The sequence below is a fragment of the Rhinolophus sinicus genome, linkage group LG04 (assembly GCF_036562045.2).
Source record: "Rhinolophus sinicus isolate RSC01 linkage group LG04, ASM3656204v1, whole genome shotgun sequence".
In the NCBI taxonomy this organism is placed as follows: Eukaryota; Metazoa; Chordata; class Mammalia; order Chiroptera; family Rhinolophidae; genus Rhinolophus; species Rhinolophus sinicus.
In genome coordinates this window covers 99299397-99876112 of record NC_133754.1, presented here as the reverse complement: position 1 = coordinate 99876112, position 576716 = coordinate 99299397, and the positions used below count along the sequence as shown (strand labels likewise).

The 576716-nt window shown below is 42.2% G+C and overlaps 6 protein-coding genes, 2 long non-coding RNA genes, 2 other non-coding genes and 2 pseudogenes across 16 annotated transcripts; 6 read left to right on the top strand and 6 right to left on the bottom strand.

The window, feature by feature from the left end:
* Positions 1 to 47829: 47829 nt before the first annotated feature.
* Positions 47830 to 48719, bottom strand: LOC109449815 (ubiquitin carboxyl-terminal hydrolase isozyme L1; annotated as a pseudogene).
* Positions 48720 to 65229: 16510 nt separating this feature from the next.
* Positions 65230 to 65393, top strand: LOC141571446 (U1 spliceosomal RNA). Its single transcript, XR_012496186.1, has one exon. It is a non-coding gene; the product is annotated as a U1 spliceosomal RNA (small nuclear RNA).
* A 17142-nt stretch (positions 65394 to 82535) lies between these two features.
* On the top strand, positions 82536 to 82638 carry LOC141571401 (U6 spliceosomal RNA). Its single transcript, XR_012496146.1, has one exon. It is a non-coding gene; the product is annotated as a U6 spliceosomal RNA (small nuclear RNA).
* Positions 82639 to 100206: 17568 nt separating this feature from the next.
* LOC141571313 (uncharacterized) lies at positions 100207 to 104222 on the bottom strand. Its single transcript, XR_012496078.1, has 4 exons — positions 104168 to 104222; positions 103314 to 103786; positions 102467 to 102700; positions 100207 to 101206 (listed from the first exon to the last, which is right to left on the bottom strand). It is a non-coding gene; the product is annotated as an uncharacterized LOC141571313 (long non-coding RNA).
* A 12581-nt stretch (positions 104223 to 116803) lies between these two features.
* Positions 116804 to 276080, top strand: FLT1 (fms related receptor tyrosine kinase 1). The gene is made up of 30 exons (XM_019736494.2): positions 116804 to 117172; positions 141971 to 142067; positions 142436 to 142662; positions 161848 to 161972; positions 165331 to 165493; positions 165600 to 165736; positions 168210 to 168384; positions 169287 to 169404; positions 171709 to 171878; positions 172297 to 172456; positions 191940 to 192054; positions 200013 to 200121; positions 206195 to 206503; positions 211049 to 211195; positions 226380 to 226511; positions 236626 to 236732; positions 241072 to 241204; positions 245857 to 245961; positions 249293 to 249406; positions 251436 to 251524; positions 255254 to 255410; positions 255843 to 255940; positions 256647 to 256769; positions 258615 to 258726; positions 260252 to 260351; positions 265357 to 265462; positions 265717 to 265859; positions 267857 to 267941; positions 270079 to 270173; positions 273156 to 276080. The coding sequence occupies exons 1-30, from the start codon at positions 117109 to 117111 to the stop codon at positions 273352 to 273354; spliced, it is 4014 nt and encodes a 1337-aa protein (XP_019592053.2). The 5' UTR covers positions 116804 to 117108; the 3' UTR covers positions 273355 to 276080.
* Positions 221478 to 244206, bottom strand: LOC141571076 (uncharacterized). Its single transcript, XR_012495597.1, has 3 exons — positions 244109 to 244206; positions 222461 to 222526; positions 221478 to 221529 (listed from the first exon to the last, which is right to left on the bottom strand). It is a non-coding gene; the product is annotated as an uncharacterized LOC141571076 (long non-coding RNA).
* Positions 276081 to 280772: 4692 nt separating the features above from the next.
* Positions 280773 to 415105, bottom strand: PAN3 (poly(A) specific ribonuclease subunit PAN3). Of its 6 annotated transcripts, none has more exons than XM_019736448.2 (20): positions 414218 to 415103; positions 390412 to 390533; positions 389411 to 389477; positions 387611 to 387681; positions 373300 to 373461; positions 351229 to 351376; positions 317613 to 317860; positions 316479 to 316535; positions 315218 to 315322; positions 314338 to 314395; positions 307276 to 307437; positions 306660 to 306776; positions 306471 to 306572; positions 302325 to 302490; positions 301131 to 301221; positions 295055 to 295194; positions 292519 to 292648; positions 292010 to 292074; positions 286284 to 286422; positions 280773 to 283683 (listed from the first exon to the last, which is right to left on the bottom strand). In XM_019736448.2, exons 1-20 carry the CDS (start codon positions 414645 to 414647, stop codon positions 283543 to 283545), a joined length of 2721 nt encoding a protein of 906 aa, XP_019592007.2. In that variant the 5' UTR covers positions 414648 to 415103; the 3' UTR covers positions 280773 to 283542. The 6 variants fall into 6 exon arrangements, with proteins under 6 accessions (XP_019592007.2, XP_019592008.2, XP_019592011.2 ...); XM_019736449.2 differs by having other exon boundaries at positions 307276 to 307434; positions 414218 to 415072; XM_019736452.2 differs by lacking the exon at positions 373300 to 373461 and having other exon boundaries at positions 414218 to 415105.
* An 11695-nt stretch (positions 415106 to 426800) lies between these two features.
* Positions 426801 to 427783, bottom strand: LOC109449817 (procathepsin L; annotated as a pseudogene).
* A 9544-nt stretch (positions 427784 to 437327) lies between these two features.
* Positions 437328 to 499848, top strand: FLT3 (fms related receptor tyrosine kinase 3). The gene is made up of 24 exons (XM_019736600.2): positions 437328 to 437732; positions 449346 to 449470; positions 455582 to 455784; positions 458806 to 458921; positions 463306 to 463435; positions 465183 to 465310; positions 465643 to 465782; positions 465877 to 466030; positions 467021 to 467189; positions 475163 to 475266; positions 475913 to 476021; positions 476296 to 476474; positions 477242 to 477348; positions 477451 to 477583; positions 477669 to 477773; positions 480944 to 481054; positions 482502 to 482655; positions 484523 to 484605; positions 485417 to 485544; positions 488897 to 489019; positions 490912 to 491023; positions 491392 to 491491; positions 492214 to 492319; positions 499276 to 499848. Exons 1-24 carry the CDS (start codon positions 437690 to 437692, stop codon positions 499396 to 499398), a joined length of 2985 nt encoding a protein of 994 aa, XP_019592159.2. The 5' UTR covers positions 437328 to 437689; the 3' UTR covers positions 499399 to 499848.
* A 9483-nt stretch (positions 499849 to 509331) lies between these two features.
* URAD (ureidoimidazoline (2-oxo-4-hydroxy-4-carboxy-5-) decarboxylase) lies at positions 509332 to 517856 on the top strand. Its single transcript, XM_019736431.2, has 2 exons — positions 509332 to 509593; positions 516708 to 517856. The coding sequence occupies exons 1-2, from the start codon at positions 509419 to 509421 to the stop codon at positions 517052 to 517054; spliced, it is 522 nt and encodes a 173-aa protein (XP_019591990.1). The 5' UTR covers positions 509332 to 509418; the 3' UTR covers positions 517055 to 517856.
* A 7393-nt stretch (positions 517857 to 525249) lies between these two features.
* On the top strand, positions 525250 to 533623 carry CDX2 (caudal type homeobox 2). 2 transcript variants are annotated; one of them, XM_019736433.2, is made up of 3 exons: positions 525250 to 525940; positions 529261 to 529402; positions 530311 to 533623. In XM_019736433.2, exons 1-3 carry the CDS (start codon positions 525400 to 525402, stop codon positions 530432 to 530434), a joined length of 807 nt encoding a protein of 268 aa, XP_019591992.1. In that variant the 5' UTR covers positions 525250 to 525399; the 3' UTR covers positions 530435 to 533623. The 2 variants fall into 2 exon arrangements, with proteins under 2 accessions (XP_019591992.1, XP_019591991.1); XM_019736432.2 differs by having other exon boundaries at positions 525254 to 525940; positions 529261 to 529406.
* A 26840-nt stretch (positions 533624 to 560463) lies between these two features.
* On the bottom strand, positions 560464 to 565954 carry PDX1 (pancreatic and duodenal homeobox 1). The gene is made up of 2 exons (XM_019736435.2): positions 565482 to 565954; positions 560464 to 561923 (listed from the first exon to the last, which is right to left on the bottom strand). The coding sequence occupies exons 1-2, from the start codon at positions 565882 to 565884 to the stop codon at positions 561478 to 561480; spliced, it is 849 nt and encodes a 282-aa protein (XP_019591994.2). The 5' UTR covers positions 565885 to 565954; the 3' UTR covers positions 560464 to 561477.
* Positions 565955 to 576716: the final 10762 nt, after the last annotated feature.

Genomic DNA, 576716 nt, shown 5'->3' with positions numbered 1-576716 from the left:
AAAGATTGCACATCAAATTAGTAGAACGTTCACAGAGCTTGGCTCTCATGATTCCTAACCAGTGTTCAACCCATCAGCAAACATCAAACATTAAACAAAAGTTGATAAATATTTATCAAACACCTAAGCAGCCAGTGTCCTTCCCACTATACCATAGCAGTGTCAGATTTAGCTGGAGTTTTAGGACCCAGTAATGCAGTCTAAGACATGTGAAATACATGGCATTAGGTTTGGTCTGCACTCACTGAGACAAACCATTCTTATGTAGGAGGAGGCAAAACAGGAAAATCAAGATTAATTAGATCATCTGGCTTGAGGGAGTTACAGATATAAGTGGGGAGAAGGAAGGAGAGATGGGATGGAGAGAGAGAAAGAGAGAATACAGAATGGGAAAGACATTAAAATAACCAGTCCCCATCTCTCTTCCCCATCAGCTCCACTGTCGTTTAAGAAGTAAGCATGTCTTTTAAGAAGGAGCAATCTGCCAGTGAGCTTGGAAGCAGAGGTGCCACTGATAGACCTGTGGCAAGCTCTCATGTTCACTGTATTCTGGGAACAGCAAACGCATCTTTAAGGTGTAGTTTGCTGAGACAGAACGTGATCATGTCCTGCAGGAGGACACGTAGTGCCAGCATGCCCGGGAAGCTCTGAATGTACGTCGTAACCCCTTCCTTCCCCTGCCACATAAACACACTTCCCGCAGAACTTAAAGGGCTGGGCTCCTGCAGGGGCTTGCGAAAACCCAAATATGCTTGAAAAATATCTCTCATCAGGTGAACACTGCAGGGTTTTCCCCTCATTCAGTGTAGGGAATCCTGTTTCAAGTTTTGCATAAAAAGAGAAGTTCTGATGGCCAGGCGGTCACTGTGGACTCAGCAGTGTTTCTGGAATGGAGATAGGGAGATGCAGAAACACGGAGTCTGACTTGGGGTTTGACAGTGAGTTCTGCAGTTGATCCGAGTCCCAAGTCCTCATGACAGAAGCGTGTAAGTAGGACTCCCCAGCCCATCTACCTCATCATCCCTAATTGACGTAGCCCAGCCTTCTTAATGGGTCCAAATGTCACAAGCATTTTTAAACAATTAAAGTAGTCTCATCTTAAAATAGGAGCCCAGCTGCACATTCCCCCAGCAGCCGTTTCTGTCATGAGGGGGGTTGCAGCTTGACCTGTTGGTGAGGAGAATGGCTGCCAGTGGGGTGTTCGTATTTCCTTCTGTTTCCACTATGTTTCTGGTCATTAAAATGGGGGATCTCCACAGAGTTAAAGGTTATTTTACACAGGAAGCACATTCAGTATTAGTATAACAAATGTTTTCCTTTCTCCAGCCATGGAAGAACCCCACTCACAGGGAGTCGTGATAAATCAGAGCATCAGCCCTTTCCGCTCAGATACCAATATGTCTTGCACTTCAAAATTGCTGACCTAAAAAGGATACTTGAGAAGGAGCATGCCTTTTTTTTTTCTTTTAAAGAAAGCAACACCAGAAGCAGTCTGACTTCCTCGTACACTGAGATGCAACGAAAAAGAAAAGTGACTCACTCTGTGTTTCTAACTTTAGTTTATAGAAACAAAGCACTGAATCATAAAACTTGTCAGGGAAGACCTAGATTTAGTTTTATCTAGATAGTGTTTGTATTAAAAGATTCTGAGATTCTATTTTTGTAGTAGAGTTACGGGATTGGAGCTACAACTGTCTGCTCACTAGTAACTCGGCAGATGAGGATGTGACTATAAAGAACTTCCCAACAGAGATGTGGTAGGACCATCTCATCACACAGCCTACCCTCATTCGGGTTCAGCCACGCTCGGGTCAAAGCTTCCCCACACCCAGCACTGAAAAGGAACTGGGAAATTAACATCAAGGAAAGCACTGTAGACTCAGTCCAAATATTATCATTCATTGTGCTGTGGATGAAATGAAGGGTTTTTGGTGTGTATTTTTTTAAATCACCTATTCGATCAATTAGAAACTGAATCAAAACCTACATATAAAACATTGAATAGGTACAATCTGAACTCATCTTTTCTGCAAAGCAAAACAATTCTCCTAGAGGCCTGACATAACAGAATTAGTCTACCCAAAATAATTAGTCCTACTTCCCAAATCCTCCCTTATTAAAGTAGTCCCCTACCCTGTCTTCAGTACTTTTAAAACTACATTTATAGGGCAGCTGGTTAGCTCAGCTGGTTAGAGCGTGGTGCCGATAACACCAAGGTTGCAGGTTCAATCCCCGCATGGGCCACTGTGAGCTGCGCCCTCCTTAAAATACGAAACAAAAGACACTACACTTATTATCTCTAATACATGGGAACTACTTCTCTGCTGTTCTGATGGGTATGTAATTGTAAAATGTTAATCACCAATCACAAGCAATTATCGATAACAATATGAAATGATGTTTAAAGCAATAATAACTATTGAGCTACCTCGTCTCACCACTCTGCCATACTGCCTCCCATTAAAGTAAATTAAGCAAAACAAAGTAATTTGCCAATTCAATGCATCCCAAAGCCATGATTTGGGGGAGTTTCTGCTGTTTGGAATACTTGCACTACTGCTCTCCCAACCATGAGAGTTTTTGTTTGTCATTGTTGTTTGTTTGTTTTCTGTAAGATTTCCTGAAGTTGCAGACATCATTTATTACACACTGCAGTTAAGTTCAGTGCCATGTAGAATGTTGGAGAATGATTGGCCCAACCACACCCTCTTTGGCGTGAATATTCTGTCATGTCTGTATCTACCAGGGTCACTCTCTTTGCTTCCTGACCTTCTGCCTTGTCTCAGCCCTCACAGCATGAGCCTGCAGGCTGCCTGCAGAGGAGTGTTCTACTAAGAACGGCCATATCCTTCCAAGAGACTGTAACTGAAAGGAAAGGAACAGAGTTGGAAAGACGGGTAGTGTTAGGTTTCCCTTAGCTGCTGCCTACCATCTGGTAGGTTCTTTGCAATTGATTTAAGATCTTAGACACATGTCCTTGCTTATCATAGTAGCAATTGTCATTTAATGCCTGGGCTGAGCTCCTCACATGTGTTCAATCCTCACAGACACCTTTCAATGTAACAACTATTAATATTTGCCATTTTGCAAATGAGCGACTTAAGGCTTAAAAGCGTCATTGACTTGCCCAGAGCTCACAAGTAAGTGAGAGAATCCGTTTGTCAAATTCTAGAGCTCAAGCTCTTAGCCATTTTACTAGACTACCTGGGTAGAAAAATTCAGAAACAATGCCATAAAAAAAGCAGAAATCAGTCTAGCCACATGCAAACTATGTGTTGAAAGCTTTCATAAATAATAGCAAACCTATTTAAAACCGTTTGGAAGGGACACATACAGGATACAAAGAACCCTTGTTTGTCTTTGAATAATGTCCTTGTAGGACTTGATCAGGCCCATAGGATAGCTGCAGGTTGGAAATAACCAGATATCACCCCATCCTGACTTGCTTTGACTGGTTACAATGGCCCCGCGAAGAAAGGGACCACCGTTCTACAGACCGAGCTCTCAGAGGCGACCACAAATTCAGCTGAGACTGTATTTCCATCTTGTCCTATTCTGATTTGTCAGTCCATAGCTGACTTAACTCATAAAGAGTAACCAGATCTGTTGGTACTTGTGGGACAAGGGCTTTCATTCTCTAAAAGCCCGTTTCTTCCCTTTTTTATCAAAGGTAGCATTCAAATCAGCTCCACAAGAGAGGGTGGAACTAGGAAGCATTTGCATTCAGTGGGGGACGCAGCAGCCCAGTACAGCTTGCTCCTACTCCTGAAGCCCTCATCATTACTGCCCATCCCCAAAGAAGGCAAAGCCCAAGGTATCAAGTCTCTTTCCTCATACTTTTAAATAAGATTGAAAGACATGCTCAAAAATGCTATTGGCTTGATTCACGTGCTGTCTTCACATAAATCTCAGCATTTCGTCCTTGTAGACACACTGTGAAAAAACGTGCATTTTCCAGTTCCGTGAATATGAAGGGTAGGCCGCCTTTATCTGGGCGGGGGTGGGGCCTCCTTGAATCGCCATCAGAATCTCTCAGAGTGAAAGTACTTGTTATTTGTCTTCAGCAAATCAAACAAACAACAACCCTTTTATCTTTAGGAAGCTCTTTCTTGTTAGGTAACATTCTGTCTGACTTTTATGTTTCAGCGTTCATTGTATATTTAATTATTTTTGAAAGTTTTGTTTTAACCGATTACACTTTTTCATAACTTAAGATAAACATGGGCATGCTTTGTTAAAGATTAAAAATAAATTCCACAGAAAACTGCAAAATGTGGCAAAGATAATACCACATGGGGTCGGTATGTTCCCAAACACGATTCTCAGGGGGCCCTCTGAACACACAGCTTCATTAGAATTCTTGTTCTGAAAGTTTCAGGAAGCCCCTGACTCTAACCCACCCTTTCCTGAACCTGGGGAAAGTATGAAAAAAAAAAAAAATTACTACTGAAGTGAAAAATGAAGTAGAATTTCAACACATCAGGGAGGCACCTTTTTTTAGACTGTTTTCAGAAAAACATTGGTGCCAAGCTCGGAACAGCTTTCAAACAGGGAATCCATGCTGGGATAGCAATTATAAAAACAAATATATTTACATCTCCCAATAGATATGTTACCAAATGGCTGCATTGAATTCAACTTGAGAATGATTAGTACATCTTATTACATTGAAAAACATCATCTCATGTGAACCTATTTGACTTGGGCTGTAACCTTTTATAAATAAGGGTTCCCTTTTGGAAACATCGCAGGAGGTTTTCCATGGTGACTCGCTTTTCAGGCGTACTCCCCAGAGTCTGTGAGTGTTCACTTGCTCTTCCATTTATTCTTTCTCTCTCTTCCAGTATATTTCCTCTTGGGAAAAACGGTAGATTTGGGATTAGGGTGTCTGAAATATTACTGCAGTTCTTGAAGCAGACAGTAGGTGGAGTTGAAAATCCATGCCTCTGCCAGCTCTGGTTTCTGGAAGTCCCACGTCAGACGTGTGAGAAGTCTGATGTAATGGGAGAGGGGAGAGAGACAGACTGGAACCAGAAAATATGGGTGTCTACGCCTCCCTAGACACTCACGTTTACGACCAGGACCCCGCTTCTTTACTTTCAAATGAAAAGCTATTCTACCCCAATTTATATATTCTACCCCATTTGAAGAAATTAAATATTTAGACCCAATGGCCACTTTGCAGGAGGATTTTACATACTCAATGCCAATGATGTTACAGCTTCTCATTTACCAGGGTCATTTGCTAAGACTAAGCGACGACGTACACATGTGAATTCAATAAAGTATAGAAAGTGGTTTTTAAAACGTTTAGAATTACAAAAGTCCTTTCACAGATCTATTCTAGCCCCCAGATTCCTGGAAGGAAATATTTTCCATAGGGAATAATGAAACAAAAAGGTTTTCTAGGGTTTCTCTAAGAGAACAGTTCAAAAATGGATTACCCAAAGATGTAAAACGGAGCTGTGACTGTGGTCCTTAGCCTGGGGTGGAATGTGATGGGCCGTCACAAAGAAATGCCATCTGGATTCGCTGGAATGAAGTGGGGTTGATTCGTTCTTCTTTCCCAGGACCAAAAAATTGACAATTGGTTGGCCTAAGTGAAATTGTGGCTGTTTGGACAGGGTTGTGGGAATTACAAAAAAGACTTAGAAAGCTACAAGTTTAAGCACATTATCATTCTGGCATCAGGCCACCGCACAGTCTGTGAAAAATAGAGCTAAAAGCAAATTAATTCAGGGTTAAATCTTCATAAAAACTGGAATTATATAATCTTGGAATTAGAGATCATGTGTTCTGACCTCTCTCCAAAAGCGAAAATCCCCAAAAGAACATCTTTGAAAGATGACCCTCCAGACATTTTCTGGAACACTTTGAGGAAAAAGGCTCTCACAGCTTTTCAGAATACCCCATTCCATTCTTGCACCCCTGATTTCAGCACTTCTTAAACTATGGTTGGGAACATGAAATACAAACATATTCTTGGAGGTCTAACACTTCAATACAAGTTCTGTAAATTCTTGTCTTTTCATTTGGACAACAATCTAAGAGGAACTAATATGTAAGCGTGTTATAGTGACCACTTTTTAAAAATTAGTAGACTTTGTCTTTTGAGCAGTTTTAGGTTTACAGAAAAATTGAGTGAAAAGTATATAGTCCCCTTATATCCATCTCCCTGACCTCTCTACCTCTAATTTCCCGATCACTAGCATCTTATATTAGTGTAATGCATTTATTCCAAGAGATTGGGCCAATAGCAATACGTTATTAGTAACTGAAGTCCACACTTCAGTAGCGCTCACACTTTGTGTTGCGCATTCTATCGGTTTTGACAAACATAGTCACCGCGCTTTACGTGAGGACCTGAAGACCGCCAGAAGATAGCTTTTCAGTGTTTGTTTTCGTCATGTGCTATGAGAGTAGTTCTACTTTCATTGTTTGCAATGCATAAGAAAAGAACAGAGGCAACAAGTGGTGTCAATTTTAGTGAAGGAAGGTGACACCCTAGTCTGCATCATAAATGAAAGTTTCCTGTGGTTCAGGAAAAGAAATGAGTTTGGGTTATCACAATGTCTGCAGTGGTCTAAGCCTGACCAAAGCAGAAGCCATTTTGGACCTTATTATGCTCTGGATGGGGATTCTGTTTCACAAAAACAACATCATCTCTCATTAAAATTAGGTTTTAAATATTGTTGACATTGTAGCTTTGCTCACTTTTAATTTACACATTTGTAAAGGTAGTTTGTAAATTTAATTTGTCAATTCATGTCACTGTGAGCATAAAGACTTTATACCCAGCTGTATGCCCATAAAACAATACAGAAAAATATTTGTAAAGTCTGGGAGTTGCAGGAATATTTTTTGTCTGTCAGGGGCTCTGTACGTGACTCAGGTTTAAGAAACTCTGTTCACTGTGTTTTGCTTACAGGGAGCACAGAAGGGCCTCCCTGTGATCTGTCACTTACCCAGTTCTGCCCTCTGAAATCTAACCCTTCTACAAAACAGCCCTCTAAGTATTTGCACGGAACAAGTGCTCAGTTTGAAGCTTTCTCGTTTCTATTTTAATAGGCTGAAACAGATTAATATAGACTGAATAGATAGATGTATAATTCCTGGAGGGCAAAGGTATAACTCTACTGCCCCTTTCCACTGATTGTCACACCCCCGGGGACTGAGAGCTGAGGGTAAGATTTGCTGTTCTAATTTACCAACTCTCTCCAAAGAAGAAACAAGGTCAGCCTGGCCTGATTTGTTCCTAGTGAATTCATGATTACTCCTAGGAGCTCTTCTTTGATTTCTTTTCTGAATGCTCAAGGTTACGTCCAGGCTCGATTAAGCTGAAGGGTTATTGTTTCTGTAATATAGCCTTCTCGTGTTTGACAACTGGGGCAATGTTTTCCTACAACCAGTGTTCTGGGAAATCTATCATTCTGTATGATTTCTCAATGAGAACTGACAGCATTTCTTCAGGCAAAACCTCAAGTTATTTTTCCCAGGATTGTAGTTATAATTACCTGGGCCTAGGATGAAGGATGAGCAGGGCTTCTGGAGAGCACTACTATGTGGCTATAAACGAAAAGAATTGAGAAGTGATTGCCTGGAGGCTTTGAAGCTCCTGTTGAAGTTGTTACTTTGGGGTTTGAGGTCAAGGTAGGGGGGCCCTAACAGTCATAAGGAATTGGGAGAAGGTTTAGCCAGTTGCAAAGACAGAAAATAAGGACTCTGTGAAAAGAGCCCATCCTTCTAGCACAAAAGATTACAGTGTCTTAGGCCAAAGAGTGAGAGTCCATAGATCAACTAAAGACAAGGTAGAAGTCAGTGATGTGAAGGGTTGAGAGAAGGTTGGGATGAGATTTGAGGAAACGTTTCTTCAAATAAGAAGTTGAGGAATGAGCACACAGGAGAGCTTGTTCTGAGGCACCATGTATACGGGTGCCGTGTGTGTGTGTGTGTGTGTGTGTGTGTGTGCACGCGCGCACACGCATGTGTTTATGTGTGGGTGAGAAAATGTGTATGTGCGTGTGTATGTGAGTGTATATGTGTGTGTGACAATGTGTGAGAGACTGTGCATGTGTGGGATAAAGTGTGTGTGTGTGTGTATGTATGTGTGAGGAAGTGTGTGTGTGTATGCATGTTATGTGAGAGTGTGTGAGTGTGCGTGTGCATATGAGAGTGTGAGCATGCATGCACATGTGTGTGAGAGTGTGTGTTCATATGAATGTGTGTGAGTGTGTGTGAGAGTGTGAGCATGCGTGTGTCACAACAGAACTGATGGGAAGGCCCTCTCGAACAAGCAGTCTAACCTACACAACCTAACCTTAGAAGGGTAGGAAAAAGGGTGAATTAAGCATTTTTACCTGCTGCCTTTCAGTAACGTGATTTTGACTCTTGTTTATAATTCTTTATGAGGCTCTTAAGAGAAACTACAAATTTTGATCACTCAAAGGCAGGAGGTAACTCCTGCGGGCGTCAGGGGTGATGCCCAAACGTGTACAGGAAAGCTAGCGTCTCCCAAGGCCAACCTTTGCCTATCCGGGCATAATGCTCACACACACTCCTGGTTGCTTAAAGACAGGCCTGGATATTCTACATATGACAAAGGAGCATAGATCTTGGTGACAGAAAAGCCTGGGAAGGGTCTCTGCTCCAACATTTACTAGCTGTGTGACCTTAGAAAATTTACTTGACTTTTCTGTTGCAGTTCCCTCTTCGGTAAAAGAGGATGACAATAGAGTCCTTAGTTCATAGAGTTGTTCTGAGAATTAAATGAGCTAATATATACAGAAGTACTTAAGAGTGGTCCACAGAAAGCACTATATTGTGTAAGAATTACTATCTTATTTGGCCTCATCTAACTTCAGAGGAGCTGGGAAAGTGAATATGAGGCTAAGGAGAAAGTGATTACTGCAAGTGATTCAAGCCAGGTATGAGTCTTCCCTGGGTTTTCCTCTCGACTGGTTTCCCCGAGAACAGGGACCCTCCACCTGGCATCTTCATAAAATCAGAGCTGTGTTGCAAAGAAGACGCAGGAGGGTGGTCATGACCACTGGAGAAGCTGCACACTTTGTCTGTCACGCACCTTGATTGACAGGTGAAGCAGAGATGCATAAGCCTCCCCAAACTGACACATCTACCTGGTGACTAACCATAGCAAAAGCCCAGTCTCTGCTTTTAATATTCCTTTTTCGTACATAATGATTTGACAGCTTTGTGCTTCCTCACTACCGTGACCCTGGTACAAAGTTTTGATATACAAAATCTAGAGACCCTAGAAATTCTGAAAACAAAATATAGCAGTTAAAGTGTCACTCAAAATAACAGTGCATCCGACTCTGAGCCCATGCCTCATAGCTGCTTGGCCAGTGTCCTCAGAGCTGTCTTCCCCTCAGGTGTTCTGCTTGGCTCATTTGACTAGAGAACTTCCAGTTTCTATAAAACACCTACTTCCAATTCCCAGTATCCAGCTTTTATTCAGGTCTGGATACAAAGGAGTTGCTACTTGTTGCCAACTCACTCATTCCATTTTGAAGCAAAGTAAATGTCCAACATCAGAGGGAAAGTTAAATTATGTTTCCATTATGAAATATGATGTGGAAATTAATCTCATAAGTATAAAGACTGTGTAGCAACAAGGAAATGTTGTAATTAATGTGAGGTGAACAGAGCAACAGAGAAGACACTCTGGGGTCCACCCAGGTCACTCGGGTGTCTCTAGCCAAATTCCAGCTGCCGGACTGAGCACCTCTGAACCTGGGGTTGTTTCCGAACCACCCCTAACTGTGTATACACACACAGCTGAGGAATTGGGTTCCCTCCCCCCACCCTGCTGTCCTCAAGCCATGGCCATGGGGAGTTGATGTATGAATACCCCGGCTCCATCACGCCTAGCGCAGGACCATTTTGAGGTGTATGTTTTGTACCATGTCCCCAAATTTCCTTGGGATTAAGCTTCTACCACTTAATAAGCGTGTTCTTTACTGGCTGCTTTCCCTTCCCTGTATCACTTCCCCACGACCCTAACAGCGTTCCCTGCACTTCCCAAATTAACTCCCTTTGCGTGAATCCTTGTCTCAGGGTCTGCTTCTGGGAAAATCCAAGCTAAGACGTGCAGGAGAGGGAAGTGTAGCTGCATCCCTGTTTGCCACTATAGATGACATGTCTACACATCGGCCAGGATGAAAAGGAAATACATGTAAGTGGTGGGAGCTGAATGAGGATGGAGAGAGTAAGTTCAATTTCCCCCCTCTATATTTTCTAAACTTTCTGTGAAGTTGTTATATGCATTTTTAATTTTTTTTCTTTTAAACAACAATAAAAATATCTGTGTGCCCCAAATCCACATGCACAGAAAACTGAAAACAGAAGTAAGCAATTGCAGTTGAAGAAATGAGTTGCCCCCAGAATGGTCTATTATAAGGAAAACAGGGATGAGAGCACAGGGGACAATGACGTTTCTGAAGCCAGTCGGGGGTGGGGGGAGGACATAACCTTGTAGAAACCAGACCTCAATCTGGTCCACATCTAAAATCTACATAAATTCAAAGTTTACATTGTTTGGTGCCCCAAAGTACGGAAATGTCTATTTTTCCCAAGAACAAACTGTGTAAATGCAAACACATATTGTATTCATTCCTTTTTTTTTTTTCAAATTCCAAATAACTAAGCATTTTTGGGGAAAATTTCTTCACAGATAAGTGAAATCATTTGTTTTAAAATTGTGGTTTATAGTTTATATGATCAAAGCTTCTTTTATTTTACTGAGCTATTTTCCATTCTCCATGTGAAACCTATTTTTAACCTGAAGAGATAAGTTTAGTTATCTTGCTTCTAGGAACATTATAGCAAGCTGTAGAAACTAACATATTACTTTATTTTTCCATAATTTTCTTCTTTAGAACTTTTGATTTAACCAAACACACACATACACACACACACACACACACACACACACACACACACAATTGATTCTACTGCAAAGGGAATTGAGGCCCCAAAGCAAGAGCTAAACAGATTATAGGTATAAAGTCAAACTATTTAGACATTTGGTCTCTGAGATAAATATTGTACCCAGCAATGTCACTTTTTGAAGTGGGGAGGAGTGAATAATTATTGCATTCAAGAGGGTAAGTGATTTTATTTGAAAGGCTAATTAACTCAACTTACAAGTTTTTCTTCTCCTATTGTCAAAGAGAGTGTGGGGTAACTTTGTACCAGTAAAATGAAAAAGGAAATATACTCTTTATTTCCTATTGTCTTTCCCTCCTGGGAAGATGGATAGAGGCTGTATAGTCTAGTGGTGAAAGAACACATCTTTTACAGCTAGAGGGATCTATTCAGATTCTGGTTCAGCCACGTAACTGGTTGGGAGATCTTGGGTGAGTCACTTAACTTCTCTGTGCTTCGGTTTCATCCTCTGCAAACTCAGCATCATACCCAAGAAAAACAAACAGCCCTTTGTAATAACAAAAAAACAAAAAGGAAAGCAACTGAACTGCCCATCAACAGAAGAACGTATGGAAAAAGTACACAGCAGAGAAAACGAACAAACTGTGGCCACATGTGCAAACATGGATGAATCTAAGGAATGTGATGCTGAATGAACCAAAGTGTGCCCCCCTCCTTTTTACAAAGCTCCAAAATAACGAAAGCTAAGCAATAACGTACCTAGGCATGCAATAGAAAAAAAAAGAACGGGAAATACAACATTCTGGATAATGATTGTATAGGAGGAGCATAGAGATGGATGTAAGCTACTGTTCATGTTCCAGTTCTTGGGTTGAGTGGTAAGTTCATTGGCAAGTTTGTTTTGTTGTTTAAAATATAGATCAATGAATAAAAGATGAAGGAGAGAGGGCTATGCCTATAACAGTGACAGTGTGCCCTGAACCAAGGATTACGACTAACCCAATGCTGTGTGCCTGAAGTTGAAAGGGACAGGGAAAAGGAAAGGGAAAGACGAGGAGAAGAGAGGAGAGAAAAAAAAGAATAGACAAAATAGTACCCACTTCACAGAGTTATTACAAGAATGAAATGAGCAAATGCCTGTGAAGGGCTTAACAGACTGCTTAGAAAATAGTGCATTTTTAGTAACTGATATCTCAAATTGCGATTTTGCAACACCACAGTTCTTAGACTATTCCAGAATTTAGAACTGTCTAAGATGCTTAGAATATATCCATTTCAACCAGATAGCATCAATTATAATCCACCTGCTTTCGAGCGCCTGCGATGTGCCAGGTGTGGCGTTGGGTCTTGGAGACCGTGGAGAGTGCAGCAGGTCTAGACGTTGCCATGGTGACGGGCATGGGGCATGGAAATCGAGGTGATGAGAGTGAGGAAGGACAGGAATACGGTGCCAGATATGAGCTTGCCTTGCTGGCCCACAGAGAAGCAGCACAGCATAGTACAGACTGGCACCACGGCCCCAGCCCACCTCCCTGGGCCAGTGAGGAGGGAACAAGTTAGCCTGAGTCAGGCATGTGGAGGAGTGCGCAGCACATGGTAAGTATTATATTAGCATTATAAATAAAACAAATCAAGTGTATGTAAAGGGTTCAGCTGCCCACTTCCATTTTTATATACCACATGCAATGGGCTCTAATCTGTTCAGGCTGGGCGGCTTATAGACCACAGAAATGTATTTCTCACAGCTCTGGAAGCTGGGAAGTCCAAGGTCAAGGCACCAGCACACTCAGTGTCTGGCGAGAGCCGGCTTCCAGGTTCACAGATGACACCTTCCTGGTGTGTTTTCACATGGCAAAAGAAGCAAGGAAGTTCTCCGCGTCTCTTTTATAATAGCACTGATCCCTTTATAAGGGCGCATGATCTAATCACCCCACTGACTCACACCATCACCTTGGGGACTAGGTTTCAACTATGAATGGGAGGTAGGGGGACAAACATTCAGTCCATCGCAGGGCCCATCACACCTCCCGCCTGTGGTACATAGGAGTGTCCATCACCACATTCAAAAGGGCGTTGTGATTACTGGAACCTCTGACTCTCTTGCCCACAAAGTCATCAGAGACAATCACTAACTATTCTTTAACGTACAATACCAGGAAATGGTGCTGGGTACCCTCATGGGCGTAAATGTCACATCACCTGGCAGTGTTGGAAGCAGAACTTACTGTAAGCTTCCCCCACGGCTCCCTCGTCCTCAGTCTCCTGCCTGGGTCTGTGGACTGAGCCCAGACCCCTCCTTCTTAGCTCCCAGGGCCTGACGATTCAGGATTCATTTTTGGCTGTTTATTGTGGACATAAGCAGAAGCAGAAAATCACCCCATAGCTTAAGACCTAAAGGGTCTCATCACCCTCTCTCTCCCCACCCCACTGCCACCCCTAAAAGGCCATCGAGAACCAACGTGATTGGATGAACCGGGTTCACAAACTCGAAACTTATTGTCATGTAATATAAGAATAGTAATCCAATGGATAGAAATGACAGATATGATTAACATAATAAGCTCAAATTATTCCACCCAATGAGATGGACAGAGACATTGAGCTACAATCCCTGAGGCACTTTTCATTCAATCAGTAAATGCCATGGTGCTTATTCAGACATGGTATAAAGAGGTATTTGCTTTCTCTAACCACTTGGGATAAATGTACTCATAATAAGCTTATGTAATTACTAATAACAAGCTTTTAAGTACATCTCTCTGCTTCTGTGCTATCATAGTTGGGGGGAACGAGGCATTAATACATGGAGGACGAAGTCTTAATCCCCGCACGGCAATGATCCATGAGTCCTTGATTCAACACTCAGGCATTCCATTCTTGGCTTAGAAGCTGGGAGGGAGGGGGGACAGGGCTGTCCTCAAACCACTGAACACCAGGTGGGGTTTGCTCCTTCTCTGCAGCTGAGAAAGTGTTAGATAATGGTGAAAATGGGTATACATTTTTTTTTTTTTAATTTTGGAGGGGAATATTAGGGAACAGTGTGTTTTTCCAGGGCCCATCAGCTCCATCCCATTGTCCTTCAATCTAGTTGTGGAGAGCGCAGCTCAGCTCCAAGTCCAGTCGCTGTTTTCAATCTTAGTTGCAGGGGCTGCAGCCCACCATCCCATATGGGAATTGGCGACCCTGTTGTTGAGAGTTCGCAGTCTAACCAACTGAGCCATCTGGTCTCCCCTTTGGAAGCTCAGCGGCAGCTCATTGTCTTCAGTCTAGTTGTGGAGGGCGCAGCTCACTGGCCCATGTGGGAATCGAACCGACAACCCTGTTGTTCAGAGCTTGAGCTCTAACCAACTGAGCCGTCCGGCCGCCCTGGGTATACATTTTTTTGAAAGCACCCCTTCTATGAAAGGTAAAGCAAATGTTCTTTGAGTGAGGAATGATTAAAGTTTAACCCTGTAGCTGCTGACAGGCCCAGTCAGGGCCCTGCCACTTGACACCTGTCAGGATGGAGACTCTGATGATGCCCTACCTGCACCCCAAGTCGCCTGGGCCCCGGGGGCCTGGCAGAGACAGGAAGCTGCCTTTGCTTTCCCATGCCTCAAACCCCACTTGGCCCCACCTTGATTTTGATGGTAAAAAAAAAGTTTCTCCACATCCCCATATCATCTTCACATTCCTACTATACACACGGCAATATATTTGGAGTTATTGAGCCCTTCCATTTAAACCTCTGCTGTCATATTAAACCTGACCCGTCTTTGCTTGTGACCCTGTGCGGCACCTCCTGTAATCAGAGGACAGAGCCAAGCAGGCAGTGAGGGTGATGGAAGGCCCTGGCCCAGAGGTGGGGGAGTGGACAGTGGTACTGGGTCCCCAACAGCTGGCCACGTCCCTGCTCCTCCTTGGGTCCTGGGTCCTTGTCACACAAGTGACAGGCTCCATCCAAGGCACCTCCAAAGCCCCTGCCAGCCCCAGAAGGCCTAATTCACAAGTCATACATTCTGCAGGCTCTTTGCTGGGCACTTAATTTGTACAGAGGAGAGGAACTCCACAGACTTTGTAATGAAGCCAGCTCAGCTCAGAGCCCCGGTCCTCCTCAGTGATAGAAGCGTGGATCTTGCCGATAGAGTAACTCCGTCATTTCCAGTTTAAACTCTGTTACTTTGGAGGACCCCCTCAGTCAATTCAGGATCCTCCCTTTTCTCTCTTTCCCTTTCCTCCTCTCAGGATAGGATCTGGGTCCGGGGGCTTATTTAATGCTTTGTTATGTCTGTGACGGGGATGGGGGGTGGTGAGGACAAGAGCAGGTTTTGTCTGTTTTGTGGTTTTCTTTGGCTTCCAATGAGCTGGGACCAGCCCCTTGGGTTCAGTGCTGCTCTTGGTCCCCGCTGACGGTGCAGCCGGCCCCTGGTTGTGTGTCCTGTGCATGGCCTCCCCTTTCCTTTGGCCCCTCTCTACATTCTGAGCTGGGGGGCAATGGCCCCGGGGGAAATTTGGGGTGCTGTCTTGGTATCATGCTGAAGTGTGGGGTTCTATTAGAGTGTCCCAGGGCCTTACTCAGGGACCTCTTGGCTTAGGTGCCAAATCTGTAAGTGGCCATAAAACACCACGTCCCCCAAACTTGTCAGGGATCTTTATCAGAGTGACACCGCAGCCTTCTCTGGAGCTCGTCAGCATCAGGACCCTAGTTCCATTTCCTCCAATTCTTCTCTTCCCCGTCACTCATCTTGGCTGGGAAAACAGCTCTTCCATTACCTTGAATCCCTCTCCCCTGATTTCCATTTGGCATAATTTATTTACGGTATAATATATGCTGTGGGGCGGAGGGGCCCTCTGGGACAATGAAGAGCAGGCCTAGTTCATTCTCAAAGGAACAAAATGATAAATCTACATATAGTTTACAAAAATATTTATAAAGAAACAGATTAATTACATTGCAATTCGAGAAAGGTCAGCAATGACAAATGAGACAATGGGGTGGAATCCATCTGGACTGCAAATTGCCATACAAAGCGGAGGAGGAGAGAGGAGGAGAGAGTGGGATCCACTTTGGAAGTGGAGCCAAAAGGAGCCCCAGGTCTGGGGGTGGTTTAGGTGAATGTCCACAGGGTGGAAGTGACTGTGAAGTGCATGCATTGGGGGTGAAGGAGGGGGCAAAAAGTACTCTGAATCAGGACAAAGCTGTCCAAAGAGCACGTGGGTAAAGATGGAGGAGGCAGATGTGCAGCTGGGGAAAGATTTGAGCAGGACAGTGTTGAGCCTGATTTGTTAGATGATTCTGGAGGAGCCCAGCGTGTCGAATAACATGGCCCAGCAGGAGCAATGATTACAGAGAGTTCAAGACCACTCTTGGGGGAGAAGTGAAGGGGAAGGGGCGGGAGGGCGGGAGTGTGCTGGGTAGACGTGAAGAACCAGGCTGCACTTACTTGCAAAGCTGTCAGGGCCTGGTTAAGGGACTTGGATGGCATTCTGGGTAAGGGGAGGACATGGGCAGATGTGAGAAGGCTGTAGAGAAGGAAGCTGCTGTGCTGGGCAGCTGGTGGTGAGTGATGAAAACTGGAGAGGCGGCAAAGATTACCGAGGCTTCAGACTTGCAGAAGCAACAGGACACTGGCCCAGCCCACAAGGACGGAGAAGTTGGGCAATAGGGAGGGCTGGGCTGGGTGAGGAAGCGTGGGGAGTTTGAGGTCCCAGGGCTATTTATATTCAGCTGGAGATGTCCTGGCGCCCATGGTACGTGACTTATAGAAGAGGAAAGGCCGGGGCGTGTACAGCGGTAGGAGGGTGGTGGTGGGGGGGTGATGGGTGTGGAGGTGAATGGATGGAGGAGTGGGAAGCCGGGCTCTGTCTGAGGAGTAAAATGAAGCATTGCACTTAGAAATGCTAAGTCTGCGAAGGGCCTTGTCAGTCCTCTGTCACCATCTCTGAGTTTAGAATGCTAAGAACAGAGCCAGGACACCACTATGTCATTTCACTTTGGTTTTATGTGTAATGTGAAGTTTATAATTCTCTTTAATTTAAAGCACTGACAAAGTAACATGGTTTACTCATAACAAAAGAGCATGGGATTGGAAGCCTTACATATTTGGATTAAAATCCTAGATTTGCAAGGAAAATGTGGTATAGACATACGCTGGAATATCATTCAGCCTTAAAAATGGAGGAAATCCTGTCACATGCTACAACATGAATGAAGATTGAGGACATTATGCTAAGTGAAACAAACCAGTCACAAAAAGACGACTACTGTGTGATTCCACTTATACAAAAAGTCAGACAAACTTTTCACCGTGTAAGTGCACGGTGGAAAGTTCACGAACTTAATTGTCTGACCTTCGTATGAGGTACCCAGAGCAGTCAAATTCAAGGACAGAAAGTGCAGTGGTGATTGCTAGGGTCAGAGGTGGATGGGGAGTTGTTGTTTGATGGGTGCAGAGTTTCAGTTTTGCAGGACGACAAAGTCCTGGAGATCTGTTGCACAATATGTGAATATAGTTACAGTCCTGAGCTGTACACTTAAAAATCGTTGCGATGGTAAATTTTATGTTATGTGTTTTTTACGCCACCACTACCACCACACACACACACACACACACACACACACACACACACACACACACAAATCCTAGAACTGGCCTAGTGGCTGTGACCTTGACCTTGTACAAGCCAGCTAATTTCTTGGGGTTTCAGTTTCCTCATCAGTAAGATGGGCACAGAACACCCACCCACCTCCTACAGATACTCTGACAATTAAATGAAGGCGTGGACATGAAGCTCCCAACTTACCACCTCGCATAGAAAAGGCATTCACAATTTTAATTAAATACACTAGATTTAGCTCTTCTATCATCAACACCAATGGTTTTCTGTTAAGGACCTAGACCTAGTCAGGCCTTTACCAGCACGTCACGGTGCAGCCCACATAGTACCAAGGATGAAACAGGTAATAATCACACCCTGAGCTGCTATACCCAAACGATTTGTAATGGGACTACAGCAAGGGTCCCAGCATCCCTGGTTTTGATTGGAGGGGAGTCCCAAACAAAGAGGTCACTCTTCCTGCCCAAAGAAGCAAATATAATCCCTCTGACCACACACATTAGGCAGAATTCAAATGCCGCTGGCCAGACCACTGGGTTTCCAGATTTGCATGGCCTGAAAAACAGAGAAGCCTTTTGCAAAGCAGAAGTCGTGAGCAGCAGGCATTCGGGGGCCTGTGGGAGAGAGCAAACTGCCTTAGGGACATTATTACTAAATATTTGGTGCGTCAAGCGAAATTTGAACGAGCCCCAATGTAGAGACATGGACCTTACTGGGGGGGTGTGACAAGAGCGACGTGCAGTGTGCTTAGGACAGTCACCACAACTTGGAAACCCAAGATGGAGAGGAAGTCAGACCAGACCAAAACATTGTCTCAACCACCCTAGCTAAGAATTTGGGAGTTTATGCCAAAATGCCTTTCTCTATCATGTATGGCTTGTTGCATAAAATTGTAAGTCAGCTGGAAGTAACTGGATCAGTCTTATTTCATAGCATGGGTTCCAGCAGTCTCAATACTTTTTTTTCTTACCGTTACAAAGTCCTGGGTTACCGACAGCCGCCGGCTATTATCATAGCAAGATACCTGCACGGGGTGGACCCTATCTGACTCTTGCATTTAAAATCCTGGTACCCGGACTTTCCAGGCAGCAGCAACCCTCAGACAATGTTGTCTTGGTGTGTGGCCTGTAACAATAGGGCACCACACCCAGAAAAATAATATGCCAAAATATTAAAATATCCTACTCAGGCGCTGGGTCACGTAGAACACGTATGGCCCAAGTCAGTCCCTCTTAAGATGGCAGGACCCATGAGAGGGTCAGTCCAACTGGTTTGATACTTTCATATTGCTCTCAACTTTCTTTGGCTGTTTTTTGAAGTTGTCCCATGGTCTGCCCCTGCCTTGAGTGACAATATGGTAGAGGGGACAGAGCAAGGGGCTTTGGCATAGGGCAGAGCTGAGTTGAAATCTCATCTCTACCTCCTTTAATGCTGTGCAAGCTGATCCTATTGCTTACCCTCTCTGAGCCTCGGGATTGCTCATCCTTAGAGGGAATCTTAGAAGCTACCCCCAAGTTTACGGGAAGAAGAGAGATGATGCAGATGAAGGGTTCTGAACACAACCTGGCCCGTGGCAGCTGCTCCCTAAATGTTAGTTGCTGCCCCTCCCCCTTCCAATGTCGCCCTTTCATTTCCTCTGATTCTATTGCTTCATTCTTCCTCATCCCTGGAACCTACTTTTAGGCCTTGACCTCTTTCTGTGATGAGCACTTTCATTGTAGACACTCCCGTTCTCACACACACACACTCACAGGCTCCCTGATAAACCACCTCCCATGTCCATGAAATTTGCATCTTTTTTTTTTCTCCCTTTAAAATCTTTCTCCCTTTAAGAGAAGACTCGCCCCATAATGCCATGGTTGTCTTGGCATACAGCTGGATTGCTAACATTCCAGCATTTTCTAAGCTTGCTCTTACTGGGACAGAGACCTTTTCCACTGCACTTCCTACCATTCACACATCTAGTCTATATGGCGGGACCATTTGTTTTGTGTTCCCATCCCCTGTGTGTGAGAGGGAAAGCACGTGTGTTTTCTCGCACGTGTCTGTTTCTCTCCCTTAAATGCCAGCACCACTTGTTAATCTAGACCCCGCGTCCCATTTGTCGTAAGAAGCCCAGCAGGACAGCGCAGCCCCTACGTGTGCTGAGGTGAGCCTCTCCCTCCACCTCGGTGTCCCGCTCCGGAACTTTCTCCTACACAGAACTGCTAATTAGCTTTGACTCAACCCAAGTCCACAGCTACGTGTTCAAATGAAAGGGCTGCAGGGACCTCAAGGCTCTCACTGCTTCCTGCAGACAGACAGTCACTCTGTCCTTTCCTTGTAACAACGTGCAGTTGACTTCCTTCAGGGACGGGGGTGTACTTTATTTCCTAAGGTCAGAAGTCCCAGTTAAATGTGGGATTTATTTTAATTTGAGAAGTTGAAGAGTTTCAACAAGTGTTCAAATAAGGCCATGTTCCCTTGATAATTGTGTCCCTGTCATTATGGCGGGTTCATACAGGTCCTGGTAGCTTAAACCGTGTTTCTGAGGTTTGCAATTTTTTCCCTCATCCATACCACTGAAGACAAAGCCCTCTGCAAAGCTTATTTGTTCTCTTTTTCATGCTAAAAGCGAAGGCATGTAACTGTTTTTGACCTAGGCCTGCCCTAACATTCAGAAACCACAAGATGGGTTATGGGTCCCCTGCAGTGAACTCTGGTAGAACCAAGGGGACAGAGGGAGGAGGGTTTTAGGAATGAGGTTTGATAAAACCCTGGGCCAGGCACCCTGCGGCTTTTAAAGAGTGGGTTGAGGCAAACTGCTGTTAGGATATGCAGGAAAGGCCGCTTGTTTATCTTCAGTTTCTCCACGGATATCTCTGGACACATACGGTTGTTGTTTTTGTTTTGACTAATTTTGATTTTTTAAAAAATGCCCTAATGCTTAAAAGAAAAAACAAACTTTCAAAATGACCTAATCTTTGTCCAGGGTAACTTCATGGGAAGTCACAAGCCTCCAGGGAGAGCAGTTAGAGCAGGCCTGGCGTGAAGAAAGGAGATGTGGGATTCGGAACCTCTGAAGAAAGAATCCCGTGTTTGGACTTTGGTTCCCCATCCACAAAATGGGAGTTACCAGATGTTGGTTGCCAGGTTTAAATAAGGTAGAAATTTAAAGATATTTCAGTGTAAAGAACAACATAGATTGTTATGATGATAATGATTATAGGTAATATAATATAGGTAACATGTCTCACTCACCATACCCCTGAGGTCAGTACTATTATTACCCCTGGTTGACATTGAACGTGAGGAAGGTTTAGAGTAGTGAAGTCAAAGGGAGCAAGGTGGGAGGGCGGCCAGATGGCTCAGTTGGTTAGAGCACGAACTCATAACACCAAGGTTGCCGGTTCGATTCTCACATGGGCCAGTGAGAGACAAGGCTTGAGCTTGGAGCTGAGCTGCCTGTGGGTGGCCAGTTGGCTCAGTGGCTGGAGCACAGCGCTCATAACACCAAGGTCGCCAGTTGGAGTCCCACATGGGCCAGTGAGCTGCGACCTCCACAACTAGATTGAAAACAATGACTTGACACCTGGAAAAGCACAGTTTCCCAATAATAATAATTTAAAAAAAGGGGGGGAGCATGGGATGCTAGCCCCAGGGCCAGGCCACCACCATATTGGTGATGGTTACCTCAGTATTGGCTTTTATAAATGACACATATAATTCATGTTCATTGTGAAAAAAAAATGCCAACAACAGAAATGCTCAAAGTATTTAAAGAAAAAATGATAGGACAGCCTCCTCAGAAGAGGCTGGCAATTTGATGAACATACACACAGACCTTGTTCCAGACATGTGTGCTGAAGACTGCCTGTTTTAACAAAAGTTAGATTATACTCTTGTTTTAAAATGGAGGTGACATGAGGTAGTTGATAATGAAGGCCTCAGCATCAGAGCTGTGTTCAAGCCCCCACCCCTCCCATTACTGGCTGTGGTTTGGGGCAGATTCTATAATTTCTTTGAGTCTCACTTTTAAAAGGGGTACCACTCAATTTATCTTTTAGAGCTCTTATGAAGGTTAGAGGTGACAAATGTAAAAGGCCAGAAACATGCTAAGCATTATTATTTCTAATACACTATTTAAATACATTATTTAAATTCTAGAGTATTTTGCATTCTTGAACTGCCAAAATACTATATTTTTCTCTTGATTTGAACAAGGTTGGTTGTGGTTTATAAAGACACTCATAGATGCTTTATTTTGATAAATGCTCAGTGGGGTTCATTCCTGTTTTCTTTTTTTAAATCGGTGGTTTTCGATCTTGGAAGCAGTATTATATACACTAGAATTACTCGGAAAGCTTGTGAAAATCCCAGACCAGGCCTCACGTCAGCCCAACTACTACATCAGAATTTTGGAGGTTGGGACCTAAAGATCCCCATGTGATCCCAATATTCAGGCAAGGTAGGGAATCATGACTTTATATGATACTTTGTGCGCTCTCAGGATATAAACATATAGCTAAGAATGGAACAGATGTCATTTGCTCAATGTATTCACATTCATGGAAGAGCTTATCAGCTTTCCTCTTTTAATGTAGTGTAGCTAATATTTAAATAAGCATGCGCCATGAATGCCAGAAAAATAAAATTAAATGAAATAAAGTACTATAAATTGTAAAGCATATTTTAAAAATCGTTAATTATACATGTATATATTTTATTATTAAAGCATATTAAATACTATAATATTGTATGTTAGCTATATTTTAATACAAAATCTTTTTTAAAAGCAGCATTGAAGAATATTCAGAAAACAGAAAAAAGAAAGAAAACAATTCACTAATAGTCCTACCACCTTCATATGCACATATGTATTTCTGCTGGTGAACTACCATTGATGTATTTATTTATTTTTTTTATAAACAGACTTTAAAATATGTAATTATCATATCAAATGCTACAATTCCTTTGGCTTTTTCATCAGTGAGCACTCATAGTGAACAACTGCATTATAGAGAGATTAGCCCTGGTTCAGAGGGGCCCTGCGCCCTCCGGGCTAAATGCAGTTCGTGGTGGGGAGTCCACATTCGTTCAGATTGGAATAAGTCACTGGGAATGCTGGCGTGAGACAAGGATTGGCTGGACAGTCATGTCCACATGTAACTGTGAAGCTGATTGCAGTAATTGCTTCTCCAGAGTGAAAGGCTCTCTTACTAAGGAGCTGTCACACACCCTCTGGAAGATGCACAACCAACAGACCACAGCGGCTGCCTGCGGAGGGAGACGTGCAGCCTGGGGAGAGGGTTAGCCCTGTGCTGTCATATCCCAGCCACGTCTGGCTGCTCCCAAAAAAGCAGAGACCGTTTAAAGCAGCCTAACCTTGAACCCCAATTACTACTTTCTGTGGTGCCTTCGCTGGGACAGGTGCTGTGCTGGGTGTGCTTATATGTGTTTTCTCATATGCTTTATCCACAGATTTACCGTGTAATAATAACTGCAAATAAACAGACAGGTCTTGACCTCTGGAAGCTTGCGATAAATGCACCTACAGGTATGCGGAGGAACCCGGGGGCAAACAGCAGACAATTCTCTCCATGTCAGCCACAGGCAGGTGACGCGGAGGGAACACGTCATGGAGCAACATACTTCGACAGGGTGGAGAGGGAGGGAAATAACCGTTCTTACAGAAGAGATTCCAGGGAAGGAAGGAAGGAGGGTTTCAGAGATTGTTTCAGTGGCAGAAGAGGCATTTGTGCGGTGTGGGGGAGGAAGCGCATTCCAGACACAGGTGCAAGCCTCGGCGGTTCCTTCGCCCAAGCAGCTCCGCGGCCCGGGGGGGCCAGTTACAAGGGGCCCAGGACTGACTATCCCACAAAGGGTAAACTGAGGCCCGTGGGGACTGTCAGAGGAGAATACAACAGTGTCAGAGGAGGTAGGCCCTCTGTAGATGGGCGCTAGCTGACTGCATTTACCTGAGTCCAGGAGAAGGACCGGAGGCCCTCGTTTTGGACGGCCCGGTACCCTGCGCGCAACAGTTGGTGAAGATGGCGCATTTATACTGTCTGAGTGAGTTGAAGGAATAGGAACGGAGAGGTGACATTGAAACGTAGGCTGGGACCGTTTAAGTAGCCTGGAGCTGCCGGGTGAAGGGCCTGCAGACAGAAGTGGAGGCTCTTCTCTCGGAAGGAGAAATGGCCAGTGGTTAGATGGACAGGAGAGGTTTTTAGAATAAAATGGATGTCCTCAAAATAACCCACCAGTGGGGATTTTCTGGTCAGGTCCTCACTGAAGATGTTTAGGTACCTGTGTCAGCAGCAGGAGTGACCATTTTTACGGCCCCTCAACTACCCGTCACCACGCTGTCACCTTTAAGGCCACTTCTCACAGGAGTCACGCCACGTGGCTGTGGTAGGCGCCCTCAGTCTTGCTTCTTGCCTGTTTCCTGCAGATTTTATTACAACTTGAGGTTATTTTATTTTTGTTTTCTGAGATTGTTCTTCTTTAACCCCGTGGGACAGTAAGCTCGATGCCAGGAGTAGGTCAGACATCTGAGTTAATCACCCGTGACCACACAGTGCCTAGTACACAGTAGGTAGTTAATACATATCTGATGGATTAAAATAATAAATTTAAAAATTTTAAAGAAGAATTGAATAAATGGAATTTGTTCAGTTAGTTAAACACAGGATTAAACTACTAATCCTTCTCCTGCTTGTCCCTGTTTCACTCCACTCCAGCCTCGACCTGTGGCTTCTACTCTAATCCTAGCCCTTCACGTCACTCACTACTTGATTGTAATTTAGCTGCTTTAACTGCCAGGAGAATGTGACACAGCAAGGAGGACACCAGGACTAGAAAGCCTGCCCTGCCGAACCTGGTCCCTCTGGCCTCATTTCCTGTGCCTTTGCGACATGTTCCAACCAACCCAAAGACCTTCCAGACTCTTGCGTGCACCACACTTTTTTGCCCCAGGGCTTTGCATACCCGTCTTCTATCTTCCTTCCTGCCCCTGCTTTGACCTCACAGCAGAGTTAAGCCCCCTTCACATGGGCTCCTATCACATACTGTGTAGCTCTAATTTCACACTTAGCTCATTAGCCAGTAATTAAATGTTTAAATAGTTGTGTTCATTTACTCACTCGTCAGTAAATGTTTATTGAGCATCTGTGATGTCTTAGGCACTGCTCTAGGTACTGAGGACACACTAGTGAACAAATTTGGCAAAATCCCTTGCCCTCTTACATTTGAGTGGAGCTTACATTTTAGTGGAAAGAGATAAGCAATTAACAAATAGAGACACAGCTATATAATATATGTTCATAAGTGCTAGAAAAATGAAACAGGGAAGGCAGATAGAGAGGAATAGAGGTAAAAAGGCTATTTTAGAGAAGGTGGTCAGGAAAAACATCCTGGTAAGGGAACATTTACCACCTGCTCAAAGGAATTAGGGAAACAAGTCATGAAGGTGTCTGGGGACATAGTATTCCAAGTGAAATAAACAGCTAGTGGAAAGGCCCTGAGGTAGTAATGTACATGACACGGTCAGGACATTGAAGAAGCAGAAGCTGGTGTGTCTAGAGCAGAGTGACCGTGCCACCCTCTGATCCGAGCTGGAAGCTCTGAGAAGTTAGAAACCATGGGTCAATGTTATGCCCCCAGTTTCTAGCACTGGGCCTGGCACAAGCTCTAAAGTCATAGAATGAACTCACATTTTGGAACAGCTTCTCCATTTGTCTAGTTTCACCCATCAGGTCCTAAATGGGATAGACAGGGAGGAAGACATTGAGCCATTGGACAAGGGCAGGTCTGGGCAATAGAGGAGCTGGGTGACTACAACAGAACAGCAAAGGCTTAAGGGGCTGAGAATAAATCTGCGGGGTCCTGCTGGGTGCTCCAGTGATCACAGCTGATCGTGGGGGAAGGTTCTGGACATGACATCTTATAACCATATCAAAGTGCTAATGCTGCTCTCTTTAAGTCACTAGTGCCTTCATATCAGATAAATCCAGCATCCTTACTGGATGTCTACTTACTACGTATCTGACACCACACTAAATGTTTTACATAGATGACCTTGACGTGATTGTTATGGAATTGATGATATCTCCATTTTACAGATGAACAAACTGACATTTAGAGAGGTCAAGTAACTTGCCCAAGGTCATACAATTAGTGGTAGAGACAAGTGGTGAATCCAGGCAGTAGGAGTTGGAAGCCTCCACTCTTAACTCCTGTCCGGTAAAAGTCTCCCGCTTCCTCCTGTCCCGTCCTGGTGGGATGGTCGTGTTATTATCGTGAGTTAGGCTTACAGCTGCATGAAGTTACCTCAGAGTTGAGCTCAATTTGACCCCAAATCAGTACACTTTCAAACCCAATAGCAACTGCCCCATGTTTTTCTTCTGGGTTGGGGTTAATTCTACGGAAATGAAGGTTAGAACTGGCTACAGTGAGAGAGAAGTCTTTGACAAGCAATCCATGAAATTGTTGGAGGACACGTCTCACTAGAAATGAGCGTGGTGATAAAAGGAAGAGATGCCTAACAAAGGAATGTCTGGAATTTTTCATGAAAAATGACAGCATAGTCTTGGAAAAACCCTGTCATGTTCTAGCTCTCCAAGACACAGATGAGAAGTACTGACAAGTACTGACAGGAATTCTGGTGACAGGGAGCGTGGCAGCACCCACCATAGGGATCAAGATATGCCTCCAAAAACAACAGCTAATGATTCATTCATGCACAATGTGAAGCACACAATGGAGATGTTTTGGCCTCACCGTCCAGGTCCTATACTGTGAGTTAGGAAGGAAGCGATTGAGTGGCAGTCCCTGGGATTGCTCTACGTGACCTCTAACACCAGCACTACCCCGTTCAAAGGCTCTATGGAACTTCTTACAATGACTACCTTTAGCCCTGCTCAGAGCAGCAAGTTCCCTGAGAAGACCTTTAAAAGGAGCAATGTGGGCTTTCCCATGTCTATCTACTTCCCTCTTGAGTTTTCTAAAGAAGAAATCAAAGAGACCAGGCAGGAAGTGGCCTTTATCCTGTGATCTCACTACACCCCACTTGGTGCTTTAGTGCCCAAAGGAAAGCCTCTTTCCTGAAGTGATAAGAAGAGCTGCTTTCTTGAAGATCTCAGTGGTCATTGGAACTTACAGCCGTCTTGTCAGCAGGACGCTGGCTGCTTGATCAGCAGCTTAAACCATAATCTCTGTGAGACTCCTGTGGCTAAAACTGTGAAGAGGTGACGGGAGAGCAAAATGATGGATGAATCCATCGCCAGATTGGAGAAAGATGAGTGGGTGTGTGAAGGTGCTCAGGCCAGTACCCTTACAGCATCACAAAAGACTTCCACACCAGATTAGATACCCTTCCTGCCCTTTAACTCATTTTTTGGGTTTTCTGTGTGAACACTGACGTCTTTATCAGCAAAGACAGATTTGTGAGCATCAACCCCTTGGAGGAGAGAGAGCCCATTAAAACACATCAGGGCGAAAACAGAACAGGCCAGGACGAGCTCTAATGGGGAAAATGACATGCTCACCTGTATCTGGTCTAAAGGCAGCACAGTTGGTGCCCTACGTGGCCCCACATTAGAGCTCAGGGCCACAAATCCACTCACTGGTCTTCATGAAGCTCGGCGTGAACGCTGTATTTGAGAGAACGCTGTTGGTTTTTCCATCGTGAACATGTAAAGTAAGACGTTGAGAGGCAGTAGTTAATGTCAAGAAGCCAGATCTCATGTCTCAATGCACCACAGTGTTATTGTAGTTGTTGTAGTAGTATGAGTCCACTGTCCCTCAGCAGCAGAAAGAGGACACCAAGGCCTGGTTTTGGTGTTGCCACAAAACTGGACGACCTCCAGCATTTCAAGTCATTTGGGAACTTAGAGCCCACAATGCAATGCCTTGGGCTAAACACAATGGGAGAATCAAATATGAACCATCCAAGGAATCTGCCAGCCTGTAAGGAACTTGCATCCAAACTGAGGAGACAGGAGGGTAAAACACCCGAGAGCATAAGGGAGGGGACAATAGGTGCTAAAATAAAAGTACACGGTGTTAGCGTAACACCAAGAAGGAGAAGATTCATTTCGATGGGGCAAGGTATTCCATAGGCATATGGGGGAGGGGGGGTGCATTCTAGATGCAGGAAATGGCTTTAAAAACAAAACACAATGAGATACCACCACACACCTATTAGGATGGCTACTATAATAAAAATTTAAAAAAAAAAAAAAGAAAGAAAAGAAAAAGTGTTGGCAAGGATGTGGAGAAATTGGAACCCCTGTGCACTGTTGGTGGAAATGTAAGATTGTACAGTCCCTGTGGAAAACAATATGGTGGTTCCCTAAAATTTTTAAAATAGAATCACCATGTGATCCAGCAATTCCATTTCCGGGTATTTATCCAAAAGAATTGAAAGCAGATATTGTACACCCATGTTCATAGAAACATTATTCACAATAGCTAAGAGGTAGAAGCAACCCAAGTGCGCACAGAGGGAGGAATGGATGAACAAAATGTGGTATATCTAGGCAAAGGAATTCTATTCAGCCTAAAGAAGGAAGGAAATCCTGACACGTGCTACAACATAAGTGAATCTTGAGGACATTATGCTAAGTGAAATAATCAAATTACTGAAAGACAAATTCTGTGTGATTCCATGTATACGAGATACTTTGAGTCATCAGGTTCATAGAGACAGAAAGGAGAATGGTTATTGCAGGGGCCGGGGACAGGGATGGAAGTGACTGTTTAATGGGTACAGCATTTCAGTTTTGCAAGATAAAAAGCGCTCTGTGGATGCAGGTGATGGTTGCACAACAATATGAATGTACTTAATGCAACTAAATTGTACACTTGAAAGGGTTATATTATGTGTGTTTTAACAAAAGAGGAAGAAGGAGGAAGAGGGGGAGGAGAAGAGAAGGAGGAGGAGGAAGAGGCAGAAAGATTTAAAAGAAAGAAAGAGTGCATGAGCAAAGGGCTTAGGCGATGCAATTGCAGATAAAGGCTGATCAGTTTGGAGCCAGCGCAGACCAACTCTTTTGCTGTGTGATGTATGACAATGGGAAGGGAAAGGATGAAAGGAAGAAATTCAAGATAGGCAACCTATAGGGAGAAATTAACTTTGTCTTTAAAATTACACAATTAACATCATGGCCATGTTTGGCATAAATCAATATGCTCATTTGCTGTAAGTATGGTACTTGGAACAGTCTCAGAATCGTTCCTACTACTGGGGGTGAGGGGAGCAGACAGATTCTCATCCCACGTTAGAAAGTCCCCTGGAGCCGCGCTGTGCTCCTCACCCATCACCCGGACAAGCACCTCTCTCTATCTGTATGTGTATCAGATGAGTATCCCAGGAGGCACCTCTAAGTGAGGATAATTAGAGGAGGGCTGAGTAAGATGTGGGTGGGGTGTAGGGGCGCCACAGGGCCAGAGCAGTATTTTGGAGCAGACAAAAGGCATTGTTACCATCCCTAGACCTGTAGGCTGAGGGGAGGGAGTGTTTACTGGCTCAGAGGCTGCCCTGAGAGTCACAGTGACCTTTGCTTCACAGATGCAGCTGATCATAGACAATCCCCCAGAGAGGGGACCTGAGAAAAACAAAACAAAACCCTCAACTCACTGTCTGGAATCTCTTGCCAGGGCTCCCCATTGGCCAAGGCCCAGCGAGAAGCCAGAGGCTGAAGAATCCGTCTGATGTAAAGAATCCGTCTGATGTAAAGAATCCGTCTGATGTCATCCAGTGTCTCTCTAACTCAAACGAGTACCAGCATCCCCTGGAGGCTTGGGAAAACACAGTGCTGGACACCACCCCAAAGGTTCTGATTCAGTAGGTCAACGTGGGCCTGAGAACGTGCATTTTTAACACATTCCCAGGGGATGCTAATGCGGCTGGTCTAGGAACCACATTTTGAGATGTAGCCCATTTTTGTATAGTCAGCCGCCCAGAACAAAGACAGGAGAACAGACGGAGAGTAGATCTGGAACAGAGAACCACCTGTTTCATGAAAGGTGCTGCTGGACCTCATATTAGTGTCACAACCTTTGTAGGCCTCAGTTTCCTCGCCTATGAAAGGAGACCTCTGCACGGTTCGTCCAGCTCCTTCTGTGATCCCATGGACCCCGGACTGCAGAATAGAGAGCCAAGCTCTTTAATTAACCTCGAAGATCCTGCTTCTTACCGGGGAAGCTGTTCCTGGGGCTGTTGACTGGCTAGTGGTGGACAGTCATTCACGGACTTGTGCTGAGTCACGTGGATGGAATCTGATGTATGTTTCCTAATTGTTTTTCCTGTTTCCCAAATGGGAAAGGACATAAACAGTTGACTTTTCCACATTATTTCTCTGTAGATGAAAGGAGGCGTTCACTACGTCAGATAAACTATGTCCCAAAATAGGGAGGCCCCTTTGATCTGCGTAAAATGAGACATCCAGAAGATTATTTTAAATATTATGAGAGAGTGCACCTAATTAAGAAAAGCCCAGCAGGCTTATTCTAATTATGCTGATAGAATTATTGCTCTTTTCCAGAGCTCACTTGTTAAAAATCAAAATACACCAGTTGTCCCCCCTGTCATTTGTGGCTGTGCAAACGTGCGCACGCAATGTTTACATATCTCCTCGCGGGTGTTTGTGTGTGTGTCCTGTGTATTTACAGTGGTACAGATGATATACGGGCATGGCTGAAAGGGTTTGGAAAAGGCCCAACTGTTCTTTGGTTCCCCTTTTGTCTGCATTGAGTTAAAAAAATAAAATTTCTTAAATTCTTAGGCAATGGCTGTTTAAAAATAGATGCCCTCACAGCAGTCATTCCTGGATGCAACCTCCAGGAATCTTAAAGCATCTTTTGAGCAATCATTTTGGTTTCTCTTCAGGGTCTCTCTGACCCAGACCAGAAATGTAAGTGCTCTTAAGTGACTGATTCATGAGGTCAATCAAACTGTGACTGAAGGAAGTCATGGGGAAGATTGGAGTTGGGAAATGTGTGTCCCAGTTCTGACCAGTGGAGAGTTTCAAGTTTCTTTAGGGTTGATTCTCATTAGGAGCTGTCGGACACCTAGGCCCATGGAATAGCCTGCCTCTGCAGGCTGGTTTCATCCATTCAGCAAACTTTATTGAGTATTTACAGCGTTTGGAAACCTGGTTGTAGTGAGGTTTGGGCTCCTTGTGCAGCAGACATTGACATGAGTATATGGAGCTGTCATACGAGGTGTCAGTTCTCCCAACACACTTCTAAGTTCCCTGAGGACAGAGACTGAAGTGGTCACTTCATGCTCTATCTCCAGGTGCCCAGCACATCCTGGGTGCTCAGCACCTATTTGCTGACTGGGTGCAGTTAATAGAAAAATGCACAAAGAGCTGTGGCAGCTCAGGGAAGGGGCCGATTAATCTTGCCTGGGGGTCCAGGATGAATCCCGGCTCACTAGGAGAAGAAGGGAGAAGACTACCCTCATCCCTGCCTTCCTGGGAGGCCCAAGAGAAGCCGCCACTCTAAAGCGGTTCTGTTTGTTTGACAAACAAACAAACGAGACAAACCAAACAAGCCTGATTCTGTTCTAGTCATAGCCCTGCAGCTGTCAGGGCTAACAGCCTGCAAACGTCTGCAGACGTGTTCCATGCCACTCTTTGATATGCTCCCCTGGGCCCCAGGGTGGCGGGGGTCCATTCAAGCCACATTTCTTCTCCAGGTTCGCTCACTGTGAATGGAAGGGACCTGGGCAATGCCCTCGTGAAGAAGGTGTTACCCCAGCTGCTGTCCGTCTCCCCTGTTTGTTCCCTTGTTATTTTTCCTTGGGCATGGGCTAGGGAGCAGGCAGAATATTAGGGGGTGCAGGTGAATAGGGTGAATAGAACCAGAGAGCCAGACGTTTTATTTAAACAGAAAGAAAACAGAAAACTCCCAGTTGCTTTAGTCTTCCAGGAACTGCCTGATCCTGGATTAGGAAAGCAGGGCTCTGTTCAGTTAACCGCAGGGGGCAGGGTGGAGGTGGGAGTGGCAAGAGGAGAGGGGAACTTTGTCTACTTGTCTCTTCCCTTCCTCTGACCAACCACTGACTCACAGAAACTAAGGAACTAGTGGTGGCTGAAGCCAACTTGTACCAGTTCTCAAGAGCCAATTGTCAAGTTTTCAGGAATTTTGTAAATCTGCTAGTACACCCATTATTAAATATGAACTATACAAACTTAGAGTTAAGTAGATTGCATTAAAAACAAAGGTATTGATGCTCAAAATTCAACTTTCTAATTGAACCACATTTTGCTATTTGTTATATTTTTGACATTATTTACATCTATTATATGAGTATGATGGTATATTATCACCGGTCCCTTCTTTGTCTCTAACGTTCAGTGATTTTGCGTTGACAGCCTAAAATTGTCCATGGTGGGCATGTTTATACCAGGGCAAGTGCTGCAAATCAGGGTCCCCCCCACCCCCCGCCCCAGAGAGTCAGTTGTTAAACATTTACTAGCACAGGGCTGCAAGGGACCCTCTGAAGTTTCTTAGGAATAGATTCTCTTAAGTTTCCACAGGTCTTGGGGTGTTGTGGGCCGTCCAGCTAGTGATCTCTGAAGATGAGGGGTGGGGGAGGAGGTATCCTGAAGAATGTTTGCTAGACCGTAATACTGGGCGTATCACTTGCAGCCCAATTGTTCTCTACTAAGGCATAATATTCTGTAGTTGGAACTACGTATATATAATTGTATAATCAAATGGAATATAATTCAGAAGAGATTTTTAACAGATTTCTTGAGCTATAATTCACATACCATACAATTTACCCATTTAAATTGTACCAGTCAGTCATTTTTAGTATATTCAGAGTTGTGCAACTATCACTTTTGAAACATCAATTTTAAAACATTATCATCATCCCCAAAAGAAACCCTGTACCCACTTAAAGTCAGTCTCTATCCCCCCAGTCTTCTCTTCCCCCTCCAAGCCCTAGGCAACCACTAATTTACTCCATGTCTTTAAATTTGTCTATCTGGACATTTCATATAAATGACACCATACAATAGGTGGCCTTTTGTGACTGGCTGCTGCCGTATAATATAATGTTTTTAAGGCTTATCCATGCTGGACCATGAGTCAGTACTCCATTCTTTTTATTGCCAAGTAATATTCCACTGTGCAGTGTTTTTTTTTAATCCTTTCATCAGTTGATGGATATTCGGGTTGTTTCCCCTTTTTGGCTACCATGGATAGTGCTACGATAAATATTCGTTTATAAGATTTTGTGTGGACATAAGTTTTTATTTCTCTTGGGTGTACACATACCTAGAAGTGGAATTGCTGTGTAATTCATATGAGAACTCTGTATTTAACAATTGGAGGAACTGCTAGGCTGTTTTCCAAAGTGGCTGCACCATGTTACATCCCTGTCAGCAGTGTCTGAGGGTTCCAATCTCTCCGCATTCTTGCTAACAAGTTATTGTTGAGTTTTATTTTAGTCACCTAGTAGATGTGAAATGGTATCTCATTGTGGTTTTGATTTGCATTTGCTTAATGGCTAATGATTTTGATCATCTTTTTATTGCCATTTGCCATTTGAATATTTTTTTGGAGAAATTTCTATTTAGATTATTTTCCCATTTTAAACTGAGTTGTAAGATTTCTGGATACAAGTCCCATCTGAGATATAGGATTTGCAAACATTTTCTCCCATTGTGTGGGTTATCTTTTCACTTTCTTTCTTTTTTTTTTTAAACAACCATTATTATTATTTTTTTAATTAGGGAATATTGAGGAACAGTGTGTTTCTCCAGGGCCCATCAGCTCCAAGTCATTGCCTTCAGTCTAGTTGTGGAGGGTGCAGCTCACTGGCCCATGTGGGAATCGAACCAGCAACCCTGATGTTCAGAGCTTGTGCTCTAACCAACTGAGCCATCCGGCCGTCCCTCTTTTCACTTTCTCGATGGTGTCCTTTGAATCAAAAGTTTTGTAATTTTGATGAAGTCCAATTTATCTATTTTTTCTTTTGTTGTTGGGCTTTTGATGTCATATCTAAGAAGGCTTTACCTAACTCATGTCCATGAAGCCTTGCTCCTATGTTTTCTTCTAAGAGTTTTATAGTTTTCGCTCTTATGTTTAGATCTATGATATATTTAGAGTTCATTTTTGTGTGCAGTGTAAGAGAGGGTTCCAGCTACATTCTTTTGTCTGTGGTTGCCCAGCTGACTCAGCACCATTTATTAAAGACAGTATTCTTTCTCTTTCAAGACAATTGTACCGAATTGTCTTGGTGTGGGATGGATTTTTAGATTTCAACTTACAATTTTTCACCTGATGCTACTCCAATTTCTTTAAACATCTGAGAGGCCACACTGTAAGAAACAACCCCCTACATCTCAGTGGCCCAACATGGTAACGGTTCTCTTCTGTCTGTCATACAGTCCAGTGTGAGTTGGGGTGGGAGGAAGTGTTCCACACAGTTACTCAGGACCCAGGCTCTTTCCACCCAGTGGCTCTGTGCCCCCTGGGACCTCCAAATCCTTCCTCGGATCCTCTGGGAAAAAGAGAGAAAACAGGCAGGAGCTCGTGGGAATTTTGTAAGGGCCAGGCATGGAAGTGGCACACATCACTCTTGCTCATTTTCCATTCCCCAAAACTCAATTGCGTCACCTCAGATGGCTGCAAGAGAAACTGAGAAATTAGGTTTACTGTTTGCTGGAGGAAAGAGGGACAGAATTTGGTGTACACACAGCAGTCTCTGCCATACCAACTATTTTAAGAATTGTGTGTTGGTGTGTGTGCGTGTGTACAACTAATTCCTACACAGAATCCTCCACTTCCAACCTTCTTGCTCCACATTCTGTGACTGGAGACGCCTCTCCTCTCTGATGACTCACGCTCCATTTGTGAGCCTGTGTGGAAGGAAGTTGCTGATCTGAAGAAAAGCAAAGGTCTCTCTGAGCGGAAGAGAGAAACATAAGTGCTTTGGAGTTGATGGGAAATACAGTAGGATGTACAAGTCATACCTGAGCTAAAGGGGATCGGAAACCCAGTGTCGCACGGGGTGACCTGCAGGGCCTCTGGTCCCGCTCCCCACATAAGAACGCAGGACATGGTGAGGCCAAAAAGGAACAACCACGGAGCCATAGATAGGGGAGTCATACCACTATATTCTCTCTGGCAGCCGGGCAAGACACACGCTGTAGCAGCCACACGATCCGCAGTCCGCCATTCACTTCTCTGCCTGCCAACCAACCAACCAATCAATGCAGCCCCACAGTTACATCAGTAGCCAATTGGCTAACCGGTTACAGCTGATGGCCAACCAATCACAGTTGATGGTCATTCACTACCTGAGTCAGCACCTCCCCAAGTGAGGCCTAGAGCCTGGAAATTGCTCTCTGGGACTCTGTCCCCACACCTAGATAATGGTAAACCCTCAGGGATGCTAAGGTTATCTTCTGCATTATGAATTCAGATCTAGCAGATGGTCACTTATGGAATGCTGCAAACTGAGGGGTCGTGAACAACTGTAGTGTGAAGACAAAAGACGTTGCCCCTCTTCAGAAAGAACTCTAGGAATTAAATTTTCTAGCCCTCTGATCTGTTCTTTTGTTTCATAAGCACATGAATCATTTACTTTTCCTGGTGTCTACCATATACTTCTGTTGACGCTAAAAAGCTTTTTTCTATTTTGCCACTAATGGGAATGCAGGAGAGGCAGCCACGTGGGTCACAAAGCAATCTTTGGGGAAATGAAGATCCTTTAAGTCTCTCCCTAACCATCTGTTGTTGAAGTTAGCTAGTCCCAATCCTTCTGGTTTTTCCTGGGGAGTGTTGATTGCTAGTTACCTTCAGAATAGCTCCAAGGCCCCTGCACCTCACTCTAAGTTTGGGCCCTAAACTGAACCAACACTCATGATAGAGGAAACACTTCTATGCGTTTCTGATAGACTCACTTTCCAGAAGCCTCACCCACTGATCCCATCAGTCCATCTTTGTGGGAGATTTACTCCTGCAGTGCTGATTTTAAATAACGTTGGCTGTGGTTGGGTGTCTCCTATCCTCTCTGGCAAGATCCTCTCTGCCTGTCTTTTGAACTCTCTCTCAGGCCACACCCTGACCCTGAAACACCCCTTTGTGCTTAGCTCAATACCCTCTCCTGTCAAAATATTCAAATAATTCTAAAATCAGACTTCTCTCACAGTGCCTTTCCCAAGAAACTGGACCAAGACGGTGATATACCATTCTACCCCACCCCCACAAAAACCCATGTTGTCTGGACTTGCCATTCACACAACCACACCAAAAACTCTTGCACCATTCCTTTATTCATTTCACTAATTAACACATTTGTTATTTGTCTCGGGCTGGTTTGCCCAGTCGTAGCTGTTAGTCTGAATCAGTGAGTTCCATCTTGCACTGCAAACTTTGAGAAGAAGGGGGTCTTTTCATCCGTGATTGCAGCTGTGAATAATAATGTTCTGCTTTCAGATCAAAGATATTTGATTCGGGTTCTGGCCTATGGTCACACAGAACATCAGCATTGAAGTGGCAATGCCTTTAGCTCCCATAGTACATATGTTTAAGTAAAGAAAGGGTAAGGAGAGCTGAGTGAAATCAACATTTATTAAGACTCTTTGTCATGTGCCCTGCCCTTTGGTGCTTTAAACATAGTATGTTAGGGATTCTACCCTGAGCCCAGAGAAGAAAATATCATTGTCCTCGTTTTCTAGATGAGGTTCAGAGAGGCTAAGTAGGTCATCTACAATCAAACCCTAAGTTCTGGAACCAGTATGCAAATCCATGTCTGTCTGGATATCTGTTCCTTGTGGCCTCCATGTATGCAGGCATTATTATTCACTGTACTTATTTAGAATAGAAGAGCCTCAGAGCTTTCTTTAAATGCGTATGTTGTTTACAAGGGAGGAAGGATGGCGGTGAAATTCCATTTCTCCTACTAGAAAATTAATTCAATATATGACCCAACTGATGATGGGTGAGTAGTATCATTTAAGTATGAGAAAGATACTAAGTACAATGGAGTATCTGTACACATTTCAATTTATACGCAATCGAATGTCTATTCAACGTGTATGGATGTCCCCTTTTCTTCCGCCTGATGATTCTACATAGTATTTTTGTAGAGAAAAGCCACATGGAGCATAAGAACAAATTTGGGACCCAATTCTTTCCTACCTGATGGTAAGAATCGATTGCTCTGGGGAAAGATAGCAGACTACTATGTGTGGACTAAACAGCCCTAAAGGGTTCCTTTTTCTGCACATGGCTGGGCTTATAAATCTCTTTTGCAGCTGATAGCCCTGGACCACGTGATGCACAGGTGTGTAGAAGGGGTTTTAGGAAAGATTCTATTAAGGCCACAGTGAAAGGCGTTTTGCTTCTTGATTACAATGGTACCTCAGTTTTCGAACATAATCCGTTCCGGAAGACCGTTTGAGTTCTGAAACGTTCGAAAACAGCCAACAGCTAGACCTCAGGATCTTGCACTCAGTGGAAGCCGTGTGACATGTTTGACTTCCGAGGCGTGTTCGAAAACCGAAGCATTTACTTCCAGGTTTATGGTGTTCGTAAACTGAAATGTTCATCAACGGAGACGTTTGAAAACTGAGGTACCACTGTATTTGCAACTGAGAGAACAATCACGACATGACAATGGAGTGTAGTTTATGCCAGATGTGGCTATTTCCATCATCTCTCAAGTCTTTTTCTCGCAGTCCCACTTCTCTCTCAACCACTACCTGGGGGGTTGGGGTGGAGTGGTGGGGGGATGACAATAACAACTCTTTTCACCTGCTCCTGATGATTTCACCTTTGGGTTTTCAAATTTTTTAAAAATCTGATTTTTAGTTTAAAAATGAACATGATATAAAACACTTAAGCTACCATTAAATTTTACATGAAGTATGAACCTCTTATACCCAAAATATTATCATTTCAACATGTAATCGATTTGTTTAAGTTAATAAGATATTTTACATTCCTGTTTTTTTAGACTTCTTCTCAGTAGCATGTTTTGATGGGAAAACAGAAGGATGTCGGCCACGGACAGTATTGTACAACGTGTTGCACGTGGGTGGGGCATGGAGGTGGAGGTGGGATTAACAAGGTAGCCTTGCGGTCTGGAGCTTCAGTTTCCCTTAGTTCTTGGGAACAGAACTTGGCTCAGAATGAGGGCAGTGGTTTTTCCCAGTAACCAGGATGGACACAGTCCAATAGAAATAGAGTATGAGCCATAAACAAAAGCCATACACATAATTTTAAGTTTTCTAGGAGCCACATTTTTTTAAAGAAAATAAAAAGAAACAGGTGAAACTAAATTTAATAATATACTTTATTTAACTTACCATACCCAAAATATTATCATTTCAACATGTAATCGATTTTTTAAAAAATTAATGAGATATTTTACATTCCTTTTTTGAATGTGAAGTCTTCAAACTCCAGTGTGTGTTTTACATTTATAGCATAGATTACTACATTCCAAGTGCTCAATAAACACATGTGATGAGTGGTTACCATATTAGCACAGATCTGAAGAATTATTTCTTCTGTGACTCCATGACTTCTTCTGTGATTTCTCCCAAGCCAAAATTGGAAAGACAATTGCATTCTAAATATATCAGATATATATTGCTGCCTAATAAACTATCTCAAAACTTGTGGCTTAAAACAACAACTATTCATTTGCTGGCTAATGCGTGGGTCAGTGATTTGGACTGTGCTAGGCTGGGACAGCTAGTCTTTGCTGTGAGTGCTGTTGGTTGTGCTCATTTATGTTGCTGGGCTTTGACAATGATGGCTGGGCTGGCTGGCTCTCTCTCCATGTGTCCGTCCAACCTCCAGAGGGCTAACTTGGGCTTATTCATGTGGTAAAGGAAGAATCCCCAGAAACAGGGAAGGGCAAGTCGCAGTGTACATTTGCTTTTCACACCATTGCTTGCATCACATGGCCCGCATCCCATGGGCCAAAACAAGCAGCATGGCTGAGCCCAGAGTCAGTGTGAGAGGAAACTATGAAAGGCATGGGTTCAGGGAGTTGGGATTCATTGGGGGCCATTTCTGTAACAGTCTACCATACCATGCTTTATAGAATCTATGCTACCTTGTATTTCATAATCCCCATATGAACAACCTTTTGTTTTGGAAATATGGGTCCTTAGTGTGCCATGGTTACATGGTAGCCAGCTTCAAAAATGATCTGCAGTGATTCTTATTACCTGGTTTTTATGTCCCTGTGAAATCCCCTCCCACACTGAATACGGTGACCTGTGTAACCAATAGGATAGTGTGAAAATGACAGTGTGTGAATTTGGAAGCAAGGTCATAAAACACTGCTTCTGCCTCGCTTATGTGGTCACTTGCTTTGGGAAAGTCAGCCACCATGTTGTGAGGATACTCAATCAGCCATTTATTTAAAGAGGTCCATCTGATGAGGGATTGAGGCTTCGTACCAACAGCCAACACCAACTTGCCTGTCACATGAATAAGTAGTCTTAGAAGCAGATCCTCTAGCCCCACTCAAGCTTCAGATGACACTGCAGCCCCAGCTGACACCTTGACTGCCACCTTACGAGAGACCCTGAGCCAGAACCACCAGCTAGGTCATTCCCAGTTTTGTGACCCACAGCAAGTATGAGATAATAATTGCTATTGTTGCTTTAAGTCACTAAGCTTTGGGATAATTTGTAATGCAGCAATAGATAACTAATAGAATTACATACTAACTTTATTTAGGAAAGAGATAAAAGGTTTTAATTAATCTCTGTCATATTTTGATTATGTAGAAAAATTAAATTTATTTGTCTTAGATACCAAATCTAAATGTTTTCCCTAAGGGTGAAATATAACTTGCCTTTTACCGTGTTTCCCTGAAAATAAGACCTAGCTGGACCATCAGCTCTACTGTGTCTTTTGGAGCAACAATTAATATAAGAACCGGTATTATACTATATTATATTATATTATATTATATTATATTATATTATATTATATTATATTATATTATAGTAAAGACATGGTCTTATAGTAAAATAAGACCGGGTCTTATGTTAATTTTTGCTCCAAAAGACGCATTAGAGCTGATGGTCCAGCTAGGTCTTATTTTCGGGTAAACACAGTATATAAAGAATATTTAAAACAAAAAATAATTGAGTCACCAAATGTTACATCATGTGCTAAATATATACAGCATTATGAAATGTATAGTTCCCTCTAGCAAATGAAAATAACAAACCTTTACTTTGGTTTTTTATGTGAAAGAGATATATTTTAAAATATTTTAAAATATAGGGGAGCTAAGGAATTTGGCTGAACAGCATGTCTATGGGGACTTCTAAATTTTCTTCAAACAAATTCTAGATATAAAAATGGCTTGTGGAGATTCCCTTGGGAATTCCCCTAAGTCCTACCTCGCTGCTTGGTACATGATGTGCTCTCAGTAAATAGCATTGAGTCATTCGAGATTTAGGCAATGCGGGCTTGTGTTGCTTTTCTTCCACCTCTGTCTCCACCTTCTTTTATAATATCAGGAAATGTATACACCCTTGTAAATGGCCTTCAGAATTCTACAATCTGCTCATATATGACAAACTTAGGCTTTCATATATCTGAAACCATGTAGTTTTATCTTCTTTACCGACAAGATGTAATGCACCTTAACTCTTCCTTCCAAGTGCTGTCATAGCTGTTAAAACGCAGCCTAACCTTGGAGTGTATCTCAATTGCCAACAATAACATTTATACCATAGACTTACTTTGATAGTTCTCTTAATGGTATAACTTCGCCCATTTTATGTCTCTTTTTCTCCTTCTTCTTATGCTTCCTTTTGCTTTGAAGAGGAACCCATCTTTTATATTTCCAGGTTCCTTTTTCCTCTTTAGCAGACTTGTAAATCTGCAGAAATTAAAAATCCAGGTAAGACATTTGTAGCTATGTAGCAGATGAAATGTAACCTTATTTACCTAATCTTAACCTGAAAGTAGTCACACCTTTGTTTGCTTTGGAAACTTCTGAAGCTCCTTTTTATTTTTTTATTTTTATTTTTTATTAGTTTCAGGTGCACAAGACAAAGCAAAACTTAGACATTTACCATTCATATCCCTCACACTGTGTGAACCCCCCTGAAGCTCCTTTTTAAATGTTGTTTTTCTGAGCCACATTCATTACTTGCCATCTGGGAGCTAGGAATTCTGCAACTTCCATGCCACGTCCTTCCTCTTTCCCGGCTCTCACTTCAGGTAAGCTGCAGACTTCAACTCTTTCCCATTTTTGTTTTATTTTTCTTTGAGAATGCCTTTGGGGTTCAGTGGTTTCTACCTCAGCGCCCTGAGATGTGGGCCTGGATTTTTTCGTCTTACAGGCGTTCTCACTGCTTGTGTTCAGCTTTGGTTGTGATCTATTATTCCCTCTCCATTTCTTACTCTTCTTTTTCCTTTCTTCTTAAGTACCATCATGAGTTTCACTTTGCTTCAGCTACATCTGCTTAAATATTAAATAAAGAACTCACCAGCTACTCTTAGGGCAGGAATGGGCTCATTTTTACTGTTTTAGGAAATATACCAGGTTTTCTTGGTGCTTCTTCTGGTCGATTGTTAAGAAACTGAAATGGCTGCCAAAGATGTGTTACTATTTATAATACTTGCCAAATTTTTTGGTTTTTTCTTTTTAGGATCTGGGCTCACCTCAGTAGCTTTAGCCCCTTGTTCGTTTGTTTCAAAAAGCACAAAGGCAAATCCCATTTGATCTTCAGCAGACTTAGAATATGGAATACATACATAAACAACACTGCCACATTGGCCAAATGCTCTTTAATCCGGCTGTAATTAATGTTTTTTGGAAAGTAGTTCCTACGATAAATTAATAGCAGTGTTAAATATGTAAGGTTTAATAACTATATAGATTAAGCTTTGCATAAATCTTATATCTTATAAATTTTAACTTGAGACGTTAAATACATAATCTAGTTCTGACAATTAAGTTCACAAACTTGTTGCAATGATGTTGCTAACCTTTTTTGATATCAGAGAGATTATTCATTATGAATTTGTACCAACTGGACAAACAGTTAACCAAGTTTACTATTTGGAAGTGCTAAAAAGGCTACATGAAAAAGTTAGATGACTTGAAATTTTCGCCAACAATTCATGGCTCTTGCATCACAACAGTGCACCAGCTCACACGGCACTGTCTATGAGGGAGTTTTTAAGCCAGTAAACAAAAAACTGTATTGGAACACCCTCCCTACTCACCTGATCTGGCCCCCAATGACTTCTTTCTTTACCCAAAGATAAAGGAAATATTGAAAGGAAGACATTTTGACGACATTCAGGACATCAAGGGTAATATGACGACAGCTCGGATAACCATTCCAGAAAAAGAGTTCCAAAATTGCTTTGAAGGGTGGACTAGGCACTGGCGTTGGTACATAGCTTCCCAAGGGGAGTACTTCAAAGGTGACGGTAGTGACATTCAGCAATGAGGTATGTAGCTCTTTTTCTAGGATGAGTTCACAAATTTAATTGTCTTACCTCTACATCTATTTGATATATATATAGATACAGATATATTTATCTATATATTTGGATATAGATATATACATATAGATATAGATATCTCCTAACCTGTTAAATATTTCAGTATTTTACTATAGGTAGTACATGGATATTAAGAATTCAACTTTTGGAGTCCAGTGGAGCTTGAGTTGAATCCTGGCTCCATCATTTACGGACATAACTTCTCTGAGTTTTGGTTATCTCATCTCTCAGTGGAGATAATAATGCATATCAAGTGGAATTGTGAGGATTATATGAGGTCACATATATAAAGTAGTTAGCACTGTACCTGTGCACCTGTGGTGTCTCCCATTATTTTCTTTGTTGGGCCATGCTATGCGTTTCTTGACTCATGTATGTTGTGTGTTTGTTTTGTGCTAGGAAGTACACGTTCAGAATGGGACATTTTTTCAAGTATTGCACTGATGGTCTAACATTAATTTTATGCTCCTAGGCATGATTACAGCTCTTTGTATCTGTACAATAAGTATCTTGAAATATTTAATTAACTATTAGAGATTCTCCCATGGAACACAGAATCATTTGAAAAAATAAACAAGCTTATTCCAATTGCCAATTCTATATGTCGCATGAAATCCAGACTCTTCTTATTTGGAATACTTGGGCTAGTAGAACTTAATGGTGGGCTCAGTATGGCCATATGTTACATAGAGATTTAAAAAATAATAATAATTAATGTATTCATTCATTTAATAAGTAAAGGAGAGAGACCCAAAGACAATCAATTCTAAAGAGTGGATGTCCCTGACCCGACCCCAACCCCAGCCCCAGGTCTGTCTCTTGTCTACAAGTTGCCCAGACATTGTCTGATGCTGCCTAGAGTTAGACAAAAGGTAGGACAGGTGGCTAAGAGAAGGTAGGCTACTTGGCAGCCTGGAATTCTTCCATCTGACATGGAAAGGACACGTGCATTTCCTGTGGTTTGTAGACAGCTCAGTCAATGGCTGCACTTAAGCTATCTTCAGGTCCCCCACCCAAGTTTGTTGTCCCCCAGGCAGGAGCTGTGCTAGGGGACAACCACCATGCTGGGAACCTTGCAGCAGAGAACGCCCTCTGATGACAAGGGAGTTAAGATTTTTTTTTTTTAGTCTCATTGAACTTACAGATTTAATAATTTTGATGAGTTTAATCCACCACCATTCTTATTTTTTATTGTTGAAATGTTTCTATCCTGAGACAGAGGGAGAGTCTTCAAGTTGGCTCCTGAATTCTTTTGGCATTGAATTCTTTTGGAATTTTTGGCCCAAATTCCTTGATCCATTCCTTGCTTTCTGGTATTCTAAGATGTTTTAGACCTATCTTACGCATTTCCTGCCCCAGACAGAGAACTGGCCATTGAGATAATATTTGAACATGAACAGTACTGAGATTTTAAAACCTAGAATGAAACTGTTTTAGTATTCTGAATATTGTGCAATTGGACTGAACTATTCCAAGATTCTTGACTATCCAGAATAGCATAATTGGGCAGCCATGGGGAAACGTGAAATGATTTCATGGTTATATACTCCAAACGAATTGAAAATCTCAATAAACTGGTAATAGACATCCTACTGTAGAGGTTGAGGAAGCAGTTGGAGGCACAATTTTAGAGCTCGATGGCTCGGCTCCAGGCAGTCCCTCTGTTTTGGAAGAAGTGCTCAGTCCTCCCAAGCTGTGTACCCAGGGAGGCGGGGCTGGGTGGCCGTTTCCGAAAAGAGGCTGCATCCAGCACATTTAAGCTGATCTTTCAAAAGGCTTGACATTCCTCTGAAGTGAAGGTGCCCAGTATTGCAACCATTGTCAGATTTTCCATGGTGCAATCACATGGGTTTTGTGATTACAGCGACACAGACGCGGTTTCTGAGTTACTTCCTTAAAAGCCTGTATTAGGGGAAGTGGTGATAGGAGAGTTCATTCCTTCATTCAATTGACTTCCATGGTAACGGGAATGCATCCCATTAGTTTTAGCCACCACACCCACTGACCAGCCTTCAGCCTTGTAGATTGTTTATTTCCATGCCTCATAATTTACCTGTGACAGAGGAATTCCAGGTTCTCATTTTGGTCTCACTACCTACTCCCTGGATGGCCGTGGCCAAGTCACTCAACTCCTCTGAGGCTCTGTAGCAGATCTATGATGCGAATAAATAACACCTACTCCACAGAATTCTTTAATTAAATTAAATCACATACGTGAAGTTAATTTATTAACTGTATATTACCAAACATTTAAGACTTTATTTTTATCCTTAAAAAATCCATTTTATCAAATTATCAGTAAAGTCCTCCAATGACTACCCATTGCCCTAGAATGAAATTCAACCTTACCTGGCTGAAGAGTCTATGTGATTTGACCCCTGCCTAATTCTCTGACCTCATTTCTTACCACCCTCTTACTCTCTTTCATATACAGATTCTCATGACACTGAACTTCATTCTGTTTCGTCCACATTCCGAAATTGTTCCCACCTCAGGGCCTTTGCACTTGCTCTCCCTCCTGTCTGGGAGGCTTCTCACATGGCTCCATGCTTTTCCCCACTCTGGTTTCAGCTCAAATATAATTTCATCAGAGTAGTCACCACATCTAGTGTTGTCCCCTGACCTGTTGACAGTCTTTATCAAAATAACCTATTTTACTTTCTATATGAAATTATCACTCTCTTAATAATGTATTTTTTATTTATTTATTGTCTATGTTCCTTACCAAAAGGGACATAAAAATTAGAATTTTGTCTTAGTCACTGCTATATCTCTCACATAGAAGAGTGAGTGTCTGGCTCACAGGAGAAGTTTAATAAATATTTCTAGAACAAACTAAATTCCTGCTAGGGAAATTCTTTATGTTAGATTTTTAAGCAGCCGTATTCATGGATGCAAAATGAACGTCAAACTTGACAATTTTATATGGCCAAGAATCTGGTTCTTTGGGCCTATATATATTTTTAAATTGAAAATGATACTTGTATTGAACATGCTGTATTGTAATCTAATTTTTTTATCAAGGGCACAGAATGTTTCTTCTACAGCATTTTTAATGGTGACATGTGGATGTGCCATAGTTTATTTAACCAGTCCCCTGTGGTGCACGTCCTAAGGAATGCTGGGTCAAAGGGCCACTGATAAATATCCTGAATTTCCCTCCAGAAAGGCCGTGCCAAATTACACTCCTACCAACAGTATAAAAGAGATCCATTTTCCATAACTTCTGCCAATACTGAATTTTATCCTTAATAAAATAAAACAAAATGTTTGCTAATTTGATAAGTGAAATAGTATCTCATCGTTGCTTTATTTTGCATACCTTCAATTATTTGTGAGTTTAAACTGTTTTTCTTTGCTTTTTAATTATGTTATATTTCCTCCCTTGTGAATTATGTCTTTATTTTTTTGTTGGGTCTTTTTGGTTGTTGTTGTTGCTGCTTTTCTGTGGTAGTACTCATCTTTGATTGATTTGCAAGAACTCTTTTTATATTAAGGCAATTGACCTTAGTCACACACTGCAAATATTTTCCCAATGTGTTGTTTGCCTTTTAATTTTGTTTTTGGACCTGAGGCCATACAAACCTCTATCTAGGTTCATGTCCTGGAACCTAAGTCAGCCAGAAGGGAAAGTTCACCAAAGTGAAATCTATGTATAGCCCAGCAGGACTGGGGCCGTGTGCCACACAGTCCAACACAAAGTGTCAAAAATGTCAAAATAATTCAGAGCTAAAAGTTCCAGGACACCCTCTAGAACAATGAAGTACTACTTACTTATAATTGGGCTTATGAAGAACCCTCTACCTCTGACCGAAGGGCGTTTAAATTTTAAATAGGAACTTCAAAGATCCAAAGGAATGAAACTATAATGGTGAAATAGCAGGCATTAATTGTTTTCATGTTAAATTATTTTATTCACTTTTTTCCATAAAGCAGTTTTCCTCTGTGCTCTCAGAAGGCCAGCGTGCAGTAGTGACTAGACCTGTAGAGAGAGGTTCCCAGTGAGGAATATTCAGTGTGTGTGTGGAGGGGGCCATGGGGGGAGAGTATATCATATTACCTTTCATGGATCAGTGTATCAAAATGATCATTTTGTCATTTTTTATAAAATGCTTTTCAAATAAATACACAAGCAGATGTCGCCCACAGGTGAGGCTGCCTCGCGGTGCTGCACGACGACTAGAACCCATTGCTCGTCTTTTGTCAAAGGCTTCCGGAAGCCGGGGGCACCTCTCCTTGGTCCAATCCAACTCCTCTTGGAAGGTAAACCTGCCTCTCTCGTTCCCTTGCCTGTGGACAACGCTCCCTCTGCCCTGTTTTCAGCTCCCGGGAGTGTTATTAGCCCCTCTCAGCCGTCCCACCTGTAGATGAAATAAAGCTCTGACCTTCCTGCCGAGCCGATGCTTCCCAGTCCTCTCCTCAGCCTGTTTCATTTGGAACCTTCTATTCATTTCTGCTCATCCTGCTTTGTGTCGGAAGTGTCAAAGGAGGCAGACAAAGACGTGTTATCAGGTGGCGTGCAGGAGGAACGTGAGAACATAAACTGCTCATGGCCCAGCAGTGACCAACCATTCCACTGGGTCAGATCCCAATTTGCTCCTGCTCCCCCTGACAGCCCCAGGTACCCAGGTGCTTGGCACAGGCCTTTCCATGGCTAGAAAACCTGGTGGCATCAACAACATAGGAACCAAGCAATGATGGACCGTGGCGTTTTCCAGGTATACGTAAACACCTCAAGGACAGCATCTTGTGCTAAATTTCCTTCCCTTCATGAAGCTGGGAACAAGAATCGTCAAGGAGCTTCACCAACATGGTGAACCTTTTAATAAGAACGAGTGTTTTCAATGAGGCTGAAGTTTCATATGTGTCCAATATTCCTACATAAATCCCCCACCTCACTATTCAGGTCACATACTTAGTGCCTCCAACTACATGAGGCTTGTAGAATTTGCGTGTGTGTGTCTACAAAGCTTAACAGAGCTTCAGAAAACAAGACCTTGTAATTAATCTACTTTTCCTTAATCATAAGAGTTATTTCAAAAGCAAATATTATACACTGTTCACCTTCTATTCCTTCCTCTTGTGTTTCCCGAGGAATCCAGTCCATCAGCCCATGTTTATTCAGTGTAAATGTGTTTCCTTCTGTGCCCCAGTAAAACCCACTCCAACAGCTCACTGGTATTTGCTATTTTATTGTCTGTCATTTGTGCCCTGCAGATGGTGGCCTTTTCTTTTCTTCAGGTAAAATGAGCCATGTTTTGTTGGTTCACATGTCTCTTTCGGCAGTCATGTAGCAGGGCGTCTAGAAGAAACACAGCAGCTGGAACCCCTCCATCATAAAGCTATTCAGACCCCGCAGAGCCAAACTTCGTGTCACGTCACATAACAATCTTGAAAGCAAAACGAATTTTACTCTGAGTTGTATGAGACACAACTTAATGTGGCAAGAATCAGAACCGGAAACCACCAGCTATCGTACGTGACTTTCATCAGTTCAAAGGTATTTGACTGAGAAACTGCTATGTGCCAATCATTGGCTGAGATTCAGAGGAATCTCACTTAGTAGAGATTGAGATGCATGGGAATTAGCAGGAAAGGAAAACCCTTTTCTTTTTTGTTTTCTTATCAGCAGAAAAGTTTTATTTGTTTTAAGGACAGACAATTTAAACCACATCCAAGGCCTTAACTTATAGACACAAACCAAAGTAGCCATTTAAAGCATTAGATATGAAATACAAGCCATACAACAGGGGAAATACTTCGCCACCTGAAGCATACACCAAACTTGGCTCAATCGACAGCTGAGCTCTGCTATCTGCTAGCACTTGGGTGTGGTGGAGGGTGAGAGCCTATCTGCCGAACCAAAGGAGAACAGCTGTGTTCTACAAGTACTGAAGCATTTTAAGACTGCTCTGGTAGGGATCTATTTTCACGGTGAAGGGCAGAGAGGGAAAAAGCGTAGTGCCTTCCCATTGCGCATTAGGCAGCCTTGCAGAGGGCCAGGGCAAAGAAGCGGACATCCCCTTGCTCACGCTCAGTGAATTCTCTGCAGACCTTAGCGGCACCTGCAGCAGCAAGTCCTCTGAGCTGGTGCCATGGTTCACCGGGAAAGGCATTCATCCATCAAGTTCATAGAGGTGGCCATCCACGTTGTTAAACAGAATAAAATGAAAGTTCACTTTGTTATCTACCCGACACTGGCCTTCCTGCGCCATGGCGTCATGGGCTGCCTGAATGGCCTCATTCTTTTCAAAGCATTTTGCTCTGTCTTCAGGGGACAACTTCTCCATTTCAGAAAGAAACTGTCTCAGGACTGACCCATCCTCAAATTCCAGTTTGTCTTCATTATTGGCTACTGCGTGTATAAGTCCAATGGTATCACAGGAGTTCCCAATGGTCTGCTTCATGAACTCCACTTTAGGGCTGACTTCTTGTCCTTTCAGTTCTTCAATCTGTTTTTTCCTGAAGTTCTCGTGCTGGGTGGTCAGGCGAAACAGCAGCAGCAGCGCCCAGGCAGGAGAAGGCACTGAGCTCAAAGCCTCCTCCAGCCCCAGCACGTCCACGAAGCGCCACTGGCCGGCGACCCCCAGTCGGGCCAGCACTTTGTTCAGCATCTCGGGATTAATCTCCATGGGTTTGAGCTGCATCTTCACAGAAAAAGGAAAGAGCTACAAGCCCAGACAAGAGGAAAAGTCGGCAAACCCTTTTCTGATGTTTGTCCTTCTTTGAATAAGCAGGTCCTACTTTTTCCAAGTTCTTTAGAAGGAGAATAACTTCCAAAGTGTGCAGGCCGCCAGTGTTTCCCCAAGCAGCCTGCTCGATTCCCAAATTTCTTTGATCACTGTCTCATCTTTGGGGCCTGTTACAGCCTGGGTAAAGAAAGATACCGAGAGAGAAGGACCCTCAGGCAAAGGATAGGGCCCCCTTCCACCAAAGCCTCCTCCAAGCCCCTTTTGCCTACCCTTTCTTCATTTCCTTTGCACATGTTTCCTTAATCTCTAGGTTGTTTTTCGTCCTATGGCATTTCCAAAGATTCTGTCCATCTCCCCTGCCAACAACATCCTTAGCATTTATGAAGTTTGCGAGTAAAGCCACAAGTGAAATTAGATTATAACAGAGTGTCTACTTAACAAACCAAGAGATTTCGAAACCCTCACCAGCCAGACTCTCTTACTCATTAGGATGTATTTTATGATCTTTCAGAGTTTGTAGTGTTGAGGTTTGACTTGTAACAGCCCTGGAATGTGGCATCCAGGTCCATTTTATATTGTAAATTCTAGAAAATTAAAGACCACAACATATGATTTTGGTGGCCTGCTTTGAGTAACATGGGCACTTTGGTGCTAAAAACATGCTATTTGAGGACAGGTCCATGGGAAAGTGGCTGAGATAACCTTTTGCACCCCCCTCTTAGCATAAGGAACTGTGCAGGGTAAGGGTACTTGCATTCATTTGTTAACACATCCCACGCATGGTGACTGTTTTTGCACTCACATTCAATACAGACTTGAGAGGAAGGCAGTCTGCTAAGTGCTGAATGCAAACCAGCCGCCGAAATGGCCTGGATTCTGCATTCAGGGTGCCTGGCTCAGTGCGGAGTCAATGACCGGTGCTCAGACACCACAACGCCAGGCAGAATGTGGCAAGTGTCACCAGAACTGTGACACATGCGGTAGGGGTTCAGAGGTGGGAGAGGCCCCTTCAGCTGGTGTAAGAAGAGCCAGCTCTGCAGACGAGGGGCCGTGTTACCCATGCAGAGGGGGGGAGGTGGGAAGGGGAGGCAGGCAGCCTTTGTGGCTGGACTCCACTTGTGAGGCTGGTGAGAAGGGCCTCCAGGAAGGTCGATGGGAGGAAGAAGGGAGGACAGATTACAAAGCACTTGTCTAGTGATGCGATGCGAGTGACAAGAGGCTTGGCCCTCAATAATTATAACCATAGCCACAACCGTTCCATGCACATTTCAAAGGTACCTGGTGCCTCGCTTTTCACACATCGATTCTAAGTAAATCCTCCTCCCCACCCCTACCCCTGTTTGCAGATGAGGACATAGAGGCTGCCACAGGTCAGAGCTGGGTGTTCGCCTGCAGGTCCAACCCCAAGACTGTGTTTTCTTTACTACATCGTGTTGCCGAGTGACCGTGGTGAGTTCTGAGGACACTCAGGAAAAAGAATCGGTTTTAGAGCACTGTCGTGGTAGTATATCTGTTTGTTTACACGTCTAGTCTGTTCATCCTTTTATTGATTGCCCTCATTAATCGGGTTCCTGCAAAGTTGCTGGGCCTTGGGTCAGGGGACCCATGTGGCCTGCTGAGCTTATCTGAGCACAGGGCAGCTCTCTGAGTCCTAAAACCTGTGGGCTTAACCCAAAATGCTGAATCCCACATGTCCTTGAGAACTCCTGGGGAGTGTCAGCCCACAGAACCTTCCCCAACGCGCTTGCCTTCTGTTCCCAAGTGAGTGTATGAGGCCTTAAGGATCCCGGGTTCCACAGTATGTTTCCCACATTTCATGAGCGCTGGGTCTTGGAGGAGGCCAGAGCCCTCGCCCCTGCCCCTGGTGGGTCACCCAGGCCACGTCAGACTGTGATGGCTCCACATTCTCCCTGCAGAGCAGACAGTGCCCACCAGGAATCCCCGGTAGACTCTCAGCCCAGGCTGGTGGGCCCTCTGGTGAGGCCTGGCCCTCAGTACTTTTTCCTCTTTCCTGGATGGCTTTTCTGGTCGTTCTCAGGCAGTACCTAGCCTGTTGGGCTCCCGGCACCTGGAATCTAGCACATTCTGTACCACAGCATCATTGCATAATCTGTCTCTCCCCCGGGATGGGGAGCTCCTTGAGGAGTGAACTGTTTCTAATTTAGCTGAAAACCCGGGGTCTGGACACAGGATTTGACACTGTAGGCAACTCCATACATGTTTGCTAGGTGAATAAACAAACAGAGTGTTCGGTGAGGTAAGGGCAGGCCCTCCGAGGGGATGGCTTGCAGGCTGTTTGGATCCCGGCCGCTAGAACTTGGGAGAAAATTCAGGCCCAGGAATAGAAATTTGCAGACACAAATATTGAGAGAATATCTGAAGGGAAATCAGGTGTTTAAACAAAAGTCAAGGCATCTCAGGGCAGAACACAGGGAGAAACACACATCTACACGTGTCTGAATTTTAGATTTAGAGGCTGTCAGGTAGACTATCGTGACAGCTGCAGTGCAAGGAGAGGCTGTATTTTCTACCGACATTTAGTAGTTAGTACTGCACTGAGTACACTTGCTGGAGATGTAGAAATATAGAATGAATTTGAATCCATATTACTCCACACTGGGGAGAAGAGGAAAGACAGAGGGAGCTGACATGCACGAGTTCTTACTCCAATGCTGACGCTTCCTTTCCACTTTATGTCACTGTCCTAACGATGAGGTGAGGCGGATTAGCTATTCTCATCTTAAAGAGAAGGGAATTTGTTCTCAGAGAAATGAAACCATGACTCAAACCTGAAGTCTGCGATGAGGGGAGCAAAGGGGGCTGGAGCCTCTTCATTTTAAGCTCTACGTGCAGCCTACGGGTCAGGGTCAGCTCCTCCCTTGTCTGCTGGGGAAGCCCTAGCTCGTGTCATCTCAGGAAAGAGGCAGGACTTCCACATCCCTCGTCCCTCGGGAATGTTACCTCCCTCCTCTGCTCTCAGGTCAAATGCTGTCTTCTCACTGTCAGAGCAGTCTCTACCTGGAGGCCCTTTGTCGGCCCCAGCTGATGCTGTCCCCACAGAGACAGCACCTGACGGCCTTTTCTCTGTCTGGCTCCAAGGGCAGCTCATTCTGCATATGCACTGCTTATCTGGGCTCTTCAACAGGTGGCCTCCTGACCTTTCTCCAATTCTCTTGCTTCTCCAGACTGAAGCTATCAAAAACAAAAACAAACAAACAAACAAACAAACAAAAAACCTCCCTAACTTGAGCCCAGCATAAAAACCTACTAGAGTAAACCAAATGCTTTTGCTGAGTGGTCATGTATAAAAAGGGAATTAGTTTCCTGGCATAACAGGTGCCGACATACTGGGGATCATATATGATAATCACGCACACACATCCAAACCCCCTGTGGGGTGGAGCGGGACCTGCAGAGGGAGGCAGCAACGTCCTCGTCCTGCTGGCAGCCTGGGGGGTGTGTGTGTGTGTGTGGGGGGTCTCAGGGCTCCCCCTGTGCCCTCCTCACTGGCTTAGGACACAATGGACCAGCCTGGAACCTGGAAGAACGGGCCTAAAGCATCATGGAGTGAGGGCTCTTTGGAAATGGTTTTTGCCTTTCTGGAGGTAACATCCTTGTTTGTAACCAACCCGCCAGGCCTCTTTTGTAATTGGTGACTCTAGTATGTGCATATATATTTGATTACTGATATATTTGGACCTATTTCTACTACCTTACTTTTGTTTTCCATTTGCTATGCTTTCTCTCCGCCCCCTCCCCCTTCCCTCCCGCCCTTCCCCTACCCCTTTCACTTCCCCCCATCCCTCTCTACCTCTCTCTTTCTGCCTTTTTTTTTAAATCCCCACCTTGTAGCTCTACATATTTGGAAAACACAACATTCTATTTCTAACTCCTCAGTGTTCTCAAGCTTGAGTGCGCAGCAGAGTCTCCTGGAAGACTTCCACACACACATCGCTGGGCTCCCTGCCCACAGGTTCTGATTTAGCAGGGCTCAGGTAGGGCCTGCAAATCTGCATTTCTAATAAAGTCTCTAAGTGATGCTGAAGATGCTCTTTTGGGGACCACACTTTAGGAACCACTGTTTCAGAGCAAAGACTTGTTAACTTGGGGTGGGGGGTGGGGGAGGTGTCAAGGTACCTTTGAGTTTCTGATGGAAACTACTCATCATCTCCCCCCAAAAAACTACACATACCCCTAAAACTTTCCATTCAGTCTTCTGGATGTGTAGTCCTTTTACCCCAAGCCAATCCTGGACTCTACAATCCGTGTGGACCTTCAGTTAAGATCCTCTACTTCAGAGGCTGGTTGTATTTGGGGAGAACTCTAGTATTAGGGTGCAGAATTTGCAGTCTTAGAATACCACGATACCCTGAGCATGCAACTCTAATTGCAAGCATTGTGTTACGTGATGAGGCTACAATCCCAGAAGCCACAGAGGGCACATGGCACGTAATGGAGATATAGACCCACAGGCAATTACGCCCCTCGGGCCACATGCAGTCTCAGGAAGAGGGACCGCTAACAAGGTAGTCACAATGGCCTCCACCCCAGGCCCAACCATGTCCTGCCCTCTACCCTTACTCTTCGCAGCTCCACAGACCATGACAATTCCACTCAGCCACCCCCCTGTGACCCTCTCACCACAGCCCTGAACAGCCACAGGCCCCACTCTCTGCCCGCTAATCCCTCTGTGGTCTCACTCCCAATACACCTCTGCCTTGAAACCTCTACCCTTTATTGACTCCATGTTCTCCAGGTCACTGGCCCCTCTTTATTTCCTCTTCTCTCCAGCCTAGGTTGTAAGACACATCATTTCAACCTCTCTCTTACTCACTGCATCAAACCCCTCCCTGTGGCTTTCTGTTCCATCCACCCTGTTCCCCTCCAAGCTGCCCATTAGGTTTCTGGGGACCGCTGATGAACATTGCTAAAAAAAGAAAAACCATCACATGACAAGCTCTCAGTGTCATGCCTTCGACCTCGCCAAATCTCCATGGGTCCAGCAAACGTCCTACATGTTCTATCAGCTCCTGTTCTCATTAGCGATGCCGTAAGGTCATCCTAAGTGCTGCTCAATGACATCTGGTTTTCCCCTTTCCAGGCACACAGACACTGCATTTTCCGGCCCACTTTAGACGTAGGGGTGATGATGTGACATGCTCCAGCCAGTGCAGTGTGAGGGGGATGTTCCCCGTCCCAGCCTGGCGCGGGCACTCAAGAGCTTGGTCTTCCTGCCTTGGCATTCGTGGCCACACGTATGGAGATGGAGCCCCAGCCAGCCTGGGTCCCTGAGGAGCAGTGGTCGGCAGGTCCTGGATGCACAGCTGCTCAGGACTTCTCAGCACAGAGCAAGAAACGAGTGTGCCATGTCACGCTGCTGACACGGGGTGTCGTCTGTTGCCACAGCAAAACCTAGCCCATCCTCATGCAGCCTAATGGTTCCTCCACACCTTCCCATCTCTCCTCACACCCCTACCCTAGCACTTTGCCATTCATTCTCAGAGCTTGCCTCCTATGTCACTGCGGGAATGAAGTTCGTGGGGCAAAATCCCTCAACTTTGTTTTCAACCACAGAGGAACTTGCGTGTTTCTAAGCCCACTTTTTTTTGCTCTCAGTGGCAGTGCTAGCTCACCACCCCCAGCTCTCATGCTTCCATCTCCCCACCCCCAGCCAACCCATCCCTGCATCCTGAGCGACATCACTCCCACAGCAGACCTCGCTCTACAAGCTCATCCCTCCCCGCATGTACTCATAAACCTTGATTTTCTCCCATCTTTAAAAAAAAAGGCACTGCTTCAAATCATATACTCCCTCCTAATCAAGGTTCCTATAGAATCAACAACTTGTTCACTTACTTATTTGACTCATGATTATTGAGTTTGTGAATCTATGCCAGCTATCTGCCTGCTGCTATGGATACAGAAGGTCATTAAGACATGGACCTTGTCTTCAAGGAGCTGAGGTCGGGTAGAGAGAAAGACGACTCATGAGTGACAGCAATGAGAGTGGGGTGAGTGCTATGCTGGAGGTGAGCACGGGGTGCTGTGAGAGCTGATGTGAGAGAGAGAGAGGGGGGACCACATGATTTCAGTCTGAATAGGGTGGAGAAGATCCAGAAGAAGGGTTAGCTGGCAGCAGGAATGGGGAGAGGGGCAGTTGCAGAGTTCAGAGAACCAGTCCTGAAGGGCTTTGTATGTCACAGCAGAGTCCAAACTTTACCCAGCAGATTACCAGAGCCACCTCATGACGTTAAACCAGAGTCACATGATTAAGTTTGTGTTGTAAAAAGAATCCTCAGTTCTGTTTGGCAGTCGAGGCAGCAATCTTGGGAAGAGGTGGTGTGGAGAAGAGGGCAAGGATCAAGACATCCTAAAGGAATAGAATCAACAGGTCTCAGTAAGTAACTGAATATATGAAATGAAAAAGAGCCAGGACTCAGTGATGGAGGCAACACAGTGTCACAGGGGCTCTTCACCAAGACCGAGGTGCATCCAGAAGAATAAGGTCAGGTTAGGGAAGACACCAGCTTCACTTTCTTATCGGCCACTCCTCAACTCACTGCAAATTGGCTTTTATCCCAATCACCCCACGGTAAGGGCTGCCATTAAGGTCCCCAATAACTGCCAAGTTGACTAGGCAACAACAAGCCCAAGTCCTTGTTTTCCTTCTCAGAGGCACTGAATATCACTGCCCACTCTGACCGATACTGGACAGATCCACTTGGGCATCTGGTACCACAGCAAACTCATCAGTCACATCCCACACCCCACTCACCACCTTCTCCCCCACCACTACTGTTGTCTTGTATTCTCCTTGGAACAAGGGACTCCCTCTGGCACTACAGTCCAGCTAAAACTCTGCAGGTCCCTCTCGTGAACGAATCTTCTGGGTAAAGTTTAGACTCTGGTGTGACATACAAAGCCCTTCATGACGGGATCTCTGAACTCCCCAGCTGCCCCTCTCCCCATTCCTCCTGCCAGCTAACCCTTCTTCTGGATCTTCTCCACCCTATTCAGACTGAAATCATGTGGTCCCCTCTCTCTCACACATCAACTCTCACAGCACCCCGTGCTCACCTCTAGCATAGCACTCACCCCACTCTCATCTAATCAGTTCTAAAATCCTGTAGCTTCCACCCACCAAGGCTTCAGTCTGAATCCTCCTCATTCCCAAAGCCGCCATCTTGGTTTAGGCCCTCGTCACTTCTCACCAGGTGATGGCAATTGTCACATCACGGGTCTCCCTTGCTCCCTTCCCTGCCCTCCTTTTCTTGTCCTCCACGCTGCCACCTGAATTATCTTTTTCAAATGAGAGTCTGATTCTGTCCTACCCCCATTTAAAATTTTTCAATGACTTTTTATAGCTTTCAAAATAAAATTCAAATGCCATATCTGAGCACATAAGTCTCTTCCTGATCAGATTCCTCTTATCTTTTCTGCCCCATCTCCTGACTCTTCCTCACACACCAGCTACACAGAATCCTTTCCCTGCTCTGACCTTATCATGTACTTTCCCACCTCTGTGTCTATTACTATTCTCCTGTTTTGGAAAATGCTTTCCTCTAGCACTTAATTCTAGTTAACGCCTGCTTGTTCTTCCAAATTCAACTTAAGTTTCAACTCCCAAGCTGCCTTCTCCAAGTCCTTATTCTGAATTAAATTCCTCTCTCTGGGCCCCTGTGTCATTGAAGTGGTCCCCTGTTCTGGAGCTTACCAACAGTAGTCATTTACTTTGCTGCCTCTGTCTTGAACTAGATTTTGTTTTGTCGCTCCACATTGAGTGTATTCTGGCTTATCATAGGTGTTAAGTAATCAACAGTGTAACAGAGTTGCTAACTAACGTCACACATGGTACAATTTGATGTATTTACAAAAATGTAACATCTTTGGTCTATAAATAACCTTATTATTATGTTATCATGCTCCTGTCAAATGTCTACTGGGAACATTTTAATTAAATCTCTGGTCTGGGTTAAAACTCAGTCCATCGGATAACTTCAATACTTTCTTCAGGTCGTGTTTTGCTTTTCTTGTATAATTGCTCAGTCTCTTAGATAGTCTTTCCTCCCTGCTGCTTCTTTCTCCAAGATGGTATCTGATGTTTGGGGGAAGGGTATGTGGCTTATTTGTCCTGTGGTATTGGAGGAAAAGAGGTCCCCTGAACCTCCACAGGTACTAGGGCATATACTCTGTGACATCGTTGGCCTTTGGTGGAAAGTCCTTTGTCTGCCTGGTTTTGCTTGCCCTGCTCACCCCTAAATCTGAAGTGACACCAGTGGCTGTCGAATTCGTGCTCTGCCCTTTTGCTGCGGGCAGTGATCCCGGTGGTGCCCGCCCCTGTCATTAAATCCATTTCTCATATGTCCCGTTGGCTGCAGATACATGAGTAACCTCCATAGCAAAAAAAAAAAAAAAAAAAAAATCAATGATTGCAGTTCCCAAGACTCAGTGCTTGAGCCTTTTGTCAGTGTTCCCCACAATACTTTCCTACTCTCGGTCGTCTTCTAAATAGTCGTCACAGGAAACATTTTGTTCAGCCCTACCTTCTGTGAATTTGGATTCTTAAAATAGATGACCATGAATAGGCTTTTGGAAAGCAGATGTGCTTCCCCCAGGAATGCTGCTGTGCTTACCCTCGGGCAGCATCCCGGATGGAGAAAGTCAGCCCATCCACAGTGTGTGCTGTCGCGACCCCAACAGGGTTTCATCTGTATAAGAAACACCAAACACTTCCTGTTCCCAGGGGAAAGGCTTTCACCAAACATTCCCAATAAAACTTAGTAAATAGAGGTGTGAGTCATTTCACTGGGGCTTCTGAAGAAAGGCTCCATAACTAGATGACTCTCATATTAGTCATCTAGTTATGTTGCTGGACAAGAACCATCTAAAAGCAGTTTCCACAAAGGAGAGCTGAGAGATGTGTCAAATGTTTCCTCTTCTCTTAGAATGTGTGTTAGAGGAAATTCACAGCCCTAGTGTGCACGATGCTGTGGTTGACGCTTTGCTTCCGAGCCCACTGTGGTAGCTTCGTTCTGGGGTTTCCTATCTCATTGTGGGTCCAGGGGCAGGCGCCTCAGCAAGGGCTCTAAGCAGAATTGGAACCTGCTCCAAACAGGTTGGCAGAATCCGATGAGGAGAAATTACCTGAGGTAAGAAATGTGGAGAATGAAAGAATACAACACAAAAAATCCAAAGGATCGTAGCAAAGAGGTAAAGTGGCGGGGACAGTTGGGAACGTGATTTCACTCTTTGATTCTGACTTGGCCCTCTAACCTAATAAGGCCCAGATTCTCCCCTTGCATCCCACCACCCATGTGCCTGCTTCTTCACACTTGCTGGACAATTAGGACTTGTAAGTAAAATCCATTTGGGCACCATAAAAAGACCCATATACATCCAGGACGAGAACTGATGTTGTGCTAGGCCTCGGATCTGCCTCCAGACATCAGATAGGCCCAACTAGAAGTGTCAAAATGCCGGAAGGAAGAGAGGGAAGCAAGGAGAAGTGAGCTGGAGCCCAGCAGAAGAGCACAAGCGCTGGAGAGCTCAGGGTGAGATGAGGAAGAGAACATCGCCAATATCTCTCAAAGCTGTTTGTCTGTCCAGGGGGATGCAGGGCTGGCTTCGTGGGCAGACAAATGACACTTGCTCAGAGCCCTGTAGTAAGAAGGGCCTGCACTTGGCTTAACGCTCCCCTGCCACCTACTTGAAGTTCTTAATGATCTTTGAACAAGGGGCCTAACGTTGTCATTTTGTATTGGGCCCCATAAATTATCTGGCCAGTCCTGAGTGGGGGCATTGGAGACTGTCTGCTTATGCCAGAACACACAACCCTTGACTCATTATAGAGTAACCTCCCAGCTGTCTGGTGAGCAAGGAAAGGGGCATTCCTCAGCTGCTACCATGCAGGCAACTTCCAGGCACCCATCTACCTTCAACAAGGAAAAGGATGCTTGAGAAGGATGCCTCTGAGGTCTTAGATCATATCAAGGACCTTCTGGCAGTCGAGGATAACTATGCTGATGGTAGAAGCCATCCTTAGCCTAGATGAATGGGCTTATTTTGAAGAATTCTCAGTAAGTACTTCCTTTGCAGAAAGACCCTCCAAAGAAATATTAATAAGGTTGCTTTTATTTGTTTGGTTTTATATACTTAATAAATAAATAAATATAAAAGCACATATTTGTGCTCTATTTTTCTTTACTTTTTGTTGTTAAATTTGGGTGGTTTTATCATGTGAAATGGCTATCCAGGAATTTATTCTCTATTTATAACTTTATGACCATAGGAAATAAGGAGATATTGGCTTAAATTACAGCATGAGCAATTAAGGCATTCCTTCAAGGTAAGTTGAATTTTCAAAATAATTAGAAATAAATATAGCAAAACCCCCAAAGACTCACTGATTTCCTTGTACCTTCAATCGCGCGTGCGCACACACACACGCGCACACACTCCCACTAACTTAAGCCAAATAGGCATGTTTCCTTTTTTCCCCCAAAACACAGTCTAAGCAGACAAAGGGCACAAATATTCTCACCATGTGCATTTAAACAATTTACCTGTCTTGTTCATTTCTGTATCCCCAATGCCCAATACAGTGTCGAATCATATTTGTTGAATGAATGAATGAATGAATGAATGAATGAATGAATGAAAGGTATGTGACTTAAAATGTAGTGATTGCAAAAAGTCAGTTAATACGAGTATTGCGCACTGTTGGAATAGTGTTGGTACGCCTATGAGTATCCATAGGAATACCCTCCACGTACACACAGGAAGAAGAAGAATAGCAGAGAGAGAGAGAGGCAGGGAGGACACTGGGGAAAAGTAATGAAGAAGAAAATTTTCTTTTTGGTATCTTCAGCTTTAACTTTTTGCTTCATTTATCCCCAACCCCCCTCCCCTAAAGACACATCTCTTTCTAGCCTCCCGTTTCCCAGGGCCCGTGCTTTTCATCTGTATCTTTTCTAGTGAATCTATGAATAGCAGAGTTGCTGACAGACTCACTCATACTGAAGTATGGCTGGCTGCTGCCATTTTTTGAATGAGCTCTCTGAATGAAGTGTATTTATATTTTAACAGAGGATAAAGGGATAGGTGAGAGCCTGTGGCATTCTCAGAACTAAGGAATGCCATACAGATGGATATGGGGGGTGGCGAGAAGAGACACTTCAGGTAGAAATGACCTTGCTTAAAAAGACAAGAACAGAATAACTGTTCAAATGGGGGCATTGTCATAGGAATCCCCATACCTTTTCTTTCTTTTCATGACTTCAAATTAGCTCAGTGTACATTGAAAGAGAGACAGAGACAGAAAGACACAGAAAAAGTGAGAGAGAGAAACAAGCAATACAGGAATATGAGGTGACTGATCCAACTGAAAACCAAGTGGGAAGATGAGGTATATACACATAACGGAATATTACTCTGCCATAAGAAAAGATGAAATAGTGCCATTTGCGAAAACTTGGATGGATCTTGAGATTATTATGCTAAGCGAAATAAGTCAGAAAAAGTTGAGAACCATATGATTTCACTGATATGTGGGATATAACACCGAAAGCAACAAAGGAACAAGACAAAGAAATAAAAAAACAAAAACTCATAGACACAGACAATAATTTAGTGCTTACCAGAGGGTAATAGGGGAGGGGGATGGTAGATGAGGGTAAATGGGGTCAAATATATGATGATGGAAGAACTGACTCTGGGTGGTGAACACACAATGTGATACATAGATGATGTAATACAGAATTGTACACTTGAAACCTATGTAACTTTACTAACCATTGTCACCCCCAATAAATTTTTTAAAAAATTGCTAAAGTAAATAGAAAAAAAAGAGAAAGAAAAAGAAAACCAAGTGGGAATCTCCAACCCTGAATGGGGGCTCTGCTCTCTTTCCACAGGAGGAAGAGGCTAGGCCTGCATGGTCGATGCAGGGCAGGCCCACGAGGCTGTCTGACCCTCACACGCTTGGCCTGTCTTGGGCTGGGCTCAGCAGATTTTGCCCCACTTTGGTGTGCTCAGACGGCCAGACCCATGCTTTAAATCAGTCTCTGGCTTGCCTTTTATCCTCAAGGTAGAAGCTGCCAAGTCAAGTCATCCTCTTCGTTTTGGAGGAAATTGCTTTGCTCAGCTGGCATCCACCCAACAAGGCAGTATTTATTGAGCCTTTCCTACACCCAAAGCCCCCGGGGAAGGATCTGCGGGTTGTGCAAAGGTAAAGAAAAGGAGCCAGCAATCTAGCTGGGGAACTGCAGCACTGGCCATCCACGGTAACTAAGTTAGAGGAACAGAATCAAAGGATGCTGGTCCCTGTTGAGGAAGAAATCTCATCACCGTCACTATCGTTAGACAGCAGTAGAATTTTATTGTGCCAGAGGTTGTGCTAAATAGCTCAAGAAAAATGGTTCCAGATTCCCACTCATCCTCAACTCAGATTTTCCATGTTACCACAGTTTACTTTCAAATTATCCAAACAAGTAAGTCACTTTAATACACAATATGATGTATATGCACATCGCGTGTGCGCATACGCGCGCCTGTGACGAAACGCCTCTTTATCCCCAACAAGAATGTTTTTTTTTGTTGACAATGTCTCTTAAGACATTAAGAATCTTTACTACATAATCATTAACTTTATTATCCATACATTAGCTACATTTTTCTTGACTATATTCATGTATCTATGCACAGTGCAGAGCAGTTATTAGTCAAGGCAACTATCATTTTTATTACCATTTTATAGTTTCATCTTTTTCACCAACGGGGGAAAGACGTCCCCTTAGTAAAAGGTGAGAGCTGCAGCGACATCATCGGCAGCATTAGCTCCGCAGTGTTTAGATGACATCCCTCTTTTTCTTTCTCTTTCTATCCCTCTATCCTCTCTCTTCTCATGTTGTGTGCTTCCCCCCAACTCATATGAATTCCTTTTTTCTGTTTAGTTCCTTTATCTGGATTCAGACCAAGGAGGCTGAGAATATGTGCATGGAGGGTAGGGGATGGGAGTGGGGATCTGAGGGGACAGGGACACTTTGGAAAGTACCTGAATTCTGGCTCTGTGACTGGGCGGTGGGACCCGCTGGCTCAGTCATCCCGTGGTGCTTCCCCATTAGCCATAGGGCCCATTGAAGCTTTCGATTTCTTAAGCTCATCTTGTCCCAAGGACACCAAGTGGCCGTTGAATGGGGGTTTCAGTTAGATCAAGGAAGTTATGTGCGTACGTAGCAGACATGCATCGCTAAGACGTAGTCAGCAACAGACAAGGCTTCTGTTGTGCCTCCGTGTGATCAAGTTACCGTCAACTTAATCTGAAGTACTGAAGGCTTCCATCACTCTAATCCTCTTCCTTCCCAAATCTAAATGAGTCACTGCATTTCCCGTAAGCTAACTTGGAACAACAGAGTTAATTCATGGGGGACAAGTCTTTCTCCTTTGTGTTACTGTTTCACAAACAGGACCATGGCTATCAATGCTTCAAGAATGCCAAACAACACGAAGACAATGACAATACTTGGGAGATGTAGTCAAGACAGCGAGAGAGACCCAGGGCCTGAAATATGAATTAAGATGGAACTCAGAATGTGGAGGAATTTAAGATGATCAATGAGGAAAGGGAGAAGCAGATGGACGAGAGAGCAAATGAAGAGCAGGGATGGGGGAAGCGCCAGCCTGTGAGAGTCGGCCAGGAACTGTACATGAGAAGGGGAAAGAACCAAATGAAATAAAGATCATGGCTTAAGAACTTGAGGAGACCAGGGCTGACGGGTCCTGACGTGTCCTCTAACTCCTGTAACTCGGAGTCTCTAGAACGACTCCCACTGAAGAGACCTGAAAAATAACTCTTGGGGTTACCTTAGTGATGTGCACTTTATGCTGAAGACAGAATGGCAGTTGAGGGCACAAAGGCATGAAGGGCACAGTGAACCAGGGAACAAAGCAGAGAGGACTTGGTTTCCTTGGTGCTCTAGTTTGAAGTTGGTGTGAAAGCAAGGTGCAGCCTGGAAGGGGTGTCACCGATGACTCAACTGCTCGATGGAGGAAGCAGAGTAATGACACTGAGAGGATGACCATGTGTTATCAAGGCCGGAGTTGGACATGCCACACAGGCCCTGGGCTACCAGTAAGAGAGACTTCGGGCTCCATGCAATGCTATTGGGCCTTGGTGTCTCTTTCCCTCCCTACCCTTGCGCCAATCATGATGGGATGGAACATTAGCCTGAGTGGTCATGCCCAGCGCTGGAGTTGGGGACAGGAGGCAGAAGGGGGAGAGAGAATGGACACCACCCATTCACAGATGGAATGAGAGTGGTAAAATGTGGTTTCCTACAGGACAACCAAGGAGCTGTTATCAGGAGAGGGCATTGAGCGACGGGCAAGCAGAAGCAAGAGATGTCCATTGATCCAGTGTGTATCCATAAACCAGGCTTACTTACATGTAGCGGACACCTAGAAATTCCTACTGAGGGAAAGAACTTGATACAGTCACTGGCTAAATCCACCTTGCACAGATGACCCATTATGAACCCACAGCTTTACAGGAGGAACAAAAGGAAAAGATGGGCATCACAGAGTCGGGGGTGGTGAAAGTAATCAGAGACAGAATTCAGCGGAAAGTTCTTTTGAGTCTATTCTATTTCAAAGCCATAAACCCTCCCAGAATGATTTGTGTGCCTGTACTCAAAATCAACTCCAGAGGTGCCATAATCCCTTTGTAACCTATTGTCCTGCTTAAAACCCTTCTTTCTCTGAGGATAAAAACCCTCATCCTTGTCCTTATCACGGGCTATTAGATCCAGCCTCACCTTGGGCTATACTCCCCGTGATTCTCAGCATGTGAGCCGTTCTGGCCCCTCTCCGTCCTTCAAATGTAACACGCTGCTTCTGACCACAGGACCTTTGTGTATGCTATTTTGGGGGGCCTGAGATGCCCTGCTCCTTCCTCCGTCTTCACCTGGTTAACACCTTGTCTTCCTTCAGACTCAGGCCAGTCTTAACCTCTCACATGACCTCCCTGACTATAGTTATGAACTCTCATAGCACCAGGTAGCAGGCATCACAGTTGTAATTTACCATTTAGTTTTGTGATTCAGTCTCTTCCACGAGATCATAAGGCCCATGATGGCAGAAACTGTGATTTTTCTTTTCGTTTCACCATTAATTAGCTAACATAGTTCCTGGTATGTGGAAATAATTTAAATATTTATTGAGTGAATAAATGAATAAAGATATTTATAATCTGAGTGAGGCACACAATGGCTATGCACGTTAGGAAGCTTTCAATTTCAGGATGATTTCAAAATATTTAATAATCAGTAAGGTAAAATCATCAACCAAGCAGAACCGATACTGGTGTGGCTGCCCCTGTGTGTGCCAGGGGAGCACCAGCCCTGAACTAAATGATGTGTGACAGTGCTTGCAAGCATCAGTCCGTGATAAAACAATGTGTTTCAGTGGTTACAAAGTCTCAATCCACTAATCTCAGGGAAGCAAAAACTGTACAACTTTTTTTTTTCTTGAACTGAATTAATTTTATTTCTTGAGCCATTCTCTTGGTGGTAAAAATTTAGTCCCTTCAGAGCAAACTTTCTAGATTGATTCAGTTTCCCTCCCTGCCCATGTACCCGGGGATAGGTCCAGGTTCTAGGTGCTAACATAGTGCCATGCCTTCAAGGGATTAGATCACTGGTTGCCACCATCTACCCATGCTGGTGTCTACAAGATATTCCCTCTGCCATCAGGTCCCTGTTTGTTGTCATCTCCCAACATGGCTGAGATGATCACGTTTCCTCTGGTTTTTGTTAGTGTGTCCATATGGGTCATACTAGCCTTCTGCAGATGTTTCTCTCTCTCTCTCTCTCTCTCTCTCTCTCTCTCTCTCTCTCTCTCTCTCTTCGTCTCTCTCTCTCTCTCCCCCCTTATCACCTCTCTCCAGGAAGGACAGAATGCAAAGTTTTGGATGCGTCACACTGGGGACAGAGGAAACTTGATACGGCTGTCTTAACCTTCCCAGTGTGGCATGGCCAGGCTGTCATGTTTACCTTATCACTGCTCTATCCCACTAGCATGAGAAAGCCTTGCCACCACACCAGGCTCCCCTGAGGTGGAAACCTCTACAGTCCCCTGACTTACCTATGAGTTCTTTCATTCTCTGCCTCCCCTACCATCTTCCCCCTGCCCGGCTCATTTGTTCTGGATGATCCTTTGAAGTGCAAAACCCCATCCTCATCTGATCATTCATTCTCATAACTATGTCATTTATGGCACAAACTCTATGCCCTAAGTCCTTCAAGACTTTGTTTTTTGAGACTCAAATGCTTTTTCTTTTATCTTATCTCTGTTATGAGACTCAAGGTCTATTTTGAAATCCAAAAGCTGTGTATGCCTTTGTTTTCTCTACATTTCTGCTCTGACCTCTTGACCCTGAGAGCAGTGAAAAGAGAGCCTCTTACAGTTGAATGATTGGATTGGAGTCCACAGAAAATACCAGAGAAACATAAAGCCATTTAAGAAGATGATACCAATACTTACCTGGCAGGGGAGATACCATGATCATGAAGGTGGTTTTCCCAGGGTGAGGCTGATGCATTACACTCTGGATGTGTTGACCCCTGTGATTTCCCCAAATGTGGGAAACTTGACTGCATAATTTGTGGTAGTGGGGGACTGCGTTAGCACTCTCCCCTGGTGGGGGGGGGGGGAGAAGATGATACCTCCACACCATGATGATGGTGATAATTGCTTGCTGAATGAATATATAGTGAATAGAACTGAAAACAAAAGAAACAACAACAAACAAACACTGAAATTAGTATATGAAAGGTCAGCAGTGCTTTGAAGCAACTTTTACAGAAAATTTTAATTTTATTGCTTTGCATCAAATGGAAGAATTTCCACGTTTTCTCATTTAATCTCCTTTAATCTCTTTTTCAATCTGATCATTTTAGAGGTGAAAGCCAAAGCCCAAAGACTGGTCCTGTTAAAGGGGCAGAATAACAAGACCCCAGATTTGCTGGCTCCCAGCCCACAACTCTTCTTGTGACATCGCAAAACTGGAAAGGGGCAGAAACAAAGATGGGTTGGCGTTCGAAGTTATTACACTGGGGCTATTCGCTTGGCTGGGCTGCCTGCCTCATCAGAGGAGCAACGTTGATAGAGTGATATTTTTGTATTTTGGCAGTAGGGCCACTTGCAGTTTTCTGAGTTCTTTGTGACAGACTTTGTGTAGCAAGGGCATTTCATGAGTAGAGCTCTATCTATAACTGAGCCAATCTTGAACTCCAATTCACATCAAAATGAAGCCTCCTGGGTGGGGAAGTATGAAGTTATAGCTGAAGGACCTGGGTGGCCAGACTCCCAGGAGACAGTCCTTCATTGCCGGCCCCTGCCAACAGCAATCAGCCTTGTTTGGGAGGCAAGTCCTCTGAGCTGCAGGGGCCAGAAGAAAATTTGAGATCTGATTCCATCCTAAATTTAGATTTCTGATCATCTACTAAAATTAGCTGCTTCTGTGATCTTCAGATTGGCCCAGACTCTAACCATCTTCTCACAAGCCCGGCCCAGTCTTGGGGGATAGAGAGGGGAGATAGACAACAGTCTTTCTTGGTCAAACTTGGGTCTGACCCCGGGACAGTGGGGAGAGGTTTGAGTTGCTCTAGCTCCGTGCTGGTGCTCACGTAGCCCCAAGCCCTTCTGCTCACCCCAGGATAGCCCTAATCTCCTCAAATTCCAGAGTATCCCTTCTATCAGGGCAGACCTCAGAATAGCCCAGATCCACTGGGATGTTTAACCTAAATCAGCCAGCCCCAGGCAGAGGTGATGCCAAGAAGGTCCACAGGAGACAGATAACCCAGCTGGGAGCGAGATCTGAGATAGCGGGATGGTGGCTTCTTGGCTGGGATGAGGTGCTTTGTAGGAGGAAGGAGAAGAACGTGTTTGCCTGGAGGCTAGTTAATTTGATCAAGGAAGCTTTCAGCTGGAGCAGAGGAGGGAGAAGAATGGTCAGAAAAACTGGTGGAACCAGTTACCATGGAGTATGGCAGGAGCACTTGAGAGGGAAAATGAGGGTGCAGGAGGGGTCTGGTGATTCCCAGGGGAAGGGAGCCAGAACCACGCCTTAGAGCCTCAGCGGATGCTCTGCCAGTGCCCAGAGCAAGCAAAAGAAACAAAATGGATTCCAGAGCATAACACAGGATGGCCACCACATTCTCCTGGGTGTCGCTGGCAACTAGGAGAGTCTCGTGGCATGCCGGCAGAATTGGTGTCCAGTTCAATGAACCATGGGAGGGGCTAACCATGGAGCAAGGCAGGAGCTCCCATCATGGGCACCTCAGAATGCAGCTGGCCATGGTTGAACTATCACTGTCCCCCGATCTCCTTATATTCCCTACCTTGGGAATAGCACCAACAAATACTCAGTATTAAGTTAGAAATCACACTTCTTTTCCCATGGTTTCCAAAGCTGTGTCACTGTGATCCTCTGACGTCTTCTCTACGTCCCCACAGCCATTTCCTTATTTCAAGACCTCCTCCTCTTGCCTGGCCACTGTCCCAGCCTCCCATCAGGTCCTCCTATCCCCCGTTCTCCACATGATTGCTGGAGAAATCTTGCTGAAATGTAAAAGTGATCCTGTCACTCCCTGCTTAACACCCGTCTGCACCTCTTCATCGCCTGCGGGGTGAGATACAAAAGGCCTTGGGCCTGGCATGCAAGGTTCTTCTTGACCCGACCCCTGCCTGTGCCTCCAGCCGTACTTCTTCCCTGTCTGCTGCAAGCACTCTGTGCTCCCGTCATGCTGAACTGCAAGCCATGTCCTCTCCTGCCTTTGCATTTGTTTCCGCCCTGCCTGGCATATCTTACCACCGCCACCCCACTCTCCAAAGTTGAAATGCCCAGGGTCCTCCAGGACTCAGGTCATAGAGCCCAGCACGCAATCTGGGTTGGGAAATCCTGCTCCGGGCTCCCCAGCCCCAAGTTTGCCTTTGTGGGCACTTGCACATCACACATGACACCTGGCACTTGGCAGCGTTTGTGGATGTGAGGATGTTGGCACCAATGCCCAGCCTTTCCCAAGTCCTGTGTTTTCAGGGCAGGTCCCTCCAGTACAAACTGACTTCTACTCAATGGCCATTTTTCACAGAGACAAATCCTTTCTCATTCCCAATGGCAAGCCCAGTGGTGGCAGATACTGGGCTTTTGTCCAGGCTCCTCGGTAGCTGAGTGGCCAATAGGGTTTCTGGGACAGGAGTAAACTAGCCAGACATCCCCCACGGCCATCGGCAATCTTGGACCCCTGCCAAGGCACCCGTTCCCCAGAAGAAGGACCTGGCCCAGCAAGCTCACAGCTTGGCCAGCCAGGTTTGTCCTCCCAAGTCGCCGATCATCTGGTAAACCTTATAAGGCGCTCCCAGTATTGAGTACGGGGACAGAGAGAAGCTGGGCGGGCTCCTCCTTCATTTCCTTCCTGGGAAGTGGAGTGGAAAGACCCTCCCTTCTGTGGAAACACGAGGAGTGGGAAATAAGTGTGTACCAAGGGCCTAGGTTCCCACCCCCCACCCCCGTTAATTTCTGTATCCCTGGGGTCATCACAATGCCCAACACATAGTAGTTGCTTCATAAATGTTTGCTGAGTAATGTAATGAGTGAATGTACAACTACGTGTGCAGTAAAAAATGTGAGGCTCCAAAATCAGATGGCCTGGGTTCAAAGTCAAGCTCACTGTGTGCCCTGGAGCTAATTGCTTAACCTCCCCTTCATTTGTTTCTTTACCTGAAAAATGAATGTAATAGCAGTACCTACTGTTTGCGGGTGTGAGAATTAAATGATTTAATAGATGTAAAACAATCAGACAAGAACTTGGCACACAGCAAAAGCTAAATTAACATCAGTTTCTTGGAAGGATCGCTGCAGATTGGATCCAAGTCATCCCCAAGCCAGCAGTCCAAGACCTTTCCTTGTAAAAAGGAAAAATAAATGCGAAATATATATGTATGTGTGTACAAACATACAGATGTATACATATACATAGGTATGTGTGATGCATATATCATCAGATTTTTAATATTCTGAGATTATGTCCTTTCTGCTATTTTGGTATTAAAATGTCCTTTATTTCTTGAAATGATCATGATAGTCAAGGGTAATTGTTGTTTTCCCTAACCTGACAAACCAATGTCTATATTGCTCCCCCAAGGGCTTTGTGAAATGCTCCTGAGCTGTGAATGCCAGACCTGGGGAGCACATGGGTGTTGGCCTGGGGTCCCCAGGGCCTCTCCCCCGTGATGCTATATAGTTGAGGACGGTGATTCTCAGCCCTGGCTGCCCATTAACACCATCTGGGGAGTTTTAAAAGAATTATGCCTGATGTCTGACTCCCGGGGAATCTAAAGTAAAAGGACTGTATGTCAGGACTTTACAAGTTGGCCAAAGAGAGACAGCAGAGTGAGCAGGGACAAGGAACCAGACAGTGGTCATTTCTTTCCTTCTTTGGATCTTTAAACAGATACATTCATAATATGGTGTTGGAGGAGAGCTCTGCGGATACCCCGGAACGCCAGAAAGACGAACCAGTGGGTCCTAGAGCAAGTTATACCTGAAAAATAGCTGGAGGCAAAAATGACAAAACCGAAACTATCCTATTTAGGGCACATCATGAGAAGGCAGGGTTTTTTGGGAAAGACAAGAATGCTGGGAAAATAGAAGGTAGGGAAAAAAGAAGTAGACCAAATATGAGATGGACTGACTCCATAAAAGGTTCATGCCCTGGGCACTAGTCTCCAGGAGCTGAGCAGGGCTGTGAGGACGGGACATGCGGATGTCACTCCTTCATAGGGTCACCAGGAGTCAGAGCCGACTCAACGGCACCTCACAACAACGAAGCACGTGCTCCTTTTCTCTTTATTATCCCCAGAGTGTAAAATGGACTAAATAAAAACAAATAGGAGTGGGAAAGGGCAGAACATGGAAATAAAAAGTGGCAAAACTTTAGTCCAGCATTGCTTACCATTTTGAAACCATATTTTATCAACCACCTTTCTCTTTATACCATTTAGGTTAAGGAACCCTTTGATTTCTAATGAAGTTGGATAAAGTCTCATTCTCTTCCCTCTCATTTCACTTGTAAATGATTTTTCATCGAAACAATAAGATAGCATAAGGAGAAAATCTCTCAAAATATTGCTAAAGACTCTGATATTCCTCTCCATGCCATGATTATGACATCATCCAAAACATGTGGTCACCCAGAAATGTACTTCCTCTCAGCTTTTAAAATTCCTTGTATTTTAAGATACATTTCTAATTATATTTCAAATAAGAACCAGATGTTTTGAACACTTTACTTTGAAATCTCTTCTTGAATCTTGTTTAAAACTATTAGGAGGGGGAGGCAGTTTGGCTCACTCTTGCATATGCTTTCTGTATATTTCCCAGATTTGACATTCTCAAAGATTTTTCCTGGGAATTTATAAATTTGCCTCTAACAAGAATTCTTTGCATCCACTGAACTTTCACAAGGCTCCACTGCAAGTATTAAGAAAAGTGAAAGGTTAATTTTGCAGGTAGTGGTATTACTGGGGTTTTCTGTAAACATTCTTAGAATTAGAAAGTAGCTTGCTGGCTGATTGCTCCCTTCTCTTTGTCAAACGTTGACTTTCACCTTCTCATAAATGGCACAATCCTGCTTTGTTTTAATATTCACTTTAACTCATGCTGCATCTTGCCTCCAGCATGCTAACTGCTCATGTAATTGGGAAGTACAAAATAATACGGGAACAATTAGTCTTAACTTGGAATGCGAGTTTCTTTCCCTCCTGGGATCTGGCCAATCACTACTGGTTGGAGCTCACATATTAGCCTAGACGAAGTTCCCACAGCTGGAACTATATTAAACATGAAATTCTCACTCTTCATGGAGGAAATTGCTGGGGTCTGGGTGTGAAGGGTGTCTAGCTAAGGTAGGAAGAATAAAAATAGAGACTCCCTGTGTTTTCAAAGATCAGGACCACTGTTGTGTTTCTTACTCCCAACCAAAAGGAGAAGTGACCAGGCAAAGAGATGGGAACACGACAGAACTGACTTTCGCTGGCCAGTCACTCTGCCCAGAGGTGGCTTCACTGGAATGCAGGTCTGAGAAAAACACTTTTAGTTTGGTCTTTTTCCTTTCCTCATGGGAGCCTTTTGTGTAGAAAGGTACAGTACAGGAGACTGAAGACTATTTGCTTCTCTGGCTTGCATACAAGAGTGGAGTGAACTGTTAAAGTCTTGCACTATTTTTCTCACAAAAAAATGCCAGAACAAAATTAAGTTTGGCCCCAACTTATTTTCCACTCCATCTTCTGCCTTGCTCCCTCTTCCCACCAGCCTTTGCTATGCCCCCAGGCTTCCCTCTAAAGGCTTTCATCCTCCTCTAGTGAACTCACCTTCAAACCCTGAGACCAACGTCAAACGTCACCTCCTCCATGCAGCCGTCCCCACCTCCGACTCAGCTAGTTGTTGCCCTTTCCGTGTACCCGGACCATGTTGACGTCTCTCTTTACTTTTCATCCTGTTGTAACGTAATTTTTGGTGCATGGCTATGAACCTCACTAGCCTGTAGACTTTTCAAAGGAGAGGACGATGCCTTTACTTTGTGTTCTCTGGGCCCGCACTTGACTGGCCCTTAGAGAGGGAACAGGTGTCTCCCCAGGGAGGGAGAACACATGTCCTGGAGCTTCTGCTGCTTCCTGAGTGACCACCCTGGGGTCAGCGAGAGACGACAGGCCGGACCTGCAGGTTCTCATTGGCTGTGGCCTTCTAAAAATGTGTCTTTTCTGAGTGTGACTCTACATCATGAACCCCCAAAACAAAGCAACCACTTCTAGTGTTAACTGAAGACATGGTGATCCCTTCCAGCACCAGAGGCTGTTAGGCTTACAGGAAATGGACCGTTGTTATTAATTTATGGGCCCCATCAAAGGTTTTCTAGTGTAGCTCTGATGATATGTGAGTTTGGCCTTGCATGGTCATTTAAGAATTCAGGGTCCCTAGAAAGAGTTATTGAATGAAAAAGCTTCTTTCCCTTTTCAGATTTGATGGGATAGTAAAGGTAGGAGAGACGGCACAGATCAGGAAACTTCAGTGCCCTCTTTCTTGGGGGGATGCTGGGGAGTAGGGGAGCAGGGACGGGACAGCAGCAATAATGACAATCTAAATACATGACTGTGGTCTTGCAGCCACCTGACGTCATGTACTTATCAGGGGGATCGCTTCACAAGGCATATAAATGTCTAACCACTGTGCTGTCCACCTGAACCTAATATAATATTGAATGTCAACTATAATTGGAAAACATTAATTCTTAAAAAAAATGAAAACATACATACATACATACATACATACATACATGAACATGGCTTGTTTAAAACGTGGGGTGCTGCCCTGTATGACAATGCACCAGCTGTGGGAGGGTGTGAGCATGAGTCACACAATGAGGACACAGCCTTGCTTCCTCCCAGCAGGGGGTCCTCGACCCTTCTCGGTTTCCTTCTTCTCCCTCTAGTCCTCCTCCTCCTGCTCCTCCTTCTTCTTTTTTAAATTATTATTATTTTTTTAATTAAAGTTTATTGGGGTGACAATGTTCGTAGAGTTACATAGGTTTCAGGTGTACAATTCTGTAACACATCATCTATATATCACATTGTGTGTTCACCACCCAGTGTCAGTTCTCCTTCCATCACCTTATATTTGATTTTTTTTAACAGCTTCTGCCTTAGGTTTTTTTGTGCAGACGGCACAGGAGAACAGCGGCCCCAGGAAGGCCAGGGGTCACACCAGTCCTTCCGTCCTCACATTGGCCGACACAGGCCTCAGCTCTGGAGCCTTCCTGGGGGCCTGGGCCTTGGCTTCCGCATTGGTCGTGCCTCTGCGGCTGAGCCTGAGACCCGACGGGGTGCAGACACAGCACAGGGGGTGCGGTTCCTGAGCTTGGGATAGGCAGCGGCCTGCACGACCTTGGCCTCGACCTCAGGCGTCAGGAGGCCTTCAGAGCCTCGCACGTGCACTCAGGGCATGTGCTACTGATCAGCGTCTTCTGCGGGCCCCTTGCTGTCCTTCTTGGTAAAGCACACTTCCTCAGAGGCTTGGGGTCCACCCCCTTGAAATGTTTGTCTCTTTGTGATCGGCTTTCCTCGTGCTGTTTCTGTGCCATGTTGGGGGCTGGTTGTGCGGGGTGTGGTTCTTGGGCTCGGCCATGTCTGCACCGAAGTTCCCCAAAGTGCCTGGGACCGGAAGACAAAGACGGCAGCATCCCGGAGCTTCAGTCCTACAGCCAAGTTCGTTCTATGAATTGGTGAGTTAGTGTAACCACCTGCGCTTGGTAGGTTTCAGATTTGCCTCCATCATCAACCATTTACAACGTCCTAAAGATGCTAATTTAAGAATAGTAGGTATTGTGTCAGGATGGTTTTGCCCAAATAAGGACTTGTTTTCTTGGACTCAGTTTCATTTTTTTTCTTTCATTCAACCAGTGTTCACTGAACACCTGATAAATAACCTTGCTTGGCCCTCTGTATGCAGGTGTGAACGAGTCTAACATGGTTCCTGAATTCCCCGAGCCCACAGCCTGGGAGAGGATGGACCTTAGACCGGTGATGGTAGTAAAGAGTGCAGAGGGTGCAGTGAGGGGCCGGGGCTCTGCCAGGGTCATAGGGAGCCCACCTTCTCACTGAGCCTCAACTGCTTTCACTCTGTGTGCATCATGTATAGGGTTTGAGTTTTTTGTAAAGCTTCATAAATATAAAATATCTCACAAGTGCCAATCATTTGAACTATTACTTGGGGGCCGGGGTTTATTTTATTTTACTTATTATTATTATTTGCAGAAACAGAAGTTTGTTTCTCATTTACTATATGTCTACTATACGAGGTCAGACAATTAAGTTCGCGAACGCATCCTAGAAAAAGTTCTACATACCTCATTGCTGAATATCACTATGGTCACCTTTGAACTACTCCCCTTGGGAAGCTATGCCCCAATGTCAGCGCCTAGTCCACCCTTCAAAGCAATTTTGGAACTTTTTTTCTGTAATGGACATTAGAGCTGTCGTCGAATTACCCTTGATGTCCTGCATGTCATCAAAATGTCTTCCTTTCAATATTTCCTTTATCTTCAGGTAAAGAAAGAAGTCACTGGGGGCCAGATCAGGTGAGTAGGGCAGGAGTTCCAATACAGTTACTCATTCACTGGCTAAAAACTCCCTCACAGACAGTGCCGTGTGAGCTGGTGCATTGTCGTGATGCAAGAGCCATGAATTGTTGGCAAAAAGTTCAAGTCATCTAACTTTTTCACGCAGCCTTTTCAGCACTTCCAAATAGTAAACTTGGTTAACTGTTTGTCCAGTTGGTACAAATTCATAATGAATAATCCCTCTGATATCAAAAAAGGTTAGCAACATCATTGCAATAAGTTCGCGAACTTAATTGTCAGACCTCATATGTTAGCAGATGCTCTAGCCAAGGTTTTGTTTGTTTGCTTGCTTGTTTAATCCTTTTATCTATTACATATTGGAAAAGCTACATTAAGAAAATAATGTAAATATTTGTGATGTGTAGTTCTGTTGGCTGCCGGTAAGTTAATGCACAAAAAAGCTCCTTAGAAAACAGGCCTATGAACTTTCTTTCTCCTCTTTTTATTAAGTAATTGACAGCGCTCTAGCGGGAACAGAAGTGGCAGGACCCTTCACTCTGTGGCTCTGCTGAAGGTGTAATAACGTTCAGCCACGAATGAACGCATGGAGACATTTGTCCTCAGTGACCAGAACGAAGGTCACTCCTCCAGTCTGGTCACCTCTCATGATGCTGTTGAGGGGGGCCAAAGCTTTGCCACCCCCAAATCTGCCTTTTGAGATATTGATTTTAATCTGGTTATGAAGAAACCAAAGACTCAGAAAGAACTTTCGACCCTCCCCCTTATCTGCCTAAAGGAATTCAGACAGAAAATCCTCCTTAAAAGAAGGGTACCTCACCTCAGCATCATAACATAAACTGAGTGTGGCAGACAGGGAGACATCTAGCAAAGCCTGTTTGTTGGATCTGGGTGGCCCGAGAATTTGTTTACCACGTGTTTGCTCTTTCTTGCCTACCTGTAGTTGCCTACTTTCTCTTTGAAATCCCACACCCCTATCCCCTTTCTCTTTTGTCCAAGATGGCATACAAACCTCACTTACCCGGGTCTTGTATCTTATGGCACCCCCAAATGTACATCCATAATAAATATTGGACCTTTTCTCCTGAGAATCTGTCTCATGTTGATTTGATTATTAGCCCAGCTAGAATAACTTTCAAGGTGGGAGAAAATTTATTTTTTTGTGCCCATGCACTGTGCTGGCTGAACACCTGGTAGGGAAGCATGCTGAGAAGGAGGGATTACTTCCAGGTCAAGAAGATGCCCTTGGTCTTAGAGGACTGCATTATTAAACACCAAAGACAAAGATGTCCATTCAATATAGCGAGAGGTTTTCCTCTCTGGCTTTGGCTATCATGTCATACAAATACCAAGAGTTCATCCCCCCACTGCCTAATTCCAGACTGCTGCAAACTTTAATTGGGATGCCGGGGGATGCAGCATCCTTTGTTCTCCCCTTCATGCCAAGGAAAACGTATTTTTCAGTTTACTTTTAGTGAGCCTATCCTCCAGACTGTGAACTTCACCCATGTTTCTCCACTTTGCTTCCCTCTTTAGATGGGAGAGGATGGCTAGAAGGGGGCTGGAGTTGAGTGTTTATCTTCTCCCTGGTCAGTGAGTCTTTAATAAAACCCCAGCGGGTTAGGCTCTGGTTAACTAGCTTCCCCCAGGGCAGCCTTGTTAAGAACAGAGTGCTCTGGTGCATTTCAAAACTGTCCCTTTTCCCCTCCTCCTGCCGGAAGCAGGGGTGGGGGAGGATTGTCCCTGATAGTCACTGAGAAGCTTGTAGAGCTCCAGGAGCTAAAACTCCCAACAAGTGTGGACCCCCCCCCTCCCATCCCTCCCGTGACTGGGTGCCCGGGGGGAGTTCCTGTCTCTCAGACTTGTCCCCACTGAGCTCTCAGCAACCACAGTTCAGGTTTTCTTTCCCCAGCATTGGTTCTCAAGCAAGTGTCCTGGGGATGGGGTGGGGGTCAGCTCAGTGAATTGTGATTCTCCATATCTGCCTGTATGTTTCTTCAATTTTGGGGGGCAGTGGTTGGCCCTCTGACCTCACATTTCTTACAGATTTAAGAAGAGTTGGTTTTCCAGTTTGTTTTCACTTGTTAGGATGGGGTATCGATTTCTAAACTTACATGCTGGACCCAAAACCAGGAATTTCCAATGGACTTTTCTTCTTGCCTATCCACCAAACGCTCTGAATAGATACGAGAATTTGAATAACTAAAACTGTGGTTGTTCATTTCAGATGGTCTTAGAGAGCTTCATTTTTCAAAAGAACTTTCTAGAAAAAGTTAATTGTGTATTTGAAAAGGGACTAAGTTCTCCAGGGTTTTGGCAGATGTGAGATTTCAAATTACAGGGGTGAGAAGGCTTACTTATGGTTGAGTCTTACACTGACAGCACAGCCCCTTTTAAATTCCAACTTGGTATGATGAGACTGGCGTCCCCCAGTTTGAAGTCAGGGAGCTAGGATTTTTCCCTCCCACCCCTCTAAGTCACCAAATACCAAATTCAAGTTCTTCTGGATTGGAATTGTCCTGGGGCAAATCAGCTCAGAACTCACTTAACTCTAGGTTCCAGTTTCCTACCAATTTCAACCTAGGTAGTTAAATTCCTCACTATAGTATCTGAGCTTTTAAGAAGGTTTTCTAAAAATGTATTTTACCCAGCATTTATAGTTGTTTTCAGTGGGAGGGCTGTAACCTACCCATCCCTCCTCCTTAAAGGGAAGGATACTCTGTTTTATTTTCTCAGTAGAATTTATTAATGGGAAATTTTCCTCCTGACTCTCACTCATTATCTGATCACTCCTAGAATATACCCTCTGTTACATTCTGTCTTGACCACTTGTGTATCCTCATGGCTTGCCTCTGCCTGGCACACAGTAGGCATCTGATACATAATTGTGAAAGGGGATGATGATGATGACAAGAATAACATGAAAAGACCCTAAACGTGGGACACATATAGTGTCATAGCTCACAACTCTGCACAAGCTTCCCCCTTCTCCAAACCATCCTGCATGCGCTGGGAGGTTTAACTTCTGAGAATACGTGTTCTCAACTGTCAATAGCCCCCCCCCACCCACTCACCCCCCCCACACACACACACTGCTTTTCCTGTAGACAATTTGGAATCCACACAAGTCTGGCTATAAACTAATTTCTGTTCTATTTGCATCCTGTGTTCTCCTCAAACCAGTCTACCTGGCTTATCCCAAACATCAACCCAGCTTTGCTCTCACTAACTCCCCTACCTTGGCTGTTCTTCCCATTACCTCTTCCTTCTGTCCCAAGCTTACTATTCCTCTGACACACCACTCAAATACCACTTTCTCTAAGATTCCTTCTCTCATCCCCTGGCAAGAAATAATTCCCCTTTCTTTAAACTCCCAGAGTGTTTGGGGCTCCTTATGTCTCTTAGCACATGTGCTTTGCGTTATAACTATTTATTTACATGAATTAATGCTTCCCCTAAAAACTCAATGGTGCCTTGCTCATAGCAGACGTTCAATAAATACGAATAGAAAAATGGAGCAACAAAACAAGCTTAGATTGTGGACCTCAAACAACATGAATATGAGGGTATCTTCGTCCACTATGGTCAGAAGAAATACCTCTGAATATAGTAAGTGGGGTCAGTCAGTAGCCATGTCCAGGGACACATTATTTTAAACCATTATTATGTTCCAATTGTTTAACACCTTTTACAGACTGGTTGGGGGCCTGGGTTTTTGCTTTTTTTTACATTCTAAAGCACATGGAGAATTTCATCAGAGAACTCCCTTTGTTTAAGGAATATAGAACTAAAACTTAATGCTAATGGTACCCACACTAAATTGACTGGCTCATATTTTCTATCAGCGGTTCCTGTAACCTTGTTAAATTTCTCGTTTGTACTATTACTACACTGAATGCCACCACCCTGAGAAACAGAAACACAGGATAGCATTTCTCTTATTTCTGGAGGCTAGGTTCTAAAGATGGAAAATTCCAAGTTATAAAATTGAGCATTTGAAATCCTGTGTCTTCAGCATAATGGGGTATTTTTCTCTGAAATAGGACTTGGCAGCTGTTATATTACCAATTATATTAATGTAACAAACAGACTGCATTATCATACTTGGTTGAGTACTAAGAATCTTCTGAGTTCTGCAGAAAAAATACTTGTGGTCAATGTCATTCCCTCTGGGACTCTTGGAAGGACTGCAGAAGGAAGCAGGACCACTACCGATACAGCATTAGTACTACTAATACTACCAACACTACTTCATGAGTCAAGATTAGGTTGGGCTCTGGCCAATGTTTTGAATCTCCCTTTTATTCAGGAGAGAAGTTTGAGTAATCAAAGAAAACGCCCTTGGAAGTAGTATGTTTTGAGTTAACCTGACAACTAAGGGAAGTTGGATCCTGTAAAAGAAACAGTTTTACAGGTCACAAATGGACAGCTTTAGGAGAAGGAAACAAAAGAGGACATACAAAAGAGATCTGAAATTAGATTTTGGAGAAAGACTCTCAGGCAGGAATGTCAGAGGCCCAGAAGTCTAGATTGGAGGCCAGAAACCTACGAGGTCAGGAAGTCCTAGGTGAAGGACTGAGGGGCTCAGTGATGGGGGAATGGCAAGCGATGCTTGATCATATTTCAGTCAGCTCATGGGTTAGATCAGGTAACGAGTCATAGGCTCTCAGTCTGGCATCTTGTTGATAATATTGGGGGTATATCAGTGTGAAATGTGTTGTACCCGAACAAGGTGACATCTCACACCCGTTCTTACAACAGTTGTTGCCAGAAATCCGATGCTCTCTGCTCACACCCCCACACTGCCCCTGTTGTTTGTCCCCAGTCAGACCCAATCCCCAGTCCAACCTCCCCTGCCAAAGGAACCTCCACTTTGCAGTCAGCAAACCCCTCCAGCTCCAGCTCCATTCCTTCCCCTGGCTCACCCTGAAAAGGTTCCACTGCAGCCAGAGCGACTGGGCTTTTTCTCTCTCACACACCCCTCGGATCTCACAACTGGGGGCAGAAGTTCTGTTGTCCTAAATTGCCATTGCCACTTACAGACCATGTCTTCCCTCTCTGTTGCACAAACCTCTGCCTTTTGAAGGCTCTCCCCACTCACATGCCACCTACCCCTCCTGATAGCTGTCATGCACGGACTTCCAGACCACCCCTCACTACACACACACACACACACACACACACACACTCACTCACACACACGTACTGGAGGCTTTAGCTCCTAGCTGCCTGTCTTCCTTTCCACCCCAACTCCTGCAGCACTTTTGGCCACTTTACCGTACATGGAAATGACACATTCACCACGCTGGCCTCTCAGGCCCTTGACTACTCAACAGTCTTGAGAACAGCCGCCCACAAGCAAGGCACACCCTGGGTTAGGTCATCATAACCCCCCCCAACATCCCTCTCACCCAGCACATACCTTCCTGTCCTCTGCTCCTGTTCAAATGCCTCCTCCACACAATCCTCCAAGTCCGACAGCACCGAAGTCCCCTGACTCTCATTCTCCCCTGTTTCACTGAGCGAACAGGAGCCTGAGAAGGGGCCTTCCTCCTCTTCCCACCCCCAGATCGGCACACCTATACAGCACCTTGTTCCCTCGGCCTCATTTCCCTTGTTCACGCCTTTGCTGTCGTGAGACCCTCTTTGCCCTCGGGACCATTTCCAATAGCTTACCCACATGTCTTAGTATCTACTCTTCTGAGAAAGCACTTTCCTCTGACGCAGTGGTGTGCCCAAGCGGGCCACACTGGCCCCTAAGAGCCAATTGGTCAGTTCTCAGGGATTTTGTAAGCTGTGTAACATTCAGGTGGTAACCTGACATGGACCATGCTTGGAGAATTTATATCACTACAAATGAAGGCTTTGGTTTTCCAAAGGGGGGTTGTTAAGCATTTACTAGCACATCACCGCATCCTCCTACGGCTATGATGCATTTTACAGAGACTCCACCCACCTTTGCCCCTGTCCCAGCAAACCTCCTCAAGGGCTGTGCACAGTGTGGACTTCCTCACACCCAGTCACTCCTCAGACCCACTCCAGTCCAGCTTCTGTCCTTGTCAAAGCCACTTACTGACTTCATGTTGCAAATCCAATAACAGTTTCTGTTTTTATCTAACTTGACCTTTACATTCAACTTACCTACCCATTTCTTCATTCTTAAAACACATTCCTCATGTATTCCGTGGATACTAGGCTTTTCCTAGTTTCTCTCCTGCCTCTCCTGCTGTTGTTTTTCAGAATAATTTGTAGGCTTCTCTCTGCCACACACACATACACACACACACGCACGCACGCACGCACACACATACATATGTACACACACACAAAAAAAACTTCTAAATGGTGGTGTCATGCAGGGGACCCTGCTCGCTGCGCCATTTGTCATGCGGGGTGCCAGGTGGGGTCTCTGCTCCCGCTCCCCACACAAGAACGCAGGATATGGTGAGGCCAAAAAGGAACACCCACGGAGCCATAGGTAGGGGAGTCATACCACTATATTCTCTCTGGTGGCACTATACTCTCACTGGAGGCTGGATCCACACTGTCCGCAAACCGCCATCCACGCTGGCCAGCCCAGCCGCCATCTTCTTGCTAGCCCCCATTCTTCCTCTTCTTGCTAGCACAGCCACAGCAGCTATATTAGTGGCCAATGGCTCACTGGTTACAGCTGACGGCCAACTAGCCACAGCTGATGGCCATTCAATCACAGTTGATGGCCATTTACTACCTGAGCCAGCACCTGTCTATGTGAGGCTGAGAGCCTGGAAACTACTTTCTGGGGCTCTGCCCCCACAGGTGGCTTCCTGTGATGCAGTCCTAGGCTCTCTTGTCTCCTGTACAGTTTCTCCCTACCTGACCTCATCCTGTCTCATGATCTGACATGCCAAGAATTCCTAAAAGACACCTCTAACCCCTCCAGTCTCCCGACTCTTCCATCTAACTGCCTAGCTGACAACTCCATTTGGAGACATGCTTTGCTTTCAAAGTACAATGTTCTAAGTGGAAGTCTTAATTCCTTCCACATCCAGGAAATCAGTTTGTGGGAACAGAGTCCCAGAGAGCAGGTTCCAGGCTCTTGGCCTCCGGTGGAAAGGTGTGGCTCGGGTACTAGATGGCCATCAGCTGTGACTAGTTGGCCGTCAGCTGTTACTGGTTAGCCATTAGCCACTGATATAACTGCTGTGGCTATGCAAGGGGTTGGTTGGCAGGCATAGAACCGGTAGGCGGGTTGCGGATCGTGTGGAGCCTGCTTCCGGTGTCTTGCCCGGCCGCCAGTGAGACTGGGGTGCAGGAGGACCCCTTGTTGGGGTACTGGCAGATGTTTGCTTTTGTATCTCCAACCCAGCCGCCAGAGAGAATATAGTGATATGACTCCCCTCTCTATGGCTCCATGGGTGTTCCTTTTTGGCCTCACCATGTCCTGCGTTCTTATGTGCGGAGTGGGAACAGAGTCCCTGCATGACACAGTTCCTCTTCCCAGTTTCCCCAGCTCAGTAACTGGTTCAGCTGTTTGCTCAAGCTGAAAACATGGCCGCCATCCAGAATTCCTCCTCATCTTCACCCCGCCTCCCAAGGCATCAGCAAGGCCTGTCATTTCTACCTCCTGTGTACACACACATCTCAACCCCCCTACCTCCCGCCAGGGCCAGTACCACACAGCCTTCTGAGTCACGCTCACATCTGGCCTCTATTCTCCCTGTGACCTTCTTACAGGTCGTCTCATTTCCACAGCTTAATATAGTCTCCACAAAACACCCAGAGTCAACTTTTAAGGAAAAAATCCTGGAGATTAAAATTTTAAGGATACACAGGAAAATAATTATTTCATTATTGAAATGGCCAATTGCAAGAATGGATAGAAAATAAACTACCAATAAAACCATTATTTTAGTCCGGCCCGGTGGCTCAGGCAGTTAGAGCTCTGTGCTCCTAACTCCAAAGGCTGCCAGTTCAATTCCCACATGGGCCAGTGGGCTCTCAACCACAAGGTTGCCAGTTCAATTCCTCGAGTCCCGCAAGGGATGGTGGGCAGCGCTCCCTGAAACTAGCAATGACAACTGGACCTGGAGCTGAGCTCCACCCCCCCACAACTGAGATTGAACACAGCACCTTGAGCTGAGCTGCCACTGAGCTCCCGGATGGCTCAGTTGGTTGGAGTGCATCCTCCCAACCACAAGGTTGCCAGTTCAGTTCCTCAAATCCCGCAAGGGATGGTGGGCTGCGCCCCCTGCAACTAGCAACGACAACTGGACCTGGAGCTGAGCTGCGCCCTCCACAACTAAGACTGAAAGGACAACAACTTGAAGCTGAATGTCACCCTCCACAACTAAGATTGGAAGGACAACAACTTGACTTGGAAAAAAGTCCTGGAAGTACACACTGTTCTCCAATAAAGTCCTGTTCCCCTTCCCCAATAAAATCTTTAAAGAAAAACAAAAAAAAATTCTTTTAATTGCATAGAAATGAAGAAGTTTGCGTAAGATTTCAAGTGAGAAAGTATAACAGAAAAATTTGGTGGGAATTAGTATGATGGAAATTATTCATCTTTCAATAGATCAGTTAATGGAAATTATTCATCCCTTAAATTGATAGAATTTGCATAAACATCATCTTTTCCCTCTTACATTTAAAGAAGTGATTTCCTGCTCGCTTCAGCGGCACATATACTGAAACTGGAGTGATACCGACACGATTAGCAAGGCCCCTGCACAGGGTGACGCACAAATCATGAAGCGTTCCATATTTTGTGCGGTTCCCCAGCCTCCTCACACCCTGTGCTGATAAGTTCCCGAGAAACAATGAGTCAAAGCACAACGTTAAGCACTCAATAGCAAAATTGTGACTTTTCTCAATACAAGCATGCATGTAAGGCAATCTGAATTGAAAACAGCTGGATACTTCTATGCATATGTGTCGACTTGCATTTCCTTCATAAACCTTAAAAAAATAAAAATAAAAATAAAATAATGATTTTCTTTACCTTAATTTAGGCTTTGAAAGAGTAGCTGCCATTTTAAAAACAGCAGTACGTGCAAACAGAATTTTAAAATTCAAGGCTTAACAATATCCTCGCAAATGATTACCAAAGCCTTTTGCATATAAGCTATCAAAATAAAACTCTTGAGTATAAGCTCTGCCTGAAATTATTTAACCTAATAAAAATTACTTAACTAATGTTCATCCTTTTCTATGGTATAAGAAGAAAATTAAAATTTTACAAAGATTTCGTATACCTGTGGACTTTAGTAAATTTACTTTTTAAGACAAATTCTTGTTCCTTAACTCTTCCTGTATGTACAACCCCGGAAAATAAGATGGCTTTTAACAATTTCAAGGATACACAGAAATGTAATTCTTTTACCCTTGAAACTATCCATAATTTTTCTCTTGAACTTACAAAACTTTCCCTATTAACACGAAAGACTCTAGAGTCAGATAATCTTTTTAAAACAGATTATTTGATCACACTGCCTAAAACCTTCCCATCTGTGGGGACAGAGCCCCAGAAAGTAGTTTACAGGCTCTCGGCCTCACGTGGAGGGGTGCTGGTTTGGGTAGTGGATGGCCGTTGGCTGAGGCTGGTTGGCCATCAGCTGTGGCCAGTTAGCCAATTGGCCGCTAATATAACTGCTGCGGCTACGGAGGAGAGCCAAGGAGAGTCGAGGAGAGTGAAGGAGAGTCGTCAGTCGGTTGGCAGAAAAATGGACAGCAGGTCGCACGTCCGGTGAACCCAGCCTCCAGTGAGACCATAGTGGTATGACTCCCCTACCTATGGCTCCGTGGGTGTTCCTTTTTGGCCTCACCATATCCTGCGTTCTTATGTGGGGAGCGGGACCAGAGACCCCGCAGGCCGCTGCGCACGACAAATGGTGCAGCGAGCAGGGTCTCCCGCACGACAAATGGCGCAGTGAGCAGGGTACAGCGCCGGCCAAGGCTCTCCGAGGGATGGTAGAGCAGTTTGTGCGTGTGAAAACGCAGTCTCAGGAGGCCCATGAGGAGCGACACCGGGAACGGGAGGTGCGGTCTGCCTGGGAGACTCAAGCCTCCAGCTGGCACACCACCTTCTTGGCCATAGAAGGCGTTGTCCTCCTTTTGTTGATCTGCTGCGGCCTTAGGATTAGGGTTGTGGACATCTTACACGAGGCCTCCACCCACTCAGACACCTGGCACGGTGAGCAAGATTCCGACCAGGTAGGAATGGCGTCTGACTCTGGGCAGGAGGATGTGTGGCCCCCACACAGTGTGTGGTGCCCAGTGGCCACTGTTCTCAGAAATTGGACCCCCGAGGAGGGGTTGGAGGACATGGATGGCTCTCCGGCCAGTGTGGAGAGGGCCCTGCAGGCTCTGGCTGAGCGGTTGCCGGAGGAGGAGAAGGCTACAGCCGGCCACGTGGGCTGGATGTTCCTCACGGCCTTGAGTCTCAACACGGAAAATGCACTTAATGAAATGGCCCAGGTGCCGGACCAGGTGTCCCGGTTGGAAGCGCTGGAAGCCCGGGTCCGCCTGTTAGAACAGGGGCCCCAAGGTGGAGACTCTGAGGCAGAGGCGGAGGAAGCAAGTGGAGACAATGTAGCTCCCAACCCCCAAGCCCGGCCAATCTTGAAGCAAAGGGTAAAACATGAGCAACCTTTGGGCCCCGGGGGCGTTGCTGCCGGCAACCCAGCTGTGACTGAGTTCACTACCTACACCCCATACACTCCCACTGAGTTGCAGGAGCTGGGGAGGCGGTACAGACAGCGCCCTGGAGAGCCAGTCTCAGCTTGGCCATTACGTTTATGGGATGAGGGAGCAGACAGCATTCTCTGCTCCCCAGGCGAGATGGAAGAGCTAGCCTTCGTGACAGTGCATCCGTCCCTGTGACAAAGGTTACAGAACTGCCATAGGTTGGCCCACGACCAGGGCAACCACTCTCTAATGGCGTGGCTCACTGCTGCGGTAGGCACAGTATGGGGACAGGCTGGCAAGCTGCCAGACACTGTGAGTCAATGGCAGTCATATACAGAACTTACGCAAGTAATCCATGAAATGGGTATGAGACATGCTATTTTTAACCTCAACATGCAGGGCCCAGATGACGAGCTTTTTACTGCCAGCATGAGAGATCTGGTTTTGGATACTGCACCTGCGAGTGCTTTTGGATCCTTGGTTGCTATTCTTACACCGTATGTAGGGTGACGGATCCATGAAGTTACAACTGCCATGGCCACCCTAGGGGATGTTGAAAGCTGGAGGCGAAGGAAGTTAAGACAGGAGGTCCGCTCAGTTGAGACCTGGAAGCCCAAACCAAAGGTAAAGGGGCGAGGTCGCGGGCCTCAGAGAGTAACACATGCACAGATGTGGCGTGATCTCGTGGCAGCAGGGGTCGATAGGAAGAAAATAGACTGACAACCCAATGCACTCCTGCTTGAACTTTGGAAACAGGTGCGTCCGGAACAACAATTCTGGAGAAGCATAAAGGAGGAGTCTGGCAAAGCGTCACCCGTGTCCCTCCAGGACTTCATGCAGCCGCTTGAGGCCGACTCCTCTCAGCTTGATTAGGGGTGGGGCCAAGGTACCCGGTCAGAGGGGACGAGCAGGGACCGGAGGCCCCACGTGGAACTGTCCATACATTGGTCCCCTTCGAATGTACAGAGGGTTTTGGCTCTAGTTGACACTGGCGCCGACTGCAGTCTCGTTTATGGGAACCCAGAACTGTTCCCTGGACCAGCAATCTGCATTGATGGCTACGGGGAAAAAACTGTGACTGTGAAAGCCGTTTCCTTACCACTGGGTATAGGAAGGCTTCCTCCTCGTACCTACAAGGTTTATGTCTCCCCCGTTCCTGAGTATATTTTAGGGGTGGATGTGCTACATGGCCTCAGCTTACAGACGTCGGTAGGAGAGTTCCGTCTCCGGATCTGGGTGGTGAAAGCGGTGACACGCGGGCATGCTCACCACCCTCCTCAAGTGTTGCCACAGCCCTGGTGCGTGGTTACAGTGCGACAGTACCGCCTGCCAGGAGGACAGGAGGAGATTGGTCGTACAATATTGGAATTGAAAAAGGCACATATAGTGAGGCCAATGCACAGTCCCTTTTACTCCCCAGTATGGCCTGTCAAGAAGCCAGATGGGACCTGGCGAATGACTGTGGACTATAGGGAGTTAAATAAGGTGACGCCACCCTTGCACGCTGCAGTGCCTTCAATTCATGATTTAATGGATCGTCTGACTGTCCGCCTGGGGACATATCACTATGTAGTGGACTTGGCCAATGCTTTTTTCTCCATTGACATTGCACCCAAGTGTCAAGAGCAGTTTGCTTTTACATGGGATGGGCGGCAGTGGACTTTTCAAGTCCTTCCGCAAGGATACTTGCACAGCCCCACTATCTGCCACAGGCTCGTGGCCCAGGATTTGTCACGGTGGGATCGCCCATCCTCTGTGGCCTTGTTTCATTATGTTGATGACATTCTGTTAACCTCAGATTCTCTTTCTGATTTAGAGCAAGCAGCTCCCTCTCTTCTCCGCCACCTGAAGTCATGCAGCTGGGTGGTGAATGAGGAAAAGGTCCAAGGCCCTGGCTTATCCGTCAAGTTTTTGGGTGTTGTGTGGTCGGGTAAGACAAAGGTTATACCTGAGGCAATCATTGATAAGGTATAAGCCTTTCCCCGGCCGACCAAGGTCTCTCAACTGCAGACATATTTGGGTCTGCTAGGATATTGGCGGGCGTTTGTACCCCATTTAGCACAAATGGCAAGGCCCTTGTACAATATGATAAAAAAAATGGGGGCCTCATGGGAATGGACAGAGGCTATAGAGCAAGTCTTCGTTGCCACAAAATGGGCAGTGCAGCAGGCACAGGCTCTGCAAGTAGTGGACCCCGGCCGCCCATTTGAACTTGATGTCCATGTAACCCAAGAGGGGTATGGATGGGGCCTCTGTCAACGGCAGGAGCATCTCTGATTGCCAGTGGGATTTTGGTCCCAATTATGGAAAGGAGCGGAGGTCCGCTACTCTCTAATAGAGAAACAGCTGGCTGCTGTGTATGCAGCCCTAGTGGCCACAGAAGCCATCACAGGAACAGCACGCGTGTTAGTTTGAACAACGTATCCTGTCCAGGGGTGGGTCCGTACATGGACCCAGGGATCCAAAACGGGGGTGGCACAGACCACCACTCTTGCCAAGTGGGGTGCCTACTTGGAGTAACGTAGCACCCTTAGTTCAAGCCCTTTGAGCACAGAGCTACAACAGGTCCTGGGGCCTGTGGAGCTTGTAGCCCAGGCTGAGCCAAGTGCTCTGCCTAGAGGAGAGGACTTGGAGCCCTCGCCCTACAAAGGACAGTCCCCAGTACGTGAGGATGCCTGGTTTACCGATGGTTCTAGCCGAGGGGCTGCAGCTGTTTGGACGGCTATTGGTGTGCAGCCCAAAACAGACACCATTTGGTTTGATACTGGGACGGGCCAGAGTAGCCAGTGGGCTGAATTACAGGCTGTGTGGATGGTAATCAGCCATGAGCCTGGGCCCCTAGTTATTTGCACTGACAGCTGGGCGGTGTTCCGGGGCCTAACGTTGTGGCTCCCTACATGGAAACACCAAAACTGGTTGGTGGGACACCGTCCACTGTGGGGTCAAGCCATGTGGCAGGACCTCTGGGACCTAGGGCAGAGAAAGGAGGTGACCTTAATGCATGTCACAGGTCACTCCCCCTTAGTGTCCCCAGGTAATGATGAAGCAGATGCCCTAGCATGGGTACGATGGTTAGAGCGGACTCCTGCCACTGATGTGGCCCACTGGCTGCATAGGAAATTGCAGCACGCCGGAAGCCAAACCATGTGGCAGGTGAGCAGGTGCTGGGGCCTGCCTTTGAAATGGCAGGAGATAGCAGATGCCTGCTATGACTGTGCCATCTGTGCCCAGGACAGCCCCCAAAGGCGGAGGCTCCCCTGGGAGACACAGCAGATTACACGAGGGAGGGTGCCCCTCACTCGCTGGCAAGTGGATTACATTGGACCCCTGCCTAAGGCCCGCAATGCGATATATGCATTTACAGCAGTGGACACTGCTACGGGGTTGATGTTTGCTTGGCCCTGTCCGGCTGCGGATCAGCAGCATACAGTGGTCGCCCTTACATGGCTGTGCGCCCTTTATGGGCTCCCCCAAGTCATTGAAAGTGACAGGGGTACCCATTTTACGGGGCAAGAAGTGCAGCGCTGGGCTGCCAGGATGGACATGCAATGGTTGTTTCACACCCCGTACAATCCACAAGCAGCTGGCATGATTGAACGCTATAATGGCCTTTTGAAGCAAGGTCTCCGGGTGTCAAAACACCCTCCTACGATGCGTGACTGGGCCTCGTGTCTATGGGACGTCCTGAGAGTCCTGAATGAGAGACCACGGAAGGGAGGGCCCGCGCCAGTAGAAGCTCTGCTACATCGAACGGCCGCTCCCATTCAATTACAAGTTACCACCAGTGAGACTCTGTTAAAGCCAGGCTATGGGAGAAATGGGAACATTTTGCTGCCAGCTCCCACATGCTTGAAAGCAGGGGAACGGCAGCAATGGACTTGGCCCTGGCAGGTAAAAAGCCCCCACTGTCGATGGTTGGGCCTGATAGCCCCATGGGGGGCCAGTTTGACTCATGATTTGCAAGTGACACCAGGGGTGGTGGCTGAGTGGCCACCGCAAGTGACTGTAGTATACAGAGGTCCCGATACCGGGATGATTTTGCGAGGAAACTATGTGCTCTCACTATGGCCTATTATGGGGTCCCCTGTTCTGTTACATGTTGAAACTATGCAGGGACCCCAAGCACTGCCATAAAGGTCTGGTACCACAAACCGGGAAAGGTGCCAGTGGCAGCGACCCTCCTTTCCCAGGACAAAAAGCTAGCATGTATCCTCCCAGATGGAAGGGATTTGCCATTGTTGGTTCCTAAGACTACCGTTTCTTTTCGTCCGTAGGTGTCAGTAGGCTAATATGGCACAGGGACCCTCGCGGAAGACGCTTGTCACGTCAATTGTGAGGTGAGACCCTGTAGGGGTGGAGTGTGGGGACAGAGCCCCAGAAAGTAGTTTACAGGCTCTCGGCCTCACATGGAGGGGTGCTGGCTCGGGTAGTAGATGGCCGTCGGCTGAGGCTGGTTGGCCATCAGCTGTGGCCAGTTAGCCAATTGGCCGCTAATATAACTGCTGCGGCTACCGAGGAGAGCCGAGGAGAGCCGAGGAGAGCCGAGGAGAGCCGAGGAGAGTGGAGGAGAGTCGTCGGTCGGTTGGCAGAAAAACGGACAGCAGGTTGCATGTCCAGTGAACCCAGCCTCCAGTGAGACCATAGTGGTATGACTCCCCTACCTATGGCTCCATGGGTGTTCCTTTTTGGGCCTCACCATATCCTGCGTTCTTGTGTGGGGAGCGGGACCAGAGAACCCGCAGGCCACCGCGCACGACAAATGGCGCAGTGAGCAGGGTCTCCCCCACGACACCATCACATCTCAGATAAGATCCACATGCCTTTCCTACAAGGCCCTGCATGGCTGGCCTTCACTTTTCTTTCAACTTTATCCTGTCCTCCTATTCCTCTAACTCCATAAGCACCAGGTACACTGGCTTTCTCTAGGTCCCTGGGACACGCTCTACTTTTCTGGTTAGTGGAGGTGGTGGGGTTTTTTTTGTTTGTTTGTTGTTTGTTTGCCTGCCGCAGGGCCTTTGCACAAGCTCTTTCCTTTGTCCAGGGACACTTTGTCTTCCACTTTCTGCCGACTTCATCTCATCTTTCAGGCCTTATCTCAAATTCCACCTTCCCAGAGAAGCCCAGAAGCCAGAGGGTCTGGTGGAACAACGTAAGCAGATGAGACAAACAGTCAGCAAATTGCCTCTATTTAACCTAAGTAAACAACTGTCTTAAATGTGCTGTCTAATTGGTAAAGTAGCACTTCCTTTTATATGTGTTGTCTATTCATCAGTTCCTCAAGACATGACTTTGGTTGGTCAGTGCTTGGCTAAGTACCCTGGGGACCGGTGGTAATTGGTAGAGAAACCCTAAGGGGTCGACCCAGGTCCTTTCAGCCTCCAGGGCCTTGGCAGTCTTTGCTTGGTCTGCCCATGTGCTGCTTTCTCCCACTGACAAATGTCAGTCATGCCCCATGTCTCAGCTCAGGTTCCCCAGAGGCAGAGCTGAGATGGAGACATTTGTACAAATGGTATATTGGGGAAGGGCTTCCAAGAGGAATTTTGAGGGGGTGGGGGTGAGGGAAGCAGGTAAGGGGAGGAGAGCAGTTAAGAAAAGATGTGGTTTTGGCTGAAGTCTAACCTCAGCCTGAATGAGACACTCTGGAACATAAAAGGCGCCTCCCTCTGCCCTCTTGAGGGCTGGCTGCTCTTTATCAAGGACTCTGTCCAAAGTCAATGTCAAGGCAGCAGCATTCCTTTGGCAAAGCACCCAGCACGGTTAGGTAGGAACAAACATAACAGGGAAAGGATGGATTCCTCCCCAACCTCTTTCCCTACTTCCCATGTTGCCCTTCTTCCTAGCAAGTGCTGAGGGGGCGGGGGGGGGAATGCTCATCCGCCCCCAAGTTTTCCCAGTCCTCTTAGGGCTCCTGGGACCTTCAGAGTGGACCTTGCAGACAGGAAGGGGGGCAAGAAGCAAGGTGGAAATGAGGTCATGCCTGTGTTGTTCTCTGGACAGAGCTGTCCTTCTTTAAATCAGGGGCTCTTGGCTTCTGACGCAGCCAGTCAGTGTGCGAGGGCACCTGGTGGAGGTGGCCTCGCAGACACTAGGCGGCTGCTGTCTGCACAGGAGACGTCTGTGAGCTATTAGCCGCCCATGCTGAGCAGCCTGCTGCACCTCCCAGGTAAAAGGGTCTATCTGGGCAGAGGACCGAAAGCTCAGAATCACCTTGGGGCAGGATCTCTCAATCTTGGCACCACTCACATTTGGGACTGGATAATTCTTCGCTGCAGGGGGGCTGTCTTGTGCGTTGCATGTTGCTTACCAGCATCCCTGGCCTCACCCATTAGATTCCAGGAGCACACCCCCACCCCACTCCTACCTCTAGACATTGCCAAACATCCCAGAGGAAAAATTGCCCTTCCGGGTCAGGATTCTGTGGTGTCCTCAGCCAGTCCATGGAGGGGACTCCCAGCCGTTGCACTGCCTGTCCACAAGGGGTGTACCATCCTACACACACTTCCTTTGTGTTTAAGTGTGCGTGCGTGTGTGTGTGCGTGTGCGTTTACATGTGTGTAGTGGGAAGCCCAAGCTTCTCTGACGATGACTTGCTAAACTAAGACTGGATCAAGCCAGAATGAAAGAAGGAGCAATGAATGATAGCTATTTAGCAAAGAACATTAACAGAGTTAAATGACTGAGCAAACATGGGGGTTGAAGGAGAGGCTGGCTGCCAGGTTTCCGGCTTTGGTGAATGCAAAGAGGGCAAGGAGAGCAAGTTTGGAGGTGGAAGGACCAGGTAAAATTTGGACATGTTGGATTTGACATGCTGTGGCTGCTCCCGCATGGACACGCAGAGCGTACTGTTGCTGAGAAGACTCCCATAGAGCAGGAGAAACGATTCACAAATCATATTCCAATAAGGGGTTAAGTTCCAGACTGTATAAAGAACTTCTACAACTCAACAACAACCAAAACAAACAAACAACTTGATTTTAAAATGAACAAAGAACCTGAATAGACATTTCTCCAAACAAGACGTACAAATATGGTCAATAAGCACGTGAAATGATGTTCCACTTACTAATCGTTAAGGAAATGCAAATGAAAACCACAATATGATACTACTTCACAACCATTAGGATGGTTATTGTTTAAAAAAAAAACCACACAGAAAATAACAAGTGTTGGTGAGGATGTGGAGAAATTAGAACCCTTGTGCACTGTTGATGAGAATGTAAAATGGTGCAGCCACTGTGGAAAACAGTATGGGGATTACTCGAAAAATTACAAATAGTATTACCATATGATCCAGTAATTCCACTTATAGATATATGGATGGATAATACCGTGTTTCCCCAAAAATAAGACTTAACTGGACAATTAGCTCTAATGTGTCTTTTGGAGCAAAAATTAATATAAGACCCTGTATATATTATATTATATTATATTATATTATTATTATATTATATTATATTATATTATATTATATTATATTATATTATATTATAAGACCTGGTCTTATATTATAGTAAAATAAGACTGGGTCTTATATTAATTTTTGCTCCAAAAGACACATTAGAGCCGATTGTCCGGTTAGGTCTTATTTTTGGGGAAACACGGTGGATGGATGGATGGACGGATGGACGGATGGATGGATGGATGGATGGATGGATGGATGGATGGATAGATAGATAGATATCTCCAATAGAATTGGAAACAGGGTCTCAAAGTGATATTTGCACACCCACACTCATAGCAGCATTATTCACAATAGCCAAAAGGTGGAAAGAACCCAAGTGTCCATGGACAGATGAATGGATAACAAAATTATGATGTATCCATACAATTGATTATTACTGAAACTTAAAAGGGAAGGAAATTCAGACACATGCCATAACAGGGATAAATCTTGAGGACACTATGCTCCGGGAAACAAGCCAGTCACAGAGACAAGTACTGCATAATCCCACTTACACGAGGTACCCGAGAGTAGTCAAATTCATAGTGACAGAAATGGTGGTTACAAGGAGCTGAGGAAAGAGGAGGATGCAGAGTTGCTTCACGGGGACAGAGTTTTAGTTTTGCAAGATGAAGCGTTCTGGAGATTAGTTGCACAACACTGTGACTAAACACCACTGAGCTGTGGTTTAAATGATTAAAAAAAGAATCCTATGATATTCATAGAGGGGGGAAAAAGTTATTTGACAAAATAAAAGTAAAGTAACTGATCTATAAATACAAATTGGTATATTTTCCTAAAGTCAGCTGTACTCATATAGTAGTTAGTAATCATATGTTACTTAAATGAGGGGGTTGTTTTATGATCTATTTGTTCTATAATCCAATTTTAAAAGACAACTACTAGATTAAAAGGAAATACCGATCCTTTGGGGTGGCACTTTCATTTCTCAAATCCTCTGCCACCCTGAAAGGGGTGTTTCTCCTGCAAGTGGTGCTCCCAGCCGGGCCTGGCCACTCAGACCCTCCAAACACCGTTTGTGTGTTGGGTTGGCAAATGGGTGTTTCCTGAAAGAAGTTCCCACTTCCAGATGAATAAGATTTCCTCAGAAAGACGGCTGGAGAGTGGGGGCACTGCTTCCTCCTGCCCTGAGCACGTCCTCTCCCACCACCTCCACCACCAGGATGGGGGGGTCAGGGAAGGGCAGGGTCCTCAGACAGGAAGCAGAGCACCCTTGAAAGGACTGGAGCACTCACTGTTTCCCAGTTTCATTTCTGTACAATTTGACGTTGTTGAAAAGCAAAACTTCCATAAAGATGCATTCGTTCACTCAACCAATATTTATTAACTACCAGCTTTATGCAAGTCATCAGAAGATAAACATTAAAACTGGGGATAGAGCTTTTTCTAGCTCTGTTTTATTAAAATATAACTTACATACAGTAAAATTCACCCTTTTAGGTGTACAGTTGTATGAGCTTCACAAATGCATATCTTATGACCATCACCACAATCAAGACAGAACTTTCTATCACCCCATGAAGTTCTCTTGTGTCCCTTTGTGGTCAAGCCCTCCCCACCCCTGGCAACCACTAATCTGATTTTTGTCCCTATAGTTCTGCCTTTTCCAAAGGTCAAATAAATGAAATCACACAGTATGTAGCTTTTGTGACTGGCTTCTTTCACTTAGCATAATGCTTTGGTGATTCATCCACATTGTTGCATGTATCCGTGATGCATTCCTTTTTATTACCAAGTAGTGTGTGGCTGGACCACAATTTATTTATCCATTCACTAGGTGACAAACATTTGGGTTGTTTCCAGTTTTTAGCATTACAAATAAAGCTACTGCAAACATTTGTATACGGGTCTTTGTGTGGACATAAGTTTTCTCTTGGGTTAATACCTAGGTGGGGGATTGCTTGGTCATCTGGAAAGTTTATGAGGTCTGACAATTAAGTTTGCGAACTCATCCTAGAAAAAGTGCTACTTACCTCATTGCTGCATGTCACTATGGTCACCTTCAAAGTACTCCCCTTGGGAAGCTATGCACTAAAGCCAGTGCCTAGTCTACCCTTCAAGACAATTTTGGAACTTTTTCTGGAATGGCCATCAGAGCTGTCGTCTTATTACCCTTGATGTCCTGAATGTCATCAAAGTGCCTTCCTTCCTTTCAATGTTTCCTTTATCTTCAGGTAAAGGAAGAAGTCATTGGGGGCCAGATCAGGTGAGTAGGGAGGGTGTTCCAATACAGTTATTTGTTTACTGGCTAAAAACTCCCTCACAGACAGTGCTGTGTGAGCTGGTGCATCGTCGTGATGCAAGAGCCATGAATTGTTGGTGAAAAGTTCAGGTTGTCTAATTTTTTCACGCAGCCTTTTCAGCACTTTCAAATAGTAAACTTGGTTAACTGTCCAGCTGGTACAAATTCATAACAAATAATCCCTCTGATATCAAAAAAGTTTAGTAATATCATTGCAACAAGTTTGTGAACTTAATTGTCAGACCTCTATGTTTAAATTAATATGAAACTGCTCAACTACCTTCTGAAATGGCTCAATCCTTTTGCATTCGCACCAACAATATATGTACATCCCAAGTGTTGTGCATCCTTGCCAACCAGGCAAAGCTTTTTGCAAATATCAGCACCTTAATTATTTCAAACCTTCAGTAACCATGAATGATCATTACATCTTCAGCAATGTGTGTGGTCATATCTTTAAACTTCCCACTCTGTAACCTTGGGTTCAGAAATACGCACTGCTTGGTTTTTTCTATAATATATACTTTTCTTTTTAAAACAGTAATACAAACATGCCTTCGTGATCTCATTGGGTTTAAGAAATTGCAGCAAGGTAGAGTTAGCCCTTAGCAAAATGGGAGTAGACAGATGGCAGAATAGTACATGCTCAGTGTTAAATGGGAAGTTTAAAGGCTTTCTCTCCACCCCACCCCCATGGGATGCTTGAATCCTGTTTTACTATGTTTCTCGCAAGGGGTCATGCGGGTTTTCCTGCAACCACCTTGGGGGTCTCATTTCTTTCCGGGGCATTAACCAGGAGTCTGTCTGTTACCAAAAGATATGGTCACCACGAATTGTGTCAGCTGTGGACTGTCACTCTCATTTCAGGCTTCTTCAGCTCATTGGTCTTCATTTGAGTTATGGGAGTTGACATAATTCTAATCCCTGTTTTTATCTGACATCTCAAATATTTGAACGCAGCTCTCAGGTCTTCTAAAGTATCTTCTCTCATCCAGACTGAGCATCTCTAGTTCTTTTGGCTATCTCTTACACAGCCTGAGTTTGTGGTCCTGTCTCCCCTCTCAATGAATATGGCTGTATGTAATCTCTTCCCCAAATGGGGAACTCAGGACTGAACCCAGACCTAACTAGGTGTAACAAACATGGAGCAGATTCTCACCCAGAGCCCCTACTTTTCATGCACACTGAGGTCACATTCATTTTTTTGACGTTGGCCTCTCATTGAATTTACCAACAGCTGTGATCTGTGCCGCTGGCTACTTAGTGTTATCTTTCCCAAACTGTATTTGCAGAATCAAATGTTGAGAGACTCAAGAGAAGGACCGTAAAGGGTGGCCATGTGGCTCAATTAGTTAGAGAGCGAGCTCTCAACAACAAGGTTGCTGGTTCAATGCCCGCATGGGATGGCGGGCTGCACCCCCTGCAACTAAAGGTTGAAAACAGCGACTGGACTTGGAGCTGAGCTGCACCCTCCACAACTAGACTGAAGGACAAAGACTTGGAGCTGATGGGCCCTGGAGAAACACACTGTCCCCAACATTCCCCAATAAAATTTATTTTTTTAAAATTTTTTTTAAAAAAGAGAAGGACCTTAAATGTTCTCATTATAGATTTACCTATTATTCCAATTGCCTAGGATTTTTGAGTGACCCTGATTTTACCATCGATTATGTTTACTATCTCAACTTTGTGTCACCTCCAAGATTGATAAGCAGGTCTACAATATCTTTGTTCAGCAACAAATATTTGTGGCGCACCGACTCCGTTCTATGTGCTCGGACAGGAACTGGAACTACAAAGATGAATCAAATGGGGCCACTGTCTGGAGGAGATCACTGTCCACAGTAGATGACTGGGCGCTTTACTACAACAGAAACTTCGCGTAGGATTCCCTCAGAGTAGTCATCAGAATACCGTGGGCTCTATCTTCTAACCAGTCACTAACCGATCTACTAGCACCAGCGTGCAACCAGCATGTTTCCATTTTGCCCATGGTTGGCATGAGAAAGCTTGAAGAATACCTAGAAATCTAGATACGCTATGTCTGTGCATCACTGCTGAGCTAGGGGTCAGAGGATGGAGAGGCATGAGCTCTCAATTGTATTTCATAAGTGGCCACTCCCCACTCTCATCCCACTTTCCCTAAGCTCAAAACATTACGGGAATTTATTCCCATGGATGTAAAGATAACAGAAAAGATAAAATAGTATGAAGCAGATAATGAGTTCCTGGAGTGGCCCAGCTCACACGAACAGGTAAATAAATAAGTGCATAAGTCATGAGTGAACACCCTCAATCCAGGGAAATTGTGTTTTCAGTAATAAATCTCACCTAGTACGCTTTGGGCAGTGTCTAAGAGGCTGCTGGAAATACTGGCCCGGCAGCTGGACCTCTTAAGAGGTCCTCTTGGGCGGTGGAGCCGGGCAGTCTAGGCGCTCGCTGAGTTTTGCCGGAGCAGGAGCGCAGAGGAGAGACCCAGAAAGGGCCTCGGCCCTAACTCCCAGAGGTCTGGGCTGGCGCCCTCACTGAAGGAGAAGACTGCGTTGGTCCTCAAAGTCCAGGTGCGGGAAAGGTAAACGCTCTTAACACAGCATTTAGAGTTCTCTGGCGGGGGTTTTGTCCTGCCTCTGTTCTGGCAGGGTCTACATGAGTGATGGTGAGTTCCTTTTCTCCTTCACCGTCAAGAAATCACCGCGCAACCCCAGACGGGAAGGAGGGCTGGGTTGCTGACAGCTGGGAGCTCAAGGAGCAAAACTTTGGAAAAGAGTTGTTTGCTCGGGGAAATTCTTCAGCCTCCTCTTCCAGAAAAGCCCTCATCTCAACCCCTGCTCCAGAAAGGTTTCCTACAGTGCCCCCGGAAGCAGGCTTTTCACCGAGACTGTGACAGTTGCCAATCAGTGTAAAGGACAAAGTGTGAACTGCTTGTGTGGTTGATTTTGTTTTTTCCTCTTTTCCCCTGGAAAAGCACTCCCATCTGTGAGAGTCGAGGGGAAGACGCTCATCTGACTTCCCCGCGGCCAGGACTCCCAGAGCTCGTCTCGGTTCAGTTGTTTACTTACTTGTCCCCGAGCTTTTGTTCAACCGGGGAAGCTGCGGCGCGGTTCCTCGCATGTTATTTATCTTTTCCTGCGAGGGACTTGTGACAGCCCAGGGTGTTGTGTATCCTGTGAGATTGTTTATCACTCAGCCCCTGCCGTGGCCCGAGCAGCCTACTCGCCAGCACTTCACGTCCCGAAACCAGACTACGTGAGCGAGCAAAGGGCGGGGAGGTCACACTGGGCGCTGGGATGAACCCGCGTCCCCCGGAGCCAGGGCGGCGTGTCCTCAGGCGGAGGCTCTGACCCCAGGCGCTCAGGTGACATTAGCCAGATTGCTGCGATGCTCCGCCTGCTCCGGGAAGTCACCTCCGAGCGCCACCAGCTCCGACGGTCCTACCGGAGGAGGCAGGGGACAGCGCCCCCAAGGCGCAGTGCCCCCCGCCGGTCCCATCGCCTTCAGGCGCAGCCCGGGGCGCACTGCACTCCCGTCACCGGAGGGAGACCCTACGGGTGACGCTGCCCCTCGGCCTCCCTGCGAGTTCAGCCAGAGCCCCACGCACTGGCACCGCCTGCAGCCACCCTCGCTCGGCTTCACCGGGGAAGCGGGGCTACACCAGGTGGACGAGAGGGCGCGAGGCTTTCCGTCCTGCGTGTAACCCTGGCCGGTGGGGGACTTGAAATCAGCCCACAGGGTGACTTCGGGATGAGTCATGTCTTTTCCTTTCCCCTCTTCTTTCCTTTCTGTCCCTTTCTACCCTTTTCTCTTCTGTGTCCTTTCTCTGTCCTTTCACCCTTGGACGTTTCACTGGGCGAGGTCCCTCTCACCACCTTCAGGAGCGCGCCGGGGCGCAGGACAGAAAGGGACGGTGCCCTGCCTCTGCCAGCCTGACTGTCCTTTCACCTTACACCGCGTGCACACGCGCGCTCACACACTCAACCCACACACTTACGGGGAAGATCAAACGCTCTCGGCGGCTCGAGGTCTGTTTTCTCAGGCGTCCTTCCCCCATCACCACATTGTTAGCGGGACAATGGGCTCCTGTGTCAGTCTTGTTGGCACCAGTTTTGTACGATGCAGGAAACAGCATTTCCTCTCGGTGCTGGAAAATTAACTTGGATCGTGCTTTTCCCTTTTTATTGAGAATCCGCACACACCCCGGGAAACCCGAGCTCCCGTAGAGGGGAAGGAGCGGCCGCAATAGACACCCCAGAGTCCTGCCCCGGCCGCCCCCTTCCCGCTCAGCCCCGGCTCCAGCCCTGCCAAAGGAGGAAACTCGCCGCGCTAAACAATGAGACGGTCTGGTGTCTCAGCGGTGACCCTCTCACTGGGGCTGCCAGGCCGCCGGTGCCAAGTTTCAGAGCCCTGGCGTGGCCCGTTCCAGGTGGAAGAGGAACTTGGCACAAGGGGCTCCCCAGTGCCCAGTGCCCCCCACCTCTGAAGGTACCAGCGGTCTGTTCCAAGCTGTCCAAGAATGGGCAATGGGACGAGTTCCCTAGGTGGCCCCCAAATTTACAAATTTGAGCAATTGTTAGGCTCACAAATTACTAATTCACATTACCCGATTCCGCTTAGTACTCATCTCACTGCCCTGAATAGCACCGGATTGCAAAATCCTGGCGGCAGGTCAGGGTCTTCTTTGTCTGCATTTATCACCACAATGTAGACATGTGTGCCTCTTCTAGCGAGCCCTACCACCACCTCCTGTTGTTCACATTTGTAGGATGGAAATACTAACAGCCGACTGCTGAGCTCACCTATAGAACGAATGTGTAGATAATTTACATGCTATTTTCTATACATGACTCGAGCGTACACACAGGCATACAAAACACTTCTATCTGTTTAGTAGCTGCAAGACACTACCATCCGGCTCTCCTCCCTGCCCTTGCTGATGCTCTGGAGAGAAGAAAGTGGAGATGGTTTCAAATCTATTACAGGTGTCTCTCTCCTTCTCATTAACCGTTTGCAACCAACTCTGCAAACATTTTATATAAATTTAATTTTTGAAAATGTTATTTCCTGTCAAATTTTAAACTCTCAATTTTTAAAAATATACTTTGTTTTTTAGAGCAGTTTTAGGTTCACAGCAAAATTGAGTGGAGGTACAGAGAGTTCCCATATACCCCCTGCCCCTCCCCCACATGTGTAACCGCTCCCATTTATCAACGCTCTCACCAGAGCAGTACATTTGTTATAATTGGTGAACCTACACTGATACATCTTAATTACCCAAAGTCCACAGTTTGCATTAGGGTTCACTGGTGGAGGTGTACATGCAGCCTGTGGGTTGGACACATGTCCCCACCATTATGGTATCATACAGAGTAGTTTCACTGCCCTAAAAATCCTCTGTGTTCCACCTACTCTCCTCTAAGCCCTCAGTTTTTTAGTTTATTATCATGCCTAATCTATGTTAAGATCAAAATAGAGAATGTTGAGAAAGCACTTTGAGGACTTTCTACCCTCTCCGAGTAGGGTATAAGTAAGAGTTATTGGAATTATTGATCTATTGTCAACATTGCCTTCTAACACTTCAGGTATAAATCTGCATTTTTCCTGATCACCCACGTCTAGCCCTCCCTTCTCCTCCTGCTGCAATAGTGAATGGTCTGTAAAACAATATTTAATATTTAAAACTTCTAGGGAAGCACTAAAAGGAACCCTTTGGGATCCTTTGTAACGTAAAAATCATCCTCTAATTGCTTGGCTCCCAGCTGCCCCAGTCCTTCCTATCATCTGCCCAACTGAGTTGAGTCCAGCCATGTGTAAAAGCTGAGGCATTGAATGACTGAATGAATGAATGAATGAATGATTATATTCTGTTTTTTGTTTGCATGTATTTTATTCATAATCTTAGAAAAGAGATGATAGCTTGTAGTCTGGAGGAATAAGTTTGGGGAGAAAAAGGTGGCACAATCTCTAAGAGGTATAAATTGGGCACATCCTAGTTGCTCAACAAATACTTTTTAATAATGAAAACGTTGGCTTGCTGCCATGGTTCCCTAAGATTAGGTGAGATTTGTGGCAGCAGAACGTGCAAAACTCTATGGATGGTACTGTGAATTCACTTCTTAGGGGGGTCCTCACTGTTTTTGCAGAATACTTACTGGCCCTGGAAGCCATGTTGCTGTAGCTTTCTCTAGACTGTGCAACACTGACTTGAACCTATTGTATGTAGTAGTTATTATTTATCTGTAGTTGCTTTTTATATATGTGTGAGCCCCTTTGAGGGTTGGCAGACCTCTCACTGTTTCTTGCACCTAGAAGTAAATTAACATCTGATAATGATAATGGGTGACCTGTGTGACTACAGGGGTCAAAAATCATCAGGTAGCACATTAAATGATGCTAACGCCCTCCAGTGGCAGTTTTCCAATGGCATTGTGGATGTGCTTCACGGGATGTGTGGAGAATGGTCTTCTACTGGAATGATTGTATTGAGGTCCTGCTGCTCAAGGCAGTTTTGCAAACCTCTATCTCAGAAGGATGGCAGCAACAGGCAGGGGCAGGTTGCTACCCCAAGGCTATTAATGGGGAAACTATTCAGGATTGAACTTTCCCCATCATCAACCCTTAAAAAGAAATTTCTGAACATGCCCTGTATTCTATGAACTAGAAGGAAAAGAAAACTTTCCCGAAAAGAACTGCTCAGAGCTAGGGGGAAAGGATGAAAGGTTTTAATCTGTTCTCTTCAATAGAAATAGTTGTCTGTAGCCACCGCTCCAGGTTCCATCTGCCTAAACACCCTGTTGGAGTTTCCATCTCACTTTATTGCTGCCAGCAGACAAGCAGGTTGTTCTCCCACTGTCTTTTCACAAAAGGATAAACCGGATTGAAGTGGAACAAGTCAGGGGCTTATTGAGTTGTGTAGCTTCTTGGATAACCTTCAGCGAGGAGGATTTCAGGGCTGGCAAATAGAGAATGATTGCACGTCAGCCTGCCTCCCAGTGGACTGTTCATGTTGACTTAACTTGTGTAGGTTACTATAGATGAATTTTGTTTTCTGCAAGGATTGCTGAAACCTATCGGTAAAGCTGCTCCTTGCCTGCCTTAAATAGATGTCTATATGAAAGGCGTGAGCTCCGGGACTTAACAAGAAGCCCTCTCTTCCTACCTGAGCCATCCTACCCTCTACCCTCCATTCCCCACTGGACTCCAGGGCTTCTAATCTGCTCCTTTCCCACCCCCAAGTTCCTGCCCTGGTTCCCTGCCTGTAATCTTCTCTTCGAGGACTGTCACCAGATTCCTTTTCTAGAACTCTTCTCCCGAGGCTGAGGCCTGGTTGGGAGTTCTATCACACACCCTTTGCCTACTACCTTCCTAGGAATATGTCCACCCCAATTTCTCACTGCCGTGCTCTGTCCGCATTTTCAGGTATCCTTTTACTGCCTTTTAGGGACCTTTCCCCATTGCTGACTAACTCTCTGAACTTGGACTAAAGAGTATGATAACCTATGGACATGACTATCCTCAGCAGGGTCACTTCTCCCACGGGGCCTCTGTTCCCCTCTTTTCTAGGGCCTGACTCTTCTTTCGCTTCAGCTTATTGCAAATGTCTGACCGTTTTCCCACTGGACTCAATGACTGCTCAAAACCTTTCTGAAAGGTGGCAGGTTTAAATAATTAAAAAAAATCAATAGAGAGTCATAGTTGTGGCATCTGAAAACAAAAAAGAAACGTGTGGGCCAGCCCAGTGGCCCAGGCAGTTAGAGCTCCGTGCTCCTAAATCTGAAGGCTGCCGGTTCGATTCCCACATGGGCCAGTGGGCTCTCAACCACAAGGTTGCCAGTTCGATTCCTTGAGTCCCTCAAGGGATGGTGGGCAGCACCCCCCACAACTAAGATTGAACACGGCACCTTGAGCTGAGCTGCCACTGAGCTCTTGGATGGCTCAGTTGGTTGGAGTGCATCCTCTCAACCACAAGGTTGCCGGTTGGATTCCCGCAAGGGATGGTGGGCAGCGCCCCCTGCAACTAGTAACGGCAACTGGACCTGGAGCTGAGCTGCGCGCTCCACAACTAAGACTGAAAGGACAACAACTTGACTTGAAAAAAAAAAAAGTCCTGGAAGTACACACTGTTCCCCAATAAAATCCTGTTCTCCTTCCCCAATAAAATCTTTAAAAAAAAGAAAAGAAAAGAAACGTGCGACAACAAGATGCGAAATACCCAGTGAGGTTTGCCATCGCCTTGCAGGTTTTAGTCCGCAGGGCGAAATTCCAAGTCTTCTCACTTCCTTCCAGGTGCTCTGCTCATGTCCTAAGCCAGCTGCTCCCGGCGAGCAGTGGTGCCATAGATTTTCAAATGGCTAGATTCTCCCACAGGTAGGATTCACTGAGTCCAAGAGTATAGCGTGGCTCTAATGAATCACGCATATAAAAGAAGAAGCCCTTACACCTGAAACTGATTTTAAAAAGAGAAACAAAAAAAGAAGGCTTTATCATAGAGTACGTGTAGTAAACATTCTTTAAAAATCTTGAACATGAGTACTAAAGAGCAATATGCTGACCTCTTATTGGCAATGACTTATCATATTTTAAGCTTTAATTTCTAAGTGGCTCTACCCTGTCCTAAGTAGTTTAGGATCTGTAAGTAAATTTAAACGTCTTACTTAAAGCGTGATTTACTTAAATAAAACATATAGGTAAAAGATAGTACTAAAATTCAGTGACTTCATGCTCCATCTTCAACTGTATCCAATCTCTGGTCCTATGTGAGTTGGAAACACCTATTCAACTCACCTCAAACCCTTTGGCCCCTGACTCACACAAGCCTCTTTCCTGTATGAACTCTGGGTTCACGGTACCAGGAAGGCAGTCCTTCACCAGTGTAGATGGAGCTTTCTTTTCCCTTTCCTTTCCTTCCCTTCCCTTCCCTTCCCTTCCCTTCCCTTCCCTTCCCTTCCCTTCCCTTCCCTTCCCTTCCCTTTCCTTTTTTTATAAAAATGCCTCCACTGCCTCTTCTCTTGCCCTGTGTCCCTCCCAGGGTCCCTATGTGAAGGGGACATCGCACTCACAAGGAAGCAACGGGAGCACCAAGGTTGTCTTCTTTCTAACCAGGTTTTACATGTTGGCTGCTTTTCTTAACCGGGTTCTTTGCCATTGGAAGCTAGAGTTCATGTTCAGACATCAGATATACACACACACACGCACACGCACACATGTAGACACACACCTGTCACCCCCACCCCCCAGGGCAAAACCAATCCACAGGCTTGACTGAGCCAACAAGACTCAATCTCTTGGAAATGTAAATCACAAGAGATACAGGCAGACAAGATTGACGGGGGAGTCATTTTAAGGGCGAAGCCCCCTGAGCACTTCCAGTGGGCTGAGCGTGTGATGTGAAGCCCCGCCTGCCTTGTCCTTCACACAGCCCGCCGAAGCAGGCACTGGTTTATAACTGAGGAAGCTGAGGCTCAGAGCAGTTAGGTCACTCCCATCACACGGCTGGTCAGTTCACAGGCGGGATCCAAAGTGTCCTCACTTCCTGGTGGGCAAGAGAGGGAAACTTCAGGCCACCCTTTCTGAAGCCAAGGTTTTAGCTTTCCTTGGATCCCACAGGATCTAATCCCCATCACCCCCAATTCTCTGCCACTTTTATAAACCAGACCAAGTAGTTTGGGTCCCCAGTTGGTTCTAAGAACCCTTCAGAGCTCTCCTGGGGAAACTGAGGCCTACTCTGTGTCTGAGGAACTAACACATTCTTTTATAGACTCCTGACTTTATAGATAAAACATTAAGGACAATTCAGGAAAGGAGCTTAGAAAATCAAGGAGGCTCAGAAAAGAAAATTCTTGAGATGCATGAGGTGAGTAACTGCTGCTAACACAATGGAGTCGGTATGAAAAAGATTATGAATCAGGGTTACCTCAGTGTCACAGGACGCGGAGTCCAGAAGGAGTGAAACCGTGTGTGTGGAGGAGTTGTTTTCCCTAAACTGCTAAATTACTCACCCTGTTTAGGTTAATGATTTCCTCTTTCATTTGTGTGACTTCCCACATATGCCCTCTCCTTTTTTTTTTTTTTTTCAACACGTACCGACATTTAGTAACTTTTCATTTTATGGTAGTAATATCTACCCCTTTGGCAAACACTGGGAAATATTAAACAAACTTAGGCCTCAGATTTCTGTGAATACTAAAAATAGTGAAGAGTCAAGCTTAAAATACCCACACATTAGTCAATCATTAAGCTGAAGGTTCACTCTTGTCAAATAGATTTAAACTTTTTTTAAATAGACTTTATGTTTTAGGTTCAAAGCAAAATTAAGCCAAAATTGCAGAGTTCCTATATACCACCCCCAACACACACACACACACACACACACACACACACACACACACTCACAGCCTTTTCTACTATTAATATCCCCCACTGGAGTGGTGCATTTGTTACACAATTGATGAACTTACATCGACAAGTCTTACTTACTCAAAGTCCATTGTTTACATTAGGGTCACTATTGGTTTCTATGGGTTTGGGCAAATGTGTAATGACATGTACCTACCATTATAGTATCCTGCAGAGTACTTTGACTGCCCTAAACTTCCTCTGTGCTCTGCTATTCATCCCTCTCTCCCCTAACTCCTGGTAACCACTGAGCTTTTTACTGTCTCCATAGTTTTGCCTTTTCCCGAATATCCTATAGTGGAAACCATACAGTATGGAGCCTTTTCCGATTGGCTTCTCTCACTCAGTGAAGGGTGACTTCTTAAATCAGCACAAGCATCTCTTTATATCAAGTTCCTGTCTTTGTACTTTGACTCTAAAGCCTGATCTGATTGCTTTCTTCTGCCCTCTGATGGCTGGACACACACACCCACATCACTCTGAGTGTCCCTGGAACGTTACCTCAAAAGCACTAAAATTGCACTTATTTCTTTAATTATATAAAGTACAATGGGATATTCATAATCAAAACACACTCTTGCCATTTAAGAATGATAAATATCTTGCAAAAATAGTTCCATGTAACATGCAAATAGAGCCTGAGCTGAAAAACACTGCCTACGAGTATGCTCTCTAGATTCATGTAGTCAGAAGGTATGTTATTAATGCTATTATACCCAAAGGAAAACTACGGTGAGATTTTAATTTTCTTAGCTCTTAGCCTTAAAGAGTCAAAGTAATTCTCAACCACAATAATGAATGGCCATTACCTCAGGTTATCTAAAGACTCTGTGATTCAGTAACAAAGCTGCCAAGGGGTCCAGACTCTCTTTCACCAGAGAGCAGGATCCTTTAAACAGGGGCTCTGGTATGTACAGACGGTGGAGGTCAAGGGCATCTGGAGTGCTCTGTGGAGCAGCATGAATAACTTGTTACAATTAAAACAGTAAGTTCAACAATGATGGTGGTGATCATAATATTAATAATATTGTGTCAAGTGTCACTGTGCTACTCGCTTTGCAGATTAGCTCATACAGGTCTGACAATTAAGTTCGCGAACTTGCCACCATGTGTTTACATTGGCAACACTGTACAAACAGCTCGGGAAGGTTTCATGACTTTGGTATATCAGTGTCTCACAGCTGTGTTTGTGTCTACGTGTGGCGGTGTCTTGCTGAATGGCGTTCATTATTGTTGTTGAGTGTTTTTGAGTGCCATCATGAGAATGTCTGAGCTTGAATTAGAGCAACGAACAAACATTACATTTCTTGTTAAACTTGACAAGAGTGGAAGTGAAATCAGGGACGTGTTAGTCCAAGTTTATGGGGATAATGCCGTGAAAACACCAGCAGTGTACAAATGGATTAAACGTTTTTCTGAGGGGAGAGAACATGTCACTGATGAAGAGAGTTCAGGGCAGCCAGTAACGAGCAGAACTGATGAAAACATTGCAAAAATTCATCGACTTGTGTGTCAAAATCATCAACTGACTGTAAGAAGCAGAGCAGAGCAAGTAAACATTGATAGAGAAACAGTTAGGAAAATCTTAACTGAAAATCTTGGCATGAAAAAGATGTGTGCAAAAATGGTCCCAAAGGAGCTCACCAATGAACAAAAGCAAAGCAAAGGAGAGTCGAAGTTTTCCAAGACCTTTTGGAGAGGCAAGATGATGTTTTGAGCCGTGTTATCACTGGTGATGGAACAAGAGTGTACCAATATGACCCTGAAACAAAGCATCAAAGTGTACAATGGAAGTCAGCCAATTTTCCACGACCAAAAATGTTCTGTCAGTCCAAATCAAGAGTCAAAACGATGTTGCTAACCTTTTTTTGATATCAGAGGGATTATTCATTATGAATTTGCACCAACTGGACAAACAGTTAACCAAGTTTACTATTTGGAAGTGCTGAAAAGGCTGCGTGAAAAAGTTAGACGACCTGAACTTTTCACCAACAATTCATGGGTCTTGCATCACGACAATGCACCAGCTCACATGGCACTGTCTGTGAGGGAGTTTTTAGCCAGTAAACAAATAACTGTATTGGAACACCCTCCCTACTCACCTGATCTGGCCCCCAATGACTTCTTTCTTTACCCGAAGATAAAGGAAATATTGAAAGGAAGACATTTTGATGACATTCAGGACATCAAGGATAATACGACGACAACACTGAAGGCCATTCCAGAAAAAGAGTTCCAAAATTGCTTTGAAGGGTGGAGTAGGCGCTGGCATCAGTGCATAGCTTCCCAAGGGGAGTACTTGGAAGGTGACCGTAGTGATATTCAGCAGTGAGGTATGCAGCACTTTTTCTAGGACGAGTGCATGAACTTAATTGTCCGACCTACATAATTCTCACTATTATACAGTGATCAGCCCCATTTTACAGAGGAATAAATCGAACCTCAGAAAGGTAAAATAATTTGCACCAAGCAGAGGCAGATCAGTTTTGGGGGTGGAATGAATATACACTAACTTAGTTATGTGGCCCTGGTTGGTTACACCACCTTTTCTTCATTTATAAAGGATGACTTAGTAGGGCTTTTCTAAACCGGTCATATTTTAAGTGGTTGTTAATTATAATTGCTGCTCTTTCTAGAAACTGAAATCACAGGATTCCTGTTTTTTTTCCCTCTTCCACCACCATTAAAAATTTTTTAAATTTAATTTATTGAGGTAATATTGGTGAATAATATCATGTAATTTTCAGGTGTACTTGATTACAATCTGACCTCCACTACCATTTTTAAAGTGGGAAAGCATGTTAAGTCCAGAGAACAAAATAGGCAAACACAAGCGCCAGCCACAGCTTGCCCAGCTATGCAAGAGGAATTGGTGGCCACCCAAGGTCCGGGCAGGCCAGCATCCTGTGAGCTTTTGCCTCTCCTGACCTTTTCATCAAAGCCCTTTACCTGTAGATCCTTCCAGGTCCCAGAGCTCAACCGGGCCGTGTGGAATGCTTGAACAGGGATGGGTGGGCTCAGGCAAGGGCAGGCCACCTCCGCTGTGGTCCTGCCTGAGCCTTTCATAGGGTCCTGATAAAGCTTACAGCCATAAAGGTTACAGCCATACTCAGCTGTGCTTACGGAAGCAAAAGGAAGCATTTTCCACACCTGCGGCTTGCTGCAGGGCAGCTCCATGGTAGCAGTGGCGATTGGTGGGAAACTCAAGGAAAAGAGGCTCAGGATGAGAGGACTGCAAGGCCCTCCCCGCCAGCCCTTGGTTGATCAAGGATTTTGCTTATTAAAGGAACTGGTGGGTTTTCTTATATAAAGCTTAGGCTTCTGTGCTGGAACTTCAGTAACAGAGGCCCATGGGAATAGGCACTGGAGGGTTAGTTAGGAAGAGAGCAGAGGAGCGTGCCAAACAAACATTACTGTGTAATGATAGCTAACACTTAGTACTTATTTCGGTCCAGGACTATTCTAAATGCTTTTCTGGATTCCTCCTTTAATCCTAAATCTAATCTTTAATCTCACAGCAGACCTATTATTATGTCATCATACCTGCTTTGGAGAGTAAGAGACTGGGGCCCAGAGAAGTTAAGTGGTTTGCTAAAGGTCATATATCCAGAAGAGGCTGAGAACCCCTGGCAGGCTAGCCCCAGAAGCTGTCGTGTACCAGCTTATTAGCAGAAGGTCTTTGTTCTCTGCTGTTCTGTCATTTTCTGGGTGCGGGTGACCTTCGGTCCAAAGGTGGTGATTCTGACCTAAAGGAGGTCTGAGCTGATCTGCAGGCAAATCTTTCCTTCTATTGATTTATCAGACCACCACACACCGACCCAGTGGATGAAGCAATGGGTCTCCTGTCTAATAGGCTTGGTGTTAAGGGACCAGAAGGGCTGGGTGGGACTGCCCGAGAGAGTCTAAGCTGTAAGCCCAAGGTCATTCAGTTTCAGGTTCACTGTGGACGAAGCCCATTGCCTGTTTCCATGCAGTAAGGTCGGGTGGCTGGACTAGACTTTCTATGAGGTTCATTTGTAACTAATATTTTATGATTTTATGTTTTATCTTCATCGGTCTTCTGGAATCTTTCTTTTCCAACCATTGGAACTTCTCTTCTTTATAAATTTTAGGAAAAAATGGCCAATTGTCTTGTAATATTGTTTTCCTGTTCCTAAAATTGCTTAGGACACTTGCCAACAAATCTTGTGCTTTTTTTTAACATAGTTTTTAAACTCCTTTTTAATAATTTCATTAGATGATTGAGCATAGTTTTCTATTGTTTTACTCTAAGTTTCATTTTCTTTACTTTATGATTCCCACCCACAATTTTTAAGTAAATATGATGGAGAAGAAAGGATTTTCAAAGCTTGTGCATTTCCCTCCTCTCCATATGAGGTCTGACAATTAAGTTTGTGAACTTGTTGCAATGATGTTGCTAAACTTTTTTGATATCAGGGGGATTATTCATTATGAATTTGTACCAACTGGATGAACAGTTAACCAAGTTTACTATTTGGAAGTGCTGAAAAGGCTGCGTGAAAAAGTTAGACGACCTGAACTTTTCACCAATAATTCATGGCTCTTGCATCACGACAATGTACCAGCTCACACGGCACTGTCTGTGAGCGAGTTTTTAGCCAGTAAACAAATAACTGTATTGGAACACCCTCTCTACTCACCTGATCTGGCCCCCAGTGACTTCTTTCTTTACCTGAAGATAAAGGAAATATTGAAAGGAACACATTTTGATAACATTCAGGACATCAAGAGTAATACGATGACAGTTCTGATGGCTATTTTCCAGAAAGACTTCCAAAATTGCTTTGAAGGGTGGACTGGGTGCTGGCATCAGTGCATAGCTTCCCAAGGGGAGTACTTTGAAGGTGACCATAGTGATATTCAGCAATGAGATATGTAGCACTTTTCCTAGGATGTGTTCGCGAACTTAATTGTCTGACCTTGTATTGATAGTATTTTTTCATGATTCTCCTTTTAAAGAACTTTGCTATTTTCTTTCTTCTTTTCCCTTCTTTATCTTGTTTCTGCTTATCTGTGTTACTTCTTAACACAGCAGTACTTTTCAAACTAAGTGGATTTTTCAAACCATCAGTTGTTCCCCTGTGTATCTGCTTTACACCTGCTCATACCTCTTCTTCAACACACCCTGGATTTGCTGAAAACTCGTGGGAAGGATACAGGTCCTCAGGGCAGTCAGCAAAACTAAAGCTCTGGTCACCAAGAAATAGTGACTGTCCCTCTCTTCTCTCTAGATTCATTTCTTTCCTGCGTTCAGATCCTAAAATTTACTTTGGGCTGACAGTTTGCATTTTCAATTTCAGACTACAAAAGAAAAATGCGTTTTATTCAAAAAGCATTTTAAACACATACATATACATAAGAAGAAAGAAATATATATATAAATTATATACCCATGACCACCCAGGTTCAACATTATCAACATTGTTTCATCTTTATTCTTCTTGGATAATTTTGAAGCAAATCTCAGACATTTTATCACTTCATCTGTGATTACTTCAGTATGTGAAGAAAGGGAATTTTATTTAAATAATAAACTATTATTTGGCTGGGTTTCAAACTTCAGCAAGAAAAACCACACTAATATTTGACTTGGTGCTTCAGACGTTGATATGTTTTATGTCTGAAAATAAGATGTGTTTGTCCCATCTTGACATGAACTTGTTTTCTTTTATGTGGATAAACAGTTGTCCTCCAAAATACAAAAACACTTATTCTGATATTTTATACAGGTGTTCTGAGGAAATTTTTATTATCAAATTACAGAAACAAAATTATTTAGCAGTCTAAAAATGAGGAGAAAGCAGCTTAGGATGTTGTGTCTTTCAGGTCATAACTGGAAGCAATCTTCTGTTTAGCTAGAACTTGATTTTGTGGAATATTATTTCTTCAACAGAGAAAACTGAAGCCACTCATACTCACTTCTTCCTTCCATGGTAACATTAGGTGAGCTCAGGGACCTAAGTTTCTTACACATGCCAGATTTGCCGGGTTTTGCATCTGGTGATGGCTTAGAAAGCTACAGACCCATGCCACTGCACTGTGACTGACATGGGCCTGTGGCATGACACACACACAGGCTGGGCTTCTCCGTGGGCTCTGCTGCTGCTGATATACATAAGAAATCTGTCTGGGAGGAGTCTGGAAGAGGTGCAGGAAGGAAAGGGCCGGTCTTCCACTGAAGCTGCCAGGCGACCTGCCCTGGGGCTGTGTCTGGAGTTAGGGAAACTTCTGAAGACAGATGACTGAAGATGGAGAACACTGCTGGTCACCCCTACTTACTCCGCGGTGGAAATGAAATTCATGGCTTTTAACCAGCTTTGTAGTCATAGCCCAGCCATTACATAAAACTCAGACATTATATATATATATAAAATTTTGTCCAGCCTTAAGAGACAGCACTCTGATGATGAATTTCTACTTCCTTAAAATGTTTGGGTCTGAGCCAGACGATCACTTCAAGCCCTTCTGTGGCTCAAGCAGCAAAATAAAGTAGGTTGCTTTCAACTGGCCACTTAACCTCAACCTGGCTGAAACCTAGTCCTCCCCTCTGCTTCCCTCCCCTCTGCTCCCCCCGGGCAGTGCTCAGCAGCTCACAGCCCTCCTTGGAAATGTGGCTTCTCTTGGGCTCCTCCCTCTCCCTCACCTCGACCCCAAAGTGAATTTCTCTCTCCATCCCTTCTCCAAACTACTAACCAGAGATCTTTCCCTTCATTGTTCCAGTCATATCCTCTCACCACTTCATAGTTTGTTTCTTCATAAATCTATTTAGTAGCTTAGTCCTTTCCTTCCAGTCTCATTAGCTTTTAAGCCCCTATATGGTAGCCTAACCATCCTAAACCATCCCTTCCTAGTACTGGCAGGATGAAACACATTTACATTTATCTACCAAGTCATCAAGGTCCCTCAACCTTTCCTACTTGAACTTGGCGCCTCCCTCCTCTTCTGACTCCTCATCCACACGCTTTCCCTCCATAGCTGATTGGTTTTACTCCCTTCACCTTCTTTTAGAATGCCCTCTCCTCTCTGCTGATACAAACCTGTTACTGCCTTCCAAACCATTGCCCAACTTCATAATTAATAATTCTTTGTAGTACTCACAACTGTATCTTCTTCTTGCTTTTATTATAGTTGTGGTAGAATTATTTCCCAAGGTTTTATGTAAGCTTGGCCATCTCAAACTGTAAGGCCTTGTAGGGCAATAATTATATCTTCCATGTTACTATTTTCAACATGACTGACACATGACTGTGTAAGGGGTATGTGCACAAAAACATTAACTGAAAGAAAGAACACATTTCCTGGATCATGCACCCTGACACAGACCTTTTCTTTCTGATTGCTCAGCCAGGCCACTGTTGGACTAAGCTGCTACAAGTTTCAAATGAAGCAAGAACATTGGTGTGTGTGTGTGTGTGTGTGTGTGTGTGTGTGTGTGTGTGAGAGAGAGACAGAGAGAGAGAGAGAGAGAGAGAGAGAGAGAAAGGATTGGAAGGAGGAGAGGAATGAGTACTGAGTGTGTGTGTTTAATTAAAAAACATTCCAGTGTCAAATTTATTTTGGAATTATTTATAACGATGAAATTGAAATATCGAGTCATAGGAAAATATTTTGCAGCTATTAGATAATAATTATGAGGCTATGCAGAAACATGGAAAAATAAGAGCACTCTATATGAAAAAGACTAGCATGAAATCTAACAAAGTGATGGTTTATGTGGAGATGGTTCAATTTTGATTCATCCTCCATCCGCTCCCCATCTCTTCAACCGTCAAAAACGTTTTCTCACTAAGGGTGTATTAAACATAATATAATATTTTTAAAATAAAAAAAGTCAATAGCTGACAGTTATATACTGAGATAAAATTAACCTTTGGCAAACTTGTTAATTATCACGATTAGATGACACTTATGCAGATTTCCTTAGCCAACTATTTTTCCTTTAGTATTCCCTTCTCTGTTTTGCCTTTCTCCTGCCCCAATCTTCTTTAATGATGTCAGTCTAGTTTTTTTTTTTTTCACTTTCCTAGAATACCTTGACTAAAACTTACCTGTCTTATTAACTCTTGTTCAGACCATCAGTTATTCCTAAATAATGACATGGTAAATACTAACAAGTTAATATGCAGTCTCCCTTGATGAACATACATCTAGAGATAATGACACAAAGGAATACTTTGGTTTCCTCAACCTCTTCAAATTCATTCATTCATTCATTCATTCATTCATTCATTCATTTCTCTCCTCCTTCATGATTTTGATGATGACCCAGAAGGCGCACTTATCCTATTTGTGGATAATTTGAAGCAGGAGATATAGAATATGCACTAAATGGCAGAATTGGAGACCAGATAGATTTCAACAGGCCAGAAAGATGGACTAAATCAAATAAGAAGTTTAATAAGAGGGTGTATAAGGGTCTGCGATTTGAGTTGTCAAAGCCAGGGCTGTACAGCTCTTGTGAAAAAGCCTCCGGGTGTTAAGCCAGAGTAGGTTTCCTAAGAGTGCAGGGTCTGAAGTAGCTGACAGAAAAGGCCTCTTTGATCTTAGGTTGCAGTAACAGAAGCACAGTATCTGTGTCACAGCCCCTGGGGAGCAGAAGGAGATACGGGCTAACTAGGAGTCCAGCACTGGGACACACAGCCTCAAAAAGAAGCTGGAACCCTGAATAAACCAATGTGAGATAAGCAAGAGTAGCCGGATGGCTCAGATGGTTAGGGTGCGAGCTCTCAACAACAAGGTTGCCAGTTCAATTCCCACATGGGATGGTGGGCTGCGCCCCCTGCAACTAAAGATTGAAAACGGCAACTGGACTTGGACTTGGAGCTGAGCTGTGCCCTCCACAACTAGATTGAAGCACAATAACTTGGAGCTGCTGGGCCCTGGAGAAACACACTGTTCCCCAATATTTCCCAATAAAATTTATTTTTTTAAAAAAAGTGAGATAAGCACTAACCAGGTGAGGAACAGGAACAGGTAGTTGGGACCAGAGTGAGGTGTGGGGGTGGGGGAGAGGCAGAAAAGAGATGGCCCCCGAGGAACTCCATCAGCAGTGCTTGCCACACCAGGTCTGTATGTGCTTCTTCCAAGCAGCCTGAACTGTCATGTCGCGTGGCTATGTCCTGTGAGGTGTTCTTTTCATATAACACAGCAGGGTTTTATGAGATCATTTGGTTGCCGTGGCCAACCACACATATTTATGCTATGCAGCGTGTAGCCACAGATGTTATTTTTTCTTTGGTCTGAAGCTACCTAGCCCATGTGGGGATGAGATTCCTGATTGAGCCCCAGTGACTGCAAGCTGAGCCCTTGCACCCGTGGTCCGTGGCAGGAAATGAGGCCCTGGCTTCTCTCTTGTCTCCCACACTGATGCTCCCACACTATTATTCCGTCTTGAACATTAAAACTGTTGGTTTTACCAAGAGTGTGCCTCTGAATAGGGACTAGAAAGAATCCTCAAGAGAATGTTTATAGCTGATAACAAGAGAGAGTGTCTGGTTTTGCAGGAGATGAAATGTTCTTTTGTGTGTGGGCAGGAAGGAAGTAGATAGTCCACTTCAATAGCTTTTTATATGCACCAGGCATGTTGAAATAGATCTTTTCCATCGCCACTATCTATAAAACCTCTTCGTTAGTGATTTAGTTGGAGAGTACTGTAGCCCATTCTTATTCAAATGTATTATCTCTTTTAGTGGAGGGGGGGAGAGGGTTGAGAGTCATACCTTTATTTCTCATCATTTTAATTTAGATGTTCATTTACCTCAATGCTAGAATTCATCTAAGCTAAAATGAAATCATGAGCAAACCTGGTGACAACCTGTAGCATGTTGAGTTCTTGTGAGGAAGCTAATGCGACTAACAAAAGAAGAAGTCGGAAAGAAAATTGCTATCATTAAAGCCTGCAACTTTTCAAAAGAATAGTTGGGGGACTTGTGAAGGACCACTCGATGCAAAATGATTTTGGTGTAAATTAAGTTATTCAACCATGACTCTTTTAACCTTAAATAATTGAGCAATAAATTAGTATTGTTGACTGGCATTTGAGATGACGAAACCCGTTTCAGCCATTCAACAATGACCTGTTCCGGCTTCACAAACGAACTCTGTACATTCATTTCTGAAGAGGGTATTAGAGAGTTTTTAAAAATCAAATTGCATTTAAAAAGTTGTATTCAACTTTTGTAGGTTGTGCTATGGACCACTTTCCCCCCAGGGTCAGCTAACGGTCTCTCCTGAGAATCCCCCCTGAGTCCTCCAGACCCGACAGACCACCTCTTCTCTGCGCCCATCGCAAACCCGAACCTCCCCCACCCCTCCCCGCCCCCGCCCCCGCCCCCAGCCCTGTGATCCTGACACTGTGCTGTCTTGGCCCCTTTCGGTGCCAACTTCCTTCCCAGATTCTAAGCCCCGCCCTTAGAAGGCAGAGATGAGATCTTCGCATCAGTGTTTTTTGGCTCTAACACAATGCCTGGTCCATAGGAGGTGGCAGAAGGACAATGCTGACGGCTTCTCCTTTGGAGGGATGGGGGCAGTGACACGAGGCTCTGAAGTGAGGCTCTCGGGTGAGTCCCAGACTGTGACCTGGGCTGGGGGACCAGGTTCGAGAAGGACCCGCTGTCAGCCTCCCGCGCTGCGTTCCGTGTTTACTTTCAAGGAACGAGCCTGTGGTTTTGGAGAAATCAGGCTCGGGCGAGGCAGAGTAAACGGGCCGGGAGCGTGGTGAGGAGCACTGGAGAAATGGAAAAGGCTGAAGCCCGCGGGCTAGCAATGGCCTCGCGCGTCTTGCTTCCTTTTGAACCACGATGGACTGTGGCTCAGGCGCCCCGGCGCCAGGTGCGCGGACACGCGTTTCCTGCGTGGGGCGGAGGGTGGCAGGGACCTGTCCTTGCTCTACAGTGCAGAGAGGTGTGGCAAGTTCGAATTGCCCAATCTTCCCATACGGGGAGGTAGTCCAGTCCTTCTGGAAGAGTCGCTGGCCCCGTTTAGGAGTCATCACAGTTCCTTTTATCTTGACCATCTGCAGGTTCCAGTAGAACTATTTTTCAAGGCGGCGGTATTTACAGAGACAAGGCTGAGCTGCTCAGTGGAGCCCAGGACGCTTCCAGTCTCTGAGGTCATGCAGACAAAATTAAAGAACAAAGTGGAATTGGTGCCATCGCAAATGATCTAGTGCCTCAAGTTTATTTCACCTGCTTTTGTTCGAAGACCATCAGTCAATCGTCTTGCGTAACAAGCTCCCATCAGAAACATTTTTTTCGAGCATTTAGGAAATAAAGTTCACGTGCCAGGTCGGCCCTTACAAGTTGTAGGAGCAGTTTCACGCCTCAGCTTTTAAAAAGGTATCACGATACTAAGCCTTGTTTTCCTTCTAGGAAGGCGGCGGATTTAGGAAATGACTTGGGCGGGAGCATCTGTGGCCGAAAAAGATACAGACACACTCCCCAGGGACCAGAGCGGGTTCGCGGCCTTCCATAAGGTGCCAGGCAAGGGTCCGGTGCCCTCCGGCGCTCCCGTTCCAGGCCCCGGTTCCGAAGGTTTCCGGCGCCTTCCTAGACGTCTGAGTACAGTCAGGGAGCTGGGGGGCAGCTGGGTAGGCGAGAAGGGAGCCGGACTGCGCCTCAATCCTTGGTGCCAAGAACACCGTCTCGGGGGCGCGGCCAGCTTCCCGTGGATCGGACTTTCCGCCCAGGGGGCGGGCGGTGGAGCTCCAGTCTTGTCCCCTTCCCAGCTTCGGGCGGCCCCCAGGGCTGAGTAAACCGGGTGGAGGGAGCCTGCGAGGATTTCCTGAGCACTAAGGGCAGGAGGAGGGACGGGGGCAGGAGGAGGCACGGGGGCAGGAGGGACGGGAGCGCGGACCCTGAACCTGCCTGGGGCTGCGCTCCCTGGACGCGTCTCCAGCGCCTCCCAGAGCACGGGCGCTCTCCGCCCCGCGGAGCGCTCAGCCCCGGCCCCCCGCCCCCGGAGCCCCCGCCCCTCTCTGTAGCCTTAGGGAATCAGGTCCCGGAGGAAGAGGGTAGGTGGGGAGGCGGATGAGGGGTGGGGGACCCCTTGACGTCACTGGAAGGAGGTGCCGGGGTAGGAAGTGGGCTGTGGAAAGGTTATAAATGGCCCCCGCCCTCAGCTGCTCTTCAACGAGGTCCGCTGGAGTCTCGGAGCGCGTCCGCCGGACACTCCTCGCGGCTCTTCCCCGGTGGCGGCGGCGGCGGCGGCGGCTCGCAGCGGGTTCCGGGACTGGAGCGTAGCGGCCAAGGACGCGGAGCTGCGAGGATTACCCGGCAAGTGGCTGTCTTCCTGGCTGGAGCCGCGGATAGTGGCGCTCGGGGCGCGGAGCCAGAGCGCAGGGCCAGCGGCCGCGGAGAGCAAGAAGACAGGATCCGGCGGCTGGATAGGTCCCCCGTCAGGAGCGCGGGCACCGAGCGAGCAGGCCGCGTCGCGCTCACCATGGTCAGCTGCTGGGACACCGGCGTCCTGCTGTGCGCGCTGCTCGGCGGTCTGCTTCTCACAGGTAGGGCGCTACCCGGGCCGTGATGGGGCGGCAGGGGCACACCCTGGTGGCCGGGGCCGGGGGCCCTCGGGGAGGCGAGCCTCGGCGGGAACCTGGGACACGCGTCGCAGTGGGCACGCCTGGCTCCGTGGCGCCCTTCTCCTCCGCTGGGTGGTCAGGGTGCGCGCCTCGGAGAGCAGCTGGCGAGCCCCGCGGGCATCGCCGCCCTGGACAGCGCTGGGGCTGCCCCTTGGCGGCTGAAGTCGTTGATCCATTCTGCCCGGCTCCGGGCTCGGGGAGAGCCGCGCACCCGGACTTGCCTGACCCCAGACCTGCTTCCAGGAGGCCTGGCGCGGGTCCGCGGGGCCCTCCGGAGCCTAGAGCCGCGGCTCTCAGAACTCCCGTGAGGCTGCCGGGGGGCTGGGCTGAGGCCCCACGGTGGCGACGTTGGGCACAGGCCACGACGTCGCGCCTCGAGAGGGAAGGAGGAGAGCCCACTTGGAAGGGTTCGCTTGTTTGCCGGGAGCAGACAAAACCCCGGAGATGGCAAGAGCTGGTATCTTTCGACTCACTTCGAGTCCCCGAGCCCGACTGTCCCCGGGATGTCCTACGAGCGTCCACTCCTCCCGCGTTTCTCCCACCGCGGGGCCGGAGCGCGCAGCCTGCCCAGGTCGCCGACCTGAGTGAACCTGACCAACGAGGCCAGTGGGGAACCCGAATACCGTTAAGTTTCGGAATTGCAAATCTAGCCTTTAAATTCCGAAAGAAGAAAGGGCCGATGATTTGGACCAAAAGATGCGGTTTGAGGAACGAATGAGGTCCGCCCCTTTCCTGGGCGTTAGGGAAACAGGCGGCAGAACCTTCGGGGCCAGAAGGTCGCACAGCGGTTAGGTTGGAAGCCGCCCCAGCGAGGCGCCACAGCCCGCGGGGATTTCGGAGCTCGGACTCGAGGCTCTGCCTAGCGGGACAGAGTGGCCGAGCCTTTTGGTTCGGTCCCCGTGGGCACAGAGAGCCCGATTTCGGAGCGCCTTTCTGTTATCCATCATGGAGAAAAGGTAAAATATGACATAAAAGACAGTAGCATAATAAAATAAATTATTGCAATGATCCCGGGAAGGAAAGTCAGTAGGGTTGAGCGTATTTTGCTTTAAAAAATTATTGTTAAATTCCAAAGGCTGTAACAGTCAAATAGTCTTTCACAGTGGGAAAACTAATTAGACCATCAGTTTCTAAATAACAAGCAATAGTTCCAACTAGATTGGTGAAACCATTAAACCTAGAAGCAAGGTGAAGTAATTCTGAGAACTCGCTGTAAGTTGGGAAAGTTGCTAAAACAACTATATTAAATTAAATGTTGCTTTTCTAATTCAAAAATACATTTTTGTTTTGAAAGTCACTTTTTTTGATACAATTGCTTACAGCATTTAAATAACTTGCTAAAGTCCATCTGTCTGTTACATAAAGGTAAATCTAGGTAATTGCCGTAAATCCGAAGAATGGAGGGAAGAATATACGTTTTATTAGATTTTCTGCTTCACACAGATATACCTTTATTTTTGTTTCAAAGCTGTGGTTGACTAGTGAAGTATAGTTCTCTATTAGGGGCTACTGAGATCGGTGGAAGCTTTTCAGAAACATAAGATCCTCTTGTGATTTCTCTTAGATTTTGTTTTACTTAAATGAGGCAGAAATCTTGGAACTCTTGTGATTAAACAAAATTTACACATGTGTTATAGGAAGAAAGCAAGACAAAACACTGGCAAGGTGAGAACCCCTTTACCTGCCGGTTTAAGGACCATTCCATCAGCGGAAGGCATTGGTAATTTCAAAGCCTGCCTTAAACCACAGGCTTCTCCGTCTGGTGAACAAACATCTTACGGTGAAACAGTCGGCGAAACAGTCGCTACTGACTTTCTAAACCATATCAGGGCTTTTGAACTGAACCCAAGGACCGCAGCTCTGGAGAGGGGGGCCCAAAAGGGGCCAAGTTTCTGTCCTGTGGATTTATCAGGAGTCCCGCTTGCACCCATCCTGGGCCAGGGTCTGCTCACAGCCTTTGCAGATTTATCAGTTATTATTACTGTGTGTGGGGGGTGGGGGGTGATGTGCATGTGTGCATTGCAAGGTAAAATAACCAGAGGTTCAGTAATACAAAAAGATAATGCATTTCCCCCAAAGAGTATATGTATCTTCTTCCAAATACCCTGGGAAATAAAAAGATGCCAATAATTTAGCTGTTTGCAACACGTCTGTATTGCAATCTTCCTCTTTAAAAAAAAAGCCCCTTCTCTCCAAAGCCTCATTTTCTTACTTCTAAGGCACCACCACGTCCTACACTAAAGCCACAGACCCTTTTTTTCTGTCCCAATTTTTCCTGTGTCTTTGAGCAGCTAACATTTACAATTTGCTATAACTAATTGGAAATGCTTCACTTGGAAATTTTGGGAGGGAAGTCTACATGAATAACATAAAGTTAAATAACAATTACATGAAAATAATACCCATTTCCAAATTGAATGTAATATATCTCATAATAAAGCTAATTGTACGCAATGATTTTTGTTGTTTTGCCCAAGGTTTAGGCAGCCACACTTTTTTGGTTGTGTCTCTCGACTGCATATGTGAAATGTTAATTATTTAGCACCTTTGGCAATCCGCTCAGTTTTCTAACTGATGGATGCTGCTGCAGGTGAACTATAAGTAGTCACCTACTCTAGTTCCTCAATGTTTTTTACCTTATTTATTATTATTTGAAGTTTTGTTCTTTCCCTGTAGAAAATTCTTTAATGAGCTATCCAGTTTCTTTTTTAGTGAAAACTAAGCGATGCTTTGGTTTCCGTACATAAGCTTCAGAAGTTAGAATAGACGGTTATTTCTAAGGCCTTTGCCAACTCTAACATCCAATGAATGAGTCTAAGAAACAGGCTGAACAGTCTGTCTCTCTCTCTCCCTCCCTTACCAACATTTGCGCACAGCATGGATGGGAAACTGAGAAGCCAGAGCTGACGCTGGAAGGACGAACTGGGTTTCCCCGCTGTCAGTAATCACACAGTATTTTCTTCTTCACTAGACTGCACCTAAACAACCAATTAACTTGGTCTCTGGTGGGCTGCACAAGCTGTTAGAGGATGCCCAAACTCCTGTAACATTGTCTTGGGCTTCTTTAGCAGGGTGTTAACTCTAGGAAGCAGACTCTACTTCATAACTCTAGTTACAGTATCTCTTCTAAGGATTCCAGTCATTTTAAACCCATATGCATTTCTTTTTTGTTATCAGTGCTCACTTATTTGATCCCAAATAACTTTATTTTAAAAGAGTTTTAACTTCAATGAGGATACTAAACCTCACTGAACCTATCTGATAAGACGTTTTAGAACCAAATAATCGCTTTGTTCTCCTTACCAAAAACGATGGAGACATTCTAAATCTACTTTGAATGTATATAATAATGGAGTGGAAAATGGTATATTGCAAAAAAATGGTTTTATATGGACCCCAAAAAATATCATGTCCTTGAGGAAGTGTTCTCCAACCTATAGCAAAGTCATGGCTGATATTTACTCTGGCTTGGGAAGTTCTGCAAAGCAAGAAAAAATAACAGAGCGGCAGCTTCTGTAGTATGTTAAGTTGAGATGGTATGTGAATGGGCCTAAGAATGGAGAGAAAGTGAGAGAAGCTTGGCACTTGGGTGTTAAATGCAAAGCTTGCGGTTGTCCGGTTCTTGGTTTAGTTGCGTCATCGTCATGAGTTTGCTGGGTGTCAAGTACATATCATAATTTTTCAGAGTGTTTGTCATTGTGGATAGGGGAGGAAGGACATTTGTAATATTAATAACACCCGGCCTTTTTTTTTTTTTTAAGTAAAAATGTATTGTTAGGGATGGTTCAAAGCACTGAAAGCACCTGTTGCACTGGGTTTAACCAATTTAACAGAAGGATCCAGTCTGTCCCCCTGGCCGTGGTGTAGTGGTGAGCTGGGAAGGAATGAGGGGATCTGCCAGATGCTCTCCAGGCTTACCGCTGACTCCTGACACACTAGGGTGCCTTGGAAATTGCATGCTGCTGATTAAATTACTGGGCTTTATACCAGATTGAGGGAGGGGAAGGAAATGGAAGGAATGGGGTAATTGAGGGAGGGCTTGAAAGGACAGCCTCTGGCTTAGCATCTGGGACTGCTAAGGGGGTTTCATTAAGGAAATGGTTCCATTGAGTCTGCTGGAGATAGTGGACTAGATTTCCTGCATTGCGGTGCGGACGGATGTGGGGGGATGTCAAGAATTCCTGGGGATTTCCCATCAGTCTTGGTGAAGCCATTTCTGATTACTGCTCTTCTCCTTGATGTTCTCAAGAGATTTGATCTTGTCTCACAGACACACACATTGGGAGAGCGACATGGAACCTCGTAGATGGGATCTACTCACCTCAGAGATGAGAAAATCCACCCAGCGCAGTTTGGCGATATTTTCCCCCCAGCTAAGGTCAGCAGCTGGCTGGTGACAGACCCAGGAAGGGATCCCAACGCTTAGTCTACAGATAACATTTCTGCTTCATTTTCATACTTCCTGTACCCCAGGTGGCGTAGAGGTGTTCAAATATTTGTTGAGAGACATTATTGCAGTACTAAAATTTCTTTGTAAACTCCAGCATCTTTTTCTCATATAAAAATTTCATCGATTTCCTTAAAGCCCATAGGGGTTTGAATTAAGAATATCCAGTTAATGGCTGCTCGGTAGTATGCCGAGAGATTCGGTGAAAAGATTAATGTTTCTTGTGAGTAGTTAGATTCTTCTTTTGAACTGCTGTGCCTTAAATATAGTTGTGGTTTGCAGTACCAGCTTCATCTTTCACCACTTCTCTCCACACACCCTGTGTCCCAGCTACACAAACTCTACCCCAGTCAGAAATTACTCACCCTTCTACAGATGGGCCTCGTACTTTCATTGCCCTGTGTTGGCACTGCTTGTCTGCTAGACCCTTTTCTCCCTCTGCATCTCTTCCTCCCCCGCCTTCAAAATCCAGCTCAGAACCATCTCCCCGAGTGCTTCCTTGTAGCCCCAGACAGAATGAATTGTTCTTGCACTTCTGCATGTATCCTCCTGTACGTACCCTCCTATACGTGGCCGCTCTATGAGCCCTCCTCCAGTTCCTCTCACCTGGCTGTGCCCTGGCTGTTTGAGGAGAGACTCCAGCTGTCCTCAGATCCCTGGCACCTACTGTAATGCCTGGCATGGAGGTTCTCGGGAAGTGTTGGATGAATGAGTGAATGAATGAATGATGTAGCCACATTATCATTTCAAATAAGAAATGAGTCAAGGCCAGATAGGAATTTATTCCAGTATATGGGTGTGCTCCTGCCTGTCCATTTGGTCTCAGTGACAGTGGATTCCTTAGAGGGACTGTTCCTAATAGATGATGTTTGTCCGCTGCAACAAGTGACTAAGATGTGGGAAATCAGCTATGAGCTTCAACTCTCTGAAATACTTACTTCCCATAATCCCTATCCGTTTTGTCTTCATACTTCCCTGAGTCCTCTGAGCCCCCAAAGCCGGGCTTTGGTCTGTGCAGAAGTTCTGTCTTTGCTTCTCTTAGTGAGGTGCCAAGAGCTTTGACTTGACCCTGCAGTGTCTTATCCAATTTTTAGAGACAACAGTGCTGTCAGATGTTACGGTTAGACTTACGTGTCCTCTCATAGACTCAAATCTGAGTCCTCGGGTGCCGGGCTCTGACGCCAACCCAAAGGACAGAGGCATCCACACACAGCACCAATGCTCTGTTTCAATAGGAGCCTTTGGTTTCAAGGCACAAGACCAGGCTACCCGCCTGATTTCCTCTTTTCTCGGCTGGGTTCTCCTCAACCACTCGTGCAAACAGGCTCTTGGCAGGCCCTCCCTACTAGGAAGGTGTGAGACCTAATCTGAAAAATCTGAAGCGCATGGTCAGGGCTCACGTTGGTGCCTCCCCCCACCCCCCCAGCCCCATACTTTGCACACACCTACAACATACTCCAAAACTTGCTTCTCCAAGTGTGGTCCATGCTGGACCTTAATGAATCAGAGAGTGCATTTCAATGAAGTCCCCAGATGTTTTGTTGATACATTAAAAATGGAGAAGCACTGATTTTAGTAAAGGATTCTTAACTCTGGTGTCAGGGTCTAAGTCCTTTTCACCTTTGACCTGTGTGACTCAGGGATTGGACCTGGGCTGGCCAGCAGCCTCTTGTGGCCCCCACATTGTTCTGTGCCCCGTTTTCTGCTGGGACACCTGTGTCCTACTTCAAGACTCTTTTTTTTACAGACTTAGCTTGGACCTGTAATCAAAGTAAACAGAGATGTGATCTTGAAGATACCAAGGTGAACCAAATCCTCGGTGCAAGATCAAGGTCTTAGAAAATATGGACTTGGGGGAAAGAGCAAAAATGGCATGAAATAGGTTTTAACCATACATCAAAGTTTTACAAGGCATTTGCTTCCCAAACAAAATTACTTGGTAATGAAAACCAGCGAAGGTGTCTCTTTCTCCAGAATCTCTGTGGTCAAGTTGTCTCATGGTGTCGTGCTATCGCTGATAACGATTTTTTTCTGCTTCTTCCTGGCTTGAGATCTAATGTGTTTTGCACTTGCGCTCTTCCTTGTCTCATTGCGAATCTTGGCCAATGCATTTGTCCTTTCATAGATGATCACAGTGCTTACAGGCGTTTTTTTCTCAGCCGAGTCTCCAGTCTGTTGAAGGGGTGGAGTGGGAATAGATTTCCTTTCAAGCCACAGACCCATCCTGTGGTCTACACCACCCAAGCTTTAACAATGATCAGACTCTTTTGTTAAAAGAGGCCTGAAGTGAACCTTGTATAAACGAAAAGCTTTGGCTTTCATTATCCACAAATATGAAACCACCTAAACTCAAGGCCACCTTTAACAAAACGCTGATTAGTACTTACTGTTCCCATTGAGTTCTGGGAAACCCTTTGCTTCTCTCTAGGGTCCCCAGCCTTAGCTCTGCATTAGAATCCTCCCGGGAGCTTTTAAACACCGTCTTGCCCTGGCTGCACTCCTGACAGTTTAATCACAATTGGGCGGGGGAAGGGGAGACCCAGGCACCAGTAGTTTTAAAGCTCCAGGCAGAGGTTAAGAAACTATTTCATCAGACATCCAAATTACCTGGAGAGCTTGCTACATCCAGAGTCTCTGATTCCAATAGTCTGGGCTGGGGCCAAGAATTTGCATTTCTGACAACTTCCCAGGTGAGGTCGAGATGCACCTGATCCAGACACCTGGCTTTGAGAACCCGTACCCTGGGGCTGATTTGAGAGGCTTGGCCACCTAGGAGGCACCTGCCCACGTGCCAATGTGTAAAAGGCACTGAATCGTTACTGGGGCATATCACAAGGTGGAGGAAGCTGTACTTACAAGAATTCCTGCCAGGAGGAGACTATGCTTTTAGTGTGTAGAAGACAGGCTAGGATGACATGTTTGGGACGTGCCATCAATGGATGTAGCGGAATTGCCTTCTGAGGAAAGTGGGTCTGTTTTGCTGAGTGGTGTATGTGAGTTAGGAACCGGCCCTGAATTGCTGATCTAGACAACAGTCTTTCTTCTCTGCCTCACACCACGGAGCATTCCGCCTTTCCTCTATAGAAGCATTGGCAAATGTCTAGAGTCCTTTCAAAAGGTGCCATATGTGTACTGACCTGTCCCGACCAACCGTGTGCCTCATTCCCAGCCCTGCTTTCCCCACAGGGCTGTGGGAGGCCTCGCGCTGCTTTGCCTCTGCAGCTGAGCCCCTGCCTCCATGTTTCCTTTGCTGGGATCAGCACACACACACACACACACACACACACACACACACACACACACTCTCCCTCACACACACCTGGGAGGCTGAATTCTACCAGTTGGAGCATTTTGGTTCTGCTGACTTTTGTGATGTGCTAGCGGTCTGTCCCCATTGGTGAGAAAAGTCACTGCCTGGTTGGAGACAGAGCTGGCCGGCCACTGTGCAGAAGCGGTTCTGGGACCTTGTGAAACACCAGGAATGCTACTTTTCCCCAAAAATAAGACCCAGCTGGACAATCAGCACTAATGAGTCTTTTGGAGCAAAAATTAATATAAGATCCGGTATTATATTATACTATATTATATTATATAAGAGCTGGTCTCATTTACTATAATAGTAAAATGAGACCGGCTCTTATATTAATTTTTGCTCCAAAAGACGCATTAGAGCTGACTGTCCAGCTAGGTCTTATTTTGGGGGCAACAGGATAGCCACTTCTTCCCTGAGAGCCTCTGGGGTACCGATAGGGCATGTAAGATTTGACACTCTGTGAGCACCACGTGAACACTTTTATTTTCAAACGTGAGAGGTGTACACACTTTGCACACTACTGGGTCACTGCCTCTGCAGGGCTGAGTCATGGCAGCGTTTGTAACTGTCATCTGTTGCTATGAAACAGCCTGCCCCAAAACTCAGTGGCCTAAAACAAGAATTCATTATGTCTTATGAATGTGTGGATTAGAAATTTGAGCTGGGCTCCACTGGATGGCTTTTCATCCATCCAGCTGGATGGTGGGTCACTCATGCAGCTGTAGTGACCTGACATTTGAACTGGGACCTTGGTGCTGGCTGTCACTGGGTCTCCCTCTGCATGGGTCTTTCACCATTCAGTAATCTGGCCCTGGCTTCCTTACGTGGTGGCAGGGGCGGTCCAAGAGGGCAACGATGGAAGCTCCAGGGCCTTTTGAGGCCTGGGCTTTGGAATTCTTACAATACCCCTCTGCCACATTCAATTGGTCCTCACCCAGAGTCAGGGGCTGGGGAAATAGGCTCCTGTCTTGATGGGAGGAGCTGTACAATATTGTGGCCATTTTTTTCAATCTGCCATACCACACCACTACTTAGCCTTTTCTTTTCAGTCTAGATATTAGGCAGGAGTTTGGCCAAGAAAATAATAATGAATAACGCCCTGACCCTTCTAAACAATGCCTGTGAGTGAGACGACTGGTCCAGTGGAAAAGCTTCCGATTCACAGACCTTTTGATTGGGGTACAACTTTTGATTAGAGGCTGCTAGCCTCTTATGAGTGCCATGACACCAGCACGGGAGGACAGCTGACCCTCAGATTCTGAGTGTAGACAGCTCTGCAGCTTCTCGGGGCTTGTATCATACAGTCTCTGATTGAGTACCTTCGTTTGGAGGATGTGGTGAGGCTGTATGCTTTGGGGGAGGTAGAAAGGAGGAAGCCAACCCTTCTGGATTGTCAGGCACTTTGATTGAATTGGTTATTTTATGCAATCCCAAGAGGTAGCACAGTACTCTTAAACATGAGGAAACTGAGGCTTAGGTCAATGAAATACTTTTCCTAAGAGCACAGAAGAGATAAGTAAGGCTGGATCATTTCAGTCTCATTCCATCAGACTCCAAACCACCCTCCTATCTCCAGGACTTCCAGCCTAAACGAAGAGGGGAGAAGGAAATAAGCAGCGATGAGAGTGTGCTAGTCTTTCCCTTCTTTCAAAACCATTTTTCCTGGGAATATTGCCATCTCTAAAGAATGTGAGAAGCCACTGCTACTCCAGCTTAAAGCGGCCTTTGGAGATTCCACTGCTCCCTGTGGCAGACACCATTGGAGTCTCTATTAAGACAGAATTTTCATCAGGCCGATTTTCCTAGTATCATGAGTATTCAAGGACCTTTCCAATCAAGTACCTTTCTAAAAATTCAGGTCAGAAAAAGGTCTCCAAAGCCATTAAGAACATGATTTTATATGGGCTTCAAAACTGCTCTCCTGTAAGTAGCTTTAAACTAATTCAGAAAACACAGGACGGACGATGCAGCCAGTACTTTGATTCTGGAAAAGCTCTCTGCACGCAGGACCTCAGAAAAAGCCGGGATTGCCCTGTGCCGGGAATCCAGTGTCTACGGCTCGGGGAACCTTTTAGGTCCCTGAAACCGCAAAGACTTGGAGCTTATTCTTACTGAAGCTGGAGTACAGCCAAGGACCCTGACTCTGAAGGCCCTACCTGGGTTGGGGGAGGGGTACACTAAACACGACCCCAAGGGGAAGGGGGAGGAATGCACCCACTGAGCATGCACACTTTTAATTTTCTTTTCTGCACGGAAACCTTTAGTGACTTGCCAAGACTCACACCCCTATGGCATGACCAGATCGGGATTCGAACCTATGCCTCAGATTTTAAAATCGATGCTCTTCCCTCGAACATTTACCTAACATACCTTGAATGTTAAAATCTAGGAATCAAGGAAAACCAGATTGGTTTTCAGGGTGTAGAATAACAAGCTGTTTTGTGTGAGAAAAGGACAAGTGTTCCCGAGCATTTTCCTGGAGGAGTTACTTTCGGTCTGGGACGGCCACAGCCACAGGCCTTGATTTCCCTGTTTGATCAGGATCCTTGTACTGTTATCAGAAATGGAAACATTTCTTTAAGCCCTGTTTCTCCCTGGGTCTCTTGCTCTTCCTTAGAGCATTCCTTTCAGCTATCCAAGTGTGCAAGAAGTCAAGAGAGAAAAAAGCGATTTCCGTCTTTCTTGATCTATATTACTTGGAGAGGGACACTTTGGGATACCCGAATATGGCCACGTTTATCCCAATCTGAGAAAAATTGTATCCTGCCATCCTTTGAGGAGTTTTATCTTGTGTTCCGAAGAAACAGTGGAGAGTGGTCAAATGGATGTATGCCTTGGATGAAAATTATAAGGAGGGGTGATACATATACTGTTTGATTTTTATGCTTGTTTTCTTTTTCTAACTTGGCATTAGAGAAACCAAAAATGTATAAACAGATGGAAAGGCAGGGATATATTAGAGGGATTGCAAACAAACAATTTTAAAAGGCAATGTAAACCCCTGTTACAGCATTTCGCCTATGATTAATGGTATTGTTTTCTTTTTCGAAAACACTGTTTAACTCTATTTTCCACTTAATGTCTCCTGCTGGATTGGATTTTTGTTCTCTGCTGTTATTTGGAAATTTTTATAGCTTTGAAATCTTCTCCATAGGGAATTCTGCTAGAACTGGAGGGAAAAAAAAGAATTGAGTAATTCCCCTATTTATTATTAAATTATCGTTATCCCCTATTGCCCTAGAATGGACCCTGTGTACCTATAACTTCTTGAGGATTAGGGAATATTTGACGTACATTGTTGATGCACAGATTAAAAGTGGTTCTACCAATTGTTGCCCCGTCCCTGACTCCAAAATTGGTAAGTGAAAAATACCCAATGCAAAGTGTTTGCCACATAAAGTCACTTAGAAATTCAGGAAACTAACATGAATGCTAATTTCCAAGAATTTCTATTTCAAGAATGTCTATTAGCCTTTTAGACTGGACATTAAATTAAGTGATTCTATATCCAGACAGATCTCTTTTTAGGAGTAGTAAAATTCTAAAATATAGAAATCGGGTTGTTTTTCTTTCATGTGTGCTTTGCAGTCCAGGCAAATTGGGCAAGGCATGGTCTTCCTAGAATAATTCACTCACCATGTGGGAGAATGTTAAGTACAGACTGGGGGGGAGGGTAATTTCTTTCAAAAAATATATTTTCTTACAGCATTTTGGAATGCTGTATTTTCTGCTGTGATTTCATGAGGAAAACTATGGATCATGTCAAACGTAATTCTCCTGATGCCATTTCATAAGCAGTCCTCATTCTAGGGTGATGCCCAACTTCCAGTGTGAGTTCAGGCAGGCGTAGAAGACTGTTTTGTTTTAGAACATTTCAAACATATTCACTTGAAAGGTGCTCAAGCAATTATCAAGTAACACATTTTATTTCGAGATAGAAACATGGTTGTACTTATTGTGCTATATGTTTATCATTGTCTTATTTTGGGACATTAACTGTGGATTTTACTGAAATGAATCACTTATGTTAGCAAAGTATGATTCCCTGTGCTCAAAAGCACATCCTTTCAAAAGAAAACACACATAGTTTGGAGGTGACCTCTATTTGTTGATTTAGATAATCTACATTTCTTGTTATTTACCTAATCTACTTGTAGATGACTCATGTCCTAAGAGGCCACTCAAGGGAAGCCCTTCAAGGCAAAAGGTTTGTTGCTGATGCATCTTGACAGCTGTGAATCCACTACAGTGCCGGTCAGTCATTCAATAAACTCTGCCCGAAACGTCTGACACTCGCTCCTCGCCGTTCCTCTGGGCCTCAGGGGCCTCTGTAGACGTCATGGTTCCACATTAGTTCTCCTTCTAAGAATCTACGTGTGTGTGTAGGTGGAGGAGGTTGGCCCAAATATGTCTGAGAGCTGGCAATAATTCTCCCCACACATTTGAAATGTTCTGTTCCTTCCATTTGAAGCACCCTCTGGTTCCAGTGACCCCCTTCCTTAGCCCTGGCTGAGCTGGCCATGTTCTCCTGAACTGAATCCAGACTCGGGATTCAGAATGAGGATCTGAGCTGCCCAGCCACTAGAGAAACGGTTCCCAGAGATATTTCCTTTAGATGAACCCTCCTGCTGGGACCCTCTGAGCTGGTCAAGGTTCCCAAACAGCACAGAAGAGGACAGTTGATTGGGAACTTGAATTTCTAGGTGCACCAACACAGCCTGAAGATGTTCGGTGCTGTTACTGTTGGTGCCACTGCTTTTGCCATCTTGGATGAGAACATGTGGGTTGAAAACTATTTCCTCTTGGCCTGGACCATCCATGGTGTGAGCTAGGAAGAGGAGTGAAAAGGCGGGATGAGTTAAGTCCTGGCTCGTGCACATCCCATCGTTTTCTTTTCTCCCCCTCATTGCAGGCCTCTTCCATGATTTCCAAAAGCACAATGTCTCCTGGGCATATCTTGTAGTGAATGTTCACTTGTGGCTTTTATTCTAGTGGTGAGTGAAGTCAGGTAGACCGCAGACTAAAAACACACATACCCAGACACACACACACACACAGACACGTACACACTCCAGGGCATTGGAAGAAGACAATAGGCTTTCTCCTCTTAGCAAAGGGGTCAAGGAAAGCAGAGTTGTAGATGCAAGGGACTTGAAGGACAGTTGGTAAAAGAAAACAATTATTTAAAAACTAAGATGAGCTGTGGAGGGTTTGAAGATTTGGAAGTCTTTGAAAGAGAAAGATACCCTGATGTTTCCTTCAGCAAATACAGTCATTCTTCAGGTCTCACCTTCAACATCATTCTTCTGAGAGGTCCCTCCCTCCCTGGGCTGGCTTAACTATCCCCCCTCTCTGGTACTCCATGATAGCATACAAATATAATGTAATTTTATGTTTATATAAAAAGGAATTTATAAGTATGAAACTCCATATACCTACATTTACTTGTTTATTTGTCTGTTGTCCAGCCTCACTTATAAATGCTTTAAAGAAAGCAATCTTGTTTGTCTTATTACTCATTACTATCTTAGTGTATGTTTCAAATATTAAATAGAAGAATAAATACTGAGGCTGAGGGATGGAGGAATCAACACGGTAAGCGGGGGAACGGGAGGGGTCACATTGGGAATGGAGTAGGGAAAAACCAGGGTTGGCAGGCATTGAAGAGAGACAGGAGAAGAGACAAATGAGGGACGAGTTCCCAGACTCCTAGTCATGGATGGGAGTCCAGCCTTTAACCCCCCATGTCAGCCTCTTCCTGAGGGTGTTGGTGGTTTAACTTTGTGGGGACAGCTCTGGTATTGGGGTCCTTAGTGCCTCTCCACAGAGTACTTCCTTCTGGATTTATGTAACTCTGCTTATTGGTTCTGGTCTTCTCTACCAAAATGAGCTGGTTTGTAAGTTATTTTAAAGCCTATTAGGTTGACCGCCAACTGATAACAGAAATTGGTGCTTTGTTTTGTTTTCTCTTTCATCAGAGATGTGATTTCTTGCAAGACATCATAAAGGCTAATTCTAGAAACAAAGTTCTAGATAGATTAATGAAAAGTACATGAATAAAATGTCTCAAGAATTAAAAACAATATTCTCCAGGTTTGGGGTATAAATGCCTTTAAAGTCTTCTGTGGATGTTTGTTAGGAAGGCCTTCGGATCACATACTGAAATGAGTGAAAAATGTTCAGTAAATTATATCTTTAAAAGTTGAGTTACTGCCGGTGGAAGCATACTGCTTTTAATAGGTTACTTTCCCTTCCAGAACCTTGACTCTCAGCAAAACTTGTACAACATTAATTCCATCTAAGATTTTTTAAAAAAATTTTATTGGGGAATATTGGGGAACCATGTGTTTCTCCAGGCCCATCAGCTCTGAGTCGTTGTCCTTCAATCTAGTTGTGGAGGGTGCAGCTCACTGGCCCATGTGGGAATCGAACCGGCAACCCCGCTGCTCAGAACTTGAGCTCTAACCAACTGAGCCATCTGGCCCAGTTTTTTCAAAGTTTGTAAAATCTTAGGAAGGCACAGTTATTACAAACACTTCTTATGTAAATTAACTGAGCACAAGAAAATATGAAAATTAAAGGAACCCAGAATTAAAAAGAATAGTTCAGTCAGTATGCTCTTCCCATTGTCTATGATTAGTCTCCAAAATATGTGCAATTTCAAATTATTTAAGTAAGAAGGAAACTGATTTTGACAATAGAAACCCCACATCCAAGAATAGTGTTTAATGAGCCTTAGAAAATATACTAATGGAGTTTTCAAAAATTCAGTTCCCCTGTGATGAATCCCTTTTATCACACACTCTTGGCCATTTAAATTTCAAGGGTCACAGGGTTTTGTGTATGTTATTGGTTACAAAGACAGGGATCACTCAACCTTCCTCTTAGTGAGTGAATTTATAAAGCACTTTCTTATAGACAGTCTAAAGAACACCAGAAAAATGTTTTCTCTGTAGTTTGGACTTCATAAACCATCAGAGTCAGCTTCAAAGTAATGTCAGAACATCATCATGCTCAGCCTTGCAATCTCTTTTCATTTCTCCCCTATTTTTATGTGCAAAGTAAATGGTATTCCCTCATTATTTGCAATAGGTTATAAAGCTGAAGAACATATGAAAAGAATAGACCAAACATTGGGATAGCTACAATAAGGTTTCGGGCTTGTCCTTGGATGAGTGTTAAGGTGCATGCCTGGCTCACTGCCCGTGTACCAATAACCTTTCTTCATCATTTTTATACAACACTCTTAAGGCATTATTTTGGATTCAAAATTAAAACTTTAGCACAATGTATTTTTAAGGTTATTTAATAGCATCGCAACATACATGATATATTCATTTATTTTTCCCCAGAAAGAAGAACTGTGTGTGAATCTGAAGATGACCTGTTATGTGACAGGTTATATAGGCAGTGACCAAACTAACATTTAAAAGTTCCAATTTTAGGGCCAGCCCGGTGGCTCAGGCGGTTAGAGCTCCATGCTCCTAACTCCGAAGGCTGCCAGTTCGATTCCCACATGGGCCAGTGGGCTCTCAACCACAAGGTTCCCAGTTCAATTCCTCGAGTCCCGCAAGGGATGGGGGGCTCCGCCCCCCACAACTAAGATTGAGCACTGCACCTTGAGCTGAGCTGCCGCTGAGCTCCCAGATGGCTCAGTTAGTTGGAGCGCATCCTCTCAACCACAAGGTTGCCAGTTCGATTCCTCGACTCCCGCAAGGGATGGTGGGCTGCGTTCCCTGCATCTAAGATTGAACACAGCACCTTGAGCTGAGCTGCCTCCAGGATGGCTCAGTTGGTTGGAGCGCCTTCTCTCAACCACAAGGTTGCCGGTTCAACTCCCGCAAGGGATGGTGGGCTGTGCCCCCTGCAATTAGCAACAGCAACTGGACCTGGAGCTGAGCTGTGCCCTCCATAACTAAGACCAAAAGGACAACAACTTGACTTGGGAAAAAAAAAGTCCTGGAAGTACACACTGTTCCCCAATAAAGTCCTGTTCCCCTTCCCCAATAAAATCTTTTTTTAAAAAAAGTTCCAGTTTTAGTTTTTATGCTTTAACCATTTTACATCAAGTTCCTATATTGAGTTGATAAACTATTTCCCAAACCCTCTCTGTGATGCTTTCCTTCCTAAGGGAGCCCACAGGGATCCATGCAGGTAACATGTCCATGAAATTCAGAGGCCTTCCTGTCATCATCTCCATAGATGCCTGGAACTGTGACATTGATCAGTAATGGGCAGCAGAGTATTTGGTAAAATGTTTGGTGGCAGGCCAAACTGTACCCCTAGTACCATGTAGAATAGGGAAAACTTTAGATTTCTAAGTCATGGGTTGCACACATACTGTCCAATGCTTCCAGATGAATAACTGTTCAGTTCAAGCATTTTATTCATATTAGTACTATTCCGAATGCACCTGTTAGTCACGTGTTCTCTCAGCTATATGCATCGCCATTGACCTGATACTGGAGCATTTCAAAGCATTATGATTCTAAAGAGGATGCCCCAATTGATGAAAGATGAACAAAAGGGCCAGTTCCTTCCGTTAAGCCAAGTGTTATATATTTAGTCTTGCATATATTGCACGGGTTTATTGAAATTGCACCTCTACGGAGCGATCTCTTTTTCAGGTGCTCATAACCTGAAAGGTCATAGATTCTGGCCTGAAATCAACATGCACAATAGCATAACACTACTGGTAATTATGATCCATTCTATACGAGGTGACAGCAGACCCAGCGCCCCGCCCCCCATGTCCTCTGAGCAGTTAACACTGGCTAAAAACTAGCCAGTGGGGGGTACACTTCAAATGTAATGCATTTCCCGCTATTGGTAGAGAAATGGAGATGTAGCTAAGTGCTGCCTAACACATGAAACCATCCTCCGAGCACTTTTAGGGTCTAAAGATCATTTGTTCTGTTCATCTCCCTTTGCATACCCAGATGAAGCGCTAACAGGCTTCTCTACTGAATACTTTCCAAGCTATGTCTCGTGCTCTGTCAACCAGATCTTGACCCTTGCTCCAGGGAGCTCAGATAACGTCCATGACATCGTACGGTAAATTGAAATGACATGTTGTTAGACAGCTCTATGGAGGTGGTTTTTGAACCTATTCAATGAAAGAACAGTGGTGTGGGAGGAGAGCATTTTTGGGGAAAAGGTAACTCCTTGGTCGGCAGGAGATTTCTCACTGACTGACCTTAATTAACTCTGGTGTCATATGAAAAGGAGCTGTGCACGGGTACAGGTCGTTGGGAGGGTAGGCTCCTGATGGTAGCCTGGTGACAGGCCTAATGATAAATGGACATGCCCTGTGAAACCCTCACCCTCGGAGAAGCCAGTGTCAAGTAAGAGCTCAGAGAGGCCCACTGAAGACGTGCCCCCTCATAAACACTGACAGTCGGAATGTCGATGTTATGAGAGGACTTTTCTCTTGGTAAACATCTCAAATCACAGCAAATTTTTCCTTTTAAATAACTTTGATAAAGTTTAAGGAAAAATGAGTAAAGTGAATAACTCATGCATGGATGGAATGAAGCCCATCCAAGTTGTGATTATTTTAGGGACTGCCCACTTCACAACAGCTCATCGTGGGCTGTCCTTTGTGCCACACCCTGAAAAGCTATTCAAGGATTTTGTGGACCGACAATTAAAGTACAAATTGTAAAATAGCTTTAAAACAGACCGCAGCAGAATTATTCAAATGAACGTGTCTATAGGGTGGTGACAATGCTAACTGCTGAAATGAAACTTTTTAATAATGTGTTCACTTGTTTTCTTACACCTGAATTCAAGATATAAATGCTAGGGGTGGCCGGGTGGCTCAGCTGGTTAGAGCGCGAGCTCTCAACAACAAGGTTGCCGGTTCAATTCCCGCATGGGATGGTGGGCTGCGCCCCCTGCAACTAAAGATTGAAAACGGCAACTGGACTTGGAGCTGAGCTGCATCCTCCACAACTAGACTGAAGGACAATGACTTGGAGCTGATGGGCCCTGGAGAAACACACTCTTCCCCAATATTCCCCAATAAAATTTAAAAAAAAATCCTACTATAAAAAAAGACATAAATGCTAGATAAACGACTATTTAAAATTTCTATTAAGCCATGGATATCAGACACTTCACCTTTCAAATGTAATGTTTTGGGGATTACTTAGAACAGCAAGAACTCTAAGGCCAGAAACCAGTGGATTCTTTGCATGAGTCCGCGTGGTAAAATAGTGAGTTTAAGATAATGTAAAGATGTAAAGAAAAGTAGCACGTCCCTGGGATTAGCAACTTTCTACCAATGAAACGTGTTGTTGCTGGACAGCAGCCACCTAAACATTGAGTCCTCTGGGGACCCTGAAGAGGAAGAACACAGGTACCCTAACGTACAATATCCTACATCTGTCCATTTAGCTACGTAAGGGATTAGTCAACAGTGCGTCAGCGCTTTGTGCTATTGTCAGATAGAAGTCATTTTCTACACCGCAGCCTAGAGAGCTCTTTCTGTGCCTAGAAGAATGAAGAATGTGATTAAGACACAGACACAACAAAACCTTTTATTTCTACATCCACCTCCCCACCACATCCCAAACAAACTCTGTTTTCACAGAGAGAAAAGTGTGCATACAAGTAGGTAGGGTATGTATGTGCGCATGTATTTATGAAAAAACCGTTTCTTTTGGTGCCTCCTTGATTTAAGGCAAAACTGTTTTTGGGGGAAGAATTACATTTTTAAAACGGATATCATGGCTAATTGTGAGACTCAGATTATGCCGATGCTGGGCCATCTTTGATTGAATCTGTTGGTAGATGGGACATGAGCCCTCTGGTCTTTTCCCATCACCCTAGAAGTGAGAGGAAAACGCACATTATAAGGTCCTCCTTCAAAGTGTGTCCGCGTAGCGAGTGGTGTGGTCTTCATTTAAGTTATTCCATCTATGTGCATTTGGTTATAATGTAAACTTCCTGCTAACCGATAAATACTTTACTAGAGCCACGACACAGAGGTTACAACCAACGTGCGACTTTTTATCACGTACTATAGCCTTGTAGGAAATTAGCATCTCAAACAAAAATCTTGGTAGTGTCTAGAAATTTGGTTCACTTGCAATTGCATTCTTAACCTTTCTCCCACTCTTGCTACCAATGAAAAATGCTGCTCGAGTTAGTCTATGAATCATAAGCTTTTAATAAGCTACATCTTGAGGAAAGAATATCTTCTTTTATTATGAATTATGCTTAATTAACCTCATACGACCTTGGTAGAGGCTCATGATCTTAAGATCAAATTTTAGAAACATGATACTTGGAGATTTATACTTAGATAAAGAGAACATTTATCATGTAGGATTATGTACTATTGAAAACATGGAATGCGAAATCAAAGACAGATGCGTCTCGTGTGAAATAAATCTAATATATAAAGCTTTGTGTTAAAAACAAATAATTAGAAATCAATTTTAATTCAAAAGGAAACATCAGATTTCTTCTCACAACATTATTTTCAATGTGACTCAGTTTGTTAACATTCCAATTTAAATAAAAAATTTGTTATAAAATTCAGTTAAAATTCAAAAGATGCAATTAGAAGTGATTTAACATTAAACTAAATTTAAAAGATTGTAATCTAGGGGAACAGTGAGTTTTTGCAATATGTCTGTAAAACTTCTAATACATAAACAGTGATGTTACTGAACTTGAAGGAAAAATTATTTCCCTAAAATCCGCCTTCTAAAGCTTTAAGCTGGAAAAAACACCAAGTATAAAATCGATCACTGATGGTATCGTATGTGGCAACAAAATTCAAAATAGCTTGATAATCTAGGCCTTCAACTTAATTGAGTACTTCAGTCATGAGTTTGTGTTTTTATAACAGCTTTGCGATAAAATTCGCATAGCATAAAATTCACTGTTTAAAATTGTATAATTCAGTGGTTTTTAATATAGTCACAGACTTGTGCAACCCCCACCACTGTCTAATTTTAGAGCATTTTCATCACCCCAAAAAGAAACCTCATGCCCATTGCCAGTCACTCTCCATTCCCCCCTCCCCTAGCACTAATCTGCGTTCTGTCTCCATGGAATTGCCTATTCTGGACATTTCCTATACATGGAGTCATATAATGGTGGCCTTTGTGGCTAGCATCTTTTACTTAGCATAATGTTTTTATTATTGTTTATCCATTTATCATTGGTGGGCATTTGGAGTGTTTTCAATTTTGGGGCCATGGATAAGTTTTTATATGGACGTGTGTTTTTAGTTCTCTTGGGTAGGTACCTAGGAGAGTGGGGTACCTGGGTCATATATTTAACTTATGTTTAAGCATTTGAGGAACTGCTGTACTGTTCTCCGAAGTGATCGCACCATTTTACAATCCTGCCAGCAATATGTGAGGGCTCTGATTTCACCACATCCTCACCAACACCTGTTATTGCCTGTCTCCTTTATTTAAGCCATCCTAGTGGGTGTGAGGTGGTATTTCACTGTGGTTTGCATTTGCATTTTCCTGGTGACTAATGGCATCCAGCATCTTTTCATGTGCTTATTGGCCATTGTATCTCTTCCTTGGGAAACTGTCTATTCAGATCCTTTGCCCATTTTTAAATTGAGTTATTTGCCTTTTTATTAGTCGTGTCTTTTAAATGGGATTTCTAACTTGTACATTTGGTATCAATTAGTGTGATCTCAGAATCACAGAATCTTTAGGCTGGAAGGGATTGTAAAAATCTCAGTCCAACCCCCTCTGTTGGCAGATGAAGAATCGGAGGGTTAAAGTGACATGCCCACAGTCACACCAGAGCTAGTTATAGTTAGTAGCAGAGCTTTGGAGAGTAACTATTCTACGTAGAAAACGAAAATATAGATATTTCATGATTTATATTTGAATAAGGCCCCTTTTTCACAGAGACCAGCCGTCTGATTTCAATATAGTAGAGGCCAAGGGATGTCATCTGGAAGGAAGAGGGCCTAAGGGACTTGTCTTAAAGTGGCATTCAACCAGTAAAAGCAGTGTTTCTACGTAGATCAATAAAATGGCAGCTTTCTAAACGTACTTTCAGTCAGACTTTACAGAATAGTCTTCTCTCGGCTTTAACATGGTGAACCGTGTGTGGTTCATCGTGTGTGAGCTCGTGCCTTTGGGATCTCACACAGTAGCTTTGAAGAAAGAGCCTCCGTCATTTGGGCTTTGGATTTGGTTGCAAAACAAAGCCATACTTGGAGTTTTACTAAGTCTTTCCGTTGAAATCCAAGAAAGCGTTCCATTTGGCTTCATGAAATGAAGGTGGGGAACAGGACAGCCTGTGTGTGGGTTTTCTACCAGAGCTCTGCCGTGTGGGGAGAGAGGGATTTCTGTCAGAGTCCTGAAGTTCTATTCTTTTTCTACCTACCAGACAATATGGAGCGGACAAAGAAGACAGTATTCAGACACAAACAGCAAAGTATCTGTTCACATGAGTCCACAGACACACACTGGTCTTTTAACACTACCAGCCCACACCATTGAATAGCTTTTTCCTAATAAAGAAGCGTGTGATAAAGCTAATTTCCATGGTCTGCAGTGAGTTTTTTTGTTTTATTTAAAGAATACTCTTCCTGATCTAAGGAGACCTCTTTGCCCCACATGGTTGTATTGTAGTTGACTTTGATGAAAATAGTTCACAGACCACCTAGTTCACTGAGGGGACAATGCCTTTTAAACCAGGCGTGTAGGCTACCTGGCAAACACTGGAGTTTTGAACCCCACTGGGGCAGGAGAGCTTCACAATGGGGGAGTTGAGCTTCACAGTGGGGTGGGTCATAGTTAAATTATAGCACTCCACCCTTGGAAATGGGGTGTCCTGTGGGTTTGTTTCTGAATGACTCTAAGCTACTTAGAAGAGAAAAACTGATTGCATGTGTTGTGCAGATGGACCCGTATGGGACCTGTGCATGTTTATAACTTTATATGTATCACTAGGGAGCTGGAGAACGTGTCTGACATGCAGTAGGCACTCAAAACTTGTGAGTTAAGTCTTTACTCAATCAGGTGTATCCATATTGAACTGCCACAAAGAAATGAGGTAAGGCCTAATGTCATTTCAAAGCATTTGAAGAATAAATATTTCACTTTCCTTTTTCCTTATTAGTTTTCCTGTTAAACTGTATCTTGGCACCTCCATTAATCTTTATGAGACTCTAGCTTCTTATTAACTGAGGAATGGTGATCTCTGTGGCCAGTAACTTGCAGTTTCCTTATACTTCTCCTTTCCTTTATTTTAATCAATGACTTTTATCTAGCTTCCTCATTCCAAGTGCAAAATTCACTTATGTCAGTGGAGACGAATTATATAGTAAAATATTTTTCTTAGCCTTTCCCCCTACACTGTCCAATCGCCCTATTTTTGTCTCAGTGTCTTATTTAACCACTCAGCTATGTAGTCTTCTTTCCGTTGGGGGTGGGACCGGAGGACCAGGCAGATGATGATATATTCTATGCGGGATCTTCTCTCAGCTGGCATTTGGGTAGTCCTTTGAGGTCAAAGTTTCTCTCTGATGAGGGTCAGGATCACTGGTGTTCTAGGTTGCTGATAAAGATTCATCCTGCAAATACCTCCTCCTACTCTCTGGTTTCTGGTGGGTGAAGGTTGTTTAAGATGGTGTTACACATGTTTGGAAAATGCAAATATAATAATGATTATAATTGGGGGGTGGGGGGAAGGAAGATTCACACATTTTGGAAACCAAAGCAGCAGACAGTACTTATTGCATCAAATCATGAAAAGGGAAGTTTCTTCCCCGAGGCCTCTCTTGGATGAGCAAGCTCATCATCTCCACACAAACCACAGAGATTACCTGCAAGCAGTGCCAGAATTTTCCGCAGGAAGCTGTGCTGGATCTTTTCCAGCACACGGACAATTGCTCAACTAAATCCCCAGAGTTCCATGCCAGAAAGAAGGGCAGAAATTATTCTGCCCCCGGCATTTCTCAGGCCAGGTATTATCAATTGCTAGCCGAGGCTTTAGAAAAGCCCAGTGTTCCCATGGACCACTGATGTTGCCTCAGGAAACCCGTAAGTGAGTCGAGTACAAAATGCTTTCCTAGGTGCCTGAATAGGTTGTGCAATGGGGTTATGTGGTAGACCAATTGTATCTATATGAAACAGTGACTTTAATTTAAATTAGTTAATGTTCAGCCATTGTTTTCCAGTTAACAATTTGAGACCTGGACCTATTTACATAAAAGTTACTTTTAAAATATTAATTTATATCACCAGCAACTCCAGAAAAGCAGAAAATGTTCATTTAACGTCTTTGCAATTCCATACTCAGCAAAATATTCTGACAGGAGTGTGGGTGGGGCGGAATCCCGCTTGATGGCAGTGATGGTGGGTGTCTGCCACTTAGAGGACACAGCACTGAATCCACACACAATGCCTGTGAGGTTTTCTAGTTTCATACGTGAGTCTGCCAAGTAGCAAGAAATTAAGAAATGTGCGAAGCCATGCAGTGAATAAATGGAGAAATTTGGCTTCGAATGCAGATCTTTAACTGAGTCTAGTTTTTTGTTTGTTTGTTTGTTTGTTTGTTTGAAATATTAGGACCCAAGAGAAACACTAGGGAGCACTGCTAGACTTAACCGTGGACATTTGATCATCTATTTCATCTCTCCGATCTGTGATCTAACATTGGACCATTCAGCTCAATCTCCCACCTTGAATTCCGCTGCATAAACCTATGTTTTGAGTAAAAAAAAAAGATCTCCTAAGGCTGACTCCAAATATTTCACTTTCCTCTCTCCCAGAATACCTTCCCTCCCTCCCCCCTCATTCCTTCTAATCCTGAGCTTTCACCCGGTCTGTGCAGCTGCCTCAGCAGGAAGAGGAGGAGGATGGTGAGGGGAGGGGCGAGCGGAGGCGAAGGGGCCGAGAGGTCCTGGTAGGGGTCCAGCCTGACCGTCAGCGAGAGTTTCAGGAGAGGATCTACCCCTGTAGCACCAAACTGGGTCTGTCAGCAACAGCAAGTCAGAGATCCAGGGCCCAGCAGTCCAGTCTGTCAATGTGCAGAGTTGTGGAGAGGAATGACTTCAGCAGGTCCCAGAGCCAGTCACAGGATGGCTCTTAGAACTGTGCAGGGTTGTAAGGCACTTCTGCAGCTCACTTCAGTCTTACAGCAGTCCCCACGGAATCTGCTCGTCCAATGTCACAGAGGGGGGAGCAGTTCCCGCTTTTCTGTTCCCTGATAGAGGGCACTTGGAGATGATGTAAGACTGACCAAATGGCTTCTAAAACTGATTTTGGTTCTAAAATTAGTTTTACAAATGAGGAAACTAGTTCAGAAAGAGAAATGACTCACCCAAAATATCATGGCTCAGGAAAATTTCTATATACTGTATTCAGAAAAAAGATCAGGCCGTATATACAGATGACCCACACTGGTATTAGAACTGTATTTTGGATTTCATTGACATTTTATCCTGAGAGTTTTTAATAACCTACTATACAGTCTTAATATAGTTACATTTTGAACCATGTATAAATCTCTTACTATTCTAAATTAATGGGCTTTTGGATATTATTCAGATTGTTTGGTATAATAGGATAGACACTACTCATGAGTAAGACTTGGAGTAGAAAAAACTAGTGAATTAAAATAAATTTGTAGTACCGTGTTTCCCTGAAAATAAGACCTAGCCAGACAATCAGCTCTCATGTATCTTTTGGAGTAAGAATTAATATAAGACCCAGTCTCATTTTGCTGTAATATAGTAAGACCCGGTCTTATATACAAGACCGGGTCTTATACTAATTTTTGCTCCAAAAGACACATGAGAGCTGATTGTCTGGCTAGGTCTTATTTTCAAGGAAACAAGGTAGCTGTACCTTTATGCATATGCAAGTAAGATAAAGATGAAAAGTCACCTTTATGGAAAGATATAACTTAAAAAAAAATGAGAGGGTAGTTTGCAAATAATACATTTCAAAAATTTGTTTTCCAGGATCTAGTTCAGGTTCAAAATTAAAAGGCCCTGAACTGAGTTTAAAAGGCACCCAGCATGTCATGCAAGCAGGCCAGACGCTGTATCTCAAATGCAGGTAAGCGACTGTTGGTTTGGGGATAACCTGGCTGCCCTTCCCAAACGAAGTAGAAAGGTCGCTTCTCAGAGCAGGAAGGTGGGGACTTCAGTGTCTCAAGTGCAAACCACAGTGCCCTGCTTCCTCTAGAGGTTGATGCACCTCCTGGAGAGACTCACTCACTCCAGGGGAGGCAAGCGGGAAGGGATGCCTGGAACATTTTTGCATCTTTATTCTGACTTGTTTAAAAGCTTTTTGGAATGTGTGTGTTTCTGTAAAGAAGGTGACTACACTAAAGAGAGGACCTCAGAATAGTGCTTCCTAATGCAGGGAGGGTCTCAGAACTGCCCCAGCCCTAACTGTGTTTTGTTTCCTTATCTGTATTGAAGGGGGGCAGCAGCCCATGCGTGGTCCTTGCCTGAAACGGTGAGTAAGGAAAGCAAAAGGCTGAGCATAACTAAATCTGCCTGTGGAAAGAACGGCAAGCAGTTCTGCAGTACTCTGACCTTGGCCACAGCCCAGGCAAACCACACGGGCTTCTATAGCTGCAAATATCTCTCCATGCCTGCTTCGAAGAAGAAGAAAACTGAATCTACAATCTATATATTTATTAATGGTAAGACTTCCATTTTCTACATCCGTTTTCTGTCGCTTCCCAGGGGGTCACAAACCCACCCTGATCCATTGGAAAGGGGGCTTTCCTAGGGCAAAGTGTGAAAGAAAGAGGACATGCAAGAGCTTCTAGCCTAATTATGTAGAAACTTTTAGAATGCATTTCTTGGGTGTCGATTTCAATGGGAGTTTTCAAGGACAGTCAGTCAATTGTATGGTCCCTGAAGGGAGAGAGTGTTTTGTCTATTTTGTTCACTACAGTATCCGTAGCACCTAGAATAGTGTCTGGCACATAGATGGATGAATACATGAATGACAAGATTTTAGTTGTATCTCTTAATTATTGAGAAGCCCAAAATAGAACACAAGATTTTTTGTACTTTAACACAACTGCGATCCCTTACAAGTTGGAATTGTAAAATTCCAACTGTTCTTTCTACTAAATTCATAAATGTAATGTTGCTAATGTCTTTTGAATGTTATAAATTGGTTCCAGTTGATGGTGTTGTATTATATCATGTTCCTTAAGCAAGTTTATAATGATATAAGAGTTGGCATGTGCCATTACATAGTGAAAAGGGCAAAAGGTAAAAATGAATCACTTTTCGGTTATAATTTTTATGGTATGGTTTTCCCTTCTTAGAGAATGAACAAATAAACTAATATTCAGAGGGAAGAAATGCAGTATCCTTAAAGAAATATAAAATGACAATAGAAATGGATCCTTGAGAAAGAATTAGGGATAGGGCCTGTCATTTTTTTTTTTTTCTTGTTTAGTTCCAAGCCAATCTCCAAAACTTGTTGAGAGGGATTTAAAAAAAAAAAAAAAAAAATGAAAACAAGCTCTAGAAAACAAAGCAAAACTATTAGGTACCTCAGTCACAAAATCAAATTAAAAGCCAAACCAAAACAAGCAGCCATCAGTATTGATGGTGTAAATACACAATATGTGTCTACATCAGGGTGAGGGAGAGAACCGGATGTTTGCGGCGGAAGCGATCCCACAGAATTACGTTTTGGTGGGAATCTTTTCATTTTTGAAATAAGGCAACTAAACAATATGTAACTATCACATTCAGGATTCGTCTTAGGAGGTGGTAAACAGTTGTATGATACTGGAAGTAATATCTTTTTAGTTCTTGCCAGCCTGACTTAGACTGAGCCACTTTTCTGTCCCTGCTTCTCCAAACTCCTTTCTGCACATTTTCCACTTTTCCAGCAGGGTAGATAACTGGAGGAGACAACAAACTTCCTAGCAGTTCACCATTGTATGAATGCAGTCACCCCATTTAAAAATAAAATGAGGAAATAGGCCAGGATCTTCACTTAGGGAAATGAGCCCCCTTCCATGGAGAGAAGAGAGGGTGGCAGGCTGGAAGTGCAGCGGGGTGGAGAAGGGGCGGGGCCAGGCCAGACTTTCAGACAGCACTTCTGAGCTCAGGGGGAACTAAGACACAAAGCTTGACAGTGGTGGGGGGGGAAATATATATATATATATATATATATATATATATATATGCAGCCATCTGTTCTCTTTTTCTAGTTTCACATAGTAGGTGATGTTCTTTTTACCACTTGTGGAGGTGGGGAAAAAAACCACTTTTTCCCTGTCTTCTAGGGGAGTGGAGTAAAATTCATTCGTACTAAAATTCTCATAAAACTTTCTCCTATGAGTTTATCAGAGTCTGACTTGCAAATTAAATATTTAAACGAGTAAAAGGCGGCCATCTCTTGTTTTCTCTCTAAAAAATAATGTTCACTGTTTCATCTTTAATTCCTATACTGTTCAACAGACCTCGTGGGCTGATGAAGCCAGTAGGTAGGGAGTGCTGAACCCGTCTCCTTCAACCCCCTTTGATAGTAGAAGAGAAACTTAGCTACTTAGAATTAGTTCCAGTTCAACCATTACTGTGTCACATCAATTGTTAATCTAAGCCCCATGAGGACCAGGCCCATGTCTGTTTACATTACTTTTATCTGCAGTGTGCCGCCCCGCTACAGTGAGACTTCAGGAGTATTTGTTAAAGGAATATATGAAGTGATTCACAGAGGCTGTGTAGAATACGGTGTTGAAATGGACACTGAGGCTGAATCCCAGGCAAAACTGGTTATTGATGTCTGTCATGAGACCTAAAGGGGGAGTCACGGCCATTGGGTCATGTGTTGATCACGTCTGCTCTCCTGCAGTTGTCCACATGCATTAGCATAAAGTTACACATCTCAGAGTCTCAAAGCTCCTGCATAATCTCATTGGACATCAGCAAATGGTCTATTTCAAAGACCATGTATTCGGAGAAGGAAAGGTTGTGAAATGCGTTGTCTTTCATAGGACATTACTATAGAATATACTGGGGGTGCCCAAAAAAATGTGTACTAGTGCACACTTTGGTCAGCGTTGCTCAAGCAGTAGTTCACCGTAATCAGAAGTGTCTGGACGCTGATGGGAACCACTTTGAGCACCTCTTGTCATTGCAGAAGTCAAACGTGACTTGTATTCATCTTTTGTTGTTGGTATATATTGATATAGGAACACCAGTTGTGTTGTCTTTTTCCTGGTAGGGAAACATTGGTCTCATATCACACTTTACTGAAGTTCCACACAGCTGCCATACAGGTCATTCGGCCCAGGTGACTCTGCCAAATATCCTAACATTTTTATGTATTTCCTGCTTTCATTTTTTTATTAGTTCTCTTTCTGAGAAAATTTGGTCTTATGCTTCTGTTTTTATTGATCCTTACTACATTACGGTTTCATTTCATTCAGGGGCACAAAACTCATTTCTGATGACTCAGGACTGTCTCTGAGTTAATAAAACTCCAATCAGTTCCTAACACACAGCTGTGATCACTCGCTGGGTAGTAACTGGTTCTCACTTATTTATTATTGTTAAATCTTTACTTAGAGCACATTATCTTATTTGGAGAATCCCCACCCCTGATAAGCAGCTGCAGATGTGTTGGCATTTCACTTCTGTTTCTATAAAGAGGAGAAACACGGCTAGACACACATTTTGAAAAGGCAGAGATGTGTAGTCTGATAGGGCACCGAGAAAAAGAATCAGGGCTGGAGAGCTTTGTCTACAAAACGCCAGGTCCAGTGTGTGCATTACAAGCAAACTGCTACTTAGCTATTTTGAATGTCTGCTGTGCAGTAGGCACAGTTGCCACCTGAGCATGAATTTGGACATGACCTCTGACACGTAGTGCACAGAAAAGTCAGTGTCACCACTCATTATAACAGTATGCATAAATGCACCAAACATCTGGCATAATTCATTCCATTAATTTAGTTACTGAGGTAATTGTATTTAACTACTTTATTTAATTACTGAATTGTCTGGTAAACCAAAATTTCTCTTATAATAACAAAGAATTCATTTGTAGTTTGTTTTCATTTAAACAAATGGTTTCACTTACATTAAGCCATTTAATTCTCACAACCATCGGGGAAGTACTAGTCCTCTCTCCTTCTTATAAGTGAAGGACCTAAGAGCCACTTCACATCCGGCCTATGTGAGGAGCGACAGAAAAGAGTTAGCAGCAGAGTGAGATGGTCATACTTTTCCATTCAGAATCTCTGAGGGGGCGAGACTGGAGCAGGAAGACCAGGCAGGGACTGCTGTGTGTAGTGAGGCAGGAGAGCTGGTGGCCCAAGGTCGCCATAGTAGCTGTGGGGAAGGAGAGAAGTTGATGGTTGGAGGGGTTCCATCAGCCCTGGTGCATGGGTGGCTTGGGGTGGGTGAGGGAGAGGGAGGAGTCCAAGTGACACCAGAATTCTGGAGCGGCAACTTGGCAACAGGTCCCGTAGTGAAGTGGAGCCATGTCTCACAAAATGACATTGATGCAAGACAATCATAACCCTATATACTCTGGCCTGGTCTCCACAAAGGGCTGTTGAAGTGAGAGTAGCTGAAAAATACTACATAGATTTTTAAAAATTGCTTTTGGAAAAGGTGAATGGAACACTTGGTAAATTACAGAAATGTCTAACCACTGGGGCTGTACACCTGAAACTAATATTAAATAATATTGAATGTCAACTGTAATTGAAAAAAAAATGTTGACAAGCAAAAGAAAGAAAGAAAGAAAGAAAGAAAGAAAGAAAGAAAGAAAGAAAGAAAGAAAGAAAGAAAGAAAGAAAGAAAGAAAGAAAGAAAATGAATGGAATCCCCCAGTAATTACAGCTACAAAATTCTGGGTCATAAAGAAAAATTGTAAAGCACTCCTAAATGCTTTGCTAATTCAAAACAAAAAGACTTCTAGATGAATCGTAATGTTAGGGCTACTTAGGTGATATTCATCCCCTTTGCCGAGAAAAAGGAACACTTTTACACTTCTTTCTGACTCAATGGGATACACAAGAAATTGGCTCCACCTCAGACTTTTCTAAAAGTTATAGTATTTCATTGACGTTATTATTGTAATACATGAAATATGGCTGTAAAGTGAGAAAACTGACCAGAAAATTTTTAATGGCATCTCCAAAGGATTAATACTTTGTCAGTGTCTCCAATTTATTACAGTTAGGAAGACCTTGAACTTATTGTGTCGAGTTCCCCACACTGTGAAGTCAGCCTGTATCCTTCCCCTCTCGAGGCCCAAGCCTTTCAGGACTATTTAAGTAAAATGTCTTCTCTTGAAAAATTATAATTGAAAAGGGAAAAAAAGGGGGGTGTGTGTGTGTGCATGTTGTGGTTGGGTGGATATATCCTAGTTCTTCCCTGTTAATGAAACTCATTTTCTTCTGTTTCTCTTAACATGATTGTTTGCCTCTCTGAGTCTGTTGAAGCAAATGAGCTGTAGCATTTTCAAAACAGATTTTCCCTCCACTGGTTTTCCCGTATGTATACAACTGATGAGATCTGCATAGCAGCTTAATTGAAAACAATCAGACACACTGGGTATATAACTGGAATGTAATAGAAGTTCTGACAACCCAGGTATTCTGGGAGAGAATAATCATGTTGCCTTCACATAAATATGCTTAGTGGGAAATATTCCTACCTGGCCATAGAGCCTCAAGCAAGTAAAAATACTAACAGCACAGATATTCTGAGAAGGAATCAATGTACTCATTTGTACATTGATTCAGATTTTCCCGAAGAGCTTTTACATATCTCTGAGATAAACCAAGTTGGCATTATTTCTTCCAGTTTATATACAAGAAAACAGCCTCAGTGATCTGCACAAGATAACAGAGCTAATAAAACGACAAGCCAGGCGGGGATCCAGGTCAAATCCCTCAGTCAGGGCTATTTCCACTGCACTAGAGTGTCAGCCAGTGACGTCAGACTGTGAACTAGATGTTGGTTTGATCTTTGAGAATATAGATTGTATAGTCATTAACTTGTTTAAATTTCAAATTCAATATTTTTTTTTCCTTTTTCTTTGAGGAATGATAAGTTAAGCTGGCCTCAGGGTATTTTTCTGAGCAGTAGACCTTTGAGAAACAAGTCCTGATCTCAAAGAGCTTTGTGTTGTCCCTTGCTGGGCACAGAGTTGGTTTGGCACCATCTGCACGCACACAGTGTCACTGCTGTGTTCTAGCTCATACAACATGAGGAAGAGACACAACTCTATTTACTAAGTTGAGCGGGACTTTTAAAAATGTGCATTCCAACCCATTAATGGGCCATGGAATCAAATTAGTGGGTTGTGATCAGCATCAAAAAAAAAAAAAAGCAGAATAGAATGGAAAAGATCCAAGCATATTGCAAAAGGTAAGCGTAAGTTTTGTTTAGTGACATTTTTTTTAAATAAAACTATTGTTTCCATTTTGTACACATACATATATACATTATACCCGCATATGTGTAAAATACACGAGAAAGAGAGAGAGAGAGAGAGAGAGAGAGAGAGAGAGAGAGAAAGAGAGAGTGTGTGTGTGTGTGTGTGTGTGTGTGTGTGTGTAATGGGTCTGATGTAAAATGTGCCCCTTACTGTGGCGTAGGCAGTTATCATGTGCCTTATTGTCTAACAGGCTTAGACAGGGTAGGTCATCTCTATTTCATTCCGGAAACCGGTGCCCACAGTGAGCACCGCGGTGCTTTTGCTCACCACTGCTGACACGGCCTGGCGAGATCGTGGCTGTGGAAATCCCCCCTGTCCTCCAGGTACTGGCTGCACAGCTGCTGAGGTCTGTGCCGGTGCGCTCCTTGCATTCCTGAAGCGGGGTTTCCCACAGCTAGGTCTGGCCTGGGGGCCGTCAGCAGATGGAGTCTGTCTGCGGATGTGGATCACACACCTGCTACATGCCAGGCCCTGTCACTTGCTCTGTGGGAGGCACAAAGAGCAAAGATACAGGATCTTAGGGTGTAGGAGGCCCCTGGTAGCTTTCTAAGACCATGACTTCAAATAGATTGCTGAGGATTTAAAAATGCACAGGGCTCACTTTAGCAAAGAATAACTTGTTCAAAAGCGGGTCTTTCCAGGGAGTGAGGACTCCGCCAGTAGTCCTGACTGAGGCCCCCTTCAGGCCCCCACTACAGCCTGCATATTCTGTTCCAACACTGCCTTCCAGTAGATTCCTAGCGTGGCAGATGCGCTGGGGAGCACACACGAGATGCTTGGCTGACATTGCTTAGCTGGGTGCTGGCTGAGCAGCTGGCGTTTGTCGCCCATTTGCCACCCTGGGGTGGCGAGGCCGTAAGCACGGCTGTCATAACAGGTAGGGACATGGATGAAAAGAGTAGCAGTCTGCAGATTTCCTCCCAGCACCTCGCGGCTGCCACTTTTCCCCCTGTGGTGACAGCCACATTTGTAAGGTGACAAGGCACAAAGGATGTCAGCCTCCCAACCTGGACTGGAAGGAGGGCTTGCCGACTCCAGCTGTCACACGCACCGTGGTGGGCAGGTCAGACCTGTGACAGACTTTCAGAGCCTTGAAAAACACTGCAGAGGAATCATGGGCACGTTTCTCTGAGAAACTTGAAAAAGAAAAGATTGTTCCTATTCATCAAAATTCTCCTCCGACAGGAAAACAGGCTACAACACCTCATATTTTGTAGGAAGAAAATAATTAAGAAACCAAAAAAACCCACAAAACCTTAGCCACACTAGTTGGCTGAATTCTTTAGGTCAGGATTTCTTAGCAAATTTGACAATACCTATTATTGCTCAGTTAATTTCTAGAGTCCTCTCTGGCTTTCAAGGTCAGTTTTCAGCATGTGCTCATTCAGTCACCCGCCCCCTGCCCATCTACAGAGTCCCCCCACACCTCCCTCACTCACGTCACCTCCATCCTTCACGTGTGGCTCCTTCCACTTATTTTATGAAACTTGTGTTTGTTCTGGCCTGAATCTCTCAGTAAGAACTGGTTCCCAAAGTTTTGGTTTCACGGACTGTCTAAGATTCCTAGCCCAGTGGCCACCTAAGCCCATAATTGTTGGAAGAAAACTTACCAGTCACCTTGAGTCATCAGGAAGCAGCAAATGCAGTCAGGCTGGGCCTCGGATCATGTTTGTCATTCGCACATCACGGCCTGATGTGTTTGCTCGGGAGACAGGTGAACATGTTGGGTGAACAGAGTGTGGACTGTCAGCCTCTGGGCTACACGTTTGGAAACCCAGGTGGGTTTCCTAAAATGGCAGCAGTCTGAGGCTGACCTTCCAGAATTGTACTTCAAATGATCTTCAGTAAAGAATTCCTAGGAGTTTTCTGGCCTGTCTCTGCACACAGCTTCAGCAGAAATTTAGTACGAGGTCAGGTTTTGCTGGAATTTCTTTTTCATTTTCATGAAGTTGTATAAGAGAGGAAACAAATATTTCTAGGATTTGAAATATACACTGATGACACTGTCAATTGGAACCGCAGATTTTTCCTTGGGAAACAGACCCCCTTACAGCCTGGCTGAAGCTCTAAGGCTGAAGCATGAAAGGAGATTATCCATTCTATCCATCACTGGGGGACAGCTGATTGGGACCACATGGCTAGAGTTTAGAGAAGGGTAACTTAACTCTCATCCATTCTCCTTTCCAGTTACATGAAAATCTGATGGAAGACATTCTTGATATCTTTAAGCCCTGCCATTTCACATTTCCCTTCTAGAAACATTTTTGTCATTAGAGACACAAAGGGACTTTGACCGTAGGAAACACATGTGACTGAAATGGAGCCACTCATGTTGGTGACCTCGATGGCAGTCAGGAACCTTGCACCTTCTTTCCTTAGCCCCTGCCGCTGACCTCGTATTCACCTAGCGTGTTCCTAGGGTCTTCATCCTCAGCACCTGGTGGTACCCGCCAAACGTTCAAACTAGTCCTTCAAGAGAGAGCATTCCTGACACTCTCTAGGCTCCATACCAGAAAATTTTGGCGTGCCAGTTCTCTAGAGCAACATTGCTAGCAAAAACACAATTGTATATCACTAGGCATTGAGTACAACTACATAAATATTCAAAAATAATCAGAATGAACATAGTCTTGAATGAGCCATTTGGACAGAACCTAAGTCTTTGAAAAGTTAAAGTTGACTGAGGTAGAATTACGAAATCTCAAGATGGCAGTGAAGTCCAAAGGCAATAAAAGTGACCATATCCTCCCATTTTCCCCCTACAAGCAAGAAGTGTAGAAAATAGTACATTAAAACGTCATGGTTTTAAGGATTTTTAAAAAATCTCCTTTAAGTAATCTTTTAAGAAAATTCAGCAAGGGACTTTTTTAGGAGAAATCCCCTTCAGCTGAAAAGGCTTTAAGTTTCTGATATTTTATAACTTCCTTTAACTATGATAATGAAATGCTTGCCCTGCCCGGAAACGAGGAGGTGATCTGGTTGGGTCTTTACGGTCCTTGCCATTTTGATACTCTTGAGGTTTCCCTTACTATTGAAATTTTTCGTTGTTTTGTCGTCCGATGCATTTTTGCTGGGTTACCTTGGCAGTCCTCTTGGCTCACTCACTGTGCTATTCAAAATCAGTGACTCCTAAAAGCAAAAACACCCCTCCCTTCCTTCCTTCATCAAATATCAATTAATAAGCTATAGTTGAAACAACGTGATCCGGGTTCACCTAGGCCTTTGTAGACATTCCTTCCTAAGAGTGGGGGTCACACCCGGGTGCCGCTCAGGGCTGACCATGCTTCTGTGTACTGCGCACGGTGATGGCTTCATTCTCACAACAACTGCACGGGCTGTGCTGTCATTTTCATCTCCTTTCCACAGAAGGGCTAAGTCACTTGCCCATAGACCTCGTCACGTAACTAGTACATGAGAGAGGAGGCAAACCATGTTTTGCCTTAACCGCGTCTGTGTCAGGAGTTCATATTTATAAAACCCTTAGTTTTAGTGTTTGGCCTGCAGAGTGCACTGTACAGTGTCTACTCTTACTGCTTCTGCTACTGTCAGTATTACCATCTCTGAGCCTTGGTTTCCTCCTCTGTAAAGGACAAGAGCTGTTGCCTCCCGGGGTTGTTAGGAGATGAAATGAGCTCATACGCAGCACTGTGCCTACACTTAGGAGGGTCCGCCGGTAAGAGTTACATGTGAAAGGCACTGTGCCGGCAGAGCAGGAATTACAGATGGTCCTCGCAGCTTCCAAGGGGCCTATGGTTTGGAAGGGCAAATAAAACGGGTGACAGCCAACCATGCTGCAGGGCATTATGGGAAAACCTCAGTGAAAGGAGCATAGCGGAGGGACGGATGCTTGGCCGGGGGCACTTCCACCCCTCCCCGTCCCCTAGCTCTTCTGCCCTAGCTTACTCTCACTCATTTTTCAGGTCTCAAGTTAAACGCTACCCCTCTGGAAATCTCCCCAGGCTCCCCCAGGCTAGATTTGGTGCTTCTTTCCTTTCACAAGAACTGACCTCTCCCAGCTCTGTCTGGCTCACCGTGATTGCTCCAGCACCCGGCATAGGTCTGGGACATAGGGGTGCCCAAGAGAGCTTTGCTGGATGCAAGAAAGAAATGTGGGATTTTTTCATTTTATTAGTCTTACCTGGTGTTTTTGACTTCGATGAGGAAACTGAGGGCACCCTGAGCAAATGAGCCAAATGGGGGAGCAAAATCTTGTGACAGAATCGTGAGCCAAAAAATTTCCAATAGACTGACATAGTGAACTGGGATTCACAAAGTGAGATTTGATGGGAATGAGTGTAAAGGAGTGTAGTTGGCTGGGGACCCACAGAATACCTGAGTCCGGGGAGGCTGTGGTTGACGCAGCACTTACAAGAATGCAAATCCAGCCTTGGAGTGCAGTAATCCATACACAGTGTCCAGAGTAAAGTGGTGCTGGTCTCACTGCTTATGTTACACTTCAGGAGGGACGATGAAAACAGGAATTCCAAGGAAACTGTGTAACCCCTCTCAACCTCATTTTCACCATCTGTAAAATGGGCACCTGTCTCCGGGCTGTGAGCATTAAATAATTTGATGATTTATGATTTTCATTGGCAAGGAACAATCAAAGGAACTGAAATGTTTAAGAAAGGAAAGAACTGAGTGGGGAGGTAGAAGACATGATGTGATGGCCTTCTTCAAATTGTCCTTAGGTGAGAAAGAGATTAAGCTTCGTCTTTATAACCCTAGATGGTGAAATTACTATCTAAGAATGAAAGAAGTCAAGACAGGCAGATTTCGGCTTGACATAAGCTAATACTTTGTGACGTGTAAAGCTACCCAAAAGTGGAATGAACTGTCCTCGGCAGGGATGAGTTCCAGTGTGGAGGTATTCCAGCACCGGTCCCGTGCTCACGTGGGGGTGCTGGCAAACAGTGCCTCAGGCCTTCCACTGCTGAGATTCCGTTCGGGCCTGGTGTGTGTCACCATCCTTATCCGGCTCAGGTTCATTACGTATTTCATTTCATTTCATCCCAAGAACCCAATGGGATAAATTCTATTATCAGTCTCCTGTTACAGAAAAGTTGGAGAAATTCAATACTGTCTTCAAGCTTGCATGCTTTGCAAATTACCAAGTCAGGTTTTGGACCCAGGTCTGATTGACTCCAAAGCCCCTGTTCCTTCCAACCCAGCTCCCTCCGAGCTGTGTGTGCAGAATCAAAGGAGTGGGGGGAGGTGGGGCACAGTGCAGGGTTGCAAACTGGCAGCGTGCAGGCCAGATTCAGTTAACACACGTTTTGATTGGCAGGCATGGCACTTTTGGCTGCCAGTATTTAACAATTAGAGTTCACACCAAAATTTGATTTTCTACTTGTCTTTAAATATTGGAAACCAGCCACAGTGGCCCACATTCCCACTTGGAACAACTGGCTACAGCAAGCAGGCACTGCCCCTTTCCGTCATGGTCCCCACATTTCCAAATGCCACCACCCTTTCCATCTCTCACCCTGCTGCTCCCCTCATCTGCCTTCCTTGCCTGACCCCCAGAGGGATGTCACTGTGCTATGCCCCTGTGAACCTTTAAGTGAATGCAAAACAAATCACAAGTTTGGGAACAGGAAAGTGCCTGTCGCATTTTCCAGATGAGAAAGTTGAGCCCGAATCCCATGGTGGTGGCACAGGGCGTCCGGGCTGCCCCTCCACCCAGTGCTGCCTCCTGACCCCCCACTGCTCCACTCTGGAGGGAATGTTCTGATGGGAGGTACTGAGCTGCTGTCTAACAGAACCCGGTCCTGGCTGGAGACGGGAGGGACCAAGCCCCGCTGCCCTAAAGGATGACTGTACCCTTGGAAGGAATTTCATCTCAAGTCTATAAAACAGGACTTTCTCTTGTTCTTGAATTCATTATTATTATATATGAATCGATTTGTATATTTTATATGCTATATACAATATATATTATTAATATATATGCATATAATATGTATACCAAAGTTTTAGTATGGTCTATACATAAATACAAATACACTTTATATCTTCTAGATCCAAGTCCCTTTCAGATAAATAATTGGCAGATATCTTTTTTCCCATTCTGTAGGTTCTCTTTTCATTTTCTTGATGTATGTTTTAAAGCACAAGAGTTTTAAATTTTGATGGAGTACAGTTGATCTATGTTTTTCTTTTGTTGTTTGTATCATGTATAAGCATCCACTGCCCAATCTGAGATCTGAAGATTTACCTCCATGGCTTTTTTTAAGTTTTACTGTTTCAGCTCTTCCATTCAGGTCTTTGATCCATTTTGAGTGAACATCTGTGTGTGGTGTGTGATATGAAGGTCTGACTCTGTTTTTTTGTCTGTGACGTTGCTCCAGCGCCGTGTGCTGAAAAGACTATGCTTTCCCCCATGGAATGGTCTTGGCAACCTTACTGAAAATCAGCTGACCGCAGACTCCTGTGCTCATTTCTGCACTCCACTGATCTCCGTGTCTGTCCTTATGTCAGTAACACACTGTACCAATCACTGTTTTAGTAGTAACTTTTGAAATTAAGAAGTATAAGTCCTTCCACTTTTTCTTTTTCAAGATTGTTTTGGCTATTCTGGATTCTTGCAATTCTGAATTTGAGAATCAGCTTACCAATTTCTACAAATCTCAGCTGGGATTTTGATAGCGATTGCATGTAATTTATAGATCAAATTGGGGGAGCATTGGCGTCTTAACAATATTAAGTCTTTCAAACCATAAACATGGGATGTTTTTCATTTATATCTTTAATTTCCTTCCACAATTTTTTTTTTTTTTAGTTTTCAAAGTATATGTTACACTTCTTTTGTTAAATAGATTCCTTTATTCTTTTTCATGCTATTATAAATGGAATTTTCTCAGTTTCATTTTCCGATTGTTCATTGCATGTATATGGAGATAGAATTCATTTTTGTATATTGACCTTGGATCCTGCAATTTTGCTGTACTCATTTACGAGTTATAATAGTTTTCTAGTGGATTCTTTTTGAATTATATTTCTTTTTGAATCTGGATGCCTTTTATTCATATTTCCTGCCTAATTGCACTGGCTAGAATGCAGCGTTATGCATAATAGCCATTGAACCTCTAGTACTGTGTTGAATAAGAGTGGCGAGAGTGGACAACCTTATCTTGTTCCTAATCTTAGGCTGAAAGCACCCAGTGTTTCACCATTAATTACAATGTTAGCTGTTAGTTTTTTTGTAGATACCCTTTATCAGGTTGAGGAAGTTCCCTTCAGTCTTAGTTAGAGTGTTTTGTTTTGTTTTGTTTTGTTTTGTTTGGATTTTGTCAAATGCTTCTGCTGTTAAAATGATCATAAGGGTTTTGTTTTTTATTCTCCTGATATATTAGTGACATTAACTTTTGGATGGTAAATCAATCAAGCATTCCTGGAAAATATTCCACTTGGTCATGGTGTATAATTATTTTTATATGTATTCAGTTTGCTAGTAGTTTGTTTTTTTTTTTTGCATCCATATTCATAAAAGGTATTGATCTGTAGTTTCCTTTTGATATCTTTGGTTTTGGTATCAGGGTAATAATGGCCTCATAGAAAGAAGGGAAGGGAAGTGTTCCCTTCTGTTTTGTTTTTTAGAAAAGTTTGTGAAGAAGTCATATTAGTTGTTTGACAGAATTCACTTGCCATCTGGACCTGGGCTTTTCTTTGTGGGCAGTCTGATTACTAATTCAGTCTACTTACAGGTCTATTTGGGTTCCTGTTTCTTATTGAGTTAGTTTCAGTAGTTTATGTCTCTCTAGAAACTTGTCCATTTCATCTGTTATCTAATTTATAATTATTACAACTAATTTATTACAATTATAATATCCCTTTATAATGCTTTTGATTTTAGTAACGTTGGTAGTAATATCTACTGTTTCATTTCTGATTTTATTTATAATACTTGTCTTTTTTCTTTTCCTTGGCTTATCTGGCTAGAGGTTTGTCAATTGTGTTTATCTTTTCTAAGAACTAGCTTTTGGTTTCATGGATTTTTCTCCGGTTTTCTGTTCTCTATTTCATTCATTTCCACTCTAACCTTTATTATTTCCTCCCTTCTGCTTTGTTTAGATTTAGTTTGCAGTTCTTTACCTAGAGTTCTGAGGTGGAAGATTAGGTTATTAATTTGAGATCTTTTTCCTTTTTTTAATCTAGGCATACAGCTGTAAATTTCCCTCTAAACACTGTTTTAGTTCTATCCCATACGTTTTGGTATGTTGTGTCTTCAGTTTCATTCATTTCAAAGTATTTTCTAATCTCCCTTTTGATTTCTTCTTTGATTCATTAGTTATTTAGGAGTATATTGTTTAATTTCTACATATTTATAATTTCCCCAAGTTTCTTTCTGTTACTGATTTCTCATTCCACTGTAGTCAGAGAAAATACTGTATTATTTCTATCCTCTTCACTTTATTGGGGTTTGTTTTATGGCCTAGCATATAGTCTATCCTGGAGAATGCTCCGTGTGCACTTGAGAAGAACGTATATCCTGCTGTGATGAGTGGAGCGTTCTGTAGATGTCTGTTAGATCTCGTTGGTTATTAGTGTTGCTCAAGTCCTCTGCTTCCTTTTTGGTGTTCTGTCTAGTTCGATCCATTCGGAAAGTGGAATACTGAAATCTTCTATTATTGTTAAATTCTATTTCTCCCTTCATTTCTGTCAATTTTGCTTTATGTATTTTGGGACTCTGTTAAGTCAGCTATATGTTTATAATTATTATATCTTCCTGATTGACCCTATTATTATCATAAAATGCCCCCTTTATACCCAGTAACATTTCTTGTTTAAAAGTGTATCTTATCAATATTAGTATATATATTCAGCTGTCTGTGGTTGCTCCAAAGGTCTGTTTTGAATTCTCAAAGGTTTTGATGGGAAGAGTAAATCAGTGAACAAATTGCCTCTTTCCCCCTTTTTTGGCTCATATTTCAAATGAAATATTTCACCAATCAATAACCTTTCCTCAAGCACTAGGTCTGGTCCAAAGCACAAAGACCTGCGTGATGTGACAGCTCTTGTGTCAGAAAGAACCCTCTTCATGGGACTGCTAAATTCCTTGACCTCGTCTCTTTGTCCTCAATTAAAATCATAACCTCTTATAAAATAACCAGAAGTCCTCATGACCAGGACTTAGAAGTATGGAAAGTGAAGTTAAAGGGAAAAGTTTATAAAAATCATAGGAATAAACAAGTGCTAGGAAACAAGATATTTACTCTTGAAACATTCAAGTCAGAAAAGCTCCCTGAATTCTTTGGGTGATTCACTTGCTCCAAACCCAGTAGAACTCCCGGGTGACGCGAGTGGGAAATGGAGTGGAGTGAGGATGGCACGGGGGTCCTCTGTGTCTGTGTGCCTCAATGTGCCTGAGTGATTACTGCTTCCAAAGGGAAAAAATGCATTAACAATAGATGTGATGCCAGAGGGTCCTTGTCTGATCTTTCCCTGTGTCTGAGCCCACTTGTTGTTCTGAAGGATGAAGCCCAGGTACTCCCACTGGGCGAGGAAAGTTTGTATTCTGTGCCAGTTTCCTGTCACTGCTTTGAGCTCTTCAGAGTTCAGAGGGAGGGTGGCAGGTGGCGTGACCTCCACCTAGCTGTGTGTTGGCACGAGTCCCTGGTGACAGTGTGTCTGTGCCGCTGGTACACCGGCAATCTTTGGATCAGCGAGCTCTTCCTCACTTTCAACAACCAGCCAATGTGGTCTCAGGAAACCGCTTAGCAGTGGTAGCTGGGTTTGGAAGTCATTTTTAATTCTGTGACAAAGACAAATGTGTCTTATGGAAGCAGTAAGTGGTTTTACTGGTGATATTAATGGAACCGTGACCTCTTCTGTATCTATGGGCCTACAAAAAAAAAAAAAAAAAAATGTTTGTATTCTAATATGTCAGGCAAGTTCATTTTTAGCCCTTCCTTGAAGCAAACTGCAGAGGAAATATACTATTAATAAGCCCAGAGAATATTGTTTGTGAGTGTGTGTGTATCTCCAGTCATGAGCTCATGTACAAACATAGCAGACTGAGAATGCCACTGGGACTATGATACAGATGATGTTTCAATTGTGATGGGATGGACACCACTCATTGAAGTTCTGACATCTCTGAACAGAACCACAGTGGGTCCCGTGCTGAAATTGGTATTGGCTTACTGCAGTACAATTCAAGTGTTTGGGGGATCCAAAGGGACGAAGGGAAAGAAGAAATCCAAAGGAACGTAGCGCTTCTATTTTCATTCGCGATTGGCATTCATTAGTCCAGAAATGACTACACTGATGTTTACTATTTCCTACAGGAACTTTTATGCCAGTGTCCTTGGTTGAAAATGGTTGCTTAAGGAGACAGTAAATGAAATGTGAACGATTTATAGTTTAGTTACATGAATTAAACCATTTCCTGGTGTTTGTGTTTACCTTGGGACTCACAAAGGAGATAAAAATATAAACTCACAAAAGGAAGGAAAGGAATGGTCAAATAAAATCCCATCGTCCCCGCCCAACCAAATGTCCAGCTCAGCAATTTTATTTCAGGGAGGAACTTGGTGCTGATAAGTGAGTCTTTGTCTCTGTATAATTAACGTTTCCTCTCTGCATATGCTACCGGACTACACTCATAAGCTCAACTATTACCTGTGAGAGCAAATGTCCCCTTCTATTACATGGAACAAAACTAAAGTAAATCAAATGCAAAATTGATAGTTTTCGTCAAGTAAAAATGGATGGTGCTTTATAATTTGAGACTTAAATTCAATAATTAAAAATGTTATAACAATCATTCTAGAATCTGAAATGAAAAGGTAATTAACAACCCATAAAGTCATTACTCAAATATAATTATTAACATTTTACATTGCATCTTTTTTTGGTTCCACTTTATGACTATATACTTAAACATTTTTATAGTTCAGATCAAGAATATAATTTTTGATTCCATGTATCCCGACCCCTTCTCGCCATAAGTTCAACTCTTTCGTAATAAGAAAAGTAGAAGTTAACACACATACAGTACTATCTGCCAGGCACCATTTTAGGTGCTTTATACACATCCATTCATGTAAGCCTCATTATAACCCCTTGAAGTAGATTTTATGGAAGAGGCACAGAGGGTGAAATGATTTGCTGGAGGCCTCAGCACTGAAGGGGCAGAGCCAGGTTTCAGACCCAGGCTGTAAAGGGTGTTTTCTTAATCTGTGATCTGTAGTGTCCCTCTAACAACAACCCTTGGAATGGCCCTCCCGCTGATCAACCTCTTCTCCGAATTCCTCTCACACTAGACAGTATGACATGGCACTTACTTTACCCCTAACGTGGGAAAAATCTGCCCCACTATGAAAAACAATTGCCACCTACCGCTCTTCCTGTGGGGAGCCCGCCTCCAAAAGGAGGAGGCTGGAGATCCAGCCCTAAGGGTGACAGCCTTGGGCTGGAGATCGAGAGAAACTGGCCTCCAGTCCTGGTTCTATTCACACTCAGCTTCACCTGTTTTCTCAACTATGAAACGATGGGGTTGGACAGTCCTTCATTCATTTATTGGCTCGTTCATTCATTCATTTAATACACATTAGACATTTTCCCTCTATTTCCTCCCCTCTAGAAATTCATCATCCAATGTGTAGCCAGAGATGTAAACTGCCCGTTCAGCGTCAGCATACTGAGTGTTATGAGAGGAGAATGCGGGCTGCTGGGAGAGCCCCCAGGACCATGGGCTGGCGGAGGGGTGTGAGGAAGGGGCTGGCCTAGCAAGACTCCCCAGACCACAAGTCAGAATCATTTCGGCATCTAGGGGTATACGAGGTGGGCTGTGGTGACAGGATTTCTCTTAGGCCCTCTCTAGTGTCAAACTACCCCATCTTCAGCAGGTCACAGCAATGTCACTTTTGTTGGGGGGGGGTGCTTAAAACTACAGAAATTTTCTCACATTTTGCAAACTGAGATCTGAAATTGAGGTCATGCTCCCTCTGAAACCAGTCGGGGGGCCCTTCGTTGCTGCCCCCAGCCTTCTGATGGGTGCTGGCTGTCCTTGGCTTCCCTTGATTTGTAGCTTCCTCACTTGTCTCTGCCTCTGTCATCTAGCATTGTCTCCTGTGTGTCTGTCTTAAGATGGCCATCTTTGTATAAGGGCACCAGTCATATCAGATCAGGGACCCACCCTACTTACCTGCCAAAGTAATTACATTGGCAATGACCCTATTTGACCCAAATGAGGTCCCATTCTGAGGCACTGGGGCTTAGGACTTAAACACCCCATGGGGGGCTTCATAGTTCAACCCCTAACAATCTCTGGCGCCCCCACTATGTCTAGGCAACCACTGCCTACTCACTGCTCGTTTCTCTAACTCATTCTCTACTCTGAGCTTCCTCAACTCCAGCAAACCAGGTGGGGGCTTGCTTAGTTCTTTCGGGTCCACACGGAGAGAGTTAGCACAGGACTTCTTTCCATGTGGGCAGATCGGGCTGGAACCAAGGGGGGCAGATGGGGACACAGTGACTCCTGAAGAGATTGCTGTCAGCAGACTGCCAAGGGCAAGGGCATGGCGCACTGAGGATGTTTCTAAAAGGATCTGATGCTCATTCTGGTCCCCAGAGGAATTACAGGGATGCTGGACAGGTGGTTTGAAGCCTTCTGACCTCTGACTGGCCAAATGCCATAGTTTTTAAGGGTGCTCTCTTGGTGACGATGTAAAGCCTTTCCCAGACGACTCCACGTGCACTTGCTCATACTTTTCTATTAGTAGAGAAGTGGTGCTTCCTAAAGAAACGGGCCCAATATACGTGTGGAGTAAATGCAGCGTTCCCACTGCTTCTCCAGCCTCTCCTCGTCTCCGGTCCTCCCAAGTATCTCAGACTTCCACATTCATTACTAGTCTGCCAGGAAAGGTCTAGAAAACCTTGAAGTCATGCTTTGGTCATTCAAATGCTAATCTCCCCCAATTTGACACCTTCGCATCACTTCCATCTGCGAGGTCTGTACTCCAAAGACAGCTGACCATTGCACCTCCCTTTGACTTCTTACAAAGGCTCCGGAGGGGGCTTCCGGAAGCACTTAGCATAGCTGTGGCAAGAAGTGTATGCAGAATATTCTCCTTTCTCTCTCACTTGCATTTTTATGGCTTTTCCCCACCGTGGTCTAAACAGCGCCCCTCCCCTAATCACAATTGCGTATGAGGCCCTCCGAGAAACCTGATCATAGACCAAGACCTGAATAAGCAATTCAGTTTTATTAGAGAAGCAATCCTCTGGGCAGAAACTGCCGATTTCAGGGAAAAGGACACGACTGATGGGTGGCAGCGAGGGGAGAAGGATGTACGGCAGCAGTGCCCATGTGGCCCCACCAGCGACAGGGTCTAGATGCTCGTAGCACAATCGTTTATACACATGTGTATTTTTTCATTTTCTTCCCACTCAGATGCAGGTAGACCCTTTTTAGAGATGCACAGCGATATACCTGAAATTATCTACATGGCTGAAGGAAGGGAGCTCGTCATTCCCTGCCGGGTTACGTCACCTAACGTCACTGTTACTTTAATAAAGGTGAGATTGAGCAATGCCATGCAGAATATTTTTACTGCAAATGAGCATGATGAATTTTTAGAGACTTTATATCTGTGGAATAATTTTCTTACAGACATTTGGGCCCCTCAGTGGACTTTTTATAGCATCTGTTTACTATAAAGCCTAAGTGCTAGGAGCTAGTATTTAAACGGAATAAAATGATAATGTGTTGAACACAAATCGACGAGAATAATGAAAGAACGAAATCAGGAACATTTTTGTATTTGCCACAAAGCCAAGGACTTGCAAATGTGAGAAAAGCCAATTCTACTGCTCACACCAATGAATAACTCGGCAGAGGTTAACCCAGATTTTTGTTGAAGACAGAAGTCAGGCCTCCAGCTTCCTGCACACGGAGTGCGCACCTTCCCTTCCTCCAGCTGGGAAGTTCCTGCTGACAAGACACTTATCGCCTGCTGCGCTCAAAGCTTAGCCTCTTGGGGGAAAAAAGAGGGGAAAATGCTATCCATGAGATTTTTTTCTCCCTATTATGGTGTAAATTGTGCATGTGGAGAAGGAAAAAGATTTGGGTAGAATCTAATAAAGATAAAAAATGAAAACGTGACATTCCAGCTAATTCATTGGAGTTTAGGAGTACACTAAGAATGGGATAAAAACGCCTAAAATGAAAACCTGTAATGACTCCTGAGAGCTTAGAGCTTTAGGAGGAGAGTTCAGGCCATCCCAACAGCACTGGCCCTGCCCAGCACTCAGAGCTGCTCACAGTGTGTGGGGGACGGTCCGCTGGAGAAGTTTAGCATGGTTTTCAACACCACCTGCTGACCCTGAATCCTGAAACGTGATGGAGGCAGCTCCCTGTCTTCTTCCTTTGCATTCACTCTCCTATGGTGTTAATCTGACTTACGCCCTCAGTGCAGTCCATCAGAGACAGCTTTGGGCTTCCATTTTATCTGTGTGTCATCACCAGGAAATACAAAATCAGCTAGAAACAGCAGAGGAGTCTAACTCCATTGGTGGAAGAAAACCCTGAGGTTCCCAGGGAGTGAGGGACTTCCCTGGCCATACTGGGCACTGGAACCCATAACCGCCCTTTTGTGGTTGTTAGTTGGCGTAAGAGGAAGACCAGAGTGGTTAAGAGCAGAAGCCGGGGCCTCCCTGCCTGGCTTCTTACTACCCTGCACTTACCTGCTGGACAAACTGGCCATTTACTGAACCTCTCTCCACCTCAGCACCCTCATTTGAGATGGGAGTGACTGTTAGCAAGGCTCACTGAGGTCATCTGTGATAAGCACTTAGAACAATGCCTGGTGCCAGGGAAGACCTAGTCAAGGGTTAGCCATTACCATGACTTCATCTGGCAGTTTACTACCCAATACTTGATTTATTAGCAAGTCACTGCTATATGACAGATAGGGAACAAAGCAAGGGGATACGAAACTTCTGGTTCATGTAAGCCCCTTGCCTCTCTGCCCTAAGGCAGATCTGTTGCAAAGAACAGCCCCAAATTCCCACATGTAAAATTTGGGTGGGGAGGAGTTTATTTACTCTTGTTTCTCTACCTAAGATCTATGACAGAGAGAGAGAGACAGAGAGAGGAGGCCTAGAGCATAAAGTTCTAACAGGGATCTCGGTTTGACACATATATATTGAAAATACTTTAACGTATTGCATATGTATGCTGGTATGAAGTTAATATGAAGTCTTTCCCTGCCACTTGTCTTATTTATTGTCCCTTTTCTTCAAATTTGCCATCCCTGTCCCCTGCCCGTGCCTGCTTTGGCAGAGCCGCCATTGGCTGGAAGACAGGTCTCCCGGAGAGTACTTTCTCTCACAGCCGCCCATCTGTCTGCCTCCTTATGACACATGCAGCCACTTCATAGACTTTTGCTATTTTAGTTCTTGTCAGCTAGAAATAAAGTTACTTTGTCAATGAAATACTACCAGGGGCAGTGATGCCTAAACGAGGGTAAGATACACTTTAGAGGAAACGTTACTGTATCTTTAAGTCGTGCTGAGGAAATCCCTCTGCGAACCTTTCAGATTCAGCATGCGCTTGTTTTCACACATTTTTAAAGCATCACAGATGTCAATCCCTGACTTAAATTTTGCTGATTTTTTCCCCCTTACTAGCTTGTATCAAATTAGAAGAGAAAGTTCTTTTTCCCCATTGAATGCAAAGCATTCCTAATTTTACAGGTAGAAACCTGACTTATTTGCTAAAACACGAAAGTACCTTTCAGTTGCTTTCAATTCTTCATAATGCAATTCACTTCAGAGCCAAGTAACATTCAGGTAACATATTCACATATCCAGCATTTTCACTGGAAGAGACTCTGGGAAGAGAAATCCAGCCACAGGACCACAAATCCCAGCCAGATTAGCTCCTTCAACAAGCAACATAAATAAATGATAAATGGCTAGAGTGATGTAAGGTACACTTTTTGAAAGAAAATAGAAAAGATTTGGAACTTCTTCATGACAGTTAGGGCTTTCCATTGTAATCTCTTGTGGGGAGGTAATCTGATTTTTTCCCCTCCTTTTCCACATAGGGATAAATCATAGTGGCAGCAAGAGGGTGGAGCTTCTGAAAGTGGGCGGGCAGCAGCCTGGCGTCAGGGAAGCTGGCCGGGCCCTTCTGTGGAGCAATGGCTCTTTATAACGCCTAAGCCCAAAGTGGACAGTTTATATTGTAGTTTAAAAATTAAGTCCTTGGTGTCTAGAAGATATAAGGGGAGAATCAAACCCTGGATTCCTTCCCTCTGTTTGCCTCTGTTGGTGGTCGTCTTCACTGTCAGCGGTCTCAGCTTTGGGTGGGGGGTGGTTCCCTCCGGGGCCAGTCGAGGCCCTTGGCCTTCTCAGAATGATGAGAATGCCAAGTGAAAGTTCTGACTCTCGGAGGACCAGGACTGATTTCTAGCCCTTTTGAGACCGTCACCTCTTAGTAAATCATGCAAAATGGGAGGACAAGTTATGACTTGTTAACAACTCTCCCCACTGGGAAACATACTAATTGGTTTCTCTATTGAGCATCAGGCCAGTTTTTCACAAAGGCTCCCAGAGGCCAAGGGACACGGCTCCCACCAGAAGTCGGACATGACAACTAGGCCCTTCCTTTTACTATAAAGTATCCTCCGTGAGTGCAGTTTGTTGCTACGGCCGATAACAAATGCTCATCCTTATCCTAACTGATTATAATAATAAATGTAGGTCTTGCTACATGCAAAGAAAACTAAAGAACCCCTTAAAGCCAATCAGATGTTTTTTAACCTGTGCTATTTTTATTTTAGATGAAAATTATGTTTTCACAAACTATTAGGGAAACACTATTGCCACAGTGTTGATATGATTTTGTTAAAGCATGCCTCTTCCTTTTCAGTTTCCACATGACACTCTGATCCCTGATGGAAAAAGAATAACCTGGGACAGTAGGAAGGGCTTTATAATCTCAAATGCAACATACAAAGAAATAGGGCTTCTGACCTGTGAAACAACTGTGAATGGACATGTGTACAAGACAAACTATCTCACACATCGACAAAGTAAGTGATATTCCAAAGGTGTGAACACGAGCCAAAATGCTCAAGGGTTTAATCTGCTTAATGAAAGCTTGACGTTAAAAAAAAATGTGATTTCTTGTGCTTTCAGACAATAAAATCATAGACGTCCAGATGAGCCCACCCGGCCGGGTCAAGTTACTGAGAGGTCATACTCTTACCCTCAATTGTACTGCCACCACTGCCTTGAATACGCGAGTTCAGATGACCTGGAGTTACCCTGGTGAAGTGAGTGACCCATATTTCTATTTCTTCTGTAGGATAGTATTTATTTTTAGTAAGTGAAATGCCACTGAGTTTTTGCGGTGGGAAAAATCAGAATATTCTGACTCCTTTGGCAGGTTGAGTCAATAAAGAAGCTTTGGGTTTGGTTTAGGTGCTTTCTTTGCCTGGCATTTCATGAGTCTGATGTGTGTAGATATGGTCTTTTGATGTCCGGAGGTTTTTGTTTTGAAGTGTATAGGCTGGTATTTCTATTGCATGATTCTGGGTGGAAAAGGGGATTGTTTCATCCTTGGAAACTGTTCTCTAGGATTTAGAGATGAGAGAGAAATTTATCACTCAATGCCAGGCAGGGACTATCTTTTGTAACAACAGCAACAAAAAGTTGTTGTCAGCACATTCATTGAAGATACTGGTAGACAGTCAGGCACCTGATTGGAGCATGTTTGGAAAAGATAATACACCCCAGCCATCCAGTGTTCCATTTGTTAAGTGACAAAGGAGCAATTCTGTCTTTCAGAAAAATGAGAAGAATGAAGCCTGAATTGGGTTCCCTTATTCAAATTAAACACCCTTGCGAACAATCATCATTTTTAAAATGTGTAGCTGGAGAATCTATGATAAACTGTTCAGAAGCTTTGACAGTAGTTCCAGCCCGTTTCTTGTGTCGGTCAGCGTGATTTACGTGGCGTGTCCCAACTACACTCATTTGTTGTGTCATTCAGACTGCCCCATCACCAAGTTCACTTATGATTAAATTATGTACGAAAGATTAATGCATCAGCCCCAAGCTATTGTTTTTCACCAACATTTCTTGCCATGGAAATAGACTAACTTAGCAACAAAAAGGTGTAACAAATGTCCTGTAGGGACACATTAAGAACTCACTAGTCATAAATATTTTCTAGAAAGTGGTATTCACTTCATTTAAATAGAAATGCTATGACTTTTGACAATATTTTCTGGGTTTTGATAGAGATTAGATATTCTCAATAAATCAATATTCTCAATAAATACCAAGAGAAGAAACTTTCATCCTATTAGCGTTGCCACTCTCAGTATGAGTCCACATCTATTGAAAGCCAGTGGCCTGGAATGGCACCCTCACGCAGCACTCTCTGGGATGGAAATATTCTGTATCTCTGCCATCTATGACTGTCACCAGACACAGCTAATGAGCACTCAGAATGTGGTTGGTGTGACTGAGGGACTGGACTTTTTATTTTGTTTACGTTTAATGTAAATAGCCACATGTGGCTGGTGGCTGCCATACTGGACAAAGCTGGTCTAAACCGTAGGACCAGTTGTTTTCTGACCAGGCAGAAACAATACTCATGTTACTAAAACTTGGGAAGGAAAGTGCCCAAAGGGAGAAGGGAGAGGCAATCCCTACACAATTGAAGTTGCTTAAAAGGCCCTCCCTCTGTTATGTTAGTGGATTGAGCCTCTGATATTTGATGGTGGACTGATACCTTCTCTCTGGTTACTGCTGAGAATGAAGAAAATGGCCTAAACACGTTCCACCAGGGCACTAAAAGGACAGGTAGGTCGAACTTATCAAACATGGCATAGAGGAGAGCTAAATTCAAGACTCAAAGATCAGTTTGGACACACTGGACAGCTTCCAGAGTCTTTTTTCTATGCCCCTTTATGGTGAAGGAGGGAAGGGAGGAAATAACATATGTGTTATACAAGAAAAAAAAAAAAAAAGAAAGAAAGAAAGAAAAGGAAGGAACAATTAAAGGAAAAGTCAATGTGATCTCATTTTCTCAAAACTGGGAGCATTGCTGTGGCCAGTTCAGAGCCTAGAGCCCTGTGGCTGGTCTCCCTGAAGCAAACATGGGGCAACAGTCCCCAAGAGTTGGAGAAGCTTGTGTGTTTCCAGATCCAGTCAGTGGGATTTAGCAGAAATTGGCAAGCATTGCTCAAATGGTGAAATAACGAAACTGGGAGTGTTACACCTTAGTAGCTGTGGCCAGGACTCATTCATTATCTTTTCCTTCAATTCAAGTAAGGAAGCAGAACACGCACATGGCGATTTACTAAGAAACACTGTCACTAAGCCAGACACTGACAGTGACTATTGCTTGTGTCTGTGTGTGACATCCATGCCTAGAGAACATGTTGCTGTTTAGGGACGTGTGTGTGCCAGAAGGAAGTCTCCAGATTTCTTCTCCCAAGACCTAGTTTCTGGCCTGCTTCGGCCAGCATGTCTGTCACCTCAGTAAAGGGACCCCGCGCATGTCATGGGGTTGTGGTGAGACACCATAGAGCTAGTGTCTGTGAAAGTCCACCTGGAGGAAAGGAGGGGCTCGATCAATGCCTCTGTGGCCACAGCTGAAACACACCCAGACAGAGACGTAGCTTCCAGACCCCTCGTTTCAAGTGGGTTGTCCATCTTGGGAATCATCTGGGAAGTGCTATCAGTTGAAGCATGAGCAATTACTACTTCTACATTTGTTATACGGTTTCCTTCTAGACAAATAAGAGAGCCTTGACCAAGCAACGCATTGACCAGCGCAGTTCCCGCACCATCGTGTTCTACAGCGTTCTCACTATCGACAACGTGCAGAGGGCGGACCGAGGCCCTTACACCTGCCACGTGAAGAGTGGCCCATCCTCCAAATCGGTGAACACCTCAGTGCACGTGTACGGTAAGGACCCGTGCTCTGCTTCGAAGTGGTGTGGATCTGGGTGGTTCTCTAAACAAGGACATTTCCTCTGGGCCAAGACGGCACTGTCACGAGTGAAGACAACGCTGTCCCCTCCTCCCCGTCCAAAAGCAAATCACATTAAGTGCTCTTGAAATCTAGTACTTTTGAAGTGGACAGAGTTTCAAGTTTATTGTGGTTAATAATTCAGTTAGATTACATTACAATCTCAATGAAATTCTTTTTTTAGTGCTCCATATAAAGACAACAGAAAAATATGATAATTTTGACCTTTATTTTCTGGGGGAAATTTCTCAGGTATTACTATGATTTGAGAAATTAAAATAAGGTGTGATACATTACTTAGAGGTGATGCTATTTTATCCCTGGTTTTACCCCTCATGAAATCCTAATATTGTTGCTTAATTCCAATAGGCAAATTCTGTAAAGAAAATATTAACACTTCTTTAGAGTACTTAAAAACCTTATTTACTTCCACTGTTGAAAAGAAAAATAGTGTGAGAGGAGAGACTATTCTATCAATTCTATCAGGGGCCTCCAGCTGAATGTATTTTATATCAGGTTAGTTGTTTTAGGGTGCCGGAAGGAACTTTCTCCCATCTTACTCATATTGGGCCAGTAGATTTGTAGAAGTATCTTTCTACTTTTTTGTTATTGTGATATAGACACTTAAGTCGTTTCACTTTCTGTTGCCCTGCCACTGCTTCTGTTTTACTCATTGATCACTATTTGGCTCTTTGGTAGGCTTGACCATAATTCAGCTCTATTTATTTATGCATTGGTTGCACCCTCCTTTAATGAGGCAGTGAGTTGGTTTTTGTGTTTTTTGTGTGTGCACGTAAATACAGTCTTTTCTAATATGTTGATCACTTCTCCTTTCAAAGATAAAGAATTCATCACTGTGAAGCATCGAACACAGCAGGTGCTTGAAACTGTAGCTGGCAAGCGGTCTTACCGGCTATCTATGAAAGTGAAGGCATTTCCCCGGCCGGAAGTGGCATGGTACGACCACAATTACTTTCCTATCAGTTTATGATAAGCTTTTTAAGTAGGAAGATTCAGGAGCTCAGTGGCTTGAATTCCTGAAAAAAATCAAGATATGTTCCCCAGACAGCAGTGCAGAGCTAAGAACCATGTTGAGTCTGGGCTGGGAGTGGAGGAGGCAGGAAGGGCCGGAGGGAAGGGCAGCACTGTGCCCGGATGGAGGGGGCAGTGGGGTTTTCTGAGTGCTCACTGCAGTTCAGTCCTTCACTCACGGTGACCAAATTTCTGCATCTCTAAACCTTCCTATGATGTCAACATCCTCTGAATGGAACACGTTGGGGAATGACTAGGAAGCATCCTGAATAAATAACGTGCTCTATTAACCCTGAAGAAGGGGGCCCTTGTGTCAAGGATAATAATTCTTTGATTATCTGAAAATAATTCTTTCATAGACAGCTGGGTTGAAAGTTCCAGTCTTGTTTTAAAATTAAGCAAACATTAACAGAGACAAGACTTACTCAGTTGCAGGGGTAGACAAATGGACCTACTTGAACTAATGACGTTTTCTTTGGCCCGAAGTCTGCATATTCAGAAACTCCTTAGGCAGTTTTTTTTAAAATGCTAGTACAACACCTGATGTAAAACAATGTAATCTGTTTATAATCTGCAGTCATTTTTAAAATCACTTTTAAACGATATCTTTGGCTCAAGCCATTACATTTTAAACAAAGAGTATAGCAGAAAACTGATTAGGAAAACAACCCATACAATATAGAAGCAGTGCCATTGTAGAATCTCCTCAACCTGAGCTTATTTTGCTTTCAGTATCGTAGGAGTGTTTTTTTTTTTCAGTTTCCTCAAATAGTTTAATAGGTAATTAAAGAGAAAATTACATTTGTGCTATGCCCCTTCCTGCTGTTGCAGAAGAGGTTTTGTTTTTTGTAGGGGAGGGTCATAATCTCTACAAGCTGAACAGTAAACTTCCTGTGACTGTACAGGATTCCGTAACAGGAATGCAACCCGTCTAGGAGGCACATCGCCTCTCTCTGTGCCTGAGAGAACCCCATCTATCACACGGAGCTCATTTCTTCAGTTACTAAGTAGCAAGAGCCTCAAACAAAATGAAACAAACAAAAATATCAATCCATTTTCAAAAATACTGACTTGTTCATAGGAAATAATGTAAAGTAATACTAACTATATTTGTAATCACAGAATAGAACACAGTCATGTCAACTGCTTTGGAACTGAGACCCACTAGTAACGTGGAAATTTGTTTGCAGGACACATGAATATGAATACCACTCCCAATATTATATACCTTTATACAGAACACGACAAACTCCTGGTAGGTTAAAAATGCCCATTTGGGGGCAGCTGGTTAGCTTAGTTGGTTAGAGTGCGGTGCTCTTAACAACAAGGTCGCTGGTTCGATCCCGATCCCCACATGGGCCACTGAGAGCCGTGCCCTCCACAACTAGATTGAAACAACTGATGGGTCCTGGAAACACACACACACACACACACACACACACACTCTGCCCATTTCAAGAACTGTGTGATTTAATGAAATTATAGAATTTTAGAGTAAAAGAGATCTTTGAGAAATTCTAAGAAATCTGGAGAAACTGCGGCTCACACAGGCAGTCAGTGAGCGGCACGCAGGCCCCCAGCTTCCTAATTCACGGTTCTGTATGTGGCTGCATGGCAGCGAGGCATCAATTCTGTATTTAAAGTTAAATTTTTTTAAGTTTATACCCTTTGTTTGTGAGTTTTGTGCCTTTACTCTTCTTCCTCAGGGGAAAAATCTTGATAATCTTGATTTCATGATAGTTTTTGAAAGGGACAATTGGTGTGACCATTTAGATAGCTAATAAGAACTCCACATGAGACCACAATAGCAAAGTCTATTTTTATTTTTATCTGGAGAAATGATCTAGGTGATCTGACTTACAATGGCCCTTGTATTGCTGATGGAGCCTCATGGAAAACTCTGGAAAACGTCTCAGATGGAATCAGCGGGTGCTTCTGGGTTAATACTTAAGTCACACTGGTGACCAGCACCCCTGCGGGTACATTGACCCATCACGTCTCTGTCCTCATTCAGCCTACTTCTTCCTCTTTGCCAATAAATTTGAGGTGTTTCCTGTCTAAAAATCACACTTGGCTTTACTGAAAAGTTAGTGTCTATGTTTTTTAAATGAATGTTGAGGATGAAAGGCTTGAAACGCAAACCATGAGCTCACGAACGTAAATGGCAGTGTTAGAGTCAAACGTGACAGGCAGTATAAAGTGACTTACTGATCATGCGCTTAACCACAGGCTAAAAGACGGGTTTCCTGCGACGGAGAAATCTGCTCGCTATTTGGTTCGTGGCTATTCATTAATTATTAAAGATGTGGCTGCAGAAGATGCCGGGGATTACACCATCTTGCTGGGCATAAAGCAGGCAAATGTGGTTAAGAACCTCACGGCCACTCTAATCGTAAATGGTAAGTTTACTGTTCATACTTGCTTCTGGTTCTGCTAGGGCTAAAATTAACGACAATTTATAAATCAAAAAAATCACTATAAAAACATCAAAGAAAACAAAATTTTAAACAATTATTTTAAAAACCACTCACGCCTTCATCTTAACTATTTCATGTGTATTTGTTGCCTTCCATAAGTAAAACGGCTTTTTGTAATGGTAATCTGTACCTACCATGGAATCAATTTTTTAATGTTGTCAAAACACTTCTACTTTTAAAAAACTTGGCATTAAGTGACAAAAAGGAGGGTTCAGTTGTTTTTTGTTTATGTTTGTTTCCCTGACATCAAAACCAATGACAGTGAGTTCCTTCCTGCAGTGGCCCCGGGTCATGAGAGCAGCTCTTGCCTTCACTGCTGTTCTGTTCCTCTCCTTTCCAGTGAAACCCCAGATTTACGAGAAGGCCGTGTCATCATTTCCAGACCCAACTCTCTACCCACTGGGCAGCAGACAGATCCTGACTTGTACCATCTACGGTGTCCCTCAACCTACAGTCAAGTGGTTCTGGCATCCTTGTAACCACAATCATTCAAAAGCAAGGTAGGGCTAATTCCTTTCTTGAATAATACTCGAATACATTTTGACACCCGGACTCAAGAGTCTTTACTGGACACAGGTGGGAGTTTGCAGGTGGGATGTGAGTATATGGGGCGCCCAGATGTTCCCTGCCTCGGCAGGGAACCTTCTTCCTTATCCTTTTCTAATCATTTCATACGTTTTCTCTCTAGTTCAGTTTTAGGAGCACAGGGACTGAATTAAGGTCACCCTGTGGTCCATTATTTGGAACTCCAGTCGTTTTCCAATGGAGGCTCCCCCAGCCCTCCGAATTTGGCTCCACCATCGGTCTTCCCGTTTCCTATCATGATCACTGTCTTTCATAAGCTTTGCTCCTACTCTTCCATCCACCTGAAATGCGCTTCCACCACTTTCTGTTTCCTAAGAGTCCCCCTTCATCCTGGAAGGCTCAGCTCTTACGTCACCTTCTGACTGCCTCACTCAGACTCCTCTCTCCCGCCTCAGTATGAGCAGCACTCTGTACACCTGGTTACAACACTAGGTGTGCATGTCTGTTCTCTAAGCTACGAGCTGAGTGAGAACACCTCTGCATCCTGGCACGTGGTGGATGCTCCCTGTGTAACTGCTGCAGGAACATATCCCTGCCCTCTGTTAATTGTGCGGTGTTCCCTTGCATCCAGTTCATGACCGAGCCCATTTGCTTCTTTTGCATTTTTTTGTTTACTCTGGAGGAATGGTACTAATGATAGTTCGTGAGAGCTAATTTGACAACCGGGAATAGAACTGATAGGTATAACAGTAAGATATTATTGAGATCGCCCAAGAATTGCCATTACACCAAATATTTTTCTTTATTGCTTTTAATTCCACTTTCAGAGTGTTTGGGAGAATTACTATTAAAAATATTTAGCTTGACGAAAAGTAAGCAAGACATAGTTCCAGCATAAACAGATAGAAGCGGCTATTTGGTTTTTTAGATTCTTCCTGCAATTTCAACTCTCCGTTTTGTGTTTTAATCTTTTGTTTAAGGTGTATTATTCTGATAGTGAGTTACTGGTGAGTCACAGAATTCCTGAGAAGTAGCTATTTTCATATATGTCTGATTTCTCATCGGAAAGATGGAGAACTTACAAATCTTTAACACTTTGTTTACCAATGTGGATATTTAACCTAAAAGAAAGTGAGGTATACTGAACTTTTGGATTATTTTGCTAGTTTGGGGGTAGGCATGCATATTTATGGACCCATCTCTTTAAGGCCTAGATATTTGTGTTAACTTAGCATGTAAATAAATTTAAAATAACTACATAACTTAAGCTATTGGATTTGAACAAAAGTGTAGAGGTGACTTCTTATGAAATAACATAGCCTCTCTCAAAACTCAGAGTAGTACCTTAAATCTTCAATATATGTTTGTTGACCATTTGACTTATTCTTTGTTAAAGGCATTCTGTTTTTTTTTAACAGTCACAAAACAGATCAAAAATGAAAGCTTTAACTGTTTTCAATGATGCTGCATTTAAAAACATGTTCTTGCTTGAAATTATCTGCTGAAAATGTGGTGCTTGGTGGTTAAGTTAGTACATTAAACTTAGAAGTATTTCAGACAGATTATGGGACCTTTGTGCACTAGGAAACAAATAGAGCAACTGTTTCACCCTGTCAGAGAGCTAAAAGCTAAAACTGACAGATAAATGAAGCCCTCTTTTAATTACTAAACATTTTCAAATTGTCTTTATATAGATTATATACTTAGATTAATACTTAGATTCAGTTGTAGACAGGAATTTTAGTAGCATTTGAATAAGAAACGTTCTATTGCATAACATTTTTAAATCTTATTTCGAGTTACATAGTAACATATTTGCATAGTGGTGTCTGTGTGTGATCATCAAAAGAGATTATGTCACTGCTAGATCACCGAATAGTCGTTTCATTGAATATCATTTCATTATAACACTGATGAGAAAAAATGGAAAATCTGTTCTGGGCCGGGGCGTCTCTGCGTGGTGTTTGGCCACTGTCCCCATGTTTGTGTGGGTTTTCTCTGGATCCTCCAGTTTCCCCCCCCATCCCAAAGATGTGCGTGCGAGAGGAAGTGGCGTGTCTCCACTGTCCCAGTGTGAGTGGGTGTGAGGCCCTGTGATGGGAGGGCGTCCTGTCCAGGGTGGGTCCCGCCTGGCGCCCTGACCTGCTGTGATGGGCTCCATTCACTGCCACCCTGAACTGGAATAACGGGCTGGAAAATCATTATCTCAGTTGTGTTTATTCATCTTTTTAAAATGGAAATAGAGCCCACATTTATTCCAGTGTTTAATATTAGAAGTGTTTGGGGTCTTTACTTAGAAGTTTGCTGACTTTTTTTGTGACTAGAAATATACCATGAGGACTTAACTCTTGTTTCTATCAATCAACGTAGGGTAAAACTGGTTTCCTTGTACGTAGTTTCATTTAAAATCACAGTTGCCAAGAACCTATGGACGACGTTAAGTGAGGACTTACTGTACACACATTACTCTTGAATATGTAAAATAATTATTGGTATTTAAATTTTAGGCTCTTTTTAGTGATATGTCTTTACATGGACACAACCAAAGTATTAATTTAGTTCTGAAGTCAGAATATGTTTAAGTAGCTCAAAAGTATTATTGGTTAATGTATCTAACTTAATATGGCCATCTGGTTAGTGTATCTAAGTCAAAGAGGTTCAGACTTAACTCAAAATGTATGGTTTTCTGAAGTTCAATAAATACATATTTAAAAACTGTCAGAACTACTGCTCAATTAGTTCATCTTTATGGATACTAAGAACCATAAATAAATTTAACAGAAATTGCCTCCTTTTTAAAAAACAACATGGTAAACTGCCAAGCTATGCTTTAACTGAATAACATTGTGGTTTCTGATTCACCTAGAATTTGTTCTTATAAAACATTAGGAAAAAAAGACGGGGAAAGGGTGGTCACTTTTAAACTCATATACCTAATGAGCTGAGAGGAAATGGAGCAGAATCTTTCCCCCTTTTACTTTTCTGCATATTTGGGTGGTGAAGTAGAATATATCTTTTGAATTTTTAATAACATGAAAATAAGTTATTATCACTGAATGAGGTGGAATTTGGGATTTTTCTCATCCTTAGCAACTGGCAGAGACTTCTAAGTAGATATTCCTAAACATGATCCTAAACTGGGCATAAGGCTAGGTGGTAGCCTGCTTCAGAGTGTTAAGCTTACAGTACCTTTCACATGTGTGTCATGTACAGCTTCTGTTCCCAGAAAGTAACTATGCACACTTTATAGAGAGACTATGGGGGTCTACTGAAGTCATGTATCTGGAAAAGGTACAGAGTGCCAAAGAAATGCAAGGCTGTAACTATCGCTAACATTGAGGTCAACTTTTAAATAAAAGGCCCCAAAACTTTTAAGGAACTGGAAAAGAATGTTCTCCCTACTATAGAGCTAGTTTCACAACAGTGAGAATTTTTAACAGACGTTTCTGAGAAGTGAACACAAACTGTGGAGAGGAAAATGGAATTTTGCTGTGCTTTACAAATAGAAATTTAGTAGGTCTGGGTTGTCGAATTGAGGAAAATATAACTTAGGACTTTCCAGAAGATGAAAAATGAAGGAGATATAGATGAGTTAGGCAACAGTAAAAGAACAAACAAAAGTGTGTAATGAGGGAATGAAGTCACTGCCCCAGTTTGTGTGGCCTGTCCCATTCACTCGTTTCCCGTCGTAGGAGCAAGTGGTTCTAACCCGTGGGTTGGCTGATGCTGGGGTGGGCAGAGTGAGAACTAGGAGAGCTGCCCCCTGCTCGGGGGTCCACATTAGAGTTCCAGAACTTCTCCCCCGGCTTTGAAGAACTAAGTAGGACCACTAACCCCCGTGCAGCGAGCTGGTCTTTGTCCCATAGTCCCTGCTGGTTTTGTCACAGTGCTGGTCCCTCTCACAGGAAATGCTGTCTGGGTAAGGTTGCCCACAGCTAGGAGGCTGGTCTGCAAAAGAACAATAACTACACCAGACTGGAGGGAAGGGCCTTTCTTTGGGGAACGGAAGGGATGGATTTGAGGAGCCCAGGACGGAATGGGGAAAGGACGGTCTTGGCATAGTTCTCCAGATTTGTGCTCCAGCTCACCAGTTACATTTTCTCTGTTAGAATCAAAGATGTTGAAGGATGGCTGTTGTTCACGTGTGCTTGAAAACCAAGGAGCCCCTCGGTCACTGATGGGCCGACTGGCTGTCCAGTCATCTACTCCCTGCAAACACGAGCGTGGTGAGCGGGCTTCTGCAGGGTCATCCTTTGTGATCGACTCCATTACCTCAGCTCGCCAACCCCACTAGTGTGCACCCTCCCTGCTTGTCTTTTCTTTTTAAAACGAAGGCCTGCTTTGAAAATGTTGACGGTGGTTGAGCCTTTTCCACAGGGAGGTTCAAGACCTGCAGGCTTGTATTGCAGCTTTGTTTTTGGAGCACACATTCTTTAGATCATAGGCCACTTTCATTGTCTCTCCCATCCAACCATCACAAACGATCATCTAAAGGTAATAAATAGCACTGATCGATTATAATAGAGCTGCATCACCTACTGTGTTGTTCTCCTTTAATAGAAAAAAATGTCAGGTGTACTGGCTTCACGGTGAGCATCTCATTTCCTTCATCAGCTACCCGTGACCACCAATAAAAATATGTAGCAAGAAACTTCTGCTACTTCTGTTGTGTTAACACTGCTCACCTCTTATACATGCGTTTTACACATCATTGGTGTGCAGGTTCAATATACTGTCAGCTGCATGCTTATCACTAATGTTTATTGGGCACCAGCCGTGTCAAGAGTAAGACACACACCATGTGTCTGCAGCATTTGTTTCAGTTACATAAGCTCAAATGCACATGACGATTACTTATTCTATCTCTGTATGTACCCGTAGGGTATCTATGCCACCGGCTCAGGGATGGAGACCTGAGAATCAAGGAAATGGGTTCTATTCTTGGCACAGGCCCTGACTTCTGGGTGACCTTGGCTGGTTATTTAATCTGTGCTTCAATTTCCCCTTCTGTAAATGGTAACTGCCGTGCTTCCCTTTTCCTATAATACACAGCTATTAACGAAATGAAAAAATCACTTACATTTACGTTTCCTTCTTTCAAAAATGCTTGAAATAATTTCCTAGTTGTTGCACATTGATAGTTACCTTCTGCTTCTTATAAATTATAAAGCAGACCTGGGGAGTCAAACTGCTTTATAATTTATAAGGATCAGTGCCAAATTAATGGAAAAAAATCAATTTATGAAAGTGGAACAGTGGTAAAAAAAAGTCTTATATGTAAGTATGTATTCTTGGGTACAGAATTGACTCAGTAATTATAATGTCAGGATTTACCCATTAAGGAAAAACAGTGCAGCAGCTCTTCCATCACTGGTGTCCACCTATATTTCTCCAGTGCCGACTGGGCGGGCCTCCCTCTGTCAGTTTTGGCCCAGCTCATACAAACGAAGACATTATTCTTTGCCCAGTTAGCCCCCAAAGCTTGCTTGCTATTTGGTCCTTTGCTAAAATAAGGAGGCCCTTCAGATGCAAAAAAATGTCATTGGATTCTCAACTCATGGAATGTGAAGAGGGGATAGAGTATTCTTTACTTTCTTAGCTAAAATGGTGGATTTTCTAAGAAAAACCTAATAGACATCCATGGAATCTCAGGGAACTGCTTCCACAAATCTAAAGGAAGGCAGACCTGGAGTCTCAAGTAATTCCATGCTTTAGAAGTTGAACAGAAAATAACATTCTCTGCCACACAATTCAATTTGATGTCCTGTTTTTGAAACGCTCTTCATCGGCCCTAGCACTAGACTCCCATGGGGCATCTAGAGAAAGCTGACCAGTATGGGAGTACGTGTGGTTTGCTGGGGCTTGGGGGGGGGGGGGTAGAGAGTGGCCTACACAATTAGGGAAGGCAGAGGCATCCAGAAACTCTGAGATGGGCTTGCTTAATTGCATTTCTCTATTGTTTATGTCAGCAAATTGGCAAAGAAAGGAAGGCCTGAGTTATTAGGGATGTGTTAGGTCATTTGGGAGAAACCTGGTTTTGTGTATCGTGGGGTATGTAAAATTAACAGGACGAAGACAAAACAATTGTTAATGGTACTTAATTAGAAATGTACTCAAGGACCCAAATTTAATTGACTGCTAGCATGAATGGCTATTATTTTTATGCTGAAACAGTTTTCTGTCCTGTATTCTATTTTCCATCTACAAAATGAAAGTTTTAACCATTTAGACATTGAAAAAAGTCCACATTTCCTGGAGGCTAAGTGTAGGTCTGAGTAAAGCTGTCATTCAAGACCTCTTTGGAACTGTGGTCACATCCTCCATGTTATAATCTTTATTACACTCCTCTGAAGTAAGCAAGTCATTTGTATCGATGTGTCTCCATATGTTCTCTGCAGTGGGTGTGTGGTGGGCGGACTCAAACCAGGAATGCCACAGAGAATTTTTTTAAAAAATTGAATCAAAATGGGGACTTTAAAGACCACTTCACCAAACACGACTTTAGCAGAACTTCGGGCTTAAACAAACAAGCGACTAGATCTGGCCATCTTCTGCAGGAGGCTTTCATCACAAGCCAAAAGTGGATGTTCACTTACTAATGAGAAACGTCTCGCTTTTCTGTTACATAATTACTGGGTGAGGAAGTACATGCTGCCCGATGTGAGTGTTCGGACAACGGCCCTCATTAATATTTCATACAAAGTCCTGAAAACAGAGCACGAGTTCATGTGCCAAACGTTTCTTTGCCACTTTTCTATGCTTTGTGAGATCTTCCTTCCCCCACCGCTCTTTATAGCTATACTGTGAGTGTGATGAGTAATCATTTCTTATGAATTAACTGTCTCCTATAATTGCTATCAAACATTTATTTCATTACGTGTTTAAATAAAACCAAAAGGCTGAGTCATAGGGTCATAGGAAGGCGACGCTCGATGGTTTTTGCAGGGATATTTTGACCAAATTCAGTGTCGCTTCCCAGGATTGGGAATGCCACATGGTAGCGACACACAATTTGGGAAGATTGGCAGAACGTCACAAATTTCCTTTGGCCATAGTCACAGATTTTAAAAACCAGAATGGACATGTTCATTACTGACTCTAGAAACTGATGTTCTGACACGAGATCCCCAGGCAGTAGATAAATAGGACAAATCACTTATAAAATCTACATTTTAATTCTATCACCAGAGACACGATAGGCTGTTTCTTGAAATATGGACTCTAGTCTGTGGTTTTAATGTAACTCTACTGCCTTTTTAGGTGAAAAAGCAGAACCTGGTGGGTGGACTGAGAAGATGGAAAGAGTGTGATGGATTGAGACTATGGCCCAGGTAGTGCCTTATAATGAGCTTCAAGTCACTAGACCTTGTTTCTTCGTACTTTTCTAGAAGCCTCGTAGGATGTTTTATCACCTGGAATGCAGATGTCCACTTGATAACTGTAAGAGTTAATCAGTGAGCCCTTTCTAGTGCCAAAGCTGTGTTTCTCCCTTTATATACATTATCCCTAACCTGTACAGTAATTTTACCTAATGGACATAATTTCCCCACACGAAATGGAAGCTCAGAAAGTTATTTCTCAGGTGTTTTCAGATCATGGGATAAAAGAGGTTAAGTAGGTTGGCATTTCAGAAGGTTCCTTTTCATTGGTGTCCCACGGGACCCCTCAAAGTGGACCCCTGTGGGTTCCTAAGGGAAGGAGCAGAAGTCCTTGAGGACAGGTTTGGGGGAGCAGTGGCCTTAACCTATTGGGTTTAGTCTTGTCCCCAGTGAGCCCCTAGAGTCCACCTGTTGAGTTACAGCTGAACTGAGGGTGGGAGAGGAAAGGGGAAAGAGGCTCGCAGCAATCGGGAGAATTTGACTCACATGTCAGAATTTCTTTGCGAACCACTGATGGCCTGCTGCTGGTTCAGGCCCCAAACCTACAGCTGGAAGTAGACCCTTTGAACAGGTATAAACCTGAGTGGGACAAGCAAGTGTGAGTAAGACCAACCTCATGAGGGCACCAAGTCACAGTTCATTCGGCACCTGTACTGTGGCCCTTTCCCCTCATGGTACTGTCCTGTCCCCCTTCTGACCGTCTCACCACGCAGGGGTATTTGATCTCTGGCAGGGAAGTCCCACTTCCTCATTTGTTGATCAGGATTAATTTTGGGGGATTAACATTCAGCACGCACTCAGCCCTCAGTTGGCCTCACAAAGCTTGTGGGTGTCTAGGTAAGAGACATGGGAGAGTAATGAAAGGAGATGAAGAAGGAGAGGGCCAAAGGATATGAAGAAGAAAGCAATAAGGGTGTCCAGTCGATACAGTCGGTGAGTGAACAACATGAGGAGATGGAGGCTGCAAATGCCGGCTTTGGCGTGCCTTCATCTAGTCACTTTGAATGACTAATTAATTCACTTAGAATTAAGGAGTTTTAGAGATTTAAAAAAACAACAAATGTGCTTCATAGATGGGGAACTGAGGCTCAGAGATAAACAATTACCTCTCACCTCACAGCTAGTTAACAGCAAGCCCAGGACCAGACCCATGTCTCTGATTCCTTATTTACTATCCTGTTCGTTCTTATTTCCACCGTCACATGGTACTGAGTCTCATGGAAGGTGCTAGTAATTGGGTTGAATAAATGAACCAACGTGGTTTCAGTTGATGGTGGATGGTGAGTGCTGCCGCTGAGAGGAAGCACCGGGTCTGAGTCGTAAAGCTGGTGGGTAGGTAACTGGAATGTTACACGGAGAGAGGGAACACAGTGACAGAGGGACGTTGAGGACAGGAATGGGTTGCGGAGCTGAAGAGGATGTGCTTGAAGAGTACGTCGGCTGGCTCGTCGGATTTGGGTTGAGAAAAAATAAAAACCGAAACTGGAAAGGTAAATTTGGACTTGATGTGGAATTCCTTCAATGGGGCTGAATAGTTGAGCCAGGCAGTCATCCTGCTCGGCTTCCCTGTGACGCCTGAGTCCTGGGCCATCTATTTACCATGGGCCCGCCCTGTCGTTCTTACAGACTGACGGGCTTTTACAGACTTGTGGTGGTCTTGTTCCTGTGGTATGTCTTTAGCATGTGTTATGTGCATTGTATCCCCGAAACTCTGCCTTCCATGCGTGTAGAGCACGACCCTGGAATCCAAGAACTTGTGTTGTTGCCCAGTGTTTTCAGAACGTTATATGGGTGCCTATTATCCCACTTTTTAAGGTCTTTGGTGTTCCATCTGCCTTTCAATGATTTCTCATCCCTGAAAATTACGTAATGTGATCACTGATTGCTCCCTTGAGAAATCCTCTCTTGTATGGAAAAGTCTTTGGATAAGTAAGGGGAGAAAACTAAAAATGGGGATTTAGAGTCTACTTAGTGCCAAATGGGAAATACGGCTAGTAAAAGGCCATATGGCCTAGGATTTCTTCTGTTTTTTCTTTTCTTTATAGCTGAGTGTTATTAAGCACTTAGCTGCAGGATTTTAAGTGCTTAGTATGTGCTTTATATGTATCTCATTCAGTTATTACAGATCTTCTATGAGGCAGAAGCTATTATTATTGCCTTTTTCTAGATGAGGCACAGAGTTCAAGTACCTTGTTAGGAAGCCAGTCTGGGTTTACACGTCAGGGACCATAAATGAGTGGCCTTCTAGCACATCCATCATCAGGCACTCTATTTGTCACAACGAGGATTCGTTCTGTAACAACTACTTAGACATTAACATGGGTAATTTTGGGTCAAAAGCCCATGATCCAGAAAGCAAATATGTTTTGAAAAGCCTGTGTTATGACATCAAAGCCAACTTGCAAAGTGTTAGGATGCAGAAAAGCAATAGTCTGGAGTTTAAGGAAATGGGCGCTGGAGCCTGAATCCTGGCTCTGGCACCTGCCACCATCTGCCAGCTGTGCGATTCTGGGCAAAATAAACCACCTCTCTGGGTCTGACTTCCTGCTCTGTATGACAGAGATAACAACACCTGCGTTGTCAGGTTGTCTGGGGGAAGTAAATGAGCCGATTACACATGAAGTACTTAGCCCAGAGGCTGGCGCACTGTGCGTGCTAAGTTTGTTTGCTGAAAGTTCAGTGTTTTAGGTTGCTCTGGGGCTGCCCACTACAAAGCCACTTCCCTCTGAGGTGGCATCACACACAGTAACTAGTATCCTGTGAAGTTGACAATAATCTGACAAAACGAGCCATACTATTAGGTGAATGTTCTCCCAGGAAACAGGCGTGCATCTCTGGACTGGTCTTCTGACTGTGGTGATTGACTCCAAAGAAATTAAGATGGGATCAGAAATGGTAGGATTTTAAGATTATTTGGGAAATTAGAGAAGTTCTCATATCCTGGATCTCCTCATGTTTATGAATTCTGCCTCAGCTATGCAAACGCTCACTGACCCAAGTCTTGTCCAGCCGAATAGCACATCTGCTCTTGACTCTCACTTTTGTGCTCAATTATATTCTAATACTTTTTCATGTATTTGACTTTCAATAAACAAATGTATGTTCCCTTGTGACAGAAGGAACTAGATCTGGTCCTCCTTTCAGAGGACATGATTTTATTCTTCAATGGAATGTGGGTGAACAAATTATTTTCTATCTAACACGATGCTAGTAACTCTGAGCCCGTATTTTTGCCTACCCTTGAAGAAAGGAGACCATTGCTGGTTCGTTTTCTATTTCCTATTAGACCAGAAGATGCTGCTCCACATGTCACATCATTGCCTGAGGTGAAACTGTCCAGGACTCTGTTTGTCAGATGCTGAATCTGCTGTGATGAGTTTATCCAGGTCCCAGTCAGATCCCTGTCTTCATTAATACCCCTCGATGTAAACGGACAGGCACTTACAGTGGTGGCACGGTGCTTAGCTGAGGGGATATGTGTGAGGTCATTTGAGGGTCAGTAGTGCCCCGTTTTTCAGCACGTTTGAGGCAAGTGATGGATGGCAGGGTTGACGCCTGACATGAGGTTGAGTCCACATCCAGTCAGGCCAGTATCAGGGTTCACTCTTCTCCCCAGACAGTCACCTGAGCGGGAGACATGCACTCTTACTGTTCACCAGGTGTGTGGTCTTTAGTAGCTCGTGATCTAGTCGGACAATAAAATGACAGCTAACATTAATGATCTGTCTGCCGTGTGCCAGGAGCTGTGCTAAGCATGTTACACAAGTTTACTCATTCAGTATCACCCTAATGTTTGCTGATGCAAAGGGAGCTTTAAATTAGTTCCCTTCTGTTTGTTTTATAATCCCTGTAATAAAACTAGTAAGACACGGTAACATGGGGTAGCTTCTTTTGAGTTGGCAGTGTTAAGAATGCATTCATTGCCAAAGAATTTGACACGGTTCACAAAAAGTACAATAAATAAGTGAGCAAATCTGGATGAAAGGAGAAAATGGGATAAGCCTAGTATGGAGATATGGCTCACGTGTTCTACTTTCTTGTTGTGGGGGAGGGGTGTGTGTGGGGGGGGGAGAGGGAGAGAGAGAAAGAGAGAGAGAAATGAAATAGACATTTGCAAGATAGAGGAACCCATCAGGTAAAAACAAACCAAGAAAAGTCCAGCCTTTTAGGGAACTGAGCCCAGAAAAATGGTCTCTCCTCCCCTACTCTGGGGTGAGCCTATGAACTCCTCAACCACATTTCCACTAGTGGGAGTGGGGCAGGACTGGGAATTATAATGCCCCTCAGTGGTGAGCGCTGACATAACACCAAAGCAGAACTTGAGATCTTGAAGGCTGAAATGATCCAATGACTTCAGAACTATTCAAGAGATTGAAATTTCTGAGCAGTTTTCTGAGTCTGATTCTCACAGTCGGACTTCTGCTAACCAGGGTTACATCACCAGCAAGTTATAAACCATGATTTGAACTCAGGTCTGACTAGCTCTGGAATCTATGGTCCTTTGGCTAAATTGTGATTTCCCACCCCCCTCCCTGAAGGCATTCTGGACGTTTCCGTACTGACCACTATGTAATAAGTAATCTGCTATCTTCCTTTTCATGAGAACAAAATGTAGCATTCTTCCCTGAGTGAGTGCAGTTACTACCTTAAGACTCCTTGAATGTGTCAGAGTAAAGGATATTTGCAGCCACGCCTAACATTTCCCTAAAGATTTCTTTTTATCAAATCACCCTTCCTCAGCTGACCAGTCTTTCACGAAGAAGAAAAATGGATGAACAGAATAGGTGTTCTCTTTGAGGCCCGTATCTGGGTGTAACCCAGTAAGTACCCACCCTCTTAGCCTCCCGCTCACCCCGCTGTAGGGCTGGACGCGGCCTTGGCCTTTACAGATTCTGTCAAAGAGGGAGTCAGAGTCGGCCAGGGGATCACTGGGGCTCTCGGTGGAAGCAAGCAGGAGAGAGGAGGAAGGAAAGCAGAGGCTGGGAAGAAGGCCTTGCTGTGAATGTGAATGGACCACGGGCCTCGAGAGCAGGAAGCGGTGCAGGCCAAGGCGTTCACGGAAAAGCTCTTATCTAAACAGAGGTGGCCAGGACGCTGGAGCACCTCCACCATTGTCCAGGGAGCTGACCCACAGCCTGCAGTCCTCGAAAAGTCTTGTCCACTCCCCCCTCTCCATTCAGACAAGAAGTAGTTTTCAGTATGGCTCCACGGCGTCACAAGGTCTCAACTGCACAAGAATCCCCTCAGCCTGACCCGGAGGCCCAGGCCCCTTTCCTGCAGCAAAAGGCGCAGGAACCATTCTGTCTAAACACTCCTTCCAACTCTACGCAGTTTTCTGGCAGCGTCCTCTCCCCTATATTGTTTCATTTGTTTTAAGAGAATGTGAGAGGAGGGGAAAAGATAGTGTTTGCAGATTCTATTAATCTGATGGCTCAGACACACGATTGCTGATGTTTTGACACGACACCCACGGTAGCCGAGGAAAGTTTACATCAGGCGCTTCTACAGGATGGTGCACCGTGCAGGGGACCAGCCCTGGCCGTGCCCTCTGGCAGGCTTCCACAGGGTCTTTTCTTTCCTTTCTATTTGTTTGAAAGACATCTTACAGCCTCGGTTTGGTCTTTATGACTGCTCTACCCCTTTGTTTCCTAACTTGAAATGATTCAATGTTCTGTACAAACAGATTCTAATCACAGTTAGCACGTGCTGTCCAATCTCATTAAACAGATAAGCAGAGTCCACATATGAAATCCTCAGATTTCATCATCCAAAAAAGAGAGAAGGAAGTTATTCTCTGTCTTGCAACTTTTTGACCTTTCTAGAGCCTCTTCCCCCCACCCCAATAAAGTGCTTTAATTTTAAATATGAACATTTACTCCTAGGCAATGGCTCAGGTTCCAATAGGCAGCCGCTGGGCGCTGGGGTGCTCAGCTCCCCACGGCGCTCCCCCACCCCCACCCCTCAGGCCTGCTATAAATGTATTGGAGTTGGTAATAAAACAGGCTAGCTTCATCTCAGAACATGTTATGGGGTCATGCAGACAGAGTAAGTTAACAGAGAAATTAAAAGATTATGATAAAAGTTGGATTTTTGATTGTGTTGCAAGATTTTTAAAAATGATAAAATTCATCGGCCAGTAGAAAGCCAAGAGTTCCTATAATTTTAGCACCGAAACACTTTTAGGACCAAAACTAACCAGAATTTATGTCAAAATGTAATTATAAAGTATTCTCCCCCCCCCCCACAAGGCGTGGGGGCTTCCCATTCTTGAAGGCAGTCTGTCATCTCTCTTGGTTTTAGCCTTTGTAGCCATTTGACTCAGGGGACCCCCCCAGAGCTTTTGCTCGGACAGACCACTCCGAGCCACACTGGCCCTGTGAAGCGCAGGGCAAAGGGCTGGGGGCTCCTTGGGAACAGAATCCGTCGGGGTGGAATGAGCTCTGGTGTGATGGAAAGCGCTAGGAAGATCTGGGTTCCAGCCCCAGGGCTACTTTCTCTGTAAATCTGAGCAAGGCATTTGATTGTTTGGAGTCTCTGTTTCCTTTGGTGAAAGGATTTGTGAAATTGGGCTCACAATACCTGCTTCATCGGGTGACCGTGGGAATTTGTTGAGCTTAAATGTGCACAGCTCCTAGCCCAGGCCTGGCATATGAACTGCCCAGGACCACCAAGTTTACCTTCAGCCAGCCAAGAGTCAGAATTTAGGAGAACAGAGATTTTTGAAAGAAAGGTCAACTTAATATTATTTAACATCAGGTGAAAGGCAATCCTAAAAAAAGAAAAAAAAATATCTTAAAATTTGGGCTTTGAGAGACCTTTTTGAATTGGGGTGGTTATTAAACTTGCTAGAAAGGCTAAACGAAGGGTTGAATCATCTTAACTAGTTCTTCAGTCTAGCATTTTCTCACATGAAATCGTCACTTCAAAGAAAGCACAGATACTAACCCCCAGTGGCTAAGCTCAGCCAGTGGGACTCTCCCTTCTGATTCTACCAGAGGTAGACTCGAGCTCCAAGGGAAGGAAAGCACCGGGTCTGTGTTTTAGGTGGGGGGAGGGGGAAAAAGGCAGGAGGGATGAAGAAAGCCTGAAAATCACAATTGTTCAAAGCACAGGGGAACGAACACAAAAGGGTCCCTCAGGGTGCACACTGTGCATTGTATTTCCTAGGCTGGATTTGTAAAGGTGACTGGCAGTTGAGTTCAGAAACTGGGATGACAGAGTGAGCTCTAATATAAACTGACTGTAGCCCACGCATACATTGGGCACGAGTACACTGTGGTTGTGTATGATGAGAGTCGTTTGCCAAATGTCGGAAAGAAGCTGACCGTGTTATGCAAAAAAGGGCCAAAAAGACTTAAATCCCCAAAATAATGATATTTTGTTAGTGAATATTTGAGAAGCCGTTTCTTCCATGTGCAAAGAAAGCACTGAAGTATAACATTTTCTTGTTATATGCTGGTATACATACAGGTGGATGTTGTGTTACATATGGTGTAAGGGTTAAGTGCACAGATTCTGGAATGAGCCAGCACTGATTATAAGTCTTGGGTAATTTACCTACCCTCTCTAATCCTTAATTTTCATTTCCCTTAAAAAGTACCTGTTTTTCAGGGTGATGTATAGGTTAGTGAGACAGTATATATGAATTGCCTAGTGCACAGAAAATATAATTCTTATTAGAGCAGAGAATAATACTACACAGGGTATAATTATTACAGCCTAGGCTGGTTAGCTTTCCTGTTCGGACCAGCAGTTAGTATTGTCAAGACTGTAAGTCTGAGCCCAGTTTTGGCTTTGCCTTTTTCTGTGGCCCCAGACTGCCTTCATCCGTCTCTGGTCACAGAGGAGCCAACTAGTTATGAGTGTGAAGGGAACACGGCAAACTCATCGCCAGTACAGGACAGTCATCCCAAAGCATGTGCGTCAGGATGTCATCTCCATCTATGGAGGGGGATTTCTTCCCATCAGGTGTCAGGGAAGAAGCCTGGCCATTTAGACCAGACGGGAGAAGCCCACAGAGATGACGTGGCACATGCAGGGTCCCAGCTCCATGTGTTGGATACGTAACTGGCTGCTTTCTTTTAATTTATTTATATCAATCTCTAGTCCAAAACTAATTTGTTTCAACTCCAGAGCAATCGACGAGATGACATGAAGTACACTTTTACCCCGGAAATTTTTTTTCCTCGATGGTTATAAATACCTCTCTGCTATTGTACTTGGCATACGGCATGCAAATGCAGGTCGGAGTCCTGAAGCTCATTAGAAAAGGGACATTGGCCTGGAGCAGGGAGAGGACAGCATGGAGCGGAGGCTGATAACAGTGGCCTTGTCCAGAATAGTGCCTGGGAGCTTTCTTATCTCCCTTTGGCAGGAGGTGCTGTGGGCTTCCTGTGCGAAATCAGGGCCGAATGCTGCTTTCCTCTTGTTGTTCGGCTTCCTCCCCCCTCAAGACGGTTCCCAGCACAGTGATTATCTTTGCATCTTCAAACATGGCACAATCTACTTCCTTAAGAGCTTGATGTATTCTTAAGGCTTAGGCAAACTCCCCTCCCCCTAAATCTCTTTTCAAGTGCTGTTAGAGAGTCAGGCTCCTAAATGACATTCTATTTTTATGGTTCCAATTACAAAGAGGGAAAAATAACATTCCCCAAATTAGAAAACAGCCACAGAATCTGTCCTTTTAGTTTGGAGGTCCCTGCGGTAGCCTAGCCTATAGTTGCCATAAGGGGCTTGTGCTGTCAGTAATTGCCCTTAGACTAATGGGCAGGGGTGGGGGGTCAGAGGTTGGCAGCCCCAAGGGAGCTCACAGACTGCGGTTCCCCGGGGAACTCCTAGACTTGCTTTACTTCAACATACTCTTTGCGAGTGTGAAATTATGATAAGATCTTCAGTCTAAGGCTTCCCTTATCTTTTTCACTTCTTTGGGGAGAAAAGAATGGAATTAAAGGACTTCTCTTCCAGATACAAGAGAATTTCAGCTGTTTGATGTTACAGTAGCAAGTACACATGCCCAGGTCTTGATACAGGGATGCACATGTGTACAGAGGTGTACACGTGTCACAGCCCCCACATACCTGTAATGTACATGTACATATATATACTCATATGTATACTGTGTGTGTGTGAAAGATGTGAGGTCAAACAGTAGTTCAAGGTATAGATGTTGTAGTCAAGAAGATGGAGAATAACAAATAATGAAAAACAGGGCAAAATGACGTGATTTTAAAACATCATTAAAATGCCTCAAGTAATGGAGAAAGTGTGTAATTTCTCTTCGGTTCAGGTTTCGCTACTAATCAATAGGGTTCAAATGTTCACTGACTTTGCCTGATGACCATAAGCAAGACTAGCGAGTAGAAACCACAAAAATTCCTTAAGGCGTGGTCACTCGTGTTAATGCTTTTAAAAATTTTAAATCTTACAATCTCATTGTAAAAACAGACATTTTAAAAACATTTGGGGAATCTGATAGATAGGCCGGGTAAAAACAACACCAAGGAATTACTGCGAATTCTAGTAGGTGTCATGTTATTATACTAGAAAATGACGTATTTTCTGAGATATGCACAGAAAATATGTAGGGCAAAAATGACATGATGTCTGGGATTTGCTTTAAAACACTTCACAAAAGAAAAAATAAAAAGGAATAAGGGATAGTGAAACAAATGTGGGAAGATCTTGATAACTGTTAAAATGGGTGATGGATATAGGGGGGTTTTTGACAACATGTCTCTATCAGGAAGTCTGAAAATAAACAAATGGAAACTCTTACTAGAAAGCACAGGTCAGTACCTCATGCCTGTTGGTACGTTTTCGCGTGTATGGAGTGCCAGTTACCCGCTAGGCCCTTGCTTGACTAGGAGGACAGAGTGAATAAGTACATGAGACCCTGTGTGCCTTGGGAGCATTAAATGGAAACTTAGAAAGTGGGGCATGCTCTGGGGGAGGGCAGCGCCCAGGAGGGGAGACTGATTGGAAGCCGCCATAGTTTCCTATTCTCAAGTCCTTCCTCAGCTCCAGGACCAGAGAGGGGCCATCACGGAGCTGTCTTCTGATCCCTGCAGTCCCTGCTGTCTTCCCTTCTGTTTCACTTATTGTATCCTCTCACCTCTGTCTGACTGAAGTCATTGCTGCCCTCAGTTACTTAACGTCAACCACTCATTCCTTCTGGAAACTGACTGTAAAGTTCCTCTTGATTTCAAAATCTCTAGAATCTACGCAGACATGTACAAATTAGAGCCCAGCAAGCTTTCTGCTCACCACAAATTCTAGTCCAACAGGTAACAATACAAAGTGCAATGAAATGCACGGCGCAAGTAATAGTAACACGCAGCACTTCAGGTAACCAGGAAGCGGAACAGGTGGCCGAAGGGGCTCTAGGCACGCAAGCCAGGCTTCTGTGGGCACTCGTTCCCCCTACCTGCCCAGGCTGGCAGAAAAACGCAAGCCTCAGGAGCTCAGATACATTTTTGAGGCACCTAAAATACCTCTCTGTATATCTGCACTGTGTCTCAAATCCATATTTAAATCTCAAAGAATTGTTCAAGGTGGACTTGCTACAGGCTCACTGAGGGATTCTGACCATGAGAGACAGCAGTGAGCTGCTTAGAGAAGATCAGGATAACTACTGAGTGAAGATGGGGGGAGGGGGGTCAGGGTGCATGTGGCATACAGTGAGACACGACAGTAAGAATAATTCTATGGCATCGTGAATCCACAAACTTCTCCAAGGAAATTAAGTCATTTAATGCTTATATAATCCTGTGAGACTCACAAGGCAGATACACTTTTATCCTTATTTTTTAGAAGAGGAAACTTGTCACACAGCTAGAAGTCAGGGCGGGGCTGGGACTGAGGTCCCCTGACTCCTGCTCCAGGAGTCTTTGAACCTGTGAACCACACCACAGACTGACTAGAACAATGGGCTTCAGCAGGGTTACAGCTGGAAGAGCAGGTAGCGCATGCCCTGTGGGTGGGCATACCCTGTGGGCACACCCAGCCGTGTGCCCTGTGGACGGCCTTGACTGTCAGACCAGGAAGCCTGGCTTTCTTCAGTACAGCTGAAGCTCTCGGAGCAAAACGGATTCCATTATAAACCAGAACAGTCAGGGGTTTGGTCTGGCAGCAGTTTTGTGGGTGTTGAAGGAGTGGGAAAAGCCCGCTGGCAGGAAGACCAGTTAAGATACTACTGCACTGCCCATGTCAGAGTGGACTTAAGTGTCTTTGTTGTTTGGGTTTTTTATTCATGTAGAACATAAGATACATAAATACAATAAATGATCAATAAATATTTACACCAATGATTTCAGTAGTAAGCCATATGAAAACAAGCTTACTGATAACGCTGTATGTCTGAGAGAACACGTTACCTTCCAGATGTAGGTCAAAATCTCTCTTTAAAATGGCAGTCTGGTTGCCAGTTTAAGATAAGAGAGACTTTTGTGGACTTTTAGAAACAAAAAAGAACCTTAAAGATAAAAAATTTCAACATCCTTACTTTACAATTAAACACGTGAGGCCTGAGAAATTAAAGAACTTGCCATGATACCACAAAACTTGAAAAGAAATAGACGGAACATAGTAACTGTTCCATGATGTGTTTTCATATACACCTAATTAGCCCTGGAAAAAATTAGCTGCATAATGGATTATTATTCTGATTAAAAGCCAGCCTTTTGTAGATGTAAAATTCTTATTTCCTTGGGGTTTTTCGTTCATTAACATAACTTTACTTTGTTTCCCTGTGTTTTCATGCTACCTCCACCAGGAACTAATTAAAATCTAGATAGTAAATTTTCTAATTTATGCATTTTTATTTCAGATTTAATATTTAGAACAGGAAGGATGTGTGGAGATACACTGGTGTGGGTTTTTTCAGATCAGGCAAAATATATTTGTTATCTTTAAGTTCCGAGGATGGTTATTGGGGAAAAAGATCTAAGGGAAAGAAAAAAAATGTGTGCCTTCGTTACCTGAGGACTTATCCAGTGGTTTTCTTTGCACCTGTCACCATGGGCTGGACCATGCTGCAAAACAACGTAATGATGACTTACTTCTTTTTTAAAAAAAAAAACAGGTATGACTTTTGCTCCAATAATGAAGAGTCCTTTATCCTGGATCCTGACAGCAGCATGGGAAACAGAATTGAGAGCATCACTCAGCGCACAGAAGTAATAGAAGGAAAGAATAAGGTACTCTTTGTAAAAATAAGCATTGGGATATTTATTCTAAAAACGCACACACACCAAACTCCCAGTTCTGTGTTTGTTAGCACCAGAAGTAATTCAAATGCTCAAACAAAAATTCAGAGAAAAGAAAGACAGTGCATTCATGGAGGGACGCCCTGAGACTACTCAAACTGCAGTATTCTCCCACTGACCACCCAGGTCCAAAGTAACGAGGACTCTGTTCCAATGGAAGAGACGGAACTACCTCTTGAACATGAACCTGGTCACATCAGTGGTTCTCAGCCCTGGCTGCATATTAGAATACTCTCCTGATTATTATTACATTTGAATCTCTGGGTGTGGCCCAGAGTTCATAAAAGCTCCCCGGGCGATTCTAGCCTGTAACCAGGACTGAGGATCCCTGCCATACATTAAGTGGGGTGGAGATAAGCAAAAGCTAGTGAAGACTTAAGGCTAAAATGGAATGTCTCCACTGCACAATATACGTTGTTTTCCCTCTGCTTGTGCACCCTGACTGCACTGGGGAACACAACCACACACAGTATCTCAACATTCCCTGACCTACGATGTGCAAATCAAAACCACACGGAGACATCACCTCACACCTGTCAGAATGGCTATTATCAAAAAGACAAGAAATAACAAGTGCTGGCGAGGATGTGGTGAAAAGGGAACCCTCGTGCACTGTTGGTGGGAGTGTAAAATGGTGCAGCCACTATGGAGAACAGTACGGAGGTGCCTCAAAAAATTACCAGTAGAACTACTTATGACTTAGCAATTCCACTCCTGGGTGTTTATTCAAATAAATGGAAAACACAAACTCGAAAAGATACCTGCACCCCTATGGTCATTGAAGCATTATTTACAATAGCCAGATATGGTAACAACCCAGGTAGATGAGTGAATAAAGAAAATATGGTGTGTATACACAATGGAATATTATTCAGCCAGAAAACAAGAATAAAATCTTGTCATTTTTGACAACATGGATGGACCCTCAGGGCATTATGCTAAGTGAAATGAGTCAGACAGTGACAGACAAATATGATTCCTATGTATGGAGTCTAAAAAGCAAGGTCACAGATACAGAGAACAGATTGGTGGTCGCCAGAGGTAGAAGGTGGAGGTGGGCAAAATGGGTGAAGGTAGTCAAGCTTCCAGTTATAAAATCAGTAAGTCGTGGGGATGTAATATAGAGCATGATTACTCTAGGCAATAATACTGTGTTGCCTATTTGAAAGTTGCTAAGAGAATACATCTTAAAAGTTCTCATCGCAAGGAAAGAATTTGTAACTTCATATGGTGATGGATGTTAACTACCCTTATTATGGTGATCATTTTGCAATATATACAAATATCAAACCATTATGTTGTACACCTAAAACGAATATAATGTATGTGAATTATACATCAATTTTAAAAACCAGAGAGAGATGTCTAACCTCCGCCTCCCTCCTCCCTCCCGTCTAGCTGGCGTCTTCTGCCACCCTTGTACTTTCATTTTCTATTCCCCTGACCTCTACTGAGCCTCAGCAAAGCTGACACCTTGTGAACCAGGCAAAAATTGGTGGATCTCAGACCTGGTTGCATTTTTTTTCTGTTGAATTAGTGAAAAATATGCTTTAAAATATGCTATTATCAGGTGCAGGGTAGTGATGCTTTAAAAAGGAAAAAAGACACAAATAACCCCTTGCTGAAATGTCTCTACATGCATGTATTGATTTGGAGTACCACATTAACACGGCCACTATCCACTTCCGTGTGGTTATGCTATGTTGTCTACGTATTTAGCTGTAGTCCTTGCATTTGGAGGCCACAAAGTAGATGACAGCATTCTCCGTGTAGGATTTAACAATAACAACAAATAACATCTGAATTCTTCATCATGTAAAACTTTTTGACATATGCTAATGTCAACGTCATTCTCTGGCAGGCCAGCGTGCTTATCTCCATTTTAAAGATAAGAAAAACTGGGGCAATAAGATGATTAAGTCCAAGTGGCAAATGAGAAACTCAAACCAAACTCTTCCTATTCCAAAACCCAGTGCTCTGCCAACTAGCCAATACAGAAACCAGTTAAGATGGTGATGGCTGGCGTGATGGTATCAGCAATCACTGGTCAAGGATTTAGGAAACGTTTTTGTAACCTGCAGTAGCTGTAGGTGGCTTACAGTTTTTCTTTTAAAACGAATGAATAGCTTAAAACTTTTCATGATGTATAGCAAGGATGAGAAAGCAGTTTAATGAAATACTTAGGAAAGAGGAAATTCGATAAACTTGAAAGTTTAATTTGAGTGACACTACATTTTTTTTCAAGAAGGAAATTGCCTCAGAGTAGAAACCAAGTTAGTAGGCACAAAATACTAGAAAATTTCAAGATGCCATTGATTGTTTCAATTCACTTTGCCTTTTCCCGACCATGTCAGGTGGATGTTAACTGCTGGATATTTAAACAAGAAATCTGTGAGCTTAATTTCTGTGGTAGCTTCTTCCAGTCCTATTTTGGTAACCTGTCCACAAATATATAAAGTAGAAAAGAAAATGGAAAATGAAAAGGCTACAGGAGGTTTCTGATTAGCGGGAACCACTAAGTAGCAACCTAACTCCATGTAGAATACCTGTGAGAAACTGGGAATGGAGTAACAAAACCTGGGGGAGATAATGGAACTCCCATCATGTTTTTCCACAGGGGCTTGAAACACATTTATTGACTTGTAATTTTGTAGTTATGCAGAGGCTTTAAATACAGATCTCCAAATATAGTTGGCACTTGTGCCATCCCACATGCAGTCCGGAGCCATGGGGTCAAGCTTTGCCACTTTCTATCTCGTACGACCACAAGCAAATCAGTTCACCTCTCTGAACCTGACTTCTCTCCTCCAAAAAATGGAGCTAATAATGTTTGCCTTACCTAGTTTGCCTGTTGTTATAAAGATATATACATATATATGTAACATATACACATACACACATATATGTATATATATGTACATCTACAGAGGGTGCCAAAAAAATGTATACATATTTTAAGAAAGAAAAACTGTATTAAAATTGTAATAATATATAATGACAACAAAAGATGAATACAAGTCACGTTTGACCTTCTGCAGTTACAAGAGATGCTCAAAGTGGTTCCCATCAGCGTCCAGACACTTCTGATTATGGTGAACTACTGCTTGAGCAACGCTGACCAAAGTATCCACTTGTATACATTTTTTTTGGCACCCCTGGTGTATATACATATATAATATCCTTTTAGCAGCTATAACTGTAACACATTAGACTTTAAGTAAATTATGAATTGCATGTCCTAAATTTAGAACAATTTACTGCTTTTACTTTTAGCAACTGTTAACACATCTCTTTGTGTGTGTGAAAAATGTTATCTTTCATACAATGATGACATACGGAGGCTTTGCTACTTCAGGATGATTTGCACAGTCTTTCGTTTACCATCAAAACTGCTTTTATTTTCTGTACATTTTTAGAAAGTGAAGTCCCAACTTAGACTGCAGTGATCCTTTGCCCACCAGCCATACAGCTGGCAGGCACAGCAACCCCACCCCACGATCAGTGGACAGAGGGCCCAGGGAGCCCCTGTTGGATTGTAAGGACTAGCTTTTTTTCCCTTTGATTTGTTTTTTTTTCACGTAGTTCAAGGAAGGGTGCAAAAGACAATAAAATTCAATTTCCTTATTGGCGAGTTTTGGCCTAGATTTGTGAAAAGTGAGTCATCAATGGAGTAGTTAATAGCAAACATGGAGTTTTCATATTGTTTAAATGGGACGGCCAGACTATTGGGTCTGTCGATATGGAATAGGAAGTAGAAGGAGCCTTGTGTTAGGAAAAACACACAGGAAATACGTCTTACAGCATTAAGGCTGGAGGAAGGCTGGAAAACTGTGACCACTTTAGTAACATTTCCATTGAAATCGTCTGGAGGTTACACTGGAAAAAGTGCTTACTGTATGAGACAAACCCATGACAGAAGCATTCTTAACTACAGAATGACAGCCTGTGTTTCATTCACCTCCCACACCCCAATTTTTTCTAAATCTCACATTCTATGTTCTCATCACTTGGCTCAAATGTGCCGCTCTAGGTTAATTGTAGATATTTACATGACCTTTACATATCTACTTTTATTTCTTCCTGAGATACTTAAAAAGAACCTATATTAGAAACATGCAGAGATTAAAATCACTGTTCCATATATAGATTTAAAAAAAAAAAAAAACTAATGCTGGAAATTAGGCTGAATTACACATCATCCCATCCATTCTATTCTGTGAGGTTCAAACCACATTGTAGTGGGGAATTACTAATACTTAGTGAAAGGGAAGGAAGGAAGGAGTATGAATAACTTCCAAACTTACAGTACCTGACGACAGTTTTCATCAGTGTCCCTGAGTCATACACATAAACCAGAGAATGGACTTTAAGGGTCTGTTTCTAATACCTAAATCCTTGAGGTCCTGGCAGGGCAGGCAGAGGCACCCCCAAAGTGTGGGTTCAGAGCTAAAAAAGAACTGTGGCAAATGAAAACTAATTATAGAAATAATACAAACATACATCTTTGAGAATTACTTTCGGTGTACCTTATAAAATGAAATGATTACATTTCAAACACATGTTACAACTCCAATTCTTGGCACTTTCTCTTTTAAAGTATTGAGTTGATATTTGGTGTTCCAACTGTTATGCTATTTTCATTTTCTCTCCCTTGAAACAGTAGTATTTGATTACGATTACCAAGGAATAGGTTTGCCCCTTTCCCTCAGAAGACCCTGTAAGGAGACTTACTGTCCTATGAGAAGGTGGCTGCTGTCCAGACAAACTATACTCACCTCCAACTCCCACTGGAGCTCTTTTTTCTACCCCTATACAATTTATACTTCAATTGTCAAGGAGATTTTGTTCTTTATGAAAATATGTTTTAATTTATAATTTTAAAATATTCTCTAGAAAAAAAGAAGTACTCTAGAAATCAGATAGTTTTTAATAAAGTTGATCATAGGATATGTTTCATCTAATTTTTAAATTTTCTTCTTTAATTGTAACTTTTTCATTCATCAATCATATTTTCAAACCACATGACACCATATCCATTGAAAAATAGCTTGCAGCTTATGTAAAATATTAAGAAACTAGTATTTCTGTACCTAGTAGCACTTAACTTATGTGACCTATCCCTGCTGACTAAAGGGCTTTCTTGAGGAAACACCCAATTCAAGAGTAGACATAACTCTACCAATAGATCTGTGCTATTAAATTTAAAGGGTTTTAGGGCAAGAAGCAGTTTTGTAACACGATTAAGAGCACAGGTGGTGGGGTCAGACAAACCTGTACATAGGTTCTGCCCAGGTGCACTGTGCTACGGAGTACCTTTGCGTGGGTCACTTAACCTCTCTAACCTTAGTGTCTCTCCTGTAGAATGGGGTAATACACCTACCTCATAAGGTTAGAGGGCGGACTGAATGAGATAATGCCTCACACACTATCTGGTGCACAGCAACGGGCCACATAAAGGTGCCCAGAACCAAAGAAATAATGTCAACTCCCATCAATGTCATTATCTAGTACAATTTTAATAGGAACTTTGGAGAAGTGAGTTCTGGGGCAGGCCTGACGATGAGTAAGGAGTCTGTTTGGGAAAGAGTCTTTCAGGCAAAGTAAGAGACTCAAATGCATATCTAGCTCCATGGTCCATCATGAGACCTGGATTCATTGCACTTCTAGGTGCCTCAATTTCATTCTGAGTATACAAAATTTCTGAGCTCTCTGACTGTGCTGGGGTCTTGTCAAATGGCTACAGCCATGCCCAGATTGCCCGCACAGGTTTTATTAATAAATATTGCAAATGTGTACATCTGATGACTTTCCCTCGCTAGGAAACTGGGTTTTGTTCTCAGTTGTTTGGAGTTCAGTGAAATCAAAATAATTTTAATAGAAGGCCAAACACAACTTTCAGAGCCAGGGTACTGCTGTCCATAATTTCAGACTGCGTCCCTTGCGTCTGAACGTGTTGCACGCTGCTTCCAAGAGCCTGAGCCCAGGTTTCCTGAGACAAAATAAAGGAGTCAGGGTCTTACTTTGTCCTTCCAGCTGCCACCAGCTGCCGCGTCCTTTCACATTGCCACCGACAAGCTGTGTTTTTAACTTTCATTTTCTCCCCTTACTCTAAAGTGACGGGTGCAATAATTCAAAGGAAATGGCTATCCAGATTTTTTAAAAATTTCTCACCTCTTATAAAGATTAATAATCAAAATAGAGAAAGAGACACACGAGCTCGCCTCCACACTCTTCACTGCTTATTTACCTTCATGTGAGTGTCCCTCTGCAAAAGAGAGTAATATACACTTCATCTTCAAGTCGGGACACTCTCTATCACCTTGAAAGTAGCCCTTCGTGGTTAAGAATAGTGATTGTGTCGTATTCATCACTGTCCCTTAACACGTCTGGGCAATGCCCTGATAAATACTCAGTAAATGTTTGCTAAAGGAATGCAAAGTGCCACATTGCAGATACTTTTTATTTTCAATAGTTTCAATAATACACAGAGGATACATGGGTAGGTGTAATTAAACAGATCCAACAAGATCCAAGAAGAGGAAGTATCTTGTAATATTCACTGTATCATAGTGAAAATCACAGAGAGCTTGGAGCAGTGAACTTGCTGAGTAAATAACTAGGAACAGATTTTTAGTCTTCCTGATCTGTAGAATAAAGACAGATATACCTTAACTTACTGAAAGGCATAGGAGCACAGAAGAGCCTAGCATATAACTTAGCAACTCAGGAAAATGTTAAGAGCCTTTGTAGAAGTTGTGGTCACCATTTCAGTAAGTCCGGGGCCCCACCTCAGCCTGTGGGTCACCCAGTCATCACACGTCCTCTAGGAGGCCCCATTAGTTAGAAGCATCAGCACAGCTTCTATCATTTCAAAGCCTGTGACCAGTCATTAGTGTCCTAGGGGATGGCTGCAACAATTTATAAGTAACTGAATCAACACTTTCTTTTGTAATTTTAAATATGAAAAACAAACTTTCTCACTTTTTTCATATATAGTAAACGTGTTATTTTTTGCGAGCTTGGGCTGAATTGTAGAACTCAACAAGTTTCCATTTTATAACAATAATTTTTGTCTTTAAAAGAAGATAGCAATGCAAGTCTTTAAGCTGTATAAATTTGTGTTTCATTACTTTTTGAGACATCACAGTTTATATAAAGTGCTCTCAAGTTCACACAAATTTAACTTCTAATGTTTCTTTAGGGGCTAACTTGTCAAACAGCAGCACGAAAATCTAGTGAAACGATACCGTATTAATTCATAACTTACATCTTCGCTTTCTAGATTAGGAATGGACAGACTGAGAAATAAAGTAATGTGCAAACACACGATGGTCTTTGATCTTTCCCACCTGTCCCTCACCCTCGAGGCTACAAAGCCACATTTTTTGAGCACATACTACAAGAAATGGTTCAGCCAACCTTCCTCTTGTGTCCTTGCTCACTTAACACACCTGTTCAAGCCAAATAGCAAAGGCTCCTGTTCTCAGACGGCCTCCACGCTCTCAGGTCATCCAGACAAAAGACGGCCTCAGCCTCACCTGTTCCTCCCATTGATGTGGAAATGACCACCTCATAGGGTAGGACGTGCAATCCGGCATCTCAGCTTCAGGTCTGCAATTGTTACGGCAGCAGCAAGAGATAAATAAGCCCGAAACCCTCATACGAGTCGGATGTCATAGGCCCCGGTCTCCTGAGGACCTGCTTTCCTGTTATTTTTCCATTCTTGCTGGGGCTCGGCAAGGGGAGAGCCTTCTGGTAACCAGCACCCGTGCAATACTACCTTCATTGAATGAATGGGATAGCTGAATTATTTCAACCCTCAGAAGTATCTCAGGGATGTGCAAATGGCTTTGTCCTATCGCTCGCTAATATTTCCCTTTCTTTTGCAGACGGCTAGCACCTTGGTTGTGGCTGATGCTAGAATTTCTGGAATCTACAGTTGCATGGCTTCCAATAAAGTAGGGACTGTGAAAAGAAACATACGCTTTTATATCACAGGTAAGCCACACATCCTATACTCACAGACAGTCTCTTTAAATCTTGTTTGCTTTTAGTACACTTATAGATTGGGTGATTTTTGTTTAAAAAAAAAAAGAAAATCCAACATTCCATAGAATTGTTAAACTTTGAGTACCTTCATCCTTTGCTCTCAGGAATAGTATTCTACACCATTGAATGTCCTAAAGAGTGATTTCCCTGAATTCTCTTTGAGAGCTATTTGTGTATGTTTCGTTCCGCAGCTGGATTGTGAATTTGGGATCTGGTCGTGTTCATTTTTTAACTCCCTTTAGTACCTAGCACAGGGACAGACCGGAGTTGTTCAATAATAATCAAGGAAACCAATTAAAAGACATGTGGTGACTTTTTTTAAACCAAGAAGCTAATTATTTCACTTCATTTCAACTTTTTGGGAAATGAGGCTCTCCTATAGAAATCTGAAACTGAGCTTTGTTGACAATAATTAATGTTTTCTAGTAGCATTTGAGAATTTTTCACCTCAAACATGACGGTCTCTGCAAGTCTTAAAACTTCCAAGGAACACAAATGCACTCCCTGTGTCCCTCCATGGGTACAGGAAGGAAGTAAGTAGCTCAAAGTATAAAACAATTGCCTGGCTCCGCACTCCCCCAATTTTCTGAGGAAACTTGGGCAGTTTGCCAGTTCTCTGGAAACTTCACACTGCATAGAGCAGGCTGCAGTGTTGCCTAGAGTTCTCTAGAAAGAAATAGGTAGGTCTAATGTCATGAGATGTATGGGCTATCAGATCACAGGGAGCCTTCTGGCAAGTAAGCTAACCTTCCCAGACGCTATGACCTGGGAGGCGTCCTGAGTAGATTTCCGGTGTGAGAGCCGGAAGAGACATTAGAGGCATCACGGCCCCGCACTCTCCAGATGACGCAGTGGGGTCTGGAGAGGTGAAGAGGCACCAGCAGAGCCACTCCAGACCAGATCAGACCTTGTCCTCTCATGCCCGAGAAGAGAAAGGGCCATCGGCTCTGCATCCATTCCAAAGAGGCAAAGCCCTTGATTTAGAGAAGGCTTCAGAGCAACTTCACATAGACTGATTCTCAGAGGATTTGGACTAGGGACAAAGGTTTGTACCATCCAAATCCATAGAATCACTCTATGTATGAACTGGAATACAGAAGACCGAGTAATTCCTGTATTGCTCTGAATGGCCAACAAGCCTGTACAGACTAAACGAACACCAGCTGTTAACAGTACAGCTCAGCTCCACCCTGAGCACCTGAAGACATACCAGTGACGCTTCTAGGAAGCTTCTAGGAAGACGGTTTCAACACCATGCAAAGAAAGAAGCAATGTTAAGTTATATAGATTCTAGTATCAAAAGGTATGTGCGGAATTAATGTGACAGATGAATTTCCCAACAGTAAACCCATACTTTCCAACAAAAACATAATGGAAGCCACACGTGTAATTTAAAATTTTCTAGCACCCAGATTTTTAAAAAGTAAAAAGAAAAAAGGGACATTAATTTTATTTAACCCAGGATACCCAAAATATTATCATTTCAACATGTCATCAGTATTTTTCAAATACTAGAATGCTTCACTTTTTAAATTAATTGAAATGAAAAAACTGAATAAAATTCCGTTCTTCAGTCCCCCAGCCACATTTTGCATGCTCAGTCGCCACATGTGGCTGATGGATGTACACTGTACAGTGTGCCTCTAAGCCTCTGAGAAGGAAGCAGGACTTGAGGTGGTCCTGCGGGGGTCAGAACTTGAATAGGTAGAAAGAAAAGGACCGTCTTGCTCTGGCATTTTCAAAGCCAAGGCCAGAGTATCAATGGAGGCCCACAAACTATACAGATAACCACCTACAAGCTCTAAATCAGGCGAGCGACCTGTTACATGTGTTTCAGCCTCTGCGGACATACACCTTCATGGTGCCCTGAAAGGTCAGGTCCAGATCTAGAATTCTGGGACTACTCAGAGCTCCACAGCAGAATGTGGCAGTGCCTGGAGGCGCGTGAGCTGACCCTGGTCACACACCCATGTGTACACATCCAAACTCCATCCACACCCTCACGAACCGCCTTCCCTGGACCTAGAAGTGACAAGCGCTCAGACCTCGGGAGGACAGACCTAGCCAAGAGGAAAGAGACCTGAGACTGGAAACAGACTTGGGATCATCTTTACAGGGAATTCTGGGATCCCAGGAACCCTCAGGAAAGATCTAGAAGTGGGGGCAGCACAGGCTCTGGGTGGGCTTGCCCCCTTGGCCCCACAGACTCTGTACATTGTGGGGAAGGGTACGGCCGGCCAGCCATCTGCAGCCCCAGGACAGAGAGCCCGCTCTTGCCTGCGTCTGAAGGCAGTGCTGGAAGAGGATACAGAGTGGAGGGGCATGGCATGCTCATTTCCTTACTGTTCAGAGTCCCCAGGAAAGGGTAGCGGATGCCCTGCATTAACTGCAGCACCAACAGCCAGCCTACCCGCCCCACGAGTCATACGTGTGTGGGTACATGCAGGGCATTGTTGCTGAAAGAGCCCTGGTTGGTAAAGCTGATCAGCTGCTGAACTCAGACAGAAATGCCCGCCCACCGCCCACCGCTTCCTATGATTAATCACCATGCAGTGCCTGGAGCCTTTTCTAGATCCCGAGGCGTGTCCACAGAAAGGGGCTGTGAGAATTCCACTCCAGCATACCTTGAAGCTCACACCACTGTTCCTCTAGAAGCTCAAGACCTTTCATCCTAATACTGAGCACAAATAGCCAGTCGAGCCCCCATTGCCTGGAACATAACCTCTGAATTCCTCCCTACCAGTCCTGAAAAGTTCTAGTTTTGATTCGTGATAATAAATTCATTTGCTTACATGATTTTTAAATGACTTATTATCTTTTTCGTACTCAAATCCTTGTCACGATACTCTCACTAGAGATGAGACTATATACTCTTAGAAATATTATACCTATGTGTCTATTTTCTGAAAAATGAGTGTATTATTTGTTCAGTGTTTATGCTCGACCTAGCATAGGTCATGCTTTGAAAGATCTGTCTAAAACTTAACTGCTTTAAATCTAGATCTAGACTTGGATCTTTATTGACCCTCATTTCAATCCCGTTGCCCCTTCTTTGACACAATAATAACGAAGAGGATACAGAGTTGCCTTCCAAACTGACGAACACTGACCAGCTGTGGCCATTAGAACCCTCAGCACTTCCGCTCTGAACTTGGCCATTACGTGGACGTAGGATCTACTTGAAAAGAGCAAAGCTTTCTAGTAACCACTCACTTCCTTGTTAGAGAACATTCCTTCTATTCTTCAGTAGAACAGAAGTCTTCATTTCCACCTGACAAATGAGAGACCTTTTATCCTTTTAATTTCCATGCTTGTCTCTTTCATGAACTCAATTCACATTTGACCAATCAAGTCAAAGTGTCTGCCCTTTGGTAAATACAGGACTCCTCCACCTAACCCTAGGCTGACTGTCCCCCCTGAACAAGGGGCGCCACTTCCCCATGACACCCCCTAAGCTGCCGTGGGTGTGCGATGTGTTAGGTGCATGAGTGCTCATTGGTGCTGTGATGCTTGTGCTAAAGCTGAAAGATACTGACGTGTGGGAAGATTTCTTGTTTTCACTCTGAGAGTTAGAAGGCAATTCTTTCTTGGGTCTGTTTTTGTACTCAGGCTAAAAAAAAGATCAACATAAATTAAGGGGGAAAATCCCTCTGGATTCATTAACTAGTTTGGGACATTTTATTTATTGTCTTCCATGGATCAAAAGAGAAGACCAAGGAGGTGATGCTGAGAAAGAATCATTTCTAAGAGGCTATCTGACAACATACACCGAATTTGCTCCAGCAACAGTGTCCCCTGTATGAGAAACAGACCTCACAACCTATTTGGTTCTTTTCCTATGTGTGTGTTTTTGCTGTTTTGCTGGCACTCAGCATGGCTGTGGGTGTGTTAGCAATTACTGAGGGTGAAACAGGAACAGCACTGCCTTATCTCCCTAGTTTCCCAATGTCACTAAATGCATTTTATTTTGAGATTCCTGGTGGTGCTTGGCAAAGATAAACAAAATCTTCCATCAGGAAACCTGTGAGCTATTTCCACAGGAAGTTTCAAATCACTAAAGTAAATAGAAACTCTCTACATGATCTCCATGGTGTTACTGGGGCTCCCTTGGGCTCTAATACCAGGATGAGACTTCATAAATGGAGTCTGTGGTCTTTCAAGAAATGATTTGATGGCAACCCGTACACAATACTTCTGTTCCAGTATCTGTGTAAAAGTTGATGGCTGGTGTTTTAATCCTCACACTTGGAAAATGTCCCAAATATAAAAAGGTGCTGAATTAGAGGGGCTATTTCTGACACCTTATTGTTATGTTAAAAATGACTGTCAGCTTTCTGCATCTTCTGGCACATTCTGAGGTTTTCATTTTAAAAGCAGGAAAACCTCCACGGGTCTCCTCTCTCTCTCCAAGCACTACAGTCTCATAAGCCACCATTACCCCCGTTCCCAGGTTTCAAATGAATTCTTTGGCATTTCTTCAGACGTGACACTTTAGAATAAAGCCAAAGCCCAGAAAAATCAGAAAAACAAGCAAAGTGAGATTTAGGAAAGAGTTGATATGATATCTAATTTTGGACTATTGTCCCCTTAAGGTTTAAAGGTTTCTTTATAGCTTTGTGCGCAAAGGATAATAATAATAATAGCATAACAGCGCTTTTCATCTTCAAAGTACTTTGTAAAATGTTGGCCCAAATTCTTTGCTCAAATACAGATACGCCACTAGTAACAAGCAATGCAATGGTTTTGAGAGCAGGTCAGTTCAGGGCCAGCAGCCAGTGGTTTTTACAAATCCTCTGGTGAAATGGTCCAAAATGAGAGCAGGGAACTTTGTGCAGAAGCTGGAAGGTGGTGCAGGGCACGAAAGCCAAGGAGGAGCGCTCAGAGGTGCTGCCAGAGGCGCTTAGGAGATGGAGCCGGAGGTTAGCTGGGAAAGGACACTGGAGAAATGGCTTTCAATCACAGTCACTTTCAGAAAGTGTTAAATAAGCTTTTTGATTTTAAATGTATTCTCCCCGCCATTACCCCTATGTTGGAATCTGGCAACTCTTCTAGATTAGTTGTCTGCATTTGCAGAAGAAATCTTTGTTCTTTTATGTCTGAGTGGAACAACCACCATAAAAGGGGACCTGAGCAAGTAAGCTGGCTCTTCTCTGCCCGCTGTGCCCACTGCCCACTCTGCCCGCTGCGCTCCCTGTCTGCGGTGCCCTCTGCCCTTTCTGCCCCCTGTGCTTGCTCTGCCCACTGCCCATTGTGCCCACTCTGCACACTGCCTGCTCTTCCCTGCTCTTCCCACCCTGTCCATTCTGCCTGCTCTGCCTGCTGTACCCACTGCCCGCTGTGCCCACTGCCCACTGTGCCCACTGCCCGCTGTACCCACTGCCCGCTGTGCCCACTGCCCGCTGTGCCCACTGCCCGCTGTGCCCACTCTGCCTACTGTGCCCACAGAGAGCAGGGGAAGTAGTGGGACAGCAGGAGGAGGAGGATGAGATCAACCTAATTGTACGAAATCTGAGAAATGGGTTGTTTTTTCCTGGAGAAGTTTAGGATTAAAGTGGTGTTGACTGGCACGGCCCAAGTCCCCTAACATGGACCTGGGACTTCTAGCTCACCTTGGTTTTTAGTACAAATTCCTCTTATTATTTCACTATTTTGCCCATTTACCAGTAGTAATTCTGTACATGATAAAGAAATGGGAAATGTGATTATCATCCCAAGTTTAAAAAAAAAAATCCACTTTGAAGAACAATTTGGGACAAGTAAGGAAAACGTGCCATCGTACTAACTGCCCTGTTTGGCATTTCCTGCTTCTGATGGAATGGACTTGGTTGGTTTCTACCTGCTGTGTTTGATCAGTTCCCCTAAAATAAAAAGATAAATAGTCATCCTTTTAATGCTGCTGCTGAGAGAATTTGCACAGGAACACTTCTTCACATCTCTGAATATCTCGTGATGAGATATCGCTTCTGTTTCTATGACACGTTGGTTTTTCTATGAACCAAAGTTCTTTATTCTTATTTTATAGATGTGCCAAATGGATTTCATATTAACTTGGAAAAAATGCCTACGGAAGGAGAGGACCTGAAACTGTCTTGCACAGTCAACAAGTTCTTATACAGAGACATTGCTTGGCTTCTGCTGCGGACGGTCAATAACCGAACCATGCGCCACAGTACTAGGAAGCAAAACATGGCCGTCACCAGGGAGAACTCCATCACTCTGGACCTTGTCATCAAGAATGTTTCCCTGGAAGCTTCAGGCACCTACGCCTGCAGAGCCAGGAACATATACACAGGGGAAGAAATCCTTCAGAAGAAAGAAGTTACAATCAGAGGTGAGCACTGCAACAAAAAGGCTGTTTTCTCTCGGATCTCCAAATTTAAAGGCACACGGAGTGATTGTACCACACAAAGTAATGTAAAACATTAAAGGACTCATTCAAAAGTAACAGTTGTCTCATATCATCTTGATTTATTGTCACTGTTGCTAACTTTCCGGCTCAGAGGAGATGCTCCTCCCAAAACTGAGTTTGGACATGATAGGCGTAATAAGGAGCCCCAGGCCCGCGCTGGGCGCCCATCAGGCTGAGGGTCTCCCTGGGGCCACCCGGTGACCTGGTGCGCGTTTGGATTTGGAGGATCCCTGCAGGACACTCTGTGCTTTCGCTCTTTGCTGTCTTCTGCCTGATAAACAACAGCTGGGAACTCATCCCTTCCTTCCACTTTGATGCCAACCTCTTTTTATGTTTAAGTTTCGAAGCTGCACAAACTGAATAATTTAAACAGATGCTGGTTTCTGCCAAAGATGGACATGAATAAGTTAATTTTCCAGCTCAGAATGAGTACAGTTGAATCTGAGACTCTTGTCGGACCTCTGCCTGGTTTTATTTTGTATTATTTCATCTGCTCTTGATTTGTAAATAGCACCTGGATAGCAAGTTATAATGCTTATTTATTTGAAAATGCTTTTTTTTTTTTTTAATATTAAGCACATTAATCTTAAGCTGGAGCTTCTAAAATGGGCCCCAGGGGTGCAAGATGGTGTAATTTAGAGGTATTAAAGGTGTATCACAGTATGAGTCATGAAAATCCGCCCAAATCAAGCCCACTTTCCTCCTCTCATGCAATTCCTGTAGTTGGCAAATTGATCCAGTGGGTAGTCCCTCCTCCCTGCTGCTGAGTGGACTAAACAGTTATTGACAGCACACCTTCGTTTTAAATATTTCTGTCCCCTACTTATTCTTTTAAAGAACTTTATCCTGTTTAATTGACGGTGTTCAAAGGTGTATCACAATCAATTATCAAGGAAATGAAGGCTACTACGACCAGACATTTAATGCATTCTTCTAAATGTAAATCTAAAATTTGTCCACTAAAAAGAAGTCCACTTTCCCCATATGCTTACGTTAATAGGATGTTTTAATGGGGATTAAGAAATGGCAAAGTTACAAAAGCAGAATTCAGACTCATTGAAAAGTACACACAGTTTTTAAATCAAGAGAGATTATCTCTTGTTTTAAGCTTGCATTTGAGGGGAAAGTGACTTTTTCACCAATTTAAGATGCACTATTCTGTGGTTTTCATTTATGATTGATCATTATATGCGACTTACGTGAACTATTGGGAAACAAACTATGATGACCAAAATAGCCATGGCTGAGAACAAAGTGGCTGGGCAGTTCAACAGGAGGTGACAATATGACAACTCTTCAGGCTTGGGAACTCTCTAGACTGTTTCCTACTTTAGGTAACAGACTCTGTCCCACGCTAAACTTGTCTTTCACGTGGGAATTGCTTTTGTCAAGTGTGAAAGAGTAAACAATACCATTTCCCCAGAATGCCACTTTTATGGAGCCCCGAATGCTCTGAAAACAATTAGTAACCTGGAAGTTGTCAGCCCAAAGGAAAGAATAATCAATTGTATCTTGAAATTTTACCTATGGCTCTTGTGCCTGGCGTCTTTGTTCATTATAAGTCAGTGTGTTCCTTCAAGAAACAATGCCTTCGGACCACAGAACTTAAGAGCCTCCAGTTTTACGAAAGCTGAAAAAGCAAATGGAATGGCTTGGGAAGTGCTTTTGAAAACATGGTGAATTGGACATGCAGAATCTATCACTTCCTTCCCCTTAAAATTGCAATTTTCATGGGGGAAGGGAAGGGTGTTCACAGTTACAGGAGATGACTTTGAGTACTTCCCAGATATGATTTTAAGAATTCTGTACAGTAATTAATTCTTCACTGTGTAATTAATCCTTCCAGAGAATTTCAAAAGGAAAAATTTTTTTTATTTTGCTAGTGACTGTTTTGTGTATGGAGTAATGGGAGGACAATGGGAAAAGAGAAAGGAAGGAGAGCCGGGTGTGGACGAGAGGTGATGGCGTAGAGGGCGTGAGGCTGGTTCCTCAAGCCCCATTCCAAGTGGAGAATGGAAACTGTATTTGTGTAAGGGATGCAGCAGATCCCTGGAGCCTAACACTGAAATGTCAAAAAACCTGGTAGGAGCTGTCTTTGGCTGTCAATAACCAGCAGAAATATTCAGTTATTTCTGATTTTCTCAGTTTGAAGGGATAGCTCCACTTTTAGAAAGCAGCTATCTATTGCCATCAATTAACTCAGGTTTAAAAATATGGGTTCAATGTACCTCTCGAATTTAAAACGTCAGAATAGATTACTATAAAGTGGGAATTGATAAAATGATTCCTTGGTTGATTGGTCATTTAGAAACTAGCCAAAAATGAGACTTTTCTCATAGAACATTTTTTTTCAGAAATGGGTACAAAGAAAAAAATCAGAATACCATGTATTTCAGACATGTTTATATGACCTTTGTATTTAACTGAGAGTCCTATGTTTATTCTGCAGCCTTTCTGCTGCTTCTCTTGTCTGAAATTTGTGAAGGGCAGACAGGGCCTTCGGGAGTTCTTCATGACGTTCTCGTTAAAATAAAAGGTTCTCACTTATATAAGCATTGCTTTCCAGTACACCTGCCAAGAGAGTCAAATCCTGCCAGTGTTGATGATGTCACAGCTTGTAGCTATGCAAACAATTCGGGTGTTGTAAGCCCTGTATTCAGACTTCCTTCTAATACTAAGGCCTGTGGGCAGTGATGGACTAGTTTGTCACTTTTACTGATGGGAAATAGTAAATGTGCTCTGAGAAGCTATAAAAATGTAACTCAGTATACTGGGTCCCAAGTTTTAAGTGAGATATGTCCAAGTTGGCTTGCCACTGTAAGAGTTACCCAAATGGAAGGATTTGACAGATGGCTGCATTTTCACTTAGGAAAAGCTATTTGGCAGGTTGTACAGAATATAAACACAAATACTAAAATGGTTCTGCCTGGGGGCAAGACAGACCAGGAAAGACACTGAAACAGACAAAAGGATCATTGCTATCATTCATTCCACACAATGTTTGAAGTTTCTAAATCAGAGCACTTCCTTCAGCATTCTTTTTTGCCTTCAGATTTCATTTTGCATGAACTGAGAAAAGACTAATGATAAGCTATGGAAATCAAAACTGAATGAGAAATCTGTTTCTTCCAACAAATAGTAACCCTGCCATGTTACACTATCCCAACCTGTTATGTTACATGATAATAACTTCTTAACCTGAGGCTTCTAAACTGCTTCAATGAATGCTAATCCTGAAAGTTTTCCTGCAGGAATAAAAAGAGAAAGGTTTGGGGACCCGGCGGAATTCTGCAGGGACATGGAAGCACAGCCATGACAGTGTGTCATCTCTTATAGCATTGTAATCCCTCCTAAGCTGCTTTCACAGTTTTAGTACAATAAGATGAGGAAATCAGAAATGGTCAGAGAAAGCTCATACTATGTAACTGAAACCAGTGACGCAGAATGTGTAAGTTATGCCAAAACTCTTGATTTCTGTTCCAGGATTTGCTCCAAGGGGGAAAACGGATGATTTCGGAGGGTGGGAAAGACGTCAGGAGCTGTCTTTATTCTTTTCCCTTGGTAGCTGGAGCTACGCATCCAGCGTCCGCCTACCTAGAATGTATGCACATCAGCAGGACTGACTGTCTTGGTTACCTAGACACTGTACTCTCTGGGGCCTTGGGGGTACTGCTGTTCCTACGTGGGATTTAATGTTGTAATGTATTGCATCCTAATGTATTAAGATCATTTTGTTGTACTATATTGGTTGGCATTTTATTAAAGTAAATTGTATTGTATCATATTTGTATGTTTTAAGAGAAAATAATATAAAATACAATATTTGTACTATTATATAGTGCAAAAACCACAAATCTGTGCCTCTGCCTCTTGAATTCATCCTTTGGTGGCTTGCATTTGGGAAAGGAATGGAGGAAGGAAAAAAAATCAATAAAGCTTTCAAAGTTCAAGAACTTCTCCTGTTTGGTCTGCTGCCTTGCACTTTAGGTTACTGACAGCTGAGTAATACACACGCCCTCGCAAACACATTAATACAAATACATACGAAATTATATTAGCTCATCGCCACTATGCGATATATTTATGTAAAAAGTCATTACAAACCTATATCCAAAATCACGTTTTTCCTTTCTGGTTCCTAAACTATGCAAAATCCTTAGGTTTTAGAAAAGCTCTCAAAAAAAGAAAGAAAACTAGTTGGCCAGGTAAAAACCTTGATATTGAAATCTAAAAATATAGAATTCAGTTCTTGATTTTACTCTGTGTTTAAATGAATTTCAGTTTATTATACTAACTTAATAAAGAGGAAGCAGTAAAGTAACCAAAGAAGAGAAATTTAGGGAAACTATGCATGGAATCGTACCGTTGAGTTTTGCTGTTTCTCTATATACTTCGAATGTTGATATGTGTATACAATAACAGAATAAGACAGGTGAGTAATACCAATTGTCTTTCTTTCCCCACTAGACCAGGAAGCACCACACCTCCTGCGAAACCTCAGCGACCACACAGTAGCTGTCAGCAGCTCCACCACGCTCGCCTGCCGTGCCAACGGGGTCCCCGAGCCTCAGATAACCTGGTTCAGAAACAACCACAAAATCCAACAAGAACCTGGTAAGAGATGTTTTCCTGGTGTTTACGCCGCCTCATCCTCCCCTGTTCCCTTCCCGTTCCTACCCCCTCCACCCAGTACGCCCAGAACACCTGCTGACAGGGCTGCAAAAACCTGGGCTCTGGTTCACGTTTATGTCAACTTCAAATATCTGAGCCGGGTCTTAAGGAGATAATATTCCCAACTATAGAAAGATCCATGTGGAATCTGCTTTACATGTGGCTTCACAAAGAAATGGCAGGAGCCACAGGTTTCAGTTCAGCGACAACAGGGCAAGTGAGGAGCACTCGGCACAGACGGAGCTCGGAGAGTTATAATCTCAGTTCACCTGCACTGATTTGAATGATTTGGTAAAAAGAATATTGCAAATGATATAATACTGGTTTATAAAAATCTAAACTCCTGGTCCTGTGCTCATTTTCCTTCCACAAAAAATATTTTTAAAAACAACCAGACTTAAATCAGTAAGTATAAACACTGTCTATGGTCTGCCTCATAATTCTGTGGTTAAATAAGTTTAAAATGACCTTATCTATGATTTTGATTAATAATTCCATTTATGTTAAAAAACAAAATGGAATGGCCATTTACTTGCAACATCCCAACAACCGAAATCAAATCACTGGCTGTATGAAGTGGTCCTTAAGTGTGAATCCCCTGCTCAAAATTAATTCTCCATTTGAATGTGATGCACACAAAGGGGTGTGGTATAACATCTTCCATTTTAAGATACCTCCAAGTATCTCTGAAAGGCCTTACGCTAAGCAGATCGCATCCTGTCATTTTTCTCCACAAAGCAACAGCTCCCGTACTCACGTTGTGTGTGTCATCATCCAAACTGGAAGGGGATGACCTCCCCTTCGCCTTCTCCTCTCACCAGTCACCCAGTGGAGCAGGTTCTACCTTCTCAGTCCTAAACGTCCCTCAAATCCATCCTTTCCTCCTGTCACTCTCTTGGTTCAGCTGCCCACTGCCGACCCCATAAGATCCGCAGTGGAGTCCTCACTGGTCTCCCTAGCCCTCTATTCTCTCCTTGTGTCTATTTTCCACACAGCTGTGTAAAAGGCAGCTGGGAACATGTCAGTTCCCTAGTACAAGTGTTCCACGGGCTCTTCATCTCAGGACTAAGGTCAAGAGTCTGACGGAGAAAGCCCTCACCAACTGGCCCTGCCCATGCCTACAACTATATGCTCGCCCTCCCCTGCCTTAAACTTTGCATTGTAGCAATTGCCAAACCCTGGGAGAACACTGCACGCTGCACACACGCTATGCTGCTTCAAAGCACACACCCTGTGCTTTTCCTGTGGCCCCTCTGCCTGGAGTACCTGCCCTTCACCTCATGCCTACCCATCCCCCTTAAGACCCAGATGGGGGGTTCACCTTCCAGAGAGTCTAACTCATCTCCTGCAAAGAGGAGGCAGGTCCTCCATGAGTCTTTATTTTTTATGAATGTTTCTATTCTATCTTAGTAAGTTTTAGAATCATAACTTCCCATGTGTCTGTATTATCTCTGCATATTTCTGCTGTTCTGTTACTACACTGTCTCACATTCATGTGTAAGCTCTCTTACTACGTATGTATATCACATCATTCCCTTACCCTCTTTGTCTTATTTGCTTCTTATTTGTCTTTTTATCCTCAGAAACTGGCATAGTGTCTGGCAATCAATAAATGTTTCATGAATGAATGAATGAATGAATGGTTTTCAGAAAATCTTATTCTATCCTTAGCAAGTTCACTTGGTAGCAAAAATGGCTAGACTTGGTGGGGAGAGGGGAGCTGTACCATAGAAATTTAAAAGCTAAAGGGACTTTTGGAATATCTTTAGTCTCATCTGTAAAATAGAAAATTTAGGTCCAAAGAGGTAAAGTGATTTGTCCAAGGAGACACACTATTAAGATGGGTAGTTTCATAGAAAACAAATACTTTGAGGTATTCTACCAATATAAGAGGATGAATAAATACACAAATAAATAAACAGCTGTGAAGCCATACCTGTAATGTCCTCCCCTTACAGATTCAGAGTTCACACCAGTGTACTGAACTCCCAAAGCAGTCCTGTACTAAAGAAATCAGGTCAACTATGGTCTCAAGTTCTGTATTTCCCCAACTTTCTTGGTCACAAAATACTTTTTATGAAATGTTAATGTAAGACGTTGGGTGGTTCTTTGAAAAAAGTACATTTGACAAGTTCAGTTTTCACAATTTGGATGTAGGTAAAAGAATTAATGTTGAACCCATTTTGAAAGCTCATGACCATTCTGGGATTAGAGGATAAACAAGGCAAGAGACTGGCCCATGACCATCCCTGCCAACAAGGGGAATGGGGCATCAGGGAGGGTTTGAGTCCAAGCATTGTCCCCATGGCTCAGGGGATTTGGGCAACGCACTCATCCTTACTCTTATTTCCTTATTTATAAAATTGGGATAATACTGACCACACAGTTTATGTGGTGAGGTTTAAATGAGTTAATACAACGAAGCTGGCATGTAGTCATGACTTAGTAAATGCTACCTTCTGACCCACTTCATTTATACAGATATTGGCCAATGGGGTGTCAGAATTCGTTTGAAGGTGTCAGAAGGTTTAATTAGTTAAGTCTGCTCAGATGTCAAACGACTCTAAATCCAATAATCTCCCTCCCAGCTTTCTTTAATCTTCTGAAGGCCAAAAGAAGAATATCTAAAAAAGAGTCTTATCTAAATTCTTATAAAATCTTTTCTAGATCTCATTCTAATATGCTACTGCTTGCACTTACTGAATTCAACTACACTAAGTTGTCGATTCTCTCTCTCTTCCCTTTATTCACTCTTTAAAACTACCAAAGCCTTTTGGAAAGGGACTTTTTAATTTTCCAGAGATAATCTCTTACATGTATATATAGCATTTATAGAGTTTCATATGTAAGATTCCCATTTGAGGCAGCAAATTCAGCAGCCCATGCAATATGCTCTATGACTATGTTCATGCATGTAGATATCTTCAAAAACACCAACTTTTTTATGGTTCGTTCTTTATACAAAACTATGAGTCTAATTACACATAACCAAAGTCATATTCCTTGACTCACTGGTTGTTCCAAAGCTGAAATGGAAAAATCGCAAGATCACAGCCTGAAAAAGACTAAAAACTAGTTCATAATATACTAAGCCTTTGGAAAACCAGACTGAGTTTAAAAGCCCTGAGAATCAACTGTACACCCCCTAGAGACTTGAGGTGCCTCTTTTATATGAAGCCTGGCCACTCAGGAAGAATTTATATACTGACAGTATTTTAGTGACCTTGGACAATTGATAGGATCTGGCCCATGATCATTGTTATTTGTTAAATGACAACTTACTCTATTCCAAAGAAAATAGGAGAGAGGAAGCAGGGCACACATGAGAGCTCACGCTCCAGACGACAGGCCATCAAATGCCTGCTGAAAGGACTTTGGGGAGTAGAGAATTTTTCCTCCCTTCTCATTTCCTTTCAGGAAAACCTTTCAGTGGGGCACAGTCATTCTATAGAAGAAATGCAATCTCAAGAAAGTGTTCTGGAAGCTGAGTAGTCAAGTCCCGAGCCAAAGGGCAGCGAGCAGGCACAAAAGGGGCCCTCGGCAGGCAGGCGCAGGAAAGCATGGTCGCGGCCCAGGAGGCACTCTCCACCAGGGCGACCCTTGCTCACCATGGCAAACGGAAACCTCATACCCATTACTGCTTGTTCCTCTTGACTGTGCATTAACCTCCCCTTTTGATTCATTCTGTGCCCTCTTGCAACATACGGAACTGTAGTCTGACACGGCCAAGATCAGCAGCGTGTTTTGTCTGAAGGGCAGTCGGTGCTTGAGAGACCAGTAGCAGAGAAAAAGAAATGGGGAATGAAGAAAAACAAAGAGGAGAGAAATAGAGAAATACAGGGATATGCAGGGCTTGGGGAAGGGTAGACTCCTGGCCATGTCCCAGAGATCTCAGGGACTGTACCCTGTCCGAAGACACAAAGCCCCCAACTAGAGCCACTGTTTGGGCTCTTAGCGTAGGAGGAGGTCTCCAATCTACACTAAAGACTGGGTGACGAAAGAAGGAACCCGCATACACTACATAAGATAAGTTTTCTCTCTCTCAGCAAAATAATTGTGCGTAGAGGTCTTTCTAATTCACATGTCTAGAATTTGCACGGAAACCCTCCTCCCCCCAGTACAAACTTGAAACAGTTTAACCAGGACCTAAAGTGCCACACGGCAATGCAGCTGGGGTCACACTATGTCCAATTCAATTCAATTAAGGAAAATATGCACACAAATATATTTTCAGGTAACCTACTCGGTGAACTCGGCCCATCGCTTGCATGACTCTAAATTGCTGCTGAGAAAGTCAAATTAAGAAAGTTTATTCCTTCTCCACCCCACAACCAAGTGAATAACTTGATTTTTAAACAATAAGATTGTATATTAGCTTACGTAGCCGTCTTATTCAACTCAGATATAATTAAACTGAACAGCTCTGCAAAATAAAATAAAACTCAGAAGACATACTATATATCATGCCCCCAACACACACACACACTTTAGAGGGGGGCCAGTCTTCTGAAGGAATGGGTTTGGATATGTCCTTTTATTGCTTTAATCCAAGGTTATAAATTCTTGTGAAGTATAAATCTACTTTTCTTGCTTCAAAAATATTTCATCATTCTATATGTAGTCAATATCATAAAGTTTTGCAAATGTTTAAGCATTTGAATCAAATATAGTTTTTAAACTTTAATTTAGTGGCTCTTTGGTGATGGTAAGAAGCCTACAATTTCATTTTTAAAACTACTGTTATTTATTTTAATTAAATAAGTAACACATGAATACATTGTCATCGTAAAAGATTACATAGTACAGATATATAGAATTAGTTATAAAATTTTCCCTTATGGAGAATTAACAGTAATTGCTTAATGTGTATTTTGTCAACAATTTTTTCCATTGTTTACCTATATATGTGCATATATACAAATGTGGGGCATATACATATATATGTGCGGCGAGTGTGGGACAAATGATAAATGGGATTAATCAATTCATTCATTCATTCATTCATTCATTCATTCAACTGCTATTCACTGAGAGCCGACTCTGTGCCAGGAATATACTAAGTGCTAGGAACAAGACAGGGACCTTGAATTTACGTTCTAATGGAAAATTACAGGTAATAAGTTTAACAAACAAATGAAACTATAAGCATGTAGCATACAATCAGTAATCACTGCTATGATGAACAAAAGACAATAATGCATTACAGTGAATGACCAATAGTGCAGTTATATGAGAAAGCCAGCATCTCTAAGATAAATCTGAGTTGGGGTCATGCTATGTATTCTGTTTTGTGCCTGGTTTTTATCACAATATGTTTTGGAGGTCTTTCCATGTCAGTATATATGATTCTGCCTCATTCTTTTTAGCAGCCGTATGGTATATATTCCCGTAATTTAGTTAGCTATTCTTCTACTGATACTAGTACTGCGTTGCATAAAAGGCAATTGCCATACTATTTCCCTGCCTTAAAATGGTCCTAGGAACAGTACGTACCTACACACAGAAAGGCCACTTAGGTGAATGGCAGTATCCTGCAGTATAAATGCGCCCACCCTCATGGAGGGGCTATGGCAAATCTGAACATGACACAGAACTCCCTAGGGCAGGGAGGGCACACGTGTGTTTACAATTTATAGACATACACAGTTTATAGCTACGGTTTTATAGCTAATAACCATAGAGTTAGCACCCCTTGACACGTCTTCCAAGACCATTTAAAGTGCCTGAATCATCTTGAAATAATTCATTAGAGAACAGCAAAGTTCACAAGGAGTAGGCACAAAAATGCTTTTCATTTTTAAATGTTTAGAAATGCATGTGTTTGGGGCACGGTTTCAAGGTGCGCACTTCAACCACAACCCCTCCAAGTCAACCAGTTCACAATTTCTTGAAAGCTTTTGGAAACTCTCCTGTTATCATAACCCAATTTTGAGAGTTAAACTAGTGAAGCACTAGACATTACCCCAAATGAAAAGACTTTTGTTTATGGCTTTTCCCTTATTACATGTAGAGGAGTATTATACAGCTTTTTCACCACTTCCCTCGATCTCTTTCTTTTCCAAGAGCCCCTCTTCTTTCTCTGTCTGTTTCATGGCTAAAGAGCAGTCTCCTCAGGATCACACTGCCCATCAGAACTCCTTGAGACCATATGTTTTAAACATCTCCTAACTCTCTTCCAATTTAACACATGATCATAAGGCTGTTTTCACTATGTCTCAGATTATTCCACACATCAGCAACTTGTTTTCCTTCCATCTGCAAAGGCTTTGTTTGCCAGGAGGCTTAATCTTAGGGTAAAATTCTCCACAGAGAAGGAAGAAGCCACATGGTGAACACTTGAAAACACTGGAATCGTTCCTCATTTTAGTTCCATGTAACGAGTCCATCATCCCTCGTTTCCCCATGTTGTCGGCCTATGTAGTTTACTAAACTTGGATTTCTCTTCCCTTGACATAGTTTTCCAAACCTCCAAAGTTTGACTGGATATGTGAAATCTCCTTTATGTTCTTTGTGGAAAGTCAGTCAGATATCTTGTCTCTAATTTTCTTGGGCGACTTTTAGCCATCTTGAATCTATATATTGGTTCTTCTGGTCCTTAGTTCAGAGACAGCTCTTAGCTAAGCGATGCCTCTAAGAGCTACCAATCTGCAGGTGTGGTTACTTACAATGTGTCTAGAACTGTATACATCACCATTACCATAACTACCATTTATTGAAAATATATCATGTGCCAACTTCAAGAATTTATCATTAGTTAGAGAGCCAAGACTATCATAACCATAACAAACAAAATTTACTTTTTATTTTATTCAAACAACAAACATTAATTACCTACCATGAGCCAGACGTTTTGTTACATTCTAGAGAAAATGAAAATGAGCAAAACTTAGTCCTCACCTTGGAAAACATAATAGGTACAAAGTCGATTCGTAAACATACAACACGAATGGTATGAATTCCACTGACACAAATGAGCACCTCTGACTGGGGCGTTTGGGGTGAACGTCATGAAGGAGATGTCATCTGAATCGGACTTTGGGTGAAGAAGAGACCCTTGGTGGTGACAATTTGGCCACATTGGATGGACATAATGTTCTCTAAGTCAGAAGTCCAGATGCTCAACAGAGCAACAAAACAAGAGTCACTGGTCAGACTTGCAGCCAATTTAGGAAAGCAACAAGTCAAAGTCAGATTTCTGTATAAGGAACAGAAGGCAAACACAAAGTGTGCCTTTATTTCATCAAATAGGTGAATCCAAGAGCTCTACAGATTTACTAACTCATTGGAGAACTGGATTATAAAGTTCTACTCCATGCTCTTCCCTGGGCAATATGGTACTTATATGTAAGTGGCAAGATTGCCCTTCACCTTATGGTAGAAATGAGTATCAATAATCACCCTAAATGTAAATGGACTGAACTCACCGGGAAAAAGGCACAGAGTAGCAGATCAAAAAATAAAACCCAACCACATGCTGCCTCCAAGAGATGCATCTCAGCTACAAGGACAAATACAGACTCAAAGTGAAAGGGTGGAAAACGATATTCCAAGCAAATGGCATCCACAGAAAAGCGGCTGTAGTCATACTGATATCTGACAAACCAGACTTCAGGATAAAAAAGGCAACAAGAGACAAAGATGGACATTTCATAATGATAACGGGGACAATACAACAAGAAGACATAACACATCAATATACACGCCCCCATATATATTAGGGGCATATATATTGATAAGTGTTATGATAAGGGAGCACCAAAATACACAAAGCAACTACTAACAGAACTAAAGGAAGAAACTGACCAAAACACAATTATAGTAGGGGAACTAAATACACCATTGACAGCTATGGAAAGACCATCCAAACAGAAAAGAAAAGAAATAAAATTATTTGTAAAGTCCGATGAAAATACTAAAAACTTGGGGCAGCTGGTTAGCTCAGTTGGTTAGAGCGCGGTGCTCTTAACAATAAGGTTGCCGGTTCGATCCCCACATGGGCCACTGTGAGCTGCGCCCTCGACAACTAGATTGAAACAACTACTTGACTTGGAGCTGAGGGGTCCTGGAAAACACTTAAAAAAAAACAAAAAAACAGACTGAAAACTGAAGGGGTTAGACATGTGTTCCAAATTTAGGCTGCATCCCATGGATAAATATACAGACCAACATTGCCAAAAACTGATCCACAACCCCCATCAGGAACCAACACAATAGACAATTCAAGTCCTGACACTGAGTCTCCATCAGATTCCTTGGAGTACACTATAAACTCCTGTAAAAATAACTGTGTGAAGTTTTACTTGACCCTTTAAGACTCATATTTTAGCAGAACTCTATCAACTACCTGAGTTTGCATCTCTAAGCATTAGGAACTGGAGCCCTTTGAATCATTAAGATGACAAAATAAACTGACATACAATTTTATAGACCAAGGACAGCTGGGCCTTCTGCAGGTTGCAAGTCAATACTACCACATATGGAGTCAGTATTAACTACCACCGTAGCTTCCTAACACTGACAAACAGTGCAAAGCTCACTCCTTTCCTCACCCCCTAAATTCCCTTTGTGATTGTCTTGGTTTGTTTGGTCACTGGCTCAGTGACTGAGTGTCTGCTGTCTGTCCACATAGCACCAGACACTAAGGACTCAGTCATGAGGAAGGCAGAGTTTCTGCTCTCTGAGAGCCTGCAGTGGAGTGGGCAACTTAAGACTGTCAGCGAATTTACTACCAAATGGGAAGCGCCAGAGCGGAGGTATGCACAGGGTGATCCAAGAGGAGCAGAGAAGGGACCCAAGGGCATCAGAAGATGCTTTCCACAGCAGCTAATCCTTGAGCTCAATATTCATTAACAACTGAATGCTAATCAAGTGGCCAGGTCAAGAAAGTAACATGTGCAAAATCACTGAGGCTTATGAGTGGCCGAGAGATCGGTATGGTTCACACCAAGGATACATTTAGGGATGGCGCAGGCACACGAACCGGAACGCTAGGCAGAGCCAGATCATGGAGGTCTTTGCTTGATAAAAATATAATAGCGTCTCCCCCCTGGACATCCTCTAGGTCAAGGTCATGTTCAATCTACCTAGCATACACTTTGTTATTGGCACTCACAGCAAACTTATATAAGTTGACTTGGTTGCCAGCATTTAAAAACCATGAGCTTCAACGTGAAAAATTCAGATTTGTCTTCGCTTTAAAATTCAGAAGACAACACTGTACTCAAAGTCCCAAATTTCAATTGATGGGAGCTAATGCTTCCACCTTCAGGTGGGAAACAGGCTGCTATGCTCCCGAGACAGTGCCCCTGCCGTGACTCATCCCCATCTCACTGATGCTCCGTGCCAGGCCCCTGAAGACGTCTGCATTTGTAAATCCTGCTCTGTGTCCTGTTGATTCAATCTGATACAGCTCCCTATAGTAAAGGCAAATAGACTGTAAGTATCCATGGGAATTCTTATGTTTTTAGTGGCTAGGAATAACTTAGGTGATCCCTCTAGAAGCAAGCAGGCCTACACTTAAATTATCTCAACAACACAAAATAGGCCATCATGTTTCTAAATGAGTCTACATGTAGATATAATGACTAACACCCAAAGGGGAAAGAGAAAATTCAGGTAGTGTCTCTTCCAAGAACCCAACACCATTTTGCATAAAAACAAAAATTACAACATATCTAGGAATAAATATAACTGATAAGCAAGATATGTAAAGAGAAAAATCATAAAACTACCAAATGATATATAAAAGAAGACCTAAACAACTCAAAGATATTTGATATTCTTAAATGGAAACATTCATTATTAAGTTAAACCATTTTTGTATGTTAAAATATTGGCAATTTCATTTATTTCAACCTAAAAATAAACATGACGATTTCCCCCCATTGTTCTATAAATTCAGTGGAATTCCCATCAACATCCCAACAGTACTTTTTACAGAATTTGACAAGCTAAATCTGAAATTCATATTGAAGTATAAAGGGCCAAGACAATTTTGAAGAAGGGATCATGCCATACCAAATATCAAAACATCAGCAAGTAATCATAACGTGTGGGATAAATCGGTCACTGTAAACAGACAGAGTGCCTGAAAACAGAGCCATACAAACATATGGAAACAGTATCTGACAGAATTGACACCACAACTCAGTGGGAAAAGAACAGATTATTGAGTAAATGATGCTGGGATAATTGGCTATTTGTATGGTAAAAATCAGATTCTTACCTCACACCATACACATACTCCTCTCTCCCAAAAATCCAGATAGACTGAAGACCTAAATGAGAAAAGACAAAACTCTAAATAAATCTTTAAAACAGATGGATTTTTTTTTTAATTTTTAGAATAAAGTATATAAGGGAGATGCTTTATATCAGAGTAGGAAAAGTTTTTTTAAAAAAACAAGTAACAAAAAAGCACAAAGGATAATGGAAAACATATAATTTTAAAGGCTTTTGTATTAAAATCTCACCATAAACAAAGTTTAAAAGACTTCATGGAATGGGGGAAGACTTGCAACACATTTAACCAAAAAAAGGATCAGTATCCAACAAAACATATTTTAAAAATCCTAGAATTTAGACTAACAGAAAAATGGGCAAAGGACATGAACAGATATTTCATAGGAAAAGCCTGAATGGCCACCAAAAATGTTTTCCATTTAGATGTTCCACCTAACTAGTAATCAGAGAAATATAGATTAAACCCACCGTGAGAAGCCATTTCACACCCATCATTCTGCCACTAGCTGAAACATCTGATAGAACCAAGTATCAGTAAGTATTTGGGGGAAGGAGAGCTCTTACTCATTGCTGGTTGAAGTGGAACTTGGTATATGTCCACTTCCAATTGTCTTCCAATTTTGTAATACTTGATGGAGTTGAAATGGGATTACCCTGTAACCCAGCACAAGGAAATGCATATAACTACTGACACATAGCTGTGTCAGACGTGCAGTGTAGCCTTCTTTGTAATGGAAAAAAATTGAAAACTACCTAACCATCCTATAGTAGAGAAGTGGATTTTTTTTAAAAGCCGTGGATTTTTTTCTACAGTGAAATATTATAAAAATGAACTCCAGCTACGTGTATCAACAAGAATATTAAAACATTGTTAAATAGGAAAAAAAGTTGAAAAAGTATACATACTGCATAATACCATTTATTTAGAATTTTTTAACCCACAAAACATTATATAGTGATACATACCTATGTAGAGAAAGCACAAAAGCATTCATGAGCATGACTCGCACCAACTTCAGGACAGAGGTACCTCTGGGAAGAGAGGGAGAAGGAAAGGATAAAGTAACTATAAATTTTATTCATATAAAAGAGGGGTCTAAAGCAAATACAGCAAAACGTTGACATCTCATTAGCTTAATGGTGGGCACATGGGTTATATTTTTTCTGTACTTTTTAAATATTTAAAATTAATCACAATGAAAAATTTAAACTACTAAAGAGAGCCCTTTTTAAAAGGTGAGTTCCTTAGTAGAACAGAGCCTGTATCACGGGAATCTGGTCATAGAAAGTAAGTAGTAGCAGCAGGTTAAGGCATTAAAGAAACTAAAGCAGACAACCATGCATAAGTATGGGCAGAAGATCTGCGGAATGGGAAAAAATAATAAGGGCAGTAACTGGCCGATTTTTGTGAGAAGGGAAATAAATAGCAAGAGAATGAGAAAGGCCACTCAGAGTCTCACTGGGCCCTATCTGATGGTGACGCATCAATGTCTGTGCCATTTGTTATGGTGCAATGTGAGGGCGAGTCAGAAAGAAAAGCTCTGCTTGTTGATTTTGGACACCCTCTCACCCCATGTCCTCTCCTCCGTGTAGTGGAAAGAGGAAACTGGGCCAGATAGTGTTAGCTCATCAGCACCCTTGGCTCTATCCTCTCACCTCCACCATTACACATCTGTCTCCGTGGGTGAAATCCAAGTCTTTTGACTTTATTTGTTCATGATGTTAGCCTTAAACTAGGATTGGAGTTCAGGTCTGCTGCCGTGGAGATGATGATGGGTAACGAGATAGCTGCCATTATAAACATTCGTTGCTCCTGACCACCCACTATCCAGCCATACTATTATGTTCTGTGATTACCACTTATACCATATATCTTATACTTTTCAAAGCTTCAATGCTTTCACTTAAATTATCTCAACTGACTTCATAGCAATACCATGAAATAGGCAAAGTAGGTATTACTCTCATTTTACAGATGGGGAAACAGCCACGAAGAGATTAAACAGTTTAGCCAAGGTTTCAGGGGGGACTCTCGTTTTCCCCCCGTTATCTGGGCTTAGAACATTGGAACGCGCTTGGCCTATCTCTGTCTATTCCTGTATCCAAAAAAGCACCAATTCCTGTAGGTTGTTTCTACAAAGTGTCTGTTTCCATTTCTTCCTTCCCACTTCCGTTCCCACCATCCAGATTTGGATCGTTCGCCATCTCTTGCCTGAATTACAACTGGTGAGCTGGATGTCCACATGCCACTTTTTCCCCATTCCCATCCATCCTGCATTCTCCTTCTAGACTAAACTTCCTTTAACACTGCTTTTGTTATGTCGTTTCCCTGCTCAAAAATCTTTGCGGCCCTCTCTTTCCTTCTACAATGAATGGAGACTCCTCAGCCAGGATTCCAAAGCTCTCTGTGATCTGAGCTCACCTTTTCAACTACTCAGAACAGGTGCTTTGAAAATAAAAAATGGCTATCAAATATATGAAAGAATGTCCAAAGAAACACAGATTACAATGACAATGATTTTCATCTATCAAACAATCAAAGTTTTGTGTTTTATATTTTTTAGGTGGTACTGCTCAGTACTGGCAGGAGAGTGATAAAAAAGTCTCTTACTGTCTATTGTTTTAAGTGCTAATTGGTATGGTCTTTTTGGAAAGCAGTTTGGTGACATGAATCAAGAGCTTTTGACCTAATAAATCTGTTTCTGGAAATCTATGCTAAGGAAATAATCTGAAATATGAAAAACCTTTATGCTTGAAGATGTTAATTGCATAACTATAGTTATGAGCAATGAGCTGTAACCTAGTGCCAATCAAGAGGGTACATGCACATAATAAATGATTACATTTAAAGTATATAAGAATATGGGGGAATATTTATGCTATGATATTGGGGAGGAGGTCAATATTTAAAGTTGTATAATCATTAGGAGAAATCTTACAACTTTTCACTACTGAATTGTTTACTTTCCCTCCCAGCACACTATTTCGTACCTTTTTCTCTCTATTCAAGCCTCCGAAATTCCCTCTTCTTCCTGAATTTAAACAGATGAGTACCTCTTATTTATTGGGAATATGTATCACCAAATTGTCCAATTTACCTGTCCCTTTATACTCTACTATCCCTCCTGTTAAAATGAATTAACTATCTCTAGTCCTACCCAAGGTCAGTCCGGCCACTGAATTCCACCCGCTCTCACTTCTTCCGTATTTCAGGGCTCTGCTCAGACGTCACCTCCTCAGAGAGCCTTCCCGAAAAACATCCTATCTAAAATAGCTTCCTCACCCTCCTTAACCCCTAATCTCCTTAACTTGGTTTATTTTCTTCTCAGACTTTGTTGCTACTTGAAGTTACATTATTTATTTGTAATTCTCCAAAACTATAAGCCCTTCGTAAGCAAGGATTTATTTGCCTTGCTTATTATTGTATCACCAGCATACAATAGTTTAGCAATGATAGGAGCTCAAAAATATTTATTATATGCACGAACAAACTGTGTGACAAAGTCCACTTTTAAAACACTAAAGGGAAAACATCTGGGAGGTAAGATTGTAGGTTTGTTTTTTACATTTTCTTTATGCTTTCCAGTATTTCTCAAATTTTCTATATTGAATATATGTTATAATCAGGGGGAATACAAACTATTTAAACTAAGAAAGTACAGCCTAGAGTCTGGTCAGGCCCATTCTCTCACTATTCCAGAACGAGCACTCAATGAATATTCATTTCAGTGGCGGGCCCTCTGTGCCACTGAAATGAAGCCCTCCTTTGTCCCTTCACCCTGCTAATCCTTTAAACCTCAGCTCCAGGCCCACCGCCTCCATGCCACTCCCCTGAGTCTTCCTATCCTTACTTACCTCCCTCCTTGCCCCAGATTTTGCATTTAACTGGGTATGTGCCACATTTAGTCATTCTCATTCATGACTTTGTTTGCTGATGTGTGTGTCTGAGAGTGAGAGAGAGAGTGAGAGAGAGAGAGAGAGAGAGAGAGAGAATATGTACCTATGCGTGTTAATTCTCCTTCCTCAGCAGATACCGTGTCCTAGCCTGCCCCCCACCCCCAAGGTCTCTAGCACAGACTAATGGCAGAGGAAGCACCTAATACATACTTGGTGAGAGTACTTGGTGTTAAAGCTGCTGGGTCTCGGAGCCGGGCCCGGAGATTCCCAGGGCTCCTTCCATGACATCATACTTCCTAGTGCGACTTAAGGTCACATTTACCTCACACTCATTATGTGCCGCGCACTTGCCGTTCATTTTCCTATTATATCAGTAGGAACTGCCTTCCCATTCATTATAAGACTAAAACATAGAAAGGTTAAGCAACTTGCCTAAAGTGACAAAGCCTGAAGTGGTAAGGCCTAGATTAAAACCCAGCCCAAGCTCTCTTCCACCGTGACAAACGAAACATGCTTCCCCTTGGCCCATAGGCCACCAATGGGCTTTCCGTCAACTGCATGCTCTTGGTGAAGTTGCTTCACTTGCCAACTGTTTCCATGTTGATAACATGGAGACCACAATACCTCACAGGTGGTTCTGGACGCAAGGTCGGAAGCGCCCCGCGTAGCACCCAGCACCAGCAGGCACTGAGGAAATGGCAGTTACTATCACTAGAGACGCTACCTCCTTGGTATTTTAAAGTTGGGTATCGCAGCCCCATCGCATTTCTTTCGCACAGTGAATGGCCTTGGTCAGAGCTCTGCTGGGTGGTGAAGGTGCTGTTAAAAAGCCTGGACCAGAGAAAACAAATAAGCAGCCCAGCCAGGTTAGCCAGGGCTCAGGTTTCCTAGTCTGAATGCATAATGATAGGAAGAGGGTTGTGTTACAGAAACGGCTGCTTTTGTTTGTTATCCAGACCCGCTAATGTAAACATCTCTCGCTCCTCAGGAATTATTTTAGGACCAGGAAGCAGCACGCTGTTTATTGAAAGAGTCACAGAAGAGGACGAAGGCGTCTATCGCTGCAGAGCCACCAACCAGAAGGGGTCTGTGGAAAGCTCCGCGTACCTCACCGTGCAAGGTAAACAGCTGCTTCAGAAGCAACCAGAAACTCTTCAGACATCTACTTCCCTGTTTGTTTAACTTTTCACCTCCCAGTCTCCCACTGCTCCTCCAGTCCGTGCCTTGCCCTGACCTCCTGCCCCTTCCTTCCCCTGCCCCCCCCCCCCCCCAAGGGCCTGTCTGGTTCCACCCAGCGAGGCAAAAGGTGAAGACACTGGCTTGAGAGCTGCCATCCGAACAGTCTCCGTGGGGGGAGGGGTTCCCAGAAGAGAGGAAAGCCAGCTGCTGCCAGCGTGATGACACTGACCCACAGAGAATGACCCGAGTGGCCACACCTGTGAGAAATACAAGGAGCAAGACGATGGGTGTAGATGGGGGGAAAATCCACACACTGGAAATTGTGCATTCTTTTTTCCATTTCCAATTCCCATGAGTTAGATATAGCTTCCAAATGTTTTCATAAGCTGGTTTTTAACATGAAGTACACTGCAAAATATTATCAGAGAGAAGCAACACATAATAAACAGACCACATTTGAGAAAAATATTCCAAATGCTTCCTCTTTATAAAGGCTTCAGATAGTTTGTTGAGCAGCAAAATCCAAAGAGGCCTAGTCCTACCCTGGGCTGCGCCCATGTGGCTTCCATTTAGAAAATAGTTTAGACCACAATTTCAATTCTCTAAAGCCAAGAATCACCCAAAACATAACATTTATAGCATCGTAAAATATCAAATTGACACCTCTTAGATGTAAATGTCCACAGCACATTGAGGTTTTACATGAAAAGATGGAATTTGTTCAGTAGGCTGTTTCCAAACACTCCCCAGTAGACTTCAGAATATGTAAGTATTTCTGGGGGAGGAAGTAGGGAGAAGGCGCTATATATTAATACATCAGCTCTTCTGCCCTGGGAACGTACATGGCTTAAAGATCCTAACTCTGAGAATTCAGACTCCTTACAAACAAAACTCCATTCCCTTTCTTTCACAGGGAGATGATTTTGGAGCGTCTCCTGAAAAATCTGAAACTACTCCACCACAAATTTACACTTGCAGCAAAAGTGGAGGGTGGCATCCCCACATACTTTCAGTCATGGTCCTATTTGTCTCCCAAATAATCCTTGTTTTAAAGTATGGTTTCAACTCTTCTGCTTACACAGGGAGAAAACCATTTATTAAGCATGACTCTCTCTTTAACACCTCCTTCTTCAAAGGACTGTTAATTTATCCCTTAACAAGGACTCCAGATGTGACCCTGTGGAGTAGCTGCACCAGGCCAGGGAGGGGCTTCCCTGTGAGAGAGGAGCAGCTGCAGAGAGCACGCAGGGCTCCTTCATCCTCAGTCCAGAACGTATTTCCCCTGTATCCTCACAACAACCCTGAGCGACAGAGCAGTTCTTATGAAACTCAGAGAGGAAAGAAACCACTGACCTAAGCCCCACAGCCAGGTAATGGCAGCCCTGCGACAACACGCCAACCACGCGTGGCTGCCTCCCCTTGCCACGTGTCTGTGCCCACTCCTCTCCACTGGGGGATGTGAGCTGGCAATGACTGCGAGTCTTTTGTCCAGGCTCCCTCCTGTTTCATCCACATCCTCCTTACCCCCTAACGCCAGTTTGGATGGTCCTGCCCAGTGATATCCTCCAGGACAAACAGCTGAGTCACACACTCAGTCTCCTCTCTCCCACACCATGGCTCCTGGGTCTTCAGTGAGTACTCACCTCAGTCTGCACTGTATGATTATTTAGTCATTGATACGCTTCTCCTCTCTAATGAACTGTAACTTTTTGAGGCAGGCATTGTGTGTGACATCTCTTTGTGTCCCATCCCCCTGCCCAGCACTTAGCAGGAGGATGGTATTGATTTAGCACCTTTACGTGCAGGCACTGCGGCCACTTGGCATATGCATCCCAGGAACTCGCTAAGAATCCACAGACATAAGCGGCATTATTTTCAGACTATAGATGGGAAGATGGAGGTTAAATTCCTTGCCCCAAGTCACACCACAAACAGGTGGTGAGGCTGAGACTCAAGTGCATGTCTTTGGAAACTGCAGGTGTCCATGTTTCCTCCATTCGTCTCCCCACTAGGTGGCTCGGAACCCGTGTGCGAGAACTTACCCTAAAACTGAGCTTCTGGACTCTCCCTACCTCTTCTGGGTTTCCTGCACTGATTTCTTTTCCCAACAATGTGATGCTTTTCTGAAAAGTCAGACAACGTTGAGTACACTGCTGTCACTAAGTTTTGAAAGCTTCTATGAGCCTGTATCATCTGCTCTTGAGGAACGGGGAGGTCATTTTCACTTGAATTGTCCGTATCAGCTGCCAGTGCAGATGTTCTCATCCATACCATCTCGCAACAGCACTTCCTGTCCTCCCAAACAGCCTACTTTCCTCTGATCCACTCCCAAATCAAGTGATTTTAAATGACCCGCCTTACGACATTACCTCCGCTTCCTGGTCCCCTCATCCATCCCTTGCCCTTCCCGCGCGCCCCAGCACCCCGGCTGTGCTGCACTACGTGTGGCTCCCTGAACACACAGAGCTTGTCCTAGTCTTCTGCCTCGACACATCATTTTCCCCACTTGTGCTCCCCCCAGATAATCCCATCAGCCTTTCAAGTTCACTGTCCCTACACCTGATCTCCTGTCCCACCGTCACTTCCCCTCTGTGCTCCATGACACTTGACGTGTATTTTTAATGCAATGCGTATCCTTGCTCATGACTCACTTTCCTCCCCAGAGGCACTTGATAAATGTTTGTTGGACTCATCTATGTAGAAAACCACACGGAGTGTCTGAAAAAGGAAACACATCGATATATTGTTTAGAGCAATAGAGATAAGCCAAGTTCAATTTGTTATTCATGTAACAACTTATTTCGCTGCCCAGGACTTCGCAGGATGTGGAAGCGTAAGCACGATCCCTAACCTCGGTGGGCTTTGCAGACCTAGTTGGAAGAGTCTCAGGTGTGCATGAAACAATTAGAACCAGGTCAAGAAACTTTCTGAGCTCCTCCTAAGGGTAAAGTAGAAACACTAGTTTATATAAAACAGACTACACAATGCTAATAAGGGCTAAAGAAGTTCGTAGAGGCAAAAAGGATCCAGAGGGCTACTTGATCTCTAGTGGAGGCTTTGGAGGATGCTGGATTGGTGAGGTGAACGAGGCAGGAAGAAGACAGCAATGTATGAGGCAACTCTGGACCTTCTACAGTGATATCTTCCTTGGCAATAACAAAGTCTAAATAATTCTAAATATTTCCTACTGGCTAGTCCACAGAGTTTTCTGAGGAATTTGTACTTTTGATTCATGACCTTTTTTCCCTCATGTGGCATTAATTTTCAGTATCACTTAGAAAAATGGTATAGTTTGCAACGTGGCTACAGAAGGAGATTACATGTATATATATATAATCTCCTTCTTTTTAGCCATTATTATCCCCAACTCCCATGCTTTTTGAGTTCTTGTGTCTGCAATTCATAATTTTTCTGCCTTCTCCCTTGTAATTTTGTTCTTGTAATTCTGTTCTGCTTTCAGAGTAATGGATGTATCCAACCTCTTTGCTTAAAAATTGTGGTTGGCTGCAGAAACAGATGACCTGATCTGAAATCATCAAACCACACCTGAAATATTGTACCCATTTGTAAGAGAAGCATAAATAAATGGAGCCACAGTCCTAATAGGGTAATGATAAAATAGTGCAAGGAAATAAGGATGTTTCATGTAAAAAAGAGACAACTGGGGCTGAACAGTTGCTTTCTTCAAATATTTAAGGAACTTTCAGACTGAGGAAGACACTTAACTCATTCTTTGACCCACCAGGAAGGACAGAACCAAGAAAGGGAGACGGTGGTGAAGTTTCCAGGAGGCAGATTTCAGGTCCATTTAACAGTATTTGGAGAAGGGAAAGTTTTTGGAAGTTGATGTTATGTGGATCTTACGAGTTAGATGAGATCTTGAAGAAAGCACTTCGGGCTCAATAAATACAACTTTGGTCCTCGGGTGCTGTTCAGTTGAATGCAGTACCTGCTTAGTCATTTTATCACTGAAATGAGAGTCTTGCCCTAGAGTCTAAAGCACTGCTCTCCTCACTCTGGTGGCTGTGAAAGTTTCCCTGGCTTTAGTCTGATTTCCTAATCTATGCAGATAGACCCTTCCCACTGACCTATCTTGTCAGGTTGAGTTTAGGAAATGAAACCAGGCAAGTGAGTTGTGTCTGTGGCTGTGTTTAACAGATTTGAAAAGGTTCATGTATTAGCCAGGAAGGAAACTGTCTGCTCTTTTTATTTCCTTTCAGAAAGGATTCTTATACTCATAGATAAAACAATGTGTTATTTTTGTATTTAAAAGGGATGAGTGGACTGTGGACTCAGAGTAGCTTCTTTAAATAATCACGGGTCTTGTTTGGTTTGGACTGCACATGAGCACAGTGGGACTCTCAAAGGGGAAGTGCTAATATTAAAAACAACAACAACAAAACTGTAACTAACGAAAATAATTTCTGAAATTCACAGAGCATTCAATAGCCCGTGGAACTCAACGGGACTGTGACAATGAAAGTGTGGTGCATTTTTATGCAAGGACTTCAGTAAGACAACTCTATTTTACCATTATTATTGTATGTAATCAGCACAGTGTATATAAATACATTCTTATAACAGATTCAGCCTTGCTGTTGAAATGCTATTTCAATAGCATTTATAATTACACAGGAGAAAACATCTTGAAGGATAACTCCCATTTTCAACATTTTTTTAAGGACGACTGATGGATACAAAAATCATGGAAAGCATGCAGGACTGTCTCAGGGTTCTGCAGTCTCAACACTTGAGATGACATTAAAGGTGTGATTTGTAAACTCTGTGCCACAAAAACTGCATGTTACGATATTTCAGGAAAGGACTCATACAGCAGGAAGGATACACTATGTTCTTTAATAAAATGCCCAGAGTAAAGAATAGGAAAAGATCTAAAGAAAATTGTCTGGGTATCCAGCCACTCCTGTTTATCACCCTAGGCCAGCTTTCAGTTTTCGTTTCTCCTCTGATCCCTCACTGCCCTCCACTTTAGCTCCTCTTCCTGAATCCTGCCCCCAAATTCTCTCCTATGGCTCCCTGGCACGAGGGAGGATGTGATCAACTAATTCACATGATGATGTTGGTGATTGACGTTACTCCTCTCATGGCTGCTGGCAATTCAGAAGGGTTTCCCAGGAGAGAATGGTGCTCAAAACAGAGGTGAACTGACTGCTCACAGATTTTACACAGGAAGGCCGGGGTACATGTGCCTTTGGACTGCAAATCTAAACAATGACATAAAGCTGGCCTTGATTGGGAATTCAAAAAATAGTGATGGAACTAATTCAGTTATAAATATTATGCTTACTGAACATGCAGTGTGCTTTTTAAAAGCACATAACATGTGCTTTTAGCCTACTTAACTTTTGCAATAATCCAATGAGGATTTGTTTCTATTTATAAGTGAGAATGTGAGGCTCAGAGAAGTTTAGGACTTTGTCCAGGGTTACCGAGCTCGGAAGCGCCAGAGTGGAGAACTGGATCCACGTTTAACGGCTCTGCGCTACTGCCCCCCAGATCAAAGGCAGCAGAGCCCAGCCAGGAAGAAGGACCCTCTTTGAAGCCAGGTGCTTCAGTGCTCAGGAGCTGTGTAACCTCAGGCAAACTGCTTGCCTTCCTGCTGCTGCCATTTACTCGTCTACAAAATGGATGCTAATAATGGTAATCCTTTAGGGTTGTTAGGTTAATAATGGTTAAACACCTTGTAGGGTTGTTTAAGGATTTGCACATTTAATACAGCATCTGGCAGACAACAGAAACTTTTACAACAGTACTTAATATCATTATTTGTTAATATAATAAACCAAATTCCATTTCAGCAAAACTCTGCATTATAGTTTTCCTAGACTTAACCAGTGAGTCACCCAAATGGGGTTCCAAACCACAAAATTCCTATTTGACCCAAGGAATTAACTTGCTGTAATAAAAATGTGTTACAGAATTGGTGGCACCTAAGAGCAATTTGAAATATTGTGGGGACAGAACCAGGAGTGCAGTTTCCAGGCTCTCGGCCTCACGTGGAAAGGTCCTGGCTCAGGTAGTAAATGGCCATCAACTGTGATTGGATGGCCATCAGCTGTGGCTAGTTGGCCATCAGCTGTAACCAGTGAGCCACTGGCCACTAATAAAACTGCTATGGCTATGCTTGCAGAAAATGAGGGGCTAGCAAGAAGATGGTGCTGGCAAGTGCGGATTGCAGCTAGCAAGTCAGTTGGTTGGCAGGCAGAAAAGCGGACAGCAGGTCGCACATATTGTGAATTCAGCCTCCAACGAGACTATAGTGGTGTGACTCCCCTACCTACGGCTCCGTGGGTGTTCCTTTTTGGCCTAGCCACATCCTGTGTTCTTATGTGGGGATCAGGAGCTGAGACCCCGCAGGCCGCCCCGCACAACAAATATCTTTACCTAAAATTACTCTTGAAAACGTCCTTCAAATTTAATCCCCACACAGTATTTCCACACATCATTGTCCTTAAGAGGGGTTCCAAATTGATGTGCATAGCTTCCTAAAAAGCTTCAGAAATAGTATAAAGGCCAATTTTAATATTCCAGTGAGCCTTAGAACAATTCCATCAATTTGGAACCACACATCATATGGGAGTGATGTCCCTGAGGCCCTGCGCTAACAACTCTTCGTCATTGTCAGATCCCGCCCACACTTCCGGGCCTCCTTTCCCCTGCCATGTGCAGCTGGGCTATTTCATGCACTGAGCTCATCAGCTGTCACCAGCAAGCTGAAGCTGCGTCTAGTCACGCTGGTGTGTGGACGTCTGACCTCTGAGAACACATCCAAGAGCTGTACAAGAAGAGAGGCTGCTAACTTAAATCAGTCTATCCAGCCTAAGACCGTCCTAATCGTTACTTGCCAAATAAAGACAGAGACTGAGCTATGAGATAAAGATAGAGCAGATACTACATTACAGCTTGTCAAATTCTTATTAGGTTGGTGCAAAAGTAATTGCGGTTTTTGCGATTATTTTTAACCTTTTAAACCGCAATTATTTTGCACTACCCTAATATTTTCATATTCAGTAAGCAGTCATAGAATGTTAAGTAGATCTCTCCCTTGTAATAAACGTTCATCTTGAAGATGTTTTTAATGAGTTGATTCTTTAACTGTGTAAGTGCAGACAAACACATTAGGTCCCACTGAAAGGAATTTTGCCTGAGTAAGGACTGTGGAATTACTTTGGGGGTCAACTTCCTGCCCCGTGGAATGCAGCGGGAACGTTCCCACAATAGGAGGGGGCCTCTCCCAAGGCACTCCATGCAGGAGGCATCTCAGAGGTTTTATGCAGACAGTGCCTTAAGATCTTATCAGCATCGCCAACAGCCAAAGGCCACTGTGCGCTCAGCAGGTCCCAATCAGATTCCGCAAAACTTATTTGCAGGACAAGCAAGAAGTGTGTGTGTGTGTGTGTGTGTGTGTGTGTGTGTGTGTGTGTACGTGCATGCAGCAAGGCAGCATAAGACTTCTCACTGTGGGGGAAGATATCTAAACTTGCATTAACTTGAGCTTAAAATATTCCCATGGAGAGGATGCATACTGAGGAAAAAACGTGACCATCCTTTGAAGCGTCTTCAAGGAAGTTTTCTCGGTCAAGCTCATGAGGTTCAGGGAAACATAACCACAAGCTGACCAGCAGCAAATGGAGCCAAATTAATTTGTTCACTCAACCAGTATTTTCAGAATGCCTCCTCTGTGCCAGGTTCTCTTCTAAACCCCAGAGAGGTAGCAGTGAACCTAAAACCACAATCCAACACGGCTGCTTCACTCAGAACGGTGAACGTACTCCAGATCTGAGTGCCAGGCTATGGGCTCCAGACCACACCCTTTCATCTATCACGATGTACTGGTACCCAGAGCAGAGCCCGGGGCATAGGTAGTGTTCCATTTATTTATTGAATAGGCATTTGGCCCTGAATACCTTGAAAACTTCATGAAACTCTTTGGAGACAAAGCAAAACATAATTTATCCACTAATTCAACCAATCTGATAAGGGGATATAAAGATGAATAAGATGTGGTCTCAGCGCCCAGAAAACTTACATTCTGGCAGCGAACCAGCAAAGGCCAAAGCACAGAGGGGCAGAATGGCTGGCATGTTTAACAAACTACAAGTATTCGGATGTGACTGGAGCAAATGGGAGGACAGCAGGAGGTAAAGCTGAAGAGAGAGGCAAGGTTGGGCATACAGGACCTAAGGATTTGGATTTTTATCCTGACAGTGATGGGGGGTGGGCAATGATGGAATTTAGGCAGAGGAGTAATAGGATTGAATTTGTGATTTGGGAAGATCACACCGACTACAGAATCGGGGAAAGACTGGAGGGAGTCAAGGCTGGCAAAGAAACTGACACAGTTGTCCAGGCGAGAACTACTGATGAGGCCCTGACGTGGGCAGTGGCAGTGCGGTAGGACAGGGGGTGATGATTTCATGAGCCAGGGAAGTAGAACAGGCAGCACTGTGTGATGGACTGACAGAAATATCAGTTTCCCCTCTACACTAAGCGACACCCTGCAGGGACTACAGCCTACAGGAAGTGTGCGTTCTTGGAGGCTGCAGTGAGGGAGCACGGAAGAGGCTCAGGTCTCCAGCGTGTCTATTTGCTGGTCTTCAGGGCACAGAGTCTTCACCAGATGGCCAGAATTCTGTAGTCTGGTCCTGTCCTCGACCTTGATTATACTGCCATCAGTTCCTGATCACTTCCCAATCCTGGGTCTTTACTCAGACTGTTCCCTCTGCCTACAATGCCCTCCTTTGCCTTTATCTCTGTGGGTCAAAATCTATTTCAAATGTCACCTCTTCCAAAAAGCGAAAAGCCAGAAAAGCACATTAGATTCGCTCAACCTCCGAAACTCTTTTTATCTAATTTCTTTGTATTTGCCTGAAGTCTCTTTTTAAGGTTGTAAATGAGTTCCTTGAGAGTGACAACTTTCCCTGATTCATCTTCCCATCTCCTCCAGCCTCGGCCCTTGCCTGTAGCAGGACTCAATCTTTGCAGAATGGAAACAAAGAGCCAACAAGATGACGTACTGGTCTATGAAGTGGGGATGTCATTGCCACCTACTTCATAGGGTGGTTGTGAGGGCTTGGCATATAAGTGCTCAATAAGTGGTATTCGTCCACATCATCATTTCTAAAAAGAATAAGTTTCATTTGTTCTTGGCCTAAATTAATACTAAGCCTCTGTCTCCTTTTAATGAAGTTAAAGGATAATGGCATTACTGTAGAATTCCTGGGAACTGCCCACTGGAATCAGTAGGTAGGGAACCACTCTCAGGCCCACTGGCGCATGCTTTACAAATTCCAGCGAGTTTCCTCTCTGGAGGCTTCTCGTGAATACTCTGGGTCTCTTCCTTTTGATCATAGGTGAACAGTGTGTGGCTTTTGATCTCCGTGATTCTGGGAAGTGGGGTGACTGGGGAGAATTCCACTCTAGCAGTTACCTCTTCTCCTCTTGGTCCCTGCAGGCTAACTGCTGAAAAGGTCAGAAATAGAGCCCCAGACATGGGGAGAGGGATGTGGGTGATTTGGCCTGGCTGTTCCGAAAGGAGTGAGGAGGCAATTGTGACAGTCCTTGAGTTTTATTTTTATTTTTAAAATCTACTTTGAAGAATTTTGTGAGTCCCAAAGGAGCCCTTATATGTAAATTTTTTTTCTTTAGAATTTCCTCTAAAACCCATTAGGGAGATTTAACATATTCCAGATTTAGCACTTTAATGGGCTTCTGTTCCTGCCTTAATTTTTTCCCATTTTTAATTTCTCCTCTGATTTTTAATTGGTTATTTCTGGGATTATGAAGTGTGCTAACTCAAAAGCGAAATTTCTGGAAAGTCTTTTAGTTTATGTGTTGAGTTTATTCTGATAATGTTACGGACACACCTGAAGCAGAAGGTAAGAGGGGACCTGTCCCACACACTGATTCCTGCGCCAGCAGACTGTGTTCGCCATGATGGCCCAGTGGGGACACTGGACCTCTTCTAGAAAGTCACACACACCCTAAAGTTGAGGGTTGCGGTTTAGCACCATCTTGGTGTTCTGTCTCTCCAGGAACCTCGGACAAGTCTAATCTGGAGCTAATCACGCTGACGTGCACCTGTGTGGCTGCCACCCTCTTCTGGCTCCTATTAACTCTCTTCATCCGAAAACTGAAAAGGGTAAGAAATTGCAGATAAATTGTCTGCTCCTTTTTACATAGTATTCTAAAATGCCCATCTGACATCTAAAGCAGGCACTAAACAAATGTTAGACCTCCCTCTTGCCCTTCCTTCTTGTTCCTGTCTCGTACCTGGTGAACACTAAAAAGTGAATCATTAAAATGTCTCTCAGCCAGAAAGTGGCATACTAAAAAGAAAAGCTAGAGCAATGGGCAAATGAATATTTCCCAGGGACAGAAAGGACATTTTTTATCTAAAAATATGTAATAAAATCTTTAAATTAAGTTCAGCATGAGACCTGTGAAGCCTTCATTTTCTTAACTTTACTCTCTGCTAAGAAACAAAAAGAAAAAAGCAAAACACAAACCCACCACTGACTCATCTCTCAACATGGAAACACAGACGCGCACTGCTGTTCATACTCACTGAACCCCGTGATAAAATTAGGTTCTTTAGAGTGTGAGGCTCACTGTGGAATTCGGGACATCAGATTCCATAATTAGGCCTGTAGCACGACTTGCTTCTCTGAAGTTCAGTGGGGAAAGAGCCAAGACTCACTCACTCATTCATTCATTCATTCATTCATTCATTCATTCATGCTTCAAGTGTTTACTGCGCGTCCGCTCAAGGCCGAGTGGAGAGCGAATGCTACAGTGTGCAGTCTGGGGTGCGGACAGACTTTAATCAATTACATAGACAAATTTAAAGAGTAACTAGAGTTACCATTTTCCCCGAAAATAAGACCTAGCCGGACCATCAGCTCTAATGCGTCTTTTGGAGCAAACATTAATAGAAGACCCTGTCTTATATTATATTACATTATTTAAGACCCAATCTTATACTATAGTAAAATAATACTGGGTCTTCTATTAATTATTGCTCCAAAAGACGCATTAGAGCTGATGGTCCGGCTAGGTCTTATTTTCGGGGAAACATGGTAGATGACCAAAGTTGCATACGCGGGGTGGTCAGGCAGTAAAGGAGAGGCCAGTGTTGCAGGTAGAGAGAAGAACAGGAATGAGGCTGTGGCAGGGCAGAGGGACACCATGGCAATGAGAAGTGACAGAAGGCTGCGGCAGGGGGAACAGGGATGAAGTGAGGCAGGAGAGGAGTGGCACAGCTGCAGTGCCTGACCAGGCAGGGCGTTGTAGGCTATAGGACAGAATTTAGTCTGTATTCTAGAAGTAATAGCACGGGCGGGGGGTTCTTAAGCAAAGGCAGGCAATTGTAAGTGTGAGAGATTTGTGTCTGCAAAGATTATTTGGACGGCCGTGAGGGGCATGGACCAGAGGGGCAAGAGTGAATAGAGAAGCACCTAGCAGATGACTGTACAGCCGTCCAAGTAAGAAATGACGGCGGCTTAGTCTAAATAATCAGAGTCAGGAGATATTAGGAGGTAAAGTCAAGAAAACCCGAAAAGTGTCAAAGAGGCCTCCTCAATGCTAGAGACGTGTTAGCCTTTATCAATGTGCCAGGTCTTAGGGGAGGCTCTTTATGCAGTATCTCACTTAATCCTTCAAACGACAGAGGTAAAGATATTATGGTTACTGTTTTACAGAGGGAGGTCGCGGCTCAGAGATTTAGAGTAACCTGTCCAACGTCACACCGCTAACTAGAGCTGGAGTTGAGTTTTGAACCCGGGTTGTTTGACCTTAGACTTTCTATTCCAAACCAACACGGTGTACTTTCTAGTGTTGGTATGGGAGGCAAGGCTGCGCCCTCCGCGACGGTCAGGCTTCTGCTATGGGCTGTGATTGGTTTTGAGACATGACAGTTCAGGCCACTGCTTTAGAAGGAAACAAAGGTCAAACAATAGCATTTGAAAGGGGAGAGACATCATGTAGGGAAATGGATCTAACAAAAGCAAAACTTGCCAAATCTGTAAGGGAGGTACAAAGGCTACAGGAGTTCAAAGGAGGCGAGGCGGAGAAAAAACTTCAGAGAAAGCAAACTTTAGAGACAGACTTTGAAGGTCCTGGCTGGAAGGAAAGCAGCAGAAAAACACAGCCCACCCCCCCCCACCCCCCACCCCGCCTTCCACGCCCCAGATTAGGGGAGGAGTCTGCTTACTTTGCATGCAGGGGCGTAGTGGAAATAAACCTGGAAAGACAAACTGGAACTAAATTGAATGGGTGTCTTGTACTTCTAAACATCTATGAAATTTTGATATCAATTAGAAAGGATGAGAGCAAGAGAGTATTATCTTGATAACAGAATGCCTAGAAAATCTGACAAGTGATTGGTTGTGGGAGGCAAAGGGAAACAAGGCATCAAAAACTGTTTCCATGTGGTTTCCCCAACCACAGAGTAAATTCCTCATTGATAAAGACGATTTTATCTTTTGATCCAGCCCTGCATAGGCCAGTGTTATAATTACAGCTAACATTTACTGATGGTTACTAGATGCCAGGCCCTGTTCTAACAGCTTTACTTGGGTTATCATTTGATACTCACAACCACCCGATGAGATAAAGACCAGCATTATCACTATTCTACAGATAAGGAAACTAGGCTTAGAAAGGTTAAGCAATTTGCCCCGTGTGATATGCTGGTCAGAAGTCCCGCTATGATTCAAACCCAGACAGTCAGCCTCAATGCTGGGGCTCCAAAGAGCTTAGCTGTGCAACGTCCTTGCCAAGCACCTGGTAGCTGCTCAGTGTTGATGCCAATTGAAAGAATAAATATTTGTCAACTAAGATTCTACTATCGTACACTCCTCAAAGCCCTTACTTAAGGTTCTGGCGTTTCCTCTCATCTGCCTTATGGGGAAAAACCATAAAATTCCAAAGGTGCCCCATGGTGGAGATTGTTTTCCACTGCCTGCACCCCTACCCCGCCTCTATCAACACCGCTGCCCACCTGCCCTCACATCCAGCAGAACCCAAAATACCTCATGCTAGACTTTGGAGCTTGCTTCTATGGCCTTGGCTACACTGGACATTGAAAAGTTTAGTCACAAAACCTACTCCAGCAGCTTCTCTAAGGAACAGCCAGCACCCGGCATAGGCGTTTCTCCTCCTCCACAGTCTTCCAGATGATCACGAGGGTGCAACAGGCTGGGCCCCTACAGTCTAACACCAGTGGCAAATGCACTTCGTGACAAACGTGCTCCGTATCTTTCTGTTTTCCATTCTTTGTGGAGAGCAGGCAAATCTTTCTGCCTTGAGCTATTTGTCACACAGTTTAGCGATAATTTTTGTGAGAAAGAGACCATTGCAAGTGATGGATGAGGTGAGCTGTGACAGCCCAGAACTGGGTGAGTAAGGGCTGAAGAATGTTGCAGGGGGGGTGAGATGGTGTGCACGGAGAGGCTGTCTTGTCTACTGAAGTCTGGGCTTGTGAAGGGAAAGGCACTGAAAGGAGGGGCCCTAAAACTCATTTCAATGAAGTTTACATAACTGCTAGGCAAGAGTTATCAAATCCACCTTATATGGACAAGCATACTTCCTTTCTGTTCTGCCCACAGAAATGCGGTCAAATCTACAAATTAACAGGAAATACACCCATGAGTAAAACACTAAATGTAAATCCAGTTATGTTTTATCTGAAATAAAGAGTACTTTCTGGGGTTGCTCTGCATGAGCAAGCTAGAACAGGCACTTGGCAGATGCCCACCTCACTTATTGGACATCCTACCAATGGCCAAACTTGGACTGTGGCTGTAAGTCTCATTCCCTGGCCTTTGAAAGAATCAACTTCTATTTCTTACTGAAGGTAAATCTCATTTTCATCTCACTAATAGACCCGACAGTCTCTTCAGGCAGCTGCAGCAGCTAAGAGTTCAGGCCTCTTAAGTATATTTAAATACCTAATATGGAATGTGACTCTCGGCTGTCCCAGGGACCCTGGGCTTACTTTGCCACCTCTAGCCTTTCTTGCAAATGTAGAAAAGCCACAATCATGGACCCCCACTGTTGACCCATCTGTAATATATATGCCTGCTTACACAGAATGACCATGGAAAGTCATTTTTAGTTATTGTTTGGAATGACTTTATAAAAATGCTTTGCATTTTTTAGCAAATGACTATCCTATCCTAATTGTTTAAGAACAAGCAAGGTCGTCACTGGAGAATCTGAGTGCATTTTATCTGGGACAGGATGGCGGAGCTGGTACTACAGAAACGTGATGTGGGAACAGCAAGGGGAGGTTTGATGGACATCATACACCCAGGTGTGCCGTGCACACATGTATGCAGAGAGGTTCCTTCTGTACCCAACCATATGCTTTCAACCAGATGAACCCAAATAGCAGCAGATGTCGCCAAGTCTTATTTTAAATAGGATGTCAGGGGTTTTTGTTTCCTTGTTGGTGACTTTGAGATCTCTTTATTTCTCAGTCTTCTTCTGAAATAAAGACTGACTACCTATCAATTATCATGGACCCAGATGAAGTGCCCCTGGATGAGCAGTGTGAGCGTCTCCCATATGATGCCAGCAAGTGGGAGTTTGCCCGGGAGAGACTTAAACTGGGTAATGTATTTGTTCAACAGATTCCTAAACACATACCGAGCCTGCTACATGCCAAACACTGCTCTGAGGGATGCAAGTAGACTACCCAGGATTCTACCCTCCAGCGGGTGACAACCTAGCAAGACAGACAGATGCAGGGGTACATGATTCTATTAGAATGCTGTGACAGCAGTTCAGGGGACATGGGCACCTGTTTGTTCTTTCAACAGTTCTCAAACACCTTCTCTGAGCAACAGACACAAGGCGTTTGAGAGCCTTCCCTCTAAGAGCAAAGGAGACCGCCATGGAAGTCGAGAAGCTTAGGAGAAGGAGGAGAGATTAGTTCCAACGGGAGCCTTCCAGGTACAGGCACTCTTAAGCAATGACAGTTTTGAGGAATTAGACATGTATGACATAGAACACAATTCGGGACGGCGAGGAGCAGTAAAACCAAGCATCTGGTAAAAGAGTCGGTGCTCTTCAAGGCTGAGGATCAAAAAACGCTCGGCACAGACCCACCAGTTACGTACTCTGAAGTTCTCTGGGTGTTGGAAATGTCCAGACAGAGAAGAAAGGCCGAGGTGGTCCTTTAAGTCTCATTTTGGAAGAGCTAGGACTTGTTTTCCAGGTAATGCAGATGCTGTAAACATGAGGCAGATGTGCTTTCCCTCAGCTTATCCCCAAGTTCCTCCAGCTCAGACATCACAGTGAAATGAATCTCCTGCCCAGTTGTTACAAAACAATGGGAGATTCAATTACTTCCACCCCAAATATTTGGATTGTGGCTTCTCAAAGTTTTCCACTCCCTCCTGTTATGCCAGAGTCATTAGTAGCTGGAACTAGGAAAAGAGATCATGCGTCCAGTGTTCCTGGAGCTTGTCACTCAGTGTAAAGAGCCTGTTGTTCCAAATGCAATGGCGTTACCTCCCCTCCCCGCCACACGCAGACTATATTGGGGTAGGGGTGTGAGGCAACAGAGAGGGAGAAATGGCTTTTCTTGTTCTCTTGGGCCTTGAAATTATTCCACTTACATTTCTTCCTACATGAGAAAGAATACTTGGCCCCAAGAGCATGTTCTCTTTGGCTTGGGGAAGAAAATTGGAAATTAGTAAAAAGCTGGAGAGACAAGAAAAAGCCAGTAATGGCTGCTGACAGGAAAAAAAAATCTACTAAATTTAGAGTAGCTAAGGGCAGGTGGCACAGTAAATGAGTTCCTTCTGCAAGTCTAAATTATATGGCAGCTAGCCCAGCCCCTTCGGTGACCTTGGCAGGGAACATGGGATAATTTTCCCACAACCATAAGCCATTCTCAGGCCACGCTGAGAATTATTAGTCACAATCAAACATGCTTCTTCCAGTACGACTCTGAGCTTTCCGTCCCAGTTCTTCACTCCTTGGCCTAGCGTCACTGTGATCCATAACACATCGGAGGGAGATTGCTAACCCTTCTATCAGAACTCCCTGGGGCTCTGTGGGTTTAGATAGTCCCATTTCAGGAGAATCTCCTTGGTGAACATCTTTCTCATAGGTCTTTTCCTTTCCGGAGTTCCTTTCCGGCTAATGTGCACTGAGTGTCTTTGAGAGAGTGTGGCCAGTCAGCTGTCTCTCAGTGCAGAGTGGCTGCAGGGGCCAGAGCCATGCTCCGCCTACTGACGTGGGAGCAAAGAGGCCCAAGAGCTGTTTGTTTGTTAGGCCAAATAAATGTCAGAAAGTAATCTGAAGCAATGTCTGGCAAGGGAAAGTAACCAAGATTATGTCTGAATGGATGGAGAGAAAAGGTGGGTTTGATGGGCAGAGTTGTAATGGGGTTATAAATGCAGAGAAACGCACAGGCCAAGCTGCTTCTGATTTCAGCTGTCTGCACTCTGTGTGTTACTGCTACCAGCCCTGGTGAGAGAGGTCTGCATTCACATTACCAGATAGATAGATAGATAGATAGATAGATAGATAGATAGATAGATAGATAGACAGACAGAGTTGGAGCTCGGGTCAAAGGTGTCGCTACCATTGAAATTCCTGAAATTCAGTAGCTAAAGAAACCTGTTTTGTTAGTGATTCCTCACTAAACCTCAGAGAGAATTCAGCTCCATAAATGTATCACAGAAGTTGGGGTAATGTCTGACATTGCATCTTTTCATTGGAAAATAAAGTCAGAATTAACTAATATGGGAAACAACACAGAGAGTCTGCAATCTGGTGAATGAATGGTGCCTGAGCTGGTGCCGCTTCCGGTAAGACCAGCCCTGGATGCCAGAGAGGGCTTCAGCCTCCTGTGACCAAGCAGTCTCCCAGTGTCGCAGGGACCCTGGCAAGTCATCTTGGAGGAAATTCCAATATGCTTTCATTGTATGACAATGACCTAGCACTTTAAGCTAGCTAGTGGCATTTAGGTAACACCAAGGAGGCTTTTTAAGGGAAAAGGTGGATCAGGCAAGATCAAGTCCAATGTGGCTGGGCTCCCCTGAAACTGGAACGGCGGGTCTTTCCGAAAGATTCCAACATCTCAGATGATTAAAGAGCCTGTAATAGCTTCATGCTGTCTTGTGAGGCAGCAGTCAGCTTCTGAGAGAATAAAGGAAAAGACTGAGAGAAGCCAAGTGAGAACAAATTAATTCTCACTGATACAAGTAAAATCCGCAAACACCGGTTAAAATAAAGTGTGTTGTGAGGGCTCAGAAGGGAATGCATGGAGGCTGAAATGTGGAAAGGAAAGGAGTACGCCTGCCCCAAAGGAGCCAGAGTCTTCACAGTACATGGGAGCCATCCCAAGATAGAGATTGTCTTACTATTTCTCAGGCTCTGGGCATTTTTCAAATGAGATGATAGAAGGCACTTCAAAAGGAAAACATTGTTCTTTTCCTCTAAAAAAGCAAGGAATAAGCTCCCAACCAAATGCACCAATTTTTCCAAGTCCAGAGAAGGTACCTGCCAGTGCTGTTTCCATATGCGATGTCCATGTCTGGCCCCTGCAGGGTCCACCCGAGGCTCTGCTGTTTAGACGAAGAGCCCCCATGCTGCTCTATTTCTTGGACGACTTTATCTGAAGAAGCAAGCACTAACTATATCCCCACCCATGTATGTGCTCTGGGAGGAACAGGCTTTTCAGTCACTACAGGTACACGTGTGACCAGAGGAAAGCATGTGACCTCACCAGTGGTCCCCTCCTAAGGCAGGGTGTGTCCCTATAAGATGCAGAGACAGCTATAAAGAGGCTATGATTACGTTGGTTATTGAACTTTTCCTATGTCCTCAGTAGACGCCGAAGAGTAGTGGAAGGTACTAAGCAGAGGCAGGGTGAAGACATCTTTGTTACTGAGTAGTTGTGCATAAAAGTAGAATGGTTCTAATATGATGAAGAAACAGGAAAGCTTCACTACAGACTTTCCAAGAACCTTAAAGACAGACAAACAAACAAAACACTATGTGCTTTGGGGGAAGTGATTGGAGAGGGAGGGAAGATGGCTGGCTGACTAACTGAAGGCATGTTAGCAGAACAGATGGAGAAAGAGGACCTGGCTGGGAGAGGGGGCGGCGTGGTTCACCAACACTGACTCCAGGACTTAACTTCTGACCAGAGGCATTTTGTTCCCGCCCAGAGAACCAAAAAAGAGTGACTTCTTTGGCTCACTCTTCCTTTTACCATATCATGCTTGAGGGGGTACTATTTCTCTAGGTTCTACTTAGCTACCTTTTTCCTGCTGGTGCAAAAGGAAGTCCCCTGATATAAAAGGTAGCTGAGGTTCCCAGGGGCACCCTCCTCCCAGAGCACCAGTCTCAAGGTCTCCATCTCATGGGCCCCTCTTGCCACCCAGGACTGTATGAGACGTGCTCCGAGCATCTCACAAATTCCCAAATGCTACTGTTCATCCTGCACGAGCATACCGGGGGCCTTCTCTGCACCAGGCACTGGGCTAGGTACGGGGAAGATTCAGGCATGGCCATTACCCCTCTCAGGCATCTCATGCACAGGCGAGGAGGAAATGTGACATAACGGGTACCGTGACAGAAACCTTGCTTTGTTATTGCCTTTGGCAAACACCTCTCTGTGGTTGAGGCAAATTTCTACCAGTGGTTGACATGCTCATGTGCTGAACCATGAAGATTTGTAATCATCTTGTGAAGACATGTTAGAAATACTGAGAATGTCTTGCCTGGCAAGGAAGTCAGAGCAATGACTTAGTGCTTCTTTTTTAGCTGTGAAGCATTATCATAACCAAGAGCAATAACCACTATTCTCAATGTCTCCATTTCCGCTGCAAACAGATCAGAAGAGATGAAGTGGCGAGAAAAGGGACTTAGGTTAGACACAGGGAAATATTCTTGCTAATAACGTTATTAAATAGAAGAGACCACCCAGGTCTCTTCTATTGGTAGTCTCTTCCTTCCAGGATTTTGTGAAGAGGAAACTAGCCAGCCACCTACATCAAATGCCTTCTAGGGGCCCAGCCTAGCTGTGAAGGATGAGGGTACCTCAGAAGTACAGTACAGACTTGGAAGGAAGATTCTCCAGAAATGTGTCCCTTACTTTGACTCTTTTGGGGTCAGTTCATTGGCGATTCCATTCAAAGCTTCACGCCTCACATATGCATAGGAAAAATGGCACTTCCTTCCTAAAAGACTTAAGCTCATCCTGCTGGCTTGGCAAACAAACCAATGTCTTCTTTTCATTGTAGGCAAATCACTTGGAAGAGGGGCTTTTGGAAAAGTGGTTCAAGCATCTGCATTTGGCATTAAGAAATCACCCACTTGCCGGACTGTGGCTGTAAAAATGCTGAAAGGTATGGACACCAGAGTTGGGCTTTCAACTGACCCATTACATTCCCTCAACATTGGCACAAGTTAAATATAGCCTAGGGATAGAGAGAAGCTATTTCTGCTCTGGCCACAGAACTTTCTTCTACTGCTGGGAGCCCCTTTACGTCAGGATTTTAGATTAGGCCAGCAAGAGCTCAGCATAAACCTTGTAAAGGAAACAATCCAGCATCATCCATGGGAAAATGATTCTGTCACCCCAAAGATCTTTCTCCCACCACATATCAGACTCTAGACTTTCAGGGACTTAAGCCCATGGTAATCACAGGTTCAAAATTTTGGAATGATCCACTGTGACGTTATAATGGAAACTTAGCTGTACATCATAAATCCCGAAGGCTTAGCTTGGGCTTGACCTAACTACAGAGTAAAACTATGAGATGGATCAACTGAGTTGATCAGAACCATAAACATACTTACATGACAAACTTACACTGTCAAGTCTCAACCATAAAACACCCTCTCTTTAGAAATTGAAAACAACAAAAACAAATTACACTTCTAGTGTTGAACAATGCTACCGCTCTGTGAAGCACCGGGAGGCAGAGCCAACAGCGTTGGATGGCCACTGAAAGTGAAAATCAGTGAAAACTGTGTAAACCAAACATCTCAAAGACTCACGGGTTCTTTGAAGTGTAGAAAATCCTTCATTTCCTCCTTTGTGATGGAATTTTCATGTTACTTCAGCACATTTGAAAGTCCCAAAACCAAAAGAAACAGGACTGAAAACCTAAAGGGCAGTTTTCAGCTGTCCAAAGCCTCCGAGACATTGCCAGGGAATTCTGAGACCCAGGAAGCGAAGCACCCAGCTAAGCGGGTACCTAACACAGGCTACAGGAGAAAAAGGGCCATTGCTTTGGGGACTTCAAAGCTCTTCATCCTCTTCCAGCACTGACACGATCATTACAGAAGTGTCACGTAATGATATTTGCCACCTCAAAAGGCTGCCTTTTTCGAGGGAAGGCTTTGAGAAAACTTGAGAGAATCCGACAGTTGTATTCTGAAAGTAACCAGGAAAGGAGTTTTGCATCCATAAATCAGGACTTTTGTTCGAGGTGGACTACCCAGATGATGGCAGGCATTTCTGTGAGAATACCTACATCCCAGAACCCCACCATGGACACCCCCACCCCAGATTCTGAGAAGAGGCACCAACATGGCTTCTATGTGAGAAACCACTACACTAGGTACTTTACTCTATCAGGTTGAACCACTTGAAACTGCCATTTTTCTTATTTTTCTCTCTACAGCCTTATGAGATAGACATTATTATCCCAGTTTGCATATGAAGAAACATGGCCCAGAAACATTAAATAGCCTCTGCAAGGCCACACAGCTCCCCGGTGCAGAAGGGTCTGTGTGCAAGTCTTCTAGCTTTGAGGGCAGTGCTCTTCCCCCCCACAGCACAGTGCTACCCAAGAGGGGCTGCAGACTGCCTCCACAAATGGCCCGTTGCTCCAATACCCTAAAAACAATCCTGGCCTGCATTCCAAAGGCGATCTAGTATCCAACTCTGACAGACATAGAAACTAAATCTGGAAGCATCCGCTTCCTCAGCGAGTCCCACTTCCCTGCTTACTACCATGCACGGTCTCTAGGACAGACAAGTCTGCTGCCCATGCTTGTCTGCTGTGGGTGCAAGGTAGCACCTGTGGCCCTGCCTATAAATGGAACAATCTGAGCCAAAGAGCCTGGTTTCCTCCGGGCATAAATGCATGGAGGGACTGGTGAGTTTGAGGGGGGAAATTCTGACCTGAGATTTTTTAAAGGCAGCCCAGAGAATCTACTCTATGTAGATTCAGAAGTAATGTGTGTGATAACTTTATAAATGCTTATCGTTTTTTTCATCAGCCTTGATTGAAAAAGACTGCCAAATCATCCACTATATAAAATTCCTAAAAACCACTTCCATTCAGCTTTCTTGTTTTTAAAATGGGTTGGCCATCTGTTTCTAGGAGAAATTGAAAAGGCAGAAGGTCAAACAAAGGCCATGAGTCAGCAGCTCTTTCAAAGTGCCCTTGAGCAAAACCTTTAACCTTTTTGGGCCTTATGCCCATGTCTGAAATAAGAAGAGTAATCATGTTGTTTATTTATCTAACAAATATTTGTTGAGTGTCTACTGTGAGCCAATCCCAACCTCAATGGAAGGCTTCTAGAGTTTATCTGGTTATTGTTAAAAAATAATTTGTGCTTATGAAATACCATGTCCGTATCTACTACAATGTTAAATGCACACCCTGTGACCCATTCCAGGACTGTCCTACAGAAATACTTGCACATGGGTACAAAGATTACACATAGGCTGTCTATTATAGCGTTATCTGTAATGGCAAAAAACAAACAAACAAAAAAACTGTAGACAGTCTAAATGTTAGGAATGCCACCGATCAATTAAAAAGGATGGAAAAAATCTCCAACATATTAAAAAGGGGTAAAAGAAAATATTAAAAAATATACATACACATGTATTTATAAATGCATAGAAAAAGGTCTGAAACTACAATTAACAGTGGTTACTTCAAAAAGGAAAGTGGGTTGGAGTGGCTTTCACTTTTTACTCTATATACAGTATATTGTTAGAATATTTTACAGCAAGATTATATGACTTTATTTCTAAAAATAAGTTAAAATGTTGAAATGCCTTAGCAATTTACCAGTAAGAACAGAGAACAAACTTAATTTAGCTTTAGACTCTGCTAAGTCTTAGACTGATGTTGTTTATCTCTGAGAATGAAATTGAAGTCAGATGCTTATGGATCCTCACAACTTGAGATAACCCTGCAGACTCCAGGGAGGAAAAGGTTATAGGGAGAAAATAACACACTGCAAAGATGTTTACAGAAGTGGCCATTCGGTTCTTGCAGGCCCCTGGTGCTCCTTCTTTGTAACTCCTCAAAGTGGGGAAAAGTATGAAAAAGAGGTGAGCTGTGGGCACATGCTTTGCTGGGAAGGTTCTTGCTGGGCCTGGTTCTGATCAAAGGGAAGCCTTTGGAAGTCGCTTTCACAAGGTGCCCTGCTCTGAGTCAGCACATTACTAAACAGGACTAGGTCCACCAAGAGGAAATGTGCAGTGACTAACCCCAGCACCACTCTGGGCCTTACTGTAATCAAAAGGATGTTGGCTCAGGAGGGTGGGAGTAATGAAAGCTGTCTGGAGACTCTACCTTTCTGCAGAATGGGGGGAAGTTAATGAAGCAACTGGCTGAACTCTGACAAACATGGAGGGCAGAAATGCCGCCTCCAGAGGAAAAAGCCTCATTGTCCTGTCGCCTTCACTCTTCCTTGCTTCTCACACAGAGGGGGCCACGGCCAGCGAGTACAAAGCTCTGATGACGGAGCTCAAGATCTTGACCCACATTGGCCACCACCTGAACGTAGTCAACCTGCTGGGAGCCTGTACCAAGCAAGGAGGTAAAGGAGAAGGGGCGGGCCCGCTCCATCTCCCAGTTCACACGCTAAGAGCAGATTCTCTGATATTCAGCTCCTTCTCCCCGCCCCGGTTCCTCCTCACCTCCCAGAAAATGGCTTTTCAATAGGTCCAGAGGAAACAGTCTGCCCATTTGTAAAAGGGGGCTCCCCTCCTTGCAATGCCTTCCTTGTACAGTTCATGTAAAGGTTCTGAAGAGGACTCCCTTTCAGATCTCCTTCCACAGGCTCTAGGTCAAGGGGAGGGCATTTTTCTTTGATGATGACTTTGAAGGCGGAGGACCAGAGATAAGATCAATGCATAGAAGGCTGAGCATTCCTTGAAGCTTCACCTAAAGGCATGAGTGTTCTTAAAGGCCTTTGTATCCTCCCCAATGGCAAGGTCAGCGCTTGGCTGTAGATGGGTGATCACTGCTTAAACCAGAAAGAAAGGTGTAAAGGGCCTGTGCCTGTAAATGTTTTCCAAGCTCAACAAAGGCAGTAGAGATGAAGGGCAGTTGGGGAAGACCTGCCCGCTCGGAGTGGCAGTGGGTATTGAAAGAAGCTAAGGGCCGGACACAACCCACCTGCTTCCCTCCCATCCTTGAGTCCTGCCAAGTTACAAGCTCCTTCTCGCGTTCTCTGCCTTGGCAACCTCATTCTGTGGGCCTCAGCTTTGCATCTGTGAAACTGCCCAGGGCTAATCAGAGAACCCACCTCTGTCTGTGCATCTGAGCTCCGTGTGACCGGCTTTAAGATGGAAGGTCCTAAGGCGAGCATTGCTGGACCCCAGGCAGGCACCCGAGACGAGGGGCGTCGTATCCGCCCCGGTCATCAGGAGACAGACAACCTCTGGAAGCAACTTCCTGTTCTGTAACCCGGAGGGAAGAGGAGGCGCTGTCAGGATTTCTAACAGGCATTTTTATACCAGCAAAGTCTTGACAGACGCAGAACTCCCCTCTTCCGAGCTGGGCCCGGCCTCTGTTGAGCCTGGAAGAACTAGATGGGCTGTGCCCTAGGGCTCAAGGCATCCGGTAGCTGCCCGCTCCCAGCATGCCCCAGGGCAGCGGCTCACAGGAGCAGCTCCGGGTTCACTCCCGCTTTGACCCGGAACCGGAAGTTGTCTGTCCACTGCAGGCCTGGTGTCCTGCTCTCGCCTGCAGTGGGATCGCTGGGCAAGTGCAGGGCCAGATGAGGCAGCCGCAGCCCTGGGGCACCCCGTGGGTCCCGCAGAACAATTGGATTTTTCTTTCTTCCCAACCCTGTTGCTTCCTTTCGATCAGAAATCGGCAAACGAGGGGGCCGGCCTCAGAGCTTAATTTGACCGTTTTAAATAGTTGGGAAAAAACTCAAAAGAAGACTATTTTGTGATGTGTGAAAAATTATATGAAATTCAAATGTATGTTTATTGAGCATAGTCACTCATTCGGTTGTACTGTCGGCCATGGCTGCTTTCACACTACTAAGGCAGAAGTGAGGAGCTGTGTGGCCTACAGGGCCTACAATGTTTACTGACCTGTCCTTTGCAAAAAAGCTTGATCCCTGCTCTAGCTCATCTTATGAGCACCAAGGCAAACGCTGTGCAGACACCCCCAGGTGGCCATGCTGCTGGGGAGAGACAGGCCAGACAGAACCAGCCTATTCTCCGCACTGGGAAGGAGAGCTGCTTAGCAATCCCAGGTTTGGTGCGAGTGTCCTAAGGCCCAGAGCTCTACTCACTAGGGTCTGCCTAACAAGGGGAGAGTGTGGCTGGCAGTTACAGGTGAAGCCTTGGCTTTGGCCCCTGCCCTCCTCAGAGTTCTTTTTTTTCTCCTTCTACTCGTTTTCTGCTTCCCTTCCACCCCCGATTGTCTCATTCCATTTGTATTTTTAAAACCCCTTCTCAGGTTAAATTGAAACAAATCTCTCACCCTAAGTTGCAACCCTAGGTCCCTTAATAAAAAGATAAGTTGGTTTGATGTTTCTAAGGCCCACCGAAGGCTGGCAAATGGCTGACTGGCTTGATGTGGCTGAGCATGTGCTCTTTTGGCTGCAGGGCCTCTGATGGTGATCGTTGAATATTGCAAATATGGAAATCTATCTAACTACCTCAAGAGCAAACGAGACTTATTCTTTCTCAACAAGGTAAGGAATTTATAGGGATTGGGGGTTTTTAAAGACAGCAATGAATTTCCATTTAGGCTATAGCAGCATAAAGCAGGAGAAACCTATATTTTTTCGATTAATGTCTAAGCTTAAAACTCAATCTCTGCTTTTTCTTCTTTTTTAATTTTTTCCTTCCATGCTAATATATCACACTCTTGTTTTGTTTTATTATATTTTTTAATCTTTTTTTATATAGCACACTGTTTGTGGACAGCACAGAGAATATTTGATACTAGTGTATGTGGCAATAATAAGGATTTAAAATTTATTAGCTATCTATCTAAATACCTATCAAATCATCTTGATAACCTTATTTCTTTATTTCTTTCTCTCTCTCTCTCTCTCTCTCTCTCTCTCCAGATACACACAGACATACACAAATCACTTAGTCACTTGTTTCTTAAGAGAAGATGATAGCAAGTATAATTGTCTCCATTTATTAGATTAGAGAAACTAAGGACTCAATCAAATGAGTGACTTTATAGTCAACAGTAGACCAATGATGGTGCCCAAGAAATCATTTTCTTCTCTTCCTGCTACCCTTTCTCCCACTTCCCCACACTCTCCTCACTCTTGTCACCCCCACACACACACCAAACCAGTCTGATCCACTAAAATAAAGCTATATAGTAAAAGGAACACATGGGTCCAAGTCCTGAAGACAAACCAAGTTTAAAAGAGATAACTGAGGGTCAAATATATGGTGATGGAAGGAGAACTGACTCCGGGTGGTGAACACACAATGTGATATATAGATGATGTATTACAGAATTATACACTTGAAACCTATGTAACTTTACTAACCATTGTCACCCCAGTACATTTTAATTTAAAAAAAAAAAAAAAAAAAAGGTAATTGAATGGAGGAGAAAAAAGTTTAAAACCTTGCCAGTGTGACCCATACCACCAATCTTGTGTCCTTCTCTGGGCTGGAGGAGCTTAGGAAACAATGACTCAACACTGATAATTAGCAGCGTTGGTGGTGAATCCTTGTAGTGCGCTGGGTAAGCACGTGGACTGCTGAATTAGACCTCCTGGGTGTAAATCCTGTTTCTACCACTGATGAAATCGGGGACCTTGGGCAACTGACTCAGCCCCTCTAAGTTTCAGTTCCTCATTTATCAAATGGAAGTAATAACAGAACCCAATTCATGGGACTGCTGAGAATTACATTCAGTTAAGCACTCAATAAATGTTTAAGTCACCATCGTCATTATTGACCCACAGAGATAGAAAGATCGGGTGAGTCCAACTTACTGCCACTGACCTGCATGATCTCTATAATTGATCAAGCGTCCAACGTCTAAGAATGGTGCCCATCTCTGTCATGTGGGCAAGAGTTGTCACAGGGCACACAAATAACCACTGGACAGCTGGCCCATTCCCTCATCTCAAATTTTGATCCAACCAAAGGCACGGGTATTCTAGACTGGAACATACATGCAGGAACATATTTTCCCCAGCTTTAAACCATGCTCCCTCATAATTAGAGTCTTAAAGCTGAAAGGGATCTTTGGGATCAGCTAGTTCACACTCTCACATTAGAGATGTGCCCAGAAAAGTCAACTGATTGGCTTAAGGACACATACTTAGCAGGAGATGAAGCCGGGGAGAAAGAACCAGCTCGCTTGTCTCCCCTTCCGTTGCTTTTTCTGTGCACTACATTGGATAAGGAGGAAAAAAAGAAAAAGAGGAAAGTGGTGCCCTGCGCCGAGAGCGGTGCAAACTCCCTTCAGTCCTGAAATCCTGGACTGGCTTCAGGAAGAACGAAGCCAGCAGAATACCCCAGGGACCAGGGCAGGATGGAACGTTTGGGTTCGTGCGTCCTTTGTTTTGAAGAGTTTGCTTCCTTCTCGGGCTATATTTAATGATTCGCCTCCCGGTCGGTGGAACCTGGTGTTTTCGTGGAAAACACATGGCTGTATTTCATATTTGGAACCTGAAGGAATATAAAGAGAAGGTGAAGGAAAAATCAAAAGGGTAAATAGAAATGGGATATTTCATTTTCCAAATAAATTCACCAGGATCTTTAAATATTATTTGTAATACATTCATTGTATTCTGCCAAACTTCCAAAAGTTCCGTAAATCAACCTTAACTTAATAGAAATAGTTACCAATAAGCAAAGCTGAATATACCATTGATTGGCAGTCAGGAAGAGGGTGAGGGAGCTTGAGTTATGGTCCTTGGAGACGTGCCCCAGGCTGTGACTTCTGGGAAAGTGAGGAAGAAGCCTGCCCAGAGCCGTTGTCAGGGCCTTAAGCCATGAGTGGGCCTGTCCAGCACTTTCCTCTCCCACACCCTTGCCAGCACTCTTCCCCTTCTGCTGCTTTCTGTCTTGAGGAGGGTCCTGTGAAAAATAAACTTCCAGTCCCCAACTGAGCAGAATCAAACCTAACTGCCTCAGGGAGACACAATAACAAAGGGTTATATTCTTTACCTGCTCTCAGGTAGGTCACCTGGGGTGTCAGTAGGTGTTCGCTTAGAGGCCTGCCTCCCCTCCTGTAGCACAGGAAGGTCTCTTTCCTGGGGGCAGGAGCCTGGTACCCAGCACACATGCAGAGTTTGTCAGGCTGTCCCTCCTGAAGCTCCCTCCGCTGTCCTCTGCTTGCTCCCACTGTGCCCTCTAGTGGAGGGATCACCCTACTTTGTGACATTTCTAGGAAAAGCCAAGGAAGGATGGCCAGCGTGGTTAACCCTAGCACTGCCACAGCATGCTGGAGGATCGAGGGACACCCCTGAACCCCAGTCCCTTTCAGCCCCCTTTTCTGCCATCTGGCAGACTTGAGCCTAGGCACATGGTCTTGTCATGAAGCCCTGGGTGTGCTAAGTTTCTATTGTCACAGTTGTTAGATGAATTACTAAATGTGATACATTTTTTCCGGTTCCACATGAACATCCAGAACCAACAACTCTTTTTCTGTGAGTCAAAACATAACAGGATGATAGAGCTTTCCACATAGAAAAATGAAACCCAGAAAAGTAAGGTGATTTGCCCAAGATCACATGGGTAATGGAAGAACCAGATTGCACATCAGGCCTTGGATGCCCAGTCCAGGACGAGAGGCCTTTTCTACCCCTGTTAGGATCAAACTGTATCTTTATTTTCACTGGAGGAAAGAAAAAGAAATGTTCCTTGCCCAAGGAAACCAGAGAAATTGGGAACTACAAGCCTCTCTTACTACTCCTCACAGGGATTGCAAAGTGAAGCCCCGGGTTCACTGGGCAGCTTTTTCTGACACTCATCTCATCTTTCGCAAGATGGCGTGCGGTATGGAAAAGTGGTCAAGGGCACAAAGTAGAGTTGGCCAAACCCAGGTTCAAGCTTTGTCATTTACTAGTTGCATGTGACTTTGATTACTTCACTTCTCTAAACATATTTCTTCATGTATAAGCAAGAGCTACTTCATAAACTTGTTGGAAAGATTAAATAAGAAAATGTACCTAAGTTTCTTACACAATGTAAGTGCTCAGTAAATGCCAGCTGCTATTAATATTCCTTTAGCCTACCTAAGATGCTGTCTACAAGGCCAGTCAAGAGCAGGACAGACTCCACAACCCCCAGGAGCAGCCAGGTGCCCGGTCACCGTAGGTCCCTTGCTGCTAAGTTGCTGTCCATTTTGTGGAATGACACTCTCCCAACGCAGGTGACTGCCAGCTTGAGGGACTGTCTTCGCTGTTTCATCTGTGTCCTTGGTCTGTTCAAAGGATGCAGCGTTGCACATGGAGCCTAAGAAGGAAAAGATGGAGCCAGAGGTGGAGCAAGGCAAGAAACAAAGACTAGACAGTGTCACCAGCAGTGAGAGCTTTGCAAGCTCGGGCTTTCAGGAAGATAAAAGTCTGAGCGACGTGGAGGAAGAGGAGGGTAGGTATTAATTCCTTCCTGTCCTACAGTCGGAGATATTTTTACAACATACTGTGCATCTCTGACATTTTTTTCGTATTTATCACCCTAATAAACATCCGTGGGAGACTCGAGGGGCAATGTCCCGAGGAGATAAGAGTTGAATTAAGATTATTTACAGAGTTACTAATTTTGACAGGGAACTCTGTGCAATTGTCTCCCCTTGGGCCTTTTGTCTTAACTCATCTTCCCCCTCCCCCTACACTTCTGGTGAAATGGGCTGGAGGCCTGGAAAAATCTCTGATACTCATACTGAAACTCAAATGCTCTTGAAAATGACCTCTGATCCACTTGTTGGTTTGTTTTATGTTTTGCTAACATTGTTCCAATAAGCTGGGATGTGGCAGGATAACAAGCGCCATTACAAACAGCTCCGGTTTTAATGCTTTCCAGATTCTGACGATTTCTACAAGCAGCCCATCACTATGGAAGATCTGATTTCTTACAGTTTTCAAGTGGCCAGAGGCATGGAGTTCTTGTCTTCCAGAAAGGTCAGCCTTGCTCCTTACTGTTGTCCTTCTTTGCCAGGCCTGGACACGGGGACACTCACATGGACACACACATACGTTTGCTACAAATCCACTTTTTTCAGTATTTGCTTATATTTATGTCCTTAAGGATAGAGCACACATCACGATGAATGCCTTCCTTTATCCTCACATGAGTGAGGAGCTTTGACAAGGACGAGTCTTAGCAGGAGCTAGAACTTAACTGGAGAGGAAAACCTCACCAGGGTTCAGACTGGAGAAACCTGGTGCCCACTCCCCGCTTTGCCCTCCTGCATCTTTTCAACACTGACCCGAGTCTCAGAATACACGACTTCACAGGAGGGCTTCTGTTGGCCCATCCGTGTGGGCCCCCCACCCACTGCAGCTGGAGCTCCACAGCTCAGGATCAAAGGTTGGGGGCGTTTGGGTCTCTGTGAGAACTGGATCGCCGGCTCCGCTGACCGGGACGTTCACTGTCCCGCACGACGGTAGCCGAGCAGCCTGAAGCTGAGCCTTGGCTGCAGGGCCTCCAGGGGCCTGTGTTTGGAAAGAGGCGCTTCATGTTTATGGTAAAGGTCCTTGTGCACCGGGGGTGGCTTCCGTCATGTAATGGGTCCTCACATGAAGAAGAAGAATGACACTGAGAGCCGCAGGAAATTAGTCAGGTGGATTAAGGAAACGCGTTGGTGACGCTACTGCTTTATTACAGTGTATTCATCGGGACCTGGCAGCGCGAAATATTCTTTTATCTGAGAACAATGTGGTGAAGATTTGCGACTTTGGCCTTGCCCGAGATATTTATAAGAACCCCGATTATGTGAGAAAAGGAGATGTAAGTCCATTTGGTGTTTATTTGACTCATTTCTACCCTACCATTTCTAAAGTGCAGCCCGCAGCCCGTGGTAAATATTTACACTTCCTCAGCAGTGGTCCCTGACAGCCAGCGTGTGCTTCGTGAAGACGTGCAGTCCTGATGGGCTGTGTTCCAGCGAGCCCTGTGTGGGGCTCGGAAAGGCCACCTCTCCTGGTTCTGTCCTTCCCTCCCTCTGGGTACCCGTCCCCTGGGCAGCGCTGCCTGAGATGGCTAACCTGAGAAGTGTTTGGCGGGGCCCTGGGGAGACCAGCTCCTCACCCCTTTGACTCCTGCGGGAGTTTTCTGAACCACAGGACAGAACAGCCTGGACTCTTTCCCACAAATGAACCCAGATGATTGATTCAGCAGGTGGATATATCTCAGGAAAGGGTGGGGGCAGGTATTAGTATTATCTTGCTAGCGAGGAAACTGTCCCCCTCCCACAGCTGCCTTCCACGCCCGGCATCACCCTGCTAGCTCACACCCGCTCTCTTCCCTGCCTGTTTTTGGACATAGTGTTACATTTCACTTTTGTGGGTGACCTCCCGTGTCCTCTCTTGTCCGGCCGGCACCGTGAGGACTAAGCCTGTGTCTGGGCCCTGCTGAGGACTCTGCAGCCTGGTTCTAGGCTTAGTGAGCAGCCCACCACCCAAAGGGCTTAGTAACTGCAGTGCGCCGGGCGCCACCCCCACAAGTTCTCATTCTTTACGTCATGGTGGGGCTGAGACTTTCCCTTTCTGAAGAGTCACCAGGTTTTGTTGACACGTCTGGGCACGGACTGTACATTGAGAACCACTGCCCCACAGTCTCTTTATATAAAGGGGGGGAAAAAGAAACCAACAAATTTTCCTACATGCCCTGATGTGCAAAGATGGCATCACCTGTGTGTCTGTCTGTCCTTCTCTTCTGTCCATCTATGTCTCTTCCAGCCTCTCCCTGTCCCTCTCCCTTGCATTTTTCTCTTTGTCTCTCCATTGTCCCTACTTCCTGTCAATTCCCATCCATCTCAACACTTTGTAAGCGGGCATTTTCCCGCCAAATCGCGTCGTAACGCGGGGCTTTTTTGACATTTTCTCGCCAAAATTAGACTTTCCGTAAAATATTCATATCTTTCGATCTATTTGATATTTTTCTATGAAACTTTCAGTGTTTTAGTTTAAAAAGAGGTGCAAAATATGTGTTATTCTCGTCTCCCGCGCTTTGGTATAAAAAGCTATATGACGAGTTTACTCGTTTCCCGCAAAAAATGTGTCAAGTGGCAAGGCCTAGCTCACTGGGATTCCTGCTAACGCAAAGCGAACAAAAATTTGTCTGCATACCTGAAAACCAGCCCTGTGGTCCTTTAAATACCGTCTCTCACTATTCTTCTTTCCTGCGTCTTTGCCCACTCCCCCCACTCAATGACTTCTAAAATCCTGTCTTTTTACATAAGAATGCCCTTCAAAATCCTCTTTCTTAAGAAAAATTCCTGGAAATCACTGATTTTCAGGATGTCTTCTAATTCAGATCACTCTTTTTTCAGGTCCCTGTGGAGCGGGAATGGGGGACTAGGATTTCTTACAGAGTCATGGAGTTAGGGCACGCTGGACATAGGAGGGGCTTCCTAAACATTTATCGTCTTCATAGGAGTCAGTACAGCACACAGCTCTCCTTTTAGTGGAAAACTGCATGTTAGAAGAGTTTTCTCCATGTTAGGAAGCCATAACTGCTCTAGGAAATGATTTCTGGGCCAAGTGTTATCTGGGAGGTGACCCCACGGGCACTTGGGTTGAATGTGCTTTGTTTGCATGTCCTTCTGCTCAAGGCCCCCTTGCCCTTTTCTAGACTCGACTTCCTCTGAAATGGATGGCTCCTGAATCTATCTTTGACAAAATCTACAGCACCAAGAGCGACGTGTGGTCTTACGGAGTACTGCTGTGGGAAATCTTCTCCTTAGGTAAACCTGGGGGGAGGAAGAGATCACATAGCCCAGACCCAAATGTCTGCTGAGTGTCCCTTGGATAGATACAAACTTTAGTTCAGCATGTAAAAGAAGTGAAAGCCCTCACAGAGGCATGGTCCACATAGAGTCCCAGATGAGGAATGAATGGTGCGTGTATGTGTGCCCTGTATCATAAAGATGCTTTACACAAACAGCAACAAGGCCAGACCAGTATTAAATCTGCAGTTAGTAGTCAGTTTTACCTTCAGCAATCTGGCTACTCCTGTCTCTGTCCTTTGCCTTCTTTACCTAACTCCTCAGACACCCGGATTCCTAATGTGCTCCCCTCAGACTTAGGAACAGCCCCAACAAGCGCAGCTCACCCAGTGTTAGAAACAGGAGACCTTTCTAGTGCCGTTAATATTAGCACAGCTAGTATGAGCCTTGGACACGGGTTTATGTGGGATGAACAGTGGGGACACTGGTTGTATTTATTCTGCTTCCAGTCACATCCACTACAGGTGGCTAGAAACCTCGCTCAGGGCCCCGAGCGCACAGCTGTGCATGGAGCCCACATCTGCTTGCAGACACACTGGTGCTCAGAGGCTTCCCAGTTGTGGGGTCTAGCCAACAGTCTTTTGGACTTTGCCAAAAGTTTGCCTTTCAAAGCAAATAAAAGTCACCCAGTAACATCCCTGGTTTCCTGTAATGTGTGAAAATCATTCCCCTGCTTTCGATGACAGGCACCTGTTGCTTCCAGTCTTTGAAAGCAGCTTGGCGGCTACAGTGGCCCCGCAGTGACACAGCGCCAGCACTGCACGCCTCCCAGCTGCTTCCGACCAGCAGTAATCACTAGAAAGTGCAGGCAAACAAACACGGAGGTACACAAGGCTCGAGGTCCGGGACAGAGCAGACTGGGGGCCGGACTCACCCTACCCGCTAAGAATCCCCCTAAAAAGAAAGGTTATATGGGTGCTGGACAGTAACACTGGCAAGAGGCAAAGTCTAGGTCCCTCTGGCACCCCCATGCCAGCCCCCGCCACACACCAGCCTACTACTGGGGCCCAAGGCCCCCCTTTCTCTCAGGCCCATCACAGCAACTAGTCTCCCAGGTCTATGAGAAGTTTACAAGAAAGGAGTGAATTAAAATCATTCTCACTGAGGAGTGAATGATCCACAAGTGACCTATTCCAAGTACAGGGGCTTTTTTAAAAGAAGCTCATTAACCCAGGAATGAGCCTCTAATGATGGGATTTCTTTAGGGTTCCTTGTGGGGAGCGGGAAGGGACCCTTCACATGACACCCTCTCTCCTGATCAGACAGGCGTAGCCCTAGGAACGTGGGGACATCAGACACCCAGCACCACGCGGCCCACCCATTGGCAAGGATTTGCTAAGCTTCGGTGTGGGTTGTACTGTGCGTGGAGATCCATTTCAATCGTTGGCAATTTACTGCTAAACCATCCCTTTAAAGGGAGGAAAGGAACACTGAATTGCCCCCTCACCGTAATGCGCCTGTGCTTGCCCGTTGTCTCACGCAGGTGGGTCTCCGTACCCAGGAGTGCAAATGGATGAGGACTTCTGCGGTCGCCTGAAGGAAGGTGTCAGGATGAGGGCTCCTGAGTACGCGACGCCTGAAATGTGAGCCCGCGGCCGCCTCCACCCCCACCTGGCAGCTCTCACCCCACCGGACACCTCAGAAAGGGGTGCCCTTTTGGTTTTTAGAACCCCAGCTCTGCTCAGCCCCTGCCAGGCCCAGCTGTGCTGGGAGTACCTTCCAGAAGTGAGGCAGTATCCTAGATCCACCCTCACCTACTTGTTCTCTCTTGACCACTGACACGACTTTTTAAGGCCTCTGGCTGTAAACTGAAGTTAGAGATTCAATTTCTAGGTATGAATCCAGATAAAACTAAGAGACTACCCAGGAACTTGTCCCCATTCACAAAAGGGGAGCCAAAAGGGACCGAGGGCTAGAAGCCTCTACTGACCAGTCCTCCGTCCACACTAAAGACCAACGAGGGGGTTCGGTTTGGAAGGCAGGGAGAAGAGGTGCAGGAGAGGAAAGGGGGCGTTTCCTGCTGGAATTAGTAGTTACGCTCCCCAGGAGGCTCTGTGGGCTATAAGACTTCTTTAGACTTGTTGTAGGAACCAGCTCAGCAGCTGTCTGGAGCTTCTTCTTGAAGTGGCTCCCTGCTGAGCAGCAGTCCTGAGCCTCCAGGAAGATGACAGGCTCTCTCCATTGTTCAGACCTTGCTCGCCTCTCTGGGACACTCTTTCTTCCTGAAGCATTTGGACGCTTTGCACTTTGCGCCCAGAGCAGGAATGCGCTGACACTGGCAGTTTTCTTGAGCTGCTGACAAGGATTTGGGCCTCCCCAGGGCGGCACCACCTTTCCTGAACTGGCCGGTGGCCCTCCCCATCCCACCCACACAATGGGGTCCTGCCCGTAGCCCTGGGATGGCCTTTGGGGCGGAGTCAGAGGGAACGAAGGAAGTGTGGGCTTGGCCAAAGTGCAAGGTCGCTGTCTCTCCTCCTCATCTGGAAAAAAGGCGAGGGCAGACCCAGGGCCAGGGCGAGGAGGCCGGGACTCAGGCCTGTGAAGCAGAGTTAGCAGCCTGAGAGCAGTGGGGAGCAGCGGCCTGTTCTTGTCAGTCTTCCATGGCGTCCTTATCAGGAAAGTGCAGGGAGCTTGAGGCCAGGCTCCTTCCTGAGAGCGAGGCAGATAGCTTAGCCCCAGGACTGCACTGGGGCTGTAGGGGTGAAGGCGTGGGGAGTTTTTAATTACTTGCTTCCTTTTACTTGGTGGAGAAGGGCCAACACCAGGAGATCTGGTTTAAAATGAGGTTACTTTGCACTGGAGAGCTTTCTAAGTGTTTCCCCACCGCAATGGTCTTCTTTGAATTTCCCATCAACCTTGAGGAGCAGGCAGGCAGATATTATCATCTGAATTTGGTGAGTAATGAAGCTAAGCCTCTGAGAAGTGAACGGACGTGTCCTCCGTCAGCTAAGCAACAGAGCAGACAGATTTAGAAAGCAGTCCTTTGGGTCACAGGACTGTTAAATTAGGAATATAGCCCACATTCCTTAGAAGAAATGTTTCTCTAACATGTCCACTCATACTTCGAGTTAAATGTTTCCTTCCACTTTTCACATAATCTGAAAATCACAGGAGGACGTTCTGTACTAACAGTACTAGTAATAACTGCAGTCCTTAAATAGCAACATTTAAAAATGTTTAGTAACTAGTTATTTAGTGCTTATTAAGTGCCAGATACTGTTTTTAGCACTTCTAACATATATTAATTTTCCCACTGCTCATAACAACCCTATAAAGTAGGTACTGTTATTATCCCCATTGTACAGACGAGAAAACCAAGGCAAGGAACTTCTCAGTGACTTTCCACGCTGCTAGTACGTTAAGCAAACCCAGCCTGAATCCAGAGCACAGACCGTACCACAGGCTGTGTCCCCCATTCTTCTCTTGCTTCTGGTCCAATGTAACTCTAGGTAGAAAGTCATATCCACTTTGGACTAGAAACTCCCTCAGACTTTATCAAACCTTCAGGTCTTCACATAAAACTCTCCGGGGTAGCACTTGCACCCCACACAGCCCACAGAGAGAGAAGGATCATTCCTCAGTCTGGGGGGTTATTTGGAAATTATAAAAAGTAAGAAGCAGCTTCATGAAATGTTGGTTCAGAAGGCCAGAATTCAAACCGTCAGCCATTCTTGAGCATTTAAAAGCTGATGGAGAAATGTCCTCCTTGTTTGTTCCGACAGTGGGAAGGCCGGGGTAAGGACGAAGTGCAGCTCTCAGAACTGGGATTCTGTGACCTGAACTTGGCCCAAAGTGGCATGCACTTGGGAAAGAAAGCTCTCCCCACAGGTCCCTCGCCTCCCAGGTTCTGCTGGGCTGGGTGCATCTGCTGTCCCTTTATTAAGCCTATTTGCGTCGTGATGTCAAACTAACATTGGGCCCTTGGTTTTCCGCCCAGAGCCTGTTTAATCAGATACTTTCGATAAGGGAATAAGCAGTAAATGTATTGATTTTTTCTTCTTTCCTTTGGTGTCTGCTGAGATGATTTGAATTGAATTTTAAGCAAGAGAAGTGGAAACTGGCCATCATAAAGCAAGAATCAAAATAAAACCCAGCAAGTAGCTGTAGGTGGTCCCTGCACCTGGTCCTCGCATCTGCCCAGGCCACTTGCTCAGTGTGACATGATGCTGGCTGACATCAGCCTGGGGCCACGGACCCAACACCCCTGTTTTCAGGGCCCCCTTTTGTTTTTCCGGTTCAAGCCTTGCTTGCTTTGGCTTCCTTGTATAGATTGTCTATTTATATGCTGAATGTTCTTCCAATGGCCTCCAAGAATGTGCTCGTTGCTAGTGATGAAGGAGCCCCAGTAAACAGCCCCAGGGCGGTGACACCTGACTCGGCCCCCGCAGCACACTCACCGAAGGGCCCTCACAGCGCTCGGAACCTGCTGACCCACTCCACACCCCCTGGGAGTTAGGCAGAGCAGGTCCAGTAACTGCAGTGCAGGTCGGGAGGGACCCAGGGTCACGTTCTGAGAAGAGTCCTGACCCATAGGTTTGGACAAAGCTGGGAGGATTTGCAATTCAGACAAGTGAACTTTATGAGCTCTTGTCCCTTACTCGGAGACTTAGGACATCTGCTGAGTGGGTGCTTGTCAGAAGGCAGCACTTCAGTGCCACCTCCCACCTGTGAGGAAAGCTTGCTTTGGAAGGCTAGTGCCCATATGGGGCCACCACTCCCCGGGGTTCCAGCAGAACTGGAGGACTTTACACCTAAACCACACTGCTTTGCCTCTCAGAATTGTTTTTACTGAATGGTACTGTTTGCTGCTAAGGCTTTAGCCAACATGGAAAGACAATGTACAAGGCAGTGCCATGAAGTTGTTACCACCCGGCTGGTCATGATGTTGAGGGGCGTCTAGGAGAGCTTCCTCTCTGGTGCCCATTCCGGGAATGGCCATGCTTCTTCTAAGTAGGCTCCTGACTCATGTGCACCATCTAATGACTAGGCCTTCTTTTCAGCAGCTGCCTGGATGCTTAGGGCGTTGCCTCTATCAAACCACCCAGAGTCATGTAAATTTTGCGTATTAACTTTGCCTGTAGTTTCACCTTTTTTATCTTTATGTTACCTTCTCCCTGATATTCTTCTTTTCTGTTTTCTTTAACCTCCCTATACTCTTGCTGCCTTTACCAGCCATTTCATATACCTTGAAACAAAATAGGGATATTCTTAAGAGATACTTGGAGCTGTTGGTGCAACCTGAGAGCATGTCACTAAGAAATGGCAGAAGTCAGATGAGTGCTGGAGCTTCTCAGGCTTTTTTAGCAACACCCAGGTCCCAGCACTGAAGTAATGTGTGCAGTATGGCTTAAGAATTCATGGAAGGAGCAGCGTCCTCTCTTCCCAGAGACCCATCTAGCTTCCTTCAGCAAATCTTTACTGAGTGTTTGTATGGCAGATGCTGGGCGGGGTGAGGACTGTGGAGACGCGGTCCCTCCCTGCCCACACAGCGCCTATAGCTGGGTGCTGACCCAGCACCAAGTTCCAAACCCATTTGGCTTTTGATCCGACTCAGTCAGTGTCCTGTCTAGTCCAGATCTCCTGCGAGAAGACTCTACTTACCGTAAACATCTCTTGAGAGCAAAGAGCCCAAAGAGTAAATCCTTAAGCCGGTGTGCGCAGGGCTCTGGCATGTGTCCTGCGGGGCAGGGGAAGGGGCAGGTAGAGATCTAAACTCCCTACAGACATGACCAAGAGCAGAGCCCAGCACCTTTACATCTGAGATGTCAGAGGGGAGGAATCACACAGGGACCCTGCTGACAGTTAAATCCCAGGACAAGATGCAGCTTCTGTAACATGAAGACAAACGTTTTCATGTCCAGAAGCTCAGCCTGTCTTTTTTGCCTTGAGTAGCAGGAAGCCAGTTTGTAATGGCAGCTTTGACATGCTGGGGGGAAATCAGCCACATGCAAGGAGCATGCACACAGCCCAGGGAAATACAGTCAACGTGGACTTCCACAGTTTGGAAGTGACATGTGTCCTGCAGGCAGGGCCTTCTCCACTGGTGTCCACTGTGAGCTCAGTAGTGGAACTGGGAGAGCTGGGAAAGGCCACTAGGAAGCTCGGGCCGACCTCCCGGGCACACTGATCACCCTTTGAGATTTGTGTCTGTGTTAACTTTCTACCTTTAAGGATGTCCTGCTTTTGACGGTGAGGGAAGAGTGCAACATTTCATAGGCACATGAACAGTGGCACCCCTCCCCAAAGAGCTCTGCTTTCTTCACAGAAGACCGCCCTTCCCCTCTGCAGGGACGGAGCCATTCCAAAGAGCTGGGGTTGTAATGGGCCCTGGAGGGTGCTTTGGGAGTCTGCCTGGGGAGTCTGCCTGGGGAGTCTGCCTGGGGACATGTTTCCCACGACCAGCAGGTCCTGGCCATGTTAACAGCCCTTCTCTTATGAGTTGGTGCCGCCCTCCCAAACCTACAAATGAAGGCAAACCATCATCTTTACATGCATGACAGCGCCCATCGCTTTGCTGACATGGTACGTGGGTGATCTATATAGCTGCCAGTTGTCTCCAGCTCTTTCTACTGTGCTTTCACCCCACAGCTATCAGATCATGTTGGACTGCTGGCACAAAGACCCCAAAGAAAGGCCAAGATTTGCAGAACTCGTGGAAAAGCTAGGCGATCTGCTTCAAGCCAATGTACAACAGGTAAAGCTAAATTTATCTAGAATATCAGAAACCAAATGCCTTTGAATGTAGGTCAAGGGGGTTTTTAATAGCTATTGATAGCTGAGATTGGCAGTTTAAAAAGGTGTGTGTGTGTGTGCGCAAGCATGCAAAATTATTTTTGCAAAACACAGCTAAGATTGTGGAAATGACATAGTTGAAGCTGACATAATGTTTCACAAAAATAGTTTGAAGTAGAAATTTGTGCAATTAGAGCTGTATCTTTGGTATTTTAGGATGGCAAAGACTATATCCCACTAAACGCCATACTGACAGGAAACAGTGGGTTTACATACTCAGCTCCCGCCTTCTCGGAGGACTTCTTCAAGGAAGATATTTCAGCTCCAAGGTTTAATTCAGGAAGTTCTGATAATGTCAGGTAAGATATCTTTCTTTTCCCAAATTTATAGTATATAATTTTCAAACATACAGAAAAACAAAGCCTACCTCCTAAATGTAACTATAGTTAACATTTAGCCCTATTTTGTCCATATCTACTATATCCGTATCCATATCTCTGTATATCAACGCATTCTCTCGCGTGTGTGTATTTTTCTTTTTGCTGAACCATTTGAAAGAGGGCTTAAGGCACTGTGATATTTTACCCCTAAATACTTGGGTATGCATCTTGTAAGAAGGACATTCTCCCGTGTAGCCACACCAAAATTATCACAAAGAAATTGATAATTCTTTAATATTGTTAAATAGTCAAATTTCTCCAAATGTCTTTTATACTATTTTAAAAAAAAAAGCAGGATCCTATCAAGAATAACACATTGCAAAAAAAAAATTAAATAAATAAAAATTAAAAAAAATAAATAACACATTGCCTTTAATTTCTTTAGTTTCTTTCATCTATCTTATTCTAGAATAATTCTTCCATCTGTTTCTTCCTCAATGACACTGACTTTTTCCATGAGACCTTAGATAAAACTAAACAAGCTGGATTTTAGTTCCGTGCCTGATAAATGGACATATCTGTCATTACTGCAGAGGAAACTGGAGGAAGGGGTGAGGGGAGAAATGTTTGCCAAGTGCCTCCAGTGGCGCTGGGGGGATCAGCATGTTAGTCCTAATGGTTACACGGGTATCACACATGTCTAGTACTAGTCACACGTGTAATACACGTCATTACTAATGGTCCCATGTGTGTCGCACACATCCGGTTCCGGTGGTCACACAGACTGCTGTGCGGTCGGCACTGTGCTAGGCTCTGCGCCTACACCCGCTCCTTTAATGGTCCTGACAGTTCTCTGAAGGAGATGTCACTATCCTCTCAGACAGGTGAGGGGGCATTGAGGCGCTGTGGAGGAGAGCTCCCCAAAATTGTGCGGCTAGAAAGTGGCAGGATAGAGCTTCTAACCAGGTTTTCTGACAGCCCCTTCCTATTCCCACACAGTCAGGACTCTTTAGGCCTCGGACCATCCTGTGGGTCTTCTAGCATCTTCATTTGCAGTAGGCACAACCCCAGGCTCTGCCTTCAGTTCAGCCAAACTTGGCAAGTGACCAGGGAAGGCATGGGGAAGAGCTGTGACAGTCTGAAAAGACTGACCACTGCCTGTGACAGGCCTGGAAGCCCATGGCCAGCCCGTTTGTGGCGGTGGGTTTCAGGTCTGTAGCACTGCTCATACTTCACAACCAGCCCAAGAAGCTAAAACAGTTGAATCGTCATTCTTAAAGATAAGAAAACTAGCTTGGATGAAATAAATTGGCAGGGTCTGACTGGGTCAGAGAGGGGTGGGGAAGGAAGTGACAAAGTTATTGGGGCCCTTCCAGTATGTTGCTGAGCCTTGGCCCTAAGAAATGGGGCCTGGCAGATGGTGACGGGGTATCAGAGTGAGAAATTCAATCAGTAGGTGAACTCGTCTTATATCTGACAGTCCTTCCTAACACATCGCCAACAACAGGTCAGGAGGCAGTGCAGGGAAATCACAAATACTACCCATTTCTGTAACCACAGAAGAGACTATACCTAGTACTCAATTACACCATTACATCAGCTGCGTGACCTCGGCGGGTCATTTTATTTGTCCTGTCACATCCTTTCAGAAGTAGGCAGCTGCATGATAAAGTCATATCACGTCTCTGGGCATCATTTCTGATTCCACAAGGGACCAGAGGCCTATCCACTATTCTCTCAAGCATCCCTCGGGTTTTGCTCGGAACTATCCAGTGTGGATTAGCAGCCATGGGAGGAAGTGGCGTCACTGCCAGGACCCCAGGGCAACACAGCAGGAGAATTTCAGCCTCAGGAGTAAGGTGACTCCTTCTGGTATTTTGGCTCATCTTAGCTGGGATTCGGTGCCCACGGTCTCCTGACCAATGAAAGCTGAATGCATTTTCCTGTCCTGATTTTTCTGTCTGTTTCCTCCTTAGATACGTAAATGCTTTCAATTTCATGAGCATGGAAAGAATCAAAACCTTTGAAGAACTTGCACCAACTGCCACCTGCACGCTTGATGTAAGTATTGGAATTACCCGCTCGATGCCCCTCAGTAGGACCCTTTGCCAGACTCCATCCAAACCAACTGCAGCAGTCTGGCGGCTCTCAGTGAGCGGGGGCTGACATGACAATCCCAGGGGGACTCACAAGGCCCAGCTATACAGCGCTCAGTTAGACGTAGGTAACTCCGTAGTGTGAAGACGGCTCGGCTCAGAATTCACTCCATGGCCCAGGTCCTCGCCTGCTTGTAATTTGTCCCTTTGCAAACTTCACTCTGTGTTTCTAAACTTCTTGGCTATCAGTGATGGAACCCTGCTTTCCAGGGAGTAGAGGAACGCAAAACTGTGAGTGGCGGGTGAGTGGTGACGTCGCAGGCAGCTCTCCCATTTGGGCAGCCTGAGACCCAGAAGGAGTCTGTCTGGTACTCAGGCCTGTGCTCCTCCCTACTGAGGGGAGGCTGGACAGCGTGTTCCTACCCAGTCACCCTGCGAGGAGCAATCCCAGCAGCCCGGCCAACAAGAGGGCTCAACCAGTGTGTCTCTTTAAAGCTCTGGAACTTGGCGTTGAGAGAGGATGTGGAGAGGGCGGGCGGGGCGGGAGTGCCATGCCATCCCAGTCCCCTCCACTCGGGTGACCTGCAGGTGAGCACTGTTGCCACTGAGTGGGCTGAAAATGCTGGCTCCCAGGACCCACCCACACTCACTGAGTCAGTGTTATGCAGGGTGTCATGCGGGGTCTCTGGTCCTGCTCCCCATGTAAGAACACAGGACATGGTGAGGCCAAAAAGGAACACCCACGGAGCCATAGGTAGGGGAGTCATACCACTCTAGTCTCACTGGCGGCTGGGTTGGAGACACAGGAAGCAGGAGCCACACTATCCGCAACCCGCAATCCGCCGTGCTAACTGTAATCCGCTCTTGCTGGCTCAGCCACCATCTTCTTGCTAGCCCCCATTTGCTGCTAGGGCAGCCATGGCAGTTATATCAGTGGCCAATGGCTCACTGGGTACAGCTGATGGCCAACTAGCCACAGCTGATGGCCATGCAATCACAGTTGATGGCCATTTACTACCTGAGCCAGCACCTTTCCACGTGAGGCCGAGAGCCTGGAAACTGCACTCCTGGCTCTGTCCCCACAGTCAGGCTCTGCACCGACACAAGGGCCCCAGGGGATTCACCTGCACATGAAAGTTTGAAAAGCACCCGTGATGCCCATGTCCCACAGAGGGCCTGGAAAACCAGCTACAGTGCAAACATTGCAGCCTGTGACATAGCACAGTGTAGGGACAGAGCTAGAAGTGCAGTTTCCAGGCTCTCGGCCTCATGTGGAAAGGTGCCGGCTCAGGTAGTAAACGGCCATCAGCTATGGCTAGTTGGCCGTCAGCTGTAACCAGTGAGCCATTGGCCACTAATATAATTGCCGTGGCTACGCTATCAGAGAATGGGGGCTAGCAAGAAGATGGTGGCTGAGCTAGCCAGCGGGGATTGCAGCTAGCAAGTGAGGTTGGTTGGTTGGCAGAGAAGCGGACAACAGGTTGCAGATCGTGTGGCTCCTGCTTCCTGTGTCTCCAACCCAGCCGCCAGTGAGACTAGAGTGGTATGACTCCCCTACCTATGGCTCCGTGGGTGTTCCTTTTTGGCCTCACCATGTCCTGCGTTCCTATGTTGGGAGCAGGAGCAGAGACCCCGCATGACGCCCTGCATGACACACCGTCACCATGAAAACACCAAAACTTCTTCAAACACACCAGATAAAGAGGAAAAGCTGAGTTAAACATTTAAAAACCTCACAACTAAGCTGCAGAAAACAAAGGTGGAGTAGCTGGAAATTTTGTTTTGCTGCTTCGTACCTTGGTTTTAAGTCTAAGGGCGACACTGAGCAAACATGGAAGAGCTCTCCCAATATCACCCTCCCCGCCCTCACGCGGGAGGAGCTAGGCAGCCTCACAGGCCTCAGAGCCAGTGGCAAGAGGCATTTCTTGCAGCTGAGCAAGTTTAGAATGGTCAGTGTAGAGACAATGCTTTATCCTAGTGGGCAGGGCTTGCGGAGGTGAGGACAGCTGGAGTGACTTGGGGGGCATCCCCCAGGTCATCCCTGACTTGGCGTGGAGCCCTCCGGGCCAAGCAGGAAGTGTGACCTCTTCCCTTCCCGCCAGGATCTCCGGGTGGACGGGGAAACTCTGCGGACCTCTCCGCTGCTGAAGCGCTTCACCTGGACCGACAGCAAACCCAAGGCCTCAGTGAAGACCGAGTAAGGGAGCTGGCTATCTTTCCGTGGTCCATGACGGAGGGGCGTGAAGGAAATGCTGGGAAGGGGGTTTCGTGGGGATATTTGAGAGCTGGTTGCCCTCCTGAAACACAGTGTCCAGGCAATGCAGAAAAATACTATTTTTCCCAGAAAGGCAAGAAGGAGGACATAAAATCAGACATGAGTATCATGCTCTAGGAAGGAAGATTGGGGCTTAAGAAGAGAAAATACGCAGGAAGCCTCAGGAGAGACAGGCAGCCCAACCCATGGAGCGCAGTGCTGAGGCAGAAGGGAACCTCTCTGCCCTACTGTGAGCAGCCAGCGGCTGGAGCTGTGCTGCAGGGGCGGGGAGAGGCTGGCCCATACGAGCCCCGCCCACAGCGTTTGCACAAGGGTCATGTGCTGTTTTCCAGTCCTAAGACATGCAGCCCTGAGACCCCTTCCTGTTTGACCCTGGCCCCCTCCCTCCGTCCGTCCGGTGACCCCCTGACCGCCACTGTCAGAATTATGTAGGCCCTGGGTTTATAGTGCACTGCCCTGCGCATCATTTCGGGGGCTCTGCTGGTCCCCCCCCCGGGAGTAGTGCTGGGCTGGGAAAGGCTGGGCCTATCAGCCACCCTTTCCTCCCTTCCTCCCTCCCTTCCTTCCTTTTTTCCTTCCTTCCCTGGTTCAACCGCCTGCCTGTCTCACCCGCAGGCAGAACCCACCGCCTCTTGCATCTAACTCAGGAGTCAGCAGACTTTCTCAAGAGGCCAGAGAGGAAACAACTACTCAGCCCTGCCATTGTAGTATAAACACAGCCCTGGGCAGTGCATAAGCAAGGAGGCATGGCTGTGTCCCCATGACCTTGATTTACCACACAGGTGGCGGTGGCCAGTGGGCACATGAAAAGGGGCTTAGCATCATTAGTCAGTCAGGGAAATGCAAACCAAAGCCACAGTGAGATGTACTTGACACCCACTCGGATGGCTAGGATCAAACAGTGTTGGTGGGGATGGGGAAAGGTGGAGCCATTTCAGCTGCCATGGAAATGTGAAATGGTGCGGCCACTCCGGAAAACAGCGTGGCAGTTCCTCCAGGTGTTAAGTGGAGTCTCTCTGTAATCCAGCGGTTTCACTCCTAATGTGTGTACCCGACAGAAATGAAAACATAGCCAGACAAACACGTGGATACAAATGTTCACAGTAGCATTATTCATAATAGCCCAAAGTCGAAACAACCCAGATGTCCACCAAACTGATGCATGGACAAGTAAAATGCAGTATATCCACACAATGGCGTATGACCTGCCAATGAGAAGTGTGAGGTACTGGTACATGCTCCAATGTGGATGAACCTTGAAACCATTAAGTAAAAGAAGCCAGTCATGAAACACCATAGACATGACTCTGCTTAAAGGAAATGCCCAGGGTAGGCCAATCAATAGGGACAGGAAGTAGACGAGTGTTTGTGTCGGCTGGGGGTGTGGGGTGTGGGGAAGAGGAACAACTTGGTGTGCTAATGGGTTTTGGGGGATGATGGTCGCACCCGCTGTGAGTATGCTAAAACCACTGACCTGTACCCTTTAAACAGGTGGACTGTATAGTATGTCAATCCTATCTCAGTAAAGCTGTTGTTTGAAATAACAAACAGGTGGCCAGAGGCCAGCCCACAGGCAGTACTTGCAGACCCTGAGCTAAAGCAGCGGAGGGTAGTTAGCGCCGTCCACCAACCACAAGTAACCTCAGAGGACAGGGACACTTCCAGGCAAACTGCTCCTGGGTGTTTCCTTTCACCACCAGCACAGCGCTGGCACCAGAGCCTGGCACCCCGAGTGCTCGGCACAGGTGAGGGAGGAATGGATGGGAAAGCGCAGGGTCCCACGCTCTGTTGCTTCCTGTTTTGCAACACATCAGAAGATGGGTGGCCACATGTGTCTGTATCTTTGTGAAGAAAGGAAAACCATGCATTACATCCTCTACTCCGAGACTGAAAACACAGAACATGGAGCAAACGCTTGTCCTGCTAGTTCGGAACCACCCCGAGTAATGCACTGGTGCGCAGCTTTGCTCATTCTCGTCCCAGCAATCAGAGGAAAGTAACCCCGAAAGGACAGAGAAGGTTTGCCTCCTTGTGGCTGTCTTAGGCTGGACGTAACATACAGAACCCAGAAGCCAGTGTCTTCACCTGGGAGCCTTGCTCCTCATATACGGTCCCCAGATGTCAAGTGTTCTCGTCGAACACAAACATGAGAGGGAGACATTTGCATGAAGCTTTTTGTATGAAGCTCAATTCGTTTCTTGAGGCCACTGTAACAAATGACTGCAAACTTGATGGCTCAAAACAAAGGAACTTTTTCTCTTGCAGTTCTGGCAGCCAAAGTCCAAAACCAAGGTGTTCACAGGGCCCTGCTGCCTCCCGAGGCTCTGGGGCAGAATCTTTCCTTCTCCCAGCTGCTGGTGGCTCCAGGCATTCCTGGGCTCATGGATGCCCTCATGTCATCTCCTCCTGTGTCTGGGTGGGACTCTCCCTCTGCCTGTCCTAGGACGCACGTGATTGCCTCAGGGCCCACCTGGGTAGCTCAGGCTGAGCTCCTCCCATGAAGACCCACATCTTAACCACGTCTCTTGCTATACAAGGTGCTATTGACAAGCCCGGGGGTCTGACATCAATATTTGGGGGTGAGGAGCATTTCGCAGCCTTCTATAGTAGCTAACCAGCCCAAGAGTAGAGAAGGGCTGTACCCAAGTCTTGCTGTCATTTTCCACGTGGAGTTACGGATTTGCATGATCTCGTCACAGCCCACGCCCACTGACAACCAGCTGGCAGCAGAGGGGCACTGTGCAGCTCTAGAGCAGAGTCTGACCAGAGGTCGAGGTGGGGTTCAATGACCATCGACTTTAGGACAGTTGTGAGTAAATGACACATCACAAAGGAGTGGACTTCAGTGTTTGATGTCAAGAAACCGATTTTGTACATGTGATTTTCCCTTTTTGTTTTCTTTAGCTTGAGAGTGACCAGTAAGAGTAAGGAGTCGGGGCTTTGTGACCTCACCAGGCCCACCTGCCATTCCAGCTGTGGGCACGTCAGCAAAGGCAGGCGCAGATTCACCTACGACAACTCCGAGCTGGAAAGGAAGGTCGCGTGCTGCTCTCCTCCCCCAGACTACAACTCGGTGGTCTTATACTCCACCCCACCGGTCTAAGGTTGGACACACAGCCTTATTTCTACAAGCACATGTGTATGTATGCCCCCAGAAAACTAGCTTTTGCCAGTATTATCCACATATAAATTTACACCTCTACCATTCCACAGGAGCCAGCTGCTTTTTGTGATTCTCAATAGTGCTTTTTCCTCTTGACTAACAAGAATGTAACCCCAGATAAACAGAGTAACAGTGACAAGTGAAGACGGCCCCTGCTGAACCCTCACATGACTCAGTGTTAAAGGTCTTTCCAAGCCGTAACACTTGCCTGCTCCTTCCCCCCGGGGGCCTCAGGGCGCAGAGCCTTGGATAGTTCAGAAGGGACACTGGCCACGCCAGGCAGCCACACACCTTAAGCCGTCGGCCTAAGCAATGCCTCTGGGTCCTCTCCAGATGTGACGTGTAAGAAGGAAAAAAGGGAGAAAGGAAGAAAACAGGACAGAGCACGAGAAGGCCGCTGAGCTGGACCACATGCGAGGGAGAGGGTGGGGGAGGGTAAGAGGGCTGCAAGGTCTTTCAGGGGTGTCTGCAGCCCTCACCTGACCCGTCCGCTTCTGAGAGCCCTGCTGGGGGCACAGGACGGGGGGTAAGGGACATTTTTCTGGATTCTGGGAGACAAGAAAAGGACACTTTTTGGAACTACAAAGCAAATTTTAAAGCTTTAGCTACAGGGCTGGTTTTCTGTCCATTCCTACATGTGGCACACTTTTTATTTCCAGCACTGAGGAGTGTGGTCACATCTGAGGCCTGACCACGGGCCACTGGCCACTGAGAGCTCAGCCCGCACCCAGCTGGCCCCCTGGCCTGACACTTGGCATAAGGCTCCTAGTAAGCTAATCGGAATGAGTCTTGTCTGTTAGGGTTATGTTGGGCTTGAAGCCACATTTTAAACAAATAACGTCAGACTCTATTTTGAGTGTCAATGTATAGTCAAGACACTTAACTCAGTGTTTTGTATTAACCTGTTTTGTACAGTTAGTTATAAAAGGAAGTCGAGGAGAAAATGCAGTCTTGTGCAGGGTTTTCTCTATACAAAAATGAGGACAGATGAAATTTAAACAGATAAGGCGAGTGAAAACCCCATCTCGATACCTAGCGAACCAACTCACTGAAACAGTTGGGACCCGAAGGATAGGAAGTCAGTCATGTTTCCTTTTTATTTAATTGGGATTCACTATCTCATGTTTGTCTCCTGGGAAGCTGTGTGAGAGCATTAACCAATGTTTATTAAGCACTTTATGCTCCTTGAGAAGAAAGGTGTTATGTAATTTATGCAAGACAGTCTAGAATTGGGACTCAGGAAAATCCATCAGCCACCCACAGGCGAAAAGCCTCTTTCCATGGGCTGTGGACCTTGTCTTGGGTCTGAGGATGATGGAAAGGGGAGACAGGGTACAAAAGGGGGCCCACTGTTCAGGGTCTAAGAACCCCGGAGCTCTCGGCTGGCTGGCTGACACCCGCACCTTCTGAAGCCAGTCAGAGCTGGGCAGGCAGAGCGGGTTGTTGCTGCTGGCAGAGGACCGTCTGCTTCCGTTATGTTATGCATGTAACTTAACTCTAGAACCTGAAATATAAGTAACAGAAGAATCTTTGCTGACTTCCCTGTGTCATTGTCTGGTTTCAAGGTTCTTTGAAGAGATGGAAGAGTCAGCACTTCCCAATTGAGGGGTGGGGGCGAGGGGGAGCCTGTGGCCAGCCCAGGAGCCAGACAGGCCTCTCCACCAAGCGCCAGGGCCAGAGGGGAAAAGCTTCGTTCTTCTTCTTTACATGCACAAAAGCACCTGGGACAACTGGCAATAGTGTAAACGAGGTAACCAGAAGGGGGTTAAACATGGGGAAAATAAAAGAAGACCTCAATCAATTCTCTAGGTTTTTCAGATTGGATAGAGATCCAACAATTAGTGAAAACAAAGAAAGACCTTAGCTCTGTGTGTAATGTCTTGATTTCAGTAATCTAATTCTTAATCATGACAAGACCTTAGTTAAAACCATCTTACCAAAAGAAAAACATCTCTTAGAACGTTCATTCAGTTTCTTAAAAGACTCTGGTTTGTAGACCACGTGAGACATCAGTCAAAATATGTTCCCATTGGAGTCTTAACATAGAAAACTGGAGGCTTGCAGTAATGGGTACTCTGTCTAGTTGCAAAGGGCTTGCCAGACTGGTTCATTAAAACAACCCTGAGAACGAAAACACTAATTAACTGATAGGATGCTTAGAACCGTTTGTCGTGTATGACAAAAATGGTTGGCACTAACAAAGCAAGAACCAGCACCTCCTTTCAGGATTTGAGATAATGTGCGTGTGACAGCATGTGTGGAATGGGACAACTACACGCAAGCAATGACGCTCAGACCTCAGTTTTAGCCCCTGGAACAAATCCGTCCAAATCCTGGAAAAATGTTACTTAGGTCTTCTAGCTACGCCTTGTTTCCCAGCCCCAGAGAATGTCAAACAGGAAACAGCTCCTTGGCGGCCCCTTTTCATTGATTAAAGGAGCACATCTCTGACTGACAGCGGGAGTAGCTATGTGTATATATATATGCGCGTGTGTGTTTTGTGCAGAACTATTTAAGGAAACTGGAATTTTAAAGTTACTTTTATATGGACCAAGACTATATGCTGCAGATGTTCAGACAGACACAATTTGGTCCTGCATCTCTAGTCACCATGAATGTATTTTGTATGCTATCTTCATATAATAAAGTTAACTTCAAAACATGGATGTATTTCCTTCCTGATTTGCTTACACATGAAAACGGGTTATACATTTCACTGGGAGTGGTAACTGGTGTTCTGGGAGAGCTCATTAAATACCGATTATTAAACTCAGCACTGCGCGAGAGGGCCGAGCTTCCTCTCGATACGACGCATGGCCGCGCTAACAATCGGGACGCTGTAAGAAGGAATTCACACCAGGCAGGCGGCCCAGAAAACTAAACACTAAGATGAGGACGATCACAGACCGAGTGCTGGCTGCAGATCAAAGTGCCCTCAATTTAAAAAGAGGCAGGCTTCCCAAACACTAATTTTCAGCTAATAAACAATTACCACAATTACAGGGTATGTGTGTGCGCGCAAGTGTGTGAGAAGCTGTGTGCAGGAAACCACACAGAAGTAGGCGGCAAAAGCCCGAGACACACAGCGTCCAGGCCAGAAGCACACGAGCTACGTTTCCCTCGGCTTTGTGGCTTGCATCCTCGGAAGAGAACTAAATGCAGATAATCGCTGCAGACACAGAGCGTGTCTAAGTGACGACCCTTGTCTTAGAAGTGGTCACACACCATCCCCTTCCTAGTAATATTGCGAGGAAACTGGATTGGAGAGACTCTGAGGGAAAACGGACCTTTTTTGGGGACAAAGAAAAAGGGATAGATGACTAATCCAGTAAATATGTGGTTAACTGAAGGGGGCAAGAGGCATTTTTATCTTCAAGAATCTGAAATTCTTTAAAAGTATTATTGGTTTTCATAACAGAAGAGTAAAGTCACTCCTTTAGGCAGATGATTTGAAGAATGCTCGAGCAAGTGGCGTCACGGTTTATAAGTTTTCTCATGACTCTGGAAACTTACAGGACATTTGGGAATTGAGTTTTTTCTTTCCTCCAGCAGGATGGCCCAGTGAGGTTTACTGGAGTCGTCGGTGTTAATCAGATTACCAGACTTGAAGGTTTCACAGGCCAGGAAATTCTTCAAAAATATCCTGGGTCCTAACACAGGGATGAGTAGCTTTCTATTTCTGGAACTAAGGACATTTAAGGGAGAAAAAAACAAAAACTAGATACCACTAATGTTCTATTTTTTGATCTGGGTGTGGTACCTAAGTGTGTTCACTTTGTGCTAATTCATTAAGTGCTTTAGAGGAACAAACCATATTTTCATAGCACTCCAACGTGATAGGTACTATTAGTATGCCCTTTGTGTCAGTAGGAAAATTGGAATAATCAAAACACCTACCAGCATCTGTGCTCATACACTCCGCCTTCCCTTCTCCATGGCCAACTCACAGCGCGTACTGGTGCACGGGACCCCTTCCTCTCGTCACCTACTCAAGGACACTGCTCCAGCAATTCCCACCCTCTCAGCCCCATCATATTTTCTCCTTTCCACTGGATCCTCTCCCACATCTTAGGGGAAAAAGCTTATCTCTCTTTTCCCCTCTAGCTACCACCCGTTTCTCTATTCCTCTCTACAGCAAAATTGCTTGAAGAGTCGGTTCTACTCCTCGTCTCCGATTCCCTGCCTCCAGCCCAGCTTTCATTCTGACTCACAAAACTGGTCTCCACAAGGTGATCAGTGACCGCGTATTGCTAAACCCAATGGCCCATGCTCAGTCTCCATCTTTCTTGACCCATCAACAACTTGACCCTTATTCCTAAAAACACCTTCACTAGATTCCAGGATATCACATTTTTCTTCCAATCTCACTGGACATGTCTCTCCTTTACTGGTTTTTTCTTTTCTCTGACCTTTGAACATTGTCCCCGTTACCCGAGTGCTCTGCCCTGGGCCCGGCTCTCCGTCTCCACCAACGTCAGGCCTTTACATGACACCTGTATGACCGGACTTGCAAAACTACATGTACGGACCAGGTCTCTCCCCGACACCCCGAAGCCATGTGTACACAAGTGCTACATTGACATCTCCTCTTGATGCCTGGTGGGCTGTGTCCCAAAGACGGCTGCAACAGTAGCTCTCATCCCATAAGACCTTTGGCAATGGGCCCTTGCCACGTCCCCATTAAATTCCTCTCCCCCAGAATCAGAGCTGGCTTTGTGACTCGCTTGTAATGGACAGAATGTGGCAGACCTGACACTGCATGAGTCAGAGGCCAGGTCAGAAAAAAATCATGCATTTTCCACCTGAGGTTAAAGGTATACTCTCCAAAAGCCCCCACTAGAAACCCAGTCACCTGCGTGGAGAAGCCTAAGGCACATGGAGGGTCCCCATGTGCTCCCACGGGCAGTCCCCAGCTTGGCCTACCCTACAAGTGTTCAGTTCAGGTGCCAGATGAGATGACGTCAGCCCTCAGCCACAGGAATTTTCCCAGCTAGGGTTCAAACACAATGGAACAGAGAAGCCACCCCCGCTGTGCCCTGTCCAAATTCCTGACCCACAGGATCCCTGAGAATAAAATGGTTTTCTGCCATTCAGTTTGGAGTTGCTTGTTACAAAACCAGAACAAGTATGTACTAAACATCTCAACCAGGCCCCTGACCAAACTCCCAATTGTCTTTTCTCTCTTCCCTCTCCTCTGTCTCACTCCCCCACCCCCAAAAAGCCCCTTTGATCCTACAACAATCCCTTTAAGTTCAGTAGCATCCTCCATCCTGTGAGCAGTGGGCCAAAATCTTCGGTCATTTTGACGTCTCTTTCTTTCTTACGCCACATCCAATAAGCCAGGACATCCACTGGGCTCTGCCTGGGAAATATATTCAGAATCCAATCCCTTCACACCACCCCTACTGCTGTCCCCCAAGTCCCAATCACCATCATTTTCCACTTGAAATCCTGCAAGAGCTGCCTAACCAGAGCTGAGTAGATCCTTTCTGCATGTTGTACCACATTCTTTCTCTGCTCCCAATGTTCCCGCAGCTTCCGCTTCTCCGGAGTAAACGCCGCAACAGCCTTAAAACTTGCCTACAAAGCACTACCCCTCCCGTTACCTTTCTGTCTCCCTGTCTCACTCTGCTCTAGCCAGGTGGCCTTCCTGCCGTTCCTCCAATACTCCTGGACCTGGAATTCTTTCCACCCAGATATCTGCACAGCTGGCGCCTTCTCTTTCCCTGCTCAAATATCACCCTGTCAGTGAGCCCCACCACTCAGCTCATCCCACTGGAAATTCTATCGCCACCCCCATACTCCCATCTAGAGTTGGAAGACGAAATACAGGATGGCCTGTTGAATTTGAATTTCAGATAAACAAATAATTTTTAACACAAATATGTTCCATGCAATACTTGAGACATTTATGCTAATTATCCATTATCTGAAATTCATGTTCAACTTTGTGTTCTGTATTTTTATTTGCTAAATCTGGCAACCCCGCCCACATCCTTCACCCTATTTTATTTTCTTTCTATAACCATTATTACTTCTTGATGTACCACATACTTTGTGTTCTCCCTGCTAGAATAAAAGCTCTGTAAGAGCAGACATTTTTATCTCTTGAAGTCAGAGTTGTTCGGTTGGTTCTCAGAACAAACCCTGAAATATAATAGGCATTCAATAAATGTTTAATGAGTGAGTGAAACCCAACTCATCCAACTGTGGCACCGACTGGGCAAGTGGTTTTCCCAAGATTACTGGGTGGGAGACTGAGGATTGAACTCAGGTCGTCTTGTCCTGGCAAGCAGGTTGCTTAACCACCATGCATACCATTTTAAATGAATTGTAAGGACATGCATTTTTAAATTCTCTCTCCTCACATTCCCCCACAACCCGGTTTATATAAAAGGATATTTTACAGATGAGTCCCCAACTGTGCACTTGGTAAAAGTGAAGGGAAAAATACCCCACTGTTTTTGACCATTCAGAGCATAGGAGATAAAAACAATAAAGCTATTCTATCTCCATTGGCCAAAGTGTATCAGCTGTAACATGGGCCTAATTTTAACAGTATTTTTAATGTTTTCTCCTAAAAAATTTAATCCCAAAGATCCCCAAACACATCTTCCGTTCCAGGCAGACTAATCTCCTTTCTTCTCCATGATCCTACAATGGTCATTTTGATTTGCATCTGATCCTATGGATTTCTTTCAGGATCCTTCTACAGAAAAGACCTCCTACACTTATTCTCTCTCTTCTCTGATCTCTTAAAAGCAACTTAACAGTTCCTTCAGCTGAAAATAATCCTTCCTTCCTCTAGTTACCCTTCACCTACGCCTAAAGTCCTTTTCTATTCTGTACTGTACTGTTTTCAACTTTTCACTTCAAATGTGCAGAGAAAAACCATAAAATAAACACTCAGTACCCCGATTCAACAAATCTTAACATTTTGCCATATTTTCTTTATCTATCCTTATCTTCTGAATAACGTTTTTGAAGAACTTGGGGGAAGGGACATCCTTCACTTATACAGTAAATTAAGTACTGAGTCAAAGACTAGCTATGTATCATTCCCCGCCTGTCACATAACAGGTCTTCCCTCCTAAACCACGCTGTGAGCCAGGTATTATATAGAAATGTTTGGGCATAACTATGCATTTTATAATGACAAGAACTCACATTTGCATTTTTATTGCTTAGAATATATCCACATAGGCATTTAACAGACACCTAGTAATAAAAACCTGCCTCCATTTCATCCAAGACCAAAGGTCCCTCCAACACTTGCAGGAGATGTTAGCCTTCTAAATTCCTATCACTCGACAAACATCACCTTGTTAAATGAACTGGTAACAACAACAAGTGACAAGTGTCTCTCTGCAATTCTTTATTAAAAATACTGCTGTACACATAGAGACTGAAAACAGGATTAAAGATGAATAACCCATATTGGGATCATGACATTAGAACTTATACTGGTGTTTTTTAGGGAAGTTGTTGACATCCAAATCACAGAACCAAGGTCAAAAGCAAAATACAAAGGTACCCTCAAAAATATTTACAATGAAGTAAATACACTAACAGAATTTAAAATAGGTACAAAAAATTGAAATGACCAATGCCACATGATTTCAAGGGTTGTCCTTTCTGTGCTTTTATCTGTCATACCAGGAAAGTATGGGAAGTTTACATCCTTAATTTGACTATTCTCAGATATTAAAATCTTCCTACGAATTAAAAAGACTAACTTTTAGACAACCTCTTAAATGGAATTACACTATGGAAAAGAGGGCTCCCCCAAAAAACACCTAAGCAGAACTAAGAGTTCCATTGAAAACCATTCCCAATAAAAACTAAATGAAAAATAAATATAAAACAAAGTTTAAAAAAATATGTATTACCTGACACCAACTGTTTTCTGGCTGACAATATTTACTCATGACAACGTATCAGCTGTCTACCTTTTATATTCAAAGCAAGTCCTGAGGTTACTAGGGGCTGAAGCAAACTAGCATTTATGATGCAAACATTCTTGAGTTTGTGATTTGAACCTGCCTTGCAGAGGGAAGTTTGCTGGTCTACACAGAATGAGAAATTCAAGCCCTATTTTACCCCTGCCCTTCCTTAGCTTTCACAAAACATTGGTCCACAAATTAAATTTTCAAAAAGTTCCCAGACCCCAAAACTAAAATAGATGATCCCCTTTCATTTTCAAAGAAAACAATATTGGAAAAAATCTCCAGCCCGCTTATAAATTAAGCATTTCATATTTCTTCTAGAATACAAGTAGTTCTTTTTTGTACAAAAGAATTACAATATGATTTGTCAAAAAACATATAAAAAGACAGCTGCTCTTCCTCAAATACATGAGCTAATGATAAAAGACTTTTGCATGTTAATGTCTCTAACTCTTGTTCCTTTTACATAAAAAGAACATTGTGGTGGCAAACGTTAACTCATCCTTTGACGACGGAACATCATGTTCTTTTAAAATCCATCCGATCAAATGCAGTCATTGATTTTCTTTTTCACTCAACAGCTGATGCTACCACACGTGGACTCAAACACACCTGTTAAGACATGGAAAGCGTGTCCTAGTCTTCAAAGCTTTTAGGTGAAGAGAGGTGCTTTTTCTTGATGCAAATCTCAAGGCAGAGAAAATCATTTTAAAGCTTATAAAAAGTGGACAGAGAAATATTAAAAACTTCTCTGAAAACTACAAATACGTGTGATTATTAAAATTGAAGACCGTAACATCTGTTACAAGTGCTTAGAAGTCTTTCCTGACCTTCTGAGTTCCCACGTTTTCTTCATAGCTGCACGGTGAGCACCCGGAGCTGGTAAAACATTCAGTGCTGGGGAAGGAGATCTCGTCTTCATTACTGTTTTTTAAGAAAGAAAATTCCTATGTATTTGGCAGTCTTCAGTATCAAAGTATAGGTATTTCATTAACTAGAAATTCCACGAATACCCAAGTTTGGCGACAACTGCACGTCCAAATATTAAGAAAGTTAAGAGGAGGAAAATTCCAAACTTTTGAGATTGACTTACTCAGGAATATCCCACATAGTTATTATCAAAAGTACTATTACTTTGGGCTAAGCAGTGACTGCAAAGGCACAGCAGATCGTTATCCCTCCAGACTCAGGCTGTCAAACTTGCGAAAGCTCTCGATGCCAGACCACTGCTGTGTTTAGTTCATCTTCTGAACAGTGTCTGTGTCTGTATCCAGTGTCAAGTACCATAATAAAGCTGTGGTTCGAAGAACAGAACTTCATACAAAAAAGCAAACCGGAAAGTAGCTAAAGCGATCTACTCCTGAACTCAGGTCGTTAACACAATCTCTTAATTCTTTTTCTGGTTAAAAAAAAATGGCATAAATGTCAACGTCTCTGACCAGCAGGGAAACACCTTGGCGAAGAGACTCTGGCTGAATGTGGAGCAAAGCGCTCTCTGTGCTCCTTCAGTTTCTCCAATCCTTATTCAGAAAGGATTTAAATCAAGTAAGGGGGACTTTAGAGCCAACAATTCACGGGTATTTCTCTTTGTGTTCTTCAAAACAAAACACCCCAAGCCTCAATCTGCACGAACAGTGGGTGGCATACAGAGCTTGCATACGAGACTTGTAAGAATTCAGCACTAGACTGTACTTCTACGAAGTTATTTAGCTGGTCCACGACTTCATTCAGGGCAACCCACCCACCAAAGAGCAAATTCTGCAACCCTTAGTGAAGGAAATGCTGCCCGGCATTGTTTCCCCAAAACGTCCTTGCAAAGAGTCCCTCCGTAAGTATACAATGTGGCAGAAGTTCAAGGATCAGAAAAAAAGTCTTTAAAAAATTAAAATTAGTGCATATACAGGTGGAAAAAACAGAAGCTGGAACATCATTCACCCAATGGTGCTCCTTAATCTAAAAGAAATTCTTCACAGATCTGGGCCCACTGGCAGCCACAGCTCTAGGATGAGTGAAACATTCTTCCTTTCAAGTAACAGTGTACCTGACTGAAGTGCAAGCAGCTTGGCTCATCTCCTGTTTGTTTTCCAAATGTGAAATGAGATGATGAACACAGTTCAGCTGTAGTGCAATTCGCTATTGGTTCCGCTCCTCGGCCACGTCCCGCCTGCTCTGCTAGCAAATACTACAACTGACCATTGGCAGCTGCAATCAGTTCCTGAAAAGTATTTTCAAAGCAGCGCTTTAAGTCACTGTACGTCACCACAAGGACGCTCTTCTCGTCTCTGGAAATGAGGCTTATTTTTTCTGGCACACCAGCATCTAACTGAAACACAAAATACGAAGTTCATACCATGCACGAGATAATTGACTGTATTTTAGGACATTTGAAACAACGATAAATAAACGATTTAAAAAGTTTTGTCACATTCCCTTCTGGAGGTACATAAATATTTTATGCATGCACACACCTGTCAGCTCAGATGCTTTTTTTTGAGAAAAATATAACATTTATTAGAGAGTCAGATACGAGGGTACAACTACAAAGTACCAGACAGCTTCTTTTCTTTTAGGGTAAGAACAGATAGAGACAAGCACATTGGCCGTGTGCAAACAGAACCTGCTCAGAACCCAGGTGTCTATCATAAGCTCACGTGCGGTGCAGCCCGCACGCAGGGCCTAGCAACCTGCGTAACCGTCCTTCCGGCTCCCACAGTGGTTACACACACATGGAAGCGTCACCAGGCAACAAAGCTTGGATGCTTTGCCAACAAAAGCTGCCCTGTATTTCTCTGTATCTTTCATGCGCTTCATACTTGTTTGCATTATATTCCATCCAGTTGATACTCCAGAATTTAATTATTTCCCCAATATCTTCCAACTTTTTTTGTATCATGAATTACAATGTAATGAACATACTCATCTACTTATTTTTTTCTACAGAATTATGTCCTTAGGAGAAAGACTTAAAAGTATAATCAATCAGAAAGGATGAGTAATTTTACCGCTCATTATAGCCAAATTGCTCTCCAAAGGGGATCAGGCACCACTGATTTGTGTGGCGTACCAACTTACCATCAGCTCCATATCAAATGAGTGCCTTGCTATTTTAATTTACATTTTTTTGATTAATGTTACCAAATGTTTTCATACATTTACTTTTGTTATTTCCACAAGTGTGAATGTCAGTTTATGATCTTCACCCACACTTACCTATAAGGATTTGGCAGTAATATTTTAATGAGGTCTTTTTTATAAAGCATAAATATTAATCCTTGGTCCATCAAATAACTCACCTTATTATGGTTTTCACTTTATTTTCTGTTAGTTTTCAATGTACATGTTCCCTTTTTTTTTCCATTCATTCATTCATTCATTGAAATATGTTTAAAACTAATTCTGAAGACTCAAACTTTTAAATCATTTTGCCAGTTAATTTTAATCATTTCCACCAAAATAAGCTATGTAAAATTTTAATTTTTATATCATTGTGTCCATCCATCCTTTTTCATTTATTACTCTTCCCAAATTTAGAAAACTGTCACACTTTCAGATTTGGGATAAATTTTATTTACTACTGTTTTATGAAATGACATAGAATTTTCTTCAAATTTTCAATATCCTAATATTAACAAAATCTTCACTTAAGATACCTGCCCCTGGCTTGATCCATCTGGTCTACCTGTTAGTAATTATATTAGTTCCACACAGTTCTAGTTACTGGTGCTTGGATACTATGGATACTATTTTCTATAATCTGGTGGAATTCTTCTCCACTCACTGCTCTCGAGAACAAGGTTTTCCCCGGAAGGGAAAAAGGAAAATGAATACAGAAATCATACCGCATTCGTTCAGTGGTACACAGTTTTATCCTGTCTCATGTAGGTGACTGACAACACTCTTTGAAGAGTTTTAAGGAAATTCAAACATGGCAAAGTAGCACTTAAAAGCAAAACTCCACGACCTTTTCCTGGAAGGGTGAGCACAACGCCCGGAAGGGGACATTTTCTCCCGTAGTGCCTGTCATTTAGGGACAGTTTTCTATAAAGAGCCAGTACTAAATGCCTTCAGTTCCAGGGCCACATACAGTCTCGGTCACATATTCTGCGTGTTTTTTTTTCTTTTTGTTTTTTACAATCTTTTAAAAATGTGAAAATTATTGTTTGCTTGCAGGCTATACAGAAACAGGCCAATCGGATGGGTCTGGCCCACAAGCCACAGTTTACTGACTCCTGATTTAGACATAAATCTATACAAAGGCTAGGATTTACTTTTGAAGACCCATTCTAAGCTCTATAATTCCAAGTGATTCATTAAAAATAAAAAGGCATTCCTTCCTTCTCTGGAAATTGTCCTGGCCCTTTTGAAAACACAGAGCTCGCCTCTCAAGTAAATTTATGATATACCTTCATCTACTTAATTCATCTAATCACCTCATTCCCCATTTGTACGGGCTGGGCCTACTGATGTCACAGTGACGCGTGATCAGCGTACCCGCAGTTAATAGGAAACGGGCTGGTAGCATGCGGGACATTCAACATGACTCACATGACTTAGAAGAAACTCAACTTTTAAAAAATATTTAAACACAGAATTATTTTTCTGTTTTCCCACTCATTGTTTTATTTGGTATAACAAAATAAATAAAATACAGTATGGGGGAGGGGAGGCAGTCATTTCGTGACCTTTATCACAATAAAAAGATCCTCAATGAAGAAAAATTCTAAAGTTATTCATGTAGGTCTTTAAAAAAAATCTTCCTAGTCTAAAAATTATTAAATAGATACACCTATAAATTATTAATAAACTGTCTTGTAGACTAGAGGAGAGCCATCTTAATTTCTTAAGTTTCTTAGTATTTGTAGAGGATGCAATTCTACGAACTGTAGATGGCATTATGACCGTGAAAAGCCAGATACAAATTACCTTGTTAAGACAAGAAATGATATGACTGAGGTCGATCCAAGGAGCACCCGCTTCTGTCACCTGATGAAAAAGATGATCCCTAAAGAGTTTCAACAGATAACGGTCTCCAGTCTCTGACCAGGTAGGATCCTTCTGAAACCTGGAGAAGGTAACATTTTACCTCAGTAACTCATGCTGAAAGTATGTTTATTCTTCAGACTCCAAACTAGTTTAATTTTATTTTCTCCAATAAATAAAGGTTTTTTTGTAGTTTTTTAATCTCCCAAAAGTTATAGGGTAGCTGAAAATTTTTATTTTTTCACATTTTATGCCCAGATTTATTATTTTTAAAAATAATCTCACTTAACATGAAAGTATATGAATACCAGTTTCTAATTCTCAAGGGCAATTACCCCTTACACACCACTATTTTATAATGACTTATTTAGGCCCCTATTACTGGATAAAACGGGGAAGAAAGAAATGTCTTTACATTATAAACAGATGTTCAGGGATGTGCTCTACTTTACTGCTGAGCATAAAAGAGAAAAATGTTCAGGAAACAAAAAGGGGGTAGGTTTGGGTTTCCTACCCCCGTGTGAGGATACGAAAGCATGCTGCAAAGAACTGGAGAACAGACCAGAACCAGTCAGTTTTCAGTGACCTTTGGAATTTACGGTCTAGTAGGGAAAACACACATTCAAATAACCAAAGAAAGTTGTCACTGTATATTTAAATAATGTTATTAAGAAAAAGCTGTGTAGCACAAAACGGAAACATGAACTCATTTGGGAAGGTAAGGAAGGCTCTCCAGAGGAAGCAGCCAAGGCCCTTCCCAGAAGGATGCTCCTCAGTCAGAAGCACTGATATTTGTAAAGGCCAGCACATGGAGGCACTAGAGAAACTTAAGCTCCATAGGGTCAAAGGTCAGTGTGGCTGGATGGGGTCGGGGAGAAAAGACAAGAGGAAAAAAGGAATACAAAGGGAGGGATAGAGAGTAAGGCCAAAGAGGGGAAAGAGGAAAGACAAGGCAAAGAGTCAGAGAAGGAAGAGAGAGGAGGAGAAAATTAAAAGAAAAAAAAAGGGCAGATCTGAAGCAAGGATAAGGAGAGGTCGGACTCTGCAGCCTTAGGTCACATTAAAACATGAGGTCTGCATTCCAAGAGCACAGGGAGAGCCCCCCACAAGGGTTAAACACAAGTATACGTGTGCTTTGCAAAGATCACTCCAGGGACTTCCGGTTCAAGTTGATTCAAGACACCCACTTATCCCTGTTCCCTTTCAAACCCTCACCAAACTGACAACAAATGTCTTTAAAAGGGTAAACACACAAGGACAAAGGAATCAGAAACAACACTAACCGACAAAAAATAGTCACAAATATGTGGAAGGTGGACAGCAGACAGGTAAGTGGTGTGACTTAGCAGACCTGAAGAAAACTGAACTCCAATGCGACAGGGGACGTGAAGAGGGGAGATCACAAGAAATCAGCCATAGCAGTGAACTCAGTACTACCGGTACTGGTGTGAATGAGGCTGCAAACAGTAGAGGGATGAAAGGTGCCCTAAACATCAGAGAACCCTCTCATGCCCGCCCCCACTACTGCCTGGCAGGAAGCTGCCCGAAACAGACCAGAAATGTTTCCAGACAGGGCGGACAGAGCATCTCCAGCCTGCAGGAGGGGGGCAAAGCAGGAGATAAGGAGCTGAGGAGTGGTGGCTGAGACTATTCAACCAACACTTTTCCCCTACTTGGCTCCCTAAAGCTTGTGTATAGGTTTATCATGGAGAGAGCAAGCTGGAAGATTCTTTTCTGGAGATGCTGACCTGCCCAACAGAAATACTGACATTTAGCAGTCTATGAAAAACAAAAATAATCATACCTAACAGTATCACACTGCTTTATCACACATTCTGCTTTGTCACAATCATGGGGCCCCCCCACAAGGAATTTCCCATTAGCTTTTTAGGACCTCACTTTTAATATTAACGGACAGCCAAGGATCAGAAATCCTTTGGTGAATAAAACAAAACAAAGCAAATTCTTGTTTCCTATGAGATGTTGCAGGGAACAGAACAAAACTTAAAACCAAAAATCTTTAATTGACAGCCTCAGAGAAATAAAATTAGATGCAATTTAAGAAATATTTAGAGGGCAAAAAGTTCTTGAAAATTGAAAATATGATAGCAGAAATTTAAATATTCAAAGAAGGATCAGAAAAAATCCTTTAATTTTAGACAAAATAAGTTGCCGTAGTTGCCTAGAAAGTAGAACAAAATCATATGATCCAAAAAATAGAAGAGAATATTAGAATATCAATTGCAAACTCTAACATCTGAATAAAGATAATTCCGAAAGAGAGAAATTACCAAAGAAACAATAATGAAGAACATGTTTCCAAGATTAAAAGGGCCCACCTGCTGTGTCATCAGAATAAATCAAAAACCCACAACAAGTCGTCACATTGGTATGAATTGCTGAACATCAGTGATAAAGAAAAGACCCTATAAGTATGGGGGGTAGGAAAGGATAGGAAAAGAAAATGGCTTTGAATCTGTTTGGAAGCTAAAAGACAGCAGAGCAATGCTTCAAATTCTAAACGAAATTATCATTACTATTATTCAGCTATGTAGTAGAGGTCCTAGCTAACACAATCACTAAAGAAAAATTAATAATTACCAATATTTGAAGCTAGGACTACGTATCTGGAAACCCAAGAGAATCTACTGAAAAACTAACCAAACAATAAGGTAATTAGGCAGAAAATTTACAAAAATCAATGATTTTCATGTACATTGGTAACAAGCAGTCTGGGGTGGGGGGAGGAAGGGAACTCCCATTATAATAGTAACAAGAAAAAATACCTAAGAATAAACTTGGTGTGCTGTAACTACATAAAGAGCAACTTAAACACTGAAGAATACTAAAGCAGATGTCAACAAGTACCATGGGATACCATTACCTTGGTTACAATAACTTGACATCTAAAAACATATATGTTCCTTAAGTTTATTAATAAACCTAACAGGTTATAGTCTCAATTAAAGTACTATCAGGTTTACTGATTTTTTTTTTAACTAAAACAAGCTGATTTTTGAATTTATACAGAAAATGAACAGTTTTAGGAAAACGAAACAACAAAAAATGAACTAGATACAAGATAGCACTACCAGTACTAGATTGTAAAACGTCAATCATTAAAACAGATGCTGCTTTAAACAAGTGGGGAAAGCTAGACTACTTAAGAAATAGATTTTAGATCACTGCGTAATCTTCTGGGGGAAAAATAAAATTGAATTCATATCTTACATCCTATATAAATTCAAAATACATAAAAAATTTTAATATGAAAAAAATGAAACCATGAGTATTCTAGAAGAAACCATGAGATAATTCCTTATAATCGTGCAGTAGAAAAGGCCTAACTTTCTAACTATGACTCAATCTAAAAGTATAAAGGCAAGTTTCATCAATTAGACTACATATATAAATGTCTGCATGGGAAAAAATTAAGCAGAGTCAAAAGTAAAATGACAAACTAAAAAAAAACCAAGATTACAAAAGGTAAATCTCTCCAGCTCCTATATATCAAAAAGAAAAACAGACAATCCAACTGAAAATAAAAATGAGTAGGCAGAAAAGGAGACACAGATGAAACAAAAATGTAAAAAAAAATAGGCAACATGCTCGCTAATACAAAAAACTGCATCCATCAGGCTGGCACAAATCCAAGTGAGAAACACTGATTGGTGAAAGACACTGATGCACTCACTGGACGCTGCTAACACTTCTGTAGCAGCTACCAAATCTGTGGCCTTCCCACGTCTTCACAACCACAACTGGGCCTACACTTACGCACACACAAAATTAAGCATGCGTAAGTCAGTCCCTGCAGCATTGTTTGTATGAGCAAAAGACTGAAAACAACCCAAATGCCCGCCAACAGGGAACTGGAAAACAGTGTCCCCACAGGATGGACTATTACATGGCACAAGTCACAGGAAGCACGGACTCTGGAAGCAGACCACGTGGATGCGACTCCTGGCTCCTACACTTCCTAACGACATGATCTCGAACGTGGTCTTTAATGTCTGTAAACCTCGATTCTCTGTTCAGTGGGATCACTAACAGGACAGGCATCACGTGGCTGTTTTGAGAATTAAGTCAGGGCATGTTTGTAAACTACTGCAAAGAGTGCTGGGTACACACTAAATATTTGAACAGAATGATTTCCAAAATGTTATGAGAAAAAGAGCAATATACAGAACACTGTATGGTTTACAATTTGTAGACATTAAACACCGAGGGGGTAGGAGGTGGTGGAGGGGGGAAATAAGAATATATAGTCGCAACTTGAGAGACCATGAAAACTCCCAGGATAACAGTGAGGGGAAGCTCCAGTTCTAAAGTGCGAGCGTGAGCAGGCTTAAAGCACAACTAGCCCACCTGGGAACAGAAGGACAGAAGCGCCAGGAGAAATGATCTGAGGAGAAATGATCGGTTACCTATTTGGGGCCATAAGGAAAGGTGTTTTATAACTCTGGCAGAGAGTTTGGAATGAACTGGCAGTAAATATTTTTTTATTTGCTTAGTTTTCTATATAAGATAATAATTAATTCCACGAAAACAAAACTCAAAAAACAAAATACAAAAGAAATGAAATATAGGCTTGATTTACTATGTGGTATAGCTATGAACAATATTTACCTTGTTATAATAATGTCAATACCAAATAGATTTAACTCAAAATTTATGGGTTAAATGAGAGAGAGAGAGACAGAGAGACAGAGACAGAGAGAAAGACAGAGAGAGGTTGATTGATTGTGTGTATTTTCAGTTAAGAAAAGGGGTGTGAAACATAAAGCATCTTCCACAGGACAAAATCATTAGCTGAGTTAAATACTGAAAAAAATCAAGAAAAAACACTATAAGCATACATTTTAGAATAGAGACATACATTCCAGAAGAAACAGCCAAGGGTTTCTAAAAATGGTCCAACATATAGTCATGTTTTCTTCATTTAGAAAAATTATTAAGGAAAGTACTAACTGAGTCTTTTAACTTTGAAGCAAGGAAAGGGGATTTGAATTCTGTCCAAAACAATTCCTCAAGCCACGACATTTATCCATCCCGTCTCTATTAACAACGGTGACACTCCTGACTGTAACTTAAGGTCACAGAGCTGCAATACTGCCGTCTTTGACAGTTACGTCGTACATACATCAACTCTGCTTCTTTCTTGAATATATGATTAACATACAAATGAGGCAGAACTAAATAACAAAGAATGTGAGATGGCGATGCTTTTCCAATGTCACTGATATGACAGCTATAAATAATGCGCTTTCAGAGGAGATAGGAGGCAGCAGGAACTAGAGATTTCTGAAGCCTCTGATCTGCCCAAGGTAAACGGGGTTGACCAGGCTTCAAAGAGGAGACAGGGTGAAGGCAGGGCTGATGGTCATAAAATACCCCTCCTGTGCGAGCCACATGGCGATTTCGAACACAGTGCATTTCTGTATGTGTGTATGTGTGTGTGTGTGGGTGAAATCCTTACGACAACCACGCCCAGGCTGTGACTGTAAGACACCACCCTAACAGCTAACAACAATAAGCGTAAGGTTACTTCGCAGGAGAATTTTTCTTTTTCCCCAAATAAAACCAGTAAGAATAAGGTACACTCATTCTTATTATGCAAAACAGAGCCCTTGATTAAAAACATATCATAAAATACTGTAAATCCTTACTCCGGCCTCTCATTGATTGTTCCCAATTTTGCTAGAAGCCTAAACAGTCTTCCATTTTGAACCTCCTATAAAACATTTTAAAGAGAGAGAAAATATTAATGTTCCAGCTAACTGAATATAAAAGTAAAAGTTTACAAAAACTGGTACCCTGAACCAATATTACCTTTAAACAATAAATCCTAACATCCCCACCTTCCGGTTATACTTTTAAATATAACATGTCCATGTCATTCAATAGCAAGATTATGCAACTGGTCATTTCTAAGAATCGTTAAAGTAACTCACATTAAAAAAAAAAAATCAAGACTTTATCATGTGACTATAGCAAAGCCATAAACAAAAAGAAGAAAACAAATGCCCAGAGAACATAGGAAATCAAAATACTGAACATTAAGTTTGGACAAAAGTACCTGCAAACAATCTTGGCCAAGCCTGCACTATCCTGAGCACAGTGATCACTACTCACACACACAGAGGCAAGTGTGTGCACTCTCTTAACCACACTCTACCTTTGCAAGGTCTTCCTCGATGACATCATTTCTCATTTGAGCAGCATCCAATTGAGTATAAAATCGAGCACCGATCATGGGCATGATGTCATTTACACTTCGCATCCTGTTTTGGTCAGTCAACAGATACCTAATCAAAATAAAGGAGAATCACTTGAATGCCAACCGTGCGATTTAAAAAACAATGTAACCCACAAGCATGTAGCTACTGTTGTCACTGTCATATTAGTGCACACAATTTTGAAAACATTTTTTCATGCAAGTCAAGTTCACTTTTAAAGCTTAATAATTCTCTTTTCTCTGGAAAATCTTAAGAGCCAGTGGAGGGGAAAACTGTAAACATGTCTCTTTCTCTACTTTTTTTGTGTTCTGAAATAAAAAAGGAAAATTGAATAGGGTTACACTTACCATTTCCATTCTCAAACCCTTCATTACAATGGTGGGAGATGAAAAGATTGTTACAAACTTTTTTGGAGAGGTGAGCTAGGGGGTGGTTGTAGGTGGGGAGATTTTCCCATTGCTCCTCAAAAATAATTTTTCAAACTACAACCGGTTTGATAAATCAAATGAGCCTCAGCTTTTTATAAAGCTGTCCTCGGCTCTGTGACTTCATTTATCAATTGTCACGGTATATTTATTTCTGAGAAATCTTCATGTAGTAACACACATCAGAAGAGACCAATCTATCACTATAACTAAGGCAGAAAATATTACATGTTTCAAAGGGCTACCTTCTGGAACACAGTAATTATTAATCACCTATTATTGCTTATTCTGATAGGTCAGCCATTTCCTAACCATTCTCTCTCCCACCCTTTCACCCTCTGCTTATAATTCTGTCTTGTTTTCTTCATTGGACTTATCTGCAAACATCTTACTCGTTCACATGTTTATTAACTCCTCCCCATTAGGGTGGAAGCTCCAGAAGTTGGGGATGTGTTCACCTTGCTCAGGCTGCAGCACCTGGCATCTAGCAGGCATTCTTTGTTAAATAACTGAATGGTTATACTCAGGTGGATAATCGATGTCTCGGCTATTCATCTGTAATTACTCACATATTTATATCTACCTACTCACACTTAAAGTTATTACAAACTATGTGAATTTGGCGAGTTACCTTTCTATGTCTCAGTTTTGTCTTCTTTAAAATGGAGCTAATGATTATACCTAATTTATAGAGTTGTTGGGAAAGTTAAGGGAATTAATTCACATTAATCAGTTCGAAAGTGCCTGAGAGTTTATTGTTCTATAAATTTTAGTTATTGGTTAGTATTAAAGTATGACCTTTTTGTTTATTCATTTTATTAAGGAAAATGTCAAACATTTATACGAGTAGAGACAATGGTATAATGAATCCCCATGTACCCATCACCCAGTTTCAATAATTACTACTGTATGGCCACTTTGTTACATTTATATTCTTTACTCTCACTTTTTTTTATAAAGGAAAGTTTGGAGAGTATAACTTGAGATTAGAGACATCCTAGGTGTTCAAACTAAGGCTGGGACTCACTGTTGTGATAGTATCTGAAACAAATATTTTCATTTAAAAGAGAAATCATCTTAATGGTGATTAATAGGAGCCAGGTCACCGCTGGCTTCCAGCGCTGTCACAACCAGGACACAGCTCCCTGAGGAGCGAAGCAGGGTGGTCGGCCCCACCCCTACCCGGCAGGTCCATATCCCAGGGCTAGTCCAGAAAGAAACTGCATCATCCAGGGCTGCCAGAAAGATCAGAAGGAGCAGCTGGGAGCTAAAAAGACTGAAAGGGATCGATAAGCTCTACCTGCTTCTGGAATGTAATAGCAAGAACCTCCAAAGAGACCTCCCAGCATCCGTTCTCTAGAATAACCTGTAAGGGTCATGGCAGTGCACCTGGCTTCCCGAGGCTGGAGGTGTCTCGGGCAGGGAGCCCACCGTGGTGACAGCAGTCCTCAGCGGTTTCTCTTAAGCCGAATTCCTTTCACACCTATCCTCACGGACGCACAGGGACCTTTACACGAGCCTCCTGCAATGACTGATCTGGCCGGAGGACGGACCCAGACTGCCCGGCGTTTGTTTACAGCTTTCACATAGACGCTGACCACCGTCTAGAGCAGCACTGACAGAACTTTCTGAGATGATGGGATGCTCTGTGTCTACGCTGTCCGCTATCAGCCAGGAGCCACTTGTGGCTTCTAAGCTCTTGAAGTGTGGCTAGTGCAAGTGAAGAACTAAATTTTTCATTTTATTTAATTTCAATTAGTTTAAACCTAAAAGGTCACATGTAGTTAGTAGATACTGATGAGGGCTTTAGAGAGTGCCCTCTGGCAAAATGTTTAAAAGAGCAACAACTAATCTGAACACACTGATTTATACATTTATTCCAAGAAATATATACTTAGCAATAAAGATAAATTACAAGTTGTTTAGTTGTGCTTTGCCTGATTTTAACTAGTGGGAACTAAAATAAACAGATCACGGTTAAAAGGCCCTTATGAAAAAGCTCTTATCGTGTATGATCATTATATACGTTTAATCATATATTAAAACTTACAAAATCAGATTCTTCAGGTCAGAGGAGTAGTTGATTGTCACCAGTTCCATGGCTTTCTGTAAATTCTCTCGTTGAATTCCTGCTAAAGAGTTGCAAGCCAAAGCCAACACAACTTTTCCTAATGATATCAGATCTGCTTGCTGACATGAAAGAATAAATGCAACTTGTAATTTCTATTTTATAGGTACAACTTTAATACACTGACACGACTGCCTGCATGGAAAAAGCATCTTTACAAGGAAGCTGCAGAGCTCAGCATTGGCTGGAGCACACTAACGAGACGACTCGGGGTCTCTACACCAGACTCACCTTCAGTAGGTCTGGGCTTCTCACTGCACCCAGGTCATTCCGGTGAAGGAAGTCCACGGCTGTACTGTGAGAAACAGTACTCCAAGCAATTCAAATGCCAAACACAGAATTGCTGCCTTAATTTTTGTTTTTAATTTTTTAATTAAATATAGCTGATAATCTTACGATTACAAGAAATTTAAGGCTGGTTACTAGACACTTGGTTTACTATGATCATGACAATTGACGATATGTACTTTTCCCATTTTCCACAATGCCTAAAATACAGTAGAGTTTGAAGAACTGTTTGAAGACAAGTTATTCCATTATTCTAAACATAACATCAGCATTACCTGATTTCAGAGAACGTTCTGTAGAACATTGAAAATGTTGCAAACCCCATGACATCCCATCTGTCAATGTTCTAAATGGACAATTTTACTAACACTGCAACTGATCTTTCAGCTCTGTAACCACCTTGGTTTCCTCCATTTTTTCTTTTTTCTTTTTTAGGATTTACCACTCTGAGGCTTTCCCTCTAAAAGGATTTTCAAGAGACAGCTGGTTGAATTGAGGTAAGCTCTCCATTACCTATCATAACTCCAAATGGTCGCCCCAAGTGGCCCTGCTTGGCAGGTAACTATTATAATAATAATAATCATAGACCTGGGAGAATGGAGTAGCTCAGAGTTAAACGAAATCATGAGAAGTAATTTTCTACAGAAGACTTCCATAACTCTTCCAAATCTGAGATCTTATCTGAATTACTGGATACATGTTCATTTGCTGAATATTGGTTTAGTATAAGGAGTTTTCAAACCTAGCTATACATTAAAATCATCTGAGGAGCTTAAAAAACACAGAAAAAATACCCTAGCAGCCATCCCCTCATCCCAGTTCTGGTGTTATTAGTCTGCGGCAAGCTCTAGGTGTTGGTATTTTTCAAAACTTCCACAAGACACTCTGATATGCAGCCAGGGTTGAGAACTACTGGTTTTGTGGAATGTATGTAAATGGTATATTTGCAAAATATATTTCAAGGCAATCACTAATGAAACTTTAGCACTATACAGCTATCTTTAACAATATTCTACCCAAATAATAAAGTATAAGGAAGTCAAGCTCCATTACTAAAAATAACATGACAAAGTTCAAATTTAAAAATGTATCCAAAATTAGCATTTGTGAAATCTGATACTTTGAACTTGAGATCCTATAGTCAGTGGAAAAACTGATTAGAAAAACAAACTATTTTGAACCTATCAGGACAGAGATACTAACGATTCCTGCCAGAGAAACTTTTTAAAATGTCATTAGGTACAGAGTTAGCAGCCCAGAGCGGTAGGAGGGAAGGTGGCAGGAGCACTGCTGCTGCCATCTTTGTTCCCTGGAGGGCACTGCCATAAATGAATGCAGCGAGGGTGTCCCTCAGTCATTCTCAAGATCAAGTAAAACACTGCAAGCTATATTAATGAAATCATAAACATGTTGGTCAAGAGAAATCAGGGCATGCAGAAGCTGACTGGAAATTTCTACAAGTGTTGCAATCCAATGTCATCAGCAAAGCACACTGCAGGTTATTATTTATGAAGTTTCTGAGCAGCATGTACCAGCACACAGCCTCCCAACCCTTAAAACAGGATGAAGAATTTTCAGTTTAGCTCCACCCTGAGCTGATGCTCTAATGAAACCTCCTACTTAGAACATTCCATTATTCCCTACCATGAGATAGGAAAACAAAAGTCCAAGACGGCTGAAGGACTGCAAGTGTTTAAAAAACTAAGGACATCTGATCTGAGTACATCCCACTACCTTCTTAATGCTGACTCAAGGTGGAAATACCCACTATTAGAAATAAAATATGTCACATAATCCAAATTAAATTAGAATGGATTTTTTTAAAAAAAAGGTTAATCAAGTCCTGCTTAATTGACTTTAATATCATAAAAACTCAGTAACTCTCTCTCCTCTCCTTGTTTCCCAGCTAAATAAGTTTCTATTTGTTATTTTGCTTCTTCCCTCCATCTGGCTTTTCCCCCCATTTGTTGAATTCTGGAGGTTTTCCCCCCAACTTATTTTCAGTTCTTCCTGATTCTTCATTTCTTGATTTTTCTGATTCTATCTATGGCTCTACTTATGTCCATTTTACTGAAAGTCAGTCTCTAGTCACGTGTCTGAAACAGACTATGAAAAATAGGCTACAAGAAACAATGCACTCCTTTCTCATTGGCCCTCTTCTCTGTAAAATCACAACCCCCGTTTAGGACTATCTTGGATTCTCTCCTGTACCTTACCATAAGCTGTATGAAAAATCTTTCACACACACATAGCCACCCCCTAAAAAGTAAGGAAAAAAAACCTGATCGATCCTTTACTGCTGAAAAATAAAGGGAAAGTGACAATGGGTTGAAAGTAGCCTGCATTTATGAATGAAGGCAGGTGCTGACTCACCAATCAGTTGCCCCAATGCTTATTTAATTAAAAGTTGTTTGTTTGGAACTCTGGGATTACTATTTCTAATGAAGAATTTTTTTCAAAGTAACTACATAACCCATAACATAACTGAAATAACGTACATTTGCAAAGAAAAAAATGGAAAATACTGCTGTGATAAAGAAAAAAAAATCAAACTAATCTTATTTTATACTAGTAATGAAAATAAAAAGGACCTCTATTCAGAATAGAGAAAATGAGATACTATAAGGCTGTTTTTTAATGCGGACATGGGGTTTCCAGATACTTGCAACAGAGATTGATGGCACTGATTCTAAATAATGTCTAACTTCTCTCCAAAAATTTATTGTTTTTCTGGATATATGAAGATCACTAGCATTTTAATAATCAACAATCAGTCACTTTTAGCAGCACAAAGATTATGAAGAAATATCTTCAGAGCCAATTAGGTAGGCAATTAAGTGTAAGGCAGAGATAAGAAGGAAAGTAGCTAAGAAACAACCACCCTAGATAGAAAGAAGGAGCAAATCTTTCCCTTAGGCAGGAGCCAGTCGCTGCAGGGGGAAAACGTAGTCTTCCATATGGTGCCCACTAGGTGGCGCTGCCGACCAGGGCAGCTTGGCTGCAGTGGAGGTGAGGTGGGCACAAGCACAGGTAAAGGAGGATGTTACAAGTCTGCAGGCCTATCTTGGCTATTGTAAATAACGTGGCAATGAACACAGCGGTGCATGTCCTTTCGACGTGGTGTTTTCGTTTTCTTTGGATAAATAACCAGAAGTGGAATTGCTGGGTCGTATGATGCGTTCATTTTTAGTTTTTTGAGCAACCCGCCCAGTTTCCCATAGTGGCTGCACGAGTTTGCAGTCCCACCAACAGTGTGCAAGGGTTCCCTTTTCTCCATGTCCTCACCAACACTTGTTTGTTGACTTTTTGATAATAGCCATTCTGACAGGAGTAAGGCGATACCTCACTGTGGCTTTGATTTTCATTTCCTTGATAATTAGTGATGTTGAGCATCTTTACATGTGTCTGTTGGCCATCTGTGTGCCTTTGGAGAAATGTCTTTTCATGTCCTCTGCCCATGTTTCCACTGGATTATTTTTCTGTTACTGGGTTGTATGCATTTCTCATACATTTTGGATACCAACCCCTTATCAGATATATCATTTGCAGATATATTCTCCCATTCAGTGGATTGCCTTTTTGTTTTGTTGAAGGTTTCCTTTGCTGTGCAGAAGCTTTTGTTTGATGAGTCCCCTGTGTTTGTTTTTGCTTTTAAACACACGAAGGGCTGTGTCCAAAAAGGTATCACTTAGACTGATGTCAGATAGTTTACTTCCTATGTTTTCTTCTAGGAGTTTTGTGGTTTCAGGCCTTACATTTAAGTCTTTAACCCATTTTGAGTTTATTTTTTGTACATTGTATAAGAAAGTGGTCCAGTTTTATTTACAAAAGCCAAGATATGGAAGCAACCTAGGTATTCAACAATAGATGAATGGATAAAGATGTGGTGTACACCCACACACACACAAACACACACACAGGAATATTATGCAGCAATAAAAAGAATGAAATCTTGCCATTTGCAAGGATGGACCTAGAGGGTATTATGCTGAAATACCGTGTTTCCCCGAAAATAAGACCTACCCCAAAAATAAGCACGTTAAAATTGTCAGCCAGACAGACACATTTTAGTATGTTATGATGATGTTCCAGAAGATGACATGACTGTATTTGAATAAATGTAGATTGTTGTACATGAAAAAATAAGACATCCCCTGAAAATACGCCCTAATGTGTCTTTTGGAGCAAAAATTAATATAAGACCCAGTCTTATTTTCGGGAAAGTGCAGTATAAGACCTGGTCTTATTTTGGGGGAAACACAGTAAGTCAAGCAGAGAAAGACAAATACCACATGGTTTCACTTACATGTAGAATCTAAAAACAAAACAGAAAGAAACTCAGAAACAAAGACCAAAGGGATGGTTACCAGAAGGATGTGTAAAAAGGGGAAGGGGAATATATCAATAATATTGTGATGAGTTTGCACGGTGACAGATGTTACTAAAATTAGTGAGGTGATCACATTGTAAGGTATAAAAATGTTGAATCACTATATTGCACACCTGAAACTAATATAACCAATATAAGATTGTATACCAAATATATATATATATATATATATATATATATATATATATATATACTTAAATTTAAAAAAATGAAAAGCCTCTCATCCAAGGAAAAAACGTCCGCATACAACTAACTGTGATGAGTGGCTCTTAGTCTTGGGGACCTCACTGCCCATGGTTCAGTAGCAAAGGGTTTATGCATGAATTGGAATACTAAACCCTACTTAGACTCTACTTCTCAGTCTGTCCTTTCCTTTTTGTTCTGAAATTTTGTCTTATAATAAAGTGAACTAAAATCTTTCCAGATTCAAACAAAAGAAGTTGAAATGAGAAGGGCAATGGGGAGGGAAGGTGTTGCCTTATATCAAACCTCTGTGAGTTCATAAGTGTTCAGAAACACCAAAAATTTCTCACACATAAAAAAACTAACACTGTCTTAAAACAGTCGCATAGCCTCCAAAAAATGTGAAGCACTGTAATACAAACTGAATAATCTGAAACATATACTTTAAACAGCAATGTCACTTGCACAGAGTAACAAAGGCTAAGCAGCTACATGTAACACAGGTTCTTATTCTCCTACATTTCAGATTCATCAAGAAATAAGAAATAAATAGCTAAGAACATAATGAGGTCGAAACCCGCACTATTACGAGATCAGACTATAACCAAATTCTGATAATGTACAAGAAGCGAGTGATAGGCTCTGATTAAGCAAAAGAAACAAATTATTTCAAAAAATGGCAACGCAACACTATTCCTTTGAAAATATTTCTAAAATCTTCAGATTGGTAGTGGGACAACTGTTCTAAAAGCAAAAATAGCAGGTGTGATAGGTGTGATTGTAATACATTAAAGAAATAAAAAGAAGTAAAATCTCGTTTAATGTAATTCATTCAGATGACCAATTCACCTGCTTTAATCCCTGCTGAGGACAAATTTCCCAGTCACATACACATAAATACATTTTCATTTGAGCAGCTAGAGTCTCTGACGCCGTCATCAGATCTGTATATTCCAACTCATTAGGGCTCCAGACTAACGACATCACAGTGATGAAGAAATACATGCTCAAAGTTTGCCCCAGAATAAATTGAAGTCTAGACTTAAAACCCTGAAGTACTTTAAAATAAACAAAATTTGTCTTAAAAAAAAAAAAAGCCTTAAATTATTAAATATATTTATGTTAATTATTACTCACCTGGTATTGAGCCATTAATGCCAATGGATTATTATTCTGACTGTTATCAAATGTTAAAACATCAAATACTCCCACACAATTTACTCGCAACCTTTAAAGACCAGAAAATTTAAAGAAAATAATTAAAATGAGATTTTAAAATGATACACTAGTGGAAATTTAACATTTCCTGCAATATTTGGAAGGATCTCAGAATATCATCTACTCGGACCTCCTCTCCTACCCCCATATAACCTCTACCAACTACTATTTCAGCGAGGAGGACATTAAAGCTCTCAGATATCAAGTGACAGACCTAAAGCTACGAAAGCCAGGACTGTAAGTCACATCTTGGATGCCTAGGCCAATGGTCTTTTCACTGCACCAAGCTGCTGCTTGATTAGTTATTCATGAAAAGAGAACTAGTTAGCTTCCTACCCCTTGCTGAAGATGTACTAGGCATCATGCAAAGCATTTCACATGTGTTGATTCATTCAATGCTCTCAATAATCTTTTGAGATAGGTACCTTATAAATGTGGAAAACGGAGATAGTAATAGTACCTGTCTCATAAGGTTACTGAATACATAGAAATTAGGTAACTTGCTCGGGGTCACAGACACAGTAACTAACAGAGCCAGGATATGAAGCCAGGTCACCTGTACGAGATCCTGAGATCTTTATGCTACATGGCCCAAGACAATTCTCAAAGTTACAGCAACTCAAATGACACTTTGCTGAAGTCTAGGTCTGTGTACTTAACTCTCTCTCAGTGGTTTTCAAAGCACAGGACCCAATCAGCAGCAACAGCATCACCTAGGAACTTGTTAGAAATGCAAGCTCTCAGGCCCCACTCGATTTCCTGAACAAGAACTCATTCTGTGCTTAACAAGCCCTCCAGGTAATTTCTGACCCATGCTAAAAGTTGAGAACCACAGGTGTACATAGAAAAAGCTGTATTGATATTACTCCTATATCTCCCAACCCTAACCATACATACCTCCCAAACCCATATAAGATTCTTGGTTAATAACCAGGCACTTTATTAAGAATTCAACATTTTTTTTTAAAACTTACAAATGAACTCAAAGTCACAGCAGTTTTTCTGGATGGAATATATGAAAAGGGAGAATTAAGACAAATCATCATGCTCTGTTTAAAAGCTGTCACAGGGTAGATTCTCGGGAAAGAAAGCCAAAACTCAAAATGCTAGTACCTTGTTTTGCCAGTTATCAAAATCTTTGTTGGGTCCATAACACGACACGCCAAACCTGCTGTATGAATGGTACGCAATGCAGAACTGAGTTGGACAATATATGCCCAAATAAGAGATTCTGGCAACAATCCGGCATGCTGTCTGGGCAATGGTCCATCGTGTTGACCTATAAAGCAAATAAAAACAAAAAAGACATCTGCATTTAAGTAACCAACTAAAAGACTAAAACATTCAAACCAAAATTAACAGAGAAAATTAATTTGCATTCATGGCACAACTTGCCAATTTATACATATGTATATACATAGAATTTAAGTTTAGTCTATTAGTAAGAATTTAAGAGACAAACCCTTCATTTCCTGTTTAGGAGATTATACCTTCATATCATCAGCAGTGGCAGAGCTCTCACCGAACTGCTCTTCTCTGTGACCATTGTAATTATTGAATAATAAACAAAGATTTAAAGAATTTATATTTAATGGTGAACCAAATAAATGTAAATTCTGATTAAAAACGAACTACGGAGATTATTTCACTTACAATGTGGGTAATCCTAGCCTATATAATGGTTGAGGCATGTGAGAACTGTTCATTCTGTGGATTGAGGAAAATGAGTCCCTACCATCATTTATATTGAATATTTTCTTATTCTCCTCATACTGCTCAGCCTTTTTTATTACAGCCATGTCAGTCAGATATAATATCCAATTCACAAAAACATAAATGAATGTCACTTATGTATAATGATGAAACACAAAAATAATCTGGTCTACCATGAAAAGTAATCGTTTTGATTCTATCACCTCTTATAAGTGCTTCCTGATATTTTCTGGGTCATTGTTACCCCTTAAATCAATAGAAAAGGAACCATATAAATTGAATCTAGATTTTATAATTACAGCAGCCCCCCTCATCTACAGTCTCGCTTTCCATGGTTTCAGTAACCCACGGTCAACGGGGGTTCAAAAATATTAAATTGCCCCAACCATCAACACTGTCTGCTCCTGACACCCAGCCATTGACATCGTTTGTCATGGCTTGATGGTCCAGGATCTCCCAAATCAGACATTCTCCTTCTGACGTATCTTCAGGTCAATTAGGAGCCTAACACTACATCACAATGCCTACATTATTCACCTCACTTCAATTCATCACCTAGGCATTTCATCATCTCACATCATCATAAGAAGGGTAAATATAGTAAGATATGTTGAGAGAGAGAGACAGAGCGGGAGAGAGAAAGACAACATTCGCATAATTTTTATTACAGTATACTGTTATATAATTGTTCCATTTTATTATTAGTTATTGTTAATATTTTACTGTGCCTAATTTATAATCTAAATTTTATCACAGGTGTGTATGTATAGGAAGAAACATTGCGTGTGTGTTGTGTATCTGTGATTTCAGGCATCCACAGGGGGTCTTGGAAAATAGCCCCTTCAGATAAGGGTGGACTCCTGTATTTCAGGAAATATAACCTTGTAAGTCCAAGTATTCATATGGTCGTAAACAAACCTTTTGTGAATCAGGTCTAAAAGCAACACAATAAACTGGTTAACTGTGGAGATAATAAATAGCAAATAGGTACCAATGGCTTAGGATAAAATTTCCAGAAAAAAGCAAATACGAAATTCAAAAATTGCTATCCCTTAAAACTGAAAACAAAATCTGGAAAACAGTAGTAGATGACTCAAAAAGTGGCTCTAGGGCGGCCAGGCAGCTCAGTTGGTTAGAGCGCGAGCTCTGAACAACAGGGTTGCCAGTTTGATTCCCACATGGGCCAGTGAGTTGCGCTCTCCACAACTAGACTGAAGGCAACGAGCTGCCGCTGAGCTGCCAGAGGTACAGGTGAATGGCTCTGTTGGTTAGAGCGCGAGCTCTCAACAACAAGGTTGCCGGTTCAATTCCCATATGGGATGGTGGGCTGCGCCCCCTGCAACTAAAGGTTGAAAACAGCAACTGGACTTGGAGCTGAGCTGCGCCCTCCACAACTAGATTGAAGGACAACGACTTGGAGCTGATGGGCCCCTGGAGAAACACACTGTCCCTAATATTCCCCAATTAAAAAAAAAAAAAAGTGGCTCTAGTGATGAATGCCAAGAAAATGTCAAAGATGACTATGAAGAGTTTAAATAAAACTAATATTTAATAAATGCGGTAACAAGGAGAAGGGTATTTACAGCACAGGGCTTATTGCGTGCCGGAGTCTGTCTAGTCCCACATCGTCTCATTTTAAACCTCATATCCCTGCTCCTACATGGTATGGTATTATTATTATTCCCACTTCCTAAATTAGTATATTTCTTATAATATGCAATTTTTTTGTGCTAAGTTAAATAATATAACATTAGAGTCCTATCTATGTCTCTACAAATTTATACAAACACTGGCCTTTTTTCTTCTTTTTTTAATACTCACATTGGGAGAACAGAGATTGTCTTGTGTTAGAAGTTGCTGTAAATTAAAGTGTATGTGGTATGGTTTAGGGAAGTTACTACCATGCTAACAATACTTTGAAATATTAGAAAAAGGGACTGATTCCTGTGAAAATGTAAAACTATTATATCAAATTATCAGTCAACACCAAAAACAGAGTAAGTAAGATACAAAAGAAGCTGGAAAGGCGTGCTTGCTATAAATCAGCGGTTCTCAACAGGGGTCATTTTGCCCCCCCCCCCCCCAGGGACATTTGGCAATATGTGGAGATATTTTTGGTGTCAAAACTGGAGGAGGGGGTTGCTACTAGCATCTAGTGGGCAGAGGCTAGGGACGCCGCTAAAGATCCTGCAATACCGAGGACGGCCCCACAAAAATAACTATCCAGCCCCAAGTGTCAACAGGGCCGAGGTTGAGAAACCGAGCTATAAATTACAGCCAACAGTCATTTCACAGGTGGTATTACCAAAATAAACTTGAACAACTACAGCTATATGCATCTATAAGAAAAGTCACACCACATCCCCTTCAACAAAATTATGTATGTGTCTACAGATGACATGGCAAAGGGAAAAAAAATGACCACACTATATGACCAGATTTTTAATGTGGAACAGCCATGTAACCACAGCTTTCTTCTTTCAACTGTCAGAAAGCAAAGTTACAAATAAACAGAAGTAATATTTCTTATCCATAATTAGAATCCTTAAAGGAGTCACAATCCAAAAGACACTATCATGTGGACTCAAATCTTTCTCCCTCCTTAGTTTCTCTACACGTGTATTCAAGAAAATCTTTAACATATTGAAAATCATGGCAAAGAATGCACTGCTTCTTTCCTGACCCCAAATAAGAAAATGATGCATACCCTATTCCCTTCTTAAATAACAAATTGATATCTCAAAATTATTTAATTTTACTCTGAAATGACTTACCCTCTCATAAACATTTGTTAGAATGTAATTAAAACATTTTGGTTCTTTGCAATATCTGAACTACAGAACAATTCTTTAGGCAAATACTAGAAAGGGGCAAAAAAAGAAAATACTCCCCATTTAAATAAAATTTATTTTGAAGACTAATTCTTTAAGTGACACGGAACCTTACCTTTAAATAATTAGGGAAATAATTTAATAAACGATACACAGTCACATTGGACTCCGTGGAAGTCATTAAATTATATTCAGAAAATATAAAAATTAAGGGGAAAATGTTGTAATAAATGAAAAATGCAGTATGATATAGAATAAAAGAAAAACAATGCGAAAGGAAACAAACAAACAAAAGACACTAAGACTGGAAAGAAATATACCAAGAGACCAATAATAGTTGTGTTTTATGTGCTGAAGCCACAGAGGTTATTTTTCAATTTACTGAATTTTCTAAATCATCTCTATTCAGAAAGCATATTTTTAAAAGAAAAAAATTAAGAGGATAAACCTTTTATCATATTCTCAGTTACTGAAATTCCATATATCTATGAGTCCTTCCCAACCTATCTTCATCTCCGGCTATACACATACTACGTTATTTCCTAACTTGTTACAGATTGACAACATTTCTTTAAGGTAATTTTTTTGCAAATGCAATAAGGTCTTTTAGCTGAATGACTACAGGGATAATTAACATGTATTTTAAAACACAAAATGACTCTCCACAGAGCAAAAACATTGATCAAAATACAGCTCGCCTGCATCTTTTTCTTACCCCACTTTCTCTTTGTGAAATAGGCATCAGCATTAGGGTCATTAAAGTGTCTGCTCATCAGAGTCTCTCCTCCAGCATGGAAATCATACGCAAACACAAGAGCTTAAAATAAAACACAAACACTCATTACTGCAATCTGGCTTCAAACAGTGAGGCCCACATGCAGAAAGACAATTACGAAGTACTTACAAGGCTCTGCAAATGCTTTAGTGGTAAATACCTCACGCAACGTTACAATATTTGAGTGCTGAATTTTTTTCCACATATCGACCAACACCATGCACTTTGTGTTAACAAGACGAAAACCTGAAAAAGAGAATTTTTTCTACTAAACTGGAAATGGCATCCCCCCCCCCTTATTCCATCAGAAATGTGAAGAAAAAGCCATGTTTTTTATATATTATATATACAGAGGGTGCCAAAAAACTGTATACATATTTTAAGAAAGGAAAACTGTATTAAAATTGTAATAATCACTATATACCAATGACAAAAGATGAATACAAGTCACATTTGACTTCTGCAATGACAAGAGGTGCCAAAGTGGTTCCCATCAGCGTCCAGACACTTCTGATTACAGTGAACTACGGCTTGAGCAACGATGATCAAAGTGTCCACTTGTATACATTTTTTTGGCACCCCAGGTATATATGTCACTTATGAGATACTAATTTCCAAATGAAACCATAAATTTATTCATTATCATTTAAACTCATGTATTAAACAGATAGAAATATTTAAGAACGTTTGAATAACCTTAGCCTCAATCATATGCTCCTAAAAGAGGAAAGCTTATCGCCCTTACCATGTATCCTCCGAAGGCAATATGGCAGATCATCTTTGCTATTTACAGCTTTGTAGCAAGATGTAATGTATCCAAAATTACTGGATTTCTGTATCCGGTTGGGCGGTGGCAGTGGTTCTAGAGGAAATAGGCTATGGTAGCTGTCAACTTCTGTAGGGACTGCTAGAGTAATTCACAGGAAGATGACTTTTAACTCAGAGGCATTCATAAATCTCTCAGAGTAATAAAGAAGAAATCAAATCTATAAACCACTAGTATCAACACACACTTGTACTCAAGAACAGTGTCAACATTTATAACTCTATATAAAACAAACTGATTTCACTATCAATAAAAACAGGCATTATAAAACAACCAAAGAATAACTAGATTTCATGCACTCAAAAATATTTATCTTTTATAGTACAATACAACAAACATTAGAAATAATTTATCACTTAGAGACATTAAACAGTTCTGATTCTGATGTTGAATAAAAATCAAGATAGGTTTTGCTTCTTTAAACATTTTATTTTATATAAGATATATTTATACAATGGTGTTAAGCTATGAACTTTTGTTTTGAATGCGTAAGAAATTCAAAACAAGTAACATTAAATTGGAGAGTGTGCATATGTGGTATGTCTGTGTGCTTATATATGTATAAATACGGCAATCTGTATTAAAACTCTCCAACCATTCAGTGGAATAGCATAGTTTTAACCCTAGCAAAATATGAAAGGAAAAAACTAAAATTACCACCATGCCTGCCATATTCCTCAAAGAAAGGAAAATTATGTTTAAGGAAATATAATGCATTGGGATTTGCTCATGATACTCTGCTAGGCATTAAAAACGTGAGTCCCAATTTGTTGTTTCTTATAAAGGCTAGAAAGCTGTACATGAAAATGTATTTGGTGGTTGGTTTCTCTACAGAGTACAGGCAATTTATTTTCCTTTCTTTATTGCTCCCTATTTTCTAGAACAAACATATATCAGTTTTACAATCCCAAAAGACAAATAGTTTTCAATGCCTCAGATACAATCAACTACATTTTCCAAATGAACAGCTTCCATGCTGTGAGATGTCTTGAAGGACTTACGAATGCTCACGATATTTCAAGTGAAAAGCAGATAAGTGAACATGCAGAATATGCATAGAAAACCATCTAGAAAGGAATACAGCAAAACTTTAACAACGGTAACCACTGAGTGGGAGGATTTTTCTCCGCTACACTATTCTGTATTTGCCAGATTTTAAAATAAACATGTTTAACACTGTTTTTAAAACACAGTGATAAATGAATAAATCTAAAAAAAAAACACCTCACAAATAAAAGACAACTGATAATTTTTGATCTATGACTGTGGAGAAACACAGGTGAAACCCAATTAAGAAAACTCTGATTCCAGAAGACAGGTTTAAAAGGACCTCTCAGCCTTTGCCAAATGCTCAGTCATTATCTTTTAGTTCTTGAATCCTATGAGATAGGATTCCCTACTTCATTAAGGAAAGTTAAGGATTACACATCTAGAGGGCGTAGAGATGCAAACCCAGGGCTCTCATTCTGTAGTCTTGTCCTCTTAACCCTGAGATGGCATTCTGGCCACAGCGCAAAACATGGATTCAACTTTCAAACCAAGGTCAAGTGGCATGTTCTACTGAAATAAAGGCGGTGTAATGGAAGTATACACACAAGTGAAGATAGCTGTAACTTGCTCATTTATTATTATTTATTTCAATGATCAGTGTAATTCCCACAAATGATAAATAAATTTTGTCTCCTAGCTATTTCATAAGCAATTAACTTCAAATTAGTAAAAATGTACTGAGTACCTACTATGTATTATTAGTGAACCCATATTAATGAAATACGGGTTCTTTTTAGGAAGGTTAGAGATTTATATAAAATATAGTACAAGGCAAAATAGCTATTAAAAAGGTACAATTCACCATGCAACTGGTTCTTAAAACTTCAGCACCCTTCACAGTTACCTAGAGGCTTGTGAACACAGCTTGCTGGGCCCCATGTCCAGAGTTTTTGACCCAGTGCATCTAAAGTAGGGCCCAAGAATTTGCAATTCTAACAAGTTCCCAAGGTGATGATACACATGGAAACACAGAGAAGGGAGCCATTCCCAAGGATATCACGAAAGATCTCACAGACTTGGCATGTTTACTACAAAATGAAGGATGAGGCTGCTTTCCATGAGCTAAAACGAGCGGAAAGAGAGCACTTTATGGTGAACAGAACACCACCAACAAACAAGGCTTGAATGCGTGCACTGTCCAGGGATGGCAAAATCTCACGTAGTGGGAGAATACAGGACACCACAGAGGCGGCGCAGAGTGGAGATACAGCTGAGAGGTGTGCTGGGATTAAATCACACGGAAATTTAAATGCTACAGTAAGGACCCGAAATTTACTCTGCCAAGCAGTGGAACTCACATCATCAGTGGGACCAAGATCATGTGAGAGACACAATCAACTAAAAATTGTATGCTCTTAACTCCTTCATTCCTGTGCCTACTTTTTCAAACAAGTCATCCTGAATTCCATATAGTGCAGGGGAAACAATGAGGCTGCAGTGTAAAACTACGCATTACCTAACGGCTATCCGTCCAGTGTCTGACTCTGATTCTATAGAAGATAATGTACACCTCTGCAAGCCGTGATTACTGATAGCACTGCAAAGTAATTCCTGCCTACACACAGGTAGATTCTCTTCTGCCTGGTGGGGGTTCAATTGACTCCCCTCCTCCTCTATGCAAAAGCCAGTTTGCACACTCATTTCGTCACCCTTGATTCATAAAGTCTTATGTGACTGACCCCCATGACTTAAATAAAATCTTTAATACGTGCTCATTTTCAGATCTAGACATCATTTCACTTTTTTTTCAGAAAGTTCTTTTTTAACACTACATTTCCCAGTCTCCCTGAAATAATCATATATAGTCTAATATTAACTTTAAAGACTGCACGTTTCCACTAATAGACAGGAATACTAATTGACAGGTTCTGCTCCGGTTTCCAGCCCAATTTAACAAGTGCACAAAATTCAGTATGAATCAAGGGCATAGGGGTGCCTCGATCGCTGCTAGGCATCAAAAATCAAAGCTAATCAACTTGGAAAATTACATGGAGCCGCAGTCTTGATTTTAGCCCCAATTTTTAGTCTAGGGTCGACTAAAATAATATTAGTTCCACAAAATAATATTAAAAACAATGAAAAAATGTTTAGTTTCTTTCCTCTATTCAACCCTACTTCCCCTCAAAGAACGCACAGAATGACAGGTTGGATCTAAGATGCTGACTGAGATCCACTGGGGTAAATCCACGGCGGTTTCCGAACCTCCGCGCTGCTGACACACTGGACTGGCTCGTTCTTTGTTGTTGGGACCGCCCTGTGCATCGCAGGCATTTAGCAGCACCCCCGGCCTCTACACATCCCACTGCCCTCTGTGACAACCAAAAATGTTCCAGACATTGCCAAAATGACTCAGGAGGGATAAAATCATTCCTGGTTGAGAACCACTGACCTACATGAAATAAATTTTGATTTCAAAGATGAGAAGTACTAATTTGATGGGAGTATAACATATGGAATGGAAACAGAAAAAAGCCATACCAAAGATGAGTAAATGAATCAAAGTGACAAAGGTTAATAGTAAACATGAGACATGAAAAAGATCAGTTAGAGCAGTGGCAGAAAAAAACACGTATTAAAACTTGTTTAAACCCAGGTGCAGAGAATTGGATTAACCACAATCTTTAGTTGGTGACACTCAAATCGCTGGTTCATGTCTATACATGGCCTGCTTCTATTTAGTTAATTATTCTTAATAATATAATAAGCATCTACAAGCTCAGCAGGCAAAATGAAAGCTCAGACCTTGACTTTAATTTACATCTAAACATATGGTTCTCGCTACCAATCTTTGCCTTTCTTCTCTTTCTTGTCCTTCCCTTTATATAGTTTCATTACACCTGCATGTAGTTCTCCAAAGTTTATTATGTGTGTGTGTGTGTTTATACATGTATATGCATATACTCATGTATTTCCATAAATGTAAGTAAATACATATAAATTTTAGTTAACTTTATAAAAAAGGTATCATGCTATATATAGTCTCTTGCAACTCACTTTTGTACTTCATGCTACATCACTAAGATCCTTCTGTACTGTTCCATGTCAGAGCACTTTCTTCGTTTAAACTGCTGTATAATGTCCCACTGTCTGACAAGATCACAGTTAATTCATCCCCTGTCCTTCAGATGGGCATGTGAATTGATCAAGCTTCCTGCTACTGTAAGCAGTGATATTATGGATACTTTGTACATTTCCTGGTTGATAATGTGTAGGACTTTACCTATATCTAAGAGCAGAACTGCTGGATCACAGGGAACAGAGATATTCAACTTACGTTTTCCAAAGTGGTACCAGGTTCACCGAGTTACACTACTGACAGCAATGCACTGGAGAACCTGTGACTCCAGATCCTAACACTTCAGATGGTTAGACTTTATTTTATTTGTATCATCAGTGATGTCCAATATCTCTTCTTATATTTATTGGTCATATGAATTTCTATGTTCTTGAAATGCCTATTGTCAGCCTTTGATCATTTTCTTTATTGGACTGTTTAGGCTCTTACTGATTTGTGTTTTTTATACTCCTTGTCAGTTGTGTAAATAATTTCTTACAAATTTTATCTTTACTATAGGTATCTTTGGATTGTTTTAAATTTTAATTTAGTAAAATTTATCAGTATTTTCTTTAAGAGTCAATAATCTTTGTCTCCTGTACAGGAAATTTTTCCCTCCTGAAGTGTTAAATCTATTCATTTGTATTTTATAGTGAGAGTTTTAAAGTTCTGTTTTAAACATTTAAGTTCTGAATCTATGTGGAGTTGATTTTGGGATGTGGTGTGAGACAATGATCCAGTTTTACCTGTTACCATAAAGAAAGCCATTTTTCTAGTGCCTTCCTCTCCCCACTGATATGCCACCTCTATCTCAGAATGTGTCTGGGCTCTCCTTAGTCTTTTCCTTTAATCAATCTCTCTACCCCAGTGCCATTACCACATTGTTTTAGTGACTAGAGACTCAAACCAAGCCCCACCTCAATCCCCAACACACTCAGAATCCTAATCATAATCTTCCAAGTGCTGTAGGTAGTCTTAGCCCTTTTCTCTTTGATAAATTTTATCATATACATGAAAAGCTCTGTTATGTTGTAATAAAAAAAATAAATTAAATAAAGGCCAAATTTTGATTAGAAGCTTGCGACTTTCGGCCCTACCTAACCCCCCCACTCCACCCCCCACCCTCACCAACATCCAGGGAGGAGAGGGGCTGGAGACTGAGTTAATCACCAAGAGCCAAAGATTTAATCACATGCCCACACAATGAAACTTCCATAAAAACTCCTGAACAGCAAGATTCAGAGAGTTTACAAGTTGGGGAATCCACTGAGGTGCTGGGAGGGTAGCACACCTCCAGATGGCAAGAAGGTCCCCCACTCCACCCTCCCCCTCTGCATCTCTTCCACTGGGCTGCTCCTGAGTTGTGTCCTTTACAATCGACCAGTAATAGTATGTAAAGTGCTTTCCTGAGTTCTGGGAGTCATTCTAAATTACCAAACCTGGGGGTGGGGTGGGGGGTGTGTGTTTGTGTGTGTGTGCCAACCCTCAAATTTGTAGTTGGCCAGATCAAAGTGTGAGTACCCTGGGTACACCATTTTAGCTAGCATCTTAAGTAGGAGTGATATTGTGGGACTGAGCCCTTAACAATTAAATTGTTAGGACACGAATTAGGTGTGAGAAGTATTCTGAGTAAAAACAGCTCATATGCTTTGACTAAAATTATGTTGAATCTATAGCTCACTTTAGAAAAATTGCTATCTTAATCATTATGACTTCCTACTCATGGATATAGTAGTTCACTCTATTTATCTTATTTAACACATCTTAATAAATCTACCCCATTGAGATCTTATACATCTTTTGTTGTATTTATTCCGAGATATTGGTATTTTGAAACCATCATAAATAGCATCTTTTCTTTTAATTATATTTTGAAGTACAGGCTACTAGTCTATAGAACTGCAACTGAAATGTATTAATCTTATATCCAGCTCTTTCATAACTCTATTATAATTTCAGATAATGTCTAATGTACAGTCATATAATCTATACATGATTGGAATCATAAAGATTGGACTGGCAAAAATAAACCTTTTTCTTTTTTCCTTTCACCCTTCCTAGGGCTTCAAAGGCAATGCTAAATAATTAAGGAAAACTCCTAACCTGACCACTTCAAAGGTTATGACAGCTAAGTTCCCTGCCCATCTAATCTGGAAAGATCAGCCTTAAGACACAGTAGCCAGACATACACCCTCTGAAGTCTTGAGCAGTCAAAATAGACAGTGGGCTGTGCTGAATCCTTGACTACAGCCAGGTTTTGCGATTGTCTCTATGGCAAATGCATTCCTACTGTATTATTTACAAATGTTAGTTAAATTACCATATTTAATCGTGCTATAAAAAGAATAAGCTGGGGAAAGAGATTCTAATGTTCTCTTACAAACACTGTGGTACCGTCAGAAAAACCTAGACTCCAAGCCTGGCTCAGCAGTTCCCAAAGGCAATTACTTAACCTGCCTGGCAACTTCAGTTTTCCTCCCGTGTAAAATAGAGATAACAAGATTAGTATCTATGTCACAGGATTGTTCTAAGGAAGAAAGTAAGACATTTTAAAGCATTGAATCAGTAATCACCTTTCCCTTCTGCTTAAGAACCTATACTTCATTAGTTTCAGCAGACAATAATATTCTAGTGCACAGGGAGGAAAATCACCATGAATTCTAAAACTACCTAGTTTTTTTGATAAACTAGAATACTATCACAAGTAGAATTAATTTAAATTAGATGATCAATGGCATCTTGTAACTCTTCTTAAGTAGATTTCAAATAAATATACTCATAAAGTCGTAATTAGCTAGTTTAAGATAAAAACATGCAGGACTACAAAAGAACCATAATATCCTTTAAAAGGCAGTATGAATCAACTTGCATTTTACCTGGCATATCTGCTTGATCAATTTGAGCCATTGTTATTAAATGTCTGTTAATCAGCTCCTAAGAAAACAAGTATATTTACATTTAACACAGCTTCTGAAATCTGGATTTTCTATTATAACTAAATAACGAAAGTGTTAATATTTTGGGTATGTGCATTTTTTAATGTTGATATCCTGAAATAACATTTCTAATAATGGCTAAATTCCAGTACTAGGTATATCTGCCCCTAACTAAGGTGGTACTTAAGTAACTGAGCTATAACCCAGAGCATATAACTAATGCTCTGGCTGAAAACCCAAGGTCTACTGTAAGTTTCTCAATAAGTCACTTTATGAACATTATACTAGTGCACTTACTTCTGTGAAACAAAAATACTTCTGAGTATCTAAGCGTAAAATGAAATTCTATATATCAAATAATATCTAAGTTTAACAAAAAAAATATTTTACAAAACCTACTTTACAGAAAATATTGAGCTATATTAAAAGGTTTATTTCTGGGCCAAACTCCCTATGCTCAACCTGTAGATATTAGCAAAAAGTTTTCTGAAGGTTAGAAACGATTTAAATAATTTATTTATATACTTCAAAGAAATCTTTCAATACACAGATATGAAGTGCAGAAACGTGGCCCATTTAAATAGCCATTCTATATTTTATTTCCTAACACATAATTACTTGCAATTCTCTTGAAAAACAGCTTTCCTTAAATTAATGTCAATTAGAACTTACAAATTCTCTCTGCTTTAGTACAGCATATTTGATTAAGGACTATGAAACAATACGATTTTGAAAAGAGCCTGTTCCTTCTGTTAGGTCTCTGTTAAAAGCACAAATGACATTAAGTACCCCCAGCATGAATCGAATCGGGAACACGTACCTGTCGGAGCTCGTCAGCCATGAAGAAGGAAGGTGCATTTGCTTTTGGTTGCATATAAGCAACGTGAGGTGCAGTGGGAGGATAAATATGATAGTTTGGAAATACCTAAAAAGATAGGGAGGGATAAAATGTAAGGACCCATTTTTCTCAATGGATAAGCTTTATCATGATTTGATAAAAGTTTGAATCTTTAAATGACAGTGATAAATTGATACATTTAAAAATCTTTAAATGATAGTGAATTAAACATCTCAGAGAACAGCTGTTACCAGTATACTTTCTGAATGAATTCATTTAAAAAATAATCTTATATTTAATAATCAATGAGAAAGGAAACACTTCTTCAGATACAGTGAAATTTAAGCTCCAATGAGAGGCAAAAGTAGCTCTTTGGATGAAACGTTATTCCAGTTTGCAAGTATTCTTAAAAGCACTTGGAAGAGAGGAAAAAAACAGATATTAAAGGTGTTTGGGTACGGTCAGATAATGAAGTAACACCACCCTGGCCACCCAAAGAATTGCCCTCTTGCGGGCTTTTTATGGCCAACCTAAGTAAGTGTTACCTAAACACTTGTTAAGCACTTTGAACTGCCAAAGTAAGGAGGACCGATTTACCCTGCGCCAGCAGCTTAAGTGGACAGAAGGGTGCGACAATATATTTACCTTCTAAGCAAACCACAATGGTTACTAAATCTGTTTCCAGCTTCCTGATTCCCACCACGCTGCTTTCTCCTCCTTCCCCTCACTGGTCCACGACACAATATCAAAGTACATTCTTAAATTTCTTTTGCTCTATTCTTTCATTTTAAAAGCTGAAACAAACATTTCTTTTCTCTTTTAAAAATTAATTCAGCCAGTTTCTGTTGCCCTCAGATGATTATTCTGCTCTGAATCTCAACCAGGAAGTGTTTTGCAATACTTGTTTCCTTTAACTTCTCTCTGCAGGGAGAATAATACCTCCTTTTTTTCTTGCCTTGGTTTCCTCACATCAGATAGCAGTTTGGCTTAACTACCTCACATTTACCATGAGCATATTTTAAAGAGTGGTTTGAAGGTTAAAAACATAAAACTGTGTCATATATAATCTCTACAAAAACAGCTGAGAGTTTTGTGACAAAAGAACCTCTTTATAGATTAAATTTCTTCTTTCTATAAATAATAAAATAAAAATGTAAATAATTATAAAATATAATAAACCCCCAAAAGGTAAAACATGGATGGAATTCTTACTTGAAAGAACCAAGGAAAGTCTCTACTCTACCTCAATTATTTGACCTTCTGTTCGGCAAGGTGTTCTGTGATAACTTTTGAAAGATCTCTGACCAAAAACAAAACAAAACAAAAAACTATTAGCTATTTTATTATTTTTAAAAAAGCATTCACATTATTTACAAGTACTTCTATAAATGTTTTCCCACTTATTTCTCATAAGGTGGTTAGGTATTATTATCCCCATGTACAATTAGGGAAACAGTGCCAGTGGTACCAAGATTCAAGAGTCACAAAACAATGGCAGAACTGGGACTCTTAATCTGTTGTCTTTCCATTTAAATTGCCCTTTAGTAAAACATTAATCAAAATAAATCATTCATTTAACTTGTGGAATCAAAATCTGCTTACCAAAATCCAAATATACTTTCATCTATGCCTATCATATAAACATGTCAAATGTCTACGGTTTAGATAAGCTTTCATATTTTAATGGAATTTGGCTTTTTTAGTCATGAGCTCTCCATCTGCTACTTATTTTTCTATAGTTAAAAAATAAGTTTGAATATGGACAAAATAACGAAGCTAAAAAATACGATTTATAAAACATGACAACTCTTCCCCGCCCCCTCCTCTCCTGAGGGTTCCTTGACAGCTAGCTCTTTCCTCATCCAGAATCAGGCCCCCTAAAGAATGATTCATATTGGAGGCCTCCTATCACTACACATCCTCCACCATCCAGAGATCTAACTATTAAATCACTGCCTTCCCTGAGGCAGGAGTTTATCATCAGTTTGCTTTCAGTAACTACTGAAACCATCTCCCTTCTTTAACTTCTTACTAGAGCTAAAACTGCCTATAAACAAATGTCAGCAAACATCAACATCAGCTAGCACCAATACTGGGTAACCACATAAGCAAAACATGCTATACAATCCTAACTACAGCTTGAATATAACCTAATTTCTGATTAAAACCAGATATGCCCCAAACTAGAGTTCTTCTTAATGCAAAAACAGATTACTTTGAAGAGATAAAAGCTTACAATTAGCATCTAAGTTAGAAAATGAAATACTCACTTTTTCACATCACAATAAAAAGATGCAAGGGGGGGGCAAACTTGCTCATTAATCTCATTAAGAAGAAACTGATTAGAGCACCACAACTCCCTTTAATGCAGACATACCATTCCAGTCAAAGGGCCTGGAGTTGTGTCTGTATAGAAGTACGTCGTCCCACCGACAGTTTCCTTTTGGATCACCTGACCGGAGGCCTGGGCCTGAGACACAGGGTTACTAACAGGTGTAGAGGCACTAGAAGGCACCATGTAATTTGCTGGATTTGGAGTGTGACTTCTTCTTCTGGGAGCAGGAGACGTATGTGGAGTGATCTTGGGGGAATGAAGAGGGGAAGACCCAGCAGACAACGACATTCCTGAAGAAGATGTAGAAACATTTCTTAGGGAGCAAAAATTGATTTTAGAGAAAAAGAATCTGTAAAATAAAATGCAAACATTCATTTGGAAGAAACATCATCTTTAGCAAATTCTTTAAGGACAAAGATAACAGATGTAGGTTTATCTGGTTTTGATTAGAGAAAGCTCTGATGAAAACAAATGTAAAGAAGTTTGTTTTCAAATATAGTCATTTCCTGATAAGTTAGGAAATTTAATGCAAGAATAGTCTCCTCCATATCAAGGTTTACATGAGAAACTTCAACAGTATGAATCAACAATAATTTAATTAAAAAATGAGAAATAAACTGGGACACTTTATAAAATTATACCTCTTATAAAAGAAAGGCTTTTTTATAAATTCCTTTTTGTTAAGCATCATTTGAAACTATAGCTATTAACAATACAAATACCACATTCCTTAAAATATTACAGTATTAAAATTCAAACTATTTAATGAGATTTACTAGATTTTTTTTTTTTTTACAATTAACAAAATGGTTGAAAAAGCAAAAAAACTAAGTCTAGCCTTAGTTGAAATGTATGGCAGCTTAAACACCACATTTTAAAAATCAAGCAGTATACTGTTTTGATGCCTTTGTCTTTAACTCCAAATAGGCATAATTAAAACAACTGAAATTTTCTGCAGATGCATACTTTGTAAAATTAGGCCAACTGAATGAAAGCACTCTGTTCCAGGGAAAGTTTTCCCTCACACAAGCAGTAGAAACATTAGAGAGAGCATCCTGTATAATGAATGACCTGTAGTGAGGAAAGGGAAGGACAATTGTCTTTACCCTTCAGGAGATTCCAAGCTAGCTGAGAAAACAAGACCAGGTCATCACATGTAAAAGACAAAATGACTTACAAAAACACTCAAATACAAATTAATATACTGTGAACTGCATGCATAAATGCAGATGGATGCAAATTAATTAAAACCAAGTAGTTAATTAAAGGCTTAATGGAAGTGATCAGTTCTGAGCAGAGAGTGAAAAGCGTTTCTAGAGCTACAGTTACACTTCCTGAAAACAACTGGCTTATCCAGCAACTGTTTTCTGGCTCCTTGGGAAACGACTAAAATCCTCCACCTCTGAAGTCATACACCATCTCACAATTCAAAAAAAAAGTTACCAAAATGTCTCTGGTCACAGAAATAGTATTAACAGAGATATGGATCTCAATTTCTAAGAATTCGTGAGGTACCAACACTGTTTTCTGAAAAGATGTTAAATGAACAAAAGTAAGGTGAGAACTGAGATAACAATTTATCTTTACTCTGGAGAGCCCTCTGCACTTTCTGAAAAGCCTTCACATAATTATTTTGTCTCATTTTTCTGAGCAAATTCCTGAGTCGGTAGGTAGGCGACGTAGGGTAGAAGCACCACATCACTGAGCCGTAGGAGGTTTTATTTGACCAAGGACCTGTGTGCAAAGTCAACAGCAAAGCCAGGCCTCAAATACCCACGTCTCCAAACCCCCAATGTAATACTCCCACTGCTATAACACAACATGTACTGCACCAACATTAAAATAGGTCAGGAATTCTCAAGTAGGTACTAAATGTACCTCAGAGAAGCTTTAAAAATCGAAAACCCCTCTAAAACAAAACAAAACAAAAACACTATTTATAAGGAAGCCAAGCTACTATATTAAAACACAAGCCTAATGTTTTTAAAAACTGTTCCAGAGTTCTCTGTGTTTTTCTAACTCTATTATACATTTAACTGCAGGTTAATCCATGCAGCAAAAATTGGGAGGATTACTAAACTATTTTCAAAGGATAAATAAGCCCCACTTATCTAATATGAAATGCATTTAGTTGTTTTCCTAAAGCTAGTCTCTAAAAGTTTCTAAGATAAAAGTGGCCAAGTTACTGAAGAGGTAGATTTACTACTTTTAAGTGAAGTAACAGCAACCCAGTTCTTGAGCACCTTCCATGTGTCAGGCACCAATAAAAGTGTCTCGCGGACGTAAGTCTATTAAATCCTCACAACAACCCTGTGAGGTAGGTACATCCTATTCACCACAGAGGAGGAAACTAACTTAAAAAACTTTTAAACTTACTATAAAGACAAACATAGGTTATTAAACAAAAGAATGGCGATTCAAACTCAGATCTAGTATTTGATTCCAAAGCCTGTGCTCTCAGTCAGTATATCTACAGCTGCCTCATCCCTAAGTCTTATACTAGAGACTAGAAAGGGGACCCTCACACTGAGTAAGTAGTGTCAGCCAGCGTGGTTTCCTCGTGTAGCATGCAGTGAAGGGACAGCTTCTGACAGCAAAGCAGGTGAGTGAGTAAGAGGCAAAAAGGGAGAATCTCTCTTTAAGACTGAATACATGGAAAGAGATTCCCCCAAAACAATCTGAGGTCAGTTAAGAAGGAAACTGATGTATAGTTGAATTTACAAGTTGTAAGTAACAAGGCTTCTCTGAAGAATTTTTAATTTTGTGGCTATTCTAATACAAAATTGCAGCACTGAAATCTGAGTTCATGTATTTGAGCTGACCCTGGCTGGTGTTATTTAAATACATTCAAAATAAAACATGTAAAATACTATCACCACCCATAAGGCAACTCCAACAGGAAATTTAAATTGTATAGGAAGCTAAAAATAAAATTAACCCCTAAATTACAGAAATATCAAATCTAGTTGCAAAAGGCACAGCCTTGTGCACCAGAATATTTTATAAACATGTTAAATAATTGAATAAAATACACACATATCTTCTTGGAGACAGTTATTCTGTACTTAGTATTGTGAAGACAACAACCACAACACATTTAATATCACTGCCTAAATACAACACGAAATTATAAATACCATGAAGTAGAACCACAGAAATGAGTAGCTAAAAATAAAGGTAGGTTAAAATGAACAGATTTAATTTCATCTCTCTCACACATAAATATTCCTTTCTAAGTTTTATCTTTCTATATACGGGGGGGGAGGGGGGAAGAGGGGTGCTACTTGTGGTTATTACAACACCCTATTAACTGGTACTCAATCACTAAAACACTTAAGCAAATACAGTACGAGGATACTAAAAGAGACAATATAGAAGAATGAAAAACTTGTATTTTAAAAATGGTGAATTAGAATTATTTCATTTTTGTATTTATCTTTTGTATTACTTTTTGTAATTTACTCTTAGAATGACATTTTGGTGACATCATATATAATAACTACACTATAATAATTTCTTATTAAGTTTCTAAAATGTCAAGAATTTTTTCTTGAAAAAATTCTTCTTAAAAGTATCTAATTCAAATAAAAGTGAGGAATAATATGGAAATGGTCACTGGAGAAATTAACCAGAGCAATTAACAAAATAAAGAAATGAGATATAAAAAATTTCAAGGCTAATTTATGGAGGCAAAAGTGTCAGTGTTTCTGGATGACATGGTTCTTTTTATACCTGAAAAACCCAAGAAAACCAACTAAAAAAGGTTTGTAAATAATGACAGAATTCATTATACTAAACGGTTACAATATTAATATGAACAGCCCTCCTAAACACAACCAACCAGTTAGGGCAATACAGTTTTTGGGAAATGAAAGACCAAGCTAACGGGAATACCCTCCCTTAACCCACACCAATGTTATGGATATATAGAACTACGAGATAAAACACAATACCCAAATTTTAAAATAGAGCTGAGATGAAAAGAACAATAACAACAAAAATTCCAAGAGCAAGAAAATAAGGCAGAATTTGGAATTATGAGGTTATGTTGCAGGAAGTTTTGAAAAATCACAACGTAGGCCACATATAGTCTCTACAAGTTGAGGCTTTTAAATGCCTATGTGGACATACGAAACATGGCCTTCAGCCCATAAAATGTGAACGGAACTCAAATCCCACTGTAAAGCCAGGAGCCTGGAAAAACTGCACCACCAATGAATACAGGGGGAGAAAATTTCTACTATCAGCCCACAGAGGCAAAAGGCAAGCTTGTGTGTGGAAGAGAAGTGGAGAAAAGGAAGAAAGATGGGGTGGCATCAAGAGAATGGAAGCCCCATGCTGTACCATGCATAGATAGAGGAGACAAAATTCCCAGAGACGCCATGTTATAGAAATCACAGTGGGAAATTAACATAAAAACTTGAATTGCTCTGACCCTGAACATCTAGAAGAAATAAATGCCAACTATTTTGATGAACACTTCTACAACCCAGAACACACAGGATCACTCCCCAGAAAATAATCCCACTTAAAAGAACTCCCAAAATGAGAATCAGCCTACTTGAGCAGTAGCACCCCAAGAACAATAAATCCCAAATAATAGAACCCTGTAAATGAGATAAAAGAACAATTAAAATGATTAAGGACAGGAAAGAAGTGGCAAACATCATAAAAAAGAAAACTTATGTTCTTCTTAAACAGCCTTATTATATTTAAGAAAAATATAATCATTAAAATTAAAGGGAAAAAACTCAACGAATGAGTTAAATAGCAAACTAGACACAATCAAAGAGAGAAAAAGTAAACCAGAGAAGGATCTGAGGAAATTACCTAGAAATAAAACTTGGAAAATATGAAATAAATAAGAGACACAAAAGGTAGAATGAGAAGGCAAATTTCCAGGATTAAAAAGAAGGAATACTGGAGAAGGAAATATTCAAAGAAAAGACTTCTGATTTTCAACAACTAATTTACCACATAAATCCTCCTTTAAGAAGTCCTAAGCATGAGTTCCTAACAGAATTAAGTAAAAATAAAACCCATTCAATCAACCAGGTGAAATAGTAGCATGCCAAAGATAAAGAGAAAAATCTAAAAAGCTACCAGAAAAGCGATTATCTAAAAAAATAAAAATAAACAAAAATTAAAAATTACATTAACAGGAGACTGCTTCAGCAACACTAGACAATGAAATAATCTATTCAAAGTAAGGAAGAAAAATAACTGTCATCTTCAAGTTTATATACAATTTGCAAATGAAGGCAAAAATAAGCCATTTTTAGAGTTCGTCACTCACAGGCTCCTTGGTGACAGAACAATTAAATGATCCAACTTCTGTAGAGAGAAAACTTCTTCCCCCAAAACATGCAGAATATAAGAATTTGTGGGTAAATCTGAATAAGCACTAGTAGCGAAAGAAAAACAATTAATCTGAGATACATTAAAATGTTAAAATTCTAGATAACTATAAGATTGAAAAAGGGCAGGAAGGAACAAAGTCATTAAAAATCCTTGTATTAATATCTTTCTTCCTCTTCAACAATTTTATATTTAGTAAAACATGAATGGTAAAATTCTAGGTGACCACTACATAAAACAGAACATAATATATCATATCCAACCTCTACCTCACTTCGTATATAAAAATTAACTCAAAATGTATGAAAACCCTCAATGTAGGAGCTAAACTACGGAACTCTACGAAGAAAACAAGTATAAACCTTCATGACCTTTAGCTAAGCAATAGTTTCTGAAGATATGACACCTAAAGCAGACATAAGCAAATGGAAAAAAAATAAATTGGACTTCATCAAAATTTAAAACTTTTTGTACTTCACAGGAAACTATGAAGAAAATGAAAAGGCAACCCACAGAATGAGAGAAAGTATTTACAAATCACATATTTGATGAAGTTCTAGTATGCAGAATACATAAAGAACTCTTATAACTCAACAGTAAAAAGAAACAACCAAACTTTAAAATGGGCAGAGGATTTGAATAGACATTTTTTCCAAAGAAGATACGCAAATGGCCAATAAACATATGAAAAGAAGTTCAACATTATTAGTCATTAGGGACATGCAAATCAAAACCAATGATACCACTTTATACCCACTAGGACAGCTATAATCAAAAACAAGGACAATAACAAGTGTTAGTGAGGAAATGGAGAAAGTGGAGCCCTCATACATTGCTGGTGGGAATGTAAAATGGTGCAGTTCAGCGTTCCTCAAGTTTTTAAACATAGAGCTAACATATGACCCAGAAATTCCACTCCTAAGTATGTTATCCAAGAGAAATGAAGACATAATGTGTACATGAGTGTCCATAGCAGTAGCATGCATAACTGTCATACAGTGGAAACAATCCAAATGTCTATCAACTGATAAATGGGTAAACAAAATATGATCTATCCATACGATGGAATACTATTCACCCGTAAAAAGAAAAATACTGATACATGCTACAACATGGATGAACCCTGAAATTATGTTAAATGCAAGAAGCCAGACACAACAAGACACATATTGTATGATTCTATTTATATGAAATGTCCAGAATACGCAAATCCACAAAGACATAAAGTAGATTAGTGGTTTTCAGAGACGGGGATGAAGGGAAAATGGGAGTAACTTCTTATAGAGATGAAGTTTCGTTTGGGGGTGATAAATATGTTGTGGAATCAGACAGTGATGACGGTTGCACAATCTTGTGAACATACTAAAAACCACTGAATTTTTCACTTTAAATAGTGAATTTTGTACTTTGTTTATTATATCTCAACAAAAAACAGTTCAGATCTAAATCACTGCGGGGGGAGTGGGAAGAAGATCAAGAAAATGCCATTAACCCAACAAAAGGGGAGTGGGCAATGAATAAATTGCAAAAAAATAGTCCACTTACATTATTAGCAATAAAAAGATATAACATCTAGTATAGAAAAATAGAAAATAGCAATAGAAAAGGAACAAATTACACAACTAGCCAGTTCGTAGAAAAGAATATTACATGCCTCATGTGTATATATAAAAAGTTGTTCGTATTCACTGATAACATCTAGTATAAACTTAACTAGAAATGCGCAGGATTTATATGAAGAAAAGGTTAAAACACTACTGACAGAAACAGAAGATAATTGAACAAAAAGAAATAAATACCATAGTTATTTGTTATAAAGTTATCAACTCTACCTTCAACTAATCTAAAAATATAATGCTGGTTCAACAAAAATAACAACCCAATTTTTAAAAAACTAGCCAAACTAATTATGCCCATGTACAAAAATAAACACTAAGAAAAAGCCAGGTAAATTATTAAAGGAAAGCAAGTACAGAGGAAGAACAAATCAAAAAAAAGAATTAAAAAAAAGGAAGAAGAAAAAAAGCATGGTATAAGACCACTAGATATTACAAAATGATAAAAGCTATAGCAATAGCTATCACTAAATGATGGAATGAATAAAAATATAAGCAAACAGATGGTTATTTAAATAAAATAAATAAAACCAACTCACACTTTCCTTCATTATACCCACATAAATTTCTGATAAATATTCAGGTTGAATATTCAAGGTTAAAATGAAAAGTATCTTGAATATTTTTTAAAACTATAATGTTATAAAGACACAAAATGTAAAGATCAAAAGAGAAAATGTTGCTTAATTTAACTTCTTCAAAAATAAGTATTTCTACACAACATTTAATAAAGGGCTACATTTAATAAAAGGCTAATCTGCTTATAGATCTGAACATCATTAATAAAACTGAAATTAAGCAATAGAAAAAGAACAAATTACACAACTAGCCAGTTCAGAGAAAAGAATATTACATGCCTCATGTGTATATATAAAAAGTTGTTCGTATTCACTGATAACATCTAGTATAAACTTAACTAGAAATGCGCAGGATTTATATGAAGAAAAGGTTAAAACACTACTGACAGAAACAGAAGATAATTGAACAAAAATAAATAAATACCATAGTTATTTGTTATAAAGTTATCAACTCTACCTTCAACTAATCTAAAAATATAATGCTGGTTCAACAAAAATAACAACCCAATTTTTAAAAAACTAGCCAAACTAATTATGCCCATGTACAAAAATAAACACTAAGAAAAAGCCAGGTAAATTATTAAAGGAAAGCAAGTACAGAGGAAGAACAAATCAAAAAAAAGAATTAAAAAAAAGGAAGAAGAAAAAAAGCATGGTATAAGACCACTAGATATTACAAAATGATAAAAGCTATAGCAATAGCTATCACTAAATGATGGAATGAATAAAAATATAAGCAAACAGATGGTTATTTAAATAAAATAAATAAAACCAACTCACACTTTCCTTCATTATACCCACATAAATTTCTGATAAATATTCAGGTTGAATATTCAAGGTTAAAATGAAAAGTATCTTGAATATTTTTTAAAACTATAATGTTATAAAGACACAAAATGTAAAGATCAAAAGAGAAAATGTTGCTTAATTTAACTTCTTCAAAAATAAGTATTTCTACACAACATTTAATAAAGGGCTACATTTAATAAAAGGCTAATCTGCTTATAGATCTGAACATCATTAATAAAACTGAAATTAAGCAATAGAAAAAGAACAAATTACACAACTAGCCAGTTCGTAGAAAAGAAAATTACATGCCTCATGTATACATAAAAAGTTGTTCGTATTCACTGATAATTAAAGAGATGCAAATTAAAACCAGTATAATGTTGGCCTCTTCTTGCATTGGCATAGGCTAAAAGGTTCATTTAGGTGATTATTAAAAGGGTGAGTGGCATATAAATACTGTCATATACTTTTAGCATCGACTGTTACAGCCTCTTTGGGAAGATCATCTGGCAATACAATACCCATCAACTAAAACCTTTTTTATTGACATGATAATGATAAACAATTCAAACAAAAAAAGTTGGAAAATGAAAAATAAAAGCCATGAACTCCATAAAGTGGGTATTTTTGTCTCGCTCATCTTTGTGGCCCACGGGAGTCACTGAATAAACGCCTCATGAACAAACGCTGTGGTTACTTTTAAATCCCTTCCAGGAAAAGACAGAAGTAGTATTTTCTTCTCTCAGAGAGGTTAACAAAAGTTATCTTCTCACATACAAATGGATCTGAGATGCCAAAGTGATGATACCCCTATATACGAAAATATTAGAAACATTCCTTTTTAAATCAGGAATGAGACAAAAATGTCAGCTATGACTACTTCTATACAGTACCACACTAAAGGCCTTAGCCAATGCAACAGAATAACAGAAAACAGATTACAAAGGGAGAGATTAAAAACTATCATTATTTGCAGGTAATTAATTACCTGTTCAATAAGAATCTACAAAATATTAGAATAGAATTTATCAAAGTAACCAACATACAAAAGTCAACCACATATCTATGCACCAGAAATAATTAAGAAATTTTTATTTTTTTAAAAACACCAATTATAATACCAAAAATACTAAAAGTGTCCCCGAATATCTAGCAAAATATATATAAGATCTGAACGTAGAAAATTATAAAACTTTGTGAAAAGACATTTAAGAAGACAGGGAAAAAAGAAATGGAGAGTGCCCATGGTCGTGGACCGGAGGGCAATACTGTAATGACGGTGATTCTCTTCAATTCACCTGAACATTCCATACAACTTCCTGACGACACCATGCTGCGTCACATGCCCACAAGTCCCCAAAGCTGTTTCCTCCTTCAGTACATTCATCTACAACCCTCCTTGCCAACACTAAGTTCTCTAAACCCCATCCTCATAGTAAATTCCAATTCACCCTCCTGAAAAATCTTCTCTCTTTATACAAATTTTGATACCCTTATTTAAAAATTATCCCCATCATTTTGTACTTGATCTTTCGCCGCAGGCATCACCCAATGCGAACAGTCTCTTTGTACAGGAGAACTGTGCCTTAATCCTCTCTACTCCCAACTACATGGGTAATGGCAGTGCCGGCATACAATAAATTTGTTGAAAAGAGCGAGCTATAGAGGTGAAAGTTTCCTCTTTTTCATACCAACAATCAAGATTTTAAATACAGCAATAGCTATGGTCAAGAAATGTAAAAGTACTATCACCAGATTTACCTAAGTATAGCAAGAAGTCCGGAGAAGAAAAGTAAATGCTCATGCTATCAAATGGCGTAATAGATGTCAGTTACCACTATTGAAAAGCAAATGGGAAACGAGCCGTAAGTCACTGTCAGAGAGGAACTGAAGAGAGTTTGGGGTGAAAGACATTCTTCGGACAGAGCAGTGTGATTATTCTAGTATTACTCTTTTTCCAGGTCAATGTAACCTGGGTAAATCTAGGTTACTCAAAGAATTTTAACAAAATTCCAATACGCAAACTAAATCACCATAATAAACTGCCATGTGTGACTACATTAAAGAGAATGGTTTAGATTAGAAATTACCAAAATATATGTCATCCTGAACAGAAGAATTGAAGGTAAGTAGAAGCAGCACAGCCTTCTTAACAAGAGGGCCAATACTTGGGTCCTCACCCAAGAGAACATCATACGAAGAAATGTATATGATCACGTCAGCAATACAAAAAACAAAGTAACTCCTAAAAATACATCTTACTTTTATTCACGTTTTAACCAATCACACCCTCTCCCCAAAATAAAACAATGCACACTGATAGCCCCAAATCAGACACTAAAAATCAGACACTAAGTTTCTTCAGCACTCCTAAGCTCGAACAGTGTCTTAAACATATCCAGAATTAGGCGGGTATAAAAGGTCCACTCCCAAGTTCAGTTCCGAGCACTTTTCTCTCCCCACATGCGCTTTCAGTGCTTCAGAGACAAGCTTTATTTCTTAGTCCAGTTCTACCATGAGCTGTTCTTAACAGGAGTGAGTTTAAGGAAAGTATTTAATTGTCATCATTTTAACGATTAAAAGTTTGGATATCGGGGAGTTATTTGTAATTTGAACCTGTCAAAAAATCTCCAAGATACTCTAGAGAACTATACTGTATGCAGGACAGATTTGGACTGTATAGAACTTTCTAAAATAGAATGTTAGAAGTCACAGAATAACGTCAGACATGCCCTGAACTCACCATATGATGTTGATAATAACTGTATACATAAAACTTCTTTAAAATATAACCTGCAGAATTTCTCCATAAGTTGACTAACAGAGATCCTTGGTTGGGAAGCCCCAAGACCACCCCCATGTTCAGAAAGGCCCTGGAACCCAAAGGACTCGGCGTATGGGGGCATTCATGACTCAGATTTATCACAGCAACATAGTACTAAGCGTACATGTCCATCTCAAGGAAAAAAGGCACAAGAGGTGTCTAGGGAAATTCGTGTCTCGGCTTCCTTACACTCTCTTCCTCTCCTAAGGGGTCATATGGCTCACTCTTCTTCCAGCAACATGTGTGTGATGGACCTGCTCAGAGCAGCTCATTAGAGACTCAGTGCCCAAGGTTTTATGGGGGACTGGTCACATAGGCACCCTCTGCCTAACAATCCCAGAATTCCAAACTGCCAGGAGAAAGGCGGTGTGCAGCACAGAGCACAGCGTCTACACAGCCAACTACCCAGTCAGTTAGGGAGCAATGAAAACACTCCCCACTCCAATTTTCAGGTCTCAGCAAGAGGGCCAACATTGCAGTAGGCTTTTTGAAGGATAGCAGTCTTCAGCCTGCTTTGTTAACTAATTTCTGCACAAATACCTTGAATTGTCTCCAGTACAGTCACTCCTTTTTCGTAATTCCACTCTATAGTAAAGTGAATACTGTTATAGAGAAATACAAGGGCAAATGTTTTCTTTTTTTCTATCTAAATACATGCCTCAAAGAAGGTGGAAAAGAAAAAAGTTAAGCTTTAAGTTTGGGCAATGGATTTATATTGCTTCCACTACGTTTTGTCCATACATATTTAGAAAAATTACATATATTAGTGATATACACTCCATGGCTAGAAAATATAACAAAGAAAAAGGAAATATAGTTCACATAAAAAGGAGGTGAACCTATGTGTTTTATCAGCTGCTATCTCTAGTGTTTCAATTATATAAATATACATACTAACTAAATATAAATGTTATGGCTTAAAATAAGATTTCAGTTACTAATATTAAACAGAAAATATCACTTGTTAAGTCATATTTTAGCTTCTAGCATACAAGATTATAGAAGGCATTCAAAAAGTTATGTATTTAAATATTAGAAGTATATGAAACTAGCCTTTATTTTAGTAAATTGCGAACTTTTATATCAATCCTAAAGAGGATCATCTAGGCTATGATTTGGTGTATAATCATAAAAATAGCTGCTTTCAATATCAACAGCTTAAAAATCATTCTAGTTCTGGAAAGAATTCTAAAGAAACAGTCCTAAATCCTGAAAGATTTTTATAGTTAAGATGAATGTATATATACACAAAGTGTATACATATATGCTGCTTTTTAAAAGGTAACAACACAAAGATTCAACTTTTAATAAAATAAGTTTTAAAAACTGAATGGGAACTTGAAGGTTAAAGAACGCACTGTCAATCAACTGAAGTCTATTAAGATGGTAAAAATGGTTTTAGGGGAAAACAGCTATTATAAGTGATGTTCTGGGGGCCGGCTCAGTGGCTCAGGTAGTTAGAGCTCCATGCTCCTAACTCCAAAGGCTGCCGGTTCGATTCCCACATGGGCCAATGGGCTCTCAACCACAAGGTTGCCAGTTCAATTCCTCGAGTCCCACAAGGGATGGTGGGCAGCGCCCCCTGCAACTAAGATTGAACACGGCACCTTGAGCTGAGCTGCCGCTGAGCTCCCGGATGGCTCAGTTGGTTGGAGTGCGTCCTCTCAACCACAAGGTTGCCGGTTCGACTCCCGCAAGGGATGGTGGGCTGTGCCCCCTGCAACTAGAAAAAAAAAACGGCAACTGGACCTGGAGCTGAACAGCGCCCTCCACAACTAAGATTGAAAGGACAACAACTTGACTTGGAAAAAAGTCCTGGAAGTACACACTGTTCCCCAATAAAGTCCTGTTCCCCTTCCCCAATAACAAAACAAAACAAAATAAGTGATGTTCTACGATGTGTACTAAATTTTTCCCCATGATACAGTTATTTGATTCAGTGAGGAAATATACAAAAGATACTTAATAACTCTCCCTAAAATAAAGTCAATTTTTTACATTTACACTTTGAATAACCTTGAGCATAAGTTTGCAGAAATATTAAAGGTATCATCATTGTTATTGCCGTATAATAAAAGAATACAGCAGGGTCCTTGAATAATGTCATTTCGTTCAATGCCGCTTCATCAGATGCCATAAGAACTTAACTCTTGTTTATATCAATTAGCCTGTGGTAAAACTGGTTTCGTTACATGTAGTTTTGTTTCAAGTCTCAGAACATATCAAAGATGTTAAGTGAGGACTTACTGTATATAAACTTTAAACTCCTAAATTTAGAAATCCTTAGTAAATGTTTTTGCTTCATGATAATCACCCTTTTGAACCACCCTTAAACTCGTAATTATCTTTTTAAACATACTTAAGAATCAACTAATTATCTACTTAAATTTAAAGGTAAATAAGAATCTACTTCATGAACTTGCTAATAGTTTAAAGCCAGAAGTAGATTACACTTCTCATTTTTAAGCCAGAAGTAGATTACACCTCTCATTTTTACAAACTAGGCAACTGGGGCCCAACACAGCTCACTGATTTGTTCAGTCACATAAACCCAGTGATGACAGACATTAAACTAGAATCTAGGTTCCTCGTAGCAGTCTCATGCTACTGAATTTAACCTAAATTTAAATCCTTAATGGTCAGATGAAAATAATATACCTAGAAGGAAAATTTATAGTAAAAAAAATTTTACTAAAAAAAAAAGAAAATGTGATTAAAGGCAGAAGAATTGTCAAATTTCAGAAAATACAAAATGTTAAAAGGAATGCAGAATGGTATTCAAAATATTTATCTGTTACAGTTTCTGGAATTCTACAATAAGCCTCAAAATTATACTGTCAGTTCTAAAAGTGTAGGTACTGTGAAAAGAAACCAGTTCTGTATATCTATGTATAACTGCAACAGACTAGTGTCATCAGAAGACCTTAACTTTAAAGACTGGATTAGAATGTAGTGTTTCTGAAGAATCCTAGCAATATGAATGTTTGGACTATTTTCTTTATTAAAGATTTTTTTAAATTTATACATCTAAAGATAATTTTTTCTCCCTCCAAAAGGCTATTATTATTAAATTGATGAGATGTATTTCATAATAGCATGATAGAATCCAACAATATGACAAATCTTGATTATGAGTTGGTCTTTTTTTTGACCAACAAGAGGACTAATGGCAATAATCCTTCCAGATGCTGTCATCAAGTAAAAAAAAAGTTAGTGTTTTACTAAATCTTAATTTGGGAACATTTTACCATCTCTTTTAAGCCACAAATTGAGGTTAAAAAAATACCCTTAAAAAGTAGAAACAAATAAAGATATAACTGAGACAACCACCATATAGGCATATGTGTATTTTAAATGTGGATCTAATCCTCAGACTATACAAAATAAAACCAACCATCATCCAAACAACAACAAAATTAGGAAGTAGAAGCTAATAAACACTAGCTTTTACTTCTTTGCCCATAATAATTTGGTCATTTAATCAAATTCAGCTTTGCAGATTAATTATCAAAACTGACTAAAAATGTTCTTAATCAAAAGTACCATGCTTAAGGTCACAATAATCACATAATGAATGAACTTGAAGTTGAACTACATAAAAGCTCACTGGTCTAAAGCCCAATTTTCCAAACTCAGATGTGACAGATGATCATTTGTACTTCTAGCCTAAACAATAAAAGATATTTATCCAGTTAAATATTAGCTAGGTGACATTCCCGTTATTCCTATGTATTTTAAATCATACTACCTTTCAGATGATTAAAATAAAATTAATATATTTACAAACCTTTAACTCTTAACCTGCAAAAGTATACATGCTACCACACAGAGGTATCTTTGGCCAAAGTATTCCTTATGTCACGCCACACCATTTTTAAAAGGCTCCAAAAAGACAATCCACAGTATTCCTGCATAATTTATTATGACCTGGACTATTAGTATAAGAAAAGTTTTCTTCCTGTAGCTTAAATCCCTCGTTTCAGATTTAAAACCCCATTTAATTAAACATTATTCACATTTCCTCTAAGATTGATTAATAAAAAATACTGTAACTTTGGAGGTAAAAACTGCTAATTATCAAAAGCTTATTACAATATTAGCCATAAGCTGAAATATAAATTATTCACTGACCTAGTAATATATACACTAATCAAACTAAGTTCAACTTAGTCCTAAAAGTTTCAAGCCACAAATGAAAACTCCCTTTGCAAAGATAAAACAACTCAAATGTCAAAGGGTTTACTTGAGAAATGTTTATAACCCCATGTGAAAAAGGAGCAACTTGGATCCATAAGGAGACTGCAGAATTCCTAGGATGACCTCGGAGCACACTACTTCTTGCTGGCCACAAACAGCAGTAACATTTCTACACTTTAAAGAATGGCTCCATGAAATGTGGTGAGAAAACGAAAACAGAGTCAGTAAGAATACTGATGTTAATTGCCAGAACTGATTCCTCCACAAACCCTGTTTTTACAACAGCAACCCCTATGATTAGGGGAATTAAAAGTTGCTGAACTCAACAATCCCTTCAGTTAAACAAACAGACCCCTCATAGAGCTGTCCAACGCTGCCCAAACTATCCATCCTTTAGTCGAATCAGTCAGTTTCATGAATTGTAGGATTTATCTTCAAGTCCAGTGCTGACTCAGAGGGTAGAGCTTGTTCCCTAGAGAAAACAACCAACAAAAATCAGAACAGCTACTGCTTATAAGCTCTTTCAACACCCAAGTGGAAAGGACAACTTATTGGGTCCAAAAATAGTTCAACTTTCTTTCAACTACAAAAGTAGCCAATAAACTGAAGGCATCTATATGCCATCAACAGTTCTTGATTAAAGCTTCCTCTCAATTAAAGCAAGAAATGTTAAATAGCTGGGAAAAAGAAGACAGACAGAAAAATGAAAAGCTATCACACAAACTATAGGGTTTCTCACTCAAGAAATTTGTAGGAAATATAAATACAAAGTATTCCAAGGGCAAAAGCCGTTGTTTTGTTTCAATATTTGAAAAGCTCTGTGTGTGTGTGTGTGTGTGTGTGTGTGTGTGTTCCACGTATCTAGGGTAGCTTTGCTTAAGGACACACATAAAAGACTAGCAAAGTGTTACATAATTCCTTAAATGCAAGGTCCTCATTCACTAGTCAGAGAAAATATTCTGAATCAAAAGATAAAAAGACTACCATTCTAAAAAAAAAAAAATCAACCATGCACAGCTTTTGAGCTTCAAGATTGTACCACAACAAAAACAAGGGGCCTTTCCATTTCATGAGTTAGAGGTTTTGTCTACGATAATGTGTTATTATGAAAATGGGAGGGGGGGGAAAACTCAGTAAGAAAGGCAACAAAGAGCTCAAGCTAATTTCAGAACACTGAAATGTCATTTAGCCCTTTCACATGAATTAGGTCAATGGTTTTCTGAATAAAACAGACATGTTACTCAAGACTTCCTCCAAAAAGAATCATGAAGGTGACTGATACAACTTTTCATTTTCAAAAATGGATTCATTCCATTATTTACTCAAGTATAGGAAAACATTTTAATCAAGTCACTTCCAAATTTTAACATGGAAAATTCCTGATTCTAAACCAAGAATCTCAGTGCCTGAGAGCTCAGATTTATAAAGAACAAACTAGGTGTGATTACACATTGTCTTGACATTTGTACTTATTTGAATATAGGTATCCGACACTTTGGTAATTTGTGGTGTTGTATGGTTTGGTTTGGTTTTAAAGCCTCACTGATTCCTCACTTTCCTGGCCCCTCTCTGTCCTGATGAGCTAAAGCGGCCCATTGTATGTCATGAATGCGACCTGCTGTAGGCTACCTGGGGAGAAGCCACAAAATAGTCACTCAAATCATTTTCTGTAATCTGGGGTACAGATGAGGAATCGCAGTTGAGAAAAGCTGCGACTCTCCCAGCTTCCTCAATCTGTGTACTGGTCAGTTCTCTCCTACCGAGAAACAGGCCAGTGGTTTGTAAACTGTATTAAGCAAGAACCCTAGGCTTCCAGAAATGCTTCAAGCTTCTGCAAATTCTTGATTTGAATTTCTTTGAGCTATTTTTTCACTATTTATTAAATCTGTAATAAAATCACAAATGCAAGTCCAAAGTCATATGCATTTTTTTTAACATACTAGAGGTTATCACCAACGTATTTAATTTGTGTTGTGTTAGGATATAGACATGAGATCTTAGAATAAAGCCTCTCTCACCTGTCGCCCTGTGTGTATATAGGGATTTTGTGTTAGGATTTTGTGACTCTGCAATAATCAGTATTTAAATGCACATGTACTCAGATAAAACTGAACAAACGAGTGTACCACTATCCATGTCAATCATATGTCATGTTCAGGATGATAGAAAATATAGAAGACTGAGCAATGTAGGAGTAATTATTATCCTTCACCCACCAATCTCAAGCCATTGGCATCCAACAAAATACCACAGACTTGTTCTTCTCACTGAATAACTTTATGAGTAAATTTAATAAACCTGACCCTGCAAGTTTTATCTGCTTTATATAATTTTAGAGATGGGGATTGTATACAGACTTCACAAGAGCTCTGCTGCTTTTAAAATATGTTTGAAAAACCACTGTTCTAAGTTCTAATTAAGTTTTGATATTCCTGGTTCAAAGGTCCCCCTAGGGGCAGAAATGGTAATTAAGTCTTAAGTTTTTGATGCCTGCTGTGGTGTAAGTTCCTGTTATACATACCTGTGCTCTAAACCACCTTCCCAGTCTTATCTCCTACTAGCCTCCTCTCCTCACATTCCAACAACCACCAAACAAAATGTGCCAAACTCTGGGGTGCCAATGGCAAATCAAATTGGAACAAATTTTGAGAGAGTTACCAGGTACTTTAAATATATGAAAATTTTATCTATCTCATTGCCATTTTTCATTAATTTTCCCAAGTTCCTGCCCAATCTAATCATTTTCACTTGCCTAGCAATTTTAATTTTTTAAGAAAATTCTACTCTTCTGGTATGTCAGAGATGATGGCTCTCCACATTATGGCAGACTTCAAAAATAGTTCTTTGAAAAGATTAATGAAAATTCCACATAACAAAAATAGTGACTCACAGCCTAAGTTAGAGAAACACCTATCCATATGAGTTAACGACTGATGGCAATTTAAACTGTCTTATAGAATCATTGCACATTGGTGCCCACATATAGTTTTAAGAAAACAAACAAAGTGCCAGCTGGTAGGTAAGAGGGAAGTAGAGGGGAGGAGACGGAGGAGTGGAGCAGGGGAGGGGAGGGAAGGGCAGAAGGGAGGGGAGAGAAAGGGAGGGGAGGGGGGAAGAGGGAAGGGAAGAACCAAAAACAAGCCCTGCCCTACCCTAGCCTCTCCAAGGCAACTCCGTGGGCTTCCTCTCAACCAGTGTTGCAGGGCAATCATGCCTCTTCCAGCAGGACCCTGCCCCAGCAGAAACCTGCTCCAAGTCTAGGGCTCAGTACCACACCCAACAGATTGTTTCTTCACATCTGTTCAGTCTTCACCTATCTCAGATTGAATTACTTTTTGAAAATTCACTGCTTGAGTGAGAACATTTCTACCTTGTGCTATTTGCATTGGTTAAAACAAAACAGAAAAAAAAAACAAAAAACAAAAAAACCCATAGATTCCCCACTGTCTGTGTTTAAAAGAAATTCTATCCATCCTTTAAAATCCATCTCAAATATTTCCTTTTCCATCAACCTTTCTTTCCTGGATACCCTCATCCAAATCTGATGAAATCTCACCGTCCTTCAAATCTTCTGACATTTTGAACTTTTTTCCCTCTAGATATAAATGGGGGCAGATGTCACAATCACCTGTGAAATTTTTAAAAATACAAAGGCCAAAGCTCCAAATGTGAAGTTTCTTATTTAAGGGTCTTAGATGAGGACAGGTGATTCTTACATCTAACTACCTATGGAAGCTTACTAGAACCACTGCATGAGATCTAAGTAAGGTTCCAGGAATTCAAGAAATAAAATCTACTCCCGATCTCACAAAACTCACACTCTATCGTGACGTCCACTAAAGGGCTTACATTTTGTCAATTTTAATATGTACTCTAGGTCTTCATGTGTGATCACAATGGATAAAATGATAAAAATGCCTCCAGAAGCATTTAACTATAATGGAAGAAATATGTATATAAAACAAACATAAACTTTAAAAAAATGTTATGAGATACTTGGAACACTGGAGGCACAGAGACGGAAGATAAAACTGACTAGGGAAGTAGGCATAGTTTTGTGGGGGGGGGGGGGGGGGAAGGCATTTGACCTCATCAACAAAAAGTAGGCAAGATCTTAAGAAACTGAAGAGACTTCCAGGCAGAGCAAGGCCAAAGCAAAGGGACATGACGGGGAAAAACTGACCATGTTCAAATACATATTCTATTTGAGAATAACAGAGTACGTCCTCCACAAGGTAAAGTAAAAGCGACAAGGTTTCTTTAATCAGAAAAGAAAGCCCGTAAAGGTTGGTAGTCTTTTAATAGTTAATCTTCAATTATTTAATTCTAAAAATATGTACTGAGCATCTAGACATGGTTCCTGCGAGGAGGGAGGTTATATTCCAATGGGAGTGAAGAGGACCACTCATCCTAATTTAAACAAAAATAAAACTTCGAAACGTAATCATTTCCAAAAAGGAAATAAACAGGGTAACATGGTGGAAACGCATGGTGGAAATTTTCCTTTACGTTAGTCAAAGGCCCTACTTTGTGACATTATAGCTGACACCCAGGAGGTGGGAAGGCACCAGGCATGGAAAGAACAGGGAGAACAGTACGTGCAAAGTGAGCCAAAAAGGAGCCTGGCACGTGTGAGACCAGTATGCCGGGAAGCGCACACACAATGCAGAGTGAACGGTGAGACTGGAGACACCTACGAGACGCAGACTGTGGGGCCACAGTAAGGGGTGTGGGTTTATTCCGATGACAACTAGAAAGCAATGATCGGATTTATGGTTAAGACTACTTTCGCTTTCACATGGAGAAAGAACTGCACGGGTAAACCAATCAGGCTGTTTAAATGGTGCACGTGAGGGGCGTGGTCTAGGATGGAGGCAGCAAATCCCAGAAATATAATATGAAGACTGAACTGACGAGACTGCTAACAGACTAGCTGTGGAGAGTGAGGAAAAGAAAGCAAAGATGAGCCTTAAGTTTCTTGCTCACAATTACGTTTAAAATAGATCTTTCAGAGGGTGATGATAGGTTTACTCAACTTCATCAAGTTGAAAGCCCAGACAACAAAAAGTCTTAACTCAGCATGCAGAAGAAGAAGAATATTTAATAAATTCTGAAATGAACTGAGGTACCAAAGGAAGTCAGGGCGTATTTTTCTAAGGTAATTAAGAGACTTTTATATGGCTTAGCTGGCTAACTTAAGAGGGAAGTGAAGCTGGGAAAATGAATTAAGCAGTTTAAGATCCTTGCTACCAATAATTTTAAAAAAACATACGGAAATTATATATCTGCATGCACACAGGCAATAGCTTCATAATAATCATACCAAAACTCCAAAACTTGAAAATTTTTAAGACAATATATTGACATTTTCTTCTAATTATAAACACACAGAACTAAGAGTATCTGAGTTGAGAAAAAGTCCCTCTACTTCACTGTAACAAGACTAGTGCTTCTCCACTGCCCCAAACCTCCTAAAGCACTGCTTCTTAACCAGGAATGGACATCAGAATTACCAGGAAACCTTTCTAAAAACAGACTGTGCAGAACTGGAAGGAAAAGGAAGGAAGGATCTGGGTGAGAAACTGAAATGGCAGGTGTAGGACAGGTCCTGGTCAGGAATAAACACACATACACACACACAAATTTTCAAGCACCCTGGGAAATGTTGATGCACAATCCTTGGTTAATCTTAAAAAGATTAACATTGAACCAAGCTAATTTTCACTACTAATAATTTTAATTAGTAGCTTTTTTCTAGTATTAATAATGCTTTTTCTAGTATTAATGCTTGAAGCCGTGAGATAAATCCATTATAGTCAGAAATACTTCATGAACACTTGTCTTATTGTATATTAGTGTTAAACGTCAAAATTATTAAAGTGGCAAAATAAAAGGTTTTCTTTACACAGTTATGTTTAAAATAGACCTTTTCTTTTTTTTTTTTTTTGGGGGGGGAATGCTGGGGGCGGTTATGTTCCCCACAGATTTCAGTTTAAACATAGTATTACTATGATAAAACCAGGTCTAAATATGTGCTTAAAAGTTTCTCCAAGCAATTCCCCCATGGGGTACTAATGTTATTTCCTGTGAATATAGATACATACAAAATTACCTCCAGGAGCTCAGTATGAGAAACAAAACCTCTCACTGAACTTGAATTTCTCAAAATTTAAAAATGTGGAGGTGCATTAATATTTACTTGACCAAGTCGTTTTATTTAATGCAACAAAACTAAAAATTTCTCTGGAAATAAATTACTTTTTATTAGATAAAATTTTTATTATAAATATATTCTTTTTATACAAATACAGATAGAAAACTCAGAGCTTTCTCCAAGGAGATTAGCTAGATCAGAAAGACTATAAACCTGATTTTGCCAGTGAAATGATGAAAACCTAATTGACCTCTACCCTGATGTTATGACATCCTGAGAAAGCTCTAAATCTTCCTAAATGCACACACAAAATTAGTTTGCAACATAAAAAATGCACACAAACCACAGAACATACCTTTCCTCCAAAACAGTCACAACTCCAATAATGACTGTCATAAATTTCCAAAATATTAAGAAATACAACTGAGCAAACCACAAAAATCCATGCTACTATATATCAGAGAGTAAAACACACAAGTAATTTTTAAATAATACTGTGTGAAGTAACTAAGATGAACAATAAAATGGAACATAAGCATCTAAATGCAAGAAACTATAGAACTGTGTATCAAACAAGAAAACAATATTTTTATTCAAATTGTTACAAGATTTTCATCATTAACAAGTTAAGAAAAGGTATATGAGGTTATTAATAGAAGTTCTCCCATTGATTTTTAAGAATCCTATCGATGATTCTCCCAATTATACCAATACATTTGCCTGTATTTGAAATGACTCAAAATTCTCATTTCTTAGTTTAACAATATGCATGCTAGACCAACCTGTTAATCTATTCAAGAAAAAACAAGATAACAAAACAGTATTCAAAACTGTAAATTCAGGTAAAAGTTTTGGACTGGGCCTAACCTAAAAACTCATTCTGTAAAAATAATAGCGAATTTGTGTACTCACAGACCATTATTTAACAGAGGCATGATTTCACCGTAAATCTTATCCATATTATTTTCCTGTTAATATAATAGATTATAGCTTTTACCCAACATGATAAAAGGGAGCATTTAAAAAAAATTTTGTGGTGCAGCCACTATGGAAAACAGTATGGAGGTATCTCAAAAATCTGAAAATGGAACTACCTTATGATCCAGCAATTCCACTCCTAGGTATCTATCCGGAGAAATCCAAAACTCCAATGCAAAAAACTTTATGCACTCCTATGTTTATTGCAGCACTATACACAATAGCCAAGACATGGAAACAACCAAAATGCCCATCGGTAGATGACTGGATTAAGAAACTGTGGTACATTTATACAATGGAGTATTACGCAGCCATAAAGAAGAAAGAAATCTTACCATTTGCAACTACATGGATGGACCTAGAGAACATTATGTTAAGTGAAATAAGTCAGACAGAGAAAGACAAATACCATATGATCTCACTTATATGCGGAATCTAAAGAAAAGAATAAGTGAATGAACTAATCAGAGACAGTTTTGGAAACATGGAGGAAAAACTGAGGGTTGCTAGAGGGGCGGGGGGGGTGGGGATAAGGGGAAGGTGAGAGGTTTAGAAAATAGTCGGTAACCACAAGATGGCCACGGGGTTTTGAAAATTAATTTGGGGAACGTACAGAGGGATAGTGGATGGGGGGAGGGGGGTTCACATAGTGTGAGGGATATAAATGATAAACGTCTAAGTTTTGCTTTGTCTTGTGCACCTGAAACTAATAAAAAAAAAATTTTGTGGATAATGGTTATTCATGCCAGAACTCAAATTAATACAAATTAAATATCTAACCTAAATACTTTCTCTGGTTAATACATACATATATATTTCTGGGTATTATTTGTTTTTAAGCCTATGGAAATTAAATTCTCAATGAAATATGCATTTTATAGATTTCTTTTTTAATTGAAGGTAGTAGAGCTTCACACTCTATATGAAACTATTTCCCACGTAGAGGGGAACAGAATCAAATCATCAACTACCACTGAAACAATGCTTTTTGTAAGATGTGATAAAACAATTTTCTATTCTTGAAGTCTTCAAAATTTAGATTCATGGTAAACTGAACCTTGGATTCAAAGACCCTTCAGTATTTGCTGTCCCATTCTACCCTGATTTTGCCATCAATCCATATCTACTTTGAAGCTTCTAATACAGTAATAAGTAGAAGAAACCTGAATCTTATTTTTAAAGCCTCCATCAAAGAAAAAAAACCTGAACTAAAATTTATATGAATAGGACCATGAAGATATAACAACTATAAACAAAAAGCATGAAATGTTTGCTGAATTACAGTAACATTTCAATTATAAAAATTGTATTTGATTACAAGTACAAACATTTTCTCTCATTACATTATACAATAAAAATGACAAAAAGCGTTCTTCATTTACTTTTTTTTGGTTGTTTTTTAAACACATAAATACCCTTTAATAGAAGCCATGTGGATCTGGCCAAAATAAATGCAACCCAGTTTTGACCTCTGGTTTTCCCCTCAGTATGTAGAGAATTTCAGCAACTGATTTACATAATCATACTTCATTTTGGCTGCATATCTATCTGAGATATGGACTACCTGGATATTAGAAACACTGTAAGCATTAATAAAACTATTAAGTACACTAAAGCGTTACCACAAAACTTATTTAATCTCATTGACTAAATTTAGGTAAATACCATGATTTCATATTACGAATTTAACGTGAGTTTTATCAACTATGTAGTCTTACGTAGTATTTGGAGACCACAGCCTGCACAACTATTTTGCTTTCCATGTCTACAAATAGTAATTTAATTGTCTCTTTGGCCTTACCTCTATCAATAGCCTCATTTCCGTATGAGCTTTCATTAATTAATTCAACAAATATTATTAGAATATTGACTGACTATATGAAAACTACAGTGCCTAAACCCCTGAAAATGTGAATAACTTGTTTACATTTTTAAAAACCACTGTTAGGGTTTGAAATATAATTTTGAAACAAAACAGTGTGACCTGCTTGCCCCCAAACTTGGCCAAATGATCTGAAATGATACGATCTTCCCCAGCCTCTGCAATGGTGGCAATCTTTTAAATCATAACACTTAGGTTATTTAAACAAAGGGTGAAAACAAAATGGAAGGAGGCTAGGTGTTAACTACCAAACATAACTCTTTGGGATCAAAAGAACCATTATTTTTTTCTCAAATGATAGTGAATGTTTATGAATAAATGGTATCTTTCATTCACAGTGATCAATTATGTTGTGTGATTTATGAACAAGAAACTTACTCTAAGACAAGTGTGCCTGATCATAAAAAATTACAGATATTCACAAAAAATAATGTAAGATTAGTATTAGTTAACTTTGGATTTCTATATAAAAATTTTAAAACGTATTAAAATGTAACACGCAAATAAAATATTTGATGACTAGTTTTAGATCCAGGGGGTTCAAAATTTTAAATACCCAAGGTACTTAATGCTGTTCATTTTTCAGATGTTCTGAAAAATTTATTAGGTGTATTACAATAATTATATTACACTGTTTTTGCCCCATTAACATTACTAAGGTAGAAGATATCCCTGTTGCCCAGTTTTATTCAGATTGTATTTGTGATCTTGACTGAGCTTCAGTAATCCCCGTAACAATTCAATAGTTACTATCTGATAACTTCAGTTATCTAGAACATAGACATGAACCAAAAAAGCAAAACTAGCTTTAGCTGAAGGATAATTGAAAGCCAATGTGCCTTATTCACAATGATTCAAATCCATGACTCAGTCTTTTTCTTATTTAAAAAAAAAAAAAGGTATTAAAAACCGTACTTGTGTTCTCAGACCTCAGCAGGTTAGGAGGAGGAGGAGAAGGGGAAAGAAAAAAGAGAGAAGACAGCATAGAGTATTAAGAAAGTGTGGTTCTCAAAATGGCATCCCAGGAGAAGTAATCGTATCAGCATCATTTAACAAGATTCAGAGAGCAAGAGAAAGGCCTTACCTTCACGGAGTGACAATGTAAGCTACTGGGGCAGGAGGACAATGGAAAGGGTAAAGAATTTAATTCCAGACTGCTCTGCGAACTCTGATACCTAAAGGGTACCGACTGTTCTGGTTCAATACAGTTACTGAGACGTATCAAGTTGAGCATAAGTCATCAAAAAAAGTTGTATTTTGTTGGAAGCAACAAAGTACTGTAAATTTTGGAAATCTTTCCTTGAAAAATCGCTGAAAATGTAAAGTTTTGACAATGCCATATAGCTTCTGATATCCAAAAATATCAAGTATGCTGGAAAGCTTCATTTCCCATGATGCTGAATAAATCAGTTATTGCTGCTACTTTGGTGATTTCTTTAAAGTAGATACAAGAAGATGCAAATAAGATAATACCCCAAAATGTATATACATGAGCTAACAGGGATCACTGTTGTAATTTTGCATCCAAAGAAGCCTGGGAAATGTAGCCAAGCTGCTTAAAAAGATGAAGTCTGGCTTTTGGTAGACAGTCATCATTGGAGGAACTTCCAATTTCCAGGCTTAAGCATACTAACTTCCCACTCATGGCTGCTTCATACATCCCTCCTTCCACGCTGACTAGAGAGATTCCTAGAAGCCTGGGGCCTGGGACTCTCTAGATTCCTAGAACCTGGGGACTGAAGAGACCTGGGGCCCTGATTATGTGGAGGAGTGCATCCCAGACAACCCGGACATCTGCCCTGGACTGGGAAGCCATTACATTTTGGATCTATTCGTTTCAACAATGCAGTGAGCAGTAAGATTATGGTCCACAGTAGTTACAGCTTTAGCAGTTTGGTGACTACAATTATATTAATATCCTGATCCAAAAGGTACAAAACCCCTCAAAGGGACTTTTAGTTACTAGTTACTATTTCTAGGAACACCAATCTAAAATCGGGATAACCACATCTAAAATGTGGCAAGATGTTTATGAAATCGTAAGAAAACATCTCACTTCAGACGTAACAGTAAGAGATTCAGGACTGAAAAATCCAGAAGTAAACATTATCACCATATAGATGCAGTCCACATCTAGAGTTTTTGCTAGTATTCATGGTTAGGTTTTACGTGAGTGTGTGCACTGGGTGTTTTTAAAGGGATACATCTCTGATTCCTCTCCTTTTACTAAAAGCTCCCCACACACCCCACTCCAGGGTAAACACACATCTGAAAGGCAAAAAGAATAAGAAAAAAGATGACTTTCACATATGAATATGACTAGTCAAGCTGAGAAGAATCAGGAGAGATTCAAGCACTGGAAGGGGCTGCCACCATTCACTTCATTCCTACAGAATTAGGGAACCACCCCTAACTAGTCATGTTACACACAACATAGCAGCTGTATTCACACAGACGCTTTCTCCCTCACTGAGCACAGACAAGGCCTCAGGCACCACTGAGCCAAATGGTTGAAGAAGAAATGATCTCTGGAGCTCTCAACCTATTTGACCAAAGGAAATGCAAAGACTGACTTCTACCTCTCCATGTCCAGCTAAGGTTCAGGAATGTTCTTGGGCATTTCCTAACACGTGCTCTCGTGGCTGCTCAGTTCATTCAAAACCAGTCCGACACTCGGAGTCACCCAGACTCGAATCTCTACTGCTGAAACAAGCTCCCCTCATCTCCACCAGGATGCAATGGCGGACGTGGTGGGATTTTCTCCTCACACAGACTACGGCATGCAAGTCTACATGCCTTTTCAAGTCCTTTTAAAGTCTAGCACAAAAATCAAACTCTTCTCTCTGCTACCTCTCATCACTGTCTTCATTTCTGTCTCCTTCTAGTGTACTATCTCCTATAGATCAGCATGTCACAAAACAATAGAATTTTAGATTAGAAAGACTCTGTGAATCATCTAATATTATCTTCTCACTCTAGAAATGAAGATGCTAAAACACAGGGATCAAAGGGGGTGCCAAAAGCCACACAGCTACTTTAGTAGGAAACTGGTCTTGTGTTCTAAAGGTGATCGCGTCATGATCCCATGAAAGCAGCCGCCGAGCTGGAGACTTTGCTGCAGTTGTAGAAGAACCACACCCACTCCCATCCAGCCCCTGCCCTTCATTAAGGGACAAGATAGCCAATACACGAGATTAAAACAGGAAGTCCAGGCCAGGAGCTCTCAAACCTAACAGGGCGCATTAACCAGGGAGCCCCCAACTACAACAGTATCTACCAGAAGCTATTTACGCCTTACCTGACAGGTCTCCAAGCCAGCTGCGGCAGCCATATCCCCCTCTGCGCCATTAACGTCTCGCCTCAGTTTCCTGAAATTCCCAACTGGGAAAGGAATGCAGCCAGCAGGCACTCCCAATCCAGTCATGAGTCTAGAGTTCTACTGTTAGTTCCCTGGGACATTACCATCTGTATCCATATCCACGCATACACTGAGCAGCCTCCCTCTAGGATGAGCTCACCATTACAGGGCAGTGAAAGGGCCCTCTGGACAAAACCTCGGGGAGCCCTGATCTTAACTATAAATTGTTGTTGCATTTTTTAATGTAGAAAGCAATCCCCAATTAGAAAACCTGGAAAGGTTTGAGTGATTCTGCTGAATATACCTGAAAAACAAAGTAGTTACAAAAAACAGAAACATGCAATTTAAAAATAATACTTACAAATATTGTAATTGGTTTTAAGAATGTTTTAGCACCTCAAAACACACAGTGACTCTAGTTCTGATGCAGTTAAACTTACAACAGGCATATTTCTGTTCCTCACATAACTATTCAATCTATATCCTCTTGAATATTTATAATTTCTAAAAGTTCTTCAAAGATGTTTACTGAATCACTGAAATTCACTGTACTCAAGAAATACCCACAATTAAAAAAAAGTTTTTCCAAAACAGAAATGAAATGTAGTTAAATGAGTAAGCATTTACTAGGCACCATCTATATGCCTAAATTTGTGCAAGAGAAGAAATGACAAGGTCCCTTCTTTTTAAGGTATTTATGTTACACTTAGGAAATCTACATTGGTAATTTAAAATAATTAGAAGAACATTTTAATGCTAAACTACCTCTATTGCTATTAAGTGTAAAGATAATTCAGAGAAATCAGTTGAAACTGAAATATCAAAAGAAACTCATGAATTACTCAACTGTCCCACAGAATCCAATTAAAGGTAGACTTGAAAAATTAGAAGGAAAATCTATTTAGTTACAGCCTATAAAACATGATATTTAAGAATTACATAAATATTTTTATAACTTTTATTTTCAGTAACTACACACTTAGTAAAACATAAAATAATCTAAAATGATAGCTTACGGAATTTTTAACGCCGTTAGTGATTTTAACGTAGAGCCTAAGGAACATACACTCCTTAGCTGGATCTCAGAGTAGTAATATAGTTACAGAGACGTATCTGTGGATTTAATTTTATCCACACTAGTGCTCCAGCCATATGACTTACAAGTTCATGATTTCTGACCTACACAGTTTGTTAATGTTAATGATACTTTCCCAGTTTTTCCTCTCTTTTTTCAGTCATGCAAACAGATTGGTTGTATGGACACTCACATACGTATAACTGGCGTAAAAAAGGAAAATAACTGAAAGGACTCTATCATGTAGAAAAGATTTTGATTTATTCCATTCAACACAAAGGGAAAGAACTAGGACTAGTGGGTAAAAGTCAGAGTTTAGCTCAGCATAAGGAATATATAATTTACTTTTTTATTCAAACTGTTAAAATGTACACTGGGCTGCCTTGGTTAGCTAAGGAATTCCTTATTACTACTATAAGTGACAAAGCAGAAGCAGATGATCATCTGTCAGGAATGCCACCTACAAACTAGCACAAGGCTATGTAAACTCCACAGGTTCCACCTAGATCAATCAACGACCAAAATCAGATTATCACATAAGCCAACTACTATGCAACAGAAGTGAATTGAGCCTCCATTTATTATATGAAACACCATAGGGCTAAAGAATCACAGAACTTAATTTTTTTAGCACAGAACTTTAGAAGTAAAAAGGATCTCCTTACCCAAACCTGTCAACATTATAAGAATAAATAACCCTACTTTAAATAGTATATTAGATATAAAAGTTTAATATTTTAATATTTTTGAACAAGAATGATGGATAAATATTAATTTCCCCTTTTTCTTTCCCTTCTCCTTTCCCCCCACACCTTGGCCAAGTCAAAAAATACTAGTATATTAAAGAATATTAGCTACTTTTATCCATCAATTTGGCACCCTCAGGAATACATAAGAAATGGTTAAGTATTTGAAAAGGCTGGATCTAAAAACAGGTTATTTTCTTTAGATTTTTCTAATGACAATAAAACTTACAATAAATGAATACAATTATGTAACAACAGTAAATTTAGTATAATTAAATGCTTTTCCCAAAATCAATCATCTGAGATTTGTCATAATAATTTACAATAAAACATACCAAATGGTCCCAAAATCTGCACCATCCTCATTTTGAAGGAATATGTGAAAACTCTGCACGTCTCTTATGGTTCTCTCTCTCATTTATGAATCAGTGCTGGCATTTTCCAATCCAAGAACTCTCCTCTGCCCCTCCCCTGTGCTCACACACAATTAGGCAGAACGAGAGATGCTCAATTCCTAAGTCAGAATTGTACATTAAACCACCAGATGACATATCAGAACACTGTCCAAAATGGATGCTCCAGTTGCTGCCTCTCTTAAAATCACTTTCAGACAGACTGTAGCTACTACTGATGTAAGCGGAGTATACCAAGACTTAGTTTACTAATCTACCAAATCAAAACACTCAGGAAAAATTCTGATTAAGAAAAACAGTCAGCAATTGGTTCTCATGATAAAATTACTTTTCATGGCACAAAAAATTAAAGCATAAACTGTCATTTCATATACTTAATGTAGTCATATTTTCATATCTAAAGATCTATTCAAAGACCGCCTAAAGCAAAAGATATTAGAAAAATATATCGTTACACTACACATTATTTTAAAAGTATTCTCACTATAAGACGCTCTGGAAATAAATTTTGCTAAGTGTGTGTTAAACCACCGGTTCTTAACTTTTAGAAGACTGTGAACCTCAGGATAAGCTGTTGACCACAGAAAAATGCAGATTTACAAGCTGTATGTTCTCTAAGACAAGGAAGCCCAAGTTAAGTCCCATACCCCAAATACTCTAATAACTACCTTCCTAGAAGATCCTTAGAAATGTAGCTATTGTTCTTAGGTTAACCGTGCATAAAACACAAGTAAGCCTATAGATCCTTGATTTCTTAAAACAGAATAAAATGGCTGTGTATACAAGTCAATTAAAACATAACACGTGCTGCATATTTTTAACTTTTAAATACTTTTTAAACCTAGTTAGTTAAGAATAAATTCAAATAACTTTTGTATAAAGTTTTACTTGTTGCATTAAAACACAAATCATGTTTTTAAAGTGATCAAAACAAATGTTTAAAGAGACTTGATTCACTCAGGATCTACTTTGTTCCTGAAATTACACTTTCGTTCCTTACAATTTGAGGAAATTCAAAATCTTAATATCTACTCAACTTCACTCAAATAATTTTACATTTTCATCAAAAGAAACATTTAAGTATGTATTTTATCATATATAATGAAAATGACATTACTCTAGTTTACATTTGAATGCCAAAATATTTAAGATTTTAGATTTTTTTAGAAAACAGTACTGTGACATATTTTCAAGGGCAGTAATCTGGAATAGAAATTGAAAAAAGAAAAAAGGAAACTTTGCAACTGAAAATTATCAACAGGTTACGCCTATAGTAGACAAAAAGCATTAACAATAAATTAAATCACCACTAAGGTAGGTAAATAAACTTTATGATCTTTTTTATTTTATAGCCTTAAAGTAGAAATATCAATAACCTTTCCTAGGCCTTGAATAAAGGAATATTTGTGGGTAAAAAGTGATGGAAGACATTGAAGGGGTAAACTGGTTTTCTGAAAGTAAGTCAGACTTAATTTTCTTTTCTTTGTTCATGTGCAAAAAAGTTCAACTATTAAGTAAAAGGAGAAAATATGGAGAAATAATAAATGCAAAACCATTCATCGTTCTAGTATTTTTGGAAACTATTTTAGCTTAGTTGATTGTCTTTGAATAAAGAACAATTTTTAAGCAATAGGTATAAAGAATTCAGGAATACATTTAATATGATATACTGACCCATTTCCAATGGTTTCAGACAGTAATTAGTCTCATTAATAAGAAGCAGAATGACCATTTTCATGTTAGAGCTATGTAGAAGATTAAGCAGTTTCTCAGCTAATTTAATTAAAATGAATTAATATCATCCCAAATTTAGGTTGTAATACCCAACTGGGACCAATGAAACACTTACCTACCCACAAGTTAATACCTACTTGAAAGCTTTAGCAAATAACCACAGCATTAATGGATTTTTTAACTAAACGTTTTCAAGATCTAAAATTCCCTTTGACATTTTTAATTCCTCCAATATTTAAAAAGCCTGTGTTTTTTTTTTATTGGCAAGCTTGAATTAGTCTGATCAAAGATGCAAACAAAATATTTCTTTTTGAAACAAGGTATGTTGTTACGTCAAAATAAATTGGTCCTTAATTACAAAAGCCCAAGGTTTGTAATTACCATATGGATACCATTATTGTGGATGCTTTATGAACATCACTCAGAAGTCTGGACAATCTCTAAGAAATTTTAGATGTATAGCTGACACGTAGATTTTGCTCATGTACACAATGTGAACACACCTCAATGGGAGAAAAATCATAGCAGCATATTACTTACAAGTAAAACTTTGAGGCTACCAGGGATATTCAATTCTGACACTGCTCTCTAGGGAAAAGGGGAAAATGTTCACAAATTTAACTGAACCTGAAAAGAGCCAAGGTAGGAAAAAGGTAAGGTGACAAATGAGAGGGAGGGGGTTGGAAGGAAGGGAGAGCCCAGTGGAGAGGAAGAGAGAGAGAAGAGAGGCACTGATAACCCTTGACAACACAAGGTTATTCAGCCTCTGAGCACACCTGATACTTCATACGCTACACCAGATGCTCTCTTTGTTCCATAACGTTATCATTATCTTCTCTCTCTCTTCTTCCCCAAAGGTCCTTGAAATCCATACGAGTATCAGCACCAACACTTCCCTTACTGCCTGGATTAAGCCCTGGAGGCAGCACTAGTTCCAGGGTGATTATAGAGATCTTTTGGCTTCATTTAGTGTATGTATATTCCATTTTGTTTCTGCTTTTTGAAACATTCAATACCAGGTGATGATTATCCAGTACAGGCTCTAGAAACATAATCTGTGTGAGGAGCTCAAACATTTTACAGACACAAGATAACCTGCTCAGCACTTACTATGAATTCAGTATAATTTGGCATACCTTACACTTCGGATAAGCTACACTGCAGTAGGGATGGGGATGTTAATTATCTTAAGAAATTTTTCAGATGTTTGTATTATAGTAAACGTTTACGTTATGGAATAGATTGCAAAATTTGCATGAATTTATGAATTTTAAGACAAAAGAAGAGGACTTAAAAAAAAAAAGAGTTCTATGCCTCAGGATCCCTGGGGTATAAGTACATGTGTTCAAATTCTTCGCCATTACGGGTAAATCTGGAAGAAAATGATTGAGAAGTACTGTTGTCCCTGCCTAGATGACCCCTAATATTACTTTACATTTCTTTCTTACTATTATTTATAATACTTTACCCAATTTGAAATCACTACTACAGATTTATAACCAAACATGTGAAAGGTAATACACCTAAACTTGTATTTTGAATGATAAAAATATTTAGAAATTTAGTACAAAGGACTCTGCATATATACACATCAGTATTCTATTTATCTCTTAAAGAAGATTTTGAGTAAACCAGCATTATCATTGACTTTAAAAAAAAAAAACCAGGGAAATACTAAGGTCCAGATAGATATTTTTCCTAAGTAACTTCCTCCTTTAAATTTATTTCTGTGCTTTTAGATATCCTTATATATAAATTCTGTGCATGTTTAAATGTTGCTTTCAATTTGTCAACTACACACTTGGTCTGTGGTGCCAACACCTAGAACACAAACTCACAATGTGCTCAAATGTGAATCATTCAAGTATATACCAGTTTCAGTTCTGATAAATGACTAGTACATGATGCTTACAGACTTGGTATCTGGAACTCACTGGAAATAGTTACTCAGCTTACCTGGTGCTAATCCAGCGGCAGCAGGGCTTCCCATGGATGGGTGAGAGAACACTTGAGAGAAGGCAGACATATTTGACTGGGACACGTTACTCAGCCTGGAGGTTGATCCTCCTTTAGGAATAAACTCGCTTGCGGTAGGATTTGGTGTCTATTTAAAAATCAAATATAGCAAGTTAACACACTTTAAGCCCAAAAAAGACATTGAATCTACTAGGCATTATTCCACACTGCTTTATTTACTGAGTAAAATATTTTATTGAAAGGATTTAATGTTTTTTAGTTGCTATATTTTGGGGTGGTATAATTCAATTTCTTGAGGGAAATTTTTAAATCAAATTTGAGGATTTGAATCATTTCATTTGCAGAATACACCTTTAGAAACATGTAAAATTTGCCTTTATTGGCAAAATGCATCATTACCAAACGATCCTAACACATTTTAGAGAACTGGGAGGTTCAGACTACCTCAAAACTGAGCAACAAGTTTCAAGTTTAATATTTTTAAACCACTTCTACCAGGATAAGGGTCAAAACTGCCTTTATCCCCAAATTAATCACTTCTTTTTGTAAGCACTTAAGACATTCCTCCAATAATACAGCGCCATGTATTTAAGTAACAGAGTAAAGATAAGAAAAACACTTAAAAACAAGGCAAACGTGGGAGGAATCAAGATAGAAGAACACAGTAGAGGCCCCAAGGCCTGCAAAGTATCCCATGTAATTTCTGTTATATTAAAAATATTTTTCTATGAGATTATGTTAAAAAATTTTTCTTTCACGGTTGTACTATGTCACAACATTTTATATATTCAAGTGGCCTGGTACTTTTGGCTTTAAGAATTACTACAACATTATGAGACTGGATTTCAAATTCAGAAATGGTCTATATTTTGTCCATGTTAAACAAACGAATACCCTAAATATTTTTCTGAAATGGTGACCATTTTAAATTCTACACGCTTAAATAAAGATTCAATGACCGTTAACATGAATATTATTTGAATTCAACTTGCAATAGGGTCAACCAAGGAAATAATTCATATGTTCATAGGTCAGCACACATTTTATGTATGCGTATAAACTAAATTTAAAACACTGATACATGACACAAAGAATTTAATCACTTAAAAGTATTTTAGAACTAATCATTAGGATGTAAGAAGGCAAAAAATCAGACGCTGGACTAATTAATGCACAACCCACGCAAACTTCCCTATTTGACATGAACAACACTATAAACTGTCATGTTCGAGTTCAAAATATTAGGTTTGGAAGATAACAAGGCAACAGGCTAACCTAATTTTAAACTCTAAAACAAATAATATTTTACCAGTTATGTGCCAGCAAAAATGAAACACAGTGATAAAATGTAGGAGGAAAAAAAAAATCCTCTTGTCTAACACACACACACACACACACACACACACACACACACACTACAACCTTCTAAATTCTCAAGTTTTCAACAGTGGCACGTTCTTTAAAAATATGGTCAATTCCTTAGTTTCTGGAGTAGAAAATAAGCCAGTACATTATACTGTTGTGTAAATCCCTAGTTTTGGGAACAAATGGCTACTAACAGGATCACTTCAGGGCTAAATCAGTGTGTACCAGTCAATCCTAAATCTGTTTTAGAAGTTGCGAGTCAAGATAAAAAGCAACGGGGATCTTGGTAAAAGAGTCCAAAATGTCTAGAAGAGATGGCGACTTCAGGATTACAAGGTTATTAAGAGACAATAAATTTAGACAAAGAAAATTATACATGCATACAAAAACTTTTAGTAGCATGTTTCTGAGATTTAGGTACTACCCAGTTTCTACTTCACTTATGTGCGTCCTACACTTGCTGTGAATAATAGACTATCTGATTTCAAAGCTGAGTTTCTCTAAATAGTCTATTTAAATTAATTTGAAAGGGATCCTATAAACAAGAAATAGGAGGTAAAAGTCTATTCTACCTTTCCCAAACAAATTATACATAAAATATCATTCTAACAAATTATAAAGAACCTCAAAATTTATAACAGAAGTTATTAAAATTAATATAACTATGAAAATTTATACACTAAACTGTAACTTCTAGAGATTCAACAATCAAATATGCAAAAAAGCCTACCCGACAGTTAATTTTAATTAAGTGAAAAGAAAGGCCTAAAATCTTCCCTCCTTTCTTTAAATCCTGATTTATGATGGGAAGGCATTTCCCTTGAGTGGGTGGTTTGGAAGTTTGTTATTCAACTCTAGAGTATTCGAGTAAAAGCATATAAATAACAGAAAAAAGAATTACATGGGGTTTACATACAACACAAAAACCCAAAATCTAGGGATAATGGAGCTACTATTATTAACAGATAATATAAATTCCTACAGCCAGATTAGAAAACTATCAGAAATATTTAAAGTAATAATGATAAAATGATTATACTAATGAATACTATTTGACCATAAAATTAGTCAAAATAACTACAATAAAAAGATGCACTCTTTAAACTGCTTTAATAGTACTGGTTTAAAATATAAGGGTTTTATAAAGTAACAAAATAGCATAAGCACACACCTTAAACATATTAAGAATAATTTTTTAAAAGACAAGGAAAAACTGGTAACTAAAACCAATCACATTAAAATGAATTATCTATTCATCAGAAAATAAACAATTTGTTTTAGCTTTAGAAGTTAAAGGTTGTACCTGGAAAGAAAGTTCACGGACTTGGGTTATATAAATTATTTGTCTAACTTCAACAATATAAACAGAATGGAATAAATTAGAAAATAGTGAAAAAGAAAATCGAAGTTTTATTACTCCTGCTCTATGATTTAGATAATCCCTTCATAACTATCTAGATGTGTTTTTTTAACATACAGATAATTCTATTTCTATTGTAATTTCTATTCATATTTTAAGACCCTAATTTTTATTTGTATCTTAAAGAGCTCTAAATGTACATTTGGGGAAAAACAAAACAATGTTTATTCAAGTTAAATAGCAGACATTCACTTTGTGAGAATTTATCAATACAGTTTTAGATTCTCATGCTCTTAAATTTACACCGCATCTTTCATGCCAAAACCAGCAAGCACGTTTTTTATACAGTGAGTTCTCCAACTGACATCATCCCCTAACATCTGAATATGATACCTGCCTGTACTCTCTGGACAGAAATATATTAAATCAAGAGTCCTGACCTTTAGCTCTAAAAAGCAGTTATAATTATTATCATTATATTTTAAATGAAATAATTACTGTTTCAATCCACACATCTCACCCAACCAAAATGGTACAGTATTATATTTCCAATCTACAAATGACTGATAAAGACTTTTTTTACAAATGAAGTTATTTTCTGATGAGGTTTCTAGCTCAGGTTCAATACAATTTTATGCTATTCTACTATCATGATTCCATGGAAACTGTTGCTTTAAAGTAACAGTATTTAATACTCTGCTGGACTGCACTACAAACAGGATACTTATTATTTAAGACCACAACAAATTAGTCCCATAAATTAAGAAACTAGTAAGTAGGACAACATAAAAAGTACAATCATTAAGTATTTTTTTAATTAGGTAGAAAGGACAGGAAGAGGTTTATACTAAATGGAAACAACACGAAATATTATGTAGTATTTCACTGTTAATATGTCAAAAGGTATACATAAAAAAAAGAAGCTGTCTTAAGGTGATGTGATGAATGAAAGAGAAACTACTAATATTTCTGAACACTGGTCAGGTTTTTTTAAAAATCACATAGTAAACTTATAAAACCATAAAATACCTTTCATGGTACAACTCCTTAGTCGATCTCAACTAAAGCAAGTTGATTGATCTCAACTTGCTTTACCTGTCTTAATGGCTTTGTAAGTTGCTATCAGTAATCTTTCTACTCTGAATGAAACACGACCTGGTGACTTTTTCTTAACAGATTTATTAAATATAATTGACATATAATAAACAGCACATATTTAAAATGTAAACTTTTATAACTCTTGACATAGGTTGACAATCATGAAACCATTACCTAAATCAAGATAATGAATACTATCCATCATGCCCAAAATGTTTCTACAAGCCACAAAGCCTCTTTTAAATTCCCCCCTTCCATTCCTCTCTCTCCACTACTTTGGTCTCCAGGCAACCAATGATCAGCCTTTGCTCACTATAGATTAGTCTGCATTTCCCAGAATATGAACGAACCTTATATACATATGTATGTGCTGTTTTTGACTAGCTTCTTTCATTTGGCATCATTTTAAGATTCATCCATGTCATTGCCTCTATCAATATTTCTTTTTTTTACTGCTGATTTATATTCAATAATATCGAAAAACCACAGTTGGTTTATCCTTTCATCCACTGGCCAACAGTTGTCTCTGGTTTCTGGCTACCACAAACAAAGCTGCAATGAATATTGGCGTACAAGTCTTTGTACGGACACGTTTCATTACTCTTGGGTTATCACTAGCAGTAAATGGCTTGGACATGTGTTATCTGTATATATAACCTTTTTAAAAATTGCTCAGCTGTTTTCCAAAGCTGTTGTACTATTTTAATATATTCACCAGCACTGTATGGAGAGATCGGATTGCTCTACGCATTCAGGAACAGGAGCTTTGGTCAGACTTCTTTCTTCTACATTTTAGAAATGTTAATAGGTGTGTATTAGTATCTCATTCTGGTTTTAACTTGCATTTCCCAAATCACTTACTTGCCATTATATCTTCTCTGGTAAAAATGTCCATTCACATTTTTTTACTATTTTTATTGGGTTTGCTTGTTTTCTCATATGGAATTTTGACAATTCTGGACAATTTCTCAGATCTGTGATATACAAATATTTTCTCCAGATCTATGACTTGTCTTTCCATTCTCTTAATAGTATCATTCAAAGAACAAAGGTTCTTAAATTTTGATGAAGTGCAGTTTATCAAATTTTTGTTTCATGGGTCATATATTTGGTGCTGTATCAAAGAAATATTTGCCCAACCAAAGGTCACAGATATATTCTTCTGTTTTCTTAAGTTTTGTTTTCTCATGTTTTACATTTAGGTCTATGACCCATGCTGAGCTAAATTTTGTAGTGTAAGGTATGGGTCTAAAGTAATTTTTTTGCATAGAGATACTCAATTATTCCAGTACCACTTGTCAAAAACATCATTCTGTGTCCACCAAATAACCTTCACTAATTTGTTGAAAATCAACTATGTATCAGTGAGTTAAGTTCTGGACTCTCTAATCTGTTCCACTGATGCCAATCTATCTCCATGCCAACAGCACTTTATCTAGATTACTGTAGCTTTACAGTAAGTCTTGAAGTCAGGTAGTTAAGTCTTGCATCTTTTTTCTTGTATTTTTTAAACTTGGTTTGTTTTGTAGGTCCTTGGCATTTTCCTATATTAGAATAAGCTTGTCAGTTTCTATTAGCTAGCCTACTGAATTTTAATAGAGACTGCACTGAATCCATAGATCATTTTGGGGAGAACTGACATCTTAAAAATATTGAGTCCCCAGATCCATGAACATGCTATCCATGTCCATTTACATAGGTCTTCTGTAATTCCTCTCAGGAACGTTCTACAGTTTTCAATGTACAGGTCTTCAGACCTTCTGTTAGACTGATACCTATTTACATTTCTGATATCATAAATTGCATAATTTTTAAAATTTCAGTTTATGTATGTATCAGTTTCCTGTGGCAGTTGTAACAAATCACCACAAACTTGATGGCTTAAAACAACAAAATTTTATTCTCTTACAGAGTCCGGAGGCCCAAAGTCCAAAACCAAGGTGTGGGCGCTCCCTCCACAGGCTCTGGAGCAGGATCCATTCCATGCTTCTCTCCGAGCTTCTGGTGACTGCCAGCGTTCTCTGGCATTTCCTGGCTCGAACCCCATCAGTTCAATTTCTGCCCCCAACCTCACATCACTTTCTCTGTGTGCAATCTCCCTCTGCCTCAGTCTTACAAGGACACATGTCACTGGATTCAAGGTCCACTTGAATAATTCGGGATGATCTCAATCTCAAGATCCTTAACTTAATTACATCTGCAAAGACTCTAAATGAGGTAAAATTCACAAATTCCAGGGATTAGGACCTGAACCTACCTTTTGAGGGCCACCATTCTTCACAATAGAGAAATAAAACTGAGTTCAGTGTGTCGCTTTTGTATCATGCAAACTTTACAAACTTTACAGAATAGCTTTTCTTGTAGATTCCATCTTATTAGGTACAGATGACTTATGTTAACTATAGATGATTGTGTCTCTCTGAATAAAGACAGTTTTCGTTCTTTCCAATCTCTTTTATTTCTTCTTATTACACTAAAACATCCAGGAAAAATGCTAAATAGAAGCGGTGAAAGCAGACATTCTTCTTCTTTCCTTACTTCTAATCTTAGAAGAAAAACATTTCATTTTACACCATTAAGTATAGTATTAGCTGCAGTTTTCATATAGATGCTCTTTTTCAGGTTCAAGATGTTCCTTCGTATTTCTAGTTTGCTGAGAGTTTTTACCAGGAATAGATGTTGGATTTAGTCAAACGTTTTTTCCTATCTATTGAGATGATCATATGGTTTTAGTTGGGTGATATGATTAATTATATCAATCAAGTTTTTAATACCATGTTTCCCTGAAAATAAGACCTAGCCACACAATCAGCTCTAATGCATCTTTTGGAGCAAAAATTAATATAAGACCCAGTATTATATTATACCTGGTCTTATAAAGACCTGGTATATTATATGTCATATCATATATCATATTACAAGACCCGGTCTTATATTATAGTAAAATTAGATTGGGTCTTGTAGGAAGGTTTTTCACTACAAATTCCATTTGTTTAAAAGATTTAGTGCTAATCATGTATCTATTACTTCTTGAGTGAACTTGAGTAGTTTGTATCTTTCAAAGATTTGTTCATTTCATCCCTTTAGTGGTATCCCATGACTTTTGACGTTTTCATTTTCATCCACTTCAAAATACTTTTTGATTTCCCTTTCTATTTCTTCTTTGACTCACGAGTAATTTAGAGGTATGTTATTCAGTTTCCAAATACTTGAAGATTCTCCAAAGATCTGTTATTGATTTCTAATTTAATTTCACTGTGGTCAAAGAACATATCTGTATGACTTGAATACCTTTAAATTTATCGAGACTTGTTCCATGACCTAGCATTCATCTGTCTTGGTCAATGTACCATGGGCATGAAATGAACAGGTATTTAGTTGTTGTTAGACAGTGTTCTATATATATCAAACTGGTAGTTACAGTTGTTCAAGTCTCCAATTTCCTTACTGACTTTGTCCTTCTTCTATCTTCTATTATTGAGAAGAGAATTGAAATGCCTATCGTTTGTCTATTTCTCCTTGCAATTCTATTAATCTTTGTCTCATATATTTTAACATGTTTAAATGTATAAACATTTAAGAATGGTATATCCATGCTCTTCATGAACTGTCCCCTTTATCTTTATCAAATGACACTCTTTGTCCCAGGTAATATTCTCTGCTCTGAAATCTACTTTGATGGCTATGACTATAGCTATCCCAGCTTTCTTTTGACTAGTGCATGGTATAACTCATAACTTATTTTTCTCTTTATGTTTCAAGTAGTTTTCTTGTTAGTTTCATATAGTTGGATCTTGTTCTTTTTTTAATCCAATCTGAAAATCTCTGCCTTTTTATTGGGATGTTTAGATACTTACATTTAATATGATTATTGATACGGTAGGGTTTAAATCTAGCCACAATCTTGCTATTTGCTTCATCTGTTCTTCGTTTGCCTTTTCCTTTTTCTGCCTTCTTTGGGATTAACTGTATTTGTATTTTATTTTATCCCCTCTTAGCTACAACTCTCTGTTCTATTACTGTAGTAGTTGCCTTAGATTTTATAGTGCATATGTTTAACTTATCACCAACTGACTTAGTCACCTCGGGCCAAAATAAAATACCACACACTGAGTGGCTTATTTTCTCATAGTTCTAGAAGGTTAAGAGTCCAAGATCAAGGCACCAGTACAGCTGGGTTTCTTCTTGGCTTGCAGACAGCCTTCTTGCTGTGCCCTTACAGCAATAGGCCTTTTCTCTGTGCACATGCATCCCTGGTGTTTGTTACAACAGTGAATGAGGGCCCAATCCTTATGACCACACTGATCCTTAATTACCTCGTTAAAGGCCCCATTTCCCAATACAGTCAAATTAAGGGTCAGGGCTTAAACATATGAATTTGGGGGAGACAGAATTCAGTCCATTAACACCCACTATCATAGAATCTTAAACTACTTCAGATACAGTATAGCAAGTTCACAATATTATATTTCCATTTCTCCCCTCCCAGACTTTGTACTACTGTCATCATAACATATAACACATTTCTATATATGTTATAAACCCTACAATAAAGTTACTAGTTTTGCCTTGAACAGTTATCTTTCAAAGAGACTTAAATAATCAGAAGGAAAGTTTCTTATACAGTGATATGCTGTTTTGGTCAGTGATGGATAACTTATATGATGGTGGTCCCATAAGATTATAATTGAGCTGAAAAATTCCTTTCACTTGGTGACATCGTAATGTCGTTTTGGTCATGTGTGTGGTGATGCTGGTGTAAACCTACCTACTGCACTGTCAGTCATATAAAAGTATAGCAGGTACAATTACATACAGTACAAAATACTTGGTAATAATAAGCGCTTTTTCCTGGTTTATGTATTTACTATACTATAATTTTTATCACTAGTTTAGAGCAGGGGTGTCCAAACTTTTTTCAACGTTTTTCACCAAGGGCCATATGCGGTAAAATACACAAACAGCCAGGCCACTCACTCAAGGTGAAGTACATATTGCCTCACCTGGTTTATTTAAGTAAACTAAATATATTTTTGGAATTTGCTGCGGGTTAATTAACAATGGATCATGGGCCGCAGTTGGCCCACGGGCCGCAGTTTGAACACGCCTGGTTTAGAGTACTTTCTACTTAAAAAAAAAGTTTGCTGTAAAACAGCATGCCGTGTTAAAACAGCAGCAGCCTCATATATTTACTGTTTACCTCATCTCTCAATTACATAATTTTCTCTTTTACTTGATTTAATCATGTTGTTTTGTATGACAGCATGCCATATAGGCTTGCAGCCTAAGAGCAATAAGCTATATCATATAGCCTATGTGTGAAGTAGGCTATACCACTTAGGTTTGTGTAAGTACATCGTACAATGTTCACACAATGACAAAATCATCTAACAACTCATTTCTGAGAACATATCCCCAGTGTTAAGCAACACATGGCTGTTTACTCATGTAATTAATACTGTGTTTCCCCGAAAATAAGACCTAGCCGGACCATCAGCTCAAATGTGTCTTTTGGAGCAAAAATTAATATAAGACTGGGTATTGTATTATATATTATATTATATAAGACCTGGTCTTACAGTAAAATAAGACCGAGTCATATTAATTTTTGCTCCAAAAGACGCATTAGAGCTGATGGTCCGGCTAGGTCTTATTTTCAGGGAAACACGGTATTTCCAGTACTCCTCACTTCTTTGTACAGATCCAGATTTCCACAGGGTATTGTTTTCCTTCTGCCTGAAGTACTTCATTCAATATCTACTGAAGTACCCTTCTGCTGATGATGAATCCTTTCAACTCTTGTATGTCTGAAAAAGTGTTTCCTCTTAAATTATTTCAAGAGTCACAAGAAGTGGTACCTTTCACCATCTTTCCCCAAAAATAACATCTCACATAACCATAGTGCATTTTCAAAACCATATTAATTAACACTGGTACAGTAGGTTTAAGTAAACTACACACCATATTCAAATTTCATCAGTCTTTACACGCACCTATTTGGTTTCATTCTTGCATGATATTTTTTCCAAGACTAGAATTCTAAATTGACATGTTTTCATTTACCGTATTTTAAAGTCACTGTGCCACTGTCTTCTGGATTGCATTACTTCCAGTAAGAAATAAGCTGCATTTGCTTTCCTCAAAAAGGGATTATTTTTCCTCTGGCTGACCTGGTGTGCCTTGGCATAGTTTCCCTCCCCCCGCCCCATGATTTTTTTCATGCTTGTGTTCATTGGGCTTCTTGGATATGTGGGTTTACTTTTCATTCAATTTGGAAAGTATCTGCCCATGAAATACTTTTTCTGTGTAACCCTCCACTACCCCGATTCAGAAACTCCAAATACAAGTGTGTTAGGCTGCTTTAAGTTACCCCACAGGTCACTTTTTCTCCGTTTTTCCAGACAGTTTCTACTACTATGCCTTCCAGTTCACTAATCTTATGTAATGTCTAATCTGCCATTATTCCCATCCAATATATTTTTCATTTCAGATATTCGTTTTAAATTTTAGAAGTTTGATTTGGATTTTAAGTATCTCCCATGTCTGTGCTAACATGTATACTCTTTCCTCTAACTTCCTGAACATATGGAATACAGTTATAATAACTGCTTTGATGTTCTTATATACTATTGGTATAACATTTCTAGGTCAATTTTGATTGATTATATACTCTTCTATTTATGAATCATATTTTCCTACTTCTTTACCATGTTCGGTAATTTTCAATCAGATGCCAAATACTGTTACTTTTATCTTGATGGGTGCTGAATTTTTTTTATTCCTATAAATATTACTCAGCTTTGTTTTCCATCATAGTTAAACTGTTTAAGAATGAGTCTGATCCTTTCAGGTCTTGCTTTTAAACTTTGTTAGGAAGGACTACAGCAACATTTATTTTAAGGCTAATTTGGCCCCAATACTGAGGCAAAAGACTTTTCATTAGCTCACCTGATGCTTCATGAACTATGTTTTGGACGTTGTCTGGTGAAAATAGGGGACTATTCTTGGCCTTAAATAAGCTCTGAGAATTAATTCCTGTAATCTTTTCAGAAATTTCTTCTTCTAGCTCAAGTAGCCTCCTTACTCTTATCTTTTGATCAGTACTCAGCAAAAGACTCAAGGGAAACCTTTACAAGTGTCCGATGTTCTCTGTATAAGCTCTCTCCTCTTCTTTTTCTTGTAAACTATACCCACCTTGGCCTCTGTGAACTTCCAGTTTGGTATTGTCAATTGGATAGGCTCCACTTGAGTTCATTCTCCATGCACCAGGCCTGGCAGTAAGAGCTCACATAACACAGCTCACTGCATTTGTTTCCCATCTATCAGGGATCATTATCCTCCACCACCTGATATCTAATGTCTTGAAAACTGTGGTTTCATATATTTTATTCAGTTTTTTTAGCTATTTCTGGAGAGAAGGTAAGTCCAATCCCTGCTCTTCCATCTTAGCCAGAAGGCAAATCTAATAGCAATGCTTTCAAAACATAAGGTATTCCTAATTTGATCTTAGGTTATCAATATATAAAAATTAACCAACTCCTTGTTTTCGTTAGATCAGACACCAGTAAAAGGTAAAGAGGTACTTTGCAATTACCATTTCAAATAATTTTTGAGCAAATCAATTACTGCCCTATGAAGCTCGTTTTTTTCCTCCAAGTCTTGCTTTGCTTTCTATATCATCTCTTCCCAAAACAGGTAAATTATGTCACAACTGTCCTTTTGATAATGCAGATATCTTTGAAACATCAAGTTATGGAGTCTATTCTACATTGTAAATAATTCTCAAATTCAACTCTTCTACCCATTTCACTGTCAGTGCCCTAGTCTAGGCCACCATCATCTCTGTTCAGGCAACATCATCCCAATGGACCAACCTGACTTGTCTTACTCAACTCCAATCCATCTTCTACTTTTCAACCATGATAAAGGAGAGTCAGAGAAAAGTAGAAAAAGAGAGGAAGAGAAGGAGGAGAAAGAGGAAGCGAAAGTGGAAAGAAAGGAAGAGAAGTAGTTTTGTTTAAAGACTTTATTGCTGAAATCCAATTAGATTGACCTGGTCAAGTCTCCACTGTCCTTGACTGAATTAAGCCAATTAAAAAACAAACAAACCAAGAGATAAAATGCTAATATTAATCTTAACCTTATCTACTTTTTTCCAAAACCTACAATTCCAATCTTCCATCTTCACTATTATTCTTCCCTCTTTGGAGTGACAAAGGAGCCACTTGGGACTAATTCAAAAGATTCATGTCCCAAATAGGTAGGGTGGGTGGGTGGGTGGGTGGGTGTGTGTGGGTGTGTTTCTTAGCAAGGGCAAGGAGTACTGAATTCTTTTGGAAAGGTAGAAGAGGAGATATTGGCAACGTCGGAGATAAGGGAGGAATAAGCAAGTATTTTTGTCTTCATAAAATGATCTAAAAACGCATAAAAAGATGAGACCCATGGTCATAAGGAGCAGCCCCATTCAGAGCTATTTTTACTAGTCTTCAGTGTTCATAAATAACAGAGAATAAAGAGGAACAGGGTAAGACAGAAAGGAGAAGTCAAATGGCTAACCAGAACCTCAAAGTTCACGTTTCTACAAGATTTTTTTTTTTAATTTAATGGGTTGTTATTTCCCCATATTTCAAGCAAATCCAAATATGGTCAATTTAAAATTTATTATAAAAATATACTCAACTTCTTACTTATTCAGAAACTGACCTATTCAAGACCAGTCAAGGCTCATCTTATAAGTTGGTTCCTCTGATAAACATCCCCAATAGAAGAAATATATTCTAAATAAATCAAAATAGAATTGATGGAAACAGTGAAAGAGCACTGATTACTAGTGCTTCCAAGAGATTCAGTGTTCTTTTAAATACAAGTTCTCTTATTTATAATTTGAGTATCTTAAGGGGAAAGCAGCATGTATATGTCAGAACCTGCCAAATGAAAATCAATTAGTAATAAGCTTTATGTTATGGTAGAATTAAATAGAAAAAAATGCATGAACTCAGCAAAAAGTGATTCTCTCTATATATAACAGCTTGAAATTACAGGCACGTAAATTTCCAAAGATACTCATTTAGTTCATCCTTTACAAAGTTTGCCAGAAATAGGTAATACTACAAACACTGTTCTTGAGAATAGTCTGATAATGTGAATCAAATTGAAAAACAAACATGCTTTTTAACCTAGTACTCCCACATCTGGGAATTAAAGTTAAGGAGAAAATCACCCAAGTAGAAAAGATTAAGTTCAGCACATTTTTTAATTTATAATTATTTTCAAAAAAAAGGAAGTAACTAAAATATCTCTCAGTCAGGAGATGGTTATGGAGATTACAGCACATACAATAGTGTGTAGCCATTACAAATTATGTCGACTGATATATTTTCATGGACCGTGGAAAGAGGCCCATAGCACTACTGAGTACAAATAAAATAAAATAAAAATTAGGCTACAATACAGCAATTATACTAAATTGCTATTTTTGTAAAATAGTGTGCTTATGTGTAAGAGAAAGGGGAAGGAGCGAGAACGTGTGCGCGCGTGTACGCGTGTGCAAAAGGATGCCAACTAAAGATGCTCGCTATTGTGTTAACAGACATTATTTCTGGGTGGTGAGGGAACTGGGGACATTTCTGCTTCCTTTTTTGTACTTCTCTGCAGTATCTGAATTTTTTTCAGTAAGGACATACAATTTTTACAAAAATGTTTTAGGAAAGTTTCTTAAGATTTGTAAAGCATGAAGCCACTTACACCTTACCCTTTCCTTTGCATGTCACCATCACTGAATGGAGTGGAATTACTATAAGAATTCAAGTAAAATATGCAATATTTCAATGGAACCAGCAGAACCAATATATATATAAAAGCAGAATCTGTATCTGGATGATAGAAGACATTTAAAAACAAAAACAGGTGAACTCCTCCTCTTCCACTTAAAATTTATTTACATGTCAAAGTCCTCCAATAACAGTAATCATTAATGGTTACCATGTAGTTCACTCTCCACATTACTCTCCCTATTTATGTGTTGATTATCTCAATAAAGCTGGAAAAAAATATTACTCTCCCTAAAAAGAGAAAAAAAAACACCCATTTAGGTCAGTTAATGAGTAATCCAGGAGAGTGAGACGCTCACAGCATTCCAGAGATGCAAGAATTATTTTTTATAGCTTTAACTATCTTCTGTACCTATACACATCTCCTATCTATAGCTATATACATTGCATAGTAAGAGAAATTTACTTAGAGGCATTCTATCTAACCAAGATCCTGCCACATTTAATCACAAAATTTAACATACATTAAGGTTTTTCAAACATTTTTCCACAATGACATTTCATCATGAAACTGGATCAAAGAAAAATTTAAGAAAATGTAAAAGGCACTAAATTTCAGGACTGATATTAGACCAAAGACTCATCTCGCCAGATAACCTTTAGTGCAGTTTCATTCCTTGAATTATTTGAGTAGCTGATACATAACAGACACTGTGCCAGGCACGGTGCTAGGCTGCGGAGAAGGAAGGGACATAGCACACTGTGCTCCACAAGCTCATGAACTGGCATTTACAAGTATACAATGTACCCTGAGCCCCATGCCACATCCCCAACAGCTCAGAACACCCACAGATCAAAAAAATATTAAGTATGTACAGTGTGCTATACATGGTTAGTCTATAAGCAAAGTTACACAGACATTTATTAGAGCAATGTAAATGCTACAGAAAAGCTATCTATTCTTAATCCTTAATTCTGTCTAATTAGGTTTTAAGACCACATGCTTGAATTGAATCCTAAGACAAGTTTAATGAGTCAAGACAGAGGGAAGGACACACCCAGCAAAGTGAATGTTCAACGGCAGATGCAGCGAGAGCTTGGGTCTCTTCATGGTACTGCAAACACTTCAGTAAGTCTGCAGCATAATCAGGAGGTAGATCAAGAGGTACCTTGGCTACTTTTCTAAGAGATCTGGATTTTATTCTAATGACAAAGAACAGATGACGAAAACTAGAAGATCAGATAATCACCCAGGTAGTGGTTTAAAAGATACAACCAGTAGCAGGAAACCAGATAGTAGACTTAACAATAATAATAGTCCAGGTAAGAAATGAAGGTAGGCTCAGTAATAACCCAGGCTTCAGTTATAACCCAGTAATACTGAAAGTGAATACAAAGTAGTACAATCAACAGAGCGTATCGGCTGAAGGATGCAGCCAATAAGGCAGACGGAAGAGTCAAGAAGAATCACAAATTAGACAACTATGTGATATCAATGGCCAAGACAAAGAGCGGGTGTATAGTTGTGAATGAGTGTGCACAGATGTGTGTACATGAAAGAACAGGTTTGAAGGAAAAGATGTCGTGTTCACTGCAGACATACTGAATTTAAAAAGTCTTATGCATATAGATGTTCAGAAGAAGCTAGTATTGAGAGTGCGTGAGAGGACTGGGAGAATAAAAAAATGTATCTGGGAGTCCAATGTGAATAGGGAGTAGCTGAATGAGGACGTGAGATCACCAAGGGGCACCATGTGGAATGAAGGGGAAGAGAGTCAAGGACAGACCTTGGGAGAGTTCCTGAGGGCAGCGCAAAGAGGACAAGAGGTCCCCAAAAGACACTAATGAAGAACAGTCTAAGAGCTAAGAGAACAAAAGTTTCAAGGAAAGAGGAATGGTCACCAATGTCAAATGCAGCAGCAGTCAAGCAAGAACTGTTACTTTTGGTAGTTAGGCAACCTTATCAAAAAGATTTAAGTTAAGAGTGGTCCAAGTGAAAGGCAGAATGCTAGGAATTAAGGGATGAATGAAAGATGAAAAAGCAGACACAATAAGCAGAAAGCCTTTCTCAAATTGTATCACAGTTTCCCAAAAGTACTGACCACAGACCATTTCCTCATGCAGCATTCCTCTAGAGCAGGAGCGATTTCAACATGGCATGTTTATAAACTAGGAGGAAGAAATCATTATCAAGGGAGAGACTGTCTAAAACTGAAAAGGGACAAATAATGGAATAAATTGCTAGAAAGAATAAAGACAGGTTCTGAAGCATTTACCGTGTTTTCCCGAAAATAAGACCTAGCAGGACCATCAGCTCTAATGCATCTTTTGGAGCAAACATTAATATAAGACCCGGTATTATATTATATTATGTTATATTATACCCAGTCTTACATATTATATTATATTATACCTGATATTATATTATTTATATTATGTTATGTTACATTTTATTATATCATATCATATATTGTATCATATATTATAGACTCGGTCTTATATTAAGACCGGGTCTTATATTAATTTTTGCTCCAAAAGACGCATTAGAGCTAATGGTCCTGATAGGTCTTATTTTCGGGAAAACACGGTAGTACAGGAACACCTGTTTGTCTGAGGCAGGAGGAAAAATACTAAGGGTACGAATGAAAATGTACACAGGTAGAAAGCTGACAAATGAGGTCATTCATTCTCAATGACCTTTACCTCCTCTGAAGAACAGAAGTCATTTAACTCAAGTGATAGAGGGGGGCTAAGTAGGTTTTAGGAGAATGTTAAAGGTGTAGAATAGCAGCTATAAAGAGGAGAAAAGAAAAGGGTGTGGGATGGGATGGGATGGGATGGGGCCAGAAAGCAGCACACATAGAGTAATGCCGTTTTAGCTACACCATAGTTCTATAGCTTTTCAAAGTCCTGAGGAGCCCTGAGTAGACAGGTTGAAGTTTCACACTTATAAATTCAAATCCATTCCACCTAAGGCCCAAATGATCCCACTTCCTGGGCCTAGAGACTAGAAATCACCTGAAATAATACCAAACCTTACCACAAAACTAACTAAAGGTTCAAGTATACCCAGTAAATTTGCAAAACCTCCCTGGAACCTTACAAGCACCAGTAACAAGCAACCAGAATTCACAGACTTTATGGGACAAGAGATTTTAACGTGAACAGTCTTATAATTAAACATTTCTAACAAGAAATGCCATTTAATCAGACCACAAGGGGGAAAAACACCATCAAAAGAGACGCTGACAAACAAGGATGAATCTCCTAACACACCCACAGTCCAACAGTTCTCATCCATCCACACCACTTTGGAGATAAAATAGTAACACTAATAACTTATCATTCATAATCCAATTATTTCCAAAGGTCTGAGACAAATTAATGTAATTTCACAACATGTCATTACTTTTCGGTAACTGAACCAGAAATACCTGAGAAGTCTACAGAATCGTGCATTTCCCATCCTTTCATTCAACTTGACACCTAATTCCTAAGCAAATGATGGGAACACATTGTTATTCCTTCAAAAAAAGCATTTTCAAACTAATTTTTAAAAATATTCAAGTGCATCAGCATTAAAATGTGAGCCCCTAAAAAACACTTAAAGTCACTGCCTCATTAACATCTACTAACTGCTTGGAAATTTGAATCCTCACAACAATTTTGAGAGGTAGGTGATAAAATATTTCATTCCTAAACAATAGCATTTGAACAGTGTAATGATAAAATAAATGAAAAATCTTGAATTCAACGTATAGATTGACCAGGCAGAGGGATGGGTAAACTTCCTAGGCAGAGACTGAGGAAAAGATAAGTGAATTTGCAATCAGGAGAAATGCGGAGTCTCAGGTGACCATCCACCTACCATGTGCTTGATGTCTAGACTAAAATCACAGGGAAAATACAAAATGGAGAAGCTTTGGTACTTAACAACACTGTCAAGAAGTAATTAAGACTACTACCAGGCTCAGAAAATTGAAAAGTATCAAGAATACTGGGCAATGTTAACTTTGAGTTTTAACCAAAACAGAAGAGCCCCTACATTTCAAAAGAAATCACCATCCTATAAACAAACAGAAACAAACAAAAAAAGAAATCACCATCTTATGTTTTAAATCAGTTATGATAATAAAACTAAGCAATGGTAACATATGGTGGCTACAAATCCTGGAAAATTTATGATCCATTTTTTAAAATATATAAAAGTCTCAGAATAAATGAGCACAAATTGCATATATTACCTAATAAAAGAAAATTAAATGGTAACATTTAGAGATAAGCAAAATACTTTCAGGATACAAAAATAAACACATGCCTAGTTTCAAATATTTACAATCCAGCAGGAAAAGACAAACAGGTAAGCAAACAATATAAAACAAGTAACTGTTAAACAACATCAAGCATTATGGAAACTGAAAATTTTTTTTTTCTTTGAGTTGTTTGAGCAAGTATCCACAGAGATGGTAGCATTTGATCTAACTCTTGAAGGAAAAGGAAGGAAAGTTTTTTTTCAGGCTCAATTAACAATGGTAGAGATACAAAGGTACAGAGAACTGACAATGCACTTCATATTACATGAGGTATGAAAGATTCCGTGTGATTAGAATTTTGTATGTGTGGATGGTTAGAGAAAGAGACCTAGAAAGGCAGAACAAAACTTATTCAGAAAATACACTTAGGATATAAACTAGTTGGTAGTATGAAAAAAAAGGAAAGCAGAGAAAGATAACTGCAGAATTTTAAAGAATAGGGATTAGAGGCAGACATATAGTAGGAAAATCTCAGGATTTAGAATTAAATAGATCTGGGCTAGAATCCCAGCTCTATCACTTACTAACAATGAGGCTTTTCAAAATTGCCATTTCCTTATTTGTCAAATGGGGACAAACAAAGCCTTAATATGATGGCAAATAGGACTTGGCCAATATATCGTCTTTCAATTGCTTTCTCACAATAAATGGTAGACTGTGGAGGGTGACGGGGAATAAGTCAAGATATGCAGCCTCAAGTGACTGGGAAGATAAAGCCATTAACTAAAGAAGGAATATAAGAAAATATTTTTTAAAAAACAGATTTGGAGAACAGAAAAGTACGGTCAGTCTACATGACACAATTTGCGGTGATAGTGGGATACAGATGTATATACATCGACATGCAAAGGTATCAGAAGGCACAAAAAATTGGGTCTGGAATTCAGAAGAGAGTTCTAATAGAAATGAAATTTTAGGAACCTTAGGCATACAGAGGAAAGCAAAGAACAGGCACTCACAAGGAGCTAGGGATAAGACAGAGAGTAAGGAAAGCAGAAAAGAAAGAGTTTCAAACCTAAAAAGGTGGCCAGCCGTATTAAGCATTGAACATAACTGCTGGATTTGGCAATTAAGAAGGAGATCTCTGACAAACTTTGAGAGTAGTTTCACCAAAATTCTGATGACACCAAACTGTAGGCAATGAAGGAATAAATGGGTGGTAAAGAAATGAGTGAAAAAAGTGAATCTAGTCCAATGGTCCCCGAGTAGAAAATCCATAAACATAGTAATGGAGACCAGATGGGCATTCTCAACATCCCAAACAGTCACCTGAAGACTAAATTTAGTGTCCACCAAGCTATAAAGACTAGGAAAATACTAAGTTTCTTTGATTCTCCAATTAACATACTACATATTTTTTAGAATGAAAGCATGTGTCACTATTTTACAAATGTCCTTTCATATCATGAGATTCTTGGTAGAAAATACATAAAAATATTACTAAGCACTAAAAGGTTGGGAATCATGGGCTCTTGAAAGTAATCCAGCATTGGAGAGAATAAGTGCAATTATCAATGATTCAGGTAGAAACCTTCAGAGAAAGTTTTTCTTCTGTTTTAAGATTTTTGTTTGTTGGTCATTTGGTTGGTTTTCTTTTGTTTTCAGAAGTGGAAAAACTCCTAAAGACATTATTTAGGTCAAGAATAAGAAATCAATGTAAAGAAATATTTCAAGTTCCAGAAAGAAAGGTGGTGAAATGTCACGGAGAAAAAGATGAAACACAAGGGAAAAAAGCTGACCTCACAAGTACTGCAAAGTTATGCAGGAGTCACAGTCCACGTCTGGAAAACCACGTTATGCTTTCTCACCCTCAGAAAAGTTGCCCCACAGAAGTTCAGTTAACCAGTTAGTTAATTAAACCAATTAAAGCTCTGGTAGAACTAGAGCTATATTTCTGCTCCTCTACGTAATCTTTGTGCTACTTAGCTTCTCTGAAGATGCTTCTTCACTGAACAATAACATTTGTCCCATAAGCTATAAGGAAGACCAAATGAGACAATATACAGAGAGTGCCAAAAAACCGTAATACACATTTTAAGGAAAAAGCTGTATTAAAATTGTAATAATATATACCAATAACAAAAGATGAACACAAGTCATGTGTATACATTTTTTTGGCACCCCCAGTATGTAAAGCGCTTAGCACAGTGCCTGGCACAAAGTAACCATTTAAGAAACACAGCTATAATTACTAAAATAAAATATAGATAAATATTTCTCTGATGTTAAGATTGAGAAGACCTAAGTTTTAAAGGAAAGAAAACAAATGAAACAGGAAAGATTAATTTATCTGGTAATACAATCCTTTAAATTTTTTTATGTGAAAAACATACAATATTAAAAGAAAGCATCATACAAAACTAAAAAAATACTAGTATAGAACTGATTTATATAAATTATTTTTCTTATACAACAAAAAGATAAAAACCTCACTATAGACAAATAATGCACTGGCATACTCTTTGCTCTGCATAAACAGTACCAGGTACCCAACTTAGGAGCCCACACAGATGGTAATGGAGACCACATGGGTATTTTTCAATACTTCAACATGGGACATATTTTTCAATACTTATCACAATGGGAGGTATTACTGCCCTCCCCGCCATTATTAGACCAAGCTATAAGGCATTCCTTATGTCCTTAATGGAAAAAAACTATTTGAAGCATAAAATAATAATAGTTTTGAAATATTCGATTCAGATAACACCAATTCAATCTTTCTCACACTGAACGCAAATCTATTAGTAGCTGTTTTATTTAAAAATAAAGTAAAATTCTAGCAAATATTCTTATGTTAACGTAGCAATTTTTCAAGCAGTGATGAAAACTGCCACTGGGATAAGGGGAGTACCTGAGGGGCGGGGGGGGGGGGTCGAGTGGCTATAGCTCTGCATTTAACAGTGTTTCACTCAACCTACAAGCAGTCCCAGTTCCACCTGTATCTATTCTTACACAGTTAGGATCCGACCTATTTTCAGACTTTCTTTTAAAAACTGAAAAATAATTCTAACAATCCACATCAAATCTTGCTCCTTCTGATCTCAGACAAAAATTCAGTGAACTATATTGCTATTCATAATTGACATATCCAAAACTTTACACTGAAATTTTAAGTATATAATTATGTGAACCCTTCCCCTCAAGTTTTTCCTTATCTTTATATTTACTACCAAAATTTCAGCTGGGATATATACCATGTTTTGCAATATTTAGAATAACTTCTTTACTTCTGTACCTAAAGCAACACAGGCATTGCTATAGTATTAATATTGAACAGACCACAATATTGTGGAACCTCTTTATAAAACAAGGTTGATGACAGAAATAAAACGAAGTTGTTAACTTTGTTTTATCTTTTTTACATGTGGTATGTGTATGTGGGATTACAGACTTTTGGCTAGCAATATATCAGAAGTACCAGCTTACTCAGAAAGTAAAGAAGCAAAGATATTCTACTACTAGATAAATTGTTAATTTTGATTAATAGATCTATATCATACAATTACCAATTTTTTAATGAGAATATAACAAGTATAATCCAAACTGAAATTGAACATGATTCAATTATTTTGTTGGTACTTCAAAATCTTGTACAAAAGCTAGCCTTTGAATTATAAAAATTTGTTTTCCTTATTCAGCATTGATAAGGCAGAGTCAAAGACTAAAATGTATCTGTAATAACTCTATGACAACATACTATTGAAGGTGGTTTTAGAACACTCAACAAGTTTGTTCACGTATAATTTTTATTTCCAAAAAGGCAACACATGAGCTTCCTGTTGTTTAGATTCCAAATAAATTATATTTTCTGTAATAAATTTTATAATGTGATTTTTAAATATAGTACCCTGAATAACTTTGTGTATTAAAAATAACTGAACTTAACTGTTAACAAGATCCAAAAGGGAAAAACTAAATTTAGTAAAAGAACAGGAAAATATACAAGCAGAGAAAGCTCAAAAAGCCACCAAAAAAAATCATTGAGTCGGTTAATGGGCCACTAACCTCACTTTGATTTTAAAAAAAAATGTCCCCTAAGTATATCATCTAAGCCATCCAATCTCACACCCACCAACCTCACAGACACAGAAAGCAGCCAAGATAGTCACTTTCAAAAAATGTCTAATAAAATTATTTTTACCTGTAAATTGTTTTCTGTGACTCTGTTCCACCAAACCATATTGATGGGTACTCCTGATTTACACCTGTCGGCAAGGCAGCCAATAGGGTTCTTTGCTTTTCGTGCCTTTGATCCCATCGGAACTAGCCTCTCCTCCAGCATCCCCAGGCGGTACTTCCTTGGCTAGGAAAAAGAAGGAAAGAGACCAGGCCACTCCTAACATCCCCCACACTAATCTAAACTAACATGACGAACAGAGAGAAGATATCAGGAATGGTGGAGTAGAAAACAAGTAAAATACCTAAGACACCCCCTCTAATGTCCTTATCACCCCCCACCACTTCCCACCCCCACCCCCAATACACACCTCCAAAATAACCCACACAGGCTGAACAATATTATATAAAGCAACAGATGTTTTAGAGAAATACATTATAATCTGATTTGGTAAGACTTTAATGAACAGAAATTAACTTATCAGCAAAGTAAATGCTTTGCAAATTTTTTTCCCACTGGCACTTACCTATTCTCACTGCAATATGAAGAAATGGCTTCAACGGCACAAAATACAAGTAAAAAAAATTCTATATATGTTTCTGTATTAAAAATAATTACATACTTTACTGTTCCTCATCTCACTGCCTTATTCCCTGAGAACTACCCCCATTTAAAATAAAAAGCTAATTCCTGAAGAATGGATTTTGTTTTTAATGTTAGTGGTTGGCAGGGTTTTTATATATGTGAAAATTAATGACAGTTTCTACCATCTTACTTCTCTTAATTGTAGCACATTTGCACTAACTTGCATCTGAAAGGGAATCTGTATATAATTTTTTCCCTTTAAGGAATACTGATACATTCCTAAGAATGTATCTAATTTAAGACCTATAATAAAATCTACGTCTACTCATCGTTCTGTCACAAGACTGTTGGAGCAAATAATTAAATTAACTTTCTTCAGAAAAGGTGTCATGGCCAGACAAATATATAAAATACATAAAAAGTAAGTTTTCCAGTATGAAGACAACCAATTTGAAGAAAACACTTGATTTCAAAATTTCAAAATGACTTTGTAAATAATGCCTATAGAAATTATTCTGTGCAATTTAGGTTCTCCACTCCACAAATGGGCCTCTGCTATGTTTGTCTTTGGTTTAAGAGGGAAAAAAAGATTAAAATTGAGTAAGAAAGGCAACCAGTCTACCTACCTACCCAAAAATTATAGCAGTGGGTCAAGTTTCATGAGGCTAAAACATTTCCACCTCTGTGTAATTAACTGTGCATCAATTCATTACCCTCTATGTCTACATCACAAGCAACTTCGGTAGATGAGAATAAAAATGTACCTTTGGAACATTTCCTAGTATCATAGCTCACAACTATAAGGACTTGATATACAGCAAAAATAATATAACCTTCAGCTGCTTTCACTGATTTAAAATTTGTATTTTAGAAAATGTCTTGGCTAAGGATTATCCTATCAGAAAAGTTCAACACATCAAACAGTACTTATTTAAACAAAACCACAACCTGTCAAGGACTTACACTAGGACACCTAAATTCTAGCCATGTATTTGAAAGCCAGAAAATTATTGCTTTAAATGTTCTTCTGTTATTCAGATCCTTTACAAATTCTAACTGCTTTTGACCCAGTTATTACAATTAGTGCATTTGCTTAGAGTAGTGCATTAAGCAACATAGAAAAAAAGGTTTTAAATCAATCCAATGTATCATTCTCCCTCCCCAAGAGCTCTCATGTTTTTTTTTGTTTTTCCAAAGAGGAATTCATCACTCCTCTCCCTCCACCCCACCCCCAACCTCAACCCCAACCCCAACCCCACCCCCACCCCCACCCCCACGCCCAAACCTGTAATTAGCCTAAGCCTTTTCCTTTTAGGTAAGAAGAGACCCCCAAACATGTGCCATTACAGATTTACGTTTCTTTAATACACAGCCAGAGAGTAAAGTCTAATTCAAAAGTAAAACCTTCTGTGCGGTACTGCACATTAAGACCTAAGGTACCAATACCATGAAAAATACCATTATAAACAACAGAAGACAAAATGGCATCTGAAAAAAAAAAGGCAGCAACAGAAATCATGATAGTGAGGCAAAAAGACTAAGTAAAGAAGTCTCATTGCACAGAAAGTAAAGTATAGCAAAATCTCATCTGTAAACTAATTTCCAAATTATTTGGACTACTATTTATCCCTTAAAGAAAAATTGTATTTTTTTTTAACTTTTATTTATTTAAGTGTGTTTTTCCAGGACCCATCAGCTCCAAGTCAAGTAGCTGTTTCAATATAGTTGTGGAGGGCGCAGCTCACAGTGGCCCACGTGGGGATCGAACCAGCAACCCTGGTGTTACAAGCATCACTCTAACCAACGGAGCTAACTGGCCGCCCAGAAAAAATATATTTTTAACTAACCATCTGAGAGCCTATTTTTGTATCAGGAACTATTCTAAGTACTTGGAATACAATGATGAATAAAACACACAACTTTCCCTCAAAAAGAGGAGCTAATGTGTAGGTAACAAAGTCATGCAAACAGAACATACTCACTGTGATATAATAAATGCATAAATAATCAAGGTACCAATCAAGGGCAGAGACAGAGAAGGTTTTACAGAGACGGTGGATGCCTGAGCAGTTTAAAGGAGGAGTAAGTGTGGGTGGATGGATGGGTGAATGGATAGATAGATACAGAGATACAGACAGACAGACATGTATCGTAGTCTAGGAAAAATGTGTACACAGAGGCAAACAGGCACGTGGTATTAAGGGGAAACCACAAGTACGCCACTAGTAGAGGGCCAACCTTAAAAGCAAAAGATGAGGCATGAAAGCAATAAAACATTTTTTAAATGAACTGTTTTATATCCTAAGGCAAGGAGTTTGGACTTCATTTCATGGGCACTGGGGAACTCTTGAAAACCTAGGAATGAGAACTAAATTGGAAACAGGTAGACAAACTAGTGGACCCTGGCAGTGATCCATGTTAGAGGTTCTCAACCTCAGTGATACAGACTGGATAACTCTTTGCTGTGGGGGCGTCCTGTGCCCTATAAGATGTCCAGCTGCATCCTGACCTCTATCCACTACGCCAGCAGTACCACAGCCCCAGCTGTACCACAGCCCCAGCTGTGAGAACCAAAATATCTTCAATGTTCTCTGGGAGTACGAAAAAACTGCCCCCATTTGAGAATCACTGCTTAGGTGAAAAATGCGTACTCAACTGGACAGAGCTAAGGCCTGGCTGGCGGAAGATGTGCTGGGTTAAAAACAACTACTGGGGATTATCTGAAAGTAGGGGCTAAGGGCAATGGAGAAGTCAAATGGAAGATGAGAAATTACAAGGAGCAAACAAAGTTTTATGGGAAATGTCTGTTTACCCCTGAAGTTGTTCCTCTAAAGTTTTCTGAGTTCTATGAGATTCAAACCCCTCTTCCAGAGTCAACAAAAGCAACCACTCCTCTTCCCTTTCCCTTAGCTTCCAGTGAGTCTTTCCTACGCCAATCCTGAGAATGTGATGGTCAAAAACAAAAAAAGGAAGTCCCCTAGTTGACCCGCCATTCTTCATAGCCTTGCCAGGCCAGCCTGCTGGTCATTATGGAATGGCAGCATTTTAAATGCCATGTCCTGTTGGTAAACACCAGCTTTTCTGCTCCACCTCCTAGTAAGTCAATATTGGACATCAAAATTCCCAATCTTTTTGTTACTGTGGTAATATATCCAGCAGAGCCTGTCACTGGCTATTTTTTTTCTCTCTCTCTAATGTAGACAATATTTACTTTAAGTCTCAAGACTCACTACAAAAGTGACTGATTTTTATCAGTTTTCACAAAACCTAAATAAATAGCATAATAAGACAGTAGCTGAAAGTAGTTCTACCCTTTTTATTGGGCATTTAAAAAAACAACTTAGGGCTGGAACAAAAGTTTTTAAGGATAAGACAAAGTCTGATACTATATTCTGGATTAGCACTTCTCAAACGGTAGTGAACACACGAAACGTCTGGGGATCTTGTTAAAATGAAGACTCTAATTCAGCAGGCCTCCAGTGAAGCCTGCAGTTCTGTGTCTCCAACCAGCTCCCAGGCAGCTAGTGCTACTGGTCTCGTGCCCACACTTCGAGGGGTCAAGTTCTAGAGAATGTCAGAGGAAAGACCTGGGGAAGAAACAAGTACGGCACAAACAGAAGTTGGGATCACCAGCCAAGATAAAAAGGAACAGGGTTCAACAGTCAACTCCTAGCTTGACCGCGATCCTTAGAGCCTTCAAGAAGAGTACTCCTAACCCCCAAAACCCTGGCTCTTCAGAAATCTTTACCCTAATCCATAAAAGCTCATTCCAAGGGTTTAGGACTAAGGGAAATTCACTCTCATTCCTAACAAATGACCTAAGTCTCTAGACTATGTCAAAGAACAAACAGTAAAAGTTCATTTTTAGAACTCTTTTAGTTCCACACACAAATATTTTTTCATTCATCCATTCATCCAACATTTCAGCATAAGGCTCTTTGCCCTTCCTAGTGAAACAATGATAAGCTCTCTTTCCCTAAAAAGTTCAGTCTAGAAAAAAAAAAAAAATCTATAAATACCACTGCTTGTATAGAAAATGTCATTAAAGTTACCAACAGACCAATGTTCAGTGCACAATTCTTTTGATAAAATTGAAAAACAGCAACTTCTCTATAATGCTTCACATTTCCAACCATAATTTACACATCACAATTTACATTACACAATTACATATAAAAATCTAATTACTAGTAATAAACTAGAGAAATCAAATTGTTATCCAATGACAAAAAGTCCCCAGTGCCCTGAATTTTAAGAACCCCCTTTAAACATCAAAAACATACTGTGCTATCACTATTTGTACTCTGAAACAATGAATGATGATTTAAGGTTACTACAAATAACACTTCAATATGATTTGCTTTTTATTAATCAGAACATCTTTACATACTTGAAAAACAGTAGTACACATACAGAAATATTACCTCCCTCAGCCAACGCTTAATAAACATATTAATTCATTACCTTTTGCAGTAAGAACTCAGCAACCTACCTCCAACCACTCCTGAGGGTCCACTTATAGAAACCTCTGGCCTAGAATTTACTGTATTTTTTTTTTTTTTTTTAATAAACCTGCATTTCTTTTACAACCTCTTCTGGCTGACAATGGTCTTCCTTCAATTAATCAATATCCTGAGAGTTTGGTATATTTGTAATGATGAGGACTAAATATAAGATTATAATTCCATTAACCATCAACGGCTATCTAAACTCATTGGGAAAAAATAGACCACAACTGATTAAAACCATTTGAATTTCTAACATCTAATAAATTCACTAATTTCCATATAATCAACACAGGGCACTACCTGTACCTAATCTATAAGTTAATTAGGTGTGTCAAAAATCTTGCATTTTAAAGGCTCCTACACCTAATTAATTTAGAATAATAAATCGAGATCTACAAATCACTGCAGCTTGGGGTCCAATCAGTTGGACCATGAGTAAAAGACTTAAAATTCAAAATAAGTCAGTCTCAAAGATTATGTTGTATTTTGTCCTGCCATTCATTAGCAACTGTGGGCTTTTCATGAAAACATATTAAGTTCCTTACATTTTCATTGTTGAAATAAAGACAATAACTGGATGGGATGCACAGAAAAAACAGTCACTGCTAAAGACTCACGGACAGGGAAACATCTGTAAACAAAAAAGACCTTATAATTTGTGGAGTCAATACACAAATGACATACAGGATGAGAGGATGAAAACAGAGGATGCTGCTAAGTAAAAACTGACATAAATTATAGCAAAGCAGGATATACATACACACATAAACATATCTTTAAGCTCTACCATGAGTCAGATCCTGAGGGAAGAGTCCCCCAATATTATCTACATAAATGTAAGAAAGCCTACAAAGCAGTCCTTACTTGTTCTTAAAAACTCAATGCTACAATGGAGTTTTATGCCAGTAAAAACAAGATCAGGTGAAACACCCTTGCTAAGCAAGGCCACATTCAATTTCTAAAAAATCGGCACGCCAAAATGCAACTTCTGTTACTCTTCTGCTTTAGAATGGAAGCAGAATACAAGACGTGGAAAAATAAAATACCATGCAGAAGCTATGAAAATATCTTCAGTGAAAGTGAGTAAAGCTGTGTTTTTTTAAGTCATTAAAGTTATTTCCACAATAAAGTATCAGCTGTAACGATCACATAAGTTTTTATACGAATTTCAGTCCCTTATCAAAACCAACCATCATGCTAAAATGCTATTCGCTGATTATGAACAGGTTTCCTTCTGATTTACTTATATTTACATCCTTGATTAAATTCGGCCTTAAAATGAAGCACAGTATCTTCAGAAATGCTCTTTGCTATAACTGAACTTAAACTAAGGTAGTGGCCAATTGAAACTAATCTCACACACATTCCAAAACAGATAAATGTAAGTTTTAAAACTGCAGAATCATAAGCAACAGAGCACTTCAACCACCACCCTTTGACAAGCACAAGGCACTATGCCAAGCACTTTACACCCATTAATGCATTTATACTCATAATTCTGTGAGACAGACACTATTCTAATACCAACGTCACAGATGAGAAAAGTGAGGCTTAGAAGAGGTTAAAATAACGTGCCTATAACCTCACAACTAACACAAGGTTAGGCTCCAGAGCTTGTACTCTTAACTACGGTATTCCACCTTCAATTCAAAGAAATCTGTTCCACATTCTATAATATCCCTTAACCTATTACAATCTTAACATTATTCTAGCTAATCCAAAAATGACCAACTACAAATTCTTAAATAAATCTATCTCTCTTTGAATCTAATTAGCAGGGATAGGATCAATGAGAAACAACAGCTACAGACACCTCATTCAAAGAAATAACATTAAGCAGCTCCCCCTCCTCATTTCCAAAATGCAAGAGCAAACCTTGGGAATTACAGAGTTGGGGGAAATTACATAATTCTTGTTAAATTTAGCTTAAAACTCAAGCTAGCATGTTTGTGGATGTGGATTCTAAGCTCATCTTTATGAGTTCTTTCCTGATCCCTACTTTCCTAGGAAAATAGGGAAGAACCACCAGTAATGCCAAGCTCTTAGTATCAGCTACTATACTTTGTAAATACAATGACCAGAGTAAAGAAGCCAACGAGATAATCTCAGAATGATCTACTAGTTCCTAAATCCAAGTGGTAAATTCACCATGGTTTTACTAAACCATGGTGAAGAACTAACTCAAAATCCCCAAAATTAAAATTAGATAATGGCTAATTACATATTATAAATTAAACAGCATTATATATTATAAATAAAAGGCAACTGTTTCAGTACATGTGTTTAAATACGGCAAATTGTCAAACACCAAATCACCTTAAAACAAAACACCTCCAAAACAAAAATCTCTCATGAGATCTTTTTTATCAATAGAACAAAATTCCCTTTCAATCATAAATTTTGAAGTCCCGTTCTTGACTCAACAAAAGCAAGTGGTCACTGCACACAGAGTACCAATTAAAATAAAGTACAAAAAGCACGTGGTTGAACTACTTTGTCACAACAAAATTTAATCTGTCCTCTCCAAAGCACATCTCTATCTCAACGTAGTCCTGGAAGTTCAACCTGGAGTACTCTTAATTTAGCAGGAAAATAAAAATAAATCATTCAAAGTTGAGTCCTTTCCTACAGGAACTGTCATATTTTTAAACAAGTTTCAATCTCATGTTACTTGCATAGCATTTTAAGAAAAGAATAGACTGAGAGTGGAGGTAAACAATAGTAAGAATGTCACACTGACCTCTGGCAATTAAAATGCAGAGGAGAGAAGGAAAAGACGAGAAAAATGCAGAGGAGAGAGAACATACCCATTTGCTAACGGAAGCTGATTACTATAGATCATTAACAATAAAAATGATAGTGGATTCAAATTACATAATGACAGTCCTTTTAATTTAAAATCACTAACTCATCAGATAGGGAATTACAATCTCATTTTAACAAAAATAAGCTTAATATTTGGTCTTTTTTCATGTACTTAATAAAAGGCAATCAGAATAAGTATGACATTTCAAACCTGACAGCATAAATTACTTGTGAAATTCAAGACCAAAAACAAAATGGGGAAAGAGAATGAAACATCTGAGATGAGGCTTTCATCTCCAATATGCAACAAGCTTACAGCGAATTAAAAAACAGTAGCCCAACAGAAAATGTGCAAAGGACATGAAATAAACACCAATGGCCAATAAACATAAAAGAGAAGTTCAACAGCACCAGTAGTAATTCAATCTAAACAATGAGGGGGTATTTTGCCTATAAAATGACGGAGATATGAATATTTTTACATGTTCTCAAGGCTACAGAAAAACCAGCACCTATGAGTAGGAATATAAATTTGTGCATTTCTGCAAGTTTACTGATCTATTATCAAAAGTTTAATTGTGTATTCTTGCCCTAAAAATTGTGTTTACAGAAATTTATACTAAGATAATCACAAAACGGAAAAAGAAGCAGGTGTAAGGTCAACGTTTTATCGCCTCCTCTGCATATTACCAGTGGGCTCTCTCCACTATCTCTCTATTTTTCACCTTATAGAAGACTCAGTCATCTTACCCTTCTCATATTGCCCTAGAGATTTTTTCCTCTGAAATATAAATAAATGTTATCTACATTATTCTAGGTAAATTATTTTATCTCTCAAAACTTCCACTTCCCAACCTATAAAATCAAGAAGATAATCTCTCTCAAAGAAATTGTTGGGGTGATTAAATGATATAATAAAACATTTAATTTATAAAAGAATTAAGTTTACCATACTACCTGGAACAGATACAGAAAGTCATCATCAATATAAATAAAACCAAGTTTCTGTCTGCCACTACATCGTGACAAAACACCCCAGACAATTCTTCACCAAACCATGAAGAACATATTTGAGAAGCTAATGGCTCTGCAGGAAGGAGGCAAAAAATGAATGCTGGGGAAAAGGGGCCTGAAACACGGCCATCCTCAGAGCCCAGGAGAAGTGCTTCTCCAGTGAACAATCCTAATCCAGCCTCATCCAGAATGAGTAGCAACAGACACTTATTTAACAGTCGTTATCAACTCGCAAACAAGGTAGAGAGGCTTAGCTAACACTCTTTATTAGGCACTTCTGTGACAGGCAATGGATCTCATTTAGTCTTCGTAACAACTCTACATGGTAGATACTAAGTAGTCTTCTCCTTCTGCAAATGAAGAAACAGAAAGGTGTAGCTAAGCTTGAAGACACAGATAATCAGTGAAGAAATAGAGATTCAATTCAGACTGCCTGGCATCCAACTCCAAACCCTAAAACCTTACATTATTCAATGCTACTGGGTTATTACTAGTCCTATTGTCTGCTCTTTGAGAGAAATAAAAACTCACCAAGAGGCTCTGAGCTGTAAGCAGGATGCGTGGGTGCTCCGGAGCCCATAGGAACTGGGACTCCAACAATTTCCATAAGGGACCTGTGTATGTCACCACATCTAAAACCTGCCCTCCATCTAGCTCCCGTTGGGCGAGTCCACATCCCCACAGGGCCCAGGTGAATGGAGGTCTAGTGGGCTGCAGTAAAAGACGAATGGCTCTGGGTGTGTTCATTTGGAATTCCAAATACAATTTTCCATAGAAACACTGCTGCGCTCACTAAGTAAGACAACATACATAAAAAATTTCAAAACAACAGTTTTACAAGGTAAGTTCAATATTGCAAATGTCATTAAAATTTCAGTTATTTTTCAGTATCTTCTCCATCTTCCCCTCATCCTTCATTTTTCCTGAGGTCAGTAAGTGGTTCAAAGTTCCAAAATGGTCCTAACCCATTAGAAAAATTAAGGAAAGATTTGCATCCCAGATGGTCTATACAATAATCCTATTAATTTTTCCAAATTTACTTGAGCTTTCTCCATAAAAGAACTCTACCATAAAGACTCTCTAGTTTGTTATTCCATATTTTGTTCCCTAGAATAGAAATAATATAAAAGTCATCTAATGAAGACATAACAGAAATGCTACGAGAAAATTTTAAATGTCAAATTAACCAGGAAACTTTCTCTCTATATATATATATACTCAGTTTTGTAATAGCGATGGTACAAAGAGGGATGAGTGCTCTTAAGAGAGAACAATAATGGGAAGGAGGGCCCTAACGGAGCAAGTACTGCTCGTGATCTTTTACCTCAAGCAGAATAAACAGGAACTGGGCCTTCCCCACCTCAATCTCCTCACAAAGAAGCCATCAGCAGATAAGTCAGTGCTTTCTGATCCCATTTCCCTTATCCTAATATAGAGCTTTAAAATCAAGAACAGAAGAAATAAACATGATACTTCAGAAATTTTTGTCCCCAAAGCCCAAAGAATTGAACTTGTTAGTAAAGCCTAAAAAATTTACCAAAGTGAAAATCTGTTATCCCACTATTAGAAATAAAATGCAAATGGCCAGGTAAAGCTGCATATTAATCGAAATACCATCCTAAAGTACAACTAAAACAACGCAAATGACAGGCACCAGAGCCTTTCTTGCTTTAACGGAAGGAGAGAAAGTTGAATAGGATTATGACGAGGTCACTAAAAAGAGAGCAAAAACGGGCCAGAAAGATATAAAAGCAGAAGGCACGAACACCAGACCCAACTTCTAAAGCTGTGCCTAGGATCTGTTTCACTCTGGGGTTGCTCTGCACAAAACTCACATCTTAGCAAGAATAGTTAGCAAGATGTCACAGTACTAAGTCACTTCATTTACGAAAATCTGTATTTGAACATCCAACTTCGCTATAAAGTTGCTTTGTTCCCAAACCCTTTCTTACCAAAATTTTTACTGCGGACTACATCACATTTGTTGAGTCACAGTGTTTCTCAAGTCCTTTCCTGTCATACCACTTCTCAACCTTAACTATCTTGCTATTAAGGTTTCCTCATGTATTGATCCCTAATATATTAACTCCTGTTTTTAACAAGCGCTATCTCCCGTGTTTGGGGGGTGGAGGGGTAGTGCTTAACTCCCCCACAGAGTATACAGCCATAATTCAACTTCTTCCAACACCATCCTTGGCCCACAATAATTATACACATTTTCAAGTAATGGTTACTTTTTGTATCTAAATAAAATTACGTATTCCTAATGTGAAAAATAAGGGGAACAAAATCAGTGCTTCTCAAACATCAATTGTGAAAGATCTTTTACAACTTCCTACATTTGATGGTTCTATACTTATATAAAGTAAAAATGAATTGTTAGGAAAGTGATCACATATGTGGATGTTGCAGTATTATCAAATCGTTACAGAAGTTCCTAAACATTTACTTTCAGTGTCTTAACTTGTGTCTCCCTCCAGAGGTAACAAACATTGGCCGTGGGACACACTAAGCCTAGCTGTGACCTGAGGCAGATATTCTCAGTCTACAACTCCGCAGGAAGTGTTTCACTTATTTAACAAAAAATAAATCAGCCCAAATGGCTATGAACCTCTCTGTATGGTTTTTCACATCCTACAGTTTACTTCAGTAAGTCCCTGTATATACAAGGCCCTCAGCCATTGTTTCTTAGTTCATCTACGATAGAAAGAAGAGAATGTAAGTATCTACTGAAGATCCTAAGTCTCTACGTGTAATAAAGTAGTGCCTTCTGCTTAAGTACCTTTGCTTCTCCGCATTCCTCAATCGCAACTCAAAACATCTTTTCTCCACCAACTCTTCCGGATCTAGAGATTTCTCTGCTACTTAGCAATCAGATATTTAAATTGGCATTAATTAACATACTGCTATGTAAATGTTCTCTAGTAGGTTCATGTATTGCCTCTTCGATTAGATTTGAGAAAGGCAGGAAAAACATCAGTCCATTCTTCTTAAATTCTCTACATAGCACGACTGCCTACAGGAAAAATACTTGACTGATCTGATCCCAATAATTCATATACCCACAGGCAAAAAGCAACATACCTGGCCCAGGGGTTGGCCCAACTGAGATTTCTAGAAAACGCTTTACTAACTAGCTATGAAATAGTAGTCCTACCTATTCCCCGATATCACTATGCAATAAAATGTCACTGAGTAATCATAATAGCCTGCTTAGATCAACATGGAATTGTAATTAAATGTTTACATAAATTTGAGTTAACTTCCACTAAAATCACATCATTAAATAGACATTACAAATTACAACAAAATAAAAACAGGCAGCCTCCACATGCCTTCAATTCACAACGTGTGGCATGCAATATTCTTATGTCAAGAGTATTTCTAACACAAAAAGATTTTAAACCTTCTCAACTCAACCATTAACAATTTTAAATCATGTGCAACCTGTACCTTCATATATTCCTAATCGTACAGCCTACTATGGGGAAAAATGTTCTGTATCTTCACATATTATTTAAAATGTAAATGGCAAGAAAAGTGTATCCTTCCAAGATATACTATGTGAACTCCGAATTTCTACGTAGAGACTGACACATAGGTCCTTTCAGTTTAGACAGACAGACGAGTTTAGAGATGAAAGACACCACAGCCACTAAACAGGCCATGCTCATCAATTAAGACAGGAAGATTACAGCCTAGGATGTTGGCCAAGGTCACAAAGCTAGAGAACCAGACCCCCCACAAAATCACAGCAGAGTTCTCATTTCGCTATATTAATGTGCTTCCACTAGGACATATTCCAGTATCTCTCCAAATATTGAGGTCACATTTGTAGTAACATTTCCTTTTACTATTTTCCTTTACTAAGGTAAATTTTAAAAGAATGGCACTGTATCTTCCTTTCTACAGTCTCCAGGGATTTTTACTATTTTCTCAAAAATATTGTCAGTAGCTCTAAATCATGTGTTTCAACTTTAAAATAGTCCACCAAACCCTCGTATTAGGAATACTTAAGTATTTATTTGCGATTTTTCGCTTTACTTTCTATTCATACACCAGAAATTCTACTTATCACAGTTAACCAATTATTAATTTAAGGATGTGAAAAGGGCGCCAGAGGGACCCCTGAGGCCACTTAAGGGCTTTCTATTTTCTCCTATATTAAATAGTTCCAGATAACTTGATTTCTAGATTGTATCTGCTTTTCAGCACTTCACTGTTTCCTTCCATATTGACAGGCTTTGTCTAATGTCACTTCTCACTATTGCCAATGCGTCTGCTTGTGTCCAACTCTACCCCACTTATCCCATATTGACAGAAACTACACATTCTAACTTATGAGAATTCTATACAAAGCAAGGCTCTTGGTGAGGGCCTATAAGGAAGTCTAGAAAATCAAACCCGTACATTTTAGTCTATCAATTCTAGTGGCTTAAGAGCACTTTGTAATTAATTACCTCCTTGATCTCATCTGTTTCAAAAATGGGGATAACACTAAGTATTATACATGAGATACTGATGTAATTCATACCTGACCCCATAATTTTTTTTGTCTTGAAAACATCCAGTCTCCTTGAATTCATTTGAAATATCTTCTGATCAAATATTTCCTAAAAGCATCATAAGCTTATTTCAGTTTTCTAAAATTAATACTTTCCTATTGGACTTTCTCCCATTACTTAGGAACTGAATTAGTTGTAACCTTATAGTAATTTCCACCAAGATTTACAACCTCCTGAACATCTTTCACTGCTACTGATCCTAACCAAAAATAAATGTATATATCGCTGGATTATTACTATTAACATATGATGCTCATTAAGATTCAAAGGCATCAAACTACAATAAAGTTTTAATTTCTACTTATTATAGAATCAGTCCCTGTAACATACCACAAAATCTATGCATGGCCTGTCCACCTCAATTCCAAGTGAAATTAAATAAATTTCTAATATGAAGGGAGTTTAAACTTTGTAAACAGTTGGGCCAATTATGAAAAGTTGAAGACTTTAAATTTGCTTTCAATGAGATTAAATTAGGGGAGAAATCTTTGAAATTTAAGCAAAGCAGTCAGAAAATAAAACATGATCAACATGCCTACAATGGGTCACTTGACAGCAACTACATTAAATCAGATGTTATCTTAAAAAACAGAATACATTAAGATAAAGAAAAGGAGCAAAAATAAGCAGAAGGATTTCATCCCTTTACATAAAATGTCTCTATTCCATGCACAGAGATCAAATAAAACTCTACATACAAGAGATATACAAGGAAAGGGGTAAACAAAAGGCAAGAAAAACATTACAGTCCATTAAGAGCCCTCCCCTCACTTAAGAGAATGTGAGCCATTATGAAGGTAAAGACCAATATCACCTCTACATTCCATTTAATTTCACATAAGTTTCAATTTCACCTACCTTTCTTCTCTGAGAGATGTTGAGGGCACCAAAGTCATTAAACAAGGATGAAGCAGGTGATGTTAGAGGATCTGGAAGGTAAGTTATATAAGTTTCCACACAGACAACTCTGGTAACCCACAAATTTAATAATAAATGTTTAACCTGGCAATGCTTATAAAAGTGATGAGAAGCATACACTACACTAATAGTTACACTCAGTGTCTCATATACAGTGGATGTTCAAATATTTTCTGAGTGAATGAAACACAAATTGGAGAATACTTCATTCAGCTAAAGCTCAGTACACACTTATTCAGAAGCTATATGAATTAGGATGCTTCTGTTTGCTTAAAACTAAAAGAAAAATCAAATAGAAAAAAAAAGATGACGCTTAACCATGTTATTAGGAATGTGTTTATGAAGGAAGTAAGTCTACTTGCAATAAATGTTTGTTTAGAGACCAAATCTTGACAAAAATTAAGGGGAGGAAAGGTACGCAGGGGAGGGGGGTCAACCATACTTCAAGTGATCAGACTTGAATTTTAACACTTAGGCAAGGCCTTAAAACAATCTACTCTATAGAATATTCCATATTTTTAGGTTTATCACCAGATATTTGATATTCTTACTAAAAAGATAAAGTTTTAAAACACAAACATGAAATCCAAAGATTTTGTAGGTTCAAAGTTCTATTACTCTGTGGCCAGAAGTCACAAACAAAAGTATAACTCTAAATTGTTTCTCACGTAACAAATCAGTAGAGTTTCTGAAAAGGCGTGCATGATGTATACTGAAATATTTTATCTTCATTTCTGAGCTTTAACCTTATGTTTCTCATTAAATTATCTTGAAACCCTTCATAACGCAGTACATATAGATTGCTGCTTAATTTCTCTGGCTTCTTCTGCCTGAATTTTCATAGTGTAGTCCTCCACTAGAATTAACAGTAATAATAATGCAAAGAGAGGAAGCTAATAAAACAGCAAGACATAAGATATTTTTATGTAATTTATACACTCAAGGCACTTAATAATTAATATTATTCATCCTTTATGCTACCTTTGATAAAGTTTAAAAGTCAGCATATAAACACATTAGGAATGCTAAAAATATTATGCTACAAATTAGTTTCTAACAATTTTATTCAACATTAAAATGTTGCTTATTTTTCTACAGCAAAAGAAACAGACTGAAATTTCCAAATAGTGATAGAGATTTGATACATAAACATAAAATGTCTATCACATAAAATGTCTATAATCTACATGCAAATTCTTATTCTCACCATTACTAACAATGATTAACATTTTACAATGCAGAATATTAACGCTCAACTATTACATATTTTTAAAAACCATTCTTGACATTTATTTTTAAAATAGCATACAAAGATATCTAGACATTCTGTATCAAAAGCCTTAAAAATGTCCCTAATCTTTGAAACAATAATTCCATGTCTAAGAAATGTTACCAAAATAACTCAACATATGAACACAGATTCATACATGTAATCAAATATTGGAGTATAGTTGTTTAAAATAAATAAGTAAATTATGAAAATAAACAACAGAATTCAATTTATGATTGAGAAACTTAGGGTATTTAAAAGTATATTTAACGCAATCTTAAGTAGTATGTATATACTTAATTATTTTTATGGAATCCAAATGGAACCAAATCTTAATAGTTATCTCTGCGTAATAATAAATCATTTTTATTTTCTTCCTTATACCTACTCATAATTTTCAAAATTTCTACAATGGACATATTGTTTATAGAGTCAGAAATATACATAAAGAAAAGGAGACCAAGTCTTACCATGGCCTGCATATGGCTTGGCACTGTCATTTAGAAGGCTTGGGGAGCTGCTACTATTAGTCATTCTCTGAAAAATAAAACATATATGCATAATATCAGTAAGGAATATAGAATTAAAAATATTCAACCAATTAAGATTGACCCTCTTGGATCAACTATATGGTGATAGAAGGAGAACTGAGTCTGGGTGGTGAACACACAATATGATACATAGATGATGTAATACAGAATTGTACACCTGAAACCTATGTAATTTTACTAACAATTGTCACCCCAATAAATTTTAATTTAAAAAAAAAGACTGATCCTCTTTGCTTCTCCTATGCATCTTTCACATTACTGACACTCTAATCATTGCTGCTTGGATTTATCTATTCCAAATTTACAAATTCTCTGTATAACACAACAAATAAAAATTTTACTCACTAGCCAGGTATTTAAAACCAAAGTTACAGACTTATTTTGAACTGCACTTCTTATAACTTATTACCCTGGGCAAGACACAAAATGACTACGTTTCCTTGCCCATAAAATATAAATTCCAATATGTATCCAAGAAGATGTAAGTGACTATATAAAGTCAATAAATGCTCTGTAGTATCTTCTGCCAATGCACATTCTCCTTCATGCACTTTACAGATTCTATAAAATTAGGCTATTTCCTGTTCTCTAAACGTGTCCCATTTTTTTTAACACACTCCACAGCCTCTATGGTCTATCCCGAAAGGCCTTCATTCCAAACCCACAAAACACAGTGAGGAGTACAACTAGTCCCCTTCTATCGATCCTCACATACTCCACTGTCATCCCACCGCAGCCCCAGCACTGGAAGGCCCCCTGACTCCAATCCGACATGGAGATGGCTTTCCTCTGTCCCACCTACCTCGTCATCTAAAATCCCACCGCCCAATCAACAAACTCAGGGACACAGGAAGACTCGATGTCCTCCAGCCCCGAATCAACTCCACTGTCAGCGCCACATAAAGTCATACTAACCATACCTGCATCAAGGGATACTTCGTTTCTACAGGACTTCCAAACCCATTGACTCCAATAAAGCTGCTGCTGAAATAGGAATCTGTGAGACTCGTATCAGTTAAAGCACCTCCATCTATTCCAGGAACTGAAAGAGAAGGGAAATTCATGTATTTAATTATTTAAAAGCACGAAACATCGATGTAGTTTCTGTGTTCCTAAATAACTTTTAAACTCTCAATCTGCGTCACACTTTATTTTCCTGTTCACAACAAAAGGCAGGACCAAATAAAATTGGCTCAGCTCTAAAAATCTATTAAACAATGTTCAAGTTGATTGGAGTTTTTTCCCCCAGAGATGGTAATTTATTTTGTTATCAGTCAACGAAGAGCCAGGGCTGTTTCTCCAACCTATCGTATGGACCAGAGCAGCAGTCTCACATTAACTCCTAGTTCAGGACAAACAACTGCAGACGTAGCAAGGGCCTAGAGTTCAGAAATAAAGGCATGGACAGTATGTTTTAGATGTTCTTCTTCGTAAGTACTTGGAATGCTGTTGTTTTTAAGCTGTTAGTTAAGTACAAAGCCTTACACTTTATAAATCAGCCAAACTGCAAGCAGGACTGCCCTTGTCTGAGCAGAGCCTCTGAGAACCACTGAAACCACTCCCACCCCCAACTAAGAAGTAAACTAAAGACACGCTGCTAGCTGGAAGCAGGACGCTATGATATGAATTTTTGTATACCCCCTCCAAAGTTCATGTACTGAAATCCTAACCCCCAAAGATGACGGAATTAGGAGGTGGGGCCTTTAGGAGGTGCTTAGGTCATGAGAGTGGAGCCCACATGCATGAGATTAGTGCTCTTTTAAGAGACCTACAGAGATCCCAAGCCCCTTCCACCACGTGAGGACACGGCAAGAAAGTGTCCATGTATGAAGCAGAAAGTCGGTCCTCATCAACCAGACACCAAACCTGTCAGTGCCATGGCCTTGGACTTCCCAGCCTCCAGACTGTGACAATCGAATTTCTGTTGTCTGGAAGCCACCCAGCCTGAGGTATTTTGTTAGAGCAACACAGACTAAGACAGGAATTCCTTGGGAAGCAATCTGAGGGTATTTTTATTCTCTAATTTTAAAACTTATTTCTCAGAATGTCCACAAAGTATATTACTTTTATAATTACTAAAAAATTATCTTTAATAGTTCATATCTTTTAAATTAGTGATTACAATTTCAGATGTGGCTGAAGAAAATAATCAGAAACATTTGAACATTTATATGCAAAGATGGTCATCATTATGTTCATTTATATACAAATATTAAAAGTATTATTTTAATAACAAAAAATTAGAAATGATGTGAAATGCAACAACAACGTAAGAATAACTAAATTCTAACTACTACAAAACAATTAAAAATCATCGTAATTAATGGCTGGGATTTATTTAATATCTAGCAAATCAAAACAAAAACTAGGAGGAGGGACAAAATAGGCCTGCTAAATGTTGATCGTTGTTGATCCAAGCTGAGTGATAGGGATTATGCTCTCCTCTCCACTTCTATCAAAGTTTAAAGTTTTCCATAATAAACGGTTGCAGAGAAGGAGGATAATAAAGATTAAATAACTATGTCATAACTATGATAGGGGATTATTATGCTCTCCGCTCCACTTTTATCAAAGTTTAAAGTTTTCCATAATAAACGGTTGTAGAGGAGGATAATAAAGATTAAATAATGGTATCATAACTATTTACTATGTGAAGTGAAAAGGGAGCACATGTTCATTTATAGGACGGTAACTGTGTGTGCTTACATATATACACACATAGAATGTAAGACTGCATAAATATACCAAAATGTTAATCTTGTGGTATCTGGTTGATTGAATGGGAGAGACTAGTCTTTTCTCTTACGACTTTTTCTATAATGTAGTCAATTTCAGGCTGCTGCTAATGACGACGACAGAGAAATCCCTGAGGGGAGAAGCTCCTCTATTCCACCAAACCCTTTATGGCCTCTACTCTTTCTCTTTTCCTAATAAAATAGAATGGTTTTCAAAAATGAGTATAATTCCAGAGTCAAATTATTTTTTAATGTAGCATTTTTATTTCAAATGCTTTTTAAAAATTTATATCCAATTTCCTCTTTTATTGTATTAGCTTACACAAAGTCTGAAGAAAACTATTATTGAACATGCCAGGATTCAAATATGTATAGTCAGTATCTTACTAGATTTTAAGCAAGATTCACTGAAATAAGCATCTAAGCATTACAAAATATTTCAAAATAAATGTTAAGTTGCTGTCAGAGGACAATAAAACAATCTTATAAACTTCCTGTCTTTTAATAACATTTTATCATTAGGAAACAGAATTTGTCCTATATTACCAAATTTCTGGTAGTGATTTTCACTGTATTAAAATTGGTTTCTATTCCTTCAGGACACACAACTTTGAAAGAAGAAACCTTATGCTCCCTAACAGAGGATCTTCTGACTGGGCTTAACAACAAACGGGAGAGGCAAGAAGGCTCAATATGGCCAATAATTAAGGGTTAATTTTTTTTACAAAACTAAACATTACACGAACACCCAAAACTGTGAAGAAACTAGAAGAAAACATAAGAGGAAAGCTCCTTCACATAGGTCTTGGCAACAATTTTTTTTGGATATGACAACAAAAGCACAAGAAACAAAAGCAAAAATAAACAAGTGGGACTACATCAAACTAAAAACCACAGCCCCTGGGGGAATTATGCTAAGTAAAATAAATCAGACAGAAAAAGTTCATATGGTATGATCTCACTTATACATGGAATCCAAAAAAGCCAAACTCAAAAAAATAGAGAGTAGAACAATGTTGCCAGGAGCTGGGAGTGGGAGAAATCGGGAGAAGTTGGTCAAAGGGTACAAACTTCCAGCTATAAGATGAATAAGTTCCAGGGATCTAATGTACAGCATGGTGACAATAATTAACAATACTGTATAACAAAAAAATGGCAATTATGTGTAAAGGGCATGGAGGTGTTAACTACCCTCACTGTGACAATCATTTTGCAATGTATATATTTATCAAATCATGTTACATACCTCAAACTTATGTTTTTTATGTCAATAATATCTCAAAAACAAGAAAATTCAAGTGTAAGTATATGTGTGGAAGAAAAAACATTCCACACATATACTTACACTTGAATTTTCTTGTTTTGGAAAGTTACAGTTTTGGAAGGAGGGGAATGGGAATTGAAACTTCAAGAGTAGTTAGGAAAATTACTAACCTATACTATTATTCCGTTCTATATAGATCATAAAGACATTAATTTTTTATGGTTACTAAGAACAGACACATGTCCTACTCACATTATATAGTATGTTCAAAGGGAAAAGGCATGTAGAGTACTTTTAAGTTGAAATTGCATTAAGTTATGTGAGACCTTAATTACCAAGACTAGATAATCAAGAAATTTTCGCTCCTTCTACCCCTTGTTTTTGCAAGCCACTTGAAGTAAACTTTTTACCATCTCTGTGGAATAATAATTGTATAATAATACAATTAGCATTATTATCATCAGTATCATAATAACTTTAAGTAAGGTTTAGTATTTCCATGAAAGGTCTATTACCATCTCTATTATTATAATTATTATATTTCTATGGACTAACTGAGCAATCACTGTATAGCTATTAATCTTAGTCTCAACGAAAACTGTGGCAGGGTTGATATTCCTTTTATTTTACAGTGAAGCAAACTGTGATTCAGACAGAGTAGATCACTTACCAAAGTCATAAAGAAAGAACTGGGATATAACAGCAATTTCTCTATTGCACTAAACTGTCTTTCAATTTTTAAGAGAGGGAATTAGAAGTCAAAACACGAAATTTCAAGCCTTCAGTTTTTAAATGGTCATGAGACACTCAAACTTTAAACCAAAGGGTCTTCCAGCACCAAAAGATCACAAGTTCTACATCTGTCAGCGGTTACCCTACAACTGTTAACCTATGAAAGTGCCCCATAATAACCTACTGGGGGGGAAAAGCCCACCCTACAGCTTAACTAATTAAATGTTCACCTGCACTTGTTAGTCTTTTCCTTTCTTGATGAAATGAGTTTAAACTCCCAAAACATCACAATAGATCAATATTACCCAAAGGGAATTCTTTAGTCAAGTAAATTTGGGAAATGCTGGGGGGATAAAAATGTAAACGTATTTCTTTACTGCACTTCTCAGAGCCTGCATGTATAATGTGAACTGTGACAATTCAAAAGGAAATGGAGCACTTCCCAAATGTACTTGACTGGGGAAGGAACCCTTTTTACACAGAGCAGCTTGAGGGGCTCGGGTTCCATAGAACACACTTTACAAACTGCCCAGCTGCAAATGGTTTTCCTCTGCCGACAAGGTCATCAGACAAAACACTGGCAATGCTTATCCCAGGGGATGAAATCCAAACTTCTTAGTCTGACATTAAAAAGCCCTCAATAATCTGTTCTCAACCTAGGTATCATTCTAATATTTCCTTAAAGTGCTGGGTTCGAGTCTCGGTTCTGCCACTTACTAGCCACAAAGTCTTGAGCAGAAATGCTTATAAATGGAGATTACAGCATCACTTATAAAATGACAATCATACCATCTACCCCGCAAACTTCAATGAAAGTTATGAAAAACAAGGACATAGTATCTTTCAAATTCTTTTAAAAACCTCGATTGCACAGCTCTACAAATTTACTACAAGTAATTGAACTGTATACTTACAATGGGTGAGTTTTATAGTGTGTAAGTTGTACTTCAATAAAGTTATTTTTTAAAATCACTGGAGAAAAAACTGAATATCTTACACAGATGCTTCCAAACTATCAAGGATTATAGTTTAAAATAATAAAAGTGTACACCTACTATACAAAGATCTTTATGATAATCATAACATTATTGAACTCTCTCCTCCAGTCAAAATGATACACTCATTACCTATTTTGAAAGTCTACATTTCACAATACGGGGTACCATTAATTGCCACACACACACACCCCTAGCTCTACATTCTTCAAGACCCAAATATGACAAAAAAGAAAAATATTTGGAGTTAGACATCGAGTTCTAACCCTCCTTTTGCCACTTACTAGCTGTATGATCTTGAGCAAACAACCCTCTAAATTTCATTTCTCAATCAGGGTGTGGCAAGGACTCAAGTGAAGTAACCTATGCAGAGGCCCTCGCGTCCTCTCACAAGTAATCATGGCTGCTAACATCCTCTTCTCCCGTCTCTAGAATGCAGTCCTCAATTAGTCCGAGCTGTTAACACCTCTAACTCTTAAAACACTATTTATACCATTCAACTACAAAAAAATTTTCCTTTAACTCATTTTTTATTGCTATCTTCAGCTATTTAAACCTTTACATTTTTGCATGTTCCTGTACTTTTAACCATCCAGATTATCTGTAAACTGAGATTTGGGACTCGTATCCCCTAATCTATGATCACATTTATATAAACACTTATTTATGATTAAACATTTTGAAAGTAGATACTTTTAAAAATTGATAAAAGATACAACAGGCTTTCACATCCAAACTTTATAAAACACCCCCTGCACTATGACTGCCTCTATTTTCCTGGTGAGGAACTGAGACTCAGAGATGCTGCACGACAGTGCACGGGACACGGGCCCAAGACACAGGACGGTCCTCCACACACTCAGCAGGACTCTCCTTTCCTCGGAGGGATTTGCTAGGAGCAAACACCACCCGGCCTGAGATCTGCCTCGGCCAGCAGCCACCTACCGCCCTTCCGCTGCATTTGTAAGCTCAGGCTCAGTTTCCTCCCCTTAAAATAAAACTGGTAACAACTACTTTCCAGTGTTGCTGTGAGAATAACGCAGTAAACATTAGCATGCTTGGATGGTATCTGGTGCCTATGGTGGTATTCTGTGGTTATCACTGGTATCCATTTACAAATCTATTTATAAAAGTTAGCTTGCTCTTTCTGATGAAACACTAATAGTCCTTCGTGTGGAATGCATTAAGGGAAATTTTTCACGTAGCTTTTTTTTTTCTTTTACATTTTAATATAAGAAAAGGTAGCTTGGAACATTTTCCACATCTGTTACAAAACCCACAGGAGTCATCTGGAAGAAAAGACTCAAATCCAAAGCATACTGGTCTGTTTTAGGACTGAACTTCCCTCAAAAGCTCACAAACGGGGGGGGGGGGGGGGGGGGCAATGTTTAATGATCTCCATTTTATCTTTTATTAATAAAAATAAAAGATAAAATGGAGATTAAACCAAAAGCATAGGCTAAGGAAACTTATCTCAGTTGAACATTAAGCTCAGAAATTTCTAAACAGCCAAGATAAAAAAGAAAAACCGTAAGTTAAAATACACTCTCCTAATAATGTAATTATTTAGAGCAAAAGCACTTCTTAGTATTACTCTCTCCAGAGAAATTATTACAAGGACTTGTATATATGGAGCATCTTCAACACAGTTGAAAGGAAGATTTCTAGAAACACTTTTTATATTCACTGTCAATAGGAGTAAACAGCGTACTGACTATTAAACCCCAACTAACTGAGGTACTTCCATGAAGAGCGAGCAGCAGTGAGGTTCTAGTACTTAGCTGAGATGAGATTTGAAGCCAGAAGTCTTACTTCACAGGATCCCGAAACCACTACATTACACGCCTCCCTGTCATTCCCAAACTCCAGACTCACAGTTACAACTGCCTATTATTAAGTGTTTCCAACTAGATGTGCGACAAGTACTTTCAAGGTAAAAGCTCATTTACCCATCGCTCCTTTCTCTCTCATCCATCCCCTCAAGTAGCTGCCTCGCCAAATCTCTCTCAAACGTGCCCCCCTACAGTTCATTTCCACCCGCCTAAATCAAGCCCTTAGCGTTTCTCCCTTAAACTGTTTTCAGACTACCTATTCCCCGTGGTTTCCCTACCTCCATCCTTAGAAGCCAAAAGAAACTACTGTACTTATCTTCCTAAGACAGCTCTTACCACTTCACTCAGCACGGCGTGGCGTGCGCGCACCCCCCACGGCAGCAGCCGGTACCGCTCCCGCAACATGTAGTCTGTCCTCCAGCACATCAGCCGACCAGAGAACATCGTCAGTACGATGCTTTCTCTGGACACCTCCTCATCCTTGTTCGCATCTGAGGATGCCCTTCTTTTCTACCAAGTATGTTTCATACATCTTTCAAAAAATAGTTCAAACATCACCTCTTCGAAAAAGCTTCCTAAATATCCCTGAACAGAATTTGTTACACATTTTATATCTATAGCATATCATACTATGCCAACACTTACACATTTCAAAATTACTAGGCGTTTTACGGGCATTATCTCATGTTTGTACCCACTCAACTTGATGCTTTCATAAACGGCCAGAACCAGGAATGCTTGTATTGCCCCACACCTGGACGGTATCTGGCACAGAAGCGTAAATAAATGTTTGATAATGAAGCTCTCTGTCAGTGACCAGAGGGCACACATACGATGTCGTTTACTAAAACATGTCACCTATATAAAATACCAGACCTCCAGAGAGGCAGCTGACATTGTGTTAAAAACCGCAAGGGCTACCTGGCAACCTGGCCCTCACGGAAGCCAGCGTACCTTGGCACCACGACAGCCACGCAATGCCCACAGCAAGACCAAAACCAATCCTGCAACAGCAATTTCAGACAGACCACGCAGCTTAACTAGCACCCGACTGAGATTCTAGTGTTGCACACTAGAGTATACACAGGACTCTGATTCCACCTGAATTCTTTTTTTAAGCTATGCATTGTTACTCAATCCCCTCGCTCAGAAAGAACTACAATGCAGCAAAACTGGGAAAGGCCTGCTTCTGAGGAGAGCTCTGCTACTACAGGCCTTCCAAGACGACGTGGCTACAAAACAACCACATAAAGGGGGCTCACGGGTGAAGCGATTTAATATTTGGTACTGTCCATCTGATTACTTACTGAAAACTGTCTTCCAATAAAAGACGGTTTTAGTTTGGGCATCTGTGCCAAGATAACTGCTTTTTCTACATAATCAAAAGCTGCCAATAAATGTTTTGAAAAGTCTTCCCCTGTTCTTAATTGTTTTCTCAGTAAAGCAACTCGGAATTTCATAATGGAGAGAGAAAATTTGTTTCCAAAACCACCTTACTCCATGTGCAAAATATCTGTTGCAGAGTACCCAAACCTATGGTTTATTGAGAAATGAAAAGGGGTAGAGCTGTTTTTGATAGCGCTTGTCATCTTTTACCATACTTTAAAATTGGGGTTACGTTTATAAATATTGTCCACCTAAACCAATTAAAATGTCAGGTCTACAAAGGAAAAAAGCTTTTATTTATTTGGTTCACTAATGTATCCCAAGAATCTAAAACAGTACCTGACACAGAGTAAGTGCTCAATAAAAGTTTCTTAATTAAGAGAAGGAACGAATCTCTACTTTTAGCCCAAATTATATGCTAAACTGAAAGCGTGTCATACTCTAACATTTTCTAACACATTATTTGGATACATTAAATCTTTTTATAATGTACATGAGAGGACCTTGCTAATGTGTTTTCTTTAAACACTACCTTGGTCATTTTCCCACGCCTTGGGAGTAGAGAGAAGATCCCCTGTCCTACCTTTGTCAAGAAGGCTCTTCCTTAGCGACAGCTGACAGGTTGCTAGAAAGTCTATGAACCATAAAGGTCACTCAGGGGATTTAAAAGACCGGTTCCATTTTGTCTTTCTTCACCCCGATCGCATCCTTTCAATCAAGTATACAGTCAGATTCAGGAACAGCAATATTAAGAGACAGACTAAGTTTAGGAACAATGAGCAAGAAACGGAAGTTAAACCAAATAATACATAAAGTCCTTTCCAGCTTTTCCAATTCTGTATTGTTCTACTTACTATTTATGAAAGTAGCCTAAGGTATCTACATCAAGAATGTAGATAAACAATGAAAGCTTATGAAATAATAACACTAGTCTTTTATTAAATATACAAATGACATTCCCCAGCGATTATGTATAAATATTAGCTTACTAAGTTGCAAAAGATGTGCTTTATACTAACTATCGCTAGATAGCTGGGGAAAAAATCTTCCTGGAGCAGATGTGATATGGATGACTACTTCAAAGAGCTTATTTTCAGCTAACGGGGTATAAAACACCTAGTTTTTTTACTGAGATATAACTGACAAATGACATTAGTTTTAAGTGTACAACATAGTGATGTGATCTATGGATGTACTGCAAAGTGATTACCACAATGAGTTTAGTGAACACCCATCACACACACGGTTATACAACTTTTTCCTTATGATGACAACTTTTAAGATCTACTCTCTCACCAACTTTCAAACATACAATATAGTATTGTTAACTATAGTCACCTTGCGGTACATTATATCTCTAGGGTGTATTTATCTTATAACTGGAAGTTTGTACCTTTTGACCACTTCCACCCATTCCACCCACTCCCCACCCCACCTCTGGCAACCATCAATCTATTCTGTATCTATGAGTTCAGGATTTTTTTTAGAGTCCATACATAAGTGAGATCATATGGTGTTTGTCTACAGTTTTCTTTAATATACCAAATTTGAATCAGATTGCTGAAGATTCTGTATGCTCCTTAACATATGTATCATATTTTATGTAAGTTGATGTACAAATACACATAACACATTAAAATAGAACAAGTTAGTGCCTTCATTTATAAAAGACTACAAACACCTACAATATCCATTTAAAATTATACAATCATACAATGGAATATTACGCAGCCATTAAAAACAGTAGGGTAGATTTCTACATCTGGATGTAGAACAAACTACAAGATATACAATTTAGTGAGAAAATTCAAAGTGCATCCGGATTCCTTGTGTATGTACATATGCATATATGTGTAAGTATGTACAAGAAACAGGGAAATATAAACATATGAATGATTGTAGAGGAAATAATAAACTGGAAAGAATGGGGTCAGGGAACTAAGGAAGGAGGAAGACTACTTTTCACTGTGTGCCCTTCTGTGCTATTTAAATTTTTAACCTGTTCATGTACATTTTCAATAACAGAAAAAAGACATCGGTCCTATTTTCCTAAACCTACAACTTTTAATATTAAAAATATAATTAAAAACTAGCTTTAGAAAAATAGGAACACTATCCTTACTTTTTAAAGATAAAGCAAGAGAGACACCAAGAGATATCAAAAAAGGGAGAGCTTTTTTATGGAGAAGGCCTGTTACCTACATGCCAATTAACACAGGAAAATAGTGAGTTCAGCATGGCCTTCCCTCTACTGAAGTTAAGCTGCTGAGCAGTCAGTGCTTTTAAAAGCTGTTGAAAGGGAAAGAGGAGAAATTCTAAAGATTAAACATGATGTAATTTGTTTTCTAGAACACAAGCATTTAGAAAACACAGAAATATTTTAGAGTTGAAGTGATTTTGGACATCATGTACTCCACACCCCATTCTCCTATTTTACAGATAAAGAAACGTATTACGACGTGGACTAAGTGACTAGCCTAAGATCACAAAGTTATTTTGTAAGAGAGCGCTAAAATCAAAATCTCCAATGGTAATTCCCATAAAATTGAAAGGAGACACAAATACTGTATGTATTGATTTAACAACCATATGACAACAGTAGATAAAATATTTTATCTTATAGTTTTTGACTCAAAACAGTTTTGACTTATAAACGAGATATAATGTTTATGGAAAACAAATGTGAAAAACAAATGTAAAATATACTACTACCAAACTCAAGCAGGTGTGCGTGCACGTACACACTATGCACTCATTTGTTTCCCCCAAAAAGTCATATATTGAAGCCCTAACCCCCAACAAGACTCCATTTGGAAACTCAGCCTTTAGGAGGAAATTACGCACACCAAAATCATTAATGATTAACCCCCCCAGGCAATAAAATGTGGAAGTACTGGGTTACTCTGACTTTATACACTGCTGTTCAAATTAGAAGTTTATGACTTCTAATTTAAAAACTAAATTAAATAAAAATCAACCCTAAAATGAATAAAAAAGAAATATCCAAATCTGTCAATAAATGTTCTTTAAAATACTATCACAAATTTTTAAAATATCACTTCTAGGTTCTGTAAATATCCACAGCTTTGTACACAAAAGCAGATCTGGCTATATAAAAACAAGCAAAAAAATGTTGCTCCAAAATACAGATGAATATAAATGTTCCAAAGGAGAGAAATTTTTAAAAATTCTTTAAATATTTTAAAAAGAGAGAAATTCAGCAATAAAAACAAAAGAACTCTTTATACACACCAAAACCCTGGCGGAATCTTGAGGGATTTATGCTGAGTGGGGGGAAAAAGCTAAACCTGTTCAAATGAAATCAACATGATACATCACATGAACAAAATGAAGGATAAAAATCATGATCAGCTCAACAGATAAACTAAAAGCATTTGAGAAAAACCCGCAATAAAGTGGGTATGGAGGGAACATACCTCAACATAATAAAGGCCATATATGACAAACCCACAGCTAATCTCATACTCAGTGGTGAAAAAGCTGTAAGCTTTTCTTCTAGGTCACAAACAAGACGAGGATGCTCATTCTCACCACTTGTATTTAACACAGTACTGGAAATAATCACGACAGCAATCAGACAAGAAAAAGAAGTAACAGGCATCCAAACTGGAAAGACTTAAAACTCCTTATTTACTGAGGACATGATACTATAAATGGGAAACCCTAAAGACTCCACCAAAAAAACTATTAGAATAACTAAATTCAACAAAGTCACAGGATACAAAATTAGTGTACAGAAAGTGGTTACATTCTATACACTAACAACAAGTTATCAGAGAAATTAAGAAAACAATCCCATTTACAATTGTACCAAAAAGCATAAAATAAATATCTAGAATAAATTTAACCAAGGTAATAAAAATACTGATGAAAGAAACTGAAGACAACACAAATAAATGGAAAGATATACCATGCTCATGGACTGGAAGAATCAATAGTGTTAAAATGTCCATACTACCCAAAGCAATCTAGGTTCAATGTGATCTCCATCAAAACACCAATGTCATCTTCCACAAAACTAAACAATCATAAAATGTTCATGGAATCACAATAAGACCCCAAAGAGCCAAAGCAATCATAAGAACAAGGAACAAACATGGAGGTGTCATGCTCCTTGATTTCAAATTATACTACAAGACTACCATAATCAAAACAGTATGGTACTGGTACGAAAACAAGACATATAGATCAATGGAATAGAATAGAGTGCCCACAAATAAACCTACACAGACATGGTCAATTAGTCTGTGACAAAGTTGCCAAGGATATACAGTGGGGAAAAGACAGTCTATTCGATAAATAGTGTTAGGAAAATTGGACAGATTCTTGCAAAAGAATAAAACTGGAACACTCTCTTACACCATGCACAAAAATCAACTCAAAATGGATTAAAGACTTGAATGTATAACTTGAAATCATAAAACTCCTAGGAGTAAACACAGGAACTAAGCTTTCTGACATCAGTGTTAGCAATATTTTTTGGATCCATCTCCTCACGCAAGGGCAACAAAAGCAAAACTAAACAAATGGGATTACATCAAACTAAAAACTTTTGCACAGCAAAGGAAACCAACAAAATGAAAAGGCAACCTACTGAATAGAACATATTTGCAAATCATACATCCCATAAGGGCCAATATTCAAAATATATATATATATAAAAAAAATTTACACAACTTAGTATCAAAAAAAAATGCAATTAAAAATAGGCAGAGGACTTGAATGGACATTTTTCCAAAGACACACAGATGGGCAACAGGCACATGAAAAGGTGCTCAACATCACTCATCATCAGGGAAATGCAAGTCAAAACTACCATGTGGTATCACCTCATACCTGTCAGACTGACTATTACCAAAACGACAAGAGATATCAAGTGTTGGTGAGGATGTGGAGAAAAGGGAACCCTCGTGCGCAGTTGGTGGGAATGTAAAATGGTGCAGCCACTATGAAAAGGAGCATGGAGGTTCTTCAAAAAATTAAAAGTAGAACTACCACACAACCAAGCAATTACACTTCTGGGTATTTATCCGAAGAAAACAAAAACACTAATTCAAAGAGATACATGCATCTGTATGTTCACTGCAGCATTATTCACAATAGCCAAGATATGGAAGCAACCTAAGTGTCCATCAAGAGATGAATGGATAAAGATGTGAGATAGACATACAACAGAATATTACTCTGCCATAAGAATGAAATCTTGCCATTTGCAACAACCTAGATAAATATAGAAGTTATTATGCTATGTGTAGTCAGAGGAAGACAAATACCACATGATTTCACTTATATGTGGAACCTGAAAAACAAAACAAATGAACAAAAACAGAACAGAAACAGGCTCATAGATACAGGAAACAAACTGGTGATTACCACAGAGAGGGGAGGGGTTGGGGGGCAGGCAAATAGGTACAGGAGATTAAGAGATACAAACTACCAGTTATAAAATATACAAGTCATGGGGATGTAATGTACAGCATAGGGAATATAGTCAATAATATTGTAGTAACTTTGTATAGTGACAGATGGTAACAAAACTTATTGTGGTGATCATTATATAATGTATATAAATATCAAATCACTATGATGTATACCTGAAACTAACAGCATACTGTGTGTCAATTATACATCAATTTAAAAAGCTAATCCCAAAAAGTTACACGCTATGTAATTCCATTTATAGAACATTCTTGAAATCACAAAATTATAGAAATGGAGAGCAAATTACTCGTTGCCAGGGTTTGGGAGGTAAGGCAAGTTACAAAAGGGCAACTTGAGGGTGACACAACTATTCTGTCTTCACTGTGTTGGCAGTACCCAAACATACACGATAAAATTTCAGAAAACCAAATGCACACACACGAGGGCAAACACAACTAGAAAAATCTGAATAAGACGGGTGCAGTCTATGGATCAATGCTGGCTGTGGTATGGTGCTACAGTTACAAAAGTGTTACCACTGGAGAAACTGGGTGATGGATGGGACAACAAGGTCTCGCGATATAATTCCTTACACCTGTGTGTGACTCTACAATTATCTCAAAATTGAGAGTTAATTTAAAACGAGAAAAATTTTATAAAAGGGCAAAAATAGGAAGATGTTTTGTTTTGGCAATCATTTATCTCCTTACAGGGTCATTTCAAATGCATTTATTTCCCTGTAAAGAAGTGTTTTACTCATTAACTGAATCTTACCTAGACTTGTATTAGGACATCCCCCTCTGAGTATTCTTCATAAACCTCTGGGCTTTCCTCATAAAACTTATCAAGACCTAATATTAACTTACACATGGATTTCTATTCCCTACTAGAAAGCAAACTCCATCAGGGCAGAATTGTGTTTTGGTCAATGTTGTACTCCCATCACCCAGATCAAAGCTTGCCACCTTGCACGCACAGTATTAACTGAGTGAAATGAATGCTATTATAAAGTTCTTGTGTATTGCCCAATAAAAATGTTTAAACTTATACCAGCTATCCTAATGGCAAATTCCCAGTATTCACTTTCCTGTCAGCAAATACAAGTTTGTAGGAAGACAAGTGCAGTCCTGGCTTAAACAAAAACAGTTTTGCCACACACATTACCCATTCCCCAGTTAGTATACGAACTTCAAGTTATCCACTGCTCTCTCTTCCCTGAGACAACCACAGTCCGTTCAATAATCTGCAGCTATTTTACTGGTCTTCAAGGTATTGTCGTCCCTCAGGGTCGCTGGGGATTGCTTCCAGGAGCCCACAGAAACCAAAATCCACAGGTGCTCAAGTCTCAAATAAAACAGTGTAGGATTTACATCTGACCGACACGCAGCCTCCCTATTGAGTCACCTCTAGAGGACTTACAATACCTACTACAGTATCAGTGCTATGGAAATAGTTGTCAATACTCTATTGTTCAGGGAATCATGGCCAAAAAAGCCTGTACATGCTCAGTACAGACACAACCATCACAGGCCTGATGGCACAGCACACGTCAGCCGACTGTATAATCTCAAAGATTGAGGGGAATGAAATGTACAGGTTAATTACAGATTTATTATTAATAATACTCAATAACAGCAGCAACTAAGGCTGAAACTTCACTGTGCCAAGCGATGCACTGAGCGTCACGTGCATTCCTATCACTCTCCGAAGTAGGTGTATTATTACTTTCATTTTTCAAATGAGAAAAACTGAGGCTTAAGATTAAAAATTTGCCCAAGATCACAAAGTTAATAAGGAAGAGAGCCTGGATCCACCTTAGACATGTCTTACACCAAAGACTTCACTACTCACTCAACTAGAATTGAAAAATAAGTTCATTTTGATAAAATAAACAAATCTACTGGGTTTCAAATAAAATAATGCATGTAAAATACAAATACTAGTATAATAAATAGTTCAGGTGCTAAAAATTGAGCACCTTGAAGATTAAAAGTCTAGTTACTTGAAAATATTAGAATTATATCATTAAAATGTCAAGAATCAATAATTCAATGGAACCCAAATAAATCCACATTTAAGCCTTACAAGATCCCAAGTCCAAAAGAAATATGAAAAATCAAAATTTTAAAGTAAATACCTTTAAAAATAACCTGTTATTTCCCAAATAACAATGTTCAAAGCCAGAACATGTTACTGTCACATTGCCTGGTCAACATAGAGCTGGATAAGAAAACACAACACTCTGATACATAAAAAGTAAGCAACAAATGAGAGTACAGTTTCCTTACAAGACTGAAACATCACTGCAACTAACTGTACCATGAAGAAAAAAATCTTTGTGCTTCAGTTTTCCAATACTTGTGGAATAAGGATACAATTTTGTCTGGCATTTAAATCTAAAGTTTCAACAGGATCTGAAACACTAACAAAACAATTCTACAAATGTGAAGTACTAAATAAAGCAAAGGTCAAAAACCCAAATCCCGGTGGTAGATGAGGGTAAAAGGGATCAACTATATGGTGATAGAAGGAGAACTGACTCTGGGTGGTGAACACACAATGTGATACATAGATGATGTAATACAGAATTGTACACTTGAAACCTACGTAACTTTACTAACAATTGTCACCCCCCAAAAATGTAATAAAAACAAAACAAATGCATAGAGGAGCCAGGCATGTAAGTCACCCCATCAGGTAGTAAGGCGAAATGGAGCCTTGCCCCATCAACAGGCCTAATTCCAATACAAGTAAGAGTAACCCTTCAAAGGAAGCCAGAAATCTTTTTCCGTATTCAATCTTCTCATTTTTTAATGTTGTCAACTAATTCAACTACCATCCACACACATGCAAACTACAAACACAAAATTATACCATGAATTTTAGCTTCCAAAATGGTTAAAATTATAAGACAGCTAATACCGATTGCCGGGGAGAACGTGGAGCAGCTATGGTAGAACTCGCATACACTGCTAGTCGTGGCACGACAACTTCAGAAAACTGTGTGACAGCCTGTACTGAAAATGAACATATGCGTAGTTAGTACACCCTAAGAGGACCTAGCAATTCCACTCCTAGGGGATCCAACAGAAACTCAGAGACTTGTTCACCAAAATACATCTTCAAGAATGTTCAAAACAGCGCTCTCCTTTACAGATAAAAACTGGAAACATTCCATTGCCCACCAACAGTAAACTGAGAAAATAAAACGTGGTATATTCCTACAGTGTAACACTATACAGGAATGAAACTGGAGACTATTCCTATATAACATAGATGAATCTCACAAATATGCTGAAAGAAGCCCCCAAAAAGAGTACATACAATATGATTCCATTCCCAGAAAGTGCAAAGAAACTACCAAAAAAAGTGAAAAATGAATCTACAGGATTATAATGCAGTGTCAGAAATTAGCAGTTACCTTTGGGGAAGGATGGTGCCTGGGAGGGGGGCAGGCACAAGGTTTCTGGGGGTACTGATTATGTCCTAGTCCTTGATCTGACTGCTGGTTATAAGCTATGAGTTCATCGTGTGAAAATGACAAGAACTTACAATTTGTACACTTACCCCACGATAAAATAAAAACTTTTAAACACACACGCACACTCCCATACAAAATATTTCTGCGGACAGCAGCAGCTTACCTGATCAGTTTATGACCTCACAGCTAAAGAAATACCGTACAATCTTACATTTAAAGAAAAGTGGAGAAAAAAAATAAAAGCAAAATAAAATTGTCTCAGTGAGCCTACATAATCAGGTCAGCAAGTAACAAATTTAAACTTCTTCTAATAGCAATACTTCTTAGAATGTGCTATTTTAACTGCCTCATACACGTTTTTGTTTTTTGGTTTTTGAAAGGCAAATCTTAGTTTTTCTTCTCTGGATGTTTGTACCTCTCAGTCCCCTTCCCCCTTTCCAACTATCCCCCCACCCCCATCCCCACCCACCCCACTTCTCTCTGGCAACAATCAGCTTGTTTCTGTTTGTAGGAGTCTGTTTTTGTTTTGTTTGTTCATTTGTTTTCTTTTTAGATTCCACATACAAGTGAAATCATAGGTATTTTCGTTTCTCTGACTTATTTCACTTAACACAATACCCTCTAGGTCCATCCATGTTGTCACAAATGACATTTCATTCTTTCTTATGCTGAGTAATACTCCATTGCATGTTATGTACCACTTCTTTATCCATTCATCTAATGATAGGCACCCAGGTAGCCTCTGTGTCTTGGCTATCGTAAATAACACTGCAATGAACATAGGGATGCCTTTTTTTTTTTTTTCAAATTAGTGTCTTAGATTTCAGATAAATACCCAGAAGTAAAATTGTTGGGTCATAAGGTAGTTCTATCTTAAATTTTTAATGGAACTCCATAATGTTGTCCATAGTGGCTACACCATTTTACATTCCCACCAATAGTGTACAAGGGTTCCCTTTTCCCCACATCCTTGCCAACGCTTGTATATTGTCTTCCTGACAATACCCATTCCGACAGGTATTAGGTGGTATCTCACTGTGGCTTTTATTTGCATTTCCCTGACAATTAGTGATGTTGAGCATCTTTTCATACGTCTGTTCACCATCTGTACATCTTCTCTGAAGAAATGTCTATTCATGTCTTCTGCCCATACTTTAAGTAGGATTGATTTATTTGATGTTGAGTTGTATGAGCTCTATATATACCAGGGGTGCCAAAAAATGTACACATTTTAAGAGATGTTATCTATGCATTACTTTTTGAAGTTTAATTGAATTACAGTAGCAATGTGTAGTATGATGGTCGCTCAAAAGATGGCGTTAATCAAATGAATGCCAGAGTCACTCATTGTATTATAATTTTAACAGTTGCTTCCTTTCTTAAAATGTGGATACATTTTTTGGCATCCTCTGTATATTGGATATTAACCCCGTACTGGATATATCATTTGTGAATATCTTCTCTCCATTTAGTTTTATTGATGGTTTTTTCCACTGTGCATAAACTTTTTAGTTTGATGTGGTCCCATTTGTTTAGTTTTGCTTTTGTTTCTCTTGCTCAAAGAAACTTATCCATAAAGATGCTACTAAGACCGATGTCATGGAGTTTACTACCTACATTTTCTTCTAAGAGTTTTATAGTTTGAGGTCTTACATTTAAGTCTTTAATCCATTTCAGTTCATTTTTGTATATGGTGGGCCACTTTCATTTTTTTTGTATTCATCTGTCCAGTCGTCCCCACACCACTTACTGAAGAGACCATGATTTCTCCATTTTATATTCTTGCTTCCTGGGTTATAGATTAATTGACCATATAAGCAAGGGTTTATTTCTGGGCTGTCAGGTTCCATTGATCTGTTTTTGTATCAGTACCATGCTGTTTTGATTATTTTAGCTTTGTAATATAGTTTGAAGTCAGGGTGTATCTTATGTGAGTACTGCTACCCCAGCTTATTTTTTCATTTCTATTTGCATGGAATTTCTTTTTCCATCCCTTCACTTTCCATCTTTTGACCTGAAACAAGACTCTTGTAGGAGGCATGTAGATGGGTTTGTTTTCCTTTCTCCCTTCAGTCACCCTGTCTTCTGATTGGAGCATTTAGTCCATTTACATTTAATTATTGATATGTGAATGTTGCCATTTTGTTCATTGTTTGTTGGTTGTTTTTGTAGTTCTGTTCCTTTGATTTGCTTGTTTTCTTTAGCGTTTTGTTTGGGTTCCTTTCTCTTTGTGTGTGTGGATGTGTGTGTTGTGTATTTTTTGTAGGTTTTGTTTTGTATTACCATGAGGTTCATATATATCCATCTATATCTATAGCAATCTATTTTAAGCTGATAGACATTTAAATTCAAACACATTTCAAAGCACCATGTTTTTACTTACTCCTCCACACTTTGTCTTTAATGTCATATTTTAGACCTTTTTGTTTTGTGTACCCCCTATTTATTGTAGTTTAACCTTAATACTAGTTGTTTAAATGGCCAATTCATTGCGTTAATTCAGTATTTGCCTTTACCTGTGAGATTTATTTCCTGTCATGTATTTTCTTATTTCTGGTTATGGACTTTTCTGCTTAAAGACGACCCTTTAACATTTCTTGTTAAGCCAGTTTAGTGGTGATAAACTCCCTTAACTTTTACTTGTCTGGGAAATTCTCCTTGAATTCTGAATGGTAACCTTACCGGGCAGAGTACGAGGTGTGACAATTAATTTCACGAACTTGTCGCACCGATGTTGCTAACCTTTTTTGATATCAGAGGGATTATTCATTATGATTGTACCAACTACACAAACAGTTAACCAAGTTTACTATTTGGAAGTGCAAAAAAGGCTGTGTGGAAAAGTTAGACGACCTGAACTTTTCACCAACAATTCATGGCTCTTGCATCATGACAATGCACCAGCTCACATGACACTGTCTGTGAGGGAGTTTTTAGCCAGTAAACAAATAACTGTATTGGAACACCCTCTCTACTCACCTGATCTGGCCCCCAATGACTTCTTTCTTTACCTGAAGATCAAGGGAATATTGAAAGGAAGATATTTTGATGACATTCAGGACATCAAGGGAAATACAATGACAGCTCTGATGGCCACTGGCCATTCCAGAAAAAGAGTTCCAAAATTACTTTGAAGGGTGGACTAGGCTCTGGCATTGGTGCATAGCTTCCCAAGGGGAGTACTTCGAAGATGACCGTAGCGATATTCAGCAATGAGGTGTGTAGCACTTTTTCTAGGATGAGTTCCAGAGTTGAATTGCCCGACCTCGTATTCTAGGCTATAGGTTTCTTTCTTTCAGCACTTTAAATATTTCCTGCCACTCCCTTCTGGCCTGTAATGTATCTGCTGAGAAATCAGCCTTATTAGCTTTATTGATGGGGGGCGGGGCAGGGTCCCACTTGTACGTGATTTGTTTTCCTCTTGCTGCCTTCAAGATTACCTCTTTATCCTTAACTTTTGCCATTTTAATCACAATATGTCTTGGTGTGGGCCTCTTTGGGTTCATCTTGTTTGGAACTCGCTGTGCTTCCTGGAACTGGATGTCTGTTTCCTTCCCTTCCCCCATTAGAGAAGTTTTCAGCCATTATTTCTTCAAACATACTTTCTCCCCCTTTTTCTCTCTTCTCCTGGGAACTCTATAATGAGAATGTTAGTGCACTTGATATTGTCCCAGAGGTTTCTTCACTATCCTGATTTTTAAAAATTGTTTGTTGTTGATCTGACTGGATGATTTCCACTATTCTATCTACCAGGTGGCTCCAATCAGCTGTTGATTACTTCTAGTGTATTTTTAATTTCAGTTATTGTATTCTTCAGCTCTGACTGGTTATTATATTTTTTAACTCTTTGTTGAAGTTCTCTCCGAGTTCCTCTATCCTATGCTCAAGTTTGGTGAGCATACTTATGACTGTTTATTTGAATTCTTTACCAGGCAAATTACTTATCTCCATTTCATTAGGGTTTTTTCCTAAGGTTTTTCCTTCATTTGGAATATATTTCTGTCTCCTCATTTTGTTTGACGTCCTGTGTTTGCTCCTATGAATTAGATGAAATCGCTAACTCTCCCAATATTGAAAAAGTTGGTCTTGTATACAAGTGGCCTCTGTGTAGACTGTGTGCCAGGTGGTTTTGGCAGGCCGGTTGGAGTGGGGGAGGGCACATTTAGCACCTGGGGTGCCACCTGGCCATAAAAAGCAGGTTCAGGGCGGGGCAGCCTTGTGTGCGTACATGTGTGGTAGCCCCGTTCCAGCTGTCTGTGGCCAGAATGGGGTCAGGGCAGGCCAGGGTCCCCCCACCTCAGCACCCTGCTGAATCTGCATGGGGCAGCCTGGTACACAGGACTGCAGTGTCCTATTTAATCCACTGAATGGGGGGAGGAAGGGAGACATACTCTACCTTGCCCTGTAGTTCCCGGTGGAGCTACCTCCAAGAGGGGTGTCTGGGAATGCACTACTGCTGCCTTGCAGGTTGGCCAGAGCACCTGGATAGAACGCCTGCTTGCACTATCCAGGTGGAGGGAGAATGTAACCAACAGTGCTCACCGGCTTCTCCACTCCTGGAGAGTTCCCTCAGATCCCGGAGAGTTCTTCAAGTTCCCCAATCTCCTCTATGTGATCTCTTGATCTCAGTTCTCTCTCTCTCTCTCTCTCTCTCTCTCTCTCTCTCTCTGTGTGTGTGTGTGTGTCTCTCTGTCTCTCTCTGTCTCTCTCTATCTCTCTCTCTCGTTTATAATGCAGAAGCTGTTCAACTGGCCCTCAGTTATCTCTTAGGAGGAACTGCTCTATATAATAGATATATATTCCGTGTGTTCATGGGTAGTTCAGCATCCTCCTAAGCTGCCATCTTGGACCTACTTCCTATTGCCTCATACATTTATTTAACAAATCAAGCCTGTCTCAAAAGATACAGTTTAAGAATACATTAAAAATAGAAAGTAGACTAAAAATTAATCAATTAAGCCTAAAAATTCAAAGTAGCCATCAAATCACCAACACAGTCCTCTTCTGTGTTGATTCCTGAGCAGTTTTACTTGCCACTCAGATATGAAGCTATTTTATCTCACCCATAAGGAGTCACAATCTAGGTACTACTGAGAGTTTCCTATAGCAGAAAACAGGAGCCTTAGGCTTCACCAGTCAAGTTAAAGCAAGCCCTAAAGAATCCACATACATAACTCAGCTGTTTAATCAAATAATTGTTACATGACTAAATATTAATTTTAAAATGCCTTCCTTGCATTAACTGCTTGTTCTCTCAAGACCCTATACCCCAATTACTTTCCTTTTCTGAGTTATGAAATGATTCCCCATCTTTGAGCCATTGTCAGTATTTTTTCTCCATCTCCCATCTTCACCTGTCTTGCATGTCCCAAATCTACTATTCTGTGTATCAGAAAATCCTAGAAAGATAACATATTAAATCAAAATGCCAGCATTTTTAAAGTGCCTCTCTCTGTAAATAACGAAACCACTGTTCTGTCTCACTGCTCACTACTGAAACGTTCCTCTTAATGAGTCACAACTCGCACATCCAGCAAGTTTATCCTGAAAATGCAAAGGTGCTTCTCAAAGATGATAAAATTCCACAAATAACGTAACCATTTCTTACAAAACATTCTGTTACAAATTAACCTTAGCATGTCAACCTCACCAATATATAGGCATTAAAGTCAAGCCCCTCCCAGAAAAAGAAACACCATCTGAAAAAAAAACGCACACACACTAATCTCTGGGAAGAACTTAATGATCCCCATAGAGCAAGTTAAGTGCTACAACTTCAAATTCATTTGTAGTTCAAAAGAAAAAAGACAGAAATGTTCTGACGTCCAAGTTGCCTATCAAACAAATTATTTTATGATCCAAAAACTTTAGAATTTCCCAAAAAGTAGGACTTTGCCATTTGGTTTAGAAATGCTCGATATATTCAGAAATAAAAAAAGTAAACCTGCTCTACTTCTTCCTTAAGGGCAACATTCAGTAAAATAGATTACACTTAAACACTTACTATAATTGTGAACTCTACCCACAAACAACTAAAAAGCGGCAAATAAATAACAAATAATTGTTAAAAATGCTAACAGACCTAAGATTCCTAAACTCAAGTGCTCAGTCGCACACAAATGTTCGCTGCATATGACTTCATGCTAAGAGTGTGCGGATATAAAGTTGTATAAGACATGATCCCTACTGACACCCAGCAATCTTATTCCAGCTTTGAAGAAATCTGTTAAAACGAACGTCTTGTGAAATTCCTACTCAACTAAACCTGAACACTATAAAAGCTGCTGTCCGTTCACTCCTAATCCTTCGAAAGCATTTCTTGCCTGGAAAATCTTTCTTCCACACGCTTTAGACAAACTTTTTCCGTTCTTTCAACCTACTCCAGGAAGCCTTAAGCCCGCCCCTCACCTCCCGCCCCCTACCCACACACACCCACTAGGGAACCTCAACACTCGGCAGACACCACTCTACACGGGCACGCAAAACACATGTGCCTGCAAACCCAGCCCCTTTCCACACCCCCCGGAAACGACACCCCCTTTCTCACACACCGCACGCCACAACCCATCCCCCTTCCTCCCCGCCCCCCACTCACATCACCCCAGTCCACCCACCCACGTTCCCGGGAACCCAGCCTCCCCTCATTCCCGGCTCACCCAAGGCTGTGGGGAGGGAAAGCAGGAAGAAGGAAGGCGGACTCCGGCCCGGTCTAGGCCTCTCAGACCGCCTAGGAAGGCAGGGGGGAACCCGCGAGCCAGGCTCGGCTGCAGGGCCTCATCCGGCCCCCCTTCGGCCCCAGGCCTTCCGTCCGCCGCCGCCCCAAGGCCGAGGCCGCCCTCCCAGTCCGAGCCACACTCACTTGCCAGCCGCGGTCCATCGAGTATCCCGCTGCTGCCCGCTCCGCCGGCTGCGGCTCCAGTGCCCGGACCTCCCAGGTCCGTCTTCTTGGGCCCCGGGGGCGGCCCGGCTCCCCCGCCCGGGACCGCTCCGGGGGGAAAGCCAGCCACCGGCGCGCCCGCCAGGGCCAGGGGGACGCTGTTGCTATGGAGGCCGAGGCCCGGGGCAGCTCCTGCGGCCGGGTCCTCATGCAGGAACTGACACTCCTCCCCGTAGAAGCAAGTCTTATCCTTAGCGTAGTAGCGGCAGTACTTCAGCTTCACTCCCGCCGCCGCCCCGCCGGGGACACCCCCGACCCCCGGCGGGGCCACCACCGCCACTGCCGCCGCCAGCGAGGAGGAGGAAGAGGAGGCGGCGGCCGAGGGGGGCGGGAGGCCGCCGCCACTGTTCATGGCAACGCCGCAGCCTCGTCTTCCGCTGCCGCCCGAGGAGCCGCCGCCACCATAGACCAGGGAGGGAAAGAGGACGCTGCCGGTGCCGGATAAAAGCCTGGGCGGGTGGGTCTGTCCCGCTGCGGGAGCCGGAGCCGCCCGGGGAGAGGGGGGAAGGGAGAGGGGAGGGAGGAGGGGGTAAAAAGGAGGGGAGGGGAGGGGGAGAGTTGGGATTCTCTCTCACTCACTCTCGTTCTCTTTTCTTAAAGGGGCCGCGCGGGACGACGGGGTGGGCGCCCGGGCCCAGACGGGGACTTCGAGGGCGCAGGCTAGGGAAGGGAGAGCGGCGGCCGCGAACGGGTGGGGAGGGCGGAGGGGCCGGTTTATTTTTAAATTCTGCCTCCACTCGCTCTCTCGCGCTCTGGTTCCTCCGAGTTGTTTATTCCATTTTCCTCTTCCTGAGACGACCGTCGCCGCTGCGCATGCGCGCCGAGGCGCGGGGGCTTGTGGGTAGCGAGAACGCGAGGGGATGCCTTGCTTGGCGTCCGGCCCCCGGGGCATCCGCGAGCCGGCGGCGGTAGGACCGGAGGTCGGTGGTGGCGTTCCCAGAGGCTGATTCGGGTGGTGAAGTTCTCACGAGACGACTACTTTCCTTTTTTGTATATCCTTTTATAAAGCCAGGTGCCAATTTTTGATGGAAAGGACAAAATTAACAGAATTCAAACGGTCAATTTGAGGGGCCGCACCTGGGAACGGAACCTAAGCCCGTGCTCTGTTTGAAGAATAGTTTCATCCTGCTTGCCACACTTCCTTTCCCGCTTTTTTCACCATCCAGCTTTTTTTCCTATCTTTTGAAGATGATGAGAACTACAAGACTGATTACTTTGACTTCTGGACGTTTTATCAAAAAATTGAACGAAAAAAGGTTGATACACACAAATCTTTTGCTCAGTGCAGCGCCTGTTTTCTCTGTTACTGAAAGCCTTCAGTAAAATACTGAAAACAAGATGCCACCTGCTGACAACACTGCTTAGGCAGCACGGGAAGGTTTTATGCATAAATGTACTAGGTTGCTTTTCTCCAATCAGCCTGTCTTAATTTGAAATTCATTTCTAAAAGATAATTTTTCCCAAAGCGATCTCTGATGTGCTCTGCTATATTATAAAAAAAAAAAAAAAAAAAAAAAATTCAGGAATTTTCAAGAATTGCTATGAAGGGAAAATAATTTTAACGTTTTAGGTTTTATCCTCTAAAAGATTTTCTCAAAGGCTGTATTGCAGTTATTAAGGGGGGATGTTTGTTGGCAGTGTTTTCAAACAGGTTACAGAAGAACAGACATAAGCAAGTGTGCCATACTGCAAAAAAGAGGAAAACTGGATTCCACAGACCACAAACTGGTAAGCCTGGTGATGTGCCTTAGTTAAATTAGAAAATAATAACATTGTGTTATGTCTTTGTTTAAAAACATTTTCCCATATTTACTTATTCAACAAATATTTATTAATGCCCATTACATGTACCAGGAACTATACTGGGTGTTGGGGATGCAAAAGTATACAAGATGCAGTCTTGTCTGAGTTCAAATGGCTTGTTTATCCTAGGTCAAGGAAGCAGAAAGTACACCAGTGATTATAAACCAATGTCTTAACTGCTAACCTATCACATTGACTATTCGAAGATCTTACAGATGTTATACTTGGTGGATAAAGTTGGTACCTTAATAGCGGGAGTTGAGAATTTCCACTTTCAATTCAGACAGCTCTGAGTTTGTAACCCAGTACCTGTACTTGAGAGCTGTGTTACTCTGGGTAAGTTGCTTCACTTCTCTGTGCCTTATGTGTGAAACAGATAACAATAGTACCTATTTCATAAAGTACAAACTAATAAAGTGTCCCATGTTTAGTAATAATTCAATAGGTTGTAGCTATTGAAATTACCAGTATCACTGCTAGTAGTAGTCAACATATAAGAGTGCAAGGAGGAGCATTCTGGGCAAAACAAACAGCTTGTACAAAAGGCCCTGAGGTGAAAGAGAGATTAGATTGTTAGCATAGTGATAATGCAGAATTGAGCAGGGACTATATCACAAAATTCTTTATAATGCATGTGAAAGGGTTGGACTTTTTCTTGCGTGCAGTAGAAAGTTATTACAGGGTTTTTAAAAAGTCAAGAAATGACATGGTTATAAAAAGTCAAGAAAATGAAGATGGGTTATCACCATTTTGTAAGTGAACAAACTGAGGAAGGCCTGGAATTACACAAAATTACCAGCTTGTAAATTGCAATGCCAGGAAGGACTTACTTAAACTCATGACTTCCAGTTACAAAACATGCTCTTTCCATTATACATTTTGCCATCTCTGAATGAATATACATGTCTATTGATGGCTTGGAAAGTGGTGTGTATGATGAGACAACAGAGATTCATTAAGTTTGTGCCAAATTAAGCATATCATTCAAACCTTTATTGGGAATCTATTATGTATTATTTACCAAGCAAGTTCTGTGCTAGGCTCTGATATACAAGAATGTGTAAGATATAGCCTGTGTCCTCAAGAGTTACTGAGAACGATGAGGAAAAGGCCAAAGATAAATCATCCCGCAGTACTACATTTGAGAAACTTTTCTGTTAAATCCTTGTGAACAAGATGAGGAAAAGTAGGCTAAGATACTAGACTTAGGTGACTTCGGTGCTCTTTGATTAGTCATAATCAGAATATTAATACAGCTGGCTTTGGCGTTCCAAGAACAATATCCAAAGAGTATTGATAAATTGATACATGTCAACATGATCTGTACGGCTGTCTTTTGGACTCTGTCTGTAGCCTATTTTTATGGGGGGAAAAATGGTATCTACTGCCTAAATGAAGAAATGTACAGTATATTTAGCAGTTCTGCAGCAGTATGTGCAAAGCCAGTAGGGATAGATAGTTCAATAAATGACAGATTAGGATTTGTAAATCTCCATCAACTGGAAAAATTGACCAATGCTAACAAAAATGAAACCTGAATTAGATTGGGGGAAACAGCAAACAGGCACTTTGATACATTGCTCAAACAAGTTAACAGTGTTTTTTCAAAAACTTTTAAAATGTGCATTGTCTTTGAACTGTTGTTATTCTACTTGGCAAATAAGTCCCAAGAAAATAACTATAAATAAGTTTTATGCTCCATGTGCTCATTGCAATATTACATATGAAAGCCAAAAACAGAAAAAGTTGCACAAACCACCAAAATTCTAAAAGCAAGGGGAATGGTTAAATAGTAGACTGCCCAGTTGGAATATTATGCAGCTATTAAAAATGATAACTATGAAAATGTAACAGTGCTTATGATACAAGTAAATATTTAACATTATACAAAATTATATATGCTGTATTATTGTAATGATGTAACAATAAAAAAAACCTAATAGAAATAAAGGTTAGAGTAACTGTCTCAAAACATTAACATTGGTTTTGCTAAGGTGGTAAGATGATAAAGTTGGTTTTTCCTATTTTTTTCCTCTACTTTCCAAATTTGTATCATGAACATATATTATTTCTTTAGTAGGAAGTAAGCATTAAAATTTCCTGTAACTCAGTCTTAACCTTTTAATTCTGAAGAATGAGTACATGGATGTTTGTTAAATTGTTCTTTGTATTTTTGGTTTGGTTTTCAAATAAATTAATTTTATGAAGACAAGCTGGACACTTGGCCATTTCTTCTAATTGTCACTAGTATGGTATTCTCTCAAGGTATATTTCATGGAAGACTGGTTCCACAGTATATTAATTAGTAGTACACAAAGCAAAAGATTCTATTGTTGAGAGAGGTTGGGAAACACTGAATTGAACAATTTTATTTACTTGACTTATTTTTCAGAGCCTTCAATGTGTCATATGTTGTAATTCCCTAAAAGCAGGATCTAATATGCAGAATTTACAAAAATGTTTTACACAGAACACATTTTCCTCTAGTTACCTGGTGGAGTTAGTATTCCTTGAACACACATTGAGAAACACTGTCCTAGTCATATGCTTCTCATTTCCTTCTATCACCCATTTTTAAAATTTGTCCACGTTCTTGACTCTCCCCATCCCAACCCTTCTACCTTGCTTCTACTTCATACGTCCATAGAAAGAAAGCACTGTCCTAACTTATTAGAACAGGAGCCCCTTCTATCTAGGACTAACCTCTTGTGCTCTGAACTTCCCCTACCATTCCCCAGGAATCTAGTCATGGTCCATTCAGCATCTTCTCCTGACTCTCCTTTTAGTATATGAATATGTGAAGTCTCACATTGAAATGATTTTTAAGGCATCCATTCCTTTCTGTTGTGAACCTTGTGTAGTCAAAACCAAAAATGTGTTTGTGTTTTAAACTCCCAGGAACAAACAATTGGGAAGAGGGCTAACTGATAAGCCACTTTGGAGGGCCACTCGGCCAGAGCTACAAAATGTTTAAATATACCCTACGACCCAACAGTGCCACACGTGGTATCCCCCCCTAGAAAAACGTTTGTGCTCAAGGAGGCATGCATAACAGTATTCATTTGAGGCAGTGATGATAATAGTCAAATTGGAAATAACCTAAATGTTCATCTAATGTTCTCTAAGATCTATTGTTGAATGAAAAAGACATGATGCAGATATAAATTATCTGAAGGTCTTACTTTTCACACATTTCATATCTCCTAAAACCACGTTTTGTAGGCAACTGTCTACTCCTATAGTAGGGCTGTCTCTTTAGGAAGGGTTCGTTCTTGAGTATCCTTAACTGAAAATAAATTTTCAGTCAACTGTAAGTCATTCTCATGCTAATGAAGATTTCATCCAAAACTGCAAGTAATTCATCAATTATATTTGCTTGGGGATATAGTGTGAGAATTATTTTTTGTCTGGGTGGCCTCCAGCAACATTTCTCCAGCAACAGATTGCTAAAAATCTAAAGTTAATATTAATTCGTATTAAGTACCAATAATTGGAAAAACATCACATTTTCTGAGTGGTTGGTGATTGTGTTAGTCATAGCAGTAGCCTGCGTTTAAAAATTCTCACCCAAGGCAATCTAGAGTGGAAACTACATATGGATAAGTGAGGATGGACTATGTTTGAGTCCCAGAAATGAAGTTTAAAACCGCCTTTATATATTATATATTCATCAAGTTCTCTGTTGTCTTATGCGCTAAGTTAATCTCTCTAATTCTTTACAAGGTTATTAGCAACTGCCTAGTGTTAATCTCGTTTTGACAAATTTTTGGTGCAGTAAAAACAAAAGCCTTCCGATTTGTGGCGGTTATAAATGACTGCTATGTTAAAAGATCTTTTCGTGTATCTGTGACCTCTCTGCTAGAAGACAGAGTCTTTCATCCCTGTCATCATACTTATATACTTGTATATATTGCACAGATACTTGAGTCGCTGTGGTAGTAAAAGCAATGTGCTCTCTTAGTTTACAAGTCTCTCATTATATTCCTGTGAGATTCTATGATTTTAATATTAACTATACTTGGAAGTAAACCTGATAATCAAGTATATTGTCGTTCTCCCCACACACAGCTACTACCAGCCTACAGAAGTACCTTTAACTTAGCAAAGCCCACTGCCACAATTTCTATTGGTTAAGCACCCTATTCCAGAAAATCACTTTAATATTTTTACTATATGTAATGTGCTTATTATAATTTTAAATATCAGAGTTCTATATTCAGTATAGTTCAATATTAATCATTGATTTTACTATTTCAAAGATCAGATATTTGTTTCTGTGCAGATTTTCTAGTTTATACTCTGATGAAAAGTTTGAAATCAGGAGACTTGCTGAAAAAATACTATATTACAGAAAGACTCTTAAGACATGCCACAAGTAAAATTAAAATGATGCTCCTGGAAGCAAGCAGCTTTGTCTCTTGCACAGTCTTTTTTTTAAGAGTTTATTGGGGAAGGAGAACAGGACTTTATTGGGGAACAGTGTGTACTTCCAGGCCTTTTTTCTAAGTCAAGTTGTCCTTTCAATCTTAGTTGTGGAGGGTGCCGTTCAGCTTCAAGTTGTTGTCCTTTCAGTCTTAGTTGTGGGGGTCGCAGCTCAACTCCAGGTCCAGTTGCTGTTTCTAGTTGCAGGGGGCGCAGGGGTGCTGCCCATCATCCCTTGCGGGACTCGAGGAGTTGAACCAGCAACCTTGTGGTTGAGAGCCCACTGGCCCATGTGGGAATCGAACCTGCAGCCTTCAGAGTTAGGAGCATGAAGCTCTAACAGCCTGAGCCACCGGGCCGGCCCCTCTTGCACAGTCTTTTAACCCCCTCACGTTACCTAGTATAAAGCAAGGATCTGGCTAATACAGTTCATTTGGGATTTTTTATGTTGACCTAAATGTAAACAAGAAAGTTTACAGCTACTCAACCAATGAAAGTGCCCTCTGCACATATCGGCGGTGCCCTACTGAAGACTGAGCACTGAGTCCGCCCTTAAAGATGAGTCTGCGCTCCCGCTGCCCAGGTCACTGAGTGAGCGGGGGCGGGGGGGGGGGGGGGGGAAGACTTTCAGGTTGGATTAAGGGAAGAAGGCGAGTGTCAGGGTTCAGAGAAGCACAACCACCATGAGTAATGAAGAACAAGGGGTTTGTTTTAGGTCCGACACAATCCGGGGCATCTATGCAGTGCTGATGTCTGCATCTGGTGGGGGGTCAGCCAGTAGTGTGGAAGGGGTGCTCGGTGTGAACACGAACAGGGCAAAGTGGAGCCTACAAGGACACCCGGATTCGGGACAGACTAGATCCCACGTCTTTCTCAGGAATTCCGTGTCCTCCTGCTGGGCCCAGAAATCATCAAAGCTGAGAGAAGACGCTGGAGGAACTTGGGGCCTGGTGCTCCCCCACAGCAGTCAGAGCAGCTTGCACAGCGTCAGAGACCGCAGTGCCCCGGGCCCTGCACTGTGCTCGGCGCCAACGAAGAACCACCCTGGGAAGTAAATTCCGCTAAATACAAGTTCCAGTTGAGCTAATTTGACGGACCACAAAGCAACCACAGTCCTTGATTGTGCATGCATTTTCTTTCGATGTTTTTAACTTAACAGTGAAAACGATAGCAAAGTCAGGGTTCTAACTAAGATGATCCCCTAACCTTCATAAACTTAAAACAAGCAACCCTCCTCCCAAAGGGGGATACAAAGTCTCTTTGTCAGTCTTTGGGTGAATTTCACTCCTAACTGAATCACACACACAAACTCCTATTGATATCCTGCAACTTACTATTAGCACATACTATGTTAAACGGTATGGGAATCAGAGGAGAGAGGAAAAAGTGGATATACACAAATATATTCAAATCAAAAGAAGAAATAGCTATTCCAACACTGTTTCTTCAACATAATTACACGGTCATGGGTGTTTATATTCTTTCTCCAATACCCATTCCATATTCCCTTGACCTTCAGCAAGCACCTTTGGACATTTATGACTCCGTATCTGTCGAGGTGAACCAAGCCTTCATCCCTGAAGGGTCTGGGCCTTTAGCAGTCCTGCCTGTTTTGGAAAGTTGTAGTTTGCCCTTGACTTTAATCGCTAGACAAGGAAATACTCCGAAATGCCCCAGGGGGTCTCCATTCCAGACATACTCCCTACCTCTTTGTGTCCTAGCAATCCAGTTTTCCCTCCATAGTTAGGATTAGTCACCCCAGCTACTAAAATAATTCTCTTCTGTGATTACAGACATGAATAGCTGAATATGGCCAGTGCAGTCTCAACCCCCAATTCAATGGGTTATGCCATGAAGAAAACAGCAGTGTACAAATGGATTAAATGTTTTTCTGAGGGGAGAGAACACGGCACTGATGAAGAGCGGTCAGGGCGGCCAGTAACAAGAAGAACTGATGAAAAGATTGCAAAAATTCAACAAATTGTGCATCAAAAGCGTCAGCTGACTGTGAGACGCATACCATGAGAAAGGTGTGTGCAAAAATGGTCCCGAGGGAGCTCACCAATGGAAAAAAGCAAAGCAGAGTCGAAGTTTGCCAAGACCTTTTGGAGAGGCAAGATGATGTTTTGGGCCGTGTTACCACTGGTGATGAAACCTGGGTGTACCAATGCGACCCTGAAACAAAGCATCAAAGTATCAGTGGAAGTCAGCCAATTCTCCACAACCAAAGAAGTTCCATCAGTCCAAATCAAGAGTCAAAAAGATGTTGCTAACTTTTTTTGATATCAGAGGGATTATTCATTATGAATTTGTACCAACTGGACAAAGAGTTAACCAAGTTTACTATTTGGAAGTGCTGAAAAGGCTGCATGAAAAAGTTAGATGAAAACAACCTGAACTTTTCACCAACAATTCATGGCTCTTGCATCATGAAAATGCGACAGCTCACACAGCACTATCTGTCAGGGGATTTTTAGCTAGTAAACAAATAACTGTATTGGAACATGCTCCCAACTCACCTGATGTGGCTCCCAATGACTTCTTTCTTTACCCGAAGATAAAGGAAATATTGAAAGGAAGACATTTTGATGACATTGAGGACATCAAGTGTAATACAACGACAGCTCTGAAGGCCATTCCAGAAAAAGAGTTCCAAAATTGCTTTGAAAGATGGATGAGGCACTAGCATTGGTGCATAGCTTCCCAAGGGGAGTACTTTGAAGGTGACTATAGTGATATTCAAAAATGACGTATGTAGCACTTTTTCTAGGATGAGTTCACGAACTTACTCATCAGACTTCATATATAGTATCTAAACACAGTGGAATTAAACTAGAAATCAATGACAACATCTGTAAACTGGTAGCTCCCAAATGTATAGCTTCAGTCTGACCTCTTGACAGGTATGTCAGAATGCTTACCTAACATTATCGCTTAAATATTCACAGACATTTCTATCGTGCATTGTCTAGAAATGCATTCTCACTAGTTCTCCACATTTCTTCCTCTGCTGGCCTTTCCCATCTTAGTAAAGGGCATCTCCAAACACCCAGTTTTCTTAGGGAGTCATCCTGAGCACCTCTTCTCCCTAACTCCCTTCACTCTACCTTCAAAATACATTCTCTCTCTTCTCTTCCTCGTCACCACCATGGCCCATGTTCAGATCATCATCACCTCTCTCCTAGAGGATTCTGTTAGCCTCCTACTTTATCGTATAAAATCCATTCTATAAACAGCAGCCAATCAACATTTTAAAAACATAAATTGTCAAAGGGTACAAACTTCCAGTTACAAGATGAATAAGTTCTGGGGATCTAATGTTCAATGTGGTAACTATAGTTTAAAATGCTATATTATATGCTTTAAAATTGCTAAGAAAGTACATCTTAAATGTTCTCACCATACACGCGCTGTGGGGACAGAGCCCCAGAGAGTAGTTTACAGGCTCTCGTCCTCACGTGAAGGGGTACTGGCTCAGGTGGTGAATGGCCGGCGGCTGTGGCTGATTGGCCGTCAGCTGTGGCCGGTTAGCCAATTGGCCGCTGGTATAACTGCTGCGGCTACGGAGGGCTGCTGAGGAGCCGAGCAGAGCTGAGCAGAGCCAAGCAGAGCCGAGCAGAGCGAAGGAGGGCCGAGGAGAGCGGAAGAGGAGGGCCGAGAGAGAGGAACAGAGGAGAGAGAGTGGAGGAGAGTCGTTGGTCGGTCGGTTGGCGGAAAGGCGGACGGCAGGTCACGCGTCCGGTGAACCCAGCCTCCAGTGAGACCGTGGTGGTATGGCTCCCCTACCTATGGCTCCGTGGGTGTTCCTTTTCGGCCTCACCATATCCTGCGTTCTTGTGTGGGGAGCGGGAGCAGAGACCCCGCAGGCCGCCCCGCCTGAAAGATGGCGCGGCGAGAAGGCCTCCGCGCACGACAAATGGCGCAGCGAGCAGGGTCTCCCGCACGACACGCACAAAAAACATCATTATTTGAGGTGATGGATGTGTTAACTAACCTAACTGTGGTCATCGTTTCATGATATACATATGTATCAAATCATCACATCGTGTGCCTTAAACGTTATATGTCAACTATATCCTGATAGGGCTGGGGAAAAATAAATAAAAAGTAAAAATTGTAACTGGAGGATCAAGTCACACCCCACCGCAAGTCACACCCCCATTAAAACATTTCCTGTTGAATTCAGTATATATCTAAAGTCCTGGGCATGACCATCAAAGCCCTGAATGATATGATACACACTCTACCTCATCTCCTGTTAGTATAGCCCCACTGGCCTTATTTGAGTTCCTTGGCATACCAAACTCCTTTCTACTTCAAGGTCTTTGTGCACACCATTTCCTCTGCCTGGAATGCAAACCCCCACCCCAACACACACATTGTCTAACTAACTTGTGCAAATCCTATAGGTCTCAGTTAAAATCTCCTCAGAGAGGCGTTCCCTTACCATCCAATTTAAATTAGGTCTTCATTATGTAGTCTCTTATTAGCAGCTTATACTTTCTCCTTTTTAACATACATCATAATTTATAATGATAAGTTATTTGTTGAATGTTTGTCTATCCTACTGGGCTATAAACTCCATGAGAGCAAGGACTGTTTCTATTTAGCTCAGTGCTTGGTGCACAAAAAGCTTTCAATAAATATCTGTCAAATTAATGAGTAAACAATATAATGGCTAATTAAAATTAGAGCAAGCCTACTAAAATTATAACAGGGTTAGAAGAGTATCATCTCTGCTCCTATTATCTTTTGGTATGGTTTTCATGTCACTATTGTTTGTGAGGTATCTCAATGTCAAATATTTTGCCTTTTCTCAGCCTAATAATAATGACTATCAGTTGAATTCAGACTTTTTACAGTTAGAAACATGATTAGAGCTGGAAGTAGCCTTATGGGTGAAGAAACAGGGAAGCTGTGGCCTGCCATGGTTATAGTTTGTGAATGGACATCAGATCTAATAATGGCCAGATCAGTGAATTTTTTCACTAGGAGGTAAAATGAGCTGTGGGAGAGGGGAGAGAGCATGGAATTGTAAATGCTAAGTAAGCTAAGAGAAATATTTCAGGACACAATTTTTACCCCTATAATATTTCAAATTAATGTCAAGTCTGTTTAGTAAATATTGACTTTCCAAAGAAAGAACTTTCAGATATTATTCTATAATTAAGCATTTTAATATTTTTAATCTATCTATAGGAATATATAACAACTTCAGTCATACAATATATTTTAGAAGATCTTTATATTCAAAATTACTATCTGGATTGGATTTTTATATTTCATCAAATATAAGGTGCCATTAAGATACACTGTTATTTTATGTAACACTAAGAAAAGAAGTATTCTTATCATTTAGAATTTTTTATACTCATTGTAAGAACTCTTTTAGACTTATTTAGACATAGTTTGTTTTTTTGACTGTGTACACTCTTGGCATACATAGAAAGGAGAATGAAAGCAAAATTAATTGCCTAATTTTTCCTAAATTTCTTCATTTTTAGAGCCCAGCCCTTCTGAATCACTTTCTGACTCAGAGTTGTCCATGTCTCTGGTTTTTCCACATAGCACTTTAAAAAAAAAATTCTCTGGGAATTTAGATTTAGATTTTTTTAAAAAAAAATTTTTCTCTACCTTTTTAATTTGATCCCCCAACCAACAAATATTTTTCTTGGAAAGTATATAAATTGCCTGCTGAAAACTAAGAAAAACATATCTGTCTAGTTTAACAAAATTAAAGTCAAACACGAAAGCTACATGATTATGAAGTGACTAGAGAGTGGATGGGGAGTTGCTCTCATTGAGGGGAAAAAAATGTTTGGAGCTAGTGATGATATGTGTGTGTGTTTGTGTGTGTGTATGGTTGGTTTTTAATTTATAGAAAGGAAGAAAAAGAAAGGAAGGAAGGAAGGAGAGAAGGAAAGGGAGGGAGGAAGGAAGAGAGGAAGGGAGGAAGGGAAAAGAGAGCAAAGACCCACTACATTTTCCTTTTTGCTTGTTACTGTGAAATTAAGTTTTATTTTAAAAGGTAAAACTTTATACATCCTTTTAAAATATGAAAATTTGTAAGTTATTAGGATTAGGCAAGTCAATCACACAAAACTGTTTACAGCAGGAATTAAAGAAGTGTTAACATTTTACCAGTGTGAAATGTCACAGAATTTGAATCACAACTTGGATCATCAATGATTCAAGTGTTTTATCCCATTCAATAGGTCTTGCCAGTTTGAAGATAAAATTCCTCCTCTGGGTAGTCTATTCTCAACCCAGCCCTTCTTTATCACCACAGGGTATTAGCATAGCTGGCCATGGTAGTGATACCGCAATGGTTGTTCTGGTCTTTGGCCATCTTTATGTAGCCATTCATGCCCCAATCTGTACTCCAACTCTTCTTGACAAGCCCACACTTATTGTTACCCAGTCTGCTGCCTCAATGCCATGGCCAACCACCAGAACACCAAAATCCAGGTCTTCGCTGCTACAGTCTGGATCATGATGAAGGCCTTCTTTCTAGAACTGGAGGGTATCCTGGCCTGCATCTATACCAACAGAGATGGACCCCACACTTGCCACTGCCTTCATAAATGACTTTTCCCAATTATGGGTGTTCACAAAGGCAGTGTCATTGGCAGCAGAATCCTCGGGCTTGTATTTGCAGAATTCAACCCTTGCATAATGACAGGATTCCTCTGAGCCCAGGCCTCCGTTGTCCATACTGGAAGGCATAATCCACGTAGCCACCATTGCATCCCTAGTGAGGGAGGCTGTCCACCAGGTTCTGCTCACTCAGTGCAATAAGTTTGCCAGTTTTCCGGAGCATTTGTCCTTCCAGGGCACCAGAGACACTAAAAGCCCAGCAAAAGCCACATAAACCCTGATCCTTCACACAAGTTACATAGCCTTTCTCGCTCCAGTCCACAGATGGAGGCAACTCAGCAAGAGAGGTTCTCAGCACACTTTCCCCTCTTGTGCTTCTGGTTTTGAAGGCCATTCATCACCCGCCTGAATTCTTCACCAGCCATGTAACCAAAGGCATCCGTTGCCATGGTGAAGATGTTTCCTCCGCAGTGTTTCCGATTGTCCGGTTCAATCTTTCCCATAGTCTTTTCCCACAGTGCTGACTCTCTACTTCCTCATTCTCTCCATTGTATTCCCCACGTGTTGCCTTCCACTGGTACCATGTGCATCTAAATTTCCATCAACCTTTGGAGCAGCTGAGGTTATTTCCAAGCAATGTGCAATCAGGAAGAGTGAAGGATTCATGTCTCAAAAACTTTCAACGGGCATAACTTCACAGGCCAGTCAGCAGGTATGGGGACAGTGGTCTCCAGGGCCCCCCACTACATTTTCTGAGCCTTGACCCTCTGTTTAGATTTGGAAACTCAGTCTAAGCTTCTTAACGTCTATTAATACTTGTAGTTTCCTTCCCCCAGGTGATATAACTGATAAAATGAACATTCTGGACTTGTTATGGTACCGCTCTGTTAAATATCCAGAAATAGCATATGTTTACTATTAGTCTTTTACAGTCTTTCAAGGGGAACACTGCACCCCTATCTAAAATGTAAACTTCTGATCTATTTTACTAAAGCCATGGAAGATTGAATGTGTGTGTGTGTGGGGGGGGCAGATCTGTGTGGTTTTAGAAATATGCAAAATCAGTGTAGTAATATTTTTGATGTGAAGGTAATTTTGGTTGAAATGTTTCTGAAAAGTTACTTGTCATTTCAACTCTTAAAATGTTGTGGGGTTGTTTTTTGTTGTTGTTTTTTGTTTTTGCCATTCACGATTCATGAGTCATTCTGATTTTCATCCCCATATTTAGTAGTGGAGAATTTTAAATCGCCAAATTACCCTGAACCCAAAGTACAAATAAGTGAGTGTCATCAAAGAATTTAAATATTTCAAAGGGACTCTTGATGACTCAGATTCCAATTCCACTGCGAAGAGCATGCTGGGTTTTCACGTTAGTAAAACCATGTAATACTGAAAATATTCTGGTTGATACTAACTGATCATTTTTGCTAGTAATTCTTTTTCTGGAAGAAATTCCAAGCAGCCTTTTCTCAGTTTAACTCATGGCTAATGTAGGTGGTGAAATAATGTTGCAAAATTCATTCATCCAGCAGCCATTTATGGAATGCTTACTTTGCACTAGAGCCATTCTACGAGTACGCGACACAGTAGCCACCAGCCACATTGCTACTGAGCACTTGAAACATGGTGAGTGTGACTGAGGAAGTAAATTTTTTAATTTATTTAACCTTAATTAATTTAAATTTAAGAACCAATACTCAATTCAGTTATTGGAAAACTTTTAAGTGTGTTTACAACAGTTTGGGTATGCAAATCTACTTTTTTTAAATTCTAAAGTTTATGAAATGCAAACGCAGTTCAAATATAAAAAATTTAGCATTTTTTCAAAATTAAGATTTAATGGCAGTGTAAAATATGCACCAGATTTTGAAGACTCTGTGCAAAATATACTGAAATATCTAATTAATATGTGGATTGCATACTAATAATATTTTGATATTTGGGATTAAATAAAATACATTATTAAAATTTATTTCACCTGTTCTTTTCATGTTTTGAAAATGTGCCTCCTAGAAAATTTCAAATTACATATGACTTGCATTGTATTTCTATTGGACAGCTGTGTGCTAGAGTTTAGAGGTAGAGTCAAAAACGGTTTTATATAGTCCTTGATCTCAAGAAGCCTATGACTTCAATTTCAATTAGCAAAACCCCTTAGCCATCAGGCACACCACACACCCCAGACAGTACACAAATAGGTGCCATTGGACCTAAAGATTGAGGTGTGGATGAAGCAACACAAATGCATTCATCTTACTAAAAAATATCAACCCCCAAAAAAATTGTATGTTGCTGATAGAATGAAAACATAATTTTTTACATACGGTTACTAATCACTTCTCATTGTTTTTTATTTTCAACACACTCCAACTTTTCATCATTTTGTAGACTTTAATGATTTCCTGCTTGACCCAAGTTTTATACATGTCTCAATCTATTTGTTAAGGTTTGAGTGTGGGCTAAAGAAAGTGGAGTCTATTAGTTATCTATTGCTGCTTAACAGATGACTGCCAAACTTTGAAGCATAGAATAATGAGCAATTGTTATTCACAGTTTCTGTGGGTTAGGAATCTGGGCGTGGCGTCAGTAGGTTCCTCTGGCTCGAGTCTCCCCCAGTCTTCCATCAAAGCCAGGGAGGGCTTCAGGATTGACTGGGGAGGATCACCTTCTAAACTCACTGGCTGTTGGCCAGAGACATTAGTTTTTTGCCACATGGACCTCTCCATGGGGAAGCCCACAAGATGGTAGCTGCCTTTCCTCAAAGCAAGTGAGTGAGAGAGGACAGAGGACCAGCCAAGATGGAAGCCTCCATCATTTTGTAACCTGATCTCAGAAACGGCATCCTGTCCCCTTTGCTATTTTCTGTGTGTTAGAAGAGATTCATTAGCTCCAGCCTACAATCAGTAGAGGTTATTACACAAGGGCATGAATACCAGGCAGTGGGGATGCTTGGACCCACCTTAAAGGTTGCCTACCACCAGGAACAAGCTAGTCGCAAACCATTTTAACTTGAACCGAAATCAGTTAATGATCCCTTGAATAATTGAGACTGAAGCAAAAAAAGTCTTTAAAGTGACTCTTTTTTAGGTGTAAACCATAAATCAAGAATGCAATCAAATGTTTTTGATACCTATATATAGTAATCCTAACTGACTAAAGACATTGGGTTGCTTTTTGCTGGAGTGCTGGGATTTTTAGGATTATGTTCATGATTTATGAGGAAAAAAGTCCCCAAAAATATATGAAATATGACCCATCCCCTAAAATCATGATTGCATCATTAAAATTCTCTGAAGCTTATATTTTAAAAATCCATAGCCAGAGTGCTGAGGAATGGTTTTGTTCGTAGACAAATAATGGCTAGCCACCCTTCAAGATTTTTCCGTATTACTGGCGAGATTTAAGTTTTCCCACTGCTTCTCCTTGGCATGAAAACTTGTGCTGCACTGAGAATGACACCCAATTCCCACTTCAAATTAAAGCCCTCATATAAAATTGATCCCCCTCCTTTTGTTTAACTAACTCATCTCTCGCTATACCCCAACAGAAGTTTCCCATTGTGACCTGACTCATCCACTGATGTCTCCCTATACGGCCATATCCATCGCAGTCGTCCTGACTGATAATAGATCCTTTACGTTTCTCTCTATCAAACTACATTCTTCCCTCTCCTTCCTCTGAGAGTCTGCTGAAGCTCATCTTCCAGGTTAACCCAGCAGATTTTTAATCACACAAATTAATTAGATTTGAATTAAGGTGCAGTCCAGGGAGGAATTGAAAGTTGTTATTTGGTTGATGTATTGAAATGTAAGATTTCAGAGGTAGAGGATTTTTAAGGTGTAACCATGGAAATGAACGGGCACGTTGTAATCAAAGTTATTGGCAGCAAGGGCATCTATGTTTTTTGAGGGTAGATGGTTGGACGGGTGGAGAAGTGCAAATGAATGATGAGAGTAACTAAATGGGGGTGCAACAATCCCTCAACTTGATTCAGGAAATGATAAGTTGTGTAAGAGGTTACAGTTTTAAAAGGGTGGCAGTAGCTAAGAGGAATACATAACTTACTGGATTTTGATTTTTTGAAAAAAGGTTTGAAGAAGTGATCGGCCAAATAAAGCCTGGCCTGTGTGTTAATATGCTGATGTTAATATTAATATAAAAATATTAATATTTTTATACAGGTGTTAATAAGTTTTATAATCATTGTTATAGTTTCTATGTTTTATTCATGATTTGAGATATTTTATATGTTTAAGAGAATCTGACATATTAGACTAATGTTTTTAAATGAAATATTTAGAAATATTTAAATTTATAATCAATGTTTAATCATTTAAGGACTTTGATTATTAAATCTATAAGTTTTGCCTTATTATGCATGTAAATACTCTTTAAATGCTGTGGAAATTTGAATAGACCTTATTAGATATTTGATAGCTAAAGAGGAATAAATTGACTAAATGTGTGACTTATAGTTTGAAATGCTTAAGAAAATTTGGTAAATGTTTCGAAAGATTTAAGAATAAATTTATAATTAATAATTTAAACATAAGATGATTGAGAATTAATCAAGTACAAGTAAAAATGAGTGTTTTAAATTTTAAAGCAAACTGTATTAGATTTATTAGTAAAATTTGTAAGTTGAGCACCAAAGCTTCAAAAAACTAAGCTCTAAAATTTGCAACCATAACTGAATATTAACTAAAATAAAAAGAGCTATAAAATGCCCAACAACATGGATTGGTTACATAAATTATGATTCATCCATATGATGGAATTTCTAACTATTAAAAATAACTTTGTAGAAAAATCAGCATGGACATTTGATTTTTTGAAAAGCAAGCTATAAAAGAGCATGTATAAGATGATCTCATTTTTGAAATATCAATTTAAATATCAATAAGATATATGTATATATATGCTATATATGTATATGTATACTATATATACATACATGTGTAGAGGAAAATCTAGATGGACTAACATCGAATTGCTAATAGTTACTATTTGGTACTTACAGTATTTGTGTATGACTGTGTATTTCCCAATGTTTTTGTGCATTAAACATGTATACTTCAGCTAGAAAAGGAATATTCTTTTTAAAATAAGAAAAGAAAAGAGAGGTAATGGTGTGTAAGTAGCAATGAATAGCTCAAAGAATGCCCACGTTCCTGGCTCCACCATATATGGCATTGGAGGGAAATAAGTAGCATTTGAGAGGACTACAGAGAGCAGCTTCCTTGAGGTAAAGCCGGGGTTCTAAGGCTGAGGGAACGTTTTGTAGAAAATTGACCATACTTTCCATTGGGACCCTGCTACGCCTGGCACATGTTTCTATCAAAGCCCCTGTAACACTTTGATGCAAGTATTTGCTTATGTGACTATCAAGCCGTATTAGATTATCCACCTTTTTGAATATAGGAATTATCTCCCTCACCTATGTAACTCCAGTGCCTCCAGAAGCATTTAATAAGTGTTGGTTGGAGGTAATGAAAAATTATTATTTATTACTTTTATTGCCTGTCCGTTTCAAAAACGCTTGCTCTGAGTTGAAGACCCTTCACCGCACCCCACAAAAAAACCCAACCTGCTCCAAAGTATCGTCTTACCAGCTTGCAACAGTGATTGAAATCCTCCCCACTGAAGTAACTTTTTAATTTAAAACACTGTCTCCAAAGACTATCCAAAGACTATCTCTTGAACTCTGTCCATCCCCAAATGGCAAAATGATCCTGGTTGATGGATACATGTATCGTTAGATTGTTCCCCATACTTTTGCATATGATAGAAAATTTCTATATTACAAAGTGTTTTAGAAACCTGTGGGAAAATTCAACAAGTCATGCAACAAATATTTAATGACTAATGAGAGCATACTGTATGCTGGTCATTGTATTAAGGTCTAGGAATACAAGTGTGAGTACAAGTGAGGGGTGTGAGTGGGGTGTGGGTTGGAGTGGGACAAACATACTGTGCTACATACAGATGTGAGAAACAAGAGGATCTACCTAACTCACAGTTGGGGTGGGGTGGGGAGACCGTAGAGTAGTCCTGGATGAATCTAGAAGGTGAATAAGAGTTAGACAGACTGGAAAGGGCAACAGAAATGGTGAGAAAGGGGAATGGGTCATTCTAGGCAAAAACAACATGGAGTATCAAGACATGGAAACCAGGTAGAATGTAATGAGTTTGAAGTCCTAGTTCACTATGACTCCAACTTCGGGTTTATATGCAGAAATGGTAGGAATAAAAATAGGGTGCAAGCTAAGCTGTTGTTAAAAAGAGACCCCAAGGTCCAGTAGGTTGAATACGATCAAAATTTATTTCTCTCAAGTAGCAGTCACACGTGGTCAATTTTGACTCCTCCCCTCAAACTCCCCACATTAAATTATTTTGAAGAGAACTCCAGACTGGACATCATTTTTAAGTTTTATTGAGATCTAATTGACATGCTCTGTAGTTCTCCTATTAATGTATAATTCTATGGTTTTTAGTTTATTTACAGAGTTGCGCATCTCTCGCCATCATCTAATTTTAGAACATTTTCATCCTCCTCAAAAGAAGCCCTGCACTCATTAGTTATTCCCTGTTCTCCCTTCAGCCTTCCCATTTCATATCATTTTATCATATCTATAAGTATTTCATATGTACACATAGAAAGATAGGAACTATTTTTAAAAATACATAACAATATCATTATCACACATAAAAGTGTCAGAGATAAAACCAGTAGTCATATTTTCCTGATTATTTTATAATTTATTTTCAGTTTGTTTGCTTAAATCAGGGTCCAAGAAAAAACCTTAATTGCACATTGCAATTGCTTTATCTATCTGTTAGGTTTCTTTTCATTTATCGGTCATCCCTCCAAAGCTTGCTCTTTTTTCTTACAAATTTTTGGTGAAGAAACAAGGTTATTTGTTCTATAAAGTCTCCTGGGGTCTGGAATTTTCTGACTGTATTATTATGTCATTGTTTAATCTACTCCACTGTCCCATGTAATTTCCTATAAATTGGCAGTTAGATCTGGGATCTTAATCAGATTCAAATATTGTTTGTTCGGATAAGACTACCTCAGTGCTGGAAGTGTTGTGTCAAACTTCCACTTAAATGTTCTTTTATTGTGAATACATCATACTCATAGCAGTATATAAAACTAATTGTAGTTTAAAGAATAATAATAAAGTGAACATCCAGACCCCATTGCAGAGGCTGAAAAACAAGAGTATTGCCATTTGCCTTAATAAAATCAACTTCCCTTTGCATCCCATTCTAGAGGTAAGAACTATCCTCACCTTTGTGATAATTATTCCTTCACTTTCTTTATGCCCCTTATGAGCATATTCCTAAAGAGAATTTGTTTGGTTCAACATTATGATTTTTGAGATTCATTCATGTTGTTTTGGGTAACTGTAGTACATACATTTTCACTTGTATAAGATTTCATTATATGAATATATTGCAGTTTATTCTTTAGCTAGTGGACATTTAAATTATCCCTGATTTTTAAATATTACAAACGAAAATGCTATGAACATTCTGGTACATGTCTCCTGGTGGACATGAGTTTCTCTAGATAGAGATAGAGACAGAGACAGAGATAGAGATAGAGATAGAGACAGAGATGAGAAACTGATGGGGTAATGTGTGCACCTGCTCCATTTAGTAAGTAGTGTCAAATTATTTTCCAAAGTGCTTATGCCCATTTAGATCCCCACTAGTAGCAGATGTTACTCATTGCTCTGAATCCTTGCATACACTTGGTATTGTCAGATTTTGCCAATTGGTGGGTTCAAACTCTTTATTGATAAAAGATGTGCAAAATTGAATGATATAGTTGATATTTCAACTGAATTTACGGGAATCCTATTCAAATATTTCTTTTGCTTGTCCCTTATTTTCAGGAAAATATAAAGTTTTGGATTTTAAAAATGACACTGAAGTATTTCACCTATAGGTTCCCCATGAAAATGTGTCACAATTGTTGAAGAGGGAGAGGGAGATATTTGTGTAATTTAAGGTCGGAAAGATGTTCTAAGATGAATGGCCACTTACCCACGGCTATGTAGTAGCTGAGCTTTATAGCGGTAAGAATCTAGATAAAATCCTCATTTGTAGGGCTCATGCAAGACACTCCATTCAACCCAGAAACACACTTACTCTTCTCTCTTCCAGTTTCTTTTTTCATCTTATTCCTCCTGGTTGCTTCTTAACCCTTTGGCAGCTTCTTTATAATAGGCTTCCTATCATGAGTTCTGGAACCAACATTTTCCACTTGGGTGTGCATGACTGTTAATAGCTGTGCAATCTAGGGCTCTCGACAATATAAGGCTGCCTTCCTAGAGTACTGTTGTGAGGTATAAATTAGGTATCATAATAGATACATAACTCTAGGTACACTTCAAGAATGATGGGCACTATCTCACCTTCTAAATGGCAGCCTATACCTCATACTCCAAAATTTTTCAGTCCACAAAATTTGCTCCACCAATTTCCGGGGAAAATCAGGTGCGTACAGAAGCCATTCCAAGTTTCTCCCTCTTACTACATCTTCTCACGGAGATTTCTGCCTTGCACCTAAGTTTCTTTGAAAAAGCAGCAGTATTTTCATGATTTTGTGTCCTCAAACAGTGCCTCACCCAAGCTGTTCTTTCGCAAACTTGGAATCATCAGTTTTTTTAAAGCTTGCAGTAATCAAGCTATAAATAAAAGGTAATACATTCGGTCTTGGCAACTGGAAGGCTCACTAGCCCACTTTTCTTCCCATTACCAGCCTGCTCCATCGCTTTTATTTCTTCGTGCTTCTTAACTCATGCCTCTTCCTCTGGTTCTGTGTCTGACCTCAGATAGACACTTACAATTTTTGTTCAAGTTTGAATTGTGATAAAATGCACATAACGTAGAACTTACCATCGTAACCATCTTTAAGTGTATAGCTCAGTGGTGTTAATTATATGCACATACTGTTGTGCAACCAATCTCTAGAGCCCTCTGCGTCTTGCAAAATTGAAACTCTGTCTTCACTAAAGAACAACTCTCTATTCCCTCTGCCCCCAACCCCTGGCAACCAAGCTTCTACTTTCTTTCTCTATGGATTTGACTACTCTAGGTACCTCATATAAGTAGAGTCACACGGTTTTTGTCTTTTTGTGACTGGCTTACTTCACTTAGCATGTCCTCAAGGTTCTTCCATGTTGTAGTTTCCTCCCTGTTTAAGGCTGAATAATAGTCCATTGTATGGATATACTAATTATTTTTATCCATTTATCCAATTTTGTTTATCCATTTATCTGTGGATGGACATCTGGGTTGCCTGCACCTTTTGGCTATTGTGAATAATGTTGCTATGAATATAGGTTCACAAATCTCTGTTTATGACCCTGCTTTCAATTCTTTTGGGTACATACCAGAACTACTGTATCATATGATAATTTTATTTTTAATTTTTTGAGGGACTGCCATATTGCCACTATGGTGGCTGCATCATAGTAGACACTTCAAAGTTTCTGTCATGCCTGGGGTTGGGGGGAGGTATACTATTTTACTATAGATTACAGTAGAGAAAAAGGGTTGTATGGCCGAGAATGAACATTGTCAGTTATCATGCTTTATTAGAAAATGATTAAAATAATTAAAAGCATGGAATTCCTAGAATTTGGAGACACATTATAAACCATTTGGTCCATTCCCCGCATTTCCAGGTGATTAAAGTGGGACTCTGAGAAGGCAATGGCTTGTGAAGGTCAAAACGCTGGTTAACAAGAGTCAGAACTGGCATCCAGAGCTTTCCAATCTTCAATTTATTGCAAATAAAATAAATTTAAACTTGAAATATTATGTAATGAAGAACAAGAATTACGGAGTGGATAATTCAAAACATCCTCTGGGATGCACTGTCTGTGTTTTGCTTTTGTTTCTATGGCAGGTTCTAGCCTCCGAATTACCTGCGTTGACATTGAAACTGAGCCTGTTTTTCTTGCTGCCACTGCTGACTGGGTCCTGGGCACCCTAGGAGATGGAAGGGGAGACAAAGGAAACCAGCGGGCAGTCAGGATTCACCGAGCGCGGAACGCGACCCTTTGCTGGCCTGCGCACTGGCCAGAGCCGCGGGTGGAGCGCGGTTTAGCTCCCCTCCTGGGGCCTCAAAGACCTGTCCCTGTGCTCCAGGATCCAAACGAGAATGTTCAGGGACTCGCGGGGTAAGGCCGGTCTTGCCGTGCCTCCTCCCCACCCGGAGCAGCGGAGCCCTTGCTACTGCCCGGGCGACACGATGCCCAATCCCCGCCGCCACAGCCGGGGAGCCCCGGGAGCGCGGAACGCGGGCTGCGGACACGGCGGGCACGTGGGCTCGGCCGCAGAGCTGCGCCGGCTCTGCCCAACCTCTGCTCGCCTGCCTCGGCCCCTGCGGGTGGGGAGAGGGATCCTCCCCCCTTCCACTTTGCACCAGTCCGAGGGAATTTGCGGTCGGTGACGCGCATCCTTAAGCGAGCCACCTGCAGCGCGGGGCGCGCCGCTCTGGGCGGCATCGCAGGCTGGGCCGGCGCGGCCTGGGGACCCCGGGCTCCGGAGGCCATGCCGGCGTTGACGCGCCGCGGCGGCCGGCTGCCGCTGCTCGGTAAGACCCTGCCCGCCCGCTCGTGGCCCCCATAGCCCCCGGCGCGGCCTCAGCCGCCAGCCCGCACGGTGGCCTGGCGCGCGCCTCCAGGTCCCCATCGCCGCGTTCCTCCCCGCGCCCGCGCCTTCCTTCGCTCCCGCGCCCCTCTCCTATGTTGCGCCCTCCCGACTCGCCCTCAACTGGCTCGCGGCCCCCGTCCTGCCCACCCCATATCCTCCTGCCTCTTCTCTAAAGTCGCTGCCCGGCTCGGGTCGCGTCCGGATCTGCGGCCCGGACTCCGCGGGCGGCCTCGCCGAGGTGCTGCCCCGGGCCGGGGCCGCTCCGCCGCCTGCGCTCCTGTTCGGTGCCGGTTCGGCCCGCGCGCTCGAGTGCTGGGCCATCCGCCCGCGTCTGGGACCCCAGGCTGGCGCCAGGTGGCTCGGGACCTCGCCAGGACCGACCCTGGATATCGTAGGCTCCCGGGTGGCGTCTTTCAGCTCTTCTTTTGGGGTTTTATTTATGGAGTGAACTCTGATTGGAAAATTCGCCCGCGTTTTCCCGAAGAGACTCATTCGTAATAACGACCCCTACCCACGCCAAGTTTCGGTTGGGTCAACGAGTAGTGACTTTGGAAATGTTATGCAAAGAGGATTTACATATTAAAATACTAGCTGCCCCTTCCTCCTCTACCGGATTTTTATCCTGGCATTAAACCCCAAGGGAGTTTTCAAGGACTCAGGTGACGGTTCCCAAATAATCTGCTGGGTAGCATAGTTATTACTGCTAAATAAATAAATAAATAAATAAATAAATAAATAAATAATAACCCTTTCTAAAAGATCCACTTCATCTGTTTGGAAAGATGAGATGGTTGACTCTGGAGTTTGGGATGAAGGAGACAGAGTTCTGGGAGCCCGAGAGCCTCGGGTCCCTTAATCTCGTTCTACAGTGTTGGAACCGGCGCCCACAGCTCTCACATTCTAGGGTTCTAACTTGAAGTCTCTGTGGTAAAGAGAGAAAAGATTTCCGATACAGACGTGCAGGAAGTATGTCCAAAGTTGTTACACGTCATTCAGAATTACAGAGTAAGAAACGTAACATAAGGAGGAAAGAAATGGGAAAACAAAGACAGTTTGCATTTCCGAAACATTTTTACTAGTTGGTAAATAGGTACATTTCAAATGTATAGTACAGTATGTTTTTCAGTCTATGAATAAAAAAAGTTAACTTTCTGTTAGGTATGACACCGATAGTGAGTTCTTCGGTGGCACACAAAGGCACTGGAAAAGTATAAAGATCAGTATTTGCAACTATATTTAAACTGCATTGAATTCCTTATTTAGCAATGAGCCCCCAGATTTTGACATTTCTCTCCAGATTTTTGTAAATGAGGTATAATTTGCATACAGCAAATATGCACAAATCTTAACAGTGCAACTTCATTAGTTTTTACATACAGGTATGTTTGTACCCACATAATCACTATTGGACCAAGTTTTGAGAAAGTCTAGCTCCGCCCTGTTTCAGTCAGTACCCTGCAAACATAGCCACTATTTTGACTTCTTATACCATTGGTTTGCCTGTTTTTGAACTTCATGTAAACCAGACCACCATGATATACTCTTTTATGTCCAGATTCTTTCACTCAACATTGTGATTACGAGATTCAACCTTGTTCTCAGCAGCAGTGGTAATTTTTTTTAATTGCTGGGTACTAGTCCTTAACCTGAATATACTATACAACTTATCCATTCTCTTGTTGAACATGTAAGTTCTTTTCAGTTTTGTGTAATATGAATAATAGTGCTGTGAACATTCTTTGGCACACTTTTTGGTGGACACGAACTCCCATTTCTCCTAGGATGATACCCACGAGTATTATAGGGGAAGGTATATATTCAGTTTTGTTGGACTCTGTCCAACAGTTTTCCATAGTGGTCGTACCAGTTTACATTCCCACTGGCAGTATATGGGAGTTTCCAGTTCCTCACATGATTGCCAACACCCAGTAGTCCAGATTTTCTTTTTTTTTTTTAATTAAATTTATTGTGGTGACAATTGTTAGTAAAATTACATAGATTTCAAGTGTACAATTCTGTAATACATCATCTATAAATCCCATTGTGTGTTCATCACCCAGAGTCAGTTCTCCTTCCATTACCATATATTTGATCCCTCTTACCTTCATCCAGATTGTCTTTAATAAAGAAACACAAAATGAGGAGCTTAACAGTAAGGGCTTTAAAACATGTAAAAGCTTTGTCTAACCACAACGCTGTACACCCAAAACTAATATAAAACAATATTGAATAACAACCATAATGGAAAAATTTTTAAATGTCTAAAAGCTCTAAATTCCTGAAAGTATAATATTCTATCTCCATTTCCCTGATATTGTAAGCACTACCTTTCATGAATAATGGTGAGTCTTTCTAAGAAGTATGTAAAGAAATGTACTGGCCATGGCCTTCACTGCATTGTGTGCTGGTGCTGGATGAGAAAGGGGAGGATTTCAATATTTCAGTAAGTATGATATACGACCTCTTTCACTAGTGTCAGAAAATTCATATTTAGAGAGTTGAATTGCGCATTTTGGTTGCTATCCTTTGTCCTAGTTGCTTATCTTACTTTATTGGCCTCCTTGTAAACTGCCAGCCTGAGGGGTAAGGGGTGTGATTCAGGAGGAGGTGGAGGGAAGGGATGCTGGGCAAAGACTGGTTTGGATTGGATAAGACACCAGACCTGGTGACCTGATGCTAAAAGTCCCTTCAATTCTAAAAGTCTAGTTTGCATTGGGGCCATCATACAAGTTTAGGTTGGCTATTCATTTCTTCCCAGTTACTTCACACCGATCTGTAGCTCTTCATCCTCTTAGGTTTAATTGTGAACTATTCACCTTCCATTAAAGAATGGTGCTCCTTTTTATAACTAGAAAGACATGTTCAGTAACTCTTATGTATCAGTAAAAATTTTTGTTGTTGTTGAATTCTCCTATTGTTTAACTGAAAAACAGCCAGGTAATAAGATATTAAATGGGGAGAAGGACCACTTACTTATATTCCAGAAAAGACTTCAGATAAGAAAGATGAAGAGGAAGCATGCATGAGAAAGAATGAAATTTTTCTTGGATAAACTTTAATTGAATACCTATTTTTCTGTGCTAGACACAAGAGGTAGAAAGACAAAAGAGATGGAGATGAGGGAACTTACATAGAAATAGAGAATTCCATTCTATTTAAGAAATGCATGGACGTTGCCTTTCCTCAGGAAAAGCATTTGAGCACAAAGCTGGCTTTCAATTAGTTCAACCTTCCAAAACAGTTCTTGTGGTCACTGAATATCCAGAGGAGAAAAATAGCATGCTTCAATGAGGGAGCTTCAACCAGGGTTTTTGTCTGCTAAGACTACTTCAACATGGCTGCCCTGTATTTAATGGTTGTGGGAAAGAAACTGCTCTTCCATTTCGAATAAAACAATTGGACAGTTCCAGAGTTAGATATGACCATCTTTTGGGTTTGGGGGAGGAAATAATTGTCTAAATAGTTCTTTGAACAAGTTTGTTGACTACATTTTACTCCCAAAAAAGTATTTCTGCTCACTTGAGAAGCCCCCGCGATGGCTCAGCCTTATCACTTTCGCTACAGTTCGTGTTCCTCTCATCTTGTCATTTTCTAATGAAACCCAGAGAGCAGTGTGACGAAGGCCCTTACATGCAATGTTCAAGATTACAATCTTGCTGACTCCTCAAATACCCACCAGATATTGCCTTAATCTTTGGGTAAAGATTCTGATTTGAGAAAAAGCAAATCATCTCAAAAGTATTGTATTTTATCATTTTTCTTGATGTTGAAAGGGATCTTGAAGAAAACAAGAGTAAGAATCTGGAGCGGGGAAATTGAGGGGCTGAAACTAGCGTCCTCTGTTTTATAATTGCTCAGCTTGGTCTTGCCACTATGCTGCATCCTTCATTCGCTCTGAAAGAGTAAACTCTTGAGAACCTCACGGTATGTGGTTTGTCTGAGTAGAGCTTTTTGGTTTTCATCAGTTGGCTTCGTGATCTTAAGATTTTTACCCTGACTTCCAGAAAAGCTTTCGCCACTTCTCAGTTAAGTACCCACAGTTATGTGGCCGAATGTTTTTCTGTCTTTTGGGGGTCTATGAGCTCTACACCTATGTGATTTCATTACCTTTGGTTGATATCTTCTATAGCTATATCATCAGTGGTCCTCAAAGGATGAAAACTTTCGTTGTACTTGTTTGATGGTCGTTAATTTGAATCATGCAATTCTGTTCTATGGGTACCAACACATGTGGAGGAAATTTAAAAATAATATAGAGTACACACACACACACACACAGTGTTCCTTTGTGGCTAGAGGAATTGCATAAGACCCTAAAAGAGGAACTATTGTTATTTTTTAGGTTAAACAGTAAAAATAGTTTTTCACTGCTGTCATTATAAGTCAGTTGTTAGCCAAGAATCCTCCATACAATTATTTACAGTCTCCACTAAAACAGGACACTGTCATGATTTCTTTAAACTGTTGTGTTTTGGTTATAAGATATCCATTGAATTCAGTCTTCCAATGCTTTGCTGTTTGAGTTCCAGGTCTCCTCATGCGAGAGATTCTGTTCTTGGAGGAATGCAGGTAGATATATCATAGGACAAACAACACAGGAAACATGCTCTTTACTCTGGCAGGAGATTTCTCTGCACTCAACTTCCTCATTTGTCAAAAGGAGATAAGCAGTATCTTAGTCCTTCATCAGAAAATACCTGTAAGGTGCTGCTGCATTCCTTGCTAGGCAGATGCATTGCAGAAAGATGTGTTACGCATACGTCTGGAGAAATCGTTAGGCTTTAGAGTCACAGGATTTTCCTCTTTCCCTTCTCAGACACTGTTGAGAACCGACTATGGCTAGGACTTGTGCCACTTAGGACTGGTACCTGCCCTCCAAGAACTCACAGTCTAATGTTGGGAGTGTCGGCGGCAAAGGGTCAGGAATACAAAAGGAAAATGGCAGTGCAAGTTTAGATATAGGTATACACAGAGGTGGAGCCTTGAACCCAGCTGGGAAAATAAGGCAAGGCTTCCTAGAGGAGGTGACGCCAGAGCCAGGACTAGGAGGGTAAGTAAGTAACAGTTGACATGAAAAGGGCATAGTAAGGACATACCAGGCAAATAGGACAGCAAAGAAAACGGCACTGAGGTAAGAAAGAAACAAGGAGTAGACGGAGAACTAATTCCCTTCCAGGTTGCTGAGGCATGATGTACGAGGCCTCCAGCAATAGAGCAACTCTCATTTACAACGTTACAACGTTGTAACTCAGAAAATTGTCTGAAGACATTTCAGTGGTTATCTTTTAAAAAAAATTCTGGGGTGCCAGAGGATCAGTGTGTAATGTGTAAGAAGTGTTTAATGATGTGATATGGGATTTGGACTTTATCATGTAGAAAAGAGAATATGGATGAAATTCAGTGGTCCATTGTGTCTCTCAGGGAGTGTGTGTGTGTGTGTGTGTGTGTGTGTGTGTGTGTGTGTACGTACTTGGCATTTTCTGGAGAAAGGGTTCATGGCTTTCATCAGATTTTCAAAGGGGTCTGTGACTCTAGAAAGGGTAAGGACTGTTGGTACAGGTTGTGGAGGGGTTTTAAGCAGATGAGTGACATACTCTGATTTGTATTTTAGAAAGACAGTCTGATGTCTGTACGGAGGATGGACATCAGGCCAACATGACCATGGCAGGGAGGCCAGCTAGGAAGTTGTTGGCAGTAGTCCAGGCCAGAGACAATGAGGGCTTGAGTTAGGGCAGTAAGGGGAGGCAGAGCTGCGGGTTGTTTTGGGAATGATCAGAGGTTAAAATGTCAAGGTTTGGCAACTGCCTGGATGACGGGAAGTGAGGGAGAGGGAGGAGCCAAACACGACTTCTGGGTTTCTGGCATGGATGACAGTGGACGTGTTGCCACTCACTGAGAGAGAAGATGGAGGAGGGAGTAGGTTCAGGAAGGAAAAAGGTGAGTTCAGTCTGAATTGAAGGTTCCTGGGGGCCACCCAGATAGGTAGCTGTATACACAAGAGGTGTGGCTTTGGAATTCATGAGCAAATAGTAGTTAAAATCATGAGAATTTACAGAGAAAGAGTGTGGAATGAGTGGAGAGGCTGAGACCTCACAGCTCTTCAGTTCTAAGGAAAAACACATTCCTGTGTGTCTCCTTTCTCCTCACATGACTACCAACACCGATCACTTCCCAAGCTCGCCACCAATGTATGTGGGGACGCGGTTCCCCCACACCCAGCCATTCTGCGACACCAGCTAAGTGTCCTGCCTTCTAACTGGAACTAGTGTCAGATCCCACAGGTTCCAGACCCTCCTCCCCCATTAGGATGCCACTCACAAGTTCAGGTGTCACCTAGGCTTCTGATGACAGGCTGTAACCAGAGGGTCCCTTGATCCCCTTTTCTGGTTCAATTAATTTGCTAGAGCAGCTCATAAAACTCAGGAAAACATTTTATTCGCTAGATTAACAGTTTATTATAAAAGGCTGTATAACTCAGAAACAGCCAGATGGAAGGGACGCACGGGACCAGGTATGTGGGAAGGGGCGTGGGCGTGTCCTCCGTAGGCAGCCACTCTCCCAGCACCTCCACATGTTCACCAACCTAGAAACTCATGTTTTCTCAGTTTACGAATTTTTATAGAGCTTAATCTGCAGCTGCTCCTCTTCCCTGTGGTCCGTGGATGGGGCTGAAACGCCCATCCTCTCATCGCTTGGTCTTTCCTGTGACCAGCCCCATCCCGAGGCCATCTAAGGGCCCCACCTTAAGTCACCTCATTAGCATAAACTCTGTCGTGCTTAAGAATAACAAAAGACACGTTTATCCGGATATTTCAAGGGTTTCAGGAGCAGGACTGAGACCAAATACATTCATTATACCACCCCAGTCCACTCCTCTCTCTTCCCAGATGAGGAAAGTGGGGCCAAAAATGATTAAATGACTTGCTGAAACTCAGAGTTATCAAAGTGTATAGCCCTCAGAAGAGGGACTTGGGACTCAGGTCTCCAAGTCTTACCCAGTTCTCTTCACCTCACAAGAGCCTTAGATTGGAGGACGTGTAAATGCAGTGCTCTGACGCTCTGTGATACGTTGTATAACATCGAAATCCATCGCTCTTTCAATGGAGTAGATTTTATTTTACCTGAAATTTTATTTTAAATTAGTGCCCAATATTTTTCTCCACTTACCCCTTCCCCCACTCCAGTTCTGTCCTTTCAAAGTAGACCACTTAGGGAGTGCTTTTCCAATTCCACAGTCTTCCTCTCTGCTCAGAATGGGTTTGGAACTGGACTCTGGGAAGTGTCACTGGGGTTTTGAAATGGAGTCTCAGAAAGAACCTTTCTATTGACGGTGGCAAATTCTTCCTTTGGCTTTTTAAAAGTCAGGTTTATTGAGGTGCAATTTTCATATAGCAGGTTTCACCTCTTTTAGTGTATGGTCCCATGCATTTTACTAACACATACACATACCTACCACCACGTATCAAGATATACAACATCTCATTCTCCCCAAATTTCCCTCATGCCTCTTTCTAGTCAACCCCAGTGCCCACCCCCAAACCCTGACAACCAGTAATCTCTTCTGCCCCTGCCATTTTTCCATTTCCACAATGTCTATTAGTGGAATTTTACCTTTTGAGTCTGTCTCTTTCACAGCATAGTTATTTGAGATGTACCCATGTTGTTATGTGTATCGGTATGTATTTATGTGTCTCAATACATTTTTCCTTTCTATGGCTGAGTAGTATTCCATTGAATGTATGTGTTTATCCATTAACCAGATGAAGTTCGTTTGTTTGCTTCTAGTTTCTGGCAATGATGAACAAAGCAGCTCTAACTATTTGAATCTAGGTTTTGGTGTGAGCGTGGGTTTTCCTTTCTCTTGGATAAATATCTAAGAGTGGTATTGTACTGCTAGACTATGTACTAAGTGAATGTTCAACCTTACGAGACACTGCCAGTTTTCCAAAGTGATTGTACCACTTTCATCCCCACAAACAATGTCTGAGAGCTGTGGTCACTCAGCATCACTGTCAGCACTTGATATGGTCAGTTTTTTGGTTTTGTTTTTTTACCGTTCTAATAGGGGTGTAGCAATATGTCATTGTGGTTTTAATTTGCATTTCCCTACTGACTAATGACGTTGATCATCTTTCTGTGTGCTTAATTGCCATCCTATATATTTTGGTGAAGTGTCTCCTACAATCTTTTACCCATGTTTTGTTTTGTTTTTTTAATCAGGACATTTATTTTCTTTTTGTTAGGTTTTAAATATCTTTTATGTATTCTAGATATGTGTTATCAGATATGTGTTTTAGAAATATTTTCTCCCAATCTGTGGCTTGTCTTTTCAATTTCTAAACAATGTCTTTTGAAGAGCATCAATTATTAATTTTGATGAAGCCCATTAGTGGAAAAAAATTAGCCCTAGACTAAACATTGCTCACCTAACCAAGCTTAAAAGCAAGACCTGAAAGGAACAAAATGTTTATCATGAACTTAACTGAGTCCCAGAAAAAAGTTCAAGAATATTTAATACAATGCAAAAACATCTGACACCAGATAAAATTCACAATGTAATGTACAACATGGTGACTATAGTTAGGACTACTCTATTATATATTTGAAAGTTGGTAAGCATAGTTCTTAAAAGTTCTCATCACAAGAAAAAAAAAAGTAACTATTTGAGGCAATTGATGTTAATTAAACTTATTGTGGTAACCATGTTGCAATATATATCAAATCATTATTTTTTTGCACCTTAACCTTGTACAATGTTACATGTTGATAATATCTCAATGAAACTGGGGGCAGGAGACTCTCAAAACTCAATAATAAGAAAATAAACAACCTAATTTAAAAAGACTTGATTTGGGCAAAGAATGTGAACAAACACACCACCAGATAATATGTAGATGTCACTTAAGCATCTGCAAGGATGTTGTTCAACATCAATAGCAGAAAACTGCAAATTAAAACTGCAGTGAGAAATAATGCACCTATTAGAATGGCTAAAATTAAAAATTCTCATCATATCAAGTGTTGGTGAGGGATGTGGCACAACTGGAATTCCCAGACGCTGCCAATAGAAATATAAAATGATACAACCTCTTCAGAGAACAGTTTGGCACTTTCTTAAAATGTTACAGGGACATTTTATTCCCCTATGACCTATGTATTCCCCCTCCCCCATATTTACTCAGGAAAAATGAAAGCATGTGTCCGTACCAAGACTTTTATATAAATGTTCACAGCAGCTTTATGTGTAAGAGCTCAAAAGTAGAAACAATCCAAATTCAATCAAGAGGTGAATGAATTAAAATATTGTGTTATATTTATGTAATAAACTACTACTCAGCAACAAAAGGAATGAACTACTGATATTATACTACAATATGGGCCAATCTAAAAAAAAAAAGAAAAAATACACAGTGAAAGAAGCCAGATAAAAAAATAAAGAGTTCATACTATGTGATTCCATTTGTATGAAATTCTAGAAACTCGGGACTAATCTGTAGTGACAGAAAGGAGACGGGAGGTCGCTTGGGTATGTGGGACTGGGGTGGGTTAGAGGGAGGCATTACCAAGGGGCATGTGGAAACTTTTGGGGGTGATGGATAAGTTTTCTATCTTGACTGTGGTGGTGGTTTTACAGATGTGTGTGTGTGTGTGTGTGTGTGTGTGTGTGTGTATTTATGTCCAAACTTATCAAATTATACACTTCAAATATGTTCAATTTATTGCATGTTAATTATATTAAATAAAACTTTTTTAAAAGAATAGGGATAAAACATATTAGGGAATAGGGCAGGAAAATTTCTTAAACTCTCTTTAGTCTTCCTTTCTTTGTTTCTCTCTCTCTCTCTCTCTCTCTCTTTCTTTCTTTCTTTCTTTCCTTCCTTGCCCATTTAGTTTCCTTTAAAAGACTGCGGGCTACATTAAGGGAAATGAAAAATACATAATGACTAAATGCTAATGAGGTTGTAGTAAATTTATTACATTCTCACCTTCCACATGGCAACACAAAATGGCATAGCACCTTTGGAAAACAAGATGGCAATGCATATCAAGAGCCATTTAAATATATTTATATCCTTTGATCGACTAATTCCACTTCCAGAAACTTATACTAAGGAAATAATACTTTTAAAGTGAAAGGCTTAGTATTTTAAATGGTAGGGGGGGGAAAAAACAAACCATAAATTGCTAAGGAATGATTGGGTCATTTTAGATCCACTGAAGGAATGCAAATCAATTACATGTAGTGTCATGAGAAATGCTTATGATATATTGTGTTCAAATCAGAATATAAAATGATTTATACTCTATGAATACAGTTAATTGAAAACTACGTGTACAGATAGGGAAAGTTCTAGAGGAAATGAAAATGTATTTGTTAGGATGCCAGGATTTATAGTAAATTTTCACTTATAGTTCCACTAGTATTAGTATAATGTGGCTTCTTTAGTAAATAATAAAATAATAAAGACAGATTAAGACAAACCAGTGAATGTGTCTAAGTACGTTATCCCCATAGCTGCAGGACTGAGATATTAATGCAGATTACAAGATACAAACATGGTTGAACACAGACATTTGCCTCCTGTCTACCAATAGTCCACTCAAATGACAGTTTTAAAAAATTAAAGATATAAACATATAAGGACAAAGACAATAGGGAAGAAGAAAATAAAAATTTGAGAGTTTTAAAGCACATGAGGAAAGCTGAATCATAAGGGCGTGTTGAGAAAGCTGGGAAGAAACCTGATTTCCTCTGCAGGGTCCCTGTAGAGTCTAAATTGCCAGCACCAGCTCCCACAATATGGGCTTTAGGCAAGGAAGAGAAGAGTCTTCTCTCTGGAATCTGACCAGCCCGTGAGAAAACCGAAAGACAACCATACGGAGAAGGCCAGACAACAGGTGAAACCATGGGCACAGAGCTTACGTGATCATTTTGTGCTTTGTTCTTGCATGTGAGCAGCTTGTCAAGAATCATCAGTCACTTGGGAAAAACATCCAACACGAAGAGAACAAAGTGAAGGAGAGAGAAGGAATCAGTCAAAGAAATAATTCAAGAAAACTTCTCCAAGAAGAAGTTGAGAAGAATATGAGTTTTTAGGTTGAAAAGACCCACTGAGTATGAAAAACACCACGGACGAAAATAGACTGTCAAAAAAGCCCATAATTCTGAAAATTTTAACGCACAAAGAGAAGATTCTATAAGCATCCATAAAGAAGCGATGGCTTCTATACAAATAATCAGCTCCTCATCTGTTGCACTAGCCTCATTTCAAATGCTTAATGGCCACATGTCACTAATGGCTATCATTTTGACAGACAGGTAAAGAACATGTTCATCACTGCCGAACGTTCTATCGGACAGCACTGCTCTAAGTACCTCAGCTCCTGACTTCTAGCAAGACTCACCCTGTATGAGATTACAGTTCCTGCATACTCTCTGCTGCCCACTTTTCCTTGATTACCTTTTGTTTTGTTGTTTTGTTGCAAGATGAATACATATTTTCTTTTTAAGCTGTGCATGTATCAATGTCATTGTCTTTATCTTGTTTTGCAGTTGTCTTTTCAGCAATGATATCTGAGACTATTACAAATCAAGACCTGCCTGTGATCAAGTGTGTTTTAATCAATCATAATAAGGACAGTGGTTCATCAGTGGGGATGTCATCATCATATCCCACGGTAAAGTAACATTAATATAAGTTTAGCTATTTTCTCTGGAACTATACTTCGTAAGGTACATACCATGGCTAAATGGGCCTTTTAAAAATGTATTTAAGTATATTATGTACTCATATCTGGTGCAGGTAAGTGTCTATACTCATGGCTACCTGGCTCCATCAACAGTCACGCCCTCTTTGGGTTTGATTTCAGGAAGACACTGATACTCAGCATGAATAGGTAATAGGAATTTTCCTTTCTCCTTAAAGAGAATCCAAGCTCCTCTCTCAGACTTGAGTCCCCAATTTCCAACTGTCTCCTGGATATACATCATAGATTTTCCATTTGCTCGTTAAAAATCCACCTCCATTATTTGTTTCATTTCTATTTCCCCAAACCTGCTCCTATTCTGGTATTACTGTGTTTCCCCGAAAATAAGACCTAGTTGGACCATCAGCTCTAATGCGTCTTTTGGAGCAAAAATTAATATAAGACCAGGTATTATATTAATTTTTGCTCCAAATGACGCATTAGAGCTGATGGTCCGGTTCGGTCTTATTTTTGGGGAAACACAGTAATTGATTTCTGCTTTTGGCCCTGTCTAGTTCCCAGGCTTGAAAGCTCAGCATCGTTTTGGAGTACTTACTCTTCCCTTGCCTTCACTTTCGGTCAGTTACCAAGTCTTGTCAATTTCCTTTCTTTACTAGTTCTCATGTAATCATTTCATATTCTCTAGCCTCACTGCCACTTCCCTAATTCAAGCCCTCATTAACTCCCTCACAGTCACAACAATATTGTAAGTGGCTTCTTCCCTTTGCAGTTCATCTCAAATGGGCTGCCAGACTTCTTCCTGAAGCACAGCTTTATCTTTTACTGCCTGATTTGGGACCTTCAGTGACTTTCCATTACGTAGATTGACATGCAGATTGCTCTATAACCTGTCTCAGGCTCCTTCAAGTTTCAGCCTTGATTTTCATTACTTGTTTCCTTCTTGCTCTTCATCAAACATAGCCTAGGTATTTACTCATATGAAAGAAACTCAAGTGATAGAGAACTGAAAATATTAGAAGTCTATGAGTATATACAATAAAAAAATGAATCTAAATTAGCCAATTCCATAGACATTTCCAGTTAAGGAAATTTTCTTTTCCATAGGTATAACACATAAACACATGGCATGATAACCTACGTGCCCTCCCAAAAAATCAGAAATATTAGAAATATTCTCAAATTTTAAAACCAGCATGAAATAGATTTTAATGACAACATTCTACATGAATGTAAGACACCTAATTTAATGCGTGACTTTCTTATGCCAGAAGCATGGTTGGTTTTAATCTTTTTAATAGATATTAGTATCATAACACATTGGCTTATTAATAATTATAGCATTTTGCATACACAGTATTTCAGTGGAGACAAAAAAATTTAACATTACCAGTTGTTTTAAACTTTTAGTGTTTTTTCAACATAAGAAATAATTGCACACATTTAAGTGTTTTCTGACAAAACAGTCTTAAAAAAATTAATGATGATTGGTCTTGGCTTCTAGTAGTAAGTCCAGCATTATTTTTCACATAGAGTGAAAACTATGTTCTCATGAGATATTCAGGAGTATATTAAGACTCAGTAGTTCTTAAACAGCATTAAACAAACAACCACACAAATCCTGGCAAAGGGGAGCAGTTTTCACTGTGTACTTTCATCTCCTTGAAGTCGAGGCTGTTCCATTTGGGCATTTTCCCACTTCACTATGAAGTGGATTGTTAGGGTGTCGGTGGCTTTTTACAAAAAGTTTTTTATTTCTTCTACAGCTCACAGTTCTCAGATGAGATATCTTTCTGCAAATCCTACAGTTCAGAAATGTCTTGAATAACCGAGCACTGTCTAGGAGACAAAACTTGTCCATGCAACTCTAATATAAAAGCATCTACCTACTGAGCTATATTACCCATATGTCCTGGAGCCAAAATAAGATGATTTTACTGTTCTCACGATATACTCATTGTTTAAAATCTGAATATTTCCATAATTTATCATTCCTTTTTGAAGATTAAAGTGGTGTATGCTGAGTTTCTCCACTGCAAAGTTACTAGTTTTCCTTTGTGATTAACAAATATTTGGGGGGAAATGTAGATATCCTTTTTCTCCTCTAATTTTCACCTATTGATTTTAACTTCTGTTGGTGGATCTTGTCTGCAACAATTATTACTGTGATGTTTGCCTAATGATGATTTTCTTATTCCCCGCATTCCCTCTACATTTATATAATTGGTATTCTTCAGGGATGAAGAGCTATCCCTTCCTCCCATTTTACTTTTTTATTTAATTATTTTTTTATATCAGTATGGACTCGTATTTATTTTATTCTATAATCCAAAACAATCATTTTTATTTTGTCGTACAAATGGTTTCAGTGTTGGCCATTGGGAGCTACTTCAGGTTGTCTCCTTGTGTCCTTTCAACATGTCCCCATCTTTTTTTTTTTTTTTTTTTTTTTAGCACTTCCTTACTTTTTGGCACTACAACACAGTTCAGGCTCATCTTGTGTTTTCCTTGCCTCAGCCCTGGAATTAACCACTCCTCCAAGGAGCACTGGTTTTTGTGTGTGTTTTTTTGTTTGTTTGTTTTTAATTTATTGGGGTGACAATTGTTAGTAAAATTACATAGATTTCAGGTGTACAATTCTGTATTACATCATCTATAAATCCCATTGTGTGTTCACCACCCAGAGTCAGTTCTCCTTCCATCACCATATATTTGATCCCCCTTACTCTCATCTCCCACCCCCCAACCCCCTTACCCTCTGGTAACCACTAGACTATTGTCTGTGTCTATGAGTTTTTGTTTCTCATTTGTTTGTCTTGTTCTTTTGTTGTTTTTGGTTTATATACCACATATCAGTGAAATCACATGGTTCTCTGCTTTTTCTGTCTGACTTATTTCGCTTAGCATTATATTCTCAAGATCCATCCATGTTGTCACAAATGTTCCTATATCATGTTTTCTTACCGCTGAATAGTATTCCATTGTGTATATATACCACAACTTCTTTATCCATTCATCTATCGAAGGGCATTTTGATTGTTTCCATGTCTTGGCACTGGTTTTTTGGAGAGTAGTATTTAGAAACCAAGATCTCAGAGCTGGATGGTCTCATTGCTACTGGGATGTCGTTGTTTCTAGGCCCTGTCAGCAGGCAGAGCTAGGAGATATACGTATGTACCCTAACCTCCCTCCCCACTCTGTTTGTCTATCATCTCTACATCTATCTATCTGTATCTATGCTAAGCTCATGCTGATAATTCTGATTTCAATTTGGCACCAAAAGATTCATTCTAGTTTGCTCTCTTTCCTCATTTGTACTTACCTCTCTGACAGTAAGAAGCCTGGCTTTCATTACCATAATTTACTTATGTATTCAATCCTAGTATATACATAAACTAGTTTCAGAATCGTTAACCCACAAACCAGTGAGAAACAGGTTTACTACTAGAATGCAGGATTTGTGTTACAACTCTTTTTGTGTTTAACCATATTATATCCAAAGTATAATTTCCCAAAGTTACTTAGGTTACTTCTTTTCTTTCCCACTCCTTTCACTATGGTTATGTTATGTATTTGTTACACGTTAAGTTCATTCGGTTTGTGTTCCATTTTGAGTTCCTCTCATATCCTGGTTGGTTTTAATTATTTATTTTCTGAGTATATGAAACATGACATGGTCCTAAAAGGCAAAGCTATATAAAAAGGTATACTCAGAGAAGTACCACTCCCTCCTCATCCATTACCAAGTTTCCATCCTTTTCCCACCGACCTCCTGTACTTAACCAGTCTCTTTAGGTTTTCATTATTATTCCCGTATTTCTTATGCACAAATGAGCACATACATGTGTATTTTCTTATATCCCCTTCTTTTTTACATGAAGTTTAGCGCATTTGAAGGTAGATACTTTTCACACTTAGCTTTTTTGTTTAACAGAATATCCAGGAATCACTCCCAGTCAGTTCAGAGAGAGTTCTTTTTCTCTGTACAGCTCCATTGTGTGGATGTACCATCGTTTATTCAACCACTCTCCCGTGTATGAGCATTTAGGTTGTTTCCAATATTTTGCAATTACAAAGATGCTGTAGTTAATTGTTAGAATTTTATTCCTAGAAGTGAGATTGCTAGTTCAAATGGTGAGTGCATAAGTAGTTTTATTCAGTAGTGCCAAATTCCCCTTCTGTACAGAAGGCTTGTACAGTTTGCATCCCCCAGCAATGTATGACAGTAGCTGTTTCCTCACAGCCTCACCAACAACATGTGTTGTCATACATTAACATGTGTGCCAGTCTGATAGATGAGAAGTGATACCTCAGTGTTGTTTTAATTTATGATTCTTTAATTATAAGCAAGTTGAACATTTTCTCATATGTTCAAGGGCCATTCTTGATATCCCCCCTTTTTTTTTTGATGAATTGTCTATTCATCTCATTTTCTCATTTTTCTACTATGTTTTTGGTCCTGTGTCCCTCAATTTTAAAAAAATTATTTATTAGGAGCATTAGTCCTTTATTTGTAATATATATTGCAAATATTTTTCTTCTAGTGTGTCAGTTTTTTAAAAAACTTTGTTCTATACTCATCATCTAAGATTCAGCCTCATTGCGGTACTTCAGCGAGATATCCCACGGCCCCAGCTTGGAAGTCACCTCTGCCTCCTCCGAAGTTCCAGAGCACGGAAATTTACCTTTCAGGGTAGTTGGTATCTTTCTGTGGGACACATCATATTTCACCTTGTGTTTCGCTTATTTCTTCCTATGAGATTCAAAACTCTTAAAGGATAATATTAGTGTCTTTTCTTCCTACTTGCAGAGTATCCAGCAAAATGGTCTAGCACTTGTCAGATATTGATCAAATGAACTTATCTGATACTAACTGAATAACTGAACAAATAAAATCATAAATATGGCTTATGATCAGTAGCTACCCTGTCCTTCACTTGAAGAAGCTATTTGTGTGTGTGTGTCTGTGTGTATGTGTGTGTGCTGTGCTACCTATTACCGTATTTCCCCGAAAATAAGACCTAGCCAGACAATCAGCTCTAATGCGTCTTTTGGAGCAAAAATTAATGTAAGACCCGGTCTTATATTATGTTATATTATATAAGACCCGGTCTTATATTGTGGTAAAATAAGACCGGGTCTTACATTAATTTTTGCTCCAAAAGACGCATTAGAGCTGATTGTCTGGCTAGGTCTTATTTTCGGGGAAACAGGGTAGGGAGTAAGAGGTCCATCAGCAGAAGTTGCCACCATACCTTCCTCTCAATATAGCTGAATTTTTTGAAGTAGGCAAGAAGCCTATGGGGAATATCTGCCCAGAAAATATTCTGTTTTTTAAATTCCCTCTAACATAGAGGGAATTTACTATTACTATGTAGATTCTTATCTGTGTACAATAATCACAAAAACATTTACCTATGTATTATGAATTTTGTAATTATTGTCTGTATATTAGTTTGCTGGGGCTGCCATAACAGGGTATCATGGACCTGTGACTTAAACAACAGAAATTTATCGTCTCACAGTTCTGGAGGCTAAAAGTCTGAAATCTAGATGTCAGCAGAGTCGGTTCTTTCTGAGGGCTGCGAGGGAAGGATCTGTTCCAGGCCTCTCTCCCTGGCTTGTCGGTGGCTGTTTCACGTCCACACAGCGTTCTCCCTGTGTGCATGTCTTCCCCAAATTTCCTCTTCTTGTAAGGACATCAGTCATGCTGGATTAGAGCTCACCCAAACAGCCTCATTTTAACCTGATTACCTCTGTAAAGACTTTACCTCCAAATAAGGTCACATTCTGAGGGACTGGGGGTTAGGACTTCAACATATGAATTTTGGGGGATGACACAATTCAATCCATAACAGCCTGTAAAGCATTTTAGAAATGCAGCCTAAAGTTATCTATCTTTTCTTTAGAGACTTATAATTAATGGGATTTTCAGTCAGCGATATGTGCTCAATGGGTTATGACATGCTTCCATGCTGTGGGAAGTTGGTCAACATGTATTTATTTAGGAAAGCTTCCAGCTAAGAAGAGACTTCATTGGACATGCACTTGTAGTAAATTCATGTTGTTTCATCCATGACACAGCCATCAGAATCCCCGGAGGACCTTGGCTGTGCCTTGAGGCCTGAGAGCACCGAAGCAGTCTACGAAGCGGCCAGCGTGGAAGTAGACATGGCTGCGTCCATCACACTGCAAGTACTGGTCAACACGCCGGGGGACATCTCCTGTCTCTGGGTCTTTAAACACAGCTCCCTGGATTGCCAGCCACACTTTGATTCACAAAACAGGTAAGGGAGGGGACTGGATGTGCAAACAGAAGGATTCGGGGAGGAATGCTTTCTTGCCTTTAAAATACTTTTTGCTTCATTTAGAGTTTCTTTTCAAATTTCTGTCCATGTCCATTGTAACTCTTATCTCCAGTGAAATAATGAACTAAAAATATTGTTAGATTACAGACACATAACGTTATAGATTTGTCAAAACCCAGAGGATGTACGACACAAAAAGTGAAGCTAATGTAAACTATGAGCTTTAGTTAATACAAATATTGGTTCATCAATTGTAGCAAATGGAGCACACCAAGAAAGATGTCAATAATAGAGAACACAGAGTGTGGGGGTGGGGGAAACGGTATTTGTGCGATTTCTCTGCACTTCCTGCTCAATTTTTCTGTAAATCTAAAATTGCTCTAAAAAAGTCTATTTTAAAAATTATATAGAAGGGTGGCCGGTTAGCCCGGTTGGTTAGAACGTGGTGCTGGTAGCACCAAGATTGCCGATTTGATCCCCGCATGGGCCACTGTGAGCTGCGCCCTCCTTAAAGTATGTAGGTATATATATATATACACATATATGTACATATATGTGTATATATGTGTATATATATATGGAGAGAGAGAGAGAGGTAGAGAGAAATAGTTAGGGCTTAAGAAAGCAGCAAGTCACTGGTAAAATGTAAAACAAATAATGAAAAAACTATATGGGATTCTTAAACTGTCTTGTTTTTTAATTGGATTTTGTCTTAAAAATGAAAAGTTAGAAAGTTTTCATTGCATTCTAGTTAAAGTAGTAAGACACTCCTTTCCGGGAAATGTTGGGGAAAGAACATTTCATTTTATCTATTTTATTTCTCAGTATGATGAGCAGAATTACAATGTGATGTCCACAAAATATTTTAGTAAGAAATTGGTCTGTGTATGAGGAACATTGGTCTCATGATCCAGAAAAATATTAGCCGAGATTTGTGGGTTGACATCAAAGCCTGTATCTAACTCTGTCGTGATTGCTGTCTCCTAGTGTCACTTTCCTCTTGTTGAGACCAGATAAGGGCAGGAAACAAGGGTCACAGGCCATTTAAATGCCCCCTTAATAATTCTAAGGCTGCCTTTCTCTCTAGTTCTTGGGGGTGTTCTGATGCTCCATAGCTGTATAGGAGGCATAGTCTTTCCAGAAACAAGGCAGTAAACGGCCTATTGGGGGGTTCAGACCATTTGAATGAGTAATGGGGGAACATCCCTGTGACTGGACTTGAGTACTTCTGTTTGTTTCTTTAAGGTCAAACTCTTAAGTAATTTTCAGGACAGTAGCTATAATTCTGAAGTTTGGTTCTAAATTTCGGAACACGTTCATTTTCCTTTCCTCTTTTGAGACTGTATTACTCACTTCTGTTTTTCGGTTACTTTTGCCTTGGGGTTAAACCCAAACACTCTTCTATTAAGAATATTGACTAAAAACAAATGTTCGGGTAACCTTATTTAAAATTTGATGTCACAAAAGTTCTCACTGCAAACAAACAAACAAAAAGTTCTCCCTGCACTGAGACCAAAAAGCAAAGGAAAAACCTAGGGTTTTTTCACTCAATAAGAGGTGGACTTTTTCGTTTTAGGATAGGCAGCCCGTCTGTTAGCCAAAGTCACAGATCTTGGGTGGATTAGTTACCTTAGTACCAAAACATTTTCAGTGACTTTTTCATAGTAGAGAATTATAGAAAATTTTATCTGGACTCTGACTTGTAGCCGGAAAGATTGAACACCTAAGCTTTGATAACTGTCTTATAGTTTTGTATGATATGCACAAGAGGTCACAAATGATACAAGGAGAGGGAATCGTCCAGAGAAAGAAGGTACATCACTAAAATATCTGCAGAAAGAAATCAAATGTGTAACCCACTAATTTACTGTCTATGTGGATACAAGCACAAACACTCTTGAGCTCTGCTGCTGGGAGCACTGAAGCGGAGCTTCTCTAGTATAACCTGCATTTGGATGGCCTGGGGATCTTGTTAAGATGAACGTTCTGGTGCCGTAGGTCTGGGTGGGGCCTGCGATTCTGCACCTCCATCAACTCTCAGCTGATACTAACACTGTGGGAGAAAGACCACACTTTGAGTAGTAAGGATCTAAAAGTCAGGAAATGTACATTGAAATCCAACATTACTCAACAGAGAATATTTTTAGGTTTAACAAGAATGGGTATCACCAAACACACATCAAAGCGGTTTCTTTGAAGAGAATGCCCCTAGCCAAATTTATCTTCACCAAATATCTGAAAAGTTCAAAATATGAACATTGAGACATCTCCCTCATTACATCCATGTGATATGTCAGTGTAATTATTACTTCATAGGAAAATGCCTTGTGTAGATTTTGCTTCAATTCTTTCATCTAGAGAGAGACACACAAACAGACTGTTTTTTATCTCAGTGTATCTTGTTTGTACAGTGATCTGGTCCTGCAAATGGGTGGTGGCCAGATAACTGGGCCAATTTGACTGTGGAGGATGCTTTATGGTTGAAGGGAAGGTCGCGCCAGTGCCGCTGGGAGCACACCATGAGCCTGTGCATTTTGGGGTGGGAGTTTTCCCTCCAAGGGGTTTGGGAAGCACGAGGTGAAGGTGGTGGAATGGAGGTCCCTCACTCTCAAGGGAGGTCTGGTTAAAAGTCAAGGTCAGGGGCGGCCGGATGGCTCAGTTGGTTAAAGAGCGGTGCTCTTAATGACAGGGTTCCCGATTCGATCCTCACATGGGCCACTGTGAGCTGCGCCTTCCACAACTAGATTGAAACAACTACTTGATTTGGAGCTGATGTGTCCTGGAAAAACACACTTAAAAAAAGAAGTCAAGGTCAAACTACAGAGGCTCAGGCTGAATGTTGGGCACATGACATAAGCTGTGCTTTCCACAGAGTAACCATCCGTGTCATAGTCAGAGATGGAATACAGGAGCCACCAAACCACCTCTGACTCAGGATGAAATTTTGTTTTTAGTTTCACACATTTTCCAAAATAACCAGTTCTCTTTCTTGTTTTTCAGAGGAGTTGTTTCTATGTTCATTTTGAAAATGACAGAAACCCAAGCTGGAGAATACCGACTTTTAATTGAAAGTGAAGCGACCAATTACACAATATTGTTTACAGTGAGTATAAGAAGTAAGTGCAGCTTGCTACTAGGTCTTCACAATTGACCATGATGTTGTTTGGAACCCATGGGCTTTTCCCAGCTTCTCTAGATCCAATATTCAGGTTTTCCTCAACATGTAGTTAAATGGATTGAACTCACTTCAACTATCCATGTAACCTGTGATATGACCCATGGACTATCAGAGTTAGCACCCTGAAAAACCCATGACATCCTCTATCCAGACCCCTCATTTTTTTTCAGTGACAGATGATTGACAGGGAGGAAGACATTTTGACCTTGGACTCAGAAGACCTGGTTTCTTATTCTGGATCTGATACGACCACCTTTGGCAGGTCACTTAATCTCTTGGAGCCTTAATTTCCTTATGTAAAATAGGGATAAAATGCATATCTCATGGGATTGTAAGATCCTTGCACTATCTCATAGAACTCTCTGAGATGATGAAAATGTCTGTGTCTGCCATTTCCTGTGTGGTAGCCACTGGCCACAGGTGGCTGTCGAACACTTGAAATGCGGCCAGCGTGACTGAGGAACCAAAGTCTTAATTTTATTTAATTTGAATAAATTAAAGAGGGAATTTAAGTAGCCACATATAGCTAGTGGCTACGGTGTTTATACAAATGCCAGATCACTAAGCAAACTATAAGGAATAGTTCAAATGCTCTTGACCAGGGGGGCAACCGTGCATTGGCAGAACTGCCGCCTGCATGTGTCTTCTGGCTTTTTGTTTCCTCCCAGCTGTGCACAGGCCTAATGCTGTACACCCTGGATGCTTTACCTCCCATGACAGTCAAGGACTAGAGATGGGCACATTCACATAGGTCCTACTGCCTTTAGTGACGGGGCAAGACTCTGAAAAACTCTGGGTCTGTGCCATTTTTAATTAGGTTCACTGGCCACACGTTGGTATGACTTGCAAGCCCCCCCTCCATGTCAGTGACTGGAAGTCACAAAGCCACGACGTGGTGTATGTGCGTCCAGCACAGAGGTCCCCGGGCTCAAGAGTAACCACAGTTATCCTGCTGAGGGTGTTCAGCATGTACCGTCTCCATTCTCACTGTGCTTCTGCCTTCACACAGGTGAGGAAACGGACAGCCGAGAGGTGTGGTGAAGGCCACAGCTAGAGTCAGGTTTATCCAGGTCTGCACTTTCCTTCCTGTACCACACTGCACTGGGGCTTGCACTCAAAGCTACGACAGAAAGAGCACATGTGGGCATTTACAGTCCCAAAGTGTCATTTGCCTGGGGTTGGGGTTGGGGTGTTAGGTTCTAAAGTCAGCCTGTAGGGCAAAAATTAGGTAAGGTCAAAGTTAGTCAAAATTTGTTCTGAAAAGCCCTTCATTACTCTGAAATTTACGGGACCAGAACCCTAGAGTCTCAAAAGACAACAGGTACCTTTTGTTGCTCTTTTATTTTGGTCTTGTTCCCTATCCCCTCTCCAATCCCTGACCTCCCTCTATGGGACAGTAAGTCTTCTTGCTTCAGGTTGGAAGAGAATAAGAGATTTCTTGCTCCCTTTCTCTCTCTTTTGCCAAATGTTTATGGTTGAATTTGTTTAAGGTAAGCGGGCATCTGCCGTGGCCCTATTATATTTAGGGTACCTTCTTTTCACTTAAGATTTACAGTGTAAAAACTTACCAACAGTCAATTCAAGTAAATTGTTACCTGTTTTTAGCATTCTGTTGGGTGGTGGGGTTCAAAAAAAAATCAGATGGAGGAGACTTGGCAACAGTCAGCGTGAAAAAGAGGAAAGGGTTTAGTGAACCACAAGTTCAGTATTAGCCAACAGTATGGCATGGTTGCTAAAGAAGAAAATCTGAATCTTGGCAGCGTTTATGAAAATATAATGTCTGGGTTAAGGAAATTGGTAGATTATTATTTTCAGTTCTCCATTTTTTTTTCCAGATGAATATTGACAAAACAGAGCAATCAGGATAGTGAAGAATTTGGAATTCCTTCAGCTAGGAGCAACTGAAGGAGTCGGGAATGTTAAGCATAGAGAAGGAAGCAGTTTGAGGACAGGAGTAGATTGATTGCAGTGCAATGTAGAGGAAATTCTTCTGGCATCAGAGTCAGGAAACCGGGCTAACCAATTAAAATACCTTATCTCCCTTGACTTTGGTTCCTGGTTTTAAATATATGAAAGATTGTCATGTGGAACCAAAGCTACACTTTAAAAAAATTGCTCTAGACAGTAGAATTGAGACCAATGGTCAGAAATTACAGGGAGAGAAAGTTAAAACCACCACAAAATGGGAAAGCTATTTGCAATTCACATAATGGAGAAAGGATTAGTAGTCATAAAAGCGCTCCTATAAATCAATAAGAAAAAAAAAAGTAGAAAAATGAACAAAAGACATGAGTGGTCATTTCACTTTTAGAATATGAAACCTAAATGGTCAATACACATGTTACATTAATAATCGAGAAATGCAAATTAATACCACAACAAGATACCATTTTATGCCCACTAGATTGTTGAAAATTTAGAATTCTTGGTGAGTAAATATGGAGCACTAGGAAACCTCATATCCTGCTATGTAAATGGAAAGCAGTGTAACCACTTTGGAAAACAGATGTCATTAACTGTAAAATTGAATGTGCTCATGCCACATAATCCAGAAGTTCTACTCCTAGGTATATCACTAAAGGAACTTACACACTGTCTCAGTAGAAATACACAAAATGTTCAAAGCACCATTGTTGGTAATACAAAAAACTGGAAACCACCCAAATGCCCACTACAAGGAGGAGGAATAATAAGTTTGTAATCTATTCACCAATGGAATGCTATATAACAGTAAAAAGAAAAATGAATGAAGTATAGTACAGGCAAAACCATGGATGCGTCTTAAAAACATAAGGTTGGATGAGAAAATGAACTTGTGCAAGACTACGTATTGAGTGATACCTCTTGTTGTAGCTCAAAAACAAACAAAACAACCTAGTATAGTGTTTAGGGCCATATATCTGTGATGAAAACATTTTTAAAAGCATGGGATTGATAAGCACAAAATTCAGGATACAGGTTACCTAGGACTGAGATGGGGAGAAGCACAAAAGTAGACTCAGGTGTTTATTAATATTCTGGTTACTAAGTTGAGTATGGGTCCATGGGTATTCGTTTTTATTATTATGCTTCAAAATTTACACTTCATATATTCTTTTGTGTATACACACACACACACACACACACACACACACACCAGGGGGTGCCAAAATATGTGTACAAGTGGACACTTTGGTCAACGTTGCTCAAGCAGTAGTTCACCATGATCAGAAGTGTCTGGATGCTGATGGTAACCACTTTGAGCGCCTCTTGTTATTGCAGAAGTCAAACGTGACTTGTATTCATCTTTTGTTATTGGTATATATCGAGTATTACAATTTTAATAGTTTTTTCCTTTCTTAAAATGTGTATACATTTTTTTTGGCACCATCTGTATATAAAGTACTATATAATGCTTTAAAATAAAATTTATTATAGGAAGGGAGATTGGAATCTAGCATAGGGACTTAATTAAAAAGAAAAATAAGGTGTGTTAAAAAAAGTGGAACAATCACTCGGAGGCAGTGAACTCCTATTCCTAGAGGGCTCCAAGCAGAGGTAGAAGGAAAGTTTACATGTTAAGAATTGTGGGGGGAGAAGGGTGGGAGAGGGGCACAGTGTGATGGTCCAATGTGAATAGAAGGCTACACTGAACCTCTCAACTTGGTTCCAGTTCTAACTCCACGCTACTACTGTGTTTCCCCGAAAATAAGACCTAGCCAGACCACCAACTCTAATGCGTCTTTTGGAGCAAAAATTAACATAAGACCTGGTATTATATTATATTATATTATATTATATTATATTATATTATATTATATTATATTATACCCAGTCTTATAGTAAAATAAGACCAGGTCTTATATTAATTTTTGCTCCAAAGACACATTAGAGCTGATTGTCCGGCTAGGTCTTATTTTCGGGGAAACACGGTATATTTCTGCCTAGATCTAGGTAAAATTATGGGAAGAAAGTTGGGTCTTAAACTATATAAGTATGGCTTTTAAGCTTTATGTTGTTTCCAGTGTTCCTTTTCCAACATGTATCAATATTTGTAATTTTCCAGGCTTCACTCCACTCAACTTTAGTTCTCTGTGGATTTCTGAAATGCCCAAAGAAATTGGCTAAGAGGATAAGTACTAAAGTTAGCATTTCAGCCAGAGTTGAATTTAATATATTGATGAGGAGAGGATACATTATCATATATATTTTGAGTGGAGCAGAAGACACTGTTATGGTGTGAAATACTACCTTTTCTTAGTGATGTAGAATTCTTTTCTGAGGGGGCTGCTAAGACAATTATTTTAAAAATATTAAAATGTTCGTAATTTATGATGCCTTAGATACACTGCTTTACACATTAAGGAGACCGTACTTTAGAAAAATGGAAAATCAGGACGCTTTGGTCTGCATATCTGAGAGCATTCCAGAACCGACTGTGGAATGGGTGTTTTGCAATTCACAGAGTGAAAGGTATGACATGCATGGAGGTAACTGCTGATTCCTTTATTTTCGTGGTCTTTTTCTAATATGGTTGACATCATACTGTATGTACAATTGAACTTGTCACTACGTTAACTGGAAACTTGACTTCCTAAAGAATGATTAGTGTGGACTTCCGGGGCAGGGGCATGGTTTAGTAAGGAGGCCTTTTGGAGCTCTTCTGTGTCACTCAGCTGCAGGGTCCTCCCTGGACATTACACAACACAAATACTAAAAGCCCTTTTAAGTTACAGGATTGTTAGCTCCCTGAGCATCTGGCTGGGAAAAGGAAAGGTATGGAATTTTAGTGTGATTCCCTCTAAGTAAGAAATTTCCTGTGAATAAATGTTTAATTTGTGATTATTCTGTTTATTCTGGAAGTGTTGTTTAAGGACATAGGCTCTAGACAAGGTTTGGGCCCTGGTTTGCTTACGATCTGTGTGGCCTTGGGCAAGTTACTTAACCTCTCCTTTCTCATCAGAAGAATGGGGATGGTAATAGGACTTACCTTATAGGATTGCTGTGATGATTAAATGAATTGAAATGTGCAAAGCACATAGAACAGTGCCTGGCAGATAGTAAGTACTGTATAACTGATTACCTTTGTTTTTTTGTATTTGCCATAACTAAGCTTTCACAAAGTAAGAATTCATGCATTTTGAGCTAACTAAAATTTACTAAACAACTTTTATTGAAAAATGGGACTAAAGAGGAGAATAAGAAAAGTTAGTAGACGATATGAATGTGATCCCAAATTTTAGAGGGAAAAAAGAGAGATTACCTGTAGATATATATGTAATGCGTGCATAGGGGAAAAAAAAAAAAAAAGATTGGAAAGCTACACACCAAATTAGGAACAGTTGTTATCTTAAGGTGGTAGGAATCTGGGCAATTTAAAATTCTTTTCTTTGGGATTTTCTTATTTTCCAAAATTTCTACAATGGACCCAATTACTGTTATCTTATAATAATAAGACATTATTATAATATCTTATAATAAGAATGTTATAATATTTTCTTATAATAATAAACAAGGAAAAGAATACACTTGACTAAAGTGCTAAAGAGGAGAAAAGAGACGATACATAAACTTCAAAAGCCCTATCTATTTCGAGAAAGGTAATGGTTAGGGAAACTCAGGAGGAATCAAAGTCCATCTTCGGCTAACGGGGACGAGGGCTCCGCCAAACCCTGAGACACAGCGAGGGCTCCGCCAAACCCTGAGACACAGCTGACTTCCCTCAGGAAGTAACACTGGGCTCCCCTCTGTTAGCTCTGGGACCTGATGACTTTCACAGCTTAAGCCTCTCTTCCTGACACTGGTTGTTCCAGTAGATGTTTCAAAGAAAAGATACTTACCTTGTTTAGCTCTATTAAAACCTAATCGTGCTTTCTTTTTCTCTCCTTTTCCTCACTTTCTGTCTTTCTCAATTCTTCCTTTCTTTCTCTCTCTTTTAACAACAACAAAAGACGTCACCAACCACAAAAAATATGGAACTGTTTTATTATGTAATTCTCTCTAGTCTTATTCTAGTTGGTTGAGATGAGTAACTAACTAGTTCCCTTAATGCTGAAATCATAGATTTGGGTTTTTGTTTACCTTTTGACCTGCTCACTCTTAAAACAGGCTCTAACGAGTCTGTTTAGACTCTAGAACATTTAACTCTCTTCTTCTCCTGAACAGTCATTTGTAATTTTAAAACATGTTTAGTCAAATGGCATTTATTTTCTAATTGCAGCTGTAAAGGAAAAAGTGCAGCTGTTGTTACAAAGGAGGAAAGTGTTCTTCGTGAGTTATTTGGAACAGACATAAGGTGCTGTGCCAGAAATGAGCTGGGGAGGGAATGTACCAAGCTGTTCACAATAGGTAAGACCATAAAATCATGTATTTCTACTTTCAGGGACTGTTCCTTAGAAACGATCTGGGACTCGCCGTGAAGGGTTAGGTAATCATTCAGCTTCAGAAATTTTGTAGTTCCTTTATACCATTTTAGATGTAATGTTGTGGATTCTGTAACTGCTACAAGGTTTGGTAAAATAATTTAAATTTTTCATTACTTTTAAAAGGTTAATAAAATAATAAAAAGTCCGTAACATTTTAAATGACCTTAACATCTTTGTTCTCCAGAATGTCCAGGGTATATTTTGCGATGAAGAAAAACCACTTTTTTTCTTACTCAGGATGTTCTCATCTTCTAGATCTAAACCAGACGCCTCAGACCACACTGCCACAGTTATTTCTTAAAGTGGGGGAACCCTTATGGATCAGGTGCAAAGCTGTGCACATAAACCACGGATTCGGGCTCACCTGGGAATTAGAAAATAAAGCGCTGGAGGAGGTAATAGACGCGTTTGCATTCTGAAAATGCAGAAACAGTGAACTGATAGTGCAGGTTGAAATCATTAAATTCACTCTGTTTTGTTAACACCTAGGGCAGCTACTTTGAGATGAGTACCTATTCCAAAAACAGAACTATGATACGGATTCTGTTTGCTTTTGTGTCATCAGTGGGAAGAAACAACACCGGATATTACACTTGCTCCTCTTCCAAGCATCCCAATCAATCAGCTTTGGTTACCATCGTAGGTAATGCAGGCTCCTCACGCAACCTATTCACAGTTTTAGTTGCTTTAGTGTGTACTGGGAGGTATGTGCTGCAAATTCTGATTTCAATATAATGTTAGTGTCAAAAAGCTGAGAAGGGCACTCAATTACAATAGGTTTGCAAATGCGCATTACCCACTCCCTTCCTTTTCCACTTAAACCGAGCCCGCTTGAATGTCACTGTCTTCGAACATACTGTAATGGCATGTGACCATCTGTGGAATTTTGTCTCCCAGTAGCCTGTAAGTTTCCTAAGGACAGGAGTAATTCCATCCATACTTGTAGTCCCAGAACCTGGAAGAGAACCTGACACAAAATCGGCACTTACTAAATATTTGTTCTAAGAACGAACTGTGAGGGCAGTGACCAATGGCTATGAGAACCGGAAAGCACCCAGATGCATTGAAATTTGGGTGGGCTATGGAGGATTTGAAAATAATCACACTTTCAGTAATCTCAGAGGAGGTGGCAGCCTTCAGCCCTCAGGAAAATGCTAAGAAATGAAGTGATTCTGTTATCACACCCGTAAGGAAGTGTTCCCCCAAGGAAACCTTGTAAATATTGCTGTTAGAGTGGATTTGTGCCCTGTGGTCATTTTATATGGGATGTGTCACTGAGAGAGCCATTCTGGCTGAGGACCCTTCCTCTGTACAAGCTCAGTGAGGCTGGGAGAGTCCTTTCAACCTCTTGAAATTGTCTGCGAAATCTGTGGGTTTACTTATAAGTTTCCTTGGGGAAGAGAGTCAGTTATTTACATTCAATTCTCTGAAGGCTGAGCTCAGGCTTGTAACAGGGGATAGGTCTCCTGTACTTCTTGTTGGACTATCGAATCTGACCTGCAGCATGCCCACATCTGGGCTTTCTTGCATTAAACCGATGAATAAAAATGTATTTATCTTCTCAATATGTTTCCATATGAGTCTCATTATCTAATTTATAAATGCCTTTTTTTGTTGTTTGTTTGTTTTACAGAGAAGGGATTTATAAATGCTTCCAAAACAAGTGAAGATTATGAAATTGACCAGTATGAAGAGTTTTGTTTTTCTGTCAGGTTTAAGGCATATCCACAGATCAGATGTACATGGACCTTCTCTCGAAAATCATTTCCTTGTGAACAAAGTGTCCTGGACGATGGGTACAGGTGAGGCAACAAAGACCTTCAGGACCTCCATTATGCTTAGTACTCTTGTTGCCCCAGCAGAAGGGCACTTTTGAGTTATATGAGTTCATATATCATTGAGTTGACACCGAAGACGAGAAAACAAACAGATGTGAGGACCCGGTAGCAGACAGTTTTATAGTCAGTTCAGGTAAGGTACCCCACTGCACACAAAAAAAGGAAAGAATCCTATTAGATTGAGGAAGGTTCCTTGCCTTTTTCTGAGTCACCAGATTGTTACTTCCTGTTTGAGAGTACCGTGCTGTAGTAAGTACACCGAGTCTCCTTGAGCATATTTGCAGATGATTGAGGAACTAAAACCCCTTGAAAACCTGTAGGTGTATTGATTTATGTTTTCAAAAGAATGAAAATGCAGATATCACCCAGTAATAAATGCTAAAGGAAAATTTCATTTTCCCGAGTTCTCAAGGTTCTCTTACAGGAGGAATTCTTCATTTCCTCTTTGGAAAACAAATAACTTTTTTCTTGTATTTTCTATGGCTACAATACCTCTTATCTCTTAAAGCAAATCCTATGTAACGTGGTTTTAGGCTAGACTGTGAGTGACTGAGAGGGACTCGTTCTCTCTGAAGCAAGTCACTGTTCTGGAATAAATCATTGTGTCTCAACATGTGGACCGTAAAACAACTGTATAGGCATCATCTGGGCAAATGTTAAAATGTGGATTCCTGGATCCCATTCTAGACACGCGGAGCTGAAATTGGAGCAAAATGCCCAGATTCTGCATTTTTAATGAGAACCCCTGTGATTCGTGCCACAGGTCTAAGTCTGTGCTGTGTAGTACAGTAGCTACCGACCACATGTGGCTGTTGAGAACTTGAAATGCGGCTAGACCAAATTGAGATGGGCTGGAACTATAAAGTACACACTAGACTTTAAAGACTTCGAATGAGAAAAAGGGTGTAAAAAAGTAGCTTTTCAGGTAATTCAGAATGCAGCCTTTGGCCTGTGCGCTGACTGATACACAGTCTCCTAACTCAGGGCTTCTCAAAGCAGCGCTATTGACATCTCGGCCTGGGTAATTCCTTGTTCTGGGGGGGCTCTCCTCTGCACTGCAGGGCATTTAACAGGACCTCTGGCCTCCACCCGCTGCGTGTCAGTAGCACCACCACACCCAGTTGTGACGACCAAAAGTATCTCCAGACATTGCCAAGCATCCTCTAGTGAGGGAAAATTGCCTGTGGTGGAGAACCACTGCCTTGGCAGGATGACCCATTGTCATAAGCCCTTATTCTGGATCATCAAACTTGAAAGTAGGAGGCCAGGGAATCAGCCACATTCTTCCTAGTTAAATTGACTATACCACAGGCTTGTGTTCCGGAGGATATCAGCGCTGTCACTTTCCCCTCCCTTCTTTGTATTGTGACCTAGTGCCAGAGAAGCTCTTAACACTACGGGATTCTCTTTTGAACCTGATTCAAAGAGATAAAAAATCAACTCAATTTATTTCAAGGAACATTCCTTTAATATCTTCTTATGGGCTTGATGCCATGCGGGCCTACAAGAGTGAATAAGGTAATGTTTCTCTTCTCCCACCCCCTCCCTCAAATGTACAGGGCACGTTTAGGTGCCCACAGCCACCTGGGAGACCATTGCGACTGTGCTGGTGACATGAGCATGACCTCTTAAGATTTTACCAAATCATTTAGTGAAACATGTCTCTGACACGGGGATTGTGGGCCTATCTAGTGGGTTAGTTCATTTGGTTTCATGCCACGATCACTATCTGTACCCCTGACCCCAGGCAGTTATCTTGTAACTCCCTAACCAAATGAATGAATCAGTGCAGACCCTGCTTCCTCTAGTGTTTGTACCGCTCAGTCATAGTGACTTGGGGATATAGCTAACCTCTTTGTGTGTAGAATCTCAGCAGTGAGTTTATAAACTCCAGAAGGATAGGCTGTCTGTCATTTCTCTATCTTTGTATAATGCCTCCTTCAGTCAAGCAGTGTTAGTAAATGAATGAATCGTCATCACCTCTGGAAAGTAACTCAGTGCATCGGCTGGGCCAAAGATGAGTCAGGGGCATCCTCTTTGCACTGCAACGACCAACACGTAGCACTTACCACAACACCCAGCCTTCGCTGTTCATCTTATTTAAAAAGTTCTTGGAGAGCTAGTGCTTGTTGGTGATAATGATGCCCTAGGGGTGATGGCCCACTCAATACAAATGCAAAGGGAAGATGGCGCCTTCTTCTTCATGAAAAAGATGCTCAAAATACCAAATAAAAATGAACAACAAAAAATGTGAACACTAGTGCTCTAAATGTCTTTTGCTCTCCACATGACGCTCTGTGTTGAGACAGGATGGCAGACTAAATTAAAGTCTGAGTTCTTTTCAACTTTTTATCATAAAAAGTTTCAAATTTACCAGTCAACTCAAAGAACAGTACAGTGAGCATCCTTTTCCCACCACCTAGACTCACCAATTTAATCAAATTGAATTTTGTGTGTGAAGTACAGTATTTAAAGCGTGTTGCAGAGATTACTTTATAATCAAAGCGACACAAGTTTTTATATGTAACTGTAATGTCTATGCAATAACATTACTCCTGAAAAAAGCTTTGATGTGGTCAGTGTGTTTGCCAGAAGTCTTTCAGCTTCCTCACCTTCGCAGCTTCGTTTCTCCAATTTACTTCCTCAAATTTTACACCAAAGTTGATTATGGCTTGCCTTTATGTGTTTACACTTTATTAAAGTATAACTTTCCCTCAGTCTTGAAATCCTGGTCTTGAGAAAGAGTTCTAGGATATTTCATCTGTTAGTTTGCATAATTTTTTCTCTCTACAGACTGAATTACAAACAAATCTACCTTAGCTTTTCCTAGTTTCATGGTAAAAGCAAAACAAAACAAAAAACGAACTTATTAGAATGTTATAATTATTTAGTAATTTCTCCTGAAAGAGGTTCCTTAGGCCTGCCCAATCCTTTTGGTTTTCTTCTCTCTGAGATATTTAATTTCCCAACTCTACAAGTCTAAGCCCTGCCCTGACAGCCCACCCATCCATGCTCATTAAGTGAGCATTGTCTGGTAACCAGAGTGTGGTAGTCGGCGGGGTTCTGGGTAGGGAGACACGTTCCTTCTCATGAACAAATCAATAAATGATATGTAATTACAGAAGTGTAGAGAGCCTCTTGGGAGGATTGCTGTTTTCTGAAGGAGATGAGCCTGAGCTAGACAGAAAGGAGAGAAAAGATGTTTGGGTCTAGTGAAATACCGAGAGCCCCCAACCAAATCCTGACCCCCTCCGGTGTAAGGTGTTAAGCACACCACATGAAGCCACTCACTGAGAAGAAAAGAAACTTCTCTGAGCGCTTACCATGTGCCAGATAATGTGCAAAGTCCTTTACATGGATGATCTCATTTAATCCTCATCATCCCATTTTATGAAATCTGGAAGCAGGCTGAGTTACTTACCCCATCACACAGGGCAAGGTCAATACCCTTCATTCACTGTTTTCTGAAATTGCCTTTAAAATAAAAATAGAAATAACCCCTAAAATTCTACCTCCAGAGATTATATTTCGGACTTTTTCTATGTAACCACCATGATAGAAACATGTAAATATAGGTTTTTGCACAAACGTGAAATCGTGCCATTTATAACCTGATTTTTCATTTTAAAAAATATTTCTATTTTAATAAGTACATTTTACATTAGTTACATTATCATTTTAATGCTGCATAGTATTTCACTTTTTAGAAAAGTTTATTTCAACTAAGTCCTATTGATGGGCATCTTTGCATCTTTTCATTTTAATGTGATGTTCTCACTGGCTACATACCTCAGAGTAAAGCTTCTAAATGTTGTTTTTATTCAAGGTGACTACTGGACTTAACAAGCTTCATAATAATAATAATAATCTAACACATATATTGTGTTTACTATGTGCTAGGCTCTATTATAGGCACTTTATAGAAAACTGCTTAAAAAAAAAAAAAACTTAACAGAAAGTTCTCCAACAACCATATGAGGTAGATACAACTACTATCTTCATTTACCAGATGAGGAAACTGAGGAACAGAGATGATAAGTGACTTGCCCAAGGTTATATCACTGGGCAATGGCAGAGTTGGGATTCCAGCAAAAACGGATGGATTCAAAGCTTGTGATTTTAACCCTGTCACTATATGCCTCTTGACGACCAGCTCATTTCAAAAGTATGAGCTTCTCAAACACAGTGTGTAAGAAAACAAAAATACAAACACACTCCTTGCTATTTAAAAATAAAAATGTGCTTCCTTCTGAGATGAGCCATCCTTCACTATTGAGTTTTCAATGGTTATATGTCCCCAGGCTTGTCAGGTCCCCTGAAAGGAAATAAAAATGAACTTGGTATTATATAGACTAAAATAAAATCATCAGCCCCTCTCTCCCGCCGCCTGACTGTCTATCTAACTCAGGACAGAAATTCGAACAGATCAGATTCGGCTTCAGCGGGTGTATTCCCCCAGCCCCGCCGAAACCTCAGTCTGAGGGAGACAAGGGCACCTGCTTCCTGATCAGGTGTCCTCGGTGCCTGTGAAGCCACCTCAGTCGTGTCAGCTCTTCGCTCTCCAGTTTCAAAAGCTCTCAGCTTCCCCAATCCTGCTTTATCACTCTCTGCATTCTGATTTGATTTTGCTAATCCCTTGTTCTTTGAATAAAGCATCTTTATAGTCAAATTATGCTGCGAGAAAGAGCCTTCTTTTTCTCAAGTCCTCCCCTCTGGGCACAAATGGAAAATAAAAATGACCCGCACTTTGATTGTACAGAGGAGAAAATCCCTTTCATAGTTGTCCTGAGAGTACATCTTCTTAGTCACTCAGACATTATGTCACTGTAAACTCCAGTTTTCTCATCTCCCACCTCATGCCAGCCGGCCATTTTTAAAAAAACACCGAGAGAAAGAGGAAGCTTTGAATCCCCCAGTCACCTAATTGGGTGGTCCCCTTGGAATTTCCAGAGGAGGTTCAGTGATGCAGTTGTTGTTATTGTAGGGTTGACTGTCATCCTCGTAAGCAGGAGGACATACAGTTTAGCGCGACCTGAACAGTCATCGTTACGTTCGGGCTATTTATGTGACCACTTTTTCAGCTGGAAAAGTGAGAACATTTTAGATGCTATCTCGTTTACACCATGGCCAGTCATACTCCATGAAGACAGCACAAAAGACTTAGGAGGAAAAGGGTTTACAAAACAGTTTGCATTCCTCTGCATGATGCTCAATAGTTGTATCGGTAATTTCTTTTCCTGTCAAATTGATTGGTGCTTTTGGCATGTTTCTGGCTAGCCAAAGGGCGGCTCCTCCTCCTCCTCCTTTTTTTTTTTTAAATCTCCTCTCTTGTTCCTTTTCATGGTCTTTGGCTATTGTCCACTGAAAATTACATTTTTGCCTTATAGAGGCTTTTCTTGGACCATTTAAACTCAGTCTTCCTAAAGTCTGGGAATCACATGTAGCTATATCTGATAGCTTTTCTCCCTAGGGTTATAATTTGGCTTTCCCCCAATTTTCTACCACGTCCATTTCAACCATTTCCTTCTTCTTGTCTAGAAGTAGGTCAGGATAAGAAATTCCCTTTTTACTTCTTTTTTTGTAAATTTAGTTTTAAGTATAGTTGACATATAGTATTACATGAGTTTCAGGTGTACAACATAGTGATTCAACGTTTATATGCCTTACGAAGCGATCACCACAGTAAGTCTAGTACCCACCTGCCACCACACGTAGTTATTACATATTATTGATTCTATTCCCTGTGCTGTACTTTACATCCCTGTGATTTATTTTATAACTGGCAGGTAGTACTTCTTAATCCCCTGCTCCTTTTTCACCCATCCCCCCACCACTGTTTTACTTCTTCAGCCTTCATGTTAGCAAGGCAAACAAAAAGCTTGTTAAATGCTCACTTGACATGTCAGCGCAATAAATTCTCTCATCCCTATAGCAGTCAGAGCTACCTTTTAGCTTTGGAGTTCAGGATGCACAACACCAGTGTCGGGTAAACATGGGCTCAAAGCTGCTCAGCAGTTGTTACGTGTGTGATTTGCATCTTAGGGATCAACTGGGGTTCTATTCTCTCCTCATGTCTATATCCAATCCAGCACCTGCTCTTTCTTTTTGGCTGGTGCTCTTGGATCGGCTCTTTCCTCTCCTTTCTCACTTTCCCTACCTTAGACAACACTCATCTTTCCATGCTCGGAGCTCTCAATTCTCAACCTCTCCTCTCATAGGACTTCCCACATTATACTGTAACTGCTATTCACTTGTCTGCTGTCACCAGCTGGGAATTCTGTGAAAGCACAAACCTATTTTTTCTAACTCACTGTTGTATTCCTGATTCCTCCCACGAATAGGCTCTACCAATGAATGAATGAGTGAATTCCTAGGTTATGACAACTGCCTCCAGATTTCCTTCCAATAAACTTTCTCTACTGCCATCAGTCTAAATTAAAAAACTGTTCATAATATTCAGGTCCTTCTTAGGAGTTCATAGCATCTTCTGCTTTCTCCTCAGATCTAAATAAACTGGTTTTTCAAGGTCCCAGATCAGTTGGCCCCGCCTACCCATTTAGCCCTCTTTTCTATCACCTCCCACCATGCACCTGTGTCCCAGTCCGGAGACCTCCCCATCGCTCTCCTTGTGGTGAATTCCCATCTTATGTCTTAAGTCCTGCCAATGCCTGCTCCTCAAAGGTCTTTTCTTTTGACCTCATTAAAACCAACTCTAACGAGTACATTGTTTTGTACACCTGAAACTAATAAAAATAAATTAATTAAATTAAACTTAAAAAAAATAAACCAACTCATTCACGAAGACCTCACTCAAATCCCACTTCTAAGAAGCCCTCAGAACTTGTCTTATCAACACTGGCCTCTCATCCTTTGATCTTCTCTTGGCCTGATTATGTCATTTAGCGCTTTAAGTATTCCGCTTGTGTAGGCTCTCTGAGGATAGGAGCCACATTTTATAGTTTGCATCTACATATCCCCTAGTTTATGGCCGGCGTCCACTCAGGTTCCTGATCTTTACATTTCTACCTTGTCCAAACATAATCTTTGTTGGTTATGTTTTGTTTTTGTTTGTTTGTTGTTGTTTTTTACTTCAAGTAGGCTGTATAGAGGAGGCCTAAGTAAATAACTTCTGAAAAAGCCTTAGATTTTTCTTAACCTAAGGGAAGTTTTTTCCATTTCTTCAATTCATGAAGACGTATTCCACAGCTTCTTACTCCCCTACCCCTCCTACACTATCCCACAGCCCCCTACAATAGCCAGCATCTTGTATACGCAGTAGGCATGACAGAGAACCTCCAATAGCATGTTAGCCAGGTCAAAATGTGGTGAGTGATTGCTGAGCATTCCAAGTGGATATCAGAGCCTGCTGACCACCCAAAGATTTCTGTACAAACTCAGTGGATTTGAACCCTCATCACTGTTAATCGCTATTTCTGTAGGTCCTAGGTCCTGCTTTGGACGAACATCAGAGAGCCATTCTTTCAGGAAGCAGGGGAGATACGGGCTCCTCCAATTACAAAGGTTCTTCCAGATTTCGTGGAAGTCGGGCTAGTCCAGGATGTATAGAATAGTAGAGGCAGGAACCTTCCCATCTCTCTAAGGCGCCCCAGCCTAGATCAGCTTCTCAACTTTTAATGTGCATACAAATCACATGGAGATCATCTTAAAATGCAGACTCTAAGTCAGTAGGTTTGAGGAGGGGCCCGAGATTTTGTATTTCTAACAAGCTCCCAGATAATACTGGTGCTGACACTTTCTATCTGGGGACCGCACTTTGAGTAGCAAGGGCCTGGCATACAGACACCTACCTCCTTGTCCATCGAACTTTAAGAGTGAGTGTCGCCAGAGGGACTCTTCCCATCCATCCACACCATCATTCATTTCAGCAACTCCTGTAAGGATCGGGCTAAGTCTGTCATTAATTCTTTTTCAAACAGCATATCTAAGTTTTGCAACCATAAACACCAGCCAGGAGAATACATATTCCATGCGGAAAATGATGACGCCCAGTTCACAAAAATGTTCACGCTGAATATAAGAAGTAAGTTAAATTGTCAATAAACTTAATTTTAATCTTATGACTCCTTAACTCTTTATTAACTGTAACCAAAAAGAGCTAAGTAATGGTGTAGAAGGAATGCTATAAAACTTTTTGTATACCGAGGCGTTTCGGAATTTTACTTTCATAAAATTCATCCTTTGAAGTGAAGAGACTTAGTGCATGCCCTCTCTGAATGTGCTTTAGTGTTGTGACATTATTGACTTTAGTACTTCAGGAGGTCATGTTTAAGGAAAGGCCAAACATCACATTACCTGCCATTTACTTGTTTTAATAGTCTCTGTTTCTTTGGTCAATAAAAAGATGAGAGTACACTTCGTTGGAATTTTTGCAGTTACTTCTGAAGCCAAGAATCCTTTTGAGGAGTGCAGGTAGATAGAGGTCTACACCTTAGCTCCTACGGAGCCCAGCAGTGGAAAAGTGGTGTTCCATTGGGCTGCCTGTGCAGCAGTTCACATGACAAGGGGGAAAAGGAACAACCAGAGGTCTTGAGTTATCCTGCATGAGACACCCTCCCAGAAGCACAGACTGCTCAGAGTACGTGGGCAGTCTATGTGCAGCTGACCTGGAAACCATTTCTGGAAAGTACCGTACTACATGGGCTTATTTTTCATGTTACTCTCTACAGGGAAACCTCAAGTGCGAGCCGAGGCAACAGCAAGTCAAGCTTCTTGTTCCTCTGATGGATACCCAGTACCATCCTGGACCTGGAAGAAGTGTTCTGACAAGTCTTCCAAGTAATCAAGACACTGGTGTCTCTTGTATTGGACCAACACGAAACTCACACTCCCTCTGACATATTGGCTCTCATGAACACAATTTGAGAAGAAACGATGAAGCATTTAAAATGCTTACTTTCTGAGTCCACCATAATGTTCCATAGTTATAGATTGTTTCTGATCGATAACTCATAACAGACGAATCTCTTTTTGAGCTCACTAGAGAAACCCTAACTTCCGGTCTGACAAGAGCCCCGCCTATCTAATTTCTCTATCTGCCATTTCTTTTCAGCTGCACAGAAGAAATCACAGAAGGAATTTGGAATAAAAAGGTTAACAGAAAAGTGGTTGGACCGTGGATATCCAACAGTACTTTGAACATGAGTGAAGCCATCAAAGGGTCCCTGGTGAAGTGCTGTGCATACAATTCCTTGGGCACATCTTGTGAAACAATCCTTTTAAGCTCGCCAGGTATACAACAGCTGCTATTGTAGCGTACCCCCTTCAGGAATTCCCCACTAGAAGTTAGTCCTGTCGTTCACTTCTATTTGGGGAATTTTACAAGAGAGTAGAGGTTTAGTGTGTGACACCAGAAGGCTTTCTGAGTCAGGCAGGAATCCCCACTGAACATACAGCGTTAGTGTATGTAGCCCGGGGCAGAGTGACTTCTACATAATGTTGCTGTAACTCACGCATCAGACTGATGTATGTAGAACCATAAACTCCCACAATAGTGACTGTCTCCCACAAGAGACCCAACTCTTGAGAAACAGATGTCGCAATTTGGAGTTGCTACCATTTTCTCTTTTGCTTAATCTCTTTATTTGCCCTTGGCCTGCTACTTTATAATTTTCAGTTTGTTTTTCAGAGCCCTTCTAAGTTAAACAATTCTGAACCTGGCCACCTACGCTTATCATTTAGAATCAACAGCATCTCAAAACTAACTTCTCCACATTCATACGTTATCTTCATAGGGGGAACACAAACTTCTCTTTTTACCTGACTTGTAGACCCTGTGGGTTTAAATAGATGTGATTCTTACAACCCTAGTAAATGATTTGTAGGAAAGGATTCAGGATCATTTAAAATTTTCTAGGAAGGAAACTTGTCCTTTATGCGACCATTGCATGATTTTCTTTGGGGAGTGGAGTACTTGAGGAGAGCTTGTAAGGGTTGCAAATCATGGTGACTCAAATTCAGGAATCCTAATTCACTGCTCGTTGACACTTTTGTTGCAGGCCCCTTCCCTTTCCTCCAGGACAACATCTCATTCTACGCAACCATAGGGCTTTGTCTCCCCTTCATTGCTGTTTTAACCATGCTAATTTGTCACAAATACAAAAAGGTAAAAAACAAATTTAAAAAAAAAGGTAAACATTCATCATTGTTTCCTGTTCCCCAAGAAGAACTGCCTATTGCTAACTGACTGATTATTTCATCTCTGAAGCAATTTAGGTATGAAAGCCAGCTGCAGATGGTACAGGTGACCGGTACTTTGGATAATGAGTACTTTTACATTGACTTCAGAGAATATGACTATGATTTCAAGTGGGAGTTTCCAAGGGAAAATTTAGAATTTGGTAAGAATCGAATGTTCCAGATGTTTTTGTAGCGTTTCCTTTCTGTGGGAAAATCTCAAACATGTACTCATCATTTATCTTGCAGGCAAAGTGCTAGGATCAGGTGCTTTTGGAAAAGTGATGAATGCAACGGCTTATGGAATTAGTAAAACAGGAGTCTCCATCCAGGTTGCAGTCAAAATGCTGAAAGGTACAGTAAAGTGGCATGATAGCCACAAAGATGGTGGTGCAGGCTCCCACCTCCCCTTCTCCTTTCTCCCATCATTTCTGTGATTACTGCTTGCCATGCTTCAGGGCTGAAAAGGGAGTGCGTTGGGGTCAGTGTCAACCAAGTAAGAATGTAAAATACAAGGCATGAATCCAAAACTCCATCTCTTCTCTCTTCATTTAGGTTTTTTTGTTTGTTTGTTTTGTTTTGTCGGCTTCGGTGTTTGGGGAAACTGTTGTTACAGGCAGATGCTGTTTCTGCCGTTTTGACATAGACCCTGGGTAGAAGAGCAAATTGGAACTCTGTATCGCTTCCCACTCCTTACTCCATCTGCTCCCATCTGGCTCCCACCACCATCCCGCCCTTAGCCTAACTCACTGAGCAAGAACATATCCAGCCGGCTTTTGCTAAAGTGATCCATGACCACCAGTGAACTAAGTCTAATGGGCATGTGTCAGTCCTCACATAGGTTGAACCTTTAGCATGAATTGGCACGATTGACTACTCTCCATTTTTAAGTGCCTATTTCCTTTTGGTTTCCACGTCACCATTTTTTCTGGTTTTCCTCCTACCTCGCTGACAGCTTCATAGCGTTTTGCCAGCTCTTTATGCGGAGTTCCTGAAGGCGCGCTCCTGAGTCCCCTTCCATTTTCTCTCCACACGTTTCCCATCTCAACCACACCTGGGACTTCATCCTGTATACCAACGATTCTCATCATCGTGTCTTCCTTCTGAGCATGAGGTTCATACGTCCAAATGCTTGGATGTCTCTAAAGTCCCTTTAACTCAGCTCATCCAAATTGAACCCCTCCCACCCTGGCCCTCCGTCAATACTTCCTCCTCAGTGATTGGTACCAGTACCCATGATGAGCCCTGTTCCACACAATCGGGCCAACGAGAAACCTAGGGCTCATCCTTGATACCAGCCCCATTCTAACGCCCCAGAAGCTATTCCTATCGGATTTCCTGCTCAGTGTCCCTTGACTCCATCTCTTCTCTTATCTCTATTACTACTACCCTAGTCCAAGTCCATCTCTCCTGGAGGGCTGCCACAGCCTTCTACGCAGCTACCCTGTATGCACTCCACCTCTTTTCAGATTCTCTGTACTGAAGAGCCCAAGTGATGGTTATAAAATGCAAAACAGACCCAGTCATTTTCCTACTTAACATTTCCAGTTGCTTTCCAGTCCTCCTGAGACACATGACATAGCCCGACATGGTCTGGCCGCTGCTCACCACACGACCCACACTCTCGGCACGCCAGCTCATCAGCCTTCTTTCACTTCCTCCAGCGCATCGAGCTCCCTCCCGTCCCAGAGCCTCACACAGCCTGACCCTCTGCTGGCCCTTCTCCTTCCGTGTGGTTCTCCCCAACACGTTCCTCAGGTCTCAGCGTAGATATCACTTTCTCAGGGAGGCCTTGTCTCACACCAAAGATGAGATCAAGTTCCTTGCAATATGTTATCTTAGCTCTCCATAGACTTTTTCCCCATAGAGTTTATCATGAGATGTAATTACATATTTAATTATTCAAGTGCTATTTGATCTGCCATATTAGTCTGTAAGCCTCATGAGGGCGGGGTCCATATCTGTTTTGCTCTGCTCTCTTCTTTATTGATCTTTGCCCATTCTGTCACCTCACTATGGAATGTTCTTCTCCCTGCCTCCTCCCTGTGCATTCACCTGGTTAACACCTACTTTTCCTCAGGTGTCAGCATAGACATTTGGCATCCTCTTCCCCACCCTGCCTAAGGCTAGCTTAGGTGTCCCTCTGGTGTGACCCCACATTCATTTGCCACATTGCATTTATCCCACTATATTGTAATTATGTATTTGTGTGTCTCTCTTTTCCAGGAGACTCTAAGCTCCAGGATGACAGGGGCTCTGTCTTATCTATCACTTTTCTCCCCAAAGCCTGGCACATTGCCTCATACACAGTAGGCACTCAGTAAATACTTATTCAATGAATTAATAATGAATGTCAGGTAATGGTATATGAAAGTGTTTTGAAAAAGTTAAGCACCACATAAAATGTATTATTTTGGCCATGAGGAGTAAGACATGGACAGTTGAAAGCACAAGTCCCTATAAAACATGAAGCAGTGGAAGGCATGAGGTGGCAGTGGGTCACAGTGCACAAGTCAAGAACCTCACACCCAAGACAAGATGTTGGGAACACGGATACCCCTGATGGCTTCAGTGTTCTGGAAAAGCCACCATAAAGGCTGGGGTGTTTTCCAGGACAAAATAACGAGACTTGGAAGTATCTAATCAAATCTCCATTGAATGTAAAGAAAAGTTACCATGTTTGTAAGAAAGAATAAGTTAACAGAGGGGTGGGTACCTGGTGCCTTGAGCCTGGACAGGGAAGTCTTGCCTTTAGGGCTCCACTACCCACCTGGGCAGAGCTGCCCTGACCAACTGGCACATCAGCCTCAATGACACAAGACATTCAAATTCATCAATAATTACTTATGCTATGCTTCTAAGTAAGACTATGAGTACAATTTGCTAATCTATCTAGACTTTTCTCCAGGGAGAGAATGCTTTGGCCAGTGGATACATCCTAGCCAACTCATTAGTTATATTTCTCATTATCAATTAATGAGCCTCTTGAGAATTTGGTTAGTGAGGATTGGTCCTTTTTGATCTCCTCACCATTAGACCCACTGACAAATTTAAGGTTGTACACCTGAGGGCCACAGGCTGGAGCCAACCACCCTCAATGACATTCCTATCCTGTCTCTCTATGATGTCAACAAATTCAAGAGTCAAAAACAAAAAAACAAAAACAAAAAAACAGTGTGTTTCTCCCTTCAGCATCTGTATTAACTTCTGTGGAGGAAAAGCATGTGTTATTATTTTGTTTTATTTTGTTTTTTGAGGGTCACTATTAAGGGTTTTAATTTTGGTAGATACAGAAACATCCAGTAGAAAGAAAGGCACGTTATGAGATTCAGCTTCGATACTACAATCTTTGGAATTCTGTCTTAAAAGACAGGATATTATTATTCAAAATGCATGTATTAGTTGATGTATTTTTTAAATGTTTATGCAAACCTGCTCTGAAATGAGGAAAGATTTCATTTATCAAATGACCTAAAATTCCTATTTTTTAGTTTTGCATTTTTTGTGTGTTCTTCCATTGACAGAAAAAGCAGACAGTTCTGAAAAAGAAGCTCTCATGTCTGAACTCAAGATGATGACTCAGCTGGGAAACCATGAGAATATCGTGAATCTGCTGGGGGCATGCACACAGTCAGGTAACTCGGCTGAAAACTCCCAATGAAAAATATTTTAGCCCGAAGACAATAAGGACATTTGTTCTCACATGTTTCATTTTTCTCAGTCATGGTATGGGCTCTCAAACCCAAGTGGAATTAGACACGAGCGCGCTGTAATCAGATGGATCAGTGTAGAGGAACCCTCTCTATTGGGATATGCCACGTGATTCTAACCTACTTACCAGTCACCACACTGCAAGTACATTTTGTAGTTTCTCCCTCCACCATCTCCCCAGCTGGGAAGCTGGTGTAAACGCAGTGCAGGGAATGGCTGCTGAGCTTGTCTGCTGCCCGGGTTGGGCCGTTTCAAAGAAGCACAGCCAAGCCAGACGTCAGACCCTATTTTCCCATAATTTAATAGAGATGCACTCTGATTCTCTCACTTCAGCCTAGAAATATGGGAACAATGTGACCCAGGGTCATTCTTTCTGGGACAGGCGGCCTGGGACTGGGACTAAAAGAACAGAAAAAAGAGAAAATGGAGCTTAGAGAGGGGATTAGGAATATATGAGGTGTGATCAAAAGATATGGTGAATGTTTAAATTGAAAAAATGTATTACAGTAAAAGATACATGGCCATTAATCCCCCTCAAAATAGTCCCCTCTTTTTGAACACACTCATCCCATCTTTCTTGCCACTTTCTGAAGCAGTTCTAGAAGTCCTCTTTCGTGAGTGTCTTTAGTTGCGCTGTCGTGACTGCCTCCATGTCCTGAATCAATTCAAAGCATTTACTTTTTATGGCCATTTTGACTTTGGGGAAGAACCAGATGTCACACGGTGCCAGATCTGGTGAATAAGGTGGATGAGGACACACCATAATGTTTTTATTTGACAGACATTGCCATACCAGAATGTCAAAATGATTCAGGATACGGACGCAGCCATGACAGCGCAAGTAAAGACACTCACAAAAGAGGACTTCCAGAACTGCTTCAGAAAGTGGCAAGATGGTGGGATAAGTGTGTTTGAAGCAAGGGGGAGTATCTTGAGGGGGATTAATGGCAATGTGTCTTTTGCTGTAATACATTTTTTTAAATTTACACATTCACCGTATTTTTTGGTCACACCAGGTAGTTCTCTCTTCTAGGCAACAACAAATCAGCACATACTTACAAAGTGTTCTTTATGCATCTGGCATATTATTTCCAATTGCAAACTGGAGAACTAAGTGCACAGTGATAATCGACGAGGCCACATGTACAACAAGGGCCAACGTGGAAGGCAGAAGACACTGTTTTCCAAAGGAGTTTGAGCAAAAGGCTGACGTTGAATTTAAAGTATAGGAAGAGTTAGGCTCAGGAAAAGTTGTACTCTCCCAAAGTCAGGGAGAAATGAGATCTCATTGAGAATGTTTTCTGCTACACAGACATCTGAAAAAATTATTTGGTATTTGTTTACCTATAGCTAAAATTGTCACTATTTCAGGACCAATTTACTTGATTTTTGAATACTGTTGCTATGGTGATCTTCTCAACTATCTAAGAAATAAAAGAGAAAAATTTCACAGGACATGGACGGAGATTTTCAAGGAACACAATTTTAGTTTTTACCCCACTTTCCAATCACATCCAAATTCCAGGTAAGAGACTAAGTCCAGGTAAGAGACTAGTTTCATAATTACACATTCTCGAACACAAACTATGATGGTTAAACAGCTCCCTACACACACACACACACACACACACACACACACTGGCCAGTTTCTAAAGGCCATAGTCCAGCATTGTGTAATCAGTGGGTTCTGAGACCTAGAAATGTCACTTGTCTTTGCTATAGTTTCCTTGTTGATTTGGAACAATGAGAACTTTCCCTTTTCTACATGCACTGCAGTGGAGCCAGTGTCTGTCCACCTTAACCTAAATCACACTCTAGACACATATTCAGTTTGGGGAAAGGTGCATTGTTCATTCTTTCAGTCCTCCCGGTGGACATTTAGGGATGGGTGGAGAGAATGAACATTTTTCCAAAGTGTTGGATGTGTTCATAGAGGTCCTGGGAGTATTGCACAAAAGTGCTCTCAACTCATAAACTAGATTTTTAAAAATTAGGATAGATCTGTTGACATAATGTGATGGGGACAGAATAAAGTAGCGGTAACATTTATCTGTGCTCTGCGTTGCACCTTCCTCCATCTGAGGGAATCCTGGGCGATTCTCAGTGCTGATTTCTTATTTTGGCATGCATAGATGAGGGCTGGAGAATTCTGTGGCTTCTCATCCTCATCCTTGGAATTTCTTGCTAATTACTTGGACATAGCACCCCTCTGAATGAATCCACAGGCATTTTGATAGAAAGCTCCCTCAATCCACTGTGCTGTCCTATTTCCCTGCGTATGGGAAAGCTCTCCCTTATCCTAAAGGCGCATTTGTCTGAGGCTTGTATTTTTTCCAGGGGGGATTTTTGGAGGGTGCATTTGAAAGCCCAGCCTTGTTTTCTTAGCATATAAGTTTCAGTGCAGACCCAGCATCTTAGAGCTGGAAGGCCCCACGGAGATCCCCATGTATGTCTGTGTGCGGTTGCCCTTCACCAATTTGTACCTGTTACACCAGTCCTCCCTTCTATACTCATTTCTTAGTTCATGGTCTAAAACTGAGAAAAGTCTATAATGTCATCCATATTCTGGAGCAGAGAGCCTACCCTAATGAGTCAGATGTGTATGAGCAGGACTCCACGGTTAGTAATAACCAATGCTGGTAGCTTGGCGCCTGCGGTTCACTCGTTGGGGTATTAAACACACTGAAGCGATCACTTTTGGACTGTTTGTGGTCTGAAGGCATCAAGCCATTTTCCAGACACATGGAAGCTGTGAGCTGGGGTAAACTGGTGTCCTGGAGTAAATCAAATTGTTGTCTGTATATAATGCATACGAAGTGCTGCAGGGAAAAATTCTATATTATGTACGATAAAAGAGATTGACATGATTAGTGTTTATTAATTTCACAGGAAAAGGAAACGAGCTTTACAAAGGTCAGCTTGGAAAAAAGGGGGATGGTGGAACACTTATAGATCTCTATGGAAGATCTGTATTACATGAGCTCTTAGAGAGAAAGTGGGCTGAGATTAGAAACAGAAGACTGAGGTGTGAGTCCTAGCTGTCCCCCTTATTAGCTTCATGATTTCAGCAAATACTGTTCAGCTCCCCAAGCCTAGTTTCTCTTTTAGCAAATGAGACTTTCACACTCAGCTTATAGAATTGTGGTAAGGATTGAGTGAGGTCGTCTTTGAACTGTAAGATTTCGTACAGATGACGGGCCCTCTACTACCCTGGTATGACTCAATTACACAGATGTTTTTAATGCCACAGAAGAATGGACAAGTTGATGCTGTGCTTTTAATTTAAAAGCCCATTTATAACTGGAATTCATTTCTTTGACGAAGTGTATTTTTTTATATAAAATGTCTACTCAGAAGAACATAAATAACGGAAAAACAATTTTTTAAAATAGTATGCCGGGTTCAAGAGAAGTTCAAGTACAGCAAGACTTGGATCATACCTCAGGGTTGAATGGGAATTCATTTCAATCTGAAGGTAATATTTTATTCTAATTAGTAGCACTTTAAAATAGAAACAGATACAAAAGTTCTGTGTTCGCTGTTTTTTTTAAGTGTGTAAATACAAAAACATGTTTTTCTTTGCTACTGTCATCTATAGGCTTTATGAATGCAGATTTGCTTTAAAAGTAGTTAAAACCCAACAGTTTATATATTGTGAATCTTAAGTCAATGTTTAATAACTGAGGGCTATTTTATTTGGTCAGGTTATTCTTTCTAAAGTCATAAATTCATTAGAGCCAACCTGATAACTGGAAAAGATGGTGAATTCTGGAGTCAGTAGTGGTTGGGTTAACCTGTGGTTCCTTCACTTTCTGGCTGGATGCCTTCGGGTAAATTATTTAATCACCTGAATTACAATTTTCTCATTTGTAAAATGGGCCCATTAATACTTTCCTCATAGGACTATTGGATTAAGTGGAAGAACATTAACTGTACAATATGGTTCATAAAATGTGGTAGGTAGATATTAACTCTTTTCCCAATGTGATAAACTGCCTATTGCAAAAAAGTGTCTGAATCCCCTGACTGATCAGGACTCCATCTGTCACCAAAGCAGCTAGAGAATTATTTTATCCCTCTAACCAAAAAGAATCCTTAGGTGACTCTTCATACGCTGCCTGTTCTCAGCGTCAATAGCCCTCCTGCCACCAGGAAAATGGTGTGAGGGCTTCATTTGTACATCTTGGCACCTCACCTAACCTTGGCTTTAGTAACCTCCTCGTAGAGATTTAATAAGGCAACTTCTTAGAGTTTTGGCAAAAATGAGGACCACTTCTGTTTTCTAGATGAAATTGAATACGAAAACCGAAACAGGCTGGAGGAGGAAGAGGACTTGAATGTGCTTACGTTTGAAGACCTTCTTTGCTTTGCTTATCAAGTTGCCAAAGGAATGGAATTTCTGGAATTTAAGTCGGTAAGCTCCTTTTAAAGAACGAAACTAACAACAACAAAAGATAATTTAGAAAAAGAGAGGCGCTTTTTTTTTTTTTTGTCTTGTTGATTTTAACTTGTATCCCTTGAAGTCTATCATCTTTCCTGTCTATCGTTGGAGACGTTTAGAATGTTACCTGGCTCTGGGCTAGCTATACAGTATAAAGGCTCGGGAGCCCTTACTAGCTCGTGGTTGTCATTGCCCTCCCTGGAGGCCCAAAGTCCCCTGACACTTCCAGGCAGGAAGTCCTCAGGGATCCCTCCTCACCACCAGGTGTAGCGTGGCAGTCCTTCCTTAGACAGTTCAGGGGGTCAGGCCGTGCCCTGCATACGGGCATTTGGCCCAGGGGGTGAATGGACGCTCAGATACAGTGTTCCGTGTTTGCCAAGCAAGCCACCCTGGGCTGGGCGCCTTTGCCTAGTGTCCTGCCGCCCATCCCAGATCCTTTACGGCTGTGATGAGAAGGCCTAGTGCCTGCCTCAAACTACGGCCTCTACCTCAGTTTTGCATTCTGTCCATACTTGCCTTTCAGCCCTGCTCTTCTCTGACATTTCAAATGTCTCCTGCCTACGAGTGCATTCAAGCCACTCCTCTGGCTATTTTCTGTCCTTATTTGCGTACCTTGCGTCACCTACTCTTTATTTCCCGAACTTTTTCTTCCTCTTTTTTCTTTGAGTCTTTGATTCTCTTCCTCCCTGTTTCCTCCGCTCCCCTCCCTTTGCCTCCTCTCTCCTCTTTCTCCCTGAATTTGGAATCACTTCAACTATGTTTTTTCCTTTAAAAAAATGACACATAACGTATGTGTCAATTATATCTCAATTTTTAAAAGATTAACATAAAAAAAATCATTAGCTTTGAAGAATAGAAAAAATCCCTTTCACAATAGCAACCAAACCTGTGAAAAACCTTGAAATAAACATAACAAGAAACATCTAAGATCCACGTGAAGAAACCTGTGACACTTTATTAAAGGGCAAAAAAGAAAAAAGAAAAAAAAGGGGCAAAAAAGAAGACCTGAATAAACAAGTCCTACTATGTTCATAGGAGAGAATCAGTGTTTAAGAGAAAAGTCAATTTTATCTAAATTAAGTTCAAGGATTTTTTTTTTCCTCATGGATATTAAAAGTGCCTATTACCGTCTTTGCTCTTCTTGTCTAAATTTGGGCATCCTTGCTTAATAGTTTAAAAAAAATTTTCCCACCCCTCATCTATGAGGCACATTCTTCTCTTCACTTGCTCCCTGCTTCTGGAGACCCCATGTCTCAAGTTTCTTTGTCTGTAGTTCCCCTGACCATCTACAGTAGTACTTTCATGGGTGTCTTTGTAAACATTGTAGGGTTATCCACGTGGATCCTCCAGCCTGGTTTTCAGCCTATGGTTAAGTAAATACTCAAGCTGCTCACAACCGGAGGTCAAGGGGCACTGCCTAATAATAAGAATTTTTTTAAGAATATCCAGTTTCTTAGACCCTCTCCCCTTATTTTCCCTGTAGGCCTTCACCTCGGAATTATCAACATCATGTCCTGTTTGTTTTTGCTTCCTCTTCTCCGGTGCTTCTCTGTAGGCTCTGTGACTCTTTCACACATTAACTTGAATATTGACAAGAGCCGAGCCCCATGCTAGGCTCACTGCTAGGGGAGAATGAGACAAACAGACATGCAAATCAAAGACTAGACTGTAGCGTGATAAGTATTGTGTTCCAATACGTTCTGGGAACCAAGGGAAGGATAGGCACATCAGACTGGGGATGGGGTGGGGGGTTGGTGCAGAAAAGTCTTTCTGCAGGAAAAGCAGCAGGGCACACAGGATAAGGGTCCGGCACACGGAATCAGGAGGAAGTTTGTTGAGAAAGGTCATGAGTTAAACATGTTGAATGTGAGGTTCATTAGGCAACAAAATAGGGCTGAATCCAGGAGATACCTGGCGATGTCCATCTGAATCTCAAGAGAACTGTTTGAGTTGGAGCTAGAGATTTGGGTGGTGGTAGTTCCATCTGTCAGTTTGGCCCAGGGGAGGATGTGGAATGAGAGAGGGTGCAGCCCTGGGGAATGAGAGCAAGCCCAGGTCCAGAGCTGCAGGTGGAAACGGAACCATCAGAGCAGTAGGGAAAAAATGGGCGAGAGAACTGCAGAGCCCACAGGAGGAAGGACCTGAAGCAGGAGGCGGGCCAAACAGTACAGATACCACCAAGAGGTCCAATCAAATCTCACCTGCAGTGGCTGTGCAGGTCACCAGGGGGCTTAGCCAGGGCAGCCGGCAGGCGGGGAGGTGGAAAGCAGGCTGGGTGCAGTGGGTGACATGTAAAGGGACTGCAAGGGACCTCACTCCCAGGAAACTGAGTAGGGAAAAAGGAGAGCTCAGGGATTTAAGTCTTTATGGTTTTTGCTTTTATTTTTCAAGTATTGAAGAAAGCCTTTTGACCTTTGCTACAGGTGCCCTGTTCCTTTTAAATCTTCCTTCTTAGAGTTAATTTTCTTACCAGACCACTCGGATTCATGTCATGTCATCTCTCAGTTCAGGGGCTCCTTCTCATTCTACTTTAGTCAACCTTATTTTTAGTCTTTTTTCCAAATATTTTCTTTGAGATCACTCCCTTTAATTGCCAAAGCTATTTTCCAGTCAGAATAGAGATTATTTTCTCCACCCCACAATAAGGGTGCTGGAAGGCGGCCTCCGAAAAATCCCTTTGGGAGCCCAGCACAGAGCCCTGTTTCGTTTTATGTATAGCCAGGTACGACACTGGCTCAGTTTGATCCCACCCCCCCCCTTTTTTTTAAAGATTTTATTGAGGAAGGGGAACAGGACTTTATTGGGGAACAGAGTGTATTTTTCCAGCATTTTTTCCAAGTTGTTGTCCTTTCAATCTTAGTTGTGGAGGGCGCAGCTCAGCTCCAGGTCCAGTTGCTGTTGTTAGTTGTAGGGGGCACAGCCCACCATCCCTTGCGGGAGTGGAACCAGCAACCTTGTGGTTGAGAGCCCACTGGCCCATGTGGGAATCGAACCAGCAGCCTTCGGAGTTAGGAGCACGGTTTAACTGCCTGAGCCACCGGGCCGGTCCTGATCCCCTTTTTAGGAATCCATCCCGTTTGGCCTCTAGGAGCGTTCCATAAGCAGTAAAATGACTGTGATCATACTAGCTGAAAAATTGTCCCCTCTTCCCCCGTTCACTGAGTTGGTTACACTTCACGATGACTGCTCAAGGTCCAACAAAGATAAGACGAATTACACATTTCCGTCTTCTGAAACTCCTCCTGAACTTGAAGCTGGAAGAAAGCGTGCACGCTGTGATGACCCCACACCACAGTACCTAACACTCCAATCTCATTCCTTACAGTGTGTCCACAGAGACCTGGCAGCCAGGAACGTGCTCGTGACCCGTGGGAAAGTGGTGAAGATATGTGATTTTGGATTGGCTCGAGATATTATGAGCGATTCCAACTACGTTATCAGGGGCAACGTGAGATTGCTGTTTCTGACACATTTTACGCTGTTATTTTATGTTTTGTCATTGTGGGGATGCACATCTGCGGTGTGGGGATTAACATTCAAAAACGTCCTCACAGCGGTTTGCTTTCTTATGCAGCTTCCATCTGTATAAAAAGTTGAGCAAAATAGCATCATGTCTATCCTTGGGTTACTTAGAAGTCAGTTAGGGTCCTCTGAGTGCTATCCACACTTAAAAACAAATCTCATTATTTGCATTTATTTCAGTTCCTTTAACTATAAAGTGACGGTTGAGTTATATTTCCAATGATGGGATATGTAATAGTTACAATAAAACATTTAAAAAGCACAACATAGAACTTAAACATGAAATATAAATTTCTAAAAGGCATAATATTTAAATTAAACATTAGTTAATGAATATTTGTCATCCATACTGTTCCAGAGGGAAACCTAAAACATGACTGGATCAACTTGTTAATAAAAAACTGAGGGCAGATGTGTTATTTACAAGCAAACTATTGGAAAGACTAGATGATAACACTGTGTAGTTGAAAGAGTATGGTTTTGAAGAATCGCAACCCCTGGATTCAAACCTCTATTCTTCTTCGTTATGGCTGTTCATCTTTGGGATTTCACTCTGCTTTACCGTACCTAATTTTACCATACACAGCGCTCACACTAAGTGCTTTACATATATTAATTCAGTTAGTCCTAAAGTACCCATTTGTGGGTGAGGAAACTGCACAGAAAAGCAATTTGCCTGGGATTATACAGCCCATGGATTAGAATACAGATGGTCTGGGGCTTATACATTTGACCTCAGAGCGTTGTTGTGGAAATGAACCAGTAAAAGCAACATGAAAGCTCCTGTTCACTGTACGTGTCCAATAAGTGTTAAAAATCAAATTCAACTGTATCCCCTCTAGACTCAAATGATCACCTTAGCTGATATTAGATCTGTGCCTCACTCATTGTAGCTGAGGTAACAAATATGATGAACACAGTTCCATGGCCGTGCAGTTTATACCCTACTAGCTGGTAGTTTCTTATAAGAGAAAATGAATCCCATTTGGAGCCACAGTTATTTCCTTTAATTAAATCAAATTAGCCAGACGACCCTGCTTGATTCTATCAGTTCATTGGTTTGTGGAGGGTTTAAAGTAGGGTTTCTGTCTTGAGCTTTGATTTTGCTTGGCAGAATAAACGTGCACTGTGAAGAGCTCCCCGATCCATGAAAAAGAAACTACTATAAACTACCTCGGCCCCTGTGTCTTGATTCTAATCGGAGGCTGTACTCATTCAAAACCCCCTTTCATGCTACTGGAAATTATTAAAACCACAGAAGCTAGCCTGGTATCATTTCTGGAAGTGATGACATATGTTCCCCTCACCACGTTCTTGTGGAGAGCATTTTCATTACAGTTCTTCCAAGAAATGCTTTAACAAAATAATCCACTGATTCACTGGTATCCACTCACCTCTCGGCAACTGAATGGCTACTCCTTAATGGGAAATACCTACTGTTAGTAATGTGAAGCTTACTAATTGCAAGTATAAGTCTTTATTCGAGATGAGTCTTAAAGAAAAATTTTTTTAAGGCTACTAGTACGTTAGAATGTTAATTTGAGTGTTGTGAAGGGAATCTTTTGTTGATTTATAGCTGTTCAATTTGTTGTAGCTTCAAGGGGAGATTTCAAGGTGCACCCCTCATGCCGCCATGTTTCTGATGTCTTAGAACGTTAATTTGAAAGTGAAACACTGGTGCTTAAAGAATATGATTTTCTCAGCTAAGCATTAAGAGTGGCCTTAAGAAGATAAAATGCATCTTCTAGCTCACGAGAGACAAGAAGTAATGTTTGTCCGTGGAAACTTAGCATTGATCTCCTCTTGGATTTTACACAGGCCCGCCTGCCTGTGAAGTGGATGGCTCCTGAAAGCTTATTTGAAGGGATCTACACAATTAAGAGTGATGTCTGGTCATACGGAATATTACTCTGGGAGATATTCTCACTTGGTACGTTTTGCAGTTTGCTGGCTTCCCTGGGCACCGGGTTGCTGGACATTCTGTCTTTCTGTGTCCCTCCTCCACTCCTAAGTCAAAAAGTGGATTAAATGCCACCTCAGATGTGCCCAGAGCTCCTGAGTCTTACTTCTTTGACAACAGGTGACACTTGATGTTTTTTTGCTGATGTTTACAGTTCAGTATTCCTCACCAACCTATAACCTGTTTGACAGCAGGAATCATGAGTTTGCCCAGTTGCCACCCAGTGCACAGTGCAGTACCTGACTCCCAGGCACTCTCCCTGTGTGTTTGTTAATTGTGTGAATAAATAAACAAATGAAGAATGAATGAATGCTTATACTCCCTAATGTTTTTCTCAGGTGTCAATCCGTACCCTGGCATTCCGGTGGACACTAACTTCTATAAACTCATTCAGAGTGGATTTAAAATGGACCAGCCATTTTATGCTACAGAAGAAATGTAAGTTCACATCAGACCATAAAGTGGCTGAAATCAGAAATATACAGTCTGGGGGTGGCCGGTTAGCTCAGTTGGTCAGAGCGCAGTGCTCTTAACAACAAGGTTGCCGATTCGATCCCCACATGGGCAGCTGTGAGCTGCGCCCTCCACAACTACATTGAAACAACTACTTGACTTAGAGCTGATGGGTCCTGGAAAAACACACTTAAGATAAAAATAGAAGTTAAAACAAAACCAAAAGTAAAAACAAAAACAACAACAAGAAAGTCTATTTAAAAAAAATACGAAGTATACAGTCTGTCTAGTTACAAATGCATGACCAAAAAAAGTAAAACTCCTTAATGCAGAGTTCATATGACTATTTTAAGAAAAGAAACCTGCCTTTGTGTTTAGGGGGATTTCTGAACAAAACTGAACCTTTTCTGCCCTAAGGTACCCTCACTTCTGACTTTCAATTCCTTTGCTTGAGGGATCCGTGAGGGCAGTAAGACTCCATCTCTTGACTTCTGGTCTACATTGTATTTTTTAAAACACATTTCTGTCCATCATTGAATTTGTCCTTTCTGATATGAGTTCAAAATCTAGTCCAGCACTTGCCACAAAACAAACATACATAAATAACTAGCTCCGTGGCAATAAATGGTACTTCGTTAAGTGGCAAATGATCCCTTTGTCTCCATTCAGATGTCCTCATCTTGCTCTTCTTTCTGTTGCTTTTACAGATACTTTATAATGCAATCCTGCTGGGCTTTTGACTCAAGGAAACGGCCCTCCTTCCCTAACCTGACTTCATTTTTGGGATGTCAGTTGGCAGACGCAGAAGAAGCGGTAGGTAGCAGCACAGTACTTTATCTAGCATGACAAGAATGGATAGCAATGAGAAAACTCCATGATGATTTCCTAAGAACCAAAGGTACCTCATGGTCTCCCTCACCACGGTTTGTCGTGGTTGCCCTTTAAAGGTTATATGGGGAGATACACCTGAAACTGATATAATACTGTATGTCAACTGTAATTGAAAATTGAAAAAAGCTTTTAAAAACACATTGTGTAGTGTGAGATATACTTATCCATAAGTGATTTGAGGGAAGAGAAAAAAAAGCATTTCCTAAAGATTTCAGCCAATTGATTAAGAAATTAAATGCTGTTAAGTGTCCAGTGCAGAGGACTAAACAACTAAATAAAACTTAATCCCTGACCTCCAGAAGCCACGGACCTTTCCTAATTCAACACGAAGCTTTAGTATGGAATAATTGCACAGTTTGGTCATGTAATATAGTGGAGTGAAAGAGCATTGACCTGGAGCCACGAGAGTCTAATACCAGCTCTACCACTCTACCTCCCATAGCTGTGTGAATTACGGCAAGTCACTTTACTTCTCTGGGCCTTAGTTCTCTCACCTGTAGAATGGGTTACTAAGCTAGATGATCCTTGGACTTTGGGAACATGGAACTACTTTGCTGACGCTTCCCCTCATTAATACCACCTGGCACAGTGAAATGAGCCATCCACTAGATGAAGTGAACAACGGATGGGAACTTGAACTCCCAATAACTAGGTGCAAATCCTGGCCCCATCATTTGCTTCTTATACGGCCTGAGTAAGCCACTTAACATTTTGGGGGTCTGAATTGCCTTATTGGAAATATGGGATTAACAAAAATTACTTCATGGAGTGTTGTCACACAGCAGCCCGACAATGGAGTTGTAAGGAGCAATTAAGATGACATATGAAAAGACTTAGCACATAGTGGGCACTTAGTAGTTAATAAATGTTAGTTAAATATGAATCTGATTCTTTAAATGAATCGTCTGTCCTGTTTTGCAAAATTAGTAAGAGTCCATTTTCAATTCTGTAGTCTCTCTAGAGGCCTGTATAAATGGTGAGTGTGCTCTCCTCCTGTTACAATTTTTAAAAAATTGCATACGGAAACTAAGTTATTGTCTGGGAATTAGGTCAAAAAGATTGGGGGAGATGGAAGCAATGAATCGATGACCTGTAAACAGTTAATGACACGGTGAAATAAAGTGAAAGAGGAGGTATAGAGAGAAACGAGGGATGAGCTGTTGGAGTAAAGAAAAAGGGTTGAGTGATTTTTACTTGTTGGGGAGTTGGGTATGGATTCACAGAAGTGGTCTTTGAGCTACGCTCTGAAGAATTAGTATTTTGGCTGTTGGGGAATGATGGGTTAGTAGGTTGTTCCAGGCTGGATGAATAATATAAATCAAGGGTCAAAGTTGAGAAAATGGAATGGGAAATAAATGGCTGCGGCTACAGTGTAGGGTGCGTGGGGGAATACCGAGGAAACAAGACTGTGACAGTCGTGTAACCAGGCTAGAGGGCCCACTGTTGCTGATGAAGCCAGCCCTTGGCTTTGTGCAGGACCACCTCGGTCTTGGCCCGCGGTTCTCCTTTCATGTCCTCACACCCACAGGATGTCTAAATCCCCCTCCCTCTGTTCTGGGGGGCCTTTGAGGTATCAGGAATTGTCGAATGGCAGGCTCTCCATGGATGATGATTCAGCTGAGGGTAATCATGTTCAAGTACAGTTCTCTGACTTTTCCCCCTGATCCTCTGTGATGTATCAGAAATACTGGCAGGAAGTAGAAAATGGCGCCCCCTCTGGGGCTGGAGGATGAATACACCAAAAGGAGCCCATTACTCCTGGTTGGTGAAGTGGGCCCCAGTCTAGACGCCTGGGGAGCAGAGCACAGATGGGTTTCAGTACCCGCTTGGCAGAGCACCTTTGAGCAAGAAGTAATCTACACAACCATCCCAGGGGGCTCTGCCCATTATGAGCAAACCCTGTTCCTCCTCTGCCACTCCATCTTTCCTCTTCCCATCTCCTAAGCACAGTTATATCCAGTTTCTTGGATGGGAACACAGGCCTTGCCAGCATTCTTTCCTTGTACTCATGGGAATGGTTTCTGTAGAAGCTCTGTTTCTGCTTCATCATGGACCAGGGAAAGAAAATGTATCTCGGAGAATAAGTGAGAAGGGGAGGGAAACACATAAGTAGGTGAATACTTTTAGATAGAACCAACCCCAGTGGTATGGAGTTAGAGCAGGGAGATGGTTGACTAACGTGCAAAGGCATTTTTTAGACAATGGTGAACCAGTGAAGATTTTAGAGTGGACAAACATGCTTCAATATTTGTCTTAAAGACCCAAGTTACTATATATAGTGACGGGTGTTAACAGCACTTATTGGGGTGATCATTTTGCAATATATACAAATATAGTATCATTGTGTTGTACACCTGAAACTAATATAATGTTATGTGTCCATTATTCCTCAATTTAAGAAAATAAAAGAGCCAGATCAAATATTCTCTCCTCTCCAAAGACTCTCCTAACTTCCCTAGTCAGATTTCAGGCTCCTTCTTCTGAATCCCCTACCCTTTATATATAACTATATGAGATGCAAATCACATTGTGTGACCATTTTGCTGTATGGGTTTGTCTTTCTCATAACGAGACTTAATTTATGAGGGCAGGGATGGTGTGCTGCTCATCTTTACGTTACCTGATGGAGTCCCATAGTCAGGAGACAATCACTGGTCACTAAATGAATGAAAGTCAGCGTGAGAGCCAGTTAGAATGTACTATTCACTATTTGTCCACCCAGCTGCTAGCATGATGCTTAGCATATGGAAGGTGGAAGCAAATATTTCTGGAAGGAAGGAAAGGAAACATAAAAGTAAGTTTGGGAAAGCACAGGCAAAAGAGTGAAAGGAAGGACATCAGTCCAGAGGTGAGTTGGCAATAGGAGGCAGGCACAGACGAGGGCGTGAACCGAGGCAGTGGCCATGGGGCCTGAGCTCCTCTCGTATCGTCTCCCATATATACGTAGAAAGAAGTGAGGCCATAATTAACTGCCTTTGAAAAGCAAGAAGGAGATCTCTGTGAGCCAGAGACTGTGGAAAATGCCCTAGACAATTAGAAGGTAAGACTGGACAGAAGAGGGAAAACCTACAACAGAAGATGCTTTGAAAGAACAAGGAAAAGTGCTTTCATAAAAGGGTAGGAAAAGGTCCAGTAGGATTCTGCAGTGGGGGCGGCCACACCGCTAAATAAACATGAGAATAAAAAGGGTGTGAAAAGGGCCAGCCCGGTGGCTCAGGCGGTTAGAGCTCCATGCTCCTAACTCCAAAGGCTGCCAGTTCGATTCCCACATGGGCCAGTGGGCTCTCAACCACAAGGTTGCCAGTTCAATTCCTGGAGTCCCACAAGGGATGGTGGGCTTTGCCCCCCTGCAACTAAAATTGAACACTGGCACCTTGAGCTGAGCTGCCGCTGAGCTCCCAGATGGCTCATGTCCTCTCAACCACAAGGTTGCCAGTTCGACTCCCTGTGCCCCCTGCAACTAGCAACGGCAACTGGACCTGGAGCTGAGCTGCACCCTCCACAACTAAGATTGAAAGGACAATAACTTGACTTGGAAAAAAGAAGTCCTGGAAGTACATACTGTTCCCCAATAAAGTCCTGTTCCCCTTCCCCAATAAAATCTTAAAAAAAAAAAAAAATTTCCCAAAAGACCAATAAAGGGAAGACCTTAACAAATAATCTGGAGTTTGAAATATCCATTCACATAACTATGGATCTTTGGACTAAAGACCACTTCAAATGTAAATGACATTCCAGTTCTTAAAAAAAAAAAAGGTGTGAAAAATGTCAGGGTAAGCATTGGTAAAATAGAAATAGAATGTATAACCTCAGATTCAGCAGAGAGGGAAAAGAGGACCATAGAAAACATGATCAAGCCAACAAAATGGGGAAGAGAGAAACAAAGAGAAGTCATGGACGTATAAAACACAGAATGGCAAGAATTAGTAAACACACTTAAGAAAGAGAATTTCAAAATAAACAAAACTGTTATCATACAGGCTACATTCACTAACCTCAATGCAGTGAAATGAGAAATCACTGATAACACCCAAAAAAGCCCCAAGGTAATATATCAGAAGTTAAAAGTCTTTTGTTAAGAAGGAGGGAGAGGGGGAAGAAGAAAAAGAATTAAAAATGGACACTGCTTATTAAAACCTGGGGAAGTTGGCCGAATTTATATCTCTAAATTCATTTATTAGGAGGAGGGAGAAGAGGAAGAGAATGAACAAAGCGAAAAGAAGGAATTAATAGAGATAAAGGCAGAATTTTATAAACCAAGAACAACAAAAACAAAATTATAAGTGATGACCAGGAAAACCAAAAGTTGTTTTTGAACTGATAATAGTAATAATGTAATGTAATGCTGAAATTTTTTGAGTGTTGATCACATACTCTACTAAGATATTAGTAACTCATTTAATCCTCATAGCAATCTTATGAAGCAGGTTCTGTTACTACCTGTATCGTAGATTAGTCAATTGAGGTACAGAGAGGTTAAGTAATTTGCCCAAGGTAACACAGTATGTGTCAGGATTTGAATATTATATTATGTAAATATAATATTCAAAGCATATGAATAGTGTATATTAACAAAGTTTACAAATATGCCACTAAAGCATGCTAACTATGAAGAGTACAGTTAAGAAAAATGGGGAAGGACAAATAAGTAGCATTCAGAATGAAAAAAACATAACTGTGGATAGAAAAACCATTTTAAAAAGCCCGAGAAAATCTTATGTACCTCTTTATATTGATACACTTGAAAACCCAGGGTTTTAAATTTTTATAAGGAGAATGTAGTCATGTGTTAGTTGTGCAATGAAAAAAATTATTTTAAAAAATCACTTAAAGAGATGGAAAGGAAGACATTTTAAAAATTGATATATCAGAACCAGACCCACTAACTGATTGGCTGTGGGTGTAGAGAGAGCTTGAGGAGATAGTCCTGAAACTTCTAAACAGTGGGACTGGATGAATGGCAGTGTGTTAAGTGGAACTGTAAATATAGGAAGAAGAGAAGGTTTGGAGATCAAAGATAATGAATTCAGGTGTGGGGATGTTGGGTTTGAAGTGTTATTGGTATTTTTGTCACAGGCTTCATTAGATGGTTAGAAAGTCAGTGCCTGAGATACACATTTGGTTCAGCAGGGCCAACAGGTCATAACCAACTGCTAAGTCCACTTCACAAAAAAAGATGTATCGTTACAGCTCATCCTTAAGGGTACAAGCAAACTGTCATTATGCAGACCGGGTTTGAAAGGATATATACCGTGTTTCTCCGAAAATAAGACCTAGCTGGACAATCAGCTCTAATGCGTCTTTTGGAGCAAAATTTAATATAAGACCCAGTCTTATTTTACTACAGTATAAGACCGGGTCTTATATAATATAATAATATAATATAATATAATACCAGGTCTTATATTAATCTTTGCTCCAAAAGACACGTTAGAACTGATTGTCCAGTTAGGTCTTATTTTCGGGGAAACGCAGTATATATTTTTTTGTTTTTTTTCTAGAAAGAAAAATTCAGAGTACGGGATAGTTCAGTAAGTTAACACTATAACTGACTGTGAAAAACAAACAAACAAAAAAAACAAAAAGGAAAATAGCGAGGGGTGGGGGGAAAGGAGGATTCTGTTAAACTTAAAGAATGCACAACCTGGGACGATCGGATGGCTCAGTTGGTCAGAGCACAAGCTCTGAATGACAGGGTTGCTGGTTCGATTCCCACATGGGCCAGTGAGCTGTGCCCTCCACAACTAGATTGAAGGACAACTACTTGGAGCCGATGGGCCCTGGAGAAACACACTATTCCCCAATAAAATTTTTTAAAAATGCACAACCCCTACTTCACAAAGAGTTCTTATAAATAATAAGAAAAACTTGTCAGCCCAATACTGGAGTGCAAAGGAGAGTAGCAAACTATTCACAATGACATACAAACAGCTCCTGAATATAGCAAAAGATGCTCAACTTTGTTTATTGGGAAACATATGCAGGTAAGGAGATAAAACTGGAGAAAATAATCTTTCTGGACACAGTTGATAGGAGAAGACATAAGGAAACCACTCTTCAGGGCAGCACAAGTCAAATGTATCACAATTCAAATGTGCATCCCCTTTGATCATTTCCCTCACTTCCCCCAAAGACGGACAAGATCACGTGTACACTTTTTCACTTTGATCTAAGTGATTATATAACCAACCCATCAAAGGGTTAACTATGGTCCATCAGTACTGTAGAATCCTAGGCTGCCATTAAAAAGATGATATCTGTTCGTGTTATAGTGAAAATATGTAACATATGAACACTGTATTTGACACATGTGACGTGAATAATATGTTAGTAATTCAAAATAAGATTTTAAAACAGAATATACTGTGTTAGCCCAGTGGCACAGAATTGTGTGTGCATTGCAAGCGATCTGTCAGAATGGTGGGTACCTCTGATGGTTTTAGCTTTTTTCTACATAACTCTCTATATTGCTGCAATTGTCTGTATGAATGTGTATTTTATAACCAGACCAAAAAAATAGAGCTGTTTTTATTTTGGAAAAAATGTACAAGTCACTATGCTCCCAAGTGAAAACTCAAGAAGAACGAGCAGACCGCTTTTTGTGGCCTTTCTCTTTTGTGCACGGTTTTCCTATGTGGCGTGAGGATTTCTAGATGGAGATTTTATACCTAAGCGTAGACGCCATAATGGAATACAATGTTTAACTATGACTTGATTTTACAATTAATAAAAGGACCCAAATTGCTTTGTCAGTTAATATGTAGAATAGTCTCTAAGGCCTATGCATACGAAAAGTAAGTAATAATTTGCAACATGAGCACATGACATGTAAGTGTTAATCAGATGGTGATGAGTGTTCTGTGTCTTCCCATGTCCAGGTGTATCAGAACATGGATGGCCATGTTTCGGAGCGTCCTTCCGTCTACCAAAGCAGGAGACCTTACAGCAGACAGGTGGACGCAGGCCCACCCTCTCCACAGGCGCACGTGGAAGATTCCTAGAGAAACAACATCATCTTAAGGACTCATCCCTCCACCCCGCCTGCCTTCAACAGGTTATCGATCACCAAATAAGATTAACTTCATCACTAAAAGAAAGTATATTCTCAACTGCTGCTTTGCTGGACTTTTCTCTAGAAGCTCTCTGTATTTACTCTCGTTGTCAAAGGAACTTTTGTAGAATCGAATCAGCCTTTTTGCAAGGCAGGAAGAGCTGAAAAGTAACTTTACTGGAACATCTACCTACATCCAAAGGCCACTTCAGGCCAGCTTGAGTGAAAATTGTGTACCTGAAGTATAGTACATTCTTGTAAATAAATAAAAGAAAAGCATTTTGTTAAGGAGAAGCTGATATGATTTTTTAAATCTATGTTTTAAAATAATATGTAACTTTTTCAGCTACTTAGTGATATATTTTATGAATGGAAATAAAGTTTCTACAATAGAAATGTTCATTTTTGAATTGTTTACATGGTATATTTAGATCCAACTTAACTGGAGTTCATGAACCTCCTGAAATTGTGTGTGATATTTTGTTTGTGTGTGTGTATTTTTGTTTCCTACTGAGGAGGCCCATTCTTTCATAGAGTCTTAAAAGGATCCATGACTCCTGCCCCCAGACTAAGAGAAGAATACCTGGCGTTGGATGTCTGCTGTCCTCTCTGCAGCTCTCCTTTGAAGCAGTTCCTTTCGCCATCCTTTGAAGCTTAGCATCCTCCATCCCACAGGCTGATAAACTTGGACTTGTTCTTGTCCCTACATGCCAGGTATAGTTCTTGGTGAAGAACTTGGTGAAGTTCTGTCTTTTCTTTCTTCCTTCCCTCCTCCTCCTCCTCTCTCTCTCTCTCTCTCTCTCTCTCTCTCTCTCTCTCTCTCTCTCTCTCCACCGAGACTGGAATTCTCTCGCCACCACTTTTTAGCTGTGCAACATTGGGCAAGGAACTGGCCTCAGTTTCCTCTTCTGGAAAAGGGGATAATAAAAATGGGATAATAATGGCACCTATTTTATAGGGTTGTTGTAAAAATGAGATGAGTTACATATATCATATATGAATGTCATAAACATATACATATATTACATAAAGATAAACATCACTTAGATCAATGCTTGGTCCATAAATATAATCTAATTATTGTCATTTGCGCTTTGCTTTCTGGTTTTAATCCTTTGCTGTGAACCAGGCCACTATAAACTCACTTAGATTACACTAATCCCTTCTCCCAATCTCTCCATCATCCAGTGTTTTCTCTGAGCCCCCAACAGATTCATCACCCTAAAGTATTGATTTGCATCTATCACTGAGCTGGAGAGCTTTCAGGGCCCCCCATAGCCAGTTCCATTGCGTTTCTCCTATTAGATGACAGAACACTGTCACTCTAGCCAAAACCATGCTCCTGTTCACTGGGCATGTCTCAGGCGTTCCCATCTCCAGTTTTTCTTTTCTTCACCCTCTCTCTACCTGGGTTGGCAACTCCCTTATCCTCTCCCTATTTAAGTCCTTTCTTTGTGACCAGGCTAGAGCTCCGAGTTCTCCTCAGGTCTTTCTCAGCTCCACCAGAGACGGCTCCCCCACTGACGTCTTGTAAAGGCTTTGAGTCTATACCATCTGATTGGCTCTGAACATGGAGTCTATCTACCTTATGTGGCAATTTATCTCCTTAAATAAACATCCTCTCTTTTTACTTGAATTTTAAGAAGTTTGAAAGTAGATATGATGTATGCCAAGTTGTATGTCTAACTCCTATTTGTGTATACAGTCAGGACACAACAAATATATGTATTCAATTATTTCTTACCTACACAACTTAAAGTATGAAACATACTTGATATTAAAAATTCAGATGATTTTGTATTTTTACTTATAGTGATAAGTGAAATTTCCCTGTTATGCACCCAAATCCCAAATTCTTCAGGGGAACTACTGTTAAAATTTTAGGTACATTTTCTCCATCTTTTTCTTTAAATATATATACATCATTCACATATTTATATACACACACACACAAAGAGTTCTTTGTCTTTTTACATAAATGGAATTACATGCTTTTTGTTCTTCACAATATATCAATATTTCCCAACTTTGTAGTTTGTGAGGCATTTGTGTGCTAAGCATTGTGCTGAGACTGACATGTGCATTATCTCTTCTAATCTTCATAATTACATCACGAAGTAGGTATCACAATTATACCAATTTTTTCCTGAGGAAATTGAAATGTAGGTGAATAATTTGCAATCTCCAAGCTCCTGGTAACACTTACCTTGCGATTTCACTGGGGTCTACTATTATTTTGTTTTATTTTATTTACTTATTGATTTATTTATTTCTAATAGTAAAATACATGTAACATAAAACTCGCTGTCTTGACCATTTGTGAGTGTACAGTTCAGTAGTGTTAAAGATATTTATTATTTGTTTGTTTTTTAAGATTTTATTGGGGAAGGGGAACAAGACTTTATTGAGGAATAGTGTATATTTCCAGGATTTTTTTTTTTTTTTAAGGGAACTCTGTGTTTTTCCCAGGACCCATCAGCTCCATCCAAGTCAAGTTGTTGTCCTTTCAATCTTAGTTGTGGAGGGCGTAGCTCAGCTCCAGGTCCAGTCTCAGTTGTTAGTTGCAGGGGGCACAGTCCACCATCCCTTGCGGGAGTCCAACCAGCAACCTCACTCTAACCAACTGAGCCATCTGGCCACCAGGGAGCTCAATGGCAGCTCAGCTGCAGCTCATTGTCTTCATTCTAGTTGCAGAGGGTGCAGCTTGCTGGCCCATGTGGGAATCGAACCGGCAGCCCTGTTGCCCAGAGCTTGTGCTCTAACTAACTGAGCCACCCGTCTGCCCCAAGATATTTACTTTGTTGTGAAACAGATCTCCAGAACTTTTTCACCTTGCAAATCTGAAAACTCTACACCCATTAAACTCCCTTTCCTGCACCCCCAGCTCCTGGCACCCACCATTCTACTTTCTGTCTGTATGAATTTGACTCCTCTGATATGTCATATAAGTGGAATTATATTTGTCTTTTTGTGACTGGCTTATTTCACTTAGTACAATGTCTTTAAGATTCATCCACATTGTAGCATGTGACAGAATTTCCTTCCTTTTTAAGGTTCAATAATATTCCATGGTGTGTGTGCGTGTGTGTGTGTGTGTGTGTGTGTGTCTCACAATATTCATTCATCCATTAATGGACATTGAGTTTGCTTCCACCTCTTGGCTGTTGTGAATAATGCTGCTATGAACATGGAAGTGCAAATATTTCTTTGAGACCCTGCTTTCAATTCTTTTGTGTATACACCCAGAAGTGGGATTGCTGGATCATATGGTAATTCTATTTTTAATTTTTTGTTGTATTTATTATTTGTAAAGACCCTGTCATAGTGACCATGTGTTTCTTTCTCCATCAACATTTATTCTGGTAACAGCACCGTGACATTAAGGTAGTCTCCCTGTTGTACACAGTGTGTTGGGACTTCACTCGGGAGCTTTGCCTTCTAAACAAGGAGGATCCTTGACTCAAGCTAGGAGAATAAATGCCCTCTCTTGTTCTAGAACTTTGCATCTAGACTGGATTCAGGCAAACATGAGGAAAGGAGTTGGAGTTCATTATTCACCAAGTACAATCTCTGACAACAATGACAAGCACTTCCCACTTCTAGATCCCTGGCATTGCTTTGGTCCCTCTTGTTGCCCAAGCTTTGGTCCCCAGCATTCCTGTTAGGCCACCAAATTTTCTGATGCGGTGTGCCCATCAGCCCCTACAGCTTACCACCTGAGAACCTTGGCGCACATACCTTCACTGACTCACAGTCTCGTTGGATGAACTGAAGGGCTCATCTGCTTTACCCTCTCCAGAAAGTCCTCTCTGTTTTGGTTGGCCAGTGGTTTTCTTTCCAGTTTTGAGTGCCATGCTGATTTATCTTTGTTGGTATATTCTTCTACTGTCTTGATAGGATCTGAAGGAATAGAGTCGCAGGCACTTGTTAAGCCCTCTTGAAGTGCTTGTCAAAAAAATGTTGGTGATCACAGGGAGAAAAATAAAAGTGAGTTAACATTTATAGGAATATTCTCCTTTTCTTTCTGCCAGAGTGATTTTAGTCAGGATGCACGTACATTCTGAACGTGACTGCACTGTGGATAGAGCCAAACAAATACAAGATGTGATTTAAAAAAATATATGGTGATTGTTTAAATTTAAAAAAAGTATTATAGTAAAAGACACATTGCCATTAATCCCCCTCAGAATATTCCCCCTCACTTTGAACACACTTATCCCATCGTTCTTGCCACTTTCTGAAGCAGTTCTGGAAGTCCTATTTCACGAATGTTTCTAGTTGCACTGTCATGGGTGCCTCGATGTCCTGAGTCATTTTGACTTTGGGGAAGAGGCAGAAGTCGCACGGTGCCAGGTCTGGTGAATAAGGTGGCTGAGGACACACCGTAATATTTTTATTTGACAGAAATTGCTGTACCAGAAGTGATGTGTGACACGGAGTATTGTCATGATAGAGGATGAAGTAAAGACATGAAAGAGGACTTCCAGAACTGCTTCAAAAAATAGCAAGAACGATGACTAAGTGTGTTCGAAATGAGGAGGAGTATTTTGGGCAGATTAATGATAATGTGTCTTTTACTGTAATAATTTTTAATTTAAGCATTCACCATATTTTTCAATCATAACTCGTATGTTTACACGTGGAATAACCTACCTAGCGCACCTCTTGTTTCAGTATTAAAGGCACCAACGAATTTGATTTCCTTGAAAACGAATATTCTCTTGTTCATGAGCTTTGTAAAAGTGGTATCAGACTCTATTAGACTCCTAGATCCTGCTTTCTAAAAAAAACCAAAAACAAAAAAAATCATGCTTCTAAGATTCACTCGTGGTGTTACAATAAGTCCTTTCATTTCACTGTTGCTCTATGTGAACACACAGTCACCGCCATTTGCTTATTCCCGCACTGATGACATTTGAAGTGTTTTGTGGTAGGTGGGGTAATGCGTTCACAGGGGTTCATTACACTATTTTACTTCTATAACATTTGTTATACCAAATATGATATTTAAAAGGCAACATTCTCTGAGGAAGAGTGGCATTTTAATGAAATTGAATTCTATTAAACACAGCTCTGACTACCAATTCGGTTTCAGTTTGGGTCGTGCTGTGTCCCTGACGTAACGACACATTTTTAGCATGTGTCAGAACACAACTTGAAAGCACTGATTTTAGAGACAGGTTGCTGCTACTGCTTGGACAGCCCCTTCCGCCAGGCCTTTGCAGCTGACTCACCAGTAGGTGGCGCCCTAGGACTACTGTTTTTAAATCGCAGGTGTCAGACCTGACTTCGTTACTTTACCCCGCCCCTGGAAAGGCACATTTTTGAAGCAGAATTAAAGGAAAGGTCAATCCGCTGATTAGAAGGAAGACAACCCTCTATACATATCATTTCAATTCATTTATTCAGCATTCAATTGTTTCTTAACTGTGGTAACAATTGTGCGTTTTATGTGTATTATTTATCACATTCCTGCCATTAACTGAGCAGCCTAATGTCAGATTCTTTTATAGAACCTGGTTTTACCACTTTGTACTATATAGTGCATTCATCTGCACATGGAATTAACTATTTATTTATTTATTTATTTATTTATTTATTTATTTATTTATTTAAAGTGTGTTTTTCCAGGACCCATCAGCTCCAAGTCAAGTAGTTGTTTCAATCTAGTTGTGGAGGGCGCAGCTCACGGTGGCCCAGTTTGCAAAAAGGTTGCAAACCGGCAACCTTTTTGTTAAGAGCACCATACTCTGACCAACTGAGCTAACCAGCCACCCCCTGGAATTGATTTTTGAAACTTCTTCTTGGAGCACCGTCTATGCTATGTGTTGTCTGAGCCTGAACTGGCTTCCTATATTCAAATAGTCTAATTCCTGGAGATTTTTTGGACTAAGGAAAACACCCAGGGGTGTTTGGCCTGCAGCAGGAAGATGTCCTGGGTGACCTCTTATCACAGTCCAGCCTTTCAATTACCCACCTTTCTTTCTGTCCCTCCTTCCCCCTCCCCTCTGTTTCTTCCTGATCTTCTTTCTCTCTCCTTAGCTCTCCGTGAAGGGCTTCCCTAGTAACAGATTTATCCGAATTCCTCTGCCACCGCCAGTATCATTTTTGTCAAAGATAAATGACATATCAGTGTTCTCACTTGTTTCTGTCTATGTCACAATCACCCTCAGCAACAGAAAACAAAAAAGGTGGAGGATTTTCCAAATTGTCTTAATAAGGCAGAAAAGGCTTTTTGGTGGTAGAATATACATCATGTAAAATTTACCGTTTTAACCTTTTTTTCTAAACTGTGTTTTTCCAGGACCCATCAGCTCTAAGTCAATCTAGTTGTGGAGGGCGCAGCTCACAGTGACCCATGTGGGGATCGAATCGGCAACCTTGTTGTTAAGAGCACCGCGCTCTGACCAACTGCGCTAACCAGCCACTCCCATTTTAACCATTTTTAAGTGTACAGCTCAGTGGCATGAGTTACATTCATATTGTTGTGCAACCATCGCCATCATCCATCTCCAGGACTTTTTCATTTTCTCAAACTGAAACTCTGTCCCCACCAAACGCTCACTCCCCTTTCCTGCTTCCTCAGCCCCTGGCAGCCACCTTTCTACTCTCTGCTTCTATAAATTAGACTACTCTAGGTATCTCATATATGTGGAACATGGTATTTGTCTTTTATAACTGGTTTATTGCACTCAGCATAAGATCTTCAAGGTTTGCTTTGATGAATTCTTTATATTAACATTTACTGATAACATGTTATCAGAGCTGTGCTAAAGGTTTCGCATGTATTATTTCATTTAACAAATGGTGAGGCATGAGCTTGTTCTGGGGTCATTTAACAGGCAGTGAAACCAAGGCTTAAGAAGGTTAAGTCAGTTCATTCCATGGAGGTACCAAGTGCAGGCCTGGCCTGGCCTGGAACCCACCCTGCCCACCTCCTCACAACCACACCCGGTGACTGGCTGGCTTCCTGCCTGCAGCGCAGCACTTCCTCTTGCTTTGGCTCAGTCCTCAGCCAATGCAAGCCGTCTGGTAACAGCAAGATTACAGGAGTTCCAAATCCCAATTTGCCTCAAATTGCAGATGTATATGTAGGAAGGCAACATGTCTATCTAGTATCTTATTGAGAAAACACTCCTGCATAAGTTCCATTCATGAAAAGTTAACGGCTGCAGTTGAAGGGAGCAGGCGCATGAAACGTTTCAACCAAAAAAATGAAATAAAAAATTGACTATGTCTCTTTAAGAATTTTCTCCAGGTACTGCTAACAGTCTCTCATTGTAAAAGAAAAATTATGATGACGCTAAGTATAGTATAGTCAGCAGTCAGAACATAAAAACCCTATCTTATATGGTTAAACACTAATTATGAGGCTACATTTATATACAAATTAACTTTTAAAAACCCAGCTTTTTCTGGTATCTATTTCGTATACCATCCCGTTCACCTCTTTCTAGTGTACAATTTAATAACTTAGTTTTCTGCTTGGATGAAAATTGCCTTACCTTCTGACCACCTTACATGACTTTGATTGATTTGACTGACAGGAGTAAAAAACAGAAAAGTTTAGCCCCAGAGAGCTTCTGCATCATGGGCTGCTGTACTAGTTTCATATTAGTAATTTTTTTTGTCAGTTGTTTCTATATCCATGACTATTTAATTCCTTAACCTTGTGTGTCTTAAAGGTTCACGTGTTGTAGGTTATTTGGAGTTCCATTGTTGTATAATGCAACAAAATAAAAGGAAGTTAACCTTCCAGTCAAAGCCAGAAATGCAGGGCGGTCAGTCGGCAGACCCTTCCCACCAGGTGTATCAGCATTTTTTGCCACTTGCAAATTCAGATGTCTATCTCCTACTGCTCTCAGAGGGACTGAGAACCCCCAGGCTCCAAGCCCCAGGCAGGAGCTCCTTTGAGGGCGGGGAGACCCTCACTGTGCAGAGATAAGAGAAGGAAATAGTAGGGGGCATCTGAAAGGGATAGGGGCCAAGAAAAGTACAGCTTCTGCTCCACCTTCTTTCCCCACTCAACGAGAGCCTGGGAACAAGGCGGGGGGCCTGGACAGACCACACTTGCCCTTTCCCCACAGGCATACTCAAACATGGCGGGTGCTGCACGGTCAGATCTAGGATGAACCGAGGCTAAGGGAGGTGGTAGCGGGAGAAGACGGCGACGACATAGATGTTGGGCTGTTAACTGAGTCTGCGGGGAAACCTGCAGGGACAAGGAAAAGACCATGTGACTCTGGGGGCAGAAGGGAAAAAAGAAAATTTCATGGTTGGCCCAGCGAGGGACTGTACATAGAAAAGGTTATATTGGCCAACACATGTGTGGTGCTGTGTGAAGGGACCATTTCAAGTGCTTCGGTATATCCACTGAATCTTTGCAAGTACCCCATGCGGTAAACACCATTATGATCCCCATTTTACAGATAAGGAAACTGAGGTACAGAAAAGTTCAATAACTTGCCCAATGTCAGATGGTAGGTGGCACAGCCATGATCAAAATTCTCCCTAGCCCATGCTCTCTGCCCTGGGCTCTAGGCCCAAAGCTGCATGTACACTGCAGGAGCCCATGTTTTCACATGTACGTAGGTGTATGATGTTGTGATCTTATGTAGCTTCCTTCATATTTGAAGACAAGACAGGTAATGGCGGTACTTCTGGCACCAGATTCATCCCTTTGAAAAGCAAATTTCATCAGCTTCTTTTCAAGGGAGGAGGTCTTGGTCCATCCTTCAGTCATGACCTTGGCCCCGGGAGTCAGGGTGAGACCTGGGCTGGGACATGTCCACAGAGTTAGGACAAAATCTGTAGCTGCTGGTAGGCAGGCGCAGTTGTCACCTGCCTCTCACAGACCACAGGGACAAATGTGACCGATTAATGAATGCTAACGAGGTTTCTCCGGCATTGACTTTTGATTCAGATGGAAGCAAAAGTGTAGCTACTATGACTTTTGGAAATACATTTGTTTTTAGTTCTAAAGGGAAATAGCCACAGTATCTTTCTGTATTCTCAAATTCTGACCCCTTTTTCCTTTTACTTTATTTGCCACAGTATTTTTGTTTTGAGAATATGTGAAAAATATTAGGGTGAAGAATGTAATCTGTGTGGTCATTTAGGAACCAGTACATCCCACGGGTCTTATGACCTGCCCACCGTAGGCACACTTCTAGGCACCCAGGAAGCAGAAGCAAATAACGCACACCATCTCCAGGCTCATGGAACTAGTCAGGGCTGCGAGATGATATGCGAATCAGTCAATACAATACTCTAGGTGATTGCAGGTAAGGATAGATATATTCAGGAAGAAAATGACAGGCCTTTTGAGCCTTGCTTTTGCTCCGGCGCTTGTTCCAAACCCTTTGGAGTGTACATTTATTAGAAAATGGCTCTTTCGCTACTTTAAAGAAAAGAACAGTGGTGTTTGAGAGACAACTGAGAACTGGGCAGAATAATTCCCTACACACTGCATCCTGTTTAATGAGCATGTATTAAGTACCTAAAATAAGTTAAGCATTTGAGATATGGATAAAGAATAAAACATACTATGTCCTCCAAAGCAGCAACAAGAGGTGGGGAAGCAAATTCCAAGGGGGTTGACTTGTGACCTGTCTTTGAGTTAACTTCCCAGGGATACCGTTGACATTAAAATGTTGATACTAAAACTATAACGTGGCTTAAATGCTGAGAGTGAAATACAGCCCCCAATGGCTTTGATTGTGAGCACAGTGATTGGACGTGTTTAGCACGCAGAGCTCTCTCCCTGGGCTAGAACTGTAAGCCTGTGTTTGCTCATTACACAACTCCTCTGGATGTGCTTCTCCCAGGGGCACTGAAAACATGTCCAGCTGATGTTGCATAAAACACAAGCTTGTGCGTCCAGCAAATATAACCCGCTGAGCAGAGCGCGAGTCACCCAGTCACGGAGAGGGGAGCCCACGCTCCGGCTGCCTCCAGGAGAATACAAGCCATGGACATCGAGAAGGTCAACTCCATGGACTTCGGGGAATTTGTGGATGTGTTTGGGAATGTCGTTGAGAGATGTCCTCTGATTGCTGCAGCTGTTTGGTCCCAGCGCCCATTCTCTGACTTGCAAGACTTAAAGCAGCACTTTTATGCCTTTATTGATGCTCTCCCTCAGTCAGGTAAGGCTTCAGGGTTAGACACCGAGAGTCTCCCCAGAGCGCTTTCAAATGTTCTTGTCAAAACTTTTTCTGACAGTTTCGCCTCGTTGCTTATAATGGATATATTTATTTAGCTCTTTTGATGGTAAAGTTCGCTAAGTTTTCTCAGACTCAAGCACTTGCAAGGTGTTAAGCCAAAAGTAAAACGAAAGAATGGATATTGGCTCGGGTCATGGGGCTGTTAAATATTAAAGCTGTGAGGTCACGAGGGCCTCAGGGGGGTGCAGAGGCCAAAGTTCAGGCTGACGGCCCACCCTCGCTCAGCTGAGCTGCTCACTTTGGGAATGTCCTATATGCAGGAGAGGAAACAACTCAGTATCAGACTATCTCAGGAGCCCAAGGGAAAGAGCAAATGGCTGACATTTTGACCAGACAAGGCCAGTTTGGACCAGATTGCTGAAGAAAGTAAACTCATTCAGATCAGCTTGGGGGTGGGGAGGCGGGGTGAGAGGGAAAAGACTAAAACCTGAATGAATTCCTCTGGAGAAAGGGAAAGAAACTGTGGATCTCCTCTGGGTAGAGAGAGAAAAGGAGGCACTTCTGGGTGAGGGGCAGGAAGAGGCAGAGGTGAAGATTCAGGCAAATCCCAAGTGATGCTGAATGACACACAGCTGCCCTGGGATTCAGAGGTGGGGGGTTAGCAGTGGAGGCTGTCCTCATCCTCTTCAGTGAAGCCTGGCCGGAGCTGAAGGGACGCAGACAGGGTAAGGGCTGCCTTCCCAGAGGCCCTCACAGGGCCCTGGGGGGGGGAGGGGGACAGGGGTGGAGTGGAGCTGCTGCTCTTCTCTCTTGCCTAACACACAGGGTGTAGCCTACCAGTCCCCAGCTTTCACTGGTGGCTTCCCATTGTCAGGTGACTGTCTCCCAAGTAAGGACCTCGTTTTCATTCATTTTAGGCACATCCAGGAAGCATGGAGGGTAGCGTTATAAAGTCAAACGGATAGAAATGGTGGGGCCATGTAGACACTCACCCACTTCTCAGGGCCTCTGCAAAGCTGCACCTCGCTGCCCCACCCCCTACCACCACTGGGCTCAGGCATGGCGGGGAGCTGACCACACTGGAGCCTTCTGGCTGATGACTCAAAGGAACAATCAGTCCACCTTGCTGAGTGAAGTGACTCCAACTTGTCGGCCCAAAGCCTGCAGAGCAAGAGGCCATGGGAGCCCACAGTCAAAACGTCTGGCAGGAAAATGGATAATGGCAAATCACAGTCTTCTAAGCCAGAGGGGAAATGACGTTTACAGGGTGTGAATGCCTTATGAATGACATTTTTTTTCTATCAGGAAAAATAAGGAGGAAAATCCTGTGATCTGTCTCAATACCCAAAGGGGTGGTGGGGCTGGGTAACAAATGTATTGAGAGAGAAAGCTATGATGGCATCAATAATTTAAATCTAGTATTCATTAGTTTATACAGTTATTCAACATTTATTTGGGGTTTACTTTATACCAGGAGCTTAGATAATAAAATTTTTCCTATTTCTGTCTTTCCCACCAGCAGTCACCCCGACCAGTTTGACCAGAAGCTCTGGTTAAGGTTAGTTAAGGTCTAGTTAAGAGACCTGTCTGCTGGTGAAGCGTACTTCTCAGCCCTGTGCTGGTGTCCACACTTCTCTTAGGCAGCTGGGAGCAGAGCTTCAGTGCTGTCTGGGTAGACGCCCTGTAACTAATCACCTTAATTACATTAGGTGATGTCAGCAAAGTAGTAATAACAACAATAGCTAAAATGTATTCAACCCTTTCTATCAGTGTGTTTCAGGCACTTCTCCAAACACTTTGCATTTGTTAACTCATGGAATCCTCATACTAATCTTATAAAACAATCATTAGAATAATCATTATTATCCCCAATTTTCAGATGAGAAAACTGAAAGCACAGAGAGGTTAAGTAACTTGATCAAGGACACACAGCGAGAAAGTGGCAGAACTGGGATTCAAATCCTGATAGTCAACGCAACAGCTTTTGAAGGATTTCCCAGAGAATCAGAAACAAAATCTATAAACAGTTTCTAGAGGTTTGATTTATCCATTCACTAATTTATTCAATTAAAATTAATGCTTGATGTCCCAGATCCCATTTTGGTTGCTTAAATAATCAAATAAAATGGGATTTACTGCATAATCTAGCTTTACTCCTTGAATAGTAAGGAACAAACTGGGTGTAATAGTCTTTGTATCCTAAACCTAAAAGGGACTTTTAAAGAGATGTGCAGGATATGGTAATCTACCTGATCAAAATTTGTTTTAAATGATGTAAGAAAACTGCCATTAACAAGAAACTGAAAATCCCGTTTTTTACGGTAAACCAAGGTTGACAATCCATTTAGGTTATGCTATGATGGTGATTAGCCAGTAGGTGGCAGTCCAGGACTAATATTCAGCTCCAGCACTATTCTGCAAAGTACCCTTTCGGGTGGATCAGTTCCTGTTTCCCAGAAGGGAACGTCAATAGGAAAAGGGAAGAAGTTCGTACACACACACACACACACACACACACACACACACACACGGACGCACGCACGCACGCACGCACGCACACAGCCAATGGTGAACCAGTTCAGAACTGATTTGTGTTAAATACCAAAGAACAATAAAACTGTCAGAATAGAGTTAATTGTGCATCTCTTTGTGGCATTTCAGAATTGCAATAATGCCATAATTCATTATTTATTACTTATTCCAAAACATAGTCATTGGATTAATGGCGTTAGATACTAATAAATCCCTTGTATGCAGGCTATAAGGTATTTAGATGAGGCTATTAAAATATATTCCATCAAAAAATATATAACACTCCTTCCTGAGAGTGATGTGTTGGTCGATAAATACTTACTGAGTGCCCACAATGGCCCAGGAATTGTCCCAGGCTGTGGGGACAGAGCAGTGACCAAGACATGTCCCTGCCTTCGGTGACTTTATACTATAGCGAAGAGAGACAAGATTAACATAAATATATAATTTCAGATTCTAGAAACTATTAAAAGAAAATATGTAATATTGTTGGAAATATGTTGGAAATAAAAGAGGTCTTCCTCCAGAAGTGACATTTGAGTTTAAAACCTAAAGATGAGAAGAAAGCAGCCAAAGGTCTAGGAGGCCACTCTAAGAAAAGGAACGTGAGACCTTTGACATTTTGGGGGCACAGAAAGACCAAGGTGGCTGGAGAGTAGTGACGAGTGGAGGGATATGAGGAGAGAGGTCAGGTGAGGGGTTGTCGCAGTAGTAACAGGAGAGGTGTCCATTATCTGGATTGGGGTTGGAGTAGGAGGGATGGAGAGATGTGGCTGGGTTTTTGGAATAGATTTTAGAGTCTGAGCCAACTGATTTTGGGGATGGGTTTGTTGGGGGAGGCAGGGCAGAAACTAAGAGAAATGAAGGCTAACTCCTAAGTGTTTAGTCTGAGCAACTGGGTGTGCAGTGGCACTGCTTTCTATCTTGAGGAAGACTTTAGAATTGAGAGGACAGGATGAAGAATGGGACTTTGTTCATCTCAGATGCCTGCTATCACCCAGACAAAAACACTGTGTGTTCAGGTGGACCATGACAAAGGAACTCAGTGGAAAGCTGTGGGCTACACTAGAGCTGGGTGTCATCAAAGAGTTGATGGCATTCAAAGCCACAGGACTAGATGAGAACACGTAGGGCATCAGTGTAAACACAGAAGGGAGCAGATGTGAGTACTGAGCTCTGGGTACCTCAGTGTTAGTGACCTGGAAGAGCAGGAATCAGCCGTGAAAATAGGCAAGGGATGGTGTTCTTTCAAGAAGGTGAGAGGGCCGGCCATGTGACATGCTCCCAAGAGGTGAAGAGAGAAGAGGACAGCACTGGTTATGGGCTTGGGCAAGATGTCCATCATCTGTGACCCTGATGAGTGCAGATTGGTTGGTGGGTGGGGCTGAAATCTTGGCAGAGTGAACCGGAAATGGGAGAGCGGGAAGTGGAGACACTACACAGACAGCTCCTTTGAGTTGCTGTAAGGAGGATTAGAGACATGTGGAGAACCTAGAGGACATGGGGACTCAAGGGAGGGATTTAATTTTGTTTATGGGATAAGGCATCTTTGTGTGTTGACGATAAAGCAGTGGGTTGTAGGAGAGAAATGGATGTTTGAAATTGCAGCCTTTGAGAGGGAAAGAGGGGCTGGCTTCAAGCACACCAGTGGAGAGGTTGGTCTTCAACGGAAAAGACAGACGATGCATTGTACCAGGAGGGAGCACACACGAGTCGGCACAGATGTAGGGCCACTGGTGGACTGGAAGGGGGTTCTAAGCCAATTGCCTGCTCTTCGGTGGTCATCATTGCCTCCCCTGTTCTTTTCCTATTGGAACAAGGAGAGTCAGCTCTGTGCCAGGAATTCTCCTAGGAATAAAAATTCATGACTTGTGGCTGCAACAATCAATACACATCCACATCTCTAACTATGACATGCCTGTGGCATAGGCAGTAAGTCTAAGACCTTAGGAAAGATTGAAGAGCAGGCAGCATTGAAATGACCCTGCGAATCATGGGACATTCCACCGACCTGGCTAGCTCGCACTTGGGCCTTCCAGGTGGGAGACCCCACAGGATAGAGGCAGGGAGGTGGGAAGGACCCCCCCCCCCGTGGTTTAAGGCCAGCTTTGAGAGGACTTACAGCGTTGGAGGGGTAACTGGACTCCGCTGAAGGTGGGGGCGGGGGAGGGAGAACTGGGACAGGCCATCCTGGGCAGTACTCAAGGACTCAGTTGTTTGGGGCAATAACGATGGAGGATGAGGCTGGACAGGGTCAGGTTCTGTTTCTTGGGACCTACCATCCCCTACCTGACTCCCAGCACCTTTTTATCTGCAGCTGAGGTGTCTGTGTGTGTAAATTCCAGTTCCTCTTTTTTTGTCTTTTCTTCTTCCCTTTGCTCTGCCCCTTTTCTCCTTCTCCTTTCTCTCCTCCCCGCAAATGGTGGAAAACACATCTCAATCCTAGGCAAACATTAACCCCAAGCAATGTTTTCAAGAGAGGAGACAAACCCAGGGGAGTGAGAAGAGAGGTGTAGAGGCTGGAAGGAAAGCGGCAGGTGGGGCATGCGTGGGAGGACAAGGGGATTCCCCTGGGGGGTGGTAAGGATATAGGCCCAGCCCCCACACTGGGGCCCCCACTGATAACTAGTGTCCCTAAGCTCGAGCTGGGTCTCTACAGAGTAAGAAATAGGGGGAAGGGAAGACGAGAGACAGGCGGTCCTGTGAGAAGACCGGGGCTCAGCCACCCCGCCTAGAGCCTGCTTTGAAAATCTGAATATACAAGCAGGGGGTGCGGGGTTTGGTCCTGGCAGGTGGGGACCTGCTGAGCTGCCCAGGACTCGCAGTTCCCCCACACCCCAGCCAGGTCACGTGCAGGTCCCAGGGCTGTGTGGGTTCGCAGTGGGTCAAGCGGCCACATGACACAGCTAGCCCAGGCCCAGGGCTGGGGTCCCCTAGGTAGGGAATCTAACACCTATGTTTTCGCACCACCCGGTTGGGGCTGGCCGCAGGAATCAGGTAATAACCACCTCATGTTTGCAGGGCCCAAGGGACAGGGTCTAAGAGAGGGATTCTAAAACAGTGGTTGTACAGAGATGGACTCACTGGTGACATGAGTTTCGTTTTAAACTCCCCTTAACCTTGCAGAGGCAGCCAGTGCTCAGAAGACGCCTATGATTTGGAGTCCAGGGGCCAGGCCAGGTCAGCTACTGGCTTAGTGACCTTGGGCAGGTCACTTAACCCTTTCTGAGCTTCCATTAAATCTTCTCTTAAATGCAGGTGCTCCCCCCAGATCGTCCCATCTCTCAGGATGCTGGTCCATGAATTAGATGGTGCACTCCCAATCATCCTTTAATCGGGCAGAAGCGATGAGGTTTGAGTAAGGGGAGGTTTACAGCACAATGAAAGGGTCTTAAAATGATCCCCTTCCCAAGAGAGCCCCCACCTATTCCCAGGGACAGAGTCAGATGCTTCCAGCTGTGCCTCAGTCAGTTACACTGAGCTGACTGAGAACAGTGTGGCTGTTTACTGAACGTTTGCTCACTTTAAGTGCTGTGTTTTAGGTAGATGAGTTGTCTCCAATCCTCACAACTATTCAGCAAGTTCAGGCGTCTTTATCCTCATTAGACAGGCGACAGCTCCCTCTCACTACGTCTAAAATCTCCCTGAGTCCTGAGTATTCCAATTCTCTCTCTAGAGAGCTAAAGGGAAGGACTGGCCAGGGCTCAGGGAAAGCCCTGGATTAGGATTTCAAATCCCAGGAATCACACCAGGGGTTCTAAATTTAGGCCTAGGGGATTATGAGAAGCTATTTTCAAAAACAACAACAAAAAAAACTTATTCCCCATGGTCTCTTTGGGATCCATGGGCAGAGATGGGGAATGAGCCTCAGACAGAGTGGGTGGTGAGTGGGTACTATTTTCCTAAAAGGAGGAAAGCCACTTTCATTCAAAGGGCTGTGGAATTCTGGCTGGAAATTCGCAGTTAATCATCTGCAGGGCTCTTTGGACACCTGATTCCAGAAGGGTCACGAAATCCTGGGCATTTATTTGCCAAGCCCCATGGATGTCCCTATGGACCTTCCCTGCCCTTCTCATTTGGAACTGAACGAACCCCATTCCGTGGCCTTTGCAGGAAGTCCCCAGGCCCTTGAGTCCGGCCCTCTGCGACATCAAAGCCCCCCTGAGAGCAAAGGACTTTGAAAAGATACGAAATGCTCGGGCTCCTTATCGCGTACCTGCTCCCTCCCCAGCAAGTCATAAATTCCGAGTCTCTTCGGCCTCTCCCCTTGGCTCTTCTTGCCCCAAGGTCTCAAAGGACAAACTTGTCACTTCCCGCCCCGCCCCTGGATTCTGGCTGAGGCCGAAAGAAGCGGGGACGGAGGGGCGCAAGGTTCGAGACATATTTGAGGGGCGGGTGCAGTGGGCGCCCTGCACCTTCTGGACACTCCTCGTTGACCCTCATCACCTCCTGGGGACCTCGCTTCCCTCCCGAAGCCTCTTTGGGTCAGGGCATGCGGGAGCCCTGTGCCCCCTGTCCGCCGTGCGGTAACGCACTCCCGCCGCTTGTCTGTGCTTCTCCGCAGGCCAAGAGGGCATCCTGCGCTGCCACCCGGACCTGGCGGGCCGCGAGTTGCAGCGGGGCACGCTGACTGCCGAGTCGCAGCGGGAGCAGAGCGGCGCGGGCCTCACGAGCCTGGGCGCCGACGAGCGGCTCCGGCTGGCGGAGCTCAACGCTCAGTACCGCGCGCGCTTCGGCTTCCCCTTCGTGCTCGCCGCGCGCCTCAGCGACCGGGCGGCCGTACCGCGCGAGCTGGCGCGCCGGCTGCACTGCCCGCGGGCGCAGGAGCTGCGCACCGCCCTGGGCGAGGTGAAGAAGATCGCCCGCCTGCGGCTCGCCGACCTCCTCGGCATTGACCCCGCCCGACTTTAGCGGCCGCGCGCGCTCGGGATCCGGGACGCACGTCGGGACGCGCGGGGACCGCGACCCTGCCCTGTGCGCTCTGGGCGGGAGGCTGACGCAGGCCGGGGCCGGCGTCCACACGCGCGCACAAAGGAAGGGGAGAATTGAGGCAATCATACAAATAATGAGCCTCCACACCACCACCACCACCACCACCACCACCACACACACGCGCGCGCGCGCTTTGCCAAAACATCTATATAGTTTCGTGCTGTGCCCCGATTCTTCCAGCTCACTGCTTGGATTCTTCACTCCCTTTGCGGCCCGTTGACACCGCCAGCCGTTGTGGATTCCAAAGCGCTTATCCAGCTTTGGCTCCCCACCCTCGACAGCTAAGCCGGAGCTGCCAAGCAAAACGGATGGAAAAGGAATCTTTTATTCCACAGCGGTTTGTCTGTTTGTTTTTTCTTCTCCCACCTCATTTGCTGCACCGACATTTACATGTGAGCGGAAGCGGCTTTCTCACTCAGAGGCACTTACAGGAGGAGCCTGAGCAAGGAAAGCAAGCGCTGGGCTTGGCCTGCGGCGCCGGGGACGCAGCATGTGGGGATGGTGGGCAGGAGAGAGTCCGGTGATGGGACACCGTGGGGCAGGCAGCGTGACTGCTACGGTCGCTCTGAAGAAAGGGGTGGGAGTAGGGACGTCTTCAAGCTGGATTGGCGGCCTCCTGGCTCTCTCGGAGGTGGGCCCTGGACAGTTGGCTCCTCAGAACTTCAGACTACCCAGGAAACCCATCTGTCATTAAATAAATAAAAATATAATAATAATTATAGTAATTAACAATAATTTGAGCACTGCTGGAAATTGTGGGCCCTGGGATCAAGGCGAGACCCCATACCGCTGATAAAGCAGGTAGTGGAGGAAAATCGGTACTCATAGAAATCTTTCTGGCCAGAGTAGAGTGGCTCTGGGGACCCTATCAACCCTCCCGAGCCCCAGCCAACTGGGCAGCTCCCTACACTGGCCTCCAGAATGACCACTCCTGCAGGAGGAGCTCACCACACTCTCTCTCAGCCACACACACCGGAAAGGCTAACAGACCCCAACAAACGCTTCTTAGGCTTCTGTTGGCAGAGGAGAAACAAGCCATGGGCATCTCCTTCAACACAGCCAGGGTAAGAAGTGAAGGCAGGGTTGGCCCTTCCCGGGAAGACAAGAACTCCATTAGTGACCATCCTGTCTGACTTAGCAGCAGCAACAGCAACAAAATAACCTCTTTTCCATAAAAAGTGATGTGGCCATACTCGGTTGGGGGCTGCACTCAACAGAAAGAAGCAGCTCGGGAAGCACCGGGAATTTTAATGGGTTAACCTCATCTTACAGGTGTTCCCTGTAAGGGGTGAGGATGAGGGCCAGAAACTGTTGAGATGAGTAGGATGGAAGTGAGCTGTGGCCACCAGTGTCTTCGAGACTGGGCCTGTGTCAGACGCCTTCTTCTTTGGGTGAAGGAAGGCAGGTGCAAGCCACAGAGGGAACTGGATGACTCCATTTCTGTGCTCTAGGACCCGGAGGCAATGGTGGAGCCCTTGGGCCTAGGGCTAGACGCCTGTCTCCCTCTGGCCTGGGTAACCTGGGGGCTTTCCTGACACACACAGGAAACCTGCTGCTTGGCTAAGACGGTTTTCTGTCCCGGAAGTGCCACAGGCTGGGCCTGACGCTCAGAATAATGCACTAGATTTAAGTCACCTTGTCCAACCCTGGCTGAGTCCAACTCTTAGATAGACGGGCCCCCAAATGCAGAGTCTGGGCCCTTTCTGTAAATGTGTTCACCCTAAGACAGGCAGGCCTCCCCAGGGTGGAGATTCCCAGCAGTGTTTTTAGAAGGAGTGTAGATGTCATCTGGACCTCTCAGGCACAACCGAGGTGTCTCCAATTTCACAGTTACATTTCAACGTTTCAAAGCTTGTCAGGGAAATTGTTTATTTCTGCATGAGCGGGTATAGGTGGGGGGAGTCGCTGGATCGCCCCCCTTCAAAGGAGCTGGGGGGTGAATGAGAAGGAAGAACTGGCAGCGCCTCTTTCAAAGACGCCAGAGCCCTTGCAGCCGAGAGGGCAGGCGCGGGACACGGGACTGGGTGCCGGGCTGGGCAGGGCCCTGAACAACGACTCTTGTGGCTCCTGCTTTCTTCTCCAGTGGGAGCAGAAGCGAGGCTGTTCCTCGCGCGGACGGGTCACCTGTGGCTGCCGAGGTCTGGTAGGGCAGTTTTCTATGGCCACATTTTGGCTCAAACGATGACACGCCCTGGCTTCTGCTGGCCACGGCCTGGTGGAGACGTTTTCTCATTTCCGCGCTCCGGTGCGCAGGATGCGGGAGACAAACCCCGACAGCAGGGACCGCGGCGGTGGGCTCGGACCTCCGCAAGAGCACCAGCCGCCGCCGCGGGGAGGCCAGAGTGGGCCCAGCGAGTGTCCAGGATGCTGACGTGGTTGGTGCAGATACCAGGGTGAATGATAATACTTTACTTACAAATTCGTTAAAAACAAACAAACAAACACACACACACACAAAAAAAACAGCACGATGGCAACGCTAAGAAGAGCTGGAGGCCCAGGAGCTGATTTCACTTTCCTGGACCCTTCAACCCCTCCATGCACACTCCCTTCTGGGGGAGGGGGCTGCTGCTCTGCCGATTTTCACTTCCCATTAAAATGTGCAAGCCCAGGCCGGCGCGTGCTCCGAGTGAAGGGACCAAACAGCTGTCCCGCTAGGAATTCACGGGCCCAGCTGGGCTTGGCTTTCATCTAGTAACCGGAAGCCTGAAAGGGGGCCTCCTTTTAGTTCCTCACAGACGGAGGCTTTGGGGTCTGTACGTCCAAAAGCTGTCCCGGGACACTAATGTGGGAAGAAGGGCTGAGGGAAGACAACACAATTTCTTTGCATAACCATTACTCGTTTTTTAAATTTGACACATTTCCAGAGAACAACCACAGGATATCAGATTTGGTTAAAAAAATAAAGAGCTTTTTTCAGAAAATATTTACTGAAGGACAAAAGCAAATGGATACCTTCTCTGGCAATTGGGAAAAAATCTGGGGTAGAATTTAAGGAAAACTCACCATCCAATAAACAAACCGCAGTTAGCAGGTGCCTGTGAAAGGGAGAAATACATAGGACACGGAAAATAGTCAGAATTGTTCCAACAGCAAAACCTGATTGTTCTGGTTCTATTTGGGTTGGGTGGGGGGAGTGGGGAGCTGGCATTCCGGAGTCATGCCTGCTGGTTTCCTGTTGGGGAAGCAGTGTTTCCAGGGTGGCACCAGCAGCCTTAATAATGATTAACGTGTGCACAGAATACTATGGATTACAAAGAATGTACCTATAGCAGCTCATTTAATTTTAGTGACTGGAATAGCTAGCTGTACGACCTTGGGAAAGTCACCTAACCTCTCTGGGCCTCAGATTTCTCCTTTGTAAAATGGAAGGGCTACACAGATGCTAAGTCCCCTGTCTCTTCTCTAAGGAGAGTAGCTTTCTGATGGGCGCAGTGAGACAGGCAGAACCGAGCCTTTATTTGAGCCCCTCCTGCAGCACAGGAAGCCTCCTGTGTAGGGCTTCTGAGGAACATATTTTCATATGATAAGCAAAGGTCACTGTAGGCATGAGACACTGGCAAGTGAACAAATGGTAACTGAAGACCCTTCATGTCAAAGCCACTTGATAACATTTAGCTGTTGCTGGCCTGAGAGTCTGGTTCCCTCAGCATCAAGGGTGCAACCCCAACTCCCTCCCTCTGGGGCTTTAAACCATCCATCACACAGAATTAGAGTGTGTTATACAAGACACACAGAGTCCATAGACTAATTTCGGCCAAAAGGAAGAAGAATATGGGCAACCCCACCATTGACTTGCATAACTTTCATTCACCAATGAGCAAAACCAGATTTCTGCACCCAAATACCACCCCCTCTCCTGCGGCTCTTTATTTTCCTAGATCTCCTGGCATTTAGAATATATTTTGGATAGAAGAGCAGGAAAAAATGTATTCCTTGCCTTTGGACCAGAAGGCTTGGTAGGGCTTCCTTGGGAGGAGTAAGGCAGCTGCTTCCCCACTTTCGGGCACTCTGGTCTCTGAGTTCCACCAATGACCTCCCACAAATTCAGGAATTTTTCCTCAGGTAGAGAGGACCGACACTCAGTTTGCTTGGGGAAAACATTCTTGACTCTGCTGGGCAGGGACACATCTGTTCCTGTGAATGGAGGCTGGGCGGCTGCAGCCCCTCCCTGCTTTTCAGGATGAACACACTGGGCTCCATGTGGCCCGATGTGGCAGAGCAGGTGATGGACTGGGGGCGGGGGTGGGGGGGGGGGTACGGCCCCACAGAGAGGACACTGTGATCGATTTCCTACTCAGTGAGGTTAGCTGAGTGAACTGTGGCAGGCCAGGGTGGGGTTGTTGGGGTCAAACCAGGAATTATTGAGCCTTCCTTTGTGTAGGAAGGGGGATTGATGATTGAATGCAATGGCTGAGAATCTCCCTAAACTCCAGTGAAGAAATGACTCCACAGCAATGTAGATTGCCGAGCTGAACATGTTATTAGACAACATTTTCTTCCTTCTTACTCTTCCTTAACTATCCTGGGAACTCAGGGCAATGCAGGGTGAGAGGGTTTCCTGTGCAGAGGTGGAGGGGAGTTGGGAAGGGTCCACTACTTGGACAATTTCCTTGATCTTAAAAGGGATTCAGAAAGCGGACTTGCGTGCTAAGGTGGTTAAAGATGGTCTGCCCTATCTGGGTTACAACGGTCACAGGCTCCCCAGTTTCTAAGAGTCACAAATGAGGGAAAGCAGGGTCCCCCAAGCTGGAGCAAACACTGGGGACCTTTGAGCAGGGAGGGAGCCCTGTCAATGATCTGTGGATTCAAGGAGTGTCTCATCTGCCTAGAGGAGCAGCCCGCCCCTTCCGGCACCTCCTGCTCACCAGGCACCTCTGCGCCCCCGTCCTTGCCACCAGGTGGATCCTGGAAGCCCCAACCCTCTCCGAGGAATGCAGAATGGCCTCTATACCAACAGTAACAAAGAGATGTCCCTTTGATAACTGAGTCGTAGCTACCCCGATAGTCTTCCTGACAATTTACCTGAGTCTCTTCTCACCCTCTTTTGCCTTTAAAAGCTTGCTCTAGCTCTGGCTCCCTGGGGCCATAGCTTTAGCCCCAGCCGCAGCCGCAGCCCAGCCCAAGCTTCCCAAATAAGCTGCTCTCCAGAGTGATTTGCTGAAGACTTCTCTGGTGGGGCAGCCAGCTGGAGACCAGAGGTACTGGCTGGAAGGGAGCCTTGAGCAGCGAGGTTGGGAATGACCTTGGAAGGTGTTTCTCCGCTCAGGCCAAAGGCTCTGAGAAAGCTGACAAGTACCTTGGGTCTAGGACTGAGAAAGTTGTGCTTGGGGTCCTGATGCACCTGCACCCTCCCACAGCCACACCCTCCCTTCACCCAGAGGCTGGAGAAGCCACCCCATCCAGAGCAGGCCTCGGAATAGGCACTCAACAAAGACCTGCCAGCGGCTAAGCCATCCGATTACAGATGCCCAGGCTCCCTCCCCATCAGCCACCTCCCGCCACCCAGCCCTGTGAGCACCCAGATGGGCCTCTTGGGGTTAAGAGGGCAACCCGGAAGAGAGGTGACACTTTCACTCTGAGGAGCCTGTCCAAGGACGTCACTATTGGCTTCTTTCCCCTCACCCAACAGTCTAGACCCCACGGTCCCTTTTCCCAGGAGGAAAAACAATTGGTTTTCACAAGGATTTCCTTTCTCTAGCCCTCAAACCCCAAGTGGGTCTCAGGCTTCTCTGCGGCCTGGCATGACCCCTGGGGCCAGAGCAACCCCGGCCGCCCCCATTTGGGTGGGCAGGCCAGAGCCCTTCCTCCGGGGCAGAGCACAGAGACACAGCTGGAAAACCGGGACAATTAGCCAGTGGCCGGCGGCCGGGCCATAAAAACGCAGGAAGCGGCCACCGCAGGGCGGAGGGGATGGCTGTCCCCAATAAAGTGATTGTTCCAAAGAATGCCTACATTCCGAAGACACAGGCTCAAGCCCGGGCCTCGGCTGGCTTCCAGAGCTGGAGGCTTGGGAAGGGGGTGTGGGGACGGAAGGAGGGATTGATTGTGTCTCCAGGAAGAGCAGGAAGATGTTTGCGAGATCAAAAGTCTGCAGTTCCCATCATTTAACCTCTCATGTTCTTGCCTCGTCAAGACTGCAGACGCCCCTTGCAAACACACACCCCATTCAATGACTTGGGTTCTGTAATGGGGCTTGCTATGTATCTTCTATTTTTTTCTCAAGAGGTCCGATGGCACTAAGCTGTCCAGGCCAGGCCCAGGAGGTCCACATGGATGACCTGCTCTGGTCTTCCACCTCTTGAGTGCTCAACTCGCTGCCCCACACCCACCCACACCTTCGGAAACAGGAAGGATGCGAGCGACCAGCAAACAGGGGACCCCCAAGCCCTGAACTTGCTTGGGCCTGGCTGCTCTGCACCATGAAGCCTGGTGGGAGGCATTTGTAAACTGGAGACGATGACAACGTCCGCCTTGTTCCAGATCTAGGGAGATGTGAGGATCAAGGGAGGTAAAAGATGACAAGATGAAGTGACAAATGCCAGAGAGCGCTTGACAGTGAGAACCAAGTGCAGATCTGGAGGCCAGCGGCCAGCGCCCCACCGCCCAGAGCGCGCTCAAAGCCACCCAGTCAGCCTGCCCAGCCCGCCGGACCTGGCCCTGCGAATCCCAGTCTGGCAGTGCCGTCTGAGTTCCGAGAGAAGACCCACTCCCTGTGGTTGCTAAACCGAGATGGGCGAGTGCAGGAGCCGAATTTCGTCGCCATGTGCTCCTGTCTGGGCAGATCGCCAGCCAGGCCCTGCAGCACAGGCCCCCACAGCCGCCACCGCCAACCCTGGGCCCCTTGGAACTGCTTCAAAATCCAAGGAAGATCCTCTCTCAACTCTTCCCCACTCGTAGCTTTTCAGAAGAAATCATTAGTAGTGGGCCAGGGTTCCTTCCCTTCCCTTCCCCTGGAGAGGAAAAACCATTTTCTTCCGAGAATGTTTTACTTTGTAAAGGAGAAAGTGGTTTTAAGAGTTAGGTATGATGTGTGACAAAAACACCTAGGTACACATTAGCAGACATTCTAGGCTCCCTTTTCTTTGATTTTTTTTTTACTCCTTATTTAGGCATAGTAAACATGTAAGTGTAGCTCGCTGGATTTTCACAAACACACCGAGTAACCAGCACCCTGCTCAAGAAACAGAGTATTACCTGCACTCTGGCAACTCCTTCATGCCCCCTCCATTACTGTTCCCCACTAGCCTGACTTCTACCTTGGCTTGTAGTTAAGACTTTTGAGTCTTGAATGTAAATGCTTAAAAAATTGATCGCTTTAACTTAAATCCCAAATGTGAGATGACCTCGGAGATGCAGCCTGCAGCTAGGGTCACAATTTATCTCATGCCGAGGGAGATTGGTTTCCTTGGGGAAGAAAATAAATGATTAGCGCTGACATTTATTTAGGGAGAGCAGTTGTCCTGGCCAGGGGTGCAGAGGGGAAAGGAACCAGCCCAACTCTTCTGGCTCAACTCGTCACCTCCTGGGTTAGTTAAAAATGTTGTCATCAAAGCAATGGTTTCCCTTTTCTTTTCTCTTTGGGATAGAAGGAGCCCTGGACTGCCCTCCTCCCCTTTTCTGCAAATGCATAAACACAACTCCTTAGTCTCCAAGCCCAGATTCCCACCAAGATAGCTCTTTCCCCCTCTCTTTTGCAAGCCTCTTGATTTCATTCTTTGAACCTGTGATTGGAGGTTAAAGTGCACCAGGTTGGAAGGAGGAAGCTCTTAACAATAAAGGTTTGAATATTTAGCTGTGGTCGGGTCGCGGCCCTCTCGCGAGCTCCCCCCCCCCTTATCTTTTAAAATGCAAATCGTGTTTCGGGGGGCTGTGCGCGGGGTGCGCGCTGCGCCTCGACGTCTCCAGCCATTGGTGTCTGTGTCATTACTAATAGAGTCCTGTAAACACTCGTTAATCACGTAAGGCCGCCGGCTCCGGGCTCCGCACGCCAGCCTGTGGCGGGTCTTCCCCGCCTCTGCAGCCTAGTGGGAAGGAGGTGGGAGGAAAGAAGGAAGAAAGGGAGGGAGGGAGGAGACAGGCCAGTGGGAGGGACCGCCTCAGAGGCAGAAGCGCCGCGAGGAGCCAGCGGAGCACCGCGGGCTAGGGCGCAGCCACCCGCTGCTCCTCGCACCCCCTCGCCCCTTCCCCTTCGCGCCCCCCGGCAGTCCCCAGCGTCCGTCCCCAGGCAGCATGGTGAGGTTGGCTGTCGGGCCCTCGCCACCATGTACGTGAGCTACCTCCTGGACAAGGACGTGAGCATGTACCCCAGCTCCGTTCGCCACTCTGGCGGCCTCAACCTGGCCCCGCAGAACTTCGTCAGTCCCCCTCAGTACCCGGACTACGGTGGCTACCATGTGGCGGCCGCAGCTGCAGCGGCCGCGAACTTGGACAATGCGCAGTCCCCGGGGCCATCCTGGCCGGCGGCCTACGGCGCCCCGCTCCGGGAGGACTGGAACGGCTACGCGCCGGGGGGCGCCGCGGCCGCCGCCAACGCCGTGGCGCACGGCCTCAACGGGGGCTCGCCGGCCGCAGCCATGGGCTACAGCAGCCCGGCCGACTACCACCCGCACCATCACCCACATCACCACCCGCACCACCCGCCCGCCGCGCCTCCCTGTGCCTCCGGATTGCTGCAGACTCTCAACCCCGGCCCTCCGGGGCCCGCCGCCACTAACGCCGCGGAACAGCTGTCTCCCGGCGGTCAGCGGCGGAACCTGTGCGAGTGGATGCGGAAGCCCGCGCAGCCGTCCCTTGGAAGCCAAGGTAAGCGGCGACGCGCCCCGCGGGAGGGCGCCCTGCGAGGCGCTGACTCCGCGCCGGCTGCTGGGCGGGCCGCGTGTCCTGTGCGCACCCGGGCATCCGGGGCTATCTGGAGGCTACGCGCCAGGAAGGAGAGGCGGGAGCTGGGACCCTCAGGGCTTCTTTAGATCCTTCGCCTGGGCTGGCGGGGGTCGAAGGTGAATATTTTGGTGTCACACCCGGTGCTCAGTTTAGGGCAGAGAAGCACGGCTGTACAGAGTGGATCCCGCCCTCCCCACTTGCTGCCACCGCCGCTCGCACTCCGTGCGCAGCTTTCAGCCACCGGGAAGAGGGAGCCTCGAACTCCACCCGCCGGGCTCTTGACCATTTCTCTCCACGTCCTCCTTCCGCATCTGACTAATTTGGAAGAGCGGTGGCCTGGGGGGCCAGGAGGGCGGCGCGTGGGGCCAGGTCTGGCCATTCGGGCCAGTTCAAGTGATCAGAGCTACAGCCAGTGGGGAGACCGGGCAGAGGTGCTGTGGCTAGAAAGGAGGTGTTGGCCCCAGAACTAAGGGGAAGGGGGCGCGCCCGATCTTTGAAAATTTGATCGGTAAAGGGGTTACTTCAATAAGAAGCTGGAGGGCTAGGGGCAAGAAGCCCGGGGAGGGAAGGAACCTTGGTGGGAATACAGCCGCAGCTCCGGACGTGGGATAATTTGTCCCAAATCAAGCATCTCAGGGTGTGTGTATGTACACACACACATGCAGCCAAGAAGCTTGCTTAGGAGACGTTTCTGTAAAGATCCTATGTTTGCCGGACTGTGGGGCTCATGGGTTCAGGGTCTGCCCCATCTAATGTCAGGATGTGTGTCCAGGTGGGAAGCAAGTACGAATAGGTGTGTTGGGGAGAGTCCTGCTGGCGGCCCCCTTTACTCCATGAAGTCTTTCCAGCCCTCTGCACTTCCGCTTTTTTCTCTTCCCTCCTTTCTGGCCCAGCCAGGCCGCATGCAGGTTATGGCCACTTCGCAGAGGTTTATAGCCTATTACAGCCGTATCAATCAGAGCTGCCGTTGGGGGCTGTCTCTGGGTATCGGTTTCTGCGTCACTGGGCACATGCCGGGATCGTCCGGGTGGGAAACGCTGCCGCCCAGGGAGAAGGTCACAGGGCCAGCCTCGCAACTTGGGCTTGGTCCCTTCCCCTAGATGAGGCGCCCTGGTCAGAACCGAGCGCACTCCCAAAGAAGGCCCCCTTTATAGAGCCTGCCTGGCACGCAACTGGTGGGGACCCGGCGGCCTAAGGGAGACCTTCGGCGAGTCCAGGGAGGGGGGGAGGGGTCGCAGAAGGAGGGGAGAGCCGCAGGAGCCCAGGCCGCAGGGTCAGCAGATGAGAGGCCGCTGTGAAGTCCCGCACCGAGGTGGCAAGGCCGCAGTCGGCGCCGGGCGCCCTTGTGATGTTAATGTGGGGAGGCCGCGGTCCACAGGCCGGAGCCCGACTCCTCTGCGGAGCGTCATCTGTCAAGGGGCGAGGGGGTGGTACTCGGCCCGGCCCGCTTTGATATACACCTTCCCAGCCCTGCTATTGTCTCTTTTAGGGCCCGGAAAGAGGGTGGTGACTTTCGCAGTCAATAATGAATTCTGGCAAGTTCCTCTCATCTCTCCCCTCCTCCAGCCCCTTCCTCGGTTCCCAGGGGGTGCAGGGCTCCTCCAAGACCCTTGGGCGCGGGCGGCAGAGCGCAAGGGGTCTTAGTTACCATGTTTCCCGGCGCGTCCGGGATACTGAAAGGGCAGCACCCCAGCAAAAGCTGCCCCCAAACATCCCAGGGCGAGTGTCGCTACTGGGGAGTTGGGCTTGGAGAACTCCTTTGCGCACCGCTGCGTAGCCCCGGAGGTGTCCCTGGTGGCTCCAACTAGGCTGCAATGCCAGCCGCACCTCTCCCATCGGCCTGACCTGGTCTGAATCTCAGTTTCCTTACCTGTAAAAAGGGGACGATTACCACCGGCGGCCTCGAGTGGATGCGAGGCAGCAACGTGTGGGAATGCGCCCACCCATTGGAAGGCCCTTGGGACGTGTTAGTTCCCTTCACTTTCTTCGCAGGCGCGGGGTCGGGGCCGCTGCGCCCATTCAAATGCGCCTGCCGGGCAGTGTTTATGTTAATGCGCCTGGCGGGGAGGGGGATGAAAGCCGGGGCCGCCATTTGCTCAGTAGTGGTAATTCAAACAGAATGCGGTGGTTATTAAGGCATTGAAAGGGCTTTTCTTTGATAAGATCGCCTTGTCCGGCATTGTTTGCGACTGTGTTCCCCTTTCAGCGGCCTGGGGGAGCTCCCTCTGATCCCGCCTGTATCTTCCCAGGGCGCTTTTGTTGTGGTTTGCAAAGGGTTTTACCTGAACAAAGTCGGCCTGCGGGGCATGAAACACCTCCAAGCAGCTCCCAGACCTTTAGATCTTCCTGTTGGACTGGGCGCTGGGAGATGGAACCCGTTCTGCTGCCAGAAGACCCGGGCCTGGTCAGGGCTATGTGCAGGATTGACCCAGAACAGACCCAGTGGAGACGCCAGGCTCCGGCCTGCTCCCACTGCGGCGGCACTATTTGTCAAGGCCCTTCAGTAAAACCATCAATCCGAGGTTTAATATGTTGACAATCCAATGAGCACAGATCACTGGTCAGGATAGCTCTGGCAGGGTTTGCAGCAGAAATAAATGGGGAATTAAAAAAGAAAACGTGGGGAATGCCAAACCAGGTTCCACCAGATATGTGTCATGTCCCCAGCTGGAGAATTCCCCAGCTCAGAATTCCTCCAGTGGGGCCTCGTGTTCTGGGGGTAGTTCTGGTGACTTGAGGGGTCCTGTCCCCTCCTGCACCCCCCTTTTCACTTCTAATAAAGGAAACAGAAAGTAACCCCCACCTCCGCCACCAATAACGGCAGCCCTGCAAACCTAGCTGTTTCTAGGTGAGCTTCCATCTCTGGTGGGCCTGAAAATCTGAATACTCCTGGGACTCTGCCCTGCCCCCTTTCCCTTTGGGCCTAGGCAGCTCCACTACTGTATTTGGTTCTCTGAAAGGGTGCCTGGGTTCTGCTTTCTTCTATGTGTATGAGGTTTCAGTTTTTATTAATAAATAAAAAAAAACCCTCTTAAGCCCAAGGTTAGTTTTGTTGTCCCACAGAGCCCCACACCCTCCCCCCAGGACCCTCTGGGGGGTCTTGTCAGACTCCGCAGGAACCAGCCAAACCCCTACCCCCAGGGCAGCAGAGGAAGAGAAATGGCCCTTGGGTTAGGGAGGTTTGTCATTACCCATGACTGATGGGCCTTGCAGTTCTCAGCCCAAACTTCTGCTTCCTCCAGTGAAAACCAGGACGAAAGACAAATACCGGGTGGTGTACACGGACCACCAGCGGCTGGAGCTGGAGAAAGAGTTTCACTACAGTCGCTACATCACCATCCGGAGGAAAGCCGAGCTGGCCGCCACGCTGGGGCTCTCCGAGAGGCAGGTGGGGACCACCCTGCTGCCCTGCACCTGGTCACTGCCTTGGATGGGCAGTCACCTGGGGAGAGGCAGAAGCCAGGTGGAAGGTCTACCTAGTTCTGTGAGCAGATTAAAGCAGCAGGATGGAGAACGTTTTCTTTCTGAATACTTTTTTTTAAAAGGCTCTGTCCACCTGTAGCTGTCTTTTCTTGATGATGTTGACTATCCCCCCCCCCCGCCCCACATTTTGAGGGGTCTGGGATGTGTAAGAAAGAGTAGTATTAGTTTAATCCAGATTTCTATTTGGGTCAATAAAGACCTAAAGACCTATTCTCTTTGGACCCAGCACTGTACTGGGGGCAAAAAAAGTAATATAAGACCCAATCTCTGCCCATAAAAACTAGAGGGGTGAGGCTTGGCTCATACACACTCTGCATGGTCTGGAAAAAACAGGCCAAATTCACAGCCAGGAAGCCCCTCACTGAATCTCAGTCTCGGCTCCACGGTGAGGAATATTACTTTTCAGTTTAGCTTTGAGAGGCCAAAGGTTGTCATCTAAAGTACATCAGCACTGGCTTCCTCTTGCTTGGTGTAGCAAGGGCCTTGCAGTTTCTGTTTTCCTTGGTTGTGAGACTCTGAACTTTTCCAGTAACATTATAGATAAAGGTTGCTTTGGAAAGAAACCTGGGAACAAGGAGGAAGGAAGGCTCTTCTCTCAGGAGGCGGAAGCGGGCTTGGGGAGGGCTCCAGCTTGGCTGCTACAGGGCTATCCCATGAAAGGCTGTGCGAGGGTTTGGGGTCCTTCCATCAGAGAGGGCACTTCTTTAGTTGGAGAGGGAGATATTGCTGCTAGTGCTGAATACTGGGCCTTTCCCCTCTCACATCCTCTTCTTCACCACCTTCTGTTTTCTCCACCTTCCCATTTCCAGGTTAAAATTTGGTTTCAGAACCGCCGAGCAAAGGAAAGGAAAATCAACAAGAAGAAACTGCAGCAGCAACAGCAGCCCCCACCGTCTGCACCCCAGCCTCCCCAGCCACAGCCAGGTCCTCTGAGAAGTGTCCCAGAGCCCCTGAGTCCTGTGTCTTCCCTGCAAGGCTCCGTGCCTGGCTCTGTTCCTGGGGTTCTGGGGCCTGGGGGGGTGTTGAACCCCACTGTCACCCAATGACCTACAGTGGCCTGCAGCAGCAGAGCAATTCCAGGCTGAGCCATGAGGTGTATGGACTCTGCTCGAATCCTCAGGAGAGACCCCTTTCCTCCCACCCACATTGTACACCAACTTATCCAGCTCTCGGAGGAGAAATGGGGGCCAGGAGCAAAGACTAGTGGGTATGGAGACCTCAAGGAAGACATTGTCCCAGATTTTGACCTTTTCCGGTCTGACTCTTTCTGCCAGTGAGGAGACGGGTAATGATGACCATCAGGGCTTCACGTAGTGCTGGCAGAAGCAGTGCCTGGACTGGCTAAACAGACCAGGCTTTCCGCCCCTTCCTCCCCAGCTCTTTGTCTTCAAAATCTGGCGATGCACCTCTGGTTGGAGCTGAGGGAAGAGAGGGACTCAGGGGAGCACCAGTGCTTGGAGCCAACATGGCTGCTGCCTACTCACTGCCATCCAAGGACCAGCTGGCCCCTCCTGCCTCAAGGGAAGGCAAGATTTACACTGCAGAAGCCAGAGGCAGCTAAGATAGAAACCTGGACCGACCAAAGACTGCAGAAGACAGACTGCTTTGTCTGTCTTCTCTTCCCTCCCCAGACCAGGAAAGGCATGGCTGGTGAATATGCAGTGGATGGGGGGTGTATGTGTGTTGGGAGGGTGGTAAGGTGGTTCTTGGACTCCAGGCCTGACAAGGGGGCCCGGGACTGGGCCTTGTTTAGAAAGCCTGTCACCAGAGCTTCTCTGGGCTGAATGTATGTCAGTGCTATAAATGCCAGAGCCGACCTGGACTTCCTGTCATTTTCACAATCTTGGGGCTGATGAAGAAGGGGAGTTGTTGTTGCTGCTGTGTGGGTTGTTGGTCTGTGTAACATCCAAGCCAGCCTTTAAAAAGCCTTCTGGAACCATGGGGAGAGAAGTGATATGGTGAAGGGAAGTAGGGGGGTATTTGAGCACAGTTGAATTTTTTCTAAAAAGAAACAGAAAGATAAATGAGCTTCCCAGATTTCAGATTCTGTATTTATTGTCTTCAGATTTTGTCCAGAATTATTATTATTATTTTTTTAAGACATGAAAATCTACCAAACTTGCCAATGAGAATTAGCAAAATCAGGCAGGCGGTGAAGAAGTTTATCTGGACAACCTCATTTTACCCCAGAGCGTCAGAAGCTGGAGGGAGCAGGTTCTGAGACCTTCCCTGCCCCCAAGCCTGAGCCCAGCCTTGGATTGTGAAATGTGTAGTTCTCATGGGGGTGCCTTTGGGCAAAATGCACATCTGAATGGGCTGCTGCTTCCCAGCTGCGGGCAGTTTTGGGGGTTGGAGGTCAGAGAGCCCCCTCATAGCATCTCATCAAATTCACACGGAGGCATTTGCAAACGTTCCCTTCACCAGAGATTCCCTTCTTTCTAGGGACGCCCACAGTTCAGTCGTTAAACATGAGCATTAAGTAAAAATATTGTGTTTCCTGTTTTCCCAAGGCAACAATTCCATGAACATAGCCTTCTGTGAATCGCCGAGCATTGACATGAGCCCTTTCTCTCTCCACCCCATGACCTGCCCTGCGCAGTTTCCTTATACGATCTCCCCCCTTCCCGCGTACCCCCAGAAACAAGAATTCAAGAACCAGCCTAAGAAGATCCTTTTAGTGATGGCTGCTTGTTATCTGGCTGGTCCATTGGGGTCCGGGCTGCTGTCCTTGAAGTTCTTGGTCCTGGAGGCCGCTGAGCTGAGCGCTCTGGGCAGGGCTTCGTTTTCCTACAAATCCTTGGAGCCTTAATCAGCTTCTCCGGAGAGGGAGGAGGTGTACGGGGGGCTGGGGAGGACGAACAAAACTGCGAGACATCCCCCCCCCCATGCAACATCTCCCCAATTACGCGGCCCTTCTGGGTGGTAAAGGGGCCCTTGGGGGCCGGGCCCGCAGACGCCTGGCCTCGGGGTTGGAGGGAGAGTGTCGGACCCCTCCCACAGGGGAAGCCAGGTTGGGGTCCGTTGAGCAGGGGACCCTGGGGTGTCGGGGCGCCGGGATCCCGCAGTGGCCGCGCCCCCTCGCCCGCCCCCTCGCCGCCGCCTCGGTTGCTATGCGTTGCTGTGAAACGCCTGTCAATAAACCCTGTTTGGACAGTGGAGCGAGAGCACAAGGGTTGTTTGCTTAGTGGTTAGAGGTTCAAAAGTCGGCATTGTCCCGCTGCAAGCGATTACAAGCTCTTCCCCTTCCCGGCCCGGCCCACCGCTCCGACGCCCGCCGCTAGTTAGACCGCGCGGGGCGCTTCCGGGCGAGGAGGGGCGCTCGGCTGCTCCGAAATGCCAGGACCCGCTCCCGCCGCCAGCCGCCCGCCAGTCTCCCAGGCCGCTGAAAGAGCAAGAAATGCGGGCCGTCGCCTGCAAGGCAGGCCACCGCGCCTCCGACGCCAGGACGCCGCCCCCCACCCCGCCACCCCCGGAGCGAGCCCAAGACAACACGGGGACCAGTGGCGCCAGTGGGCAGCGCAGACTGGGGAGGCTTAGCTGGGTCGGCGCCCGGACGCCCGGGTTTATATTTCGTAGGATGACTTAGCGGCTGCCGGCGCCTCTGGCGCTGGACAGGGCGTGGGGGACCCGGGAATCCCTTAGCCTTTCGGCATCCTGTTCCCGGCTCGGGCCGCCAGGGGGCGCGCGCGCTCTGCGAAGCGCTAAGGCCACGGCCCGCGTTCCTCGCAGCCTCGGAAGTGAACCCGGAAAGGGACCCGGTTCTGACCCAAATGGAAGGTGTCAGCTCCAGCGCCTCTCCTACCCCAGGCCCTCCCAAACTGGGGACTGGCGAAACTTCCCCACTATGGCCACGGGTCTGTTGAAACGAAGTTCAACTCAGGCAGGCACGGGAAATTCTTAGATCTGTTAAATCTTTAAGAAAAGCAAATTTGGCGGAGGGGAGCTACCCACCGTTCTAAAAGGGTCTTTTTGCACAAGGTGTTTCCTTAAAAAATTACAGTAATATGGGTACGATATTAATATATGGAAAGATTGAGAACTTATGATAAATATTGGGGAGGGGGAGAGGAAGTACCAGCATTATGGAACTCAAGTCAAAAAAGGTAGATATGGGGAGAAATTAGCCTGAGGTTTTTTTGTTTGTTTGTTTTTGTTTTCCTGTGAGCAATTCACGGCTTTACCATAGTCACCCAATAAAGTTAACAAGATGGACTGCTAATGAAAGCAATGAAAGTTTCAATGAGTTTCACTTCTTTCTGATAACACCTACTAAAGAAAACCAATCTTAAATAGAAATCTCAATATATAAACAGCAATATTCGTGCTGTTGTTATTCACAACCACTCAGGAAAAAAAATAAGAGAAGGTAGAAATGAAAGCAATCTCAGCTTGCAGAAGAGACTATATATTTTTTAGGAGCACTATTCGCACCTGGTTTTAGAAACAGGCTGCTATTTACCAGTTCAGTGACCTTGGGGAGATCACAAGCTCTGAGCCACCACTTCCGCATCTGTAATATGGGGCCCAAATGAGGTCATGTAAAGAATTGCAAGTTACAGCATACACTTAGGATTGGATTCCGATAATTGCACGAACTGCTGCTGCTTTTTTATCATGAACCATCTTCTGCAAAGTGCTCTAGGGTCCTTACAAAGAGCATTTGAACAAGGATGTCTCCAATAACAATAGAATAACCCCTTCCCAGAGTTGTTTCTAATGTGTTCAGGTTTGCTTACTTCAAAATAGCCTCAAGTCTGTTGTCTCTTGATTTCCACAGCCTCAATGTCTGCATAGAATCTCAGTGGCAAAGCTCTGACATTCCAGATGAGAAGATGAGTTAGTGATCTGCATAGCTTACTCGCCCTTTCATCTACATGAAGAGATGTCCCCAAACACTTGTACTTAGGAGACAGATTAGTTGAGGATGTAGTTGAGAACCTCCTTATAAGCTATCGGGACACTTTTTAAAGTTTCTTTATTTTGAAACAATTTCCATCCCAATATCTCAATATTGATTCTGTGCTCTTTAATTTATTTTGTTATTTGGTTTTAAGAATTTAAGTTAAAATTTAAATTATTTTCTTAAACCACGTTTAGACCATACAGACTTCCAACAGACTCCCATTACGCTTACATTTAGCCATTTTTTTCCATTACCTTTTTCCTTTCCCATCTACTCTTCTTTGTCAACAGGATGACAATGATTTTAGAAAACCAAGCAGGTTTTATTGATAACTGAGAAACGAGCTGAGTGAAACTGAGCCAAAACAATCGCTAAATTTACTTAGCTACAAATCAGAGGGAATATTTACTTCTTTATCATTATTTTCTTGAAGGTTATGAAATTAGAACTAGGGGAAGAAAACTCTCAAATTTAAAACAAGGAAAGTAGAATCTGCTGGTTACCAAGATTATACCAACATTACCTTGAAATTCTTGGAAGAATCAGTTTAGCGAAGGTGGGGGCAAGTGCATAGGTGACCTTTTGGCTCTTATGTTTTTAGTACCCAAACCTATTTGTTTTAACAACAGCTTTTCCAAATTGGGATTTGTCATTGATCTCAGTGGATATAGATAATATCAACTAGCCTGCCAGAGCCTCAAAGTTAAATGATCAGTTTGTTCTTTCTGCTGGATCCTGGCAATTCTGTGCTAGAGATCTAATCCATAAACCAGAACACAACCAGTTTTGATCCATGAAGAAGAGTGCCCTGATATTAAATGATAACCAAACCATCCCTTCATGCATACACACATTTACTTCAAAATAATATTCAGGTCATGTATTGGGTTTATGTGGCTAATATTTTATTTAGAAGTAAGAACCCAGGCATTTATGCATTTTGATACTTATGTTTTAATTTCTAGGAAAGGAATTCTTTTCTAATTGTTCAGCTGTTGTCTCAGAACTTCCAGGATTAACAGTCTGTTATCATAACACTTTGTATCTGCAGTATGACAATAATAGGTTTTATACAAGTGGTAGTTGATAAATTTCTCTCCAACCTCAGGAAAGCAAACAATGAGAAACAATGTAGGAGCTAAAGTACAAACATACAATGGCTTGTTGTGTGGCACTTAAATAGTTTTAACTTATTGTTGATTAGTAGAATCAGCAACAAAGATTAAGTACCTAAACCACAGATTAGGAGTTGTTAAAAGTGACCTGGGCAGGCTCTTTCTTTAACTCATGAAAGACACTTAGTGTATTGTTATTTAACTCTGTGTACCTAATGTGTAAAAACAACAACCACAACAAAATGCACCCTAACTAGATTCTGTTTTCAGTCCCTGTCCCCATTTTCTAGGCAGAATTATGGTAGGGAATATGTGCGTTGCCAGAAACAAGCAGAAGAAAGACACAATTAAACAAGAACCCGAGACATTGTCCAATGAATAGCATTATAGAAGCTTGCAGGAAGAACAAAAAGAAAGGTTGCTTGTCTGGAATCCACACATACAAGAAATAAAAATGTAATTTCCCCCCTCAAATCACTTTGTTGAAAATATTGTAAATTTTAGAAACCCAAATTCCTCTATTTTCATTTGTTCCTGTTATAATTTTCATCATACCTATGAATTTCATATAACTATCCTTGTACTTTTAGAAATGTTAGTGAAATCTTGTGATACATATTAAACACTTATACAGATACAGTTCTTGGTCATGATCCTAAGTCCACAGAAAACCAACAATTAACATTTGTTTCTCATTTCTAGGCTTAGAATCTTGAAATGTATTATACATCTAGGGTTAGGGTTGCTCCTCGGCCAGAACTGAGAGCTAAAGGCTACATGACCAAAAACGACTGCCATTTGCAGCTGTTCAGTGAGTAAAATTTTACATGGATTTGGAACTACTGAATAAAGCGACTTTTGCAACTCTAAAGCCAGACAACATAGACAAGGGGCAAGCTGTTTCTTTAGCGAGAACTTTTCATTTATCCCCATCTGGATTTGAATCTTTATGTTTCAGAAAGAAAAATTAAGAAAACTTTGCTCATGCCCAAGGAGGCCCGTTGTTTAACACGCTTGGGAGAAGCGCTGGGCCTGGGATCAAGACATCTGCGCGCAGCCCAGCCGTCAGGGAAGACACAGCTCAGGTGACAGCGGTCACGCCCCTTTCCCTGCCGCCTGGATGAACGAGTCATCTGGCTTCAGGCTCTTGGACCCTCCCGAAGGCCACCAGAGCCCACCGCACATACAAGCGCCACGTGCCGCCTACAGTTCTCTCCGCGGGCGTCGAGCCGCAGGTGTCCGGTCTTTTCTGCCCTCCAACGCCAGGCGGCGGAGAAGGCCGCGCTCCCAGCCGGGCCATCTCGGCTGCAGCCTGGGGACTCCGCGACTTGTCGGAGTCCCCCCGGGGATGGGAGCTACCAGTGGGGACAGAAGAAGCACCCGACTGGGGGGCCTCCGCCGGGGAGCAGCGCCAGCTAGGGATGAGGCCCTGGGAACGCCTCCCTGTCGCTACCGTCGCCGCCTGCGCCCCCGGAAGTCGCGCCTCGAGATTCCAGACACTTTCTTTTACTTCTTTGGAACAGCTGGGGTCCAGCGGTGGCTTTTGTCATCAGGGTTAAACGTCCTAGGGCTTGTAAAGGCGCGCCCCGCTGTGGGCGGGGGTGGTGCCGGGAGCTGGAGTCGCGGGCGCAGACCGGCCCCAGTGAGGAGCATCCAGAGCGGCTTCCATCGGTGGGAGCAGAGCGCCCAGGGCTGCGGCCAAGCGGGTGGGACTAGATTTGGGGGAAGGACGGGAGCGTTCTGCGCTCAGCCCGGCTCGCAGCGGCCGGGGCCACGGGTCTGGTGGGCGCTGCGGTCCAGCCTGCGCGAAGTGTCCGGCAGGCGGCGCTGCTGCTCTGGCTGAGACGGCCGAAGGGCCGGGGCCCGGCGGCCGGATGGATCTGTCCCCAACCCCGCCGCGAACCCTCGAGCCCGAGGGCTGAGTCACGGCAGCCGGCCGGGGGCAGCTCCCCATGAAGACCCGCAGCCCTCCCCGCCCCCTCGGCTGCTTCTCCGGTCCTGGCAGAGCGCACAGGATGGGGGTCTGTCGCAGTGGGTGTCGCCTCGAACTGCGTGTGCGAAACAACCTCCCTCCACCTGTCCACGTTCCCCGGCTGCGCTGTCGCACTTTCACCCCCAGCTCCCTTTCGCAGCCACCCAAAGGGGCGGCCCCTGGGAAGGCCATCTCCCCCAGAGCCGGGTTGGGCCCAGAGGTGCCCGCCGCCCTCGCGTTCATCCGGGTAAAGAAACGTCTCCCTGGTGTGCCCCTCACCAGTGATCAGTGGCGGTTTCGGGGCTGGTGCCCAAACTGGGCCTACTTGGGGTGTACGGAGGAGGGGGGAGGGCGGGATCCCTCTTCATCTAGGATCAGCTAAATAATTTACTCAAGGTTTTCTCTGCCTGCCAGTTCCCTTCCCTGCACCATTGCCTTGGACTTCCTGCTTTCTGAAGCTCCGGGGAGAGAAAGGCCAAGTCTTAATAAAAGTTAATATTAATCGTAGTGGAGGCGCCGTGCAGGTGCTTGGCGGACACGACACTTCGGTCTACCGCTCTCCGCCCCTCCTCCTTCAAGCCGGGCCCCTCCTCTGGAGATGGGACTTGTATTTTGGGGTACATTCCGGAAATAAGGCCGCAGGAATAAGGACCCTTGGGCCACGTTCTTTGCAAACCTCCTCCTCCAGGTCCCCGAGCGCGGAAGGTGGCAAAGGTCGAGCGTGCACACAGTAGCTGCGGCCCAGAAGCAGCGCCCGCCCGCCCGCCGGCTTTGGCTCGCAAGCGCAGAGTTAACAGAAACCCGCAGGAGAGTTGGCATGGTTGACCTGAGTGAGAGGGACCTGCAGGAAGGGAAACAGGCAGAGCCAACTAAAGGAGGGGTGGGTGGGGGTGGGGACAAAATTTACCTGTAAGACAGTAAGGTGTTACCGTGAGGTGTTCAACAATCCCTTTAAAAAAACAAAGCAACAAACCAATACTGTCACAGTGTCAAGGGCACTTTTTCCTAACGTGTGGGCAAAGGACTCCAACATGCTGTCTTTCCCGTAGCATAGTCTAGATTGGTTTATGCTTTTATTAATGAAAGCTAATTGTATTAAGAAAGTACAATACCTTCCAACGAATTTAAGCCCTGCAGAGATGTGAAAAAGGTTAATTTCTCCTCCATTCTTTCAATCCCAGTCCTCTGGGATACCAATGTGAAAGCCCTAGTCCATATCATTCCAAGAATTTTTTTGTGCTTACACAAATATATATTACATGCCATCTGTTCTTGCTTTATCTCTTCTTTTAAAAAGCACCAAAAATGGAGTCATACTTTACTCGTGACTTGCTTTTATCACTAAATAATATATCATGGGCATTTTCCCAGGTCATTACATATACATCCAAAGGATTCTTTTTAATGGCCACCACATTTTATAAATTTAGATATACCAGAATTCTACTCATTCATTTATTCAACAATTTCTTTGAGTGTTTATTATGTTCAGGTGCTGGGAAAACAGCATTAAGATCACAGATAAGAATCTGTCTTCTTGGGGAGCTTATGTTCTAGTGGGGGAGACTGAAAAAAACACATTTATTTAATGACTTCCCTACTGCTGGATATTCAAGTTTTTGTCAGAGTTTTGCTATTATAAATGATATGAATATAACCATCTTTTTATATATATCTTTTTGTATCTTTGTATTTTTAAAGGATAAATTACTTAAATTGGAAATGTTAGGTCAAAGAAAATGTTCGTTTTTTACTTTAATACAGATAGTCATTGCTTTCCAAAATGATTTAACAGTTCTCACTACCATCGCAGGTGTCTATGAGTGAGTTGTCCTTTCTCCTAGCCTCTTTGCACTAGAGGTTCTCTTTTAAGTTTTTGTTAATCTGATGGACTGAAAATGGTAACTAATTTAATTTTACATTCCATAATTATTCAGCAGATTGGGCATATTTTCATATGTTTATTGGACATTTGCATTTTCTGTGATTTGCTTGAATCCATCATTTTCCAGATTTTCATTTAATCTTTGCAACAACCAGCATCTACCCTTTTCAAAAAGTAGATTCTAATCCAGGCCTCTCTGAGAACAAACATCATGCTAAATCAGACTATTGAGTCTGATTTCTGAATGTGGCAGCCTTTCTAAATATAAACGCAAAGTAACAAATGATAAAGAAATCAACAGACAGTTATCAAAAACATCATTTTCAAAATTTAAAAGCAAAACAAAAGACAAAAAAGTATTTGCTACAAAAATGACAGAGGATTGTTATCCTTAATATTTAAAGAATGCAATGCAAGATGATAAGAAAAACACTAGACTTCTAAAGAAATAGCATCAAATAACAAAAAACTTAAAAATAGCCAATACTCAATACTGGAGAGGGTATGATGAAACAGGTACCTCCTAGACTGATGATAAGATTGTAAATTCCTGTATTTTTGGAATCGCAATTTGGCAATATATTTTACAAGTCTTAAAATACACTCATTGAGTTCAGTAATTCCACATCTAGATCTAAGGAAATAATCAGAAGTAGGGAGTGAGAAATAAGTGTCTAACATTAAGATTTTGAATAACTAAATCATGGCATACCCATTCAGTAATATTATATAATAATATTCAGTAATATTATATAATATCTAAAGCTACTGTTTTCAGAATATTTAATGATCTGGGGAATACTTATTGCTTTTGGCTCATACATCAAAATAGGCAGGATACAAAAGAATACATACAATACGATTTTTTGTAACTATGCACTTGTAGTAGGCTGAAAAATGGCTGTCTAAAAGATATCTATGTCCTAATTCTTGGAACCTGCCAATATTACCTTGTGGAGCAAAAAAACCCAAAAAACCAACATCAATACCAAAACCAAAAGAAAACACCAAAAAACTCCCATGCCAAACAGTCTTTGCAGATATGATTAAATTAAGGATCTTGAGATGGAGAGATTATTCTGGATTATTCATGTGGGCCTTAAATGCCATCACAAGTGTCCTTATAATAGAGGTAAAGGGAGATTTCACACACACACACACACACACACACACACACACACGACATGAAGAAGGAGAGGCGTGAGATGCAGTAATGCAGCCACAAAGCAAGGAATATCAGCAGCCATCAAAAGCTGGAAGAAGCAAGGAACAGATATTTCCGGATAGTCTCCAGGGCATAGATCTGGCCACACCTTGATTTCAGCTCAGTGATACTAATTTTGGGATTCTGGCCTCCAGAATTGTGAGAGAATGAATTTCCATTGTTTTAAGCTACCAAGTGTGTGATAATTTGTTATAGTGGCCACAGGAAACTAACACAGCAGTGTTTTAACTGCTCTCTAACAAACAGTTCCAAGTTTAGTATCAGACAACGAGCATTTCATTATGTTCATTGATTCTGTGGGTCAGGAACCCAGACAGGGTACAACAAATATGACTTCTTTCCACTGCACTGTGTCTGTCCCCTTAGTTAGAAAGACTTAAGTGTCTGGGGCAGAAAACATCTAGAGGTATTTTTACTCATGTATTCGGTGCCTAGGCTAAAATGAGTCAAAAGTTGGGCTCATTTTGGATTGTTAACCAGAGCGCCTTCTCATGTGGCCTGGGCTCCCTCACACCATGGCAGCCTCAGGCTTTTTGTAGTTAGTCCCATGCCCACAAATTATTTACATTGCTCCACATCCAAGTTCTCTTCTCCTAAAGCTTCATCTCATTAAGGTATTGGGCTTAGGCTCAGGGTCCAGGGTCTCATAATATAAATCAAGTCCAGGTGCATATTAGGTTCCTTGAGTTAAGTTCCTTAGGTATAGTTCTGCTTGATTTGAAAACTCATGAATTAAAAGAGGCAAGTTTTCTGCCACTGCCCCCTTGAATAAACCCGTGGTGGGACAGGTACAGGATAACTGCTATCTCCTGTTTAGAGTGGAGTAAACAGAAACACATAGCAGTCATTGGTTTATGTTAATTCTGAAATCCATCTGATCGTATGTTGCCCATTGATTGGTTAGGACTTCATTCTGCTCCCTGGGAGTGACTGTCTGGGACTTTTTCCTCTGCCTTGTAGGTCTCTGTTCCCATTCCCTGAGTCCCTTCCTTTTTCTATGAAAAGTAGTCAATGTTTGCCATTTTTTCAGCCTGCTTTCTGACTAGAAGTTTGGGGAGCCAAAAGCCTCATTTCATTTTGTACTGCCTTTTGATTTAAGCAGGTATAATTCCTTTAAAATCGTGATGGATTTCTTATGTTTCAGTTTATAGAAATCCATTCCATTAGATAAAGCTACCCACAGATCTCTGAGATGAGCCTTCCTCTGCCTTAAGTCCCCATGAAGCTGTTGTGTACCAATGTCTTTAAGATTTTTAGAAGCCCTATTGTTTGCAAGGCTTGCCCTAAAATCCTTAGAAGGCTGGAGGGATCTAGAATATGCCATCTCCAACTATGCCACTTTGACAAAAGGATTATTTCAAGCCAAAGGCAATTGAGAGGCAGCAGATCTAGGGAGAGTTCTCCCCTTTCCTGCCTAAAAGGGCATAGATTTCCCTTTGTGAAGCTATTTCCCCCTCTCCTATACCAGGAAGAGGAGAGCAACTCATCACCAAAGATGGAGAGCTGGCACCAAGACATGTCTGCATACACAAATCTTACTAAAATAACTTTAATCTTCCATTAGTCTCCCATATATATTTTCTAGTCACTTCCCCACAATTTATCATCCATTTATTATCTCTTGACCCCAACCCCCTTTCTTTGGTTAAGATAGTCTATAAGCTGCCGAATCTAGTCACTTCTTTGAGTTTTTTCTCTGTGAACACCCATGCAGGTAAAATATGAATAAGATTTGCGTTCTTTGTCTCCTGTTAATCTGACTTTTGTTGGTTACATCCAAAGGCTCCCACGTAATGAACCTAAGAGGGTAGAGGAAACAATTTCCACCCTGACAAGGATTTTGTCCAGGTGAGTCTATGAAGCACCACCTTATACCTTTCCTACGTCTCAGCAAAGGGCTTTACAGTCATATGCTTGTCTCCATTTTTATTCTGAAAACACATTTTCTTGACAGTGCCCAGGATTTGATGTTTGCTCAGAGGTCTTTTCTTAGTGTGAAAACCCTGTAGTGGATCAGTCCCGTCTGAGCCCTCTACATTTCCTCTTAATTCTACTTGAAAACTGAAGAGTGTATTCTTTAGGTCATCGTTATCCTTTCACATTTTACATAGGTAACTAGAGTAAGTCGGTGGCACCTTTGATATCCTGACCAGGAATTTCCTCAGCGAGATGACTGTATTTATTAAGTATATTTCCTATTTTCCACATGATCTGAGATGACAATGTTGCCAAATGTTCTGCCTATACATAGCAAATATCTTGTTTCCTTCCAATAACATTTTGCTCACTTTATTTAAGCCTTCACTATCAGCTTTCCCAAGGCCTGTCTGGCTTCTCCCTGCCATCCAGTCCCCAAATAAATACCACATGTTTTAGGCATTGTTATGGCAGCAACCTCTTTCCAGGTACCGACTTCTGTTCCTACCACCTATTACTGTCTAGCAAACCACCTCAAACCTCAAACAACTATTTTAATATGTCCATGGAGTCTGTGGTCAGCAATTCAGACGAGAGACAGTAGCTGTCTTTTGTTACCTAGTCTGGAGGCTCTGCTGGGAATTCCTGAATGGCTGGGCCTGGAATCATTTGGAGGCTTCTTCATTCACATATCTGGCACCTTGTGTGAGATGACTCAACGTTTGGGCTCAGCTGGCACTGTCAATGGGAGTCTCTGCACTTGGTTTCTACATGTGGCTTGGCTTCCTCACAGCTGGATGGTCACAGGGCAATCGGACTTCCTGCAGGGTGGCTCAGGGCCCCAAGGACAGATGTTCCCAACAAACACTGCAAAAGCTGCATGGCCTTTAAGGACCTAATCACTTTGAGTCACTTCCACCATAGAACACTGGGCAAAGCCATGAGCCCATCCAGATTCAAGGAGGAAAGACTCCACTTCTTGATGAGAGGACTGTAAAAAATGTGTGGTTATGCTTTAAAACAGCCACATGCACACACACACACACACACACACACACACACACACACACACATACATATATATATGCACAGAATACAGACTGAAGGAAAACATACCAAAATATTAGTGATTAAGAAATAACACTGATGTAATATTGGGGCATTTTTTTCCCTTTTCTTTAGACTCTTCTATATTTTTCAAATTTTTTATAATTATATTTATTTTGTAATAAACAATTATATTATGTTTTTTTGTTAGGACAAATTCCAAGGACATTCAAAAGACAAGTTGTCTAAGAAACTCCCACGTACCCATCACCCAGCTTCAATAATAATCAACTCATAGTCAATATTGCTTCATTCACATTTTCTCAATATTCTGAAGAAAATGCAAAATATCATATCAATTTATCTCTAAATATTTTAGAATGTATCTTTAAAAGATATGGACACTTTTATCATTATCATACCTTAAAAATAGTATTTCTGCACAGCAAAGGAAACCAACAAAATGAAAAGACAACCTACTTAACAGGAGAAAATATTTGAAAAACATATCTGATAAAGGGTTAATGTCCAAAATATATAAAGAACTCATACAACTCAATAGCAAAAAACCAAACAACCTGGGCAGAGCATCTGAATAGACATTTTTCCACAGTAGACATACAGACAGCAAGCAGGTACATGAAAACATCACTAATTATTAGGGAATGCAAATCAAAACCACAGTGAGATAGCACCTCACACCTGTTAGAATGGCTGTCATCAAAAACACAAGAGATAACAAGAGTTGGCAAGAATGTGAAGAAAAGAACCCTTGTGCCCTGTTGGTGGGATTGTAAAATGGCGCAGCCACAATGAAAAACGGTATGGGAGTTCCTCAAAAAATTAAAAATAGAACTACCTTATGACCCAGCAATTCCATTTCTACGTATTTATCCAAAGAAAATGAAAACACTAACTCAAAAAGACATATGCACCCCTATGTTCACTGCAGCATTATTTACAATAACCAAGACGTGGAGACAACCTAAATGTCTATTTGCTGAATGGATGGATAAAGAAATGTCACACACACACACACACACACACACACACACACACAGAGAAATATTAGTCAGCCATAAAAAGAAGGAAATATTGTCATTTGAGACAACATGGATGGACCTTGAGGGCATTATGCTAAGTGAAATAAGTCAGATAGAAAAAGATAAATACCATATGGTCTTGCTTCTATGTGGAATTAAAAAGGACAAAAAGGAAAACAAACAAAAGAAACAGAGCTTGTAGACACAGGAACAGTTGTAGTTCCCTGAGGTTGGGTAGGGCATAATGGGTGAAGGGGGGCAAAAGGTACTAATTTGCGCTTATAAAATAAATAAGCCATCGGGATGTCATGTACAGCATGGTGACTATAGTTAATAATACTGCATTGCATTTTTTAAAGTAGCTAGGAGTGGATCTTGAAAATTCTCATTATAGGAAAAATTTTTTTATAACTATGTATGATGATGGATATTAATTGGACTTATTGTTGTGGTCATTTTACACTATATATCAACATTGAATCATTACGTTGTACTCCTATTACTAATATACTGTTATATGCCAATGATACCTCAATAAAAAATTGCATCAAATATCCAGTCTGTTCCAAATTACAGTTCTCCTAATCTTGTAAATGTTTTTATTTTATAGTTTTTGTTTGTTTAAACTAGAATACAAAAAAGGTTCACAAAGTATGATTGGTTGATATAGCTCGATGGCTTTATTAGTCTATAGTAGAGATTAACCCTCAGTTTCTTTCTTTTTTTTTAACCTTACAATTTATTTGTTGAAGAAAACAGGTTCATTTGTCCCATGGGGTAGTCTACACTCTTGTTAATTGATTTTGTCATCACGGTAGTATATGTACTTTCCCCCTTTCTGAGATAAATGGTAGTATACCACACATAGGAGTATAAAGAGTTATTTTGAAAACATGATTGTAACTCTTAAGCAGAATGGGGAATCCAAACAAGTCTCCCCAAAATTTTACCAGGAACTATATTAAAGAGGATCAGAAGGTAAAAGTGGTAGATAAAATGGAAAGCATAAAGAAATCCATGGATATTGGCATCCGAGGAGGGAAAAGAAAGAAGGAAGCAAATGTGTTGAAAAAATTATAATCTAATAATGAAAACAATGAGAAGCATAAACAAAAGGAAGGGGAGAAGGGAGATGCTAGTTACACTGAATTAATTCATGTATTCATTCCTGTCATGAGTCATTCCCTATTTACTGAGCACCTGCCAAGCAGACTCTATGTTGTGTGTATAACATTGATAAACTATTAGAGGAAAGTCAGAATGGAAAAAGGAAATATTTGGAAAGGAAGCATGGGAATTCTTTATATATAGTTCCTGGGCATTTGCTTGGCTTAGTACGTCTCAGAACTGGAGGTCAGGACACAGCGGAAGGAGTAGAATGCAGTAGGCTTTTGTGGATGATGGCCCAGGTGTTTATTCATGGACCTTCCTTTGTCACAGTTGGTAGAAGAGGTGTGACGTCCATTCCTCACCAATCCTCTGGGACAGTCTTCACTTTTAGGACTTGAAAACGAGCATTTATAAGTAAACAAATTCAAGGAATTTTTGCAAACTTCTATTAATTTATTTTAAAAATGTCTATGTTTTCTTCTAAATGAGACAAGTCATTGTGAACAACTACAAACTATCAGAAATATAAATTATTAAAAGGGAAAGGCCCCCTTCAAACCACTATTAAGTACCCATTACAATTTCCAGATTCATATTATTTTTTTCTACTTGCAAATATTTATAAAGCTCCAAACTTCTCTGATGAGAAAATAATTTTTTCCTTGGAAGTTAGCTAATTATAGCTAACTTTTATTGAAAGAAGTTGAGTTACTAAAAAGTGAATCAAAGATACAACCCCACAGTTTAGCTTGTAGAGCACACGCCATAAGAGCTTTTTAAGGCAGTGCTGTCCTATAGAAATATAATCTGAATGACATATGTAATTTTATTTTTTTAGTAGCCATATTAAAAAGTAAAAAAAAAAAAAACAGCTGGAATTGAAGCTAACATATTTTATTTCTCCCATATATCCAAATTATTATCATTTTAATATGTAAACAATATGAAAATTATAAATGAAATACTGAATTTTATTTATTTTGTGCTGAGTCTTCTAAATTTGACATGCATTTTGTACTTCCAGCGCACCTCAGTTTGGAATCACCACATTTTCAGTACTCAGCAGCCATGTGTGGCCGGTGGCTACTCTATTGGACAATGCAGGGAGTTTGATTTGTTCATTCAACAGATGTTTAGTGCAGGCCCACTATGTGCCAAGCATCATGCTGGGTGCTGGGGAATCAGTAATGAATGAGACATAGAGCTTACGTTCTAGTGGAGGAGGCAGAGGAAACACAGTAAATAGAGTAATTAAATAAAATACACATCACATACAAGATAATGTGAAATTGTGACCATTACAATGAAAAAAAAAGAAACAAAGAGATATGTAGAGAATTACTAGAGGGACACTTTTACTAGGGTAGTTAGGACAGGTATTTTTGCAGAGGTGACACTGAAATGAGAGACCTGGGTCACAAAAGCAACAATGACGACAACAACAGGCTGATTGCTTTGGAGATTATTATGTTCCAGGTGCTGCTGTAAGTGCTTTCCATATATTAACTCATGTTACCTTCACAAAGACCTAATAGGCTGGGTCTATTATTATCCCCATTTTCCAGATGGGGCGACTGAAGTGGAACAAGTTCAGTAAATTGCCCAAGTTTGCACAGTCCGTGGGACGGAGCAGCTTAAGCAGACCTGAGGAAGAAGAGCTGTCCATGCAGGTGATTTAGAGTGTAAAAGTCTCAGGGGGACAGTGGCAGGTGAATAACGCCCCCAGACATCTGCAGGTTCTAATCCCTGAAACCTGGGAATGTTGCCTTAGCGGGCAAAAAGGACTTCGCAGATGTGATTAAATGAAGGATCCTGAGATGGAGACATTATCCTGGATTATCCGGGTGAGCCCAACGTCATCACAAGGGTCCTTATGAGAGCAAGGCAGAGGGGGATTTGATGACAGAAGATGTAATGACTATGGAAGCAAGCGGTTGCATTGACGGGAGCCAAGGAACCAGGTGGCCTCTAGAAGCTGGAACAGCAAGGAAACGGACTCATCCCGAAGCCCCAGAAGGAGCAGAGCCCTGCCGACACCTTGATTTTAGACATCTGAGCTCCAGAGCTGTAAGAATAAATTTGTGTTGTTTTAAACCACTAAGTGTGTGGTAATTTGATGGCAGCAATATAGTGAATGCAGGAACGGCGTGTGTCTGGCCTCCACGTGTTTGCCTCGCTGTTTTCTTGGCACAAAACTCTTTCTCTCAGTCCCCTCTCCTCATCCTGCCTACTTCAGACTCTGCTATGATTTCCCTGAATCCCCCAGGCTTGGTTTCTATATTCCTGGGCATTTTGTATAAACCTATGGATATCACGTATTTCCCTGTATTGTAATGTACCCTGTTGCTTGTCTGAGTCTTGCTTTTGATGGTGGACTTCCTGAGGGTAGGGAGCCTATATTTTGCCTCTTTCTATCCCCACTAATCAGCCCAGTAAATAGCAAGCCGTTCATTCAAATTTATGGAATAAAAACAAACAAATAGAAAACCACAATAGGGAATCACACAATATAAAGCTCCCGTAATGAAGACTACTTGCTTAGCAGTCCCTGGTATTCTCTGGCCAGATCTGTCCGCCACCAAGACTGGAGCGGTGTCCCCAAAAGACTTCCCATTCCCTTCCCAGTCAGTCTGACCTTGAACCATCCAGTTTGACGGCATCCTAAGTCAGACAGCCTCCCAAGTTCTGTGCAGTTTGACCCCACACTGTTATTTCTGGTTGCTGGGGCTCTCAAGGTCTACCAATGATTAATGAGGTGAAGAAGGGTTTACAAACTTCTAAGAGCCCTCTGAGTTGTCACTTGATACACTTGCTGCGCTTTCTGTAGGAAATGTGACAACAATTTAGTCAACGTTCTTTTAAATCATGCCCATTTTTTTCTCAACATAAAGTCAGGTTCAAATAAGAAAAAATTTAGAAATCATCTGCAATCCCTCTACTCATAGTTAATAGTTGATAACATTTTAGAAAGCTGACTGTTAATATTTAAATTACGTATATTCACATCGTCAAAAATATAAAACTTCAGAAGAACATAAAGTAAAATAGAAAGAAATTCCTTGTTCCATTCCCTAGAGTTAACTAACATTAATATTTAGTTATAGTTTGTCAAGCCTTTTAAAAAAATCAACTATAAGGGGTGGCCGGTTGGCTCAGTTGGCTGGAGCGCTGTGCTCTTAACAAGGTTGCTGGTTCGATCCCCACATGGGCCACTATGAGCCCGCCACAACTAGATTGAAACAACTACTTGACTTGGAGCTGATGGGTCCAGGAAAAACATACTTAAAATAAAAAAATATTAAAAATATCAACTGTAACACAACTCATAAAAAAAAAGCACAAGATCTCAACAATAGTAATGGAAACAAATAACAAAAGTAAAAAAAAAAATTCACCTATTAAGATCAATTCATTTCTTTTTAAAAATCCTAGTCTTGTTTGTGTGAACAGCTAACCTAATCATGACGGACTTATAATGGCGTATGAGCCTAGGGGCACTCAACCCTCAGAGACTCCATATACTGTGGACAAAGGTAATAGCATGGATGAGGGCTCTCCCCATACTTTATCAGCATTGTGTGATTGCCTACATAATATCTGCACATTAAAAATGATGAAAATAACCAAGGTGAACATGAGATCTTAACCCGCCTTTATAGTTAATGGCTGAGCTAGGTAAGGAAACTTGGAGAATTGAGTTCCTATTTCTAGTCTGTGTTCCACTTCTCATCACCGAGGAACACACAGCTGTGTGGCTCTATATGTGATAGCTTGGATAAATAAATAGTAGGTATGAAGTGATTTTATTTAACCTCCAAGGTTAAATAAAGTTCAAGGTGAAGCCATAGAGTTTACCTGTCAATATGGCCTTCGTTGGGACTAGTTTCAAGAACATAGACTCAATGGCTGATTTATTTTCTTTAAACATGCTCCATGTATACTTTCCAGAATCAGCTAGAGGGCTGGCCTTGAAAAAGTAACCTCCTTACTTCTGGAGAAACTGGTTATATTTACAAAACAGGTTGAAAATTTTAACATCTGAAATGGATTCTGTATTTGCCTATCGACTTTCATGAGAGCACAGAAGATATGGACATCACAGATAGTGAGAACCTTACAAAATTCACCCTCGCCACAACACAGCTCTACCCTGGAATTTTGCTTTATGGAAACATTTGTACCATCTATTCACCCTCACCTTGCCTGCATCAGGAAGAGACCCATCATTGTAGGCTCAACTGATTGACAAGCCAGTTAATTTCTATTTTCAGCGACTCATTCAACATGCCTCTGTGAAGACATTCTACTTACTAGGGTATAGTGTTAGGGGCTAAGCATAGAGAAATACACTACATAATGATTGGCCCTCATCATCCATTCCTAACCCCATCTAGATTCTCCATTGTTTAGAATTAGCTAGCAGGCTGAAATCGGTATTTCCCAGAAGTCCCAGCAAGACTTTTGGGTGTCAGTAAGGTGCATTCACGCACTGTCTGGGAGACAGAGAGAAGGCAGATGTCATTCTTCTTGTGATAGTTGTGCTGACTGGTATTTGCATGTGCAGATACAAGTATTTGTAGGGCTAAATTCCATGTTCCACTGTTTGGCCATCATCTTGGATGTGGGGCAGCTGTGGGCAGTTTTCAGACCTCTGTGCTACAGCCATGGTGCTACGACCTTGACACCAAAAGTCTAGCCATGGCCTGCTTTCCAGTAATTTTGTAAAAACCCCATCACCTTTTACTTGAAAGGTCTCAAGAGGTTTCTATTTTCTTTACTGAATCTTTTCAGATAAAAGAAATACATAGAACGTAATGGCCCTGAAAACTTACTATTAAGGGGAGACAGACAATGCAACTTGAGTAGGAAGCTAATAAAGGTACAAATAGAAAAGGTGTTATGGGAGTAAAGAGTAAGAGCCCAGTATGGGGAAGGGGCATTGTAGTTATCTATAGAAAGCAAACCACCCTGAACTTAGGGGTTTGTCTTTCTCACGGTTATGCAGATTGACTGGGCTTGGCTGGGCAGTTCTCCTGTTGTTCTCACGTTGTTGCATGTGGTTGCAGTCTGATGGTGGCTGCAACTGGAGTTTTTCAGAGGCTCAATGGAGACACTTGCATGGTGGGCCTTTCTCCCTCTCCGCGTTTCCTCAGAGCCGCTCCTCTCCATGAAGCCTCTTCATGTAGTTTTTCCGGCAAGGCAGTTGGGTTTCTGACATGGAGTCCTGGGTTCCCCGAGGCACACGTATAGAAGCTGGCAGGTCTTCCTAAGGCCCAGAACTGGCACAGTATCAGTTTTGCTGTAGCTTCCTGGTGAGTCACAGGCCCAGCCCAGGTTCCATGTAGGTGGGGACTAGACGAAGATGCATGGTTCACTGAGGGCCGTCTTAGAAACCAGATACCTCAGAGGGACACTCTGGATGTGGGGAACAGACTTGGTAGAGGATCCAGGGCCTGGTTCAGAGCTTAGCATAGCTATTACTCAACAAATGTTAGTGTAAGAAAGATGGAAGAAAAGAAGGCAGGCAAACATAGGATGTACAAGTTGGTAGGCCTTTCCAGTCAGAGGCAAAAGAAACATTGTTTAGAGGCAGCAGAGTGATTTTCAGGAACTGCATGTGTACCAATGGGCTCAGAGAATGGGAGGTGTAGTTGGGGGGACTGAGAGTCCAGGCTGGAGAATTTGGACTTGGCCCTTCAGACTACAGAGGGTAGCGAACAATTTTAGGTAATGGAGGGGCAGGATCACACTCATATATTAGAAAGACCCCTCTGGCCTAAGGGAAGTGTGGGGGTGGTCTGGGGAAGATGGTGCTAGATGGTGCTAGAGACAGTGAGACCAGCCAGGCTGGTGAAGTGGACCTCGTGAGGAAGCAACAGAGTGTAAGGAAAAACCGAGGCAGTGGAGAAGCAGGTGACAGATTGTGAGAGGCGAGGAAGGGAGAATGAACAGACCCAATATGCTACGATTTGTGGTGTGACTAAGAGGGTTTGAATACATATGAGGACATTTATCTTAATATGCTGCATTCCTCCCCATACATTTATTATAAAATAACACATGACATGAATGTGTGTTTATATATATGTATGTATATATACATGATTTGAAATATAAATCCAACGTAAGAAATAGTAGTTCCCAAAGTTCTGATGTAAAACAAAGTGTGAACTTTGTGTAACGTAATGTTTGAAATTAGTGATACAGATTTTCCTTCATATCATTCCTCAACAACACGTCTTATGGGGCCCAAAACATACTGTATCTCTCTTTATAGGACTCTCGAAGCCCAGCCCTTAAATAGATAAGCTAAGCAGTCCGGTATTTTCACATGGATAAAGTGAATATTTTATCTTGGCTGGTCAGTAACAGTCTATGTGGGGTCTTCAAGGAGGCAAGGATGAATGCTGGGTGAAGCTTTTGGAGCTGAAAGAAAATATAAATCCTGTAATTTCCCCCCTAATGATCCATCCTTATCCTCAAAGCACACTGAATTTGCCCCCTGGCCCAAGATCTAGTCAGGAGACAGAAACAAAATCAGTTACCTCAACAGAGAGAAGAATCAAATAGTGGAAAACCGATAAAGTAAGAAGGGAACACTAAGAGTATCACGGAGGTAGTGACTGCAAAACTCAACCACGACCCTCAGGACTTGGGTAACAAAACACAGAGGCCGTCAGTGTGACAACTTAGAAACTTGAAGGTGTCTCCGAGCTGAGACTCAGATCTTTGAGGGGGGGCTGCTGGCCAACTGGTCTTTGTGAGATTATTGATGTCTTTTGAGGGGGTGCTGATTCTGGAAAAACTGCAAACTGGAATAAATGGAATAAACTGCCACTATCAGAAGGACCACCCGGCTCTCACTGAGGGAACAGGAAACGAAGGAAGAAGCAAGTCTTTCCTCCCGCCTTCAGCCTTCAAGCCTCCCTCTAGCGCCTCCTACTGGTTGGAAAATCCGAACCACTAGCCAGTTGACAAAGAAGAAACGCAGTTTTCAATCTCAGCTCAGCTCCAACATCACAAAGGAAAGCGCCGAAGCTTGGGGTTGAGGCCGAGAAATAAGAGCATAACAATCATATCTGAATTGAAAAGTATTTGACATGAGTTCTCCTCCCCTCACCCTCCCCTTTCTCTTTCATTTCTACTGCAACTTCCTCCGTTCAAACAGGATTTGAGTTGGTTTCCAATAAAGGCACATGTTAAATGGGACATTTAAAACAAAAAGGTTTAAAATACGTACACGGAAGATCAACACTGCCATTCAGAGCAGTGTTTTAAAAACTTTGTATGCAACTAAAGTAGAAATATATTTGATGTTGACTTCTTTGATATATATATATATATATATATATATATATATATAACTGAAAAAAGTTTTATGAAGCAATCTTTAACCTCACTATGCATAGTGCACTCTGATATTTTCTATTTTATTTAATTTAAAAACTCTAATAACAATCCGCTAAACTGACTTCATAGATTACTAATACGTTGCAACCTACTGTTTGAAAAAAAAACTAATTTAGAGGAAAGGGAAACCCAACGTTTTATAATTACATACAACATTTAGGGCCTGTTTCCCTATCAAAAAGTGCTTTTCACATACATCATATAACTTAACCTTCACAACAATTAAGTGGGTATTTCCCCTAATTTACTAATGAGAAAACAGACTTAAAGGAACCAAGTCGTTTGCCACAGAGTTTGGAAGGGTGATGAACGGTGAATGCAGAACTGGAAGCCAATTTTTCTGACTGAAAATCTCAGCCTTCCTTAATATGCGATGAGAGACACTGTTGAATTGCAGTGTTATACGAATTTTAGTCTTGCGCTTTCTGATAGACAAGGCAAACCATGAGTTGTACAGTGCTCATTGTCTGATGATAGCAATCATGCAAGTTTGTCTGAACAAACTTCCTTCTGGCGTTAAGTCCCACATATGAGCTATATAAAATAATGACTATTGTTTTCATCTGTGTTTTTTTTTGCAGTAAACACCAAATTATTATGATGATTTTTTTAAATACAGACCTTGGGCAACAGTGGTGGAGACTGCTTGTTGCCCCCAGAGTCCATCCTACCCTTCCTCCTTTAATGCTGTGTCCCTCTCATTTTTAATTAGACAAATGGCCATCCAGAATAAAGACTACACTCTCCAGCCTGCTGTGCAGCTAGGTGTTTCCATGTCACTGAGTCCCATTAATGAGATGTAAGCAGGAGTGGCGTAACTTCCTTAAATTCTAAGTGTCATGAAAGTAAAGGTGACTTGATTCATTTTCTAGTGCTGCAATAACAAATTGAATGGCTTCACACAACACAAATTTATTATCTCCCATTTTCTGGAAGTCATAATTCCCCTTTTGCTCAGCTCCAGGTCCCCCCTCTCTGCTCTGGGTTTCCCAAGGTTGCTATCAAGTTGCTGGCCCGCTGGACTCTTCTTGGGAGGCTCTGGGAAGAATTCAGGTTGTTGGAAGCATGCAGGTACTGTGGTTGTAGGAATGTGGTCCCCATTTCCTTGCTGTCACCTGGGGCCACTCCTTTGCTCTTACAGGCTGCTCTCCAGTCCTTACACGTGGGTCCTTGCATCCCAGAGCCAGCAATGGTACATCAAATCCTCTCACACGTGAACTCTCTCCAACTCTTCCTTCTGCTGTATCTCTTTCTGAAGAAACTTTCTATATTTGGCCATCAGACTATCCCTGAAATAAACACCTACATGCCTTACATATAAAACTAGCAGAATTTGGGCATCAATGCTATTTGAAGTATAACATTGGCATGGCTGGCTTTTGCCTCTGTATTATAGAGTTGGTGGTTTAGTTCTGCTCCTGCCTGGACAGCCCCAGAGTGACTTTGCAGCCCAGTCACTCTCTGATGAAGAGGCAGGACAAGACTTAACGGCTTCCATCAGAGGGAGGTTCCAAGGGCCCCAGGGAAAAGGGCACACACCCAGTCTGTGTCACGGTCATTGCCTCCTCTGTGGTCCACTGAGCAAAGTGTTGTCCCTAATCTAGTGAAACAAGAAGGACCTGGAAGCACATGCTGTCTAAAGGACCCTGCCCACTCATGGATGTATTCTTCACATGCATTACGTAATCTACTCAGGGTTATCACATGAGACGGCATTATCCCTAATTCACAAGTGAGTAGACAGACTGAAAGGGATTAGGTAATTTGCTCTAGTTTAGGAAGGCAATAAATAGTAGACGCAGTGGGTGCAAGAAACGGTGGTTTTAACTTCCATATTAGGCCAGAGATCCTTCTCTTTCTCCTCCATTGGATCTGAGGACAAAAGGCAGCATGAAAATTGGCTTGCGTTTTACCAAAGTCTGTGGCTCTGTGAACGGCTCACTCATCCAGGGGACAAATAGTCTGGGCTACTACACTTCTGGTCTAGAAAATTAGTCTTTCAACATTAAATAAAAATAAACCATGCATTTATTTATTGCAAGAAATTCAATTACTTAGTATTTTCAATTAAAAAAACTCTTAGAGATTATTGTGTACATTTTTACTGGGTTTCTAGAACTACTCAAGTGGAAATAGTTCCATGTAATATATCAATTTCAGATTGGCAGTATTTCCAGACTTACCTAGAAATGTAAAACTTCTGAATTTTTTTAGAGCACGTATAAATAGGATAAATGATTTTTCAAATTCTCTTTCCTTTGAAAATCAGACTGGTTGAGAATTCAGGAAAATAACTGTACTTATTCAAATGATAGAAACTACTCACAGCAAAAATATTGTTACAATTTTTATATGTGTAATTATCACTAGAAAGAAGTGAGAGTCCAGTGTGTTCTATAATGTGGATTTTTATCTTACGTGCATATCATTGCATGTATGAAAGAATCTTGTTCATTTAAGATTTGAGCTGTTTGTGCTTTAAAAAGCCACATTTCATTTATAGAGGAAAATAATTTTAATTAAAAAAACCAATAGAATTTTATCATGCCCATTCTATCTCATGGTGTATAATATAGCACACTTTCTATGGGAACCTGGCATTGACGGGTTATCACTAGGTAACCCAAAAGACCCATATCAGCCAGTCACTTTCACTCTTAAAACAGCAATTGGTAGCCACTATTTGCAGAGCTTGACCTCTCCTTCCTACTCAGAGGGACCTGCAGAGCCTTTCCCACTGCTCAAATTGTCCACAGGTAGCAATTTCCTGAAGGCTGGCTGCTAGCTAAGAGTCTGTATCATTCCCAGGTCTTTTACAGGGAAGACTTTCTGCTTCTTGCCACCCTGCCTCAGTTTCCCATTAGGTCTATTGTTCCCATATCTAGCTTGTCAGGGTTGGGTTCGAGTAAAATTTGATTCAATGTCAACCCAGAACTTCCTTCTTCTGACCCTTCTAACTACTTCCTTTTCAGGAGGATTTCTAGGTGACATTATTGATGTCATGAAAGACCTTAGTTTTGAACTTTCTTCTTAGAAAGAAAAAAAAAAAGAAATTCCTTATGCAATCATGTCGTTCGTTAGCAGTCAGCTTCTACCAAAGTTCCAATCTATGTTCTAAAGATAGCTTTTTCTTTCTTCAAACATTGTGTCAACACAAAGAATTGAAACAGTTACCTGAGGGAACAGTTTGTATCAGTAGCAATGTCATCAGACACTTAGCTGATGGCTGTGTTGGTGGGAAAAGAAGAGTATATACAAATGTATCCCTGGCCCCTAGACACACTGATCAACGTCACCACTGCAACCCCCATTGGACACATCTGAAACATATGCACCCAAACATACATAGGCCACACAAGCATAGCCAGATACAAAAAGACAGATAAATTCACCGTAGCACACACACACACACACCATACCTACATAGATACACAGATCTAGAGCGGACGGGGTAGAGAGAGCGAGAGCTAGAGCGAGACAGACAGAGAGAGAGAATGAAAATGAATGGACAAATGAATGAATAAGGGAACGGGAAAATAAGAACAGGCCCATTTCACCAAGTTGAAAGGACAGGCAATACTTAGATTTAAATTAGTTGAAAGAGAGGATATGGAAAGGGTGACAGTGCTAGACTAAGGGGGCCTCAATTCATTTAGGAAATCGAAACAACCTTTGTTTTTCAAAAGGAGAAATTTGTGGAACCTGAGTGACTCCTATTTGCTCTGGTAAATTCACTGACAATCAATCCAATCTCCTTGGCTGTGACGACCACCAGGAGCAGAGGTGACCCAGCTTTTGTTTGTTTGTTTTAAGTTTTATAGTTTTTCACTTAACTTTTTTTTTTTTTTTTTTTTTTTTTTAAGGAGGGCGCAGCTCACAGTGGCCTATGTGGGGATGGATCCGGCAACCTCGGTGTTATTAGCACCACGCTCCAACCAACTGAGCAATTGGCCACCCCCACCCAGCTTTTTAAAACTGCAATCACTTCCAGGGCAAATATCCTACACCTTCCAGAGGCACCGGCACAGAGAAGCAGCCCAATAAATGCCCAGAATGCATTTAGGTGCCAGTCTGAAAAGTGCAAGTGAATTACAGACATCAAACCTCCTAAAAATGATAGGTCGAACGGGAAATCATCACCAACTCTCAGATGTTATTGCCCCGTATAAATTTAGCTTTTAAGATGAGAAGTTCTGAAAGTAACTGTGTTAGCCAACCTTCAGAAAGAAATATATCGCAGAGGAAAAGGAGATTTTTGTTTGCCAAGCATGATTTCTGGCACCGCGCGATGTGACACTATTCACAAGGAGTCCCATAGCCCAGACCCCTTCCTGCTCTCCCGGGTCCCCTACCCAAGCTCCCACTGTCAGTGGCTTTTGTGGGAGTCTGTGTGTGTGTGTGTGTGTGTGTGTGTGTGTGTGTGTGTGTGTGTGTGTGTGTGTGTGTGTGTGTGTGTGTGTGTGGAGGGTGGGGGAAGAATCCTTGCGCGATTCTCCAAACCCAGGGACCAACAGCTTTGACAGCCAGACCCGTGTTGGTAGAGGTCGGCAAGCGCAGGAGGCCCTGGGGCTCGTCTTGGCGCTGGATCTTCGCAGCGCGGCGCTCCACGAACATACCTCACCTTCCGCCGAAGATTCAGGGAAGACTGGTGTGGCTTGTAGTTCTAGCTCCAAAGATCTTCAAGGAGATGCCGGCGTGTCGCTGGACGTCCCCGCGAGGTGATCAAGCCCGCGGTCCCGAAACCCTGGCGCGCACAGGTAGGCAGTGCGCACTTGCGCTGGGAACTGCGCAAAGAGTTTGCGGGAACCCTGTTCTTGCGTGGACGCCCCACCTCCCACCAACCCTTCCCTCCCCTGCTGTCTGTTTCCCTGAATAGTAGAGGGAGACTGACAGCCCTGCAGGGGAGTGGTACGTGTCGCCTCTGCAGTTCTGGGACCTGGAGAAGATCACCTGATTGGCAGAGAGAGGCTCTTCCCAAGGCCGGCTGGCTGGTTTTTCTGGCCTCCAGGGCGATCTCATCTTTCCGGCCTCATCCTTCCGGGAGACTGGTTCCGGTGCGGGGCTCCGCTTGGAGCCCCAAACGCTCTCCCCGCCGGGCCCCCCCGCCGCCGCCCTTCGGGCCCACGGTTTGCGTCCACTCGCCAGTTGACCGAGGGTAACTGCACGGAGTTGGGGATTCGCGTGTCGATCTCCACGCAGGTCGTGCTATGAGCAGTGACCTAGACCGTGCGGCCTGAGGGGTCGGGACAATTCTCTGTGCCCCCAATGGCGCTCCAGGCCTGAGCTTGTTCCTCTTTCTTCCTCTCTCCGAGGCCCGTCTGGCCAGCGGGGCTTCGCTCCCAGCTGCCTCCCCGGAAAGCCGGCCTCTACCGGCAACACCACCTCACCTCCACCAGCCCTACCACCAGTGCACTGCCCACTATATGCCAGGCCTGGTAATAAACTCGTCAAAGACATCATCTCATTTCATCCTCGTTATAAACTCACTTTGTGGAAGACGAAAGGGAGAATTAAGTAATTTGCCCAAGGCCACTGTTAGGTAAGGAGCGCTGGAGTTCAAGCCCAGGGTGGAGGGCCGAGCTCTTTACCGCCAGAGGCACAAGCGCCAGCGGCCCAGAGAGCTGCCTAGTGGCGCTTTCAGCGAAACTTGGCGATCTGCCCGGGCCTGGGCATTTGAGGCTGTGTACCTGGCCCGCCCAAGCCGGCCCGGGTGGACGCTTTTCCTCCTTGGGTTGGGGAAACCTGAAACCCGCATGCAGAGGCGTGACCTGGTCAAGGCACCGCACTACTGTTGGGACAGGAGCCTCCAGGGGGTCGGCAGGCTGGTTTTGGGAGCCGGGAAACCTCGTTGGTCCCCAGGACAAGTCTCAGCGTCTCCATCAACTGGACAGCTGAGTCCCAGTGGGTATTCCCCCCACCCCCCAGCATCAGCCTCCCTCGTGTAAGACGGCGGACAGTCTCACACCGGGAAGGTCGTTGTGGGAAATCAAAAGAGGTTCTTTAGGAGGAAGTACGCAGTAAATGATCAGTGGTTATATGAACAAGAATCACATCAATAGAGACAGAGTGGGGATTTATCAAAGAAGAGGGCTGGTCGTCTGGCAAGAGACCCGAACAATCTCTGTCTGCAGCAGCAGCTCTCTTGTCGCTTCAGAAAATGAAGACGATCATGAAACAATAGTGAGACTGTGGAGGGATAACGCCTTTCTAGATAAGGAATCCAGAGCTTCACACAGGTCTTTGGTTTAAATCTAACAACTCTGTGCGGTGGGACTCACCTTCACTTTACAGACGAGGAAATCGAGGCACATGAAAGTTGAATAATAATTGTATCAGGGTCTTGGGCCAATATTTGAGGGACCCGAGGTTCTAACGCAGATTTCTGGACTTCAGAGGCTGGGCGGGGGAGTGGACAGGCTCCAGGGCATAAGCCAGGCTCCCTGTGACACGTCTTATTGGTGAGAAAGTTCCCCTTTCTGATCCGAGGGACTTTCTTTTCTTTCGAGGGGCAAAGGATTCGATTTCTCTCAAAAACAGCAACAAAACAAAAAGCAGAAACCAACAACAAAACAAAACCTAAAAACCAACAACAAAACGAAAACCAACAACAAAACAAAATCAAGTCCCGCATGTCTTTGCAAAAGAAAATATTACGCAGTAGCGATTCCTAGGAGCTCGCAGCTGGCCTGCCAGGGTGGAAGCACTAGGGAGCAGCCTTGGAGAGAACAGCAAGGCTAAGACCCCGGTGGGGAGCCGCTGGGAGGAGCAGGTGGGCCACGCAGCTGGAAGCCCACTGCGGCAGGATCTGTTTGGCCCTAACACAAGACACTCTGGGACCCTTGGGCTCCAGGAACTGGGACTCATCCAAAGCAACACGTCCTTCGGATGAGCCACAGCAAAAGACGTCACTGAGGCTGCCGCTTGGGGAGGAAAGCTGAGACCCAGTCTGCGGCTACGCGGTTCCCCGAGGCTCTGGCCAGCTCATTGCTACCCAGCTGCACTCCCATCCCCATGCCTCTGGGCTATCTTGCCTACGAAATCCATCTTGAGAAGTGACTCTTAGGTTAAAAATGAAACCAAACCAAACCAAACCAAACCAAAAATCCACCCGCTCAAATGCTGCCCCAAACCGCAACCCAAATGTGGTGTTTCTTAATTACGGGCTTTCCCTACTTAGTACAGAATAAATAAGCACTGCTTTAATTTTGAAAAGGAAATGGAATCATTGCACCCCAACAAAGACTGGATACAAAGCAAGGGAGTCACTTTTCATCTCTTTCCATGTTATCCATATTTATTTAGCGTTTTCCACAAACATCACCTGCACACAAGGCCCAGCCAGACCCTTATATAAAAACTGACCTGGAAACCACAGACATATTTGTAAAGAACTGTTAGGTAATTTAAAAACTTGAAATAAAAACAACCAGTTTCCCAAACTCCTCAACCACATGCGTTTTCATCATTTCTAAAGATGTGGAAATCAAACTGGCTCTGACTAGATTCCAACGTGGGTCAGGCCACCCTGCTCGCCTTCCACACAACCAGGAACTAAATACATGCCTGAAACAGAAAGAGCTCAGGGGTCCATCTTTCTTCCCCAACTGCCGTGCTCCAGGCCCACCTCCACTTGCCCTCTCTGGAAGGGTTGGACCAAGGAGGTGTAGGGGACTCTCCTCTTCTCTGCCCAGCCCTGCTGCTGCTCAGCCTTCCTTGCAAGATCTTGTCTTCTTCAGAGGAAAGAGGTGCAGGTTGAAGGATGTACGCTGGTGAAGTATGTGGCCAAAAGGATTAAAAAAGGAAGAGGAGGAGGAGGAGGCCGGGAAGAAATTATTCTAGTTCGGGGGCATCCTTTCACTGGGTCTTTGAAACCTCGGACATTTCCTTTCAATTTTTTCTAAATGTTAAGGTGGAAGCCTGAATTAAAATGGTTCTGTTTCTGAGCAGGCAAAGGCATTGGGTCTAGCTTGCTTGCTGAGTGTTGCAGTGCGGTTCAATTTGCAGTTTTTTGTCTTTTGAAGATTTGGTTTCTATAAAGAGGTCTGCGGTTTTGGAGTGCTGGGACCTGCACAACAGTGGCAGACGTAACCAATCCAACCGTATCACCAGAAGAGCCCCCAGATTCACAGAAAACATCTCTTCTCCTTCCGGAAGGACGGCCAGCGTCTCCCCACTGGTCCCAATCGGTACAGGAACCTGAGAGTGCGGCTTCTCCCCTCCTGTCTGGGGTGGGCACCGGGGTTTCTGCCCCATCAAGCTGGCAGGGCCTGTGGTCCACACCCAGGGTCTTGGGCCCGCTGCCCCTCCTCTGAGTGGTCAAAGCCACCTGCAGGGAGGAGTTCCCGTCTCTCACCGGGGTTCCTGCGGCCTCCGGGGTGCGACACTGGAAGGCTGCGGTGACGCACTAAGGCCAGGAGGCAGACGGCCCTCTCGGGCAGCAGCGGGGACAGCTGGCGACACAGCACCCCCGGGAGGCGGCGGCGGTGGCAGCGCCAGCAGCTCCTCGCCCGAGGTCACCGCGCAGTCCTGCTCAGGCTCCACGTCTCCACCAGCCCCGGTCGCTGTCCCGCAGCCGCGCTTCTTGTCCTCCTCTTTTTTCCACTTCATGCGGCGGTTTTGGAACCAGATCTTGATGTGCCTCTCAGTCAAGTTCAGCATGACAGCCAGCTCCACCCGGCGCGGCCGCGAGATGTATTTGTTGAATAGGAACTCTTTCTCCAGCTCCAGCAGCTGCGCGCGCGTGTAGGCGGTGCGCGTGCGCTTGTTCTCCTCCGGCTCCGCTGCGTAGGCGCCGCCTGCGGACCGCACAGCACGTGAGTGTGGTCCCTCGACCCCTGGCGCCTGCCGCCCTGCCCCACCCACGAAGCCCAACCTTCCAGCCCCAATCCTAGGAGCCCTGCCCCGCACCCAGCCGCTCCCACCTCCAAGCCTCCAAGCCCCAGCTCCTACCCCAGAGCCTAGTGTGGGCCCACTCATGCTGCCCTACTGAAGGTCGCCTTTTCTGGTAGGTCAAGGGCGCGGGCTCTCAGTGACCCTGCGGTAGCCTCTATCAGCAAGTGGCTCTTGACGGGTTTCTCTTAATCGGTGCTGGTGTGGATGCTGATTAAAATGCATATAACAGATCTCTAAATCTACTAGATCCCACAAAGACAATAAAATGCCTTTGATACAGGACTTAAAAGAACATCAACTTTCTGACGATGACCCACGGTAAGAAATACATTTCAGATCACTACCCAGTTCACACATTGATATAAAACTGACAAAAAAATCTCAGGACGTGAAATCAACCTTTACCACACATGATGCTATCTAATTTTTCCTATTATTCACTATTTCGTTTTTTAAAAAGGTCTCAATAAATTGGTTTCATAACCAACCAATAGGTGTAAACCCTCAGAAAAACCTTGAGCTAATAAAAACGCTGAGAAACCTTGAGCTAATACAGTGATATATGTTATAATATTGTTATATCTGACCATATATTAGCTCTTTCTATAGTTACATTGTAATCAGCCTCAACTCAAGAGCCAGTAAATTTTCTGTAATCGTCCTCATTTTAAACTAGGTAGGGACCCTGCCCTGGAAAAGAAGGGATACTATTCTGGGCCCCTAGCAAGGTCACTATGAGCCTCAACCTCTGTGTCCTGGGCCCCAAACCCTGGCAGAGGGGGAGAGGAGAGGCTTGTAGGCCTGAACCCCGAAGGGGAGCTGAGAACCCCTCAGAGAAGGGTGGTGGTGGTGGGGCTCCCAGCTCCTAGCCTCGCTCTAGGTCCCCGGGAAGCGACAGCCCCACTGACCCAGTGTTTGCCACCAAGCTCCTTGAGCTCCTGATCTTTTCCTTTCCGTGCAAGATACTCTGCCCTGGCCAGTGGACTCTGGCGAGACAAGTTCCACCAAAACTCCAGGAAGAGGCCTAAGTCTTTTGGTGTTGGGGCAGGGGTATGGAACATTTCCCCTGTGACTGTGGGCTAGGCCTTAGGGAGTTGAAAAGCTAGTGTGTGTGTTTTTTGGGGGAGGGTTAATGACATGATGGAATCTGCCCGGTTTGCCCCCCAGGCAGAAACTTGGCTCCCAGGAGCCAAGGCAGAGGCTCAGGCCTGAGGTAGCAGAAGCGCTGCACCCTGCAGGGCTTCTCCAGGGCTTGCAGCCTTCCTTGACCTGGGAGAGAAGTGCAGAACCTTAAAGGGACATTAAACAGGGCCCTCCAACCTTCTTAAATTCAACCCACAAACCCCTGGGGTTCTGGCCCTCCCAGCAGGCCTCACCAAGGTGCTGTGAGAGGCTGCGTTATGGCTACTACCCTAGGAGACATGTGTCCAGGAGCAGTTGGCAGGAGATGGAGGTTGAGGTAGAGCGTGTAGGTGGTGTTTATTGGGAAGATAGCAAGGCCTGGGTGAAGCAGATTAGGGGAGGGCCGGCCAGTGAGTCTGAGGCGGTCACTTTTTAGGTAGAGTTTTCCAGAAGTCCCAGTTGGCTTAGTATTCATTTCCCTACTACAAATGTAAGCCCTTTGGTCACTTGGCTCTCCCCAGGAGCGTGAAACAGGCGGGTTCACAGACTCTTGAAGTTCGGCTACTTCGAAAATTTCCGGGGGAGGACCATGGGAGGAAGGAGTACTTCCAAGGAACTCTCTGGATGGGGGGGGGGGGTCAACCCCTTCCTTTCGGCTGAGCCTGCAGTGGGTGAGAGGGCACTGGCAGAGGCCTCTCCAGCTCCCGCTTCCCCCCCTCCAGGATGTCACCCTTCCAGGGTCCCTCCATGCCCTGACAAGGTTGCCAATTTTCCTTTGGGTTTTGCTTTCTGGCTCCTTGGATCCAACAGAGCCCACGCTCCACCAGAGCTGCGGTAACACCCTGGCGGGGTAGGAAATTTACCCCACCTCATGGCTTCCCTCGCGTTTTGTCCTGAAGAAGCCAGGAGGGCCCAGAAGGCCCAAAACGCGCATTCCCAGCGCTGCGGGAAGGGAGCCCTGGAGGGAACGCAGCTCATCGCAGGAAACTACGGGCTGACAGTTCTCCACCCCAGACCTAAGGACTCAGTTCTCCCACCTCCCCGAGACTCCGTAGCCTGAAGCCCCCCAGCGCGGGTTGGGTAAGTATACGCTGGCGCCCCGCACATCTGGAGCCCCCTTGGCCTGGGGTTTCGCTGGAGGTGGGGAAGATTGAGGCGGAGTTGGTTGGGCCCTTGTCCGGCCTCAACTCAGGGTCCTCACACTCAGCTTTCGTAAGAAAGTGTACTAGGAGTGGCGAGCCCCGGGGACGCTGGTCTAGCCGACACCCAAAGCCCAGTTTGGCTGCGCCTGGGTCAAGGTCAAGGTCAGGCAGGCCCACCAGACCCGGCACACAGGGCACCGAGGATCCTCAGGGAGCGCCAGCTCGGGCCTCTTCTCCTACTTCCAATGTGAGTTGGGAGGAAAGAAAGTCAACTATTTGCAGTGCAGGTGTGACCAGAAGTGGCTGCAGCACGGAAGCGATAACATTGTGTGACGGGGGCGCCACAGGCCGCGCCGGAAATCGCGGCCAGCTCGGGGCGGGGAAGGGACACCCGGGGCTGCTTCACTCTCTGCCTCCGGGCTCGGGGGAGACCTTCTGTTACCCTCTGTGGCGCAGGGCCGTGAGGATCCAGGGCTCTCGGTTGTGCAGGAAGGGCATCTCCTTCCTCAAACCTACTTCCTGGAAGAAGCGCAAGGAGAACCCTTCAAACGCCTGTGTTTGGTCAAAAGAGAATTAGCGTAGCAGACGCCTGGCTCAGCTGCCTGGCTCCAGGTGAGCGGCGGGTCCTCGGCCTTGCGGTAGCCGCCGCCTTGCCTCAACCCCTCGCTGGCTCCCCGCGTGCCCCGGACACCTCTGCAGGCTTGGGTGCGGCTTTCTTTCCCTGCTTCCCTGCATCTACTGGGCAGCCCTGGACTGCCCGCCCTGCCCTAGGGAAGCTGCCGGACTGCGCAGGCACTAGGGGGCCCAGGGCTCCGCAGGCGCGCTCCGGCCAGTCAGTGGCACCCCGAGGAGTCCGGGGAGGGCAGATTCCCCGCTGAAGCTGGATCGCGAGGGTCCGAAGCCTTGAGCTCGGCCAGGCCTTGGCTCTCTGGGAGCGGCGCTGGGAGCGCGGGGCTCCTGGAGTGCAGCGTGCAAGGAAGGAAGGGGTTTAAACTCACAGGAAGAGAGCTGAGTGGCAAAGACGCTCCAGCCTGGACCAGAAAAGCGCGTCTGTGCAGGATGGCCTGGTTGGGTCCGACCCCGGATTACCCATAGGGGCCCGGAACGCTAACTGGGAGAGGTCCTGGGGAGCGCTGGGTAATAGGAGCAGCCGGGCGAGAGCCGATGAGGACAGAGAGGCCAGACAGCCAGGCTTACCTGCCCACTGGCCTTTCCACGCGTGAGCCTTGGTAGACTTCATCCACGGGAAAGGCAGCTGAATGCGGCTGGGCTCCTCCAGGGCGCCTGGCTCCGCTCCATCCGGGAAGGGCCCGGCGGGCGGGTGGGGGAGCGCGAGCTGAGCCGGGAGGTGGTGGTGGAGGTGCGCCACCGCGGGGTCGTCGGCGAGGGGGGGCACCTCGTACGGGGAGATGTCTGGCGGGCTGCCCTGTTCCAGCGCGCCCAGGGCGCCGGGGAACAGAGGCGGCGGCGGCGGGGGCTGGCGGCCCATATACAGGCACGCGGGGGGGCTGGCGCTGAATTCCGGCGCCGGACCCCGCTGGAAGGCGCACGGGTCCTTGTAAAGCTGAGTGGCCGCGTAGTACTGCTCCTCGCCGTTCATGGCTGAGGCCCAGGCTTGGGGACCCGGAGTATGGAGCTGGAGCCAGGGACTTGGAGCTGTGCGGCTCTCCTAGTCCTGGCGCCACCCCTGCTCGCTTTGACAGCTCTGCACTGCTCGCAGAGAGAACCCGCTGCCGGCAGGGACTCGCTGGCCGGCCGCCGCGCCATAGGCTCCGCTGGGCCCCACGTGGTTCAGCCTGGGGCCATTATTGGCCTGGCTGACTGCCTTAAGAAGCAAGGCCCAGGTGCCCATGAGCACCTGATTTGTTTCAATTTTGTCTCTCAGCTGAGTTTACTAATCTCTGTATACGCTGTTGGCAACACACTCCAAAGCAGGGCGCGCCTTAGAACTTCTATTCATTTATGGAAAGTTTCATCATACTTTAAACGATCTATTTTCCTTGTATGTATGATAATATACATAATACATTAGTTCATTAGTATAATTTGTAAGTATACATGTTGAGGTTGTACACTTAAACTGTTTTTTTTTTTTAACTGTTGGAATACCGTCAGAAAAGTTTGCAGACCCCAGCTCTACATCTCGGAAGCAGTTGGTCCTATGTATGTATGAAATTTGTACACAGCCCCCAAGGATATGTGTCAGTGACCTGACACATAAAGACCCAGCATTCGTTGTGCTTTTATCTGTGGCTGTGCTGCGGGATTTCTGAAGTGTAACTTCAGAGTATTCACGGTGGCTTTTTAATTTTTAAAATAACCGATCAGCATTATTAATTTTTGATCTTGGTAAATTGGGACTCATTTGGCCAACTCAGAATGCAGTTTCCTAATGCGGCAAAGGGAAAGAAGTAGCGTCCCCTTTTGTATCTGTGAGGCAGGCGGGGGCAGGGAGTTGGCCTGGAGCTTCCAGACCCTGAATGGCTCTCCACGGATCCCGGCCCCAGCGGAGTTCGTCACCAGGAGAACGTCCGATTGCAATAAGGCAGGACAGGGAGAGGAGGAGAGCGTTTAGAAAAGAAGGAAAAGCGCTGCATTTTAATAACAACGTCAGTCTTTGGCTTCCACTGATTGCGTAACTTTGGGCACTCTGGGGTCCCAACCTAAATAGAGACGCTTTTTCGCACCGGATGGTGCGGACGGTCTATCTCCCGGTCGCGGGACACCCAGCCGCCCGGCCTGGGCTTGACGATAGCCGCCGACCCTTTTGCCCTGGGCGTCCTGGGCGACCTCAGACCGTGTTCTGCCGAAATGACCATATTCCTCGAACCGCGACGTAGGGTTTTAGAAAACTGGACACCTTCGCAGAAAAGCCGCGGCAAGACAGAGCGTGAACCACAAGGAAGCAGCAAGAAAAAAATCACTGCAATGTGACTTTCCTAAACTACAAACTACAGCCAGTCTTTTAACAGGTAGATTTAATATAGTTGCTTCCAGTGGAAATATTTGTGTTTTAAATGCGAACGGACTGAGTGCGCTACTCTGAAGTACTCTTCATTTTCATTAAAAAGCAAGTCAGGTGGGAATCTGAGTTTCTTTGCAGTCCTTCTCTTGAGAGATGCCCCGGCGCCGTCTCAGCTTTGGCGTTTAGGCGAGTGCTGGGCCCCGAGTGGTCCGCGTGCGCGAGGCTGGGAACACGCGCAGCTCCGGGGAAGCCCGGAGGGTGGGGGGAGTTTCGGCGATTTCTTCAGGGAAAAGGGCCACCTGCGGTCCTCGGGGGCCAGGGAGTGAAAGGCGGTGGGACCCGCGCACCTAATCTCTGCGCGCCCGCGTCAATGAGTCCATTGTTCGCTGCGGCCGCGGAGGACCCGACGCTATCACCAGGTCTCGAGTGACCACATCGATCAGGAGCGCAGGGCCGGAGGGGGGTGGCGGGGCCGCAGCATGTTGACCCTCGGAGATAATCTGCCAAGTCGCCGCGGGTTGACTTGGCGACGCGGTTATGAGCGGGCGGCAAGCTCCGCTTGGGACAAAGACCGGCCACCTTTCTCCTCCCTCTGTGTTTTCTCATCCCCCCCCCTCACCTCCTCGCCTCGGCAACCCCCTCCCCTCCGGACTCTGTCGGCAGCGCCGCTCCCCTGCTCTCGGCCTCGCCTGCCACCCTCGACCCAGAGTGTTTACTTTGCACTTCTCGCTAATTGCACATTTCTGTAAATTGGTCTCCATTTCGATGCTTCATTTGCTCCCATTTAATATTTTTGCTCGGCTCTGCAGAAAGAAAGAGGCGCTCAGCAAAAAGCAAATCCGCCCACTGCGCTGGTGGGCAAAACAATTCGGAACCTGGGCTACACAAAAAACGAGGGTGCTGGGGGTGTTCAATGGAGGCACGCGCTCACTTTTCATAAGTAGCCTTTTCTGCTGTTTAAAGAAATAACCCAGGAAGCGAAGGTCAAACAGCCAGTTAGTATTGTTATTATGGTTAGATGGGACGAAGCTAACAGGATTTTTGGATTGGCTAATTATAACATATATCCAATGCAAAACCCCACCCCGTAGAACCCTCCACTGAGCGAGATTGTTGTGTTGTGTTTCATCTGTGGATGAAGGTCCCGGTACCATAAAACCGCCAAGTCCATTACAGGTGAAATGCATTTCCGCTCGGCATCCCGGCTGACGCCTGCGCTGCTCTCGCCTCCCACAGGCCCGGAGCGATACCGAGCCATTAGGCGAGAGTCTTCCCGAGCCATTTAACAGCAGCTCTTATGGATAAATAAACAAGAAAGGCTGTAAACCAATTATAGTGTGGACAGTGAAAAAGTCGTTTATTAGCAGGACGTTCTGATAGCCCTCGCTGATATTGGAGGTCCTTGCCTGCCTTCTTCCCCCTTCCCCTTCCCTGGAGAACACACGTTACCTTGTTCTTGGTTAGTGGCTGAGTCTCCCTCGGTGGTTTCACAAACATGTCAACCAAGGGATGAATTTAGCTTGGTGATAAGAATTTCTAAGCCATCATATCCCATTTTAAGGGGGAAAAATAGTTGAACCTCACTGAACTCCAAGAATGTGCTCAAAATGCATTTATTAAAGCATATTTGTTTTTATAACTAATTTCCTGCTAAAAATCAAAATTAAATTAAATTCTGAGTTGAAACATTAAAGTGAACGATGTGATGGTTGTAATGCGAATATTTCCATAATTTACTTTGATTTTTGGTACCTTGCCATTTCCTTCAGTGGGCCTTTACACAGGCCAGGTCCCCCCCCCCACACACACACACAGGACGCCCCCAAGGCCCATCATCTTTTTCTCTTTCTACTGTGGAATTGCCTCAGAGTCTGGTATCAGGTCTGAGAGGAGCCAAGGAAAACCTATCTCGTTCAGGAAAAGGGACTTCAGACTTTCAATTAAAGGCTCTCATTGATTCCTAGGGCAAAGCAATCCAGCCAAAATAAATGGAGAGTGAAAATTATTTTCCAGAAAATTCAGCCCCCCCCCCACTGTATAGATAAATGTAGCCCAAAACTCTAATTTAAATGGACACGTGTGTTCTCTACCTCACTGGCTCTCTTTAGTGTGAGAGAAGAGTAGAGGGGAGACTGTGTACACCCCAGGACGGTGCTGTGCTCACTTGATCCACCCTAGCGCTTCCTTCCCAAGAGTGGGACCCCCCTTGGTCCCAGAAAAGAAAAGACGACCAGCTCTTTTCTTCAATTGTTGTTTAATCCTTCTGAGGCCTTCAGTTTACTTTGCAGCTGAAAGTGTAAAAGGAAGTAGAAAACCCAAAGGGTCTAAGGCCCCTGCTTGTCCCCCTCTGGCATCCCTGTGGCCCATGCTTGCAGTTCTGTTCTCATCCCTTTGGCCTGCTGTCATTGGGGCTCCCATCTCTGCTCCATCACCCAAATAGCAGTCTCCAGAAATGTCAGCCTTCCCTTCTCATCGTAGTCCTGGATAACCAGCTCCTTGCTTCCACTGAAATCCCCTTTCTTTGCCTTGCACCCCGCCTCGCTCCAGTCCCATTTTTTATGACTAATCCTTTGTTCTTCTGGGAACCTTTTCTTACTTTCAGGTTCTAGCTGAAGACCAAAGAAGGCTTGACCCACACTTCCCAGTCACTCCAAATGCCTTCCTAAATCATCCTGCATTTCACATGGTTTATTATTTGGAAGGACGAATATTTTCAATAATGTTTTTGATGAAGCAACTATACAGCCCTTCCTGTGTGCCTCTCTGACAGTCTTTGAGAAACAGAAGCCCAGTAGTAGAAATATGTTCTGGCTTAGGTGGATGATGGAACGCTCTTGGGAGCTGCGTATGCTCCTTCCACATTGACACCTGGCCTGCACAAGCTGTGTGTCCCCTGATAAGGCCCTGCTCCAACCTGGACACTAGAGTCACTCCCTTCTCTTCTGAACCATTGGAGGGCTTCCTCTGGATTGATGGCAATCGCTTTGTCTTCAACCTGGAAGTGGAAGAACCATGGAAATAGAGTGGGAGTGGGCTCTGGCCATAAGACACAGTTCAGATGCTGGATTCCATAAATACTGGGATCCCGGTAGGGATGTGATTAGGTCCCACCTTTGACTCTTTCTTTCAGATTCTCCTGGACCTAGAGAAGGAGAAGCCCCTGCACCTGTTACTCTCTGTGTGGGTGTCCTTATTTGTAAAGTGGACATAGTAATACTGCCCTGTAAGCTAGATCCACTGCATACAGTAGTAACAGCACATACATGGAGCCAGGCTTTGCTGCAAGCATTTTACAATGTTAATCCTCACTAAAATCCCATAAGGTAGGTTCCCATCTTCATTGGAGGAAACCAACGCACAGAGATGTTAAGTAACTTGCCCAGAACCACACAGCCAGTAAGTGGCAGAGTCTAGATCCACGCTGAGGAAGTCTGGCTTTAGAATCCATTCTCTCAGTTGTGACGTGATATTATCTTGCCCATATCATAGGCAATCAAGAAATATATATATATTTGTTTTTGTGAGAATTCATTGAGATAAAATGTTGAATGTTCCTAGCACTCTATAGGCACTCAAAAAATGGTCATGTATTCCTTTCTCCCCTAACATTGCTTTTAATGCACTTACAAACATTTAACTATTGGTCATCACTGCAACTTAAAGAATTGCAAAGCTGTTTGCACAAGCCCACATCCATGGGCATTCCCAGACAGGTAGACCTGGAAGGTATACTGAGGAACACTGGGAGGAAGCACTGGATGGATATATCCCTGCGTTTAGGGGAATATACCCTAAAGTGCTTAAAGTGGGGCGAGAGGGGAGAGCTGGATGGCACTCTCTCAGCCCACCCTCCACACACCCACAGACAGAGTAACAGGTGCAGGGGCTTCTCCTTCTCTAGGTCTGGGAGAATCTGAAAGAAAGAGTCAAAGGTGGGACCTAATCACATCCCTACCGGGATCCCAGTATTTATGGAATCCAGCATCTGAACTGTGTCCTATGTCCAGAGCCCACTCCCACTCTATTTCCATGGTTCTTCCACTTCCAGGTTGAAGACAAAGCTATTGCCATCAATCCAGAGGAAGCCCTCCAATGGTTCAGAAGAGAAGGGAGTGACTCTAGTGTCCACGTTGAGCGCGGCTGGAATCCTGCTCCATTCTTGCTTTCTCCAGGTCAGGAAGGAGGTCCTGTGCAACGCTGGTTTTCTTTGTGAAGATACAGGAACACTCTGGTCAAAGTGATTCCTCTGTGTGTCACCCAAATCTAAGACCCATCCAAAAGTGCTAAAATTAGAAATCTGTGGGGATACAAATGGGAGAGTCAGCTCCAGACTCAGAAGGGCACCACTAAAAGTCTTTACTTTTGACTATTGGATTCCACATATAAGTGAGATCATAAGGTATTTGCCTTTCTTAGTCTGACGTATTTCACTTAGCATAATACCTCAAAGTTCAACCGTGTTGCCACAAATGGCAAGATTTCATTTCTTGTGGCCAAGCAGTATTTCATTGTATATATGTACCATGTCTTCTTTGTCCATTTGCCTATTGATGGACACTTAGGTTCCTTCCTTATCTTGGCTATTGTGAATAATGCTGCAATGAACATATGGGGTGCATATGTCTTTTCAAATTAGTATTTTGGATTTCTTTGGATAAACACCCAGAATTGGAATTGCTGGATAAAAATATTTTTAATTTTTTTTGAGGAACCTCCGTACTGTTTTCTATAGTGGCTGCACCAATCTGCAATCCCACCAACAGTGCACGAGGGTTCTCTTCTCTCCACATCCTCACCAGCACTTGTTGTTTGTTGATTTATTGGTAATAGCCATTCTGACAGGAGTGAGATGGTATCTCCTTGTGGTTTCAATTTGCATTTCTTTGATGATGTTCAGCATTTTTTCATATGTCTATTGGCCATCTGTCTGTCCTTTTTGGAGAAATGTTTATTCAGGTCCTCTGCCCGTTATTTAATTGGATTGTTCGGGGGTTTTTTTTTGGTGCCGAGTTGTAGGAGTTCTTTAAATATTTTGAACATTAGCCCCTTTTGGATATATCTTCCCCCATTTTAGTAGGTTGTCTTTTCATTACGTTGATGGTTTCCTTCATTGTGAAAACCTTTTTAGTTTGATGTAGTCATGTTTGTTTATTTTTGCTTTTGTTGCCCTTGCCTGAGGAGATATATCTAAAAATATATTGCTAAGACCGATGTCAAAATATTTACTGCCTATATTTCCTTCTAGGAGTTTTATGGTTTCAGGTCTTACATTTAAGTCTGTAATCCATTTTGAGTTGATTCTTGTGTATGGTGTAAAAGAGTGGCCCAGTTTCATTTTTTGCATGTGTCTGTCCAGTTTTCCCAGCAGCACTTATTGAAGAGACTGTCTTTACTCCATTGTGTGTTCTTGCCTCCCTTGTCATAGATTCATTGGCCATATAAGCGAGAATTTATTTCTGGGATCTGAGTCCTATTCCACTGATCTATGTGTTTGTTGTTATGCCAGTCCTTTACCATTTTGATTATTGTAACTTTGTAGTATTGTTTGAAATCTGAAAGCGTGATACCTCCAGCTTTGTTCTTTCTCAAGATTTTTTGGCTATTCGGGGTCTTTTGTGGTTCCATGTAAACTTTAGGCTTTGTTCTAGTTCTGAGAAGAATGCCACTGGTGTTTTGATAGGGATTGCATAGAATCTGTAGTTGCTTTAGGTAGTAAGGACATTTAAACAATATTAATCCTTCCAATTCATGAGCATGGTATAGCCTTCCATTTATATATATCCTCTTCAGTTTCTTTCTTAAGTGTCTTATAGTTTTCAGAGTACAGGTCTTTCTCTCATTGATTAAATTTATTCCTAGGTATTTAATGCTTTTTGATGCAATTGTAAATGGGATTTTCTTAATTTGTACTTCTGATCGTTAGTTACTGGCATATAGAAATGCAACAGACTTCTGTGTATGGATTTTGTATCCTGCAACTTTATGGAATTCATTTATTAGTTCCTAATAGTTTTTTTGTGGAGTGTAGAAAACAAGCTATTTGAATCTCTACATGGGCGAAACATATCCATCGTGAACATTTTCGTAGATTTTCCTTCCTCTCTTACGCATCCACTCTTTATGTGACTAAGGATTTAGACAGGATCAGCAGGATCTGATTTTATTATTGTGCTTCCTCCCACAGTGGGGCTCTCCTTGGGGCGTTACTGTGGCTCCAATGTGGGCTCTGCCAAGTTGGGCTGAGCATTTCCAGCCACAGTAGCTAACACATAAGGGCAAATAAAGGGAGGCAATAAAACCTAAGCAAATTGATTCATCTCCAGGCAGTACCATTAACTTGTGTCTTAAATGCTATACTCTCTCCACATTGAACATGACCAAATAGCTTCCTTTAAAGGTAAGTGAATTTTATATAATTTGCAGCTAATTCCATTTAATTCTGCCCACATGAGCATGTGATAAGGGAATGTTAAACTGGTTAACAACAACAGGCTAAAAGGGGCATTCAGGAGGAGGCCAATATTTGATTTCCAAGTGCTGTGGCTCAGCGCTGAGAAATCCAGATTACTGTGAGTGTGTTGGTTTCTTGGTTATTTGCTTTCTGTTCTCCTCGCTCCCGAGTAAAGGGCAGTGAGAAAACACTAGGATCCCATCTGTCACAATGAGTCCAGTTACAACAATAACAACTACTCCTTTTTAAAAAATCATTCTTGGTCTGACAAACTCCCTTTGGACTGTAGGGAATCAGGAAGAGTAAAAATAATAGAATCAATAACAATTTTGTTATCTAGTAACTTAAACAGCCCTTGCCTGCTGGGATGGAAGAACAGGCTTTCTTATCTTGGAAACAGGAAAACTTTCTGGATAGTAAACTATTTTTCACAAAATGTTTCTAACTGGATTAGGTTCCTAGAGAAAGTGCTTAAGGTAGGAACTATGCCAAATTCTAATCACTTAGACACAATATTTTAAAACATGGGAAAGGATTTCGGTCTTGAAATCTAATACATACGATTTGTTCTTTTTATTTAATAGGACATGACCATTGCACAATTATTTGAATACTGAAAACCTTAAATGGGAAATTCTTATTTAAATGTCTGGATCATCTGGTCAACTTGATTTTTGTTTCTACAGTACTTGCCCCACACTCTGCTCTTCTGAGAGCTTTCATAATTCACGACTAAGTCTCAGAGTCAGGAAATGCTCTTCTGCTGAACAGTCTATCGGAAAAACAGCAGGGAGTAGGCCTGGTTTGATTGGGGTATTCTATGTTTATTTATTTGCATGTAAACACTAATGACTTAGTTCAAGAGTCATGAAATATCTCATCGTTTGAGGAGAGCCATCTCTCCCACAGTGCAGGTGTTCACAACAGCAACTAACTAGATAACACACGCACCACAGAGACTGTCCTGGCCCGATTTATTTAGATGATTGAAGGGAAAGTAGAAACTGAGCTGCTTAAATAATCAAGTTCATCTGTCATTACTGCTCCAATTCACAGCCAAGTTCATCGTCTGTATGCTGAGCTTCCAGTATAGACCCAATCATTTCACCTTTCATTGTCACTCTAACACCTTATATAGGATACCCTTAAAGTGTGAACATTGGCAACTATAGATAATATTTTGTGTTCTGTGTCTATAAAATAAAATACTATTATATATATGCCCTAGACTTTTTAGTCAGCCTATATATAAACGACTTAATTTCCCTTGGTTTTCTTGAGACAGAGGCACACAGGGACCTAAAATTCAATGTAGAGGAAGAAAATCTTTTCTCTTTTTACTAATGCTGTATTGTAAAATATAATCAATCAGTGTTGTCTGCTTCATTTACAAAGCAATTTATTAGACTCTGCCAACATGGTCGCAGTCAAACCTTGAAGTTTCTAAAAGTTGGAGTTAGAGATTGCCACGAATCCAGATAAACAGCAGTGTTTTCTTACCTTCCCAGCAAATTGTGACAGGTGATAACAAAACGGCAAACAAACGTCTCTAACCCCTAGCCTGGTGTTATCTGTCTCCTGGCCTGTAATTACACAGAATTTGGAGTTTTCTCAAGAGAGTAGAGTGGCACTATTTACCTTTTCGTATTTATATGACCAGTAGCCAAACTTAAATATAATAACTAGAGAAATTCAGTAAGGAAAAGTACACACTAGAAACATTCAAATTTCCTCCTTTTCTCCTGTTGCGTTTCCTTATGAACCTCTTCCCGGCAAGCCCCAGGGCCATTTTTAAAGAGAATACCGATCTTATTCTGACTACTATTGATCATTTTCTGGGACTTTCGTTCTGATTGCTGCTTGATATGAGGAGAGAACTGGCAATGATTTATGTAATTTCAGCTGAAAAAATAATTTAATAAAGTTGAGTGGGTATTTCAATGAGTTTTTTCAGTATGTTGGGTAAAGGGTGGTGGAATGGTCTTGAAAAGAAGTAGATAGACACAGTTCCTCATTCCTCGTCTAATTCAAGGCCCCCTTCCTCAAAAATGTACTCGAAAAGACTCAATTTTGTTCAACTTCTAAGCAAATCACTAATTAGGGCAATGGAAGTACCTAGCACCTTAGCATCAAATTTTGCACGTAGCCATCAGGTCTATGAAGTTATCAGATGTTTCACAAATTTCATCTCCTTTCTCTCACGTTCCCCACCCCTAAGGAGCCCTGAAGCACATCTTCATTTTACACCAAGGAGTCATTATAGTTTTCCCTCATTTGGTGCTTGGGAGGAAAACATCATACTACTGTAATAATAAAACTGCAGTTCTGACTGGTGGTTTTAGTCAAGGAGCTCTTCGAGGTTGCCATGAATACTGTGAGTCATCTCCCCAGAAAAACACATGTGTGTCAACGCAATAAATTCTGCATGGGATTTTGGCACATTCATAGCCCACTGCCTCCTCAGCCCACTGCCAGTCTTCACGAGGCAAAGTTGACTTGATCCAGTCCATGCCCAACTCATACCCAACATCTTCACTTCTGGAGTTTGGGTCGATGGTACTTTGCACGACCTGGAACTTTATCAGAGTTGCTTCCTTGTAAATGGTCACAATGACCACTGTTTGTTTATTTGATCAGACACTCATGTTATGTACAGAGGATTTATACATTGGGTCATTGTTGCTCAAATATCTGACTATAGGCAGCTGCTCCACAAGGATAACAAACATAATGAGGTCAAATGGTGAGTTTGGAAGAGGTGAAATTATAATTCTAAGGTTTATTAGAAATTCATAGACTTAAGAATTGTGACATTGATCTGTTCTCATAAATGGTAGTTTGGCTTCAGATTGTTCTTCCCTTCCTTCCTTCAATAAATTCTTGTATAATTACCTAGTCTGTGCTAGGCACTGTGGCAGGCTTTGGGGGTATAACAGAACAAGATGTGATGTGTACCCTGGAGGCCTTAGATTCTGGTAGTGGGAAGAAAGCAAGCACATAAACACACACACAGCAA

What these genes read in the sequence shown, in the direction of transcription:
- PAN3 (XM_019736448.2), bottom strand. Translation starts at nt 414,647, where the DNA reads ATGAACAGTGGCGGCGGCCTCCCGCCCCCCTCGGCCGCCGCCTCCTCT. An exon ending in CAGGCCCTTTGACTGGAATG is followed by an intron (nt 316,536 to 317,612) that starts GTATGTCTGCAT and finishes GTTTTTGGTCAG; the next exon opens with AGATCTTTCAAAAGTTATCA. An exon ending in TCGAGGAAGACCTTGCAAAG is followed by an intron (nt 292,075 to 292,518) that starts GTAGAGTGTGGT and finishes AATGTTTTATAG; the next exon opens with GAGGTTCAAAATGGAAGACT.
- FLT3 (XM_019736600.2), top strand. Translation starts at nt 437,690, where the DNA reads ATGCCGGCGTTGACGCGCCGCGGCGGCCGGCTGCCGCTGCTCG. An exon ending in TTTGTCACAAATACAAAAAG is followed by an intron (nt 477,349 to 477,450) that starts GTAAAAAACAAA and finishes TCATCTCTGAAG; the next exon opens with CAATTTAGGTATGAAAGCCA. An exon ending in GGGGGCATGCACACAGTCAG is followed by an intron (nt 481,055 to 482,501) that starts GTAACTCGGCTG and finishes TCACTATTTCAG; the next exon opens with GACCAATTTACTTGATTTTT.
- URAD (XM_019736431.2), top strand. Translation starts at nt 509,419, where the DNA reads ATGGACATCGAGAAGGTCAACTCCATGGACTTCGGGGAATTTGTGGAT. An exon ending in TGATGCTCTCCCTCAGTCAG is followed by an intron (nt 509,594 to 516,707) that starts GTAAGGCTTCAG and finishes GCTTCTCCGCAG; the next exon opens with GCCAAGAGGGCATCCTGCGC.
- CDX2 (XM_019736432.2), top strand. Translation starts at nt 525,400, where the DNA reads ATGTACGTGAGCTACCTCCTGGACAAGGACGTGAGCATGTACCCCAGC. An exon ending in GCCGTCCCTTGGAAGCCAAG is followed by an intron (nt 525,941 to 529,260) that starts GTAAGCGGCGAC and finishes TGCTTCCTCCAG; the next exon opens with TGAAAACCAGGACGAAAGAC. An exon ending in TGGGGCTCTCCGAGAGGCAG is followed by an intron (nt 529,407 to 530,310) that starts GTGGGGACCACC and finishes TCCCATTTCCAG; the next exon opens with GTTAAAATTTGGTTTCAGAA.
- PDX1 (XM_019736435.2), bottom strand. Translation starts at nt 565,884, where the DNA reads ATGAACGGCGAGGAGCAGTACTACGCGGCCACTCAGCTTTACAAGGAC. An exon ending in GTGGAAAGGCCAGTGGGCAG is followed by an intron (nt 561,924 to 565,481) that starts GTAAGCCTGGCT and finishes TGCGGTCCGCAG; the next exon opens with GCGGCGCCTACGCAGCGGAG.
- FLT1 (XM_019736494.2), top strand. Translation starts at nt 117,109, where the DNA reads ATGGTCAGCTGCTGGGACACCGGCGTCCTGCTGTGCGCGCTGCTCGGC. An exon ending in CCTGGAGTTACCCTGGTGAA is followed by an intron (nt 165,737 to 168,209) that starts GTGAGTGACCCA and finishes GTTTCCTTCTAG; the next exon opens with ACAAATAAGAGAGCCTTGAC. An exon ending in CAAAATCCAACAAGAACCTG is followed by an intron (nt 211,196 to 226,379) that starts GTAAGAGATGTT and finishes CTCGCTCCTCAG; the next exon opens with GAATTATTTTAGGACCAGGA.